At 47.5% G+C, this 539,206-nt stretch overlaps 5 protein-coding genes and 1 non-coding gene across 14 annotated transcripts; 3 read left to right on the forward strand and 3 right to left on the reverse strand.

Moving 5' to 3' along the window:
* Positions 1-78,729: 78,729 nt before the first annotated feature.
* Positions 78,730-387,058, reverse strand: alg9 (ALG9 alpha-1,2-mannosyltransferase). Of its 5 annotated transcripts, none has more exons than XM_072486567.1 (16): positions 386,849-387,057; positions 385,093-385,285; positions 382,619-382,753; positions 378,121-378,191; positions 377,672-377,760; positions 375,605-375,740; positions 372,732-372,819; positions 367,856-367,961; positions 326,995-327,117; positions 313,703-313,857; positions 292,397-292,526; positions 290,331-290,478; positions 267,642-267,771; positions 231,283-231,413; positions 222,137-222,266; positions 78,730-79,398 (listed from the first exon to the last, which is right to left on the reverse strand). In XM_072486567.1, the coding sequence occupies exons 1-16, from the start codon at positions 386,998-387,000 to the stop codon at positions 79,354-79,356; spliced, it is 1,962 nt and encodes a 653-aa protein (XP_072342668.1). In that variant the 5' UTR covers positions 387,001-387,057; the 3' UTR covers positions 78,730-79,353. The 5 variants fall into 5 exon arrangements, with proteins under 5 accessions (XP_072342668.1, XP_072342670.1, XP_072342669.1 ...); XM_072486569.1 differs by having other exon boundaries at positions 385,093-385,231; positions 386,849-387,056; XM_072486570.1 differs by lacking the exon at positions 222,137-222,266 and adding an exon at positions 187,272-187,383 and having other exon boundaries at positions 79,262-79,398.
* A 4,532-nt stretch (positions 387,059-391,590) lies between these two features.
* Positions 391,591-407,548, reverse strand: fdxacb1 (ferredoxin-fold anticodon binding domain containing 1). 5 transcript variants are annotated; one of them, XM_072486574.1, is made up of 6 exons: positions 407,492-407,548; positions 406,181-406,368; positions 398,704-398,860; positions 395,969-396,172; positions 394,734-394,892; positions 391,591-392,933 (listed from the first exon to the last, which is right to left on the reverse strand). In XM_072486574.1, the coding sequence occupies exons 2-6, from the start codon at positions 406,353-406,355 to the stop codon at positions 391,733-391,735; spliced, it is 1,896 nt and encodes a 631-aa protein (XP_072342675.1). In that variant the 5' UTR covers positions 406,356-406,368; positions 407,492-407,548; the 3' UTR covers positions 391,591-391,732. The 5 variants fall into 5 exon arrangements, with proteins under 5 accessions (XP_072342675.1, XP_072342677.1, XP_072342673.1 ...); XM_072486576.1 differs by lacking the exon at positions 407,492-407,548 and adding an exon at positions 407,278-407,485; XM_072486572.1 differs by lacking the exon at positions 407,492-407,548 and adding an exon at positions 407,252-407,485.
* An 8,131-nt stretch (positions 407,549-415,679) lies between these two features.
* cfap68 (cilia and flagella associated protein 68) lies at positions 415,680-423,386 on the forward strand. The gene is made up of 3 exons (XM_072486210.1): positions 415,680-415,931; positions 420,637-420,700; positions 422,811-423,386. Exons 1-3 carry the CDS (start codon positions 415,743-415,745, stop codon positions 423,248-423,250), a joined length of 693 nt encoding a protein of 230 aa, XP_072342311.1. The 5' UTR covers positions 415,680-415,742; the 3' UTR covers positions 423,251-423,386.
* A 7,693-nt stretch (positions 423,387-431,079) lies between these two features.
* cryabb (crystallin, alpha B, b) lies at positions 431,080-443,342 on the reverse strand. Its single transcript, XM_072486211.1, has 3 exons — positions 443,002-443,342; positions 434,548-434,670; positions 431,080-431,470 (listed from the first exon to the last, which is right to left on the reverse strand). The coding sequence occupies exons 1-3, from the start codon at positions 443,206-443,208 to the stop codon at positions 431,267-431,269; spliced, it is 534 nt and encodes a 177-aa protein (XP_072342312.1). The 5' UTR covers positions 443,209-443,342; the 3' UTR covers positions 431,080-431,266.
* trnal-caa (transfer RNA leucine (anticodon CAA)) lies at positions 432,329-432,447 on the forward strand. The gene is made up of 2 exons: positions 432,329-432,366; positions 432,402-432,447. It is a non-coding gene; the product is annotated as a tRNA-Leu (tRNA).
* Positions 443,343-444,225: 883 nt separating the features above from the next.
* On the forward strand, positions 444,226-452,566 carry hspb2 (heat shock protein, alpha-crystallin-related, b2). The gene is made up of 3 exons (XM_072486586.1): positions 444,226-444,312; positions 444,577-444,828; positions 446,348-452,566. Exons 2-3 carry the CDS (start codon positions 444,735-444,737, stop codon positions 446,809-446,811), a joined length of 558 nt encoding a protein of 185 aa, XP_072342687.1. The 5' UTR covers positions 444,226-444,312; positions 444,577-444,734; the 3' UTR covers positions 446,812-452,566.
* Positions 452,567-539,206: the final 86,640 nt, after the last annotated feature.

Here is a 539,206-nt window from a genome sequence, read left to right on the forward strand (position 1 = left end):
ACTATTTCATAGATTATTATTTCAGCTCCATATCTCCTCCAGTCCAAATAGGCATTTGCAAAAAAAAAAAAAAAAAAAAATTTTTAAGCCTTTAAAAATGTAAATTAATCCTGCAGATGAATTTGAAACTTGACTGAGCAAAAAGGAGAGAGATTTATTTCTTGCCTCCACACATTGCTGAATTCTTGTATGTCAGTTGGGTTGCTGTAGGAAGCCTTAGATAGAACGTTCCCACGGGATTAAGCTCTATTACTGAATCTCAGCTTGGCTTTGTTGGTAGCCATTTTGCCCATGTTGGGAGTTCAAGTCCAGCAGGTGATCCAGGCTGGCATTTCAGTGCAGTACCGAATGAGTGCTATAATGTAGGAGGTGATGTCTTTCAAGTTAAACTGGGGTTCCGTTTGCATGTTCAGATGCATGTAAGAGAGAGTCCATCCTCAACCAGGGATCATCAATCTAATTTTATTTGTTTCTGGCAAGGTGACTACCATAAGAAAATGATCGCGATTATGTCTCAAAGGTACCTTGTTGACTTTGAAATGCTTTGAGATGTGGATGATAATATATAAATGGAAATGTGTTCCTTTTGCAAAATTACCAGCGGTTGGCATTTATATATAGTAGAGGCCTGGGGATTGGGAGGGAAAAGAGGATTGAAACCTTTTTAAAAATAAATTTAGAGTACCCAATTATATTTTTTTCCAATTAAGGGGCAATTTAGCGTGGCCAATGCACCTACCCTGCACATTTTGGGATGTGGGGGTGAGACCCACGCAAACACGGGGAGAATGTGCAAACCCCATGCAGACAGTGACCGGGGGCTGGGGTCACACTAGTGACTTCAGTGCCTTGAGGCACCAGTGCTAACCACTGTATCACCACGCTGCCGAGAGGATTGAAACCTAAATAGCAGCTTAAATAAACAACATACTTGCAAAATAGATCTGAACATGCATGTCTTACGACATCTCGGGCCAGTGCGTAGACAATTCCAGCCCCATTTGACACGGTTGAAATGAGATTTATTTAAAATACCTACCGTCTCCGACTGCCCAATAACTACAGTCACCAGGTTTGTACATTTAAACATAATTAACTTTATTATTAGCAGTAACTATAATTAGATGGGCAACAAATACAGCCGGTTGAGTAATATCTAATCTCTAACTGCCCTCCCTCCCCTTTAACTCACCCCACCCTCTGCGGAGGCAGATGTTGTAGCCTTTGCCTCGTTGATCGCCCAAAGGCAGATCCTGATGGGTTGGAGAGCAACCTCTCCACCCTGTGCCGTGGCGGGGGGTCCTGTTGGAATTCTTGACTCTTGAGAAGGTTAAGTTTGAACTGAGGGAAAGGACGGAGGGGTTCTACAATTCATGGGCATTATTCATTATGCACTTTCAAGAACTGGATAACATCGAACATTAGTTGGGGGGGTGGGGTAGGTTGGGGGGGAGAGGAGCTGTATGTGCTTCCTTTTTGTCATTTGTTTGTGTGAACATGAAGGCTAATGTTTGGGGTTTGGTGGGAGGATGGGATCGTTGTTATTGATATGGGGATTGACATATTTGTTACTGATTATTGTTTATTGTTGGGTGTAAATTTGGGAGGAAATGTGAAAAAGGAGGAGAATAATTTTTTTTAAAAACTCACCCCATGCTCTATACACGCACAACAGAGAAAGAAACACGGAGGGGTGTAAAATAATGATGAAGGTAAACAGATAAAATTCTTTGTTTGTCACAGACATCTTCCAGTTAGTTTCTCCTTCAGTCGAGGTTATCAGGTGGATGCTATTTTCTCTTTCAGCTTGTAATACCTTTCACTGCCAACTCGCAGAAATAGCAGGCAGCAAACATTCGTGAGAGAGAGAGAAAACGAGATGGCTTCTTTCAGGGTCGAGAAGCTTTTGCGTTCAGACAGGAGGCAGAGCAGAGAAAGAGAGCTGCTTTCACCTTGAGGGTCTAGTGATTTCTCCTGGATTCTCTCTGAAAAGCACCACACAATCAATGTTTGTTGCCAGGCAGAATACTGTTCCTGGCCAATCCATTGGCCACTAGCCAACCAATTGAAACAAACCCCTCCAATCCCTTAGGTGCCATAAGGTTCTTCTGCCCCAAAATACAAAACTTCATAACAGTGTTCTATTTTGGCACTTTCAGTTCCTTACTTCCTCTGCTCGCCTTTATTTAAAAAATATTTTTATTAAGACATTTTGTATACACATTGAACACAGCCAAAATCAGAATGAGAGCAAACAGGAAACCTCATAACAAATAAATAAATAACACCCAACCGCCCCGCCATTCCCGTCCACCCATCCTGCCTCCCTCATTTTAACCCCCTTAACCCCCCACATCCCCCAAGCCTACTGACATCTTAACTGTCCTTGAAGAAGTCGATAAAAGGGTTCCACCTCCACGCAAACTCATCCACTGATTTTCAAGGTGAACGTAACTTTTTCCAGCTGAAGAATTGCTGCCAGGCCACTCGCCACTCACCCCCCCCCCCCCCGGGCCCCTTCATTCCAACAAGATCCTTCTAGCAAAGGCCAGAACATCGGCCTCGCTTGCCCCCTGGACTCCCTGGTCTTTTGATATACGAAAATCGCCACTTCGGGACTCGGGGCCACATTTACCTTGAGCACCTCAGACATTACGTCCACAAACCCCTTCTTGTGTTCTGTGACCTTGCCGTTGCAAGGCGCACACGGACCATCCGGTGTCTTAACCAGAACAATGATTTATTGATGAACACATGGAAAGAAAACTGACAGTATACTATGGAGACTAGGTTACTGTTTGAGTTTCGTGAACTGTCCTGGAACTACTCTGTGTGTCTGTCCTGTTGTACGCCTTACTGGCAAGTGTCTCGCATCACGTAACCGATGTCTGACGCCGCCAGCTGGTTGGAGGTCACATTGCTAACTATGTACAATAATATTCACAGGCATAGCACCATACCACTCAATTTTTGACATGTCCAAAACAGGTGGACATGGTTTGCGGCCTCCCCACCCCCCCGCCCCCCGCGCACCACCCACACCAGTCCTCCACCCCCTCAAAGAACCTGCTCATCCTGCCCACCGTCATATGCGCCCTATGCACTGCCTTGAATTGAATAAGGCTAAGCCTACCACACAAGGAAGATATATTCACCCTCCTCAAAGCCTCCTCCCACAGTCCGGCCTCTCTTATCTCCACCCTCCCGCCCCAACTCCTCCTCCCACTTCCATTTAACTTCTATTGGGGCTCCCTCCCAGTCCATTAACTCCTTGTATATCTCGGATAACTTACCCTCACCCACCAACACTCTAGCCACCTGCTACCCCCCCCCCCCCCCCCCATCCCCACCTATTGCGCTTCTGTTAACTAGCCTGCCCAGCTAGCCTGGCAGTCCCTGCCCATGGCGCCAAACATCCTACCCCCACTGATTTCCCCTACTCCCGCCCGCACGCTTCCATAGTGGAAACAACAATAAAGTAATAAAAAGGTGCACTCACCCTCCGTGTTCCTCCAATATCCCTCCACAGAACCCCACCAAAACACCTCAAAGAAGAGGGGTTCTCCCCTAACCATCCCCTCAAAAAACAGTAGATCAAGAATGAACAGAGAAAAATCCCCATGTCCTCACAGTTTCTGCAGAGTTCAATGTCCTCCCACTCCAGCCAGTTCATTGTCTCTCAAAAAATCCGATGCCTCCTCCGGTGTCCCAAAATAATGTTCGCAGCCGTTGTAAGTCACCCAAAGGCGGGCTGGGTACAACATCCCTCTCTTCACCCCCTTCTTGAAGAGGGCAGCCTTGACTTGGTTAAACCTGGCTCTCCTCTTGGCCAGTTCCGCACCCAGGTCCTGACATACCCGGTGCTCAATACCCTCCCAGGTACATCTCTTTGTCTGCCTGGCCCACCGTAAGATCTCTTTATCCAGGAACCGATGAAGCCTCATCCCATTGCCTGTGACTTCCTCAACAGTGCCCTATGCTCCTGGTCGACCTCCAAGGGCCGGACAAAGGCCCCTCTCCCATCAGCTGCTCCAGAATTTCGGCCACATATGAGCCAGCGTCCGTTCCCTCGATGCCCTCTAGCATCCCAATAATTCTTAAATTTTGTCTGGAGGAGCAGTTCTCCAGGTTCTCCACTTTTTCCTTAAGCCGCTGCTGGGTCTCCCGCATCATCCTAATCTCGGCCGCCAATGAGGTAAGCAGCTTCTCATGCTCCCCCACCACCTCTTCCACTCTCTGGATCACCTTGCTTTGGGTCTCCAGCCTTTGCACCACCTGATCGATCCCCGCCTTCAGCGGGTCCACCACCTTTGCGAGGTCCTCCTGAGCCTCCCTTCTCTGCTGGCTAAACTTCTCGTTAAGGAAGTCCACCAGCTGTATCGTCACCCTTGGGGCTGGTAGGCCCAACCGTTTACCATCCGCCATCTTGCCCTGTGTCGCACAAGAGTTTCTTGTTCAACAGCTCCTTCCTTCTCAACCCACTTCTGGCCCGTGACTCCACCATTGAACTAAAACTTTCCTCCACCACCTTTTTCTACCAAAACAGTTGCCCGGTGCATGATAAAAAGGACTAAAAAGAACACCTTGCGTGGGAGCTGCCAAATGTGCAACCACTCACTCCATGGCCGCCACCGGATGCTCGTCTTAAAGGTATGTCACCATGGCACTTCCGGTGACGGCGGGCGGGAGGCGGCCGCACAATGGAGAGCTCCCGCTCTCTCCCGCAGGGAGAAGGCACGGAGGAGGCACTGTGAAGACACAGGAGGGAAAAAAACCCAAAGAAAAATGTCGAGGGTGAGCAAAAAAAACGGCCGAAAAAAAACCAGCTGGAGGTCCGTTGGGGAGTGGAAAGGTCACCGTGGGGTCACCAGGAAAAATGGAGGCTGGAGCACTAGGGGAGGCTGCACTGCTTACGGCTGAAGAAATAACCAAGGTGATGGCTGCGGAATTTGAAAAGCAGTTGGCGCAGATTGCGAAATGCATGGAGACGGTGAGGAAGGAGATGAGGGAGGCTTTGAGTGCGCTGGTGGAGGAGGCGGTTTCCCCGGTGAGGACGGAGGTGGCAAGCGCAGTGGTGGAGGTGCGAGAGCAAGGGGAGGCGCTGAAGGAAGTGGAGGAGACGTTATTGCAGCACGGTGATCAACTTGCCTCGATGGGGAAAGAGATGCGGATGGTGATGGATACTAACAAGGATCTGCGAGGAAAAATGGAAGACCTGGAAAATAGATCCAGGCGACAGAACTTGAGGATTGTGGGGCTGCCCGAAGGAGTTGAAGGACCGAAGCCGACTGAGTATTTTGCCGCGATGCTGGCAAAACTATTGGAGGAGGGGGAGGACCCCTCCCGATATGAACTGGATCGGGCTCATCGGTCGTGGAGGCCTGTACCAAAGGCGAGTGAGCCGCCAAGGGCAGTGACTCTGTGCTTCCGTAGGTACAGAGTGAAGGAGAAGGTCCTGAGCTGGGCCAAGCAGAAGTGGGTGGTGCAGTGGGCTGGAGCTGGTATACGTGTATACCAGGACTTTACGGTGGAGCTGGCAAGGAGGCGGGCTGCCTTCAAACGGGTGAAGAGGGCACAGTACATTAGCAAGGTGCGTGCTGCATTGTAAATCCAGCGAAGCTGAGGGTGACTTACAAGCTCAGGGACTTTTATTTTGGAACGGCGGAAGCAGCGGAGGAGTTTGCGAAAGCAGAAGGACTGTGGCAGAACTGACAAATTGAGGAATGGCCATGTGCCGATGTAACCTCATGACTGTATTTTCTTTTTTGTATCACTGCGTGCGGGTGTAGAGATTAAAGGAGCCAAGGTGGTATATATTTGGACAAGGGAAGGGACGGGACTTTCACTCGAAATGAGAGTTCTTTGGGGTGTAGGTGGATATGCGGGGTTTGTGTGCTAAAAGGGGATCTTTGGGCTTTCCTGGGGCAGTGCAAGTGGGAAAGGGACCCAGGCGGGGGCCTCCACGCTGGCCGGTAACCGGTGCGCCAGCCAGTGAACGGGAGTGAGGTGGGGGGGAGGGGCTGCGGCCATCGGAGCATGACAGAACAGGGTCCGAGTGGTCTAGCCGGGGTGGAAAGTTGGGGGGGGGGGAAGGAACCGAGGGTGGGGGAGGAGTTTTACAAGAGGCAGTGGACGGGAGGAGCTTGAGACCTGGGGGGGGAGCTGTGTAAGATTAAGGGTGACTACGGGTAATCCCTGATTCCTTTTTGTCATTTGTTTATGTAAACATGCTTGAGGTTTGGGGGTTGGTGGGTAGATAGGATCGTTGTTATTATGGGGACTGACATATCTTGCTGATTATTGTTTATTGTTGATGGATGTAAATGTGGGAGAAAATGTGAAAATGGAGGAGAATAAAAAGATTTTTTTTTAAAAAAGGTATGTCACCATCAACGATCCATGGATCAAAAATTATTAAGACAAAATGAAAGAAATAGGAACTAAGAGAATGAACAGGAAGGGCCCTTATACTAGGTAGTTTTAAAATGTTTTACAACAGTTGGCAGCATCTTTACAAGTATGGATTTTAGATTTGCCTAAACTGTTAGTCTGCAGAATAAAAATGCGAAACGTTTATCTGGTTTTAAAAATTGATTCATTCCCCAAAGGTCCTCGGGGTTTATTCGTACCTAGCTGAACTACATACATTTGGTAAATCCTCTATGTGATAGGGTAACTGATCAAAGCCAAGGGACAATATAATTGGTCGCATTGTCCTTGGGCCGGAGAAGGAAATATTAGCACGGTTCCTGCTTTCAATATCTGGAAGTGAGTATTGGGTAAAGATCAGAGATCACGCTGCGCTGTCTCCTTCATTTGGACAACCAGTGAACACTTTGTTTGCTTATGATTGGAGTTAGATACTGGAGGGTGATCAACACTTATGCAGCACGGCAACAATTGGGAGTCTTCATGGTGTTGCGACCGACCTCAGGCAAAGTTCTCCAAAGTTGCAGATCCGGATGAGACCTCTCAATCTGTCACTTTCTCGCTCAGATACCCCTCGATTGTTACAATCCTGGGTGTGTGTGTGTTGGGGGGGGGGTAGGCGATGAACTAGCTCGCTGATTTTATTAAGCCTCCTCTGTTGGTTGCACAAAATCTAATCTGAAAAGGATCCCTTTTCATGGCTACCCTTTTCCCAGTCCCAATGGTTCTGTTTTAAAAGGAACCAATTTAACCAGGCGTTCTTGAATTAAAGATAGTGCGTTTATTAATTACTGAAGACAGGAACATGGTAATACACATCCATGTATATTCATACAGATTAGAAGGGAGAATTGAGTTTAAAGTAAGTAAATACTTTTAAAAAGGTATGCGGAACAATTCTTGACTCGTGAGGAGTAGATGAAAGGTTACAACCGTTGTGATTCAAGATTCCAACATAGTTAACTTCAGTAGGTGAATAGTCTATTTCAAGGTTCCTGCAAAGTTGATTTCAGCAGGTGAGTGGTCGGGTTTTCAATTCCAAGGTCCTGTAGTTTGGTGGAGAAATTTCACAGTCCTTTTTTCAGTTGCGGCTTTTGTAACTTGGCTGACTTCCACAGTCAGAGAGAGAGAAATAACTGCAAAACGGCAGTACGCAGGATACTGCAAGCGTGTTTGATGACTTTTATTTCTGTGTCAAAACTCCAGCACACAGAGCACACACTGACAAACAACCTAAGGAGCCTCTTCCCCTGGCATTAACACCATCCTGTGTGTATATCCAAGTGAGAGAGTGAATCCATAAAAAAATCCATCTGGGCATTACACAGGGAATCTCTTGATGAGATGGTCATTATGCCCCATTGTCTCTACAGGAGATGTTAATTAATATCTGGATGCTTTACAAGTGCATTGCTTGGAAACAGGATGATGCCATTGTCTCTCAGTGTACCACCCTCAGACTGACTTTACATCCTTAGCCATCTTTAGCTTGTATGACCAATGTTTTAAATCCACAGATCTTACTTAAATTTCAATATTTCTGTAATAATTCTACTTTTTTTCTCCGTCATTGTAACACTTTCCTCCTTTGTTGCCCAATTCACATTTCATTACAAAAAGGAATGAAAAATATAAAACAGCAACACTCTTTTTTTTAAAATTTAGAGTACCCAATTCATTTTTTCCAATTAAAGGGGCAATTTAGCGTGTTCAATCCACCTACCTCGCACATCTTTGGGTTGTGGGGGCGAAACCCACTCAAACACGGGGAGAATGTGCAAACTCCACACGGACAGTGACCCAGAGCTGGGATCGAACCCGGGTCCTCGGCACCATGAGACTGCTGTGCTACCACTGTGCCACCGTGCTGCCCAAACATCAACATTCTTAAGCACACATTCATTCTCATAGCATTGGCCAATACCCAGATGACCCGAAACTGTTTTTAGACACTGCATAACCTGTTTGCATTTTCTTTTCAGGTGACTGGTTACATTAATTTATAGATCAGCTGTGCACCACATTCTCAATATTCTTTATCTTATCGTTATCCCTAATCAGTAGTCAAACAGTTCCTTGCTGTGATACTGGACTAAGTAACATCGATGCAGCTTGGCTGTTAGCTCCCAGATTGATAACAACATGCTGTCTTTTGTAAAGGCTGTTACTTCGCAAATTCGTTTGGTTGTTGGGCTGGGCTGTTCCAGTCAGGTGTAACTCTTTGCTGGGATTTGGAATCCATAAATTCACTGGTTCAAACCCAGGCACTTTTACAGGTCCAATTGCTAATTGCTAGGAGATTTGTGGCTTGTAGTTTGACTTCCACCTCTTGTAAGGATTCTGGTTCCAGTACTTCACTTTTAATGAGCCTTTGATCAACGCAGTCCTGGTTGAGGCCTAAAACTTGTTTAATTACACCTGGGTTACCAGGCAGCTTGATTTTGATCAGCCAAGGCATTGCCCTGAGGAATGAACCTGTGCACAGCTATCACTTATTTTGTTAACCTGAAACAGGTGCAATGTGTGTACATGTTACTTCTGACTGCAATGCCTTGACCAGTCAGAGTCAAGTTGCCTGATTTAATTTTAAAGCAATAATTGGAAATTATCTGTCAGTCACTATTAACTGGTGCACTCTCCATGGCAACGCCTCTATCAATCAGAGTCCACTTGCCAATCAATGTTGTTCCCCCTGACATTGACTTTTTTGCAATTGTCCTGATGAGTGCAAGATGAAAAGCTTCAACAAAATGTATTTTTTCAGCAATACTCAAGTTCTGTACTACTCCACGGCTATTTTTGTAACTAATGAATAAAAGCGTTCAAAGAAAGTGGAAAAAGTGCACAATCTTCGTATAATTGACCCCGTGATTTTCCTTTTCCGTTGCTTGAAGATGTGTCCATTTATGAAGATTCCAGTTAACTGGAATCCTGTTAACTGTATTCTAACTCCGCCAAATACCTTTCAACTATCACCCTGTGTACTTGCCGACGAACATTGGCTCCTGATTCGGCAATGCCTCAATTTAAAAATTCTCGTCCTGGTTCTCAAATCCCACCATGAGCAGCAGTGTTAACCACGGTGCCACCCACATGAGCTACTGGTCTGTTCACATCCCAATCTACACTCACTGGGCGGGATTCTCCGTCCCGCCAGACCCGTTTTCTGGTGCGGTGCCGTCCTGCCAACTGGCCAACGGGAAATCCGCGAGTGCCCTGCCAGCGAAGCGGAAGATCGTGCCAACCGAGAATCCCGTCTGCTGTTTTTCCAGAAGCTGTCGGTCTGCTCACAGACAGATCAAAACTAAACTCAACACCTGATTGTTTCAGCGCTTTGCTCCTCCCATTAACCACATCATCTCCATTCAACTAACTGGTATATGACCATCTGACTGCGACTAAACACAATGTCTTCAATTATCTATTCCCCAGGGAACCGTCTTTCGATAAACAAAATTCCATTAGCCCTACTTTGGTAAACAATATCCATGAATGGGATGAATTATGATCTTACTTTTACGATATTTTAATTGCACCTCTGTAGCCCCAAAATCTAGCTACCTTTCAAACCAGGATTTTTAAAAACATGACTACAGCATGAACTGTAAACACCCAAACCCAGGCTTTTGGCCATTACTGCACCAGCTCCTGCGAGCAGAGGCGGTGGCACAGTGGTATTGTCATTGGACTAGTAAACCAGAGACCCAGGGGTCCCAGGTTCAAGTCCCACCGCTGCAGATGGTGAAATCTGAATTCAATAAAAAAATCTGGAATTAAAAGTCTAATGATTGCCGTAAAAACTAATGTCCTTTAGGGAAAGAAATCTGCCGTCCTTACCTGGTTTGGCCTATATGTGACCCCAGACCCATAGTATGTGGTTGACTCTTAAATGGCCCCTCAAGGGCAATTAGGAATGGAGAATAAATCCTGGCACAGCCTGCGAAGTCCATGTCCCATGAACACATTTTAAAAAATACAATATATATCTGAAATTCCTACATTCATCACAGATGTCTGTGTAAAATGTGAAGCTTTGCCATAAACCTGTTCAGGAAGACATTGCCACTAAAGCATTGCAATAAAGCTATGATAATTCTTTGAAAAAGTTTTGAAGTTTCTAGGTGATCCTGAGGGTGAAACGCTTCAATGGTTTTTAATTTGTTGCTGTGCCAAATCTAAACTGGTCTAATGCAAACCAGCAGTGTTAAAGTAATGCCAATATTGGCCCCCAACTACAATATCTAATGGTATGGGACTCACATTTACCAAAGAAATATTGTTTTAAAATTAACAATCTGACCTTGACTTACATGAACCCAAAAACTAATATTTGTTTTTCTTTTGAATATTTAATTAAAAAATTGAAATTCTTTTGCATAATCCTTTTGCAGGTGTCTTTTATGCATCAGTGCAGATGTGATGGACCAAAGTGCCTTCACCTGCACTGTATCATTCTGTGATTCTATGATAATAAGGATTGTAGGAATACTCTCTGCTGTAATCCATCATTCTACCGCTCCACTCCTTCTCCAGTTAGACACTCCTTCAAATCAACCTCTTTGATCGTGCTTTTCTGGCGACCTGCCTTAATGTCTGCTTTGAATTGGTGGCAATCTTTATCTGATTACGCTCGGCTAGAGAGAAAAAAATAACTATGGCCAATTTTTAAAATGTTTGAAATTTATTTACGGGATGTGGGCGTCGCTGGTTAGGCCAGCATTTATTGCCAATCCCTAGTTGCCCTTCAGAAGGTGGTGGTGAGCTGCCTTCTTGAACTGCAGCAGTCCCTGAGATGTAGGTACATCGAAAGTGCTGTTAGGGAGGCAATTCCAGGATGTTCCCCCAGTGACAGTGAAGGAACAGCGATATATTTCCAAGTCAGGGTGGTGAGTGAATTGGAGGGGGACCTCCAGGTGGTGGGGTTTGCAGGTATCTCCAGTTCTTGTCCTTCTAGACGTAAGCGGCCATGAGTTTGGAAGGTGCTCTCTAAGGAACCTTGGCGTGTTTCTGCAGTGCATCTTGTAGATGAGTCACACGGCTCCCACTGTTCGTCGGTGGTGGAGGGTTTGATTGTTTATGGAAGGGGGAGCAATCCATCGGGCTGCTTTGTCCTGGATGGCACCGAGCTTCTTGAGTATTGTTGGAGCTGCACTCACCCAGGCAAGTGGAGAGTATTCCATTATACTCCTGACTTGTGCCTTGTAAATGGTGGACAGGTTTGAGGGGTCAGGAGGTGAGTCACTCGCTGTAGGATTCCTAGCCTTTGACCTGTTCTGGTAGCCACAGTATTAGTTCAGTTTCTGATCAATTGTAACCCCAGAATGTAGATTGTGGGGAATTCAGCGATGGTAATGCCATTGAATGTCAAGGGGCGATGGATAGATCCTCCCTTGTAGGAGGTGGTCATTGCCTGGTATTTGTGAGGCGTGAAGTTAACTTGCCACTTGCGTGGCCAAGCCTGGATATTGTCCAGGACTTGCTGCATTTGCACCTGGACTACTTCATTATCTGAGGAGTAGCGAATGGTGCTGAATATTGTGTAGTCATCTGTGCACATCGCCACTTCTGATGGAAGGAAAGTCATTGATGAAGCAGCTGAAGACGACTGGGCCTAGGACACTACCCTGAGGAACTCCTGCAGTGATGTCCTGGAGGTGAGATGATTGACCTCCAACTACCACAACCATCTTCCTTTGTGACAGTCATGACACCAACCAGCGGAGAGTTTGCCGCCTGATTCCCATTGACTGCAGTTTAGCTCGGGCTCCTTCATGTCATTCTCGGTCAAATGCTGCCTTGATGTCGAGGGCAGTCACTGTCACCTCTGGCATTCAGCTCTTTTTTCCATGTTTGAACCAAGGTTGTAATTAGGTCAGGGGCTGAGTGACCCTGGTGGAATTCTGAGTGTCCGTGAGTAGGTTATTGCTGATTAAAGAGCCGCATGATAGCCCTGTTGATGACTCCTTCTGTCACTTTGCCGATAATGGAGAGTAGACGGATAGGTCGGTAATCGGCTGGGGTGCACTTGTCCTGTTTCTTGTGTACAGGTCGCACCTGGGCAATTTTCCATATGGCCGGCTAATATTGTAGCTGTACTGGAACAGCCTGGCTAGGGATGTAGGAAACTCCCTAATTTCCAAATTTAAGGCAATGAAAGAAAATCCTAGATTAAATCATTATTGTTGACTGCATTTTGTTCTGTTGCCAAATAATGTTGCTAACTTTCCGTTGGTTCAATTGCTCTGTTTTATTACCTTTGCCCTCGAGTCGCCAGGTATCTTTATGATACCGCCACGAGGTTCAAGTCCGAGTAATGATCAATGACCCAATACACCGATTAGTAAGAGTCAAATCAAAGCACATTTATTATACACAGTAATCGCTACTCATGCACAAATTCTACATCTAAGCTACTTCTACAACTAACTATACTTAACTTCGGACTGGCCCACCAGGTCAGGGGAACAAATGGCCTTTTGTTCGGGTTCTGAGTGCGGGATTCGAAGTTGGTACGGATTGGTAGCTAGGAGCGCCTATCTCGTAGCGAGCGTTGAATTAAGACTTACTTCTGTCAGTGGTCACTGCACCGGTCACGGTCAATGTTGGTTCGTGTTGCTGGGTGACCCGGGCAGGACGGAGAGGTGAAGAGAGCGATTTGAACTTGGGGCTTAACTCTTATAGTCCCCAGGGGCTTCCCGCCTTTTGGGGTGGACCCTGTACCTGGTCCCAAGTGATTGGACTTTGTCCCAATCGCTTGGTTCGATTTCTCCAATACTGGAGCGGTTCCCTGATCGATGGGCGGTCTTGAGGTGCTCGTTCACCTCCTGTGTGTTGGCTCTTGCTGGCGCCGGGGAGTCTGGCTTTGCTTTGTGTGTCCCAAATGTTACTTATTGTTCCCGGGGATTGCTCATCAGTATGTAGATGGCTGCTACATTGTTATGGTGATGGTCGCTGGTATCGATGTTGTCTGGCCTTTTGCAGAGTCAAATACACAGCAAACCTGCAGCTGCTGGTTTCTGTCTATGTTGGCTGACTTTCCCATCAGCCTTTGCCGTTCGCTGTTTTAAATCGGGAGCTGGCCAATTTAGGTGGCTACAGTTCCCTTGTGAATGTCACACCACAAAAGTTTATAATTTCGTGTTTTTTCTCAATTTTTCCCATTTTTCTGTAAATGCCAGCTCATGTTGGGTGCACTCCAATCGGCACGTGTAGTCCTTGATTCATTGCTATTCTTCATTTAGTTATGATCTTGGTTGAGACCAGTAACTTTTTTTTAAAATAAAAGAAGAAACCTGAAATCCCAGTTACTTGCCAAAATAATGAAACCACACAAATTAAAATTAAAACATAAGAATTTTTACTATGCAAAATTCAATCAAAGCAAACACTGAATTCTATCTTAGATAATTGCCTAAACTCTCAAACCCAGAATCAACCTAAGTTCTTTAAAAAAAAAAATTTAGAGTACCCAATTATTTATTTCCAATTAAGGGCCAACCCATTTAACCTGCACATCTTTGGGTTGTGGGGCTGAACTGCAGACACGGGGAGAATGTGCAAATTCCACACAGAGAGTGAGGGCCAGGATCGAACCCAAGTCCTCAGCTCCATAGGCAGCAGTGCTAACCACTGCTCCACCATGCCCACCTGAATCAACCTAAGTTAAATGTGAATTAACGGGCAAATTGCAGCCGATTACAAACCATAGGTTACGCATTAAATGTGTACAATTAAGACAGATCTTACGATTGGCTCAGCCGTTCACTCAGCACATATGTCATCAAGATCAGTCACAAAGTCTGACAGAACTCTCATCCTCATGAAGAATTTAAGCTCCTCTCCTTCCCGCATTTAGCCTCATCCGCAGCTGGCAGCAGCACACAACCGATCAACATTCCATGGGCATTATCTTCACCAAAAATGGCATACGTCTGCAGAACCTCCTCAAGTCTGCCAATGACAGCCTGGGCATTGTAGATCCACCAATGTTATCTTCAAGTAACAGAAACAGCTGCAACAACTGTATATTTGACTATATTCGGTTTCTGATTCGCACCTCCATCTTCTTTAACCTGCCTGTACTGCACAACTGGACTCATCAACGTCGCTGAGATGGCCCTGTGTCCTTTCTATATACTTTCAACCAATTTCAGTTTCCTTAGTTTTTGGTTTACATTCTCAGTATCAGTCCAATTTACCCGAGAAACTGTGAGGGTCCGTTTCCTTCCTCAGTTTTCCTTTTCAATTTGAGTCTGTCTCACAAAAAAATTACATGCTTTGAAACTACGGATTCCATCAAAATGTGTGAGTTCTTGACAGTGTGTCAGCCGGTAGCCACCATGAGTGCATGACAAGCAAACCTCAAATTATTTTCATTTGAGGCCCACATACATGCAGTTCCAGTCAGGGCTAGAAAACGGCACGTTAGATACTTTTTTGTCTTTCTTCCCTGGCCTGTGTAAAGTTTTTCTACTAATGCCCCGACTGCGACCAGCTAACTCAGCACAGCCCAATAACTGAACCTACATTTTTCCTGATCAGAATGATCCAGTGCCGATCATGTATTTACCGACAATAGCTCTTCATTGCCACTTGTACATCTAACTCAACTGTGAATCAAGAGCTTCTGAATGAAGGAATTGAGTGAATTAATGAGTTAAAACTTAGCTGCCCACTCAATAGGTCAAGGTCAATGCAAAATGTTGCATTTATTAGTTACACGTTTATCAACATTACATTTCCAGAGGACTTTTTATTCCACTCCTCGTGTTAATAAAAATGAGAAGTTGCAAATGTTGGATTTGTGATTCGTTATCTTTTAATTGACTTCTTGGCAGGAGTACAAGGTACTTCGTAGGTTAGGCCGTTCCAAGTTGAAACAAGATTCTGGCAAATCCCCCCCCCCCCCCCCCCCCCCCCCCCCCCCCCCCCCCCCCCCCCAGCTTCCTGCTCTGTTACGGTCACGTTGACAACATGCAATCTTGAAACTGTCACTTAAGACCCATTAGAGGCAAGTGAAGCAGTTTTGGGTAGCGTGTGGCAGCTGAGCCAACAGTAAGCCAGTTCCAGCTAACCCCTGGATAGGGATAGTTCTTTGAGGGTCAGGGGCCAAGCTGATAACTTCCTGTCCAGCCAGAACACAAAAGGGACAAGTGAAAACATGGCCTGGAGCAGTTTTTCTGTGAAGATTATTTGAGGGAGACAGTATGGGTACCAACCTACCCGGATGTGCCTGGAGTCTCCAGGAATCAAAAGATTTGATCTCCAGGAGCAAACCCAAGAGAATTAAAAAATTTTTTTTAGAGTACCCAATTTTATTTTTTTCCAATTAAGGGGCAATTTAGCGTGGCCAATCCACCTAGCCTGCACATCTTTGGGTTGTGGGGGCAAAACCCACGCAAACACGGGGAGAATGTGCAAACTCCACACGGACAGCGACCCAGAGCCAGGATCGAACCTGGGATCTCGGCGCCGTGAGGTAGAAGTGCTAACCGTGCTGCCCTGAACACCTTTGTTTATTAATTATAAAACAATCAGACGTGTGGGAAGATAGGTTGCTGACTGGCAGTGAAGAATCTTCCAATCAGGCAAGGGAGAAGCCATTCAGTTCCTGATTGGTGTAGGCAGGTGATGTGCCACAAGAGTGGACATGTTAAGTGACCAATAGCAGCTGTAGAGGCGGGGTAGTTGGAGGTATGTCATGACGTCATAAAACCTCCAGGAATATGTCCAACTAGAGTTGGAAAATTTAGGAGAGAGAGAGAAAAACAATCTGACGTCAGGTCAGTGGCATCACTGACCACAAAGCTCATATTTAGCCAGTTGAAAGGGGCATTATATTAATTCTTTGTTATGAGGAGTGACATCAAGTTAACCCAAAGGATGGTGAGATTGACAATAAATGTCACTCTGCTCATTCCCTTAACAATTGTAAAGTAAACCACCTGTTTTCACATTTCATTATGAAAGTGGCAATTAGTCCATCTTTTGAGAAATGCACATGGAGGCTTGTGTGAAATTATAATATCCCGTTCATTGTTACATTCTTTGGGTCACACTATAATAATAATAATCTTTGTTAGTGTCACAAGTAGGCTTAATTTAACATTGCAATGAAATTACTGTGAAAATCCCCTAGTCGCCACACTCCGGCGCCTGTTCGGGTACACAGAGGGAGAATTCAGAATGGTCAATTCATCTAACAAGCACGTCTTTCGGGACTTGTGGGAGGAAACTGAGGAAACCCACCCAGACACGGGGAGAACGTGCAGACTCTGCACAGACAGCGACCGAAGCCGGGGATTGAACCAGGTCCCTGGAGTTGTGAAGCAACAGTGCTAACCACTATCACAATCACTAGATATTGGGTGTTTATTCCTGATTATAAGAAAGGCAGTTTGCACTTTTGGGAGAGAACTGACCCCAAACGAATGATTAATGCCGATATATTGAAGAGTGAGTCACGGTTCTCATTCATAGTCTATCATTCATTTGTCAGTGAAAGCCTCAGAAATGGGGCATCGGCCCGGTCCCTTCCTGTGTCAGGGGACAATGGAAATGAAGAAAAGATGTTACAAAATTAAAATAAATGAAATTAATTTTTTCATGGATTTTCTTTTCAAAAAGCAACACCTCCAAATTTTATGTCGGTCACGCGGACGTGTTACAACAATTAGACATGAGCTAGACTCCTGCAAACAATATCCTTTGCAACACTGAACCCTACAGTAAACAATAACCTCCTCCCACTCTCCGAGAACAACATGTACCTGTTCAATGCAATGCCTGCTGTGTCGTGTTGGGTGCTCTGCTACATAGACGAACCAACACGGTTGTGGATGGTACAACTCAGTTTTATTACTAACAATAACAACATCTGTAAACTGGTTACTGTGGTTCGTTCATTACCCTCTAACCTGTGGACCTAGCCCTACCACTATCTTGGAGAAGCACTCAGCACATGGTGAATGTCTGAGTGGCTAGCTGTGAGCTCTGTGCCCTGAGCTGTCTCCTGCTGGAATGAGCGGGAAGTGTTGTGTTCTCTGTTTTATAGTGTGTATGCTCTTGCCTGTGATTGGCTGTGATGTTGTGCGTGTATTGATTGGTCCGTTGATCTGTCCATCAGTGTGTATGTATGTTTGCACCATGATGTTTATCTGAATATCATGACATGCTGAAAGGTAGGTTAATGGATAAGGATTATTAGTATATTATTATTTTCAAGGTTGATGTGCGCACACACGTGGTGTGCATCATGTGGTGGGGAGAAATACTTAAAGAATTAAATCATTGGGAAAAAAAGGTGTCATTTTCCACTGAGGCACATTTACTGCCTTCTGGACTCAACCTTTAGACTGTCAACTGTCTCCTCAATCTTGACCCTTTTTTTTGTTTTTCCCAACACAAAACCCACCCTACACCTCCCCCACAGGGCAATCTGTCACTTGTTCTTTAGTTTTGCTTTCACTGAGTACTGACCTTCATTACCCTATTAGCACATTCTGCTACCGTACCTTTATGCCACAATCAGCACCTTCTCTTGTCCCTTTATTAAAATAAATTTAACGTATCCAATTCTTTTTTTCTCCAATTCAGGGGCAATTCAGTGTGGCCAATCCACCTCCCCTGCACATCTTTGTGGGTTGTGGGGGGTGATACACACGCAGACACAGGGAGAATGTGCAAACTCCACACGGACAGTGACCCGGGGCCTGGACCAAACCCAGGTCCTCGGCACCCTGAGGCAGCAGTGCTACCCACCGTGCCACTCTACCGCCCTCCTTCTTTTGTCCTTAATGCTACCATTAACACTCACTTTGTCTCATGCCCATGGCATCTTTGCCAATTTCTCCTTAGATCCCATCTATCCCTGACCTTCTAATAGAGTCATTTACATTGGGTGGGAATTTCTGTCCCTTGCTGGCTGCGGGATCTTCCAGTGTCACCAAAGTCAACCCCCACCATGGGTTCCCCATACTCCTGTATATTGTTTCTATTCAAGTAATCATCTAATGACCACTTGAATGCTTCAACTGAACTCCTGTTTGATTCTCAGTCCTGAAACTGCCTTGGGGGAAATCAAACTCCAGAGTTTGGCTTGTTTTGCAGCATTCATAGTATGATAGAACATAGAAGACCATTTGGCCCATTGACCATGCTTGCTTTTTAGATAGGACTTTCCAATAAGACTCACGGCCTTACCTGTCACCCACAACCCTGCAATTATTTTCCCTTCAAGTATTCACCTTTTCGGGCAGTGCATTGCAAATCACAATAACTCGCCCCATAATTGATTTTTCCCTAATGTCAACTCTGTTTTTTTTTGTCAATCACCTCAGGTGTTATGTGACCCTTCTGACACTGGAAACAGTTTCTCTTCATTTACTCTATCAAAAGAGTTCCTGTTTTTTGGACGCCTCTACGAAATCTTCTCTGCGAAAAGGAGGACATGCCCTGCTCCCCCAGTCCCTGGTGCAATTCCCGTAACTCTCGGATCCAAGCTGGTTGGTAAAGCTGAAACTAAGACACTGAGCGTTTCTTTATTGAGTGAGTTAATTGACTTGTTCAGACTCACGGATCTATTCCTAACAGCCCAGTGTCCCGGCTATCCCCTAGTTACATGTGCTCAAAGGCAATTAATGCCCACCGCCTGCTCCTCTTAACCACAACAGTTTAATTGACAAGATATCTAAGGCCTTGAAACAGGCCTGGCCAGCCTAGGCCACATTTCCATTTTGCGATGAGCAAATTTCAGAAAGATACCATTTGGCACAACTTTAAATGAATTTCAAAAGGTAAAGTTGAGTTATTAAGAAACAATTGTTCAGTAAAACAAAGCAACGTCGTAGCAACACATTGTTAAGTTAATAAAGAGTCATGAATAAAAATGACCAGAGGTTTAGAGTGCGTGCGCCAGGCTCACTCCCAGTCTCATGGAGCTCAGTCACTCACCCTCACCCATTGTGAGTCGGTTTGCCTGTGTGTTGGTGTGTGGTGGTGAGAGTGAGTGAGAAACCTGAGGATGGGAGTAAGGCAGATACACACTCACTCTCTCACTGCCCCCCCCCAAATACCCCACCCCCAACACAAATACAGACTCACTTCCACAAGCACACATTCTCGCTCACCGATTCCCACACACACACACCTACTCTCACTCTATTTCTCACACAAGCCTTTCAGCCTCTTCCCCTCCCACTCTGTGGTATTAACATAAATGTAAGAACTGCAAGGGTTAATGAAATACCTAGATCAGCCACTAGAGGGAGCTAGAGGTACAAGTATATAAGACATTGATGCCATGCCTTGTGGGGAGAGAAGTGAAGAAGTTAGGTAGAGTACAGACTGAAGGAAAGATAGTGTGAGTGAGAGCAGATCATAGTTTATAATAGTGTAGAGATTAGCTGCAGATGAATGTAGATTATATGTTAATTATCAACTGTGTATTATTTAGGAATATGTGTCAAATCCAAATTAGTAGTGTTAATAAATTTATAGCTTTGTTCAAGTTAAAGCTATTTTATGGTCTTTGTGAACACTACGCCAACCATCCTGAATTTAGCAACACAACGAACACCACACACTCTTCCTCTGATCTGGGCCTCTGCAACCGCCCCGGGGTCCTTGGCACTCTGCTCTACCAGTGTTGGGGCCCCAGTGCTCACATTCCCCCCTTCTCAGGCGCCAGCGCTTAAAAATAAAACCCATTCCACTGGTGTTCACTGCTTCTCTAATCGCAGACTGTTTCTTGCCCACATTTGCCACTGATAACTCTCTCGTACTACCTTGCATTAAATTTAATTTGGCAAATGGATCCATTTTACCAACAATGTCCTCCTAGTATCTGTTACAATCCTCCTGGCTGTTTACTGCATTCCTGATATTTGTGTCATCAGCAGCCTTCGAAATTGTGCCTGTGTATCCAATTTTAGAAATTTCATTTATATCAAAAAGAGCAATGATCCTAATACAGACACCTGGGGAACACTAGTGTATAATTCCCTCCACTATTCTCTGCTCTCTGTTGCTTTATTCCCACAACCGTCACTTTTTCTGGCAGTCTATTATTGATGCACGATCAATGACCACTAAAGCGAGGTTGTAGTCCAACTGAAGGCTTTAATAAGCTAGCTGTTTCTCCCAGCAGCTCAGGTACAGAATGAAGGCTGCTGGGGCGGCATGGGCTCTTATACCCCACCTAGCAGGGCGGAGCTACCATACATCCTAACCAATAGAAAGCATACAGTTTCCACCAATGGTGCTCCAACCTATCAGGTACCATAATACCTCTAATACCACATTCACCCTTTGTTAAAAAAGAGTCCGGCGGGGGTGGTGGCCTGATACTACAAACATGGCAACATGGTAGAATTAGTTATGGAGGTCCGGGATACCTCCATACAGTGTTTTGTAACTATTTACAATTCTGATAGCTATGTACATTTGATGATTTACATTTACAGTTTACAGATTACAGTTTACAATTTAAAATGAAGCAATCAGTCGATCGGGGGCCCTGGTCGTCCTCTGTGATCGTCGGAGCTTCGGCGGTGACTCCAGTGGAGGCTTGGGCGTCTGTGACTCCGGGAGTGTGGCTTCGATCTCCATGGCAGCTTCAGCACCCCTAGACGGCGCTGGTGGGGAAAATGGTTGACCTGGGAAGGGAGCGCCTGCGGGGAGTGTCGGTGGGTGGGCCTAGACGGGGCCGGTGGAAGGACCGATCCTCCTGTAAGGTACCCCGGTGGAGGGAGGGTGGGACTGGTGGCTGGGGTGTGCGTGGGGCTCCGGCGGGTGCCAGGTCTCGTAGGGAGACTGTATCTTGTCGGTCATCGGGGTACGCCACGTAGGAGTACTGGGGGTTAGCATGGAGCAGATGGACCCTCTCGACCAACGGGTCCGACTTGTGCGCCCGCACGTGTTTTCGGAGCAGGATGGGTCCGGGTGCTGCCAGCCAGGTCGGGAGCGAGGTCCCAGAGGAGGACTTCCTGGGGAAGACAAGGAGACGTTCGTGAGGTGTCTGGTTGGTGGTCGTACAAAGCAGTGACTGGATGGAGTGGAGGGCATCCGGGAGGACTTCCTGCCAGTGGGAGACTGGGAGGTTCCTGGACCGTAGGTCCAGTAGGACGGTCCTCCAGACCGTTCCGTTCTCCCTCTCTATCTGTCCGTTACACCGGGGGTTATAACTGGTCGTCCTGCTCGAGGCGATGCCCTTGCTGAGCAGGAATTGACGCAGTTCGTCGCTCATAAAAGAGGACCCCCTATCACTATGTATGTAAGCGGGGAACCCGAACAGTGCAAAGATGCTATGGAAGGCCTTGATGACGGTGGTTGCGGTCATGTCGGGACAGGGGATGGCGAATGGGAACCGGGAGTACTCGTCAATCACGTTCAGGAAGTACGTGTTGCGGTCGGTGGAGGGGAGGGGGCCTTTGAAGTCCATGCTGAGGCGTTCAAAGGGACGGGAAGCCTTTATCAGGTGCGCTCTCTCTGGCTGGTAAACGTGCGGTTTGCACTCCGCGCAGATTTGGCAGTCCCTGGTGGCTGTCCTGACCTCCTCCGATGGAGAAGGGCAGGTTGCGGGTCTTGACAAAATGGAAAAAGCGAGTGACCCCCGGGTGGCAGAGGTCCTCGTGGAGGGCTCGGAGGCGGTCCACTTGTGCGGTGGCACATGTGCCGCGGGACAGCGCGTCAGGAGGCTCATTTAGCTTCCCGGGACGATACAAGATCTCGTAGTTGTAGGTGGAGAGTTCGATCCTCCACCGCAAGGTCTTGTCGTTTTTTATCTTGCCCCGCTATGCATTATCAAACATGAAAGCAACCGACCGTTGGTCAGTGAGGAGAGTGAATCTCCTGCCGGCCAGGTAATGCCTCCAATGTCGCACAGCTTCAACTATGGCCTGGGCCTCCTTTTCGACTGAGAAGTGGCAGATTTCGGAAACATGGAGGGTACGTGAGAAGAAGGCCACCGGTCTGCCCGCTTGGTTAAGGGTGGCCGCCAGAGATACGTCAGACGCATCGCTCTCAACCTGGAAGGGGGGGGACTCGTCGATGGCGTGCAGCGTGGCCTTTGCAATGTCTGCTTTGATGCGGCTGAAGGCCTGGCGGGCCTCTATTGACAGGGGAAAAGCTGTGGATTGGATCAGGGGACGTGCCTTATCCGCATAGTTGGTGACCCACTGGGTGTAGTAGCTGAAAAACACTAGGCAACGCTTCAGGGCCTTGGAGCAGTGAGGGAGGGGGAACTCCATCAGGGGGCGCATGTGTTCAGGGTCGGGGCCTATAACTCCATTTCGCACTACATAGCCAAGGATGGCTAGGCGGTCGGTGCTAAACACGCATTTATCCTTGTTGTATGTAAGGTTAAGGATTTTTGCGGTCTGGAGGAATTTCCGGAGGTTGGTGTCATGGTCCTGCTGGTCATGGCCGCAGATGGTGACACTATCAAGATACGGGAATGTTGCCCGTAAACCATACCGGTCAACCATTCGGTCCATCTCGCGCTTGAAGACCGAGACCCCGTTGGTGACACCGAAGGAAACCCTTAAGAAGTGGCAGAGCCGCCCATCTGCCTCGAAGGCAGTGTATTTGCGGTCACTAGTGCGGATGGGGAGCTGGTGGTAGGCGGACTTGAGATCCACCGTGGAAAAGACCTTATAATGCGCGATCCTGTTTACCAGGTCGGATATGTGGGGGAGAGGTTATGCGTCCAGCTGCGTAAACCTGTTGATGGTCTGACTGTAGTCGATGACCATCCTATGCTTCTCCCCGGTCATTACCACCACTACTTGAGCTCTCCAGGGGCTGTTACTGGCTTCAATGACCCCTTCCCTCAGTAGCCTTTGGACCTCTGACCTAATAAAGATCCGGCCCTGGGCACTGTACCATCTGCTCCTGGTGGCAATGGGTTTGCAATCCGGGGTGAGGTTCGCAAACAGGGAAGGCGGATCGACCTTAAGGGTCGCGAGGCCGCAGACAGTAAGGGGGGGGGGGGGGGAGGGGGGTATAGGGCCGCCGAATTTGAAGGTTAGACTTTGGATGTTACACTGGAAGTCTAAACCCAGGAGTGTAGCCGCGCAGAGGTGGGGAAGGACGTAGAGACGGAAATTTTTGAACTCCCTTCCCTGGACTGTGAGGTTTGCTACACAAAACCCCTTTATCTCCACTGAGTGTGAACCGGAGGCCAGGGAGATTTTTTGATGAACGGGGTATATGAGGAGAGAACAGCGCCTTACCGTGTCGGGGTGTATGAAGCTCTCCGTGCTCCCAGAGTCGATTAGGCAGAACTTTTCATAGAATTTACAGTGCAGAAGGAGGCCATTCGGCCCATCGAGTCTGCACCGGCTCCTGGAAAGAGCACCCTACCCAAGGTCAACACCTCCACCCTATCCCCATAATCCAGTAACCCCACCCAACACTAAGGGCAATTTTGAACACTAAGGGCAATTTATCATGGCCAATCCACCTAACCTGCACATCTTTGGACTGTGGGAGGAAACCGGAGCACCCGGAGGAAACCCACGCACACACGGGGAGGATGTGCAGACTCCGCACAGACAGTGACCCAAGCCGGAATCGAACCTGGGACCCTGGAGCTGTGAAGCAATTGTGCTATCCACAAGGCTACCGTGCTGCCCACTAAATTTAGAGTACCCAATTCTTTTTTGTTTTCCAATTAAGGGGCAATTTAGCGTGGCCAATCCACCTACCCTGCACATCTTTGGGTTGTGGGGGTGAAACCCGCGCAGACACGGGGAGAATGTGCAAACTCCACACGGACAGTGACCCAGGGCCAGGATTCGAACCCGGGTCCTCAGCACCGCAGTCCCAGTGCTAACCACTGCGCCACATGCTGCCCCTTGCTCAGGACAATAATTTAGTGTGACCAATCCACCTACTCTGCACATCTTTGGGTTGTGGGGGTGAAACCTACGCAGACACAGGGAGTAAGTGCAAATTCCACACAGACATTGACCCAGGGCCGGGATCGAACCCAGATCCTCAGCGCCGTAGGCAGCAGTGCTAACCACTGGGCCACAGTGCTGCCCGTTGATGAATACAGTTGTTATAGCAGTTGAGAGTGTTCGAGGCCGGGACTGATCCAGGGTCACCAAGGCTAATCGCAGCAGTTGAGAGTTCTCGTTGGGCAGTGCGTGGTCAGCCGAGCTGGGGTCCTGGGGGTTCATCCAAGATGGTGGCTCCCATTGGTCGCACATGACTGGTGTGCACAAAATGGCGGCGCCCACCCCTCCAACGTGGCGTCCGTGGAACAAGATGGCGGCACCCGGGGTCCGCACGTGGCCCTGAAATAGGAAGATGGCAGCAACCGCTGGCAGCACGGGGACCGTGGAGAAGTTTGTGGTTGCGGTCCACATTCGCTGCCGGAGACCGCAGTAACCGCACGGGCCTGACATACCCCCACAAAATGGCCCTTTTTGCCGCATCCCTTGCAGGTGGTTGCGCGGGCTGGGCAGCGCTGGCGGAGGTGCTTGGCCTGCCCGCAAAAGTAGCAGCGGGGCCCCCCGGGGTTGCCAGGCTGCCTTGCAGTGCAGGCCTGTGGGGGGATGTCTCGGGGTCGGCCACGGAAGGGTTCCACGCTGCCCCGGGGGCTGCTGCGCGGTCGGGAACGTAAGCGCGGGTATTCCTGGAGGCCACATCCAGGGAGCCTGCAGGGGCCCGTGCCTCCATGAGACCCAGAGTGTCTTTTTCTAACAGTCGCTGGTGGATTTGTGAGGATAGCAGACCTGCCACGAAAGTGTCCCGGACTAAGAGTTCAGTGTGTTCGCTCGCCGAAACTTGCGGGCAGCTGCAGTTTCTCCCCAACACCAGGAGTGCACGGTAGAATTCTTCCAATGATTCCCCAGGGGTTTGTCGCCTTGTTGCAAGCAGGTGCCGGGCATGGACCTGTTTTACCGGGCGAATATAGTGTCCTTTTAGCAGCTCTATTGCTACATCAAAGTCTTCTGCTTCCTCGATGAGGGTGTAAATCTCCGGGCTCACCCTTGAGTGCAGGACTTACAGTTTCTGCTCTCCCGTGGGTGTGTTTTCGGCCGTCCCGAGATACCCTTTAAAGCAAGCCAGCCAGTGCTTGAAGATTGCCGCTGAGTTCGCCGCGTGGGGGCATCCTTTCTTCTTAAAAAAAAAACTAGCTTATTAAATTGATGCACGATCAATGACCACTAAAGCGAGGTTGTAGTCCAACTGAAGGCTTTAATAAGCTAGATGTTTCCCCCAGCAGCTCAGGTACAGAATGAAGGCTGCTGGGGCGGCACGGGCTCTTATACCCCACCTAGCAGGGGGAGCTACCATACATCCTAACCAATAGAAAGCATACAGTTTCCACCAATGGTGCTCCAGCCTATCAGGTACCGTAATACCAATAATACCACAATTGTGTGGTAATGTATCAATCACCTTTTTGAAAATCCACATACACAACATCCTCAGCAACCCTCTCCGTTACTTCATCAAACAACATGGTCGATTGAGTCAAACATGGTTTACTCTTTCACAAATCTGCGCAGGATTTTGTGTATTAGATCATATTGTTACAAGTGCTAATTAATTTGTGATTATTGTCTCTGCAGGGTTCCTTTCCATCAGTGTTAGGTTGACACATCTGTGGTTGCCAGATTTATCCCTTGACCCTGTTTGTGAACCGGAGCGTGAGGTTGGTTAGCTCAGTTGGCTGGATGGCCATTTTGTGATGTGGAGCGATGCGGATTCCCTGCGCCGGCTGAGGTTATTTTCCACTTTGCCCCTCGCCTGATCTGTGGTGACCCTCAGGGTAAATCACCGCCAGTCAGCTCTCAAAGGGGAGAGCAGCTTAGGGCGATAGTTACATTTTAATGTTTACAATCCTCCATCTCCCCTGACACCATCCCCATATCTAAGGGAGGTTCGATGGTTGTGACCAGAGCCTCTGATATTTCCACCTCAGAAATCTAAGATGCAGCTAGGGTGGGTGACTTTTCTACTTTCAGTCAGGAATTGTGGTTTCAGTCACACCTAAGGATGGGTGTAACACACTCACTCTCTCACTGCCCCCCCATACCCCACCCCCAACCCACACACAGACTCACTTCCACAAGCACACATTCTTGCTCACCGATTCCCACGCACACACGTACACTCACTCTATTTCTCACACACGCCTTTCAGCCTCTTCCCCTCCCCACCCCACCCCACTCAGTGGTATTATCATAAATGTAAGAACTGCAAGGGTTAATGAAATGTCTAGATCAGCCACTAGAGGGAGCTAGAGTTACAAGTATATAAGACATTGATGCTAAGCCTTGTGGGGAGAGACGTGAAGGAGTTGGGTAGAGTACAGGCTGAAGGAAAGATAGTGTGAGTGAGAGCAGATCATAGTGTGAGTGAGAGCAGATCAGACTCCAGGTTTGACCTTTATTTAGCAGCTGTCTTTCTAAAACATTAATGAGGAAATGCTGCATTGTTGGAGATGTTGGGTGCGATTTAACCAGAAAACAAATCTCTGTCAGGTTTATGGCATGTTTAGTGGCGTGTTTCTCAGTGGTTGCAGCGCTGGAAAACACTGCACTATTCAATGGCACTTTGCCCTTTGTTTTTGGCTTTGCATTCCAACAGGAATGGCTCCTGGCAGATCGGGGTGCCATTTTGTCTGGCTGCCCCGATCTCCCCCCTTTCACCCCTCCTCCCTATTTTCAACACCCCCCCTCCCCCCTCCCCCACAGCCTTGGGGAGGCCCCCAGTAACACCCCTCACCTTCCCCCTTCACCTGGTAACCCCCCCCCCGGGGCCCGATCCCTGGCAGTGCCAGCGTGGCACCCGACCACCCAAGGTGTCTTCGGCAGGGTGCCAGGCTGGCAGGTCCATGGTACCCGGGTGCCAGAGGGACTGTCAGAATCGGAATGGCGGTGAATGCAAGTCAGTCCAACCCCTGGCTGCTTCTAGAGGCCAGTTACCGGGGCATGAGAATAGCCGGTGCTTCCACCACATGGACTAAAGGAGGTAAAGGGATAGGAAAATAAACCAAAGGAGAAACTAGCCCAGTAAAATACCTTGACAGGAAAGTCACTAAACAACATCTGGACTCACGTATCTGAAGCTTTTCAGTTTGAAATTCATCTCGTGCAGCGGAGTAGGCAGTCACGGATTGTCTGTCCATTCTACACAATGCCTGGTATTTAATTCCATTGCCTGCCATGGAACTGAATATCGGGCATTGGGTGTAATGGGCAGCCCATCCGATACCACCCATTACGCACCACCATCTGAGACAAAGTTCCTTGACTTTATGAGTTGCTTAGATATGGAGGCCTGTGCACTCCAGACAAAGTTGAAATCCATATTTTCCTTAATTGACATATATTTCAACTCATTGGCGCCAAGGGATTTGACTAGGGATGAGACAATGGTGATAAGAATAGTGCTTTGCTAACCTCCAAGCCACAAAATTAAGGAGGGACAACCATCAAATAACAGGTGATTGGCCTTTGGTTGCTAGTTTACCAGAACCTGCAGGCCAATACAGAGGTACTGGGTGGCAATACCGGGTGACCAGGGACTAACAACAATAGAGGTTTATTGATAATACCGAGCAGGTCTTACTTGCTGTGTGCCGTCCCGCGCCAGGGGAGATCTCACGCGCTCCTGCCACATTGACCCATTTTGTACCCACGTCATCCCAGCACCCAGTTGATGACCAGCTCTACACTTTAGTTTGGAGATCGGATCCATTTAGCAGCATAGCCCAGGGGCAGCTCATGCCTCCCACGCTATTCTCTACTCTATGATCGGCCATTGTTGGGCAACTACACAGAATACAGCTCAAGGTATTATCACCTGCTGTAGTTTCTCCGGCGAGTACACATGCTTTGGCATCCAATGACCAATGTAGGCATTCACCTACTGAGCTGATGCAGTTCACGGTTCAGCCTTCTGCCATAACCTGGGGCGCAAGTTATAATTTAGCTAATGAACAGCACAAGAGAGAAAATGGACTCATTCCCATTTCCAGAGTTGGTGGTAATTAAATCTTATACCATTAGGGCCTATCAAAGCAAAATATCAGTACTGTAAAATTGTGCTGTTAGTAATTTGAATAGAACTTGTGTTTGATTGCAGTATAAAGTGTTTTGCAAATTCCCAGTCTTGCAATTAGAATGCACCACTAGATGTGCGTCAATCTCCAAATTAACTCATGAGGTTTTAATATGTTTTTAACTATAGTCCTTAATTGAAGACACTTAAAAATTTATGATCCTATCAGATTTTAAAATTGGCCTGTTGGAGCCAATTAGATTCCGCGAGTCAAAGTATGAACCTTATGAAATGTGTGGTTTCATCAATGCGACCCTTATGAAGATGGTAAAGATCTGTTTTTCCCTCTTGGTTGCTAGGTTGCTGCACAAGGCAGCATGAAGATGGTGCTGCTTCTAACCCTGTGGTTCTCAAAATAAACCAGGGCTGTAACCTACTGAGGGAGAGATTAAAAGCATCACTTCTTTACACATCATTCAGAAGTGGCAAGCAGTGCCTATTTGGAGTGTTAAGCAGGATATCATAATGGTCTGTTACAACCTTCAACACCTTGTTTCGTGCGCAGTGGGCGACACAGGGTATGTCATTTATGGTCAAGTCAGCATTCCTTTCAGCACAGTATGTTCAGGAGAATATGGCCCCTTGATTTTCTCCACTGGCTATCTAGCAGCACTGGGCAGCACGGTAGCATTGTGGATAGCACAATTGCTTCACAGCTCCAGGGTCCCAGGTTCGATTCCGGCTTGGGTCACTGTCTGTGCGGAGTCTGCACATCCTCCCCGTGTGTGCGTGGGTTTCCTCCGGGTGCCCCGGTTTCCTCCCACAGTCCAAAGATGTGCAGGTTAGGTGGATTGGCCATGATAAATTGCCCTTAGTGTTCAAAATTGCCCTTGGTGTTGGGTGGGGTTACTGGGTTATGGGGATAGGGTGGAAGTGTGGGCTTGGGTAGGGTGCTCTTTCCAAGAGCCGGTGTAGACTCGATGGGCTGAATGGCCTCCTTCTGCACTGTAAATTCTATGATTCTAGCTGACCAATGTTCGGGACACTAAGGGACAGGTCTCATGGGCAGAGCCATTAGGAGTGATAACCATACTGACACTATAATGTGACCCACATTAGGCAATATCTGTCGCTCATAAAGGTATACAAAACTGTGTGTTGAAACTTGGGTCACTTTGAGCGTACCCCTCATGTTGCCATCTCTACTCCACCATGCTCGTCTATATCTTTAAAAAAAAAAAATTTAGAGTACCCAATTCATTTTTTTCCCAATTAAGGGGCAATTTAGCGTGGCCAATCCACCTAACCTGCACATCTTTCCGTTGTGTGGGTGAGACCCATGCAAACACGGGGAGAATGTGCAAACTCCACATGGACAGTGACCCAGGGCCAGGATCGAACCCGGGTCCTTGGTGCCGTGAGGCAGCAATGCTAACCACTGCACCACCATGTCGCCCCATGCCCATCTATCACTCCCAATATAAATTGTCTTATTGCCTGGTTTTATTTTGGGAAGGGCAATGTGTGATATAAGGAAATGTGAGCGTGATGCTTCCCTTTTTTCTCCTTGTTTTCCATCCTTGGCTTTGCCATGCTGTGTAGCATTCTGTGGCTGAGGTGAGCATCTATTCTGAGCCTTCGACCAATACCACTCTGGAGCAGGCTGCTAGGAATTTGGGATATCTCCCATTATGAAATGAATGAATGAATATCGCTTATTGTCACAAGTAGGCTTCAAATGAAGTTACTGTGAAAAGCCCCCAGTCGCCACATTCCGGCGCCTGTTCGGGGAGGCTGGTACGGGAATCGAACCGTGCTGCTGGCCTGCCTTGGTCTGCTTTGAAAGCCAGCGATTTAGCCGTATACCTGGGACTGATTAATTTCCATGTTTGGGATATGCAAACATTAACCTCTGGAGGTCCAACGTAATATTATCATATCATCCATATATTGGCGGAAGGAGGGAAGAAATATTTTACAGCATTTATTCTCTCTTGTGGTGATATGCATCACAGTAAATACACAAGGGGTTAATGTAAATACACTACGACTAAGTAAACACTAGAGGGAGCACCAGAGACGTCATTACATGCAGACATACAGCTAATGAACACATAGAATAGGACGCGACCAATGGGCATTCAAGACACCCAGAGGTGGCACTACCACAAGGGGGCATTACAGAATCCATATATAAGGACAGGGCACACATGCTCTGTCTCTTTCCACAGGCGACACTTAGAGAGTAGGGCAGGGGCAGATCAGAAGCATCACACCCACCACGTGGCTTAGAGCAGACTGGTTAGTTAGACTGAGTTACTATAGCAAGATTAGCAGGAGAGTCGAACTCATAGAGAACTGTGCTAATGGTTCAATAAATCACATTGAACTTACTTCAAAGTCTGGAGTATCTTTTGGTCAAAGCTGCATCGAGTTGCAGCCTGTGTTATCCCAGAGTACATAACACAACATCTCTAAGGCAGGTTATTCACTTGAGAATCTGCAGCAGTGGCGTCACGAGCACGTTCAATAACACAATGCTGTGTTACCTGTTCAGCAATCCATTCACCACATAAAGGACCTGGAGGCAAGCGATGCCTGAGAAACTGGAGCAGAATGAAAAACCTGTTTATTCATTTCACTGCTTGATTAACCCTGCATTGTGAGTCTTAATCCCTAACCTAGGTCTCTCAATTTATAAAGAAAAGACTCCAACAACACGATTGATCGCCAGAAAGAATTCCGTGCAGCCAACACAATATCTGTTTAGCCTTTCCCTTACTTCATCCAACTACAAGGCACAGAGCAACAAGTTACCAACACCTTCACTGGGCAATTAGGAGTGCGCAATTAGTATCAACAGTGTGGGGGTCAGCGAGGGAGGAACTGGGGGGCCCTGGGGGTGGGGGGGGGGGAGTAAGGAGGTAAAACTAGGAAGGCGGGGTGCAGTGGAGTGTGGTGGTATCGAGGGAGGTTGAGGAATTGTGGTTTCTGCTCATGTTGATATTTTGGTCTTCTGATATTTTCATGTATATACCTTGAATAAAAATATTTTTAAAAAACAGTGCTACAGCCCCAGAGTAAAGGAAAATGTGGTGAATGAACAAACTTAGCGTGGTGGCTCAAGGTATATACTGGAGGCTTCCAGTAGTTAATAAAGGGGTTTATTGATCAAAGGCAAAGGCAGTTAAGTAATAGACACAGACACTCTACAACAAGAATCCTATATGTTTCAACGTGGTCACCTCTCATTCTTCTAAATTCCAATGAGACCCGTCCATTGGCCGGGTTTTGCATGCTCCCACATGATTGACCCTGAGCCGGTCACATGGTCCATTGACCTTGACCCCTTAAAGGGTCTGCGTTATCACACTTAGTAAGGAACAGGGGGCTGGATTCTCCGCCGACGAGATGCTCCGTTTTGTCGGCAGCCCGGGGGTTTCCCGGCGGTGTGGGGCTGCCCCACAATGGGAAATCCCATTGACCTGCTGGCACAATGGAGCATCCTGCTGGCGAGGCCTAACAGAAAGGCGGCACGGCGGGACGGAGAATCCAGCCCAACAATTTCAATTAATAGAAGCAACTAATAGCAGTGGTACCTTAAGGTTTTAATCTCATCTCTGGGTTCAGTTGACAATTAGAAAGCTTCACTCTGACCTCAGTTGAACTTTGTTGTGTTAGATTACCTTGCTCTCCCTATTATTCTGCATCTCCCAACGAATGTTCAAAACCTTCTAGACTGCCCAGTTAACAGTGTTTAGCCACTTTCATCGCCACAGACCCTCATTTCTTAATAAAATTGCTTTTATTTTCATTGGTCACTTTGGTACCAATTTTACTTCTGATTCAACACTTCTATGAACCCAGTTTTGTGGCGTTAGGTTGAATTAAAAGGTGTCAGAAACCCGAGTGAGTTCAGCTTCTGCTTTATTCCAATGATTAGATCGGCTCAATCCAGAAAGAATTGGCCAAATCAGTGCAAAAATACCACAGAATTTAAGAAGTTAGTGAGTTATGCCCCAGACCTCTTTGCGCTCACGTTTTCCACAATCTAACTGCACTGGCCTAAAACTCCCTCCGCGTGATGAGTGTTTGAGGGTCTCTGTTTCACCAACGCTCAGTGCACAGTTACACAAATATCATGGGTGAGAATGGCAGCTTTGAGTTTGCTTCCCGTAAAACATTAATGCTATGGAAGCCTTCCAGGTCTTTCACCAAGGTCAGGATTGAAAGACATCATCAGGCATTGCAACGGGTGTCCAGCATTGGTGAACAGTAGGAAGTGCAGGCAAAGGCCATTTAAAGGACCACAAAGACACTGGGCGGGATTCTCCGTTCCCTGACGGCGGTATCGTAATTGCCGATCGGGCGGAGAATTCCTTTTCACGCCCGAATCGGGGCTGCTCCGCCCCCTCCAAAACGGCACAATCGGGGAGTAGGCCGCACGCCGTTGCGACGGCCTCAGGACGTTACCCGAAGACCCTCAGCCCATGCTCCGCCCCCGATGGGCCAAGTTCACGACGGTGGCGTGGTTCACTTGTGCTCTCAGTTTTCGTGAACCTGACGTGGAGGCTGCGGACTGTGTCCAGCGCTGCCTCAGTCGGGAGGGGGGCGGGGGGGGGGGGGGGCGCTCCGCTGGCCGGGGAAGCTCCGGCGAGGCTGGGGGGACTGGTGGGGGTGGTCCAGGGTGGCACGGGGATGTCCAGGGGCATATCTGGCAGGTCATTTCCGCGCATGGCCGACGCCATGTCGTACGGCGCGAGGGCTGCAGGTCGGCGCCGTGCACATGCGCAACCACGGACCCGGCAAATCTGCGGCGTTTATTTCCTAAAGGCCGCGTGCTTTATGTGGCACGGCTGCTAGCCCCTGACTGGGCAGAGGCTCAGTGCTGGGGCCTCGCTGATTTTTTTCATCGTAGAACTAGACATTTCCTCCGGGCATAGCCTCAAAATCAGAGAATCCAGCCCACTACTCTTTAGCTGTTATGAGGCTATTTCTGACGCACGTTTTTTGAAAAAGGAACGTCTTCTCATGCACCTTGTGACATTTGCAATGCTAGTTTATTTCTGCAGTGTGATGACGTGAGGTAAGTAATTACACATTGTCCAGGAGGACACTCTCTCACAAGTGGTTACGGAGTTTGAAGGGCATCACTCCAAATCAAGCAGGGGCAAGGCAAGGAGGCAGGCCTCCAAGAACTACCGCAGCTCTGTTAACAGATTGTTAACCCCAGTTAGAAACCCCAAAATGAGATTCAGGGAAGAGGAGAGTCCCTGAAAAACTGTGAAGATGTACTATAGTTATGGCATTCTCCCCCTTACTACTATATATATATTATCGGATTTACATTAATGATGTGGCTCATTGACTGTTAAGCAGCCTGAGAATCCTTCCACTACTTAATACTAATTGGTCCAGTATGAAGACAACAACTTTAAATAAGAGCCTATTACTATAGGGGCGGGCTGCATACCTTCTGCCGCAGCTGTGGATCTGAGTAAAAGTGAGCCTATACTTGAGAAAGCAGCGTGCTGACTGCCCCACAGAACACCGCCAGTAAGAGATCATTGAAAATGCCCATGCCACTTCGTCCCTTTGCCAGGGAATAGGTTGTGTGGCTCAGGTGGGGTAACTGGAGATGAAAGTAAAGTTCCCTAATTTGTTTTAGTTTTTTCACTTACTCATGTTTTTGTTGCCTTTTTCTAGTTTCATGCTTTTTCCCCTTGTCAATCATAAAGTCATATAACGCAGAAGAAGGTTCTTTAGACCACCATGCTTTGGGAACAGGCCCATTGTGTAAAATTACCTTTCTCTTACACTTTATTTCCTGTTTTTCCCCACATTTCTGTTCAAATAAAACTATTCATATTCATTTGGGATGTAACCGTATCGACCATCTTAATGACAGAATCACGACATTGTGAAATAATAGAACACTGATAGAACCTTACTGTCAAAATTAAACAGAGCATCATAGCTCAAAAATAACTGCTGGATGATATTAATAAAGGCTTAACACGTTCATATGATATTCCTCTATCCACTAACTTAATAAAGGTGTTAACAAAGAATGAGTTAACACCTCTCATATGACAGACGTGAGAAGAGCTTAAAATGTGTGAGGTATTTGTCCATTACCGTCAGCAATAATAATTTCTAGGTTCATATGTTCAAAACGACTTGCAGTCTGCACTGCCTTTTTCAATTATAAATCCCTCTGTTTAATCTCACTCCCAGTGTGTCCCGTGCTGACAGCTCAGTCAGTTAATTTTCGCTGCTACATCAAGAGGAACTCTTGTCTTCTGCTGCCAAACCTTCCATACAGAGCAATTCCAAGCATCTGACTGCCTGGAGATGCATTCATTCGTGCTGATGTTCCAAAAGTAGGATTGCTACCTCGGTGTATAAGGGTTTGCAACTGCTTCAATAGGCCAGCGCCACAAGATCTCTGATCAAATAAAATCACCCAGACACTTAGTCCTGGTGGAAAGTTATTTACGAAGTGCGTGACTTGTGAGTAATTCTGAATTATGGCAAATGCACTTTGTCCATTCAGTGAATCACTCCAACACACAATCAAATGAGCCGGTAAATCTTAAGCAATATAATAATCTTTATTGTCACAAGTGGGCTTACATTAACACTGCAATGAAGTTACTGTGAAAAGTCGCCACACTCCGGCACCTGTTCGGGTACACAGAGGGAGAATTCAGAATGTCCAATTCACCTAACAGCACGTCTTTCGGGGCTTGTGGGAGGAAACCGGAGCGCCCGGAGGAAACCCACGCAGACACGGGGCGAACGTGCAGACTCTGCGCAGAGAGTGGCCCAAGCCGGAAATTGAACCTGGGACCCTGGCGTACGAATTAGTAGTAGCAGGAGTAGGCCACTTAGCCCCTCAAGGCTGCTCTGCCAGTCAATAAGATTGCGGCTGATCTGATCATAGCTTCATCCCACAATCCTGCCTACACCTGACCACCCCGTCCCGTCCCCGCTTGTTAATCAAGAATCTATATAGCTCTGCCTTAAAGATATTCAAAGACACTTCCACTGCTTTTTGAGTGCCAGGGACTCACAACCCTCTGAGAGAAGAAATTTTTCTTCATCTCTGTCTTAAATGAGTGACCCCTTATTCTGACCCCTTGTTTTTATAAAGTGATCCCCTAGTTCTAGGTTCTACAACATGAGGAAACATCCTCTCCACCTTCATCCTGTCACGATCTTAAAGGTTTTGATTTAGTCGTCTCTTACCCTTCTAAACACTATTGAATACAAATCTAACTGCTTCAACCTTTCCTCATGAGACAACCTGCCTATTCCTGGTATAATTCTAGGAAACCTTCATACATACAAATTTTTATTTGTATATATTATATGCACTGCCAGGTTTTCTGCCTCCCATTCTCCACCCCCCCCCCCCCCCCGAATCCCCCCCACCTCCCACCTCCCCGCCCCCACCTCCTCTCTCCGAGGTTTGGCCAGAGCTTCCTGCACGTGTGGCTGTGTCTGTGTGTGTCGCTTCCTTCCTGCCTGTCTGTGAGTGTGCGCCTTCCTGCCTGTCTGTGAGGGTGACGCTTCCTGCCTGTCTGTGAGTGTGCGCCTTCCTGCCTGTTTGGGAGTGTGTGGCTTCCTGCCTGTCTGTGTGTGTGTGCCTTCCTGCCTGTCTGTGTGTGTGTGTGCCTTCCTGCCTGTCTGTGAGTGTGCGCCTTCCTGTGTGTGTGTGTGTGTGTGTGTGTGTGGGGCTTCCTGCCTGTCTGTGTGGGTGGCTTCCTGCCTGTCTGTGTGTGTGCCTGCCTGCCTGTCTGTGTGTGTGTGTGCCTTCCTGCCTGTCTGTGTGTGTGTACCTTCCTTCCTGTCTGTGTGTATGCGCCTTCTTGCCTGTCTGTGTGTGTGTGCCTTACTGCCTGTCTGTGTGTGTGCGCCTTCCTGCTTGTCTGTGTGTGGCTTCCTGCCCGTCTGAGTGTGTGTGGCTTCCTCCCCGTGTGCGCCTTCCTGCCTGACAGTGAGTGTGTGTGTGTGCGCGTGCATATGTGTGCGCGCGCGCGCATGTGTGTGTGGCTTCCTGTCTGTGTGTGTGCACCTTCCTGCCTGTCAGAGTGTGTGTGTGCGCGGCTTCCTGAATGTCTGTGAGTATGTGCACCTTCCTGCCTGTCTGTGTGTGTGCGGCTTCCTGCCTGTCTGTGAGTGTGTGGGAAACCCTCTTTTTAATTTTTCCCTCTGTGGAGAGAGCGTGTTGACCTGGAGGGGAATGTGACACATGGTGCCAGTCCTGGCTGTTGGTGGTCAGTCACTCCGCCTGTCCTGGCGAATGGGGGGGGCAGTGGAATTGGGGGGGGGGGGTGGGTTGCGTGGGGGGACAGCAGCTGTTTAAAGGAACATTGTTTTCCTGAGAATAGACAATATTATCCTTTGGCTCGCAATCCTGCTCGTGTAATTTTTCTTTTTTGTATATGGGCCAGAGTCCCACGGGGAGGGGGGGGGGGGGGGTTGGGGGGCTGGGAGGGTGGGGGGGGGGGGGGGTTCTGGGCAGGTGAAGTAGGGGAGCAAATGGAGTAAAGAGGGGTGCTAAATGGAGTAAAGAGGGGGACTGTAAGGCGGGGCGGGGTGGGGCGTCTGGGAGCAGCGCCCGGTCCTGCATCTTGACAGACACCCGCCCACCCATCTGCTCCGGCCTCTCGACCGGGTCCACGTACCTCACCTCACCGCTCCTGGCTTTTACCCCCCTTTCCCTGATTTTCTTTTCCCCCTTCTGATCCTCTCCTTTTTTTGACTTGTCGTGACATTTCTTCTGATTAAAGTCCGATTTATATAAAACAAAAAAAAACAAATAAAAAAAATATATTATATGTACACACATAGGGCAGCACGGTGGCGCAGTGGGTTAACCCTGGTACGTCACGGCGCCGAGACCCCAGGTTCGATCCCGGCTCTGGGTCACTGTCCGTGTGGAGTTTGCACATTCTCCCCGTGTTTGCGTGGGTTTCACCCCCACAACCCCAAAGATGTGCAGGGTAGGTGGATTGGCCACGCTAAATTGCCCCTTAATTGGAAAAATTGGATTGGTCACTCTAAATTTACAAAACAAAATATATACACACACATATATATATAGTTTTTAAAAATCTGTTCTGGGGATGTGGGCATCACTAGTAAGGCCAACATTTATTACTAATCCCCAATTGCTCGTGAGAGAATACATAAGAATGTAAGAATAAGGTTGTGGTGAGTCATCTACTTGATCCATTGCAGTCTATGTGGTGTAGGTACACTCACAGTGCTCTTAGGGAAGGGGTTCCAGGATTCTGACCCACCAATGGCAAAGCAATTCAATGTATTTTCATGTTAGCATGGTGTAAAGATGATTTTTCATAGACTTCATTTGTGAAATCAAAAGATATTTATTAATAAGCATTTTGCATCAGCTTCATGGCTGTAGCTGTCTCCCAAAATGTTGCTTTGTCTAAGTGACGCTCTCACCATGAGATGATTCCTAACTCTGAGTCCCGCTTGGTCGCACAAGCCATGTGACCATTATCCTGCTGTGTTGCCCTTAAAAGGCCTATCACCACACTCCTTCCCATTTAAGTCCTTCCTCAAGTCTTCAATAACTAATTCTCTTTATCCTAAATATTGCAGAGCGGCATAATTCTGCTGACTGAGATACTTCCACAGGATCGACATTAATAAGAAGGGCAATAACGAATGTCTCTTCAGGCACAGGCGAAACACCCGGCTAAAGGCTCTCGGCACTCTGTTGTGGTTAGATAGCGGTGGGGATCTCGCCGACAGAGCCGGAGAGAAACTCCAAGCCAAACCCACCTGAAATGCCACTTTTCCGTTTGATCATGCCCGATAGCTATTCAGTTGAGATAACCTGGATGGCAACTCTGTCAACCTTTTTGAGCAATAGCGTAATTAGTGTTTTTTTCCTTTTTTCTTAATTTAAAAAAAAGTTTAGAGTACCCAATTATTATTTTTTTTCAATTAAGGAGCAATTTAGCAAGGTCAATCCACCTACCCTGCACATCTTTGGGTTGTGGGGGTGAGACCCACGCAGACAGGGGGAGAATATGCAAACTCCACACCGACAGTGACCCAGAGCCAGGATCGAACCCAGGTCCTCGGCGCCGTGAGGCAGCAGTGCTAACCACTGTTATTGCACTCTGTCGCGCCACCGTGTATAATGTCCTCTGTATGCACCGATGCCGATGTATTTATAGTTGAAGTGATCAAGAACATACGGCTTTGTAAATGAACGAAACTGTTTATTGACTAACTAAAACACTAAAGAGTTTCTGTGATGTCTACTATGATTACAGTTGGATACTATGGCTAAATACAAATAACTATGATTAACTAGTATTAATTACTGTTGAGTAAGGAGTTGCCTGATATGTAACTGTACGCCTGCAATCCACATTCTGGCTCAAATGTGGCTGTATTCCAGTAAGATTCTCCTGTCGCGCACGCCATCTGTGGCCGGATGCTAGAATTGTAATCCATACATACAGGCACTAATGTTTATATACAGTTTGGTTATTATATTATATAGTCCACCTGCCTATGGCGCTGAGGACCCGGGTTCGAATCCTGGCCCTGGGTCACTGTCCGTGTGGAGTTTGCACGTTCTCCCCGTGTCTGCATGGCACTCACCCCCACAACCCAAAAAAAGGTGTGCAGGGTGGGTGGATTGGCCACGCTAAATTGCCCCTTAATTGGAAAAAATAATTGGGTACGCTAAATTGAAAATAAAAATTATATAGTTCACATATCATCGCACCTTGCTACCCCGCAATGGCGTAAATAGTTAGAATGAACCTGTCCTACCTCACAAACTCCCATGTAATGATATGAGGTTCAATAATCTCTGTGTAAAACCGTCCAAAATAATTCCCTTATTATATATAAAATTACAGTTCACATGATCACAATGGTTTATCTTGAATGCAGTTTTTCCAGTTTGCTTCCCTCTGCTAATGTCACTACCCCAGTATTCCAGAGACCCAGGCTAATGCTCTGGGAACATGGGTGAAAATCCCACCATGGCAGCTGATGGAGTTTAAGCTCAATTAATTTTAGAAAAATCTGGAATTGAAAGCCAGTCCCAGGAACATTGGCCATGGATTCACTCCTGCAATTGTCGTGAAAACCTATTTGGTTCACTCATGTCTTTTAGGGAAGGAAATCTGCTGCCCTTACCCGGTCTGGCCTACCTGTGGCACCAGGCCCACATCAATGTGGTTGACTCTTTGAGGCATAGCCTCAAAATAAGGGGAAGTAGATTTAGGACTGAGCTCAGGAGGAACTTCTTCACCCAAAGGGTTGTGAATCTATGGAATTCCCCGCCCAGTGAAGCAGTTGAGGCTCCTTCATTGAATGTTTTCAAGATAAAGATAGTTAGTTTTTTGAAGAATAAAGGGTTATGGTGTTCGGGCGGGAAAGTGGAGTTGAGTCCACAAAAGATCAGCCATGATCTCATTGAATGGCGGAGCAGGCTCGAAGGGCCAGATGGCCTACTCCTGCTCCTAGTTCTTATGTTCTTAACTGTCCTCAAAAATGACCTAGCAAGATGCTCAATTCAAGAACAACCAGGGATGGGCATCAAATGCTGGCCTTATCAGTGACGCCCACATCCCATGAACGAATACATTTTATAAAAGTTTCAAGATTTCCCTCCTGAATCCAGTGAGTATTCTTCATGCCCACATTTGGACAAGTGACAGGTGATTCAAACAACTGAATCTGGTCCTAGCCAAACCTAACATCCACACCTGTGCATTTTCCAGCATGTCGCATTAGATTAATCAAGAGTTGCAACCTTAGCTGATTTTTCCCCTTCTTTTCCTACCTCAAGAACATTGAGGCCAACCTTATTTCTTACCGTTGCCCCAGCTAAGCTCAGCACAGGCAGGGATTAGGCCTCATTTAGTGAAGGGCTGCTGGCATTAGCATGAAGTATTGTCTTCTGGAGATCAGCAGGAAGAGGAGGACTCTAGGGAGGCGACGTGTCACGTTATTGAGTCGGTGAGGTCCAAACATTTCATGAGGTTGACATTGAGATGCGCTAAGAAAAAAGAAAAGCTTGCATTTATGAAGCACCTTTATTGCCAACAAATGCCTCAAAATGCTTTACAGCCAATGAAGAACTTTTGAAATATAATGTTGGAAACATGCCAACAAGCTTGTGCTCAAGTTCTCCCACAGAGCAATGTCGTAAGGACCAGATCATCTGTTTCTGTGATGTTGATCGAGTGATAAATATCGACCTGGAAACCAAGGATAACTTCCCTGCTCCTCTTCAAAATAGTACCGCAGGATCTTTGTTAACGTCCACCTGAGAGGTTGATTGCCTCATCCGAAAACCAGCACCTCCAACAGTGCAGCCCTCCCTTATCACTGCACTGGAGTGTCAGCCCAGATTTGTGCACTTGAGTCCTGGAGCAGGACTCGCACCTACAACCTTCTGATTGAGGAAAATAATTCAGTCGACTGAATCTGCAGCTGATATAGGAGTGAACAAAGAAACATCATACATGTTGTACATAACTAACCTGACTAAGCACATGACCACACTGAGGGCGCGATTCAGCCAAATGGGAACAAAGTCCAGATTGAGCACGTTCCCCGTGTGTTTCCTGGCGCTCACAGTGCCGAGAAGCACATGGTTATTCAACGCAACATGTGCTGTACAAAGGGCCTCAATGGGGAACGCGCGGCTGGAACGCCCCAGTGTAGCGAGAGATCAGAATACCAATTAAAAATGGCACCCCGCTCTCAGAGGCCTCCAACGCAATCCCCAACCTCCCCCAAGCCCAATACAGTATTGTTGCCCCTCCCCCCGACACCCATGCAGGGCACCCCCCGCTCGACCGCGCGCACGCAGGTAGTGCCAGCTTGGCACCATGGAAGTGCCAGGCTGGCACCCAGGTGGCACTGCCAAGGTGCCAGGTTGTCACTGTCAGGGTGCCACCCTGCCCAAAGAGCAAGCAGCTGGAGGCCTTCAATCCCTGGGAGACCCCCACAAGTGCCGTTTTGTCTGGTCCCCGTTTGTGGGGATGAGTACTGAACGGCGCTCGCCCGTGGTCTCCGAGGTGAAAGGGATGAATCCCAAAGCCTCAGGTACCTCAGCAATCTGCACATAAGAGTGAGACTAAGTGCCTCACTCTAATATGCAGATTTGCCAAAAAGTGATCCCGCCCACAATGGGCGGGATTTACATCGCAACGTCTCTCAAGATCGCGTTGAATAAGAACATAAGAACTAGGAACAGGAGTAGGCCATCTGGCCCTTCGAGCCTGCTCCGACATTCAATGAGATCATGGCTGATCTCGCGAGGCGTTGCGTGGCGGGTAGGTCCCGGAAGCGGGGTATCCCAGTTTCTGTCGGCCACGTTGCACCGCGTCAAGCTGGTTTCCGCACAGTGTGGCTGTTGGATCGTGCCCGACATAAAATTTATTTTTGTTTTGCTAACAACTTAGAGTATCCGATTATTTTTTTCCAATTAAGAGACAACTTAGCGTGGCCAATCCACCGACCCATCTTTGTGTTGTGAGGGTGAAACCCACACAGTCACGGGGAGAATGTGCAAACTCCACATGGACACTACATAAAATTTCAATGCCCTTACAAAAAAAACTGACTAGAATTGTAAAATGTTTCTCTGCAAGGTATTTATAATGTTGGTGAATTGCTTTTTTATTCTGAGATATTCAATACAATATTACGTTTTTTTCTATGAGCACATAAATCATGCCCACCTATACTGAAAGATGCAAGACTTTTAAAATACATTTACAAAATGAGCACTATACAAATCACGGCAAGTACCATTAATAAGAATTTATGAGAATATCTGTGGTCTCATTCTGTAATAATAATCTTTTTATTGTCATAAGTAGGCTTATATTAACTCTGCAATGAAGTTTCTGTGAAAAGCCCCTCGTCGCCACACTCTGGCGCCTGTTTGGGTACACAGAGGGAGAATTCAGAATGGCCAATTCACCTCGCAGCATGTCTTTCGGGGCTTGTGGGAGGAAACCGGAGCACCCGGAAGGAAGCCCTCGCAGACATGGGGAGAACGTGGGGACTCTGCACAGACAGTGACCCAAGCCGGGAATCGAACCTGGGATCCTGGCGCTGTGAAGCAACAGTGCTTACCACTGTGCTACCATGCCACCCTCAATATATTCAGAATATTAAACTCTACTTTTAAAGCATCAAGCATGTATATCATTGCAAATTTTCAGCGGCTAATTTCCCTGTAAACCCCATGTGGTGTTGCGAAGGCATATTTGCCACAATATGTTGCGCCTTCCTGCATTCCAAAATATCGCTGGGTGATACATCCACTTTAAAATCAGTGAGTAAGAATGTTAATGGAGTGTTGCCAAATTTGAACTACAGGTGACTTGAACGACAGGTGACAGCAGTTGCTACCACCTTCACCTGTGAGTCATAACGTTGCAGGTGCCAGGACTTGGGCACAGGAACTTTGCCTCACGCTCCAGTGCAGACCTGAGGGACTGTGGCACGGTTAGAGATACTGCCTTTCAGTTGAAAATTTAAACTGGGGTCTGTCGTGTTGGGTGTTCCGATACACAAACGAGCCAACACGGTTGTAGATGGTACAACTCTGTTTTATTATTCTGTACAATAATAACTATTAACTTCTGGCTGTGGTTCGTACTTCACCAGCTAACCTGTGGACCCAGCCCTACCACTATCTTAGTGAGGCACTCAGCACATGGTGTATGTCTGAGTGGCACGCTGTGAGCTCTGTGCTATCTCCTGGTAGAATGAGCAGGAACTATGGTGTTCCCTGTTTTATAATGCGTGTGCTCTCACTGGTGATTGGCTGCGATGTCGTGTGTGTGTTGGTTGGTCCAACTACCTGTCCATCAGTGTGTGTGTGTGATTGCACCATGATATGTTAATGTGGATATCATGACATCCCCCCCTTTTCACAAGAATATGTGCCGACATGGTAATAAATATTGGTGTGTACTGAGTGCATCTGAGTATGTGTGTGCAATATTTACAACATGTACATGAGGCTAAACTATATACATAGGAAGGTGTCAGGTGCAACAGAGCAACGAGGTTGTACCATGAACAAAACAAGTGCAAATAGCAAACATCGAAAGAGAACTTCTGGAACGACAAGAAAGAAACACGTTAACAGTATTGCAAAACAATTTAGTGAGTCCAATGTGCAAACAGGCTCATAAGTCCAGTCTATTAGGTGGGCGACGAATTTGGGTTGACCGTTAGGGTGGCACACCATTCATCACCCGGATGAATGCTGTGCACTGGCATCGGCTGGTGGGTCCGACTTGGGGACATCCGGTTCTTGTTTATTACCGCAACGCGGAAGGGTTCCCGGTCGTCGGTATCACCGGTCAGCAAGTCATCAGGGTATGACACGGTGTATGGGGGCTGAATGGCCCGCACGTCCATGCGAGGCTGGCGGAATTGTGGAGAGTTGGTAGGTTGAGCTGCTCGACAGCAGGCAGCGTAGTGGCCCATCCTGCCACAGCGGAGGCATTGTCGCGCTTTGGCCGGACATTGCCGCTTTAAGTGTGCGGATCCACAGTTGCCGCACATCGTGACGTCACGGCGTTCATTGCGCCACCGCGCATGCGCGGTGTGATCTTGCTTAGAGCGCACCTGCGCGTCCCGTCTCTCTGCGTCGACGTCCCCTCTTTTGGCACGTACAAGCGCGGGAGGCCTCGGAAAGCGCGCGAAATGGCCGCCCTTGTCCGGGCCGCGGGGAACTCGATTGACTGGACCCGCTCGGGCTCGTAGGACCCCTGCCATGCCGATTCGGCCGCCTGGAATTGGAAGTACTGGCTTGTCGTGTTTTCGTGGAGGACGCAGGTCTCGATGGCGGTGGCTAGGGTGAGGCGCTTTATTTTGAGGAGATGCTGGCGTGGGGTGTCCGAGGTGACCTCAAAAACTATCTGATCCTGAATCATGGAGTTGGAGGTGGCCTCATAGCCGCAGGACTGCGCGAGGATGCGGAGGTGTGTCAAATAAGATTGAAAAGGCTCATCCTTACCCTGCAGGCGCTGCTGGAAGAGGTATCTCTCGAAGCTCTCATTAACTTCCACATTGAAGTGTTCCTCAAATTTTAGCAGGACCGTCTTGTACTTCGTCTTGTCCTCACCTTCCGCGAATGCCAGGGAGTTGTAGATGTGGATGGCGTGTTGCCCCGCCGCAGAGAGGAGGAGGGCGATCTTCCTGGTGTCCGATGTATTCTCCCTGTCTGTGGCTTTTAGGAAGAGTTGGAAGCGCTGTTTAAACAGCTTCCAGTTGACGCCAAGATTTCAGCGATCCAGAGCTGATGGTTTCCATGGCGCAGGATGGTGGGTTTCTGAAGAGGTGCATTTAGGTCTCACAGTCGCTGGTGAGTTTCCAATCCTGGTATCATGTCGTGTTGGGTGTTCCGATACACAAACGAGCCAACACGGTTGTAGATGGTACAACTCTGTTTTATTATTCTGTATAATAATAACTATTAACTTCTGGCTGTGGTTCGTACTTCACCAGCTAACCTGTGGACCCGGCCCTAGCACTATCTTAGTGAGGCACTCAGCACATGGTGTATGTCTGAGTGGCGCGCTGTGAGCTCTGTGCTCTGAGCTATCTCCGGTAGAACGAGCGGGAACTGTGGTGTTCCCTGTTTTATAGTGCGTGTGCTCTCACTGGTGATTGGCTGCGATGTGTGTGTGTTGGTTGGTTCAACTACCTGTCCATCAGTGTGTGTATGTGATTGCACCATGATATGTTAATGTGGTATCATGACAGGGCCCAGTCTGCCCTTGCAGGGGGCGGTGAACAGGGGCGTTATCCTCGGTGTCCTGGCCAAACTCAGCCCTCAATTAACATCACAAAGACAGACGATCCGATCGTCATCACATTGTTGCTTGTGGGAACTTTCTGTGCACAAATTGGCTGCTGATTACCATACATTACAACAGTGGCTACACCTTAAAAGTACTTAATTATCTGTCAAGTGCTTGCGACATCCTGTGGTAGTGACAGGCGTTATATAAATGTAAGTTTTTTTTGTATTTGATTTATTCCTGCATGTGTCTCATGATCATGCTAATAGTTCAGATATATAAATCTTACTCATGCAGCCCATTGCATCACATTGTTCCCTCAGCTCAAATTTTACTGCAGGACATTTTACAAGGCTCTGAATTTTGAAAGTTAGCACTGTCACTTCACAGCGCAGGGTCCCGGGTTCGATTCCCGGATTGGCTCACTGTCTGTGCAGAGTCTGCACGTTCTCCCCATGTCTGCGTGGGTTTCCTCCGGGTGCTCCGGTTTCCTCCCACAAGCCCCGAAAGACGTGCTGTTAGGTGAATTGGACATTCTGAATTCTCCCTCCGTGTACCTGAACAGGTGCCGCAGTGTGGCGACTAGGGGCTTTTCACAGTAACTCCATTGCAGTGTTAATGTAAGCCTACTTGTGACACTAATAAAGGTTAATAGTATTAAAACCAGGGGCTGGTTTAACACAGTAGGTTAAACAGCTGGCTTGTAATGCAGAACAAGGCCAGCAACGTGGGGTTCAATTCCCGTGCCAGCCTCCCTGAACAGGTGCCGGAATGTGGCAACTAGGAGCTTTTCACAGTCGCTTCATTGAAGACTACTTGTGACAATAAGCGATTATTATCATCATTCTTTTCTTTAACTGGTTGCTGATGTCCTGGTGAAGCTATTTTGACACAATTCAATAAAGTAAGTGGATATTTGCAAACACCCCCTTCCCCCAACAGATTAAGTTTATTTCGATGGATAAGCACCACCTTCTATCCATGGTACACAGTGATCCCCGCTGTCGGATCAGTAAATACCTCTGCCAAAAATGTTTTGGGGGTTAAATGTGTCGCATAAGAGTCTGCGACCGTGCCCTGTGGCAGGAGTAGACTGGGGAAAACAAGAGCCCTTTTCATACATCAAACGTTTTTAAGTGCTTATCCTGATATTCTTTTTTAAAAATGTTTCCAATTAAGGGCCGATTTAGCGTGGCCAATCCACCTAAACCTGCACATCTTTGGATTGTGAGGGTGAGACCCACGCAGATACGGGGAGAATGTGCAAACTCCACGCGGACAGTGACCGGGGGCAGGGACCGACCCCGGGTCCTCGGTGCCGTGAAGCAGCAGCGCTAACCGCTGCGCCACCGTGCTGCCCTTACCCTGGCATTCCTAAGAGTTTTTTTTGGCCGAGGACTTCCATAAGTACACTCTTCCATTTCCGTGCACTGCGGACTTCCTTCTCCTGGACAATACAGGTTGCGTATCCCTTCACCGAAATGTCAAAACTCGAAAAGTTCCGAATCCGAACTATTCTACGAGCGCGCCGATCATGCGCGATTCCCAACGCACGACGCCCATTCTCAGTTCCCAACATTCCGTACATGCGCAGTTCCCAATGCGCACCATACATGCGCAGTTCCCAACATTCCTCACATTCTCAGTTCGCAATGAGCGCCGCACCTTCGCAGTGTACTCTAAAAACTGAAAAGCTCCAAAATCCGATACACACTCGGCCCCAAGCATTTTGGATAAGGGGTCTTCAACCTGTATCATCAATTCGGGATGGGCACTCACGCGCCAAGGTCACAGGTTCGATCCCGGCCCCGGGTCACCGTCCGTGTGGAGTTTGCACATTCTCCCCGTGTCTGCGTGGGCCTCACCCCCAGAACCCAAAAAGATGTGCCGGGTAGGCGAGTTGGCCACGCTAAATTGTCCCTCAATTGGAAAAAAAAGAATTGGATACTCTAAAAAAAAAAATGATATATTAGAGGTGGGCAATAAATGCTGGCCCAGTCAGCGACATCCACATCCCGTGAATGACTAGGGGGAAAAAAGCACAGCTCTGCATTCCATGCTGTCTGCTTACTTTTGCAGTAAAAGATCCAAACTCAGTCTGCATAGAGCCCATACTGAAACTATATTTACTTATGACATTTGTTCTGTGACAGGGACTCATTCTATTTGTAACCTTTTTGTATCTCTTGCCCACACATTCCATTATCTGTTCTCTGAGCGCTTTCCGCTAAATGTCCTTTGCCTGTTGACGATAACTCGTCTGTTCCAAAATATTTATTCTCAAAAGACCCGTGCATTCAGGTTTTGCAGAGGCAAACAAATAAACATGAAATATCTGCAGGTTGGTGGTGAAAGCAGGTGAACTACATTATATCTTCACAATAGAAGTGAGCAAACTATTTTCAGGAAGAAATATCTTCAGTTTTGAGCTCCTTCAACAGATTCTTCGCCCATCTTTCTCGCCAGAATTGTCTCTCAGTGCAGAACCATCACCCGGTTAGAGACTAGATAAATGTGATCACACAAAGCATTTGTATTCATTTTTCTTAATAAAGCACACTCTCTTAATTTTATCCCCGAATCGAAAGTGTGGGAGTTTCCCCTTCAACATGAAACATACTGGGACTCTCTTCGCAAGATCTGTGTGTCTATGTTCTTATAGGAATATATTAATAAACTGCACATAGACCGCAGCTCGGATCTTGTGCAATCTGTTTGATGTTGACAATAGTTATTGCTGGACATATTGTCATGAAAATGTTTGTCTTCTCAAGTGGCTGCAGTGATGTCAGTGTGCGAGTAGAAGTGGGCTCTGGCTCTGCTTTTTACTTTAGTTTTGAGCTGGAAGCTGTTTTTGGCTCTAAGTTTTCGTTTTGTTTTCAGTTGGAGAGCTGCAGTCAAACCAAGGAGGTGTATTTTGGTCTCTCTCTCTCTAAAGAATGTCTCCAGATCACTTGATGATTTCAAAGTAATACCTGTTTCTGTAAGGAATGCACACCTATTGTCTTTGTTAAAAAGGGTTTTTGACTTATGGATGTTGTTAGCAATGTTACTAAGGGTTACCTGTATCTTTGGGGGGGAATTTGTGTTGGTAGTTGATAAGATGTTTACTGTGTGTTTATAAAATGTTAACTGGATTCTTAGAATAAACATTGTTTTGTTTTAAAATACTTTAGATCTCTGTTGCATCACACCTGTAAAGTAGGCCCTTGTGCTCCCCATAACCAAAATCTATTCACAATTGTGGGTCAGGTGAACTCCATGATATACTTTGGTGTTCTCTACACTCTGGCCCATAATAATATATTTAAGCAAAACATGTGTAACAGCCTGGAACTGTGTAACAATCTGAGAATACTGTAGGAATAATAGTTTAGTCTTTAGAGGAAGATACAGCTTTCCAGCAGCAAATGATCAAACAGTTAATGCCAATAACTGGACAGCCTTTGTCCTTGTGTCGGACTGCCTGGCAGAGTTGAAGCTGGCACTCCATTGAGGTACCGGGCAGCGCTTTCTTTCAGATGACATCCTGAAGTCCTAAGGTGGATATGAAAGATCCCATATGGTGCTTTTTGAAGAAGACCATGGGAGCCCTCACCAATATCCTGGTCAATATTCATCCCTCAGCTCAATAAAAATCCAATAATTAATACATTGTTATCTGTGGGACTTAGCTGTGTGTAAAATTGGTCGCCATGTTTTGCACCTTGCGACAGTGACTGAGCTTCAAAACGGTAAGTAATTGGTTGAAAACAACTTTGGGAGATCCAGAGATCAAGAAACAAGGTAATCTAATTTAGTGCTACGTATTGATTAGGGCACCAGCTTCGCTGTTATTTTCCCAACAGTGTCATGGAATCTTTGACCTCTACCTGACCTGAAAGGGCTGATGGGGCATCAGCTTAACGACTCATCTGAAAGATTATAGTGCTGACAGTGGAATGCTCTCTCAGTACTATACTGGATTATGAATTCCAGTTTCTAGAGGGGCACTTGAACCCACAACCCTTTAGAAACATTGAGTGGCACCCGTTGAGCCAAGGTTTGCGCAGAAGGTAAAGAGCTATTTGGTGAAGCGAGGCTAGTCTTCATTGAACTAAACCCATGTATGAGTCGGTGCCTTCAGGAGATCAGTACGACCCCCAGAGACCCGCCCAGCGACCCGACCCGGAGAGGCCCGCCCAGCGACCTGACCTACCTGGTGATGGAAGAAAGAAAAATCCACGTGGAGGCTCGACCGGGCCTACTTCAAGATCCGACCCCAGGAGCGCCCAGGGAGGGAAAAGACCATGGGACCCAGCCCAACCTGCCTCAGGAAGCCCCTGCCCACGACCCAGGACCCCCAAAACGGCGGAGACCCCGCGCGAGGACCCGAACGCGCTGCAAGGTATTCCCACGCCCGCAGAATGCCGGGACCCATCCAGATCGCAAACATGCCCCCCTAGCAATCCCTCAACCTCAACCAGTGCCCGGGACCCTGCCAGACGCGACCCCAGGTACGTAAACAGCTCCCTGGTCCCCGCCAGCGCCCTGGACCCCGCCAGACGCAACCACCTACCTTCCACAAGAGCTGACATCTGCCATCGGATCCCAGGATCATCCAGCAGCAGCCGCCGACCGAGGAAGCGAGGGAAACGCGGCGGTCTGCAGGTTAGACTGAAGCAACGCGGTTTCAAGACCCCTCTCCCCATCATACTCCTGGCAAACGTCCAAGCGATCGAAAACAAGCTGGATGAACTTAACGCCAGACTTACCTCTCAGAGAGAAGTAAGAGACTGCTGTGTGCTCTGTTTCACAGAGACATGGCTCACCCCCGCCTCACCGGACTGGGCCAACAACCTGAAGGCTTCTCAATTCACCAGGTGGACCGCACGGCATCATCAGGCAAAGCGAAGGGTGGAGGGGTTTGCCTCCTCATCAACTCCTCCTGGTGCTTGGATGTGGCGACTCTGGCGACCTACTGCTCCCCAGACCTGGAATACCCGACCGTGAAGTGCCGCCCATATTATCTTCCACGTGAGTTCACTTCAGCCATTATCACAGAGGTCTACATCCCACCCCAGGCAGTAGTGAGGAAGGCCCTGGGCGAACTATACACAGTTATAAACAACGACGAAACAGAACACCCGGAGGCCTTGTTCATCGTGGCCGGAGACTTCAACAAGGCCAACCTCAAGAGTGTACTGCCAAAATTCCACCAGCACATCTCCTGTCCCACCAGGGGCGACAACACTCTTGACCACTGCTACTCAAAAATCAAGGGTGCCTACCGTTCCATCCCCCGACCGCACTTTGGGAAATCAGACCATAAGACGGTGCCCCTTCTCCCGGCATACAAGCAGAAAGTCAAACGGGAGAATCCAGCTAAGAAGGTTGTGCAGTCCTGGTCCGAGGAGACAGAAGAGCTCTTACGTGACTGCTTAGAGACAGTGGACTGGTCCATATTTAAGAACTCAGCGACCAACTTAAATGAGTATGCCACCACCGTCACAGACTTCATCAGCAAATGTGTGGACGACTGCGTGCCAAAGAAAGCAGTATGTGCGTTCCCCAACTGGAAACCATGGCTCAATCGCGAGATTGTCTCCCTACTGAAGGACAGATCTGAGGCTGAGGTACCCTCAATAATGATGCTTAGAGATTAAACTGTAAAGAAGGCTTTATTAGACTAATAACTATGCTACAGCTAGACACGAGAGCTGACTGCTATACAGACCATGTGGCAGCCCTTTATGTATGGCTCCCAGATGGGCGGAGCCAGAGGCGGAGTCCCCAGGGTTCCAAGCCCTGTCTTAAAGGGGACATCACCTTACATGATGATAAGGCAGTAACCGTTCATCACAGAGGCGTTCAAGGCAGACGACCCTGACCTATACAGGAAAACCAGGTACGACCTCCGCAAAGCCATCCGGAATGCCAAGAGAGAATATCAAACCAAGCTAGAGTCACAGACAGACTCTCGGCGGTTGTGGCAAGGACTAAACAACATAACGGGCTACAAAGCGAAGCCGAACAGTATCTCTGGCAGCAGTGCACCCCTCCCCGATGAACTCAATGCATTCTATGCCCGGTTCGAGCAGGTAACCAACAATCCGCTGGCGAGTGCCCCAGCAGCCCATAATTCACCCATACCCACCATCACAGCTTCCGAAGTCAGATTAGCCTTCCTGAAAGTGAACCCTCGGAAGGCGACGGGCCCAGACGGGATCCCTGGTCGTGCACTCAGAGCCTGCGCGGACCAGCTGGCTGAGGTATTCAAGGACATCTTTAACCTGTCCCTACTCCACTCCGAGGTCCCCACCTGCTTCAAGAAGACCACCATCATACCGGTACCAAAGAAGAACCAGGCAACGTGCCTCAATGACTACCGACCAGTGGCAATGACCTCAGTCGTAATGAAGTGCTTTGAGAGGTTGATCATGAAGCGCATCAACTCCATACTCCCAGAAGGCCTTGATCCACAGCAATTCGCATACCGCTGCAATCGGTCCACATCAGACACCATTTCCCTGGCCCGACACTCATCCCTGGAGCATCTTGAAAACAAGGACTCCTACATTAGACTCCTATTTATTGACTAAAGCTCCGCTTTCAACACCATAATCCCAGCCAAGCTCATATCAAAGCTCCAGAACCTAGGACTTGGCTCCCCACTCTGCAACTGGATCCTCGATTTTCTGACCAACAGACCACAATCAGTAAGAATGAACAACAACGCCTCCTCCACAATAGTCCTCAACACTGGCGCCCTGCAAGGCTGCGTACTTAGCCCTCTACTCTACTCCCTGTACACACACGACTGCGTGGCAAAACTTGGTTCCAACTCCATCTACAAGTTTGCTGACGATACGATCATAGTGGGCCGGATCTCGAACAACGATGAGTCCGAATAGAGGAGGGAGATAGAGAACCTAGTGGAGTGGTGCAGCGACAACAATCTCTCCCTCAATGCCAGCAAAACTAAAGAGCTGGTAATTGACTTCAGGAAGCAAAGTACTGTACACACCCCTGTCAGCATCAATGGGGCCGAGGTGGAGATGGTTAGCAGTTTCAAATTCCTAGGAGTGCACAGCTCCAAAAATCTGTTCTGGCCCACCCACGTCGACGCTACCACCAAGAAAGCACAACAGCGCCTATACTTCCTCAGGAAACTAAGGAAATTCGGCATGTCCACATTGACTCTTACCAACTTTTACAGATGCACCATAGAAAGCATCCTATCAGGCTGCAACACAGCCTGGTATGGCAACTGCTCGACCCAGGACCGCAAGAAACTTCAGAGAGTCGTGAACACCGCCCAGTCCATCACACGAACCTGCCTCCCATCCATTGACTCCATCTACACCTCCCGCTGCCTGGGGAAAGCGGGCAGCATAATCAAAGATCCCTCCCACCCGGCTTACTCACTCTCCCAACTTCTTCCATCGGGCAGGAGATACAGAAGTCTGAAAACACGCACTAACAGACTCAAAAACAGCTTCTTCACCACTGTTACCAGACTCCTAAATGACCCTCTTATGGACTGATTTCATTAACATTACACCGTGTATGCTTCATCCGATGCCAGTGCTTATGTAGTTACATAGTATATGTTGTGTTGCCCTATTATGTATTTTCTTTTATTCCCTTTTCTTCCGATGTACTTAATGATCTGTTGAGCTGCTCGCAGAAAAACACTTTTCACTGTACCTCGGTACACGTGACAATAAACAAATCCAATCCAATCCAATCCAATCCAGTGTGTGTAATAGCCCCCATGGGGGGTGCCCTAATTGATCTCATCGTGGTAAAAATGACGGCATGTCCAGAGCACCTGAAACTCTCTCCGTCCGTCTCACTTTATCCCTGGGAATGGCCAGAGTGCTCCTGGGTGCGGTTACACACTGACTTTGCCAGACCTTTCATGGGGGTCCATGTTTTTAATCCTTGTAGACGCCCACTCTAATTGGCTAGATGCATGCCAGATGGCCTCCACCACCTTGAGAGCCACTTGAGAAATCACGGTGCGCGTTTAGTACCCATGGAATACAAGAGGTACTGGTTACAGATAACAGGATCCCGTTCATGAGCAAGGAGTTCTTACCCCGCTGGCATGCACAGGAGCTAAGACGTATCCGGACCGCCCTGTACCACCCGTCCTCAAATGGCTTGGCAGAGTGGGTGGTATAAATGTTTAAGCCAGGCATGCAGAAGCAGACCATAGGCTCCCTGGATACACGGCTAGCGAGGTTCCTCTTTCACAACAGAAACTTGCTGCATGTCAGCAACTGATGGAACGACGCCTCCGAACTCACTTGAATCTGACTTTCCCAAGCCTCGGCAGAAATTTAGGTTTGAAACAGGATAGTCAGAAGAAATACCATGACTGCAGGACGACTTGGAGAAGTTTCCAATCAGGGATCTCTGTCTGTGGCCGGAATTTCGGAGACGGTGCCCATTGGCTCCCAGGGCCCGTATCTTACAAGGTCAGAACCGGAGGGAAGACCTTGTGTAAACGTGTGGACCACCTTAAAGGCAAAGACACCACCTCGGATGAAACTGCTCCAGGGACGTTGGTACCTTCACCGCCTATGGGACCACTCTATAGTCAGGGAGTGCAACCCGCAATGGCCCAAGGTCCACAATGTTGCCATAATGACGACGTACACACAGAGATGGAGACCGAAGCGTCCGCACTCATGGACAACGGCGTCACTTGAGCCGAACCCCCGTCAGTGTCCCTCCATCGAGAAAGGCGATCAACAAATCACGCCCTCAGGCCCACCACTAGCAGAAACGCAACCGCGGTCAAAGCGGCAAAGAAGGCTCCCTCAGCCAGTTACTGAAGGGGAGCTTTCAGACATGGAGGGAGAGCTGAATTAAAGCTTCTATGAGACCCACGGGGATCCCTAATTGATCTCCTCGTGTGACCCGTGGAATATGAGCTTCCTCGATAGTGGGCTGAGGGCCAACCAGCTGGGGTTCATAATTATCTTGTGTAAAGGCTGGCCTGGACAGGGCCCGGCATGTTGGTAGTCCTGAATGGGACTAATACTGTGTGTGTATTTACCGGTGTTTACCCGTCTACTCGGCCTCTTGGGTCTTTGTAGTGTGGAAAGTTGGTAGTTTCAAAAAAATGCCCTTTCACAGAGTAAGCTTACTTTTTAAAAAAAATTCTTCAATTAAGGAGCAATTTAGCGTGGCCAATCCACCTAACCTGCACATCTTTGGGTTGCGGAGTTACACGGGGAGAATGTGCAAACTCCACACAGACAGTGACCCAGGGCCGGGATCGAACCTGGGACCTCGGCGCCACCGTGCCGCCCTACAGAGTAAGCTTATTGACCCGCATGGGATAAGAGGTAAGGTTTTTGTCAACTGAAAGTAGTGAATGAGACTTATTGGGAACAGACGGGACTGGTTATATTTTTTATCTTAAAAATTGGACTTTCAGCCCTGGTGAGAAACTACCATCAGTTTCATAAACCTAATGATAGTCATGTATTGGATCAGGATTGAATTTTGTCCGCAGTAATGGGAAGCCTATCAGTTAATGCGATACAGTGGATTTCCTGCAGGCTTTATCACACACTGTTATTACTGGCCACTGTGGTGAATCAGTCTCAATTAAAAGATGGTAGATGAACAGAAAGTAGGAGCTTGGGGTCTGGTCCAGGGGGAGTTATACATTCATTACACTGTTGGCCTATGACGCACATTCAGTACTGAGACTGCACAGAGTTATTGAGCCAATAAAAGAAAGCACTAATGTGAAATTAGGTTTCCTTGTGTCAAACCTATCCAAGGTCAGTTGCAATGTTGCAGCGAATTCATGCCATTTGTCTCAAAAGCTCTACGATCGGGGGGGGAAAGAAAGAAAGAATTAAAATAACGCTTCTTTCCTTCCGAGTCAGACTGCAGTCTCTTCAATAGCCATGGGGGAATAAACCACAATAGCCGCTGTCCACATTATTTGAATGATCAGATCAAACTTTTTCTAAACCAGTTCCTTATGGCACTTCCAGTAACTGTTTCATTTTCCTGTATTTGCAGTGACTGTCAGGCAAGGCTGAGTTTGTCTGGTTAACATGCAAAGTGTGGGGATGCATATACAGGAATTCTTCTCACGTCAACAAAATCCATAGGTGACAGCGTGGTGGCGCAATGGTTAGCACTGCTGCCTCATGGCGCCGAGGTCCTAGGTTCGATCCCGGCTCTGGGTCACTGTCCGTGTGGGGTTTGCATATTCTCCCCGAGTTTGCATGGGTTTCGCCCCCCACAATCCCCCCAAAAATGTGCAGGGTAGGTAGATTGGTCACGCTAAATTGCCCTTTAATTGGAAAAAATGAATTGGGTACTCTTAATTTAAAAAAAAAAAAATTATAAACCCGTAGGTAATTTCAATCACATCATTTATATATTACATTAAATACCATTACTATGGCTATATTTCAGTTAATAAAGTTTGAGCTTGTGCAGAGGATAAATGTACAACATTTCATACTTTTCAAATACAGCAAAACTGTTGGGCCAAAGGTTCCGCCGGACTTGATGGTCCTACATCTGATTTTCAATCATTTACCTTAAGAGAGGTAAAGGTTTTTGTCTTCAGCAGGGCTGATAGCCACTTTGGGTACTTTAAGCCGTGTAATTAAATCAGTTTTACTTTTGGTTTTCTTCAGCCTTTTGAGGGATGCATTGCAAAAAATAACAAGCTAATACCTGAAAAAAAAACTCATCTATCCCTTAGACCATAAGGGATAGGAGCAGAATTAGGCCACTCTGCCCACCGAGTCTGCTCCGCCATTCAATCTTGGCTGATATTTTCTCATCCCCATTTTCCTGCCTTCTCCCATAACCCTGATCCCCTTATTAATCAAGAACCTTTGTTCTTTATCCAATAATCTTAAGTTTGTCTCCTCTGCTTGCCTATTTTCCTGTCAGTGGAAACAATTTCTCCTAATTTACTCTATCAAAACCACTGGTAACTTTGAACACCTCTATTAAATTTCCTGTTAGCCTTTCCTGCTCGGAGGAAGATTATCCCTGCTACCTTTGCCTGATGCTGCATGGACAAATGCAATAGCTGGTGAGGAAGAGTTGGGAAGGCTCTATAAGCATGATCCCTGATTGAGAAGGTCAATAAATGCAGGATTACAGGAATTAGAAGATGGATTCCAAATCCTGTCTCCCATGTGTGAAGGAGGTTATCTAACAACAAGCACTTCAGAATTAAGATGTGGAGATGCCGGCGTTGGATCGATCACCTGATGAAGGAGCTAGCCCCAGAAAGCTAGTGATTCCAAATAAACCTGTTGGACATTAACCTGGTGTTGTAAGACCTCTTACTGTACTTCAGAATCAATGCACCCTGCCAATATATCCTGGGTGGGATTTACTGACCAGCCTGCCACGTGTTTCTCAGCGGGGGAGGTGGACTGCCAGCGGGATCTACCGATCCCATCGTTGTCAATGGGATTTCCCATTGCCGGCACCCCTTGCGCCGGAAAAGCCATGCGCCGGAGTAGGACTGGAATTTCCCGCCGGTGAACAGCCGGTAAAACCATCCCCTCACTTTTGTTCTCTTAATTCTGCTTTCCTGGCTGCTAAGGTAGCTCTTTATCACTTAAGGCTTGATAATCAAAGGTTACCTAGATTTCAAGTTAAATTGCCAGGGACATAAAAGTGCATTGACATTTCAAAAGTTGTTAAGAGAATTTGTCATGCATTATTTTTCAGTAGGAAAGTTTAGCCTTGGAATATAAATGCTTTGTTCCAATATGTTAGAACACATTTATTTCTTTTGTGATGATGCGTGCGTCACTGATACATCCAGAATGTATTGCCTATCCCTAACTGCCCTTGAGCAGATGGTCGTAAGCTACATTCTTCATCCACTGCAGCCCATGTGGTGTGGGGCTGGCAGGTAGGAAGTACCAGGATGGTGCCTGTTGCCCTGCTCTTCTAGATCAGGGTTTTTCAAACTGCCGGTCGCGATCCACAGGTGGGTTGTGAGCAGACGTCGGGAGGGTAGCGGAGCGATCGGTCACGGCATTCCTGATTGCAGGAGAAATGCCCAATGGCCACGAGCATCTTTTAAGTTGAGCGGGCTGGCCATGACTGGCCTTTAAATACGAATACCGGAGTCTCCCTGCCAGAAGCAGCGGCAGAGAGCGGGTCACGCGCCCAACACATACAGTGACGTCACGCGCCCTGTACGTCCATGCCTTGGTTGCAAAATCACGGAGGAGAGATTCCTCCATATTGTAGCTGCCAGCAAGCAACAGAACTGTGAAGAACTGAAGATGGATCATTTTGCAATAAGGATGAGAGGGCCAAAGACACAAACAGGCCAGGAACTCACAACTGAATCTGCTGGAGAGAGCTGCTCAGGTGAGTTCACGGCAGGACAAAGCAGTGCTGGTATGAACTGTATACAGAGCCCAGGGCTTCTGGTGAACAAACAACTAAGAAGAAACTCAAACCTGGAACAAAGCAGTATAAAGATGATTTCTTGAGGTATGGCTTTGTTAATTATGCCAATGCAAATCAGGATGCAAAGCCCATGTGTGTTATATGCAGGGAAGCACTGGCAAATGAAAGTTTAAGCCCTCAAAATTTCAACGGCATTTGAAGACTAAGCATGGCGGGTTCGAGGACAAATCTCTTGTTTCTTTTCACAGTATGCAGCGAGAACTTAAATTGTCAGCTGAAGTCCTTAGCAGAAATGTAACATTGAATGACAAGGCAAGTAAGATCATGCAGACCAAGCAGGCTCACCTATCGCATTAAAAGTAAACAAAAATGGTGTGTCGTGAAGGTCGGCCAGCTTGGGTCGCGAAGATCGGCCGGCGTGGGTCAGGAAGGTCAATCGGCATGGGTCGCGAAGGTCGGCCGGCGTGGGTCGCGAAGGTCAGCCAGCGTGGGTCATGAAGGTCAGTCGGTTGGTAAAAGGGGGTCCCGGGAATAAAAGTTTGAAAAACACTGCTCAAGATGTTGGAGGTTGAGGTTGGGATGTGCGGTTGAAGGAGGCTTGATGCTGCAGTGCATTATGTAGGTGGTTCACGCTCTAGCCAGGGTGAGCTGCTGGCGGAGAGAGTGAATGTATAAGATGGTGGATGGGGCGCCCGTCAAGCGTCTGCATTGACCTGGATGGTGTCCAGCCCCTTGAAGAGTTGTAGGAGCTTCACCCACCCATGTTTTTTACTTTTCTGTGTGAATCTGCTTCAAAGCTTATTTTTCCAATTTGTAAGTTTTCTGCAATTAATGTTAGTGTCAGTGCTGGGGATTTTATTTTTATTTCCTCTCCCTAGTATTGCTCCCTTATCATCTGGAGTAGTGCCAGCTGAGCCAACATGCAGGCTGTTCATAGGGGACAATTTCCATGGAGGTACTTACACACTCGCCAACGACCAGCTCACGTCGAAAAGCCTTGCGGCACATTAAAAATAACGTGTATCGAGAAAAGCCTTTCTACCCAGCCTCCACAGCGTAGCTCAGCTGAACATTTGGAGGACAGTTCCTGCTGAAGTTTGAACTTTCCTTCTCAACTTGATAATCTTTAGACCCTTCTGGGCTTGGTGTTTAGAGGTACTCTGAGTCAAACTACGTTCCTATCAGGGACTTGATTGAGACGCCCCAAGATTCGGTCCACTTGGGATTTTGTTTGTCCATCAGTGAGAGGGGACATCGGTGAGAGGGGACATCAGTGAGGGGGGACATCTCGGTGAGGGGGGACATCTCAGTGAGGGGGGCATCAGTGAGGGGGGACATCAGTGAGGGGCGACATCAGTGAGGGGGGACATCAGTGAGGTGACATCAGTGAGAGGGGACATCAGTGAGGGGGGACATCAGTGAGGGGACATCAGTGAGAGGGGACATCAGTGAGGGGGGACATCAGTGAGAGGGGACATCAGTCAGGGGCGACATCAGTGAGGGTGGACATCAGTGAGGGGGGACATCAGTGAGAGGGGACATCAGTGAGGGGGGACATCAGTGAGAGGGGGACATCTGTGTGCAACGGATGGTGGCCGCCATCAAAAGTGCCGTCTCGGCTGAATGCCTCAGCTCTGCGGTGCCCGTCGTTGGAGCTCACTCCGAAGAATCGCGGTGTCGTTTCAAGAGGGTGGTGGAGGGGCACGAGCAGGTTCTTGTTATCGAAAGAGCTCTTCACTTGGTGAGGGCCCGCCTCCTTGTCGCGAGCTCCTGTTGCGTGGTGTGTCGTCTATCCTGGCAGGTTCGGGAGATAGGGGCTGCCAGGGTGTGTACCTGGGCTTGGTCCCTGGTGAGAGGTGGAGGCTCGAGAAAACTGTTCTGTGCAACTGGAGAATTATACTCCAGTTTTCACTCTGCGCCTGACACTTTGCCAAATTCTGGTAAGATTCTGCCCCATTGTGCTGGAACAAACGGTACCATTGGAGTTGGTGCGGGCAGGAGTAATAAAATAAGCAAGCACACATTACATGGCGTAGCTGAAGTTATATTAAGACAGGATGGGTAGTCGAGCTATGGATAAGTAAGACTTTATGTAGGGTGCTGATTAAGAGGATGGAGAGTGGGCAGTGGGGGTGTCAAGTCTGGAGATAATGGAAGCATGGATAAAGAACAAAGAATACAGCACAGGAACAGGCCCTTCGGCCCTCCAAGCTTGTGCCGACCATGGTACCTGCCTGAGCTAAAACCATCTGCTCTTATGGAGTCCGTATCATTCCGACCCTATTCATACATTTGTCAAGGTGTCCATTAAATGCCACTATCGTACCTGTTCCCACCACCTCCCCAGACAGCGTGTTTGACATATTTACCAACCTCTGTGTAAAAACCTTGCCTCGCACATCTGTTTTAAACTTTTCCCCACGGACTTTAAACCTATGTCCCCTAGTTCATGACTCTCCTACCTAGAAAAGAGCATCTGACTATCCACTCAGTCCATGCCATTCATAATTTTGTAGACCTCAATCAGGTCGCCTCTCAACCTCCGTCGTTCCAGTGAGAACAGACCGAGTTTATCTAACCTCTCCTCATAGCTAATGCCCTCCAAACCAGGCAACGTCCTAGTAAACCGCTTCTGCACCCTCTCCAAAGCATTCACATCCTTCTGGTAGTGTGGCAACCAGAATTGTACATGATATTCCAAATGAGGCCTAACTAAGGTCCTGTACAGCTGCAACATAACTTGCCAATTTTAATATTCAATGCCCCGACCGATGAAGGCCAGCATGCAGTATGCCTTCTTGACCACCTTATCCACATACGTTGCCACTTTCAGAGATCGGTGGACATGCATGCCCAGATCTCGCTGCCTGTCAGTACTCGCAAGAGTTCTACTGCAGTGTGCTAAAGGTGGAGGTACGTGTTGGAGGGGATTAGGGTTTAGCTTAGGGTTGAGCAGGACATTACAGTGCAGGAAATGTAAGGCTCAAGAATATGGAGTTGATTAAAAAGGGAACGTTTGTTTCCCAATTATAAATTTCTTTAACTTTAGTCTTTCGTGGGACATGGGCATCACTGGCAAGGTCAGCATTTGATACCCATCCCTAATTGCCTTAAACTAAGTGGCTTGCAAGGCCATTTTTCAGAGGACAGTAAACTCTGGAGTCACATGGAGGTCAGTCTGGGTAAAGACAGCAGATTTCCTTCCCTATAGGGCATTAATGAACCAGAAGGGTTTTTAAACAACATCTTATGGTAGTTTAATGGTCATCATTACTGAGACTAGCTTTATATTCCACTAATAGGATCTGAACTCATGGCCCCAGGTGTGGATTACCAGCCCAGTGACATTACTACTGCACCACCATCTCCCCAAGGTACATCAGCTTGGGCATAGTCTCGGCTCATCCACAACTTTATTTTAGGCCAGAGTGCAGCCTGGGTGAGGAGTAGGGAAGGGACACCCAATGAAAGGAGAAGAGGTTGAGCTAGTCATGGTGACACAGTGGTTAGCACTGCTGTCTCACAGAGCCATGGACTGGGGTTCCAGTCTGGCCTTGTGTCACTGTCTGAGCGGAGTCTGCACGTTCTCCCCATGTCTGCGTGGGTTTCCTCCGGGTGCTCCGGTTTCCTCCCACAAGTCCCGAAAGATGCGCTTGTTCGGTGAATTAGACATTCTGAATTCTCCTCCGTGTACCCGAACAGGAGCCGGAATGTGGCGACTAGAGGATTTTCACAGTAACTTCATTGCAGTGTAATGTAAGCCTACTTGTGACACTAATAAAGATTATTATTATTAGTTGAGCAGAAAGTCCCAATCCTGACTGTTTACTTTCTTGCTGGCAAGCAAATGGTTAATTGGGGTTTGACATCTGTTGCAAATGAATGTGGTGTTCACATATTTGTGCGGATACCTATTTATTCTCTGTTGCGTTCTGCTAACATTGATGTTATGCGCAGAATGATATTTGCATTCATTTTGAAAATATATCCGTTTGAGATACTCCAGGATCCATCTGGCCCAGTCATTTATCTGAATCATCAGTTTCCTGTTCAGTACTTGACAAAAAAGTATTCATCTAAAAAGCATCTGTCAGCACCACTGACGAAACGCTTCCAATTAAAGAATTTCAAACAAAGAACTTTTGATCAGCCAGTAGTGCTATTAAACGCGACACATTTGGAAGCAGTTTTCAATGAACTTGTGAAGTGACCCTTAAAGATAGGAATATTTCATCGGGCCTACAGAGAAATGGGATCTGCGGCACCGATTAGCAGTTCTTTGAATACCATTGTGGAAGCTGACGTTCGTTAGGTAGCCTGGGGCCGAGCTGGCAGACGTCACCAAACCCAATCGCTCCATGCCATCAGTGCATTGTGCAGCTGAAGTTACGCGGCTCTCATTGTGTAATTTATCTTTGTTCCTGATCAGCCGCTGACCTCTAACAGTGACTGACACCTGAGGCCTTGCAGTAATATTCCAGCTGTTATCTGTTCGCTTCCAAAGGAAAAGAAAGGACGCACGTCAAATTATGCAACCCAGCGTAATTGATATATAACAAATGCTACTCTCAGTGTGGTCTGATAGGACCCCAAAATTGAAACAGTGCAATGAGAGGCGAGTCCAGGATGAATTTTAAAATGTTTTATACCCCAGCGAGGGACCCAACTATCTACAGAACAGGGGAGGAGAAACAGAAGTATGAACTTAAACCAGTACCAAAGAATTGTCTATTTGGATTATATTTGTGCATTGTTTATGCATTTATTCCTCCACTTTATGTACACATATGTGTGTAATCCCTCTCTTTAAATAGTGAGATGCAGGAACCACGCTTTGGTTAACCTTGTTAGGGAGCTTAATTAAATGTACACAACTGAATGATCAGATGACACAAGTCCCCTCAGGTTACTCGTTCTGTGCTCGTTAGGGCAGAGAAGGCCGAGGGGGGATTGAGGTGTACAAAATTATGAAGGGCATAGATGGGGTAGAGAGGAAAAAACTTCTCCCCTTAGTTGAGGGGTCAATGATTAGGAGGCATAGATTTATGGCAAGAGGCAGGAGATTTAGAGGGGATTTGAGGAAAACATGTCTCACCCAGAGGATGGTGGGAATCTGGAACTCGCTGCCTGAAAGGATGGTCGAGGCGGGAACCCTCACAGCATTTGAGAAGCATTCAGATGAGCACTTGACATGCCACAGCATACAAGGCTATGGACCAAGTGCTGGAAAACGGGGTTAGAATAGATCGATGCCTGATGAAATGAATATCGCTTATTGTCACAAGTAGGCTTCAAATGAAGTTACTGTGAAACGCCCCTAGTCGCCACATTCCGGCGCCTGTTCGGGGAGGCTGTTACGGGAATTGAACCGTGCTGCTGGCCTGCCTTGGCCTGCTTTCAAAGCCAGCAATTTAGCCCTGTGCTAAACAGCCCCAGGTGGATGGTGCAGACGCAATGGTCTGAAGGGATTCTTTTCGTGCTGCAAAACTATGGCTCTGTAACGTAGCAAAATGGAAAACCTTGCATTTATCCACGTTATACTGCATCTGCCACTCACTCAACTTGTCCAAATCACCATCTTGCCAGCACCACCTCTTTGTAAGGTTAGCCCCACCCCCTCTCCCACCCTTTTCCCAGAGCACTGCGACTTTCCCCCTTCAAGTATTTGTTTAGTTTCCGTTAGAAAGTTTTAAAAAAATTTAGAGTTCCCAATTATTTTTTTCCAATTAAGGGGCAATTTAGCGTGGCCAATCCACCTACCCTGCACATCTTTGGGTTGTGGGGGTAAAACCCACGCAGACACGGGAGAATGTACAAACTCCACATGGACAGTGACCCCCGGGCCGGGATGGAACCTGGGACCTTGGTCCCGTGATGCAGCAGTGCTAACCACTGCGCCACTGTGTCGCCCAACCATTAGAAAGTTTTTATCGAATCTGCTTCCACCATCCCTTTGGGCAGTGCGTTCCAGATCAGAACACTTCTGATTCTTTTACTAATCATCTTAAATCTGTGTTCTCTGGTTACCAACCCTTTTGTTATGGATATGGTTTTTGCCTATCAACGCCATCAAAACCCTTCATAATTATGAGCACCTTTATTCAATCTCCTCTTAACCTCCTCTGCTGTAAGAAGAGCAACCCCAATTTCTCTAGTGACCGTAGGCCCACCTGCTTGTTTCTTTTTTAAATTATGGGATGTGCACATCTGCGGCAAGGAGAGTATTTATTGCCCACCCTGAGTGGCCATTGAGAAGGTGGTGGTGAGCTGTCTTCGTAAACTGTCTTCGTGAACACCAAATCACAACATCTGTTGGCCTTGTCCTTCTGAATGGTAGAGGTCGTGAATTTGGAAGGAGCTTTCCAAGGAGACTAGGCAAGTTTCTGCAGTGCATCTTGTAGATGGTACACACTGCCACCATTGTGCACTGGTGGCGAAGGGAATGACTGTTTACGAGTGATGTTAGAGCTTCAGTCAGCCAAGCAGGTGGAGAGTATTGCATCATGCGCCTGACTTGTGCCTTGTAGACAGGCATTGGGGAATCAGGAGATGAGTTACTTGTCACAGAATAAGGAGCTTCTGACCTGGTGTCACTGTAGTGATTCCGTTGGTGTAATCCAGTCTCTTCACTCTGTTGAATTCAGCAACTCCTGCTAACAGGTTCCTGTGATTCATCATTCTTTATATAAAGGGTCAGCGGATGATGGTCTCAGTAATACTGATTGTGCATGTTAAATTTGGTTCCCTCACCATGGGAACTGTTATCTCTTCATGTGATGCAATAAGTCGCCTATTCACTTTTCTTCAAATTAAAACAATTATATGTTTCCTCAAAGCCCAATATCTGATTATATATTTGCAATGTGTTCTTAATTGCAAATTCAAAACTTTGTTATTGTATTTCCCGCTTGTTGCCAATTTTAGTGAAAAAATACAAAGTGGTGTAGTGCTGACAGAAAGCTTGGGTGGCCCATTCATCCATGTTTAGCACTGCACTGAGAATTCATACACTTCTAAAATGGGTTCAGGAACATGACTGGAAAGTGGATAACACGTCTATTTTATTCCCCCAAAGTATTACTGACTGACCCACAACTCAGTTGGTGCGTTGGTGGGCGAAAGGCTTTGGTGAGTCTGACTTGACGTAAGTGACTTTAATGAAGGGGAAGATTTGGAAATGTCACTACAACCCTGACAGAACACCATAAGACAAAGGAGCAGAATTAGGCCACTCGGCCCATCGAGTCTGCTCCGCCAATCAATCATGGCTGATATTTTCTCATCCCCATTCCCCTGCCTTCTCCCCATAACCCCTGATCTCCTTATTTATGAAGAACCTATCTATCTCTGTCTTAAAGACACTCAGTGAATTGGCCTCCACCGCCCTCTGCGGCAAAGAATTCCACAGATTCACCACCCTCTGGCTGAAGAAATTCCTCCTCATCTCTGTTTTAAAGGATCGTCCCTTTAGTCTGAGATGTTGTCCTGTGGTTCTAGTTTTTCCTACAAGTGGAAACATCCTCTCCACGTCCACTCTATCCAGGCCTCGCAGATTGACTATTGCCGAGGAGTTTTCCGCCTGACAGCGTGGAGGTAATCTGGTATAATTGGCCACATAATCTTAGGTGTGCAAGTCCATTGGAGCACTGAGTGGCGCACTGTTGGATTCTTGGATGAGACGTTAACCCTTTTTGCCCTTCCAGCTGGACATGACATTCCTTTAGTTTTACCGAGATCCAAGCCAACATTTAGTTCTCAGTGATAGCACTGGAAAAACAGATTCTCGGGTCATTTAACTCATTGCTGTTTAGAGGACTCAAAGTGTGTTGCTGGGTTCTCTACTGTTTGTAAGGAGCAATTTGAAAACATTTAATGCTTTGATAAGAGTTATGTATCAAACAGTCCCGCTGTGCAAGGATGCAGAGGAAAGCTTCCACTGCCCTAAACCAATCTGCAGAGTGCCCCATTCGTCCATCTATCAGCCCACCTCTGGCCTTCCCACCTGTAGTTGTGTTCCAGTTGTGAGCACCAGAAACTGGAACGTGGATAATCTCACTTCCACATGGAAGCCTTACAGCCACCAGAAATTCTGATCCGAACATTCTTGGCTGACTCTGAAATGCGACACCAGTGATGAAAGGTATGTGTCTCACCCTCTCCTCCATCGCCATCAATCTCCTGCTACAAAGAAGCATGGGTAATTTTAAAGTTCATTTGCTATTGGTCTGCTAAACCGGGATCATTTTCAAACCACAAACCTGTTGATTTTAAAAAAGGTTATCAATTGCAGATTCCTTTGGGTTCGCATTCCAAAGGATACCATCTAAAATGACCACTTAAAGTGTCCAAAAATCAATAATAATTTTGTAACCTCTTGACTCCTGAACGCAGGTTCTCATAGCTGAAATTCTTTCTAAAGTGTTCACATGATTTAAACACTCTTTACATTGAATAGAAAATGTTTTGATTCATTGAAATTCTGTGCAACACAGAGCAAGTGGAAACTAGACGGGAATCTGAGAGTTAGGTATATTCAGATTGAGACTGATAATTCTCTTGTTACCCTCCCAATTCACACTGTACATTGAAGTATGACATGTGAACAGGTCATTTGGCCTAACTAATTCATACAAGCAGTAGAGCTAATCCTATTCATTCATTCCCCTTACCTTTGAACCACCTATCTTGGTATGGTGTGTGTAGCCTCTAACTGCCTCAGCGTGCAAAAACCTCTCACCTGCTGCCTGTCCTCAATTAATCATCTTCCTGTGTTGCTTCGTTCTAACTACTTCAACATTCAGGTATTTTCACTGGACTAGTAATTGGCGACCTGGGTTTCAATCCCACCGTAGCAGATGGTGATATCTTAATTTAGTAAAAACCTAGAATTAAAAATTTAACGATGACCACGAAAGCCATTGTCGATTGTTGCCAAAACCCACCTGGTTCACTAATGTTCTTTAGTGAAGGAAATCTGCCACCCTTACCTGATCTGGCCGACATGGACCACCAGATCCGCAGCAATGTGTCTGACTGTTAAATGCTCTTCCGCAATAGCCTCGGAAGCCATTCACCTCAAGGGGAATTAGGAATAAGCAATTAATGCTGGACCAGCCAGTGATGCCCACATCCCCGAATGAACAAAAAAAAACATTGAAAATAGTCAAATTTTCAATCTATCCGATCCCACCACTTAAACATTTTAAAAAACAAATTAATCTCCTCAGCTCTGATGAAAACAGTCTTGGGGCCCATCATTGCAGGTATGGGCGAGGCCAGTGACAAAAAAAAGAGTGAAGTTATTCTTTCATGAGACCTGGGTGTCACTTGTTGCCCAAGCATTTGCCCTTGAACTGAATGGTTTGTGAAGTCATTTCAGAGTTAACCACATTGCTGTGGGTCTGGAGTCACATGTAGGCCAGATCTCCTTCCCTAAAGGACATCAGTGAACCAAATAGCTTTTTATCACAGTTCATGGTTGCTTCGTGGTTACCATTGAGACTAGACTTCAGTTCCAGATTTTATCAGTCATGGTGGGATTTGAACTTGTGTCCCGCTGGGTATTGAGCCTGGGCCTCTGGATTACTGGTAGAGACCTGGGCCGAGAGACATTCCCATTCCCCCACCACTTCCCCCTTATGCAAAAAGATGATCATTGGGTCATTGATGCAACAACAAAGAGCAAACCGACCTCCCACTTCCAAACAAGCTTAATTATAAAGGATCGGAAGCATTTCAAACACTTGTACTTTCACCAATACGGTGGTCAGATTATTAAACCCTCACAGCTGATGGCCATGTGCTTGCACTTATTTACTTCATAAGCTAATACACGCTCCTGAATCATTCACTCTCCACTCCCAGGAGATGTAGTTAATTAGTCAACCAGAAGCTTTACACGCTCTATGAGTTGGTGTGGCATATATTTATTTTGCACAAAGTTCAAGGTTGTGAATGTAGAATGTGGAGGCTTCAAAGAGTAGGCCAGCCCTGGGAGAGGGTCATAACAAATGGCAAAACATCTGTTCAACCCCTTAGCATTCAGTGTTTGATTAGATGTTATGTTCTGCTGGCTGAGTTAAACTTCAAGAGCAATTGATGTCTTTCATTCCATGCATTAGTGTCGTGCATGAATTAAAGGGAACATTTAATCCGTAGAACTTGAAGTAGCATTTTGGGAAAATGTGATTGCCGGTTCGCCACATACAGTGGAATTAGATTGTGTCTCAAAAGATGGTAGGTTGACACAGACTGTAAGGCAATATTGCACACAAATCCATATTTCTGCCCCCGAGTCTGAAGTATTCTATTGTGCGCTGGTCCTGAAATCTTATGTATCTTGCACTGTCATTATATTAATTGTGTTAAAGGAAAGAGACAACAGAAAAATTATAGACCTTAAATACATTGAGGGGATGGTATTGGATTTTACAGAGACTGAACATTTTTAGAGAAATTAGAGCTGAATAGAGAGCGACAACATGGATTTATAAAGGATAAGTAATGTCCTATTTGAACTTTTGAGGAAAAAGGACTATCCAGCTGTATTCCACTTTCAATCTCTGGGTCCATGGGCCTGTAGGTTACGCATTTCAAATGTACATCCAAGTCCTTTTAAAATGTAATGTGGGTATTTGCCCGTATGACCCTCCTGGGGAGTGAGATCCAGGTTCCCACCTCCTTCTGTGTGAAATGATTTCCTAACTCCCCTCTAGTGCCTCTATCAATTAATAATAATAATCTTTATTATTGCCACACTCCGACAGCTGTTCGGGTACACTGAGGGAGAATTCAGAATGCCCAATTCACCTAACAAGCACATCTTTCGGGCCTTGCGGGAGGAAACCGGAGCACCCGGAGGAAACCCACGCAGACACGGGGAGAACGTGCAGACTCCACACAGTGACCCAAGCTGGGAATCGAACCTGGGACATTTGAACATGGCCCCTGGATGTTCACCTCTCTGCTAAGGAAAATAGATCCTTCCTACACACTCTAACAAGCCCTTCATAATATTATACATGTTGTAAATCTTCCCTCAGCTCCCTCTATTCTAAAAGACCACAGCCTATTCAATCTTTCCTCATAACTGAAATTCTTCATTCATGGAGCCATCAGAAATCTCCCTAATTTGAGGGCAGCACAGTGCCGCAGTGGGTAGTGCTTCTGCCTCACGGTGCCGAGGTCCCAGGTTCGATCCTGGCTCTGGGTCACTGTCCGTGTGGAGTTTGCAAATTCTCCCCCCCTTTGCGTGGGTTTCGTCCCCACAACCCCAAAGATGTGCAGGGTAGGTGGATTGGCCACGCTAAATTGCCTCTTAATTGGAAAAAATGCATTGGGTACTCTTAAATTAAAAAAAAAAATCTCTCTAATTTGTCAACGTGATCATTTTCTACCTGGAATGTGGTGCACAGAACAATACGCATTATTCTAGCTGTCAACTAGCTAGTATTTTGTACAGTTCTAGCATAACCTCCCACCTCTTATGACTAAATGCGAGCAATAAAGGAAAGTATCCTGAATGCTTTCTCAACCATCTTACCTACCTGTAATGCTACCTTTACGATCTCAGAATCACCAAATTGTTTCAGTGCTGAAAGAGGCAATTTGACCCATTGGGTCGCACCAGCTCTCCGAATGAACAATGCCCTTAAGGGCCATTCCCCCGCCTTCTCCCCATAACCCTGCACATTCTTCCTCTTCAAATTACAGTCTAATCACCTATTGATTACTTCGACTGAATCTGCCTCCACCACACTTCACGTGGTAACGTCACTGGATTAGTAATCCAGGAGCCCAGGCTAATGTTCCGGGAACATGGGTTCAAGTCCCATCGTGACAGCTGATGTAATTTGAAGTCATAAAAAAACGAGGAATATAAAGCTAGTCTCAGTAATGGTGGCCATGAAACTATCGTCAATTGTTGTAAAAATCAATCCGGTTCACTAACGTCCCTTCGGGAAGTAAATCTGCCGAGCTTCACCCAGTCTAACCTACAGGTGACTCCAGACCCACAGCAATGTGGTCGACTCCGCAATGGTCGAGCCAGACACTCAGTTCAAGGGAAATTTGGGATGGACAATACTGCTGGCAAGATGGCAACATCCCATGAATGATTAAAGGAAAAAAAGCACTCTCCAGCAGTGCATTCTATTTTTCTTTCTATAAATTTTAGTATACCCAATTAATTTTTCCCAATTAAGGGGCAATTTAGCGCGGCCAATCCACCCACCCTGCACATCTTTGGGTTGCGGAGGCGAAACCCACGCAAACACGGGGAGAATGTGCAAACTCCGCATGGACAGTGACCCAGAGCCGGGATCGAACCTGGGGCCTCGGCGCCATGAGGCAGCAGTGCTAACCACTACACCACCGTGCTGCCCCAGCGGTGCATTCCAGACCTTGATCACCCACTGCATGAGTAAACCTTTCCTCACATCAACCAGAAACTTCTGTACTCGTTCGCAGCTGGGGGTTTTCGGTGCCGCTGACAGTGAATGGAGATTTGGCTGGAAGACCAAGTTTTCTCTACTCGCTCTGGACGTGAATTCAAATGTCCTCTACACCTTGGTAAATGTCAGGCGTCTATTTTGGACCAAAACTGGATGGGTCCGCGTAGTTTTCAATGACGACAGGTTAGGAATGGTGGAGGTCCAAAGAAATTTAAGGATTTATTTTTATTTTTTTATACATTTAGAGTACCCAATTTTTTTCCCATTAAGGAGCAATTTAGCGTGGCCAATCCACCTACCCTGCACATCTTTGGGTTGTGGGGGCAAACATGGGGAGAATGTGCAAACTCCAGACGGACAGTGACCCAGAGCCGGGATCGAACCTGGGACCTCAGCGCCGTGTGACGGCAATGCTAACCACTGCGCCACCGTGCTGCCCTAAATTTAAGGATTCATGTACTAGATGTACAAAATGTAGGCCAGGTGAAAACCACTACACCCCCCTCCCCCCCGCCCCCCCCCCCCCCCTCCAAAAAAAAAGACTAAGGAAATATTAACCAGTTAAAGGGAAAGGCTGCTAGGGGCTGTACCTTGTTGCAGCTTTACCTTGGCTAGGTCACATGTGGAGTACTATGTACAAACGACACAGCTTAAAACGGGCGTATTGTGGCCTTTAAAGGAGTACGCCGCAGAATCACCAGACTGTTACCATGGCTCCAAGGATTGGATTATGAGGAGAGGTGAAAAGAAGCTAAGGGCTAAATTCCTGTGCCTTCCCGCTGGCAATGGGTTTGGATGGGAAAAATAAATCAGCCATGCTGCACCGGATGAGTATCTGACAAACCCAGCTTACAAAACATGGATGTTTGGACATGAGGTGAAGATAGGATGGATACAGTGCTTTCCCCAATATTTGAACAGTTTAGTGACTCTCTCCCCTTTAAGATGGAACTAGGAGCATCCTAGGGGGGACCCCCACCTTGTCTCCACCGTAATCCCAACCCCTTTTTCCTGGGTCACAATCTATTTGGCAGTGGACGGCTGGAGGGATTCCCATTTAAGACTGATTCTGACAGTGTTGAATAGGAGAAAGAGGCTTGGGGCAGAAAAGAAGATGAAACCTACCGGCTTTGGAGATCTCAGGCGGGATTCTGCATCCTGGGACGCCCGGATCATGTGCCCTGATGGGATGGAGAATCGGGCGTCGGGGCAGAAATCGGGATCGCCACCGGGCGCCGACCCAATCGCGATGCTCCGCCCCCTCCCCAGCTGGCGGTGGGAACAAGGTCCGATCCCGGCTCTGGTCACTGTCCGTGTGGAGTTTGCACATTCTCCCCGTGTTTGCTTGGGTTTCGCCCCCACAACACAAAGATGTGCAGGGTAGGTGAATTGGCCACGCTAAATTGCCCCTTAATTGGAAAAATTAATTGGGTACTCTCAATTATTAAAAAAATAAAATATAATAAAAATATGCGGAGCGGTTGAAGACTCTGAGTCTGTACTCATTGGAGTTTAGAAGGATGAGGGGAGATCTTATTGAAACTTACTGGATGCGGAGAGGCCTGGATAGAGTGGATGTGGAGAGGATGTTTCCACCAGTAGGAAAAACTAGAACCCGAAGGCACAGCTTCAGACTAAAAGGACGATCCTTTAAAACTGAGATGAGGAGGAATTTCTTCAGCCAGAGGGCGGTGAATCTATGGAACTCTTTGCCGCAGAAGGCTGTGGAGGCCAAATCACTGAGTGCCTTTATGACAGAGATCGCTAAGTTCTTGATTAATAAGGCAATCAGGAGTTATGGGCACAAGGCAGGAGAATGGGGATCAGAATGGCTGAGCAGAGTTGATGGGCTGAATGGCCTAATTCTGCTCCTATGTCTTATGGTCTTAAAGAAAGGTAAGTGCATTCCAATCGCTCAAGTGTGTGATTGCATTGCATTTACCTCTCTTTGATGTGGTCAATGTTTGTAAACATTGGGGGTTGCATCACTTAGGCCACTGGATACGAAGGGAGATGAATGAATCAAAGCTGCAGATGATTTGAAGAAGCTGTCAATCACAAACCACATTGGTCTTGGTTATGATACCCCTGTCAGTGGATTGGCCGGCCAAGAGGTGAATCTCTCATGTCGGCACTTGGGATGAGGTACCAAGTCTGCAGCTACATCCATAGAATCTCTACAGTGCAGAAGGAGGCCATGTGGCCCATCGCGTCTGCACTGACACTCTGCAGAGTACCCTACCTAGGCCCACTCTCCTGCCCCATCCCCGTAACCCCACATAACCTGCCACCTCTTTGGACTGTGGGAGGAAACCGGAGCACCCGGAGGAAACCCACCCTGTGGTAAGATGCCGACACGGGGAGAACGTGCAAACTCCACACACAGACCCAAGGCTGGAATTGAAACCGGGCCCCTGGGGCAGTAGTGCTAGCAACTGTGCCTAAATCAACAACTTCATAAGAGAAGGAGAACACTTTTGTTTTAAATGCCTGCTATCTTAGTTAGCTGGGCATGATTTCTGTTCTCGATGCTACTCCAGAAATAACACCCTAAACGCTATGACGCTGATGTACTTATTTTCTGAACGGCAGCCGTCTGCCAAACATCACTAAGTGTGAAACTCAACACATTCTGGGACTGACAATGCCAAGAATATCAGTCAGACTGAACGAGAAAAGGCTGTTTGACCTATCACGCCTGCACCTTCCACATTTCATGCTTGGCTACCTAAAGTATGGAATTCCGGCATCAATTCTCTCCATTCTCTTCTGCATTCTCAACTGCGGATTGTACCAAAATAACCCTTCTCAGCTGGGAGGTGGTTAGGGCACTGTACATATCTGATCCTCGCACCCCCCCCCCCCCCCCCCCCCCCCCCGCTCCCAACTCCTCCAGGGCTGGGAGGGAGATGGGTGGAAGGAATTATCCTGCACCTCACTGATGTCGCAACAACACACTACACATGATGAAGTGATAGGACAAAACCTCTTTCCGCCTTTCCCACACAAACACAATCTCAATCATAATTCACAAATCAATCATGACTGTTTGCCAACAGCTTTGCAAACTCCACGCGGACCGTGACCCAGAACCGGATCGAACCTGGGTTCTTGGCACCGTGAGGCAGCAGTGCTAACCCCTGCGCCACCGTGCCGCCCTCCAGTTAGGGATCTTTGGTACCCACATCACAGGGCAGACACCTCATCCGAAGGGTGCCGTCTCCAAGAAGCCTCCTTCTGTGGTCCACTGCACTGTTCAAGCCCCTGGACTGGGCTTCGAGCTCTTCTGGAGTAAGCTGTATGTAACCAGGGCTGGGTTGTGCTCGTGGCTGCCTGCACTGATGCAGTTTCTGCATTACCCCCCCCCCCCCGCATGGGCTATCCCCGACCCTGTGAATGTGCAGCATTGCTTTTCCGTGAGTTCTGACACACACTCCGCATTGTGGAGGGAACTGGTCACTGGGGCACCTGGAGCTGCTTAAAAAAAAAGCCGAGGCTCTTCAGCCAATTTTTGTAATGCTTGTTTTCACATATTGGCCACCGGAGCTAATGAATCCTGGAAAAAGTCATTAAGGTTTGGTCAAGCAGGCAAAGTCATTGATCAAACCCAGACAAACTTAGTGAGAGATGGATAGGTGACTTGTTTATACAAAACACCGCACTCACTGATATGAACAGAGAAACACGAGACACCGACCAGGTGAGAGTTTCATGTTGATTCAGTGCACGTCAAACCTTAAGTGACATCTTCACCAAATGCAACCTGAGAGAATCATAGAATCCCTACAGTGCAGAAGGTGGTCATTGAGCCCATCAAGTCTGCACCCAATTTCTGAAAGAGCACTCCATCCAGGCCCACTCCCACCCTGCCCGATCCCTTTAACCCCTTAACTTAACCTGCACATCACTGGACACTTAGGGGCAATTTAGCATGGCCAACCCACTTGGCCTGCACGTTTTTGGACTGTGGGAGGAAACTGGAGCAACTGGAGGAAACCCACGCAGACATGGGGAGAACTCTACACCGACAGTCACCCAAGGCTGGAATTGAACCCGGGTCCCTGGCGCTGTGAGGCAGCAGTGCTAACCACTGTGCCACTGAGCTTTCTTCGTGTAGACGGCTGTAGAACAAATTGGCCCACCTGACCCACTTAAAATAGGCACAGAGTACATCAAACAACAACGGGTGTTTCATTTCCCCTGATAGTGGGCTGGTTAACGCGGGCGAATGGAATCTCTACTGATACTTGTGACAATGAAGGTTATTTATTTTTATTTACTTCTATGCCATTGTTAACCTGTTCATTTTTGTCAGGTTAACGACTGTCAAGGAGCACACAGCAGAATTTTACTCAAATAGACTAATCGATCTGATACCAGAGAAAATTAAACGTCCTAATATTCAATCGATTTGAAAAGTAGACAGCACTTTAAAAAACAGCAAAGTTATGATCTCTCAGACAATTGTGGGTTAGCTTCATCCTGGAGCAGAACAATATAGCAACAACAACGTATTGCGCTTTAATGTGACACAGAAAAACGTGAGGCACTTCCCAGCAATAATTATTGGACAAGATTTGAAGTCGAGCCTCATAAAGAGTTATAAGGACAAGCGAGCAATGCTTGGTCAAAGTGGTTGGTTTTCAGGAGAGAGGGGTAGAGGTAGATACATACACTTGGATACATCAAGGGTGGATATTGGGGTCATGTACGTGTGGATATATGTGTCCTGCATGTACTTTCATTAAATATGTAAATGTTACATCGCAGTACTTGTAAGTCGATATCCTTTTATCCAAGTAAGTTTCAGGCTGAAATTGGATATTCTTTTCTAACCAAATGTATAATTCATTCTTTCATCTAGAAACACATGGCCATGTGTTGCAAAGTTCTCTTTGCTTGTCACAGGAAGTTTCTTTTTGAGCACCATGTGGTCAAGTGACTTTTGAAATTGTTCACTGCCGGAAAACCAGCCGATTGTATATAACAAATTTGATTTCCTTTATGGACTGGACTTTTCCCCCTTAATGACATTCTATCACTTTTGTTCATTTCTTTGAAGCTCGCAAAGTTAATCATTTTTATTTAAAAGATAAAACCAAATGGAACTCTGGCTAAGTACTGGGAAGTTCCACTCACCGACCATTTCAAGTAATGTAGCAAGGGAGTGCGTCAATGTTCGAGGTCCAATCATTTGGATGAGATGTGAATCTGAGTCCTCAGGGCACTACGCAAAGCAAGGCAAATTCTCCCATTGTCCTCGCCTACATTCTTCCCTTAGCCAAAAGTATGAAAAATCAGATTAACCAGTGATTCATTTCATTTGATGCTCTTGGGATCTTGTTATCTGCAAATTAACTAGAAATATGCAGATAAGTGATCAAAAGCAAGGCCACAAAGAGCTAGTGTTAAGGGGCGTCCGAAAGGAGAGAAAGAGTGGTCGGGAGTTTCCGGGAGGGAATTCTAGACGTCAAGGCCTAGAGGGAGCTGAAGGCATAAGGTGCAGTGTTGCAAGTTGTGCAATAGACCCCAGTATTGCAAGAGCACAGAGATCTCCGGGACGACAGGAAGTTACAGGGCGTGGCCAAGCTTTGGAAGGATTGGAAAACTAGAATGAGAATTTAAAAGGGCAGACTGGCAGCCAGTGTAGGTCAGTGAGCAGAGGGGTGTTGGGTGAACAGGGCAGTGGTAGGCATGGCTGTTTTCTAAATTGAGAAACTAAGATCACTGAGGTGAAAGATGAAAATGTGAAAACAAGGTACATTAAGAAGTAGTTACTCACAATGGTCAAGTTTTGTTTTTAAAAGACTTAAGAATCGGAATATATAGCATAGAAGGAATACTCTTGCGGTTCTGGCACAGAAATAGTTGACGGTAATTTAACTGCTTCCTTTGTTCTGCATCCACAGACTTTCCTGCTCTTGGTTCTGCTGACCTGAAGTTCATACCTTACCGCGCAGACTGCTTGCATCCACTTCTGCAGAAATGCCTCAAACCTCCCCACAAACCCCAGCTGCTTAAATATTTAGTCACAGCTGCGCCGCCTCAATGACCTTCCATTAAACACATCCCATGAATTGAACTTACCCAATTTGCAGCTGGCCACAATCTATCCCACGTTAATTGTTTATTATTTTTTATAAATTTAGAGTACCCAATTCTTTTTTTCCAATTAAGGGGCAATTTTGCGTGGCCAATCCACGTACCCTGCACATCTTTGGGTTGTGGGGGTGAGACCCACACAGACATGGGGAGAATGTGCAAACTCCACACGGACGGTGACCCGGGTCCTCAGTGGCGTGTGGCAGCAGAGCTAACCACTGCGCTACCGTGCGGTCCCACACTAATTGCAATTATTCATGAACCTCATCCTCACGGATCCACCCTGGCTCCCAATACCCCATTGCATTTAATTTCAAACCCTTATCTTTGTCATAAATTGCTTTCATGGCTTTGCTTCGATTTTATATCCCCTTCGGACCTCGTTCCAGTCTCATCCTTCCCCCCCTAAACCCAACACTTGTCTTCAGTTATCTTCCCTACATTGTATTTTTTAACATTGTTGTAAATACACTCCACTCAGAAGGACACCAGCACGTCTGCGACTGCAGCTCTGCACTGAATTATTTACTACTTTGTTTAGGTTTCACATTACTAGGTGAGGACTCTTGCCAGCGTGTTTGTCTTCTATCCATATTTCATGTAGTCAGCCCTCTTGTACACCGCGGACATTTGCAACTGTTTGTCCTCGTGCAGATTCCTGTGCTTCAGCTGGATAACAAAACTGTATCAAATAGAAAGGACACGTTACATTCCAAAACCTTCCGCCAACATCAAAATGATAATCTAGGGAACTGCTATGAATTGTGTTGACATTATGTCCTATTCAACTGCGTTAACAGAAGTTGATAAATTCTTGACAGAAGTTGATAAATTCTTGATTTCTCGAGGAATTAAGGGCTATGGAGAGAGAGCGGGTAAATGGAGTTGAAATCAGCCATGCTTGAATGGTGGAGTGGACTCGATGGGCCGAATGGCCTTACTTCCGCTCCTATGTCTTATGGTCTTAACCTACAAGGTGAAGGGAAAATGCTTTCCCCCTGACATATAATAATAATCGCTTATTGTCAAAAGAGGCTTCAATGAAGTTACTGTGAAAAACCCCTAGTCGCCACATTCCGGCGCCTGTTCGGGGAGGCTGGTACGGGAATTGAACCCGCACTGCTGGCATTGTTCTGCATTACAAGCCAGCTGCTTAGCCCACTGTGCTAAACATGTGTGGCAGCTAGAACATTCTCACTTGAATAAATTCCTATACCATCGCCAGATTCTATGAATGAGACAGGCAATTAGAATCATAAAACCCCTACAGTGCAGGCCATTCAGCCCATCAAGACTGCACCGACCCTCTGAAAGAGCACCCTATCTATCCCTGTAACCTCACCTAGGCTGCACAGTTGGACACTAAGGGGCAATTCAGCACGGCCAATCCACCTACCCTGAATATCTTTGGACTGTGGGAGGAAACTGGAGCACCCGGAGGAAGCCCACGCAGACACGGGGTGAACGTGCAAACTCTACACAGTCAGTCACCCAAGGTTGGCATTGAAGGCGGGTCCCTGGCGCTGTGAGGCAGCAGTGCTAGCCACTGTGCCACCATGCCACCCCGTATTACAGGACATTTAGGTTACTATACACACCCGCACAAGGAGTTGGGTTGAGTTGCTCCAAATGTATTTCTCATAGAGATGGCAAAAGGAGAGATTTCTAAAGGGGCTTGTTTTCATAGATCATAGAATTCACCGTGCAGAAGGAGGCCATTTGGCCTATCGAGTCTGCACTGGCCCTTGGAAAGAGCACCCCACTTAATCCCACCCCATCCCTGTAACCTAGTAACCCCACTAATCTTTTGGCCACGAAGGACAATTTACCATGGCCAATCCACCTAACGTGCACATCTTTGGACTGTGGGAGGAACCCACGCAGACACGGGGAGAACTTGCAGACTCCGCACAGTGACCCAAGTTGGGAATCGAACCTGGGACCCTGGAGCTGTGAAACAACTGTGCTACCATGCTGTCCTGAATCAGTTCACTCACAATCATAATAGTAGAGGGAGCGAGGATCTTTGGTCATGTTTTAATATTGAATTCAATCACTCAAGAAATTAAGTATCAGAGCTTAAAAGTATGGCGCCTCCCACATATTTTAAGGGGATCTTGCAGAAAATGTGCAAACACTTATCGATTCCATCTGCTGGGTGCACAGAACCATTTACCTTCTTCTGGTCATTACACCATGGGACAGCTACGCAACCTACGACTCCCAATTTTGAATAGCAACTAACATTCAAAGGTGGCATGTCTCCGGGGCAGTTGCCAGCTCTCGTCTGCCCGCAGCAGACCGGCAGAAGATACTGAGGCAGCCCTGCCAACATTAGCAGGTGTTGGAGCAACACTAACAGCAGCCAGAGAGCCATGTGTGGCACAGGCTTTTACTCTCTCTCAGCCCTGGCGAAGCAGCGAAGATGGAAACAAAGCAGTAATTTAGGATGAAAATATCACAGAATATTTCACTGGGGCACGACATGATTTTATTTATGTCACAGTTCAATTTTTCTTCTTAACCATTAGGCAGTAAAGGAAACGTGGAAACTTGGCAAAAGAAATTAATGCCCAGATCACAATGGCAGGAGACTCCTGGCTGTATAAAGCTGAATTTGAAGACACATCCTTTTACTCTGACAATCTTCGGAACGGACCCCAGCTGCTGGATTGGTCAGAGGCAGATGGGAATGTACAACTATTACTCCAGAAAAACACACTGTGACGCACACATTTGTTTATTGTTATGTGGAATGCATTTAAAGCTATCCTCTGTGGGCTATAGCAGATGGTCCACTGTCTTGCCCGAAAGTCACAGCAAATCTCGGGGAAAGTACGAGAAAGGAAAAATGCAGGCAGAGCACACAACAAACTCTTCTTACATTGTTACAGGACAGGCAAGAAATGTAAACACCTATTCATTAACCAAGACGAGGGGGGGGTGCAGAGCTGGAAAGTCACTGTCTCTGATTGAGATCCCTCCCTCCTTCTTCTCTTGCAGGTGAGGTGTCCTAACCTCCGCTCTTTTTCCGCACTGGCTTCGATCTCCTGGGTTTGAGAATCGTGTAGTTTGCATACACAGTGTACTGTTCAGACAAGATGGGAATGTAGAAAGCACGGAAGAGCTGTGAAGACCTGAGGCACAAAGAAAATCAAAACGGAATCAGTATCGTCTATGCAAATGCTAAAAAACACGGCAGTGACTGTAATTAAGAATTGCAATAATGATGGCCGGTTACAGCAAAAAGAAAGAACTCGCATTTATATAGTGTTTGGCCTGGCCTCAGGAAGTCCCAAAGTTACAGCCAATTAAATACCCTTGAGGTAGGGTGGCCCCCGGCGCAGTGGTTAGCACTGCTGCCTCGTGGCACTGAGGACCCGGGTTCGATCCTGGCCCCGGGTCACTGTCCGTGTGGAGTTTGCACATTCCCCCCCGTGTCTGCGTGGGTCTCTTCCCCAGAACCCAAAGATGTGCAGGTTAGGTGCATTGGCCACGCTAAATTGCCCCCCAATTGAAAAAAAAAGAATTGGGTGCTCTAAATTTATTTTAAAAAATATTAAATACCCTTGACGTCTTGTATTATCTTGTATGGAAATATGGCAGCTAAATCGCACGCAAAAGGAAAAGAAAGACTTGCATTTATATCGCGTTTTTCACAAGCACCAGACGCCTCAAAGTGCTTCATAACTGTTATAACCCCCACGGGGACCACGGGGAAACAATTACTGATCTCCCGGTAGGACCCGTGGCGTACAAGCTTCCCAGATAGGGGGCGGAGGCCACCCAGCTGGAGCTCGATACAAACGAACATAAAAGCCAGCCCTAAGCAGGGCCTGGCGTGGTTACGTCTCCCAGCAAGGACGGTGCTGGGAGCGAGATGCCGCCTTGAGCAGAAAGGAAACTTCGGACTCGCTCGTGGAACCGCCTAGCCACTGGAAATTTGCTAGCCCAGGGCGTAGGGTCTTAGCAGTTCAGAATGCTGCTATTCGGGAAGTTGGAAGCCTTTGATTCAGGCCTGGAAGACTGAAACCAGTATGCGGAGTGCATGAGGTATATTTTCCAGGCAAACACGATTTTGGGATTTAGAAAGTTCTCCTCGTGACTGCCTGTGGGCCCCAGACTTTTGGGATCATGTAGAATCTGACTTACCTGGCTGCACCAGACTCCAAATCCTTTGATGGGCTGGTCGCTTTGGTTTCGGAGCACTATGACCCTTGCGTAATTAAACAGCTGTATAATTTTCATACAGCAGTGCGGTCTCCCTGTGAATTCACTGAATTCTTGACCTGCCTGAGACTGAGCATAGCGAGTTCGGACCATCCTTCTCAGAAATGTTGTGGGATCGGCTAGTGTGCGGCAGAAACAGCACGGCCGATCAGAGGAAGCTGTTGGCAGAGCCCACCTTGGATTGGAAACGGGACATCGAGATTTCGCTATCCCGGGAGCACGCGGGAAAAGGAGTGCAGGAGCTGCAAGGCGTCCATGGCGTCTATAGTTTGGCCCGCCCTTCGATTCAAACTCCCTCTGCATCATGGGACAGTGTCGGTCTGACCAGACCTCCTCCCAAAGGGAAGTCACAGAGGCAATTCCGCAGCCGGGTCAGGATATCGGGACCTACCGCTGACCGAGGATGAAGGGGAGAGCTCATAAATTCGACAAAGTTGCTGAAGCATAGTTAAATGAAATGAAAGTCGCCATAGTCCCAGAGGATGCTCTCCCCTTTGAGAGAGAGATGACTGGTGGTGATTTAACAGGAGGATCGCCACAGTTCAGACGAGGGGCAAGGTTGAGAAGGCGGGGCCTTCATGAATAACTTCAGCCGGTGCAGGAATTGAACCCGCTCTTTACCATCGCTCTGCGTCACAACCCAGCCGTCCAGCCAACTGACCCCCAGTTAAACGCAGTTTAATGAGCAGAGACCTACACTGCAGTTCTTAGCAATGAGAAAGAGAAACCGCAAAGAAGCTGGATAAGGCCCATAGTGCAAGGTCGTTCTAATAATACTGAATTCAGTAGCTTCAAGGTTTTCCTCTGTTAAAATTGTGTCTGTCTTTCCATGTAGCCCAATTAGTCTATTTATGGGGTGATGGCTTGAGGAAATGTTGGCTGGGACCCTGGGAGATATATCCACTCACCTCCAATGAACTGAACTACTGTAACTGGTCAACAAGGCCTCATTTTAATCTTATCTTTTAGTAATACACGGACTGGAGTGTCAGCCTGCCTTGCATACTCGTCTCAAGAGGTTGACCCAACAGGTTGGTAGGTCAGAGGTGAGTGCAATATGAACTGAACCAAGCAGATATTTACCTTTGAGTTAATGGGGTGAATCTTCCTGGCTCCGTGGGGTGCGTTTGGCGGTTGTGGGGGCTGGGAAGAACATAGAACAAACAGTGCCGAAGGAGGCCATTCGGCCCATCGAATCTGCACCGCCCCACTTAAGCCCTCACTTCCACCCTATCCCCGTAACCCAGTAACCCCTCCAAACCTTTTTGGTCACTAAGGGCAATTATCATGGCCAATCCACCTAACCTGCACGTCTTTGGACTGTGGGAGGAAACCCGCACAGACACGGGGAGAACGTGCAGATTCTGCACAGACAGTGACCCAGCGGGGAATCGAACCTGGGACCCTGGCGCTGTGAAGCCACAGTGCTAGCCAGGCATGAAGTTGGAAAACCCAACATGATGCCTCCCTGATGCTGTCCCTCCACTTGGAGGCTGCGTTCCGATGGGCGCACTGATATCATGCTTGGGCTCACGACTCACAGGTGGAGCCGAGACCCGCAGGAATATTCAGCCCAGTTCAAAATCTAGTTTGTGGATACTGTAACAACCTTAATGTGTGTCAGAAAAAGAAAATCAATTTGCCCATGAAAGCACCCTTTTGATAATGCTCGAAAATAAATTTGATTCGTGCTCGGCAGGCAGTTCTGAAGGAAAACCTTTCCATGATACAAGCAGAAGAGACATGCAGCAATAGCTTTGCTTGAAAATGATAAGATGACAGATTTCTTAGATCAATTGGAGAACCAAGCGATCGTTTGCATTTCCACCTAGCTCTTTAAGCTCATGTTTCTGCATTCATTGCAAGTCAAGAACTAAAAGCTCTGGACAAGTTGCTCTCCTACCTTGAATCTGCGGGTTTTAGTACCCAGACCACGCAGCACTGAAACACTTTATCCCTCTTTCATTCTTTGCTTGTGAGGTGGGGGAGTGGGCCTTAACCCTAATCTCTGGCACCCTCTCCCTGCCTTGCTTTCCTCCTTCAACTCCTTAAAACCTAGCTCTTTGGCCAAACTGTTGGTCTTCTGATCTAATATCTCCTAGCGTGGTTCGGTGTCTGTGGTGAAATGTATTCACCAGGAGATATGGTGCCTGTGTAACCTTTAAGGATTGAGCTGGAACCCCGGTGGGCTCCGCCCCCCCCGGGACGGTATATAGTCCTGCGCCCAGTGGGTGGCGCTCATTTGTACAGAAGTCACCTGGCAGGCTAGTTCTTTGTGTAATAAAGCCTTCGTTCACTTGTTCATATGGTCTCGCTGTGAATTGATGGTGTATCAGTGTCAAACTTTGTTTTATCACGCTTCCGTGGTGCATCTTGGGATGCCTCATTACACTAAAGGCGCTACGCAAGTTGTTGTTGTGAGGTTTTCTCTTGAATCAAGCACACTGCTCAATCACCCAAGAAAACAACTGAAGACAAAATGACGCAAGGTGAGAAAACTTTTGGAAAGGCCACTGTTCCCACCGGAAGTCCAATTCCGACAAGGAGTGTAAATTTTCCCTCTCATCTTCCCATCCTATTTTTTTGTACATCCTGCTTCCTCGGCCTTGACCTTTCGCCGAGGTTTGTGCATTTAAGAAGGTGAGAGAAATGAATATTGGAAATAAACCAGCAATGGTTAAAAAAATAGGAAAGTGTGCGAAGAGGAGCTCAACACTCGAGGAGCTAAAGAAAAAGCAACTCGGGAGTTTAGTTGCGAGCTGTAATTTAATGGAAGGGTGCAGGTAATGTCCTGAACCGTCAGAATGGAGCGGGAACAATTTAAACAGCTGCCTGAATTTACAGTCAGTTGATTATAAGCCTGGAATTCATCTTTTGCATCACCCACTTTGTCCCGATGGTGCGGGAGCTGGTGGCTTGCTTCATTCAGGACTTGTCTGTCAATGCACTTAATCTGTAATCGTGTTTGCAAAATGGGCCATGTAATAAGAAGTTGCATTAATGAGATTTTATGCCGCAGCGCAGATCTGAGGCACTCTGTATATATCATAAAGGAACGCTCAGCGATTGCGGCTATTTCACAGCATTTAATTGCTTGATGCCAGAAGATACATTAAACTTTTCATGATAAATCACGTTTGAGGTTTGTAAATGATAGACCATACAATGGAGTGCTTTGCGTGTACAGTGTATCAGTAGATTTGTTCACAGTCAAAGTATGAAGCAAATTAGCCCAGGGTCATTAAACCTTTGATTTTAAAGGACTGAAACACTAACAAAGAATGAGCTATGTTTCCCAATGGGTGGGAAATGACAATGATTGATCCAGACAACAAACCGACTCTTAAATAAAAACACGGGGCTGGATTCTCCGCCGTCGGGTTGCTTCGTTTTGCCGGCAGCCCGGGGCTGCCCCACAATGTGAAATGATTCTTTATTTCCGCGCAGGCAGGTAAAGCGCCTTTTAACTGATACCAATGTCAGAGTTTGATAATCCAGCTGTGAGCCCATGGGTTGCCACATAAAATGGTTCAAAGTCAACAGGTAAAATTACATTGCAGCAATTAGCCTCAGCAACCCTGGTGGCCTCTGCAAAGGCAATTTACAGACACATTTCTGGTGGGAACACCACCCATTACGAGGAGAAGGCAATCATAAGACACAAGAGCAGAATTAGGCCATTCGGCCCATCGGGTCTGCTCCGCCATTCAATCATGGCTGATATGTTTCTCATCCCCATTCTCCTGACTTCTCCCCATAACCCCCGATCCACTTATTAATCAAGAACCTATCTATCTCTGTCTTAAAGACACTCAGTGATTTGGCTTCCACAGCCTTCTGCATCAAAGAGGTTCGCAGATTCACCACACTCTGGCTGAAGAAATTCCTCTTCACCTCAGTTTTCAAGGATCGTCCCTTCAATCCAAGGCTGTGCCCTCGGGTTCTAGTTTTTCCGACAAGTGGAAACATCCTCTCCGCGTTCACTCTACTCAGGCCTCTCAATATCCTTTAATTTTCAATAAGATCCCCCCTTTTCCTTCTAAACTCCCATGAGTACAGACCCAGAGTCCTCAACCGCTCCCCATACGACAAGCTCTTTACTTCTGTGATCATTCTTGTGAATCTCCTCTGGACCCTTTCCAAGGCCAGCACATCCTTCCTTAGATACGGGGCCCAAAACTGCTCACAATACTCCAAAATGGGTCTGACCAGAGCATTATACAGCCTCAGGAGTACATCCCTGCTCTTATGTTCTAGCTCTCTTGACAATGCTAACATTGCATTTGCCTTCCTAACTGCCAACTGAACCTGCACATTAACCTTAAGAGAATCTTGAACAAGGATTCCCAGGTCCCTTTGTGCTTCCGATTTCCTAAGCCTTTTCCCATTTAGAAAATAGTCAATGCCTCCATTCATCCTACCAAAGCGCACAACCTCACACTTTTCCACATTGTATTCCATCTGCCACTTCTTTGCCCACTCTCTTAGCCTGTCCAAGCCCTTCTGCAGCTCTGCTTACTCAATACTACCTTCTGCCCTGCATATCTTTGAGTCATCTGCAGTGAGAGTATGTGACGGGAGATGGTGAACAATGCCAATTACTGCAAGGATCTGGGAGAAATCTGAAAGGAATATCATCATTTAATGTAGGACACGTTTGCAATGCTTAACTAAGAACACAAGGCTAAAGGTATGAATATTAATGTAAAGGAGCAGCAGAAAACATGCTTCATGGGAACTCCCAGATGTAAAAGATAAGTACTCATTTAAATAGTGTTATAGCCACAATTTTAAATTGGGACTTTGTTTCTGTTAGTTCACAGAATCACAAATTGTTATGGCGTAGGAGGCCATTTGCCCCATCATGTGTGCACCTGGTCTCCAAACGAGCATCATGACTTTAATGCCATTCACCTGTGCTCGTGCACATTGTTTTGATTTCAAACAATCATCGATTGTACCTGCCTCCACCACACTTCCAGGCAGCGCATTCCAGCCTCCAACCACTCGTGAATTTTCTCACATCACATTTGCTTCCTTTGCAAATCAGTTTAAATCTCGTTCTTGATCCTTTTACGAGCGGGAATGGTTTCTCCCTGTCTACTCTGTGCAGCCCCCTCATGATTTTGAACATCTCTATCATATCTCCTCTCAGACTTCTCGTCTCGAAGAAGAACAGTCTCAACCTCTCCGATCTGTCCTCGCAACTGAAGTTTCTCATCCCTGGAACCATTCTTGTGAACCTCGCTCTACTCAGTCCTCTTTCAGTTCAGATCAGTTCAGATCCTCAATCCTTTCTTTGCAGGGAGCAAGGCCAGAACCGCCAACAGCAGGAGTCAGAATGGTGGTCAAAAAAGACAAACTAAAGTGATTGTAGTTAACGCAGTTGCAATTACTTTTAAGAGTGAAATACTTCAAAATAAGGGTCTGGATTCTCCGACAGCTGGATCCTCCGCTTCGCCGGCAGCGCACACACGCCTGCGGATTTCCCCACAACGTGGGGGTAGCCACAATGGGAAACCCCATTGGCCGGCTGCCGGGACGGAGGATCCCGCTGCCGGCGGGGGAGGGGAGGCGCCGCACCGGAAAAGTGGTCTGGCAGGACTGAGAACCCCGCCCAAGATGTTTTCATTCCGAATGAGTATTCTGTGGGGTGATGAACAGCAATTTCTGTACGTCAGAGAATAATATAGACACTATATGTAGGGTGTACAATATGGAGTTTTCAGGTTTCATTTACGGCTCAGAATTTACTGGTCTCGATGCAAAGTGCAAGCAGAAAGATCACTGTTCTATTTTGGGTTGCAAATGTTCTTCTTCCCATCAGCAGCGCTCCATGCCTGTGTGTGTCCACACAATATTAATGCTGAGCTCAGGCACGAAAGCTCACATTAAGAAGACTCTTGAGTGCCAGGAGATTTAACAGACTGCCAGAAGCATCTGTTACCTTGCACTCAAGTTATGCTCTCCATGGTCATTGGAATGTCAAGAAATATGTGCAGGACAGCCTTCGCAAGGAGGCCAAACACCATTTTATTCCCCATATTCTGGAACGAGAGCAGGCCCAACCCCCAGGCTGCCATTTTCATATGGAGGTGAAGCTTTGTGACGTAAAAGTGGCAGCATAATTCCAGTCTCTTTCCTCGGGCTTGAGTACATTGGAGTATAGTCAGTGTGTTGGGCGATTGGATTTGAGGAAGAATTGCAGAGCTTAGGGCCCAGGCGGCTGAGGTCATGGCAGCCAATGGCGGGGCGAAGGAAGTGGGGACAAGCTGGAGGACAGCCGAGAGGTCGGTGGGGGTGGATCATCGGGCTGAAAAGCCGTTGACAGAAGTACGGAGGGGCAAGGCCATGGAGATATTTGGACATGAGGTTGATACGCAATCCCAGAACATTCTGAAAGCAACATTGCCAAAGCGTTGAACATTACAGGTGTATGTATGTACAAACCCACTCTGTCTGAAGGCATAATGGAGACCAGAACCATTCCTTTTACGCTCAAAAAACGATTAATGGGGCTTACACAATCTTGCACCATGCAAAGAAACATGTTTGAATTGCAATTCACATGGACAATTTTCAGTATTTGGAAAAGGGCTTGGCTTTCAATCTGCTTTTATTTTTAAGAGGCCTGCAGCATTTTGGACTATTACAGGAATTGAGTGAAGCCTGTCTTTAGAGACACATCAGTCTTAACAGTAAATTAATGATTTACATTTGAATCTATATTAGACATCTTTATTACTGCCCCAGAGGTGGTTATTAAAATGAGATTCACACTGACAATCTTTCAACAACAGTGAAGGCCAGCAGGCGCTGAAACCACCTGATTATATTAATCACCTTTTACCTAAGAGCCTGCATGTTATCCTTTAATCCAAAATCATATGAGGTTTAAATTCAAGACGTAATGAGTGTAAAATGAGAATTTAAATGTTCACGCCACTCACTGGCTTTCAGTATAGACAGGAAGAGCTGAATGATACCCTGAGACTGCGAAATGTTTCAAACATCACCGGGTTCATAGAGAATACTCACAGCTAGTGTCATGACCTCATTATGCACCATATTAAAAGAAGATTCCTGTACAGATACTGACAGCAGCCTGACAAATGGAAAAGCAATCATCCTGAATGTTTTACTGGAGGGTACAGTAAACTAGCATGACAGAGTAAGGAGGATACGCCGTACAAGTTGAAGTTGCTGTAACATAAACTTTTAAGTTAAGACTAATGGCGCCCCGGCGCCCAAAGGGTAGGCTCCATATATCTGCTTCATTTGTGGCGCTTTATCTGCACAGGGCTTGCAGTTAATATAAATATTTAGCCGGTTTTATGTTCAAAGGTTCTCCTTCCTGCAAGTGGATTTACTGATTTATTCTGACTCAATGATGACATTAGATTAAGCTATTGTATATCGTCTATTCTCTCTCTGCCTTCTTTTCACTACAGTCCTGGGCCACAGCCAAGTCTCAGCTCCATTCCCTGACGCAAGTTATCCCCAACTAGTGGAAACTTTAACATTCAAGACATTTTTGTTGAAGATTTACAGCATTCAGCCACAATGGTAACAATGACAATTAAAATGTGTGGTGGGTGACGGAAAAGTTTTATTGGCTCCCAGTTTATTTTTCCCCCCTTAATGCCAGGATTGGATATTTCCCAGAGGATTTTATCACATGACCACCCCCCCCCCCCCCCCCCCCCCCCCCCCAACTGCCCCGCCAGGTCGCATAAACTTTTCTTGCATCTGCAGCACTTGTCCACAACTATATAAGACGAGTGTTCAAAGAAAATTGGGAAACAGGTACCATTTGAAGAAGAAAATACCCCCGGTGGCGTTTTTCCTTGGGTGCTTGCAGAGTGACCAGGAGCTTTTTTCTAAAAGTTCTTGGAGACTCCAGGACAACCCATAGAGGTCAACCCTCGTTAGCGTGTGTGCCACAGGCTGGGACTAGAACCCAGCGTCTCAGGCTCATTACAACAATGGAAGGAGGGGAATCCACCCACTGAACCATTCATGTGAATGAGTCAAACTTGCTTTTCCTTAGTATTCAGTTTGGGGAAAAGGGGGAAGATTTCCTCTCTGGCTGTCTCGTGTCACGGAGCAATGAATGTGTTTTTTTTATTGTATGTGCAGGTTTCAGATTCTGTTGCATACAGAGCATGAAAGACCCCTACTGGGTCAGTTAGCGGGGAATGTCGCATTTAAAAAGGGCAAGGCTGGTGGCTGAATAGAAGGCATGCTTTTATTGCACAAAGCTTTGGGTAGGCCACTGGTGGAACACCGTGAGCAGTTCTAGGCATCACGCCTAAGGAAGGATATACTGGCCTTAGAGGGAGTGCGCTGTAGGTGGACGAGTATTTATTTTAAAAATTTGTTCATGGGATGTGGATGTCGTAAGTGAGGTGTTCTAGCTCCAAGTCAGGATGGTGTGCGGGTTTGAGGGGAACTTACAGGTGGTGGTGTTCCCATGTGTCTGCTACCCTTGTACTAGGTGGTAGAGGTCGTTGGGATGATAATTAGACTCACAGGGTTAAATAATAATAAGAAATTACACAACCTAGGGTTCAGTTCATTGAAACTTCGAAGGTTAAAGGGTGACTTGATCAAAGTTTTCGAGGTGTTGAAGGAAAGGATAGGATAGCTCGAGGGAAACGTATTCTGCTGCTTTGCAAATCTAGGTCCAGAACTAAGGGGCACAGCCTAAAGATTAAAGCCAACCATGTCAGAAGCGAAGGTAGTGTAGCCATCTGGGATGGCCACTTGCAAAGGATCCAGGGAAATATGGCCACCTGCAAAGGACCATGGGAAATATGGTCAACCCAGGACTCAGACGCTCAGAGCTTATGCATATTGGCAACTCAGATAACTAGACGCTATCGAAACCCCAGCTACTTTGCATTCTAATGACCCATTTCCCCAGAACAAAAGACCTGTACTCAGGTAACAGATACAGAAACAGACTCATCGGCGCCACTCCCTTTGCTCAGGGAACAGACTCAAGGGGCTAATGCGCTCCCCCCCTCTTCCTGTTCCTAGACTATTGGTGTCCATGGAGATAGCTGGGGGCTGCACTCTCATGGTGACCCAGCTCAGCACAGTGTGGGAATGGGAAGTTGAAATCTAAACACACAAACATAAATACCTCTCAAATAGAGAAACTGGGGGGGGGGGGGGTGCTTTTTAAGGGGCTCCTGCGGGTAACGCATGGACGAGGCCACATCTAGCCCTGTTTTCGGCACTGAGGAGCTCCACTCACCGGAACTGCTCAGCGTAGCGAACGATCGGGACGCCATTTCTAATGCCCCCAACGCAACCCCTGACAACAACACACTATGAGGAGGTCCCCAGGCCCACCGCGAAAGCCAGCACACACAAAAGTCCACCTTGGCACCATGGCAGTGCCAACCTGGCACTCTAGCAATGCCACCCGGACACTTTGGCAGTGACAGGCTGGCACCCAGGTAGCACTGCCAGGGTGCCCAGGTTGCACCAGCAGTGCCAGGGTGCCACCCTGCTCAGTGGGCAAGCACTTGGGGGCCTCCAATCACTTGGGAGACCCCCATGAGTGCCATAACATCTGGTCCCCGTTTGTGGAGACCAGTTTTTTTTTTTTACAAAAAATATACTTTATTCATAAAATCTATAATAAACATTACAGAACATTTTGAATTGTCCTGACTGTACATTTCCATCAGAGTTACACATTCCCTTGACTTTCTTCCATTCAATTGGGATGGCATTACCAACATATCCCTCTTCACGTTACAGTTCTTTCTTAAATATTTACATCGTCATGTTTCTTTTATACATTGGAGTGTTAATGACCCAGACCGAGGGGGGTTTACACCGTTACCCGCCCCTCAGTGTACATTTGCTGGTAAGACCTTACACAGTGGTCTTTCCCCATTGCGCCTTGGCGGCAGCTGCCCCAAGCTTGAGTGCGTCCCTCAGCACGTAGTCCTGGACCTTGGAATGTGCCAGTCTGCAACACTCGGTCGAGGACAGTTCTTTGCACTGGAAGATCAGCAAGTTCCGGGCAGACCAAAGAGCGTCTTTCACCGAGTTGATGACCTTCCAGCAGCAGTTGATGTTTGTCTCGGTGTGTGTCCCTGGAAACAGTCCGTAGAGCACAGAGTCCTGTGTCACAGAGCTGCTCGGGATGAACCTTGACAAATACCACTGCATCTCTCTCCAGACCTTCTTTGCAAAGGCACATTCCACAAGGAGGTGGGTGACCGTCTCATTTCCACCACAGCCACTCCGAGGGCAGCGTGCAACGGCGCTGAGTCTTCGGGTGTACATCACCAGCCAAGTTAGGTCTTGATGCTTGTTTGTAAGTTTTGGTGATGAGGCGTTCTGCCAGATGACTCTGACAGTCTACTCAGGGAACCGTCCAACGTCCTCCACAATGTCCTTTTCCCTGAGGGCCTTGAGGACATTAGGTGCTGACCACTGCTTCATTGCCTTGTGGTCGAAGGTGTTTTTCTTCAAAAACTTTTCCACGAGGGACAGGTGGTACGGCACGGTCCAACTACTTGGAGCGTTCCGCGGCAATGAGGCCAGGCCCATCCTTCATAACACCGGGGACAGGTAGAACCTCAGTATGTAGTGACACTTGGTGTTTGCATTCCGGGGGTCCACGCACAGCTTGATGCAGCTGCACACAATGGTGGCCATCAGGATGAGGGAGATGCTGGATACGTTTCTCCCTCCCTTATCCAGAGGTTTATACATAGTGTCCCTTCGGACACGGTCCATCTTGGATCTCCAGATGAATTTGAAGATGGCCTGGGTGACTCCTGCGGCGTAGGGTCAGGTAATGGGCCAGACCTGCGCTACGTACAGTAACACCGAGAGTACCTCACACCTGATGACCAGGGTTTTGCCCGCAATGGAGAGGGAGCGTTGCTCCCACCAGCCCAGTTTCTGTCTTACCTTGGCAATGCGCTCCTCCCAGTTTATGGTGCACGCCCCAGCCGCTCCGAACCATATCCCCAGCATCTTCAGGTAATCTAACCTGACAGTGAAGGGTACAAAGGACCGGTCGGCCCAGTTCCCAAACAACATGGCCTCGCTCTTGCCGCGGTTTACCTTGGCTCCCGAGGCCAGTTCAAACTGGTCGCAGGCATTCAGCAGCCTGCGTACAGACGCGGGATCCGATCAGAAGACGGCGACGTCGTCCATGTACAGGGAGGCCTTAACTTGCACGCCTCTGCTGCCTGGGATCGTCACTCCTCTTATACCCGGATCCTTCCTGATGGACTCGGCAAAGGGTTCTATGCAGCACACAAACAGGTCAGAGGAGAGAGGGCAGCCCTGCCTGACTCCGGATTTGATCTGGAACTTTTCTGATTCCCACCCATTGATTGAGACTGCGCTATAGATGTTTGTGTAGAGCAGTTTGATCCAATTGCGAATTCCCTCCCCAAACCCCATTTTGAAGAACACATCCATCATGTAGGTGTGCGATATTCTGTCAAAAGCCTTCTCCTGGTCAAGGCTGATGAGGCAGGTGTCCACCCTCCTGTCCTGCACGTAGGCGATCGTATCCCTGAGTAGCGCAAGGCTATCAGAGATCTTCCTGCCGGGTACAGCACAGGTCTGGTCAGGGTGGATCACCGACTCCAGAGCAGACCTGACCCGATTGGCGATGACCTTGGATAGAATTTTATAATCCACATTCAACAGTGAAATGGGTCGCCAATTTCGAATTTCTTCCCTTTCCCCATTCTGCTTGTAGATGAGGGTGATGATGCCTTTCCTCATGGATTTTGACATGCTGCGTTCCAGAAGCATACTTTCTTACACTTCCAGCAGTTCTGGGCCCATCCAGTCCCATAGAGCCGAATATAACTCAGCCGGTAAGGCCTCGCTTCCGGGAGTTTTACTCGTCTCAAAGGACCTGACGGCCTTTGTCAGCTCTTCCAGAGTTAGCGGTTTGTCCAGGTTTTCCCGCTCGCTGTCGCCTAAGACCTCCGTGATAGACAACAGGAAGGTCTGGGAAACAGTGCTATCTGTTGGCTTCAGATCACACAGTCCGGCATAAAAGGATTTACTGATCCTCAGGATGTCAGACTGCGATGACTTTACAGAGCCATCTTCTTCCTTCAGGCTGCTGACCACAGAGGTCTCTCTGTGCACCTTTTGGAAGAAGAAGCGTGAGCACTTTTCATCCTGCTCCACGGAGCGGACTCTGGAACGGAAGATAACCTTGGAGGCCTCTGAGGTGTAGAGTGAGGCTTGCTGGCTCTTCACCTCTTGGAGATCCTCCTTGACATCCACCCCCATCGACTGCAGCTGGAGCAAATTCTGCATATATTTCTGGAGTCTGGACATGGCCCCTCGTCTCTCTCTCATGTTTTGAATGCCTTTGAGGATGAAAAACCTTTGATGTTCCCCTTGATTGCTTCCCACCAGAGATGTGGAGACTCAACGAGGGGTTTCACGGTTATCCAACCTTTGTAATCCCTTTTAAGTTCCTCGAGGTTCTCTGGAGTCAACAGTTTTACATTCAGCTTCCATGTCCCCCTGCCCGCCCCCTGGTTTTCCTGCAGGAGGCAGTCGGCCAGTAGGAGGCAGTGGTCAGAGAAGAACACCGGCTTAACGACGGTGGACCTGACCGTGAAAGCACGGGACACAAAGAAGAAGTCTATCCTGGAGCGGACGTACCCGTCTGGCCGTGACCATGTGTATCTACGCTGCGCTCCGTCTGCAGGGTTGCTGAAGACGTCGAGCAGCTTGGCGTCTTTTACCGTTTCCATCAGGAGCCTGGAGGTAGTGTCTAGTTTGCTGTTGACTCTGCTGGATCGTCCAGCCTCATCGATGATGCAGTTGAAGTCAGCGCCCAGAATGACAGGCTTGGAGGTGGCCAACAGCAGCGGGAGTTGCTGAAGGACTGCCAGCCGCTCACTCTTTACGGCCGGGGCGTACACGTTAATGAGTCTGAGAGGGATGTTTTTGTATTTAACGTCTGCTACAAGGAGGCGTCCACCCACTACCTCCTTAACGTCGGAGATGGTGAAGTTGCTTCCTCGCAGCAGAATACCCAGGCCGGAGGAACGACAGTCGTTTCCTCCTGACCCGATGGATGGCCCGTGGGACCACCAGCTCGACCAGCGCCTGTAGTTGCTGAGGTGCGGAATTCCACACTCCTGCAGGAACAGTAGGTCGGCTTTCACGTTTGCTAAGTAGCTGAGTGTGGCTACACACCGCAAAGTATCTTTAATGCTTCGCACATTAATAGATGCAATTTTAAACCCCATTTTAAAAAGGTAGATTTACCAGTCTCAGAGTCCAGAGTCTATGCAGTTGGGTGTTCCAGCTGTTGGATGTTCCCCAGCAGGCCGGTGGTGCTCGCAAACTGTTGCACAGTTGCAGGGCTGAGAAAGCTGTCCTGGTCCGCACTGGGCCCGTGAACTCGACGGGGATGCATTGGGGGGGTAGTGTAGCCCTGGCGTCCGGCGTGGCATTCAGTGGGTGTTGGGGTTGCAGGCCGGTTTTCGCCTGGGTTGTTGCTGCTTGTTAATTTCTGGAGTTGGTCTGTGACCTTATTTTTAATGTCCGGCGTTTGGTGTCCGTTGGTCATATTGCTGTTCCCATCCACCAGAGGTTGATGATCTCGGCGTGCTTTATTTCCTTCCCTGTCTGTGGTCTGGGGGGTCTGTGCATCCCGTTCCACATTGGTACTTTGCCTCGTTATTTGAGACTGATTCTTGTCTTGTTTTCCCTCATCGGAGGAGGTTTCTGCAGCCTCCCCACCTCCTCAATATTACCTGCCCCTCCACCTATCTTAGTATCATCGGCAAACCTAGCCAGAATGCCCCCAGTCCCGTCATCTAGATCGTTAATATATAAAGAGAACAGCTGTGGCCCCAACACTGAACCCTGCGGGACACCACTCGTCACCGGTTGCCATTCCGAAAAAGAACCTTTTATCCCAACTCTCTGCCTTCTGCCTGACAGCCAATCGTCAATCCATGTGAGTACCTTGCCTCGAATACCATGGGCCCTTATTTTACTCCGCAGTTTCCCGTGAGGCACCTTATCAAAGGCCTTTTGGAAGTCAAGATAGATAACATCCATTGGCTCTCCTTGGTCTAACCTATTTGTTATCTCTTCAAAGAACTCTAACAGGTTTGTCAGGCACGACCTTCCCTTATTAAATCCATGCTGACTTGTCCTAATCCAACCTTGCACTTCCAAGAATTTAGAAATCTCATCCTTTACGATGGATTCTAGAACATTGCCAACAACCGAGGTTAAGCTAATTGGCCTACAATTTTCCATCTTTTTCCTTGTTCCCTTCTTGAACAGGGGGGTTACAACACCGGTTTTCCAATCCTCTGGGACTTTCCCTGACTCCAGTGACTTTTGAAAGATCATAACTAACGCCTCCACTATTTCTTCAGCTATCTCGTTTAGAACTCTAGGATGTAGCCCACCTGGGCCCGGAGATTTATCAATTTTTAGACCTCTTAGTTTCTCTAGCACTTTCTCCTTTGTGATGGCTACCATATTCAACTCTGCCCCCTGACTCTCCTGAATTGTTGGGATATTTCTCATGTCTTCTACTGTGAAGACTGACGCAAAGTACTTATTTAGTTCCTCGGCTATTTCCTTGTCTCCTATCACTAGATTACCAGCGTCATTTTGGAGCGGCCCAATGTCTACTTTTGCCTCCCGTTTGTTTTTAATGTATTTAAAGAAACTTTTACTATCATTCCGAATGTTACTGGCTAGCCTACCTTAATATTTGATCCTCTCTTTCCTTATTTCTCTCTTTGTAATCCTGTTTGTTTTTGTAACCTTCCCAATCTTCTGACTTCCCACTATTCTTTGCCACATTATAGGCTTTCTCTTTTGCTTTGATGCATTCCCTGACTTCCTTTGTCAGCCATTGCTGCCTAATCCCCCCTCTGATAACCTTTCTTTTCTTTGGGATGAACCTCTGTACTGTGTCCTCAATTACTCCCAGAAACTCCTGCCATTGCTGTTCTACTGTCTTTCCCACTAGGCTCTGCTCCCAGTCGATTTTCGTCAGTTCCTCCCTCATGCCCCTGTAGTTACCTTTATTTAACTGTAACACCTTTACATCTGATTCTACCTTCTTTCTTTCAAATTGGAGATTGAATTCTACCATATTATGATCACTGCCTCCTAAGTGTTCCCTTACTTTAAGATCTTTTATCAAGTCTGGCTCATTACATAACACTATGGCCAGAATGGCCTGTTCCCTCGTGGGCTCCATCACAAGCTGTTCCAAAAAGCCCTCCTGTAAACATTCAATGAATTCCCTTTCCTTGGGTCCACTGGCAGCATTATTTACCCAGTCCACCTGCATATTGAAGTCCCCCATGATCACTGTGACCTTGCCTTTCTGACATGCCCTTTCTATTTCGTGGTGCATTTTGTGCATTAACCTGATTGTATCTCACTATGCCGTTTCAAGTCCCTTAACCAGCCCCTAGGCCTGTACATAACTCCCATTATTTTTTTTTGCCTTTGTGGTTCCTCAACTCTACCCACACAGACTCCACATCATCTGACCCTATGTCGTTTAGTGCTATTGATTAAATTTCATTCCTTTTTTTTTATAAATAATATTTTATTGAAAATTTTTGGTCAACCAACACAGTACATTGTGCATCCTTTACACAACATTATAACAATACAGATAATAATGACCTTTTTTATTTAAACAAGAACAAAAGAAAACAACAACAAATAAATAAATATTAAATAACAAAAATAAAAACTAGCCCTAATTGGCAACTGCCTTGTCTCAGGCCACCGCCCCCCCCCCCCCCCCCCCCCCCACCCCCCACCCCCCACCCCCCAAGTCCTGGGCTGCTGCTGCTGCCTTCTTTGTTCTCCCCTATCTATCTTTCCGCAAGATATTCGACGAACGGTTGCCACCGCCTAGTAAACCCTTGAGCCGACCCCCTTAGGACGAACTTAATCCGCTCTAACTTTATGAACCCCGCCATATCATTTATCCAGGTCTCCACCCCCGGGGGCTTGGCTTCTTTCCACATTAGCAATATTCTGCGCCGGGCTACTAGGGACGCAAAGGCCAAAACATCGGCCTCTTTCGCCTCCTGCACTCCCGGCTCTTGTGCAACCCCAAATATAGCCAACCCCCAGCTTGGTTCGACCCGGACTCCTACTACTTTCGAAAGCACCTTTGTCACCCCCATCCAAAACCCCTGTAGTGCCGGGCATGACCAAAACATATGGGTATGATTCGCTGGGCTTCTCGAGCACCTCGCACACCTATCCTCCACCCCAAAAAATTTACTGAGCCGTGTTCCAGTCATATGTGCCCTGTGTAATACCTTAAACTGAATCAGGCTTAGCCTGGCGCACGAGGACGACGAGTTTACCCTCTTTAGGGCATCTGCCCACATCCCCTCCTCAATCTCCTCCCCTAGCTCTTCTTCCCATTTCCCTTTTAGTTCGTCCATCATAGTCTCCCCTTCGTCTCTCATTTCCCTATATATATCCGACACCTTATCGTCCCCCACCCATTTCTTTGAGATGACTCTGTCCTGCACCACTTGTGTCGGGAGCTGCGGGAATTCCCTCACCTGCTGCCTCGCAAAAGCCCTCAATTGCATGTACCTGAATGCATTCCCTTGGGGCAACCCATATTTCTCGGTCAGCGCTCCCAGACTCGCAAACTTCCCATCCACAAATAGATCTTTCAATTGCGTTATACCTGCTCTTTGCCACATTCCATATCCCCCATCCATTCCCCCCGGGGCAAACCTATGGTTGTTTCTTATCGGGGACCCCCCCCAGTGCTCCGGTCTTTCCCCTATGTCGTCTCCACTGTCCCCAAATCTTCAGTGTAGCTACCACCACCGGACTCGTGGTATAGTTCCTTGGTGAGAACGGCAATGGGGCTGTCACCATAGCCTGCAGGCTGGTCCCCCTACAGGACGCCCTCTCTAATCTCTTCCACGCCGCTCCTTCCTCCTCTCCCATCCACTTACTCACCATTGAAATATTAGCGGCCCAATAATACTCACTTAGGCTCGGTAGTGCCAGCCCCCCCCTATCCCTACTACGCTGTAAGAATCCCTTCCTCACTCTCGGAGTCTTCCCGGCCCAAACAAAACCCATAATACTCTTTTCTATCCTTTTGAAAAAAGCCTTCGTGATCACCACCGGGAGACACTGAAACACAAAAAGGAATCTCGGGAGGACCACCATCTTAACTGCCTGCACCCTCCCTGCCATTGACAATGCTACCATGTCCCATCTCTTGAAATCTTCCTCCATCTGTTCCACCAACCGCGTCAAATTTAGCCTGTGCAATGTGCCCCAATTCTTAGCTATCTGGATCCCCAGGTAACGAAAGTCTCTTGTTACCTTCCTCAACGGTAGGTCTTCTATTTCTCTACTCTGCTCCCCTGGATGCACCACAAACAGCTCACTCTTTCCCATGTTCAATTTATACCCTGAAAAATCCCCAAACTCCCCAAGTATCCGCATTATTTCTGGCATCCCCTCCGCTGGATCCGCCACATATAGTAGCAGATCATCCGCATATAAAGATACCCGGTGTTCTTCTCCTCCCCTAAGTATTCCCCTCCATCCCTTGGAACCTCTCAGCGCTATCGCCAGGGGCTCAATCGCCAGTGCAAACAGTAATGGGGACAGAGGACATCCCTGCCTTGTCCCTCTATGGAGCCGAAAATATGCCGATCCCCGTCCATTCGTGACCACACTCGCCACTGGGGCCCTATACAACAGCTGCACCCATCTAACATACCCCTCTCCGAACCCAAATCTCCTCAACACCTCCCACAGATAATCCCACTCCACTCTATCAAATGCTTTCTCGGCATCCATCGCCACTACTATCTCCGTTTCACCCTCTGGTGGGGCCATCATCATTACCCCTAACAACCTCCGTATGTTCGTGTTCAGCTGTCTCCCCTTCACAAACCCAGTTTGGTCCTCATGAACCACCCCCGGGACACATTCCTCTATTCTCATTGCCATTACCTTGGCCAAGACCTTGGCATCTACATTGAGGAGGGAGATTGGTCTGTAGGACCCGCATTGTAGCGGATCCTTTTCCTTCTTTAAAAGAAGCGATATCGTTGCTTCTGACATAGTCGGGGGCAGTTGTCCCCTTTCCTTTGCCTCGTTGAAGGTCCTCGTCAGTAGCGGGGCGAGCAAGTCCAAATATTTTCTGTAAAATTCAACTGGGAATCCGTCCGGTCCCGGGGCCTTTCCCGTCTGCATGTTCCTAATTCCTTTCACCACTTCTTCTACCGTGATCTGTGCTCCCAATCCCATCCTTTCCTGCTCTTCCATCTTGGGAATTTCCAGCCGATCCAAAAACTCCATCATTCTCTCCCTCCCATCCGGGGGTTGAGCTTCATACAATTTTTTATAAAATGTCTTAAACACTTCATTCACTCTCTCTGCTCCCCGCTCCGTCTCTCCATCTTCGTCTCTCACCCCCCCTATTTCCCTCGCTGCTCCCCTTTTCCTCAATTGGTGTGCCAGCAATCTGCTCGCCTTCTCTCCATATTCATACTGTACACCCTGCGCCTTCCTCCATTGTGCCTCTGCAGTGCCTGTGGTCAGCAAGTCAAATTCCACATGCAGCCTTTGCCTTTCCCTATACAGTCCCTCCTCCGGTGCTTCCGCATACTGTCTGTCCACCCTCAAAAGTTCTTGCAACAACCTCTCCCGTTCCTTACTCTCCTGCTTCCCTTTATGTGTCCTTATTGATATCAGCTCCCCCCTAACCACCGCCTTCAACGCCTCCCAGACCACTCCCACCTGAACCTCCCCATTGTCATTGAGTTCCAAGTACTTTTCAATGCATCCCCTCACCCTTAAGCACACCCCCTCATCCGCCATTAGTCCCATATCCATTCTCCAGGGTGGACGCCCTCTTGTTTCCTCCCCTATCTCCAAGTCTACCCAGTGTGGGGCATGATCCGAAATGGCTATAGCCGTATATTCCGTTCCCCTCACCCTCGGGATCAATGCCCTACCCAACACAAAAAAGTCTATGCGTGAATAGACTTTATGGACATAGGAGAAAGACGAGAACTCCTTACTCCTAGGTCTACTGAATCTCCACGGGTCCACCCCTCCCATCTGCTCCATAAAATCCTTAAGCACCTTGGCTGCTGCCGGCCTCCTACCAGTCCTGGACTTCGACCTATCCAGCCTTGGTTCCAACACCGTGTTAAAGTCTCCCCCCATTATCAGCTTTCCGGTCTCTAGGTCTGGGATGCGTCCTAGCATTCGCCTCATAAAATTGGCATCGTCCCAATTTGGGGCATACACGTTTACCAACACCACCATCTCTCCCTGTAATTTGCCACTCACCATCACGTATCTGCCCCCGTTATCCGCCACTATAGTCTTTGCCTCGAACATTACCCGCTTCCCCACTAATATAGCCACCCCCCTGTTTTTCGCATCCAGCCCCGAATGGAACACCTGCCCTACCCATCCTTTGCGCAACCTAACCTGATCTATCAGTTTCAGGTGCGTTTCCTGTAACATGACCACATCTGCTTTAAGTTTCTTAAGGTGTGCGAGTACTCGTGCCCTCTTTATCGGCCCGTTAAGCCCCCTCACGTTCCACGTGATCAGCCGAGTTGGGGGGCTTCCCACCCCCCCCCCCCCTTGCCGGTTAGCCATCATCTTTTTCCAGCTTCTCGCCCAGTTCCCACGCGGCTGTATTTCTCCCAGACGGTGCCCCCCCGCCCATCCTTTCCCGCACCCACTCCCCCCTTTCCCCAGCAGCAGCAACCCAGTGATTCCCCCCTCCCCCCCCCGCTAGACCCCCCGCTAGCGTAATTACTCCCCCCATGTTGCTCCCAGAAGTCAGCAAACTCTGGCTGACCTCGGCTTCCCCCCGTGATCACGGCTCGCCCCGTGCGGCGCCCCCTCCTTCCTGCTTCTCTATTCCCGCCATAATTATCATAGCGCGGGAACCAAGCCCGCGCCTCTCCCTTGGCCTCGCCTCCCATGGCCAACACCCCATCTCCTCTCCCTCCCCACCTCCCCCCATCACCACCTGTGGGAGAAAGAAAAGTTACCATACCGCAGGATTAATCATACAATCCCTCTTCGCCCCCCCCCCACTCGTCCCACCACTTTGTCCAAACGTTCATTTTCGTAGTCCAATCATTCCAATTTTTCTTCTACAATAAAAGTCCACGCTTCATCCGCCGTCTCAAAGTAGTGGTGCCTCCCTTGATATGTGACCCACAGTCTTGCCGGTTGCAGCATTCCAAACTTTATCTTTTTTTTGTGAAGTACCGCTTTGGCCCGATTAAAGCTCGCCCTCCTTCTCGCCACCTCCGCACTCCAATCTTGATAGACGCGGATCACCGCGCTCTCCCATTTACTACACCGAATTTTCTTCGCCCATCTAAGGACCATTTCTCTATCCTTAAAACGGAGAAATCTCACCACTATGGCTCTGGGAGCTTCTCCTGCTCTCGGTCCTCGCACCATAACTCGGTATGCTCCCTCCACCTCCAACGGACCCGTCGGGGCCTCCACTCCCATTAACGAGTGCAGCATCGTGCTCACATATGCCCCGACGTCCGCCCCCTCCACACCTTCAGGAAGGCCAAGAATCCTCAAGTTGTTCCTCCTTGCGTTATTTTCCAGTGCCTCCAACCTCTCCACAGATCGTTTCTGGTGTGCCTCCTGTATCTCCGACTTCACCACCAGGCCCTGTATGTCGTTTTCATTCTCTGCTGCTTTCGCCTTCACGACCCGAAGCTCCTGCTCCTGGGTCTTTTGTTCCTCTTTCAGCCCTTCAATCGCCTGTAATATCGGGGCCAACAACTCTTTCTTCATTTCCTTTTTTATCTCCTCCACGCAGCGTTTCAAAAACTCTTGTTGTTCAGGGCCCCATATGAAACTGCCACCTTCCGACGCCATCTTGGTTTCTGCTTGCCTTCCTTGCCGTTGTTCCAAAGGATCCGCTGCAATCCGGCCACTTTCCTCTCCTTTTTCCATCCGTGTCCAGGGGGAACACCCTTCTGGTTTACCGCACGGTGTTTTCAGCCGTTAAAATTGCCGTTGGGGCTCCTATCAAGAGCCCAAAAGTCCGTTTCACAGGGAGCTGCCGAAACGTGCGACTCAGCTGGTCATCGCCGCACCCGGAAGTCGATTTAATTTCATTCCTAATTAACAAGGCAACCCCGCCCCCCCTGCCCACCTCTCTGTCGTTTCGATAGGTTGTGAATCCCTGGATGTTTAAATGCCAGTCCTGAACCCTGCAACCACGTCTCTGTTAATGCCATGGCCAATGGCTCTATGGCCAGAGCAAACAGTAATGGGGAGAGGGGGCACCCTTGCCTCGTCCCTCGGTGTCATTCAAAATACCCCAACCTCAGCCGGTTCGTACTCACACTCGCTACTGGTGCCTGATAGAGCAACCGCACCCAGTCAATAAAGGCCTCACCAAACCCAAACCTTCCCAGCGCCTCCCACAGGTAATTCCACTCCACCCGATCAAAAGCCTTCTCCGCATCCATCGCTACCACCGCCTCCACCTCCTCTCCTTCTGAGGGCATTAAATAGCATTGAGAAGCCTTCGAACATTGGCCTTGAGTTGCCTGCCCTTAAAAAATCCCGTCAAGTCTTCCCCTATCACCCCCGGGACACAGTCCTCTATCCTTGTGGTCAGTATCTTAGCCAGCAGTTTGGCATCCACATTCAGTAGAGAAATTGGCCTGTATGACCCGCATTGCTCCGGGTCCTTCTCCCGTTTCAGGATCAATGAAATCGAGGCCTGCGACATTGTTGGGGGGAGGACTCCCTTCTCTCTTGCTTCATTAAATGTCCTCACCAGCAATGGGCTCAATATCTCTGAAAACATCTTATAGAATTCCACCGGGTAGCCGTCAGGGCCCGGGGCCTTGCCAGACTGAAAGCCCTCCAGCCCCTTGATTATTTCCTCAATCTCAATTGGGGCTCCCAGCCCCTCCACCAGGTCCTCCTCCACCCTCGGGGACCTCAACTGATCCAGAAATTGCCTCATCCCCTCCACCGCAACTGGGGGTTCCGACTCATATAATTTACTATAAAAGTCCTTAAACACCTCGTTCACCCCGCTGGGTCCAGGACAGTATTACCGTCTCTACTCTTTACTTTACCTATCTCCCTGGCCGCCTCTCTTTTCCTGAGCTGGTGCGCCAACATTCTGCTTGCCTTTTCCCCGTACTCATAAATCGCCCCTCTTGCCTTCCTCAACTGTTCCACTGCTTTCCCTGTGATCAACAGCCCAAACTGTTTCCCTGTAACCTCCGCCGCTCCCTCAGTAGCCCCGCTTCTGGGGCCTCCGAGTATCTCCTGTCCACCTGGAGTATCTCCTCCACTAATCTATCCCTCTCAGCCCGTTTCACCTTTTCTCTGTGGGCCCGTATCGAGATTAATTCCCCTCTGACTACTGCCTTCAAAGCTTCCCAAACTGTTGCTGCAGAGACCTCCCCCGTATCATTTGTTTCCAGGTAGTTCAGGATGAACTTGTTAACCCGCACACAGACCGCCTCGTCCGCTAGCAACCCCGCATCCGGTCTCCACAGCGGGCGTTGCCCTCTCTCCACACTAACCCATAGATCCACCCAGTGAAGGGCATGATCCGACACTGCAATTGCCGAGTACTCAGTATCCACCACCTACGCTATTAGCGCCCTGCTCAGAACAAAAAAGTAGATGCAAGAGTATACCTTGTGGACATGTGAAAAAAAGGAAAACTCCTTCATCCTCGGCTGTGCAAACCTCCATGGGTCTACTCTCCCCATCTATTCCATAAAACCCTTCAATTCCTTTGCAGCAGCCGGCCTTCTCCCTGTCCTGGATTTTGACTGGTCCAATTCCGGATCAATGACTGTGTTGAAGTCCCTCCCATGATCAGGTTATGTGACTCTAAGTCTGGGATCTTACCTAACACCCGCCTCATAAATTCCACGTCATCCCAATTCGGATCATATATATTCACAAGTACCACTCGCACCCCCTCCAGCTTCCCACTCACCATTATGTACCTACCCCCCCTTGTCTGACACGATTCTCCCTGCCTCGAATGCCACTCGTTTGCTGATCAAGATCGCTACCCCCCTGATCGTTGAGTCCAGTCCTGAGTGGAACACTTGGCTAACCCAGCCCTTCCTCAATCTTGTCTGGTCTGTAACCTTCAGGTGTGTCTCTTGTAGCATTGCCATGTCTGCCTTCAGTTCCCTCAAATGCGCAAACACGCGAGCCCTCTTGACCGGCCCATTCAATCCTCTCACGTTCCATGTGATCAGTCTGGAAGGGGGGCTTCCAACCCCCCCCCCCCCCCCCAGCCGACTAGCCATCATCCTTTTTAGGCCAGCCTCAAGCTTGCGCCCTCCGCTTCCTCAAGTCCCCACTTGGGCTATCACCGTTCCCGACCTCCCATTTGTCCCCTATTAACAGTTCCTCCCTTGTCAGCAAAGCAGCTCCCCTTCCCTCCCTACCCCTTTAGCAACAACACTAAAAACCCAATCCCCCAAGTCAAGCTCCAGCTTAACACCTGTCCACCCCGCACTGCGCTTCCGAGAGTCAGCTGACCCATGCTCACTCGATAGCACCCGCTCCTGGCACCAAGCAGTCTGTCTCCCTATTGTACTCTCCTCTCTCCCCCCACATGAATAAACATTTTAAAAGTATCACATTCCCCAGTAAACAAACTACAGAAAACAAAAGTGAAGAAACAATCACTTTAGAAAAATAGTCACCAAAAAGCAGAACTAAATTCAAAGCCCATCCCCCCCCTCTAACAAGGTCTCTGCGAGACAGATAAACCTTTAACCATCCACACAGCCCATTATTTCACACAGAGCTACTTAAATCTTTACAATCCAGCACCACAAATCGCTGCCACAGTGCTTCTCCAAGGCTTAAATGTCTTTGAATTCGCCTCCAGCTTCATTTCTTGAATAAAGGTCCATACTTCGTCTGGTGTTTCAAAGTAGAAGTCCCGTTCCTCATGTGTGACCCACAGACGGGCTGGGTACAGTATCCCGAAATTCACCCTTATTAAAGAGGGTCGTTTTTGCCCGATTGAACCCAGCTCGCCTCTTGGCCAAATCCACTCCCAGGTCCTGATAGATGCGCAACTCACAGTTCTCCCACTTGCTGCTCCGTTCTTTCTTGGCCCACCGCGAAACGTGTTCCTTGTCCATGAAACGGTGAAAACGTACCACCATGGCCCTCGGCGGTTCGTTCGCTCTGGGCTTCCACGCGAGGGCTCTGTGCGCTCTGTCCAATTCCAGGGGCCGAGGGAACGCCCCAGCCCCCATCAACTTCTCCAACATGTCCGTCACATAGGCCCTCGCATCCGATCCCTCACTGCCTTCAGGGAGGCCAACAATTCTGCGATTCTGCCTCCTGGACCTATTCTCCAGGTCCTCCAGCTTCTCCTGCATTCTTTTCTGGCGGTCGTTCATCATCCCCACCTTGCTTTCCAGCACGGTTACATACTCCTCGTGCTCGGACAACTTTTATTCGACCTCCTGGATCGCTCTCTAAATTAGCAGTCTCACCAATAAAAGCAGGGAATGATTGATGTAGGAATGGAAATACCATCTCTCCACTAAACTCTGGAACTGCCTCCCCAAACCTCGTCCCTTCTTCATCTCTTTCTCCTCCTTTAACATGTTCCTCAACGCCTACCTCTTTGATCAAGTGTTTGGTCACCTGACCTTAACCCCGCCTTTGCTTTGGAGTGAGGTTTTGGTTCATCAACGTGCGTTGGAACTGTGTTTTGTTGTGTGCTGTGTTTAAGGTGCTATATAAATGTAAATTTCCATTGACACTGTTCGATTGGAATTGGGGCTGATGCTTGTTAATGTAACTGTATAAAGTGTGTGTTAGCGTGTAGCTAACTTGGGTAATCTCAGTGCTGGCATTGGGCGTCAACACGAATGTCCAAAAATGTTACGTCCCCAAACATTATTATTCATTTTGAAGAACCAATATAACATCTACAAATTCATATTCAACCTTGTCCCGAGAGTTTAACTATATAATCAGTTGCAGAACAAGGGAGAGGGTTTTCAGTAAAACGCATGGGCCTGCCAAGGCTGACTAATCAAATCAAGAAGGCAGATTGATCCAACCTGCTGCCGTACAGCCATGGCAAATTAGTCAATGCTTCATGAATCTTCAGTGACCCTTAAGGAAAACAACTTCCCAAGCTTCAGAGAACACGTAGCTGAGTTGGAAAGATTAGTCGGTAATGAAAATATTGCGGATGTTGCAGTTGGTACGGTTACCCATCTGAGATGCAGTGGGAGATCCATTTCTCCATACTCTCAGTCACTATCCATGATAGTCTTCGACAGCTCGAAGGTTTGAGTTTAACCATGTGCTTTTCCCCACTTGCAAACTCCACTCTAATGCTGTGAAAAGGTTGTATCTATTCAGATTGCTTCATTGACAATTGAAGGTACTTTTCCTACTTCAGGGACCCTGTCCGTCAGCCAGTTTTAACAATGTGTCGGTATTGATGCCGAATAGATTTGAGTATTGAGCAAAAAGGTGGATGGAAGGCTAACCTCACGAATACAAGATATTGGCATTGATTTGATTGTTTTATTTATTTGCTCTCAGTTTCATCTCTTCCCTCCTTTCCTGAGGTGACATAGTCCCAAAGTAGCTCTCACCGCTGGCTGACAAGGTTCTGAGTCCAAATCCTGCTCCAGGTCTGGAGCACAAAAATCAAGGCTGATGCTTGAATGCCGTCCTGAGAAAGTGCAGCAATTTTGGAGGCATTGCTTTCAGATGAGTTGATAAACAGAGGTCCCATCTGTCTATTGAGGTGGTTGCAAGAGATCCCATTGAGGAAGATTATGGGAGCTATCTCGAGTGTCTTGCCAAATATTGATCGCTCAACCAATATCACAAAAACACTGCTGTCTGTGAGAGCCTGCTGTGTGCAAAATTGGCCACAGTGTTTCCTTCATTCCAATAATAATCTTTATTGTCACAAGTAGGCTTACATTAACACTGCAATGAAGTTACTGTGAAAAGCCCCTAGTCACCACATTCCGGCGCCTGTTCGGGTACACCGAGGGAGAATTCAGGATGTCCAAATCACCTAACAGCACGTCATTCGGGACTTGTGGGAGGAAACCGGAGCACCCGGATGAAACCCACGCAGACACGGGGAGAACGTGCAGACTCCGCACAGGCAGGGACCCAAGCCGGGAATCGAACCTGGGACCCTGGCGCTGTGAAGCCATAGTGCTAACCACCATGCCACCGTGTTTGATGGGCGACTACAGGGGAGGAGGTGGCATAGTCGTATTGTTACTGGACTAGTAAACCAGAGACGTAGAGTCATGCTCTGGGGTCCCAGGTTGAAATCCCACCACTGCAGATGGTGAAATTTGAATCCGATAAAAAATGACAGCCCACCAAACTGCCGATTGTCGTAAAAGCCCTTCTGGTTCACGGAAAATCTGCCATCCATATCTGCTCTGGCCTAATGCCCGCTCCAGGGCAATTAGGGACAGGCAATAAATGCTGACCCAGTCTGTTATGCCCACATCCCATGAACGAATGAAAAAAAAACTTCAACTTTGTCGACTTGGAGAAGTCCAGTGATTGCAAAAAGCACAATATAAATGTTGAGACTTTCTCTCTTTCAGGTGTTAGCTGTAGTTCAGTTGGTAGCATTCCCACCTCGGAGTTAGAAGGTTCTGGATTCAAGTCCTACTCTTGTTGGCGAGGACTGGGTGCTGAATGCATAATCCAAGCCCCCCCCCCCCCCCCCCACCACCCCCCAGGATGTGACACAAAGTGCTTTATAATTTAGTAGATTGTAAGGAATGTGACAGCCAGTCTGCGGATAGCAAAATCCCGCCAACAGCAAAATAAGAATAATCAGATCATCTGGTTTTCGTTGGTAATATTGACTGAGGCATAAATATTGGACAGGACACTGGGGAGAAATGTTCTGCTCTTCTTCAAAATAGTGCTGAGTAAAAAGAACAAAAGAAGATTGGGTTTCCTTTTCACTTCATTTATCCGAGGTCAGGGGCATTAACTGTAATAATATACATAAGCTCTTCTGTGGGTGCCAAGTCTGTTCAACGTGGTTTTGTTTCTCAATGGCTTTCTATTTCACTTTATTTAGACATAGGAATAATGAGCTTCTTCCTTCGCAACTGACTCAGTTAATACTTCAAAAAATACTGTCAAAGTGCTTGTCTGAATTTCTGGCACTGTGACTCAACAGTACTTTAAATAAAAGTAAATCTATTTTACAAGCTGGAAAAAGATTTGAAGCATGGGGAATGTCTTGATGTTCATAGTAAGCTGGACAAGACTTTTAAAATTGATTTATATTTTTGCAATATTTCAAGTGATAAGTGGTTGTGTTGAGGACGTACTTGCCCGTTTATTCCTAAATTCAAATTCCAGGAACAGGAAATTCTTTCTTTTAATAAGGCGAAGAGAATAATGGAGAATTTGCAAGAGTTGGCTGCACAAAAATCACGTTCAACTGTACTTGGCGTTGGTCAGGGCCATTTCACGTGCTCTGTTGCTCATGGCCAAACTGCACCAAGTCCCATGGACTGGGCTTGCTGGCCCACAGTGGATCCCTCGATTTTAAAATTGCCCATCCTTGTTTTCGAATCCCTCCGGGATCTCGCCTCTGTCTGTCTCTGTCACCTCCGCCAGCCCGACACTCCTCCGAGATCTCCGTACTTTCGGTACGCTCCTGGTTCCCATTGCTCCACCAGTGATGCTCATGCCTTTAGCTCTCTAGACCCTAAACTCTGGTTCTCCCTCCCTAAACCTCTCGGGTCTTCTACCTCTTTCTCCATTTAAGACGCTCCCTGAAAACGACTTCTGTGACCAGTCAGCTCTCTGAATATCTACTTCTGTGGCTGGGTGTCGAAATGAATTTGTGAACTGCCTTGGGCCATTTTACTAAAGTTGCAAGTTGTTGTGCCTGCCCGTAAGTACAGGTTCAATGGCACACGTGGCAATATTGTCAATCTCATTTTATACCAAACTAACACCATCCAAAACAAATCTTGACCAGTTCACACGTGAAAGAAGCTGCAAGGCAAACCAATTTCCCAAATTAAAGGAAAATATATTTTGAACGATGGAATATTTGCACTTTTGCCAAGTCACATTAGCAAGGTGCTCTCGGGTCAGATATAAAATGGACCATTAACGCTCCATTTTCTCATTCACTGTTGCTTCACAGCGCCAGGGTCCTGGGTTCGATTCCCGGCTTGGGACGCTGTCTTTGCGGAGTCTGCATGTTCTCTCTGTGTCTGCGTGGGTTTCCTCCGGGTGCTCCGGTTTCCTCCCACAAGTCCCGAAAGACGTGCTTGTTAGGCGAATTGGACATCCTGAATTCTCCCTCCGTGTACCCAAACAGGCGCCGGAGTGTGGCGACTAAGGGCGTTTCACAGTAACTTCATTGCGGTGTTAATGTAAGCCTACTTGTGACAATAATAAAGATTATTATTATTGTTTCCTTATAAATGTTTAAGTTTCACTCAACTCCAAACTGGAGCTAAATTGTTAAACTCTTCGCTGAAGAATACCACAGTAGCTTTTTCTGGGCAAGGCGGGTTAAGTTCACAGTTGCCGCTCGCTGCTAAATATGTTTATAGGCTACTACAGTATGGAGTCTTGGCTGAAGACATCCCATAATCTTGGCATGCTCTGTGCTGAGCCTGATGAAGCCTGTGTAGGTCAGGATAAGCAGCGCACAGTTTAAAACTTTGGCAGCATCTAGCGGTACACTCAGAGCTGGACAGCTTCATTACGGTCAGCCTGCTCTCTTATCATAACTAATTCTTATCAGCGACCACACAATGAAATCAATGCCTCGTCACAGTAGCTCAAAGGAAAGCAGTACAGAAATTCTAGTCCTTGACCCGTTTCTCTCGGTACGTTACCTGAATCCTTTGGATTGGATTTTAATCCCAAATTCCTTCTGTGTTTGGGGATGTTAAAAATTCTATGGCAGGGGACAGCACGGTGGCGCAGTGGGTTAGCATTGATGCCTCACGGCGCCAAGGTCCCAGGTTCGATCCCGGCTCTGGGTCACTGTCCATGTGGGGTTTGCACATTCTCCCCTTGTTTGCGTGGGTTTTGCCTCCACAACCCATGTGCAGGGTAGGTGGATTGGCCACGCTAAATTGCCCCTTAATTGGAAAAAAAAATGAATTGGGTACTCTAAATTTCTTTGCAAAAAAAATTCTATGGCATCATTTAAAGACCAGGAATTCCTCCAGTGTCTCGCTCAACATGCTTCCCTCGTCCAATGAACAGAAATATTAAATACTTGTTTGCTGTTCAACTCATTGCTGTTCGTGGAGACATTGCTAATGTGGAGCAGTTGTGTAATCTGCTTATGCATTGAGTTGGGGTAGTGGAGCGGTTGTGTTCCTGGACACGGTTACCCAAAGGCCTACGCTGACAATCCTGAGAATGTGGGTTCAAATCCCATTTAGCATTCGGAGAATTTCAATTCCGTTAAATCAAATCTGGAAATATCAGTCAAGTGCGGCCATGAGGCTGGTTCAATAAAAAGAAAGACTAGTATTTATACAGGACCTTCAGCAACCTCAGAATTCCCCAGAGCATTTTTTAAGTTCCGCAAGGCCGTTATGTAGGAAACACGACAGCCAATTTGCACACGCCAAGTTTCTGCAAGTAGCAAATAAATAAATGATCTGCCTCGGTGATGTTTATCGAGAATAAATATTGGTCAGGAGGCATGAGAATGGCATGACCTCACTTCATGAAATAGCAACTAAAGATCTTTCACGTTCACCTGAAAGGGCAGACAAGGCACCAGTCTCGCATCTCACCCGGAAGTCTGCGCCCCTGAAAATGCAGGAAGTGTAAGCCCAGACATTGTGCTGAAAGGCCTTAGAGTTGGATTTGATCCATCACCTTCTGATGCAGAGGCGAGAGTGCTGAGCCGTGGCCGACTGGCACCGTTCTCCAGTCTGTACCCGAACTGGCCTATTTGTGAATCTATAGTCCGACACCACCGTGACTGCTCATAACTGCCATGCAGTGATGGCCTCTCAAGTCACTCAGCTGTTTAAAATGATACAAAGCAGAGTGCAGTGGTTCAAGGCTGTGGTCTCCAGCACTTTCTCGGAGCAACTCTCGCCAGCAATAAATGCTGCTCCTGTCAGCATCACCCATCTGCCAAGAATGATTTTGAAGTCACCACGTTGTAAAAGTAATTAATTGCACAAACACCATGGTATATGCTTCAATGATACACGGTGCTATATAAATGCAAGTACCTTTTATTATTTTACAAACTACCTGTTGTGTCTATGAAGCATTTTATTAAACAGCTGCTTTGAGGCACTCTAAGGGTGACAGCAAGGGGATTAAATAAGTGTGCGGCCACAGCAGCAGCTATGATCTAAGAAGAGTCCTGAATCAGATTGGAATTGATAAAGTTGTCTCAGTAAATCTCAGATTTTCCTTAAAATCACAAAAGCAAAGAGCCAATTTTAGTATTTTTTAAAAAATAACAAGGCGTTCACATCTTTATCACTGAAAACCAGGGCTATTAATCTTTTATGAGATGCATCACTTCTCCCCTGCCCCAGTCCATTGAACATCCACATAAAATCTTGCAAACGTGTGACCTTTATGATGGCTCTGTTTTCACACAGAGCACTGCAGGTTATGACGTAAATCTAGAGAGTTGCTGAGAGAAAAACACAATGTGCAGTACTTGATTAATTGATGAAAATGAATGCCAGATCTGCAGTCTGAAGTGATGCTGAAAGGTCCAACCAGACTTTCTGTCTCTGAGCCTGCAAAGGCTCCTTCATGCTCAGCCCGAGTTTCACTCGGTGAAATGGACCTCAATAGGGTTCGGGTGCTTCACCTCGTTAAAACCTTCAACCGAAAACAATGCTGGAATCCAATTTTTAAAAAAATCTTGAGGGGTTACTTCTGGCACAAAGCTCCTTAAAATATTCACAGCAGAACTCATCAGCAAACAATCTAAAACTAACTCCCGACCCCACTCAGTGTTACGTACATTGAATCAACCTGCACCATCAAGGAAACATCCTTTGCTTACATGTTGTAACTGTAATCGTTTGGCAAAAAAATGATTAAGTTGGCATTCAATGACGTGCGCAGCACAAATGTGAACTTTTATTAATATGCCTTTCAATAAAATTTATTATCTTCAAAGAAAGATTTCAGCCAGATTTATTCAGAAATAAAAGTGTCAGCGGCAGGTAGCTAGAGATCAATCACTTTAACACTAGAAGTAGATGGGTTTCTAGATTTCCAAGAACTTCAAATAAAATTAACGCTCATTTAGAAAGACGTGCGGCTGGATTCGCCATTTTTGTGACTATGTCCCCACGCCGTCGTAAAAACTGTGGCCTTTCACGCCAGAAAAACTGCTCTGAAAAGGCCACTTATTCATAGCCCTGCAGGGGGCCAGCAGGGACCTGTCGGAAAGCACGCAGCTTTAGTGGCAGATACGGGCCCCCGCACGTCCGGGTCAGTGGCCACGCCGTGCTCCATGGTGAACTCAGACAGCGGAGCTGGACCTCCTAAATAGTGCCCCCGATCGGCCGTGCGCCCGACCCTGACCGCCCGCCCAGAAATAGCCCGGTCCCGTATCAGGCCCTCTCTGCTCTCCAATCGGCCCGCCCCCGATCATGGCGGCGCGGACTGAGTCCCCAACGGCAGGACCCCATTAGATCCACAGTGTCAGGACTTCGGCCGGTCGGGGGCGGAGAATGGCCGGGCGGACCTCCAGCAATGGCCGCAGGTAGGGGATATGCGACACGGCATTTTTTGGGGCCCGGAGAGTCCTGGAACCGGCGCCGGTCCCGATTCCATGCGCGGAAGTGGATTCTCCGCTCCGGCGCTGGACACGATTTCGGCTTCGGAGTGTGGAGAATCCAGCCCGTGGTTAGTTAATGGTAGCCAGCAAAATCTGTAAAAGGCAAGTTGTGTCTGGCAGATTTATTTGGGTTATTTGAAGATTCAAGAAGGCAACTCACCACCACCTTCTGAAGGGGCAACTAGGGACGGGCAATAAATGCTGGCATAACCAGCGATGCCCACATCCCGTAAATGAATAAAAAAATGTCTTTTAAATGTGGTAGAGGTAAAGGGAAAAATGAAGTGGATGCTGCATATATGTTCAAAAGGGAGTGAAAAGAGGTGATAAAATGGGGGCAGAGAGAAAAAAAATCAACACAAAGACATCAGAGACGGGTAATAGATTGCGCAGTTTAAAGATTGGGATTGAATTATGTGCCCGAGTTAAATTATCCTCCTGCCCTCTGATCCCGCCTCTTCTGAAGCCTCCACTTGATCTTCACTCCTCGTGCGCGATGCTGAGAAAGAACGGCGAGTGTAAACGTACAAGTCTTGAAGCTGGAAAGCTAAGATAAAATGCCGACATTGAAAAAGAACGGTTGCATCCGGGAAAGGTAAGCTTCAGGACCTAACCTGGCTCCAGGCGGGTAGGTTGTGAACAGAAGCACCACGACAATGGAACAGGTGACATGGACCAGTCGGTTGTCGGACGTGTTTGATCAGGTAGGACATTTGATCACAACGGACATGTGGGTGGATGGAGATCATTCAAATCATCTTAGATTATCAATACAGACAATTATTATGGTTTTTACTGCATTATAATGTCGAATGGATATTTATATGTTTTCAAAATTTGTTGACTGGAATGTGGCTGCTGCTTGCAAGGCTTCGCGAATCGCTGCAGTCCGTGTGTTGTAGGTACATCCTCAGTGCTGTTAAAAAGGGTGCTCCAATACTTTGACCCAGCGACAGTGAAGGAACAGCGATAAATTTCCAGATCAAGATGGTGTGTGCTTTGGAGGGGAACTTGCAGGTGGCGCTTGATGCACAATCAATTACACAAAGATGAGATTTGAATGCAACTGAGGCTTTATTACACTAAGATGTGTGGCCTCCTACAGCAGCTGGCGAAATGGCTGCTGTATGGGGAGCAAACATATTTATACTCCACCTACTGGGCAGAGCCAGCAGATAGGGAACTACCCCCGTACCTGTAGTACAGGGCCTTGCCACAAATCACCTAATATATACATCAGTGGTGACTACCACATTCACCCTCTGTTAAAATTGAGTCCGGCGGGGGTGGTGGAGAACTATATACAAGTACATGTTTTAACTACAGAGAAAAAATGGAGTCCCGATCAAGTTACAGGTTCAGTCGGTCCGGAGCCTTGATCTGCCTTTGGGAGCGCCGCAGTGGTGGTAGCGATTCCGGTGTCGGTCTGGTCTTCGGTGACTCCGGGAGCGTGCCGAAATCCTCGTCATCCTCGGGCATGGGCAGGGGGGGGACGGATTGTCCTGGGGCGGGGGCTGCAGTGGGGTGCGCCGGGGAAGGGGAGGGTGGCGCTGGGCCGGAGGGGTGAATGTGTGTGTGTGGAAATAGGTGGTGCCAGGTCCCTGAGGGAGACAGTACCTTGGCGGCCGTCGGGGTACGCTACGTAGGCGTACTGCAGGTTGGCATGGAGTAGCTGTACCCTTTCAACCAACGGGTCCGTCTTGTGGAGTCGTACGTGCTTATGGAGGAGTACGGGTCCTGGAGCTGCGAGCCAAGTCGGGAGCGACACCCCGGAGGTGGACTTCCTGGGGAAGGCAAAGAGACGTTCATGGGGTGTTTCGTTAGTTGCAGTGCATAGGAGCGACCGAATGGAGTGCAGTGCGTCAGCGAGGACCTCCTGCCAGCGGGAGGCCGGGAGATTTCTGGACCGTAGGGCCAGCTGGACGGCCCTCCAGACTGTCCCGTTCTCCCTCTCTACCTATCCGTTTCCCCGGGGGTTTTAGCTGGTCGTCCTGCTCGAGGCGATACCCTTGTTGAGCAGGAACTGACGCAGCTCATCGCTCATGAATGAGGATCCCCTGTCACTGTGGACGTAGGCGGGGAAGCCAAACAGAGCGAAGATGGTATTGAGGGCTTTGATGATGGTGGCAGACGTCATATCAGGGCATGGGATGGCGAAGGGGAGTCTGGAGTACTTGTCAACCACACTGAGGAAGTACGTGTTACGATCGGTGGAGGGGGTGGGGCCCTTTGAAGTCCACGCTGAGGCGTTCAAAGGGGTGGGAGGCCTTCACCAGGCGCGTGCGGTCCTGCTGGTAGAAGTGCGGTTTGCACTCCGCACAGACTGATCTCTGGTGATTGCCCTGACTTCCTCGACGGAGTAGGGCAGATTGCGGGCCTTGATGAAGTGGTACAAACGTGTGACTCCCGAGTGACAAAGGTTGTCGTGCAGAGTCCGGAGTCGGTCCACCTGTGCGCTGGCACATGTACCTCGGGATAGGGCATCGGAGGGCTCGTTGAGCTTACCAGGGCGATACAAAATCTCGTTTTTGATCTTGCCCCGCTATGTGTTGTTAAACATGAAAGCTACCAACTGTTGGTCAGTGAGATGAGTGAATCTCCTGCCAGCCAGTAATGCCTCCAATGCCGCAAAGCTTCAATAATGGTTTGGCCCTCTTTTTCGACGGAGGAGTGGCGAATTTCGGAGGCATGAAGCGTTCGTGAAAAGAATGCCACGGGCCTGCCTGCCTGCTTGAGAGTGGCAGCCAGAGCGACGTCTGATGCATCGCGCTCGACTTGGAAGGGGAGCGTCTCGTCGACTGCGTGCATCGCGGCCTTGGCGATGTCGGCCTTAATACGGTTGAAGGCCTGGTGAGCCTTGGCCGTTGGGGGAAAAAGAGTGGATTGGATGAGTGAGCGGGCCTTGTCCGCACAATTTGGGACCCACTGGGCGTAGTAACAAAAGTTCCCCAGACATCGTTTGAGGTACTGGAGGCAGTGGGGGAGGAGGAGTTCCATGAGGGGGCGCATGCGGTCGGGATTGGGCCCCAGAACTCCGTTCTGGACCACATAGCCGAGGATGGCTAAACGGTTTGTGCTGAACACACACTTCTCCTTGTTGTAAGTGAGGTTGAGGAGAGTGGCGGTGCGGAGAAATTTGGCAAGGGTGGCGTCATGGTCCTGCTGATCGTGGCCGCAGATGGTGACATTGTCAAGGTACGGGAAAGTGGCCCGCAGCCCGTACCGGTCGACCATTCGGTCTATTTCCCGTTGGAAAACCGAGACCTCTTTGGTGACGCCGAAAGGAACCCTGAGAAAGTGGTAAAAGTGGCCATCTGCCTCGAAGGCAGTGTGTGGGCGGTCCGCCTTACGGATGGGAAGCTGGTGGTAGGCGGATTTAAGGTCCACAGTTGAGAAGACCCGGCAATCTGATTGACCATATCAGATATGCGCTGGAGGGGGCACACGTCGAGCTGCGTGTACCGATTGATGGTCTGGCTGTAGTCCACGACCATTCTGTGTTTGTCCCCAGTTTTCACCACTACCACTTGGACTCTCCAGGGGCTGTTGCTGGCCTCGATGATGCCTTCCCGAAGCAGTCGCTGGACTTCGGACCTGATGAAGGTCCTGTCCTGGTCACTGTACCGTCTGCTCCTGGTGGCGACGGGTTTGCAATCCGGGGTTAGGTTTGCGAATAGGGAAGGTGGGTCGACCTGTAGGGTCGTGAGGCTGCACACAGTAAGGGGTGGTAGGGGCCCGCCGAATTTCAATGTTAGGCTCTGGAGGTTGCACTGGAAGTCCAGGCCGAGTAGTAAGGCAGCGCAGAGGTTAGGGAGGACGTAGAGGCGGAAGCCGGTAAACTCCACGCCCTGGACAGTGAGAATGGCTATGCAGTACCCCCAGATCGCCACGGAGTGGGACTCGGAGGCCAGGGAGATTCTCTGATTGGCGGGGTGTACCGCGAGGGAGCAGCGCCTTACCGTATCGGGATGAATGAAGCTCTCAGTGCTCCTGGAGTCCAGCAGGCAGGAGATCTCGTGCCCATCGATTTTCACGTTTGTAGAGGCGGTTGCTAGGTTGTGTGGGCGAGACTGGTCAATCGTGACCGAGGTGAGGCGCAGCTGATTGTCAATGGTGGCAGACGATGGGGTGCCCGGGGGGCATGGATCCTGGTAAGATGGCGGCGCCCATGGGCCGCACGTGCCGTGGGGGAGACAAGATGGCGGCGCTTGATATTCCTGGGGCGGACAAGATGGCGGCGCCCACGGGCCGCACGTGGTGGGGGTTGAACAAGATGGCGGCGCCCACGGGCCGTGTGTGGTCCGAGGAGGGGAAGATGGCCGTACGGGGAGGGGTCGGAACAATAGTGGCGACTGAACGTGCCTGACACACCGTCGCGAAGTGCCCCTTCGTGCCGCAGGCCTTGCAAAGGGCGCTCCGGGCTGGGCAGCGTTGTCGGGGGCGTTTTGGCTGCCCACAGAAGTAAGATTTGGGGCCCCCGGGGTTGGTTCGCTGCCGCGCGGCACAGGCGTGGGGTTAGCTGAGTGGGGTCCCTGATGGGGTGGCCGTCTGCGGAGTCCACGATGCATAGGAGGGGTGGGTTGCGCGGCCGGGGGTGTAGGTCTGGATGGTGCACGAGGCAACCGTCAGCAAGAGCGCAAGCTTTTTGGTTGCCGCGAGGTCGAGCGTGGTCCTTCTAAAAGGCGTTGGCGGATGTAATCTGACCCTATCCCCGCACCAAAAGCGTCTCTCATAAGCAAGTTCGAGTGTTCCGTGGCCGTGATGGCCTGACAGTCACAGTCTCTGACTAGGGGAATTCGAGCACGCCAGAAGTCTTCTACTGACTCACCAGGGAGTTGACTGCGCGTGGAGAGGATGTGTCTGGCGTAAAGCGTGTTAGTCCGCTGAGCGTAGTTTTCTTTCAGTAGCGCCATGGCTTCGTCGTAGGTCGGCGCGTCCTGGATAAGCGGAAAGACGTTGGAGCTCAGCCGCGTGGAGAGGATCTGAATCTTCTGAGCTTCTGGAATTGGGTCTGGCGCGGACCCGATGTACGCTTCGAAACAGGCCAGCCAATGTTCAAAGTCCTTTTTGGCGTTGCCTGATTGCGGATCCAGCTGCAGGCGATCCGGCTTGATGCGGAGGTCCATCTTCCGAAATCTTTAGTGTAATAAATTGATGCACGATCAATTACACAAAGACGAGAGATGAATGCAACTGAGGCTTTATTACACTAAGATGTGTGGCCTCCTAAAGCAGCTGGCAAAATGGCTGCTGTATGGGGAGCACACATATTTATACTCCGCCTACTGGGCGGAGCCAGCAGGCAGGGAACTACCCCCACCTGTAGTACAGGGCCTTACCACAAATCACCTAATGTATACATCAGTGGTGACTACCACAGCGCTGTTCCTATGCGCCTGCAGCCCTTATTCTTCTAGGTGGTAGAGGTAGCAGGTTGGGAAGGCATCATTAAAAGAGCTTTGGCCAACCCATGATCTGATTAAGGGAATGGTAGCTTAATGGTATTGTTACTGGACTAATAAACAAGAGGCCTGGACTAATGCTCCAGAGGTGCGAGTTAAAACATCATCACGGTAGCTGGCTAATTTAAATTCAATCAATTAATGACTGTGGAGTAGCATGCTAGCCTCAATGATGAAATTACTGGACTGCTATAGAAACCTATCTGGTTGACGAATGCCCTTCGGGGGAGGAAATCTGTCATCCCGACCTGGTCTGGCCTATGTGTGACTCCAGACTCGCAGCAATGTTACCCTCGGAAATGGCTTAGCAAACCACTGCAGATAAAAAGAGCAGTGTGTGCGTAACTGTACCACATGGAGCGCAGTGATTCAAGAACGCAGTGCACCATTAATTAGGGATAGGCAATAAATGATGGCCTTGTCAGCGGCGGTCACATCCGAAGATAACAACAACCGTTTTGATTACTGAAAACGAAGAACTTTCTGATATCCGTCCTCAGGAGTAGGAGAGTTCTCCCCAATGTCCTGGTTAATATTTCTCCCTTAATTATCATCACTAAAATCAGATTATCTGGTCATTAACATTCCTGTCCGGGGGGCTTTGCTATAAGCAAACTGCTGACTATGCTTCCGACAGTACAACAGTGAATACACTTCAAAAAGTTCTTCCTTGGCTCTGAATCGCCCCAGGATATCCCAAGGTCACGAGAGGCACCGAAACGAAGGAATCTTTCATAGAACATAGAACATAGAACAATACAGCGCAGTACAGGCCCTTCGGCCCACGATGTTGCACCGAAACAAAAGCCATCTAACCTACACTATGCCATTATCATCCATATGTTTATCCAATAAACTTTTAAATGCCCTCAATGTTGGCGAGTTCACTACTGTAGCAGGTAGGGCATTCCACGGCCTCACTACTCTTTGCGTAAAGAACCTACCTCTGACCTCTGTCCTATATCTATTACCCCTCAGTTTAAAGTTATGTCCCCTCGTGCCAGCCATATCCATCCGCGGGAGAAGGCTCTCACTGTCCACCCTATCCAACCCCCTGATCATTTTGTATGCCTCTATTAAGTCTCCTCTTAACCTTCTTCTCTCCAACGAAAACAACCTCAAGTCCGTCAGCCTTTCCTCATAAGATTTTCCCTCCATACCAGGCAACATCCTGGTAAATCTCCTCTGCACCCGCTCCAAAGCCTCCACGTCCTTCCTATAATGCGGTGACCAGAACTGTACGCAATACTCCAAATGCGGCCGGACCAGAGTTCTGTACAGCTGCAACATGACCTCCCGACTCCGGAACTCAATCCCTCTACCAATAAAGGCCAACACTCCACAGGCCTTCTTCACAACCCTATCAACCTGGGTGGCAACTTTCAGGGATCTATGTACATGGACACCTAGATCCCTCTGCTCAGCCACACTTTCAAGAACTTTACCATTAGCCAAATATTCCGCATTCCTGTTATTCCTTCCAAAGTGAATCACCTCACACTTCTCTACATTAAACTCCATTTGCCACCTCTCAGCCCAGCTCTGCAGCTTATCTATATCCCTCTGTAACCTGCTACATCCTTCCACACTATCGACAACACCACCGACTTTAGTATCGTCTGCAAATTTACTCACCCCCCCTTCTGCGCCTTCCTCTAGGTCATTGATAAAAATGACAAACAGCAACGGCCCCAGAACAGATCCTTGTGGTACTCCACTTGTGACTGTACTCCATTCTGAACATTTCCCATCAACCACCACCCTCTGTCTTCTTTCAGCTAGCCAATTTCTGATCCACATCTCTAAATCACCCTCAATCCCCAGCCTCCGTATTTTTTGCAATAGCCTACCGTAGCCTACCTTCTTTCTCAATCTGCTTTCTGTCAGTTTTCCAGATTTTGCTTTCTCTCTCAAATCCCTCTTGGTATCTTCAGTATCTTTCAGAAGCTGACTGACCTCATTTCCTACATTAACACTGCCACATACGTACATAAACATGTTTTGTTGCACATAATCTAAAGGAGTATCCTGTTACCCTTCTGTGGAGAGGATGGTTGTACCACAAGTGGGGGCCATGTTTGAAGAAATAAGGGACATTATAGAACACATGGGGAACAGGTATGGAACAAGAGACTTGAGGAGGCTGTTAATCCTGGGGGAGCTCAGTGGCTCGACCATTGATACAATCACTCGATCTCTAAACATATAGCCTGCCAAAAAAATGCTTCTCGAGTTGAAATTCCAGATGCGACAGGGAAACATATTCAATCATCGGCATGGGTACGATTTCAGGCAGTCTGTTCAAAAAGTGAAACAAAAACAGTAAATACTGGAAATACGCAGCAGGCTAGGCCGCATCTCTGGGGGGGGGGGGGGGGTTCAGAAGTTAATATTCCAGATGTGGACCTCATGTCAAATCTGGATCGAACATTACAGATGAATAGCACCCCAAAAAGAAAGGAGCAAAGGAGGGGGAGGGGAGGGGGGAGAATAATTGCGTGCACACGTGCATGTGCGCGCACACACACCGTAAATAAAATCAATCATAAGGCTAGAAGGCTGCAAGTGCCTCGTATGCACTGTTGCACACGTTTATGTTGAGCTTTGTCAGAACCGGCCAAAGTCCGAGTGATGAGAGCAGGAATAAAAACAGTGAATGCTGAAAATACTCGGGCAGAATCTGTGGAAAGAGAAATAGAGTTAAGGCCGATGACCCTCCATCGGATGCTGCCTGATCTTCTGACTATCTCCAACACTTTCTGTCTCAGAGTTACAGCATTCACAGCTCCTTGGTTTTTGGTTCAGGGATTAATAATAACAATATAATAATCGCTTATTGTCACAAGTAGGCTTCAAATGAAGTTACTGTGAAAAGCCCCTAGTCGCCACACTCCGGCGCCTGTTCGGGGAGGCTGTTACGGGAATTGAACCGTGCTGCTGGCCTGCCTTGGTCTGCTTTCAAAGCCAGCGATTTAGCCCTGTGCTAAACAGCCCCTGTCAGGAGGTAAATGAGGCGGAGCAAAATCTCCTACCCGTGAACGGGAAATGGAAGGTTAGGATGTTAGAAGGATGAAACAGGATGCCGGATTTTGACCCACTGAAACATACTTGCTCACACAAAGTTAACATCAGGTGCAATATGTCATGGAGGGTTTGGACACTTTGGAACGTGATGAGAGGAGGGAAGAAGATATGCTCGACAGTGGGATCACTGTGGAGGTGGTGGAAACAGACCAAAATCATCATTACATGGAGAGAACGGTGGGGTTGAAGTTGAGGAGGGGTCCTATCACTGGGGCAAGAGAGGCATCCGGGGGTGAGAGCTGAAGAACAGAAGATGGAGCGGACATGGTCAGGAGAGGGAGATGAGAGCCTGCGCCTGGCGGATCTCATCACATGACCCAGAGGAAGTTTGGATGGTATCGGTGATGATGCGTGGGCCCACAACAGGAAAGGTGTTTTGGAATTGGGTGTCGGGAAAAGCAACACGACCGTAGAAGTGAGTCTCAGAAAATCCCCGACCAAGATAACGGCAACAAAGAGAAAGCAGTGAAGGTGGTGAACAGAGTGAAAGAAAAGACATCTTGAAAAGGAGGAGGAGAACCTTTTAAAGCAAGTGTTCCTGACGTTAATGGACAGGGACTGAAAGCTTCTCAACAGGAGTCGGTTAAATGGACGGTGATGTTGGCGTGAGACAGAGGAAGGCAAAATGACGGAAATAAAAGAAGTTTAGGACTCAGGTAGAAATGGAACCACTCGATGGGATTTGTTATATTTTTTGAGTGTGCATTTTTCTCCCTTTCCATTTCCCTCTGTTACCTTTCAGGAACAAATTTTTATTGCACCTTTCACAAACACATGGCATCCCATTGCTTTACAGCCAGTGAATTACTTTTGAAACTTGGTCCCTGTTGTAATGTAGGAAACGCAGCAACCAATTTACACACAGCAAACTTACGCAGTCATTTGTCATTGCCCATCCATAATTGCCACCCAGAGGTGGTGATGAGCCACCTTCTTGAATCACTGCAGCACATGTGGCATAGGTGCTGTTAGGTAGGGTGTTCCAGGGAGTTCCAGATTTTTGACTGTGAAGCCACGGTGATATCGTTCCAGGGTAGGATGGTGAGTGGCTTAGAGCGGAACCTCCAGGTGGTGGTGTTCCCATGTGCCTGCTGCCTTTGTCATTCTAGATGGTTGTGTTTGTGGGTTTGGATTCTCTCTCTCTCTCTCTCTCTCTCTCGAGTGAGAGCACAACATAGAATTATCATAGAATTTACAGTGCAGAAGGAGACCATTCGGCCCATCGAGTCTGCACCAGCTCTTGGAAAGAGCACGCTACCCAAGGCCAACACCTCCACCCCATCCCCACAACCCAGCAACCCCACCCAACGCCAAGGGCAACTTTGGACACTAAGGGCAATTTATCATGGCCAATCCACCTAACCTGCACATCTTTGGACTGTGGGAGGAAACCGGAGCACCCGGAGGAAACCCACGCAGACACGGGGAGAACGTGCAGACTCCGCACAGACAATGACCCAAGCCGGGAATCGAACCTGGGACCCTGGAGCTATGAAGCTATTTTGATATCCACAATGCTCCCGTGCTGCCCCGGAGAATGGCCGGAGAATGCCGGGAGAGGCCTGCAGCCAGCCTCCCGACAGGCTGTGCGCCTCGCGAGTTTCACCGGAGTCCCGCAAGATGTTGGAGCCGGAACAATGCCCCAAATGGGCGGGACCAAATGATGCGCGCGGACGTAGGTCGTGAACCTACTTACTGATGAGTGCTGGTCCACTCACACGTGCCCACACCAATGTAGCAACCCTGATTCGAAAGCTGATGTGCAATTTCGTGGCCAAAATCCTCGGGCTCTTTCCGGTGGTGGGATTATCCAGCCCCATCGACCGCGGCCTCCTGCGGCGCGTTCCCGGGTGGTGGGACACGCAAAACCCCGTAGACACAGGTGCGACCGGATGACCCCACCGCTGGTCGATGGCAGGCCACCTCCACTGCCGGAAAATACGCCATCGGGGGGAGGTCGTCTTTGGCAGGTCTGGAAAACCTTGGCCATGGAGCACGTCCATTTAGCCGGCTTTTGGATCAAGGTTGCCGCATTCCTACCCTATGGCCGGGATTTCCCGCCTATTCACGCTGGCGGGAAGTTCCGGTGCGCGGGTTTACAGTGGCGGGGTAGGTAAATCCAGCTGGCCTCTGTCATGATATTCAAACACACACATCATGATGGACACACTAACAGGCAAATCAGAGTACACAACACCACAACCAATCACAGACAAGAACACCAACCACATAAAAAGCACGAGCACGACACCTGGAGGTCAGTAGGTCTGGGGAGAAGGAAGCATGAAAGAGCTGTTGAAACACCACAAGCAGGGAGCCCCCCACGTGCAGAGTGCAAAGACCAAGTTGTAAATAGTGAGTTTAAATAAACAAGTGTTGTACCATATGCAACTGTGTTGGCTCTTCTGTGTGTTAGAACACCCAACACCACATGGTACAGGAGTGGATCGATACCTGCCTACCAACCTGCCATTCTGGACATGGACCACACCGGCAAACCGCAGCCGATGCAAGTCACGGGGAACCTAGGCACCAACTGGAAGCTCTACAGGCAGCGATTTGACCTGTACATCCGTGCCACCGAAAAACAGAATGTCTCGGATGATTCGAAGATTGCAATGCTCCTCTTCTACGCAGGCCCCCACCCAAATGATGTCTTTAATTCACTGGTGTTCGAGGAAGGCGAAAACCAGGCCAAATATGACACGGTCATCCTCAAAATGGACCAGCACTTTCAAACTGAAGTAAACGAAACTTTCGAAAGATACATCTTTCAGCAACGCCTGCAAGGTAAGGAGGAGCTTTTTCAACCCTTTTTGACGCACCTCCGGATTCTAGCGCAGTCCTGCGGTTACGGCACCACCACAGAGTCCATGATCAGGGACCAGATTGTTTTTGGCGTTGCCTCCAGTGGCCTACGCCAGCAGCTTCTTAAAATAAAGAGCCTCACCTTAGCGTCTGCTGTGGAAGCCTGTGTCCTCCATGAAAATGCGACCTGCCGTTTTGCCCGATTCCAGGCGTCCGAGTTGGCACGGAGGGGGTCCCCAGCCGTCGAATCGGCAAGCCAGGCCGCCCACGACGTTGAACGCATCCAGGCCGTCGATTTCTTCCCGCCCCACGGCCCGGACGACAGCGGCCGCTTCCCGCGCTTTTCGCGGTCTCCCGCGCAGGTGCGCGCCAAGAATAACGGCCACAACGAGGGACGCACTGCGCAGGCGCGCCCACCGCAAGATCGCACTGCGCATGCGCAGTGGCGCAACGAACGCCGTGACGTCATGACGTGCAGCAAGTGTGGAGGTCTACACTTAAAAGGGCAATGTCCTGCAAAATACCAACAGTGCAACAGATGTGCCATGATAGGCCACTACGCAGCCCGCTGTCGTGCGGCTCAACCCATGGATCCGGCGCATCCTCGACAACCTCGCACACGAGTCAGGACCGTCCAGCCCACGCATCAAGACTTCCAGTTAAGTGATGCAGATGACCAGGATGACTTCAGAGTTGCCGTCATTGATGTCAACAAGGTCAATGCCATCAATCCAGACGATGAGTGGTGTGCCACCCTGACGGTCAACCGATCGCGCGTCGCCTTCCGTCTGGACACCGGCGCATCCGCCAACCTGATTGCTTACTCTGCAGTCCAGGCCATGAAGGTCAAACCACTCATCACACCATCCCGGCTTAAGATGGTTGACTATAACGGGAACGTTATCCCGTCCGTAGGATCTTGCCAGCTACAGGTGACTCACAAGGGGTACACGGCCACACTCCCCTTCGAAGTTGTGGGCTCATCAAAGGACTCGTTACTGGGCGCACAAGCGTGTAAGGTCCTTCACCTGGTACAGCGCATCATGTCTCTCTCTCCAGATGAGATATCCGACTTCCCGGATGCTGAGTTCCACGCGAATCTCCATTCCCTCCTCGCTCACAACCAGGAGGTTTTTGAAGGCATGGGGACATTGCCACACACGTACAAGATTCGACTCAGACCGGACGCCATCCCTGTCGTTCACGCACCTCGCAGGGTTCCTGCGCCTCTCAAAGACCGCCTCAAGGCACAACTGCAGATTCTTCAGGACCAAGGGGTCCTATCCAAGGTCACGGAGCCCACGCCATGGGTCAGCTCCATGGTCTGTGTAAAGAAGCCCTCTGGCGAGCTCCGTATATGTATAGATCCAAAAGATCTGAACAACAACATCATGCGGGAACACTATCCCATCCCAAAACGAGAAGACCTCACCAGCGAGATGGCGCGAGCCAACATATTCACTAAATTGGATGCGTCCAAAGGATTCTGGCAGATCCAACTGGACCCGGCCAGCCGAAGACTATGCACATTCAACACCCCTTTTGGCAGATTCTGCTACAACCGGATGCCATTCGGCATCATTTCGGCATCTGAAGTATTCCACCGCATTATGGAGCAGATGATGGAAGGCATCGAAGGGGTACGTGTATATGTGGACGATATCATCATTTGGTCCACCACTCCGCAGGAACACATGCATCGTCTTCGACGTGTCTTCACCCGCATACGGCAAAATGGCCTGCGTCTCAACCGTGCGAAGTGTGCTTTCGGCCAGACGGAGCTGAAATTCCTCGGGGACCACATCTCAAGGTCCGGGGTCCGTCCCGATGCAGACAAGGTTAGCGCCATCACAGCCATGCCACGACCGGCTGACAAGAAGGCTGTCTTAAGATTCCTGGGCATGGTCAACTTCCTTGGGAAGTTCATTCCCAACCTGGCTTCTCATACAACAAACATGCGCCATCTCGTAAAAAAATCGACGGAATTCAACTGGCACCAGTCGCATCAGCAGGAATGGGAGGAGCTCAAGCACAAACTGGTCACGGCACCAGTGCTGGCCTTCTTTGACGCGACTCGCCCTACAAAGATCTCAACAGACGCCAGCCAATCTGGTATTGGAGCGGTACTCCTGCAAAAAGACAGCACGTCATCATGGGCCCCGGTTGCGTATGCCTCACGAGCCATGACCCCTACCGAACAGCGCTACGCGCAAATCGAAAAAGAATGCCTGGGCTTGTTAACTGGACTGGACAAGTTCCACGACTATGTGTATGGCCTGCCACGATTCACGGTCGAAACTGACCACCGCCCCCTGGTCAACATCATTAACAAAGACCTGAACGACATGACTCCTCGCCTCCAGCGCATCTTACTCAAACTCAGGAGGTACGATTTTGAACTGATCTACACTCCGGGGAAGGAACTCATAGTGGCGGACACTCTTTCCCGAGCAGTGAGCACACCACCAGATGCGGAGGGGTTCGTGCGTCAAATTGAGGCACACGTGACTCTGACAGCAGCAAATATGCCAGCTGATGATCCTTGTCTGGCCCACATACGCGCAGAGACGGCGACTGACCCTCTGCTGCAGCGAGTGATGCGCCACATGACGGAAGGGTGGCTAAAAGGGCAGTGCCCCCAGTTTTACAATGTGCGAGATGATCTCACCAATATAGACGGGGTCCTTATGAAATCGCATAGGATCGTCATTCCACACAGTGTGCGCCAGATGATTCTTCGTCAACTACACGAAGGCCACTTGGGTGTCGAAAAATGCAGACGAAGGGCCCGGGCGGCGGTATATTGGCCGGGTATTAATGAAGACATAGCCAACATGGTGCTCAACTGCACAACCTGTCAGAGGTTTCAGCCGGCGCAACCTCCGGAAACACTTCTACCACACGAGATGGTGACGTCCCCCTGGGCGAAGGTGGGTGTTGACCTATTTCACGCGCTCGGCAGAGATTACATTGTTATTATAGACTACTTCTCAAACTACCCGGAAGTCATGCCTCTCCATGATCTGACGTCGTCCGCAGTCATTGGGGCCTGCAAGGAAACGTTTGCTCGCCATGGCATTCCAAGGACTGTCATGTCAGACAATGGACCTTGTTTTGCCAGCCGTGAATGGTCGTCCTTTGCCGCAGCATATGGTTTCACTCATGTGACATCCAGCCCTCTGCATCCACAATCGAACGGGAAGGCTGAAAAGGGTGTCCACATCGCAAAGCGGCTCCTGTGCAAGGCGGCTGATGCCGGATCGGACTTTAACCTTGCCTTGCTGGCCTATCGATCGGCCCCGTTATCCACGGGCCTCTCGCCAGCGCAGCTACTAATGGGTCGCTCCCTCAGGACGACGGTACCTTCCGTCCTGGCACCGACAACAGACCATGAGGCGGTTCTTCGGGACATGCAACTGCAGCGTGATCGCCAGAAAGGTCGGTACGACACACGAGCGACGGACCTGCCCCCCCTGTCCTCCGGAGACAAAGTACGCGTCCATCAACCGTATGGTGGCTGGTCAGCACCGGCCGAAGTCCTCCGACAAGTGGCTCCCCGCTCGTTCCTGGTTCGCATGCCGGATGGTTCCGTGCGTCGCCGCAATCGGCGCGCCCTTCGCCGACTTCCACGTTCACAGCCACACAACACGCCAGATCCTCAACAGGCTTCCGAGGATGACTTTGTGGAGCTGCCGCACATCACGCCCTTTCCATCGCCACCCATGGCCATGCCTGCACAGCAGCCGGTGGTTCTTGATCCACCCTTAAGGCGGTCAACCCGAATTCGTCGCAAACCCATTAGAATGGACTTATAATACAGTTCATATGTTTAATAAGTTGGACAATTTTACATGATAACCTGTTGTTGTTTATCGTTCCAGATGTCGTCTGACTGGACAACTGTTCAAAATTTTTTTTCTTCTTCTCTCGTTCGCATTTCTGTTATGTTATGGTACAACTGGATTCATGTGACGCACTCGACATCGCCCCATGTACATAGTTCCGTCATAGACACATGCTGCACACGACACACACACACTCTTAGATGCACTCACGTCACGATCATATTTATTACCACGTAGGCACATATCTTTGTAAAAAGGGGGGATGTCATGATATTCAAACACACACATCATGATGGACACACTAACAGGCAAATCAGAGTACACAACACCACAACCAATCACAGACAAGAACACCAACCACATAAAAAGCACGAGCACGACACCTGGAGGTCAGTAGGTCTGGGGAGAAGGAAGCATGAAAGAGCTGTTGAAACACCACAAGCAGGGAGCCCCCCACGTGCAGAGTGCAAAGACCAAGTTGTAAATAGTGAGTTTAAATAAACAAGTGTTGTACCATATGCAACTGTGTTGGCTCTTCTGTGTGTTAGAACACCCAACACCACAGCCTCCGCCGTCGAAAAACACACAGCGGCGGGGTGGTCGGTAAACCCCGCCCTCTATGTATCCTTTTTAAAAATTGTGTAACCATGCCAACAGCAAATCAGTGTGCATTGTTCTTTATAGCAAGGTAGAACTGGATATAAAATGGCCAGCTCTCACAGCAGGAGGAAACTACAACAAAGGGTGAGCGATAATTGATGGGGTGTGGTTCCATTGTGTTCAACAACAAAAACTACTTGCATGTATACAGCATCTTTTAACACAGTAAACCACCCCGAGGCACTCCAGAGTAAGGTGCTGCTGAGGAGACTACAGTAAGTGAACAGTTGAAAGTAGTTTCTTTCCTGCTTTGGCGACTTGGGGTGAGGAGTCCAAAGATGTGCAGGTTAGGTGGATTGGCCATGCTAAATTGCCCCTCCGTGTCCGAAGATTAGGTGGGGTTACGGGGTTACAGGGATGGAGTGGGGTGTGGGCCTCGATAGGATCTCTTTCGGGGGGGGGGTCGGTGCAGACTCGATGGGCCCAATGGTCTCCTTCTGCACTGTAGAGATTCTATGACATTTATCAGACGCTCTCAATACTGCCGACGTAGGCCATTTCGTCTGCTGTAAAAATGATGCCAAATATGATGCGAAAAAACGTTGCTGCTGATGTTTTCAATGACGCCCAGCTCTCTTCTATTTAGCTCCGAGTGTCATTCACAGCATTAGTCAGACTGAGTGTGTCATCTATTTTTAATATACGTTTGTAGTGAGCCCTCCCGAACTGCAGCAGGTGACTTATTCCACACAAGGTGGATGCGAGGTCAGGGGGTGAAGCAATGAGTTGCTTTGCTCTGTGCAAACAAGCAACTCTTGCCCCATTTTATGAGATTATCACTCAATTTTGCTGAATCAATCAAGCAGTAACGGATTTGCTCTCTGCGCGGGAGCAGATTGTGACAGTCAGGTCGGACTCTTTAATTGAAATTGTTTTTGCTCCGCTCGGCGTGACAACATTAACATGAATTTATATAGCGCCTTGGTAACACATCCCAAGGTGCTTGATGGGAGCAGTTAGCAAAGAAAGTTTGACACCCAGACGCCTAAATAGATATTTGGTTGTAGGGGTGCATTTTAAAGAACGTCTTAAAGGATAAGAAAGGGGCAGAAGGGATTACGGAGGGAATTCCAGAGCTTTGGCAGCTGCACTAGTGGATAATGTTGAAGTGGCCAAATTGCACTGGAAACTTATAATAATAAATCAAATGTTTATTTCCTTTTTTGTCATGGGGATGCTACACAGTAATATTCGGATGGTGATTAAATGGAAAAGGGTACACACTCTCTATTTTAATTTGTTGAAGTTGGAGGTGGGGGGGGGGCGGGAGGAAGTCACATGACGTGAGCGTGGGAGCGGCTGCGTTTTCGGCAGCTCTGGCTCTGTTCATCTTTTAATCCAACCTTTTAAAAAAAATAAGTACCCAATTATGTTTTTTCCGATTGAGGGGCAATTCAGTGTGGCCAATCCACCTAACCAGCACATCTTTTTTGGGTTGAGGGGGTGAAATCCACGCAGATACGGGGAGAATGTGCAAACTCTACACGGACAGTGGATCCAGGGCCGGGATTCGAACCCGGGTCCTCAGCGCTGCAGTCCCAGTGCTAACCACTGTGCCGCCGTGCTGCCCCTCTTTTAATCCGTCTTTTCATCCCAGTGCACATTTCGTGTTTGTCTTTTCTCCTGGGTGTGCGTGGTTTGTGCTATGTCCCCGCGAAGTGTTTGACCGGTGTCTCTGCATGAAAGAGCCGAGATAAAATGAAAATGAAATGAAAATCGCTTATTGTCACAAGTAGGCTTCAAATGAAGTTACTGTGAAAAGCCCCTAGTCGCCACATTCCGGCGCCTGTTCGGGGAGGCTGTTACGGGAATTGAACCGTGCTGCTGGCCTGCCTTGGTCTGCTTTCAAAGCCAGCAATTTAGCCCTGTGCTAAACCAGTCCCTATGCTTAAATGCTTAAACCCTCATTGGTTCATGGTGACTGGTGAGGGTTCGGGTGGGGGCCCTGCTTTCAGTGACGCAATAGCTTTCGAGCTTTTGAGCAGACTCCCGCCAAGATAGTGCTATGTGCATCGACAGATGATGGCTGCCGACGAAGATGTTGTAGTGGCTGAAATGGGGGCGGGATTCTCCACTCCCACGCCGAGGTTCACGACGGCGCGGAACGGCCCCGGTCCCGACCGATTCAGGTCCTGACAATGGGCCAGGATCGGGGCCGCGCCATCTACACGCGCCAGGCCTTGTCGCCCGCGTAAAAGCGGCGCCGCATAGATGACGCGGCCGGCGCCGCATAACAGGCATCATCCGCGCATGCGTGGTTGTCGTCCTCTCTAAATCCGCCCCGCAAGAAGATGGGGGACGGATCTTGTGGGGCCGCGGAAGGAAGGAGGTCCTCCTTCAGAGAGGACGGCCCGACGATCGGTGGGCACCGATCGCGGGCCACCCCACATTCCAGGTGAAGCCCGGTGCAGGATCCCCCCTCGCCCCCCCACAGGGCACCCCCCCAGCGTTCACGCACCGCCCACGACTGCAGCGACCAGGTGTGGACGGCGCCGGGGGGAACCCGCCGTTTTGGCCTGGCCGCTCGGCCCATCCGGGCCTCAGAATAGCGGGGGTGCCGGAGAATCGCCATTTTGGGTGTCTCCGGCGATTCTCCGGCCTGCGAAACTTGACCGGGCCATTCCCGCCGCTTGGGAGAATCGCGGGAGGGCGTCGGACCGGCGTCCCCGGAAATTTTGGCGGCCCAGGCGATTCTCCCAACCGGCGTGGGAGTGGAGAATCGCGCCCCTCGGCTCTGCGGTCCAGGTCATCAGGGTTCCATTCCAAGAGTTGCGGAGTATTTTTGTAGAGGTGATGGAGGATCACGAGGTGGCTCTTGAAATAGGGAGAGCACTGTCTCTGCTGGGGACGCATCTCCGCACTGTCGAGATCCTGCTCCCTGGCCTGCCGTCCAGCCTGACGCATTTGTGAGAGAGAGAGAGAGGAGGACCGAGAGGAACCCAATCCTCGGTGCAAGGCGGTGGAGGGGTTCCTGAGAGAGCTCGAGAATTGGCTGCCATGTTTGGAGAATCTTGATTTGGAGGCTGGCGTATCAAATCCGACGGAGTACATCCTGTCTCCAATGCCTGGGGTCGGTTTGGCCTTCCAATCACTGGGCCTGCTTTCCCTGATGCTCGTCTCGAGGGGTTGGAGGTGGCCGGACTGGTTGAGCCATCACCCCCCCCCCCCCCCCCCCCCCCCGGCCAGGGCCTGGGCTGTAGACCGCCTGGGTGCTGGTGAGACGGCCTGGTAGAAGTACTGGTGTCTCGTGCTTCGATCGTTCGAATCATTGAAAGAACCTGAAGAGTGCTCGCTGATCCTGTTTTCTTCTTGGCTTTTTCTTTCTTTATGCGTCGGTGAAGAGGTCTCTATCCTGAGGACCCCTAAATTTCAGTCAATGCGCCCAAGTTTTAGAATCTCCAACCAGTGGAAATAGTTTATCTACCCTGTCTTTCCCGGTTAATATTTTGCAAGCTCCGATCATATCAACCGTTATCCTTCTAAATTCCAGCAAAAACAGATCTAATTTAAGTCATCTCTCCTCGTAACTCAACCCCTGTAGTCCACCGGTATCATTGTGGTAAACCGAGGTTGCACCCCCTCCCGAGGCGTTCTGTGTTGTCTTCCCCCCCCTGTCTGGTTTGAAGGGAAGATGAGCAATGACGGAGTGGGGAAAGGGATGGAAGGTTGGGGTTGGTAGGGTTAGTTCATCCTCGTGATTGAGGGCCGCCCCCCAGTTACAGATGACCTGCTTTGTGTTTTTCTTTTGGTTTTGGTTCTGGGAATCTGTGCTTTATTCCTTCTTTCGCCCAGGCAGATTTCTTGTTATCCCGGGGAGGACAGGATTCTCTGTTTGGATCGAGTTTGTCTTTTCTCCTAATACGGGTCTCTCTCCTTAGCTGTTTTTGATACTATGAGAATTAATAGACTAACGAGATCCCAGGTTCGGCACTGGCCCCTGGTCACTGTCCGTGTGGAGTTTGCACATTCTCCCCGTGTTTGCGTGGGTCTCACCCCCTGTCATGTGAGAGTACCTTTAAGAAATGGAAATGGGTGTTTACTACTGCAGTGTTGTCAGAGTGTGGGTGAAGCTGGGCTGTCTGACAGCTTTTTACTTTTGTTTTAGACTGTTTGCTGCAGGGGGTGTTTTAGTTTTGTTTCAGTGTTGGAGCTGAAGCCAGACAGAACAGGTGTACTGTTGATCTCTCTGCCATGAAAACACTATCTCTTGATCACTTGGTGAATTCAGAATTATAAATGTTCTCAGTAGTGAATGTAAACCTAATGTGCTTCTGTTCAAAGGTGTTTCTTCTGTCTTCTGGATGCTGTTTGGGAAGTTATTAAGCATTACTTAGTGTTGTATTCTTTGGGGGTTGTATTTGAATTGATGGTTGCTAAGATGTTCACTGTATGTTTCAAAAAGGTTAACTTGAGTTCATAGAATAAACATTGTTTTGCTTTAAAAAATACTTTTCCATTTCTGCTGTACCACACCTGTAGAGTGGGCCGTGTGCTCCCCATACCACAATCTGTTAAAAGTTGTGGGTCAGGGGAACTCCATGATACACTTTGGGGTTCTCTAAACCCTGGCCCATAACACCCCCACAACCCAAAGGTATGCAGGGTAGGTGGATTGACCACACTAAATTGCCCCTTAATTGGAAAAAATGAATTGGGCACTCTAAATTTATAAAAAAAAGAATTAATAGACAAACAGCATGTCTGGTCAGTAATTGGAACAGATCATCGTGGAGATAGGGGCGGGGGACCAGGGTGGCCTTGAGTATCCTTTGTATGCCGGTGGTTTCCGTGATCCGGTTTGAGTCTCCCCTCACAGTGGGGTTCCTTTTTCTTCTGGGTGAGAGTGGTGCTGGTCCGGGTACTGGACTTGTCTGGTGGGACGGATGGGGGTTATTGGGTTTCGGGGGAAGAGGACTGGCCCTCCCTCCCAGGATGCCCTTTGTGCGGGTGTCTTGTCAGTTCCTCTCCCTCACTGGGGCTCTCTCTTGGCTTGGGCCAGAGTGTTCATCTTTTCTTTCTTGTGTAGGTGGGAGTAGTGCCTTGCCCGGGTTTGGAATTGGGTAGGTGCAGGTTTGGTGGGGTGTAGGTGTTGGGGCTGTGTGGGAGATCCTGGGATCGGGACTGGACTAGGCCAGGCCTGGCGCCGTGGTTGGTATCCTGTTGTCCCTGAGGATTAGAGGTGCCCTGGGGGGAGCCCGGAAAGGTTGGGTTTGGGTGTGTGGACCGAGTCCTGTGCCCAGCAAATATCCTGTTTGCTTTCCCTGGGTAGGTGCGATGTCCCTTTGTTGTTTGGAGGGCTGGCCCTCCTCTTGTTGGCCTGCGTCAGGTGGTTGCTCGAGAAGTTGGATTGGATTGGATTTGTTTATTGTCACTTGTACCGAGGTACAGTGAAAAGTGTTTTTCTGCGAGCAGCTCAACAGATCATTAAGTACATGGGAAGAAAAGGGAAGAAAAGAAAATACATAATAGGGCAACACAAAGTATACAATGTAACTACATAAGCACCGGCATCGGATGAAGCATACACGGTGTAGTGTTAATGAGGTCAGTCCATAAGAGGGTCATTTAGGAGTCTGGTGACAGCGGGGAAGTAGCTGTTTTTGAGTCTGTTCGTGCGTGTTCTCAGACTTCTGTATCTCCTGCCTGATGGAAGAAGTTGGAAGAGTGAGTAAGCTGGGTGGGAGGGGTCTTTGATTATGCTGCCCACTTTCCCCAGGCAGCGGGAGGTGTAGATGGCGTCAATGGATGGGGGGGCAGGTTCGTGTGATGGACTGGGCTCTGTTCACGACTCTCTGAAGTTTCTTGCGGTGAAGTTGAGGGTCTGAGTTGGAATGCGATTTCCTGTTATCCGAGTGATTGGTTCTGATGGCTCTTGCTCTTTCTTCTTTTTTTCCTCGTGCCGGGAGGAGGTGAGTCGACCCTCCCGCCCAGGGTGCCCCTCTCAGGTGGCGCCTTGATGTCTCCCTGGGGCTCCCTCTTCAGTTGGGACCAAAGGATATTCTTCCTCAAATTCCAGGCCTCATGGTTATCCTGTCGTTTGCCTTGGGATGTGTTGTTTATTTGGCGGCCGGGTGACTTGTCCCTTGGACTTGTTGCCGCCGGTCTTCTCTTCATAAATTCGTAGTCATATGATTGATGTTGGTTCTGTCCTGGGTCTGGATTGCGTTGTGGGGTACAAATGCTACTCCCCCTTAGTCCTGGGGATTTCGTGGATTTTCTTTCTTTTTTGTAGTGCCGGGTATGATATATCTTTGTGTTGTTGGCTAAATCCTGCAATGGTACAGACAGGTCTAAAATCCGAAGAAGGAACATGATGGGAATACTGTTCTTGAATCATCCTGTCTCATCTGTTCCTATGTTTGCAATAATGCTTGTTCTGTGCTGTACCTGTTTTGCATTGGTAACTTTTTTTTTGTTTTGGCCACAGTGAAGGAACAGGGATATATTTCCAAATCGGGATGATGTGTGGCTTGGAGGTGAACTTGCAGGTGGCGGCGTTCCCTTACATCTGCTGCCCTTGTCCTTCTAGGTGGTCAAGGTGGTGGGTTGGAAGGTGCTGTCTCAGGAGACTTGATACATTTCTGCAGCGCACCTTGTGGATGGTACACGCTGCTGCTACTGTGCGTCAGTGATGGAGGGAGTAAATGTTGAAGGTGGTGGATGGGGTGCCAGTCAAGCGCACTCCTTGTCCTGGACGGTGTTGTGCTCCTCGAGTGTTGTTGGAGCTGCGGTGATGCAGCCAAGTGCAGAGTATTCCATCACAGCCTGGCTTGTGCCTCATGGTAATGGTAGACAGGTTTTGGGGAGTCAGAAGGTGAGTCACTTGCTGCAGGAATCTCAGCCTCTGACGTAACTGTAACCACAGTATTTAAATGGCTGGTCCAGTTCAGTTTCACTCCAAGTCACACTCCACCTTAACTAGGAAATATATCAGCTGTTCCTTCATCGCTGTTGGATTAAAATCCTGGAGCTCCCTCCCTAACAGCATTGTGGGAATACCTTTACCACACGCACTGCGTGGTTCAAAAAGGTCACCAGCTCCTTAAGGGCAATTAGGGATGGGCAATAATTGCTGGCCTTGCTCAATCACATGTACAAATTAATAAATAAACACTGGGCACGATTCAACTAAATGGGAACAAAGTTCCATCACGAGTGCGTTTAGCCACGTATTTCCAGCGCTCGCAGTGCTGAGAACCACATGGCTATACAACGCCGCTCACATTAAATAAGGGGCCTCAGCGGGGAATGCACGGCCAAGGCCGCACATAGCCCCGCTTTCTACACTGAGGAGCTCCGCTCGCTGGAACTCCTCAGTGAAGCGAGAGATCAGGACGCCATTTAAAATAGTGTCCTGATCTCCGAAGCCCCTGATCTCCGAAGCCCCTGATCTCCAAAGGCCCTGACGTGACCCCCAACCTCCCCAAGCCCGAACACTCTGTGCAAGGGTCTCCGGCCCCCCTGCACCCACCCCAACACCCGTACAGGGGCACCCCCAGCCCGCTCTCGCCCGTTCAAAGGATGTTAGCTTGACACCTTGGCAGTGCCATCCTTCATTGCCCCTGCCAGCTGACAGTGCCACCCAGGCACCATGGCAGTGCCAGGGTACCAACCCGCCCAAAGTGCATGCACCTGGTGGCCTCCGATCGCCTGGAAGACACCAAGAGTGCCGTTCCATCTGGTCCCCAGTGCTGAACGACGCTCGTCCGAGGTTTCCGAGGCGAAGGGGATAGATCTCAACATCTCGGGTACCTCAGGAAACTGCATATTAGAGTGAGACTAGCTGTCTCGCTCTAATATGCGGATTTGCTAAAAAGTGATCCCGCCCACAATGAGTGGGATTTAAATCGCAACATCTTGTGAGATCGCATAAGATCCCGCGAGGCGTTGCAAGCCGGGTAGATCCTGGGAGCGGGGTCTCCCGGCTTTTATCGGCCATGCTGTGCCGCGGCGAGCTGCTTTTCGTGCACAGCGTGGCCATTGGATCGTGCCCTCTTTTTCTGGTCAATGACCTGCAAGGTTAGCTCTGTTTCTCTCTCTACCGATGCTGTCAGACCTGCTGAGTTTATCTGCTTTTGTTGTCGAATTCTGAACCCACGTGTATCTTTCCATTGTCCTACAATCGGCTCTAAAACTCCAAACTCGGTCTCAGTGAATCTCATAACTTCCTTCCTTGCCTCGTCTTCCATTTTACTCCTAATAACTGTAAGTGCTGTCCTCAATTCTGGACCTTCATTGTTTCACCTAAGCGCCTTTGTTCTAGAAGAGGAATCAGGGGCGGGATTCTCCGATATCCGCGCGATGTCCGCCGACCGGCGCCAAAAACGGCGCGAATCAGTCCGGCATCGCGCCGCCCCAAAGGTGCGGAGGTCTCACCGAGCCCTCACCTTGAAGGGCTAGGCCCGCGCCGGACTGATTTCCGCCCCGCTAGCTGGCGGGAAAAGCCTTTGGTGCCCCGCCAGCTGGCTCGAAACTGGCTTTGCCGGGCGGCGCATGTGCGGGAGCGGCAGCGGCCGCTCACGGCATCCCCGCGCATGCGCAGTGGAGGGGGCCTCTTCCGCCTCCACCATAGTGGAGACCATGGTGAAGGCGGAAGGAAAAGAGTGCCCCCACGGCACAGGCCCGCCCGCGGATCGGTGGGCCCCGATCGTGGGGCAGGGCACGGTGGGGGCGCCCCCCGGGGCCAGATCGCCCCGCGCCCCCCCCCAGGACCCCGGAGCCCGCCCGCGCCGCCGTCCCCCGCCGTCCCAAAGGTGGTTCAATCCACACCGGCTGGGGGTCGGAGAATCGCCCAAGTTCTCTGCAGTGCAAATAATTTCCCCCTTTTGAGTATATTTTACCAAGTGCTGAGCTCCGAGCAGAAAGGCTGCATTGCATAACCTTCCACATCACTGGGGAGACCCGATAACTCCAGTTGGCACAGGGCGCCTGCGATGCGCTCAATTAACGCCAGCCACCAGATTGCCATCTCTGTCTTTACCGAATGTCAATTTGGAGCTGTCATCCATTCCCAGTAATTACTGACTGCGGAAGGTTATGCAACGCAGCAGTTCAGCTCAACAGCTCAGCCCTTGTTAAACTGTCCTCAAATGGGGGAAATAATTTGCACTGCAGATTGTGTATTCAGCCAAGCACGGAGCCAGGAAACAACAGTAGTTTCCAACTGAAAACCAGGAACATGAACAGTGTTGACCCCCCTCCTGCCCTCCCTTGCTTGAATGCGGCCAAGTTTCTGACTGAGCCAGTTCTGCTACATTATTGTAATGTATTTAAATCTGGGGAGGGGGACATGTCTGATTGCCATCCAGTAACTGGAGTTGCAAATGCACACGTTCAGCATACAGTTCTTAAAACCGGTTTAGGCTCAACTCTGTTGACAGATAACTGGTTCGTCAACACTGACTATCGCGGACGCAGGTGGCTGCCAACATCATCGGAATCCTATTGCGACTAGATTTGGGTGCTTTTAAGAGATAGGAACAGAGAAGAAACAGGGGAAAGATGACTGTGTGAGTGGGGAGTGTGGGGGGGGGGGGGGGGGGGGGCAGGGTCAATGCTCTGACACGATTTTATGGTGCAGTCTGGAGTTATGGAGTAGCTTTGACTCTTCGAGGTCAAGCTACTCCCTCTGTGGAAGGTCAGTCTCTCCCAATGAGATAAAAGATTGTTATTTCTTGTCTATGCCATAACGTTACACTTTAATGAAATGGCAATGACAAAGCAGCTGTCTGCACTGCATAATTAGTGCAAGGCTCAATGTGCTTTCTAATTCAATTACCAGGCTCATTTATCAGTGCAATGAATTGTTCCACGTCTGAGAATTCACTTGCACTTGATGACGTTAATGAGAGTTTCTGCCTGTCCCAGTTGTCACAGGTTCAGTATCAGTGCACTCAGCTGCAAGGATTCGATACGAGTTTAGGTTTAAAACCACACACACACAAACACACACACACCAAACCCTGCATGCAAAAATAAACAATATTGTTATTTAATTTATTGGCTTTGTCATCATCCAATGTTTATTAACTGATATGAAGAAAGACTTGCATTTATATAGCCCCTTTCATGACCTTAGTGCTTTACAGCCAGGGGCGAACCTTTAGAAGTGTCGTCACTCTTAGTTCATCAGGCAGGATCCCTGCTCCTGTTTTTGAATGGGAACAGCTACGAGCTCAGCCGTGCCGCTATAGGGATCGAAGTTGGCCATTCAGTAGTAGCTCAAGTCTGTTCCATCACTCAATAGGAACATGGTGTGATTGTACCAACACTCATTGCCGAGCTGTGCACATATAGAATGGTGAAGCAGGAGGCAGGCTGGGCAATGCAAGTTTGACTGAACATTTTGGAAACTCTAATGACAAAAAAAAGTATGTTGAATGCAGAATGCGCCTATTTTTAAAAATAGGTGTCATTTTTTTTCTTTTGAATTTAGAGTACCCAATTCATTTTTTCCAATTAAGGGGCAATTTAGCCTGGCCAATTCACCTACCCTGCACATCTTTGGGTTGTGGGGGCGAAACCCACACAAACACGGGGAGAATGTGCAAACTGCACACGGACAGTGACCCAGAGCCGGGATCGAACCTGGGACCTCGGCGCCGTGAGGCAGCAGCACTAACCACTGTGCCACCGTGCTGGGCAGCACGGTGTCATAATATGCAGGCACACACACACAATGATATACGGACAAGCAGCTAATGCACAAAATAAGCAGGCAGGACACTCAGGGGTGGGATCTGACTATAAAAGACACGAGGCACTCACACTCCGCCTCTTTCCACTGATGAACATCTGGAGAGTCAGTCAAGGATGTTGTTACAATCTCACACCTCCACCACGTGGCTAAGAGCTAGTCTGGTTCAGTCAGACAGAGTAACCACACTTAAGTCAGCAGAGAGTCGAACTCACAGAGAACTGTGCTATTAGTTCAATAAACCTGATTGAACTAACTTCAAGGTCTGGAGTATCTTTCTGATCTAAGCTGCATCCAGTTGCAGCCAGTGTTAGACCAGTGTACCTAACACGACACACGGCCCCTATTTGAACTCTCTTAATGGAATCACAGAATTGCCAGAGCGCTGAGGAGACTATTCTGCACACCGTGTCTGTGCTGGCTCCCCAAAGCTTTGCCATTCTTCCATTTCAGACCACAATCCAATTCCCTCCATTGAACCTGCCTCCACCACACTCTGAGGCAGCACATTCCAGATCCTAACCACTCGCTGCCGAGAGGACTTTCTCGTCGTGTTGCCATTGCCTCTTTTACCAATTACATCTGTGCACTTTTGTTCTCAACCCGTCCACCAATAGGAACATTCCCCCCCCCCCCCCCCCCCCCCCCCCCACCCCCACCTACTCTGTCCAGGCTCCTCACGATTTTGAATACGTCAATCAAATCTCCTCTCAAACTTGCCTTCTCCAAGGGAAACAATCCCAACATCTGCTTGACAGGGTAGATACAAATGGGTGTTCCCCCTGGCTTGGTGGGGGTGGGGGTGGGGGGTCTAGAACCAGGGGACACAGTCTCGGAAGAGGAAGCAGGCCATTTTAGACTGGGATGTGGAGGAATTTCTTTCCTCAGAGGGTGATGTACCTCAGAGGGGTTGTGGATTCAGTCATTGAGTCTATTAAAGATAGAGATCGATAACTTTTGCGATAGTAGTGATGTTAAGGGACATGAGGATAGTGCGGGAAAACAGGGTTGAGGCGGAAGATCGGGCGTGATCTACTTAAATTGTGGAGCAGGTCGAGGGGAGAAAGGACTACTCCTTTGGACTTCCCGATAGAGCCTTCAGAGGCACAAATAAGGAAGCCCCATGTTTGATCACTGAGCCCCCAATTTTAACCCCAACACCCACTCCCCATTCCTGACAAAAACAGCATTAAATATGTGTCAGCGCTTCTATTTCCACTTCTCCAATCGATCTACATAACTGAAGCTCCTCATCCTTTGGGACCATTCTGATTAATCGTTTCTGCAATCTCTCCCACACCTTCACATCGATCCTAAAATGCGCCCAGAACTGGATGTAATCCTCCAGCTGAACCTGGAGCAGTGTCCTATACAAAGATATATTTTACACTTCTGTCTCACTCCACTGTTGTTACTGCCTGTTTACTTCACCGTTCTTTAAAAATAACTGTAGTGATCTGCATATCTATATGTACACAAGGGGTTAATGTATAGATGTAACAATCGAGTAATCACTAGAGGGCAGCACTAGAGATGGGTATAAAAGGCACACTCAAGCCAAGATCCGCCCCTTGGTAAGGACAGTGACTAAGTGACTACAGGTAGACAAAGACAGCTCAGCGCAGGTGCAGATAATCATAAGAATTTCTTTTTAAAAAAAATTTAGAATACCCAATTATTATTTTCCAAGTAAGGGGCAATTTAGCGTGTCCAATCCACCTAACCTGCACATCTTTGGGTTGTGGGGGTGAAACCCACGCAGGCACGTGGGGAGAATGTGCAACGTGGGAGAATGTGCAAACTCCACACGGATAGTGACCCAGGGCCGGGTCCTCAGCGCCACAGTCCCAGTGCTAACCACTGTGCCACCCTGCTGCCTCCATAAGTAATTCTTACTTGATCTTGTTCATGTAACATCTAGTTTAAGCATTGGAGAGAGAACAAACTCACAGTAAATTTGTCAACTTTACTCAATAAAGTATTTGCTCTAATTGGTAGAGTGTTAATCAACATCGAGTTAAAGATCATTCTGGAAGAAGCAAGCGAATAACTTATATTGCACAAAGCAAAACAACAGTACTATCAGAAATAGTAATATAATAATAACCATTTCATATTAAGCTGTGCTTTCTTCAATGCACTGATCAATTGTCTCGTTTACAAGGAGGGTCCTTATGGAATCAAGCTTAGCAATGGCTCCTCAATGTAACAAATATTCATTGTCTGCTGGCGCATTGCTTCAGTCTAAAAGTCTCGGAGTTGCTGCTTTTTGTTTCAGCTCTCAATTTAACCTGTGCAAATCCGATATCAGCAACTGGGGAGGTTGTCACCAACAAGTGGCAAAGCTGCATTCGTCGAATAAATGGGACTTCCCGATGAAGCCTTCAGAGGCACAAATAAGGAAGCCCCATGTTTGATCACTGAGCCCCAATTTTAACCCCAACACCCATTCCGCATCCCTGACAAGAACAGTATTAAATATGCGTCAGTTAGAAACACACCAGATTTCTGTCAGCCGTGTGCAATGCGTCACAGATAAGAGTGAGAGACCTTCACACCAGGCAGATGGGGGCTTTGCTGAGATTCAAAAGATGAGGTCTAACTGAGATCCCGTCATTATTTTTACTTGCTGCGATGCATTCAGTATCCCATGTAGGAGAGTTACTCTAGGTCCTGTAAGGAAGCATGGGCTTCTCCTCTCGAAGCCAAGCTTTATTTGCCTCAACTACAATTATGTTCAGATCCTCACTTTCCCCTCCCATCTACGTGTCTAACAGCTGGAGACCGTTCCTGTGGCCTCGTGCTGTTCTCGCACCAGTCCTATCCACCTCCTCTTCATTCCGGCTAGGAATGGACTCTTTTCATGTGACCTGCGCAGCACGACGGCACAGTGGTTAGCACAGCTGCCTCGCAGCACCAGAGGCCTGGGTTCAATTCCTATCTTGGGCGACTGTCTGTGCGGAGTCTGCACTTTCTCCCCGAGTCTGTGTGGGATTTCTCCGGGTGCTCCGGTTTCCTCCCACAGTCCAAAGATGTCCAGGTTAGGTGGGGTTATGGGGATAGGGCGGGGGTAGCGTACCTTTCAGAGGGTCGGTGCGGACCCAACGGGTCAAATGACCTTCCTCTGCAATGTAGGCATTCTATGGTTCAATATTGGCTGATTGAGACCGAGCTTGCCAGTTGCTTCACTCGTCTTGTGCTGAACTGAGTATGAATCTGGCGTTGGCTCTTTTCAGTGTTTTCAGCTAGGGTGATGACGAGAATGTTGCAGTCAGTCTCAGGGGTCCTGGTCTTGGGGGCAGGGGCAGGTGGCAAATTGCCAGCTCTTGGCGGCACGGTAGCACAGTGGCTAGCACTGCTGCCTCACAGCGCTTGGGACCCGGGTTCGAGTCCTGGCTTAGGTCACTGTGTGCGGAGCCTGCACTGCACGTTCTCCCCCCGTGTCTGCGTGGGTTTTCCTCTGGACGCTCCAGCGTTTCCTCCCACAAGTCCCGAAAGACGTGCTTGTTAGGTGAATTGGGTATTCTGAATTCTCCCTCTGTGTACCCGAACAGGCGCTGTAGTCTGGCGACTGAGGGATGTTCACAATAACTTAATTGTGTTAATGTAAACCTACTCGTGACACGAATAAAAGGTTGTGAGTGCAACTGTGGATATTGGGCGAGGGTCGAATTGAACTTGGTGTGATTTCCACATGGTTGAGGAGACTACTGGCATCACTGCCACCACACCTTCAGCACCCCCTGAGTAAACATTCACATTAACTGAAAAAGGCTATCAAGGTAATTTTCTTCGTCTCCAAGGACAAGGACAGCAAGTACAGCTGAACTCAAATCCCTTGTCAAAGACAAATTATTAAAGTAAAATTCAACTCAATCTGAATCGAGTTGCTACATTTCTGAAGGCTCCACTTCAAATCAGGATTCGAAGCCTTAATAAAATTCTTATCTTTCACTATTTTGATTTGGTAATGATCCAAAATGATTTGGTTTCATCGTCATTCAACTTCAACTACGAGATTTCCAACAGTAAAGCGCTGTGGAATTTTAAAGAATAAATAGATCTAATCAAGGATTTAGCTAGCGGCTTCAGAGTTTCTCAATTATAAACCCTCCCCCCTCACAAATTCTTTAGATTTTCTCCCTTTGATCTTCGTTTGTCAACTGTGATTGAAAATGAGTGAGAGACAGGCTAGCTCCCAGGCCTCCAACAATGCTGTCCTGAACTAGCAATTGCGAGCACCACTTGGGAGAAACAACAATTTTTCCAATCCTGCCTTTGAGGTTGCTATGGTGTCCACATGCTCCAGCTTGGGTGAGAGATTTTGCTTACAAGGAGAGATTGTGAAAGAATGGGCCTATAATTCCCCGATGTTTGGAAGGATGAGAGATGATCTCATTGAAATGTCCAACATTTTGAGAGAGCTTGAAAGGGTAGATACTGAGTCGCTGATGAGTCTAGAACCAAAGGCCTTAGGGGCGAATTTTCAATCCCGAGACAGGAGGGTAGAGACGGGAAAATTCCATGCTCCGCAAACCCGTCTTGGACGAAATTGCCTCGGGCAGACGGATTTTCGTTCCGGTTTAGGGGGTTGGGTGAAAAATGGAGTTGGGCCCTCTGCCCAGACAGGGTGTGGGGGCTGCCAAATGCTGAGGCTGGCTGTTTACAATGCCTGCGTCGGTGCTCTGTGACTTTCCCCAGCTGGAAAAAAAATATATAGGGCCGCAACTTCCTCGCAGAGGCAATCAGCATTCATGCACAATTACTAACTCCCGTTATAACATTTAATTATTCTCATCAGGTTGGGGGGCAAAATATTGGGTGGGGCCGGGAGGGTGGCGGTCTGATCGGATCAGGCAGAGGGGTCTAGTCAGGCCGGGGGCGGCGGGCCTCGGAGGGGTGTGGTGGTGAGAGTTGGGCCTATGGAGGTGTTGGAGGGCGGGGGAAGTCCTGTGCGGATGGGGTGAATCCCATGGGCAGTTTGGGGAGGGGTAGTAGGAAATACCTTGGGGGTGATTGGTCGGGAGACGGAGGAAGTCGGGGTGGGGGGGGAGTGATGTGGGAAGTCCTGTGGGGGCGTTAGTCTGGGTCTTTACAAAAATTACCCACAACTAAAAAGAGGTTTTAATTATTTTTTGTAATTCTGAGTAACTATTATTCTAACCCTTTGGAACCATCGTAAGTTTGCGATTATAATCTTATTTTTGGGATAGTTCCCAGTGCAAGGCAATTGCCCAGAGGAAGTTTGCACTTCTGGACAATTGCCGTGCAAACCCATGCCTGGGAAATCCGAGAGGGGATCCTTAGGACACCTTTGGAGTATCTCACAATCTGAAGCTGAGATTCTCAGAGATTAATAATAATAATAATAATAATAATCGCTTATTGTCACAAGTACACTTCAATGAAGTTACTGTGAAAAGCCCCTAGTCGCTACATTCCAGTGCCTGTTCGGGGAGGCCGGTACAGGAATTGAACCTGCGTTGCTGCCATTGTTCTGCATTACAAGCCAGCTGTTTAGCCCACTGTGCTAAACCAGTATAGCCAAATAAAACAAAAGCTTCCCTCTAGCCCTCACCCCCACTTCTCCCCACACACCCAATGCCCCAGCTATGTCACCCCATATCCTCCATGCCGAGCTATGTCCCTCTATCCCCCAAGGCCCTTTATCATCCCTATCTCAATGTATTGTCAACTCATGCCAATCCATGACCCCTCCACTCATCCCTATACCCCTGTATAGCCCCATGCCAATATAGTGCCAACTATAGACAATCCATGCCTCCCACTCAAACACTTTTCTCTTAAATTCTCCATGCTAACTTTCCCAATATCCATCATGGGTTGACCTCAAAAGCCATGCTGAGATTAAATTAAATAAAGTTCTAAGTATCTATTGATGACTTCATTATTTTTTTTTAAACTCATTGCTAAAAATCCAGTCAATACATTTTTTTTTAATAAACATTTTATTGAGGTATTTTTGATATAGTAACGACCACCAAATAAACAATATACACAAAACCATAAACACAGTGCAAAAGCCATTTACCTCTCGTACAGGTCCCTTTATTGATCCCCTACTCTAATATAAACTCTCCCCCCCCACCCCGCTGTCTGCTGACGATTAATTTTCCGCGAAGAAGTCGACGAACGGTTGCCACCACCGGGTGAACCCTAACAGTGACCCTCTCAGGGCAAACTTGATTTTCTCCAAACAGAGAAAGCTAGCCATGTCCGATAGCCAGATCTCTGACTGAGGGGGCTTTGAGTCCCTCCAAGCTAATAGTATCCATCTCCGGGCTACCAGGGAAGCAAAGGCCAGAACGTCTGCCTCTTTCTCCTCCTGGATTCCCGGGTCTTCTGACATCCCGAAAATCTCCACCTCTGGACTCAGCGCCACCCTTGTTTTTAACACCGTGGACATGACGTCCGCAAGGCCATGCCAAAATCCCCTAAGCTTCGGACATGTCGAAAACATGTGGACATGGTTCGCCGGTCCTTCCGCACATTTCGCGCACAGTCCTCCGGGCCACTGTCATGTGAGCCCGGTGAACAACCATAAATTGTATTAGGCTGAGCCTGTCACATGTTGCGGACGTGTTGACTGTACTCAATGTGTCTGCCCATAGACCATGTTCTATCTCAACTCCCAGCTCCTCCTCCCACTTGCGCTTCAGCTCCTCGGTCTGCGTCTCCTCCGACCCCATAAGCTCCTTATAAATGTCCGAGACGCTCCCTTCACCTACCCACCCTCGGGAAACTACCCTGTCCTGAATCCTCCTTAGCGGTAGAAGCGGGAAGGTTGACACCTGTTTACGAAATAAGTCCTGCAACTGCAGATACCTGAATTTGTTTCCCCTCGCCAACCCAAACTTCTCCTCCAGCGCCCTCATACTCGGAAAGCTCCCCTCTATGAACATATCCCCCATCCTCTCAATACATTTACATTCTTTCAAGTATTTAATTCCTTATGAAAACAACCGTTTTTATTCCTCACCCCACATCAAAGACTTCATTACCACTCGGAGCTGTCAATCAAACTATTAACTTACAGCAGCACCGCAGGTGCTAAAAGAGGCATAGGTTGTGGAATCAGTCATGCCGTACTAATTCCATAATGATATACCTCAGGCTTATGTCAATGGACATGGTGAAATTGCAAGCAACCAGAGCAGGATGTTTCTTAAAAAATAATTAAGGTCTTGTGGATTTAAATGCCTTGACAGCTTGACAGTTCCAATGAGATTATCCACTTTTTATGCACATTCACATCTACTTTTAACAATACCAAAGGACACTTGACCTCATTCAAAGAGCACTTTACCTTTACCAAAGGGCACCTTACTTCTCCCAAAGACACCATGGGCGCGATTCTCCACTCCCGCGCCGGTTGGGAGAATCGCCTGGGCAAATTTCCCGTGACGCCGGTCCGACGCCCTACCGCGATTCTCCCAAGCGGCGGGAATGGCCCCGTCGAATTCCGCAGGCCGCAGGCCGGAGAATCGCCCGAGACACCCAAAATGGCGATTCTCCGGCACCCCTGCTATTCTCAGGCCCGGATGGGCCGAGCGGCCAGCCCAAAACGGCGGGTTCCCCCCGGCGCCGTCCACGCCTGGTCGCTGCCGTCGGGAACAGCGCGCGAACGCTGGGGGGGGGGGGGGGGGCCTGGGGGGGGGGGGGGATCCTGCACCGGGGGGTACCTCAAATGTGGGGTAGCCCGCGGTCTCGGTGCCCACCTCGTCGGGCCGTCCTCTCTGAAGGATGACCTCCTTCCTTCCGCAGCCCCGCAAGATCCGTCTGCCATCTTCTTGCGGGGCGGACTCGGAGAGGACAGCAACCATGCATGCGCAGGTTGGCGCCGGCCAACCCGCGCATGCGCGGGTGACGCCAGTTATGCGCGCCGGCCGTGTCATGTATGCGGCGCCGCCTTTACGCGCCGACAAGGCCTGGCGCGTGTAGATGACGCGGCCCTGCTCCTAGCCCATTATCGGGCCCTGAATCGGTTGGGATAGGGGCCATTTCGCGCCGTCGTGGGCACTTCGGCGCTGGAGTGGAGAATCCCGCCCCATATCTCTCCCAAATGGATATCTGGACCTATCTAGAGGGGTGCCCTGCATCTCCCAATGGCTCTGGCAGCTTTAGAATCCCTACAGTGCAGAAGGAGGTCATTCGGCCCAATGAGTCTGCACAACCCTCCTAAAGAGCACCCTATCCAAGCCCACTCCCCTGCCCTATGCCCGTAGCCCCATGCATTGATCATGGCCAATCCACCGAACTTGCACATCTTTGGACGGTGGGAGGAAACTGGAGCACCCGGAGGAAACCCACGCAGACACGGGGAGAAAGTGCAAACTCCACACAGTCACCCAAGGCTAAAATCCAACCTGTGTCCCTGGCATGTGAGGCGGCAGTGCTGACAACTGTGCCACTGTACCATCCCCATCCACTCAAACGTTTAAAGCTCATGAGTTGCGTTTTGCACATCCCATTCATGAAAATTGTACCTGCTTGGTTACAACTGCACTTTTACCTGCGCAGCTGTCTCCACGAGCCAGATGTGAAAATTACCACCAATGCCTGCCTCCCAACCCCCAGCGAAAATGTGGGCGCTTGCTTCAGGGACAGGGCTTGTGGAATTGGAGATCCGGAGTCATTTTGGCGAAGTCGGAGGCCCCTTCTGACCTCGTGGAAATTTGCACCTTAGTCTCACGACAAGGGTTTGGCTATTCTGGACACAGAGGAGGATGAATCCATTCACTCCGAGCACTGTGAATCTATGTATTCTCTACCTCAAAGGGCAGGGGCATGCTTAGCCACTGAGTACATTCAGACTGAGATCGGCAGATTATTGCACGCAAATTAATTTGAGGGATATGGGAAAGTGGAGAGACATCAGCCGTGATCTTATTGAATGGCAGAGTGGGTTCCAGAGGTCATTTGGACCATTCATGCTCCTATTTATGTTCCTACGAGAACTTGCCTGGGTTCTGAGTTCAGGCGCAATGGGGAACTATTCCACCACCATGGCTACAATACACGTCTCCTCCAAATGTTGCATGACCCTCCATCCAAAATAATCTTTCTTATATAAACCAATAGAATGTGGGTTTATTCAAATTTGCTGCAATTCTTTCCGTTGAAAAGAATAATCACAGCACATTTATCAAAAGTATTTTCTGTTGTAATGCTGCAGATTGCCAAAGGACACAATGTGGCTCCTATGGATTCAGTGGCAAAAACATGAAGCGAAGTGGAGAATAAAATAGCTACCTCAGAAAGAGCTGACAAGTTCAGGCCCTACATTACTTTCCCATCTAAAACCACGGAATCACATACATTACCTTTGTAAAGCATTAAGAGTCCCAGAGATAGCAAAAGCCACAAATTGAGACATTTGCAAGACAGTGATCTCATTGAATCTGCTACACAGGGAGGAGGTTACACGGCCCTTTGAGCCTGTCCCAGTCCCGGAGTAGAGCCATCCAATTAGTCCCCTTACTCGTTCCCCATAGCCCTGTAAACATTTCCCTTTACGTGTTCGCCCAATTCTTAACACTGAAACTCCTTCCAGCATTCTTTCAAGCCGGGATGGGGGGGGGGGGCATGGAGCATGTTTTTTAAATTCTTTAATGGAATGTGGACATGGCTGCTGAGGTCACCATTTGTTGCTCATGCAAACGAGAGGCTTGCTAGGCCATTTCAGCGGGCGGCCACATGTCGGTCAGACTGGGTAAGGACGGCAGGTTTCCTCCCCCTAAAGGTCATCGGTGAACCAGATGAGTTCTTACAACAATCAGCGATAGTTATCATGGTCACTATTAGTGAGACTAGCTTTATTAGAACATAGAACGATACAGCGCAGTACAGGCCCTTCGGCCCACGATGTTGCACCGAAACAAAAGCCATCTAACCTACACTATGCCATTATCATCCATATGTTTATCCAATAAACTTTTAAATGCCCTCAATGTTGGCGAGTTCACTACTGTTGCAGGTAGGGCATTCCACGGCCTCACTACTCTTTTTGCGTAAAGAACCTACCTCTGACCTCTGCCCTATATCTATTACCCCTCAGTTTAAAGCTATGTCCCCTCGTGCCAGCCATTTCCATCCGCGGGAGAAGGCTCTCACTGTCCACCCTATCTAACCCCCTGATCATTTTGTATGCCTCTATTAAGTCTCCTCTTAACCTTCTTCTCTCTAACGAAAATAACCTCAAGTCCATCAGCCTTTCCTCATAAGATTTTCCCTCCATACCAGGCAACATCCTGGTAAATCTCCTCTGCACCCGCTCCAAAGCCTCCACGTCCTTCCTATAATGCGGTGACCAGAACTGTACGCAATACTCCAAATGCGGCCGTACCAGAGTTTTGTACAGCTGCAACATGACCTCCTGACTCCGGAACTCAATCCCTCTACCAATAAAGGCCAACACTCCATAGGCCTTCTTCACAACCCTATCAACCTGGGTGGCAACTTTCAGGGATCTATGTACATGGACACCTAGATCCCTCTGCTCATCCACACTTCCAAGAACTTTACCATTAGCCAAATATTCCGCATTCCTGTTATTCCTTCCAAAGTGAATCACCTCACACTTCTCTACATTAAACTCCATTTGCCACCTCTCAGCCCAGCTCTGCAGCTTATCTATATCCCTCTGTAACCTGCTACATCCTTCCACACTGTCGACAACACCACCGACTTTAGTATTGTCTGCAAATTTACTCACCCCCCCTTCTGCACCTTCCTCTAGGTCATTGATAAAAATGACAAACAGCAACGGCCCCAGAACAGATCCTTGTGGTACTCCACTTGTAACTGAACTCCATTCTGAACATTTCCCATCAACCACCTCTGTCTTCTTTCAGCTAGCCAATTTCTGATCCACATCTCTAAATCACCCTCAATCCCCAGCCTCCGTATTTTCTGCAATAGCCTACCGCGGGGAACCTTATCAAACGCTTTGCTGAAATCCATATACACCACATCAACTGCTCTACCCTCATCTACCTGTTCAGTCACCTTCTCAAAGAACTCGATAAGGTTTGTGAGGCATGACCTACCCTTCACAAAGCCATGCTGACTATCCCTGATCATATTATTCCTATCTAGATGATTATAAATCTTGTCTCTTATAATCCCCTCCAAGACTTTACCCACTACAGATGTGAGGCTCACCGGTCTATAGTTGCCGGGGTTGTCTCTGCTCCCCTTTTTGAACAAAGGGACCACATTTGCTATCCTCCAGTCCTCTGGCACTATTCCTGTAGCCAATGATGACATAAAAATCAAAGCCAAAGGTCCAGCAATCTCTTCCCTGGCCTCCCAGAGAATCCTTGGATAAATCCCATCAGGCCCCGGGGACTTATCTATTTTCAGCCTGTCCAGAATTGCCAACACCTCTTCCCTACGTACCTCAATGCCACCTATTCTAATAGCCTGGGTCTCAGCATTCTCCTCCACAACATTATCTTTTTCCTGAGTGAATACTGACGAAAAATATTCATTTAGTATCTCGCCTATCTCTTCAGACTCCACACACAACTTCCCATCCCTGTCCTTGACTGGTCCTACTCTTTCCCTAGTCATTCGCTTATTCCTGACATACCTATAGAAAGCTTTTGGGTTTTCCTTGATCCTACCTGCCAAATACTTCTCATGTCCCCTCCTTGCTCGTCTTAGCTCTCTCTTTAGATCCTTCCTCGCTACCTTGTAACTATCCATCGCCCCAACTGAAACTTCTAGATTCTCGATTCATTGATCGAATTTCACTTCCTCCAGCTGCTTTGGGATTTGAATGCATGTCCCCTCCACCCCAAGCAATAGCCTGGGCTTTTGGATTACTGGTCCAGTGGTATTACCACAGCTCCACCATCTCCCCACGGTGGTGAGGTTACTGGACTATTAATCCAGAGGCTTAATCCAATGCTCAGGAGACAAGAGCTCCAATCCTGCTGCAGCAACTGGTGGAAATTAAATTCAATGAATGGGTAAATCAGGGATAAATTGCTGGTCTCATTAATAACGACCATGAATGCTGCACCCGGCAAGACTGTGGGTCACATATCAAGGGAGGCACCACTACTTTGAGACGGCGGATGAGGCGTGGACTTTTATCGTGGAAGAAAAATTGGAATGAGCGGGTTATTAAAAAAAGAACGTTTGAAACAAAGTGGTGGGGCGAGTATGGGGGGCGAAGAAGGGGGGAAAGAGGAGTTTTATGTTATTAATCCTGCGATGTGGTAACTTTTCTCTCTTCCACAGGAGGTGGTGGGGGGAGGAAAGGAGGTGGAAGAGATGGGGCGTTGGCCATTGGGGGCGGGGCCAAGGGGGAAGCGCGGGCTCGGTTCCCGCGCTATGATAATCATGGCGGGAATAGGGAAGCAGGAAGGAGGGGGCATCGCACGGTGTGAGCCGAGGTCACGGGGGGAAGCCGAGGTCGGCCAGAGTTTGCTGACTTCTGGGAGCAACATGGGGGGTGTAACTACGCTAGTGGGGGATCTAGCGGGGGGGGGGGGGGGGGGTGGGAGGGGGGAATTATTGGGCTGCTGCTGCTGGGGAGAGGGGGGAGCTGGTATGGGGTGGGATGGGCGGGGGGGCACCGCCTGGGGGGGGACACAGCTGCGTGGGAACCGGGTGAGGAGCTGGAAAAAGGGGATGGCTAATCGACAAGGGGGGGGGGGGTAAAAAGCCCCCCAACCCGGCTGATCACGTGGAACGTGAGAGGGCTGAACGGGCCGATAAAGAGGGCACGGGTACTCGCACACCTTAAGAAACTTAAGGCAGACGTGGTTATGTTACAGGAAACGCACTTGAAACTGATAGACCAGGTGAGACTACGCAAAGGTTGGGTGGGGCAGGTGTTCCATTCGGGGCTAGATGCTAAAAACAGGGGGGTGGCTATATTAGTGGGGAAGCGGGTAATGTTTGAGGCAAAGACTATAGTGGCGGATAGCGAGGGCAGATACGTGATGGTGAGTGGCAAACTACAGGGGGAGACGGTGGTTTTGGTAAACGTATATGCCTCGAACTGGGATGATGCCAATTTTATGAGGCGTATGCTAGGACGCATCCCGGACCTAGAGGTGGGAAAGTTGGTAATGGGGGGAGATTTCAATACGGTGTTGGAACCAGGGCTGGACAGGTCGAGGTCCAGGACTGGAAGGAGGCCGGCAGCAGCCAAGGTGCTTAAAGATTTTATGGAGCAGATGGGAGGAGTAGACCCGTGGAGATTTAGCAGACCTAGGAGTAAGGAGTTTTCGTTTTTCTCCTATGTCCACAAAGTCTATTCGCGAATAGACTTTTTTGTTTTGGGAAGGGCGTTGATCCCGAAGGTGAGGGGAACGGAGTATACGGCTATAGCCATTTCGGATCACGCTCCACATTGGGTGGACTTAGAGATAGGGGAGGAAACAGAAGGGCACCCACCCTGGAGAATGGACATGTGACTAATGGCAGATGAGGGTGTGTGTCTAAGGGTGAGGGGGTGCATTGAAAAGTACTTGGAACTCAATGACAATGGGGAGGTCCAGGAGGGAGTGGTCTGGGAGGTGTTGAAGGCGGTGGTTAGAGGGGAGCTGATATCAATAAGGGCACATAAAGGAAAGCAGGAGAGTAGGGAACGGGAGCGGTTGCTGCAAGAACTTCTGAGGGTGGACAGGCAATATGCGGAGGCACCGGAGGAGGGACTGTACAGGGAAAGGCAAAGGCTACACGTAGAATTTGACTTGCTGACAACGGGTACTGCAGAGGCACAGTGGAGGAAGGCACAGGGTGTACAGTACGAATATGGGGAGAAGGCGAGCAGGTTGCTGGCCCACCAATTGAGGAAAAGGGGTGCAGCGAGGGAAATAGGGGGAGTGAGGGAGGAGGAAGGAGCGATGGAGCGGGGAGCGGAGAGAGTGAATGGAGTGTTCAAGGCATTTTATAAAAAATTATACGAAGCTCAACCCCCGGATGGGAGGGAGAGAATGATGGGCTTTCTGGACCGGCTGGAATTTCCCAAGGTGGAGGAGCAGGAAAGGGTGGGACTGGGAGCACAGATTGAAGTAGAGGAAGTAGTGAAAGGAATTAGGAGCATGCAGGCGGGGAAGGCTCCGGGACCGGATGGATTCCCAGTTGAATTTTACAGGAAATATGTGGACTTGCTCGCCCCGCTACTGATGAGGACCTTTAATGAGGCAAAGGAAAGGGGACAGCTGCCCCCGACTATGTCTGAGCAATGATATCGCTTCTCCTAAAGAAGGAAAAGGACCCGCTGCAATGCGGGTCCTATAGACCTATTTCCCTCCTAAATGTAGACGCTAAGATTCTGGCCAAGGTAATGGCAATGAGGATAGAGGATTGTGTCCCGAGGGTGGTCCATGAGGACCAAACTGGGTTTGTGAAGGGGAGACAGCTGAATACGAATATACGGAGGCTGCTAGGGGTAATGATGATGCCCCCACCAGAGGGGGAAGCGGAGATCGTGGTGGCGATGGATGCCGAGAAAGCATTTGATAGAGTGGAGTGGGATTATTTGTGGGAGGTGCTGAGGAGATTTGGTTTTGGAGATGAGTATGTTGGATGGGTGCAGCTGTTGTATAGGGCCCCAGTGGCGAGTGTGGTCACGAATGGACGGGGATCTGCATACTTTCGGCTCCATAGAGGGACAAGGCAGGGATGCCCTCTGTCCCCATTACTGTTTGCACTGGCGATTGAGCCCCTGGCAATAGCATTGAGGGGTTCCAAGAAGTGGAGGGGAGTACTTAGAGGAGGAGAAGAACACCGGGTATCTCTGTATGCGGATGATTTGTTGTTATATGTAGCGGACCCGGCGGAGGGGATGCCAGAGATAATGCGGACACTTCGGGAGTTTGGAGAATTCTCAGGATATAAACTGAACATGGGGAAAAGTGAGTTGTTTGTGGTGCATCCAGGGGAGCAGAGCAGAGAAATAGAGGACTTTCCGCTGAGGAAGGTAACAAGGGACTTTCGTTACTTGGGGATCCAGATAGCCAAGAATTGGGGTACATTGCATAGGTTAAATTTAACGCGATTGGTGGAACAAATGGAGGAGGACTTCAAGAGATGGGACATGGTATCCCTGTCACTGGCAGGGAGGGTGCAGGCAGTTAAAATGGTAGTCCTCCCGAGATTCCTCTTTGTGTTTCAGTGCCTCCCGGTGGTGATCACGAAGGCTTTTTTCAAAAGGATCGAAAAGAGTATCATGAGTTTTGTGTGGGCCGGGAAGACCCCGAGAGTGAGGAAGGGATTCTTACAATGTAGTAGGGATAGGGGGGGGCTGGCACTACCGAGCCTAAGTGAGTACTACTGGGCTGCCAATATCTCAATGGTGAGTAAGTGGATGGGGGAAGAGGAGGGAGCGGCGTGGAAGAGATTGGAGAGGGCGTCCTGTAGGGGGACTAGCCTACAAGCTATGGTGACGGCCCCATTGCCGTTCTCACCGAAGAAATACACCACAAGCCCGGTGGTGGTGGCGACTTTGAAAATTTGGGGACAGTGGAGACGGCATAGGGGAAAGACGGGAGCCTTGGTGGGGTCCCCGATAAGAAACAACCATAGGTTTGCCCCGGGGAGAATGGATGGGGGATTTGGAATATGGCAAAGAGCAGGAGTAACGCAACTGAAAGATCTGTTTGTGGATGGGAAGTTCGCAAGTCTGGGAACGCTGACCGAGAAATATGGGTTGCCCCAAGGGAATGCATTCCGGTATATGCAACTGAGGGCTTTTGCGAGGCAGCAGGTGGGGGAATTCCCGCAGCTCCCGACGCATGAGGTGCAGGACAGAGTAATCTCAAAGACATGGGTGGGGGACGGTAAGGTGTCAAATATATATAGGGAAATGAGGGACGAGGGGGAGATTATGGTGGATGAGCTGAAAGGGAAATGGGAAGAAGAGCTGGGGGAGGAGATTGAGGAGGGGCTGTGGGCGGATGCCCTAAGTAGGGTAAACTCATCGTCCTCGTGTGCCAGGCTAAGCCTGATTCAATTTAAGGTGTTACACAGGGCGCATATGACTGGAGCACGGCTCAGTAAATTTTTGGGGGCAGAGGATAGGTGTGCGAGATGCTCAAGAAGCCCAGCGAATCACACCCACATGTTCTGGTCATGTCCGGCACTACAGGGGTTCTGGGTGGGGGTGACAAAGGTGCTTTCGAAAGTAGTGGGGGTCCAGGTCGAACCAAGCTGAGGGTTGGCTATATTTGGGGTTGCACAAGAGCCGGGAGTGCAGGAGGCGAGAGAGGCCGATGTTTTGGCCTTTGCGTCCCTAGTAGCCCGGCGCAGGATACTGTTGATGTGGAAGGAAGCCAAGCCCCCGGGGGTGGAGACCTGGATAAATGACATGGCAGGGTTTATAAAGCTGGAACGGATTAAGTTCGTCCTAAGGGGATCGGCTCAAGGGTTCACCAGGCGGTGGCAACCGTTCGTCGAATACCTCACAGAAAGATAGAGGGAATGGAAAAGAAGAAGGCAGCAGCAGCAGCCCAGGGGGGAGGGGGGGGGGGGGGAGGAACCAGAAGGAGTCTCAGGGCTATTAATATATATGTATAATATGTATAGGTCGTTGCTATAAATAATTGTATATTGGATTGTTAAACCATATTTTTGGAGAGTGTTTATCTGAGACAAGGCAGTTGCCATTTAGTTTTAGTTTTAGTTTTTGTTATATATTATTTATTCTTTGTTTATAAAACAAGTCATTGTTATTTATACTGTTATATTATTGTGTAAAGGATACACAATGTACTGTGATGGTTGACCAAAAATTTTCAATAAAATATTCTTAAAAAAAATAAATAAAATAACGACCATGAAATTACAGAGTTGTCATAAAAACACATCTGGTTCGCTACTGTCCTTGCAGGGAGGGAAATCTGCCGCCCTTACCCGGTCTGGCCTACACGTGACTCTCGACACACGGCAATGCCCTTGACTCTCAAAACACCCTCTAAAATGGCTTTGCAAGCCACTCAGTTGTATCAAATTGCGAAGGATGACTCTACCCCTCGTGGACTGCAGTGGTTCAAGAAGTGGCTTACCGTCATCTTCTCAAGGGCAATTAGGGATGGGCAATAAATGCTAGTCTTTCCCGTGATGCTCACGTCCCAGGAACAATCAAAAAATCTCAGCTTTGAGATAACTAAATATTTAATCGTTGCTCTATGGTTTACTGGAATTGACTGAAAGTAGGTACCATCTTGTTGAGGGCATTTTCATTTCTTTTACTCAGTACTTTGTGCATCAGCAAACAGCATGGCAGATATCGATGGGCAGAGCTTTTGTGCAGTTGAATCAAGGGTGAGTCTCCATCTTTTAAAAACTAGTTTACGGGATGGGGGCGTCGCTGGTTAGGCCAGCATTTATTGCCCATCCCTTGTTGCCCTTCAGGAGGTGGTGGTGAGCTGCCTTCTTGAGCCGCTGCAATCCCTGAGGTGTAGGTACACCCATAGTGCTATTAGGGAGAGAGTTCCAGGATGTTGCCCCAGCAACAGTGAAGGAACAGCGATATATTTCCAAGTCAGGGTGGTGAGTGACTTGGAGGGGAACCTTCAGGTGGCGGGGTTCCCAGGTATCTGCTGCTCTTGTCCTAGATGGTAGTGATCATGAGTTTGGAAGGTGCTACTGAAGGAATCTTGGTGAATTCTTACAGTGCATCTTTTAGAGTACACTCTGTTTGTCAGTGGTGGAGGGAGTGAATGTTTGTGGAAGGGGTAGCAATAAAGTGAGTTGTTTTGTCCTGGATGGTGTAGAGCTTCTTGAGTGTTGTTGGAGCTGCAGTCATGCAGGCAAGCTGAGGTTATTCCATTACACTTCTTTTGTGCCTTGTAGATGGTGGACAGGCTTTGGGGGTCATGAAGGGACCTACTCGCTGCAGGATTCCCAGCCTTTTATCTGTTCTGGGAGCCGCAGTATTTATATGGCTGGCACAGTTCAATTCCTGCTCAATGGTAACCCCCATAATGTTGATAGTCGGGATTCAGTGATGGTAATGCTCTTGAATGTCAAGAGGCGAGGTTTAGATAATCTCTTGTTGAAAATGGTCTTGGCCTCGCACTTGTGTGGCATGAATGTTACTTGCCACTTGTCAGCCTAAGCCAAGATATTGTTTTGGGCTGCTAGACTCTTCAAAGTCTATCCCGTTTAGCACGGTGGTAATGCCACACAACACAATGGATGGTATCCTCAATGTGAAGGCGAGACTTTATCTCCACAAGGACTGTGCGAAGTAGTTGAAGGAGTAATGCCTGTGAGTTAACATCGCAAGTTTATCAAGTGACAATGTGCAGCGGACTATTAGGAAACACCACAGTCAGTAAGTACACTTGACATTAATTATACTGCACCTAGGTGTGATCTGAATATCAAGTGAGGTCAGGCACAGGCTTCCATTTCTGTGATCTGCAAATAGCTGGTTCCCAACATGTTGCAACCAGCTTTATATCCTACGAAGATCAGATGCACTCCTGCACAATGCAGGATTCATCTGTCTGGCGTCCAAATACAACAATCAGCTTCCTAAACTTTTTAAAATGGTATGCGAAGAATTATTTCATTCAGAAGCTCACACACTGCTAACAGCATCTTTACACTGTCAGTAGCATGAATTCAAGGGGCGTGGAGAGAGAGGAGGTGAATGGACCGAAGTGGAGAGCGCTTTCTGAGGACCAGCATGGCTAGTATGGGTGAAAAAAAAACCTTCTGCAATTTATAATGCAGCAAATACTGGGATTTCAGTAAGAACGGTAGATGGTGTAAATTTGCAGCAGGTTGACCAATATCGCAAATGGAGTTCCTTTTTCACAAAGTGAGGGAGACAGAAAACAGGAAACTATAGGCCAGTTAGTCTAACATCACTCACAGAGAAAATTTTAGGAGCTATCAGGCAGCACGGTGGCGCAGTGGTTAACACTGCTGCCTCACGGCGCTGAGGTCCCAGGTTCGACCCAGGTCTCTGGGTCACTGTCCGTGTGAAGTTTGCACATTCTCCCCGTGTTTGCGTGGGTTTCACCCCCACAACCCAAAGATGTGCAGGCTAGGTGGATTGGCCACACTAAACTGCCCCTTAATTGGAAAAAATGAATTGTGTCCTATAAATTTATTTTTAAAAAAGAAAACATTTTTATAAGCCATTAGTAACTGGAAAAAGTCAGGGCAATCAGGCAGAGTCAGCATCGTTTTGTGAACTAAAAATTATGTTTAGCCAATTTATTGAGGTTCTTTGAAGGAGTCATGTGCTGTGGATAAGGGGAAACTGGTGGATGTACTGTACTTAGATTTCCAGAAGGTATTTTACAAGTGCCACATATGGTTAGTGTGTAAAATAAAAACCATTGGTGTAGGGGTTAACATATTGTCACGGATTGAAGATTGGCTAGCTAGCAGGAACAGAGGGTTGGCAAAAATGGGTGGTATTCTGGTTGGCAGATGTGACAAGTGTGCCACAGGGATCAGTGCCGGGACCTCAACTTTTTACAATTTATATAAATGACTTGGATGAAGGGACTGAAGATATAGAACATAGAACATTACAGCGCAGTACAGGCCCTTCGGCCCTCAGTGTTGCGCCGACCTGTGAAACCACTCTAAAGCCCATCTACACTATTCCCTATCGTCCATATGTCTATCCAATGACCATTTGAATGCCCTTAGTGTTGGCGAGTCCACTACGGTTGCAGGCAGGGCATTCCACGCCCTTACTACTCTCTGAGTAAAGAACCTACCTCTGACATCTGTCTTATATCTATCTCCCCTCAATTTAAAGCTATGTCCCCTCGTGCTAGACATCACCATCCGAGGAAGAAGGCTCTCACTGTCCACCCTATCTAATCCTCTGATCATCTTGTATGCCTCAATTAAGTTGTCTCTTAACCTTCTCTCTAACGAAAACAGCCTCAAGTCCCTCAGCCTTTCCTCATAAGATCTTCCCTCCATACCAGGAAACATTCTGGTAAATCTCCTCTGCACCCTTTTCAATGTTTCCACATCCTTCCTATAATGCGGCGACCAGAATTGCACGCAATACTCCAAATGCGGCCGCACCAGAGGTTTGTACAGCTGCAACATGACCTCGTGGCTCCGAAACGCAATCCCTCTACCAATAAAAGCTAACACACCGTACGCCTTCTTAACAACCCTCTCAACCTGGGTGGCAACTTTCAGGGATCTATGTAAATGGACACCGAGATCTCTTTGCTCATCTACACTGCCAAGAATCTTACCTATATATGGTTGCTAAATCTGCTGACGACGCAAAGATAGGTAGGAAAATAAATTGTGAAGTGGATGTAAAGAGACTAGTCCGGTTAAGTGAGTGACTAAAACTTTGGCAAATGGAGTATAATGTGGGCAATAGTGAAACTGTCCATTTTGGAAGGGCAAATAATAACGTTTGTTATCTAAATTTTGAGAGATTGCCGCGATCTGAGGTGCAGAGGGATCTGGAAGTCCTAATGCATGTGAGAGCCCACCTGGAGTATTGTGTACATTTCTGGTTTCCTTATTTTATCAAGATGTAAATGTGTAGAAGCAGTTCAAAGAAAGTTTATTAGACTAATACCAAGAATGGGCGGGTTGTATTATGAGGAAAGATTACGTTTGTATCCACTAGGGTTTAGAAGAGTACGAGGTGACTTGATCAAAAGCAGAGCTTGGTAGATTCTTGATTACCAAGGGTCAGCAGGAATGTGGAGTTGAGGTTACAATCAGATCAGCCATGATCTTATTGAATGGGGGAGCAGGCTCGAGGGGCCGAGTGGTCTCCCCCTGCTCTTAATTCATTTGTTCGTATGCAAAAGAAAAAGTTGAGGTAACTTTTCATGACACAAGGGTGGCACGGTGGCGCAGTGGTTAGAATTACTGCCTCACGGCACTGAGGACCGTGTTCGAGCCTGGCCGCCGGTCACTGTGTGGAGTTTGCACATTCTCCACGTGTCTCACACCCACAACCCAAAAAGATGTGCAGGGTAGATGGAATGGCCACACTAAATTGTCCCTTCATTGGAAAGAAAATTGGATCTTCTAAATTTATGAGAGAAAAAAAACTTTTCATGAACAATCCTTCATTAAAACGGAATGGTCTTTTATAATAATAATCTTTATTGTCACAAGTAGACTTACATTAACGCTGCAATGAAGTTACTATGAAAAGCCCCTAGTCGCCACACTCCGGCGCCTGTTCAGGTACACAGAGGGAGAATTCAGAATGTCCAATCCACCTAACCTGCGCGTCTTTCGGGACTCGTGGGAGGAAACCCACGCAGACACGGGTAGAACGTGCAGACTCCGCACAGACAGTGACCCAGCCGGGAATCGAACCCGGGACCTTGGCACTGTGAAGCCACAGTGCTAACCACTGTGCTACCGTGCTGCCCTCATCTTAAATTATTAAGTGTTTTTCTTTCTCATATAAGGCAAGAATGGTAATTCAGAAAGAAAAAGCTACATATTCAGTTGAGGTAGAGTTTATAAGATGCATTCTTGCCACACCTTCTTAGACAGAAACAACTTTGATTTCCTCTCAGTAACTCCAAGGGGCATATTTGTTGTTGTTCATCAACAATTCATCATCAACAAAGAAAAATTGATGTAAATATAAAGTGGGAAAACACACATTCCACCTATTGGTTCACTGGTACTATACCGATTTGGAAAAATATCTGTCCGTCTTAAATTCCCTTCCCCTCTATTTTAACTGGTGAGTTAAATTATACACCTTACACATGCTAGCCATTTTATTACGATAGCAGGGACAGAAATTTCAAAGAAATGAGTTAAGCCCTAACATAGCCTACTGAGTAACTTTAGCTCCATGACATCATTGCTTTGTGAAGCATAAAGGCAACATTTTCTGGCATTCTTGCAAAGAAAATGTAGATGCAAGTCACAACTCGGTTTACCCAATAACGGAAAATGTTGAGATAGAAGCAATCTGCTTAGACACCCTGATAATGAAAAGCATTCTGAGTTATGTGATACTCCAAAGCAATTGACACCAGGCGTCATCATTCTTGTGGGCGCAACTTTATACCGCAAATAATTTTTATTTATTCCCTCACTGGAATGTGGGCGTCGCTGGCCAGGCCAGCATTTATTACTCATCCTTCTTTGCCCTTGAGAAGGTGGTGGTGAGCTGCCTTCTTGAACCGCTGCAGTCCATGCAGCATAGGTAAACCCACAGTGCTGTTAGGGAGGGAATTCCAGGATTTTGACCCCGTGATTTCTTGTTTTATTTTAACAGTGAAGGAACAGTCGTATAGGTATAAGTCAGGATGGTGTGTGGCTTAGGAGAGAAACCTGCAGGTGCTGGTGTTTCAATGCATATTCGCCTAGGTGCTAGAGGTCGCAGGTTTGGAAGGTGCTGTTGAAGGAGGCTTGGTTCCTGCCAACCACTCCGGCGTGGGCCTAGCCCCTCAAGGTGAGGGCTTGGCCCCTAAAGGTGCACCTTTGGGGCGGCCCGATACCGGAGTGGTTCCCGCCGGGACCCCCCATCCCGCCAGGTAGGGGAGAATCCCGCCCCAGATTCCTGGAATGGGCTGTTTTGACATAAAGCAAAATGTTGCAGGTGACAGAAAACAAAAGTGGAAGGTCACAGAGCTGAAACATTGACCGTGTTTCCATCTCCATAGGTGCTGCTTGAGCTGCTAAATATTTCCAGAACTTCTTGCTTTTATTACAGGTCATTTTTATCCGTGGAGCAGCTACTTTTGCAAAAGTCAGGGTTTTTTTTAGAAACAGGATGTGAGCATTGCTGGCTAGGCCAGCATTCATTGTCCACCCTAAAGAAGGTGGAGGTGAGTCGCCTTCTTGAACCTCACCCGCAGTGCTGTTAGGGAGGGAGTCCCAGGATTTTGACCCAGCGTCAGTGAAGGAACGGCAATATATTTCCAAATTAGGGTGGTGAGTGACTTGGTGGGGAACCTCCAGGTGTTGGTGTTCCGAGGTATCTGCTGCCCTTATCCTTCTAAGTGGCAGCGATCATGGGTTTGGAAGGTGCTGCCGAAGGATCCATGGTGAGTTCCTGCAGTACATCTTGTAGATGGTACGCACGGCTGCTACTGATCGTCAGTGGTGGAGGCAGAGAATGTTTGTGGATGGGGTGCCAATCAAGGGGGCTGCTTTGTCCTGAATGGTGTTGTGCTTCTTGAATGTTGTTGGAGCTGCACTCACCCAGGCAAGTGGAGAGTGATGTGTTCAGTAAGTTGGTTCAACGTTGACTGCAACTGGATGCAGCAAAACTAGAAACAGGCTTCTGACACAGGAGATGGTCCAACACTGTCTAATTGAACTTCCTGATTGCTGTACATAGTCTGCTGTGAGTTGACACTCTATCAATCTAACTGATAACCTCCTACTGGCTTGGCCAGACTAACTCTCTACCTCATGGTGATAGTGCTCACTGGCTTGTGCACTCTTACTATCTCAGTAGCTGTGTCCTGTAGAGAGAGGGAGAGTCTTAATGCCCTGTGTGCTTTATAGTGGTGGTGTCCTGTCTGGTGATTGGTTGTTATGTGTCGTGTGTGTTCATTGGTTATCCTGTGTGTCAATCACTGCCTGTCTGCATTTCATTATATACGAGTGGATATAATGACAGAGAGTATTTAATCGGTATATTGCGGGATTCTCCGTTGGCGGAATCCTCCACTTCGCCGGTAACGCATGTGCCCACGGGTTACCGGACGGCATGGGATGCCCACAATGGGAAACCCCATTGGCCGGTTGTGGAACGGAGAATCCCGCTGGTGGCCAGGGCGTAGCATGCAGGAAAATGGGGCTGGCGGGACAGAGCATCCCGCCCATGGTCTCCAGCTTGTCAAGAGCAAAATGCTGTAAATATTCAGTAGGTCAGGCAGCATCATCCGGAGAGTGGAACAGAGTAAACCAGCTGGACATTCTCTTTGAGGGAAGGGAACAGAAGTCGGACTGCTTCCAGATTCCAACTTGCCCTCCGAGGGAAGCATCGGTCTGGGATTTACATGAAGGTGCTCCTGGCTCTGGATCACTAGCCCAGTGGCAATACCACTATGCCACTGCCACCCCATATAGATGTATGTGTTTGCATTTTAAAGAAATTTAGAGTACGTAATAAATTTTTTCCAATTAAGGGGCAATTTAGTGTGGCAGTGCTAACCACTGCGTTGCCCTAGGTGTATGTGTTTGAATGCAAGTATGTACAGAGACGTGTGTGTGTGTATGTATATGTATATATTTGTGTGTGTTTGTATGTGGGTATGTACATATACGTGCATGTGTGTGAGGTTGTACACATATGTGTGTGTGTGTGTATATACATGTGTGCAAGTATATATATATATGTGTGTGAGTACATGTGTGTTTGTGTATGAGTATGTACATATATATGTGTTTATGTGTATGCACATATATGTGTGTATATATATATATATGTTTGTGCGTTTGTACACACACACACACACACATAAAATATAAATATATATATAGGTGTGTGTGTATTCTATGGAAAGTCCTCTTGTGTGCCTTGCATTATTTCCTCAGAAAACTTGGCTGAGCAATACGTAGCTTTATTTCCTGTCAGTCAATCAAGCTGACATTAAACTGACAACAAAAAATTGCAGCTGCCAAGCTGCACACCACAAAATTAAGCTTGAGCTGTGCAGTCTGTAAAATCAGTCTTGTCATAAGTACACATCCTCAATTTGCTTTATGCAGCGCTACACTCATTAATGCTCTATTGGGTACAGACATTCGGGAGATCTCAGTGTTGCAGCAAATTTAACATCAAGATTACAATAGGGAAATCCTGACAACGGATTTCACAGTCTGTCTGCTCTGAATGGAATATATCTGTCGTCTGACTCATTGTTTAACCAACTCATCGTTGAAAGCAGCAGCAATTTTGAGACCCAAACATTTTCAGTGAATCACAAAGACTGTTCGCCCCCACATGGCTTCCCCTTTCCTCAGCATGATAACTAATGTTGGACAACAGGGGCGGGATTCTCCGACCCCCCGCCGGGTCGGAGAATCGCCGGGGGCTGGTGTGAATCCCACCCCCGCCGGTTGCCGAATTCTCCAGCACCGGTAATTCGGCGGGGGTGGGAATCGCGCCGCGCCGGTTGGCGGCCCCCCCCCCCCGGCGATTCTCCGGCCGCGATGGGCCGAAGTCCCGCTGCTGGAATGCCTGTCCCGCCGGCGAGAATCAAACCACCTCTCTCACCGGCGGGACAAGGCGGCGCGGGCGGGCTCCGAGGTCCTGGGGGGGAGGGGGGGGGGCGCGATCTGGTCCCGGGGGGCGCCCCCACGGTGGCCTGGCCTGCGATCGGGGCCCACCGATCCGCAGGCGGGCCTGTGCCGTGGGGGCACTCTTTTCCTTCCGCCTTCGCCATGGTCTCCACTATGGCGGAGGCGGAAGAGACCCCCTACACTGCGCATGCGCGGGGATGCTGTGAGCGGCCGCTGATGCTCCCGCGCATGCGCCGCACGGCAAAGTCAGTTTTGCGCCAGCTGGCGGGGCACCAAAGGCCTTTACCGCCAGCTGGCAGGCCGGAAATCAGTCCGGCGCGGGCCTAGCCCCTCAAGGTTAGGGCTCGGCCCCTCAAGATGCGGAGAATTCTGCACCTGGGGGGCAGCGCGATGCTGGACTGATTTGCGCCGTTTTTGTCGCCGTTCGGCGGACATCGCGCCGATTGCGGAGAATCCCGCCCCAGGTGTCTGTCTCTTAAACCCTAATCCGGCTTCGGTGGCCTCCCCTGTTAGCTGACCCCACCACACTTCTCCACTACTGTTTGACAGTGGCGGACCTACATTTTTGGGGCCCTGAAGCTTGAACTGTCATGAGGGCCCCTTCGCAACCAGCAACGAGGTCTGGGTAACCACTGTTATCTTCTTCAATGGGGTTGTCCCAGATCACCACAAATTTTTTAAAAATTTAACCACTACATCTCAGATTTTGTTTAAAATTGCTGTACTGGATTATCTCACATGTCAAAGTCACTGGTGTGAATAAAAATTTCCTATGCCTCATTGCGCATATGCGCACGATGATCAGCGCGCATGCGCGCCGATAATCGGACACGCATGCGCAGTGCGGCCGCTATTTTTTTAAACGGTTGCAGCTTTTTGTTTTACAAGTTCTGTAGTGGTTTTTATTCATTTATTCATTTATTTTTTTCATTTATTTTACTTATTTTATTATTTTTTTAAAAAAATGTTCAGGGGGGTGTTTATTTGATAAAACTTTACAGAAAAAAGATTCAGAACTTTGGACAGATGGAGGCTCCATACTTTCCGACACCGAAAGGCTTCACCTTTGTCCAACAGGTTCCATTGGAGGAGCTTGAACGAGGGCCAAAGGGACCCAAAACCATTTCCTCCATTTTTGTCAGCAGCAAACAAGGTAAGAGAAAATGGTGGGTCGCGAAGGTTGGCCGGTTGGTAAAAATGGGTCCCCGGAAAAAGAGTTTGAAGAACACTGCACTACACAACAACCTCCTCCAAATCCTAGAACTTCGTAACCCGCTGCTTGCAATTATTTCTCATTTCCCCAAAAGTTTTCTTGCCAAATATTTTAAACCTATAACCTCTGGTTACAAATCTATTTGCTAATGTAAACAGTTTCTTAATACTTGCTCTATCAAAACATCCTCACAATTTTGAATACCTCCTCTCAATCTTCTCTGCACTAAGTTTGGTTTAGCACAGCTGGTTTAGCACAGTGGGCTATGACAGCTGGCTTGTAATGCAGAACAAGACTAGCAGCGTAGGTTCAATTCCCGTTCCAGCCTTCCCGACTCCCCGAACAGGCGCCGGAATGTGGCGACTCTGGGCTTTTCACAGTAATTTCATTAAAGCCTACTTCTGACAATAAGTGATTATTATTATTAAGGCAAACAATTCCAGCTTCTCCACTTTCCCCATGCAACTAAATTCCCTCACCCCTGGTATCACCCTGGGAAAGCTCTATATCCTCAACATCCTTTCTAAAGTGTCTAAAAATGTCCACACTTGCACAACCCCACCACGAACAACCCCCCGCACCCCCTCAATCCTGCCACCAGCCCCATCCAACAGTGTACCTCGATCAAATAAAACTTTTACAGATAAATAACTTCTCCCTTTCAATAAAAGTTCCTCACTTGACTGCTCAACTGAGGGGCTGCAGTGGATGACAACAGAGAATAAGCAAAAGTTTTCTCCTCCCACTCTCCTCCTGTGACAAAACACAACATGCTTCTTCAGTGGCACGGTGGCTAGCCTCACAGCGCCAGGGACCTGGGTTCGATTCTGACCTTGGGTGACTGACTGTGCGGAGTCTGCACGTTCTCCCCGTGTCTGCATGGGTTTCCTCCGGGTGCTCCGGTTTCCTCCCACAGTCCAAAGATGTGCAGGTTAGGTGGGTTGGCCTTGATCAATGTGCAGGGTTACAGGGATGGGGTGGGGCAGTGGGCCCAGATAGGTTGCACTTTCGGAGTGTCGGTGCAGACCTAATGGGGCGAATGGCCTCTTTCTGCACTGTAGGGAATCTATGATTCTATGCCAGGTTTTGGGGAGTCAGGAGGTGAATTACTCACTGCAGGATTCCCAGCCTTAGACCTGCTCTTGTAGCCACAGTATTTATATGGCTAGTCTGGTAACCCCCATGAAGTTGAGAGTGGGGGATTCAGCAATGCTAATGTCATTGAATGTCATGGGGAGATGGTTAGATAATCTCTTGTTAGAGATGGTCATTATCTGACACTTGTGTGGTATGAATGGTTACTTGCCACTTGTCAGCCCAAGCCTGGATATTGTCCAGGTCTTGCTGCATTTGGACATGGACTGCTTCAGCATTTAAAGATTTGTGAATGGTGCTGAACATTGTCCAACCATTAGCAAACATCCCAACATCTGGCCTAATGATGGAGCGAAGGTCATTGATGAAGCAGCTGAAGATGGTTGGGCCTCGGACACCATCCTGAGAAACTGCTGCAGTGATACCTTGGGACTAATATGATTGATCTCCAAACACCACGGCCGTCTTCTGTATTGCCTGATTCAAATTCTATGATTCAGGGAGGAGAGGAAGGTGTAAAGTAAAAATAATCAAGGTAGCAAATGGAGTTTATTGTTAAATGAAGAATTGACTACTGATGTTTTTAAGAAGTGAGAGAGCAGACTGATGCTTTTTAATGAATGAATGAACTAATTATTTTTTTTCCAATTGAGGGGCAATTTAGCGTGGCCAATTCACCTACCCTGCACATCTTTGGATTGTGGGGGGCGAAACCCACACAGACACGGGGAGAATGTGCAAACTCCACACAGACAGTGACCCGGGGCCGGGATCAAACCCGGGTCCGGGATCGAACCCGGGTCCAGGGCGCCGTGAGGAGCAGTGCTAACCACTCTGCCACCCAGCAGATTGATATTTTAACAAGGGAAGAACCACTTGCAACATGTTTGGAATCTCTTTTTACCCAAATGTTTCATTATTTTTTACAGATTCCGGCTGTTGAATGAGGCTTCACTGGATCAAAGCAAGGCCGCCTTTACATTCCAATGCCAAGAATTTGCAGTACAGCTTTCTAACATTGATGCGAAGTGAAACTGTTTCATGGGGTCACTGTAGCTGCAGGCAAACTGTGGCCTTAATTAAAGCGAATGACGCCATCACTGCCCTCAGACAGGAAGTTCTCTTAACCAGGCTCATGGTTTGTTGCTCTGGTCACCTAATCACAGAAAAGACATAATTTCCTGGGTCTTGTAGACCACAAATTAGTCCGAACTGAGTTAGACAAAAGAAAATTTGGTTTATTGTAAAGTAATTATATTTACAACATACACCAGGTCCCAGCCGGGTCGGCTCTGCGGGTTCCATACCTGGCCGACTTTATATAGATGTTAACCATGAATGGTCTCAGGCTCCCCACCCCCTTAGTTGGGGTGTGGCGGGGGGGGGGGGGGTTCGTATTTGGTGCGACTGACGGAGAGACTGATTGCTCCAACCCTGTAGGTCCCGTGCGGGGTACAACACTGGGAAAAGGTGATCAACCAAGATGATTCCGGATATCAAGTTATCAGGGCAGTTTAAGGAAATTGGGGCATGTTTCCTTTCGAAGAGAGACTCCAATGTCACCCAGTTGAAGTTTTCACGAGGATGAAGGAGGGAGGGAGCTAGGTAGATTTGTCACTATGGTCAAGCCTTCAAATAACTGCGAAAGATGAGAGAAAGACATCATGGTGGAAAGTTTAAGGACACATAAATTAGTTCAAAGAGTTTTTACAGCACAGAAAGAGGCCCTTTGGTGTGTGCCATCAAGCACCTATCTATTCTAATCCCATTTTCCAGCACTTGATCTGTAGCCTTGGGTGGCACAGTAGCACAGTGGTTAGCACTGTTGCTTCACTACTCCAGGGTCCCAGGTTTGGTTCCCGGCTTGGGTCACTGGCTGTGCGAAGTCTGCACGTTCTCCCCTGTTAGCGTGGGTTTCCTCCGGGTGCTCCGGTTTCCTCCCACAAGTCCCGAAAGACGTGCTGTTAGGTGAATTGGACATTCCAAATTGTCTCTCCGTGTACCTGAACAGGCACCGGAATGTGGCGACGAGGGGACTTTCACAGTAACTTCATTGCAGTGTTAATGTAAGCCTATTTGTGCTAATAATAAAGATTATTAAGCTGTGGCGTTTCAAGTGCTCATCAAAATGCTTCTTAAATGCTGTGAAGGTTGCACCCTCTACCATTCTGACAGGCAGTGCGTTTCGGATTCCCACTACTCTCTGGGTGAAAAGGATTTTTCTCAAATACCCTCTAAATCTCCTGCCCCTGACCTTAAATCTATACTCCCTGGTTATTGACACCTCTATTAAGGGGAAAAGGTTCTTCCTATCTACGTTCCCCCATAGTTTTGTACAACTAGATGTGTTTCTGGAGACAAAAGGGACGGATGGGGAACATTAACATGTGAAGGTGGTAGATGGAGTTAAAATTCCATCAGGTATGATTTTTTTCAGAACACCTTCTGCACACTGGTCACCTAATGCAAAGTCAAGTACAAAATACTGAAAATGCTGGAAATCTAAAAGACAGGCATTGTTGGAAATACACTGATTGCAGGTCAATCAAAAACAATACTAATGGAAAGAAACTAAATATTTTGTAAACATTTTACTGTGTTGTTTAAACTTAATGGTGCCGTGTTTTTTTTTAAGAGAAAAGAAAATTCCTGATGGCAAATCTATAAACAGTGTTCAGTACATGGCAATCATACTGGGGCTGGGGCTGGTTTAGCACAGGGCTAAAGAGCTGGTTTTTAAAGCAACCTAAGGCAGGCCAGCAGCACGGTTCAATTCCCGTACCAGCCTCCTCGAACAGGCGCCGGAATGTGGCGACTAGGGGCTTTTCACAGTAACTTCATTTGAAGCCTACTTGTGATAATAAGCGATTTTCATTTTCATTTTGATTACGGCTGTCAACATCCAGTTCGGATATACTGTCAACAGCAAGGTAAGCCACACGAGGTCCAATATCATACATGCATATGTACAACACAACTATCATTCCATTTTATATATATATGTATCTTTTGTTAGGATTCTCTTCTGATTATTGAATGCTGTTAAAACATCAAGCTATTTGAAGAACACGAGATAGACTTGATATTTACAATGACAGCATACCTTCCCAGTAAAAACACAAAGGAATTAAATAGCAATGCAAACTTTAGCTTAGCTGTGTTGCCCCAGGAATGTTTTGTTTCATCTTGTCTGTGGATTTAGTGTGAGCTTTTAAAAAAAATTTGGAGTGCCCAATTCATTTTACCCAATTAAGGGAAATTGCGTGGCCAATCCACCTACCCTGCACATCTTTTGGGTTGTGGGGGCGAAACCCATGCAAACACGGCGCGAATGTGCAAACTCCACACGGACAGTGACCCAGAGCCAGGATCAAACCTGGGACCTCGGCGCCGTGAGGTACCAGTGCTGACCATTGCGCCCTAGATTTAGTGTAAGCTAATAGAAGTGTCAAATTTTCAACAAGATGTCAATTGCACAAAATGTCCTCAGTTAAAACATTAGCTTTGTGTCTGAGCAGCACATAGAGTGAATTGCGGACAGCACTCAATTTCCGTGCCAAATATCCACACGGTCAAGGTCCTGGAATAACTGATGGTAGGGTCTATCTACGAGAACGATGCTATTGCAGTCTGGACAACTGAGTATTTGACAGGCAACCTTTGACCCCCTCAGCCTGAGGGAAGTTAGACCACCTTCTGACTTCTAATGGGACAGCTTAGAGAATGACAGAGTCGAGAAAGAGAGCGAGAGAGAGGGAAGTAGAAACAGAGGCTGAACAATTCCTCTGCTGGAAGAATATTACTTTATGTAATCCTTTGCTGATAAACTTCAACTTTCAGGAAGTATGACTATCAGAAAAAAAAGGCATTACATATATGCATACTGGGAAATAAAATAGAAAATGTTAGGAATACGCAGCAGGTCAACTTATTTCATTATTTACACCCAAACTATTAACCCATCTGGTGATTCGGTGATGTTTTTGCAGATTTAAAAAGAAAAACGAACGTAGAGTTTTTGAGAGTCACAAGGTCATTACAACACAGAAAGAGGCCATTTGCCCCATCGAGTCCATACTGGCTCTCAGTAAAGCAATCCAGCCAGGTCCATTTCACTGTTCTATCCCCCAGCCCTTTCCCTCAAGTGCCCATCCGATTTCCTTTTGGAATCAGTTATTATCACTGCTTCCCTTTCCGTAGGCAGTGAGTTCCAGGTTATTACTTCGCTGGGTAAAGAAGGTTCTTACTTACATCCCCGGCATCTCTTGCCCGAAACCTTAAACCTATGCAGCTTAAGCTCTGTACCGCCAGCAATTGGAAACAGCTTTTCTTTGTCGACAAGTATTACGGATGGAGGATGTCGTGAAAATGCTGTGTCCATGCGGAACATACTATATTACTTCGATATTTGTTTTTATTACTTTATCAGAGTTACAAAGCCAGAGTTCAGAGTGGATAGGGACAAATCCTTAATCCAGCTCCTTGCTTGCTCCAAAAAAAAGTTCAAATTGAATCCAATTCATGGTCCCGAGAAGAGAGACATACCAGATCCAGGCATTACGCCTGACCTCACGCTCATCTTAGCCAAAAGGCAGAGAAGCGATTATATTGGATGACGAGTGATATTGTAGGCCTCGTCAAAAAGAAAAAGGAGGCATTTGTCAGGGCTAAAAGGCTGGGAACAGACGAAGCCTGTGTGGCATATAAGGAAAGTAGGAAGGAACTTAAGCAAGGAGTCAGGAGGGCTAGAAGGGGTCACGAAAAGTCATTAGCAAATAGGGTTAAGGAAAATCCCAAGGCTTTTTACACGTACATAAAAAGCAAGAGGGTAGCCAGGGAAAGGGTTGGCCCACTGAAGGATAGGCAAGGGAATCTATGTGTGGAGCCAGAGGAAATGGGCGAGGTACTAAATGAATACTTTGCATCAGTATTCACCAAAGAGAAGGAATTGGTAGATGTTGAGTCTGGAGAAGGGGGTGTAGATAGCCTGGGTCACATTGTGATCCAAAAAGACTAGGTGTTGGGTGTCTTAAAAAATATTAAGGTAGATAAGTCCCCAGGGCCTGATGGGATCTACCCCAGAATACTGAAGGAGGCTGGAGAGGAAATTGCTGAGGCCTTGACAGAAATCTTTGGATCCTCGCTGTCTTCAGGGGATGTCCCGGAGGACTGGAGAATAGCCAATGTTGTTCCTCTGTTTAAGAAGGGTAGCAAGGATAATCCCGGGAACTACAGGCCGGTGAGCCTTACGTCAGTGGTAGGGAAATTACTGGAGAGAATTCTTAGAGACAGGATCTACTCCCATTTGGAAGCAAATGGACGTATTAGTGAGAGGCAGCACGGTTTTGTGAAGGGGAGGTCGTGTCTCACTAACTTGATAGAGTTTTTCGAGGAGGTCACTAAGATGATTGATGCAGGTAGGGCAGTAGATGTTGTCTATATGGACTTCAGTAAGGCCTTTGACAAGGTCCCTCATGGTAGACTAGTACAAAAGGTGAAGTCACACGGGATCAGGGGTGAACTGGCAAGGTGGATACAGAACTGGCTAGGCCATAGAAGGCAGAGGGTAGCAATGGAGGGATGCTTTTCTAATTGGAGGGCTGTGACCAGTGGTGTTCCACAGGGATCAGTGTTGGGACCTTTGCTCTTTGTAGTATATATAAATGATTTGGAGGAAAATGTAACTGGTCTGATTAGTAAGTTTGCAGACGACACAAAGGTTGGTGGAATTGCGGATAGCGATGAGGACTGTCTGAGGATACAGCAGGATTTAGATTGTCTGGAGACTTGGGCGGAGAGATGGCAGATGGAGTTTAATCCGGACAAATGTGAGGTAATGCATTTTGGAAGGTCTAATGCAGGTAGGGAATATACAGTGAATGGTAGAACCCTCAAGAGCATTGACAGTCAGAGAGATCTAGGTGTACAGGTCCACAGGTCACTGAAAGGGGCAACACAGGTGGAGAAGGTAGTCAAGAAGGCATACGGCATGCTTGCCTTCATTGGCCGGGGCATTGAGTATAAGAATTGGCAAGTCATGTTGCAGCTGTATAGAACCTTAGTTAGGCCACACTTGGAGTATAGTGTTCAATTCTGGTCGCCACACTACCAGAAGGATGTGGAGGCTTTAGAGAGGGTGCAGAAGAGATTTACCAGAATGTTGCCTGGTATGGAGGGCATAAGCTATGAGGAGCGATTGAATAAACTCGGTTTGTTCTCACTGGAACGAAGGAGGTTGAGGGGCGACCCGAGAGAGGTATACAAAATTATGAGGGGCATAGACAGAGTGGATAGTCAGAGGCTTTTCCCCAGGGTAGAGGGGTCAATTACTAGGGGGCATAGGTTTAAGGTGAGAGGGGCAAGGTTTAGAGTAGATGTACGAGGCAAGTTTTTTACGCAGAGGGTAGTGGGTGCCTGGAACTCGCTACCGGAGGAGGTAGTGGAAGCAGGGACGATAGGGACATTTAAGGGGCATCTTGACAAATATATGAATAGGATGGGAATAGAATGATACGGACCCAGGAAGTGTAGAAGATTGTAGTTTAGTCGGCCAGTATGGTCGGCACGGGCTTGGAGGGCCGAAGGGCCTGTTCCTGTGCTGTACATTTCTTTGTTCTTTGTTTGTATTACTTCAATATAAGGGCAATAGGGTGTCTGCTACAAAAACCCAACTGTGAAACACCAAAGGGCAGCTGCCACCAATAAAACCGTACCAGAACAGGGGACAATATCATCAGGAAAATAAGGTAGCACCTTTTTCTTCACAACACTGAGAAGCAAACTATACTATATCCTTCTAATTTATCGTTTTGAAATTAATTTTGCATCACTTTTTTGCTTGGGAAGTTGCTTGAACAACATTAATTTTGGCTATGTTTCCGCGAGTGAGCAATCTCGGTCTGGGTTGCCACTGACTGCATTAAATGTGCCAGATGAACTGAAAAGGTTAAGTCAGAACTGAGCTCGGTGCTTTCATTTGAACAGAATGTTTGTGCCTCGAGGAGAGCTCGAATCGCTATTTTTATTAAAACAAGTTTGACGCTGAAAAGCAATCGACCGCAATTGAGAGTACCTCGGAGAACTGTGGCACAAAGTCACCTTGTCACATTTCTTTTTGATCGCATAATTATGCCACCAAAAACTCAATTCCGTCAGCGGTGATAGTCCTTTATTTGAAATCCTGCAGTTCATCACCTCGAGAGGCTTCAGGAGCCTCCAACACGAGGAATTTGGCTCTTCAGCTTTGCTTCTCTGCCACTCGAAGATGTTATGCAGAAGACAATGTTTGACATATCTAATAAAGCAACGCGTTAGCATCAGGATGCTTAAAAAAAAATCATCTTTTTCATGAGAGAAAAAAATGACCATTTCCCTCTGCTTTTTTTCCTTCATTCTGTCACGGGATATGGGCGTCCATTTGTTACCCATCCCTAATAGCCCTTGAACTAAGTGGCTTGCTAGGCTATTGCAGAAGGCATTTAAGAGTCAACAACATTGCTGTGAGTCTGAAGTCACATGTAGGCCAGATCAGGTAAGAACGGCAGATTTCCCTCCCCTTAGAACATAGAACATTACAGCGCAGTACAGGCCCTTCGGCCCTCGATGTTGCGCCGACCTGTGAAACCATTCTAAAGCACATCTACACTATTCCCTTATCGTCCATATGTCTATCCAATGACCATTTGAAAGCCCTTAGTGTTGGCGAGTCCACTACTGTTGCAGGCAGGGCATTCCATGCCCTTACTACTCTCTGAGTAAAGAACCTACCTCTGACATCTGTCCTATATCTATCTCCCCTCAATTTAAAGCCATGTCCCCTCGTGCTAGCCATCACCACCCGAGGAAAAAGGCTCTCACTGTCCACTCTATCTAATCCTCTGATCATCTTGTACGCCTCAATTAAGTCACCTCTTAACCTTCTTCTCTCGAACGAAAACAGCCTCAAGTCCCTCAGCCTTTCCTCATAAGATCGTCACTCCATGAGGACATGAGTGAGCCAGATGGGTCTGTACAACAATCAACGTTAGCTTCATGGTCATGATTACGGAGACCATTTTATATTTCAAATTTATTAATTGAATGGGATTAGAACCTGCTTCCCCAGGGCATTAGCCTGGATTACTAGTCCAGTGACTTGCCCGCTGTGCCACCAATCTCCCCGATATCTCATGCTGTCGCACGAGCAAAGTCTTTGACGTTCTGGTACATTTTGGAAAGAAAACTAACAAGAATTGATGCCTCATGATTAGGATTTATTTATTTATTTTTAAAAATAAATTTAGAGTACCTAATTCATTTTTTCCAATTAAGGGGCAATTTAGCGTGGTCAATCCACCTATCCTGCACATCTTTGGGTTGTGGGGCCGAAACCCACGCAAACACGGGGAGAATGTGCAAACTCCACACGGACAGTGACCCAGAGCCGGGATCGAACCTGGGACCTCGGCGCCGTGAGGCAGCAGGGCTAACCCACTGCACCACCGTAGAATTTATTTTTAATAGATATTGAAAGGAGCAGAAGGAGCAAAAGATTAACGAATATGAAAGAAAAAACACGGGGCGGATTCTCCAAACCCCCAACCGCGTGTTTGTCAACGTCGTGCCGTTTGCCGGCAGCGGGATTCTCTCTTCCCGCCACTCGCCAGCGGGAAAAGAAAATCCCAACGGCCAAGAAGATTCCAGCCATGATCCCTTGGAAATGTGAGATAAAAATGTGAGATAAAGTTTTATAGGACAGTGCTCATTCTGGAACATCCCAATGTGTTTCCTATCCTTTTGAAGCAGAGTCATTGCAGTTTTGTAGCCAAACATGGCAGCCAATTTTCACATAGAAAGATCCCCAAAAACACTTGTATGGATATAGCGCCTCCAACGTGATTAAATGTCCCAAGATCTTCATAAAGGAATTGTAAAAAAACCAAATTGACACCTCAGATGGTATTAGGACAGGTGTCCAAAATCTTTGCCAGAGAGGGAAGTTGTGAGGAGTGTCCTAAAGTAGGAAAGAGAAGTAGAGAATCTGAGAGGTCTTGGGTGGAATTCCAGTGCTAGGGGCCCAGGCAGCGCAAGGCACAGCTACCAATAATTAAAATCAGAGATGCTCAAGAAGCTGGAATCAGAGCGGGGTGCAGGCATCCCGGAGGGGTTTTGGAGCTGGAGGATATCACAGAGACAGGGAAGGGGTCAGGCCATGGGGAGATTTGCAAACAAGGATGGGAATTTTAAAATCGAGCATTGCTTGACCAGGAGAAAGCCTAGCTCAGTGAGCACTGGGGCGCTGCGTTAACAGGATTTGGCGCAAGTGAGGAGATGGGGCAGCAGGATGTTGGATGACCTCACGTTTATAGAGGCAGAATGTGGTCGGCTGGCCAGGTGGGCCATATATTTGGGATAACCAAGTTTAGAGCAAATAAAGGAACTGTTTTCAGCGGTGTTGGCCAACGGAGGAATGTGGGCCAGGACGCTTTTCTTTGGACAGCGGTATGACATTTTTACTTTAACAGCAGCAGATAATAATGGAGGAGTCAGTCAGGGCCTTGGTTTAGTGTCGCATCTGAAGGGCAGCTCTTCTTCAATTCAGCACCGAAATGTCAGCATGGATTATGTGCTTAGCTCCTGGAGTGGAGGACTTACCACACAACCTAACTTGGAAGGAAAGTGTCAGCTGCAGGACCCTGTCATCAAAATTGACATCCGAAATGTTAACCTATATTTTGGCCGTGCGTTTTCACTTTTTTATTTTAAGCCAACAGAGGCGGCTCAGTGGTTAGCACTGCTGCGTCACAGAACCTGGGACCCATGTTCGTTTCCGGCCTTGGGTGACCGTGTAAAGTTTGCACGTTCTCCCCGTGTCTGCGCGGGTTTCCTCTGGGTGCTCCGGTTTCCCCCCTACAGTACAAAGATGTGCAGGTTAGGTGGATTGGCCATGCTAAATTGCCCTTTAGTGTCCAAAGACGTGCAGGTTAGATGGATTGGCCATGATCAATTGCCCCTTAGTGTCTTAACATCTGCAGGTTAGGTGGAGTTATGGGGATAGGGTGGGGGAGTGGGCCTGGATAGGGTACTCTTTCAGAGGGTCTGTGCAGTCTGGACGGGCTGAAAGGCCTCCTTCTGCACTGTAGGCATTCTCTGAATTCTATGAAAATCCTCCTGAGGCCCTTTCTTCTCCACCCATCTTCCATTTAACTTTGTTTCGCATCCATCCAGAAACTATGCTGACATCTCTTCACACCTGAAGGGACTGACAGAAATGCAAATTACAGTTGTGATATTCCAAATGGTTTTCATTATTGGTTTCAATATTTGCCATTTTTGGCCGAACATGGTCAATTGCAAATACACTCCTGCGGGTCAGAAATTAATTTGGTTCTCCTGAGTAAGATGTGGAGTGGATACAAGGGGATCCACAAGGCACTGACTCAACTGAAGGGGTTCTGACAGTGCAACAACTACAAATTTGATGCTCTTGTGCTGAGTTGCTCATGGTTCTCTGCCATCCAGCCAGTGTTGGGTATGATTTCCTTTTGTGCGCACACGACAGCTGACTAAATATTTGGGACGAAAGCCAAAGTTAAATATTTCACTGTAAGCCTTTCGAAAAGTAAAGATCCTTCTCTGATTTCATGCACGCCTTGGCTGGTGATCAATGATGACAGGAGCAAGGAGTACAGTGGCCCCTATGTTCTCTCACCTGCCGTTGGCGAGATTTATTGCCCACTAAATGTAAATTGTTGCGCAATGGTTACAAAGTGTATTCTTTCACAACGGCTCATCTGCAGTCATGTCTAATGGTTTAATTAGTTGATTGGCACTCGGATCTGCTCTAATCAGACACACAGCGCAAACCCACTGTTAATTTACTGTGACGTTTCATTATTTCGGTGAAATGCAACCTCATTAAGTTTGTCAGGTGGGAACGCTGGGTGGATGATGTGTTCTTTGGCTCAAGTGTCCAAATCAACTCCTTCAAACCGCACCGAAAGACGATGCTTTTGAAATCAAACGGTCAGATTGTTTTACCACCAGGCATGGGAATCATCAGTCTTCACAAAGACCAGGGTCAGTCTAATTTGCCGTCTACCATTCTGGCATTCGATGAAATTGTTGACTAAACGCAGGAATCAATCTCTAAATCTTCATTGTCTTATGCCACGGAAATACAGTGTCCTTCCGTTCAAAAGCAAAATTGAAAGAGACAGAGAGAGAGGCGGGGGTGGGGGAGAGAGGGATAGCTGTTTGATTATTGCTTGCGTGAAATGGCAATGCCACTTTTCACTTGGGAAAATTGGTGTTATTGAGATAAGAGGGCTAGAGGTCCTACTCCCTTCTCCCAGCCTACTTCACCTCAACTAAGAGACCATTGAGAGTTTCACAGGCTTATTGCCGACACATCTTGAAACCAGTGGCAGGACGCATTCCCAAGAAGTTGGGATCCAAGTGACTTAGACTCATTGCAATTTTAAGGCCCAGACATGGATGCCAGGCTCAAGGTTCCCAGGTTTGTTTCCCAATTTAGAATCAATCGTTTGGTGCCACTGGTGACAGCGATGAAGCTGCTAAAAACGGCCTCAATATTAATAATAATAATTGCTTATTGTCACGAGTAGGCTTCAATGAAGTTACTGTAAAATATTCTACGGAAGGGGAGTGGATCAGCCGACGTGCTTCTGCTGACTGCTGTTCAATGGCCGCGGCTAAAAGTGCACAAACATTGACAATGGAGAGAATAGGATTGAGTTTGGTTGCGATGCTGTCCACAGCCGAATAGGCTGGTTCACTGTGCAGGTTCAAGAACGAGAAGTCGGCTGAGGTGTCGGAACCGGTGCCTTCGGAAGAGCAGAAATTGGAAAAAAAAGGGAAAGGGGCCACTGTGGTGTTCTTTGTGGTTCAGATCCTAGGATGGTTGGCGTAGTGTTCACAAAGACCTCAATTAGCTTTTGCATTAAACAAAGCTAAAGGTTTATTTACACTACTTAATTGAATTCGACCCCTTACTTCTTTATAATAAACAATTGACAACAAACATACAATCTACACTCATCTACCACTAATCTCTACACTAGTACAATAACTACGATCTGCTCTCACTCACACTAGCTTTCCAGGGCAATCAGGGACGGGCAACAAATGCTGACCTTGCCAGCACGGCTCACATCCTACAAACGGATACATTTTAAAAATGGACATTAGGATCAAGTTCAGCTATGAAGCAAATGCCCTGCCTCGATTTAGGCTCACGCGAGGCGATGGACTTAAACGCCCTTGGTGCAGGAGAAGAGTAAATGAGGGAGGGAAAAATGGAAAAAAATAAATAAAGAAGAGAATGAACAGCTGGACATGGAACTGGAAAATCATTTCTCTTGACTCAGAATCACGTGCACCTTTGTCACCTCCACGTCGGGACTTTTCCTATTATTCAGGGTCTCGCCTTACGCCCCGATCAATCATTCCCAGCCAGAAAGCATCCTAATTCTGAAGGAAATGTAAGCTGGTGAGGAACGATATTAATTTAATTTGCATATTTCAGTGGCGCTCCTGAAAACGTGGACCTTCGGATTCTTTGTTGAAAATAAATAAAATTGATTGGAGCGATCTCTGCAGAGAGCATCTGCGAATGCTGAGGTTGTGAAGGTGCACTGTGGCATGCAAATGAGGAGCGTCGCCATGGCAACCCAACGTACTCCTGGTGCTTCCCACTGAGAAGCTTTTTCGAACAAGCTGCGTGCTGCTCGTGGAGATTTTAAAACAGAATTTTTATTTCTACTTTTTTCTTTCTGCTTCCTCCCTGCACACTACCCCCACACCCCCTCACGGAGGAAGGGAAACGTTACAGAGAGAGGGTGGGAGGGAGGGAGAGCCAGCAGTGGTGTTCACATGGAACCAACATGTGTGATGCATTCTAATGTGTCTGACCTACACCTATCAGGAGACACAGTAGCCAGCCAACTTCAACCTTCCCTCAGCCACCTGAGGGAACAAATGGGCCCGAATGACGCAAGCACTTGAAGGAGCGACAGCCCTATGTCTGACGAGCCCGAGGCGGCTGCGCTACAATTGGCCGCCCCGCTGCCCATGACAGATGCCAGTGGCACAGAGCAATTTTCACATTTATCATTGCAAAGGTAGAGAGAGATTTCGCAACACCAGTTAATGCACCCAAATGACACGGAAAGTCAAACTCTCGGTGCTTCACATCTTCCCCACTGTTCTCTTTGTCAACAAACCCTCACAGCAAAGGCTCCTCAGCAGTGCTCATTGTGCAAGGGTGACGTTTTGTTTGCTCCTTCCCTCGAAGTCATCAGGTCACGATTGGCGAAGGCTCCGTGGCTGCAGGCCGCCCGTGGGTAGCTGGCCAACCTGGCCGCTTGTCATGCTGCAACTCAGACGGTGAGTGTCAGCAGCTATTTGGACACATGGGGCATCCCAGCAGGACCTGATCATCTCCTCGTCAGATGCCCAACATTGGGAATACTGACTAATCTTTGCCATTTTATCAGGGGAACGCTTAAAAAAAAATTAAAATTTAGAGTACCCAATTCTTTTGTTCCAATTAAGGGGCAATTTAGTGTGGCCAATCCACCTACCCTGCACATATTTGGGTTGTGTGGGTGAGACTCACGCAGACGCGGGGAGAATGTGCAAACTCCACACGGACAATGACCCGGGGCCAGGATCGAACCCAAGTCCTCGGCGGCGTGAGGCAGCAGTGGTAACCACTGCGCCACCGTGCCGCCCACTATCAGGACAACGCTTGAGGCTAATTGTAGCACTTGTACCGCCATCCTAGTTGGGTTTAGTTGTAGCTTGCTGTGCACAAATTATCTGTGACGTCTTATGCAACACAACAGTGCCTACACTTTCTTCAATGACTGTGAGGTGCTTGGAGACACCGAGGTCGGGAAAGACTCTCACAAATGAAAGTTCTTTCTTAATGAAGGCTGCTTAAAAGCCAATCCTTCGTAATAATCTTTTTATTTACGTTTCTTTTCTTCAAGGGCACGGGGGCAGGGGTGGTGGACACCCAATACAAAAAAAGTAGTGAGACAATGCCGGTGAGTGGGGACCTGCCAGGAATTGGTGCAAAAGACATGTACGAGGAAGGCAAGCGGGCAAGTAAAATAGATACTTAAAACAGCTCAGGAAATAATACTCCCTCCTTCTGAAGCAAAGTACTGTACACACCCCTGTCAGCATCAACGGGGCCGAGGTGGAGATGGTTAGCAGTTTCAAATTCCTAGGGGTGCACATCTCCAAAAATCTGTCCTGGCCCACCCACATCGACGCTTCCACCAAGAAAGCACAACAGCTCCTATACTTTCTAAGGAAACTAAGGAAATTCGGCATGTCCACATTAACCCTGAACAACTTTTACAGATGCACCATAGAAAGCATCCTATCAGGCTGCATCATAGCCTGGTATGGCAACTGCTCGGCCCAGGACTGCAAGAAGCTTCAGAGGGTCGTGAACACAGCCCAGTCCATCACACGAACCTGCCTCCCATCCATTGACTCCATCTACACCTCCCGCCGTCTGGGGAAAGCGGGCAGCATAATCAAAGACCCCTCCAACCCGGCTTACTCACTCTTCCAACTTCTTCCATCGGGCAGGAGATACAAATGTTTGAGAACACGCACGAACAGACTGAAAAACAGCTTCTTCCCCGCTGTTACCAGACTCCTAAATGACCCTCTTATGGACTGACCTCATGAACACAACACCGCTGTATGCTTCATCCAATGCCAGTGCTTATGTAGTTCCATTGTATACCTTGTGTTGCCCTATTATGTATTTTCTTTTCTTCCCTTTTCTTCCCATGTACTTAATGATCTGTTGAGCTGCTCGCAGAAAAATACTTTTCACTGTACCTCGGTACACGTGACAATAAAAAATCCAAATGAAATCCTTTCCTTTCCGAACAAGTTAAATAATTACAAAATTTCTTAAGAGGAATGAGTTCTCAAGATAATTAGTAATGAGTGTTTACAATCACCTATTACACAGGAAGGCAGACAACTGGACAGAAATTCACTGATGTAAATTGTGCTGGATTATAGCTGAACAAATTATGAATCTTTTAAATTCCATGTTCCATTCAGGCAGCAAATACTGAAAAAAATAATTAGCTCCGACACTCTGAATGGAAGATTTGAAAGACCTTTATAATGTTGGCAATGGGCCCACTTAATTTTATGTATTTACTGGACAGGCACATCCCTCAGCTCATCACTGTTCACCTCTAATCTCGACCCTCCATTGCCAGGCTCTGAATTTTCTGCCTCAGTCTCCTGTTTTCCATTGTTTCAAGTCACTCTGGCTTTAATACTGGGTGTATTTTAGCCCTAAAACAAGCAAATTCGTCTTTATACAACTCAGAACATGAACTGTGTTTCTGCCTCCACAGATGCTGCCAGACCTGCTTCCATCATTTTGTTCCTATTTCAGATTTACAGCCCGCACAGTATTTTGTTTTTATATTTTTCTCAATCTTGGGTTTCCAATTTAATTGACTTGTCGGCACAGCTAGGTTTCTGCACTGGACTACGGTCAGTGATGGTACTGTCATTGCTCACCCCTTGGCATTCAATGGCATTGCCATTGCTGATTCCCCACTATCATTGACCAGAAACTGAACTGGACTGGCCATATAAATAATGTGGACATGAGAGCAAGTGAAAGTCTAAGAATCCTGCGGCAAGTAACTCACCTCCTGACTCGCCAAAGCCTGTTTCCCATCTACAAGGCTCAAGTCAGGAGTGTGATAGAACACTCTTCACTTGCCTGAATGAGTGCAGCTCCAACAACATTCAAGAAGCTAGACATCATCCAGGACAAAGCAGCCCGCTTGAGGCACCCCATCCACAAACATTCACTCTCTCCACCACCAATGCACAGGGTGTACCATCTACAAACTGCACCGCAGCAACGCACCAAGGCTCCTTCAACATTACCTTCCAAATCCCAGACCACTACCATCTAGAAGGTTATGGGGAGAAGATTAGGAAGTTCCTCTCAAAGCCACTCACCATCCTTACATGGAAATATATCGCCCTTCCCACCTTCATCGTCGCTGGGTCAAAATCCTGGAACTTCTTTCCTAACAGCACTGTGGGTGTACCTACACCACATAAACTGCAGCGGTTAAGGAAGGCGGCTCACCACCACCTTCTCAAGGGCAATTAGTGATGGGCAATAAATGCTGGCCTGGCCAACGATGCCCACATCCCATGAATGAATTTAGAAAAACGCAGCTGCTGTGCCTAATCTGCTGCGCAGTTAATTAAATTTCAAAATTATTTTGTGTAGCGACAGCTGATTCTCCCCCTCCCCCTTTTTTTCTGCTTTGCAACTGATTCTGCACAATTCCTTGGATCTTCCTTCCCCTGGGAATACCTGCAGTGGTGCATTCTCCAATACTGTTTCTTGCATCCCGCCCGCCTGCCGCACCCGTCTCTGAATCCGGACATCAGTTTGTCGCTGCTCCATATCGACTCCGTCCTGGTTACGTCAGCTTTAGTTGCCAAGGAACCTCTGACTTTAACTCTGTACTCCCTGCTATTGTCCCGCTTTTATTCATGGAATCCCTCCAGTGCAGAAGGATATCAGGATATCTGTGCCCTAATCGTGCTTCATAGCCAAGTCTGTGCAGCTACAGTTTCCCCCATGATTACTCACAAGTGCAAATAATCGGCTGCGTTCCCAGGCCCAGATCCTCTTTTTCCATCCTTACTTTACCTTCTTCATGGAAATCTTCTCTCTTTATCCGTCCTGGATTACTTCTGTGGTCACACCTCCTTTCATTTCTCCGCTCTCTGGTATGTTGCCATTCCAAATCCTTACCCCATCCTCACCCTTCCTACTTTTTTGCTGCTATCCCAGTTAGATTCCCTTTAAGATAAGTCTACATCTCCTACCCGTGCCTCACTTGACATCCTTTGAAAGGCCCAACAAGACGTTTGACACGGCCTTCTTACGAGTCACAACCTCAGCTGCCCCATCCTGTTCCCTCACTAACCCTCCTACCAGCGTGCTCTTTCCTACCTCATACCCATTCAACTCACCCCCTCCCGATGCCGATCCTGCAGACTTTGCCTGAGGACCGCTGCCCCTCTCTTCGTCTCTCTTCAGAATTTCAGTTCACTTGAGAACCAGGCGCTCAACATCCTTGTTTTTAAAAAGCATTTAGAGTACCCAATTATTTTTTTCCAATTAAGGGGCAATTTCACAGGGCCAATCGACCTAAACTGCACATCTTTGGGATGTGGGGTGAAACCCACGCAGACACGGGGAGTATGTGCAAACTCCACACGGACAGCGACCCAGAGCTGGGATTCGAACCCGGGTCCTCAGCGCCGTAGAAGCAGCAGTGCTAACTACTGTGCCGCCCTACCATCCATGGGTTTATCGTGGATTTTTGCACCGACACTGTTGCCTTGACGGAAACCTGCCTGAAGGGGGATGACACCTTACACATAAACAAAGCTTTCCCGCCGATCTACACCTTCCGCCACTCAATCTGCCAAAGCTGTTGTTACGATAGTGTGACCAAACAAACCTTGGTCTGTCTCCCTGGCACTTTCTCCTCCTTTGAGCATTTCACCTTGTTCCACTTACATCTCTCATTTAAACTCTTCTTTCCGGACTGGAACTCCATTTTTTAATCCCTCCAATCTGGATTCTGTCCCTAGCACAGTATCAAAATGGCTCTTATCCCAGTCAAAGGTGACATCCTAGTTACTGTGACAGTGCTCTTCACGCTTCTTGACCTATTGACACACAACAGTGTAAACGATAACACAGCTGACCATACCATTCTCCGCCAATGCCTGTCCGCCACCATCTAGCCGGGTGGGGCTACGTTTATCTCTTCCCATTCTTATCTATCCATTTGTAGGCAGAGAATCATCTGCAATGGTTTCTTTTCCCACTCCTGCACCGTTACTTCTGGTGTCCCTCGTCTGCACGCTTCCCTCAGAGGCATCACACTGTTAGATTCCATATCGCTGACGGCCAGATCCACTTCAACAATCCCACCCTCAAACCCTCCACTGTCTCTAAATTGTCTTGACTCGTTGTCCGACATCCGGCCGATAGAATTTTCCATTTTGGAAAACCAATTTTCACCCCTTTTACTCAGACAGGGTCAGTTCCTCAGGAGCCAACCCTCCATTCATAGAATCATAGGGCGGGATTCTCCACTCCCACGCCGAAGCGGCCGCGCTGTCGTGAAAGCCGTTGAGGTCCACGACGGTGCGGAACGGCCCCAGTCCCGACCGATTCAGGCCCTGACAATGGGCCAGTATCGGGGCCGCATCATCTACCCGCGCTAGGCCTTGTCGCCCGCGTAAAAGCAGCGCCGCATAGATGACGCGGCCGGCGCCGCATAACGGACGTCATCCGCGCATGCGTGGTTGCCGTCCTGTCCAAATCCGCCCCGCAAGAAGATGGGGGACGGATCTTGCGAGGCCGCGGAAGGAAGGAGTTCCTCCTTCAGAGAGGACGGCCCGATGATCGGTGGGCACCGATCGCGGGCCACCCCACATTTCAGGTGAAGCCCGGTGCAGGATCCGCCCTCGCCCCCCCCCCACAGGCCGCCCCCCCAGCGTTCACGCACCGCCCACGACTGCAGCGACCAGGTGTGGACGACGCCGGGGGGAACCCGCCGTTTTGGCCTGGCCGCTCGGCCCATCCGGGCCTCAGAATAGCGGGGGTGCCGGAGAATCGCCATTTTGGGTGTCACTGGCGATTCTCCGGCCTGCGGCCCGCGAAACTCGACCGGGCCGTTCCCGCCGCTTGGGAGAATCGCGGGAGGGCGTCAGACCGGCGTCCCCGGAAATTTTGGCGGCCCAGGCGATTCTCCCAACCGGCATGGGAGTGGAGAATCGCGCCCCACAGAATCCCGACCGTGCAGAAGGAGGCCAATGGGCCCATCAAGTCTGCACCGGCCCTCTGATAGAGCCCATGACCTAGGCCCAATCCCCCATCTTGTAAACCCTTGTAGGGGCAATTTAGCATATCTGATCCACCTAACCTCCCCATCTTTGGACTGTGGGAGGAAGCCGGAGCACCCAGAGGAAACCCACGCAGACACGGGGAGAAGGTGCAGACTCCACACAGAGAGTCCCCCGAGGTCGGAATCGAACCCGGGTCCCTGGCGCTGGTGAGGCAGCAGTGCTAACCACTGTGCCACCTCTGTGGCCTCACCCTGCGGCCAACCGTCCCACGTAAGACTGGTGATGATGGAGCCAAATTTTGTCCACGCCCAAAACCCTTGAGTGCAGAGTCTGCAGCCGGAGTTAGCAAGAGCATTTCATTACCTCCTTTACTCTTAAGATTCAGATGCTGAGGTCAATTGCAGCAGTTTCCTGAGATTAGCTAGCTCCGGGGTCAAAACCAGTACCTTTCTGTATGACGATATAGAAACCAGTGCATTTCTGTACCAGGCTAATGGGGAAAGCTGTGCACAATGGTTAGAGAGTGAGTGAGTTGCTACACATTTCCAATTTATAACTGATGGAATGTATACAACCACAGAGCTTGCTCTATTCCTGCGTATATTTCTAATTAACTGATACTGGCTCAGTTCTTGGTAGAGTTCTGCAATGACTGTCAAAAGGTTAATGCTTTCTGCAGACTAAAATGACTTCCAAACCGTCAATCAAAAACAATTTGGGCAGCTCAATTTGCTGGTTAATGTTCTCTTGGTACCAGGGGAATCACAGATAAAGTGCTTGTCATGGTTCAGATTCACGTGTAACCCTTTGGGTACCATAGCTCACTCGCATATTGTACAGCAGCTTACAAAGAAATCATCTTATCACCGAAGGAGAAGGCAATGATGAAGAAAGAAAGCACAATAAGAGGGTAAATGGTAATATTCTTTGAATGAGACACAGATGATATCAGAATTTAAAAAAAAATTTAAAGTACCCAATTCATTTTTTCCAATAAGGGGCAATTTATCGTGGCCAATCCACCTACCCTGCACATCTTTGGGTTGTGGGGGCGAAACCCACGCAAACACGGGGAGAATGTGCAAACTCCACATGGACAGTGATCCAGAGCCGGGATCGAACCTGGGACCTCGGCGCAGTGAGGCAGCAGAGCTAGCCCACTGCGCCACTGTGCTGCCCCGATGATATCAGAATTAAAGTCACGAGGGAAGCTTTTAAAGATGAGGGATGTTCACAAATGTGTCTCAGAGACTTGAGCATGAAGAGCTCTCTGAATGTTGCACAGCCCTGGGCCAGGACACGGCGCTTCACAGTGGCATGAGCTAGGTTCATGGCCACAATTCTACTTCAGATTTCCTGATCTCTCCAGGGATTCCGACATTTGCGATTCCTAAATCGGATCAAAAAAAGAATTAACACTGAGCTTTTGGAGGAGACGTTAGAACAGGTAGTCAAGAGTGTTGTAAAAGAGCTAGGTCTTTACAAAGTATCTCGAATGAGAGAGAGAGAGCTTGGGAGGTTCAGAGGGTCTAGGAGCTGAAAGTGTAACTGTCAATGGGAGACAGACACCAAATTAATTACAACTTCTTTGTCCTTTGGCGCTACCCCGATACTATTACATGGAAACCATGTTGGAATTCTCTTCAGGCATCATGAAGTTTGGCAACACTGCCTCCACACTGAGGAAGGATGGAAGTAAGAGAAGGAAAATCAGAAATAGAGCTGCCATCAATTGCTTCTGAGTAGCTCCATATGGTTGCTGCTCTGTTCGGAACGCAGTCTGAGAGAACGCCATCTATCTGCCTGCTTTGTCACTGGTGGTTGTTTTGTTACCTGAGTGGTAGGTAATATGTGCTACTCAATCCTTGGTTAATGATGAGGTCTTCTGAATCTCGATGAAGAAGACTCGAACTCATCCAGTAGTAACAAAAGGTTTATTGAGTAACTATAACAATAATTGCATGAGTTCTTTACTTTGATACTAGTGATAAGGTTAACAAGATCTAACTACAGTAACTATACGTAACTCCACTAGCCATCTGAACTAGTTTGCTATTGCCCTGGTCCCAGTGCACCCATGACAGAGCCAGAGACCCAATGTGGTTGCCTTTTATACCCCTGTTGGTCGGGCCCTCTAGTGATCATGTGGTGCTACTGAATACACATTAACCCCTTGTGTACATGCACATATAGAGATCACTACAGTGGTCATGGACTGGAGAAGCAGAAGGGAATTGAAAATGAATCTTATCTTTGTTTCTTGGGCAATTCTTGGCCAGTTTCATTCCTATCTATAAACAGCCCACCCTATATGGAAACAAGGCACTGCTGATTCACAGTCTACCAATCTGTTTGTCAGATGAGGTCTCCTTTTACAAGATGCTAAATATTCATGATCGCTCCACACGAGTCACACAATTAGGTCTCCCTATCTGAAGGCCTGCAACCATGGACAAATAGAAACATAGAAAATCGGAGCAGGTGTAGGCCATTCGGGCCTGCTCCACCATTCAACATCATCATGTTTTATCATCGATCTCAACACCACACTCCCGCATGCCCCGCATGCCCCTTGATACCAGTAGAGTCTACAAATCTATATATTTCCTTCTTAAATACATTCAGTGATTTGGCCTCCACAGCCTTCAGTGGTAGAGAATTTTACAGGTTCACAATAATCAATAATAATAAGAATAATCAATAATAATAATCTTTATTAGTATCACAAGTAGGCTTATATTAACACTGCAATGAAGTTACTGTGAAAAGCCCCAAGTCGCCACACTCCGGCGCCTGTCCGGGTACACAGAGGGAGAATTCAGAATGTCCAATTCACCTAAAAAGCACGTCTTTTGGGGCTTGTGGGAGGAAACCGGAGCACCCGGAGGAAACCCACGCAGACACGGGGAGGACGTGCAGACTCCTCACAGTGACCCAAGCCGCGACTCGAATCTGGGACCCTGGCGATGTGAAGCAACAGTGCTAACCACTGTGCTACCGTGCCGCCCTCTTGAATGAAATGTCTCAGTCCGAAATGGCCTACCCTGTATCCTGAGACTATGACCCCTAATTAAAACAGAACGGGGTTTTGCGGGGGTGGGGGGGAAGAGGAGAGGGGTGAATTGATATTGCTCTTTGACATGGCACGAGGAAAATAAACGTCAAACTATTGCCACAAAGTTAGACTTCGTGCTGCGAGCTGATCACTGCAGCTCTGAATCTGGCGTGGATGACCTGTGTGAGGCCAGCTTTGGTGACGCATGCAGCAATAAGTTTACGAATTATTTTTCAAACTGACATATGGGAGCACTGAAAAAAGTCTTTTCTATATCCTGTATCCACATCATATAATTTTATTACAAACATCTGATGGGGCAGTATTATGTAGGCAGCATTGGCTTAGACCAGAGGTTAATGAATGGTACACAGAGCTGACTAATGCTGGTGACTTTGGAGTTTTCTTTGGTCAGAAATAGCACAAGATAAACTTGTCCGTTTTGCTCTTTTTAAAATAGTTTTATAGGAGTAGGGTGATGGACCAGAGAGTTTTCCCAATCAGTATCTGGGCCATAAATATCAATGGGTTGTCAATCAGGCTCCATCCCTGGTCTGGTCGCAGTTCTCAGTCAGGGTGTTTGTAAGGGGACAGATATTGTTCTGTGTTAAAAAGGGTTCACCTGACGAGATTCTCTTGCCTGTTTGATGTTTAATGACCCCCATCACCCTCCTAAGGCATGCACGCATGGACGTTGCTTCCTCAGCCAATCAAGGTGTCACATATGGTTGAACAGCCTCGTGGAACAACCTCTGCTATTCATTATTAAGGCTCACACATAAATAGTCGCCAACTGGACAAGGTTCAAAAGGGTGGCTTCAGAGCAGTAAAAGAAATGCTGGAGAAAATTGGCAGAAAAACGTTCCACTCCCCCATTTCCCACATGGCAAAGTTGTCCGATCTATCACATCTGGGAGGACCTGGTGTTGCCAGAATACTCTTGAGCGGCTGCTAGTGGTCAGTTCAAGAACTGCAATGGCAGAATTCTCTGGGGTTTGCGAGCCAGTCCTCTCTTGGTGCAGGAATGATGCATGGTGCAGAAGGATATAGAGTGGGTGTGAAATAAGGAAGCCCGGAATAAAAGGAGCCCAATAAAGCCACTCCTCCCACTGACTGTGCTCAATCTACAATATCATGGTTTCAATTTCAATGATTTCATAGAATCCCAACAGTGCAGAAGGAGGCCATTCGGATCATCGAGTCTGCACCAACCCTCTGAAAGAGCGTCCTACCTAGACCCACTGCCCTGCCCTATCCCTGTAACCCCACCTAACCTTTGGACAATCAGGGGCAATTTTAGCCTGGCCAATCCACCATACCATTGGACTGTGGGAGGAAACCGGAGCACCCAGAGGAAACCCACGCCGACATGGGCAAACTCCACACAAGACAGGCACCCAAGGTCAGGATTGACCCCGGATTGGACCACTGAACAAAAAGATCTGCAAAATTTCCTTCCACCCCTCCAAAATTTCTATCGTCACAATTTCACTCTTGGCCAGCTGATTTCGGGGTGTCTTTTCCATAGTCTCACCGGCTTGAAAACCGCCATGCCCTGAACCGCGTTTGGTCACTCCATTCCACCCCATACCAACAGCACTTTGTGCTTATAGAACGTCTTTAACTTAGAAACATGCCCCAGTGTGCATCACAGAGTCAGAATTGTAAGAAAACGTTGATCGGAGGAGTGTTTGAAAGAGAGTCTTAGAGGGGTGGGGGTGTGGAAGGGGATTAACGAGTTCCCGAGTATTGAGTTTCGCCGTCTGAAGGCAAATCTACCAAATGCTGGGGGGTATCAGATAGTTTACAAACATTTTTCTTTTGGAAAGGGGTTAATTGCCAGGACAATAACTGCTTCAACGGCATGTCTGTTCTGCCTCTGATTTTCCTGGAAGCTGTTCATTTGTGTCCTCTAGCTGTGTGCTCACAGTTCAAGTCATGTGACAGACAAGTGAGAAGAAAACTGTGAAATAGTACAAGTTAAAACTGATTTAAACATCTAAGGTTTAGCAGGAAGGAAAGACGTCTCTAAGGTGAGCCAGTAAAGACTGCTGCAGAGAGCAAAAAATGTTAAACGTTTGCAATGGGCGCTACAGTATTTACAAAATGAAAAACAGGGTGTTAGGAAAAAGGCCATCGTTTTAATGTTCAGCGTAAACAAATCAATCTTTCCGAGTTTCAAGTTTTAACCCAACATGCCTTCTCTTTCTTTCTTTCTTTTGGTATGTCTGGGCTATACCCAAGAGGATAAGTAGCTGGTTCTGGCCACTGCCAATCCAGCACCATGGCATTGCCATGACGAGGGTCGCAACTGTGATGCAGGGATGGTTCTCTCGAATTTACTGCGCAAAGCATGTTCGATTTGCAGCAGCAACGCAGCGGTGATCAGGCATTCAATGGTGCATGTGTATGATTGCAACTGGAGCGCCCAGCCCAACACCTTGCTAAAGCTGAGAGGATAGACAGAGGTTCAACACAGTCAGTGCAACACATGTTGTGACTTACACTCAAAGGGTTAAAAACCTTACTCTGGGAAAAGCAGAGTGAATGCTTTGTTTAGTGGGCTTTATTTCTTCACTACTTGCGTCAGTAATTCAGCTCCTACCCCACTGCGCAGAATTGCAAGCATCAGTTCGAAATCCCAGAGAGATGCAGCATTACATACAATCGGACATGAGATTCACTTAAAATTGCAACTTGTTTTAACTGATTGGTTTCTAGCAGCATTCTTGCTATTTCCCTAACCTTTAAGAGTAAAAAATTCTCTTCATGTTGCAAGCTGTCGTCTGCAGATGCTGGAGCTAGTACAGCGCTGGGTTATATTACCGTCACATACAGATCCTTATTCATTCACTTGGTGTTATTCTTGCTGATGTTGGACAATTCCCCATTGAAGCTAATGTGAGAATTCAACTGTTCAATCCCGAGCTAACCAATCTTAACAGCTTGAGGTTTCAACGTACTTCCTCTGCTCAAATTGTAATTCCAATGTGTATCTAACACTTTAGCCCACTTCCTAAAAAAATGTACCACTGAAGCAAAGGTTGCTGCGGCTTGACTCTAGTCGGTAGGGGGAATTCTAACCTTTCAGTCAGAAGGTTCCGGATTTGACTAGTACATTGCGTTGGAACCGAGCTTGGTTGATGCCCTTTTGCAGTGTCAAGGGAATGCTGCATTGCAGGAGGTGGCATCCTTCATCAAGCATATCTCCGCCTGTTCAAGAAGGTGTTAAAAATAGCACGGGTTGTAGAGAGGGTGCAGGACATTGAGTTAGTCGAAAATCCATGTCAACATAACTATAAATCAATTTCTGAAGAATTGATGAATATATATCAACCGGTAAAGGAGACCATTGCCCCTCCTCCCTGTTCATGACACTGTTATTAGGACGCCAGTACCAGAATCCCAACAATTTGCAATTTGTAAGGCAGTGAGAGAAAACGACTAAACCACAGGAGTGATACCACTGACCAATAGGTATCTTTTATGTTAAAACAAACTTTAATTTAAACACAGAATCAATCACATTAGCAACACAGTAATGGCTTTCCAATTAACTGCTAAAACAGTTCATAAATAAAAGGGGGGAAAAATGTGAACTCTCTCCCTACAACTGCCATTATATATTCCAATTAAGCAACCCTACACAGTTCAAATGCCAAGTATAACTAAAGTTAACAATCAGGGATACTTTCTTCTCAGTGCAGACATTTTGAGAGAGATTCTTTCAGCAACAACCTGAAAATCCTTCTGTATTGTCATACTCCTGTTCAACTTAAAATCTTGTAGCAACCGGCAAAACTGCAGACAGACCTGGCTCCTCCCATCAATTACATCATCTGTATCCGACGCACAAGGCATTCTCCAGTTCTTTCCACAAAAATGTCGAATGACCTGCTTAGCTAGGACTAAACATACTCCCTCATAAATTATCTACACCTCCTAAACATAAACAATATTCAATTAGCCATCTATTTGCAAAAAGGTAAATGGTTAAAATCAATGATGACCTCGCCTTTATGACCTCTTAATCACAGCTTTGACATACTGTCTATATGTATTTGAACCCAGGCTTTTTGATAACATTACTACAACAAAATCTGAAATATAATATATCACACTTTCCTACATTCATCACACTATTCAAAGAGGAGCAAAATTCTCCTGGTGTCATGGCCAACATTTCTCCCTCAAAAAATACCACCATGCAAGCAGCCCAATGAAACACCAGTCTGTGGTGCAGAACTTCTGACTGCATTCACTTACACAATGGTCACTGCATTTCAAAGATTCATCCATGCATCATGTATTACACTAAATAAGGCTGACACATGCTCAACCATAGGCAGCCATTATAGAACTAACTTTATTTACACCTCCCCAACAGAGAGGGCAGCAAAGAGGGCTCCATACTGCACTACCTTCCCACTTAAAAGACACAGGTATATATTGAAATGTAAAATGCTACATGTACATAATTCCCCAGAATACAGTGTAGCTAAAACATCATCAATATCTGAAGTTAATCAATTTGAGTTGCAAATTTGTTGTTACTGCAATCACAATAAAAACATTCCTGAACACATTTTAAGAGTAATTTACATGTTAAAATTTGCTGTTCCTTAGGAGGAATTTGGTCTATAGGAGGTTTAGCATGTTCTCTCTTTGTCAAATTTCCCCTTTCAAGCAAACGGTCCACTTGACACTGATTGATGTTTCTCTCCCTCCAATCTTCACTAGATATGTGAATGGAGTTAGAATCATAGAATCCATATAGTGCAGGAGGAGGCCGTTTGGTTCATCGAGTCTGCATTGACGTTTGGAATGAGAATCCTACCTAGGCCCACGTCTCCACCCTATCCTCTTCACCTAGTAACCCCACCTAACCTTTTGGACACTGAAGGGCAATTTAGCCCAATCCACCTAACCTTTGGACTGTGGGAGGAAACTGGAGCACCTGGAGGAAATCACTCTCTTTACCACCTCGCTGGTTTTTCACCATGACCTGCTGACCAGCACTCAAGTCTCAGCTTCACACCGGGTGTGTTTCGACTCATCTTCACTTTGCTACTGATGCCAGGCTGAAGAAAAGTAAACCTTGTTCCCTGAGCTTGTTTAGACACCAACCTATTGGCTGAGTGATCTGTTATTGGCTGTGGGGTTATTCTGTAGGATAATAGAAAATAGTCTAGCTCGTGAAGAAGAGAAAGATGGAAATTACTGTTTGTTTTGTCACCTCTAAATACTTCTTCAAAGACCACATCAAAATCTGTATACTTCTTTCTGTAGAAGCACTCGATGCAGGGTGATATCGTGGTATTTAGAGTTTCTTTGTCTCCATTCTTACTCAGAAACATTTCAAAATTTAACTTAAACTCTGGACTATTATCTGACACCAATAACTCTGGAACTTAGAAATTCCATACCAACTTCTCAAAATCTCAATAGTTTGGGCACTTGTAGTTTTGGGCAGAAGCTCAACATTTATCCATGGTAACTCTCTCCCATCCACTTCAAACCAATCAACGTGCACTCATTCCCACAGGTTCTTTTTTGTGCTTGACCTTGTTCTTTCTGAACTAGCCAACTCTTTATTACTGTTCCTGACTGTGCATAAGGCACTGGGGTAGCCTTGAAAACTGCCAGCTGTATATTATCCTTTATCTTGACTTCAGCCTTGTGATGCACAATTTTATCATTTAGGCCTCCTTGCGTAAAGACTACCACGTACTCTCTTTGCACTTTCTCAATGACACACAATCTTACTCACTCCTACTATAAATAACCTCTGCCCAGTTTAACCATTATTTTTAAGCCAATTTCTTCCCATCAGGGAGTCTTTATTCCCTCCTACCTGCTACCATTGGCAAATAATAGGATACATCATTGTATTTCACTCTAACTAGTGATGTCTTGAGAAGTGTGCATATTACAGAGGAGGAGGTGCTGGAAGTCTTAAAGCGCATCAAGGTAGATAAATCCCCGGGACCTGATGAAATGTATCCCAGGATGTTGTGGGAGGCTAGGGAGGAAATTGCGGGTCCCCTAACCGAGATATTTGAATCATCGGCAGCCACAGGTGAGGTGCCTGAAGATTGGAGAGTGGCGAATGTTGTGCCCTTGTTTAAGAAGGGCAGCAGGGAAAAGCCTGGGAACTACAGACCGGTGAGCCTAACGTCTGTAGTAGGTAAGTTGCTAGAAGGTATTCTGAGAGACAGGATCTACAAGCATTTAGAGAGGCAAGGACTGATTCGGGGCAGTCAGCATGGCTTTGTGCGTGGAAAATCATGTCTCACAAATTTAATTGAGTTTTTTGAGGGAGTGACCAAGAAGGTAGATGAGGGCAGTGCAGTAGACGTTGTCTACATGGACTTTAGCAAAGCCTTTGACAAGGTACCGCATGGTAGGTTGTTGCAGAAGGTTAAAGCTCACGGGATCCAGGGTGAGGTTGCCAATTGGATTCAAAATTGGCTGGACGACAGAAGGCAGAGGGTGGTTGTAGAGGGTTGTTTTTCAAACTGGAGGCCTGTGACCAGTGGTGTGCCTCAGGGATCGGTGCTGGGTCCACTGTTATTTGTGATTTATATTAATGATTTGGATGAGAATTTAGGAGGCATGGTTAGTAAGTTTGCAGATGACACCAAGATTGGTGGCACAGTGGATAGTGAAGAAGGTTATCTAGGATTGCAACGGGATCTTGATCAATTAGGCCAGTGGGCCGACGAATGGCAGGCAGATGGAGTTTAATTTAGATAAATGTGAGGTGATGCATTTTGGCAGATCGAATCAGGCCAGGACCTACTCAGTTAATGGTATGGCTTTGGGGAGAGTTATAGAACAAAGAGATCTAGGAGTACAGGTTCATAGCTCCTTGAAGGTGGAGTCGCAGGTGGACAGGGTGGTGAAGAAGGCATTCGGCATGCTTGGTTTCATTGGTCAGAACATTGAATACAGGAGTTGGGACGTCTTGTTGAAGTTGTACAAGACATTGGTAAGGCCACACTTGGAATACTGTGTGCAGTTCTGGTCACCCTATTATAGAAAGGATATTATTAAACTAGAAAGAGTGCAGAAAAGATTTACTAGGATGTTGCCGGGACTTGATGGTTTGAGTTATAAGGAGAGGCTGGATAGACTGGGACTTTTTTCCCTGGAGCGTAGGAGGCTTAGGGGTGATCTTATAGAAGTCTATAAAATAATGAGGGGCATAGATAAGGTAGATAGTCAACATCTTTTCCCAAAGGTAGGGGAGTCTAAAACTAGAGGGCATAGGTTTAAGGTGAGAGGGGAGAGATTCAGAAGGGCCCAGAGGGGCAATTTCTTCACTCAGAGGGTAGTGAGTGTCTGGAATGGGCTGCCAGAGGTAGTAGTAGAGGCGGGTACAATTGTGTCTTTCAAAAAGCATTTAGATAGTTACACGGGTAAGATGGGTATAGAGGGTTATGGGCCAAGTGCGGGCAACTGGGACTAGCTTAATGGTAAAAACTGGGCGGCATGGACTGGTTGGGCCGAAGGGCCTGTTTCCATGCTGTAAACTTCTATGATTCTATGATTCTAACTCTATCATGACCTAGCACTGGAATACTGTTCACCGAATTTACAGTGCAGAAGGCCATTCGGCTCATCAAGTCTGCACTGGCCCTTATAAAGAGCGTCCCGCGCCTCCACCCTAACCCAGTAACCCATGCCTCCACCCTAACCCAGTAACCCCACCTAACCTTTTTGGACACTAAGGGCAATTTAGCATGGTCAATCCACCTAACCAACACATCTTTGGACTGTGGGAGGAAACCGGAGCACCCGGCGGAAACCCATGCACACACAGGGAGAACATGCAGACTCCGCACAGACAGTGACCCAAGCCGGGAATCAAACCTGGGACCCTGGAGCTGTGAAGCAGCCGTGCTAACCACTATGCTACCGTGCTGCCCCCAACTGTTATTCCAATTTCGCACCAGTTTTGCAAAGTGAATATGTTTTAGGGATTACAAAATAATAGACAAGGCTGCAGCTGTATCAACGATGCAAGTAAGTTGTGAATCTCTGACTTTCATGTTTACTGTGGGAGCTTGGGGTGTTTGTACCTTTAAGGGCAACACAGCAGAGTAAGGTTCACCTAGCCTGGGTAACCAATCAGGACTCAGAGTGGGGAATCACCCCAGGGGGAGGAGTTCTCTTAGGCAGAGGAATTCCAGAACTAGCTGCATACATGCTGCTACTCTGATAGAGCTGGCAAATAAATCATTTCTGTTCACTAATGAAGTCTCTGAAAGTGCAGAGCTGGAATTGTATCCTCCTATTACTCTCATCTTCCAGCTGCAGTTTCTCTTGCTCTCTGACTAAGTACAACTCCTAATATTCCCGTTCGATAACATTGAGTCCTGTTTCCATGTTTATCCTGTGAGGAGTACCAGACTCCTGAACTAGCTTTAGATCGACCACCATCATGACCTGGTGAATGGCTGCGACCCAGAGCTTTACTACGATCTGGAACATCACTGTTCCCTCTACTCCTGCATGCAGTCCGGATATGACTGACGTTCCCACAGGCACTGGGAATGGGGGCATTTAAATAGTTGGTGGCTACCATGGCATCAGTGGTATCTACATTTCTGACTCTGAGACTGTGACCATGGCGGCAGTGGACTGGATCTTGCTGAAACCCTGTGGACCTCCTCTGCCAGCTCACGACCTCCCTTGCAATTAGCAACTATTTCTTTCTGCTATTTCCATGCCTACGGCTTCATTTCTAGCCCACTTTCACATCAGCCCATTGCCTTTGCTCAAAAGCTTGGCCTGGATTTTTGTATTCTTTAGACCTCCGAAAAACACGTCTCCAAAGTTGCGTTTTCAGTTCACGTCGCATCCAGTGATCGGAGAGTTTCTTTAGCCCAAGAATGTAACCTGCAACAGTCTCACTTGGCAACTGCTTTCTTTGATGGAACATAACTCTCAGTGCAATTTCATTTTTAGTCCTGCCATGATATAAGCCCGGAATTTCATTAATTTCGACATAGTCCACAGCAGCGGTTTCCAACTCGTCGATCATGATTGACATGTCGATCCCGGGGTCTTGAACAATCGATTGTTGTTCCCAGCTGAACCATGCCAAATTACGCGAGACTCAGGATTCTCGTAATGATGAGTGAGCAACTCGTCACATGCCGAACTATGCCAAAAAACTGTAGCACTCGGTCAACGAGATTCCTACCATTTCCACCAGGAATGGGAAAACAAATTTATTTTTACAAATGTCAAAGGCAAGACCATTTGTCTCATTTGCCAACTGAGTGTAACCTTGAGTAATACAGAGGTAATTTAGAACACCATCACAAGGCAATGCATGCAAAATTTCAAGAAAATTTCCCTTTGCACAGTGCGATTCGGATGAACAAAGTTTTTTTTTGGGGGGGGTTAAAGGGAATCTTGAAAGTTCAACAGTCACTCTTTTCAAAACCTGTGGCGAAAGGCAAGGCGTCTTTTCGCATTAGCCATTTGCTGGCAAGCCATAAACCATTCACCGATGGTGAAGTTATCAAGGAAGCTATGTCGGTTGCTGCCGACACTTTGAGAACCATCAAAAGCATAACACTTGACGCTTTAACAGTAACCAGAAGGGTGGGATTCTTGTCCGAGGACGTCTCTCAACAAATATACCAAGACTTACCAGGCTGTGAATGTTTCTCACTGCAGTTTGGTGAATCAGTCAATATGGCGGATACGGCCCAGCTGATTGTTGTTGAGTCTTTGAATGTCATGCAAAGGAAAACAAAGCTGGACTTTCTCATTCTTTTGAGGATGTCTACAATGAATTCAAAAGGCACGTGACAGAGAAAACAATTCTGGTCAAGAAACTGGTTTCAACCACAACCGATGGTGCATCGCCATGGCTGGGTGTCAATGCAGGATTTGTTGCAGTTTGCAGAAACGATGCTGAATTCCCCTCAATTACCACTGTGTTACCCAACAAGTGCGAGCGAGCAAGATTATTGGCTGTTCTCGTGTAATAGCAGTTGTTGTCAAGATCGTCAACTCAATTCGTGCCAGAGCTCTGCAACACTGCTTGCCCAAATCATTACTCGATGGATTTGATGCCATCTACGGTGACCTCATCCTTAATGTAGATGTGAGGTGGTTGAGTCAAGGAAAAGTCCACCTTAAATCAAGAAATGAGGTTTACAGCAAACTGTCAGATAACGTGTGGTTGCTACGGACACCAGTGCAAAGTTGAATGAGCTGAATCGCGAACTGCAAAGGAGGGACAGAGACTTGTCACACATGATCAGTGCAGCGAATGCATTCAGGTTGAAAGAACAAAATTACTGAGCACCTCCCAAATCTGGAGAAAACCCAACAAGACGGTCGAACAGAACGGGTTCCATCCAAACACATTTTGTGACCACCTGCAGAAATTGGGAAAGGAATTCAATAGACGATTTCAGGAGGTAGACAAGATGGAAGAAATCATTACGTTTGCCTCAAATTCTTTTCTTCAAGTGGATATCGGAGAACTGACAAAAACATTTCAGCAGGTATTTGAACAAAGCGGGGGACTTGACATGGAAAACATCACCATGCAAAGTGACATACAGATGAAAGCTAGGTCAATGGGCAAAGACTTTTGGGGACCTGTAGACAGGGGGAAGGTTCTCTGTTCTGACATCCTGCACACTCACGTTGAAGGCCTACTTTGGTTCCCCCTACCTCTATGAGATGGCTTTTTCCCAGATGAAAATCATCAAGTCCAAGTATCGCACTCGTCTCACAGATGCCCACCTGACGGACTGTATGAGACTGTCCTTCCTTCTGAAGCTATGACCCAGACTTCACAGCACTCACAGATGGTGTGCAAGCACAGGTGACACACTAGGAATAGGTGAGTGTTATGCATAGTGTACATTTTTGGAAGTTTTAGTAAAGTCGAATTTTTAAGAGTAGATCTTGGGCGCTATTCTCACCCCCCCCACGCTGGGTGGGAGAATCGCCGGGGTGCCGCTCGAATCGCGCCATGCTGCCCCGACCCCCGCACGCGATTCTCCCAACCCCCGGAAACCAGCGGCGCGCGATGCGCACCGGGCCGCTCGGAGAACCGGTGAGCAGCGATTCTCCGGCCGGATGGGCCGAGCAGCCGCTACGACACGAAAGGTTCCCGCCAGCGCCGTCCACTCTGGTCGCTGCCGGCGGGAACTCTCGGGAACGCTAGGGGGGCGGCCTGGGGGGGGCTCCTTCACCGGGGTGGCCTCCGATGGGGTCTGGTCCGCAATCGGGGCCCACCGATCGGCTGGCCGGCCTCTCCCCGCGCGGCCCCAGAACACCGGTTCCATGTTGGTGAGGGGCCGGCATGCGTAAGACGTTCCCCGCGCATGCGCAGGATGGCATGGCCCAACTGCGCATGCGCAGGATTGGGCTGCCCCAACTGCACATGCGCGGGTTGGCGCGTCGCCCATTTGGCATGAACCGCTCCAGCGCCGTGCTGGCCCCCTGTGGGGGCCAGAATAGGTCGTGCCCGGGCCCTGTTTGCGCCGTCGTGAAACGCGACGGCGTTCACGACGGCGCGAACACTTGGCCTCCATATCGGAGAATTGCCCCCATTGTGCTCCATTTAGATTCTAAAAATCATCTTAAAACAATTGGAGACCACTGGGCTCTTCGATGCCGTTGGTTAGAAACTATCTCAGAAACATCTGGCTCTGGCCCCATCATGGTCTTTATCCTCGTATCCTATTTTATTTGTTTTCAGTCAAATCGTAGAATCGTGGATGGGATTCTCCCAGCCCTGGGCCGGGCCGGAGAATCCCTGCGAACGGGCCATGGCGCCCTGACGCCAGCACGCGATTCTCCGCCCGTATGGGCCGAGCAGCCATAAGAAAAAAACGAATTCCCGCCGGCCCAGAGCAGATTAGAACGGCGTTGAAGGGTCGGGTGGTGGCCTGTGGGGCGGGGGGGGGGAGGGTATCCGATCCCGGGGGGGGGGGGGGCCTCCGATGTGGCATGGCTCGTGATCGAGACCCACCGACCGGCGGGCCGGCCTCTGTGGCTGGGGGCCTCCTTTCCTACGCGCCGGCCCCTGTAGTCCTGCCCCATGTTGCGTCGGGGCCGGCGCGTTGAAGGAGGCCACTGCGTATGTGCGCGTTGGTGCCGCCGCAACTGCGCATCCCGCGGCGCACAGTTCACGCCGGGTTCGGCAGCTGGAGCTGCCGGCACCAATCGCGATTCCGGCTCGGAGAATCCTGACCATTGTGACTCATTTTTGGAATGGAAGTTGGTTTTAAGACAATTTTTCACATTTCTCCATGTACACATTGTAGCCAGCATGGTACATAATTGAAAAAATTGTACTGAAGGCATATTTGGTGAAAATGGGGGAAGTTCAACACTAACCCGCACATCTTTGGACTGTGGGAGGAAACCCACGCACACACGGGGAGGATGTGCAGACTCCGCACAGACAGTGACCCAAGCCGGAATCGAACCTGGGGCCCTGGAGCTGTGAAGCAATTGTGCTATCCGTGCTGCCCCTCAAATTTAAAACCCTCATTCTAGTTTTCAAATCCCTCCATGGTCAAGCCTATCCCTATTTCCACACCTCCCCAGCCCCTTACCCTGCAAGATATCTGCATTTCTCTAATTCTAGCCTCTGGTACCTTCTTCATTTTAGTTGCTCCACCATTGGTGGCAATGTTTTTAGTTGCCTAACTCCGGAATTCCAGCCCTAGACCTCGCAGCCTCGCTACCTCGCTCTCCACCTTTAAGATGCTCCTTGAAATGTAACTCTTTGACCAAGATTTTGGTCACCTGACCTAACATCTCCTTAGGTGGCTCAGTTCGTACATTGTTCATAATGTTCCTGTGAAATGCTTTGGGCTGTTTTAATACATTAAAGGTGCAATATAAATCAAAGTTGTTGCTGTTTTCATTCCCTCCTTCTCTGCTGAAGATCATGCTCCATGTTGGGGTACAGTTTTAACGGTATCAGCAGCTTTAACATGTCTGATTGCAAATACCAACAGATAGTCAGTTGTGCAGGAAATCCAGCCGAGCTTCAACTGACCTATGGGTGATTCCTCCCTCCCCTCGCCGCTGCATGTATATGTATGAACGCATTCTTCCAGAATGGGTCGGAGCAAAGGGATTAGCAGGACCTCCTCCCACTTCTTCCCAGGTCTAATTGAAATGTTGAGGCCAAACACGCGAAGATTACCTTAGCTGAGCTGTACTGTGCGTTAACAATGTGTGGGGTCATTATACTTAGATAGGATGTCTTCGCTTTGGCTGACTGATCTTTCAAATATGTACAAATGATGCCAAAAAGAACTGGTTTTTGGTTGACAAGCGCTGTACAGCCTCTTTCTTCAGGATGTTTGACATAGTTAATTTTTATACAGATAAGATGTAACAGGCATAAAACATTCACCATAAAAATAACACCCTGCTTCACAAAAAGCATTGCCGACTACTAATTCCTACTCTCTATAATAGACTGGGAGATATGAATATGTTACTTATCTGAAGCATTACATTAAGCAGAAATAATAGCAACTTATATTAATATAGCACCGTTAATGTAATAAAATGTCCCAAGGCGTTTCACATGCGTTTTTTCAAATAAAATCTGGCACCAAATCACACAGGGAGATACCCGGGCAGATGATCGAAAGCTTCGTCAAAGAGATATGTCTTAAGGAATGCCTTAAAAAGGGAAAGCGAGGTAGAGAGGTTTAGGGAGGGAATTCCAGAGCTTTTGGTCTCGGCAGCTGAAGGCAGGGCCAATAGTGGAGCAATTAAAATTGGGGAGGTTAAGGTAGTCAGGACTGGAGGAGCAGCAATATTCTGGTGGGTTGCGGTCTGGAGGAGGGAAGAGACCACGGAGGGAATAGGGAAGAAGGCTGTGAATTTGAAAATCAAGTTGTTGCTTGACTGGGAGTCAACGAAGGTCAACAGGTTTACGAGGAGTCGTTTGGTCGTACAGAATTAAGCATTACTAGAAAAGAAAATACTTTTTTTGTCGAAGACACGTGTTATGAGACTGGTTTTACTGACAACCTCATAAGTAGGGCCTGTGCCACTTGCTCACCATGCAAGCTCATTGCTAAAACAGGACGTGTCAAAGAGATCATGCAGGTTAATGGCTACCCTGATCAGCTCATTTTGTGTTGTACATCATGGAAACGTGCCTAAGGCTTTAGCAGTGAAAAGTGCCCAGGCTACCTCAGATTACCCTGGAAGGCAAGGTATCTCCATTTTGAGCAACAGCTGAAGCCAGCTGTTTAACGCTGCTACGATCCAGTACCAACAGGAGTGCTGTTCGCCACTAACAGGGTGCTTCCATTAAGCCAAAAAGACATCCTGCCCATCACCCAAATGAGTAATGTGGTTTATGAATTTAATTGCCAATGTGATACGAGGCCGTACATCCCACAAGCTGGTGGATTATATAAAACAACATTTCCCATCCTCCATTCACAACAGGCAAGGAACAGACTGTGGCCAAACAATCCGTCTTTGCAAAACTCAAAACACAGTGTCCAACATGAGATGTGATTCCGCGATTGGACAACATTTGCTAAATAATCCTCAGTGTGCTCTAGATTACACTGACAACCAATATAAAATTGTCAGCCGGGCTCATTGATACACAGGGTCCTGTTCTTTGCAGACAGAAAGAACACATACACACATTGCGACTGTTTCAGCTAAGCAAATGAATGACAGCCATTCATTGGTTCATTCCTCAGGGCAATGCCTTGACCAATCATAGTTAAGCTGTCTGATTTATATTTCAAACAATGCTTGGCAGTTAACTGTCAGTCATCATCCACGGGTGCATTATCCATGGTAACGCCTCCACCAATCAGAGTGCATTTTCCAATCGATCGGCACGCTCTTCTCAAAGTATAAATTTGCTGTCTCCCTTGGATTTGTATTCTTGTGAAAAGTTTTGACAAAAAAAGTATATTTGTTCACCAAACTCAAGCATAGGAGTGATGAGTGAACAAGAGCTGATGAGAGTTAGGACAGAGGCACAGCTTTGGAGAATCTCAAGAAGAAAATGGGAGGATGGCCATGAGAACGCTGGAATAGACAAGTCTAGAGGTAACAAGGATATGGATTTCAGTAGCAAATGAGCTGAATTGGGTGATATCATGAAGGTGGAAATAAGCGGTCTTGGTGATGGCGTGAATATGTGGTTGGAAGCTCACCTTGGGGGTCAACTATGATGCAAATCATAGAATTTACAGTGCAGAAGGAGACCATTCGGCCCATCGAGTCTGCACTAGCTCTTGGAAAGAGCACTCTACTTAAGCCCGCGCCTCCACCCTATCCGCATAACCCAGTAACCCAACCTCACCTTTTTGGACACTAAGGGCAATTTATTATGGCCAATTCACCTAACCTGCACATTTCTGGATTGTGGGAGGAAACCGGAGCACCCGGAGGAAACCCACGCAGACACGGGGAGAACGTGCAGGCTCCGCACAGACAGTGACCCAAGCTGGGAATCGAACCTGGGACCCTGGAACTGTGAAGCAACTGTGCTAATTGCTGTGCTACCGTGCTGCCCAAAGGTTGCAAACAGTCTGGTTCAATCTCAGAGAGTGGTCAGGGAATAGAGCCAGTGGCATGTCCCGTGACAGTGGTTTCCGATCTTCCTAATACTTAATGGGGGTAGATTTCTGCTTATTTGGCGGACAGTTAAAATAGTGTTTTTAATTCAGGAAAAAAATGGAACTTATAAAAGTACTAGTGGCAGACTAATATATTGAGGACATGCCAGTTTATTGGCACCCTGATGATTGCAGTTCTGTTCAGACACTGATTTATTCTTCATACATTGTACTCTTTGCTTAATAAGAATTGCATGGACGAAGAGAACACTGTGATGGCCACAGAGGGGCCTTTGCTACAGAGGGAACTTTCAGAGCTTTAGCCCTCCCACTCAGTTAGGTAACATTTTAATGAACTCAATAGCCACATAATCCAGGCAGGCTGTCATTTCCAAGCCAGCCTTCTTTGCTCCTGCAAGTGAGGCATGATGCCTTGACAGCGCTCCCTTCTCTTAATGCTACATGAATCTTTCATCAGGCGGATAAATCTTCGGAAACATTAGTTGCGTTTATCACAGGACAGAACACACTCAATTTAATCAGCAATCATAATCGCAAAATAAGTCCCACAAAGTCAGTTGTGATGGGAAAAGATCTCTGTAAAAGTACAAATTCAAATCGGTGACCACAGACTTCAACTTTTATATGGAACCAAACTGCAAGCCAAGTTTCATTTTTATGTTGCGTGGTTTAAAAATCTCTCGACAACTGCAACATCCTTCATTTCACCTTGCGATTTCATTATTTTCATTGGAAATGCATCTATATCAATAAACAATTATTCAAATTGCCTTGTTAGAGTATGCATTGCATGCAGATAGGTTGCCACATGCTTATTCGATCACAGTTTGGCTTTTGGATCTCATAGTATTGGGGGGGGTGGTGACACAGTGGTATTGTCTCTGGACCAGTAATCCAGAGTAATTCTCTGGGGACCCGGGTTACCCGTTTCTGGGTTTTAATCCCACCTCGGCAGATGGCAAAATCTGAATTCAATATTAAAATAAAAAGCGTTGATTGTTGTAAAAATCCAGCTTGGTTCATTAATGGCCTTTAGGGAAGGAAATCTGCTGTCCTTGTCCGATCTGGACCACACGTGACTCCACTGCGCTCTGAAATGGTCGAGCAGACCACTCGATTTGGGATGGGCAATAAATGATGCAGTCTATACCCCATTAAATAACAAAGAGAAAAAAGAAAATCAAAACTGGTAGTCATTTGTCGGGAATGTATCCATTTGGGCTGTCATATATAGCATTGCCATTATAGCAAAGCTCCGTGGCTTTGAAAAGAGCTGCGCCATCCAGGCAGGGTTCAGACTCCAGCCTGTGCTGCGTTCGTCGGGGCACGGCAGAGTGTTACAATTCTTCCTGGTGGATGAGGAATGGGAAAACAGCTGGGGTTCCTGCTCCTCAACGTTATAGAGCAACCTGAACCAGAACCGGTAAGCCATCTCAGATCTGTGACCTTCCATCAGAATTCACAAATGCCTCACGGCGCTGAGGTCCCAGGTTCGATCCCGGCTCTGGGTCACTGTCCGTGTGGAGTTTGCACATTCTCCCCGTGTTTGCGTGGATTTCGCCCCCACAACCCAAAGATGTGCAGGGTAGGTGGATTGGCCGCGCTAAATTGCCCCTTAATTGGAAAAATGAATTGGGTACTCTAAATTTATTTTTAAAAAAATAATTTACAAATGCCGCAAACCTGAAGCGTTCACTCTACTTCTACCCCTGAAGAGTTGCTGCCGGACCTGCCGAGTAGTCAAGGTCATCGGCACAGGAAGAGGCCCTTCAGCCCATCGTGTCTCTGCCGGCCATCAATCACCTGTCAATTCTTCTCCCATTTTCCAGCACTGGGCCCGCAGCCTTGTATGCTGTGACGTTTCAGGTGCTCATCTAAATGATTCTGAAATATCGAGGGTTCTCGCCTCTATCGCCATTTCGGGCCCCGGGTTCCAGATTCACAGCACCCTCTGGATGAAAACGCTTTTCCTCAAATCCCCAACAAATCCCCTCCTCCTCACCTTGAACCCATGTTCCCTGGTTATTGGTCCCATCCACGAAGGGGAAAAGTTTCCAGCATTTTTTGTTCTTCTTGCAGATTTCCGATTCTGCAGTATTTTTGCTCTCAGTGTCGCACGAGTACAGAAATGTCCGTTCAGGTTTGAATTGGGACTGCCCTCTTTTGAATTTCATATACATTCAGTCGCCTGCAAGAGATGGCAAGCAGTGACTGGCACCTGATGGACCCTATTCCGTCCTGAATCAATGCCTTCAGGAGAGGAGAGAGGGCATAAAACAGATGGAAAGAGAAGGGAGGGCAAGTTTTTAATTCCTTTTGCTATTCAAGGCGAGTACATGGGAGTTAAATGCAGATTAGCCAGCAGACTGGTGGAATAGGACTCGAGGAGGTAAATAACCCTATATTTCAACATGAACGAGTCACTGCAAATCGACAAGCTTAACTTTATATTGGAACTAACATTCCTGACAAAGAGACACTTTCTCCCAAAGTTGGGAGAATATTAACAGCTGGTTTAGAATAAAGGAAAATCAGTCAAATCCTTTAGTTACAGGATGTTCTTTAGCTCAGGTGGCTGAGGTTATTCATAAAAGGCCCCGCCTACTCAAACTTGCCCCCTCGCCTGAGGTATGGTGACCCAGAGTTTAAATCACCACCAGTCAGCTCTCTCTCTCAAACAGGGGGAGAGCAGCCTACGTCCTCTGGGACTAGGGTGGCTTTTCATCATATTGTGCCCATATAAGGTCAAAATTTGCAACCGTCTAATCTTTAGTTCATTCACAAGATCTCTGTGTCCTTCTAAATGCCGCTAAATGTTCAAAAGCACATCTGAGATTTCGCGTGAAAATTAATTTCATCTTCCGGTGCTGGGTGGCACGGTGGCGCAGTGGTTAGCACTGCTGCTTCATGGCGCTGAGGACCCATGTTCGAACCGGGCTCCGGGTTACTGTCTGTGTGGAGCTTGCACATTTCCCCAGAGTCTGCGTGGGTCTCACCCCCACAACCCAAAGGTGCAGGGTAGGTGGATTGGCCACGTTAAATTGTCTCTTAATTGGAAAAATAAAAGAATTGGCTACTTTAGATTTTATTTAAAATAATACTCTTCCAGTGTAAGAAATCAAATGAAAATTAAAAGGAATTCTGGCAACTTCTTTAAGTTACAGCGGAAATGATTTCCCCAACTCATTTCCACACCTGAACCTGAATTTACCCCATTCTTTCCACCCACGAGACTCATCATCCACATTTACAGCTACAGCACTCCAGTTGTGCCTGTTCTCCAACAATAGCTCAACAAGCCGGTGGATGCACCCGATGCAAGTGCCACCAGCAGCCCATGGTCATCAGGGGCAAGAGGTGAAACCACTGGCATTTATGCAACTGAGCAACTGCAGATGGATGCAACCAGTGAGAGAAGGGGGACCTCAAGGTGAAATTGGCCTGCACCTAACAAAGTATCAGAGAGGTTTTTAAAATAAATTTAGAGTACGCAATTTTTTTTTCCAATTAAGGGGCAATTTAGCGTGGCCAATCCACCTAACCTGCACATCTTTGGGTTGTGGGGGTGAGACCCACGCAGACATGGGGAGAATGTGCAAACTCCACATGGACAGTGGCCCAGGGCCGGGATTCGAACCTGGGTCATCAGCGCCGTAGTCCCAGTGCTAACCATTGTGCCACGTGTCGCCCTAAAGTATCAGAGTGTTAAAAACTTAACCTTAGATGGGATTTTGTTTCCATCCAACGATTTTGAATTAAATAGTATATGAAAGCAAAAGCTTAATAGATTCAGCAGCAAAGTTTTACATTGGATTTTCGTTTAATTGTTTGCTTATGGGGTAGGAAGAATTGTGGGCAGCACGGTAGCACAGTGATTAGCACTGTTGCCTCACAGCTCCAGGGTCCCAGGTTCGATTCCCAGCTTGGATCACTGTCTGCGCGGAGTCTGCACGTCCTCCCCGTGTCTGCGTGGGTTTCCTCCGGGTGCTCCGTTTCCTCACACAGTCCAAAGATGTGTAGGTCAGATGGATTGGCTGTGCTAAATTGCCCCTTAGGTGTCCAAAGGTGGGGTTACGGGTGATTTGTTATGTTCTAGGTGTAACATAAGCGGCTTCCCTGTGGTGCACTTGAGAAAGGAAGGTTCAGACGTGGAGATAACTTCAACGCGTTTATTAAACTATTTACACTTCTATTACTCGGGTTCGACACTACTGCTAATCCTACTATAGATACCCAGACTGACTAACCAGTTGCTGCAATCCACGTGGCGGGAGTGATATTGAATCAACCCTGTGTCTCTACTCACTGACTGTCTCCACTGGAAAGAGGCAGATCATGTGTGTGGTGTCCTTTATATATGGGTTGGTGTAATGCCCTCCTGTGGTCGTGTCACCTCTGTGTGTATCGTGAATGTCCATTTGTCATGTCCTATCTAACTGATCTATTGGTTGAGTGTGTGTGTGTGTGATGTCTCTGGTGCTCCCTCTAGTGTCTAGCTAGCCTACATGTATTTACATTGATGCACATCACCACAACGGGGATAGGCTGAAGGTGTGGGGAGAGGGTGGAGGTATGGGATTAGGTAGGGTGCTCTTTCCAAGTGCCGGTGCAGACCCGATGGGCTGAATGGCCTCCTTCTGCAATGTGAATTCTATGCTTCTATAACAAGAATAATGTCTGGTTTTCTCTGTTTCTTTGCTATCTTGTTGTACCATTCCCTTGCACTCCAATCATTCCCTCTCTTGCTCCACACAATTGTCTTTTAATCACAAGGGGTCACTGTCCCTTTTCTAATCCAGGCTACTCCTGGTCACCAGCATCATCCTCAGTTGTTAAGATCAATATGCACGGTCTTAGACAAATTCTGCCACCTGTACCGTGATAGCATTTTCTTGACGAATTCTGTAATCAAGGACAATGCCCCTTACTGGTGACTGTTTAACAATAAGGGGGCGCCCGTTTAAAACTGAGATGAGGTGAATTATATTTCTCTCAGAGGGTTGTGCGTTTTTGGATCTCTCTTCCTGAGAAGCAGCGGAAGTCGAGTCTTTGAATATTTTGAAGCCAGAGGCAGATGGATTCTTGGGAAGCAGCGGGGTGAAAGGTTATCGGGGGCAGGTGGGATGCAGATTTGAGGTTTCTATCAGATTAGCTACGATCTAATTAAGTTGCGGGGCAGATATCAAGGGCTGATTGGCCTACTTGTTCATATGTTACTGGCATTGCCTGGGCCAGCACCGCCTTTGGAAAACTGGAGCAGGGATCCAGGCAGGAATGAGTAGTTAGTCTGCCAACACAAATCTTCATAAATCAATCTATTGTCCTTATCTCTCTACAATATGGATTCAAGCCATGGATCTGCCATTGCTGTCACGTCAAGAGACTTGGTCATTTCCACTTGTGACGTCTGTGACATATCATCGGCAGCAAGTGGCTGTCGAACACCGATGGCCCCCGATCACTGCAATATAACTGGAACTGATGCCACAATCGAAAAGGTGCAGCTGTGCTGGCCCAGACCTGATGTTGTGCCTGATTTTAACTCTTAAGGTTTTGAGCAAGTTAGAGCACACAGAATTCCCAAAGCCACCTTCTATGGCGCGATGCCGTCCAGATATCATAAGACCATAAGTCTAGGAGCAGAATTAGGCCATTCGGCCCATCAAGTCTGCTCCGCTGATATGTTTCTCATCCCCCATTCTCCTGCCTTCTCTGATTTTTTTTTCTTTTTTAAATAAATTTAGAGTACCCAATTATTTTTTTTCCAATTAAGAGACAATTTAGCATGACCAATCCCACCTAACATGTTTGGGTTGTGGGGGTGCAGCCCACGCAGACACGGGGAGAATATGCAAACTCCACACAGACAGTGACCCGGGGTCAGGATGAAACCCTGGGTCCTCAGCGCCGTAGGCAGCAGTGCTAACAACTGCGCCACCGTGCACCCTCCTGATCCCCTTATTAATCAAGAACCAATCCATCTTTGTCTTAACGAGATATCATAGAATCATAGAATTTACAGTGCAGAAGGAGGCGACTAGGGGCTTTTCACAGTAACTTCATTTGAAGCCTACTTGTGACAATAAGCGATTTTCATTTCATTTGGCCCATTCAGTCTGCACCAGCCCTTGCTTAATCCCACGCCTCCACCGTATCCCTGTAACTCAGTAACACCACCTAATCGTTTGGACACTAAGGGGCAATTTAGCACGGCCAATCCACCTAACCTGCACATTTTTGGACAGTGGGAGGAAACCGGAGGAAACCCACGCAGACACAGGGAGAAAATGCAAACTCCACACAGACAGTCACCCGAGGCCGGAATTGAACCTGGGGCCCTGGAGCTGTGAGGTAGCACTGTGCCACCGTGCCGTAACAGAGGTCAGTAGAAGAAGCAGTATTAAGCCATGAAATCTTGCCATATCAAGAAGCAACAACTGGGGACAGTGAGCCTGTGGCAGACAATGATGGCGGCATCTATTGGTGTGAGACTGTCAGTCTGAGCTGCCAAGAGCCTGATATGCAAGCCAACCCATCCACCTGACTATCAATGCAAGTTGTGCGGCAGTATATGTGCTCCCAGTATCAGGCACTTCTACAATCTGCACTCTCCTAACAACCAGGACAGAATATTGTTTTTAAATTTCGAGCATATTATTATATATCCTGAATGAGTATCACCGGACCTCGAAGATTTCAGCTTAGAAACAGAGTTGACCAAACCCACCCATGCATTTATTATAACTAACAGTGTAAAGCTTCTACACACAGCCTTCTTTCTTCCAATCCAATTGTCACCCTCAATACCCTTGTGCAGCTACTATCACCCCACAATTGCTTGGCTTGAAATCCTGGGACATGAATGTATGAATGTAGATACAAACTATTATGGATTGCTTTCTATCCTATAGACCAATTGGGGCACTGACTTCCTCTGTTGCTCAGCAGACCATGTCATGGTACAATTGTGTGTAACTCCACACATCTTACAGCTCCTGATTCCCACTGGGCAATGATAGAGATGCTGCATTTTTACTTTTAATAGATGCATTTGCGCATTTATTCTCCACGCAAAATAAACTGAATGGTTGTTTACGACACACAGATGGTAATTATGTCCAATAAACAAAGGTAGAACAAAGGCATAACTATTGTACAATGAAGGACTGTCCACAGAACTCCGGGGAGCTGGTATTTTATTGTACATACGCCATCCACACCTGCAAAATAAATGAGCCATCCACGATGTCAAGGACAGCTGTGTCCCAGAGGCCTTCAGCGGACAGAATGTTATGGTAGCGATTTAACCCTTTAAAGGGCTGCAGCAGTCTTTCTGCAGTCGCATCTGTGAAAATGAGTCAGTCAAAGCAGCAAGGGGTTGATAGAGAACTGCAGAATGCTCTTTAATCCCACCGCCTGCTAATAAGACGAGAAAACGTTCACTTGATGCTGTTTTTCAGTTGAGCAGTTGTCTGATTCGGAACATCTGTTTGATTCACAGCATCTGGCCTCAGCTGGGAGGGATGACCCAGGGAAGATGAGAGGGAGGGTTTACAAGAGGCGGAGGACATCCTGGGGGCCTGGATGGTGCCCTGGGCCAGTGTGAGGGGAGGAAAAGTGTTGCTGCAACAATTCGAAGATGGGACGGGTACGTCTACATTCCTCTTCCTGAATTGCTTGTTTTGTGTGCATTCCGGGCACGCACTGATATGGCCTGTATCTTGAGAATTACTTTTCAATTGGCTTCTAGAATGCTGTGCTGATCAAAGGAGATTGGGGAGACAGTTGACTTGCAGTTCAGCCTGCTTACTTGGCTTTTCCCACCTAATACCAACACCACAATGCCACCCCCCACCCCCCGTGCCCCCTCGCCCCACCACCCCATCCCCTACCTTTCCTGAAGGCATCATCTTCCATCAAGATCTGGACCCAGAGATGCCAGTAGCTTTCTAGTGCCTTACTCCAAAGACAAGGGGCGAGATTCTCCCGTATGGGCGCGTTGGCTCGACGCCCGCGTAAAAAACGGCAAAAAGCACTCTGGCGTCGGGCCGACCGGAAGTTACGGAATTCTCCGCACTTCCGGGGGCTAGGCCAGCGCTGGAGGGGTTGGCGCCGCGCAAGCCGGTGCCGAAGGGACGGCACGACTTAGCGCATGCGCAGACCGGCCGGTGTATTCCGGCGCATGCGCAGGAGGGTGTCTTCTCCATGCTGACCATGGCGGAGCCCTACAGGGGCCGGTGCGGAAGGAAGGAGTGCCCCCACGGCACAGGCCCGCCCGCAGATCAGTGAGCCCCGATAGCGGGCCAGGCCACCGTGCCCCCCCTCCCCCTCCCCCGAGGACCGCACCAGCCAACTTACCTGCCAGGTCCCGCCGTGTGGGACCATGTCCAATCCACCCCGGCGGGACCGGCCAGAAACGGACGGCCGCTCGGCTGATCTGGGCCTGGAGAACTGCCGTGGGGGCCGCTGCCAACGGCCCCCGACTGGCGCGCCGTGATCCCTGCCCCCCACCCAAAAACTGGCACCGGAGAATACGGCAGCTGGCGTCGGGAGCGGCGGGGCGGGATTCATGCCACCCCCCGTGGATTCTCCGGCCTGGCGGGGGGGTCGGAGAATCCTGCCCAAGATGTTTTGAAGTGCCGCCTTTTTGTAAAACAGTGTACGTATCTCTTCTTTGCAGACCTTTTATTTTAAATTCTTCTTAGTCTACCCAATGTAGAATGCCATTGTAATATTCGGGTGTGTAAGGATTAATGGGACTAGGAATCCAGGAACAGGAGAAGGCCCTGCGGCCTGTTGAGCCTGTTCCGCCATTCAATTTGACCATGGATGATCAACCGCCTGAATGCCACTTTTCCGCACTATCTCCATATCGCCTGGTGTCATTGGTCTCCCAAAACTCTTTCCAGTTCTGTCTTGAACAGCACCCTCTGAGTGAAGAAATTTCTCCTCATCTCAGTCTTAATTGGTCTTCCCTTAATTCTGACATTATGTCCCCTGGTTTTAGACTCACCAGCCAGGGGGAAACATCTCATCTTCATCCACCCTGTAAGAATTTTGCAAGTTTCACCGAGGTCACCCCTCATTCTATGGAAGTCCCGGCCCAGACTCCCCAATCTCTCCTCATAAGACAATCCCACCATCTAAGTAAATAGCACCTCCCATAATGATTATGTAAGAGAACAAAGGACTGGAGGGGAGGGGAGAGAGAATGTTCTTAGCTTCAGCAATGTAACATCTAGTCATGGATGGCTGGGCATAGTTCAGCCGTGTGAAATAAATCGTGTTTTTTGAACATACCAACGTTTCACTCATCATTCCTAAGCCAGACTAACCAACATACAATAAGTCATGGAAAGATCCAACAAAGGAGGCAATATTTGGCCCAATGTGAGAGATTTGATGGATGTATTTAAAACCCTATAGGATTTAGAACCAGAGAAAGGTCATGGTGCGGAATGAGGCTATTCAGCCCTGGTGCAGACACGGTTTTGATACAGTAAATGAGAAACTAGTACCGGTCGGGTCAATAACCAACCTGCACAGGTTTACGGTGATTGGCAAAGGATCCAGAGTCAACTTGAGTTGAAAGTAATTAAGAAGTGAGTAGTTGTGACCTAGAATTTACGGCTTGTATTGGTGGGAGACTTCAATTCACAAACAAATTTCAAAAAATAAATACTTAAAAGGAGAAATTTGCAGAGCTGTGGGGAAAGAGCAGGAGAAGGGGATGAATTAGATAGCTCTTTCATAGTGCCAGCACGTCGATGATAGGTTGGAAGGTGTCCTTCTGTGCTGTATCATTTTATAAATCAACAAATACTATATTTAGTTGCTTGATAGTAAAGAACTTGAGTATTCCTGAAAAAAAGAGACATACTGTCAAAGCTTTCCATCTTACACTCATCAGGAAAATTCACAAGGATACCAAATCTCAAAAGGAACAACAATTTTCACTGCATGAGAAGAGGGTGCTGACTATTTGGCAAGTGGATCTGATTGGTAGAGACTGTGATGGAAATGACAGTTAGCTGCCAAGCTTTAGTTGAATCCAAACCAAGCAAGCTAACTCTGATTGGTCAAGGCATTGGGCTCATGCCCCATGGCAATGCCGTGACCAATCAGACTCAACATGCCTGGCATGGATTTAACAAAAGCTTGGCAGTGAACTCTTCCCTGGTGCGTTCACTATGGCAACGCCTCTACCAACCAGAGTCAACTTGCCAACCAATCAGCACCCTTGAGGGGTGGGCGTGGAACAGTGCGGCTGGATAGAGGGCCAGCAATAGGTGGAGATTGACAAGGATGTCCATAACACCTTCAATTTACCTCTGACTTGTTCAGAAAATTCTGTGCTCCAGATGAAAAAAGAGAGTTGCATTCACATTGCACCTTTCATGACCACAGAATGTCCCAAAGCACAGCCAATGAAGCACTTCTTGAAGTGTTGTTACCTTTTCTAATTTTGGCAAGGTGGCAGCCAATTTGTGCACAGCAAACTGCCACAAGAACTGTGTCATGATGGTGAAATGATCTGATTTTGGGACATTGATTGAGGGATAAATGTTGGCCAACGAAACAGGGCAAACTCCCCTATTCTTCTTCAAAACATAGAATCCTTTAAGTCCACTTGGGGCGGTAGATGGGACCTAGGTTTCATAGAATCATAGAATTTACAGTGCAGAGGAGGCCATTCGGCCCAGCGAGTCTGCACCGGCCCCTGCACATCTTTGGACTGTGGGAGGAAACCGGAGCACGCAGAGGAAACCCACGCAGACACGGGGAGAACGTGCAGACTCCGCACAGTCACCCGATGTCTCATTGAAACTCCGCTAAGAATGTGGGACCTTCTGGCCTGTGTGAATTGATATTGTAGCAGGCAAAGTTTTGTCTCACCTGTCCCATCACGAGGAGATGAGTATTTTTCCTATTTCTGTGATCTGCCATAACAGCGTTCTGCTTTCATTGGAGCCAATCACTCGTGATTTTTTAAAGTAGAGAATCATATAAAGGTGCAAGGCGAGAGGACAGTCATCAGAGATTTTGACAGAAACAGCAACAAAGAATTTGTTCAGGAAGCTAATCAACCGAAGAATGATGCTATAAAGTTAAGGAAATAGTCCATTTAATTTCTGTGGTTGAATTTTACTTCCCACTTCCAGGATTTAAAGCAGAACATTCAGGGCCTTCGGATCGGGTTGGGCACGGGGTATTGTTTTTGTATAACATTTGGTGCAGGATATCATATTGAGACAGATTACATGAGTAATAAGAGACATGGCATGTGGCAGGCAAGGGAAGCAAAACAACTTATGGTTCACAAAGCTCTCCTCTCCGCCTTTGGGGTTTCTTGCGTGTCCTGTCTGTCTCTTGTTGATAGAGATCGATTGCTATGATTAATCAGCAACTTAGATGGTGAACTTGGCTGGAGAATAGCCAATGTTGTTCCTCTGTTTAAGAAGGGTGGCAGGGATAATCCCGGGAACTACAGGCCGGTGAGCCTTACTTCAGTGGTAGGGAAATTACTGGAGAGAATTCTTCGAGACAGGATCTACTCCCATTTGGAAGCAAATGGACGTATTAGTGAGAGGCAGCACGGTTTTGTGAAGGGGAGGTCGTGTCTCACTAACTTGATAGAGTTTTTCGAGGAGGTCACTAAGATGATTGATGCAGGTAGGGCAGTAGATGTTGTCTATATGGACTTCAGTAAGGCCTTTGACAAGGTCCCTCATGGTAGACTAGTACAAAAGGTGAAGTCACACGGGATCAGGGGTGAACTGGCAAGGTGGATACAGAACTGGCTAGGCCATAGAAGGCAGAGGGTAGCAATGGAGGGATGCTTTTCTAATTGGAGGGCTGTGACCAGTGGTGTTCCACAGGGATCAGTGCTGGGACCTTTGCTCTTTGTAGTATATATAAATGATTTGGAGGAAAATGTAACTGGTCTGATTAGTAAGTTTGCAGACGACACAAAGGTTGGTGGAATTGCGGATAGCGATGAGGACTGTCTGAGGATACAGCAGGATTTAGATTGTCTGGAGACTTGGGCGGAGAGATGGCAGATGGAGTTTAACCTGGACAAATGTGAGGTAATGCATTTTGGAAGGGCTAATGCAGGTAGGGAATATACAGTGAATGGTAGAACCCTCAAGAGTATTGAAAGTCAAAGAGATCTAGGAGTACAGGTCCACAGATCACTGAAAGGGGCTACACAGGTGGAGAAGGTAGTCAAGAAGGCATACGGCATGCTTGCCTTCATTGGCCGGGGCATTGAGTATAAGAATTGGCAAGTCATGTTGCAGCTGTATAGAACCTTAGTTAGGCCACACTTGGAGTATAGTGTTCAATTCTGGTCGCCACACTACCAGAAGGATGTGGAGGCTTTAGAGAGGGTGCAGAAGAGATTTACCAGAATGTTGCCTGGTATGGAGGGCATAAGCTATGAGGAGCGATTGAATAAACTCGGTTTGTTCTCACTGGAACGAAGGAGGTTGAGGGGCGACCTGATAGAGGTATACAAAATTATGAGGGGCATAGACAGAGTGGATAGTCAGAGGCTTTTCCCCAGGGTAGAGGGGTCAATTACTAGGGGGCATAGGTTTAAGGTGAGAGGGGCAAAGTTTAGAGTAGATGTACGAGGCAAGTTTTTTACGCAGAGGGTAGTGGGTGCCTGGAACTCACTACCGGAGGAGGTAGTGGAGGCAGGGACGATAGGGACATTTAAGGGGCATCTTGACAAATATATGAGTAGGATGGGAATAGAAGGATACGGACCCAGGAAGTGTAGAAGATTGTAGTTTAGTCGGGCAGTATGGTCGGCACGGGCTTGGAGGGCCGAAGGGCCTGTTCCTGTGCTGTACATTTCTTTGTTCTTTGTTTGTTCTTTGTTTCCTTGTCTATCAATCCCTATGTTCGGTACTTTGCCCCTCCTCGCTTTGGAGCCCACGATCAAGTTTCACCAAAATGCTCAATTGTACCAAAACTTTTTTTCTTATTCGTTCATGGGATGTGGGTGTCGCAGGCCGTGCCAGCATTTATTGCCCATCCCTAATTGCCGGAGAGGGTCAACCACATTGCTGTGGGACTGGAGTCACATGTAGACCAGACCAGGTAAGAACAGCGGATTTCCTTGGTTTTTACGACAATCGACAATGGTTTCATGGTCATCATTAAACTTTTCTAAATATCCTCATTTCCTACAAATTAACTAAATGCCAAATACCAGAACCCCAACTCCAACACAATAACAATCTCACATGTATCTGATGACAATCTCTACGACCCGGCTCTGGGTTCAGCCGATTTAATTTAAAACAGCTCGTGCTCACTGTTCTCACCAGGGACAATGCTGGGAGCTGCTGGAATCAAGAAACCTTACTCAGCAAATAATTTACTAATGGACTTCACGACTGCCACTACACTACAGAATAACGAGCAGATTAAAAAGACATGTTGCTGCACATTTCATGGCTTTATTTTTTAAAAACCCACTCTGGCTGAACAACTAACTTCAATAAAGAAAAGGATCTGAAGTCCAAGCATCTACATTGAATTAACAAGATATGGTTAGAACTATTAAATCCTGTCATCAAACACAGCACATGTCAGACTTCCAAGTTTTTTTTTGACAAAACTAATAATGACCAACAAAACACCAGTGAACACGTCTTAAAATCACAGCATCATAGAATCATTCAGCCGGGAATTAAGGTCACTGGGATCACCATATGCGTGGTACCTTTATAAAAGAGTTAGCCAGTTGGACCCACACCTCTGCTCTTTGTCTTCCCTGTTCAAGGACATATCCAGTTCCCTTTTGAAAGCTACGATCGAATCTGTTTTCATCACCCTTTCAGGCAGCATACTCCCGATCACAATTACTCATTTGGAATCAAATAAAACCCGAATGTCAACTGAAGCAGGATAAACATCACCCTGTGCTTGAGGCACATTAGAGGACATTCATGTATTAAGCAAGTAGCCAACTAACAAGCAATGCAGTGGAAGAGATCACTGAAATGCGTTTAAGTCAGGCCCAGCAAGTGAATATTGAATTGCAATCCCTTCACGTTTAAGGTTCCACTTTTCATATCAGAAGTGTGAACAGCTCAGCAACCAGCTTGTCCATTGCTTCTCGACCTTTAAAAAAATTCATTCATGGGATGAGGGCGTCACTGAGTCGGCCAGCATTTATTGCCCATTCTTAATTGCCCTTGGACTGAGTGGCCTATTAGAGGGCATTTATGAGTCAATCACATTTCTGTGGATCTGGGGTGGGTCAGACAGGTAGGGACTGCAGATTTCCTCCCCTAAATGACATTAGTGAACCAGATGGGTTTTTGCAACAATCGACAATGGTTTCATGGTCATCACCAGACTTTTAATTCTGAATTTATTTTGAATTCAAATTCCACCATCTGCCGTGATGAGATTGGAACCCACAGGTCCCAGAGGATTACGTCGAATCTCCGACTTACTAGTCCAGCGGCAATACCACTGCGCCACCGGCCTCCACAAACTAAGGTCCGCGTAAGCAACTAGACAAACGAAATAAGCGAGAGAACTTTTCCTCCCCACAAGTGCATCAGAGGTACAATCTGCGAGCCTTCAAATCAAATCATTTTCACATCTGGTTTGATCCATGAAAGCTAGGAATTAAGATCATTTCCTTCCCAATCCCTAAAGCCGATTTGTTGAATTGGGCAGGCAAATGTCTCCGATATCTCAGAGTTACAGATGCCAACACTGATTGGACTCATTCGTGAATGTATCCCGTCCTGCTTCCAATGCCTCCACCAGTTTAATAGACATCCCCTTCCCCATCGATCTCCAATATGTTTGGAACTAACAGACAAAAGTGTTCAAACAGAATGAAAATAAACGCTTAATTCTTTACTTGGGTTTCCTCCCAAATTTCTTGCATCATCGCCTTGGAGATCAACCGTTAATTCCTGCAGCCTCCGGGATAATCCCATAAGGTTGGCAGCCATGCTCAGAATTCCGTATTTGAAGAGCAGTGGAGTTGCTTCGAGCAGCAAAAGTATCAATTTAATTTCCTGGCTGAACTGCGGGAAAAACACCAGGACTGCAACTATTCATACAGATCAAGGATACGTTTTGAAAGTCGCGTGCAAACAGAATCGCTGATTTGAGTTATGGCCCAGACTGTGGTGCAACATGAAAGGTTTAAAGAAATGTGCAACAGAAAATTAGAAGAATAAATGGCCAAGTGACACAAAGTTGGGTTTTAAAAGCCTTTAAATCACAGGAGGAAGGGAAAATTTGGGTTGGCAAAGAGATCTATATTTGAAACAGCTGTACCGAGCAGGTTTATCAAAAAGAGAAAAGAGAATAAGTAGGTTGATTCTTTGACTATGATTGCCAACACTCCAGGACTGACCCCGACTCCCCATGAATGAAGGAATAGTCTCTTGAGTGCTGCAACGAGCACCCCTAGAAATAAATCATGGGGACATAATGTTTTCCCTTAGTGGTTTGCATTCTGAAATCCAGACCAGCTTTTCCAAATTAAACTTTTAAACAAAGCATCCGCTCCACTTTTAGCATCAAATCCAGTCCAGGATTTAAAAAAATTTTTTTTTTTTATTATTAAGGCATTTATAATTTTATAACAATAAAAGGTACAAATACAAATATAAACATAGTGCACAAAACATCTCTCCAGCTCTCATTAATCCCACCTACCCTAAACACAAAGTAACCTAACTCCCTCCCTTCCTCCAGTCGAGGATTTTACACCAACCTCTTTTAGGATTTCCTTTGTCTTAACTCTTTTACACAAACTCCGAGGTCCAGCCACCACATTCCACAGTTATTTCAACTCCCGTGCCACAGGCTGTAGTAAAATCTCACAAACCGGAAAGTCACTTCACATATCTTTTCTCAGCCTTCTTTTCGCAGCTCAGTCTGCCTTTAACCTCAGACTTCTTGGAAACTTCTCTACACTTGTTTTCTTAACCATCACACCATGGTATGGCTTTTCTTCCAGCAGAGTTGAGAGAGATGTTCCTTCTCTCGCCTTCTAAACCAACTGCTTCTAGCAGAGCTGTGAGAGTTGACTCCTTTCTCACTACTGTTATGGGCCAGGGTTTAGAGAACCCCAAAGTGAATCATGGAGTTCACCTGACCCACAACGTTTAATAGATTGTGGTATGGGGAGCACACGGCCCACTCTGCAGGTGCGGTACAGCAGAAATGGAAAAGTATTTTTCAAAGCAAAACAATGTTTATTCTATGAATGCAAGTTAATCTTTGTAAAACATACAGCGAACATCTTAGCAACCATTAATTCAAATACAACCCCCAAAGAATACAACACTAAGTAATCCTTAAGCTGTCCTTTTAACATCCATAAGACTTAAAAAAGAACTTTTAACAGAACCACGTCAGGTTAAAGTCACTACTGAGAGCAGTTATTAGTTTTAAATCACCAAAGGATTGATTTACAGATTTTTAGATTACAGAGAGAGAGACTAATACCCCTTCTGGCTGTGACTGCAGCTATCCAGCTCTGAAAACGAAACTAAAACACACCCTGCAGCAAACAGCCTAAAACGAAAGTAAAACGCTGACAGACAGCTCAGCTCCACCCACACTCTGACATCACTGATAAACACCCATTTCTTAGAGGTACATTTCTTAAACACCCATTTCTTAAAGGTACTCTTACATGACACTACCTATCTTCAACTGTAATCAAATTAGCTAACTAAACTTTAAAACTTCTCTACCTTACAAGGCCCCGTTGCTAAGCAACACCCACATGCTTCTGCCTTTTATTTATTCTTCACGCTATAACTCTCTCCAAACACAATAGAAACACAGTTGGAACCTAACCAACCCCCAGCATGAATCTAACTATAGGTTTTACCCTTCCAGGCACAGAAACATTTCACACACTTAAAACGATCCCTTATTTCTAATGTTTACCAATACAAAACTACATTTGTTTTCCGAACACAGATGTGAAAATGGTAGCTGGTTATGTGCCTTTTGAACTGATCAAAACAAAATGGAAGAGGGTGTGAAATGAAGGCCTGGCGGGCCTCTATCGACAGGGGGAAAGTTGTGGATTGGATCAGGGGATGGGCTTTGTCAGCATAGTTGGGGACCCACTGGGCGTAGTAACTGAAAAACGCTGGGCAGCGCTTCAGGGCCTTGGGGCAGTGAGGGAGGGGGAACTCCATAAGGGGGCGACCAATATTGGCAACCAACTATGTTAAATACCAGTCCCAAGAGCTTTTGTACGAGAGGCAACCGACTAAAACAAACACAATATCCCCACTGCTGTCGATGGGATCCAGAGTTTCACTGGGAGAAAGTTTCCCGAGATGCCTCCAAGTTTTGAACGCTGGTGGTAGTAGCACCTAGGTTGGATCACTAACTTTGGTTTTAGCAACAAGTGCCCCCTCGCCACCCCCCCCCCAACCGAGGTAGGCCAGAGCAATTGTTGCGACTTCAGCGAAATGGAATGTGAATGGAACTCGCAGACCTGAAAGTTATGCTTTGTTGCCGTTACTGGGGCTTGACAGAGTAGGGCAAGAGGTTGTTTCTCTTTGTGGGGGGAATTGAGAACGAGGGGCACAGTTTCAAAGTAAGTGGGGGTGGGGCCTCCCGTTTATGACCGAGGTGAGGAGCATTTTCTTCTCTCAGAAGATTGTCGGTCTCTGGAATTCTCATTCATTGGAGGCTGGCTCATTGAATATGTAGAAGGCCGAGATGGACAGATTTTTGACTGACAAGGGAATCAGGGGTTATGTGACCAGGCAGGAAAGTGGAGTTAAGGCCACAATCAGATCAGTCCTGATTGAATGGTGAAGCAAGCCTGAGGGATCTCCTCTTACTCCTATGCCACAGATCTTTATATATGACCTTAAGAAATCCCAAATTGCTTTAGAGCTAGTGCAGTAGTATAGTCACTTTCATAATGTAGGAAAAAGGGCAGACTCAACATTATTCCCTCATTCAATGGAATCAGATTAATGGATCTAGATTACCTGAGTACAAGCGGGAGCAATCAGCCTTGAATTCACCACAGTTAAGCTGAAACTGCGGTGAAAGAAATTGGAAGTATCATGCTGACGTCTTATGGATTTTCTTATCTGTAGAGCTGCATTTTTAAAATATCTGTTGACGGAAATGTGCTAAATAAGTATCAAGTATTTGATGACGTGCGTACACAGTTTGTGATCTGGCGAGCGGCTGCAAGTGCTAAATTACGTCACTAAATAATGCAGTAAGGCTAGTCTCGGGGCTCTGCTGCATCAAACACCTCCTGTCAGATCAGACAGCTGTGCTGGAGTCAGAGAGAGACACAGATGGGTTTAGCTGACTGAACTGTCATCACGAACTGAAGTAAGATGCTGCTCTCAGCAATCTTGAAGCCTGATGGCTCTGTGCTTCGCTGAGACTGGTTCATGAACTGCCCTGCTTGCATTTCCCCCTGAATATCACAGTGGGCTTTTCAGAGAGAGCTTAGATTAGTTGCATCTGACCAATGTGGAATGAAACTTTATGAACTAAGGGCAGGAAAAGTCATACGTTCAAAATCACAAAGGCACTAGAAATTTGATTGCCTATGTGGAGCTCTTTACTGATCAATGATTTGGCCCAGAGCATTAACCTTTCTTGCTCTTACTTACATTTGCAACATCACCTCCTCTGCCCTCGCAGGTATAGTTTGGGTCTTCTCTTGATCGCTTGCACGCATTGATAAACTAGTTCAGAAGGTACTATGCGTCACCGATAGGAGTGACAGGCTTCACAATACTGTTTTCTGATGCCAGTTCCGATCTCCGAGTTGCTTCCTTGTCCACTACAAGATGGTCATAAACAGTCCCAACCTCGGGAACCACAGGCCAGCCTTTTCCTGTTAATTTGTGCAATTTATGTTTAACTGTCGCCAGCTTTCCTTGTGGAAGGGCAAACATTTCAGCTGTATGTTGTGCATCATCCAAGTGGCTGGAAGATGATGTGGCTTGCAACCCTCCACCAGCAACCACAAGGACAACCTGCCTTGCGACTTTACAGGTTTTGTTATCAAACAAACCTCATGGGGTCACATACGGTCAATTTAGGACAAGTGACCAAAAGCATGGACAAAGATGTAGGTTTTCAGGGGTGTTTTAAAGGACGGGGGAAGCGGAGACATTTAGGAAGAGAATTTCAGAGCTTAGGACCGAGGCAGCTGGGTATAATCAATTCCTCTGTGATCCTTATATCTGCACCAGAGTGGGGGGCATGGCAGCACAGTGATTAGCACAGTTGCTTCACAGCTCCAGGGTCCAAGGTTCGATTTCTGGATTTGGTCACAGTCTGTGCGGAGTCTGCACGTTCTCCCCGTGTCTGCGTGGGTTTCCTCCGGGTGCTCCGGTTTCCTCCCACAGTCCAAAGATGTGCGCAGGTTAGGCGGATTGGCCATGCTAAATTGCCCGTAGTGCCCAATAAGTTTAGGTGAGGTTACTGGGTTACAGGGATAGGGTGGAGGTGTGGGCTAAGATAGGGTGCTCTTTCCAAGGGCTGGTGCAGACTCGATGGGCCAAATGGCCTCCTTCTGCACTGTAAATTCTATGATCAGGATCTTTCTTGTGCCATTCCTTGGTTGCATAACTAGAATTGAGAATTCTTGTTGCAACCACTGGCTGCCCCTTCCGCCATATTACCGCAAGCTCAAACCGCATACTTTAGAAAATATTGGTGTGATCCCAGCTGATGATCCCAGAGTGGAACCTGACTTGATAAATCCTAACTTCTATTTTCTTTTAGAAACCACAAAGGGCAGTGACTGAACAGATTCACAAGGGTCTGCTGATGAACTTTTAATAAAAGAATAAAACATTTAGTAAACAGGAAAATGAATTATATTATATTGGATTTAAATAAAAACACCAGTAAATGAGTCAAATTACACTACTCCTTCACCCCAACTATACCTTAACAGATACTATACAAATTCACAAAGATACACAAGTTACACAATATATTTTATACCCTAATCTATAGAATAGAATCCATAGAATCCCTGCAGTGCAGAAGGAGGTCATTCGGCCCATCGAGTCTGCACTAACCATCTGAAAGAGCACCCTACCTAGGCCCACTCCCCCGCCCCACCCCGTAACCTACACATAGATACATAGAACATACAGTGCAGAAGGAAGCCATTCGGCCCGTCGAGTCAACACCAACCCACTTAAGCCCTCACTTCCACCCTATCCCCATAACCCAATAACCCCTCCAAACCCTTTTTTTTTTGGACACCAAGGGCAATTTAGCATGGCCAATCCACCTAACCTGCACGCCTTTGGGCTGTGGGAGGAAACCGGAGCACCCGGAGGAAACCCACGCAGACACGGGGAGAACGTGCAGGCTCCGCACAGACAGTGACCCAGCGGGGAATCGAACCTGGGACCCTGGCGCTGTGAAGCACAGTGCTAGCCACTTGTGCTACCGGGCTGCCCTAAACTGGGGGTACCTACACTGAGGGGCAATTTTACCATGGCCAATCCATCAAACCTGCACATCTTTGGTGTGTATGCAGTGCATGTAATCTAACAAGCGAACTGAAGTCAGGCACCCCCATTCCAAAGCCCACTGACAAATGCCACCAAAGAAAATTCTGAGGATTTCTCAACAACCTGCCCAGACACTAGTCACACTGTAAGCCATCTGGTCTCACTTAACCAATGTCTTTCCCCCAAGGCCTTTCAATTTCCACACTTGAAGAGCTTGCCTTTGGAGTTCTTTCCAAAATGATGCCTTCACTTGGGATATCCTCAACAAGGATCCATCTACAGGGTCTCAATCTCCCCTTCCAATGTCCCTTCCCCCTCGATCTCCACTTGCATTCACGTTTCACCTTCCATGCATGGATACTGTCGGACATTCGGCTGTGCTAAGCAGAACACCACTGCTCCAAAGGCCTGTGGTAAGGAGCTACCAATTGTTGGCTGCCCCCTGGCAGCTTTCTGGCTTCTCCCAAGCCGTTTCTCCAAGTCCGCTCCCCACGGCCCATATATCTTTAATTTTGAGTCTTTTCCTCTGCTCCTTACTTTTAACTTCACTTAGCAGGACCTGTTTCCATATTCCTGTGCTTCGTTTCTTTGTTCTTATCTCAGTCTCTTTAAAAAAAACTGCGGTTAGAAACAACACCTCCTCAAAAAGAGGAAGCACTTCGGAGTTAATGAACCGTGAAGAATTATAATAACAAACAAAGCTAAACCCTCCTGTGAATTAGACTGGACGTGTCAATCAAGAGGCTTGTAAAAGATAATGGGTCGTGAAATTGAATGTAAACATTGCAGTTCGAAGCTTTAGGCTTCTCAGCATGCCAGAGGCTTGAAAAAGTTAAAGGGGAATGAAATTGATTGTAAGAAGAACTCAAAAGATTTCCAATGCATCAGACAGAAGACTTTTACCTTCATCTGATAGATCTTTGAATTTAGCATGCTAGGAGAGACATCAAAGGGTTTCAAAGCTACAGAGGGAAGACCAGCCACTCAACCCCTATCCTGGGAAAGACACCAGAACTGAGCTCTTCCCGCCCAGCCCAGGTCTGCCCCCCCCCCTCCCCCTCCCCCCATCAACCCTCAGCTCCTCTGAAGGACCCCCTCAGCACCCTGGAGGTGAGTGTGGAGAGGGTAATTGATCCACCTCAGAGTCCATGGCACCAGGTTGGCACTGCCAAGGGCTGGGCCTAAAGCGGGGACCTGAAAGGGCAAGCCCGTAACAGGGGGCCGCTCAGCTGTGGGGTGGGGCCTTGCCAGCAATTGGAGAAGGAGGCTGCAGTGTTTTTCTGAGATCAAGGTGCCCTTTGAAAATGGCACCTCTATCTGATGGGCGGGGCCCGTCAGCGTGTTTAGGCCCCACCCCTCAAAGGCAGTGCAAAACCCGCCCCTCTCCAAAAAAAAAAATGCTGTTGAATAAGCACCTGATTAGTGTAGCCAGGACCAGCACCGGCGGCAGCACTGGGAATTCATTCGGGAGAATTGCGGCCGAGATAAATTGATTTATTTTCCATCTCTGCCGTTTGTCACTATACATATCTTTTTGTAAAACTTATTCAAAGTTGGCGATGGAAGAGCTGTGTGTTTACTCAATGCAGAAAATTGCCCTTTTCTGATCAGCACATTTTTTTTTTAAAAACAGCAATTTTTCCCCCCAGAAAAAGTAAACAGAAAATTCAGATTGTTATCCTTAGTGAGGAAAACTTACAAAGCAAGAACATTGCAAACATTTACAGGAACGCAGAAGTCTTGTTTGGATCACAGCACAGTGGCATAGTGTGGTGAAGCATGATGCATTTGTAGTCACAATCCCTCATTCCTTTGAGTTCCATGCCACATAAGGAGATATTTGGGACAGGTTGATCAAAGATGTTGGTTTGGTTTTATGGAGCTATTTAAAAGAAGAGGGAGGGTAAGAGAGGGGGAAAGGTTTTGAGAGAGGGTTTTTCAGAGCTTAAGTCCTCGGCAGCTGGGAGACTAGCTTACAGCGGCGGAGCGCTATAAATTTGGGGCGCAGGTTTCTCCACGCCATCATGGACGCCTTCGCCTTTTACGATGGCGTGAACGGGCCGCTCCCAGGACTAATTCTGGCCCCTGCAGGGGGTCAGCTCGGCGCTGGAGCGGTTCGCGACGCTCCAGCTGCCGATCCCGGCGCGAACTGTGCACCGCGGGATCCGCGCATGCGCAGTTGCACCGGCGCCAACGAGGACATGCGCAGTGGCGTCGGCGCCAACGAGGACATGCGCAGTGGCGTCGGCGCCAACGAGGACATGCGCAGTGGCGTCGGTGCCAACACGGGCAGTGGCCTCCTTCAACGCCCCAGCCCTGACGCAACATGGCGCAGGGCTACAGGGGCCGGCGCATAGGAAAGGAGGCCCCCGCCGATAGGTGGGTCCTGATCGCGCGCCACATCAGAGGGCCCCCCCCCCCCAGGGTCGGACCACCCCTCCCCCCCACACGCCGCCACCCGACCCTTACACGCTGCGGTCCCGCCAGCCCAGAGCAGGTTAGAACGGCGCCAGCGGGAATCTTTTCCTACGGCCGCCCGGCCCATCCGGGCCGAAGAATCGGCGGGTCAGCCGCGTAGAGTGGCCCGCGACCGGCACCACGCAAACACGCCAGCGCCAAAGGCGCCGAGTGCCGACATCGGGGCGGCGTGGCCCGTTCGCGGGGATTTTCCCGCCCGGCCTGGGATGTGCATAAGGGCAGAATTGAAGTAGCACAGAGATCTTACGAAAGAATATTAAAAAAACTCAGGGACATCAGAGAAAACAGACAGTTACAAACAGGTTAAAGAGAGGCTGGCGTCTGTACTCTCGCACAGACAAAAGAGATGGGGCGTCTTTCTCCGGTCCCCCAGTCGCGTGCTTCTTGGTGGTGATGTGATTCTCTCTTCCCGTTGCTTGCCAATGGGATTTTCCGTTAAAGCCGCGCCACACTGCCGGGAACCCCAGCGGGAACAGAGAACCCCAACGGCTGGAGAATTCCGACCAAGGTGCGTGGAAATTACAATGTTTTATTTTGCACATGGAAATATTTATTCGAGGCAGTGGGGGGTAAGACGGGTCAGGTGACAGAGTAGCCAGAAGGTTGTAGGTTCAAGACCCCACTCCAGCAACCGGAGCACATATCCAAGGTTGAGACTCCAGGGCAGTACTGAGGGAGTGCTGCACTGTCAAAGGTGTCGCCTTCCAGATGGGATGTTAAACCAAGGTCCCACCCGCCCTCTAGGTTGACAACTGTGATTGAATGTATTCCTAGAAGTTTCATTCCACGGTTTTCTCCCACACTCCAGCCATCAATCGACCAACACATCCATCCTTGTGGAGCGTTGCATGTCCACACGGAAAGTAAAATCAACATCCAATTGGATGATGCTTGACTTTCAACCAAATAGCAACTCCCCCTCCCTCCGCCATTGTCAAGATGTTTATATCCTGATGAAGAGAAATGTTCAAAGAAAATGGCCAAAAATATTCCCCAATCTTTATTTAATGTCCCGATGACATTCCTCCAGGATTGCACATTTTCAATTCCTTGATACTCCAGGCCAATCCTGGCTACCCTGTCAGGTGGATGTAAAGAAACCATTCACCACTCTCGGGAGGAAGTTTCTCCGCTGCTGTGGCAGACATCACTGGTAAACAGGTTAAATGCTCTTTTGTTCATATTTTGAAATGAAATGAAATGACATTTTTTGCTGGGGGCTGTCTCATAACTCCAGGGTCCCGGTTCAATTCCGGCCTTGGGCGACTATCTGTGTGGAGTTTGCACTTTCTCCCAGTGTCTGCGTGGGTTTCCTCCGGGTGCTCCGGTTTCCTCCCACAGTCCAAAGATGTGCGGGTTAGTTGGATTGGTCATGATAAATTAATTGCCCCATAGTGTCCAAAAGGTTAGGTGGGGTTACTGGGTTGCGGGGATAGGGTGGAGGTGAGCTTAAGTAGGGTGCTCTTTCCAAGAGCTGATGCAGACACGATGGGCCGAATGGCCTCCATCTGCACTGTAAATTCTATGATTCTATACTCAAAATGGTTGCTGCTGCACATCCAGTTACTGGACTTCAAAAAATGCTCAATTGCCTGAAGAGTGCTTTGGAGCGTCCCTCGGGAACTTTATTGTGAATGGAACTTTTTCTTATCCGAAACTGGACTGAGGCTACAGAATAGAAGCACGTAACAGAATCAGGTGAGGAAAAGAGGGACTATAGAGTCATCGAGGATGTACAATTTCATCTGGATCCCCAGCAGGTGTCAGTACAGAGACTTGTGTCCCGTGCACGCCCACAGTATGATTTTACTCACATTTCGTCGGAACTGAATTTTTATTTTCCATTAAAGCTCACGAGAGTATCTGAAGTAGGCACTCTGCCCTTGCAGTTTCCTGACACTACGCAACCAGCAACGTTACAGAATTACAGTTTACTGAAGGAATGCTTAACTTTGCACCGAATCAGCATTGGTTTCTTTGATTCCTTCACCCACAATATGCATTGCTAATCAGTAGATCACGGCCGTGGCTGCATCCCCCCGCAAGGCTTGTTACAAGGACCACGGCAATCTCTGGACTCGAGGTCTCAGGTGCCACAAACTTCACAGGGTATCTATTAATCTGGAATCGCAGGCCACTCAAGGTAAGGGTTGCATCAATTGTTTAAAATCACCTGCAGCTTTCTCCAGAGTACCAAGTGCAGGTTCAGCGAAGGCCCTTCACCCTTAAAGCAACAGAGTTCATATTACAGACCAAAGAACAATACAGCACAGGAACAGGCCCTTCGGCCCTCCAAGCCTGTACCGGTCATGATACCAACCTTGGCCAAAACCCTCAGCATTTCCAAGTGCCGATTCCCTCTGTACCCATCCTATCCATGTATTTGTCGAGATACCTTTTGAACATTGTTAACGTATCTGCTGGGCTAAATTGCTGGCTTTTAAAGCAGACCCAGGCAGGCCAGCAGCATGGTTCGGTTCCCGTACCAGCCTCCCCGAACAGGCGCCGGAATGTGGCGACTAGGGGCTTTTCACAGTAACTTCATTTGAAGCCTACTTGCGACAATAAGTGATTTTCATTTCATTATCTGCTTCCACAAGCTCCCCTGGCAACGCGTTCCAGGCACTCCACACCATCTGTGTAAAAAACCTGCCTCGCACATCTCCTCTAAACTTTGCCCCACGGACCTTAAACCTATGCGCCCTGATGGTTGACCCCTCCACCTTCCACCTGAAAACCAATCAGGATTGTCAAAAATGATGCACGTCATTGACATAAATCTAAGTATGGGAACTCAATTTGCTGACTTTTTCCAACAGCACCTTCCAAACCCACGTCTCTACCACCTGGAAACAAAAGGGATCACCATCACTCTATCCATGCCCACCCACTCTATCCATGACCCTCATAAACTTGTACACCTCTATCTTGTACAACCTCCGTCATTCTAATGAAAACAATCCGAGTCTATTCAGCCTCTCCTCATAGCTAACACCCTCCAGACCAGGATCCACATTGTAGCCAGCTCCTCTTTTATCTCTAGCTCTGTCAAGTGTTGCTGGGGTTAGGGAGGTTGTGGCTTTGTGTTTCACCCTCTCTGCCCACTGTTATCCTTTGAGATAATGCGAGAAAATATTTGAGCAGAACTCAGTGAGATCATCAATGTCCAACAAAACACAATTAAAATCAAAAGTTCACCCTGTGAGATACATTGGATGAGGTACTTTGCGGTTCAGTTTGCTGCGTTAAAGCACTCTGGGAGTCAAGACATTGTTAAACCATTGTTAAGGCAAATGCTCCCACTGGTATAATACAGATTGTTCTTGGCGTACTGCTGCCAGTGAAAGTGGAGCAACATATTAGCCGATAACCTAGAATGTAGAGAGCAGTAAGTTAGGAGTAACCACCTGAAAACCAATCAGGATTGTCAAAAATGATGCACGACTTTGACATAAATCTAAGTATGGGAACTCAATTTGCTGGCTTTTAACAACAGCACCTTCCAAACCCACGTCTCTACCACCTGGAAACAAAAGGGCAGCGGATCACGGGATCACCATCACTTGCGAGTTCCCCTCCAAGCCATTCACCATCCTGACTTGCACCGTCCCTTCATAGCTGCCGGGTCAAATTCCTGGAAGTCCCTTAGTAGCAGCACTGTGGGTGTTCCTACAGCGCATGGACTGCAGCGGTTCAAGAAGGCAGCTCACTGCCACCTTCTCAAGGGCAAGAACGGATGATAAGCGAATGTTGATCGAGTCAGCGATACCCAAAATCTCATGAATGAATAAATTAAAAGTATAAATGTCCACTAGGCTTACAGCAACACAGATAGTAGATATAAAAACAAGAGACTTGGAAACCTCAATGTGATTTTGTTGCTTAGCTTCAGGGCAAGTTATTGCTTGGAAACTGCATTTTCACTCCCTCTGGGAGTGAACTAACTGTGTTAGTTGGACAACACAGCGTGTAAAAATGTAGAGAACCATGCCAGTTCTCACATAATATCAAGTCAAGTTGCCTTGCCTACTTATTGCGGTCTTAATTATGTCACGATAAACAGTTTCACGGACACGGAACGTCACCATTTGTCGTGTCAAAGTTCCATTAGTAAAAGCTAACAGTTTTAATTGTTTAAACGAATACCAGCTCACCGTGTGACATCCAAGAATGGTTTGTATGCTATGATCATCCATTCTTCTTTGTTTGCAGAATATCTTGGCTCACGTGGAGTCTCTGTCTCTCTGTCGAGGTCAACCAAGTAATGGCACTGTTTGATGTCAACCTGAGAAGATCAAGTTGAAATATGCTGCAGTAATTCTCAACATTAAAGGGCAAATTCAACCCTCCCGTGATCCCAGCACTGAGCCGCGTTTGATGGAAGGCTAGAAAGTCATTGCCAACAGTGTTTTAGACCCACCTCTGAAAACTCTGTGTGGAACAGATAAACTTGCTTGTAATACTGATAGAATAACATGTTAAATGTACTACTTTAAACCCGTATTATTGCACCCTTTTCAAAGAATATCATTAATTACACATATCTAATTGTATCACCAGCTATATTCAGCCAGTAATGTATTTTTGAATCACGAGGGTGACAGTTCCAAGTTCCACCCCAGGACTTTAGCACATAATCGAGACCAACTCATTTGAACAGTGCTGATGGAGTGCTGCATTGACTGAGGTGCCACAGGGGCAATAAGCCAGAGCTCCTTTTGGCCTGTTTTTGCGACTGGGTGGCAAATGGTGTCTGGTGAAGCGTCTTAGGACGCTTAAAGGTGCTACATAAATGCAAATTGTTGCTCTTGAGTGCCTTTCCAAAGAGATTTGGATAATTACCGAAAGAGAAAATATTTTCAGGGCTCTGGCGAAAAGGTGGAACAAGCGGAGTTACTCTTGCAAATAGGCATGTACATGACATGCCAAATGGCCTACAACCATTCCATATATCCAGAATTTATGTTACAGTTTCAAAGAACAAAGAACAAAGAAATGTACAGCACAGGAACAGGCCCTTCGGCCCTCCAAGTCCGTGCCGACCATGCTGCCCGACTAAACTACAATCTTCTACACTTCCTGGGTCCGTATCCCTCTATTCCCATCCTATTCCTGTATTTGTCAAGATGCCCCTTAAATGTCACTATCGTCCCTGCTTCCACCACTTCCTCCGGTAGCGAGTTCCAGGCACCCACTACCCTCTGTGTAAAAAAACTTGCCTCGTACATCTACTCTAAACCTTGCCCCTCTCACCTTAAACCTATGCCCCCTAGTAATTGACCCCTCTAACCCGGGGAAAAGCCTCTGACTATCCACTCTGTCTATGCCCCTCATAATTTTGTAGACCTCTATCAAGTCGCCCCTCAACCTCCTTCGTTCCAGTGAGAACAAACCGAGTTTATTCAACCGCTCCTCATAGCTAATGCCCTCCATACCAGGCAACATTCTGGTAAATCTCTTCTGCACCCTCTCTAAAGCCTCCACATGCTTCTGGTAGTGTGGCGACCAGAATTGAACACTATACTCCAAGTGTGGCCTAACTAAGGTTCTATACAGCTGCAACATGACTTGCCAATTCTTATACTCAATGCCCCGGCCAATGAAGGCAAGCATGCTGTATGCCTTCTTGACTACCTTCTCCACCTGTGTTGCCCCTTTCAGTGACCTGTGGACCTGTACTCCTAGATCTCTTTGACTTTCAATACTCTTGAGGGTTCTACCATTCACTGTATATTCCCTACCTGCATTAGACCTTCCAAAATTTCATGTTGGACATCCGAAGAATATGGGGCGAAATTCTCCCCCAACGGCGCGATGTCCGCCGACTGGCGTCAAACATGGCGCCAATCAGACGGGCATCGCGCCGGCCCAAAGGTGCGGAATGCTCCGCATCTTTGGCGGCCTAGCCCCAACATTGAGGGGCTAGGCCGACGCCGGAGGGATTTCCGCCCCGCCAGCTGGCGGAAATGGCGTTTGTTGCCCCGCCAGCTGGCGCGGAAATGCGGCGCATGCGCGGTAGCGTCAGCGGCCGCTGACAGTTTCCCGGCGCATGCGCGGGAGCGTCAGCGGCCGCTGTCAGTTTCCCGCGCATGCGCAGTGGGGAGAGTCTCTTCCGCCTCTGCCATGGTGGAGGCCGTAGCAGAGGCGGAAGGGAAAGAGTGCCCCCACGGCACAGGCCCGCCCGCGGATCGGTGGGCCCCGATCGCGGGCCAGGCCACCGTGGGGGCACCCCCCGGGGTCAGATCGCCCCGCGCTCCCCCCCAGGACCCCGGAGCCCACCCACGCCGCCTGGTCCCGCCGGTAAATACCAGCTTTGATTTACGCCGGCGGGACAGGCAATTTCTGGGCGGGACTTCGGCCCATCCGGGCCGGAGAATCCAGCGGGGGGTCCCGCCAACCGGCGCGGCCCGATTCCCGCCCCTGCCCAATCTCCGGTACCGGAGACTTCGGCGGGGGCGGGATTCACGGCGGCCAACGGCCATTCTCCGACCCGGCGGGGGGTCGGAGAATGACGTCCATGGTCTCAGTTTTGTGTAATGCCAAATAATAAAAAAGTTATCGTGCGAGGCGTGGAGTACCAGATGACATGATCTTTAATTTTGCACAGACAAAGCTGCAAAATGGTCATGTACATAAAACTGTACTTAACAATAACTGACGATGATACAAGCCATCAGCTGCAACAAGGTCTGTTTCCCTCTCTCTTCCTCGCCCCACAGAACCGTCTGGATTTTTCCTTCTCTGCTTACTGGACTTGCTGGTGTTTTCCCTCTTTGCTTACCTCTCCCCATCCCCGTGGGTGGGTGGATTCATGACTCCAGTTTCTTATCGACCAGTCCCTCAAGGTAGATGACACTTATGTCAAAAAAGGGTTACATTTAAAAAGTAACAAAACTGATTCCTAGTGCAAGATGGCCGAAGCTTTACGCAAGATATTTTCACCCAGAGGGCATCAGGAAGTCGCCTTCTGCAGGGGTAGTAGAGGCAGAAACCCCCGTAACATTTAAAAAGTATGTGGACATGCTTTTGAAGTGCTGTTACCTGTAAGGCTACTGACCATGAGCTAGAATGTGGGATTACGCTAGCTAGTAGCTAGTCGGCTAGTGTGAGCAGGATGGGCCAAATGGCCTCCTTTCATGTTGTAAATTTCTATGATTCCTACTCCAGAAAGTATGTCCTACATATTCAATCTTTTTCTTAACTTTGGCACCTCCTTTGTGAATGGAAAACACTTAAAAAATAGCAGGAAAGATGTTTGAAATAATCTGCCAAGCAAAAACGAAACTTCCAAATGCAACCAAATTCCAGAAGATGCACTAGAGAAATGTGCCCCTTCTCTTCATTGACTTTACTTCCAAATGTACATTTGCAGGTTCAGCACACACTGAACTGTCAGGAGTTATAAAGCATTGAAGGCAGTCGCGGTGGGGAGTGGGAAAATTGGAGAAAAAAAATGGAGATGTAAAACATTCTGGGTTTTCTTCCCATCCCCTCTTTACTTTAGCTTGTACAAGGTTAATGCTCAAATTGGGGTGCATCTATTCTGCCTGTATGTAAGCTAGCTACATCAGCACAAACGAAAACCTACTCAGAGACAGTCTGCTCCCTTTTAAGCTGTCTTTACGTCACTTTGCAGTAGAGTAACTGACAGCAGTGAGCATAAAAAGGCAGATAACTTGGTGTTAAAGCATGCATAACAGAGCATGCTCAGACTGCGGAAACAGGAGCATCGCCGAGAGCTTACAAGATGTTGTGTTAAATTTATCGATCGTTTGAACATGTATTGTTTTCTGAGACTTACTCAAGAGTGGTTAGTCCAACATCTTCCATTTTCAGAGATCAATATATGTGTAAAGCATTAAGAAGATTCAGGAGTGTCAGATTCTTATCAATTAAGCATTGCCAGTACTGATCCTCGCCGTCTGCCTGTGTAACTGGAACAACTGCAGGCATCAATTAAGTGAACGATGAAGTCCTTTCTCAGTTCACGTTTGTTCAGGGTACATTTTCCCTACATACCCTCACTGTTCAGAGAACCAGAGTTATTTTCTTATTCCTGTTGGTTTCCTAACAGTGATCCTTTATTCTTTCAAGGGTGTTGCTTTAAGACCAGTACTTGTAGCCCATCCCTAATTGCCCTTGAACTGAGTGGCTTGCTAGGCTATTTCAGAGGGAAGTTACGAGTCAATCTCATTGCTGTGGGTCTGGAGTCACATGTAGGTTAGAGTGGGTAAGGACGGAAGATTTCCTGCCCTATAATGGGTTTTTACAACAATTGATGGTAGTTTAATGGTCATAACTTTTAATTTCAGATTTAGGAATTGAATTCAAATTCCACTAGCTGCCATAGGGATTTGAACCCATGTCCCTAGAGCGTCTAGATTGCTTGTCCAGTAACATTACCGCTGTGCCACTGCCTCCACGTTGATATCTGTGATGTCCGTGTGCTCAATGAACAAAGCTCTGGCACTCCCTTCCTAACATCCACACCATATTTATAATCTTTAATGTCACAAGTAGGCTTACATTAGAACTGCAATGAAGTTACTGTGAAAAGCACCTAGTCGCTGTCGTGTTGGGTGTTCCGCTATATAGACGAACCAACATGGTTGCAGATGGTACAACTCTGTTTTATTACTATCAATAACAACATCTGTAAACTTATGACTGTGTTTCGTTCTTTACCCTTTAACCTGTGGACCCAGCCCTAACACTATCTTAGCGAGGCACTCAGCACATGATATGTGTCTGAGTGGCTTGCTGTGAGCTCTGTGCCCTGAGCTGTCTCCTGCTGGAATGAGCGGGAACTGTGGTGTTCCCCGTTTTATAGTGCGTGTGCTCTTGCTCGTGATTGGCTGTGATGTTGTGTGTGTATTGATTGGTCCGTTGACCTGTCCATCAGTGTGTATGTGTGTTTGCACCGTGATGTTTATCTGAATATCATGATAGTCGCCACACTCCGACGCCTGTTCGGGTACACTGAGGGAGAATTCAGAATGTCCAATACACCGAACAGCAAGACTTTCGGGACTTGTGGGAGGAAACCGGAGCACCCGGAGGAAATCCACGCAGAAACAAGGAGAACGTGCAGACTCCACGCAGACAGTGACCCAAGCCGGGAATCGAATCTGGGACCCTGGCGCTGTGAGCAACAGTGCTGCCCAACGTGCTACCTTGCTGCCCGACTGTGCTACCGACTGCAGCAGTTTGAAAAGGTGGCCCGGCACCAACTTCACAAGGGCAATTAGGGATGTGCAATAAAGGCTGGTCTTGCCAACAATGCGAACATCGTTAAAAACATTGTTAAAAAATGAAAGCATATGTGTCTACTGTAACAGGAACTTGCAAGCTATTAATATGCAGGTGGCACACAGTCAGGGATAATATCCCATATGTGTCGCCATGCCAATTGTCATGCCAGTATCCAAGATATCCCCCACAGATTCCATAATAGATTGATCTTTGGGGGCGTCCGGCTGTTGTGAAAGGCACAAAATAAATTGAATCTCGGAAAGATTATTTTTCTTTCAGGTGATTAGCATTGGAAATTGCATATTAAAAACGCTCGGACAGAGTGAAGTTTTGTTGTGGAAGCGAGTAAAATGCAAGAGATCGTCTTTCGAAATAAACCTGCTTAAAACCAAGGCAAACCTTGGCCTATTGTCAAGATAGAGAATTCCCTTTTATTGTGTGTTTTGTTGTTTTAGAACATGTCGGAAGCACCAAACTGAAGGGATTGCAATAAAAGGTTCGAGAAAGGTAAGGCTTCCCCGAAGCTATGTTCTCTTAGAATTGTCTCAAATGGTTTCAGAAACCACAATTCTTTAGCACTATTTCGGCGCGGTTACAATTCCACTGGCCGGCCTCCAAAATGCACTGCAAAGTTGGACGAATGAATTGGCCCCGACACAATTGCTGGAGCCAGCCTCGTCTTTACTTCAGTCAGTATCGTTTATCATGCTTGCATTGATCTTTCTGCCACCTTCCTCCTTTCTTTGCCGGTCAAGTGATCTGTGAAAGCTGCCCTGTGGTTAACTGTGTAAATAGCCGGTCTCACATTGAAAGGGGAGGTGAACCAGAATAGGCACAGCTCCCATCACTATAGGGAAGGAGTGGGCCAAACATAGAGCCACAGACTATCTGGCTCCAAACTGGCTGCATTGCTTAATTCGGGCATAAAGCTGATTTGTGTTTGATGCCAGCCTACTTTTGTTTTCTCCCACCACAGAGTAATTTAGAGACCAAACGTTTGGCAGGCACTCAAACAGCTTTTGCATCCTTGTAGCCGGACCCGCTGAATGACTGTGTAGGCGTGGTTGTTGAAGAGCTGACAACCCGTAATACAGGATTTCTGAGGAAAGAATTAATGGCACAAAATGCCACGTCAGGCAGAAAGATGCCCGTCTGAGGAGCTGAGGTTGTTGGGTGCTAACTGCCCCGTCGTGCATTTCCAGCAACCTCTGGTTCTGTTTTAGATTTCAAGTCATAACTTTTTGATTAATACCACATTGCCATCGATAGCCTACCTTAAGGTTAAAATAAACTGTTCTTGCTTTACCAAATGGCCTACTCATAGAACATAGAACATAGAACGATACAGCGCAGTAAAGGCCCTTCGGCCCACGATGTTGCACCGAAACAAAAGCCATCTAACCTACACTATACCATTATCATCCATATGTTTATCCAATAAACTTTTAAATGCCCTCAATGTTGGCGAGTTCACTACTGTAGCAGGTAGGGCATTCCACGGCCTCACTACTCTTTGCGTAAAGAACCTACCTCTGACCTCTGTCCTATATCTATTACCCCTCAGTTTAAAGCTATGTCCCCTCGTGCCAGCCATTTCCATCCGCGGGAGAAGGCTCTCACTGTCCACCCTATCCAACCCCCTGATCATTTTGTATGCCTCTATTAAGTCTCCTCTTAACCTTCTTCTCTCCAACGAAAACAACCTCAAGTCCATCAGCCTTTCCTCATAAGATTTTCCCTCCATACCAGGCAACATCCTGGTAAATCTCCTCTGCACCCGCTCCAAAGCCTCCACGTCCTTCCTATAATGCGGTGACCAGAACTGTACGCAATACTCCAAATGCGGCCGTACCAGAGTTCTGTAAAGCTGCAACATGACCTCCTGACTCCGGAACTCAATCCCTCTACCAATAAAGGCCAACACTCCATAGGCCTTCTTCACAACCCTATCAACCTGGGTGGCAACTTTCAGGGATCTATGTACATGGACACCTAGATCCCTCTGCTCATCCACACTTTCAAGAACTTTACCATTAGCCAAATATTCCACATTCCTGTTATTCCTTCCAAAGTGAATCACCTCACACTTCTCTACATTAAACTCCATTTGCCACCTCTCAGTCCAGCTCTGCAGCTTATCTATATCCCTCTGTAACCTGCTACATCCTTCCACACTATCGACAACACCACCGACTTTAGTATCGTCTGCAAATTTACTCACCCACCCTTCTGCGCCTTCCTCTAGGTCATTGATAAAAATGACAAACAGCAACGGCCCCAGAACAGATCCTTGTGGTACTCCACTGCTCCTATTTATGTTCCAGAGAGGAACTTGTTCATTTTTGCAAGCATTCAAATTGGCTTCTGATTGACATGGACGTAGGCGGCACTGTGGCGCAGTGGTTAGCACGGCTGCCTCACGGCGGCAGGGACACGGGTTCAAATCCGGCCTTGGGTGACTGCCTGTGTGGAGTCTGCACGTTCTCCCCGTGTCTGCGTGGGTTCCTCCGGGTGATCCGGCTTCCTCCCACAATCCAAAGATGTGCAGGTTAGGTGGATTGGCCGTGCTAAATTGTCCTTTAAGTATCCAAAGAGGTGTAGGTTAGGTGGGGTTACGGGGATAGGGCGGGTGCGTGGACCTAGGTTGGGTGCTCTTTCGGAGGGTTGGTATAGACTTGATGGGCCAAATGGCTTCCTTCTGCACTGCAGGGATTCTATTGAACAGAATCATTTATTTCTAACGATTAGCCAGTGTTTTATAACAATCCTGTCTTTATGCAACACTTGTTACATAGTAAAACATCTCACGGCACTTCAGAGGAGTAACATCAAACAAAACGCAATAGTGACCCATATAAGGAACAAGTAGCTAAGAATGCAAATGATATACTGGCTTTTATTACATGAGAATTTGAGTATAAGAGTAAAGGTGTCTTACGGCAATTACATGGGTCCTTAGTGCGACCACACCGGGAGTGGTGTGTGCAGTTTTGGTCTCCTTACCTAAGGAAAGATATACTTCCCACAGAGGGAGCACAATGAATGTTCACAAAACTAATTCCTGGGAAGGAGGGACTGTCCTATGAGGAATGATTCAAAAGATTGGGCTATTGTTCGCTTGTGTTTAAAAGAATGAGAGGTGACCTCATTCGAAGATACAAAGTTCTTACAGAGCGCGACAGGGTAGATGCAGGAAGGATGGTTCTTCTAGCTGAGGGCTCCAGAACCAGGAGACAAAGTCTCAGAATAATGGGCAGGAGGAATTTCTTCATTCAGAGGGTGGTGAATCTTTGGAACTCTCTGCCCCAGAGGGCCGTGCAGGCTAGGTCATTCAAGAATGAGACCGACAGATTTCTGCACACCTCAAACGTCAGGGGTTACGGGGGGTAATGCAAGAAAAATTGTGTTGAAGTTGAAGATCAGCCATGATCTCATTGGATGGTGGAGCGAGTTTGAAGGGCTGAATGGTCGACTTCTGCTCCTATTTATTTTGTTCTTATATTAGGGCAGGTCCCTAAAGTTAGGTCAGGAGTGATGGAATGGAGCAGAAGTAGGGCGAGAGGTGCAATGTTTTGTGCACGGAAACCCAGAGCTTGGGGCCTAAGCTTAAAGCACAGTCACCAGTGGTGGAGTGTTTGGAGATGGCACAGGGTATAACATTGGTGCAGGCCAGGGAATGCACAGAAAGAATAAGAAAGTGTCCACGGTTTAATCATCCCTCACAAATATCCATAAAGCAGCTACCTTCAGGTGAATTATCCATTGCAATGGTAGTGCTGTATTTAATCTAGTCTACACCTTTAGGCCACAAAGTTATTGCTGTTTTATGAATTATATTTGAGCCACAGAGGCTCCCAGAATTTCTTCCCTGACTTTAATCCAATATTTCCACAACCATTTATAATCAACGACCGCATAATAGGCACAGATTCAAAACCAGAAGTAATCCTTCCCTCAAGTATTCTTCAGCAAAATATAATGCAGCATCGTCAAACTTTCATCCTGATGTAGTATTTTGACAAGGTACAATAGACATTGCAGTTGCTGTGGGTTTTTATTGAGACAATCTTTGTCAAAATTGCAACCACATCATTTGCCGCAATGAAATAACTAGTGAATGACTCCCACTCTGGCAATCTACTCTGTGGGAGGAACTCCAATCAAGGGACAATTCTCCATCCGGAACATGGGAAGCCAAGATTGATTCAGTGAGTAATCCACTCACCTTCACAAACAAAAAATCACAACGTTCAGTCAGAAGAGGAAAGCTTTGAGGTAAAATTCTAATTCTATACTTTGGTAGTCTGAATAAGCTTACTGCACCAGGTAGCAATTCATTCTCAAAGTTAAAACTGTACATTGTTAAATCGGCCTGAAAACGGTAACCCTTAAGAGTACCAGGAATTCCACTTAAGATTCCAAATAGTAATCCTTTTTAAAAATACATTTGGAGTACCCAATTATTTTATTTTCCAATTTAGCGCGGCCAATCCACCCACCCTGCACATCTTTGGTTTGTGGGGCCGAGACCCACGCAGACGCGGGAAGAATGTGCAAACTCCACAGGGACAGTGACCTGGGGCCGGGATCGAACCCTGGTGCTCGGCACCGTGAGGCAGCAGTGCTAACCTGATCCACATTCACATCTGGACTTCCACTAGGGGGTGAGATTGGAGGTTGGATTTGGGAGTGCTTTAGTGAAGCATACAACTGCTCGTCAATACTGAAATGTTGACAGGCTGCATGTCTTCGCCATGCTGCATTTAAAGGTGTTGTGGTAGTCTGTGTTAGGAGGATTACGGTACCTGGTAATGCCGGAATATCATTGGTGGAGAATGTACTTGTTCCCATTGGTTAAGCTTGTATGTTAGCTCCGCCCTGCAAGGCGGGGTATAAGAGCCCGTGCCACCCCAGCAGCTTTCTTCTGTACCTGCGCTGCTGGGGAAACATCTAGCGTATTCCACCCTCCCTCCCACTGGTGCACCCCACAGCCGCCCCCTTCCCAGGTGGATCGGTTCTTCAACCGGCCCCATTACTGTTGTAAATAGTTCAGATGTAATAAGGCAAAACGCTGTACGGAGGTATTAGGGTACCTTCATAACTGTAACTTCTACCACTTTTACCACGTTGTAATACGAAGCCACCACCCCCGCCGGACTCTTTTTTTTAACAGGGGGTGAATGTGGTAGTCTGTGTTAGGAGGATTACGGTACCTGGTAATGCCGGAATACCATTGGTGGAGAATGTACTTGTTCCCGTTGGTTAAGCTTGTATGTTAGCTCCGCCCTGCAAGGCGGGGTATAAGAGCCTGTGTGGCCCCAGCAGCTTTCTTTTGTACCTGCGTTGCTGGGGGAAACATCTAGAGTATTAAAGCCTTCAATTGTCTCCAATCTCGCTTCTGGAGTTATTGATCGTGCATCAGGTGTGTCTTTATGTTTGGTGGGAATGAGAACTTCTGGCAGATGTAATGCTTTTTTGGGGGACTTGCATTGCTTCAAATAGCACTTACAATGCTGCACCAAGGGGGTTTCCAGCTTATTTTGATTGTCTGTGACATGGGGAAAAGAAACCGGTCTGGCTCCTGGTCGCCTATTCCCAGGACATCAAGGGCACCATTCCATGGCGATAAGTGCAGATCGAGCAGGGGGCAACAAAGAGAAAAAGAACTGCAACACTGGGAATTAAAACTTTAATTAGCAGGTACATTCTCACTGCTTTTGTGAGGAAAAGGTCTTGGACCAACTCGAGAAACGTAGGCATTGCTTCCTGATCATTTATTGGGCACATTTGTGAAGTGCAATGGGGGAAGGTCGCTGTCTAAGAACGAGGGGAGGGGAATTGTATCGAACCCCTCAGACCACATGACATTGAATGTATACCGGGAATATCACATCTATCACAATTGCACTGAAGCACTTCAGAAAACTTGAATATTGTTGAACTTTGTGCGATGGCCATTTTGAAATGTCTGTAATGTTCTTTCAGATATTTTACAAACAAAAGTATATTTTTGCAAAGCAAAAGGTGGGAGAAGAACTCATGCAAGCAGCAGTGTTCCAGCAAGGGATTAAATGGTTAACTGACACTAACATTACTTTACAAAACAAAGAAGCTGATGGTAGACAAAAAAGACACATAAATCTGAAACTAACTGGAATGACTTTGCTAAAGTCAGTCACTAACAACAACTCTCTTTATTGTAGCAATAAAAAAGGGCCATTACCCAGCATTCAACACCTGCGTCCCAGCCCGGGGATCTATGGAGACGCCGGTCTGGGTCAGAACTGTGGGTCTTCAACCCCCGCTATGCATCTCCTATTGGGTGAGCCTCTGCTCGCTCAATAGCGGAATTTGTATTCCATGAAGCTCACAGGGGTGATCTATTGATGATCTCCCTTGTCCTTCGTGGTCATCATAACATCCCCCCTCCCCCCCGCAAAAAAAAGTCTGTTTCCCCCTCAGTATTCCCATGGTGAGGAGGTTTCTTCCGCCTCTTCACGATCCGCCTGAAGTCTGCCGAGGTTGGAATGGCATATGGAGGTGCAAACCGGAATTGGTGATCTTCACCTCCGGAGGGGGGGGGGGGGGGGCAAAGAGTTAGTTACTGGTGCGGATTCCTACTACAGTCAAAGCACCTAATTCCTCTGCTTCCATCTTGGAACCGGAGTCCACGATATCATGGGAGACGGACTGAGGGTTCTCCATGGGCTGTAGCCCGGCACTGCCTCTGTGGCCGTGGTGAGGCTTGTATGGGAAAGGATTCCCTACTTCTAAGGTGCTCCATATGTTTCCTCGAGTCCTTATGCTGGACCTTGTACGACACACGTCCTGTCTTCTTTAACATAACTCCAGGGACCCAACTGGGACCATCTCCAATGTTCCCCCCATAAAGTAGGTCGCCTGTCTTGAATATTCTTCCGGATCTCACAGATTCGGAATGTATTTTCTGATTCTCTTGTTCGGACTCCACGCTCCCTGCCAGGTTTGGGAAAATGAGTCAAGCGAAGTCACCATCCCATTAATACTTCCACTGGGGTGATTCCTGTTGTAGAATGAGGAATGATCCGATAATCATATAAAAACCGTGCCAATTTGGTCCCGATGGACGCTGCCGTTGCTTGTTCATACTGATTCTAAAGGTCTGCACTGCCCGTTCTGCCAGCCCATTTGACAACGGGTGATATAGTGTCGTTCTAATGTAACTGATGCCATTGACTCATGGAATATCGAATACCTACAGTGCAGAAGGAGACCATTCGGCCCATCAAGTCTGCACCAACCCTCCGAAAGAGCACCCTACCCAGGCCCACTCCCAAGACCTATCCCCGTAACCCCACCTAACTATTGGACACTAAAGGGCAATTTAGCATGGCCAATCCACCTAATCTGCGCATCTTTGGACTGTGGGAGGAAACCGGGGCACCCGGAGGAAACCCACGCACACACGGGGAGAAAGTGCAAACTCCATACAAACAGTAACCCAACGCTGGAATTGAACCCGTGTCCCTGGCTCTGTGAGGCAGCAGTGCTGACCACTGTGCCACCCCTATTGGATTGCATGAAGGCTTGGAACCATTTGGAGTGTGCATCCCCCAGGATCAGAAACATAGAACCCAGAAAAGGCCCAGCAGAGTTGACATGCACCCCACCCATGGCCTTCCTGGCTACTCCCATGGGTGTTGGGAATATGAAGGAGGCAGTTTCTGGTTTTGCTGGCCTGAATCGCACTCTTTCACCAATTCCGTGATGTCTGAGGTGAGACTCAACCACCAGACATAGCTCCTGGTGAGCACTTTTATTATAGAGACGCCAGGGTGGCCATTTTGTAGCTCCAGTAGGATTGAATTCTGCCTAGAGTGGGGTGGAGGGTTGTGTGTGTGTGTGGGAGGGGGGGTAGACATTACCCAGGGGAGACACTACCCAGGATGCCCAAAGAATGAGAGCATCCTCAACACTAATTTCAGCTTCCTTGGTCATCTCAGGTTTCATGTCATTGGAGGGATGTCCTTGGACGACTGTCAGGATCACGTGGTTCAATTTTGAGTGTTGGATCTTTTTGTGTCCAGCTCTTGATTTGCTTTAACATAGGTAGTTCCTCGAAAAACTCAGGGTCATCGTGACTTCGTCTAACTCCGGCAAGGGAGCCGAGCTTGTGGACAATGGGTGGTGACTCAATTTACAGTGCAGAAGGAGGCCATTCGGCCCATCGTGTCTGTACCGGCTCTTGGAAAGAGCCCCCTATCCAAGCTGACACCCCCACCCTATCCCCATAACCCAGTAAACCCACCCAACACTAAGGCAATTTTGGACACTAAGGGCAATTTAGCACGGCCAATCCACCTAACCTGCACATCTTTGGACTGTGGGAGGAAACCGGAGCACCCGGAGGAAACCCGCGCACACACGGGGAGAACGTGCAGACTCCGCACAGACAGTGACCCAAGCAGGGATTCGAACCTGGGACCTTGGAGCTGTGAAGCAATTGTGCCAACCACTATGCTACCGTGTGCCCCTAAAGCGTTAGCTATTCGCATTCCAGGGCAGTGCTGTCAGAGATATTCACAAGCTGCAGCTAACAGGGCCCGACGTATCCAGGCAGAGGCAGAAATGGGAGGGGGGCTGCCTCATCCTCCTTAAAGTCCCAATAAAGGCTTGTGGTCGGTCACGGTCACAAAACATCTGCCAAAGACATATTGGTTAAATTTATTTGTACCAAACACAACTGTCAAAGCCTCCTTCTCAATTTGAGTCGCTCCCCTTGTCATCCAAGAGGGTCCTGGATGCGCACGCGATGGGTCTTTCTGTTCCACCTTTGCAGTGGTGTGAGGGTACCACACCAGCCCTGTAAGGAGAAGCACCACATGTCAGGATGAGTTCCTTATAGGGGTCGAAATGGACCAATAAATTGGACAACAGCAGCTGGTGTTTCACTTTTTCGAAGGCCTCTTATGGATCTCCCAAGACCATTCCTAGTACTTCCGCAGAGGTATGCGTAGCGGAGACAGTAAGGGGGCCAAATTCGGGATGCACTTCCCATAAAAATTGACTTGTCCTAGGAAGGATTTGTATTCTGTGGTGTTTCTTGGAGTTGGCGCTTCCTGAATAGCCCTGACCTCCACTGGGTGCTGCCCCTTTTGTCCACCCGATAGCCCAAACAGGTCACTTCGCTCACTCGAAAAACACATTTCTCCTGTTTGAGAAGCACCCCTGCTTTCGAAAATCGCTGCAAGGCCTCATCTAGGTATACCAGGTGCTCTTGTTGTTAAGTCCCTGTGACCAGACATCATCCAAGTACACCGCCACTTTGGTGAACCTTGGAGTATGTTCTCCATTACCCGTTGGAATATGGCGTCCACGGACGAGACCCCGAAGGGCATGCGAGTATACTCCTATAGGTCTTATGCGTATTCACCACGACGCATTTGCGGGACGACTCATCTACTTTGAGTTGAAGATAGGCGTCACTCATATCTAACTTGGTGAACATCTGGCCACCTGCTAGTTTGGCATATAGGTCTAATGGCGGCATGGGGTACCTATCCAATTTGGAAGCTGATCCTGTCCCCGTGTCACTGTCCGTGTGGAGTTTGCACATTCTCCCCGTGTCTGCGTGGGTCTCAGCCCCACAACCCGAAGATGTGAGGGTAGGTGGATTGGCCACGCTAAATTGACCCTTAATTGGAAAAATATATAGTTGGGTTCTCGGAATTAAAAAGACTTCAGCGACAGGTTTCCGCCGGGGTCCTCCCCGCCGTGTTAAACCCGTATCTCTGGAGGATGAGCAGAGTAAGAAGTCCAACAACACCAGGTTAAAGTCCAACAGGTTTGATTCGAATCACTAGCTTTCGGAGCACTGCTCCTTCCTCAGTGCTCACCCCAGTCCAACGGCGGCATGTCCACATCTGGAGGATGAAAGAGGACCTTGTGTCAATATGATTTCACACTCGGTCTACGAGCTTGTCAAACGTCGTCGAGTTGGGGCATCTGGGTAGGTCAGGCTTTTTATGACACGGAATGTTGGGGCTCCGCATGCTGTCAGCAGAATCACTTTCTGCTTCTCATCTCCCACGATGTTATTAGCTCGGAAGAAGTAACTCATGCGCTCCACGTACTGGGCCCAGTCTTCTCCGTTCTCATTCGGGGGCCGGTGTAGACTCGATGGGCCGAACGGCCTCATGCACTGCAAATCCTATGATTCTATGAACATGCGGTCAAAGCTTACTGAATAGAGGCCTTCTGTCTTCTTACCGGCGAGTCTCCATGAAGTCAACGCTGAAGGCTGCTCAAAATTTTTTTATTTTTGCTCCTTGTCGCCAAAGTAATAACTTATCCAAGGCCAGTCTACTGACAATAACTCCCTTTATTACAGCAACAAAAAGGTCCCAGCCAGGGGACCTGCGGAGATGCCAGTCTAGGTAGAAACTGCGTGCTTTAACTCCCATCATACATCTTCTATTGGGTGAGCCCTCACCTGCTCCAGAGTGGAATTCGTATTCCACGTAGCCCACGGGGCGATCTGACAAACCCCTTTGTCCTTCACGGTCATCATAACACTAACAATGCGTTAAGTAAACCAACAAAGAACACTCAAGGCTGTTGTAGTGTGAATATGTTAAACGTGGAGAAGAAAAGGCCAAGGCTTACAGTTCCAGAAACAAACTAAACTCATTTTTAATAAGGGATTGGCTGGCACAGGGAATTGTACACCAACGTTCCCCCCTTGGTACCTGTGATCAATATCTCCCCTCTGAGGACACTTAGGGCGACTTCAGCCGAAGCATGACATTGACACGAACTGGAAATGGTGTGGCGCAGTCACTGGACTACATGTGTGGAGAAAGTAAAAAGAAAAGCGACTTAATCTCCAGTATCATGCGCCCCAGGAAAAAAAAAATTAAGACGTGAGGGAAGGAAGGTAAGCCATCACAAAGGAGAAAGTGCTAGAGAAACTAAGAGGTCTAAAAATTGATAAATCTCCGGGCCCAGATGGACTACATCCTAGAGTTCTAAAGGAGCTAGCTGAAGAAATAGTGGAGGCGTTAGTTATGATCTTTCAAAAGTCACTAGAGTCAGGGAAAGTCCCAGAGGATTGGAAAATTGCTGTTGTAACCCCCTGTTCAAGGGAACAAGGAAAAAGGTGGAAAATTATAGGCCAATTAGCCTAACCTCGGTTGTTGGCAAGATTCTAGAATACATTGTTAAGGATGAGATTTCTAAATTCTTGGAAGTGCAGGGTCAGATTAGGACAAGTCAGCATGGATTTAGTAAGGGGTGGTCGTGCTGACAAACCTGTTAGAGTTCTTTGAAGAGATAACAAATAGGTTATACCAAGGAGAGCCAATGGATGTTATCTATCTTGACTTCCAAAAGGCCTTTGATAAGGTGCCTCACGGGAGACTGCTGAGTAAAATAAGGGCCCATGGTATTCGAGGCAAGGTACTAACATGGATTGACGATTGGCTGTCAGGCAGAAAGCAGAGAGTTGGGATAAAAGGTTCTTTTTCGGAATGGCAACCGGTGACGAGTGGTGTCCCGCAGGGTTCAGTGTTGGGGCCACAGCTGTTCTCTTTATATATTAACGATCTAGATGACGGGACTGGGGGCATTCTGGCTAAGTTTGCCGATGATACAAAGATAGGTGGAGGGGCAGCTAGTATGGGGGAGGTGGGGAGGCTGCAGAAAGATTTAGAAAGTTTAGGAGAGTGGTCCAAGAAATGGCTGATGAAATTCAACGTGGGCAAGTGCGAGATCTTGCACTTTGGAAAAAAGAATAGAGGCATGGACTATTTTCTAAACGGTGACAAAATTCATAATGCTGAAGTGCAAAGGGACTTGGGAGTCCTAGTCCAGGATTCTCTAAAGGTAAACTTGCAGGTTGAGTCCGTAATTAAGAAAGCAAATGCAATGTTGTCATTCATCTCAAGAGGCTTGGAATATAAAAGCAGGGATGTACTTCTGAAGCTTTATAAAGCATTAGTTAGGCCCCATTTAGAATACTGTGAGCAATTTTGGGCCCCACACCTCAGGAAGGACATACTGGCACTGGAGCGGGTCCAGCGGAGATTCACACGGATGATCCCAGGAATGGTAGGCCTAACATACGATGAACGTCTGAGGATCCTGGGATTATATTCATTGGAGTTTAGGAGGTTGAGGGGAGATCTAATAGAAACTTACAAGATAATGAATGGCTTAGATAGGGTGGATGTAGGGAAGTTGTTTCCATTAGCAGGGGCGACTAGGACCCGGGGGCACAGCCTTAGAATAAAAGGGAGTCACTTTAGAACAGAGATGAGGAGAAATTTCTTCAGCCAGAGAGTGGTGGGTCTGTGGAATTCATTGCCACAGAGGGCGGTGGAGGCTGGGACGTTGAGTGTCTTTAAGACAGAAGTTGATAAATTCTTGATTTCTCGAGGAATTAAGGGCTATGGAGTTGAAATCAGCCATGATTGAATGGTGGAGTGGACTCGATGGGCCGAATGGCCTTACTTCCGCTCCTATGTCTTATGGTCTTAAGCATGACAAACAGTACGGGCACACGAGGAAAAAAGGATATGACCAGTCCGATTGGTTCTTAGCCATAATAATATTAATCTTTATTAGTGTCACAAGTACGCTTACATTCACACTGCAATGAAGTTAGTGTGAAAAGCCCTCGTCGCCACATTCCCGCGCCTGTTCGGGTACACGGAGGGAGAATTCAGAAGGTCCAATTTACCTAACAAGCACGTCTTTCGGGACTTATGGGAAGAAACTGGAGGACCCGGAGGAAACTCGGGCAGACACGGGGAGAACGTGCAGACACTGCACAGACAGTGGCCGAGCTACTGTGCAGCCCATAACCTGAGATCGATTAGGAGACACATTCTGTGTCTGACGGTGATAGGTGCTTGTAAATTCCAAGTTCCCAAATATCAGGAAAAGCTTGCGAACTCATTTCCTTGCTTTCTCTTTATATTGTTTTTTAAAAATGTCTTGCACCTATACAATATCCAATTTTGGAAAGATGCAATGGACTCCAAACTTCTTACACAAAGCTGAACTGTTAAGTTATTCAGTAAGTACCGTGGAGATTAACAAATAGGTGAAACCAAGTTTAAGTGGGTAATTTAATCAGTGTATTAATTTTTTGAAACTTCTTGAGTTACGATGAAGGACGTCACGAGAGGTATCCGATTGAATTACTTCCACGTTCCTCCCTGCCAACTGATCTCTTATCTTACAAGTATCGGAGCTCTGGCTGTTCCTCTTTTATGTTCATTTGCTGACATTTGGAACGAGATAAACATTGGCCACAGCGGAAGCAAGCCAAGCTCCACAAAAAAGGAGACGAGCCCTGGAACCCAAGATTGAACATAACAAAAATATGCCACCACATCCTCAGAGTAGGAGGGCAAACGGCACAAAATAGTTCCCAAGCCTCGAAGGCCATTATCAGTGTCCTTGACAAAGTGAATGGAAAGACATCGCTAAGGCAACTAAACGCAGCAGCAGACTGCGCTGGAACGCAAATGAGGTGCTAATGTCAGAGCCTCCCCCCCCACCCCCTCCCCCGGCCGCCTGGGCCGCTAATTGAAATTTGTGTTCATTGAATTGAAAATATACCAAAAAGCCATGTGTTAGATTGAAGTATTGGACCAGTTGTGTCAAATGTCGATTATTCATAAGCATTGAACCAAAGTTCAACACAAATGTTTAATTATTCTTTTACATAATTCTTTACACTTATTGCAGATGAATGAATAAAGCCGCTTATGATTCACATTTTCTATGCGCTCTAAAATTGGTATCTTCTTTGCAGGATTGGCGTATTGGTGTGGGATGCTGAGCAAAGTGTGGCCGGAAGTATCTCACAGCCCAAGTGCAGATTCGCTTCACCAGAAGGAAGGGGGAAATGGTTTGAAGGATGATTTGCTCTGGGTCGCTTCCTTGCACCTCCTACTGGTGAGTTCGGGTTTGACTCCTCCGACACCCCCAATGGTGAGTGGATAAATGGGCGAAGATTCCAGATCAGAGTGCAACAACTGTGCTTCATCTGTGACTGATGGGGTGTGGGGGGTGTGGGGCGTTGGCTCATCCTCATGCTTGCGTGTTGTGACCCGTTATTCCCGTGGTGGGGGAGGGGGGGGTGAGGATGCTCCTTTTTGTCAGCAAGGGGGGATGGGTGGAGGGAGGGAGGGCAGATTTAGCATTGCAGGGGGGGGGGGGGGGGCTTCTGCCGGGCTTTGGGATGGGGACCGCGCGCTCAAATTAGCAGCCCGAAACCGGTATTCTTTTTATTTTCTAAATTTAGAGTGCCCAATTCATTTTTTTCCAATTAAGGGGTAATTTAGCGTGGCCAATCCACCTCCCCTGCACATCTTTGGGTTGTGGGGGCGAAGCCCACGCAAACACGGGGAGAACATGCAAACTCCACACGGACAGTGACCCAGAGCCAGGATCGAACCTGGGACCTCGGTGCCGTGAGACAGCAGCGCTAACCACTGCGCCACTGTGCTGCCCTCAAAACCGGTATTCTGCTGGAATCAGGCGAGCTTCCCGCCATAGATATATTTGCATGATTGAAGAGTGAGACACACACACGGGCCTGGCTCCCAATGATCTGCTGGCAGGAGCACTTAGACTCCTGAATGGAGAATCCCGGCCATTGTCTTCCCAAATAAGATTGGAACGCCACAATTTCTGAATGAAACAAGCATCAGCAGCAAGTCCCATTTGCTCGAGGAGCTACTGACTCGATGTACAATGCCCACCTTGTACAACACGGTCAATCAAAGCAAGTTTGGATGTAGCAGACTTTTCAAGTGCAGCTGTGCAATTCAGAAAGTCGGAGCGACAAGGACATCTTGCGGAAATAAAGCACTCGCTCCTTGGTTTTATTATAATTGATCACATCAATCCAACTTGTCCAGTCAGCAGGAACAGTCACCTCCTCCTGTACATAAAGGATTGTTCGCACTTTCAACGATACTGTGCTTCCAATCCATTTCAAAAGCTGCACCTTCAGTCTATGATTCATCGTCATTAAAAGTAGGAGGTCCCAATTCAGTGTGACACGGAATACCATCGAGAGTCTCAAATCCAGCTATTCCAAACCTGGCCACGTTTCAAACCAGATATTTTTTTTAAGTTGCCACGCACAAACTTTTATTATCAAAGGAGTAAAATAACTTATTGGTTTGTTGGGCAAGGTGCTACCGGCAGTAAAATACAACTGCGATCTCATGGACCAGCTGACAGGCCGGTACAATGAATTATAGAAGTTTTTTACAGTGCAGAAAGAGGCCATTCGGCCCATCGAGTCTGCACCAGCCCTTGGAAAGAGCACCTTACTTAAGCCCACACTTCCACCCTATCCCCCTAACCCAGTAACCCCAGCTAACCTTTTGGATACTAAGGGGCAATTTAGCATGGCCAATCCACCTAACCGGCAGATCTTTGGACTGTGGGAGGAAACCGGAGCACCCGGAGGAACAAAAGAACAAAGAAAAGTACAGCACAGGAACAGGCCCTTCGGCCCTCCAAGCCCGTGCCGACCATGCTGCCCGTCTAAACTAAAATCTTCTACACTTCCTGGGTCCGTTTCCCTATTCATGTATTTGTCAAGGTGCCCCTTAAATGTCACTATCGTCCCTGCTTCCACCAGCTCCTCCGGCAGCGAGTTCCAGGAACCCACTACCCTCTGTGTAAAAAACTTGCCTCGTACATCTCCTCTAAACCTTGCCCCCTACTAATTGAGCCCTTTACCCTGCGAAAAAGTCTCTGACTATCCACTCTACCTATGCCCCTCATAATTTTGTAGACCTCTATCAGGTCGCCCCTCAACCTCTGTCTTTCCAGTGAGAACAAACCAAGTTTGTTCAACCTCTCCTCATAGCTAAAAATCCAGGCAGACACTGGGGGAAAGTGAAAACTCCACACAGACAGTCACCCGAGGCCGGAATTGAACCCGGGATCCTATAGCTGTGAGGCAGCAGTGCTAACCACCGTGCCACCGTAGATGAAGGGTTAACGAATCACACATACACATGTTACGGTCCTCCATATGAGAGGGCGGTGGAGCAGTGGAATTCTCTACCACGGAAGGCTGTGGAGGCCAATTCACTCAATGTACTTAAGAAGAAAATAGATAGATTGCTAGACTCTACAAGTGTCGAGGGATGTGGGGAGAGTGCGAGACTGTGTTGAGATACAGGATCAGCCATGATCATGTTGAATGGCGGAGCAGGCTCCAAGGGCTGATTGGCCGACTCCTGATCCGGTTTCTATATGTCGTTCTGAAGATGCGGGTGAATTACATATGGACATACAAAATAGCAAAAGTAGGCCATTCATACGGAATATATTCGAATTACAAGTGGCACTGGGAAGTAGTGGATTTTTAAAAAAATTATTAATGGGATGTGGGCATCGCAGGCTGGATATTTTTCAGGCTGAAGGAAGGTTTGTAGTGGTGTTCCTCAAGGGCCGGTATTGGGACCCTTGCTTTTCCTGATTTATATTGATGATCTAGATCTTGGTGAGCAGGGGATAATTTCAAAGTTTGCGGATGTTACAAAACTCGGAATACTGTGAGGAGGGCAGTGTAGAACCTCAAAAGGACATAGATAAGTTGGTGGAGTGGGCAGATAGGTGGCAAATGAAGTTCAATGCAGAGAAGTGTGAGGTAATTCATTTTGGCAAGAAGAACCATGCAGAGACAATTTAACCCAAGGGGTACAACTCTACTTGGTGCACAGGAGCAGAGGGACCTGCGTGTATATGTGCGTTAAGCATTAAAAGCAGCAGGATAGGGGCAGCACAGTGGCACAGTGGTTAGCACTGCTGCCTCAGGGCGCCGAGGTCCCAGGTTCGATCCTGACTCTGGGTCACTGTCCGTGTGGAGTTTGCACATTCTCCCCATGTTTGCGTGGGTTTTGCCCCCACAACCCAAAGATGTGCAGGGTAGGTGGATTGGCCACGTTAAATTGCCCCTTAATTCAAAAAAATTAACTGGGTACACTATATTTATAAAAATAAAAGCAGGAGGACAGATGGCGAGAGCAGTTAATTAAGCAGACAGTATTCTGGGACTTAGTAACAGTGGCAGAAAGTACAAGAGCAAGGAGGTTGTGCTGAACTTGTCGAAGACACTAGTTAGACCTCATCTGGAGCAGTGTACACAGTTCTGGGCTACACATTAGGAAGGATGTGGTATATTGGAGTGAGTGCAGAAGAGGTTCACAAGAATGGTACCAGGGGTAAGAAAGATCAGTTATGAGGCTAGATTGGGAGAGGTTGGGACAGTGAGTGGTTCGGGCCTGGAATGCACTGCCCGGAGGTGTGGTGGAGGCAGGTTCAATCGAGGCTTTAAGAGGGCGTTAGGTGATTATTTGAATAGAAACAATGTTCAGGGTTACAGTGAAAAGGCAGGAGAATGGAACAAAGCCATAATGCTCATTTGCAGAGCTGGTGTAGACACGATGGGCCAAATGGCTTCCTTCTGCACCGTGACAACTCTGTGATTCTGTGAACATCAGGAGCACATGATGCTGATGTAACTATGACCTAATGTCAACGGCCAAGTAACCGAAGTCTGGAGGGAAGGAGACATCCGAGCTCATAGACCATAGAACATACAGTGCAGAAGAAGGCCATTCGGCTCATCGAGCCTGCACCGACCCACTTAAGCCCTCACTTCCACCCTATCCCCATAACCCAATAACCCCTCCTAACCTTTTTCTTTGGGACACTAAGGGCAATTTATCATGGCCAATCCACCTAACCTCGTGTAGAGATACTAAGATGCACATAGAGCTGTAAATAAATAAGAACTGCGGTCTTTAGTAGCTTTCTCAGGGAAGCAGTCAAATCCGAATGAACCCCATCTCGACCCCAATCACAAGACAAAACATGGTGGCAGCGGACAGCGAGCACAAGACAGGAAAACCCCCAAGAAAAGACGACCTGAGAAACTGACAGCTCCATGGAAGAAGACAAAAAAAGAAAATCGACTGAAGACACACCTGAAAGAGCTTGGAGAATTGCAGCTGTATCAGACTCAAGCTGAAACACAGATTTGAGCCTGAACTGCATCCTTGGGGTGCACCCGAAGGCGTTGCGGCCAGAAGCGGGCCTAAAACTTGCTCCTGGTTGAGGTCACATCTCAAACCCGATATTACGCCGGGTGGCCAATTCAGGCTTGTCCAGCGTGAACCGCCGGTTGGGTTTGCACTGTGCAGGGGGTGGGAATGCGTTGGGCGCCGGTTCCAATGGGGACCCAGCGGAGCGTGTTTAAAAATGGAAGAGACAGTCAAGAATTGTGGGGGAGGCTGAGGGAAATGCCCGGAAGGATTCCAATAACTATCCCTGCTCTGCCGTCATGGCCTCAGCCCCTCATTCTCATGGAAGGAGGGATGTTGAGTCAGGTGGGCATCATTTCTCCGATGAGTGTCTGGGAGTGGAGGGGGTCAGTGCCAGGTGACACATTTTCACGTCCAGGGAAGGCAAGAGAGGGCCGCCCCACCTGACCAAAAAGACCCGGCTAGAGGTCGCTGGCGAGGTCAGTGGCTACGACGTGGTGCGACACACGATGCTTCAGTGACACAAAAGGCTCAATGATTTGCTGGGGTTGGCAAGGGTAGGTGCAGAGAAGGCAAGGACCTGTGTTGGGAAGTGTAGTCAGGTGTCCGATCCCCTGTGTCCTCAGGGGTCTGACTGTGTAGGCCAATTAGCAGCGAAGCCTATCCTGGCAAGGCTGGAATGTCAACACAGGCTTCAGTGCGTTGGAGGGTGAAGTGAATGAGCCACAGGGAAATGGCCTGCTTAATGCCTGGATGGAGGACTGGGGGGGGGGGGGGGGGGGGGGGGGGGGGGGGGGGGCTGAAATGGACCTTCAGGGAGACAGAGCACTAAAGGGGTTTTCAGAAACAACGTGAAGAAGAAGCCATACATGACTCAAAACGTTAGCTCGGTTTCCCGTTCCACAGATGCTACCAGACCGGCTGAATATTTCCAGCATTTTCTCTTTATGGTTCAGGCAACACTTCCTCACTTCTATAAGGGTAGTTTGAGCACTTTAGGCCTTCACTCGCTGGGGCTTAGTAGAATGAGAGGAGATCTAATTGAGGTATTTAAGATGCTAATGGGGATTGCCAGGGTAGATGTCGAGTGGATGATTCCCCTTGTTGGCCAAAGTTTTAGGACAAAGGGGTGACAGATTTAAAACAGAAATGAGGAGGAATTACTTCACACAATGGGCTGTGAATCTGTGGAGTTCTCTCACCCAGGGTGCAGTGCATGCCGGAACACTAAAGGAATTTGAGGAGATAGATAGGTTAATTAGTAATGAGATAAAGGGCTATGGGGAGCAGGCAGGAAGGTGACTTTGAGGCTGGGGTGAGGTCAGCCACGATCGTGTTGAATGGCAGAGCAGGGTCGAGGGGTTGAATTCCCTAATCCTGCTCCGAGTTCTTCTGCTATGTTCTCACACAAAGGGCAATAGGCATTTGGAATTCTCTCCCCTCAGGACTGTGGATCCTTGGCTAATTGAAGCTTTCGTGATCGAGATTCATTGTTTTCAAGGGGTCGGAGCCTAGGTCGGGAAATTGGGAGTTGCGGATCAATTTAAAACGCAGAACAGGTCCTGGGCACTAAGTGGCCGACTCCTGTTTGAAATGCTCCTGCGTCTTGCCTTTGGCTTGTAGGTTTTTCAACCAGTGGCGCTACAACAACCTTTGGGCTGTGAACTCCCGTCCAGCTTTCCCAATTAGAAACATTGCTGCTTACTACCTCATCCACTAAAATTAAACCAAAGCCATGGGGAAATAGTTCACTATATATAATGTACAAGTGAGGTCCCTCAACACAAATGAAACATCAACTCTGAGACTTATCTAGTGTTAATACAAATGCAAGTCAGATTTTCCCATCAGCAGGGTACCACGCAATATAATCTCATTAAAAAGGAGTCTGACGCAGGTCTGCGTCATAACCTCAGATTAATTTATGGAAAGAATTATATATTTTTTATTGCTCTTTACAAAATTGTTAAATCCTGATTAATGCATTATTGGTAGTACAAAGCCTTTCCATTTTTGCTAAAGTAATGCTCCATGCGTGGACAGGGCTAAGTAGGCTTTAACCAAAACATACCAGGACAACTAAAACGCAATATTAGCACTCCCACCTCACTCGCCAGCAAAAGTGGTGGCCCACCATCTATCACAGCTCCCAGAGGGCAGGACAATTGATTTCAAGGTGTGCAGGTTCTTTTGCAACATCGTTGCTTCGTGCAGACTGGGAGCTGGAGAGAAGGGGGATGTTTGCGAGCCAGAGGTGGCCAAACAGTGTTAGAAAAGCCAGAACAGGCAAGGTAACAGAACTTGCCCACGACGGGATCAGTGCTCTCCGCAGAGTATGTTACTTAGGTCCTCATTTTCCAGCCCCACCCACCGCAAGGATCTTCCAGTCCTGCCGAAAGTCAATGGACTTGGTTGGCACGCTGCATCTCCCGCGGTGGGCCCCACCTGGAAGGGGCCAGAAAACCCAGCCATTGTCACATTGAACCTGCAACCGAGGGACTGGTTATGCTGCTGTTTGTGCTCCACACGAGCTTCCTCCCAAACCTCATCATCTGATCCAATCTGCGTGTCCTTCCACTCTTCCTGTATATTTAACCTTGAATACAAATACGATATTCACCACAACTATACACAGTTTTACCACTCTCTGGCTAAAGCAAATCTTGCTAGCTCTCATTTTCAACTTACATTTAAGCAGTTTAGACCCAGATGCTGCTGGACTCCCCTGCACTGACTTAACCTGCAGACACCTAAATTCCCAGTCTTCCGTGCCAATATACGGAGCATTACATTCCGACATTCCTTAGCTGCATGTAGTGGAAGAGAATGGTCCATCATTCATTCAACAAATTCACCAGTCTGCTTTTGCCGACGTTACATATCAAGTCAGCGTCAGCAGGCAATTTGAATGTCAAAGTCGGTGAAACAATCAGATCCATCTTATAATGCAATCAGCCCATTTTCCAACTGATCACTTTGCTGATCACGTGTGCAGCCCTTCAATTTTAACTGCTGATTGCACAGCTAATTAGCAATTCACACCCACTGCACAAACATCCAAGAAGGACTAAAAGGCTGTGTGATTGGAACAGTTTGGCAGAAATATTAGGACCGTGGAGTTTAAGACTGTTTTCCTCGCACTGATTAACACAACACAGGCCCATTTCACTCAGCGGAGTTGGTAGGTTCAGTGTGAAACTGGCCCCGGGGGGAGATTCTCAGGATTTAGTTCTGATTTACACATTTATTGCTGTCAGCCCCAGAGGCAGGAAACATTCCACAGAAATATTCTAGGCTTTAGTTAGTCTCGTGTCAGCTGTGACTCCGTGGGTAGCATTCTGGCGTCAAGGCTTGAGCATAAAGGCCAAGGCTGACAATGCGGCACAGCACCGAGGGAGTGCCGCACCGTTGGTGGTGCCGTCTTTTGGACGAGGCATTAAGCTGAGGTACCTCTCAGATGATGTAAAAGATCCCACGTGGCACCATTTTAAAGTAGAGTTGGGCAGGGAGCATGATCTCTAGTGTTTATGCCCCAAATTAGGTATCTGGTCATTATCATACTATTGTTTGCAGGAGCTTGTTGTGGATGTTGAATTTCCCACATTGAAACCAGCAATGTAGTTCAAAACTACTTCATTGCCAGAAAAGCGCTTTGAGAAGCCCGGTGGTCGTGAAAAGTGCCAGATAAATGCAAAGCTTTCTTCTCTTTTTTTGGGGGGTGGTGGGCGAGGAGACAAATAAACAATCAGGGTTCACGTTTCTGACTGCTGTCCAGTAAGAGTAGGCGTATGTTCGGGTCACCTGAGGACGACTTAGTTACGCGGGGTGGAATTGAATGCCCTCCCTCGTGGCGAGGTTGGTGGTGGTGGCGGGGAATGTTTTTAACATTACACAATAGAGCAAAAACAATCTGTAGCTTAATTCGCCCCCGCCCATCACTGCGGATTTAAGGCAGCCTTGTGTAGAATTCTTTGACCCACACTCAACACACACATTTTCATTTAACAACCTTAAATATCAGATTTTATGATCAGAATCTCATTACTGCATGTGGGAGCTGGCTGTGTGCAAATTGGCTGCTGTGGTTCTTACAGTACAACAGTGACCCCGCTGGTTAAGACGGCCACACCGGACGGCCATGCATTTCTTTTTCTTTGTTTATAAATTTAGAGTATCCAATTCATTTTTTCCAATTTAGGGGCAATTTAGCGTGGCCAACTCACCTACCCTGCACATCTTTTGGGTTGTGGGGGCGAAGCCCACGCAAACACGGGGAGAATGTGCGAACTCCACACGGACAGTCACCCAGAGCCGGGATCGAACCTGGGACCTCGGCGCCGTGAGGCAGCAGCGCTAACCACTGCGCCACTGTGCTGCCCTGACGGCCATACATTTCTATCGGCCAAAACCATTATTAATGTGTATTAATGCCAATTTCAAAGTTGCCACTCGGAGCGTCTTAATTGCTCCGCTGAGCTCAGGAAGTAACAGCTGTGTTTTCTCTCGAGTTTGGAAGCTTTCCTTGCCTCCGGCTTCCATTTCTTCCACAACTGCAAACACAGATTTCAGAGTTTTTCTTTTATTTGTTCAGGGGACTCGAGCGTCGCAGGCTGTGCCTAATTGCTCTTGAGGGGGGCAGTTAAGAGTCAACCTCATTGCTGTGGGTCTGGAGTCACATGTAGGTCAGACCAGGTAAAGACGGCAGATTTCCTTCCCTAAAGAGAACCAGGTGGATTTTTCCGACCATCGATAATGGCTTCATGGGCATCATTAGACTTTTAAAAAATTCTAGATATTTTATTGAGTGGGATTTGAACCCGGGTCCCCAGATCATTATCCTGGGTGTCTGGATTACTGGTCCAGCGATAATACGTCTATGCCACTGCCTCCCCTCTTAAACCACTTAATCCCGACAACTCAGAAAACGGTGGGTGGGAGAAAGTGAATTGCAAGACGGGAAATTCCTTTGCGTGCCGGTACTGCACATCAAAATGATGGAACAGCGGCTGTTTTGCGAACAGCTTAACCCTCGGAGTGGGTCAATGCAGCCACCCCACACCCCTCTGCACTTGCGCTGTACAGTTATGCGATAATTGTTTCGAATCTCTGCTGGTTCCGTTTCTTATTTATCCTTCATGGACATTGCACAATGGTGCAATATGACTCGGGATTTTAACAATTTTTTAATCAACACTATAGCGAGCAATTCCTGTCGACGTAATACATCCAGAAGTGGTGGGACTATGCTAGATTTTGTATCACTCAAATCAGGACTATCTCGGTGTCTCCTGGAATTTAAGATCAAAATCCTGCCCGGCTGTGAGCAACGTGGGAGAAAGGTCATGGTGGGAATAATGGAGACTTGCACTTTCTTCGAACCCTTTTGTTTGATTATTATAAAAATATTGTTGATAGGAAAATGTCAGTTTAATTGGGCAGGGCAGTTGGAGATCATGCCATAAAATCTCCAGGTTGAGAAACCTCCGTAATGCTGCACATTGATATGAAAGGGGTTCATAGAAAGGGACTACCAAAACACCTCGGAGAGTTCCGAACATTGCAATCGCTGGATAGAAACATGAAATCCAATGTTGTGGGGTTTGAAGTTGGTCAAGACCTATTATCAACCTTAGTGCTTTTAAAACCATGACAGATAATGAGGTTAAATACAAATAAACACGTGTGCTGTACATCGAGGATTGATGATGGTCACAGATTGTAGATCATATCATTAATACGGCACAATGGTCAACACTGCTGCCTCACAGCGCCAGGGACCCGGGTTCAATTCCGGCCTCGGGTGACTGTGTGGAGCTCCAGGGCCCCAGGTTCGATTCCCGCTTGGGTCACTGTGTGGAGTTTGCATGTTCTCCCCGTGCCTGCGTGGGTGTCCTCCGGGTGCTCCGGTTTCCTCCCACACTCCAAAAATTTGCAGGTTAGGTGGATAGGCCATGCTAAATTGCCCCTGTTATGGGTCAGGGTTTAGAGAACTCCAAAGTGTATCATGGAGTTCACCTGACCCACAACTTTTAATAGATTGTGGTATGGGGAGCACACGGCCCACTGTACAGGTGTGGTACAGCAGAAATGGAAAAGTATTTTTAAAAGCAAAACAATGTTTATTCTATGAACTCAGTTAACCTTTTTAAAACATAGTGAACATCTTGGCAACCATCAATTCAAATACAACCCACAAAGAATACAACACTAAGTAATCCTTAAACCTTCCTTTTAACATCCATAAGACAAAAAATACTTTTCACAGAAGCACATCAGGTTTAAATTCTCTACTGAGAGCAGTTATCACTCTGAATTCACCAAATGATCTAGAGATAGTCTTTAGATGGCAGAGAGATCAAAATTACACCTACTTTGGCTGGCTGCAGCTCCAACACTAAAACGAAACTGAAAAAACACAAACCCAAGCTTTTCCCCAAAGCAAAACTAAAAAGCAGAGCCAGAGCTCAGCTCCACCCACACTCTTGACATCACTGCAGCCACTTGAGCAGACAAACATTTCTTAAATTGACATTCACTACAACTATTTTTATGAACACCCATTTCTTAAAGATACTCTCACATAACACCCCCTAGTGTCCAAAGATGTGGAGGTTAAGTGGAGTTACGGATATAGGCCGGGGGATTGGGCCTCGGTAGGTAGAGTGCTCTTTCAGAGTGTCGGTGCAGACCTGATGGGCTGAATGGTCTCCTGCTACACTGTCAGGATTCTATGAATACAAGAAAATAAATCATTGCATTCCCATAGTACCTTTTACAGCCACAGAATAGTCCCATGGCGCCTTACAGCAAATTGAAGCACACCTGAAGAGTAGTCACTATTGCAATGTAGGAAACGCAACCACCTCCCACGGACCACGATGTGTTAATGACCAGATGATCTGTTTTAGTGATGCTAGTTAAGTGACAAATCAAGCAGTCTCCTGGGATCGCAAACGACTACCTGAGAGGGCCGATGGGGCGCTGGTTTATTTAAGGTCTCATCCGAAAAATTGGCACGCCCAATGCAGCACTCCCTCAGTACTGCACTGGGGCGCCAACCAAGAATGCTGTGCCTGAGCCACAGGAGCGGGGTCTTGAACCCACAGCTTTCTGACTCAGACAGTCTATCAGCTGAGCCACAGCTAGCACTGCAACATCAGTCGCATGCGATTCCTTGTCCAACAGCTGACCTCGTGGAATACGGATATTAGTCTGTGATGCCGACACAACTAAATCGTAAAGAGAATCACAGGCCTGTGCGGAAAAAAGTATTGGCATTTGGGAATTCAAGAGTAAATCCTACAATTTCACACACAATAGGGGAGTGCGTCAGAGATGTGGTAGCTCTATCTCCAATTTACAATCCCAAGTGAGAGTTTGGGATTGGCTCATTTCTCCCTAACTGTTGGATTTCCCTGGTCTTTCTTTGTATGCTCTTCAGCACCGGGGGGCTTGGATACCCATGGCCAGTGCTGGCTGAGCAATCTGAGCTGAACTCCTGAGGGTCAGGTCTAGCCAGCAGCAGCACTCAGACACAGTTTGAATGAAACTCAAGAGGACTCGGGCAGTATTAAAATTAACACCAATTTCCAGACGTTCATCCCTTAAAGTGAACACGACTTGGTCAGCAGCCTTCTCTCTACCCAATGGGTGACCATCTCCTTCTCTCTCTCCATTGGGTGACCATCCCCTTCTCTCTCACCACTAGGTGATCATCCCCTTCTCTCTCACCAATGGGTGATCATCCCCTTCTCTCTCACCAATGGGTGACCATCCCCTTCTCTCTCTCCATTGGGTGACCATCCCCTTCTCTCTCACCACTAGGTGATCATCCCCTTCTCTCTCACCAATGGGTGATCATCCCCTTCTCTCTCACCAATGGGTGACCATCCCCTTCTCTCTCACCATTGGGTGGTCATCCCCTTCTCTCTCACCAATGGGTGATCATCCCCTTCTCTCTCACCATTGGGTGATCATCCCCTTCTCTCTCACCATTGGGTGACCATCCCCTTCTCTCTCACCAATGGGTGATCATCCCCTTCTCTCTCACCATTGGGTGATCATCCCCTTCTCTCTCACCATTGGGTGATCATCCCCTTCTCTCTCACCATTGGGTGATCATCCCCTTCTCTCTCACCAATGGGTGACCATCCCCTTCTCTCTCACCAATGGGTGATCATCCCCTTCTCTCTCACCAATGGGTGACCATCCCCTTCTCTCTCACCATTGGGTGATCATCCCCTTCTCTCTCACCAATGGGTGACCATCCCCTTCTCTCTCACCATTGGGTGATCATCCCCTTCTCTCTCACCATTGGGTGATCATCCCCTTCTTTCTCACCAATGGGTGACCATCCCCTTCTCTCTCACCAATGGGTGATCATCCCCTTCTCTCTCACCATTGGGTGGTCATCCTCTTCTCTCTACCCAATGGGTGACCATCTCCTTCTCTCTCACCATTGGGTGGTCATCCCCTTCTCTCTCACCATTGGGTGACCATCTCCTCTCTCTCCAATGGGTGACCACCTAAATTCTGCTGTCATTTGTGTTACATTCTCGATAACACCAACGATACTCGCGCAGTGGCTCAGTCAATTAAGCTTTTCACGTTCGCGACTGCACAACGATAGATATGGGAGAGTTCGTTCAAACAGCTTTTGAAAAATAAAAGCACCTGAAGACAAAGACTTCGGCGCTTTAGACAATTTGTTTTGTGTCGCGTTGCCGTGCAAGTTAGACGATAAGCAATAATGATAAAAGACACTTGGAGGGAGGGAAAAAGTAAAATCAAAATGAATTCCTCTCCTCCACAGCATCACCTTTCCACCTGGAATCTCAATCTTTGTACCCAAGATGTTAATATTTTGCACATAATCACAGAAATAAAAAACTGTTCTGCCAATAGTTGAGCTTTTTAAAAAAAAATGTAAATCGGCTTACTATCAGTATTTAGGGTGAATCTTCTTCCCGACGAGTTGTCATGGCAACACATCTCGGTGTCTGTCACAGAATAATGTGGCAGCTGAGGTAATAATGAGACTACTGTAAATATGCATGATGCTTTCTGCTTCTGTACTCAGTGTGCCTTACACCATTACACCGTTAACAGTGAGGTAGACTCTCTCGCAGAGGAGGCATATTCAGAAAATGTTCCGGCCTCAAAATGATCCCAGATGATGTCAATAGATTTTAATTATCAAGGCCTTTAAAGCAACGAACAAACACTTGGTGAGAGGGGAGTCTGACTGACTCACTTCTGGATGTAGGGCTGTTGAGCTGTTGAAGCTTTTGGTGCTATATCGGGAACCAAGAATATGATTCAGCCTGAAAGTTATGTGTCCAATCACTAACTACTGCCTCAAAGTGATATCAACCGCACGACAGGAATAAAGAACATTGATTGAGGTTGATCAAGATGAAGCTGCAAGGTCATATATTCTCACCGTGAATCATATAATGCTCAATCTGCATAATAGGTTGGCTTCTATGATAAACAAACAGAGCTTTCTGATCACCAAAATGGGGAGCCCCATTAAAAAGCATGTTCACGTTGTGGTGAGCCACGTATGGCTGCGTAAGGCTGTTGTATATATGTTCCACTGTTCTATTAGTATTGTTATCGCCACTGTTGTATATACTTATTGTTATTGCTGTTCTGTTATTGGTTGTTGTACTGTTGGAATGTTATTATTGGTGCTGCTGTTGGCTCCGCCTGTGGCTCCGCCCAGCGGTGGAGGTATAAAGCCTGTTGACCTGGGTCAGCCCTGCAGTGCGAGAGGAGCTACAGATCGGCACATATTTAGCATCGGTTCACTGCTTCTCAGCGTCTCGTATGAATTGATGTCTATCACACGTGTTGTTAAAGTTGATGTGAAATAAAAGCAGCGTCCCTAACTCTGAGCCAGATGCTCCGGGTTCAGGTCCCACTCCTGCAGCCACGGAAGGTGCGTCATAATGCAGTCAAACCAGTTCATTATCAACCTCTAAATCCTTCCAATGCATTCACGGCGCCGAGGACCCGGGGTCGATCCCGGCCCCGGGTCTCTGTCCATGTGGGTCTCACCCCCACAACCCAAAGATATGCAGGGTAGGTGGATTGGCCACACTAAATTGCCCCTTAATTGGGAAAAAAGAATTGGGTACTCTAAATTTATTTTTAAATGTTGGTGAGACATGACCTTCCCCCTACAAAACCATGCTGCCTGTTACTAACTAGTCTCTTTTCCTCCAAATGTGTATATATTCTGTCCCTCAGTATCTATTCCAAAAGCTTCCCCACCACTGATGTCAGGCTCACCGGCCTATAATTTGCTGGATTCTCCCTGCTTCCTTTCTTAAACACGGGAATAACATTAGCTATTCTCTAGTCCTCTGGAACCTCGCCTGTGAACAAAGAGGATGTGAAGATATCTATTAAGGCGTCAGTTATTTCTCCCCTTGCCTCCTGAGTAACCTGGGATAGATCCCATCCGGCCCCGGGGACTTGTCTAGCTTAATGTAACTTAGGATACTCAACACTTCCTCCTTTTATATACTGATGTTCTCAGGAGTGTTCACACACCTATCCTTGACCTCAACATCCGTCATGTCCTTCTCCCTGGTGAATACCGATACAAAGTACTCATTAAGGATTTCACCCACTTCCTGGGGTTCCACACATAGCTTTACTCCATTGTCCTCGAGTGGGCCTACTCTTTCTCTTTCTACCCTCTTGCTCCTAATATATGCATAAAAAGCCTTTGGAGTCTCCTTGACCATGTTTGCTAAAGACATTTCATTTCGGATTGTAAGAGAAAACCAAAAGAAAAAAGTTTTCATTGGGATCATCACAGTAAAGCACTGAAAACATCTGCCATGGAGCAAAATAAAAATGTGAACTCTCATTTGCCCAGTGGCCATTTTCTGAGGAAGAGCAACTCTGTCGAGAGTGCTAAAACATGCCTGAGCATCTTTATTGACAGATTAAAGTATAATTAAACCAGCATATCCCATTTGTGAAAGGAAATTGGTGTCTGTAGCAGGAAATCATTTTATAAAGTTTGTTTTAAGATTTAAAATGTTTTGTTTTGAAGTTAATGAGGTTAAACGGCTGTTAATGGATGCATTATGGTTTAAAGCATTGCCAGTATACACTCTATGTTACTAAGAAACTTCTTTATTTGATGACAGCAATGATGTGGAGGCATTGGAGACGGTGCAGTAAAGATTGACAAGAATGGTTCCAAGGTTGAGGAACTTAAGTCACCTGGAAACTTTGGAGAAGTTGTGAGTGTTCTACATGGGGAAGGTGAGAGGAGATTTGATACAAGTATTCAAAATTGAGGGATCTAGACAGAGCAGATAGGGAGAAACTGTTCCCCTTAGTGAAATGATCGAGAACCAGGAGGCACAGATTACGGTAACTGGCAAAAGCAGCAATGGAGACACCAGGAAAATCTTTTTCACGCAGCAAGTGGGCAGCACGGTAGCACAGTGGTTAGCACAATTGCTTCACAGCTCCAGGGTCCCAGGTTCGATTCCCGGCTTGGGTCACTGTCTGTGCGGAGTCTGCACGTTCTCCCCGTGTGTGCGTGGGTTTCCTCCTGGTGCTCCGGTTTCCTCCCACAGTCCAAAGATGTGCAGGTCAGGTGGATTGGCCATGCTAAATTGCCGTTAGTGTCCAAAATTGCCCTCAGTGTTGGTTGGGGTTACTGGGTTATGGGGATAGGGTGGAGGTGTGGGCTTGGGTAGGGTGCTCTTTCCAAGAGCCGGTGCAGACTCGATGGGTCGAATGGCCTCCTTCTGCACTGTAAATTCTATGATTCTATGAGTGGAACGCTCTGTATTGGAATGTGATGGAGGCAGGTTCAATTGAGTATTCAAGAGGCAATTGACTCATTATTTGAAAAGGAAACATTTCTAGGGCTCTGAGGGAAAAGGCAGGCGAATGGCCCGAGGTGAATTACTACTTCAGAGGGCCAACATAGACCCGACTGCCTGAATGGCCTCTTCCTGTGCTCTAACCATTCTACAGCATGCAATTATTCAGACAAAACAAAGAAAATTGTACAATACGACAACATAGTCTCACTGAGTGTGTGCTGGGAGAGGGGGAGAGAGAGGAAAACGGTCACAAATTATTTTGAGCTTAATCCTAACATGTGTTCTCTCATGAACATATTGGGTGGGATTCTCTGGCCTCCCTGCGGTATGTTTCTCAGCGGCAGGAGGCAGCCTGTCATTGGCCGCAGCGGGATCTTCTGGTCCTGTCGTTATCAATGGGATCTGCCATTGATTCCACCCCACGCCACCGGGAAACCTGCGGCAGGGGTGCGGCGGCGGCGGGACCAGAAAATCCCATCGGGCATGGAAAGCTGGACGATCTCGCCCACTAACTCACCAAAGAGCTGGGTTTCATTCAGCTTTCCCGACCCTTTTATGATCTGAACTCTTCTGCTGAAGAGTCTGAGTTAGTAGTTACTTTCTATTTGTGAATTTGAAGGACACAACAGACCCGCATTCACCTCGAATTCTCACTATCCTCAAGAATTTCCATCACAGTGGCCATTGGATGAGGAACAGTCAACGAGCGAAGAGGGGAGCGATTCGGCTCAGTAATCACAGGCGTGTTCAAAAAGATGGGAGGCGAGAAAGTCTTTAAAAGTAAGAGAGAGGAGCAAAGGGTTACGGAGCGTACTCCAGAAGAGGTAACCGGAGGCTCTGATGTTACTAGGAGGGTGGAGGGAAGGGAATAGGCACACAGCGTCAGATGGAAAAGCACAGGAGAGGCGGGAGGAAAGTGCAAACATGACATGGAGTGAGATCATGGTACAACTTGAAGATAAGGCTTCTATAAAGTCCATAAGGGTTTGGAGTATGAACATGATACTTCTTCACTCCCAACTTGCATTCAGTCTCTGTCTGTAGCTGCTGGAGAATTTCCTTAATGTATTCATTGTAAATACAATGAGTTTCAGGAGTGCGCAAATTAATAAAGTCAACTGGAAGAATTGGTACACACATATAAGAGGGTGTTCCTCTGAGGTTGGGTTTGAGGTGCATTGTTGGGTGCACAATACAGTGAACTATACGTCTAACCCAAGCTACGTCTGCCCCGTAGTATTTGATCCCGCCGCTGGGTATCTAAGACTGAAACGTGCTAACATCCCTCAGCCTCACAAATAAAAAGTCACAGCAACAAAAATAAAGTCCTTCACTTACATATCTGGATGTTTCTTCACGGTTTTCGTCATTCATGTCCGTAGGATGGATTTGAGTTGCCGTTGGCCCTTTGGCATAGGGCTTTGGGAGCTGGCCTCGAAATTCTGACACAATGAACTGGAGCTGCCAGCTGATAAACAAAAAGTAAAACTGGATCTTCACTCAGACCGGGATTTAAATGATAAAGCTTTCAATCTTTAATCTTTCTTTTACATTGGAGCAGTTTCACTGCTGTACTCACGATTGCTCATCAGGGTTGTGGTAAAATGGCCAATGGCCTGAACCTTAGGCCCGATGCAGAATTGGACACTTTAAATTAAAGCCATGGTCAGAACCACAGACAGGCCTGATGGGAAGTCAAACAGCCGAACTCAAATACACTGAGCAGAGACAGACAGCTGGGGCAAGTCTGAGTTTGTCCTATACACAAGACATCGGAAGATAATCGGCCCCATTCAAATGGATCGATTGTTAAGGATTGCCCTGATGAAGCCAGACTTTCTGGCACCTACTCACCTCTTATGGGATAAAGTTACGTGCAGACAATGCACCGGGGGATGGACCAATGTGGGGAGTTCCTGGTGTCCTGCAGAGTTGCAATCGGCAACGCCATTGGGTGTTACGACCCCCGCCCCGCGACCTCGTTGTCTGAGGGCCAGAGAAACTTCTGAAGGGGCGTGAAGAGGGGGATCAGAACAGGACACCCAGAGACCTTCCCCAGCGAAGATTCGGTGCAGAGGCAGCAGAGAAGACTAAATGGCGAACCAGAGGACGGACAGATGCAGCGTATGAGACCCACCTTCGCGGCTGAGGGCCCTGAGAGCAGTGAGACATAGAGGATTGGATGCTAAGCTCGATCCAGGTCGTCGGCACGGGGAATGTTAAAAATCTTGGGCATATTATAGTTGGGATCATTTGTTTTATCGTGTTTGAAAATAAACTTGGGTTGAATTGTGAACCTGTGTTCATCTCGCAAATAAGGGCGCCTGCACCTGGGTAAAATGCTTTACAAATAAACTGGTCGAAGTGTCTGATAATTCACAGACAACAGGGTCAGTGGAGGTACTGAGCGTGCAGGCTGGGCCATCGGCAACTGAGAAAGAGGGAAATGCTGGGACTTTACTCAACCCGAACAAGGAGCCTTACCTCAGAAGTTGACATCTGAGCTCTCCTTTAGTCTGCGAAAGGCTGTATAATTCTTTAAAAGAATGGGTAACTTGGAATTCATACTAAGCAGAAAGCAAAGCAGAAGTCTTCAACTTTGTTCATGGTGACAATGGCAGCAACCACAAATCACCAGTCTCTGCGTGTACTTTAATGGTGCATGGGTGTCACTGGTTCTACCATACACAGTTGCCACCTGGAAGTAGAGTAGCTCAGTTGCTAAGGGCCGCACGGTCGCACAGGGGATAGCACTGCTGCTTCATAGCGTTAGGGTCCCGGGTTCGATTCCCGGCTTGGGTCACTGTCTGTGCGGAGGCTGCACGTTCTCCCCGTGTCTGTGTGGGTTTTCTCCGGGCGCTCCGGTTTCCCCCCCCCCACAAGTCCCAAAAGACGTGCTTGTTAGGTGCACTGGACATTTTGAATTCTCCGTCAGTGTACCCGAACAGGCGGCGGAATGTAGCGACTAGGGGATTTTCACAGTAACTTCATTGCAGTGTTAATGTGAGCCTATTTGTGACAATAAAGATTATTACTTGAGCTCTGGATGAGGGGGTATTGGAGTTGCAGAGTTAACTCCTGCAGGCTGGTAAAGTGAGCTCCATGTGGGAAGGAAGCAGGATGGAACAGGGAGGATCCACTGACACACCAAAACAAAAAGTGCTGGAAAGTCTCGCCAAGTTGTGCAGCATCTCTGGAGAACTCAGGGCAGCCTAACATGTTAGCTTTGAGCGATTTTGTCAGAACAATTAGCCTGTCTTGCTGGTGTTGTTTGAAGGATAAATATTGGCCAGGACAACAAGAGAAACTCTCTGTCCTTCTCTGAATAGTGTCACAAGGTTTTTTACATTCGCCTGTGAGGGCAGCTATGTCTGAATGTCGCAGAATGGTGAATGGGCCTCCTATTTAAATCTGATCTCCAAGGGTTCTCCCCCAACACCCCTCCCCCCGAACACTTCCTTCCCTCAGAACCTGGGCAATTACTGGACATTCTCCCCCAAGTGGCAGAGGGAACATAACTTCAAATAAAAGGGAAAAGTAAATGTTGATGGAAAATTTAAAATAACCTTTCTTCTCCGGGGTGATTGCCGAAATAAATCTTGGGAAATGCAACAAACGCCAGACACAACATGCTCCAACTTAACAGTACATGCTCCCTTTATTGTTGCGCATGTCTTATTTTTTTTTCAAAGCATTATTTTAAAACGACAAAGTCCTTGGTTGATGGACGTTCAAGGCCAGCAGATGGAAATAAGTTTGCTGTGTTCCAGTTTCAAGATCTGTAATAACCATGAGTCACACCCATTAGTCAGCAGAGTTAGTCTCTTACGGATGCTGAAGGGACGGTGTTTCATTTTAAAGCGCCTTCATTTTGTTTTCGATTAGATTTACGGAGTCAAAAACTAGGACAAAATACCAAGGATGCTGATATCTGAAACAAGAACCGAGATTGGCGGAAATACTCTGCATGTTGGGCAGCGTGCGTGGGGAGAGAGACAGAGTTGACATTCCAGGTGGCTGACCTTTCAGCACCAGATGAGGAGTCACCAATCTGAAACGCCAGCTCAAGTATTTTCACTCCACCAGTTCAGCTGTTATTTCAAAACGCAGGATTCTGGCAGTTGGGTGAAAAGATGTTAAAACGGCTCAGTTCCGATGAAAGGTCGCAGCCAAAGGGTTTCAGTCAGCTCAGTTATTCAGTTATTGAATGTTCATCAGCTTCTCCCCTTGCAAACAATTTCCACGTTGGTACTTAGAATCAGTAGGGGGTCTTGTGGCGCAGTGAGTAATGCCCTTGCATCTGGGTCAGATGTTCCAGGTTCAAGTCCCACCCCAGGACATGATGGCCGAGGAAGACGCGCTCATAATTAGTCAGAACAGATTGAGTGTCAGCCTGCAGAATCCTCCCACCACATGCCAATGGCAGATGGGAAGAGCGAGAGATGTTGCTGGTCAGCCATGCCAATATTGGAGCCTCTACCAGCACTAGCCATAGTTCCAGCCTAAGGCATGCATGTTGCCCTAGTGCCTGTGAGTCTCCATGTGTGTGGGTGTCTGTGAGTCTGCATGTGTGCGAGTGTCTGTGAGTCTGCACGTGTGCGAGTGTCTGTGAGTCTGCATCTGTGCGAGTGTCTGTGCGTCTGCATGTGTGCGAGTGTCTGTGAGTCTGCATGTGTGCGAGTGTCTGTGAGTCTGCATGTGTGCGAGTGTCTGTGAGTCTGCATGTGTGCGAGTGTCTGTGAGTCTGCATGTGTGCGAGTGTCTGTGAGTCTGCATGTGTGCGAGTGTCTGTGAGTCCGCATGTGTGCGAGTGTCTGTGAGTCTGCATGTGTGCGAGTGTCTGTGCATCTGCATGTGTGTGAGTGTCTGTGCATCTGCATGTGTGCGTGTGTCTGTGCGTCTGCATGTGTGCGAGTGTCTGTGAGTCTGTACGTGTGCGAGTGTCAGTGCATCTGCATGTGTGCGAGTGTGTGTCTGCATGTGTGCGAGTGTCTGTGAGTCTGCACGTGTGCGAGTGTCTGTGAGTCTGCATGTGTGCGAGTGTCTGTGAGTCTGCACGTGTGCGAGTGTCTGTGAGTCTGCACGTGTGCGAGTGTCTGTGAGTCTGCATGTGTGCGAGTGTCTGTGAGTCTGCACGTGTGCGAGTGTCTGTGAGTCTGCATGTGTGCGAGTGTGAGCGTCTGCATGTGTGCGAGTGTCTGTGAGTCTGCATGTGTGCGAGTGTCTGTGCATCTGCATGTGTGCGAGTGTCTGTGAGTCTGCATGTGCGCGGGTGTCTGTGCATCTGCACGTGTGCGAGTGTCTGTGAGTCTGCATGTGCGCGAGTGTCTGTGAGTCTGGATGTGTGCGAGTGTCTGTGCGCCTGCATGTGTGCGAGTGTCTGTGCGTCTGCATGTGTGCGAGTGTCTGTGAGTCTGCATGTGTGCGAGTGTCTGTGAGTCTGCATGTGTGCGAGTGTCTGTGAGTCTGCATGTGTGCGAGTGTCTGTGAGTCTGCATGTGTGCGAGTGTCTGTGAGTCCGCATGTGTGCGAGTGTCTGTGAGTCTGCATGTGTGCGAGTGTCTGTGCATCTGCATGTGTGTGAGTGTCTGTGCATCTGCATGTGTGCGTGTGTCTGTGCGTCTGCATGTGTGCGAGTGTCTGTGAGTCTGTACGTGTGCGAGTGTCTGTGCATCTGCATGTGTGCGAGTGTGTGTCTGCATGTGTGCGAGTGTCTGTGAGTCTGCACGTGTGCGAGTGTCTGTGAGTCTGCATGTGTGCGAGTGTCTGTGAGTCTGCACGTGTGCGAGTGTCTGTGAGTCTGCACGTGTGCGAGTGTCTGTGCATCTGCATGTGTGCGAGTGTCTGTGAGTCTGCACGTGTGCGAGTGCCTGTGAGTCTGCATGTGTGTGAGTGTGAGCGTCTGCATGTGTGCGAGTGTCTGTGAGTCTGCATGTGTGCGAGTGTCTGTGCATCTGCATGTGTGCGAGTGTCTGTGAGTCTGCATGTGCGCGGGTGTCTGTGCATCTGCACGTGTGCGAGTGTCTGTGAGTCTGCATGTGCGCGAGTGTCTGTGAGTCTGGATGTGTGCGAGTGTCTGTGCGCCTGCATGTGTGCGAGTGTCTGTGCGTCTGCATGTGTGCGAGTGTCTGTGCGTCTGCATGTGCGCGAGTGTCTGTGCATCTGCATGTGTGCGAGTGTCTGTGCATCTGCACGTGTGCGAGTGTCTGTGCATCTGCACGTGTGCGAATGTCTGTGAGTCTGCATGTGTGCGAGTGTCTGTGCATCTGCACGTGTGCGAGTGTCTGTGCATCTGCATGTGTGCGAGTATCTGTGAGTCTGCACGTGTGCGAGTGTCTGTGCATCTGCATGTGTGCGAGTGTCTGTGAGTCTGCACGTGTGCGAGTGTCTGTGCATCTGCATGTGTGCGAGTGTCTGTGAGTCTGCACGTGTGCAAGTGTCTGTGCATCTGCACGTGTGCGAGTGTCTGTGCATCTGCATGTGTGCGAGTGTCTGTGCATCTGCACGTGTGCGAATGTCTGTGCATCTGCATGTGTGTGAGTGTCTGTGCATCTGCATGTGTGCGTGTGTCTGTGCGTCTGCATGTGTGCGAGTGTCTGTGAGTCTGCACGTGTGCGAGTGTCTGTGCATCTGCATGTGTGCGAGTGTGTGTCTGCATGTCTGCGAGTGTCTGTGAGTCTGCACATGTGCGAGTGTCTGTGAGACTGCATGTGTGCGAGTGTCTGTGAGTCTGCACGTGTGCGAGTGTCTGTGCATCTGCATGTGTGCGAGTGTCTGTGAGTCTGCATCTGTGCGAGTGTCTGTGCGTCTGCATGTGTGCGAGTGTCTGTGAGTCTGCATGTGTGCGAGTGTCTGTGAGTCTGCATGTGTGCGAGTGTCTGTGAGTCTGCATGTGTGCGAGTGTCTGTGAGTCTGCATGTGTGCGAGTGTCTGTGCATCTGCATGTGTGCGAGTGTCTGTGAGTCTGCACGTGTGCGAGTGTCTGTGCATCTGCATGCGTGCGAGTGTCTGTGAGTCTGCACGTGTGCGAGTGTCTGTGAGTCTGCACGTGTGCGAGTGTCTGTGCATCTGCATGTGTGCGAGTGTCTGTGAGTCTGCACGTGTGCGAGTGTCTGTGAGTCTGCATGTGTGCGAGTGTGAGCGTCTGCATGTGTGCGAGTGTCTGTGAGTCTGCATGTGTGCGAGTGTCTGTGCATCTGCATGTGTGCGAGTGTCTGTGAGTCTGCATGTGCGCGGGTGTCTGTGCATCTGCACGTGTGCGAGTGTCTGTGAGTCTGCATGTGCGCGAGTGTCTGTGAGTCTGGATGTGTGCGAGTGTCTGTGCGCCTGCATGTGTGCGAGTGTCTGTGCGTCTGCATGTGTGCGAGTGTGTGTCTGCATGTGTGCGAGTGTCTGTGAGTCTGCACGTGTGCGAGTGTCTGTGAGTCTGCATGTGTGCGAGTGTCTGTGAGTCTGCACGTGTGCGAGTGTCTGTGAGTCTGCACGTGTGCGAGTGTCTGTGCATCTGCATGTGTGCGAGTGTCTGTGAGTCTGCACGTGTGCGAGTGTCTGTGAGTCTGCATGTGTGCGAGTGTGAGCGTCTGCATGTGTGCGAGTGTCTGTGAGTCTGCATGTGTGCGAGTGTCTGTGCATCTGCATGTGTGCGAGTGTCTGTGAGTCTGCATGTGCGCGGGTGTCTGTGCATCTGCACGTGTGCGAGTGTCTGTGAGTCTGCATGTGCGCGAGTGTCTGTGAGTCTGGATGTGTGCGAGTGTCTGTGCGCCTGCATGTGTGCGAGTGTCTGTGCGTCTGCATGTGTGCGAGTGTCTGTGAGTCTGCATGTGTGCGAGTGTCTGTGAGTCTGCATGTGTGCGAGTGTCTGTGAGTCTGCATGTGTGCGAGTGTCTGTGAGTCTGCATGTGTGCGAGTGTCTGTGAGTCCGCATGTGTGCGAGTGTCTGTGAGTCTGCATGTGTGCGAGTGTCTGTGCATCTGCATGTGTGTGAGTGTCTGTGCATCTGCATGTGTGCGTGTGTCTGTGCGTCTGCATGTGTGCGAGTGTCTGTGAGTCTGTACGTGTGCGAGTGTCTGTGCATCTGCATGTGTGCGAGTGTGTGTCTGCATGTGTGCGAGTGTCTGTGAGTCTGCACGTGTGCGAGTGTCTGTGAGTCTGCATGTGTGCGAGTGTCTGTGAGTCTGCACGTGTGCGAGTGTCTGTGAGTCTGCACGTGTGCGAGTGTCTGTGCATCTGCATGTGTGCGAGTGTCTGTGAGTCTGCACGTGTGCGAGTGCCTGTGAGTCTGCATGTGTGTGAGTGTGAGCGTCTGCATGTGTGCGAGTGTCTGTGAGTCAGCATGTGTGCGAGTGTCTGTGCATCTGCATGTGTGCGAGTGTCTGTGAGTCTGCATGTGCGCGGGTGTCTGTGCATCTGCACGTGTGCGAGTGTCTGTGAGTCTGCATGTGCGCGAGTGTCTGTGAGTCTGGATGTGTGCGAGTGTCTGTGCGCCTGCATGTGTGCGAGTGTCTGTGCGTCTGCATGTGTGCGAGTGTCTGTGCGTCTGCATGTGCGCGAGTGTCTGTGCATCTGCATGTGTGCGAGTGTCTGTGCATCTGCACGTGTGCGAGTGTCTGTGCATCTGCACGTGTGCGAATGTCTGTGAGTCTGCATGTGTGCGAGTGTCTGTGCATCTGCACGTGTGCGAGTGTCTGTGCATCTGCATGTGTGCGAGTATCTGTGAGTCTGCACGTGTGCGAGTGTCTGTGCATCTGCATGTGTGCGAGTGTCTGTGAGTCTGCACGTGTGCGAGTGTCTGTGCATCTGCATGTGTGCGAGTGTCTGTGAGTCTGCACGTGTGCAAGTGTCTGTGCATCTGCACGTGTGCGAGTGTCTGTGCATCTGCATGTGTGCGAGTGTCTGTGCATCTGCACGTGTGCGAATGTCTGTGCATCTGCATGTGTGTGAGTGTCTGTGCATCTGCATGTGTGCGTGTGTCTGTGCGTCTGCATGTGTGCGAGTGTCTGTGAGTCTGCACGTGTGCGAGTGTCTGTGCATCTGCATGTGTGCGAGTGTGTGTCTGCATGTCTGCGAGTGTCTGTGAGTCTGCACATGTGCGAGTGTCTGTGAGACTGCATGTGTGCGAGTGTCTGTGAGTCTGCACGTGTGCGAGTGTCTGTGCATCTGCATGTGTGCGAGTGTCTGTGAGTCTGCATCTGTGCGAGTGTCTGTGCGTCTGCATGTGTGCGAGTGTCTGTGAGTCTGCATGTGTGCGAGTGTCTGTGAGTCTGCATGTGTGCGAGTGTCTGTGAGTCTGCATGTGTGCGAGTGTCTGTGAGTCTGCATGTGTGCGAGTGTCTGTGCATCTGCATGTGTGCGAGTGTCTGTGAGTCTGCACGTGGGCGAGTGTCTGTGCATCTGCATGCGTGCGAGTGTCTGTGAGTCTGCACGTGTGCGAGTGTCTGTGCATCTGCATGTGTGCGAGTGTCTGTGCATCTGCATGTGTGCGAGTGTCTGTGCATCTGCATGTGTGCGAGTGTCTGTGAGTCTGCACGTGTGCGGGTGTCTGTGAGTCTGCATGTGTGCGAGTGTGAGCGTCTGCATGTGTGCGAGTGTCTGTGAGTCTGCATGTGTGCGAGTGTCTGTGAGTCTCCATGTGTGCGAGTGTCTGTGCATCTGCATGTGTGCGAGTGTCTGTGAGTCTGCATGTGCGCGGGTGTCTGTGCATCTGCACGTGTGCGAGAGTCTGTGCGTCTGCATGTGCGCGAGTGTCTGTGAGTCTGGATGTGTGCGAGTGTCTGTGCGCCTGCATGTGTGCGAGTGTCTGTGCGTCTGCATGTGTGCGAGTGTCTGTGAGTCTGCACGTGTGCGAGTGTCTGTGCATCTGCATGTGTGCGAGTGTCTGTGCATCTGCATGTGTGCGAGTGTCTATGAGTCTGCATGTGTGCGAGTGTCTGTGAGTCTCCATGTGTGCGAGTGTGTGTCTGCATGTGCGCGAGTGTCTGTGAGTCTGGATGTGTGTGAGTGTCTGTGAGTCTGCATGTGTGCGAGTGTCTGTGCATCTGCATGTGTGCGAGTGTCTGTGAGTCTGCATGTGCGCGGGTGTCTGTGAGTCTGGATGTGTGCGAGTGTCTGTGCACCTGCATGTGTGCGAGTGTCTGTGCGTCTGCATGTGTGCGAGTGTCTGTGCGTCTGCATGTGCGCGAGTGTCTGTGCATCTGCATGTGTGCGAGTGTCTGTGAGTCTGCACGTGTGCGAGTGTCTGTGCATCTGCATGTGTGCGAGTGTCTGTGCATCTGCATGTGTGCGAGTGTCTGTGCATCTGCACGTGTGCGAATGTCTGTGAGTCTGCATGTGTGCGAGTGTCTGTGCATCTGCACGTGTGCGAGTGTCTGTGCATCTGCATGTGTGCGAGTGTCTGTGAGTCTGCACGTGTGCGAGTGTCTGTGAGTCTGCATGTGTGCGAGTGTCTGTGCATCTGCAAGTGTGCGAGTGTCTGTGAGTCTGCACGTGTGCGAGTGTCTGTGAGTCTGCATGTGCGAGAGTGTCTGTGCATCTGCATGTGTGCGAGTGTCTGTGAGTCTGCATGTGTGCGAGTGTCTGTGCATCTGCATGTGTGCGAGTGTCTGTGAGTCTACATGTGTGCGAGTGTCTGTGAGTCTGCACGTGTGCGAGTGTCTGTGCATCTGCAGGTGTGCGAGTGTCTGTGCATCTGCATGTGTGCGAATGTCTGTGAGTCTGCATGTGTGCGAGTGTCTGTGAGTCTGCACGTGTGCGAGTGTCTGTGCATCTGCATGTGTGCGAGTGTCTGTGAGTCTGCACGTGTGCGAGTGTCTGTGCATCTGCATATGTGCGAGTGTCTGTGCACCTGCATGTGTGCGAGTGTCTGTGCATCTGCATGTGTGCGAGTGTCTGTGAGACTGCATGTGTGCGTGTGTCTGTGAGTCTGCACGTGTGCGAGTGTCTGTACATCTGCATGTGTGCGAGTGTCTGTGCATCTGCATGTGTGCGAGTGTCTGTGAGTCTGCATGTGTGCGAGTGTCTGTGAGTCTGCATATGTGCGTGTGTCTGTGCATCTGCATGGGTGCGAGTGTCTGTGAGTCTGCACGTGTGCGAGTGTCTGTGCATCTGTATGTGTGCGAGTGTCTGTGCATCTGCATGTGTGCGAGTGTCTGTGAGTCTGCACGTGTGCGAGTGTCTGTGCGTCTGCATGTGTGCGAGTGTCTGTGAATCTGCATGTGTGCGAGTGTCTGTGAGTCTGCACGTGTGCGAGAGTCTGTGCGTCTGCATGTGTGCGAGTGTCTGTGCACCTGCATGTGTGCGAGTGTCTGTGCATCTGCATGTGTGCGAGTGTCTGTGAGTCTGCATGTGTGCGAGTGTCTGTGCGTCTGCATGTGTGCGAGTGTCTGTGAGTCTGCACGTGTGCGAGTGTCTGTGCATCTGCATGTGTGCGAGTGTGTTTCTGCATGTGTGCGAGTGTCTGTGAGTCTGCATGTGTGCGAGTGTCTGTGAGTCTGGATGTGTGCGAGTGTCTGTGAGTCTGCATGTGTGCGAGTGTCTGTGAGTCTGCACGTGTGCGAGTGTCTGTGCATCTGCATGTGTGCGGGTGTCTGTGAGTCTGCACGTGTGCGAGTGTCTGTGCATCTGCATGTGTGCGAGTGTCTGTGAGTCTGCACGTGTGCGAGTGTCTGTGCATCTGCATGTGTGCGAGTGTCTGTGCATCTGCATGTGTGCGAGTGTCTGTGAGTCTGCACGTGTGCGAGTGTCTGTGCGTCTGCATGTGTGCGAGTGTCTGTGCATCTGCATGTGTGCGAGTGTCTGTGAGTCTGCATGTGCACGGGTGTCTGTGCATCTGCACGTGTGCGAGTGTCTGTGAGTCTGCATGTGCGCGGGTGTCTGTGCATCTGCACGTGTGCGAGTGTCTGTGAGTCTGCATGTGCGCGAGTGTCTGTAAGACTGGATGTGTGCGAGTGTCTGTGCGCCTGCATGGGTGCGAGTGTCTGTGCGTCTGCATGTGTGCGAGTGTCTGTGAGTCTGCATGTGTGCGAGTGTCTGTGAGTTTGCATGTGTGCGAGTGTCTGTGAGTCTGCATGTGTGCGAGTGTCTGTGAGTCTGCATGTGTGCGAGTGTCTGTGAGTCTGCATGTGTGCGAGTGTCTGTGAGTCCGCATGTGTGCGAGTGTCTGTGAGTCTGCATGTGTGCGAGTGTCTGTGCATCTGCATGTGTGTGAGTGTCTGTGCATCTGCATGTGTGCGTGTGTCTGTGCGTCTGCATGTGTGCGAGTGTCTGTGAGTCTGTACGTGTGCGAGTGTCTGTGCATCTGCATGTGTGCGAGTGTGTGTCTGCATGTGTGCGAGTGTCTGTGAGTCTGCACGTGTGCGAGTGTCTGTGAGTCTGCATGTGTGCGAGTGTCTGTGAGTCTGCACGTGTGCGAGTGTCTGTGAGTCTGCACGTGTGCGAGTGTCTGTGCATCTGCATGTGTGCGAGTGTCTGTGAGTCTGCACGTGTGCGAGTGCCTGTGAGTCTGCATGTGTGTGAGTGTGAGCGTCTGCATGTGTGCGAGTGTCTGTGAGTCTGCATGTGTGCGAGTGTCTGTGCATCTGCATGTGTGCGAGTGTCTGTGAGTCTGCATGTGCGCGGGTGTCTGTGCATCTGCACGTGTGCGAGTGTCTGTGAGTCTGCATGTGCGCGAGTGTCTGTGAGTCCGGATGTGTGCGAGTGTCTGTGCGGCTGCATGTGTGCGAGTGTCTGTGCGTCTGCATGTGTGCGAGTGTCTGTGCGTCTGCATGTGCGCGAGTGTCTGTGCATCTGCATGTGTGCGAGTGTCTGTGCATCTGCACGTGTGCGAGTGTCTGTGCATCTGCACGTGTGCGAATGTCTGTGAGTCTGCATGTGTGCGAGTGTCTGTGCATCTGCACGTGTGCGAGTGTCTGTGCATCTGCATGTGTGCGAGTATCTGTGAGTCTGCACGTGTGCGAGTGTCTGTGCATCTGCATGTGTGCGAGTGTCTGTGAGTCTGCACGTGTGCGAGTGTCTGTGCATCTGCATGTGTGCGAGTGTCTGTGAGTCTGCACGTGTGCGAGTGTCTGTGCATCTGCACGTGTGCGAGTGTCTGTGCATCTGCATGTGTGCGAGTGTCTGTGCATCTGCACGTGTGCGAATGTCTGTGCATCTGCATGTGTGTGAGTGTCTGTGCATCTGCATGTGTGCGTGTGTCTGTGCGTCTGCATGTGTGCGAGTGTCTGTGAGTCTGCACGTGTGCGAGTGTCTGTGCATCTGCATGTGTGCGAGTGTGTGTCTGCATGTCTGCGAGTGTCTGTGAGTCTGCACATGTGCGAGTGTCTGTGAGTCTGCATGTGTGCGAGTGTCTGTGAGTCTGCACGTGTGCGAGTGTCTGTGCATCTGCATGTGTGCGAGTGTCTGTGAGTCTGCATCTGTGCGAGTGTCTGTGCGTCTGCATGTGTGCGAGTGTCTGTGAGTCTGCATGTGTGCGAGTGTCTGTGAGTCTGCATGTGTGCGAGTGTCTGTGAGTCTGCATGTGTGCGAGTGTCTGTGAGTCTGCATGTGTGCGAGTGTCTGTGCATCTGCATGTGTGCGAGTGTCTGTGAGTCTGCACGTGTGCGAGTGTCTGTGCATCTGCATGCGTGCGAGTGTCTGTGAGTCTGCACGTGTGCGAGTGTCTGTGCATCTGCATGTGTGCGAGTGTCTGTGCATCTGCATGTGTGCGAGTGTCTGTGCATCTGCATGTGTGCGAGTGTCTGTGAGTCTGCACGTGTGCGGGTGTCTGTGAGTCTGCATGTGTGCGAGTGTGAGCGTCTGCATGTGTGCGAGTGTCTGTGAGTCTGCATGTGTGCGAGTGTCTGTGAGTCTCCATGTGTGCGAGTGTCTGTGCATCTGCATGTGTGCGAGTGTCTGTGAGTCTGCATGTGCGCGGGTGTCTGTGCATCTGCACGTGTGCGAGAGTCTGTGCGTCTGCATGTGCGCGAGTGTCTGTGAGTCTGGATGTGTGCGAGTGTCTGTGCGCCTGCATGTGTGCGAGTGTCTGTGCGTCTGCATGTGTGCGAGTGTCTGTGAGTCTGCACGTGTGCGAGTGTCTGTGCATCTGCATGTGTGCGAGTGTCTGTGCATCTGCATGTGTGCGAGTGTCTATGAGTCTGCATGTGTGCGAGTGTCTGTGAGTCTCCATGTGTGCGAGTGTGTGTGAGTCTGGATGTGTGTGAGTGTCTGTGAGTCTGCATGTGTGCGAGTGTCTGTGCATCTGCATGTGTGCGAGTGTCTGTGAGTCTGCATGTGCGCGAGTGTCTGTGAGTCTGGATGTGTGTGAGTGTCTGTGAGTCTGCATGTGTGCGAGTGTCTGTGCATCTGCATGTGTGCGAGTGTCTGTGAGTCTGCATGTGCGCGGGTGTCTGTGAGTCTGGATGTGTGCGAGTGTCTGTGCACCTGCATGTGTGCGAGTGTCTGTGCGTCTGCATGTGTGCGAGTGTCTGTGCGTCTGCATGTGCGCGAGTGTCTGTGCATCTGCATGTGTGCGAGTGTCTGTGAGTCTGCATGTGTGCGAGTGTCTGTGCATCTGCATGTGTGCGAGTGTCTGTGCATCTGCATGTGTGCGAGTGTCTGTGCATCTGCACGTGTGCGAATGTCTGTGAGTCTGCATGTGTGCGAGTGTCTGTGCATCTGCACGTGTGCGAGTGTCTGTGCATCTGCATGTGTGCGAGTGTCTGTGAGTCTGCACGTGTGCGAGTGTCTGTGAGTCTGCATGTGTGCGAGTGTCTGTGCATCTGCAAGTGTGCGAGTGTCTGTGAGTCTGCACGTGTGCGAGTGTCTGTGAGTCTGCATGTGCGCGAGTGTCTGTGCATCTGCATGTGTGCGAGTGTCTGTGAGTCTGCATGTGTGCGAGTGTCTGTGCATCTGCATGTGTGCGAGTGTCTGTGAGTCTGCATGTGTGCGAGTGTCTGTGAGTCTGCACGTGTGCGAGTGTCTGTGCATCTGCAGGTGTGCGAGTGTCTGTGCATCTGCATGTGTGCGAATGTCTGTGAGTCTGCATGTGTGCGAGTGTCTGTGAGTCTGCACGTGTGCGAGTGTCTGTGCATCTGCATGTGTGCGAGTGTCTGTGAGTCTGCACGTGTGCGAGTGTCTGTGCATCTGCATATGTGCGAGTGTCTGTGCACCTGCATGTGTGCGAGTGTCTGTGCATCTGCATGTGTGCGAGTGTCTGTGAGACTGCATGTGTGCGTGTGTCTGTGAGTCTGCACGTGTGCGAGTGTCTGTACATCTGCATGTGTGCGAGTGTCTGTGCATCTGCATGTGTGCGAGTGTCTGTGAGTCTGCATGTGTGCGAGTGTCTGTGAGTCTGCATATGTGCGTGTGTCTGTGCATCTGCATGGGTGCGAGTGTCTGTGAGTCTGCACGTGTGCGAGTGTCTGTGCATCTGTATGTGTGCGAGTGTCTGTGCATCTGCATGTGTGCGAGTGTCTGTGAGTCTGCACGTGTGCGAGTGTCTGTGCGTCTGCATGTGTGCGAGTGTCTGTGCATCTGCATGTGTGCGAGTGTCTGTGAGTCTGCACGTGTGCGAGAGTCTGTGCGTCTGCATGTGTGCGAGTGTCTGTGCACCTGCATGTGTGCGAGTGTCTGTGCATCTGCATGTGTGCGAGTGTCTGTGAGTCTGCATGTGTGCGAGTGTCTGTGCGTCTGCATGTGTGCGAGTGTCTGTGAGTCTGCACGTGTACGAGTGTCTGTGCATCTGCATGTGTGCGAGTGTGTTTCTGCATGTGTGCGAGTGTCTGTGAGTCTGCATGTGTGCGAGTGTCTGTGAGTCTGGATGTGTGCGAGTGTCTGTGAGTCTGCATGTGTGCGAGTGTCTGTGAGTCTGCACGTGTGCGAGTGTCTGTGCATCTGCATGTGTGCGGGTGTCTGTGAGTCTGCACGTGTGCGAGTGTCTGTGCATCTGCATGTGTGCGAGTGTCTGTGAGTCTGCACGTGTGCGAGTGTCTGTGCATCTGCATGTGTGCGAGTGTCTGTGCATCTGCATGTGTGCGAGTGTCTGTGAGTCTGCACGTGTGCGAGTGTCTGTGCGTCTGCATGTGTGCGAGTGTCTGTGCATCTGCATGTGTGCGAGTGTCGGTGAGTCTGCATGTGCGCGGGTGTCTGTGCATCTGCACGTGTGCGAGTGTCTGTGAGTCTGCATGTGCGCGAGTGTCTGAGAGTCTGGATGTGTGCAAGTGTCTGTGCGCCTGCATGTGTGCGAGTGTCTGTGCGTCTGCATGTGTGCGAGTGTCTGTACGTCTGCATGTGCGCGAGTGTCTGTGCATCTGCATGTGTGCGAGTGTCTGAGTCTGCACGTGTGAGAGTGTCTGTGCATCTGCATGTGTGCGAGTGTCTGTGCATCTGCATGTGTGCGAGTGTCTGTGCATCTGCACGTGTGCGAATGTCTGTGAGTCTGCTTGTGTGCGAGTGTCTGTGCATCTGCACGTGTGCGAGTGTCTGTGCATCTGCATGTGTGCGAGTGCCTGTCAGTCTGCATGTGTGCGAGTGTGTGCGTCTGCATGTGTGCGAGTGTCTGTGAGTCTGCATGTGTGCGAGTGTCTGTGAGTCTCCATGTGTGCGAGTGTGTGTCTGCATGTGCGCGAGTGTCTGTGAGTCTGGATGTGTGTGAGTGTCTGTGAGTCTGCATGTGTGCGAGTGTCTGTGCATCTGCATGTGTGCGAGTGTCTGTGCATCTGCATGTGTGCGAGTGTCTGTGAGTCTGCATGTGCGCGGGTGTCTGTGCATCTGCACGTGTGCGAGTGTCTGTGAGTCTGCATGTGCGCGAGTGTCTGTGAGTCTGGATGTGTGCGAGTGTCTGTGCGCCTGCATGTGTGCGAGTGTCTGTGCGTCTGCATGTGTGCGAGTGTCTGTGCGTCTGCATGTGCGCGAGTGTCTGTGCATCTGCATGTGTGCGAGTGTCTGTGAGTCTGCACTTGTGCGAGTGTCTGTGCATCTGCATGTGTGCGAGTGCCTGTGCATCTGCATGTGTGCGAGTGTCTGTGCATCTGCACGTGTGCGAATGTCTGTGAGTCTGCATGTGTGCGAGTGTCTGTGCATCTGCACGTGTGCGAGTGTCTGTGCATCTGCATGTGTGCGAGTGTCTGTGAGTCTGCACGTGTGCGAGTGTCTGTGAGTCTGCATGTGCGCGAGTGTCTGTGCATCTGCATGTGTGCGAGTGTCTGTGAGTCTGCATGTGTGCGAGTGTCTGTGAGTCTGCACGTGTGCGAGTGTCTGTGCATCTGCATGTGTGCGAGTGTCTGTGAGTCTGCATGTGTGCGAGTGTCTGTGTGTCTGCACATGTGCGAGTGTCTGTGCATCTGCATGTGTGCGAGTGTCTGTGAGTCTGCACGTGTGCGAGTGTCTGTGCATCTGCATGTGTGCGAGTGTCTGTGCATCTGCATGTGTGCGAGTGTCTGTGCATCTGCATGTGTGCGAGTGTCTGTGAGTCTGCATGTGCGCGGGTGTCTGTGCATCTGCACGTGTGCGAGTGTCTGTGAGTCTGCATGTGCGCGAGTGTCTGTGAGTCTGGATGTGTGCGAGTGTCTGTGCGCCTGCATGTGTGCGAGTGTCTGTGCGTCTGCATGTGTGCGAGTGTCTGTGCGTCTGCATGTGCGCGAGTGTCTGTGCATCTGCATGTGTGCGAGTGTCTGTGAGTCTGCACTTGTGCGAGTGTCTGTGCATCTGCATGTGTGCGAGTGCCTGTGCATCTGCATGTGTGCGAGTGTCTGTGCATCTGCACGTGTGCGAATGTCTGTGAGTCTGCATGTGTGCGAGTGTCTGTGCATCTGCACGTGTGCGAGTGTCTGTGCATCTGCATGTGTGCGAGTGTCTGTGAGTCTGCACGTGTGCGAGTGTCTGTGAGTCTGCATGTGCGCGAGTGTCTGTGCATCTGCATGTGTGCGAGTGTCTGTGAGTCTGCATGTGTGCGAGTGTCTGTGAGTCTGCACGTGTGCGAGTGTCTGTGCATCTGCATGTGTGCGAGTGTCTGTGAGTCTGCATGTGTGCGAGTGTCTGTGTGTCTGCACATGTGCGAGTGTCTGTGCATCTGCATGTGTGCGAGTGTCTGTGAGTCTGCACGTGTGCGAGTGTCTGTGCATCTGCATGTGTGCGAGTGTCTGTGCATCTGCATGTGTGCGAGTGTCTGTATCTGCATGTGTGCGAGTGTCTGTGAGTCTGCATGTGTGCGTGTGTCTGTGAGTCTGCACGTGTGCGAGTGTCTGTGCATCTGCATGTGTGCGAGTGTCTGTGCATCTGCATGTGTGCGAGTGTCTGTCAGTCTGCATGTGTGCGAGTGTCTGTGCATCTGCATGGGTGCGAGTGTCTGTGAGTCTGCACGTGTGCGAGTGTCTGTGCATCTGCATGTGTGCGAGTGTCTGTGCATCTGCATGTGTGCGAGTGTCTGTGAGTCTGCACGTGTGCGAGTGTCTGTGCGTCTGCATGTGTGCGAGTGTCTGTGCATCTGCATGTGTGCGAGTGTCTGTGCATCTGCAGGTGTGCGAGTGTCTGTGAGTCTGCATGTGTGCGAGTGTCTGTGCGTCTGCATGTGTGCGAGTGTCTGTGAGTCTGCACGTGTGCGAGTGTCTGTGCATCTGCATGTGTGCGAGTGTGTTTCTGCATGTGTGCGAGTGTCTGTGAGTCTGCACGTGTGCGAGTGTCTGTGAGTCTGGATGTGTGCGAGTGTCTGTGAGTCTGCATGTGTGCGAGTGTCTGTGAGTCTGCACGTGTGCGAGTGTCTGTGCATCTGCATGTGTGCGAGTGTCTGTGCGTCTGCATGTGCGCGAGTGTCTGTGCATCTGCATGTGTGCGAGTGTCTGTGAGTCTGCACGTGTGCGAGTGTCTGTGCATCTGCATGTGTGCGAGTGTCTGTGCATCTGCACGTGTGCGAATGTCTGTGAGTCTGCATGTGTGCGAGTGTCTGTGCATCTGCACGTGTGCGAGTGTCTGTGCATCTGCATGTGTGCGAGTGTCTGTGCGTCTGCATGTGCGCGAGTGTGTTTCTGCATGTGTGCGAGTGTCTGTGAGTCTGCACGTGTGCGAGTGTCTGTGAGTCTGCATGTGTGCGAGTGTCTGTGCATCTGCATGTGTGCGAGTGTCTGTGAGTCTGCACGTGTGCGAGTGTCTGTGCATCTGCATGTGTGCGAGTGTCTGTGAGTCTGCATGTGTGCGAGTGTCTGTGTGTCTGCACGTGTGCGAGTGTCTGTGCATCTGCATGTGTGCGAGTGTCGGTGCATCTGCATGTGTGCGAGTGTCTGTGAGTCTGCATGTGTGCGAGTGTCTGTGAGTCTGCATATGTGCGAGTGTCTGTGCATCTGCATGTGTGCGAGTGTCTGTGAGTCTGCATGTGTGCGTGTGTCTGTGAGTCTGCACGTGTGCGAGTGTCTGTGCATCTGCATGTGTGCGAGTGTCTGTGCATCTGCATGTGTGCGAGTGTCTGTGAGTCTGCATGTGTGCGAGTGTCTGTGCATCTGCACGTGTGCGAGTGTCTGTGCATCTGCATGTGTGCGAGTGTCTGTGAGTCTGCATGTGTGCGAGTGTCTGTGCGTCTGCATGTGTGCGAGTGTCTGTGAGTCTGCACGTGTGCGAGTGTCTGTGCATCTGCATGTGTGCGTGTGTGTTTCTGCATGTGTGCGAGTGTCTGTGAGTCTGCACGTGTGCGAGTGTCTGTGAGTCTGGATGTGTGCGAGTGTCTGTGAGTCTGCATGTGTGCGAGTGTCTGTGAGTCTGCACGTGTGCGAGTGTCTGTGCATCTGCATGTGTGCGGGTGTCTGTGAGTCTGCACGTGTGCGAGTGTCTGTGCATCGGCATGTGTGCGAGTGTCTGAGTCTGCACGTGTGCGAGTGTCTGTGCATCTGCATGTGTGCGAGTGTCTGTGAGTCTGCATGTGTGCGAGTGTCTGTGCATCTGCACGTGTGCGAGTGTCTGTGAGTCTGCACGTGTGCGAGTGTCTGTGCGCGTGCATGTGTGCGAGTGTCTGTGCATCTGCATGTGTGCGAGTGTCTGTGAGTCTGCACGTGTGCGAGTGTCTGTGCGTCTGCATGTGTGCGAGTGTCTGTGCATCTGCATGTGTGCGAGTGTCTGTGCATCTGCATGTGTGCGAGTGTCTGTGAGTCTGCATGTGTGCGAGTGTCTGTGCGTCTGCATGTGTGCGAGTGTCTGTGAGTCTGCACGTGTGCGAGTGTCTGTGCATCTGCATGTGTGCGAGTGTGTTTCTGCATGTGTGCGAGTGTCTTTGAGTCTGCACGTGTGCGAGTGTCTGTGAGTCTGGATGTGTGCGAGTGTCTGTGAGTATGAATGTGTGCGAGTGTCTGTGAGTCTGCACGTGTGCGAGTGTCTGTGCATCTGCATGTGTGCGGGTGTCTGTGAGTCTGCACGTGTGCGAGTGTCTGTGCATCGGCATGTGTGCGAGTGTCTGTGAGTCTGCACGTGTGCGAGTGTCTGTGCATCTGCATGTGTGCGAGTGTCTGTGCATCTGCATGTGTGCGAGTGTCTGTGTGTCTGCACGTGTGCGAGTGTCTGTGCGTCTGCATGTGTGCGAGTGTCTGTGCATCTGCATGTGTGCGAGTGTCTGTGAGTCTGCATGTGCGCGGGTGTCTGTGCATCTGCACGTGTGCGAGTGTCTGTGAGTCTGCATGTGCGCGAGTGTCTGTGAGTCTGGATGTGTGCGAGTGTCTGTGCGCCTGCATGTGTGCGAGTGTCTGTGCGTCTGCATGTGTGCGAGTGTCTGTGCGCCTGCATGTGCGCGAGTGTCTGTGCATCTGCATGTGTGCGAGTGTCTGTGAGTCTGAACGTGTGCGAGTGTCTGTGCATCTGCATGTGTGCGAGTGTCTGTGCATCTGCATGTGTGCGAGTGTCTGTGCATCTGCACGTGTGCGAATGTCTGTGAGTCTGCATATGTGCGAGTGTCTGTGCATCTGCACGTGTGCGAGTGTCTGTGCATCTGCATGTGTGCGAGTGTCTGTGCATCTGCATGTGTGCGAGTGTCTGTGAGTCTGCATGTGCGCGGGTGTCTGTGCATCTGCACGTGTGCGAGTGTCTGTGAGTCTGCATGTGCGCGAGTGTCTGTGAGTCTGGATGTGTGCGAGTGTCTGTGCGCCTGCATGTGTGCGAGTGTCTGTGCGTCTGCATGTGTGCAAGTGTCTGTGCGTCTGCATGTGCGCGAGTGTATGTGCATCTGCATGTGTGCGAGTGTCTGTGAGTCTGCACGTGTGCGAGTGTCTGTGCATCTGCATGTGTGCGAGTGTCTGTGCATCTGCATGTGTGCGAGTGTCTGTGCATCTGCACGTGTGCGAATGTCTGTGAGTCTGCATGTGTGCGAGTGTCTGTGCATCTGCACGTGTGCGAGTGTCTGTGCATCTGCATGTGTGCGAGTGTCTGTGAGTCTGCACATGTGCGAGTGTCTGTGAGTCTGCATGTGCGCGAGTGTCTGTGCATCTGCATGTGTGCGAGTGTCTGTGAGTCTGCATGTGTGCGAGTGTCTGTGCATCTGCATGTGTGCGAGTGTCTGTGAGTCTGCATGTGTGCGAGTGTCTGTGAGTCTGCACGTGTGCGAGTGTCTGTGCATCTGCATGTGTGCGAGTGTCTGTGCATCTGCATGTGTGCGAGTGTCTGTGAGTCTGCATGTGTGCGATTGTCTGTGAGTCTGCACGTGTGCGAGTGTCTGTGCATCTGCATGTGTGCGAGTGTCTGTGAGTCTGCACGTGTGCGAGTGTCTGTGCATCTGCATGTGTGCGAGTGTCTGTGCATCTGCATGTGTGCGAGTGTCTGTGCATCTGCACGTGTGCGAATGTCTGTGAGTCTGCATGTGTGCGAGTGTCTGTGCATCTGCACGTGTGCGAGTGTCTGTGCATCTGCATGTGTGCGAGTGCCTGTGAGTCTGCACATGTGCGAGTGTCTGTGAGTCTGCATGTGCGCGAGTGTCTGTGCATCTGCATGTGTGCGAGTGTCTGTGAGTCTGCATGTGTGCGAGTGTCTGTGCATCTGCATGTGTGCGAGTGTCTGTGAGTCTGCATGTGTGCGAGTGTCTGTGAGTCTGCACGTGTGCGAGTGTCTGTGCATCTGCATGTGTGCGAGTGTCTGTGAGTCTGCACGTGTGCGAGTGTCTGTGCATCTGCATGTGTGCGAGTGTCTGTGCATCTGCATGTGTGCGAGTGTCTGTGCATCTGCATGTGTGCGAGTGTCTGTGAGTCTGCATGTGTGCGTGTGTCTGTGAGTCTGCACGTGTGCGAGTGTCTGTGCATCTGCATGTGTGCGAGTGTCTGTGCATCTGCATGTGTGCGAGTGTCTGTGAGTCTGCATATGTGTGAGTGTCTGTGAGTCTGCATGTGTGCGAGTGTCTGTGAGTCTGCATGTGTGTGAGTGTCTGTGAGTCTGCATGTGTGCGAGTGTCTGTGGGTCTGCATGTGCGCGAGTGTCTGTGAGTCTGCATGTGTGTGAGTGTCTGTGAGTCTGCATGTGCGCGGGTGTCTGTGGGTCTGGATGTGCGCGGGTGTCTGTGAGTCTGCATGTGCGCGAGTGTCTGTGGGTCTGGATGTGCGCGGGTGTCTGTGCGTCTGTGTTACTACTTAGTGCTTTAGCTGAACAATTTGATACCACATGATTTCAAGATTTCTACAAATCTAGAAATATCTTCATCCAGAAGGTGGTGTGAGGCTGGAACACATTACCTAAAAAAGTAGCAAAGGCAGAAACTCTCATCACATTTCAAAAATACTGGGAAATGTAATTTAAGTGCCTTAACCAAGAGCTGGAGCCTGGGATTAGGCTGTACTATTTGTTTTCAGACAGCATGCATAGGGTGGGCCGAATGGTCTCCATCCACTGTCTAAACGTCTATGATTTTGTGTTTCCAGAAAATAAAAAGCTGAGCCTATTCCAGTCATCAACAAACTCATCCCTTCTTATAAAGAACAGGTGGTCTCCTCTAACTGTATTTTGTTAATAGGACTATAGTAACATAGGACATATTTTTACCATTTAACAGATAAGATCTAAAATGACCTATTTGACGCTTTGGATATAATGATTTTCAGTAGATTTGCGTGATTTGAATGAGAAAAGGCTACATTACACACATTACCTGTTAAACGACAATGACATAGGGCTGAATCTTAACTCCCGCAAATGGTTAGATTTGGGCCAACTGCCTTGACTCAGTTTTCAGTAATAAATAGACAGATTCAAAAAGTTGGACAAAAATAAACCAAACGCCTGAAGCCATCACAGCTCAGACCCACCCACATCTGGTTGTAACAGAGGCAGGACAGGGGGTGGGTAACCGAACCACTCGCAGGAAGCAGGTCGGCAATTTAAATATGATAATGAGGCTGATTCTCACCTCAGCCGCCATTTTGAATGTTACCCTGGCCAGCTGGGGTTTCTGGGCCTCCGGGAGCCAGGCAGCTCAATGGGAGACGAAGGTCGCTGGATGCAAGCTGGTAAATGTTTTTCCACCATTGGATTCAGTTTACGCTTCGTAAACCCTCTGGGATTGGACAACATAATCCCGGTCATGGACAGAGCTGTTGCCCACCACCCCCCCCCCCCCCCCAACACACACGTCCCCGTCAACCTTTCCTATCTCACTCGCTCCCAGCCGCCAATCTTGCTCTGACCTTCCACGTGCCTTCTGGTCCCCAATCTTCCCTCTTGCTCGGAAGCCCGATCTTCCCTCCAGAGTCCTGTCTTACCTCCGGCCTCCCACCATTCCCCCCCACGTCCTTCCTGATTTCCTTCCTCCCCACACACACCCCCCCCCCCCCCCCCCCCTCCCACCCCTACCTCCTCTCCCAAACTGCAGCCTGGAGCTGATGGCCTACCTGCCCGACAGCCATCCAGCCTCTCCATCTGACAGGCTGTGGCCGGGAAACGGAGGTTGGACATCGCAGATCGGGCCCTGCTGTCAAATTTGTCTGGGCCTTCAGAAAACCGGGCCTTCCAGGACCCCCGACTTCAGAGCAGATCCTCCCCGTCTCATAACCAACCCATAATGTCCAACCGTCACAGAAATGAGGGCCTAGAGGTAAAATTACTCACTTGTCAGGTAGGAGAAAGCTACTGGGAAAGCGATGCCATTCTTTTCCAACGCAAACGTTGACTGGTCTGCCCTCCGGCACCATGTGAATGCTTGGGTCTGTCGCAATCCGGTGAAATTCTGGATAAAGGTCGAGTGGGGCGTGGTAACCTGTGAATCAACAGCGAGACAACATGATGGATATTCCTCTCGCAACCTCAATTCATTTGGCCGCAATCTTAAAAAGAATATCAGGCCGGGATCATTCGCAAACCTGTCGCTCATAAAACAAAAGAAGAAATTGCAAATGCACAATCACATCAGCTGGTTCAACATGGGTGTCGCTACAAGTATAAGGATTGAATTTTCCAGTCCTTCTCACCGGTGGGATTTTCCGGTCCCGCCAATGGCAAGCCCCCCCCCCCCCCCCCCCCCCCGCCCCGCAGCAGGTACATCAGCGGCGCAGGCGGCAAAAAATGCAAAACCCATTGACGTCAGTGGACCAGAAGATCCCGTCGCCGGCCAATGGGGTACAACCTCCAAGAAATTGGGAACATCACAGCCAGGCATCGGTCTGTCCTTGTCGATACCCATTTACCTGTGCATTTTCTCAGTCACTGAACACTACTGGGACTGGGAACACCGGCTAATCTTGAGCTCCCAGAGCAGGCAGTCAATCAACTGGGATCAGCGATCCCAGGGCAGAGACAAGAGTCCAGGCAGGGACCTCTGCCGGTTCATTCGGGTCAGCAACCAACTGAGCAGTTTACTTACCCACTCAGCCAAGGACCAGAATTATCTTGTTGGATTGCTGTTAAATTACAGTTCAATAAGTACTCCGCCAACCTTGACCTCCATCTTTGATTATGCCATCTGAGGCGAGTGTGGTTCTGACACCACACTGCATCTCAGCACAACCACAAACTGGGAGAACTCCCCCAAAGGCAGTGGGAAAGTTTAACTTCAACTTCAAATGTTATGAAACACAACGTACGACGCTGTGGCTTTGAAGTTAGTGCCGACGACGTCTATTGGTAGCCATGATGGACCAGGAGAATAACGTTTGGCCAAATGGCTGGGGAAACCTCTCTTTTGTTTTAGTTATTTATCCATGGCATGTGGTTGGCACTGGCTAGGCCGGCACTTATCGCCATCCCTAATTGCCCCTCGGAAGGTGACGGTGAGCCATCTTCTTGAATCACTGCAGTCCTTACGGTGTAGGTACACCCCCAGTGCTGTCAGGGGGGGGGGGGAGTTCCAGGATTCAGACCCAGAATCCCACATTCAGTACAGGTAAAAGGCATCACAACATGCCGACTGGATGTTTCAGTCCTTTCGAGCAGTTTTAAAAAACAAATTTCCAACTGAGGGGCAATTTAGCGTGGCCAATCCACCTAACCTGCACATCTTTGGGTTGTGGGGGTGAAACCCATGCAGACACGGGGAGAATGTGCAAACTCCACACGGACAGTGACCCGGGGCCGGGATTCAACCCGGGACCTCGGCGCCGTGAGGCAGCTGTGCTAACCACTGCGCCCTTCCTTTAGAGCAGTTGTCATATTAGTTTGACCAATCCTCCTGACAAGACCCCAAGCAGCACCATCGAATGGGCAGTGATTAAACCAAATTGCCTAATTATAATAAAAATGTGCAAGACAAAATGGGTAGTAACTCAATATTCCCAAGGCAGAAAGCTATTATTGCTCCTAGTGGCATCAACCCCTTCTCCTCGGCGCAGACCAGGGAGAGATCAGCGCGGGTCACTGACAGGATACCTCATCTGCATCCAGCCAGAAGCCACCTGGCTCATTAAGAGTACACCCACCCCCACCTGCCACAAATCCGACTGGGAATGTCAGTGCGAACGCGAGCACTGGCAGGTGGGTATGGTCACAGTGTGGCTGGTTAGACAGCTCCCAATATAAATGTAGATATCAAAATTAATCTTGAAAATTAAACAAATATGGAGAGAATGCGAGATTCCACTTGCAAACACTGAGCGTTTAACGTCACATATAAAGTGGGGGGGGGGGTTGGGATAAACATTACTTTGCGCATAAACTCCACCAACACCTCCAATCACACTGACCTCTGAATAAAGCCACTGAGCGAGAGAGAGAGAGAAATCCAAACAGGCTGACTGTGCCCAAAGCCAGCCAGTTAGAGGAGATGGTGTAATGCTCCAGACGGTAACGCTGGAATAAGAAATGGTAGCACTTCTGTGAAAAGATGAAACGTAGCACCGTTAATTGATTGCATAGACCAGAGTGGGGGAAGCATTGTAGAAACATAGAAAATAGGAGCAGAAGGAGGCCCTTCAGCCCTTCGAGTATGCTCCACCTTTCATTATCATCATGGCTGATCACCCAACTCAATTACCTAGTTCTGCCTCCCCCCCCCCCCCCCCCGCAATATCCTTTGATCCTTTTCGTCCCTCGTGCGATATCTAACTGCTTCTTGAAAACATACAATGTTTTTGCCTCAACTGCTTTCTGTGGTAACGAATTCCACAGGCCGACCACTCTCTGGCTGAAGAAATTTCTCCTCATCTCAGTCCCGAATGGTGTACCCGATATTCTCAGACTATGACCCCGATTCTGGACTCCCCCGCATTTGGGAACATCCGTCCTGCGTCTACCCTGTCTAGTCCGGTTAGAATTGTTTAAAAAATCATTTATGGGATGTGGGCGTCACTGGTAAGGCCAGCATTTATTACCCATCCCTAGTTTTATAGTTTCTGTGCCATGCCCCCAATTCTTCTGAATTCCAGTGAATACAATCCTCACCCGTTCAACCTCTCCTTGTACATCAGTCCTGCCATCCCAGACATCAGTCTAGAAAACCTTCCCTGCACTCCCTCTGGAGCAAGAACATCTTTCCTCAGATTAGGAGACCAAAGCGACACACAATATCCCAGGTGTGGCCTCACCAAGGCCCCGTATAATTACCTCAAGATTCTCACCCCCACAACCCAAAGACGTGCAGGGTAGGTGGATTGGCCACGCTAAATCACCCTTCATTGAAAAAAATAATAATAATTACAGCAAGACATCCATGCTCCTCTACTCGAATCCTCTCGCTATGAAGACCAACATACAGGGCAACATATTGGGCAGCACAGTGGCTAGCACCAGGGTCCCAGGTTTGATTCCCGGCTGGGTCACTGTCTGTGCAGATTCTGCACGTTCTCCCCGTGTCTGCGTGGGTTTCCTCCGGGTGCTCTGATTTCCTCCCACATTCCGTGCAGGTTAGGTGGGTTGGCCATGATAAATTGCCCTTGGTTTCCCCCCCAAAAAAGGTTAGGAAGGGTTATTGGGTTACGGGGATAGGGTGGAAGTGAGGGCTTAAGTGGGTCGGTGCAGACTCGATGGGCCGAATGGCCTCCATCTGCACTGTATGTTCTATACCACTTGCCTTCTCTACTGCCTGTTGTTCCGGCATGCTTACCTTCAGCGACTAGTGCACGAGGACACCCAGGTCTCGTTGCACATTCCCCTCTCCTAATCTATGGCGATTCAGATAATAATCTGCCTTCCGAATTCTGCTACCAAAGTGGATAACCTCACATTTATCCAAATTATACTGCATCTGCCATTCATTTGCCCACTCACTCAACTTGTCCAGATCACACTGATGGATCTGTGCATCCTCCTCACGGCTCACCCTCCCACCCAGTTCTTTGTCAGTATGGATAACCTCAGCAATTTCACCAAACAGTGATGTTTACCTCAAGTTGCTGATGCCAACACCTCTTGGGTAGAACACCATAAACAGTTTGGGATTTACATAAGTGAGGTTACAATGCCGAGCCTCATCGTTATCAGAACCTTAGATTCACAAAACGTGAATGAGATAAACAATGGGATAAGAATTGGAAGGTGCAAAGCATAACCAGGATGTCTGGAATTCTTGGGTCAGATTGCCAGGGTTTTAAGGGCAGCAGGTGCCACATGGGCTATACTTTGGGTACCTCTAATGTAGACTGTAAACTAACTGAACAAAATTTACCAACCTACCAATGCAAGTTGGCAGATGATGCATCAATAAGCTCTGAAGAGTGTGCAGCTTAGAAGACAGACTTACACACACACACTCTCTCTCTCTTTCTCTCAAAATGCTCCAGCTTATTTTGCAGCTTATAGTATCGCTGCACATGCAGGTACATACGTGACACATGATAGCTTGTACACACTTAAACATTCTTCGTGATACTTTGAGCTTCAGAGGAAGTCAGAACCTTGACAGAGGGAAGATGACACAGTTCTTGCAATACTATTTAACGCCTGGTGCAACACAGAGGTAAAACGGATTCATAAATCAGAGATATGCACTCAATCCCACATAAATGAACAGTCCCTAAAACATTCCAGATGGCAACAGACATCTTAAAGTCATAGCTTGGTCATAGCAAGTCCGAGAAGGCCAATTAAAGGGTTCTTCTTGACTTAAAGCTGTTACAATGGGTAGCACAGTGGTTAGCACTGTTGCCTCACAGCGCCAGGGTCCCAGGTTCGATCCCCGGCTTGGGTCACTGTCTGTGTGGAGTCCGCTCATTCTCCCCGTGTCTGCGTGGGTTTCCTCCGGGTGCTCCGGTTTCCTCCCACAAGTCCCGAAAGACGGGCTTGTTAGGTGAATTGGACATTCTGAATTCTCCCTCCGTGTACCCGAACAGGCGCCGGAGTGTGGCGACGAGGGGCTTTTCACAGTAACTTCATTGCAGTGTTAATGTAAGCCCGCTTGTGACAATAAAGATTATTATTATTACACACAGCTTTTCAGCGCATTAACGGCTCTAGTGCAGATGCATTGATTTTTCTTTTTTTTAAATTTAGTGTACCCAATTCATTTTTTCCAATTAAGGGGCAATTTAGCGTGGCCAGTCCACCTATCCTGCACATCTTTGGGTTGCGGGGGCGAAACCCAGGCATACACGGGGAGAATGTGCAAACTCCACACGGACAGTGACCCAGAGCCGGGATCGAACCTGGGACCTCGGCGCCGTGAGGCTACAGTGCTAACCACTGCGCCACCGTGCTGCCCCGTGCAGAGGCATTGATGAAGACTTTCTATTCAATTACATTTGGAGGCTGGCTGTGCAATAAGCACAACACATAAACAGAGAGGACAAAGAAAGAGCTAAGGATTGTCTTAGGAAAGACATCTGCGTAACAGGCTCACTTTCTGTCAGTCAACTCCTCTCAGCCACACTCCCAATCTTGGATTGAAAAGATTTGGCTTGCCTCTCGATAACTATTCGGGGTGTCAAATGGCCGCCCCTTAAGCCATAGGATTGGGGCAGCTCTTGTGCAAAGTGCAGGTCCAAAATGCAAGCCTCGGGACTTCCGGTGATGGCGGGCGGGAGGCAGCCGCACATTGGAAGGCTCCCGTTCAGGAACGGCATTTTCGGGGAGTAACGCCCGGTCCTAGGGCCAGCGACGGCAGTAAAAATCGGGAGATAGCGCAAGGAGAAGAAGGATGTTTAAAAAAACACCAAAAAAACGGCCGGGAAAAAAGCGGCTGAAAGTCCGTTGGAGAGGGGAAAGGTCACCGCGGGGTCAACAAAGAAAATGGAGGCTGGAGCACCAGGGGAGGCCGCAGTGCTTACGGCTGAAGAACTAACTAAGGTGATGGCTGCGGAATTCCAAAAGCAGTTGGTGCAGATTGCGAAATGTATGGAGATGGTGAGGAAGGAGATGAGGGAGGCTTTGAATGTGCTGGTGGAGGAGGCGGTTTCCCCGGTGAAGATGGCGGTGGCGAGCACAGTGTAGGAGGTGCGAGAGCAAGGAGAGGCGCTGAAGGAAGTGGAGGAGACGGTATTGCAGCACGGTGATCAACTTGCCTCGATGGGGAAGGAGATACGGAAGGTGATGGACATTAACAAGGATCTGGGAGGAAAAATGGAAGACCTGGAAAACAGATCCAGGCGACAGAATTTGAGGGTCGTGGGGCTGCCCGAAGGAGTTGAAGGACCGAAGCCGACTGAGTATTTTGCCGCGATGCTGGCAAAACTACTGGGGGAGGGGGAGGACCCCTCCCGATATGAACTGGATCGGGCTCATCGGTCGTGGAGGCCTGTACAAAAGGCGAGTGAGCCGCCAAGGGCAGTGACTCTGTGCTTCCGTAGGTACAGTGTGAAAGAGAAGGTCCTGAGCGGGGCCAAGCAGAATCGGGTGGTGCAGTGGGCTGGAGCTGGTAAACGTGTATACTAGGACTTTACGGTGGAGCTGGCGAGGAGGCGGGCTGCCTTCAACCGGGTGAAGAGGGCACTGTACATTGGCAAGGTGCAGTGCGGCATTGTATATCCAGCGAAGCTGAGGGTGACTTACAAGCTCAGGGACTTTTATTTTGGAACGGTGGAAGCAGCGGAGGAGTTTGCGAAGGCAGAAGGACTGTGGCAGAACTGACAAATTGAGGAATGGTCATGTGCCGATGTAACCTCATGACTGTATTTTCTTCTTTTTTTTGTATCACTGCGCGCGGGTGTAGAGGCTAAAGGAGCCAATGTTGCATATATTTGGACAAGGGAAGGGACAGGACTTTCACTCGAAAGGAGGGCTCTTTGGGGTGTAGGTGGATATGCGGGGTTTGTGTGCTAAAAGGGGATCTTTGGGCTTTCCTAGGGCCGGGCAAGGGGGAAAGGGACCCGGGCGGGGGCCTCTATGCTGGCCGGTTTAAGCCGGCCAGTGAACGGGAGTGAGGTGGGGGGAGGGGCTGCGGCCATCGGAGCCTGGCAGAACAGGGTCCGAGTGGTCTAGCCGGGGTGGAAAGTTGGGGGGAGGGAACCGAGGTTGTGGGAGGGAACCGAGGTTGGGAGGAGGAGTTTTACAAGAGGCAGTGGACGGGAGGAGCTGGAGACTTGGGGGGGGGGGTACAACTCTGGGGTATCATGCACGGTACTCTCTTAGAGGCTGGATGGTGTTGGTTGGGGGGCGTGGGTGGGGTGGAGAGCCGTGTAGATTAAGGGTGACTACGGGTAATCCCTGATTCCTTTTTGTCATTTGTTTATGTAAATGTTTGGGGGTTGGTGGGTGGATGGGATCGTTGTTATTATGGGGATTGACATATCTTGTTGATTATTGTCTATTGTTGATGGGTGTAAATGTGGGAGAAAACGTGAAAAAGAATTAAAAAAAATTTTAAAAACAAAACAAAATGCAAGCCTCCACCAGGTGAAAAATTTATTATAAAAATGAGGCAATTGCATAGTGAACAAGAAATATTATAATCTCATGTAAAAAAAATAAGAGAGATGAAGGAGCACTTTGTAGAGTCTTACCTTTCCTATTCCTTCAAGGGCACTTGATCGAAACCAGTCCATTAGTACCTTTAGTCAACCAGTATAACATACACTTCACTTTATTTTCAACATCACTGAAGCACATCAAATAGACAAATTAGATTTTAAGCAGACAGATTATGCTCATGGGTTTGGCATTTTTAACAGGAATTCTGCTCATGGAGTGGCTGAGTTCAATTGTGTTGGGATCAAATGTTTAAAAGGAATGAGGCAACGGTTGTTGGGTTTTGGGGCACGCCACTGGCTCATTTGTGTCCCTTGTGCTCCCAGCACTTTACAGAGACACTGGGAAACGGACGTCATAAAGAGCAGATTGGAACAGATGTGAAATTTCAGAACAAAAAAAATTACTAAAATAAGGAGAAATATTTGGGGAAAAGGAGGCCGCCATAGAAATAGAGAATAGGAATGAGAGAGATCAGTTCTGAAATGAGCTTGTCCCCACAGAATCCCTACAGTGCGGAAGGGGGCCATTCGGGCCATCACGTCTGCACCCACGTTCTGAAAGAGCACCCTTCCTAGGCCCACTCTCCCGTCCTATCCCCGTAATCCCACATAATTTACACATCTTTGCACTGTGGGAGAAAGCCGGAGCACCCGGAGGAAACCCACGGAAGCACAGGGGAAACATACAAACTCCACACTGTAAGGACCCTTCCTGTTGATTCCCAGGGGTGAGATTCTCCGTAATCGGCGCGATGTCCGCCGACCGGCGCCAAAAACAGCGCGAATCAGTCCGGCATCGCGCCGCCCCAAAGGTGCGGAATTCTCCACATCTTGAGGGGCCGAGCCCTAACCTTGAGGAGCTAGACCCACGCAGGACTGATTTCCGCCCCGCCAGCTGGCGGGAAAGGCCTTTGGTGCCCCGCCAGCCGGCGCGGAAATGACTTTGCCGGGCGGCGCATGCGCGGGAACGTCAGCGGCCGCTCACGGCATCCCCGCGCATGCGCAGTGGAGGGGGTCTCTTCCGCCTCCGCCATAGTGGAGACCATGGCGAAGGAGGAAGGAAAAGAGTGCCCCCACAGCACTGGCCCGCCCGCGGATCGGTGGGCCCCGATCGCGGGCCAGGCCACCATGGGGACACCCCCCGGGGCCAGATCGCCCTGCGCCCCCCCCCGGAGCCCGCTCGCGCCGCCGTGTCCCGCCGTCCCAAAGGTGGTTCAATCCACGCCGGCGGGCGTAGGTTGACAGCGGCGGGACTTCGGACCATCGCGGGCCGTAGAATCGCCGGGGGATTTCCGGCGCGATTCCAGCCCCCGGCAAATATCCGGTGGCGGAGAATTCGCGACACGGCAGGGGCGGGATTCACGCCGGCCCCCGGCGATTCTCCGACCCGGTGGGGGGTCGGAGAATCGCGCCCCTGATTTCCCATTCCTTTTACTTTGCCATTTATCACTTTTGATCCATGGATGTTTAATGGACATATACCTTTACGTCGCGCAGAGGAAGTGAGGAACTCAAAAGTAACAAAATAGTACACTGTGCTAGCTTTTGAATAGTAGAGCTGAAACGTTTTGGCACCCGAGATCATAGGGACTCAGTTCGATTGGTCAGCTGGTGGCCAATGAATTGGCCAAAATGCCATATTCTGCCCGGTAACAAGCGGTGATTGGGTCCTACCGTAGTGGCATGGTTTCCAGAGAATCAAGGACAGGACAGTCGGGTCAGAAAAGAAGCTGTGTGAGTCTCTCTCTGAAGAGCTGAATAGCTGCTGTATTTCTGAACCTACAGAAAACCTGGATGATTCTACACTGCACACCATTACAGACTGAAAGCAGAAACTTCGAACTGAAAGCCAGAAGGCAACCATTTGAAACAAAGACTCTTTTATCATTTTTACTTTCAGCATTATTTTTACACCCCTCTTTTCCCCTCTGTATTTGTTTGTCTGTGTGTGAGTAGAGGGTAGGGGCGAGTTAAAGGGGGGAGGTTAGGAATTAGATAATAGTTAAACACTTGTATTTGCTGCATATTTTAATTATAGTTGTTGTTATTAACAAAATTAATTGTGTTTAAATTTACAAACCTGTAAATTTGTAGTTATTGAGCAGCCGAGGTCAAATGCTTTGGGCGTTTCTCTAAGGATTATCTGTTAATTTCAATTGTTTTGCGACTCCGGGTCAAGTGGTGCTGGAATTGACCGCACGCTAGACCAGGTCGTAACAACAAAGATAACAACAAGGTCGTAATTAAACCCGGGTGCCTGGAGTTGTGAGGGAGCTGTGCTAACCACTGTGCCATCATGCTGCATCTGTGGATCAGTGAACAGTATTCTTCTTCCAAATGCTCAATGACTTGTGTGCAATTCTTGCTTGTCTTGCCTCTTTATTAACCTTTCCTCCATGTGCTATTAGCTTTGATAGCATCCCTCCCGACCTGCTCATCTATATCCATTGCGGCAAATTTATAATCTTTTCAAATGCATGGTGACTATGCACAACCTCATTCTCCTCATTCCCGCACCAGCCTCCCCGAAGAGGCGCCGGAACGTGGCGATGAGGGGCTTTTCACAGTAACTTCATTTGAAGCCTACTTGTGACAATAAGCGATTTTCATTTCATTTTTTCATTTTCCTTATGTTCAAAATATATACGTATATTCTGCAGCTGAAATGTGTTTTAATGCTACCAGCTACAGGATCTCCTCTCGGTTTAACAAATACTGCATTGAATGTTTGAGACTGGTTTCCAATCCATCTGCCCTGCAGAAGCACCTCACTATCCAACAGTAGATACTGTCAAGAATACTTTGCATCATTTTCTGTTGGACCAATGGATTCTGAAGGAGACATCTGATTAAATTGCATCTGCAGATGGCCACGGGTTTACTGTAGGATTGGAGAGAAGTTCCCCCCCTCCCCCCACAGCTAAATTTGTTGTTAAACAGAACTCCATCTGTCCAGTTCACTAAGCTGACCTTTCATTCCCATATTTCGCCAAGTGGTGCTGATATTAGGAACAATATTAAATGCTGCCCGACAGATAAAGAACAGACTGATACGAGTATTCAAACCCACCCTCTCAAAGACTGGTCTGTGGTTTTACCCTCTGGTTTTGATAGTTGAATAGTCCATGGATCGACTAGTAGCAATTGACAATCTTTAAATACTTGTAATTTAAACACTGGTTTTTGGTTCTCTTAGCGAGTCAGTTTAAAAGCAATAGCTTCCTTAGCCAAAAGCCAAGTACTGTGGATGCTGAAAATCAAATATATCAATAAAAGCAGAAAATCCTGGAAACATTCTAGCAGCAAGGATGGAGAGAGGAACAGAGTTAACATATCTGAAAGGTCAGCAGCTTGAAACGTTAACTCTGTTTCTCTCTCTCTTGAGATGCTGCTGAATATGTCCACTCTTTTCAGCCAGTTTATTTGGATTTTGGGCAGCAGTGGTTGAATAACAATCTTCTCCTTCTGAGGCACCCCTTTCGGGAGCGAGGGCGACGTGTGTCCGCTCTGGTTCAAAGGCTGATCTATCTAAAGGTCACACCCAGTCTTTCCCATCACTGCCTCGGCTCCCATTGAATCTATTGACGGAAACAAGAGCAAGTAGAATATAGCTGCTATTCAGACTTTGGTCATTACCTTTTCCAGGCATTTACAACAGTATGTCCTGCAGACGGAAGTCTGTGTTCTTATCAAGCTGCCAGAAATTTATTTTTCTCGTTAATCCTCTTGGGATGCCGTTAAAGTGTCACATTTGTGTAAAAATGACAAATAACGCAGAGCTGATGGATTTGTGTTATACAGTGAATTTTACTGTTGCGTTCTGAACAGCACACATTAATCCTCTGCATCATTTATCAATATCATTTTGATGTTGCTAGCCCCTTGGGGAGTTCATCTTTACGCCCCCCCCCCCCCCCGCCTCACCACCACCACCACCACCAATCCTGAGCTCTGAATTTGCCGGAGGACTTTTCTCATAGCTGCACGTTCACGTACCAACATATAAAAGTGGGGGTTACAGTCAGGAGTCCCGCATGACTAGCCCCCGTCCTCAGATTGTATCCAAGTATAAAACGGAAGCATTTGGATTTGTATAGCACCTATTGTGTCCTCAGGACATTCCCAAAGTGCTTCACAGCCAAAACCTTTACACAAGTACTTTTGAAGCCATCGCTGTTGTGACGTAGGAAATACAGCAGCAAGGTCTGACAATAACTGCAATGTGACAATCCGCTTATCTTTTTCAGTGCTGTTGGATTGTTCGCTAAATATTTGGCAAACCACCGGGGGAAACCGCCCCGCTCCTCTCCTGCAATCCACCTGGGAGGACAGGGCCTTACTTAAATGTCTTTAAAGACTGCACCTCCGGCAGTTCCGCACCCCTTTAGTACTGCACAAGATAGTGACAGCCAAGATTTTGCAATCAAGTCTCTGGAGTGGGAAGTGAACCTACAACCTTCTGACTCAGGCAGGTGTGCCACCCACTAAGCCACTGCTAACAGCTGAAAATAGACTAAATTCTACAACTTCACATGTCGTGCGGTGGCAGCCACTTACTGTTGTGATCCAGGGTTCAGAGCTGGCAAAACAACTGCACCACAGTGCATTCTGTATGTGTGGATTTATATTATTGAAGATTGGAAAATAAGAGTTAATGCCATATTGCAAAGGGTTGCCCGAAGGCTCTGCACGTGATCTACCGGCCACGTTGTGCCTGAAGGGGAGAGCAACGTAACTGGTCGATACCAGGAGAAGCCTTCCACGTGCTTCCAACAGCCAGTATGCCTCACGGGATCTAACCAGATCGCGTGAGGAGTCGCGATCAGAGTCCTGCCCGCAATGAGTGGGACTAAGCCTCGCGCGCCTAAGTAGGTTTTAAACCCACTTAGTCAGGCAGACCAGAGACCCCATGGCTCTCCTGCTGGAACGCAGGCAACTTGTCACTGCCAGGCTGGTATCTTGGCATTGCCACACTGGCACTGCCCAGGGGCCAGGGTGGCACTACCAAGGGTCAGGGCCTGAGGGGGAACGTGCCCATGAAAGGAGGCTGCAGGGCGGGCATGAAGGGGCCTCTGGAAGCTTTGGAGGACGAGGGGGTCCTGGAAAGCCCTGAAAAGGAGGGCCCCTGAGCAACCCCATAGTGGGATGTCATCACTCAGGATGGGGGGGGGGGGGGGGTTTATGCCCATCTTTGTGATGGTGACATTGCCCATGGGTGAGGGGTGGGGGACCCATGCCATTTAGAGATCAGGGGGCACCCTTTCAAAATTGTAGCCCGATGTCGGAGGATCGGGCCTGACCAGTGAGTTCAGCTCCCCCAGTGATGAAAATAATTCCAAGTGTGGGCTAGCCCCTGGAGAATCACACCAGGGGCCAAAAAAGTGACCAAGTGTGGTTAGACAGCGGTGGGAAACTTCCAGCAAAACCCGCCACAAATGACATTTAGAAACTTTTCCATTAGATCACGCCCTTTGTCTTAGATTAGTTACTTTGCAAACAGCTGCTTACGATCATTTGTTTCCCGGTGCGTTATTAATTCCCAAGTTGAGACAAGTCAGAAATTCAAAAAGAGCAATATTTAGTATTCACCGTGTCATTTTTAATGCAGTTAAGCTAGAGAGATGGAGAGCCCAATTTAATAATTAAACCCACTGTCATATTTTTGGTTGTGTATCACCGCATTCACATTTCATTCTGTCTCTCCTTTAACTTGAATAGATTTATTTGGGGAGTTTGCTCTTGAAACTCAAAAACTCCTCAAATGGATTTCGGTGCTGCCCTAGATCCAGTCTGCTCAGCGACGCGCACACGGTCAGCCTGGAGCTGCTTGCGGCCGAAGCAATGTCAGTCCTCACGAGGGGCTTGGGAAGTCAACAAGTTTCAGATAATCGTGCAGCAGAGATGATGGCCGTGTTTGGGGAATTCTGGTGCACCACACATTTCTGCATCTCTCCGTATGCGCCGACACAACTGGCACTGGGCAGCAGATGCCATGAGCTCATCGTCGCATGGTAGGGCTCATTTTCACGCTCAGACGCATCATAAACAACCCAGGCACCGCTGAAAAAAAAAATCTAAACCCCAGGATTTAAAGATTAGCAGACACACAATATACTAAACAGTGGGATTACGCGATACTTGAGCTCACGCCGTGTGTTGGATTGGTGCAATGATACAGCAGTGTAGTCGTTAGCGACCCAGATGTCATGAAGTCATATTCACCATTTAAAATTTAATTCAATAAATCTGGTTTTTGGAATGGCACGAGGAAAATGGCCAGCCAAAGCTGGATTGTCATAAAACCCACCTGGTTCAGTAATCAGCTTCGAGGAAATCTGCGCTGCGTCCTAACTCGCAGCACATCTAATTAATGATCATCTCTGTGCTTGCTGACCAAAATTGATCTCAATGTTAAAATTGCTTCCTCCCCCCTCGCTCCTCCCTCTGCTCCTCAAATTCCGGCAGCTCGGGCATTGGGGGCTGAGCATTCAGCTACCTAGGCCCTGCGCTTTGAAACTCCCTCCCTAATAGTCTTGCACTTCCTTTAAGATGCTCATTAAAGTCCACCTAATTCCAAGGTTCAGAACTTGGCCCAAAGTCGCCTTATGTGGTTCGGTGTCAAATTTAATTTGCCAAGACTCCTGTGAAACACCTTGATAGGTTTTACTTTTTTTTATTCGTTCATGGGACATGGGCATCGCAGGCTGTGTCAGCATTTATTGCCCATCCCTAATTGTCCTTGAGGGGGCAGTTAAGAGTCAACCACATTGCTGTGGGTCTGGAGTCACATGTAGGCCAGACCAGGTGGACGGCAGACTTCCTTCCCTAAAGGACATTAGTGAACCAGATGGGTTTTTATGCCAATCGACACTGGTTTCATGGTCATCACCAGATGTTTATTTTATTCAAATTTCACCATCTGCAGTGGCAGGATTTGAACCTGGGACCCCAGAGCAGTACCCTGTGTGTCTGGATTACAAGTCCAACGACAATACCACTACGCCACTGCCTCCCTTAAAGTTACTAAATTGAAGGCCCTACAGAAACGGAGGAAATCTGTTGTTGTTTACTCTCTACGTCAATGATGGGCAACTAGGCTAGTAAGTGGGCCGCACGAGCGGCCCTCCTTCACCTCAGTGGGCTACAAGGTTGAAATCGGGCTTGTCCACGTGAATAAAATGAGATATACTTAATACAAGCCGAATATTTCACAACGAGCTACAGAAAATGTCTAATCATTTACATATTAATGGAACTAAGAGCAACCTCAAACGATAAAAACATGAGAAAAATTTACGCTTTGGACACAGAGTGAGAAATCAGTAGGCACCTCACTTCACCTGGCCTTGCTTTACGTGCGGATCGCTTCAGTCAGACCGGTCGGAAAAAAAAACGACACGGATGGAAATCAGTGGAATGTGGGAGCCCCGAGCGTGGGCAGCGAGCGGTCAACAAAATGCCTCGAGGGCCGCTCTCAGAACACTGATCTGCCGCTTGTGGCCCTCGGAACCAGGGTTGGCCACCGCAGCTCCACCTGGTCTTGCCTACATTATGGGGCTGAGGAGTAGCAAGCAAGCCACTCAATTGCAGAAATAATTACCACCCAGAGTGGTACTGAATTGGTCCACCCCGCCTGCATCAAAGGAACTGGGGTGTTTTCCCGGTTCAATTCTCAGCCCGAATTATTAGTTTATTCTCTATTCATGATGGCCTATGATGCTGTTGCTCACGTTTGGCCCTTGTCTCGCACCGTAACCAATCACCATTTGTCAGTGTACTCTGTCGATTATTCTTTTTGGCTACTGTGTATGTACCCTTGGCCGCAGAAAAATATTTTTCACTGTACTTCGGTACATGTGACAATAAATCAATCAAAATCAATCCATTTATCTGGGCAACTGCAGCAAAGTTGATGCCCAGGCCTCTGATGTTGTTGATCCAGCTTCTACAAAATACACGAAATAAAGGAAAGGGTTTGAACGTGATTGGGCTGGCAGGAAAAGGGCCTGACACATCAATTAATTAGAAATCAGAGAAAAATGTTGCTCAGGGAGAGTAAGGATATGCAATAATTTAGAATGTCACTGAATAAATGATGTTGAGATTTCATTTCCTGCCTCTCATACATTTACATATTGTATGAATAAAATGATCTTTTCATTTTAATAATTCTGGGAGCTAAGGAAACTCCACAATCTTCAAAATCCAATTGCTTGCTAGCACAGAGCTTGAATATGTTTGAGTAGGGGGGCAGGTTGCAATACCACTGCCCCAGCTGGGATTTCTATTCACATTACATTTTCTTTCACGAATCAGGACAAACACAAGAACGTCAAACTTCGAACGGTCACACCAGTTTGTACCATAGGAGAAAAAGGGTGCTGATTGGTTGGCACGTTGACTTGCAAGTTGACTCTGATTGGCCAAGACGTTGACGTGGGGAAGGCAATGGGCTCATTTCGGCTCCCTGGTAATTCAAAACGGCATAGAGCAGGGATATATAAAGGGACTCATTCTCTGCAAACAAGAGGAATATGGTCAAACCTCATTTGAATTTCCATGGATCTTGGGGGGCCTATTGTTCCCCATTGCTTTCTCCATGGCAACACCGTGGCCAATCAAAGTGGACTTGTCAACCAATCAGCATCCCTTTTTCTCCTGCATATAACTGGTTATAATCCTTTGAAGTTTGAGGCTGGATTCTTTCACCATGCTCACCGCAAGATCGGCACAGGCGGGACGCGGACCATGAAAAGATCCATTGGTCGGGCGGGAATTTCCGGTACGGCGCGGCCAGAGAATCCCGCCCTTGGTATCCTTGTGTTTGTCCCGATGAGAAGACGAAAAGCTTTTGCAACATAAACAAAAGCTAAACGCTGCAGGTGCTGGAAATCTGGGCCAGAATTCTCTGGCTATTGAGGTACCATGCTCCCGACGGCAGCGCATCACTGCCCACGGGTTTCCCGACAGCGTGGGGTGGCTTCAATGGGAAATCCCATTGTCAGGGAGCGGGGGTGGGGAATCCCGCCAACCAGCGAACGGCGAGCCCCCGGGAAACGCACACCGGGGGACCAGAGAATCCAGCCCCACGAGGAAAAATAGGACGTTCTGGAAACACTCAACAGGTCATGCAGCATCTGTGGAGGGAAATGGACTTAAATGTTCCAACTCTCCTTTGGAACCGACTCTCATACCAGCAACTTCTAATTTAAAAAAAAAATTTCATGAGATATGGGCTTCGCTGGCAAAGCCAGCATTTGGTGTCCATCCCGAACTGCCCTTGAGCTGAGTGGCTTGGGCTATTTCAGAGGCATTTAAGAGTCAACCACATGGAGGGACCTGTAGGCCAGACCAGCTGGTTTCCTTTTGGACATCAGTGTTTTTTTTTACGACAACCGACAGTGGTTTCACGGTTGTCATTAGAAATTCCACTATCCGCCGCAGTGGGATTCAAACCGTGATGGGAATGCCAACATGAATGCTCGGAATGCTTTCCCTCATTACCCAGGGTCTCTGGACTACTAGTCCAGTGGCAACACCACCACGCCACTGCCCCAGCTGGGATTTCTATTTACATTAAATTAAAGTGGGAATGTCATCAGGAATGCTCGGAATGCCGTCCCTCTGCTGCAGCTGCGTTGCAGAACAGCATGCAAATTCCAGAAGGCGGCAATAGGACATAGAGTCCAACACTCGTACTCTAACAAAACTCGTCAATCGCCGCCATCTCTCTAGAGTGTACCACAGAGCAACTGAAAGAGGGTCTGCAGTTCCCCTCCCTAATTCAATCACGCCAAACACTACACCACAGAAGGAAAAGGGGGAAAAAATGTTTCGGCTTTTTACAATTTAATTTTGCAGCTACAGGAGCGGAGATAATCCTGCTCCCCAATAGATTTTTGTGAATTTACGATAGGATTATCGAAACCAGAACAAATCCAGAGATCAAGCTCCTGTCTGTGAACCTGCAGAGAGGTGGCAAAATAGGTATCAGTAAAATTGCATTTTTTAAAAATTATCTATTTTCTATCTCTTCCAGGCTTTCTCTGGTCGGTCTGACTTCTTGATGGAGCGTGGTTTCACAGATGCTGGCCACTCTCTTTACCGATTGCGGGCCAAGACAGCGTGTGTGCGGGAGCTAATTACGCACATGGGCCAAACACGGGCCTACTCTCACCCCAAATTCTGCAATGCAGGGATCGTGGAACAGGATCCGGGAATGAGGAATCTGATTGATTTTCCCCCAAGCTGGGTACACATTGCTGCCAGCCTCGTCGGCAGACCATTTCTGTCTACATGGCTCAGTTATTTGTTGCTGCAACAACCAAGCCTTTGACAGTGCCCAAGATTTCAATCCTAATTTGGACGTGCATGAGGTCAGAGGGGAGAAAGAGCTTTGTTTGAACAGCTGACTTCCAGTATAAATTATACCCCTTTAATAGACAGGGTCCCTGAATTAAACAATAATGAGCTGATGAACATTAAGACGCCCTCTGGATCTGGGTATTTTTCCTTCAGTAATGAGAGTGAAGAAAGTGCAGTCAGAAGTGAGAAATTACTTCTTTAATTACCATTTGGCTGACGGTGCATAATCTAGCACGTGATCCGATACAAAATTATTCTACTATTTATCTGGAATTATTTTTTAAATGACATTCCGGAATCAAACAATTCCCATTCCATCATCTACTTTTTTTAAAAAATGAAACAGGATTGCTTATATAATGTGTGGAGACAGCCAGTTCAATCCTTTGTTTCATATATACTCAGTCAGATATTGAAGAGTATTGTGGTTACTGGCCTCTTCTATCAGTACGAACTGGAGACACGTTGGTTCAAGGATTCCAATGTGGTTTTCTCTGATGATTCCAGAATACTAATTTTGCCAGCTTGTTCTTTCGTGCCTAACACGTAAAGTGACTCTACATGGGGATTTTTATGTTCTTTTGAAATACAGCCAATTATTGGTGTAAAAGTGGGCAAGTTGAATACAGAGGTGCAGAGCTCAGTACTTAAAAGGAAAGATTATTTCACTGCTGTGTAGCTGCCGGGTCTGTCACAAATACACACTCTTCATGGGTAACTTAATCACTGTCCTCCCAGTTACAGTATTCTATTTGCAAAAAGAGTATGCGGTACATCATCCGAATAAGGTAAGTAGTTTACTTGCTCATACTGCCTGTATCAGGGTGATGTGGATTGACATCTGTCCAGCAACCAGTTGGAACACTTCCTGCAGAAGGCAGAAAGCGGAGTCCATTCACACATGTGCACACACATATACACACACATGCGCACACACACATATACACACTTGCGTACACACACGTGCACATGCATATATACACATGCACGCACACATACACACACGCACACACCCACACAGACACACATGCACACACTCACACATGCACACACACATATACACAAATGCACACACATACACATCGCACACATATATATATATATACACACACGCATACACATATACACATTCACATATACATACTGCACACACATACACACACTGCACACACATATACACACACCCACGTGCATGTCAGTAAAACTCACCACGAGGCTGTTGGTTTGTCATAAAAATCCAGCTTTCACAGCCCTGCATCCAGTAAGAACTGGGTGACGGATTGTCAAACTCACTTGCTGGGGAATTGTGGCTTGCAACTTTTATGGAAACGTAAATGGAATTATGTAATACAATTCCAATATATACCAGCACAAGTGTCAGAAACCCATGTAATAAAAGAGAATGACCTACTCAGTCCCCATGTTTAAGGATCCTCACCATCTACAGGGGTGGAATATATTGATCAGTGCTATTCGGTGAAATTAATGTCCACTCCTGTTAGTTCCCATTTCTGAGAGTGAGAAGAGGAGACAAACAAGGGCAAGTGTGATGTTGCCAATCAGAAGGAGCGTCCATTCTAGGCAGCGCTGGCAAATGACCCAGGGTCTTTGCGTCTGAATGATTGTTGCCGTGGTCATTCTTGGATAGTAGTTGAAAACAGGTTTGGTCTCAGCACCTATGTACCCCCCTGCCCCAGTAAACCACCATTTAATGTGCGGGGGTCACATGTGAGGAAAAATACCCGTTGAGGCCTAGGTACTGGAGAACCACTTTCTTTTTTTAAAAATATATTTATTAAAGTTTTTTAACACAATTTTTCTCCCTTACAAATAATAACCCCCCCCCCCCCCCGTAACAAAAAAAAAGAGAAATCGCGCAGAGCAAGATATATATATGGCAAAATGATATATTTACACAGCTTTGTACACTGGCCCTCACCCGTACGTGCCAGTTTCCCCAACCCTTCATGTTATCTCTTGCTCATCCACCCTCCCAGGCAGTCCCCCGTTCCCCCCCCACCCCTCCCCCCCCTCCCAGGACGTCCCCTCCAACCCCCCTCCCCCGCCAAGGCTGCTGCTGCTGTTGACCGACCTTCCTCTAACGCTCCGCGAGATAGTCTAGGAACGGTTGCCACCGCCTGTTGAACCTCTGCGCAGACTCTCTCAAGGCGAACTTAATCCTCTCCAACTTTATGAACCCAGCCATATCATTTATCCAGGCCTCCAGGCTGGGGGGCTTCGCCTCCTTCCACATTAGCAAGATCCTTCGCCGGGCTACTGGGGACGCAAAGGCCAGAATGCCGGCCTCTTTCGCCTCCTGCACTCCCGGTTCGTCCACTACTCCAAATATTGCTAGCCCCCAGTTTGGCTTGACCCGGACTTTCACCACCTGAGATATTGCTCCCGCCACTCCTCTCCAGAACCCCTCCAGTGCCGGGCATGACCAAAACATATGGACATGGTTCGCCGGGCTCCCTGAGCACCTTCCACATCTGTCCTCTACCCCAAAGAACCTACTCAACCTCACCCCCGTCAAGTGCGCTCTGTGGACCACCTTAAATTGTATCAGGCTGAGCCTGGCACACGAGGAGGCGGAATTAACCCTACCTAGGGCATCAGCCCACAGACCTTCCTCGATCTCCTCCCCCAGCTCCTCCTCCCATTTACCCTTCAACTCTTCTACCAGCGCTTCCCCCTCTTCTTTCAACTCCTGGTGTATTTCCGACACCTTGCCCTCCCCGACTCATACACCCGAGATCACCCTATCTTGAACTTCTTGTGCCGGGAGCAACGGGAATTCCCTCACCTGTCGCCTCACAAAAGCCCTCACCTGCATATATCTAAAGGCACTTCCGGGGGGTAACTTGAACTTCTCCTCCAGTGCCCCTAGGCTCGCAAACGTCCCGTCGATGAACAGGTCCCCCATTCTTCCGATCCCCGCCCGATGCCAGCTCTGGACACCCCCCGTCCATCTTCCCCGGGACAAACCGGTGGTTACCCCTGATCGGGGACCACACCGATGCTCCCATTGCACCCCGGTGCCGTCTCCACTGGCCCCAGATCCTTAGCGTTGCCGCCACCACTGGGCTCGTGGTATACTTTGTCGGCGAGAGCGGCAGCGGTGCTGTCACCAACGGCCCCAGGCTCGTTCCTTTACAGGACGACATCTCCATCCTCTTCCATGCCGCCCCCTCTCCCTCCATAACCCACTTGCGGATCATCGCCACATTTGCTGCCCAGTAGTAGCTCCCCAGGTTTGGCAGCGCCAACCCTCCTCGGTCCCTACTGCGTTCCAGGAACCCTCTCCTTACTCTCGGGGTCTTATTTGCCCACACAAACCCCATAATACTCCTGCGTACTCTCTTAAAAAAGGCCTTAGTGATCACGATGGGAAGGCACTGAAACACAAACAGAAACCTCGGAAGGACCACCATTTTGACCGACTGCACTCTACCCGCCAGCGAGAGCGGTAACATGTCCCATCTTTTGAAATCCTCCTCCATTTGCTCCACCAACCTCGTCAGATTCAGTTTATGTAGGGTCCCCCAACTCCTGGCTATCTGGATCCCCAGATACCGAAAGCTCCCCTCCGTCCTCCTCAGCGGTAGGTCCCCTATCCCTCTTTCTTGGTCCCCCGCCTGTAATACAAAGAGCTCACTCTTCCCTACATTGAGCTTATAGCCCGAAAACTCCCCAAACTCCCTTAGAGTCTGCATGACCGCCACCATCCCCTCCATTGGATCCGCCACGTACAGCAACAGGTCATCCGCATATAGCGACACCCGATGCTCTTCTCCCCCTCGGTCCACCCCCCTCCATTTATTAGACTCCGTCAATGACATGGCCAATGGTTCGATCGCCAATGCGAACAACAGGGGGGACAGGGGGCACCCCTGCCTCGTCCCTCGGTACAGTCGAAAGTACTCCGACCTCCGCCAGTTCGTCACTACACTCGCCATCGGGGCTCTGTAAAGGAGCTTAACCCAATTGATAAACCCTACCCCGAACCCAAACCTACGCAGCACCTCCTAGAGGTACTCCCACTCTACTCGGTCAAAGGCCTTCTCCGCGTCCATAGCTGCCACTATCTCCGCCTCTCCCTCCTCCGATGGCATCTTCACGTTTAAGAGCCGCCGCACATTGGTGTTTAGTTGCCTGCCCTTTACAAATCCCGTTTGGTCCTCGTGGATTACCCCCGGGACACAGTCCTCGATCCTCATGGCCAGCACTTTTGCCAGCAACTTTGCATCCACACTGAGGAGCGAGATCGGCCTGTACGATCCACATTGCAGTGGGTCCTTGTCCCGCTTTAGGATCAAAGAAATTGTCGCTTCCGACATTGTCGGGGGCAGGGTCCCCTCCTCTCTTGCCTCATTAAAGGTCCTCACCAGTAGCGGGGCCAACAGGTCTGCGTACTTCCTGTAGAACTCCACCGGGAATCCGTCCGGTCCTGGGGCCTTCCCCGCCTGCATGCTCCCCAAACCCTTGCTCAGCTCCTCCAACCCAATTGGTGCCCCAAAACCAGCCACCTCTTGCTCCTCCACCCTCGGGAATCTCAGCTGATCTAGGAATTGTCTCATCCCCTCTTCCCCCGCTGGGGGCTGGGATCTGTACAGCTCTTCATAAAAGACCTTGAATACCTCGTTTATTTTCGTCGCACTCCGAACCGTGGCTCCCCTTCCATCTTTGACTCCCCCTATTTCCCTCGCTGCCATCCTCTTACGGAGCTGGTGTGCCAGCATCCGACTAGCCTTTTCCCCATACTCGTAGGCCGCCCCCTGCGCTTTTCTCCACTGTGCCTCCGCCTTCCCTGTGGTCAACAGGTCAAACTCCGTCTGGAGCCGTCGTCTTTCCCCAAGTAATCTTTCCTCCGGGGCCTCTGCGTATCTCCTGTCCACTCTCAAAATCTCCCTCACTAACCTCTCCCTTTCCGTACCCTCTGTCTTCTCCCTATGAGCCCTAATGGAAATTAGCTCTCCCCTGATCACCGCCTTCAACGCCTCCCATACCACCCCCACCCGCACCTCCCCGTTGTCGTTGGCCTCCAAGTACCTTTCGATACACCCCCTCACCTTCCCACACACCACCTCGTCCACCAGCAGTCCCACATCCAGCCGCCACAACGGGCGTTGGTCCCTCTCCTCTCCCAGCTCCAGTTCCACCCAGTGCGGGGCATGGTCCGAAATGGCTATAGCCGAATACTCCGTCCCCTCCACCCTCGGGATGAGCGCCCTACCCCGAACAAAGAAATATATCTGGGAGTAGGCTTTGTGTACATGGGAGAAGAAAGAAAATTCCCTGGCCTGCGGCCTTGCAAACCGCCATGGGTCCTCTCCCCCCGCATCTGATCCATAAACCCCCTAAGTACCTTGGCTGCCGCCGGCCTCTTTCCAGTCCTTGATTTGGAGCGGTCCAGTGCTGGATCCAACACTGTATTGAAGTCCCCTCCCATTATCAGGCCTCCTATCTCCAGGTCCGGAATGCGCCCCAACATGCGCTTCATGAATCCTACGTCATCCCAGTTCGGGGCGTATACGTTTACCAACACCACCCACGTCCCTTGCAGCCTACCGCTCACCATTACATATGGTGAACCACTTTCTAAGGGTTCAGAATTGCAGCGTGAATTATCATAGTCAGGCAACTAAAGAGGTGGTGGTGAAGCAAACTAGAGGGTAAACCTTTTAAAAAAAAAAAAACATGAACTATTCCCATGGCAATGATCCCTGCGGACCAGCTCCCATCAAGACCAGGGGAGACTGGATCCAGTTCATACCAAACGCTCACCTGTAACGCCGAAAGAGCCACTGCCCCACAGAGGCAGAAGAGGGGGTAGATGGGAAACAGAAAGCGCTCCTCCTTGTGAGGTCGAGTGAAGAATATCAGGATCCAGATGTACATGGGTGAAAGGGTCAGCCAATAGGGACGACCTAGGTTGTGCACTGTAACAAGAGAAAGAGTCAACAATATATCAAAAAGAGTTGGACGGAGGAATATTCAGACACAGGTTACTGGGGGGAAATGTTTTTCTGGCTTCTAACTTTTAAAGTAAATTGGTGCAACAAACTTGCCTTTTTTAACACCGTAAGTTTTAGTCCACCATGATCGTAAGACAGAGGTTATACAGGTGCAGCATTTTGGGCTAACTGGCCATTTATTTATTTAAATTAAATGTTTCCAATTAAGGGGCAATTTAGCGTGGCCAATCCACCTACCGTGCTCACCTTTGGATTGTGGGGTCGAGACAACCCACACAGACACGGGGAAAACGTGCAAACTCCAAATGGGCATTGACCCGGGGCCGGGATCGAACCCGGGTCCTCGGCGCCATGAGGCAGCAGTGCTAACCACTGTGCCACCGTGCCGCCCTAACTGGTCACTGAATAAGGTGTTAGAAAGTAACTGAAAAATATAATTCACCTCTTATATCCTTCATTACAATTCAACGCCAATTTTGTTCAATTGGAAATCTTAAAGATGTACTGTATTCATTTATTGGCAGTCACCCAGTTTGGATTACATTGTACAGTAATTGTCACTTTACGCTCAATTTGGTACTTTTTATAATCAGAATTTTTCTTAGTTAGCATTCTATGGCACTCTATCAGTATTCTATGGAAACAACATTGCAGAGAGCGTGGACAATCTATGGAACAGACTCCCTTTGGAGATGATAGAAGCAGTTTGGCCTGATTCATTCAAGTGTGAATTAGACAGATTTATTTTTTAAAAGTTGCATTTTGGAATATCGTAATTGAATAATTTGAGACATGAACTGTAATTCCATGATAATGAGGTGGAGTACATAACTTTTCACAGTGTAGCACTCTTTGTGTCACCAGGTTCTGGGTCCAAGTCCCACTCCAGGGCTTAAGCATAAAATCAAAGCTGAAGCCCCGGTGTAACACTGAGGGAGTGCTACACTGTCCGAGGTGCCGCCTGTAGAACAAGACATTAAACCAAGAGCCCATCTGGTGCGTGCATAAACCCCACAGTCAATATTGATCCCCCATCTCTCAATCTCCTTAATGTTCACATTGACTCTCCACTAACCTCCTTACACTGTTGTGTCTAAAGGCTGCACTGGACTGTCATTCCTAAATTATATTCTTTAGCTCTTGAATTCTTATTAACGTGATCAATGCCTTTCACAATTTTCGCAAGTTGCATTCCTTCATTGCATCGCACCACACTACAATTGACAATATTTTTCCCTGCAATATTTTTCTCTTTAAAGACTAATCAAATTCACGTGACTAAGTATCTGTTTAAAACATACGTCCTGACTCTTGCAGAGTTCAACCAACTCTGGAGGCCTTTAAAAATAGCAAGCAGGGCCTGATACTGGGAATCATACCCCCATTCCCAGCATTGGCAATTTTCACTGGCACGGATAAGGGTGCGGGTAGTAAGCACAGCCCTGCACTCCAGACCTGATTGGTTGCATTGTGTGTGTGTGTGTGGGGGGGGGGGGCTTCCCCATGCCGCCGGCAATGCCCACTAATCCAATGGTGCATCATGGAGCCATGCCAAGGATTTGTAATGAGGCCATCCAGGAACTATATCAACAAAAACTTGATGTCTTCATTGTGAATGCTTGGTTGAGCTCCAACACTTATTAATTGAGTTGCTGTGTCGAGGTCTGTTCAGACAGCTTGAGATGTAGGATGGATTTGATTGGTTTCTTTCATGAGGAAGAGATAAATTATTGTTTGATTGATTATTTTTCAATGTTGGTTTGTTTACTTAGCAAAGTTTAAACGGTGTGAAGTGAGGTAAAGCTTCTGTTATTGAGGCTATAAAAGTTCTGTATTATCACATGGCTTCAGTGATGTCATTGTGTGGGTAGAGCTGGGCTGTGGCTCATAGGGTTGTCAGAGAACAGGTTTTTTCAAAGGAGTTTTCTAAATGGGTGTTTTTTTCTCAGAAGTATTTCCAAAATCACAAACGTATGTGTCAGCTGACTGGTTCCCAGCATAAGTGCATACTGGGTGAGAGGGCATGGAGGGAGCATGGGGGCATGAGGGGTGAGGACAAGAGGGCATAATAGCCTTTAATACAACTGACATGAAGTTCTGGGGAGCAGAGGTGGGCCTTCTTACCAGTTCGCCTCGGCACTCGCTCACCTCTGTGGTTCCAGGGTCCATGGGCCCGACAGAATCCCACTCCTCAATAATAATATAATAATCTTTATTGTCACAAGTCAGCTTACATTAACACTGCAATGAAGTTACTGTAAAAAGCCCCGAGTCGCCACATTCCAGCGCCTGTTCGGGTACACAGAGGGAGAATTCAGAATCCAAATGACCTAACAGCACATCTTTCGGGACTTGTGGGAGGAAACTGGAGCACCCGGAGGAAACCCAGCCGACACAGGGAGAACGTGCAGACTTCGCACATACCATCTCCCCAGAGTGAAAACAGTGGGTGCAGGGGCCTCTTATACACTGATGGGTGTGCCGAGTCAAAACATTTCCAGATTCAAGCTTCCTACCCTATTATTATAAATCTGGTCAGTGGTGCGTTTAAAGAACAATTTACAGGTTGTGTTCATCGCTGGCTAGGCCAGCATTTATTGTCCATCTCTGATTGCCCTCGAGAAGATGGTGGTGGGCTGCCTTCCTGAACCACTGCAGTCCATATAGTGTTGGTACACCCACAGTGCGGTTAGGGAGGGAGTTGCAGGATTTTGACCCAGTGACAGTGAAGGACAGTGATATGTTTCCAAGTCAGGATGGTGAGTGGTTTGGAGGGGAATCTGCTACCCTTGTCCTACTAGGTGGTTGGGGTCGTGGGTTTGGAAGTTGATGTCACAGGGGCCTTAGTGAGTTTCTGCACCGCACAGGCAGCACGGTGGCACAGTGGTTAGCACGGTCCACTCCTGGCGTCAGGGGCTCGGGTTCGATTCCGGCCGTGGGTGACTGTCCATATTGTCATGGGAGTGTCCCTTTGAGAAATGTTCTGTATTATCACATGGCTTCAGTCATGTCATTGTGTGGGTGGAGCTGGGCTGTGGCTCTGGGTTTTACTTTTGTTTTGAGCTGGGAGCTGGCTGTGGCTCTGAGTTTTACTTTCAGTCTACACTGTTGGAAGTTGGATTCAGACAAAGAAGGCTTCTCCTCTCTCTCTCTCTCTGCAAGTTAAAAAGTGTCCAGATCACTTGATAATTTAAAAGTGATAACTGTTTTCTGGAAAGAATTCAAACCTACTGTTTTGGTAAAAGGTTTTTTTTTGTTTATTGGATGTTGTGATCAAATTGAAACAGTTGAAAGGGATGTTATTAAGGGTTATATATATAGAGAACTGTAGCTGTGTGGGGTATTTATGTTTGTAGTTGATAAAAATGCTTACTGTGTGTGTTTATAGAAATGTTAACTGAATTCGTAGAACAAACTTTGTTTTTTGATTTAAAGTGCTTAAGGCCTCTGTTGGATAACACCTGAAAGGTGGGCCCTTATGCTCCTCATAACCAAAATCTATATACAGTTGTGGATCAGGTGAACTCCATGATATACTTTGGTGTTTTCTAAACCCCTGGCCCATAACAATATGCAGTTTGCATGTTCACCCTGTTCCCCATGTTCCTCCGGGAGCTCCGATTTCTTCCCACAGTCCAAAGATGTGCAGGTTAGGTGGATTGGCCACGGGGCTACGCGGATAAGGCGGTGGCGTGTACCTAGGTAGAGTGCCCTTTCGGAGGGTCGGTGAAGACTCAACGGGCTGAATGACCCCCTTCTGCACTGTCGATGTTCTATGGATCTCGTAGATGGCACAAACTGCTGCTGCTGTGTATCGGGGGTGAAGGCAGTGAATGTTGAAGGTGATGGATCGGGTGCCAATCAAGCGAGCTGTCTTGTGACGATGCTGTCTCTTGCGCTTTCATTCAACCAATCAGGTTATGAGCAGGACTGACTGTGAACTATTCATTTACACTGCTTTTCTAACACTCACTTATCAGTATAGGTTTTATGGACCAGTAAAATGATGTGGTTATAAACCCTACAAAGTAAATCGTAGGAAAGAACAGAGTATTGCATACATCAGAGCAAAGTGAAATTTAGTGAACCTGACGATTGAGGCCGATATTAAAAATAAGAGAATAAGAAATTATTCAAACTGAGGTCACTCTTAATAGTTAGGGCTCATAACATAGGTTGAAATATTCCAATATTGTAACCTTAAACAGAAGGGCAACAAACAACTAGCCTAACAATTCCGAGTGCTCTTGGATTCACGCTGATGGAGCCTGTGTACAGTATTAAAGAGGTTCACTTCGGAAAACACGTACACAGGTAGCAATTTATTAAATGTCAGTGAAGTGAAGTTGGGTGTGAATGGATGAGGACAGACGTTATTCTGCACTTCATTCACAAGATTGTTGGCAGTGCATCCATTCGCTTCTGCTGCCACTGAACACCAAAACTCTTTTTACTCCCTCTGAGCACCTGTGAAAGTATCAGGAGAAAAGCACAAGGCAGTCGGAATCAGTTATCCTTTGGGAGCCTTGAGAAAACTAGGGCAGTCTTATTCAAGTGAGAATGCAGAGTGCTGGGCCTCACCCTTGAAAAAGGGTTTTGGGTTATGGGATTTTATTTTTGAATTGGAACAGTTAAGGGGGAATTCATTAGATTACTGTAGCTGTGGGGCATCGTTATGTTTGTAATTGATAAAAAAATTTGCGATGTGTTTATATAAATGTTAACTAAGTTCTTAGAATAAAGCTTATTTTGATTGAAGTGTCTAGGAAGACTGTTGAATCTCACCTCAAGTGAAGGCTCTTGTGCTCATCCTAGCCAAATTCAACATAAAGGCTGTAGGTCAGGTGGACTTCATAATATACTTTGGAGTTTCTAAACACTGGCCCATAACCGTCCACAGAGAAGTCTACACGAGAAGTGTAAAGAAACTTAATTATTGTGAAAGTAACTATTTACACAATGTACTCAGGTCCCAGTCGGGACTTCACTGCTCTGCTCCCATTCGGGCTGAACCTTTATACACAGTGTCCATAGCTCCGCTCAATTGGCTGGACAGCTGGTTTGTGATGCAGAGTGAGGCCAGCAGCGCGGGTTCAATTCCCGTACCGCCTGAGGTTATTCGTGAATTCGCCTTCTCAACCTTGCCCCTCCCTGAGGTGTTGTGACCCTCAGGTTAAATCACCACCAGTCAGCCCTCCCCCCCTCAAAGGGCAAAGGAGCCTATGGCCATCTGGGATTATGGTGACTTTACCTTTCAACTTTACCATAGGTCTGCCGATGGGGTCCCTGCCCCTCAGCGGGGAAGCTCATGTGCAACAAAACCCACAGGGAGATTAATTGGTTGGACCCCGTAGGTCTCGTGTGGGTTATAACATCCCTCCACGCCCTCGAAGTCCGAAGACTCCTCTGATGAGAATGGAGTAGGAGGGCGCCTGCTCCTCTATGCCTGCGGCTGCACCTCGCGCACACGTGGAGCTGGATCAGGCGGTGTCTATATCTAGACAGCAAACGCCGCTTCCTCGCTGATCGTTGTGGTTCGGTGACCACTGGTGGCCGCTCGGTGGTCTGTTCATCCTCAGAAACGCTCGATACTTAGGTCTCTTGGGAGTCGGAATCCTCAACCTCCTTCATTTCTGTATCGGGTCCCCCTTGGGTTAATGTCCTCAAAGCTGCTTGACGTTGGGGTGGATGAGCCAAAGCTGGTTCCTCTGGGTTGGTTTTGCCAACCGCTGGCCTCCTGGTGTGAAGATGATCCAGGTCCATTTCTTGGTCCTGTACCCAAACCTGGCACGATTTCAGTCCTGTTTATCAGACTATCATGCCTGGAACCCACTTGGCGCTATCAACAAAGTTACTAATGAGCACTGCGTCACCTGATACGAACTGTCTGGTCTGTTTACGCTCATCTGGGCAACGTCCTTGTTGCTCTTGACTGCGGCGTATTGTCACAACAATATCTGGGAAAGCAAGCCTGGTCCGAAGTCTGCGACCCATCAAAGGGTCTGCTGGTGCTTCGCCAGTCGCGGCATATGAGGTGGTCCGGTAACAAAATAAGAATCTGGTGATGTGAGTGTCGAGAGAGCCCAAGGTCTGCTTTTTAACTACTCTTTTGAACGTTTGCGCCGCTCTTTTGGCCAGCCCATTGGAAGCTGGGTGATACGGGGTCACCCCGCTAGTTTTCATGAATTCCCTGAACCCGTCACTAGTAATGATGTGCAATTGTCGGTGACTAAAACATATTGAATACCGTGTGTGCTAAAGAGTTACAATTTCTTAATCATCGCATCAGAAGTCGTGGCCGACATCCTGTTGACCTCCAGCCATTTTGAAAGCGCATCGATTACGATCAGGAACACGGAGCCTTGCAAAGGCCCGGCAAAATCAGCAGGAAGCCGTGACCAAGGCCACCCCAGCCACTCCCAGGGATGAAGAGGTGCAGCGGGCGGGAGCTTCTACAGTTCCTGGCACACACTACATTGTTAGGCCAATCATTCCATCTCCGCGTTCAGGCCCAGCCACCAGACATAGCTGCGAGCGAGCATTTTCATTTCGGACACTCTGGGGTGTTCGTTATGGAGGTCCCTCAGTATGGGGTCCTGACTTTTGTACGTGACTAAAACGTGAGTCCCCCAGAGGAGGATGCCGTCTTCCATACTGAACTCTGCTATTTTGGTAGTAAAAGCCTTCAACACACTGGGTAATTTTCGATGCTGGCTCCCATATTGCATTAAATGGCGAACTTTGGACAATAGGGGGTCTGTTTGTTTACACTCACATATTTGGTCCGCCGTAAATGGCAACTTATCCATGAAGTGTAACGCGGTTATAACTTGATCGACTTTGGGGGCATTGGTGGTCTCGTCAGTAGCGGGAGTTGACTCAATGCATCCATATTTGCGATCTGCACACCAGGCCGATGTTGCAAAGTATACTCGTACGGCGCTAGTAGGAGATGGGCCATCTCTGGATGCTGGATGATGGGCGGGATTGTTTTATCTACTTTGAAGAGTCCGAACCGCAGTTTGTGGTCTGTTAACACTGACACGGTGCCCATATACGTACTGGTGGACTTCTTGGCAGCAAAGGCCACAGCTAAACACTCTCTCTGGATTTGCGCTTAATTACACGCGTCCGCGGCCATCCATTGTCCATCCGATGTGACAAAACGGCACCAATGCCATATGGCGAGGCGTCACACATGACCAGGAGGGGTTCGGTGGGAGCGTAGTGCAGCAGCAGGCCGGATGAAGTCAGCTGCCGTTTCACGTTCACGAACGCTTCTACCCTCTGCGCTCTCCACGACCAGTCCTGATTTTATTGGGGTAGGAAATGTAGTGGGGCTAAAATGGTTGCGAGGCCCGGGATGAATTTGCCAGAGTAGTTCACTAGTCACAGAAACTATCACAGTTTGGTTGTGTTTTCCAGTGTGGGTGCTTGTTTGATAGCATGTACCCTTCTCCTCCACTGGGTGTAGACCGTCCTGGTCTACCCGAGACCCCAGATAGACGACCTCTTTGGCATAAAAAAAGCACTCCTCTCTCTTGAGGTGTACGCCGTCTCCGAAAAGCAGCGGGGTACTTCATCCAGCTGGCTCAGTTGCTCACGCTCCATTGTGCCTGTGACCAAAACGTCATCCAAATAGACGTCCACACGTGGCGAGCCCCACAGAATAGTTTACGTAACTCGCTGGAACTTGGCGCACGCTGATTGTACCCCGAAAGGCAGTCTGGTGAACCCACCAAACCCCATGTGGGTATTTATCGTCACGGACTGCCGAGGCTCAGGGTCCAATTCCAATTGGAGGTGGGTATGGTGCATGTCGAGCTTTGGGAATGAGTGACCTCCAGCCCACTTTGCACATAATTCCTCAATCCGCGGCGTCGGGTACCGGTCCAAACTGGCGGCCCTATTCACAGTCAGTTTATAATCGCCACAAAGGCGAACGGTTTTGTCCGGCTTAAAGAAACTGGTTATTTTTTGTACAAGTAACTAGTTACATGATGTACACAGGCCCTGTCGGGACTTCTCTGCTCGGCTCCCGCTCGGTCTGAGCTTGTATAGTGTCCGTTGTTCCCCTGATGGGGACCCCACCCCTCATTGGGGAAGCTCGCACTCAACGAAACTCACGGGGAGATTAATTGGTCCGACCCTGTAGGTCTCGTGGGGGTTATAACATCAAGTTTGGTTTCAATTGTTTTTGTGATCTTCAGGACAGGCTCAACACTTCTGTGACGAATTCTAATTTCAGAAACTCTGACAAGCATCTCCCCGGGCTTCTCATGGGTGTCTCTAGTGACTGGTTCAGGAAGTGAGTGGGAAATATTGATGCTCATATTGGTGCTGTGCAGGTGGGAAGCGCCAATGGGAAGTCAGTGAAATAAAGTTTTTTTTAAAAAAGTGAATAATCACTCAATTGTATGATGAAATCTCCATTATCCAACATTATGGAAACCCAATCACTGCCTGTGGATACTGAAGACCAGCGATTAACTGAGGGTCCAACCTGTTTTATCCTTGCATGCTGAGTGATACAAGTTAGGCTCCAATGCAGGTCAAAACCTGAAAGCATCAATGCGACCCACACCTACACACTGCCAATTAGACAAATCAGTGCGTTTTTTTTAAAATCTAAGGGCTGAAATGAGGAGAAATGTCTTTATATCTCATAAGGAAGCTGTCGTGAATGGAGGTGAACTTATTTACAATTCCATGCTTCGTACAGCATCTCACTCCCAGTGCAGGCCTTGCTGGGACGACAATTCTCACCAGGCCCAGAGTTGGGCCTGCTTTTTTCCTCTGCCTTAACGAGCCCCAGGTGGTTGGCCTCCGCCCCCTACCTAGGGAGCTGGTATTCCCGGAGCCCCACAGGGAGACCAATGATTGCTTCCCCATAGGCCTCATGGGGGTTATAACAGTCTTCGTCAAGAGAGTGTTTTGAATCTTTGCAATTATGTCCCTCAGAAGGCTGCGGGTGCTCAGTCGTGGATTATATTCAAGACAGAGGTTAATAGATTTAGGGAATCCAAGTGACGTGGAAACAGGTGAGAAAGTGGATTAAGTAGGACATAGAGACAAGCCATTCAGCCCAAGCCAGCGTTCACGCTCCATTCAAGCCTCCGAATCATTCCTCCTCTTGGAAATCTTCCATCGCAACTAGATATTCTTTTCTCACTCATCTGCTCATCCAGCTGTACCTAAATGGACCGTTTGCTCCAACCGTTAGTAGTTGAGGTAAAAGTTAAACCACCACCTTATTGAATAACAGGCCAGAGGATCCGCTTGCCCTACTCCAGCTCCAACTTCTCATGTTCTTATGTTTGGACTATTTCTACTGAACTAATTACAGCCCCAATTAAGCAAATAGTTTGCATATTTGAATATCAAATTCGTACTTGGCATCTCACGCCGAGTCAGAGCAAGATCCACAAAACCTAACATTCTGTAGAACTTAAATGGATGATTTAAAACTTCAGTATTTTGAAGTCAGATCATGAAAAAAACATTTGCGTTCAGCTGAAAGAATGACATTTCGGCTGTGGAAAATAGCATACCTTCGCCATCCCCCATCCCCGCCCTCTCCACTCTTTTGCACATTTAAATATCATTTCTTGAGAACCTTTTTAAATAAGTAGGTTTTCACTAATTTGCTTGATGATTGCTTTCCTGAACCAAATCTGTGAGTGTACTCCAGGTGGAATGTGTTCAGAGTGTACTCCAGGTGGAATGTGTTCAGTGTTACAAAAGGCAAATATGAACCAACAGTGCTCCCTAGTGGTCTTCCGTTTTGCAAATTCTTCCTCTCCGCCTTGCTACCATCAGTAAAGAAGGTGCAAAGAGAAGAGGTCAACGAAGGCAGCAGTAATCTGAAAGAAGGAAAGCCATTTCAAAGTGAGAAGCAAACAACCTCGCTTGGGGAAACTGAAACATTTTGTGGAGTCCAGCGTAAGAGTTCGTTTTTGATTCGGTACCTAGAGTGAATCGCATGTGCCTTCGATTGTGGGTAATCGGCAGAGAAGAGACTCAACCAGCCTGCACTTCCAAAACCCAAAGCAAAGCCTCTCCTGCTGGATGAGACACCGTGATTGGGCAGCACTTGCTGAACAATCCTGAGTGTGCTAATAGTGACGCTTAACAACCTATTTTTTGTGAGGGCCACGAAGAATCCAGCACGACTTTTAAGGATACAAACTAATAACATTTATTTACAATAACATATATATATAACAGCAGCAGCAACTTCCCTTGCTGCACACTCCTTCCTGCTGGTTCCTGAACTGGCCAGCTTTATTTATACTAGGAGTTTACTAATGGTTTCTCCGCCCCCCTCATTGGGGAAGCTCATACTCCCACAGGATTGTGGGATTGTTATTAGTCCCCAGCCAATGGTAAGTAGGCAGGTTATAACACTATTCAAGCTAATCTGTCCACCTCATGATGTGGCACATCTACGCTTGCTTGAAGCAACATACATTCACATGCAGGGTCCTGTTCTCTGCTAAAGGGATGTGTTCAAGCCTCGAGTATTTTTTGAATTACCCGGGAGCTTGGGGGGCCTACAGTTCCCTGTTGCTTTCTTCATGGCAATATCTCAGCCAATCAGAGGCAAATTGCCAACCAATCGTATCTCGGTGTGATTGTTTGAAATTTGGCATTCTTGCATTTGTCCTGATGAGTGCTGAACAAAAAGTTCCGAAAACATGTTTCTCTTTTCAGGAATATCTTTAATTGCTTAATTCCAAATTTATATTATGAGTAAAATGCGAGAAGATAGCATTAAATGTTCGAATCACGGTGGTGCGTTGCTGCCTCACGGCGCCGAAGATCCAGGTTTGATCCCGGCCCCGGGTCACTGTCCATGTGGAGTTTGCACATTCTCCTTGTGTCTGCGTGGGTCTCGCCCCCACAACCCAAAGGTGTGCAGGGTAGGTGAATTGGCCATGCTAAATTACCCCTTAATTGGAGAAGAAATTGGGTACTCTAAATTTACTTTTTTTTAAAAGGTGGCATGAAATGTTGAATGTTCAGCCCATACCTTGCAGTGAAACAAGAGAGACTGGCCCTTTGTTTATGGGCCACTAATCCTCATACTTGCACAATTCTGGTTCATAGATCCTATCAGGTTATGGCTGAAGGGTTCATTTTTATTTATTTGCAATTCTTTTGGCCTCAACATGCTGGGAGGTTGGTCTCCATAGTCCTCCAGGACTGAACTCCAAGCGAGCATTCTTTGTATGAAAGCTTTAACAGTGAAACATAGAAGATTGCAACACAGGCTGAGACTGACTTGCCAATTGTGTTCTGGCAGAATGGGATGGGCAAGTGCGGCATCTCCTGTCCAAGCCTACTCTTGGCCTGATGCACCTTCCAGTAATGTGCATCACTAGCAAGCTGGAACCATGGCTGTTTTTAACCTCTCCTTAGCCAAGGGATAGCATGTCATTGGAGCACCCCTACAGGCAATTAGGGATGGGTGATAACTACTGGCCTAGCCAGCGAAGCCAACATCCCTTGAATTAATACCATAAATACTGCTCCAGCTGAACCCAGCAGCTTAGTCTTAATAGTTATGGGGCTGGTTTAGCACAGTGGGTTAAACAGCTGGCTTGTAATGCAGAACAAGGCCAGCAGTGCAGGTTCAATTCCCGTACCGGCCTCCCCGAACAGGTGTCGGAATGTGGCGACTAGGGGCTTTTCACAGTAACTTCATTGAAGCCTATGTGTGACAATAAGCGATTATTATTATTAATCTTTATTGTCACAAGCAGGCTTACATTAACACTGCAGTGAAGTTACTGTGAAAATCCCTTAGTCGCCACACTCCGGCGCATGTTCGAGTAGACTGAGGGAGAATTCAGAATGTCGAAGTTGCCTAACAGCACATCTTTCGGGATTTGTGGGTGGTAACCGGAGCACCCGGAGGAATTCCACGCAGAGACGGGGGGAACGTGCAGACTCCGCACAGACAGTGACCCAAGCCGGGAATCGAACCTGGGACCCTGGCGCTGAGAAGCAGCAGTGCTAACCATTGTGCTAATGTGCCCCCATACTACCTGTTACTATAATGGAGGTTATATTGGCCGGTTCCATCATTTGCAAAATTGGTGTAAATTTCCAAGAATAAAACAGGATAGAACCTCAATCGATTTGTTACACCCCTTTAAGTCTCTCCCTCCAGTTGTGCCCTCTGCAAGTATCTAACTGGCAGATGAGGCAAACAGAAACCCCTCCCCCACAATCCAACACCATGTCATCCTGTGGATTACTCAGATGAAGGTCAAGATCGAGAGTAGAAAGGCTCTCCTCCTCTCATGGCCAACTTCATCAAAAAGCTGTTCGAGAGGCAACGACAGAGGTCGCCACACCTGCCTGAAGTCAGGAAAAACATGGAGAAAACAACAACAAAAAATCCCGCCCCATCCAGCGGTTAATGGCCGCCATTCGATTTAACTTTTCTTAAATGCGCAAACGCACAAAGAAAAAGATGCAAATGAAGGGATGTGAAGAAAAACAGACGGTGGTTCAGCTGAAACCATGTTAGGGTTGAGAATTTTGTGTCACGTCCACCATCTCCTTTATAGTAAGAAGTCTTACAACCAGGTTAAAGTCCGACTGGTTTGTTTCGAATCACTAGCTTTCGGAGCACTGCTCCTTCATCAGGTGCATTCACCTGGTGAAGGAGCTACGCTCCGAAAGCTAGTGATTCGAAACAAACCAGTTGGACTTTAACCTGGTGTTGTAAGGCATCTTACTGTGCCCACCCCAGTCCAACGCCAGCATCTCCTCATCATCTCCCTTATAGTCCAAGGAATCCCAGTTGAATCAGAAGACTTCCAAAATGAGCAAATAGACCTGCAGCTCTAACAGGGTGCATGGAAATACCTTCAAGGTGACAACAAAGAGGGTACCTCCACAATCATTTTGCAGAGTAAATCATCTAATTTTCTAAAAGCGATAACAGGCGTTTAAGGATGTGTGCCTAATCGATTCAGGCAATCCAGCTTAGGAATTTTGCTTTAGGTCAAATTCAAACAGGATTTCTTTTTTTTTTAAAAGAAGCAATTTTCTCCAAGAGGACTAGTCAGAATTGGGTGAGATCCTTACCATTAAATCTTTGCAGCAGGAATTCCATGAGGGCAGTCAGAGGGAGGGCGCAGAGAGCCAGAGCGAAGACCACATTGAAATTCAAGCATCCATTGATGAAATAGAATGACCATGGTTCTGTACCTGGAAGGACGGTAAATGAGGGAATAGACGTATTAATAAAGGGCAAACCTCTAGCTACTCAATGGATTAAATAACTGAATAACAAACATACCAAGGACTTCAATTATGAGTTTCTCTTTCACCGCTAAATTATACTGTGACTGTACAGTCCTTCAAAAGTACTCGTTGGTGGTAAAGCATTCTGAGGCCATGAAAAGTGTTAAATAAATGCAAGGCTTTCTGTATCGGCATGATGTTTACAGATTTATTTTTGTCAGGAAAGGTGCAACTGAGCTACAGTCCCTACATCTGAGCCATGTTAGTTGTTCAAGGAGGGAGTTTTCCCAAATAAAGAGAGAAGGTGCCTTTATAAAACACCTTTCATGGCTCAGGATGTTCCAAGGTGATCCACAGACACTGAGCTGCTTATTAAATGTCGTGACTGTCGCTATGTAGGCGAAACACAGCAGCCAATATGCGCATCAAGATCCCACAAAAAGCAACGAAATGATCAGATAATGGGTGGCACGGTAGCACAGTGGTTAGCACTGTTGCTTCACAGCACCAGGGACCCGGGTTCGATTCCCGGCTTGGGTCACTGTCTGTGCGAAGTCTGCACATTCTCCCCGTGTCTGCGTGGGTTTCCTCCCACAGTCCAAAGATGTGCAGTTTAGGTGATTTGGCCATGCTAAATTGCCCTTTTGTGTCCAAAAGGTTAGGTAGGGTTATTGGGTTACGTGGATGAGGTGGAGACGTGGTGCTCTCTCTGAGGTCCAGTGCAGACTCGATGGGCCAAATGGCATCCTTCTGCACTGTGAATTCTATGAGTCTGCAATCTGATCGCGTGATGTTGGTTGAGGGATAAGTGTTAGCTTGGACACGGAGGGCTTCTCACTCTTTTTACCAAATAGTGCTGGGGACCTTTCAAGTCAGGAGTTTATCATCTCATTTGATAGGTAAATAGTTTCATGTTAAACAAATGTTTTCACCTGGCCTGCTTTCAAGTTTATTTTCAAAGAGTCCAAATTTTCGAATGAACCAATACATTAACTTTGAACATTGTGTTAGAAGTTGTGCCTCTACGAAGGTCATGGAAGCAGAGATGATCAATGATATGAAAAATAAATTGGACGGGCACTTAAGGGAAATAAACTTGCCAGGCTACAGGGGTTGACTGCACTGCTCTTCAGAGCTCTGAAGAAGGACATATGGACTTGAAACATTAACGTTGTTTCTCTCTCTCCGCAGAATTGTCGAGCCTGCTGGGCTTTTCCAGCATTTGCTATTTTTATTTCAGATTTCCCGGCTTCCACAGTATTTTGCTTTCATTGTTCTTCAGAGAGCTAGCATGGACTCAATGGGCTGAATGGCTTCCTTTCTTGCCAGAACGACTCTGCGCTCTAAGCTGGGCAAGCAAGTCTTCACTGAGAACGGTACATTTGTGCAAATTTAGCAGCAGATCACAGTCCCTCCAGCAAGTACAGAAACTTACAGCTTGGAATGTTATATCAATCATTTGTCACAAACCCAATTTGGAGTCCAATCATTATATCACTACAACTGTCACTGTACACAGGTCTCTCCCATCAGAGTCAACGCTCTCTCTTCCCTTGTCTCACTTCTGCCAAAGTCTGGTAGCAAACAGATTGGATTGGGGAATCTGCTACCTCAACCCAGTTCCTGACACTAATGGCAATGATCCCAGTGGGAACTCTAACATGAAGAATCCCCATCCACAGTAGACAGAAGCTGGGATCAGAAACAGGCACCTCTTTGATGACAGCAAATCTTCAGTCCAGTTGATTAGGCGCCAGAATTAAGTGGGACGGGGAGGCGGAAAACTTTCGCTGGAAATGTAAGGGTTTTATTTCAGTAAGCAAGTAAAAGCGAAATGGTTAAAGAATAGCAATGAAGAGATGAAGACATTATAATGATAGCACAATAGATAATACTGGAGGAGCAATGGATGATAATGAAGACACAACGGAAAGGGGCAATAATGACAATCAGTAGCAATGAAAGAGGCAATAGGCGATAATGAAAGGGAAGTGGAAAAGAATAAAAGTTGGGAAGAGCACCTGGGGTGGGGAAGAGAAGGAAGATAATGCAGCGTTAACTGTTAGGGGTGGGCTGGAAAGAGCGTCAGCCTGAATTAGTGTGCTGAATTCTTGAATGAGGAAGGCAGAAGGTGAGTAGCAACTTGAACAGGGTTGGAGGAGGGGTAAGGGGTAAGTGGGTCAGCTGGATAGGCACAGGGAAACATCTTGGAACTAAGGCGGTTGGGTATGGAACTGATTGTCGAGGTAACATTTGGGGAAGTGACAGTCTTGTTTGGTCAGGTAAAAATCCCAATGATGCTTTCTTTTTTAAGATTAAAAGATCATCTGTTATGCCGCGCGAAAGTTATTAAAAATAATACAGATTATGTCACTTTTTTTTTTACCTGTCACATTTTTTTTGTTACGGCATCATGATCGGCACAGGCTTGGAGGGCCGAAGGGCCTGTTCCTGTGCTGTACTTTTCTTTGTATTTGGAAATTTATTGCCAAGAAATGCACCACAAATTTTTTGTCTTCAACATTTGGATTTTCCCTTTCAGACTTGCGTGCACTGAGGTTCTCCCTGCCCCTCACTCATTATCAGAGAACCATAGAATTCCTACACCGCAGAAGGAGGTCATTCAGCATCGAATCTGTGTCGACCCTCTGAAAGAACACCCTACCCAGGACCACTCCCCTGCTCTGATCCATAACGTACATTTGGTGAGGCCAATACACCTAACCTGCACATCTTTGGACTGTGGGACTAAACCGGAGTACCCGGAGGAAACCCACGGAGACACGGGCGGGGGGGGGGGGGGGGGGGGGGGGTGGGCAAACTCCACGCAGGCAGTCACCCGAGGTCGGAATTGAACCAGGATCCCTGGCGCTGTGAAGCAGTAGTGCTAACCAGGCTCCCAGTGAAGGAGCCTTGAGAGTTTCTACAGTTTAATTTTCAATTCCTACAGTTTACATTCAACGGAATTCTTGAGGTGTCATCTTTTGGGGCGATTGGAGCTGTTGTTCAGCCCTTGCTAGTGTTCTAGGTTAGCATGCATGAAATAAGACCATCAGACATCGGAGAAGAAGTAGATCACTAGGCCCATCGAGTCTGCTCCGCCATTCAATAAGATCGTGACCGAGCTGATGTGATACCACTCGTCTCCATTTTCCCGCCTTATCCCCATAATCCTTGGCTCCCTTACTGATTAAAAATCTGGCTTAAAACTAGTAAGTAAAAATCGAGAGGGATTTTAAATAATATTGTTGAACTCTGATTTTCAAGAGTCGAATATTCCTTCCACTCTGCTGAGAACTTGGGGAACTCTTATCTCCCGCCATGCTCCTTATTGGGCAAGATTAAGATGGTTTCAAAATAGGTCCTGAGAGATCACTTTTTTTCCCTCTGCTTAGTTCGTGACCTCTCAGGCGCATCATTATAAAAACCTGTCATGTCTCTTAGTCATGTTCCTCTCAAGCTGCAATGACTGGATGGGAGTTATTTTCAGTCAGAAAGACCTTTATTCTGAGCAAGTGAGTCAGTTGTTGGTGTGTCTTGCTGCAGTGCGAGCTCCTCAATTATTTTCCTGCCTGGGAAGCTGAAAGTGCTGCCGCCCCAAATAAAGCAATAATATGATGTTTATTTCCTTCCTGGCCTGCTGTTTGTTTTCCACTTGTATGTAAAGGTCATTTTGGTCAAAGCCTGCGTGACTCTCCCCCACTCCTACCCCTATCAAACCCATTTCTCCAGCACACACTGCTGCAGGACAAATTATAGTAACCACCAACACTTCTGTGGCAGCAGCATCAAAGTCACACACTGCCCTCACCACCTGATTTGAATAGATATTGCTGTACTTGCAGTGCCATTGGAACTCTCTGCCTAGTATTGCAGTGGAAGGTTGCAGCAACATCTTCTCAAGGTCTACTAGAGAAGGACAATAAATGCCAGCCTCGCCAACAAAACCCATGTCCAAGAATGCCCTTCCAAAAAATTTACGTTAAGCAGTTAAAAAGTGATAATCGCACGCAAATATTGAAGTTAATAGCAATTAACATTTTCACAAGTTGAGTCAAAAGGAAGGAAAATGTAATATTTTCAATGTGATCAAATTCAGGAACAAGACAGAAAATAGCTCCTCATTTTCTTGTCCTAATTCTCTGTCCATTGAGGTCTGCAGTGATATTCAGATATCAATATACATATACATGATCAATGTCTTTAAATGTAGTACAGTCATTTCAACACTAGATGGTTCACAGTCAGATACTATAAGAACTGGTTTCCCACCTTTTCTAAGTCAGGTGATGATGTGATTCAGAACAGTGAACAAGCAAGACATAGAATAGTTAGAGTGAGAGAAGTTAGAACTAGTTTGTTATAATAGTTATACAGTTATCTGTATTGTACTTTAATTCTTTATTGTATATCACTACAGGATCCTCCTCAGCTAGTGACAGAAACGTAAGGCATAAATGAGACCCATAACCCTGCCAACATGCCATCTTAATGGCACAACACTAATGGCGGGATTTTCAAGACCCTCCCGCTGGTGCGAACATCTGGTCCCACTGAAGTGAAGGGAGATTTGGACAGCTCTTCGCATCCTGCGTTGCATGGGAGGTAGTGGGGGTGGGGGGGGGGGGGGGGGGGGGGGGGGTTGGAAAGTCTCAGCCGACGTTTAGAGCAACCCTTAAATGCACCAGCATGACGTTTCCATTTTCAACTCTACGTGCGATACCAAGCAATATTGGGGCTCATCAGTGTGGAACTTTGAGGCAGTGCTTGCGAACACCATGTCGGTGAGAAAATTGAAGCATCTCTAAACCACTTCACTGAGAAATGTGAATGTCTCTGTAAGACTGGGATGTTTTGATCGTTCAATAACTAGGTGACTTACTCTTGGGAATTATAGTCCTCCTTTACCAATTTTTGTCACAAAACAAAACGTGAAAATAACCACCCAAATAGACCAAAGAAAACAGTGCCTTAGGTATAAAAACACAATCAATGGTGGCTATCTTAATAGAGTTGGCAGACATTTACTTTGATTTTTACACAGATTACACATGGCAGTGGGCAAAGTCAACCCAACAACTGGTTATGTTCATCTTCTTGGTTCTTTCTTCATCCCTTTTTACATCTAGATGGCTGATATCCTGCCAGTCACACTTCACGGCTGCATCGTTTGTTCCTTCACTAGTCCCATTACCACTCCCTTCGGCTTTGCACCGTAAAACCACTTGTTACTTAATCTCTCCAGCCCTCCACTCTATCGCAGATGTTGGGCGGGATTCTCCATCCCGCCGCAACAGCCTTCAGGTGCAGTGCGCCCCCGCCGGCAGCGGAATTCTCCATCCCGCCAGCCGGCCGATGGGGTTTCCCATTGTGGATAGCCCCACGCCGTCGGGAAACCCCCGGGCGTGGGTAGGCTATGGGCGCATGGGAGAATCCAGCCCGTTACCTTTTGTTCTTCTTCCCATCACCCCCCCCCCTCCCACCCCTCTCCACATCCCTTCACTTACTCAAAGGGCTGGGTTTTGCGGCCGCGCCCGCCGGTTGATCGCCGAGGACGCGGGCTATGTAAAGGTCCACTGACTTCGGACGGGAATGTCCAGTTGTTGGGCGGGCACGCCGGAGAATCCCACCCCAAATGTACTCCATTTCTAACATTTTTCAGCTTCCTGACAAACAGGAGAAGGGAGCAACTAAAGTGGAAACACTGTCGGTGATGGCCAGACCCAAAACGTTCTTTAAAAAAAACCTGTGCCGAGCTGAAGCTTTTCAATGATCCAATAAATTTAACATTCATGAATGGATGTCTCCCCGTCAAAGCTGTAAATTATCCCTCAAGAAAATGAATTAAAATGCTGTTTAAAAAAAAAACACTGGAAGGATTTGTTATTTACAACAATGGCAGCTGCAATTAATCCAACTGAGTTGGAAACAAATAGCAGCAGAAAGAGCAGGGCTTGCTGCACCTGACCAAGGAACATTCATTCGTTCCTGTTTGTTGCTCTCTTTAGCAGACTCCCACTTACCCAGGGGCCGTGTCTTCACTGAAGATCAGGGAGCCAGGCTCGTAAAACTCAAAAGACCCTTTGGAGTGTCAACAGTGGCATTTAGTTGGCTTTATCTTGCTATTAGTTTTGCAAAGCTCTGGAGAACACCTAGAATCATGAAATCTTACCACAGAAAGGGACCATTTGTCCCACTTGTGCCAGCTTTGAAACAGCTGTCTACTTAACTCTTCCCTTTTCCCACTTCCACCGAGCTCACTGATATACATCGGCTGTGGCTCCAACAAGGTCTCCATATTAAAATTCTCATTCTTGATTTCAACCCCCTTCACCCCCGCCCCCCCCCCCACCCCCCCCCCACTCCCTCCCTAAACTTCTCCACAGCTCTCTCTCCCCTTCTCGTAGGACAGCGCCTTAAAATCCACCTCTTAGACCAGGCTTTTGGTTAATATCCTGCTATCGCCTTACGTGGCTCTACAGCACTCCTGTCTGTGAAGCACTTTGGAAAATGTTACTACGTTAAAGGCGCTACATAAATGCAAGTCGTTGGCATTGTTGCTGTTAAATATCAAGTAGCACACAAACCTGGGAATATCCCCATGTTCAACTTAGGGATTAGAAACTACAAAATTGCTTCGTTTTGAAAGAGTTGATTCATACTGGGACACAGCAGCTCCTTGGAAGCCAGCTTCCCTCCAGTGTCTCACCCCAGGTTTGTTGCCAGAGTCTTGCTCGTAAGTGGCAGTTGTTTAAATGGATCTCAAGCCAGATGGTGAAGTACGAATCTGGACACGCATCCTTTTCTTGCTAGCAGGTTTATTTAGGGGATGCAGTATTACATGTCCCAACCTCCTACTTTCCAACCAACCTAGTGACCCAGCGCCCACCCTATTTATACTCTCTTAGATAGAACAAAACTATCACTAGGTTAACTAAAAAAAAGGGGGTGACAGCCACTGCTGGGGCACTGGAACAAGAATCAGAACGTGAAGACGAAACTTTCTTTTAAATAAATTTAGAGTACCCAATTCATTTTTTCCAATTAAGGGGCAATTTAGCGTGGCCAATCCCCCTACCCTGAACATTTTTGGGTTGGGGGGGCGAAACCCACGCAAACACGGGGAGAATGTGCAAACTTCACACGGACAGGGACCCAGAGTCGGGATCGAACCTGGGACCTCGGCGCCGTGAAGCCGCAGTGCTAACCACTGCGCCACCGTGCTGCCCAATGACGAGGAAACTTAACCAGCACCTCACACCACAAGCTGTCTTCCACAACCTTCCCCAACTCTTCCTCTCACTTGACTTTGATCCCCTCCATGGACATCCCGTCCAAACCCAAATTCCTCCCGTAGATCGCCGACATCACCCCTTTCCCCATTTCCCCCTGCTGTCAATACCTCTTCCAACAATGACGGGGCCGGCACTATCGGGACGCTCCGAACCTCCTTCCTAGCAAAGTCTCGGAGCTGCAGGTACCTAAACTCTTCCCCTTGCCCCGGTCCATATTTCTCCCCCAACTCTTCCAACCTCGCAAAACGTACCCCCAGGTCTTTTAATACCCTGATCCCCCTCTCCTCCCATCTCCGAAACCTCCCATCCAGCTTCCCTGGCTCAAACCTATGGTTCCCCCGAATCGGCATCTCCCCAGACCCAGCCTCCAGCTTAAAGTGCTGCCTCAACTGCCTCCAAATCTTCAGTGTTGCCACCACCACCGGACTCCAGAGTATTTACCCAGGGCCATCAGGAGCGGAGCTGTTGCCAACACCCTCAACCCTGACCCGCTGCACAGTCTCTCCTCAATTCTAGCTGCTTCTCCCCCCCCCCAAAAAAAACATTCAAAAAACTATAACATCATTACCAAGGGCGATGATGCACCCTAGCCCCCGCGGAACCCAATGGTTGCGGAAGGTTTGAAGTGTACCAGCAAACACTACACCCCCTCTCCAGGGCCACATGGCCACAGTCCCACTTCACATGTGCTCAAGATACTTATTCAGTCAATACCCTTCACTTGTTTATCCCTAAATGTAACAATACAATTAACATAACATTAATGGCAGTCGGTGATTCAGGCCATTGGGGCATCACGACGAAGTAGAATCTTGCCCACACACAAAGTTTGCTTTCTGCATAGTTCACCTTGATAGACATCGGGACTAGAGAGACTGGCTGATTTTTCCTATTCAAACACTGTCTTTGTAATCTGACCCTCATACAACAGGGAGAAGGTTTTGTGGCATAGTGGCCGAGATAAGTTGACCAATTAAATTGTACCTAAGCCACATATGTCTGCAGTGATTTAAGAAGTTGGCTTACCACCACCTGCTTGTGGGCAATTAGGGATGGGGCTAGCCCACACTGCCCACATGCCTTGAAAGGAATATTTTAAAAATTGATTGAAGAATAAATGTTGGCCAGAACATTGGGAGGACTCTCTGACTGCCCTTTTTAAAAAAAAATTTAGAGTACCCAATTCATTTTTTTCCAATTAAGGGGCAATTTAGCGTGGTCAATCCACCCACCCTGCACATCTTTTGGGTTGTGGGGGCGAAACCCACGCAGTCACGGGGAGGATGTGCAAACTCCACACGGACAGTGACCCAGAGCCGTGATCGAACCTGGGCCTTCGGCGCCGTGAGGCCGCAGTGCTAACCACTGCACCACCGTGCTGCCCCTCTCTGGCTCTCCTAATCGCCATGGGCTCTTTTGCATTCACTTCAGAGGACGGGCAAAATCTCAGTTTAACATCTCATCCTCTTGCAGTGCAACACTCCCTTCAGTACCAGAAAGGAGTGTCAGCCGAGATGGTGCGCTCTGGAGTCGGCCTTGGATGTGCGACATTCTGCAGCAGACATGAAAGTTCAACCACTCCAGACACTGGTGCAGCGAATAACGTTAGTTAAGCGAGTTATGTCACTTCTCGCGCTTTCACATGGATTTTCCCACAGTATGAGAGAAGCTAGAATGACATTGCATTCTTTCTTTTTTTAAATAAATTTAGAATACCCAATTCATCTTTTCCAATTAAGGAGCAATTTAGCGTGGTCAATTCACCTACCCTGCACATCTTTGGATTGTGGGGGTGAAACCCACGCAAACACGGGGAGAATGTGCAAACTCCACACGGACAGTGACCCAGAGCAGGGATCGAACCTGGGACCTCGGCGCCGTGAGGCAGCAAGGCTAACCCACTGCGCCACCGTGCTGCCCAGAATGACATTGCATTCTCATAATTCCACTTTGTTCTACATAACCCGTGGACAAGGTTGATATCTCTTCCTCAAGAATTGATAGGTTTTCAGCCGAGGTTGTCCATCGGTTCAGTCAAGCCTTATTTTTTTCTTTTGCCAAGTCTATATTTTCCTGTTCGGTGGGGTTATGGTATCGCCAACAACGTGAACGAATAAGATTGGAACGAGAACATAGCCCTGACACTGTATAGCTCAATATGGATTTGTGTGCTTGTGTGAGCAAAAGGCTCTCTGATTAATAATATAACTTTTGTAGGAATGGCTAGAGATTGCAATCGGAGCCAGAGGCACTTTCTTTCCAAACGTTTATTCAAATCAATATAGACAACACATAAAGTCGCTATAGTCTGAGATGACCATAGGCTGCTTTCCCCTTTGAGGGGGAGAGCTGACTGGTGATTTAACCTGAGGGTCACCACACCTCAGACGCGGAGCAAGGTTGAGAAGACGCCCCTGAATAACCTCAGCCGGCACGGGAAATTGAACCCACGCTGCTGGCCTCGCTCTGCATCACAAACCAGCTGTCCAGCCAACTGAGCTAAACCGGGCCCCGACATAAGAAGAATAATAATCACTTATTGTCACAAGTAGGCTTCAGTGAAGTTACTGTGAAAAGCCCCTAGTCGCCACATTCCGGCGCCTGTTCAGGGAGGCCGGTACGGGAATTGAACCCGCGCTGCTGCCTGGTTCTGCATTACAAGCCAGCTGTTTGCCCCACTGTGCTAAACCACACATAAATATAGTGCCTGATTGTACTGACACCATTTGTATATCACCTGCTGGAGTGTTAATACCTGTTCAGTTGTGGACCGAATTTGTTGTCTGGGGCATGTACTATTCAGGGGCTTCAGCAATCATCAGCAAAGAAAGTATTTCAGCCTCTGTTGATAGTTGAGTTGCCCCTGTAGCTGCTGTAGCCGGAATTGGGTCCTTTGACTTTGTAAAAATGTATGAAGGTGCCCTGGTGCCGCTGTGGTGAATAGTTTTGAGAGTCCATGCTGGTGTCAATAGCTGTTGCAGGTGACCCCTGTGCCTTCTTCACTGTTTTTCAGGAGTTAGATGCCAGGAAAGCCACGTACGTTCCCATTTTTAAATCTCCTCACGGGGGAGGGGTCTCGCTCATTATGAACATGTCACCTCGCACATTTCTGACTCAACGGTTGAACGCGAGTAGCTCCTGGCTCCACTTCCATTCCCCAATTAAATTTACCCCCATCCTCGCGATAATGTGTGAAGCGCAAATTAATTCACAGACACACACCGCACTCTACTGGGTTTTTCAATTGAACGAGAGCAAGGTATAAATTCACGAGCAGCCGAAGGATGTGGCGTGTAGCTGACGCACAGACATAAGCAAATTTGAGCAGTAACTGCAATGAGGCGAGGAATATTTAAAGGCAAGGGCATTAGAAATAGATCCGACGTTCGAAATTCAGCAACATTCTGACGGAGGCTCCGGAACAAATAATGGTGACTCTACCAATTTGCTAAACTCTGTGTTTTGGAAAATTATTCAGGAAGATGTGAAACTCTTGAAGAAGGGCAGGGGAAATTTCTTGCCAAAGAAAATTACAGACCAGTTGTCTTGCTTTAGATATTGATTAATCACTCAATGTCAATGCTGCAAATGCGATGCCAGTTGAGTGCCTACTCTAATTGTGATTAAGAGCAGCAGGAACGATTAGGGCAAGTTTGTGAAAAAAGGTTGATTTGAGCTTTTGCTAATTTGTCCCCTTTGATCGTTAATTTGTTTCACTCAAAAGACTAGCAGAGGCAGTTTGCACTTGTGTGGGGGGGAAATGAGGTGGAAAGGAATGGTAGTCAGCACTTGAGTTTCGTGGAAAACCCTATGTTATATAATCGTATCATATAATTTACAGTGCAGAAGGAGGCCATTTGGCCCATCGAGTTGGCACCAGCCCTTGGAAAGAGCACCCTACTTAAGCCCACACCTCCACCCAATCCCCGTAACCCCACCTAACCTATTTTGGACACCAAGGGAGATTTTGCATGGCCAATCCAACTAACCTGCACAATTTTAACCGTGGGAGGCAGACTGACTCCAGCTTCTTCCTTTGCCAGGTGGATATTCAACGGAATAACACTGGAGTCAACTTCTGGTTCAGTAATTGTGTTCCTGCCTCAAAGTCAGGGGGATTGGGCTCAATCCCGACTCTGGGTCACTGTCCGTGTGGAGTCTGCACATTCTCCCCGTGTCTGCATGGGTCGCTCCCCCACAACCCAAACGATGTGCAGGGTAGGTGGATTGGCCACGCTAAATTGCCCCTTAATTGGAAAAAATGAATTGGGTACTGGAATTTTTTTTAAAAAGTATTGTAAACTTGTAAACCAATTTGGGACTTCTTGAGGTCATAAATGATGGGCCAAAAGACTTCCTTCTGTACTGTGCTGCACTGTGATCAGATTCGATATCAATTGAAGTACTTTCAAAGTCATGCTGCATTTCTTAAAATAATGACAGCAAAGCATTCTCCTGATGCCTCAAATTTATTTTAGATTTGTCACATTAGCTCTGTTTTCCTTCTCGTTTGGATACAGGCCTTTTTAAACTTTAGGTTTTCAATAATGCCCCACTTTGTGGCAATACGAGCACATGTTGTATAAATATAGCTCCAATGTATTCAGATCAAATTCACTATTACCTTGGATTCTACACAGCATAATAGGTGGGTGGGAATGATGAGAAAATAATCCTGTCAGGGGGCTGCACGTATCATCACAATCGTGAAGATGGAACCATTCACTGTTCTTCCAACCATGAGCTGCGTTTATTTTTAACGCACTCACACCCACGCACCTTATATATAGCAGCATTATTTTTAATCTATACATAAGGTCTGACATTAAAGTTGTCTTTGGAAACCGACCTTTCCTTTCCCGGCACCAAATATCAAAGCAGAGATCAGCTGCCAAGATTCCAAATCCAGTTAAGAGAAAAAAAAAACTGCAGGACTTTCTCTCATCAAAATCGTCCCCAAGTTTGAGCCCTGGGGCGGGATTCTTCGCTGGTGGGATGCTCCATTTTGCCAGCAGCCCGGGGGTTTCCCGATGGCGTAGTGCTGCCCCGCAACGGGAAACCCCATTGACCGGCTGGCGTAACGGAGCATCCCGCCGGCGGGGTGAAGCAGAAAGGTAGCGTGGAGGCACGGGCCATCCTGCCCCCGGTCTATATCCACCCAACCAGGAATTATCCAGCATGGAATTGATAGGCCGAATGGTCTCCCACTTCCATTTTTTCTTGGATGTGTGCAATGTTGGCGAGGTTAACGTCTGTTGTCCATCAAAGAAAAAGGTGGTCGCGAGACGCGTTCTTGAATCGCTGCAGTCGTCTGGGGTGGGTACACGCCTCGGCGCCTTTAAGAAGGAAGGGCCTTGTTTTTGGCCCAGTGACAGTGAAGGATCGGCGATACGGTTCCAAGTCAGGATGGTGTGTGGCTAGAAGGGGAACCTACAATGCTGGCCCCTGCACCTCCTATCCTTGTTCCTTTTGATGAGGTACATGTCACATGTCTGAAAAGTGCTGTTCAAACAGCCTTGGCAAATTGTTGCAGCGCATCATGTACATGGATTACATTGCTGTCAATGTGAGCTGCTGGTGAATGGAGTGAATGTTTAAAGTAGAGCCTGTGGGCAGCACGGTGGCGCAGTGGTTAGCACTGCTGCCTCATGGCGCCGAGGTCCCAGGTTCAATCCTGGCTCTGGGTCACTGTCCGTGTGGAGTTTGCACAATCTCCCCATGTTTGCGTGGGTTTCGCCCCCACAACCCAAAGTTTGCAGGGCAGGTCGATTGGCCACGCTAAATTGTCCCTTAATTGGAAACAATGAATTGGGTACTTTAATTTTATTATTTTTTTTAAAAAGCTGAATCATAGAATTTACAGTGCTGAAGGCCATTCGGCCCATCAAATCTGCCTTGGAGAAAGCACCCCACTATCCCTATCCCTACCCTATCCCTGTACCTCCACACTATCCCCGTACCCAGTAACCCCAGCTAACCTTTTTTGGGGGGAAACTAAGGGCAGTTAAATAAAAGTAATGACAGGGGCATGAGGGAGGAACTGACGAAAATCAACTGGGAGCAGAGCCTAGTGGGAAAGACAGTAGAACAACAATTGCAGGAGTTTCTGGGAGTAATTGAGGACACAGTACAGAGGTTCATCCCAAAGAAAAGAAAGGTTATCAGAGGGGGGATTAGGCAGCCATGGCTGACAAAGGAAGTCAGGGAATGCATCAAAGCAAAAGAGAAAGCCTATCATGTGGCAAAGAGTAGTGGGAAGTCAGAAGATTGGGAAGGCTACAAAAACAAACAGGATAACAAAGAGAGAAATAAGGAAGGAGAGGATCAAATATGAAGGTAGGCTAGCCAGTAACATTAGGAATGATAGTAAAAATTTCTTTAAATACATTAAAAACAAACAGGAGGCAAAAGTAGACATTGGGCCGCTCCAAAATGACACTGGTAATCTAGTGATGGGAGACAAGGAAATAGCTGAGGAACTAAATAAGTACTTTGCGTCAGTCTTCACAGTAGAAGACATGAGTAATATCCCAACAATTCCGGAGAGTCAGGGGGCAGAGTTGAATATGGTAGCCATCACAAAGGAGAAAGTGCTAGAGAAACTAAGAGGTCTAAAAATTGATAAATCTCCGGGCCCAGATGGGCTACATCCTAGAGTTCTAAAGGAGATAGCTGAAGAAATAGTGGAGGCGTTAGTTATGATCTTTCAAAAGTCACTGGAGTCAGGGAAAGTCCCAGAGGATTGGAAAATAGCTGTTGTAACCCCCCTGTTCAAGAAGGGAACAAGAAAAAAGATGGAAAATTATAGGCCAATTAGCCTAACCTCGGTTGTTGGCAAGATTCTAGAATCCATCGTTAAGGATGAGATTTCTAAATTCTTGGAAGTGCAGGGTCGGATTAGGACAAGTCAGCATGGATTTAGTAAGGGGAGGTCGTGCCTGACAAACCTGTTGGAGTTCTTTGAAGAGATAACAAATAGGTTCGAGCAAGGAGAGCCAATGGATGTTATCTATCTTGACTTCCAAAAGGTCTTTGATAAGCATCACGGGAGACTGCTGAGTAAAATAAGGGCCCATGGTATTCGAGGCAAGGTACTAACATGGAATGACGATTGGCTGTCAGGCAGAAGGCAGAGAGTTGGGATAGAAGGTTCTTTTTCGGAATGGCAACCGGTGACGGGTGGTGTCCCGCAGGGTTCAGTGTTGGGGCCACAGCTGTTCTCTTTATATATTAACGATCTAGATGACGGGACTGGGGGCATTCTGGCTAGGTTTGCCGATGATACAAAGATAGGTGGAGGGGCAGGTAGTATGGAGGAGGTGGGGAGGCTGCAGAAAGATTTAGACAGTTTAGGAGAGTGGTCCAAGAAATGGCTGATGAAATTCAACGTGGGCAAGTGCGAGGTCTTGCACTTTGGAAAAAAGAATAGAGGCATGGACTATTTTCTAAACGGTGACAAAATTCATAATGCTGAAGTGCAAAGGGACTTGGGAGTCCTAGTCCAGGATTCTCTAAAGGTAAACTTGCAGGTTGAGTCCGTAATTAAGAAAGCAAATGCAATGTTGTCATTTATCTCAAGAGGCTTGGAATATAAAAGCAGGGATGTACTTCTGAAGCTTTATAAAGCACTAGTTAGGCCCCATTTAGAATACTGTGAGCAATTTTGGGCCCCACACCTCAGGAAGGACATACTGGCACTGGAGAGGGTCCAGCGGAGATTCACACGGATGATCCCAGGAATGGTAGGCCTAACATACGATGAGTGTCTGAGGATCCTGGGATTATATTCATTGGAGTTTAGGAGGTTGAGGGGAGATCTAATAGAAACTTACAAGATAATGAATGGCTTAGATAGGGTGGACGTAGGGAAGTTGTTTCCATTAGCAGGGGAGACTAGGACCCGGGGGCACAGCCTTAGAATTCATTGCCACAGAGGGCGGTGGAGGCTGGGACGTTGAGTGTCTTTAAGACAGAAGTTGATAAATTCTTGATTTCTCGAGGAATTAAGGGCTATGGAGAGAGAGCGCGTAAATGGTGTTGAAATCAGCCATGATTGAATGGTGGAGTGGACTCGATGGGCCGAATGGCCTTACTTCCACTCCTATGTCTTGTGGTCTTATGGTCAAATTAGCATGGCCAATCCACCTAACCTGCACATCATTGGACTGTGGGAGGAAACCAGAGCGCCCGGAGGAAACCCACACAGACACGGGGAGGCCGTACAGATTCTGCACAGACAGTGACCCAAGCCGGAATCGAACCTGGGACCCTGGAGCTGTGAAGCAACTGTGCTAACCACTGTGCTACCTTGCTGCCCCAGTAGTGGAGTGGGGTGCCAATCAAGCGGGCTGTTTTACCCTAGACGGTGTTGAGCTTCTTGTGTGTAGTTGGAACTGCGCTAATCTAGGCATGTGGGAAGTATTCCATCGTACTCTTGACTTGTATCTTGCAGATGGATGGCCAGTAGGCTTTGGAGAGACAGGAGCGGAATCACTCACTGCAGAATTCCCAGTCTCTTACCTGCACAATTAGCCACAGTATTAATTGGAATAATCTAGTTAAGTGACTTGTCGTGGCTGAAGACTGGTATCTGATTTGTGGCCTCAGGAGGAGCCAACAAAGATCATCCTCTAAACCCTAATCCTCGAAACTGAATGGATAGGAGGATGAGAAAATATCAGCCGTGATTGAATGGCGGAGCAGACTCGATGGGCCAAGTAGCCTAATTCTGCTCCTATGTCTTATGGTCTTATCCACACTCAGCACTTCTGGCTGAAGATGCTTGCAAATGCTTCAGCCTGGTCTTCTGCACTGATGCGCTGGGCTCCCCTAATTTTGAATGTTGGAATATTTGTGGAGCCCCCTCCTCCGGTTAGTTATTTAATTGTCCACTACCAGTCACCACTGGATGAGGCAAGACTGCACAGCAGGGAACATCTGTTCCCTTGTTCCAAGTTTGTCCTTAGACACATTAACTTACCTCTATTCTGCCATTGGCACATTCTAATCTCTTAATGTGCCACTATCAGCACCCATCTTAAGTCATTATCACTCCATTTGCAACATCTTTGTCAATCTCCACCCATTACTGGCTATCTATCCAGCTCCACTGCTTCACGTCCATGCCCCCTCCCAACAGTGTGAATCGTATCCTATTTCCAGTTCTCTCTAGCTGTGACAAAGAGTCATCCAGACTCAAAACGTTAGTTCTGTTCTCGCGCCACAGATGCTGTCAGACCTGCTGCAATTGTCCAGTTGTTTCTGTTTTTGAGCAACAGGTCAGCCAGACCAGGTATAGGTGGCAGATTTCCTTCTCTAAAGGGCATCAGTGTACCAGTTCCCCGAGGCCGGAATCGAACCCGGGTCCCTGGAGCTGTGAAGCAGCAGTGCTAACCATTGTGCCACCGTGCCAGGTTCAATTCCAATCTTGGGTGGCTATCTGTGTGGGGTTTGCACTTTCTCCCCGTGTCTGCGTGGGCTACTTCCGGGTGCTCCGGTTTCCTCCCACAGTCCAAGGATGGGCAGGTTTGGTGCATTGACCATGGGTGGGGTTGTGGCAACAGGGTGGGGAGGGGACTAGGTAGGGTGCTCTTTTGGAGGTCCGGTGTGGACTCGATGGGTTGAATGGCCCCTTTTTGCACTGTAAGGATTCCATGATTCTTTCACAATACATTAATGACCTGGAAGAAGGAACTGAAGGCACTGTTGCTAAGTTTGCAGATGAAGAGATCTGCAGATCTGTAGAGGGACAGGTACTATCGAGGAAGCAGGCGGGCTGCAGAAGGACTTGGACAGGCTAGGAGAGTGGGCAAAGAAGTGGCAGATGGAATACAATGTGGAAAAGTGCGAGGTTATGCGCTTTGAAAGGAGGAATGAAGGCATAGACTATTTTCTAAATGGGAAGATACTTAGGAAATCAGAAGCACAAAGGGACTTGTCAGTCCTTGTTCACGATTCTCTTAAGGTTAACGTGCAGGTTCAGTCGGCAGTTAGGAAGGCAAATGCAATGTTAGCATTCATGTCAAGAGGGCTAGAATACAAGACCAGGAATATACATCGGAGGCTGTATAAGGCTCTGGTCAGACTCCATTTGGAGTATTGTGAGCAGTTTTGGGCCCCGTATCTAAGGAAGGATGTGCTGGCTTTGGAAAGGGTCCAGAGGAGGTTCACAAGAATGATCCCTGGAATGAAGAGCTTGCCGTATGAGGAACGGTTGAGAACTCTGGGTCTGTACTCGTTGGAGTTTAGAACGATGAGGGGGGATCTTACTGAAACTTTTAGGACACTGCGAGGCCTGGATAGAGTGGACGTGGAGAGGATGTTTCCACCTGTAGGAAAAACTAGAAGCAGAGGACGCAATCTCAGATTAAAGGGACGATCCTTTAAAACAGAGAAGAGGAGGAATTTCTTCAGCCAGTGGGTGGTGAATCTGTGGAACTTTTTGCCGTGGAAGGCTATGGAAGCCAAATCATTGCGTGTCTTTAAGACAGAGATAGATAGGGATTATGGGGAGAAGTCAGGAGAATGTGGATGAGAAACATATCAGCCTTGATTGAATGGCAGAGCAGACTCGATGGGCCGAGTGGCCTAATTCTGCTCCGATGTCTTCTGGTAGTGTTTTTGAAACTTGTTTTCCAGGAACCCATTTTTACCAACTGGCCGACCTTCGCGACCCACCATTTTCTCTTACCTTGTTTGTTGCTGACAAAATGGAGGAATCGCAATCATGCCCAAAGCACGTGATGGTGACGGCCGGGGGCCGTGACCTGCTCTCTGCCTCCTTCAGGCAGGAAGATTACATAGAATTTTTAAAAAAATCTTCTGCCTGCGATTGCGCAACTTCGCAGTCTTCAGCCGCAGCAGCCAGCTTTTATATTCATATTTTATTTATTTTTTTGTAAATTGTAACAATGTTGTTGCACGGCACGTTTAATCAAAGAGACCAAAGCCCATGTCATTGTCAGACTCTTCAGATTCTTCCTGTTTCTTCTCTTCCTTTTTCTCTTCAGCAGCAACAGGGGCAGTGGTGGAAACAACTGGGGCACTGCTACCAGCACCAACGTTGCAGGTCAGACTATTGACGTCAATGTTAGCCAATGCCTTGGCAAACAGACTAGGCCAGAAAGGCTCAATGGTCAGACCAGCTGTTTTAATCAGGGCATTGAGTTTGTCTTCGGTGACAGTGACCTCGCCGTCGTGCAGGATGAGCGCACTGTAGATACAGGCGAGTCGGTGGAGGGCATGACGCTGGATATCTGCGGGTGGGTCCAACAGTGCTAGTCGCCGGGGGGGGGGGGGAAACTTGGCCTTGGCTTCGTTCAGAAGAACAGAGCACTTCCGAAGCGGGCAGAGCGAGCAGCAGCCGGCTTTTAACTATGCCGGCTGTGAGCGGATTTTTTACCATTTTAATAAAATGCGCCCACACTGCACATGCGTGCCCGCTCATCGGTGCGCATGCGCAAAACTCTGCGCATGCACACCGATGAGCGGGCACGCATGCGCAGTGCGGCCACATTTTTAAAATAAGGTCGAAATGCCGCTTGCAGCCGGCATAGTTAAAAGCCGGCTGCTGCAGCTGTTGGGCGCAAATTTGCGCAATCAGGAACACGGCGACGGACAGCGCCTCGACCCTCCCGACACACGCCCACGACACATCCGCGGGTCACGCGCCCGACTTTGAAGATCACTGTCTTATGGGCCAAGAGCACAGCTTTCCTCCCTCAAAGAAAAGCGGCAGACGACTCTTTGGACAGAATTTCCTACTCAACTTGAAATTACTTCTCGCTAATTTATTTGATAATCATCCTGCCGTATGAGTGTTCAGACATGAAGTGCTCGAGCGTAATGGTACAAAACTGAATAACTTTGCCGTGACGTTTTCAGATAATCTGCTGCAAAGCACAGCAGAAAGCATAACAATCTGCTGTGGAATGCAGTTAGAAGCTGCTCTTGTGGTGTGGAACACCCGTTGAGATTCTCAGTAAGTCAATGTCATTTAATCACACGCCAGCAGCCATAATTTTCTGCTTATATTACATCTGGTCCTATTTGTATTAAATGTCGCACTGCATAAATGAAGTTTCCTTTGTCTTATTTGCACAGCCAGACAGGCCCATACCTGCCCGGCCATGATTAAAAAACATCAACTAGGGAACAAATTGCATCACAAACATTAACTTTGTCAAAATACCAGTCCCTTTCCAACGCTCATAGATGCCTCTATCACTCTGTATTCTTTGTTACATTTTCTTTGCCTATAGATATGGCTCACATTTCCGATTAAGGCCTTTGCTTATAGGCAACCGAAGTTGTCTTGATTATCCACAAACCTACATCACAGGGACAATGGTGTTCAAGAAAGTGGCTCACCATCACCTTCTCAAGGGCAATTAGGGCTGGGTGATGCCCACATCACATGAATGAATAAAATCAAAGCCCATAATCAACACTTGTATTAATTACCAAACAACGAAGATGAACAAACTAAACATCAAATTATGTACCATTAAAACTAAGAACTTTGCCTCAATAGGCATGCACCTCTTCAATCCATTCCTTCTCAGATTCTACATACTCCTTTCAGAAAAGATTCTGTAAAGCTTTCTTTTGCAATGAGAGGCAAGCGGTGTTAAATCAAGCGGTGATTCATTTAACGAAGAATAACTTTTTACACGGAACAGTAAAACTATGACACAGTTCGACTTCCCTCGACTGGGCAGCACGGTCGCATTGTGGACAGCACAATTGCTTCACAGCTCCAGGGTCCCAGGTTCGATTCCGGTATGGGTCACTGTCTGTGCGGAGTCTGCACATTCTCCCCGTGTGTGCGTGGGTTTCCTCCGGGTGCTCCGGTTTCCTCCCACGGTCCAAAGATGTGCAGGTTAGGTGGATTGGCCATGATAAATTGCCCTTAGTGTCCAAAATTGCCCTTAGTTTTGGGTGGGGTTACTGGGTTATGGGGATAGGGTGGAGGTGTTGACCTTGGGTAGCGTGCTCTTTCCAAGAGCCGGTGCAGACTCGATGGGCCGAATGGCCTCCTTCTGCACTGTAAATTCTATGATAATCTAAGGCTCCCAAGCAAACTCTGACCAAACCCTGACAGCCAGGTTCGCGCCCAAACACCTGATAGGTTCCGGGCCTCTCACATGTCCTCGAAGGATCGCCCCTTTAAAGGGGCCACATTTCCACATTTCTCCCCCCTTAAGTTCCCTTACAGATCCCTGAAAAACAAAAACAGAAAAACTAATTTACAATTATATACAGTCAAGGAGAGTTACAGTAAGGGAGCTCAAAGCAAAGTTCATAAGGTAAGTATATGTGACTTCCTAACTCTTTGCCCAACGTCTCAACTTAGCAGCTGACTTTTCCAGACTGGAGGTATCGGAGTCGACAGCAAGGGCAGGCAAATTGGTAGAGTCCGCAGTAGGGGCAGTACTGACTACCTCTTCAACTCTTTCTGTGGTCCCTGGTGATTCTCCTCGAGAAGATCTCAGTTCCAATACCGCGGGCTTGGCAAGTGGTAGACTGGCAACTAGGACAGGGTCTACTTGCCCCTCTGAGAGGAAGACAGTTTCTCTCCATCTCAAATAATCAGCATGTTTTCTTGCTTCATGACCATGTCGATCGATGATAGGGCACTGGCCCAGTTCTGGCAACATCTCTCCCAGGTAACCATTTTCGTCCTCCGACAAAGTTCCGCACATTCACGAAATAGTCCGCTTGAAACGACCTGTCCTTCTTGGCTGTAGCGTGGTGGCTTTTCTGTGCAGCTTACTTAATTCTCCACCCTCCCCGACACATTTGGAAATATTAGGTCAAGTTGGGTCCTGAAGTGCCTGCCCATTAACAACTCAGCTGGGGCGACCCCAGTAGTGGTATGCAGGCTGGAATTGTATGAGAGCAAGAAGCCCGCTAAACAAAGCAGTAGTGGCCGATTAGCTTGTTTTATCATTGATGCTTTGAACGTTTGGACTGCTCTTTCAGGCAGCTCATTTGATGCAGGGTGGTAAGGGCTGTCCTAAGTGCTGGATCCCATTGGACTTAATAAAGAATTGAAACTCTTCATCACCTCAGGTAGGCCGTGAATGGCAAAGGTTTTACGCAGCTTGTCAAGGTAGCCGCCGCAGTGATTAAACGCATAGGCTGAACATCCAGCCACTTTGTTTGGGCCTCTACCACCATCAAAGACATTGTGCCCAAAAAGCAGCCCGCAAAGTCAAGGTCGAACCTCCTCCATGGACACCCCAGCTACTCCCAGGCTGCAAATTTGCTGCAGGCAGAAGGTTGTGTCGAGTCTGACATTGTTTGCAACGGTGGACCACGCTTTTTGATCTCCTTGTCGATCCCTGGCCAGCACCTTCATCTAGGACTGACCGCTGTGTAATTTTTGAGGAGAGGCTCACCCAGGGGTGGCACTATCACTCTCCAACCCCGCAGCAGAACCACATCCACCCACGATTTCATTCCTACATTGCATGTAGGGCCAAATCTATTCTCACTTCTCAAAATACCAGCCGGTAAGAGCCATCCTTTTAACTCTGGACAACACGGGGTCTCTGTTGGTCACCACGTTAATGTGGCGGGTGAAATAAGTAGAGTATCAAAAAAAACTTAGAGCCAGGATGATCTACTGTGGAGTGGGAGGCTTGGATATTGATGTGGAAGTGGGAGCCTGTGCAAAGCATCCATTTGATACCTGGGTTCCCAGTCTATGCTGAACAGTTTTACGAAGAGGCAGCCAAGTGCAGTGCCCATTTTTGCACTAGGGCCAATGCTATTGGTGGGATGGGTTTATCTTCACGAGAAATGCCAAGTAATGGTTTCTGGTCTGAGACGATGGCGAAGTGCCAGCCAAAAACATATTGATGAAATTTCTATCCAGCATAAATGACCACCAGTCAATCTGGGAATATTTCCTCTCAGCAGCTGACTATGTTTTGGATGCGAAGGCGACAGGCCCTTCTATGCCATCTTCCATATTGTGCGAGAGTAACGCATCAATGCAATAAGGTGATGCATCGCACGTGACTATTATGGGTTGTCTGGGTTAAAATGGGTCAGCAAGCCCAACGACTGCAGGGCCTGTTTGAAAGACTTCCTCTGGAAATCTTCCCACTTCCAACGTTGGTGCTTCTTCAGCAGTTGATGCAGGGCCGGCAAAATGGTAGACAGGTTGAGTAGAAAGCGACCGTAATAATTGACCGTCCCTAAAGGGACTTCAATTCAGACGTATTTCTTGGTTCGGGTACCCCTTTTATTTTCATGTGGGTGCAAACGCTTCGCATCAACTCTGAAACCTAAATACCTGAATTCATCAGACGGAAATGTGCATTTCTCTCGCTTTAGCTGAATACCGGCTTCTTTAAACCTCTTGAGGTCTTCTTCCAAATTGGCTTTATGTTCTTCTGATTTTACCCCCATTACTAGGACATCATCCAGATAGATGACACATGACAACCTCTGGAATTCCCTGCAAAAGGCTCTCCATTAAATATAGCACAGGCCGGTGAAATACCGAAGGGCAATCTCGTATATCGGAATAAACCTTTATGGGTATTTATGGCAACGAGCTTACTTGACTCATCTTCCAGCTCAAGCTGCAGGTACACATGGCATGAAAGCAATATAAACTTCTTTTTGTCTTCGGCCATGATTTAATTGGCAGCGAAAAAGTAGCAAAGCCTTTTGACACATTGGGCCCTGACTTTCAACCTCTGGATCGAACGGATCAGCTTTCCCAAATAGTGACATCGCTATTCGACTACTGATGATCTTTTACCTTTTTAGGACTGCTGCCTCACAGCACCAGGGACCTGGGTTCAATACCAGCCTCGGGCGACTGTCTGTGCGGAGTCTGCACTTTCTCCTCGTGTCTGCGTGGGTTTCCTCCGGGTGCTCCGGTTTCCTCCCACAGTCCAAAGATGTGCAGGATAGGTGGATTGGCCATGCTAAATTGCCCCTTCGTGTCCAGGGATGTGTAGGTTAGGTTAAGGGGTTATAGGAATAGGGTGGAGAAGTGGGCTTGGTTGGAGTACCTGAGGGTAGGTGCAGACTCGATGAGCCAAATGACCTCCTTCTGCATTTTAGGGATTCTATGATTCTATGACTAAGAGCCACTCTTCCTCCCCCAACACCTATCCCCCCCACCACCGACTCCCAATTGTCGACACATTTCCTTCAACTGGATTGATTTATTCTCATCGCCAATGTTATATTGCGAGGCAAGCGGTGAGGTAGTGATTTACTCAGCTATTAAGAACTTTATTTAATTAAGAAGAACTTTATATACACAACAGTACAACTGCTACACAGGTCTTGTTCCCTCGACCCCCAAGCCAGGTCCACACCCAAACACTAGACAGGCTGACGTTCACGTGCTCCGTCACCATAGGTTTCAAGCCTGTCACGTGGCCCGCGAAGGATCGCCCCTTAAAGGGACCACGCTACCACACTTTCCTTGCTGGTGCACTCAAAATGTAATAAGTCAAGGTCCAGAATCTCTCTCTAATCTCACATTCTGCATTATTCATCTTTATTCAGTTGCTTTGGGGGCCTCATTGGTATAAACGCTCCAACTGGAGATTTAAAATCTCCTTGTCGTTAAAAATACTTCCCGTTGGAAAAGGATAGGATCCGGATCAGCTGGGCTGCTCCCATCCCCAAATAGCCTGTCACCGTACATGAACATCCACTGGGGCAGGGCAGCTGCTGACAAAGCCCTCACTGCCCTCTGGAAAGGAGCGGGGAATTGGGAGAGAAACTCTCAACTGAAAAGCTCAAGCTGATTCCCAAGAGCATAGGTTTTTGAAGTCAATTTCTTTTGGCATGCCGTTTCCAATCCTGACTACTGGCAGAACCCAAGCCTGACTAATTGAAGATTAAGTGGTTCACTTATGATTCCTAAGACAATAAATGGATTTGCAATCTGCTGCCTTTGTCATTTGAATTTATGCCAGATACAACACTTCTGTCGTGCACAGAAATCACAGGAACAGTGAAAAAGAAGAGGCGATAAAACAGGAGAGGAGGCACCAATGAGAACAGGGGTGTGGAGCAACATCAGGTCAGTGAGTTGCCCCAGGATGTCTTAGATTTTGACCATGGCCCCATGAGAAGGTGAGGAGACTGACTGAGGGAACAAGGTTAATCTTGATTTCCCAAGTTTATATTATGCTCAGCTCGAAAGCAAAACTTTTTATTTTTATTCCTGAGCCCTTGGCATACCAGGTTGTGTGTCACACTCGAGTTACACTCTGTGTCAGGGTCAACAGACGGACTGAGGGGGAAGACATAATTTCACGAAAAGCATCAGGTGAATCTTTGGAATTCTTTATCTCAAAGGATTATGGATGCTCTGGCATTGAACACATTTCTGGTCTCTCAGGGAATAAAGGATGTGGACAGCTGATAGAAAGGCGGAATTGAAGCCCAGTATCAGCCATGATCATATTGAACAGTGGAGCAGGTCTACTCCCTATAGTGATCTGTACATACATCTGCACATACACCAGGGACTGCAGCACAGATGTAACAGTCACAGCACCAGTAGAGGGCAGCATCAGAGATGGGTATAAAGGGTCGAGCCCAAGGTAGGATCCACCTCTTTGAGAAGCACAGACTAGCAGCAGCACACAGAGACAGCTCAGCATAGGCAGTTTACCTTAGTTTCACTGGTCATACCTCTTGACTGTTTTACATCTAGTTGAGCTCTGGAAGCAGAACAAACCCTTTGAATAAAGAGCTTGTGTTAACTGTAAGTCTTCCGTCTTCATTCAGACTTAGAGAATAACCCGTTTCTATCTCTGCTGTCCTTGTATCCCAAAGCAGTACAAAACGGGAAACCCATTTCACTTCACACTGGAATCAATTCCAGCTCCAACTTCCACTTTGCATTACAACTCCAATGGGGATGTGATGTGAGCAATGCAAATGTCCTCTGCATATTCGATATTTGCCCCAATTACAATCATCCTATTATTGATCCACATTCCACCAATGAACAGTCTTTACAAAATGTTTTTAGCAAATTAATTACTGAAGAAACTTTCAAAATAGGGCGGCACGGTGGCACAGTGGTTAGCAAGGACCCGGATTCGATCCCGACCCGGATCACTGTCCGTGTGGAGTTTGCACATTCTCCCTGTGTCTGCATGGTCTCACCCCCACAACCCAAAAATGTGCAGGATAGGTGGACTGGTCTTGCTAAATTGCCCCTTAATTGGAAAAAAAATTTCATAAAAGAAAATAAAATAAAAAGAAACATTTTAAAATGTTCCTGTGGATATATGGTCCTCTCAGACCAAATAATAATAATAATCTTTATTAGTGTCACAAGTAGGCGTACATACACTGCAATGAAGTTTCTGTGAAAAGCCCCTAGTCGCCACACTCCGGCGCCTGTTCGGGTGAACAGAGGGAGAATTCAGAATGTCCAATGAGAAATGAATTTAAAAATACAATGCTAATTCATTCACGAAGGGCCTGGAATTAACATTTGGCGTCAGTTACAAAACCAAATTCAACACAAACGCACTAAAAATAAATTACTCTCAGTATTAAAAAACTACCATTGATTGTGTTTTCCTTATCTTGTTTGGCCTCCCCAAATGCATCACCTCACACCTTGCTGGATTGAATTCCATTTGCCACTTTTCTGCCTCCTCATCTCTCTATTGATATCGTCCTACGGTCTACAGTTTTCTGGTTCGCCATTAACCACTCAACACACTTTTGTTTCATCTGCAAACTTCTTAGTTCCGCCCTTTCCATCAGCCTAAGTATCATCAATGTAGTTGTGAAAACCAAGAGGCTGAGTACAGAGCCCTACAGATTCACACGGACACAGCCTTCAGGACACACTAACCTGACTCTTGGTCAATAATGGAATCCAATTCGCCACTTGCTATTGGACACCGTGAATGTTTACTTTTCTGACCAATCTGCCATGTGGGACCGTTAAAAAAAAAAGCCTTTCTAAAATCCACGTGGACTATAATCAAACGTCCTCTTTGGTGCTGTACTCTTCTATGTGGGCAGCACGGTAGCATGATGGATAGCACAATTGCTTCACAGCTCCAGGGTCCCAGGTTCGATTCCGACTTGGGTCACTGTCTGTGCGGAGTCTGCACATCCTCCCCGTGTGTGTGCGTGGGTTTCCCCCGGGTGCTCCGGTTTCCTCCCACAGTCCAAAGATGTGCAGGTTAGGTGGATTGGCCATGATAAATTGCCCCTTCGTGTCCAAAATTGCCCTTCGTGTTGGGTGGGGTTGCTGGGTTATGGGGATAGGGGGGAGGTGTTGACCTCGGGTAGGGTGCTCTTTCCAAGAGCCGGTGCAGACTCAATGAGCCGAATGGCCCCTTCTGCACTGCAAATTCTATGATGATGACTCTATGTGCCTGGAAAGGAACACATTCCATTTTTTCAACCTGCTGTGGTACGGACATTCGCCTCGTCAATTCCTTTCCAAATATACTGTCACCAACTCTCAATGGTTCTGCCAAATGGGATTCCTTCGATGTGAATCATTTTGACTCAGATTTGGAAAACAAAGAAAATAACAGTGACCCATAGAAAAGCTCAATTTCTGTCAAGTTTCAGATAGGTTTCTTCAATGTTTCTCCAAGAGGTAGAGGAATCTGACAAACTGAATATTGTCTAACAAACGCGTACACTCCATCATAATTAGAAAATAAAGTCTATCCCTTTAACTTTCTCATATATATAAGAATATTTGCAGGTTTAAAATGCCAGAGGAAGCGAAACTGGAATTAGCGTTGTATCCACAGCGATAGAATATAGACTGGCATTTATTTGCACCAGTTATGGTCTCGGAAAATCCAAAAATACTTCACAGCCAAGTTGTGCACAGCAAGATCCCACACAAAAAAAGAGCCCCGAGGTGACTGATTAGTTGATCTGTTTGAGCTTGAGGTGGCAGTGATGCAAGGCAAATTTTCTTGGAGTGTAAATGTGCTGGGAGGATATTCTTGAACTAATTGGTCAAATTTAGATTAAAACTTTCCTGCAAAGCAAAGCTTTATCGCAACAGAAATTGCTGGAAAATCTCACACCAGATCTATAATAATAATAATAATCTTTATTATTGTCACAAGTGGGCTTACATTAACATTGCAATGAAGTTACTGTGAAAAGCCCCTCGTCGCCACATTCCGGCGCCTGTTCGGGTACACAGAGGGAGAATTCAGAATGTTCAGTTCACCTAACAAGCACGTCTTTCGGGACTTGTGGGAGGAATCCAGCGCACCCGGAGGAAACCCACGCAGACACGGGGAGAACATGCAGACTCCCCACAGTCAGTGACCCAAGCCGGGAATTGAACCGGAGACCCTGGCGCTGTGAAGCCACAGTGCTAACCACTGTGCTGCTTCAAATCCCACTATGGCAGTAGAATTCATGAAACTGCCATTGATTGTTGTAAAACCCCATCAGGTACACCAATGTGCTTGAGGGAAGGAAATTCGCCAATCGAGGTCCAACCTACATGTATTCAAGTATTGTGAAATTGCAATGAGTCAAACTCAGATGATTGCACTCGAGGAAACAAATGTAGGGCTTCCAAGTAACACCCATATTCATGAAAGAATTAACATTTTTGAAATAACTCCCATCTTATTCCTTTGCAGTTACATGATAATGATTTGGGTTTGATTAGTGGCAGCACTCACAAGGGAACAGCTGAACCCATCACCAGAGATGCAAGTAGAGCAGGATTGGTTTCAATGCATTACTCTTTACTGGCAGCCGTACTGATGCTTTCGTTAACCCAGATGACAATTCTGCTTCTACTCCCGCTCAACAGGGCCAACTAATGGATGTGTGAATTTCTCCAGCTGGCTTCAGGCTAGAATCCAACAATAGCTTGCATTGATAAGGCTCTTTAACAGGTATTCCAAGTCATTTCGTAGCAGCGCTATCAAACAAATGTCAGACACCCGTTGATGATATTGGGACAAAAGCCTGGAGAAAGAGTTTTGAAGGAGCATCTTAAAAAGGAGAAAGGTTTAGTGAGGGAAGTCTAAGAGCTTGGGGCCAAGAAAGATGAATGCCAGGTGTAAAAGGTACACTTTCACAGACTTCATTAACAAAAACAAAATATATTTATTAATAAGAATTGTACAGCAGCCTCATGTCTCTTTGCCTCAGAAGTCTCTCACATGATGGGGTGATTCCACACTCCGAGGCCCGGTTTGTCGCACAGACTGTATGACCCTTATCTGCTGTGTTGTCCTTAAACGGGACAATCACTACATTTCTCCCCCTTGAACTCCTTTATACAATCTTCAATAACTAATTCATTCAGACCTAAATACTAACTAAATATTATATGCATGAGTTGGGCAATTCCAAATCAAGTCTCAAGACGGGGGGTTCTGTTTCTGGTAGAGCAGAGTAATTCTGTTGTCTGCGATCCACATTTAGAAGAACTGCAATAACAGGTACCTCTCCTGGATTGATTGAATGATTGAGTTATTGTCACATGTACCAGAGTACAGTGAAAAGTATTTTTCTGCGGTAAGGGAATGTACACAGTGGACAAAAAGAACAGTCGACAGAGTACATTGACAAATGGTACATCAACATTTACAGTGTGGAACAAGGGTAAACAAAGCAAACACATGAGCAAGAGGAGCATAGGGTGTCGTGAATAGTGTTCTTACAGGGAACAGATCAGTCCGAGGGGGAGTTGTTGAGGAGTCTTGTAGCTGTGGGGAAGAAGCTGTTCCTATGTCTGGATGTGCGGATCTTCAGACTTCTGTATCTTCTGCCTGATGGAAGAGTCTGGAAGAGGGCAAAGCCTGGGTGGGAGGGGTCTCTGACAATGCTGTCTGCCTTCCTGAGGCAATGGGAGGTGTAGACAGAATCAATGTGGGGGTGGCAAGCTTGTGTGATGCATTGGGCTAAGTTCACCACACTCTGCAGTTTCTTGCGATCTTGGGCCGAGCAATTGCCATACCAAGCTGCGATACAGCTGGATAGGATGTTCTCTATCGCACATCTGTAGAAGTTTGTGAGAGGCGATGCAGACATGCCGAATTTCTTTAGCTTCCATAGGAAGTAGAGACGTTGTTGGGCTTTCTTGACTGTTGTATCAACATGAGTGGACCAGGACAGACTGTTGATGATGGTGACCCCCAGGAACATAAGGGCTAACGACCGTTTCCACTTCAGAGCTATTGATGTAGATAGGGTGGGGGTGTGTGTGTGATGCTACGCTTCCTGAAGTCAATGATCAGCTCCTTGGTCTTGCTGACATTTAGAAAGAGCTTGTTTTTGGTACACCATGCAACCAAGTGATCTATCTCCCTTCTGTAGTCTGAACAGGCGACTCATCGCTATTTGCTTCCGTGGAGATATCAACTATGTCGATAATAGGTCGATCAGGTACTTCAGTGCTCATGGGTTTGAAAACATGTCTTGATGGCAACACTGACGGCTGGAGTGTCTCTCCACTCCTCAAGGGGGCCACATGTTTGTGAACGATCCGCTCCTCCATGTCCACTTGGTATGAAATGGGTCCAGTATTAGAGATAATAATTCCAGGGATCCAATTTGATCCACGACCGAACTTTCTCACGTATATGAATACATTTACCATAAATGATCGTGCTGTTCTAGGTGAATCATGGCTTGCTTTCCGAGTACTTTGGCTGGCTTCTACCCTCCCTGGCAAATTTGTAAATACGAAGCTCAGCCTTGTTCTGAGGCGCTGTTTCATTAGCAGTTCTGCTGGTGGAACTCACGTGTTTCATACCGTTGAGAGCGGTTCCATTATTTGATACCATGACTTCAGGTAATTAGTGAGTTGAAAAGCATTGGCGCAATCTCTCTGTGGTAGCATGTGATGCAGGTGACTTCATCTCAAAAATGTCCATCCATTCTGAGTGCACATTAATCACGAGCAAAAAACTAACGGGCCAGCATAATCGATATGGATCCGTACCCATGACCGGCCAGGCCATTACCAAGGGTGCAATGGGGATGTAACAGGCAACCTTTGCTGCAGTTGGCACTGTTGACAGTGCTTGACTAACTTCTCGGTCGCAACATAAATACCCGGCTACCACACATAATGCCTGGCACGCATCCTCGCGGGTAAAGAATGGCTTCATTTCCTCAGAAACTGGCTCATTTACCATCATATAAGTATTTTGTCTCTTTGGACAGAAGTGGATCTCGATTGGTCCAGTTCCTGATCTGCTTTGCTGTGACTGGCAATGTGTCAAAAGAATTTAATGCCATGCTGATTTCTTGTGGTACTGGAGTACAGGTGATACTTCCATGCAAGGGCAAATGACTAGGTGCATCCACATTCACTATGTGTGTTCCAAGTCAGTGCTTGAAGTAAATTCCTAGGCGGACAGGATTAACGTCCATCATTTTGAATTCTTGCGGAGGCGATCGGTAGAATAGCCTTGCCCTTTGAAGAGACCCATGGATTTCCTGACGCCAAAGACTACTGATATTCCTTCCTTCTCGATTCAGCCTCAGAGGGTTACTGACACACATGCCCTATCGGCCTTTCAGAGCTGACGTCCATCTCATGGGACAACACCGCACCAACACCATATGGAGAGGCATCGCAGGTCAATATCAGATCCTTAGATGGGTCAAAATGTACGAACAGGTTTGAGGAATGCAGCAAATGCTTTACTCTGTTTTTTTAAATACATTTAGAGTACCCAATTCATTTTTTCCAATTAAGGGGCAATTTAGCATGGCCAATTCACCTAACCTGCACATCTTTGGATTGTGGGGACGAAACCCACGCAAACACGGGAGAACGTGCAAACTCCACACGGACAGTGACCCAGAGCCGGGATCGAACCTGGGACCTCGGCGCCGTGAGGCAGCAGGGCTGACCCAATGTGCCACCGTGCTGCCCATGCTTTACTGTTGAAAGCTTCCTCCTGGGGAGCAGTCCAAGACCAACAATGGTGTTTCTTTAGCAGAATATGCAAGGGGGTCAGTACCATCGATAAAATTTGGTAAAAAAACTTCCATAGTGATTTACCATCCCCCAAAACGATTTGAGTTCAGTTGTGTTTGTGGGGGCAGACGCCGCCTTCATCGCCTTGACCTTATTTTCCAGTGATTGTAATCCTTGCGACAGGTAGGTCACCCGAGTGGCTTGAAAGGTGCACGTCTCTTTCTTTCGGTAAACTCCAGCCTCCTGAAATCTCTTTAACACAATGTCTTCTAAGTTTGCTACATGCTCGGCCTCTGTCGATGCAGCTATAAGATTATATACTTATGGTACACTACAAGATAAACTACAATCCGCGGTAGCTTCTGGAGCAGATTCTCCATTGTCCTTTGGACTATTGCACATGTCGAAGACACGCCAGAAGGCAGGCATGTGGCCTGGAAAAGGCCCGTGTGCGTGTGTTTATCATGACGTACGTAACCCCCCCCCCCCCCGGAGACATCATCAAATTCGAGTTGCCATTGCTCGTGACTCACATCCAGCTTTGTTTAAAATTGATCTCCTGCCAGCTTTGCATACAGGTCTTCAATTCTTGGGATTGGATATTTATCCAGCTTGGCAACCTGATCATCTGGTAGTTTGTAATCGCCGCAAACGGGGATGGTTTTTCCAGTTACAAAACAGAGACTATAGGTGCTGCCCATTCCGAGAACCGAAATGATTGGATAATGCCTTCTTCCAAGCAGTTTAACTCAGTATCCACTCTCTCTCCTATGGTACCGGTCTTGCCCTAAGTGATCGGGAGTCGCCTCTGGATCCACATAAATGTAGCTTATAGTCCTTTGATTCTGCCCAATTTATCACAAAAGATGCTCTGGTGTTTTCTTATCAGTTTGGGCAGTCCCCCTTCCCACTCTTGAAAAATCACGGCCCAAATCAACTTGATTTCTTTCAGCCAATCCCGGCTGAGAGGCTTGGTCCTTCACTCGTCACTATTATCACTGGGATCTGGGTAGACTGTTGTCTCAGCTTACAGGTACCATTGCGATGCCTTTTATTTTTATTGCTCTCCCGCATAAGCCTTCAACTTGGCAGAAGTGCTCTTCAAGTTCAATGGTTAGACTGCCTCTCTTAGGGACCGAAATGTATGCTCGCCCATCACAGTGCCGATGCTCTGTGTCCACTTCCATCTCAAGAGGCTTCCCATTTACCCGGAGCTTTCCAGTAATAGAGTCTATCTTGCCTGTTTTTAGATTAAACAGAGAGTGAATACCAGAATCACGGGTGCTAGGCTCTTCCATATTGTATACTTGTAACATCTTTGTTGATCTATTACTCGGCGATCTTGACTTAGCTCTGTCCTGCTTTATCAAACGTCCTCTTCGTGACAACAAAAATATTTAGTCTCCTTAAATCGACACGATTCGGGAGTGTGGTCCTCCACATTAATAACATTCCACTTTGAGCATTATTGACTGCCTATTCTGAACCTTATTGTTTCGTTGATGGCTGAAATTGTTTCTGGCTGCGCGGCTGTTTCGGTGGTTTTGACACCATGGATGGCGGGGGGGGGGGGTTCCTGTCCTAACTGGTGAACGGGTCCGTTTTGCGTTCTCTGCTGCTCTGAGGCATCTTTTTCAGCACTTTCCATGGCCAGTGGTATCTCCATTGCTTGAGTGACCTCTGCAAGCAATCTGTGTTGAAAAGCATTGCTGTTCACGCTGCAGTCTTATCTCTCCCGTAACATGTCATTTAGGGTGGCTCTAAAATTATAAAATTCGAGTCCCGATTGGTTGCAGAGGCCATGTCATCTATACTCTGCTGTGTTGCCCTTAAAGGGGCTATCATCACGCCTGACCAGCAAACAAAAGCAGGAGATGTGTAAAAGACTAGAATTGAGCAATGTTGAGTTACCATAAGTTTCCCACCAAACCAAGGAAATTACATTATCCCTAAATGTATTCACAGGTTAAGTCAACGCAAACAGGACAATGAGTATTAACAATCCAGCCAGGCGAGGGGAGCGATACGATTATTTTTTTGAAGAAAGAAAATACCCAGTGATGCCCACGAACACGCTTCAAGCAATGAATGTTCCAGAAATCCTGTGCAATATATAAAATCCTTCAGGTAATTTTTCTCTCAATGTAAATTGACCTTGTCTACAGCATCACCTGTGATACTTCGAAATCTTAACGGAAGGCTAAATAAGTAACTGCTTGAACTGGGCTTTGAGGGAGGTTTGGACGATTTCACATCAGTGTCCTCTAATGAATGACAGGCTTTTCACTGAAATTGAAAGGCGTGGGACAGCGTATCACCGTTACACACCCTCCCAGTCAACTGCTTACACTAGTTGATGAGTTAGCAAGCGGAAGAAAATTGGTGTGAAAATAGGAATGAGCAGAGACCACTGGACTTGTTGCTCCTTCCCTTGCCCTTCAACGATGGACTCCTTCCCCGGCTTGCGAGTAATATGTAAAAAGTAAAATGTAAACCTTGCAACTGCTATTCCATTCACGGCTCTCCAGCAGAAGACACATTGTTATAGCATTAAGCAGAAAAGCTACTCGGACAAAGAGGAGAAAGTTTCACGAGCAATATATTGCTCGTCACGAGAGGGAAAGGTGGATGAGGGTAGAGGGGAAAGTGGGTGACTTAAGTCGGTGATCAGCCATGATCTGGATGAATGGCGGAGCAGGCTCGAAGGGCCAAAAGGCCTCCTCCTGCTCCTATCTTCTATGTATCTATGTATCAACTCTCCCCCCACAGCTTATAATTGAAGCTCATCCAAAGATCTGCTTTCCAGTCTGGTTCTGCTTGGCTTAAGCTGACAGGCCAGAATCGAAAATGAGCAGGAGCAGATGTGTCAGGGAGACAGCTGACTGAGCCTGTGACGCACAGCGTTTAGTGGTCAGCGTGTTACAGCCTGGTCTCTCCGCGATGATTCACCTGTTCAAACAGCCTGCAAATTAATTATTTACCGTCCATTCACTCACCGCTCGGGAGGGTTAGGTATTAGGAAAGAGTTGGGATTCCAAAAGATGTAAATCAGTCGCTGAAAAGAGGTTCTTTCAGCAGGATTTGAAAAAAATGTGATCAGGAAACAGCAACCGGAAAGGGAAACTTTGCTGCCTCCGCAAGATTTGCGGAATTTTAGGCTCGGAATTTCTGGCGACATTCTCTTGCCGAGGCTGATTTTTATAAATGTAAACACTGTGATGAGATGACGTGCGTATGAGCAGAGCTGCATAGATGTGCCCTCACTCACCTTATCTAAGGTGATCAACAAAGGAATCAGGGGCGAGTTCAGGAGATTTATTTCTACATGCAGTCGGTTCTTACGATGCAACGACATTGTTGCTAAAAGCAAACTCAACCTTAACTTTCAACGGGGAACTGGATAAACACTTGATGGGCAAAAATTAGCAGTGTTTTGATTCCCTCAACCACAACTATAAAAGCAGCTAGTAATGTTAGAGATAACTCCATTCGTTCCGCTACAGAGTAGATACGCTGTGGGTTTGAATCCCTTCATTTTCTTTTTTGTAAAATAAATTTAGAGTACCCAATTATTTTTTTCCAATTAAGGAGCAATTTAGCGTGGCCAACCCACCTACCCTGCACATCTTTTGGGTTATGGGGGTGAGACCCATGCAGACAAGGGGAAAACGTGCAAACTCCACACAGACAGTGACCCTGGGCTGGGATCGAACCCGGGTCCTGAGCGCCATGAGGCAGCAGTGCTAACCACCGTGCCGCCAGAATCCCGCCATTTTCAAACCCCACTCTCTCCAGCGAGATGCTGAATGCAAACCAACATCACTCGTCACAGGTGGGTGAAAGAAAACCATTCCAGAATAGAAGCATCATTGGGAAGTTGTACACGTCTAGCAAAAGGGGGCTTTCCTCCAGGTTATTCTCCCCCTGCCTGGAATGTCAATGGCCCTCTGTTAAACCAAAGAGCGAGGGCAGGCAGGCTATTTAACTATAGCAGCATCACAAGTGGAGCCAGCCTTGGCTTCACTCCATACCCTCACAGGTACACCGTCTAAAAGGTGTTATTGGATGGTAACCAAATCTCGGGACCCTGACCCACTTTCACTCTTCAGCTGTTACAGTGCCTGAGCTATTGTTGTATTATGTGCTTTCTGATTGTTGCAAGAGTGTGTCAGACACATTACAGCAGAAATTGACATTCAGGGCGGCACGTGGCACAGTGGTTAGCACTGCTGCCACACGGCACTGAGGACCTGGGTTCGAATCCCGGGTCACTGTCCGTGTGGAGTTTGCACATTCTCCATGTGCCTGCATGGGTTTCGCCCCCACAACCCAAAGATGTGCAGGATAGGTGGATTGACCACGCTAAATTGCCCCTTAATTGGAAAAAAAAATAACTGGGCACTCTAAATTTATAAAAAAAGAAATTGACATTCAGCTCTGAGTAATGGTAAGAAAAGACGACCAAACCTTGATTTAGTCTCAAAGGCACCACCCTGTGGTAAGATAGAGCAGTGCAGCAGAGCACAATCCTATAAATGAACCCTTCTTCAGAGCCTTTAGAGCATATTCTATCAAACAATGACTGCAGACTTCTTCCCAAGAAAACTGTATATTAGTATTTAATTATTTAATTATAGTCCTTCTTTCCTTCAAGGCACTGATGTGATTAATGTAGGAAATGTTTAATATATATTGTATCATGCGTCTGCTGCATTAATGCTATTAAAATAACTTAGGTTAAGGTATCCATATATATGTCTGCTAAAGTTGTGATTGAGAGGTTAACAGCCAAGCAGGCTGAGATGACACTCATGGGAGGGTTTTTTAGTTTCATTTTCAGCCCTGCCCTGTATCTGTTGTTTGTACTTTTCGTTTTTAAGAATTCTGTTCTGGTTTCTGATGAAAGGAGTCGTGTTTCTCAGACTGACTTCTGAAAGCTTCTCTCACAAGGGCTTTGTGAATAAATCTGTAAGCCACTGAGGGTTAACTTTATTAATAAGTGGCATTTGACCTGTGTTTGTGGATTTTGCTTCATTGAAATTTTAGAAACAGATGGGAAAGGAAGCTCAAAGATTTTTTTTTTAAATGAACTGTTTACTGTTAATTGAAAAGCTGTTTTTTTCCAAGGATGTTAACAGGGTTAATCCTGTGTTAATAATAAAGTTTGTTTTAATATAAAAGATTTTTGGTTGTCGGTGGAATCTCTCCTGGAGCGAAGAATCCTTTCCTCACAGTTTATAAATTGAGAAATGATGGGCCTCGTCCTGTTTCCTAATATAATTTGGGGTCTGGTCCGGGTGCCGAAACACTCATGTTGCTGAACCCTTTCACTGCAGACTAGAGCTCATGCCATTGATCTTTCTTCAGCTTTGGAACCAGAGGGCAAGTGCCAGGAAGCTACTGGGGCTGGTTTAGCACACTGGGCTAAATCGCTGGCTTTTAAAGCAGACGAAGGCAGGCCAGCAGCACGGTTCAATTCCCGTACCAGCCTCCCCGAACAGGCGCCGGAATGTGGCAACTAGGGGCTTTTCACAGTAACTTCATTGAAGCCTACTCGTGCCAATAAGCGATTTTCATTTCATTTCATTTCACTTTCAAGCACAAACGTGTTCCCAACAGACAGTTACAACAAAATCTTGGGGGTACAATTGACCAGAAACTGAACCAGACCAGCCATAGAAATAATGTGGCAACTAACAAGGCTCCCTTCGACAGCACCTCCGAACCCGCACCCTCTAGCACGCAGAAGTACAGGGGAAATAACACCCTGCCTGCCAGATTCCCTCTATGCCGCACACAATGCTGACTTGGAAACATATCGGCCGCTCACTCACCGTGACTGGGTCAAGCTCCTTGCCTAACAGCACTATGGGTGTAGCTACACAACATGCACTACAGCAGGTCGGGTAGCTCCCACGGACAATTAAGGATGGGCAATAAATACTGGCTTAGCCAGCGGCACATACATCCCATGATGCAGCACGGTAGCATAGTGGTTTGCACAATTGCTTCACAGCTCCAGGGTCCCAGGTTCGATTCCTGGCTTGGAGTCACTGTCTGTGCGGAGTCTGCACGTTCGCCCCGTGTGTGCGTGGGTTTCCTCCGGGAGCTCCTGTTTCCTCCCACAGTCCAAAGATGTGCAGGTTAGGTGGATTGGCCATGCAAAATTGCCCTTAGTGTCCAAAATTGCCCTTAGTGCTGGGTGGGGTTACTGGGTTATGAGGTTAGGGTGGAGGTGTGGGCTTGTGTAGGGTGCTCTTTCCAAGAGCCAGTGCAGACTCGATGGGCCGAATGGCCTCCTTCTGCACTGTAAGTTCTATGATTCTATGAAGGAATTTTTAAAGACAGGCTTGCAGTTATACAGCATTTTCCGAACCATTGGAAAAATTTCAAAGCACTTTACTTTTGAATTGTAGTCACTGTTGTAACATGGGAAAGACAGCAGCCAATTTATACACAGCAAGCTCCAACAAAGAGCAGTGTAATGATGATTGGATTATCTGTTTTTCTGATTTTCACTGAGGGATAAATATTGGCCAGGACACCAAGAAGGACTCCCCCGCTCGGTTTCAAAATAGTTCTATTGGAGATTTTACATAATAATAATCTTTATTATTGGCACAAGTAGGCTTACATTAACACTGCAATGAAGTTACCGTGAAAATCCCCTAGTCGCCACATTCCGGCGCCTGTTCGGGTATACAGAGGGAGAATTCAGAATGTCCAATTCACCTAACAAGCACGTCTTTCGGGATTTGTGGGAGGAAACGGGAGAATCCGAAGGAAACCCACGCAGACACGGGGAGAATGTGCAGACTCTGCACCGACAGTGACCCAAACTGGGAATCCCTGGCACTACCGTGCAGCAGGGAGATAGGGCATTGGTTAAGTATCCCATCTGAAAGACCCTCTGACTGTGCAGCACTCCCTCAGATCTGCATTTGGAGTGTTAACCTGGATATATATCTTCCAGCCCTGGAGTGGGACTTGAACCAGGAACCCTACGATTGAGAGTGCTACCAGCTGAGCCATGGCTGACACGTTACATACTTTCTGGAACAGGCAATTAGGAGTTGCATCCCTGGCATTTTTCCCTATTCCCAGGCGCTCAAAGTTCCGAACAGCGATCTGCTAAATCAGCATATTTCCCAGGTTTAGATCAAAAACTTTGCTCTGGCTCAAGAGAACCACCCTGTGGTCAGGCGATGCACTGCGGTAGAAATAAAAATGAAATTCACACTTTCTTCATGTAGGTTCAAGTAAGCTCATACACGTTCCATCATCCAGCAATACAGTTTTCAGTAATCCAACCATTCGCAATATATTAATGCATGGATTATAATATCCATAACACGTTCAGAATTAACAGGAAAAGCTTCAGTATTTCACTCACCCAGTGATCTACTTGCCAACCTAACGTACCAATATTAACAACTGGTTAGTGCTCTGAAAGTTGGGATTTCGCAACATTTGGCATAGAAAATGCACAAGTAAGATTTCCAATTAAACAGAAGCTACTAAAAGGATTTCCACCATCCATATCCTGGTCAGTTTACATAACCAAATGTAAATGCACTGCAGAATTCAGCGAGTATTGCTGCACAGACACATGGAGTTGATGATTTTGTCTTGTGCTTGTCAGGACAATCTGCAAGAGTACCAAAAGTAAAGGGAACAACAGGGAGCTTGATTCACCGAAATAGAGTAGGCAGCAGCCATTCTCTGGTTCATTCCTCTGGCTGATGCCTTGACCAATCAGAGTCAATCTGACTGGTTTGAATTTTTAGAAACTTGGCAGTTAACTGCTAGTTATCAGTTGGCTGGTGCATTCTCCATGGCAATGCCTCTACCAATCAGAGCTCACTTGCCAACCAATTAGCACTCTCTTCTCCTGAAGTATAAATTACTGTTCCCTAAATTTACCTTTGGTATTGAACAAGACAAAAAGCTTCAGCACTGCCAAATGATTATTCGGAGAATTTACTGCCGAATAGGAATTGGCCTGGATTCTCCGTCCTGCCCCGGGATTCTCCGTCTTGCCAGCCGGCCAATGGGGTTTCCCCTTGTGGGCAGCCCCACGCCGTCAGGAAATCCCCGGGGCTGCCGGAGCAACGGAGAATCCCGACAGCGGAGAATCCAGCCCATTATATTTGGGGACATCACCTTCACTGAACTTGCTCTGCTATGAATTCTGCTCAAACTACTAATATCCCATCGGGCGGCATGGTGACACTGTGGTTAGCACTGCTGCCTCACAGCGCCAGGGACTGTGTTCGATTCCGGCCTTGGTCACTGTGCGGAGTTTGCACTTTCTCCCCATGTCTGTGTGGGTTTCCTCCAGGTGCTCTGGTTTCCTCCCACAGTCCAAAGGTGGATTGGCCATGCTAAATTGCCCTTAGTGCCCAAAAGGTTAGGTGGGGTTACTGCGTGATGGGGATAGGGTGGGCCTAGGGAGCGAGCTCTTTCGGAGGGTTGGCGCAGACCCGATGGGCTGAATGGCCTCCTTCTGCACTGTAATGATTCCATGATTAGAAAAGTGTGTTATTTGCAGACTGTAGAGGTGAAAGGAAAATGATTTCGCTGACTGAACCATCTGGTCTGATTAAATCTGACTGTAAAACTAAACACAATCTACCTTTATTCAAGGTTCCTCAATCCAAATTACTGGATGATAAGAGGCAAAAAACTGATGATTTATCAAGAATATACTGTCAAGACAAAATAGATATTCTGTTGAAGTAGTTTGTCTAATTTGTTCTAAATAGTTTTTTTTTCTCATAAATTTAGAGTACCCAATTCTTTCCCCCCAATTAAGGGGCAATTTAGCGTGGCCAATCCACCTACCCTGCACATCTTTGGGTTGTGGGGGCGAAACCCACGCCGACACGGGGAAGAAAGTGAGAACTCCACACGGACAGTGACCCAGAGCAGGGATCGAACCTGGGGCCATGGCGCCGTGAGGCAGCAATGCTAACCACTGCGCCACCGTGCTGCCCTGTTCTAAATAGTTGACCACATTTTTGTTTTCCTGCAGAGAATGAGAAGTTGAGAGAGAAGATTCCATATGCAATCAATGACTGTCGTTGGGAACTTCATCTCCGCACCAAACTGGCCTCACTTCATTTTGTTCTGGTTCCAGTTCTATTTTAAAGCGACGATTTAATGGTCACCACAATGGTCACAATCAATCATAAAAGCTTAAAAACTTGCTGACAGAGTTTGGTCTCAATGCTGGTTTTGCCTTCTATTCGGAAATGGCGATACAACATGAGTGGCAAAACAGTCAGGACACATTCAGTTTGAGCTCATTAACGCAACGCAACAATTGTAATTCAAAGCCAAACTCACGGCAAAGTATATTTTAACATGCGCACATTACCGTCTTAAATATCTGACCATATTTTTACAAACCAGCCTTACGTAAACACGTGCCGCGTCATGCACACAAGCAAAAGCTTACCATAAATGTCAGGTCCATGTGGGGTAAAGACGTTGTAAATTACTATTCTCAGGGGGGCAATCACCATCTTTCCATAGTAATAGCTGTCCACTAACACAAGGGGGAGCTGCAATACAAACAAACAAAAGAGGCCCCGAGTTTCTTTTAGGTCAATTCGGGCAGAGTTTGTTAGAGGGAAATATAAACTTGCATTTAAATAGCACCTATCCTGACATCGGGACGTCCCAAAGCAGTTTACAGCCAATTGAGTACCTTTTGCAGTGCAGTCCTTGCTGTAATACAGCAAGTTCCCACAAACAGCATTGTGACAATCTGTTTTTGAAATGCTGAAATTCTGTGATTTGAGAGGTGTGAGCACCCCTTTAAGGGGTGGGGAGGGGGGATCTCTCCACGTATTCCGTGACTGGCTTGGGCCAATCGAGCGGAAACACCGGCCAATGGGGGGTTTGCGCGGGGCCCTGGGAACAGGACCCTGGGCAGTGTGCGTCAGGGAGCTGAAGTGACCAGGTCTGTGTACAGCAGCGTCCTGCGTCTGTTACCTAACTGCCTTTGCATTTCATCATTAAACCCCTTTGTTTATGCCTGGAAGCCTCCGGTGTTTCTTGAGCCATCACATTGACACGGGGAAACCAATCGTGCAGATATGTAATGCATCTCCTTATGGTATTGGGGCTGTTTCATCCCGTAGAATGCCTCAAGGACCCTTTTTGAAGCAGAACAAAAATTTGCCCAGGTTGAGGAGGAGGGTTTGAGAAGGTGTACGATCGACAGTTCGACATAGTGAGTGACCACAAGCGGTTACTGGGCCTGTTAAGGAAAGATGGCTGTCCATAGCCTCGATGAATGTGCATTGGTCCCTGCTGCTGTTGGCTCATTACAACTAAGTTTTTCTGCATTGGCCTGGGACGCAAATTGCCAATGCGGATGCAGTAAGTTGCCTGGCCCTATCCAAGAGCATTTCACCAACACCAGTACCCCAGGAGATCATTCTAGCTTTAAACTTCCTGGACACCCTGCCAGTGTCCGTGGGCCACATCAGCAGCTGGACCCAAAGAGACCCTATTCTCTCAAAGATCAAATGAATGATACTGACTGGCTGGCGTTAAGAGAAGACTGAACAACTGAGGCTCTACTTCACTCATCTGGACGCGTTGGCGTGTGATGACTGCGTGATTCTGTGGGCATCGTGGGTGGTCATCCTGCCTCCGGCCAGGGGGGCCCCCTCCTTCAATAGTGACACAGTGCCCATCCAGGGCAGACAAAGATGATGATGTTGGCACGCAGTGCCTCGGGTGGCCAGGTGTAGACAAAGCCATTGAAGAACGAGTACGAGAGTGCCATCCTTGCCAAATGCAACAATCTTTGCTGCCTTCCGCCACCCTTCACCCCGGGAATGGCTGGGTCGCCTGTGGACCAGGGTCTATGCGGGCCCTTTCCTGGGTAAGATGGTTTTGGTGCTGGTAGATGCCCACTCGAAGTGACTATCAGTTCAAGAGATGGGGACCACTATCTTGGTGGCCACAGTAGATGCCTTGCGCTGAGTGTTTGCCATTCATGGGCTTCCCCAGTCAATTGTTTCGGACAATGGCACCTCCATTACTGGCGATCATTTCCAGCGTTTTGTGAGAGCAAGTGGCTTACGGCATACAAGGACAGTCCCCTACCACCCAGCATCGAACAGTCTGGGTGAGAGGGTCGTTCAAACTTTCAAGAATGCCATGAAAAAGCGATCCGATAAACCATTGTGCCAGAGGTTGGTTCATTTTTGGCTGTTGTGCAACTGAACCCCTCATTCAACCAATGGGGGTCCCACCAACTGAGCTGCTCATGGGCCGTTGGTCGAGAACCTGATTGGATCTTGTATTTCCAAATCTGGCAGGGAGGGTGGAGGCACGTCAGGCCTCCCGGAAGAGTCAGCGGTCAGAGCAGAGAGGCGACGGGTCATTCTGGGTGCGAGACCCGGTTTTGGTCCGGGATTTTGCTGCCAGTTCGCCTTGGCTAGACGGACGTCGGGGCCCAGTCACGGCCGGTGTCTTATGTGGTCAGTGTGAACAGGACACCGTCAGAATGCACTTCGACCAGGTGAGAGTAGAGGAGTGACAACCCCCAACTTGGAGTCAGCGGGTCCAGCTTATTGTGTTATGCTTCTTCATGTAGCATAAGCTGCTTCCTTGATGTATGCTCTGACAAAGGAAGGTCCAGACTTGGAGATAGGTTTAACACATTTATTGAACAGTTAACAATTTTCCTGCTTGAGTTCGACTCTCCTGCTAATCTTGCTATAGTAACTCAGTCTAACTAACCAGTCTGCTCTAAGCCACGTGGTGGATGTGATGCTTCTGATCTGCCCCTGTCTCTCTGAGTGTCGCCTATGGAAAGAGAAAGAGCATGTGTGCCCTGTCCTTTTATATGGATTGCCCCCTTGTGGTAGTGTCACCTCTGGGTGTCTTGACTGCCCACTGGTTGTGTCCTATTCTATGTGTTCATTAGCTGTATGTCTGCATGTCATGACGTCTCTGGTGCTCCCTCTAGTGTTTACTTAGTCTCAGCATATTTCCATAAACCCTTTGTGTATTTACAGTGGTGCATATCACCACACAGCTAGCATCGCGAATACTCCTGTAACTCTGTCCAGCCAGGGATGTCCGTTGCTGACCAACCAGCTGCGCCTGTCGAGGCCGGTGAGGCCAGTTTACCCGTCGCTGAAGTGGGCCATCCTGAGGTGCCGCCGGCTGTTGACCACTCGATCACCCAATAGAGTGCCCAGCCTGTGGCAGGGCTATGAAGGACCCGGAGTTGTCCGGATCGACTTGACTATTTGATGGAATCTCTTTCCCCTATTGTCTCAGTTCACATTTGTAATTTCTGTATATAGTTTTTGGGGTTGTTGTAATAAGGGGCATGTGGGGCGGGTGGGGGGGGGGGGGGGGGGGGGGGGGGGGTTGAGGGACACTGGGGAGAACTTTCTGTCGCTTCTTTGAAATAGCGCCGTGTGATTGTTTTTTAATGTGCGCTTCAAAGTGCAGACAGGGCCTTGGGTTTCCCGTCTCCTCCAAACGGCAGCATCTCCGGCAGCGCAGCACTCTCTCAGCACTGCACTGGAGTGGGACCTGCACTCCTAACTTTCTGACTCACCAAAATACAGGGGAGTTTAAAGATCTTCATTCATGTTCCCATCCCTGAGCAGGGATGGCATTCAATGGAGTGGAGGAGCTGGGACGGGTTAGTTCCTCCTAAATAATCCAGTCCTGATTAGAAGGTGCGGATGATACTCCAAGATCTTGGTGGCTGGTAAACTGGACAACTGCCCCAAGGTTAAGATAAATGGAGAAAGATGCAGCAGTATCAGACCGGGAGCACAAGAATCGGGCAAACCTTTTGACGTACAATCGGAGATCTGATAGCAAATGCTTCAGTGTGGTCTCAGGAAGACGAAACTGGAGGGAGGCAATGGTAAGACTGCTTTGGAGGAAATTGCCAAAATCTCATGGAAGGGAGGAAAAAAATCCAAGTTCGATTCTCACCACCTCCATACACAAATTTCTCAAGAGGCTGTTTAAGGAGTCGGACTGGACTGGTCAGGCAGAGAACTTTGCACTGGTACGCCATGTGCAGTATTCTCAAAGGTCGTTTGTTGGAATTTCCTCTTCAACATACCCCAAAACACAATAATAACCATTTTTAGAAAATGGTCTTCCGGGCTTAGGCAAGTAGGCCGTGCCCCGACAGAGAGAGAAAGCGTTTACGACATGTCGGGCAAATGGAAGTTCCATTGGAAGTGCACATGTCGGGAATTGTGAGGGAGTTTTCACGTACCAGTGACCAAATAACAAAATCTGCCACGTTGCCTGATCCTCAAACACAAAAGTACGCAAGGAAAATTATTCTTTGTTAAAAGAAAATCAGCAGTCCGAATAGACGGTTGATTAAACGTACTCATCGTCCAGCCTCAATTTTAACATTTTCATTCTTCTTTTCAAATTCCTCCATCGCCTCCCCATCTCTGCCACCTGCTCCAGCTTTGTTACCCTCCAAGATATTTGCGTTGCCCCAGTTCTGGCTTCCTGCACGACCCCAGTTGCCCTCGCTCCCAACATTGGTCTTCAGCTGTCAAGGTCCCGAGCTCCGCTTTCCGCTTTCTAAAAGTGCCCCTTTAGCCAAGTCTTCATTCACCTGTCCGAGAATCTCCTCACGTGGACGGTTGTCAGATTTAGTTTGAAATTTAACTACGTAAAAAGCACTGTGCAAATCCAAGTTGTGCTTGTTGGTTATGCTTGTACGATCCACCATGATGTAGCAGGAAGCAGTGCAGTGCCGTCAGCCCAACATTAAAGTTCTTTGCCAATTGAAAGCAATAAGGGGGAGGAGACTCTGCTGGGAGAAGAGGGTGGCCCAGGGGTAATGTCGCGGGGCTGGTAATCCAGAAACCCAGGCTAAAGCTCAGAGGACACAGGTTCAAATCCCACCATGAAATTACAATGAGTAAATCTGGAAAATAAAGCTAATCTCCGCAATGGTGGCGGTGACCCCCTGTGGCCGATTGTCAGAAAACCCCCGTCTGGTTCACCAATGCCCTTTAATCTGCCGCCTTTTCCCTACACGTGACTCCAGACCCGCAGCAGTTGACTCTTAACCGCCCTTTGAAATGGCCGAGCAAGCCACTCAGCTCAAGAGCAATTAGGAATGGTCAACAAACGCCGGCCTTGCCAGCAACAGCTACATCCCATGGAAGAATAAAGACCCCCCCCCCACCCCTAGAAAAAGCTCAGGGGGCAGGCTGACTATATAATGACCTATACTTGGCACTAGGCCAAAGCTGATTTTGTGCACAATTATTGACTAAGCTCCGTGATGAACCACAATGTTCTCCACCTACCAGAAAGAGCAGCAAAGCCGCAACTGTCCACATAAAAAAACTCTGGAATTTCCTCTTCATTACCACCAGGTCAAATGCTATTGGCAACCTAACAAGCAAGAGAAAATTAGTCATGGGATCAGTATTACAAACATATTCTAAAATAAGAGTTTATAAATAATATATATATATATATATAAAATGTATATATTAAAAACAAACATCTCAGAAAACAGACCGAGTCAAACAATAAACAGTAAGACTTAAAATTCAACGCTTTAGGAAACTACACTGGGTATCCTTTACCGGACTATACAGATGGGTCATTAAGGGAACAGTGGCACTATGGTGAGTGATATCATTGGACTAGTAATCCAGAGGCCTGGTCTAACGCCCTGGTGTCACAAGTACAAATCCCACTACGGCAGCTGACGGGAATGAAACAAAATTAATTAATACAGGAACATCTCCGTTAACCGGCGCGCTCGCGGAATGGGAGCTGCCGGTGGGTCAAATATGCTGTTTAACGAAGATATACAGTGAGCTCCATATTTTCATCCAATCAGAAAGCCCATGGGTAATCACATAGGGGTCGCGATCCTGCGAGAGGTGCAGGTGCTCGTGGATATAGTGAGTGGCGCCAGGGGGGAGACAGTGCTGCAGAACACTGAGAGGACAAGACCGCTGCCATCTCCAATCAAACAACTGATCCAACGCCAGAATTCCGCGCAGAGTGCCGCAAAACAGCAACTTTACTGTGACTCTGGAATAAAATGCTGGTCTTATTGATGGCGATCATGAAACTACTGGACTGTCATTAAAAACCCATCTGGTTCCCTTTAGGAGTGGAAATCTGCCACCCTTGCCTGGTCTGGCCTACATGCGATTCCAGATCCACAGCAATGAGCTTGTTTCATCCACCAGGAACAGAGAAATGGGAGTATTCCTGTTGGATGCTTCTCGTGCTGATAAAAAATAACAGATCATTTTTCCCCCCCAAGTAGTGTTCAAATAAAATCATTTAAAAAGAATGATCACTTTGTTCATTTGCTGAATTCTTGCAATCCTTTGTTTCGATATGGATTCTGAAGGCAGACTGGGAGTTTTCCATGTTTTTGCCTCTTATGAGACCTGCTTCGAGCTACCTTTGTTCTCTATTTACTATCCTTCACTTGCTGTCCATTGGGAGAACCTAGAGTGCTTTCAGGTACTGTAGAAGCTGCGGTTTACTAGAGGAAAAGAAAAAGGGGGACGTATGTCAGGGTCATGGAGAAGACTAGATAGAACTGACTGGATAGCTCTACAGAAGAGGCAGGATGGACCAAACACTTACCTTGACAAGGGTGCACTGATTTTGACGATTTATTGAATGCAATAATGCCAGGTAACTAAGAGAATTAGTGTAACAATTGACTCCAAAGCATTATTAGAGATATTAATTTAGCTCCATTACACTGTCAAAATCAGTCTGTCTTTTGCAAGAATTGAGCAAAAACAAAAAGACAATTCTTTTCAATTATTTTATTTGAACTCGTAAGTTTCTTGAAAGAAAATTCTAATAATTTGTGTCAGCATTACAGGAATACTCTGCTCAACTCTTCTTGGGCTGAAACGGATTGTAATGTGTGGTTCTGATTCTCTCTCTCTCCCCCTCCTCCTCATGCCTTGCAGCCAAATAGAATCATAGAACCACTACTACAGTGCAGAAGGAGGCCATTCGGCCCATCACGTCTGCACCAACCCTCCGAGCACCCAAACCCACTGCCCCACCCTATTGCTGTAACCCCTCCCAACCTGCACATTTTTGGACACTAAGGGGCAATCCACATAACCTGCATTTCTCTGGACTGTGGGAGGAAACCAGAGCATCCGGAGGAAACTCACGCAGACACGGGGAGAAAATGCATACTCCACACAGACAGTCACCCAAGGCCGGAATCGAACCCGGATTCCTGTTGCTTTGAGGCAGCAGTGCTAACCACTGTGCCACCGTGCAACAATAATGCAGCTGGACGTGGCGCAGTGGGTAGCACTGGGACTGCGGCGCTGAGGACCCGGGTTCAAATCCCGGCCCTACGTCACTGTCCGTGTGGTGTTTGCACATTCTCCCCGTGTCTGCGTGGGTTTCACCCCCACAGCACAAAGATGTGCAGGTTAGGTGGATTGGCCACGCTAAATTGCCCCTTAATTGGAAAAAAAAATAATTGGCTACTCTTACAAAAACAATAATGCAGCTTGGCTTCTTGAACTTTGCAGGGTTAGACTGCACCCAGTTTAACGCAACCACCCACTGTTCCCAAACTGTACCCATGCCCCCTGTCACTGCTGCCTTCTGAATAAGCCACGTGCCACACAGATGGGCAGGTCAACAACCAACATTGTCCAAGGCAAGGACTTGTTGCTATTCCGAATTCAACTTCTGGAGATTAGCCATGAGCGTCCAGAGTTTTTGTGGAAAGCCAGCTCACCTTCCCGCGTGATATGACCAGAAAGACCTGAACTGTTACTATTGCACAAAGCAGGGGGAATAAAAATACAGTTTTGCACGAGCTTCCTACTCAGACCAAACTCCTTCCGCAACAATGGGTAATTTCAAGTCAGACAATTTTAAGATCGCCGCCTCAAACTGCCCCTGTGAGACATTCTTTTTTTAATATAAATTTAGAGTACCCAATTCATTTTTTTCCAATTAAGGGGCAATTTAGCGTGGCCAATCCACCTACCCTGCACATCTTTGGGTTGTGGGGGTGAAACCCACGCAGACACGGGGAGAATGTGCAAACTCCACACGGACAGTGACCCAGGGCCGGGATTCGAACTCGGGTGCTCAGCGCCGTAGTCCCAGTGCTAACCACTGCACCACGTGCCCCCCCCCCCCAGTGAGACATTCTTACCCAAGAGCTGCACTGAAGGGCCAGCCCAAAATGGCTCCTGCTGCCACTCCCAGTATCGCCACGGCATTCCTATCCGTAAACCAGCCAGTCATTGCAATTAGAGTTGTGTTCATACAGAAGCTGCTGGGGAGGAATGCTGAAAACGAGAGAGAGAGAATGAGAAAGAGGGAGAGAGAGCATTAAACAAGCCACATTGGCATTCATGGCAGTAAATAAAAGGCCAAACACACCAACAACATGAGCTGATTCCAAATTGCCACCAATGGCATTCAGGCTCCTGAAACCCAGGTACCAGAGTCTTTTTATTCGGAACTATTACATCTTTTTATTCACTTGTTTGAATTTTCTTGTTTGGGATGATGGTCCAACTTGGTGCTTCCGCCTCACAACGGTCAGCATCAGCAACTGAGATATATTCAAATGAACAAAAACGTGGATTTAAATGTTTCGTGTGGTTTTAAGTTCCATCACATGCCCTCAGACAAGCGTAAGCTAGCTGGGAGAAAGAGCGCAGTATGACCTTCTGGCTAATTTAGGACCAATGACCCAGAGGCTTAGACTAATATTCTGGACAATGTGAGTTCAAATCCAAACACGACAGCCAACATAAATTCAGTTAATTGAATAATGCGACTATGTAACTATTGGATTGCACTCCACACCTATCTGGTTCACAATCGTCTTTTAGGGAAGGAAATCTGCCATTCTTACTGGGTCTGGCCTACACACAACTCAGGGGCTGGTTTAGCACAGTGGACTAGACAGCTGGCTTGTAATGCAGAACAAGGCCAGCAGCGCGGGTTCAATTCCCGTACCGGCCTCCCCGAACAGGCGCCGGAATGTGGCGACTAGGGGCTTTTCACAGTAACTTCATTGAAGCCTGCTTGTGACAATAAGTGATTATTATTATGTGGTTGAATCGGAAATGGCCTACCAAGGCAGTGGTCAAGGCGGCTCACCACCACCTTCTCAAGGGCAATTGTCAAAGGACAATAAATGCAGCGACAACACATTCAGTGATGCTGGGTAGAGTGCTCTTTCGGAGGATCAGTGCAGACTCAATGGACCGAATGGCCTCCTTCTGTGCTTCAGGGATTCTACGACCCTGCAATAAATGAGCAACCCCTTATTTTGTTTTTACTTTTTTTTTAAAGAGTACCCAATTATTTTTTTTCCAATTAAGCGGCAATTTAGCGTGGCAATCCACCTAACCAGCACATCTTTGGGTTGTGGGGGCGAAACCCATGCAGACATGGGGAGAATGTGCAAACTCCACATGGACAGTGACCCAGGGCCGGGATTCGAACCCGGGTCCTCGGCGCCGCAGTCCCAGTGCTAACCACTGCGCCACATGCCGCCCTTGCAACCCCTTATTTTTAAAAAGTGACCCCCAGTTCTCGATTTTCCGACAAGAGGAATCGTCCTCCCCACTTCCCCCCCTGTCTATACCCCTCAGGCTCTTGAAGGTTTCGACCATGCGAAGGCAGAAGGCACATCAAGGTGACCCCGGTCATCATGGTTCAACATATCACCAAAGTCTAACCACCAAACCCATCAAAGATTGTGTGAACAATGATGGTGTGTGGGCCGAGGGCCCGTGATAAACAAAGTCTCGCACAGGCTTCCACCGGGGTCCAGTCACGTGAAGGCCCATGGCAGAAACTAGTGACCTTGAACAGAAACCAGCCTCGAATCAACAGACAGCCGACAGCCTCACAAAGAAGTAATCAGTAAGAAGACTGGTTACCACATTCCGGCGCCTGTTCGGGGAGGCCGGTACGGGAATTGAACCCGCGCTGCTGGCCTTGTTCTGCATTACAAGCCAGCTGTCTAGCCCACTGTGCTAAACAAGCCCCTGAGTTGTGTGTAGGCCAGACCCAGTAAGAATGGCAGATTTCCTTCCCTAAAAGACGATTGTGAACCAGATAGGTTTGGAGTGCAATCCAATAGTTACATAGTCGCATTATTTAATTAACTGTCGATTGGTTTCTCTCCACACATTTCTCGTGCCTGCATTTAACTGCATACTCTCACTTCAAGATGCACGAATTTGTCTCCTGTACTCACCAGCTGCTGAACAGAACATCCCGGTATTCAAAACCATGAACGCCAGCATTAAACGACCAACATGAAGCCCAAACTTCTTGCAAACAGCTCTGGAACACAGCCAGTGTATGTCATTTTAGCGAGACAAACACATTAAAATGAAATTAGTTAACAAATAGAGAGAAAACAAAACTAACATTCCAAATACACAGCGGACCAGTCAGCACCTGAAAGGGTATGTTAATACTGTGGGTGCGAAAGCTTTTGAGAGGCCGCACAACAATTCTGATGATCTCTACATCATTATGATCCATGGTCATGACATTTTTACTTCACCATTGCTGAGTTGTCCAACGGATATTTTTTCAGCATAGCCTGTTCTTATATCAAATTTCCTAGTATTATCAATTTTTTCTGAAATCATCAGTACAGGAAAGGTCCAAGCTAATTGGTAAAATGCATCGACTTACTTGTAAAAGTACAGCTCACAAATGCAGCAGAAAAAGGCTAAAAGACATCGTAAGAAATAGAAGACAAGAACCTGGAAAAATAAAACCCTCTGTATTAAATAAAGCTAAGGTGCAAAGTCAAACATCAATTGCTGAACTGAAATGATAAAAGTCTCTGATCTTTTTTTAGTGCGGTATTCATAATAATGTAAATAATGACAAATCTGTAAACTTCTTTAAAGTGTCCTTCGCCCCTCCTATGCATCCCAACAATGCTTGCATATCTTTACCGTGCTACTGTGACCCAAAGCTTACCTGCCCCTCCCTGTGGAATGAGTTCAGTCATGGAAGGAGAGTCCAGCTTCGCTGAACAAAAGGAATAATATATGCAAGGGCTTGACTAGAGAGGAATGTGTTTCAAGCTAGCAGATACATTATTGGAATTAACAATCCTAACCTTTCTGGGCAACTCGTTTGGCCAAGATTACACTATTTAAATGGTAGAAAGCAAAAGCAATGAGTTCCAATGTGATTTGTAGAGGAACACACAGCTGATGCTTAAAGCATTGCAGTTCAGAGAGCAATTTCTGTTGTTATGAATGCAAGATTTTATTAAGTGGTTAGTTTTAAAACTGTCTCCTTTAATTTAGGGTAAAACAGAATGGCGCAATGTCTGGAGACATGTGGCCCATGTGGTTTGGTTGTCATGGGGAAAAGGGGCCCAGGACAAAACCTATAGGAAACCAAATGATAAGTTTCACATCTCGACATAACAAGAAACAGCTGGTCTTTCTGGACTCTGGTTCAAAGACCCGGAGAGGAAGATCAGAGCAGCTACTATTGCACAAAGTCACTGAGCAGGGTGGCAAGGACAACAGACTTTCTGTTTGAAAAGATGCAACTTGCGAGATTAAAGCACTGAGGAGTCACCAGAATAGGACTTACTGCTGAGAGTCAGATCAAGGGTACTCAGACGACTGAGTGAATGGACTTTCATAGGATTAGAACATAGAAACTACAGTGCAGAAGGAGGCCATTCAGCCCATTGAGTCTGCACCGACCTACTTAAACCCTCACTTCCACCCTATCCCCGTAACCCAATAACCCCTCCTAACCTTTTTGGACACTAAGGGCAACTTACCATGGCCAATCCACCTAACCTGCATGCCTTTGGACTGTGGGAGGAAACCGGAGCACCCGGAGGAAACCCATGCAGACACGGGGAGAACGTGCAGACTCCGCACAGACAGTGACCCAGCGGGGAATCAAACCTGGGACCCTGGCGCTGTGAAGCCACAGTGCTAGCCACTTGTGCTACCGTGCTGCCCGATATTGGAAGACTTGCCCTGGTGTGACAGGGAGAAGACAGTCTATCAAAGAGGAATGTGGGACTTAATCTTCAAGGTTACCCATCTGCTGAGGCAGTGGCATAACTTACAAATGGGTTGTAATGCATTCTCAGTTGCGTTAATTGGTGAAGTCGGAGTAACCTTTTCTGTAGTTCGGTAACTATTAAGTAATATTTAGTCTTTGTTTATTTTTAGTTTGTTTGTTGAAGTAAAACATCTTAAAATGTGCAATCTTGTTGCGCGATTATTCTCTCAGTCACTGTTTCCAATTAAATATGGTGTCTGGTAGGGCTGCCCTCTCTCTCCCATCCTGTCATGTGTTGTATAGCAGCCTTTGCTGAGTTCATCAGAAAGGATCCGTGCATAAGAGGAGTCACAATCCCAGGCAGTGAAGGCACTCAAGTCAAAGCCTCCCTGTAGTTGGGCGATGTCGCCGTCTTCCACTCGGATCCACTATCGGTGCACAGACTGATCAACATCTACCACCAGTTCGAACAAGCCTCGGCTGCCAAGGTGGCAAGAGCGAGGCCATGTTCTTTGGAAAGTGGGCTGGCCGATCCAGTGTCCCCTTCACCGTCAGGTCAGATGGCCTGAGGGTGCTGGGGATATGGTTCGGAGGGACCAGGGCATGCTTTAGAAACTGGAAGGAACGAGTAGGTATAATGAACCAAAAACTAGGTATGTGGGAGCGACACTCCCACACTATTGCAGGTTGGAACATGGTCCTCAGGCACAAGGCACTCTGTGTTACTGTACCTAACTAAGGTCTGGCCGACTTTCAGTCCTGCACTGCGGCGATTGCCCGAGCCATTTTACGCTTCATCTAGGGGTCAACAATAGACCACGTTTAAAGGGGTGTGATGTACAAATCTCTAGATAAAGCCCTGATCCTAATGGCCAATTTGGTGTGTGGTTGCATCAAGCTGTGCGTAGATCCTCAGTATGCAAACACCAAGTCTCACTCAGTGCTGAGGTGCTATGTGTCCTGTTGTGAAGGATGGGTCGGGCCACGCCGCCACGGAACGCTTGTCCCTCGTGGTACAATCTATGCAGAGAAAAATCTATACAAGTCCATCAGGCAGTGGTCTGCACACAACGTCCCAGAGGCCCTTCTGGGAAAGGTGATGGTGGATCCTGTCAGATGGTTCCCTGAGCAGACTGTCATGGTAATTTGGCAGAATGCCTCATCACCAGAACTTTCAAACAAGCACCGGGACCTAGCTTGGCTGGTGGTGAAAAAGACCCTCCCCACCAGATCCTTCATGCATGCCCGGAGTCTCACCCCATCCGCATGCTGCCCTCGAGGTGACTGGTGGAGAAGAGACCGTTGTCCAGATCCTCATGGAATATGCCTTTGCAAAGAAATCTGGAGAGCCACGAGGTATTTTTTGTTGAGGTGCATTGCGAGCAGCTCCATGACGCAGGGCTCTGTGCTCCACGAGCTGTTCCCAGGGAGACACACCAAAACAATCAGCTGTTGCTGAGGAATCATCAACTTGGTGAAAGAAGCTCTTTGGCCTGCTTGAAGCTTGTTGTTCTTCCAGTGCAAAAGGTTGTCCCCGACAGAGTGTTGCAGACTGGCACATTCCAAAGCCCAGGACTACGGGCTGAGGGATGCACTGAAGCTTGGGGAAGCCGCCACAGAGACACAATGGGTGAAGGTTGCTGTCTTAGACCTTTCAGCCATAACGAACCGAGGGGCTTGGAATTGTATAGAACCCCCTTGGGCTGTATGAATCACATAGAATGCACACCGTGAATATTACATGTATCACAATTATATTGAAGCACCTCAGAGTGCAACTTGATCTGGGTAGACAATTTGAATCTGCTGCACCATTTTGAAATGTCTGTTATGCTTCCTTGACTGTATTGAAGTAACACAAGAGTGCAACATGACGTATGTAGAGAACCTGAATATTATTGCGATGTTTGTAATGTGCCTTGAGATACTTTACAAATAAAGTTACAAATAATGGGCGGCACGGTGACATAGTGGTTAGCGCTGCAGGCTCACAGCGCCAGGGACCCGGGTTCAATTCCGGCCTCGGGTGACTGTCTGCGTGGAGTTTGCACGTTCTCCCCGTGCCTGCGTGTGTTTCCTCCGGGTGCTCCGGTTTCCTCCCACAATCCAAAGATCATCATAGAATTTACATTCTATGTAAATGTCGGTTAGGTGGGTTGGCCATGTTAAGTTGCCGCTTAGTCTCCAAAGGTTGGTGGGGTTGCGGGGATAGGGCAGGGGAGTGGGCCTGGGTAGGGTGCTTCCTTCAGAGGGTTGGTACAGGAACGATGGGCCAAATGGCCTCCTAATGTACTGTAGGAATTCTAAGCATATTTTTGAAAAAAAAGACACAGATATCTTGGCCCAAAGTGTCAACCCTGCAACGCTAGCAAGAGTCAAATTGAAGCAAGACTAGGTGTGACTCTACCTGAAGGAAAGCAGTGATAGTTTCTCCCTAACCACCCTATTTCCTCTGGTGCCCAAAACAATGGAACATAAGCCTTAAGTCATAGAATCATAGAATTTACAGTGCAGAAGGAGGCCATTCGACTCATCGAGTCTGCACTGGCCCTTGGAAAGAGCACCCCACCCAAGCCCACACCTCCACCCTATCCCCATAACCCAACCCAATCTTTTTGGATACTGAGGGCAATTTAGCATGGTGAATCCACCTAACCTGCACATCTTTGGACTGTGAGAGGATACCGGAGCACCCGGAGGAAACCCACACAGACACGGGGAGAACGTGCAGACTCCACACAGACAGTGACCCAAGCCGGGAATCGAACCTGGCACCCTGGAGCTGTGCAGCAACTGTGCTAGCCATTGTGCTACCGTGCCGTATGTCAAGCCGGACTATACAGGAATGATGTCAGGAAACACTTCTGCACACAAAGAATAATCAAAATCTGGAACTCTCTCCTAAAAAGGTTGTAGAGGCTGGCAGAGTTAATTGAAAATTCAAGACAGAGATCGATCATTTTTGTTTGCAAGGGCATTAAGAGATATGCAGCAATAGGCAGAAAATGGGATTTGAGGTGCCATGATCAAACTGAATGGCAGAACAGGTGTGAAGAGCTAAAGGGCCTAATCCTGTTCCTAATGCTCAAATGGATCAATACGGTTGACCAGAAATGACCTTGTACACAAAAAGCTTTCTATTAACCTTGTTGGTTTGCAGAACGTTTGCATGGAACCAGGCAGGTAAGACATGGAGCCACAGGTAAGCATAAGAACGAATGGCGTACACTGGAGAATATTCCCAGGTCTGGAATCCCGTACCATATAGCAGGAAGTGAGTCTGGGAACAAAGATACAAGATATGAATTATAAGAATAATCAACTCCCAGTCGTAAGATCACATTTCCCCATTTACCCTCCCTTCCTGAAACTTTACACTTTTTCTTTACATATAGCTAAATTACCCCACTGCAAATTAAATCAAATTTTGATGCTGTTATAATGCGCAACTTAGCCAGTTATAATCGACATTCAGACACAGAATCAGGAAACATTCTTGTCTTGGTGCTCATTGATCCCTTCCATTTACTGGTGACATGACAGAGATCATTTCCTGGGCAAATGCCGCAAACTCTCTTCTCTCCCACGTATGCTTTTTCTGGCTTTCCTCCCCTCTTTGCAGCTTTGACTATTATTATGATCCCAGACCAGACCCCAACAGTGGCTAGGATACTGGACCAAAACTCCAATATTTTAGTTTATTTTGTAAGACTGTGCGGAAAGAATACCTCGCTCCAGGTGTGATTGCAGGAAAAAATAGGGATTTGGCATTTTAAAGCAAAATGTTATCATTAACACAGTATTAAAATCTTTAACCTCACATCTGGAAATAGTTTACAATTACACCTTAAGCAATACTACTCAATACAGTAAATACAATACCCTTAATCACTATCTCTATTCCCAATTAAACAACAAGAAAAGACATACAGCTCTCTATCCATCCCACATCCCAATGGCACAGAGTAATACTTGTTTTCCAGAACAGATTTGGCTCCTGTTAAAACCCCTGCAGACTGGTTAGATGTCTTCAAAAAGCTGTTCCCGTAACAGCCTCCCCAAACAGGCGCCGGAATGTGGCGACTAGGGGCTTTTCACAGTAACTTCATTGAAGCCTACTTGTGACAATAAGCGATTTTCATTTCATTTCATTTTTCATTTCAACTGGCTTGCTTTAGCTTGTTCCTTGTCCTCAGACAAGTCTGCATGGCTTTAAATACTACTAATCCTTTTATCTATCCTACTGTGAAAGTAAAATACCTTTCTTGTGGTCTAAAGGGTAACCAGATTAGAAGTCAACTCAAAAATTGTTTCTCAAAATGTCTGAATACCTTAGCTTCACCCAGCAATGACATCATCTCCCCAAGCTGAAAACAAATTAATTGCCCAGGCTGAAACCACATTAACTCCCCAGGGACACCCCTAGTCAAACAACAGTGCATTATCCCAAGCTTTGTATGATGGTCAATTTCACCTCTGGGTCCTAAAAGCTTTCTGCTCTTGCAAAATAAGATTCTTTAAAAAACATTTTTTTAAAGTTTAGCATATACAATTATTTTTTTCCAATTAAGGGGCAATTTAGCATGGCCAATCCATCTACCCTACACATCTTTTTGGGTTGTGGGGGTGAGACCCACGCAGACAAGATTCTTTTAAAAACATGACTACTGCAGTCAAACACACACTAACACAGGCTGTTACCCTTAAATTGCCATATGTTTATAATCCAATATATCTAAAGTCCTACATTCGTCACATTACCCCATTCTCTTGCTTGAACAGGAACTTATCTTGGGCAGCATGGTAGCATAGTGGTTAGCACAATTGCTTCACAGCTCCAGGGTCCCAGGTTCGATTCCCCACTGGGTCACTGTCTGTGCGGAGTCTGCACGTTCTCCCTGTGTGTGCGTCGGTTTCCTCCGGGTGCTCCGGTTTCCTCCCACAGTCCAAAGATGTGCAGGTTAGGTGGATTGGCCATGCTAAATTGCCCTTAGTGTCCAAAATTGCCCTTAGTGTTGGGTGGGGTTACTGGGTTATGGGGATGGGGTGGGAGTGTGGGCTTGGGTGGGGTGCTCTTTCCAAGAGCCGGTGCAGACTCGATGGGCCGAATGGCCTCCTTCTGCACTGTAAATTCTATGAATTCTATCAAAAGTGACCAGCCTATGTCTTCACACTGTGATGCACAATCTACAATATGTACCAAGGCATGGGGAACATAAGAGAGCTCACAACAAAGGGACATCTGGACTCGAAACGTTAGCTTTTTTCTCTCCCTACAGATGCTGCCAGGTCTGCTGAGATTTTCCAGCATTTTCTCTTTTGGTTTCAGATTCCAACATCCGCAGTAATTTGCTTTTATTTGGAAGAGAGCTCACTCTCGGGGGAGTGCTCAATAAATGCCGGCTACACTTGAGAGAAATCTGCATTAAAATCTGAGCATGCTGTAATTAACTGGAAAAAATCATTCCAACAGCTTCTGCAACCAAGTTATGTTAATGTTTTTTTTAAAAACCAACATTTCTTCCCTCTGCTGAATAGAAATATTAATAAACGTTGGAGTCGCTACATTCAAAAGCCTCTGACATTTCAACCACAAAACTTGGATTCCAAATGACTTACTGGCTCCCAGTAGTTGAACGTTTCATCACAGTCTGAAATGTTACTGAGCAATGCTGCACAGAACCGTGCAGAGATGAGACATTTAAAGGCTGTAGAACCTTCGGGTGCCCACACTTGTCCTGCTTTAGCACCTGGTTGCCTAGAAATGGGCAAATATCGAAGATAAGGGGAAGTACAGTGGACTGGGTACAAGCTAAATGATTAAAGGAATGACAGGATTTGTAATGGTACATATAAAGGAATAAGCTATTAGTAAGGCAACAAAAATATCTCAAGTTTAAAAATGCCCTATCACATTAAAATGGCCCGAAGCACTTAATAGAATGGACTGCTGACTGGATTGATGTAGATTTATTATGGAGGCGCATGTCGCAACAACTTTGTGGTCAGTGACCCACTGATGCACGTTTAGTGCTGTCGGTTGAATGGGTATATGTTGGCTGGGACACTGGGACTCTTTGCCCTTCTTCATGCCAAGAAGAAATGGCTTCACTTCAGCATCTCATTCAAAACACAGCATCTCCAGTCGTGTCATAGTCTCTGCCACCTACACTTCTGCATATCACACAGTTGCTTGCCATCAAGAAAATGGTTATTAGTTGCCAATGCCATAGCTGTCAATGACAAAGGTGCTGCATAAACTGTATTAAGCATGTCAACTGTGAAGCAACAATGTGCATCTTGTTGAAGTGTGATTTCATCATAATACTGGAGTTGAGAAGAACGAGGGGTGATTTTATTTAAACACAAGATTCTGAGGGGGCTTTGACAGTATGGATGCTGAAAGGATGTTTCCCTTTGTGGGGGAAATCTAAAACTGCGGGGTGGTTGGTCCCAAAGTAAGGGGTCTCCCATTTGAGAAAGAGATGAGGAGGAATTTCTTATCCGAGAGTCATTAGCCTTTCAAACTCAGGGTGGGATTCTTTGGGATTCCAGTGACCGGAAATTCCCGCCCGAGTTCAACGGACCTTTACATGATCCCCATCCCGCCCGTGGCAACCTTGCGTCCGGCACGGCCGAAGAATCCAGCCCTCAGTGTCTCCAGAGCGCAGGAGAGGCTGCGTCATTGAATATATTCAAGGCTGGGTTAGACAGATTTTTCACAGAGAAGGGAGATAAGTGTTACTGGGTGGGGTGCAGGCGGGAAAGTGGAGTCCGTGGTCTTATTGAACGATGGAGCAGGCTCGCTTCTCGCCCTTTTGGCTGAGATCGAGACCAAGATGAGGTGTGATGCCTTTTCTTGTCAACTTGGGTCTTGTAAGTCTCTCTTATGGAGACCATGAATTTGATTCAATTTGAATTGGAATTGTTTTTGGGAGCAAACAAAGAGATGGATTAAGGGCTTGGACTGGCCACTCTGCGCATTGGCTTTGTAATTTGTAGAATGGAGTAAAAAACATGGAGTAGGTTCTAGGGGTCAAACGGTCTATTGCTATTGCTTATGTATTATAATGTTTTCAATCTCCAACTTGCCTAAGCCAGGAGGGTCCTGCAGGCAGTACAAAGATCCCTGATGTGAGTGACAGTGAAAGAGAAACATTGTAGCAATTAATTGTAACAACAAATTGTAACATGAATGAATGAATGTAGCAATGTGAGTGGCGCAGGCGCAGTAGTCCCGGGGCGCGCGGGGAGCAGCTCAATGACAGGCGGCCCGGGGAAGGGGGAAGGCTGCAAAGTGCTGACAACGGGCTTTGCAGCCGGTACACCGGCCCCCGTACACCGGGCCGGAGCCTGTCCCGGGCCGGCTACTCACCCATCCCTGCTCTCTGGGCTCCTCTCCTCCGCTTTGCTCTCCCCTCTGGGGAGCCGGCTGCCGTCTCCCCCGGGAGGGAGGCTCCCGTCCTGGGACTGCCTGCCCCCGGCTGCCCCTCTGCCGCCGGCTCGGTGCCTGAGCTTCGAGGCCATTCCCTGCCAACCGGGGCTACGGTGAGCGGCCAGGCTCAGCAACCTTCCCCCAATACGGGAGGCGGCGAGGCTCAAAATGTACTCTGAGGAAGAGCGGTCGCGATACCGCTGTGCTGCACCTCTAACCAAGTGTGATGCCTCCTGTTGCTGAATTTCCCGGGCCCCTTTTGGTCACGGAACCATTTGCAAAACTAAGTTCCGCGCGTTATTTCCCCCAGTTTAATTCTTCCAACGACTGTGCATCAACTACATTTAAGTATTTGATGTGGATAATTGTTTTACCTTTGTAATGTCCTTTTTGGGGAAATTAACGCCTTATGTTGCATCCTTCTGCTCCAAGACTCCGGAGCACTGAGTCGGTCAGAGGAAATAAGAACTGGGAGAAGTTTTGCTCCACCTTGTACCTGAATAATTTGCCACCTCTGTCTCCCTTCAATATAATTGCAGTTCTGAGATGAACATGTAACTGTTGTAATTCGGAACGAGCTCAGTGTCAGTTTCCTCGCACCTCAAAATTATGATATCGCTGACCTCATTCTCTTAGGGTCAAGGAACATTATCCAGTTGAGCTGAGCAATTCCACCTGTCAAAAAACTTAGCAATCGCCCATTCTAAAATCTATCCAATTCTCCCAATTTTGTCCACTGCCCCGACCATTCCACCAGCTCTGGCTACTTTGCAGTTATCCCCCATTCTACATTGCCCCGAGGTGGTGGCAGTGGGTCTACGTCTTTAACAGCTGCAGTCTTTGCGGTTATGGTGCCCCTTACGCTGTTAAATCGGGAATTCCTGGATTGTACTCTGCAATGGAGAATTTTGCACTTCAGTGGCATGTAGTTAACTGCAAATTTCCCTCTTATAAATTTCAGGCCATTACCCCTGCTCCTGAGGTTTCTGGCAGTCGCCACCATACCTAGTTTCAATGTATTTCTCCAATGCTGAATAATATCAGAGACTTTTCTCCAGACTCTTCAATGTTCGCTCGTAACCAAGGTACCTTAAGCTAGTTCTCAGTTTGGTTGACCTTTACCACGCTGCTTCCATTGCCTGAATATTGTAGTTGTGCACAGTTGTTCAAACGTAGTCGTGCCAATGTCTTGTACAGATTCATAATAATCTTTATTGACACAAGTATGCATACATCAACACTGCAATGAAGTTGCAGCACGGTAGCATTGTGGATAGCACAATTGCTTCACAGCTCCAGGGTCCTAGGTTCGATTCCGGCTTGGGTCACTGTCTGTGCGCAGTCTGCACATCCTCCCCGTGTGTGCGTGGGTTTCCTCCGGGTGCTCTGGTTTCCTCCCACAATCCAAAGATGTGCAGGTTAGGTGGATTCGCCATGATAAATTGCCCGTAGTGTCCAACATTGCCCTTAGTGTTTGGTGGGGTTACTGGATTATGGGGATAGGGTGGAGGTGTTGACCTTGGGTAGGGTGCTCTTTCCAAGAGCCGGTGCAGACTCGAATGGCCGAATGGCCTCCTTCTGCATTGTAAATTCTATGATAATCTTTGACGTTACTGTGAAAAGCCCCTAGTTGCCACATTCCAGTGCCTGTTCGGGTACACTGAGGGAAAATTCAGAATGTCCAATTCACCTATTCATTATCAGCGGTGTGCTCTGCTTCATATACACCCCAAGTGAATGGGCAGCACGGTAGCATTGTGGATAGCACAATTGCTTCACAGCTCCAGGGTCCCAGGTTCGATTCCCGGCTTGGGTCACTGTCTGTGCGGAGTCTGCACGTCCTCCCCGTGTGTGTGTGGGTTTTCCCCGGGTGCTCCGGTTTCCTCCCACAGTCCAAAAATGTACAGGTTAGGTGGATTGGCCATGCTAAATTGCCCTTAGTGTCCAAAATTGCCCTTAGTGTTGGGTGGGGTTACTGGGTTATGGGGATAGGGTGTAGGTGTTGACCTCGGGTAGGGTGCTCTTTCCAAGAGCCGGTGCAGACCCAATGGGCCGAATGGCCTTCTGCACTGTAAATTCTAATTCTATGAAGAATCAGCTGGCTGGCTCTCTTTATTGCCATCAATGGTTCAGTGAACTTTGCACTAAAATCACAGCCCCCTTCCCTTGAAGTTTTATAACCTAACACTATTTTGATTATCGACTACTTTTTATTTCCCTCCCCTTCATCTTATTACCTTGCATTTGTTCACATAAAATCCCAGCTGCCACTCACCAGACCACTTTATCTGTTCTGATTATTTTGCATTCGCTTTGCAGGTTCCTCCTGGTGTCAAACCTGCCCTGCTGGCGTTGCCTACAACCAGAGAGCACTGACTCTGTGCTCACCTCCAAATTAAACACATCCACTGTTAAAAGCGATGTCTGCAGCACCAATCCTGGTTGCACCCTTATGGTGACCCCCTCCCTGCCATGCTAATGAAGAGCCTTTTGCAACCGCCCTTTACTTTCGCTAATATAGAATCCTTTCACAAGGATTGCTGGAATCTAAACATATCACATCTGCAGAATTTCTGTCCTCAACTCGGTCTGTTATTTCCTTTAATAATTCCATTGAATTAATTTGACAAAACCTTCTTTTGGTAGCTCCTTACAAACCCATCAGATTTCAAAATGTCTTTTAATATTTTGCATCTAATTGCACTGGCTTGTGTGTTCCTTAGATTCCTTCACAGCATTTTTCAAAGATTGGTTGGGTATTATGTTAACTACACCCCGATCAGCATCAAGGATTCTAAGATTCCCCAGAAATGATGAATAAGATCAGGACCAATTTCACGAATATGAGATCCACCCAAACCTATTCGCTTGTCTGCCGTTAAGTTTCACAGCCAACCAATGTTTAGCTTACATTTCTATTTTAGTAGTTTCGCTGCCGTCACCCCCCCCCCCCCCCCCCCCCCCAGAAGATGAAGCTTCTGACCTGGGGAGGCCGCTCAGGGTTTCCTGCACAAACACCACCCTGGCACTCTTATGACCGTCCACCCCTCCTGAATTAATGGCCTTGCTACGATCCCAAAACAGTCATGGATGAGGATATCCTGCAGCATGTCTACTTGCTCCTGACCCAGACGCTCCTAACATTTATGCTACTCCCAGGCTTCATTGCTTCATTAATTAGATCTAATTATCAATACCTACTTGGGTTCAACACACCCCGTCTGATCCCTGATCACTGGTTCTGTGAAAAATTGTTTCTCATCAAAAGAAAATTGTCCTGTCAGCATCTCATTCAATTGGCCTCTTACAGGGGAATAGTGGATGCCTACCAATTATTCTGGAGCAATGACAGAATAATTCGTGAAAGGACATTTCTTAGTAGTTAGCGCTGCTGCCTCACAGCGCCAGTGGCCCAGGTTCAATTCTGGCCTCGGGTGACTGTCAGCGTGGAGTTTGCACTTTCTCCCCGTGTCTCTGTGGGTTTCCTCCGGGTGCACCGGTTTCCTCTCAATCCAAAGATGTTCAGTATAGGTGAATTGGCCATGCTAAATTGCCCCTTAGTGTCCAAAGACGTGCAAGTTAGGTGGGGTTTTGGGGATAAGGTGGGGAAGTGGACCTAGGTAGGATGCTCTTTCGGAGGGTCGGTGCAGACTCAATGGGCTGAATGGCTTCCATCTGCAGTGTCGGCATTCTATGGATAAATCGATTGTGCCCTGCAACGTTGTCAGTGTGCCATCTTTTGTTTGAGATGCTAAATTATTGGGGTGTATTTTCACAATCCCCTTGCAGTGTTTTCAGGGGTGTTTTCCTGCTCTCTGGACCAGAACCCCTCTCTCAACGAACATCACCATGAAGATTATTTTGTTATTCATTTCATTCCTGCTCATGAGATCAGGCAGCAATTTTCCAACACATCAGCGGCCGCTACACTTAAAATTAATTGTCCTTCGAGTGCAATGCTGTGTTCCAAGGAATAATGCTAAGATGCTCTAATTGGGTGCAACATTCTTTCATCCGAACCTACCTTGTACTCTATGGTGCAGGAATAAATTACAGTACCAATACACAGCTTTCAGCCCAGAGGAGGACTTTTATCCACTAAGTGTGCATCTCGTTACTCGATCAATACAAAACCGATCCCACTGGCCTGCATTATTCTCTGCCTTCCTCAAAATATGCAATGGCCTCTGCTTCAACTTACCCCAAGGAAAATTTTAAACAATTGCCTGGGTAAACAAAATCTCACCCAACATCTCTCCTCACTGTACCATCTTTTATCTGCAAATATATTACTTTTGTGCACAGAATGCAATGGAAATGCTTTAAATGACCTTACAGGGATGTTTTTGTGCTGCTTCATCTTCATCTTCGATCAATTTCTCTACTCATCTGAAGCACAAATCAAATTCTAGGAGCTTATATGACTCAGTTAATAAGTGAGACGCGTTTAACATTGGGGTGGGGGGGGGGGGGGGGGGGGGTTATTCCCCACACCAAAATGTTGTTCATGTGACAATTTCAATCTCATGTTCACTTCAACTGTGAAAATTCAGCAGTACATTCAGCCTTCCAAATTTGGTTTACATCTGGACAACATTTTGAATGAATCAAAGGTGACATATTATTCCGTATGAGTAGCGAGGGATGTTTGAGGTGATGAATTAAACCCATGGAACAAGAAGCATATTGCAAACATTGATGTTTATTTACTCATGTATAATTTTTCCTTAAAACATAGCTGGTATCAATAGTATGTGATGTGCCAATCCTGCACTGCAAGGGGTTAAAATAAAACACGTTTCAAACACTTGGTCCAATTTATTTTCATCTGAGAGTTACTTTAAAGCTTTTCTGCAGTTCATCGCGAAGACGCAATTGCATTTCCAATGCTTGTTGATATGACAGTGCCTTGTCGCATGACTGGTATGTTAACCTGTAACAGTAACTCATACATTTGGTTTCAGCATGACAGAAACTGTCAATCAGCTTCAATTCTTTCACTGAATCCCTGCTTACTCGCCTTACAACAGCATGGAGTGTCAATTCATCTGGTTTCTCATCCCCATCAAGCCAGAAGCTAACATCGTGTGAATAGGAGGGCGGGTAGAGTGAGAATTCACAAAAGGGTTTCAATTCTGTTGCACTAATCTGGTTTAGGAAGCGTTCATCGAATGTCCATAGCATTCTCCAATCATTTATGTGATACAGTACCGTGGATAGTAGGTCAAGATTTATGGAAGTAATACAGATACTTAGTTCATTGTTATCCTGTTTATGAGGAATACAAACCAATTTTGCAACAGTTAGATCAGTAAAGTCTGGGTGGTTCATGTCTTGAAAACAAACATTCCAGCTTTTTCCGCTGACCTCTTCTTTAAAGGTGATCGATCCTAAGCTCTTGTCCACAGCAGTAGTACTTGATGCTGACTTTACGAGAAATGAAATGGCTCTCTCCACTGAGTATATAAATAAGCCTAAAATGTCTGGGGTTGTTTTGTCACTACAAGCCCCAACTAAAACCATCTCATGGAATGCTGGCATAGTTTGCGGGGAAATCAGACACTTCCTGAAAACAGTGCCACTGACCACATAGATGACTCCAGTTCTGAAGTCTGGTCTTTGCAAAACATTGTACACACATCCTGTCAGAGTAGGCCGAAGGCAGTACCTCCTGCAATCCTCGCTCATGTCAGGGACTCCAACCTGGTTCATTATACGGCAGCCCGCATTCTGCCCAGTCTTGTTCCCCAGCCTCAGATCAGACAGTGGCATGGAAATGTCACAGCATGGAGCATCGGCCACATGTACACATTCAGTACTTCTCGATTTGCCCTCTTGACAGCTGGAACAGCTCACCCAATACAGCTCAGCCCGACAAATGGCATCATCAGACTGAAGGCATGGTTTTGATAACAGGGGGAAGTTGTCCTCCAGTTCCTGGACATTCGCCGTATCCGAGATCTGCTTTCTCAACAACTTGTTAATGATATTTACTGGATGGTTTGAACCTTTCTGAAGAAAATTCCTGCAATGATCAAAAACTCTATTAGAACAATCAAAAAAAGGCACATGATTCTCCAGTTCTCAAATAAGGGGGAGCGAGGAGGATGCGAAGAACAAGAGTCATTGCTACAGTCTCACATGAACAGACTGAGGGGCGGTCTGTACACAGTGGGCGCTGCATCTCCCAGGGTTGCTTTGAGTGCACAGTAACAGATTACTGATACACCAGTGGCTCCGATAGCTCGTATCCACTTCCAGAAATTAGTGAGAATTCAAGCGTCTAACGAGAGCTGAGCTCGCCACATAATCCACCTCCTCTAGCTACGTGAGGCTGCATCAGGTAAAGTGGTGGAATCTCCTCACTCCTGTTTGAGTAGAGAGCCTTGAAGTAGTTGTCAGATTGAGGAACACATGACTGAAGGCAAGTAAGCCCTTGCACCTCTCTCAGTTTAATTACTACCCACCCCTCCCCCACCTCGGTGGGGAGATTTCTAATCGTAGTTGGGCCTTTTGTAAGAGGTGCATGATGAGCACTCGCCATCTGAACAACATCCAATAGAAAGTCAGCAAAAGTAACCAAATCAAAACAGAAAGTGCTGGAAAAACTCAGCCGGTCGGCAACATCTGAGGGGGAAAGAGAGAAACGGAACTAATGTTTCGAGTCCAATATGTCTCTTCTTCAGAACTGAGAGGTAGGAATGTGATGGGGTTCGGGCAGCACGGTGGCGCAGTGGATAGCACTGGGCCCTGAGGACCCGGGTTCGAATCCCGGCCCTGGATCACTGTCTGTGTGGAGTTTGCACATTCTCCCCGTGTCTGCAAGGGTTTCATCCCACAACCCAAAGATGTGCAGATTAGGTGGACCGACCACGCTAAATTGCCCCTTAATTGGAAAAAAAATGATAATTGGGTACTCTAAATTTATTTTAAAAAAGGAATGTGATGGGTTTTATGCTGTTGGAAAAGGGGAAGGAGCAGGTGGAACAAAAGAGAAGTTCAGAGACAGGTTAGAAAGTGGGGGAGAATAAATGACAAAGATGTCATGGAACACAAGGCAAAGGGAGTGATAATGATAGTATAAAGAGACAAAGCATTGGTCCATAGGTGTTAATAGCAGAATAAAGATCAGCACTCTCTGTCAAAAGTAATGAACAGGGTAAGATTAATGACCATCCTTGGCAACAACTCAATGCTTAAAAAAGAGAACTGAAGGTAAAATGCATCAAAGAGATAAGAAAACGTATAAATTGGGGAGTGAAATAATTGTTTTGAATCCCTGTAACACTTTTCTTCTCTTCAATGAATGCACCTGCTTGCACAACACTTTTCTAAAGACATTCTCCTGTTTCCTGGTAGAAATATTAAAGGAGGAAATTTATCCAACCACAATAAAAAGTTATCATTCATTTGTAAGTGAACTTAAAGTGAACAAATCAGATGGTATGTGCATAATATGAAATAACAGATGTTTGGGAATGTCATAAGGCTGTCAGAGTTCCCCAATAAATTAATATACATTTAATGAAAGTTTTTGAGCTCTCTGACAATGCCAATTTCTTGTAGGTCTAACATGTGTAATTAGTTAAATATTTTAGACTAAAATGATATAAATGGTGACCTCTGGGTCCAATCTTTTCTGTCTGCAACGCAAGTAATTTCAGCCATGTGATGAACTTGTTCTCTGTGCTATTTTAATGGTAATGTTATCCAGTTTATATTGTTGGCTAATAATACACCACACAATTTTACAAGTTATTTTCCTTCTGTCTTGATATGTTACCGTCTCTGTAAACTTCTGCAATGTATAGTTCCATGACTGCACCTGTTTATCTTTTCAACAAGTTCCTCAGGAATGTGGAAGGAACAGTGCTCACTCCCAATCATGGTTTCCATAACAACTGGCTTTATCTCGTTGAAAGGCAGGCTTCTCGTGAACACGTGGGTCAGAGCTTGGTCAAATTGGAAGGATTTATCTTGACTCCTGAAAGAAAAATGCAATTTAACACTCCTTTCACAAGGGAAGGATTGTAATCAAAGCGATTTGGGACATGCGCTCCTCATGACTGCATGTGGATACATTAAATGATAGCTTTAGCTTCAAAGTCAACATTGTCAGCATGACAAGAGGTGGCGAGATGCGTATATGAGGATTTACCCACATAATGTAGGCTGATTCTTTAGTAGAGAGCTGAGGGAGTGCAGCATTGCCGAATGCATGATCTGGTGGATGTTTTAAAAAATTCCAGAATGTCCTGGTCAAAATCTATCCTACCTAAAAATGAATCTCATTATTTTGTGTGGAATTTGCCTCATATAGAATAGCTGCTCTGTTCACTGGCTGCGATGGGGAAAGCATTGTATAAATGCAGATCTATTTTAAAGATGGCACGGTGACATAGTGGTTCGCACTGTTGCCTCACAGCTCCAGGGACTCGGGTTCAATTCCGGCCTCGGGTGACTGTGTGGAGTTTGCACTCTCTCCCCGTGTGTGCGTGGGTTTCCTCCGGGTGCTCCGGGTTTCCTCCCACAGTCCAAAGATGTGCCGGTTAGGTGGATTGGCTGTGTTAAATTGCCCCAAAAGGTTAGGTGGGGTTACTGGGTTACGGGGATAGGGTGGAGATGTGGGCTTAAGTAGGGTGCTCTTACCAAGGGCCAGTGCAGACTCAATGGGCTGAATGGCCTCCTTCTGCTCTGTAAATTCCATGATTCTACTGCATCTAGGTATGGTGACATTCTATCAGCATTTTACACTATTCAATAAGAGCTTTACAGAGAATTCAATCAGCAGATGGGGAGGGTGGAATTTTAATGTAAGCAGTGAAACATCGCCTTTTTAAACAGTGGACAATGAAATTTCAAATGCTGGTGCTCAAATGACCAAATGTCATCTACAGCATTGAGTGTTATGATAATGAAATGGCTACCATTTTCTGAAGGTACCTGAACCAGCACTTATACTTCACTTTGCAGGTATCATCAGGAATAACAAAATCATATTCAGACGCTATACATGGATGCAAAATACACTGAGAACCGATTCTCCCACTATTCACCTACCTGTACCCAGTGCTCGTGTAGCCATAATAATGTGTGCAATCAAACGGCTGCACTTTACTCAAAACAAACCCGGCCCTCGCAGCCATGGCGACAATTTGCCAGCTGTTGTGCCATTCCCGTGTTGGGTGATCAGCAGCGGTCCCACCCTGACCCCTGCACAGGGTGACATGGACATCACCTTCGGTGGTTAGAATACCTGCGCAACTGAAAAAGAAAAAAAAAAAACACAACAATATTATTACCACTGTGGGCAAAGCGAATAGCATGGCCAAACCACTGATTCACTGTCCGACTGTCGTCACCGTTTTAACCCGAGGATTATGAAGAGAAGCAAAGGCTACGTTATAGAAGCATAGTTACATTGTTTAAATCCGGAAAGCCTGGTGAAGGGCGGGTTAGCTCAGTTGGCTCAATCCCTGTAATGGCGGAGGTAGCGCTTGAAGCTGACTATCTCACCTTGCTTGCTCCATTGTAAAATCACGCTAGATTTTATTATTAGGTTAGAGACAACGAGGAGACAATAATAATAATCAGAATAATCGCTTATTGTCACAAGTAGGCTTCAATGAAGTTACTGTGAAAAGCCCCTAGAGAGAGGGGCTTTTGAAGAGAGAGGGAAAGCTTACAGGCCAATGCCAAAAAGGTGGCTGAAGTAGGACAATGGATCAGTGATTTGGTGGTGTGAAGCTTAGATTTCAAATGCTTGATAGCTGTAGGAGACCGGTGGTCTTCTCTCTCTCTCTGCCCATTTAAGCACCTGCAGGATGTTACTGGGTTCTGATTGTTAAAACGGAGCTGGCCTCCCAGACAGTGGCCTGTATAGAATCATAGAATTTACAGCGCAGAAGGAGGCCATTCGGCCCATCAAGCCTGCACCAGCCCTTGGAAAGAGCACCCTACCCAAGCCCACACCTCCACACTAACCCAGTAACACCACCCAGCTTTTTGGACACTAAGGGCAATTTGGCATGGCCAATCCATCTAGCCCGCACATCCCCCTTGGGAATGTCTAACAATTCTACCTAATTGGTGTCAGACCAGATGTCTTTATAACCTCTTAGTTTATTCCTTTTGTCATTGTCAATCATTCGCAGGAAAACCTAGCCATTGCACGATAACAATGTCAGCTGAGCTCTTAATTGTCATATTAAAAATAATATGAGTAAATAAACTCCATATTTATAAGTGTATGCGTAGGGATGGAGTGGGCAACATAAAAATCTGTTTTCCAGTTCAACAGCCTTTTGGATAATCAATGGCCATTGGTTGGAGAGAATTTGATGTTATAATGAAGATATATATGTTCTTACATTTTAATTACAGATGACCTTGTGCTTTTCATGACCTCAGGCAGTCCTCACGTGCTTTACAACCAACCAATTAAGTAGATTTTAAACATAGTCATGTTGTATTACAGGAAACATGGCAGCCATTAGCAGCAAAGTTAGTCCTTACTCTATTCAGCATCTCTGATCATAGTTTTCTCATCTTTTTCTAATGATGTGGAGATGCCGGCGTTGGACTGGGGTGAGCACAGTACGAAGTCTTACAACACCAGGTTAAAGTCCAACAGGTTTGTTTCGATGTCACTAGCTTTCGGAGCGCTGCTCCTTCCTCAGGTGACACCATCCACCTGAGGAAGGAGCAGCGCTCTGAAAGCTAGTGACATCGAAACAAACCTGTTGGACTTTAACCTGGTGTTGTAAGACTTCGTACTTTTTCTAATGATATGACTTGGGCAAAATTCAATTGCCAGACACATATTTCAGTTCCAAACATGCAACTTCCAAGTTTGACCTTTTTCCAGAGATTGCCGCCTTCCCAACATATACTCGTATTGTTCACTCACAAACAATGTAGATAGCGATGCAATCTCATGACTTCTCCATTACCTACACTGTCATTGGCCACACACATTAACCAAAGTTGACATGGTGCTGGAGGTCAGTCGAGAATGAGTTTTGATCACAGGTTGGAGCCCCACTCAAATTTATCTGACTCACTCAAGCAAGCTAACTTCATTCACGGTAGCACAGTGGTTAGCACGATTGCTTCACAGCTCCAGGGTCCCAGGTTCGATTCCCGGCTTGGGTCACTGTCTGTGCGGAGTCTGCACGTTCTCCCCGTGTGTGTGTGGGTTTCCTCCGGGTGCTCCGGTTTCCTCCCAGTCCACAGATGTGCAGGTGAGGCGAATTGGCTATGCTAAATTGCCCTTAGTGTCCAAAATTGCCCTTAGTGTTGGGTGGGGTTACTGGGTTATGGGGTATGGGTATAGGGTGGAGGTGTGGGCTTGGGTGGGGTGCTCTTTTCAAGAGCCGGTGCAGACTCGATGGGCCAATGGCCTCCTTCTGCACTGTAACGTCTATGAGATTTCTATGAGATTCTCAAGCACGTTATTTGACATTAATCTCCGATAGTGGAAAGCTATTGCCTGCCACTTTACCTACTTCCTAGTTGAGTGAATGAAGTCTTCAAAAAAATTTATCCCTGTGATTCCCCCCCCCTTTTCTATTGTTAAAATCACTCAACCCCACATGTATCACAGTTTCAGAAATATGCAAACTGCCTGCAAATGTAGATTTAGAAATCGATCTACATACACATTTTTAGAAAACAATAATCGGCGTTGCCCACACGTCCCAATCAGCTACATTGCAATCATTCCACATTAAGCAGAAAATTGTTTAATCTAACACTGGACATTGTGGACTTTGATATATGACTTCAGAACGCACCTCAGAAAAAAATTAGCCAGTAGCTCTCTGTTCTTTTTCACCCCAGCTTTCCTGCCACAGTGAGGGAAATTGAAGATAATCCTGTCAAGCAGTCTGCTTTTCAAATGGAGACATTGCTGGAGATTGGTACAATCCACTTGAAAATAAACTTCTGCTCCTGAAGGATAATGGGCAAGGGTTAATTTGCTGTAGCAACTGGTTCCTGTCCATATTTATTATGTGACACGTTTTAGCATCAACTACTTCCTGTGGTAATGAATTCCACAGGCTCACCACTCTTTGTGTGAGGAAATGTCTCCTTATCTCTGTCCGAAATGGTTTATCCTGAATCCTCAGGCTGTGACCCCTGGTTCTGGACACATCCATCATTGGTAACATCTTCCCTGCATCTACCCTGTCTAGTCCTGTTAGAATTTTATAAGTCTCTATGAGATCCCCCCTCATTCTTCTGAACTCCAGCGAGAACAATCCCAACCTAGTCAATCTTTCCTCATATGAGTCCCACCATCCGTGGAATCAGTTGGGAAACCTTCGCTGCACTCCCTCGAGAGCAAGAACATCCTTCCTCAGAGAAGGAGACTAAAACTGCACACAATACTCCAAGTGTGGCCTCACCAAGGCCCTGTATAATTGCAGCAACACATCCCTGCTTCTATACTCGAAACCTCTTGCAATGAAGGCCAACATACCATTAACCTTCTTTACTGCCTGCTGCACCTGCATGCTTACCTGCAGCGAATGATGCACAAGGACACCCAGGTCCCGCTGCACACTCCCCTCTCCTAATTTACAACCATTCAGGTCGTAATTTGCTTCTTGTTTTTGCTTCCAAAATGAATAACCTCACACTTATCCAAATTATACTGCATCTGCCATTGGTTTTCCCACTCACCCAACCTGTCCAGATCTTGTTGTAGGATCCCTGCATCCTTGTCACAATTCACCCTCCCACCTAATTTGGTATCATCTGCAAACGCTGAGATGTTACATTTTGTTCCCTCATCCAAATCATTTATATATATTGTGAATAGCTGGGGTCCCAGCACCAATCTGTGGTACCCGACTGGTTACTGCATACTGGTTACTGAGGTGGTTATTCCCGCCTCAATTAGGATTTTCCATTATAATAAGATAAAAGCAAATTACTGCAGATGCTGGAATCTGAAACAGAAACAGAAAATACTGAACAAGCGCAGCAGATCTGACAGCATCTGTGGAGCGAGAAGGGAGCTAACGTTTCGAGTCTGGATGACTCTGTCATTTTCCATTGCTGGACGGGTTGTCACCAGTACGTTCAGCTATCATATTGCCCACCACAATTACTTCAGAAAAACGTCACACAAGTTTTATTTATTTTTATTTTTCTCCTTATTCAGCATGGAATTAGAAGTTTATATAATTATGAATGCAGTATATTCAAATGAACAGTGCTAAAATGGCTACTTTAATCTGAACAATGTCACATTAAGTTGAACACAAACGCTATATTAAAAAAAATCAATTTCACTATAATTGTCCTGTTGTTAATTAATTTATTGTTGTTAGGTTTGCTGTGTTTCAGTGAGGAAAGAAAGTAGGTATCTCTTTTGTGACCCATTAATCCTTAACTTGTCTGGGGTGAGAGAAGAGCTCAATGGCACTTCCGACAAACTGGTTCCAGCTGATGATTGAACTGTAGCAGAAACTTGTGATTAAGTCAATTTAAGTAGGAAATTTATTTCTTGTTTCTTTCTTTAAAAAAAAAAAATTTAGAGTAACCAATTCTTTTTGTCCAATTAATGGGCAATTTAGCATCGCCAATTCACCTAACCTGCACATCTTTGGGTTGTGGGGGTGAGACCAACGCAGACAAGGGAGAATGTGCAAACTCCACACAGACAGTGGCCGGAGGCCGGGATCGAACCCGGGTCTTCGGCGCCGTAGATAGCAGTACTAACCACTGGGCCACCGTGCTGCCCCTTCAGTGGGAAATTTAACAGAAAAATTAGGTTGTCGCAATAAAACCCAAGGCACAAATAATTCACAATCCATCTTCTTGCAACTGAATAACTCCTTTATAAACTGATTAAGTAAAATCTTGTCAGCTTAGTTGGTAAAAACATCGAACAAAAGTATTTAAATTAAACTGACCGTTGTTTACCACACGTCTCAATTCTCACGATCTGCAACCCAGCAATAGTTAAAAACAGAAAATGCTGGAAATACTCTGCAGGTCGAACAGCCGAGAGAAAAAGAGAGTTGATATTTCAGGTCGATGACCTTTCATCAAAGTTTAAAAGGCAACAGGTCTTTTGAAAGTACAGATGAGGTGGAGGCAAGAGGACAAAGGTGACAAAAGGGATGATGGTACAAGTCAAGAAAGGGTCATAATGGAAGGAAGGAATAAAAGGTGGATCGAGAGGAGGTGCAACTTACAACAGCAGGATCACTGTTGGTCACTTCTGGACACTTTCATCGAAACATAGAAAATCTCATTGAGGTATATAAGATGATAAAAGGTATTGACAAAGTAACGTATAGTCTTGTGGCCCAAATTAAAACAAGAGGTCATAGTTTTAGGATAAATGGTAGCAGATTTAAAACAGAGAGGAGGAGAAATTACTTCTTTCAAAGGGTCGTGAATCTGAGGAATTCACTACCCTAGAGTGCAGTCAATGCCCGGGACATTGAGTAAGTTTGAGGAGATAGACAGAATTTTCATTAGTAATGGGCTGAAGGATTATGGAGGACAGACAGGAAGTGGAGTTGAGGCCGAATGGAGATCAGCCATGATCATATTGAATGGCGGAGAGGGTCGAGAGGCTGAATTAACAACTCCTGTCCCTAATAATGATAATAATCTCTATTGTCACAAGTAGGCTGAAATTAACACTGCAATGAAGTTACTGTGAAAAGCCCCTAGTCGCCACATTCCAGCGCCTGTTCGGGTACACGGAGGGAGAATTCAGAGAGCAGGTATAGGTCATTCGGCCCATCGAGCTGAGTCTAGAAATCTATCTACTTCCTTCTTAAATATATTCAGTGATTTTGCCTCCCCAGCCTTCTGTGGTAGAGAATTCCACAGGCTCACCAATATCTGGGTGAAGATATTTCTCCTCATCTCAGTCCTAAATGACCGATCCCGATAAAGTAACATGGCATGGAAGCCAGTGTTGTCTTTAACTCTTTTGCAAAGTTTCTAAATGAATAACTAACATTATATGACTTTTCACCGAAGCGTCATGACTTGTGTTGCTCTTACTAGCCTTAGTTTTATTAGCTCTAATTCTGTCACCTTTGCTCACGAGTCACCAGGTATCTTTCTGATACCGCCACGTGGTTCAAGCTCTAGTTATGATTAATAAGACAGCACACCGCTTAGTAAGAGTAAAATCAACGGTCATTTATTATATACAGCAATAAATACTTATACAATAATCTAGACTACTACCTACCTCTACAGGCCAATACTTAACTTTGGGAATGGCCCACCAGGTCAGGGAAACGAATGGCTTATCGAATTGGGTCTGGCCTGCGGGATTCAAAGGCTGATACAGGTCGATGGCTAGGAGTCTCTATCGGGTAGCGATCGCTGGAGTCAAACTTACGGTTTGTTGTCGATGGTTCTTGCGAAGGTTGCGAGCAGGAGAAGAAGGGAGAGAAGGGTCGATCTGAACTTGGCCCCTTACTCTTATAGTTTCCAGGGGCTTCCCGCCTCTCGGGGAGGACCTTGACCCTAGTCCCAAGTGATTGGACTTTGTCCCAACCACTGGGTTCGATATGCTCCAATAATGGGGCGATTCCTTGATCGGGGGGTGGTCGTTCACCTTTCTTTGTCTTGGCCACTGCTGGCGCCGAGAGGTCTGGATCGGCTTTCAATTGCTAATTTGTTGCAATTGTTCCCGGGGATAGCCGATTAAACTGCAGATGGCTGGGTTGGTGTGCTGCTAATGGTTGCAGCTATCGATCTGGGCCGACTTCCCCAGAGCCGAATACACTGTTCTGTCTGCAGCTGTCCGTTTGTGCCCTGTTGGCTGATTTTCCCATCAGCCTTTTCGGTTTGCCATTTTACATCGGGTTTTTGGCCAAATTAATCGGGAATCAGCCATTTTAGGTGGCTACACTTGCAAATAATGAATTTGGATGAAAGATGCTATCAAACACCCACCAGCCTTTTTTCGTCAGAGCTGCTATGCGCGAGTGGGCAGCACGGTAGCACTGTGGCTTCACAGCTCCAGAGTCCCATGTTCGATTCCCATTCGGGTCACTGTCTGTGCGGAGTCTGCACGTTCTCCCTGTGTCTTTTTTAAAAAATATTTTTTATTTTCCTTTTTCACAATTTCTCCCAAATTTGCACCCACCAACAATAAACAATAATCATAGAACATAGAACATTACAGCGCAGTACAGGCCCTTCGGCCCTCGATGTTGCGCCGACCTGTGAAACCACTCTAAAGCCCATCTACACTATTCCCTTATCGTCCATATGTCTATCTAATGACCATTTGAATGCCCTTAGTGTTGGCAAGTCCACTACTGTTGCAGGCAGGTCATTCCACGCCCTTACTACTCTCGGAGTAAAGAAACTATCTCTGACATCTGTCTTATATCTATCTCCCCTCAATTTAAAGCTATGTCCCCTCGTGCTAGACATCACCATCCGAGGAAAAAGGCTCTCACTGTCCACCCTATCCAATCCTCTGATCATCTTGTATGCCTCAATTAAGTCACCTCTTAGCCTTCTTCTCTCTAACGAAAACAGCCTCAAGTCCCTCAGCCTTCCCTCATAAGATCTTCCCTCCATACCAGGCAACATTCTGGTAAATCTCCTCTGCACCTTTCCAATGCTTCCACATCCTTCCTATAATGCGGCAACCAGAAATGCACGCAATACTCCAAATGCGGCCGCACCAGAGTTTTGTACAGCTGCAACATAACCTCATGGCTCCAAAACTCAATCCCTCTACCAATAAAAGCTAACATACCGTACGCCTTCTTAACAACCCTCTCAACCTGGGTGGCAACTTTCAGGGATCTATGTACATGGACACCGAGATCTCTCTGCTCATCCACACTACCAAGAATCTTACCATTAGCCCAGTACTCTGTCTTCCTGTTATTCCTTCCAAAATGAGTCACCTCACACTTTTCTGCATTAAACTCCATTTGCCACCTCTCAGCCCAGCGCTGCAGCTTATCTATGTCCCACTGTAACTTGTAACATCCTTCCGCACTTTCCACAACTCCACCGAGTTTAGTGTCACCTGCAAATTTACTCACCCATCCTTCTCCAGGTCATTTATAAGAATGACATACAGCAGTGGCCCCAAAACAGATCCTTGTGGTACACCACTAGTAACTGGACTCCAGTCTGAACATTTCCCATCAACCACCACCCTTTGTCTTCTTCCAGCTAGCCAATTTCTGATCCAAACTGCTAAATCACCCTGAATCCCATGCCTCTGTATTTTCTGCAGTAGCCTACCGTGGGGAACCTTATCAAACGCTTTGCTGAAATCCATATACACCACATCAACTGCTTTACCCTCATCCACCTGTTTGGTCACCTTCTCAAAGGTTTGTGAGGCACAACCTACCCTTCACAAATATGTCAATCCCCATATCAATCACAAAAATCCTATCCTCCCACCAAACCCCAAACATTAGCCCGCATGTTCACATAAACAAATGACAAAAAGGAATCAGAAATCACCCATAGTCACCATTAACATACACCGCCCCCCTCCCCCCAACCCTCCCACCCACCCCCGCAAACTAATGTTCAATGTTATCCAGTTCCTGAAAGTGCATAATGAATAATGCCCATGAATTGTAGAACCCCTCCATCCTTCCCCTCAGTTCAAACTTAACCTTCTCAAGAATTCCAACAAGTCCCCCCGCCACACCAGGGCACTGGGTGGAGAGGCTGCCCTCCATCCCATCAGGATCCGCCTTCGGGCGATCAACGAGGCGAAAGCTACAACATCTGCTTCCACACCAGTTTCCAACCCTGGCTGGCCGACACCCTGAATATTGCCTCCCGGGGGCCCGGGTCTAGTTTCACGTGCATCACTTTAGAAATTACCCTAAAAACCTCCTTCCAGTAATCCTCTAGCTTTGGACAGGACCAAAACATATGAACGTGATTAGCACCCCCCCGCCCTCCCCCCCCCCCGGCAACGTTCACACACATCTTCTACTCCTTCAAAGAATCGGCTCGATCTCACCCTCGTGAGGTGTGCTCTGTGTACCACCTTCAGCTGTATAAGCCCCAACCTCGCGCACGAGGTGGAGGCATTCACTCTCCAGATCACCTCACACCAGAACCCCTCCTCCATATTCTCTCCCAACTCTTCCTCCGACTTTGCTTTGATCCCTGCCAGTTGTGCCTTCTCCTCTTCCAAAATAGCCCCTTAAACCGCTGACACTATCCCCTTCTCCTGTCCCCCTGTCGTCAGCACCTCCTCCAGCAATGTGGAGGCCGGCTGCACTGGGAAGCCCTGTATCTCCTTTCTGGCAAAATTTCGAACCTGCATGTATCTAAACATTTCCCTCTGCTCCAGCCCTCCTTCGTTTCCAACTCCTTCAGCCCTGCAAACCGACTCCTAAGAAACAAATCTTTTAGCATCTTAATCCCCTTCTCCTCCCATTTCTGAAAATTTCCATCCCACCTCCCTGGCTCAAATCTGTGGTTCCCCTGAATCGACATTTCCCTTGACCCTGCCCCCAACCCGAAGTGTTGCCTCCAAATTCTCAATGAAGCTTTTATTACCGGACTCCCTGAGTATTTCCCTGGGGCTATCGGGAGCAGCGCTGTTGCTAGTGCTTTCAATCCTGACCCCCTGCACAAACTCTCCTCCATTCTGACCCACTGGGAATCAACCCCTCTGACCCAGCTCCGCACCTTCTTCACATTCGCCGCCCAGTAGTAATACATCAGGTTCGGAAGACCCATACCCCCTGCCTGCCTTCTCCTCTGTAGCAGCATCTTTCTAACTCTGACCACCTTTCCACCCCATATGAACGACGTAATCCTTCCCTCAATCTCTCTGAGAAAAAGCCTTTGGCAGGAAAATCGGCAGGCATTGAAAAATAAACAAAAATCGCGACAACATGTTCATTTTAACCGCCTGTACCCGACCCGTCAGTGACAGAGGGAGACCATCCCACCTTGCCAGATCAGCTTTCACTCTCTCCACCAAACTAGAAATGTACGTTCTCCTTGTGTCTGCGTGGGTTTCCTCTGGGTGCTCCGGTTTCTTCCCACAGGTCCCGAAAGACGCGCTGTTAGGTGAATTGAACATTCTGAATTCTCTCTCGGTGTACCCGAACAGGTGCCGTAGTGTGGCAGCTAGGGGATTGTCACAGTCACGCCATTGCAGTGTTAATGTAGGCCGACTTGCGACAATAATAAATATTATTATTAAATATTTCAGATTTCTTTGCAGTTTTTCTTTTATCACACCCACTGCATTCATCTTTAGTGATGCTTCCTTACCTTTTTCTAACAGGAGGGCGATATTCCTGACTGCATTTTTATGCTTCACTATTTCTTTTTCACTTTCGTAGCAGGTTGCAATGATCCGGGTGTTTCTGTCCACACCATCACACAGTCCAGCAGCAAAGGAAAAATTCCCCTCTCCCACAAGCAAGGTGCTGCCTCCCTGTTTCATTCCTTATTCGAGCCTGGGGAGACAATACCAGTCAAACATTTCAGATGCCCTCTTCAATAAGTTAAAAATCATACAAACTCAAACTGGGTGTCTGCCCATCACTGATGAGTTGCCAGTGATGGAACCTTTAGTCGTCACTCATTCCTTTCAGCTACCTTTTTGTTTTTGATTCCCTCCGTGGCCTCTCTTCCTCCCAAACTCTGGCAGAAATTCATCCAGCCCTACATACCCCCTCAGACCTCGGTGTCCCCTCCAATTCTGGCCTCTTAAGCATTTAAATTGGTCCACCATTGGCTGCCCTACCTCCAGCTGCCGAGGCCCTACGTTCCGGAATTCCCTCCCTAAACCGCTCCGTTTCTCCCACCTCTCCTTAGGTAATTTGGACATTCTGAATTCTCCCTCTGTGTACCCGAACAGGCGCCGGAATGTGGCGACTAGGGGCTTTTCACAGTAACTTCATTGCAGTGTCAATGTAAGCCTACTTGTGACAATAAAGATTATTAATTCATTCATTCATTACAAAGCTGCCCCTTTGACCCAAGTTTTTTTGGGCACACCCTTCCTGGTTTCATTTTATGCGGCTCGTGTCAAATTCTATTCGATGCCACTCCTGCAAAGCACTTTGGGGTGTTTTATTACCTTAAAGAGGTGCTATATAAATGAAAGTTGTTGCTGAATGTGGCCCTCACCAGGCTGAAGATTGTGAGCCCTGCACAAAACTGCAGAACACTTGGCAGCTCACACAGCCAGGCAGCATGGAGTTTACCCAGCTCCATTGCAACATGGTGCGGTCAGCAGCGCACAGTCTCCCTCCACTTCTCATGAAAAACCAGTAGCTCACTCCTTGCCCCCCTGTGCAACACTGCCATGGTGCCACCCTGGCCCGTTTAGTGTACCCGCGGGGTAGAATCGGCGTGCTTGCTTTGTGCGGCTGGGCTCGGTCCCTTGCAGCGACACTTCCTCCTCCGCAGCCCGTCGGCCTTTCGCTCTCCTCGAAGCGGAGGAACTTTCAATGCATCTCCGGGGCCGGGCCCAGCAAAAAGCCCCGCAGCCGCGAAACAGGCGGCAGCGCAAACAGAGAACCCCACCGGGTGCCAGCTGCGGGACTCCCCGGGCGGCACTGCCACCCCACTTACTGCTGGAGTCTGTCTCCAACCCGTCCCAACACCTCACCCGCAGGAAAAACAGCGACGCCAGCCACTTGTGGTGAAGCTACTAAAGGACAACTCAACCCACACTGCCTCTTCCTCATTGCCTATTCTCCCCCCCCCTCCCTGTCATTCCCAAACCACTTCATTTATTACTCTTCTCTCGATTATTCCCAGCGGGTCGTTTTTCTTTTAATTCTTCCTTCTTTAAAAAAAAATCCATGCAGGTTCCTCACCCTCAAGTCCTTTTAAGGACATGGCAGCACAGTGGTTAGCACCGCTGTCTCTCAGCACCAGGGACCCCGGTTTCAATTCCAGTCTTGGATGACCGTGTGGAGTTTTCACTTCCCCCGTGTCTGCGTGGGTTTCCTCCGGGTGCTCCAGTTTCCTCCCCCAGTCCAAAGATGTGCAGGTTAGGTGGATTGGCCATCTTAAATTGCCTTTTTTTGCTCAAAGATGTTCACGTTAGTTGGAGGAGTGAGCCTAGGTAGGGTGCTCCTTCAGAGGATCGGGATAGACTCAATGGGCCGAATGGCATTGTAGAGATCCTATTCTATGGTTCTACTTTTATTGCATCAGCTTTCATCACCTTTCCAGATAGCTGGCACAGTAGCACAGTGGTTAGCACTGTAGCTTCACAGTGCCAGAGACCTGGGTTCGATTCCTGGCTTGGGTCACTGTCTGTGCGGAGTCTGCACGTTCTCCCCGTGTCTGCGCGTGTTTCCTCTGAGTGCTCCAGTTTCCTCCCACAAGTCCCGTAAGATGTGCTTGTTAGGTGAATTGGACAATCATGAATTCTCCCTCAGTGTTCCCGAACTGGCGCCGGAATGTGGTGACTAGGGGATTTTCACAGTAACTTCACTGCAGTGTTAATTGTGACTACTTGTGACACTAATAAAGATTATTATTATTACGATGTTCTTGAGCACAAGAATTCTCTGAAAGATGAGAGCCAGACATACCTTATGACAAGTTTGCTCTTGGCACAAGACTAACAGGTCGCCCACATCTGCTATCCTACTAGGTCTGCAAGCAAGAGTGCAAGGTGACCGGGATCGGAGTTGATGCACAGGACGTCCTGGCTGCTGACAAGCAGTCAGGAAGGAGCTCCAGAAAAAGCAGAGGACAAAAGAAATAAGCAGGTGCTGGAAAACATTGCAGAAAAAAAAATGTCAATCTCGAGCAATGTGCCAGCTGTGGAAGGGGCTGCCACTGACGAATCAGCCTGTACAGCTACAACAGACCATGTTCAATACAGTGGTGACCAACACTCTGGGTGCAGTCTATCATCTCTCTGAGAGGGATAGATGCCCAACAGTAACCTTCTCTGTGCCAAGGAGAACATTCCTAATGTTTCCAACCTCTCCTCATACATTATGTCCCTCCGTAGAATCCCTACAATGCAGAAGGAGGCCATTCGGCCCATCGAGTCTGCACCCATCCTCCAAAAGAGCACACTACTTAGGCCCACTCCCCTCCCCACCATCCCCGTAACCCTGCGCATTGATTATAGCCAATCCACTTAACCTGCACGTTTGGGATTCATCCCCCATAACATTCTGATAAACTTCGTCCGTGCCTTTTCTTTTTTTTTTAAATATGTTTTATTGAAATTTTTTTCCCAAACAACAATTTTTCCCCTCTTACAAAGCAAACGCAACAATAACAATACGGAAATTTTTAACAATACACAAGTAACAAAACCCCTTTATCTTTGACCTAAACTAAACTAACCCCCCCCCCCCCTCCCCCCCCCCCCCTTCCCCCTGGGTTGCTGCTGCTGGTCATCTGTCTTCCCTCTAACGTTCCGCCAGGTAGTCGAGAAATGGCTGCCACCGCCTGGTGAACCCTTGAGCCGATCCTCTCAGGGCAAACTTTATCTGCTCCAGTTTAATGAACTCCGCCATATCATTTACCCAGGCCTCCAGTCCGGGGGGTTTCGTCTCCTTCCACATGAGTAGGATCCTGCGCCGGGCTACTAGGGACGCAAAGGCCACAACGTCGGCCTCTTTCGCCTCCTGCACTCCCGGCTTTTCCGCAACTCCAAATAGAGCTAACCCCCAGCCTGGTTTGACCCGGGCCTTCACCACCCGCGAAATCACTCCCGTCACTCCCTTCCAATACCCTTCCAGTGCCGGGCACGCCCAAAACATATGTGCGTGGTTTGCCGGGCTCCCGCCACACCTCCCACATTTGTCCTCCACTCCAAAGAACCTGCTCAATCTTGCTCCCGTTATGTGTGCTCTATGTAGCACCTTAAATTGAATCAGGCTAAGCCTGGCGCATGAGGAAGAGGAATTTACCCTGCTTAGTGCATCAGCCCACATACCCTCCTCTTTCTCCTCCCCTAGTTCTTCTTCCCACTTTCCTTTTAGTTCGCCCACCGACTCCTCCCCCTCTTCCCTCATCTCTCGGTAAATCTCTGACACCTTGCCCTCTCCGACCCAGACCCCTGAAAGCACCCTGTCCTGTATCCCCTGTGTCGGGAGCAACGGAAATTCCCTCACCTGTTGTCTAGTAAACGCCCTCACCTGCATATATCTCAAGAAATTTCCCCGGGGCAACTTATACTTTTCCTCCAATGCTCCCAAGCTCGCAAAAGTCCCATCTATAAATAAATCTCCCACCCTCCTAATTCCCAACTGGTACCAGCTCTGAAATCCTCCATCCATTCTTCCTGGGGCGAACCTATGGTTGTTCCTGATTGGGGACCCCACCAGGGCTCCCTGCACCCCTCTCTGTCGCCTCCACTGTCCCCAGATATTCAATGTTGCCGCCACCACCGGGTTCGTGGTAAACTTTTTAGGTGAGATCAGTAGCGGCGCCGTCACCAGCGCCTCTAAACTCGTCCCTTTACAGGAGTTTCTCTCCAGTCTTTCCCACGCCGCTCCCTCACCCTCCATCATCCATTTACGTATCATTGCCACATTGGCGGCCCAATAGTAATCGCCCAAGTTCGGTAGTGCCAATCCTCCTCTGTCCCTACTACGCTGAAGGAACCCCCTCCTTACTCTCGGAACTTTCCCTGCCCACACGAAGCTCGTGATGCTCCTGTCTATTTTATTAAAAAAGGTCTTGGTGATTAGTATAGGGAGACATTGAAATACAAATAAGAACCTCGGGAGGACCATCATCTTAATTGCTTGCACCCTGCCCGCCAGCGATAGAGGCTGCATGTCCCACCTCTTGAAGTCCTCCTCCATTTGTTCTACCAACCGTGTCAGATTAAGTCTGTGCAAGGTTCCCCAGCTCCTAGCGATCTGAATCCCCAGGTATCGGAAGTTTCTTTCCACTTTCCTTAGAGGCAAGCCTTCTATCTCTCTACTCTGGTCCCCTGGATGTATCACAAATAATTCACTGTTCCCCATGTTTAGCCTATACCCCGAGAAATCCCCGAACCCCCTCAAAATTCGCATAACCTCTATCATTCCCCCCCGCTGGGTCCGACACGTATAACAATAGGTCATCCGCATATAACGAGACTCGGTGTTCTTCTCCCCCTCTAATCACCCCTCTCCATTTCCTGGAGTCGATCAACGTCATGGCCAGAGGTTCAATTGCCAACGCGAACAACAATGGAGACAGCGGGCATCCCTGTCTTGTTCCCCTATTTAGTCGGAAATACTCCGATCTATGTCGACCTGTAACTACGCTTGCCGTTGGAGCCCCATAAAGAAGTCTAACCCAGCTAATAAACCCGTTCCCAAACCCAAACCTCCTTAACACTTCCCATAAATACTCCCACTCCATCCTATCAAATGCCTTCTCTGCGTCCATTGCGCCACTATCTCTGCCTCCCCCTCCACTGGGGGCATCATTATCACCCCTAATAGTCGTCGCACGTTAACATTCAGTTGTCTCCCTTTTACAAACCCTGTCTGGTCTTCGTGCACCACCCCCGGGACACAGTCCTCTATCCTCGATGCCAGTACCTTTGCTAACAATTTGGCGTCCACGTTCAATAATGAAATGGGTCTATAGGACCCGCACTGCAACGGATCTTTATCCCTCTTCAAAATTAACGATATCGTCGCCTCCGACATCGTCGGGGGTAGAGTCCCCCCTTTCCTGGCCTCATTGAACGTCCTCACCATCAACGGGGCCAACAAGTCCACATATTTTCTGTAATACTCCACCGGGAACCCGTCTGGTCCTGGGGCCTTCCCTGCTTGCATGCTTCCCAGTCCCTTAATAACCTCGTCCACCCCAATCGGTGCCCCCAGGCCTACCACCCCCCGCTCCTCCACTTTCGGGAACCTCAATTGGTCCAGGAACTGCCGCATCCCCTCCTCTCCCTCTGGGGGTTGAGACCTATACAGTTCCTCATAGAAGGTCTTGAACACCTCATTTATCTTTCCTGCCCTTCGCACCGTGTCTCCTCTTTCGTCTCTAATTCCTCCTATCTCCCTCGCTGCTGCCCTCTTTCGCAATTGATGAGCCAACAGGCGACTAGCCTTTTCCCCATATTCATACCTCCTCCCCTGTGCCTTCCTCCACAGTACCTCCTCCTTTCTGGTGGTCAGAAGGTCAAATTCCGTCTGGAGTCGTCTCCTCTCCCTGTACAATTCCTCCTCCGGGGTCTCTGCAAATTCCCTATCCACCCTTAAAATCTCCCCCAGTAATCTTTCCCTTTCCTTGGCCTCTGTTTTCCTTTTGTGGGCCCCAATGGAGATCAGCTCTCCTCTGACCACCGCTTTTAGTGCTTCCCATACCACTCCCACAGGGACCTCGCCGTCGTCATTGACCTCCAGGTATCTCTCAATACACCCCCGCACTCTTGCACACACTCCCTCATCCGCCATCAGTCCCACATCTAATCGCCAGAGTGTTCTCTGCTCCCTTTCCTCTCCTAATTCCAGGTCCACCCAATGTGGGGCATGATCCGAAACCGCTATGGCTGAGTACTCAGCTTCTTCCACCCTAGAGATCAACGACCTTCCCAAAACAAAAAAATCTATCCGGGAGTACACTTTATGGACATGGGAGAAGAAGGAAAACTCCCTAGCCCTAGGTCTAAGAAATCGCCACGGATCCACTCCCCCCATTTGGTCCATAAACCCCTTAAGTACCTTGGCCGCTGCCGGCCTTCTTCCGGTCCTTGAGCTGGATCTATCTAGCCCCGGGTCCAGCACCGTATTAAAGTCCCCCCCTAAAATCAAGTTTCCTACCTCCAGATCCGGTATACGCCCCAGCATCCGTCTCATAAATCCCGCATCGTCCCAGTTTGGGGCATACACATTAACCAACACGACCTCCGTTCCCTCCAGCCTGCCACTCACCATTACATATCTACCTCCGCTATCTGCTACGATGTTCTTTGCTTCAAATGCTACCCGTTTCCCCACCAAAATGGCCACCCCTCTATACTTTGCGTCCAGTCCTGAGTGGAATACCTGTCCCACCCATCCTTTCCTTAGCCTAACTTGGTCCGGCACCTTTAGGTGCGTCTCTTGGAGCATAACCACGTCTGCCCTTAGTCCTTTCAAATGCGCGAGCACTCGGGCCCTTTTTATCGGTCCGTTCAGGCCTCTCACGTTCCACGTGATCAGCCTCACTAGGGGGCTACCTGCCCCCTCCCGTGTCGACTAGCCATTACCTTCTCTGGGCCAGTCCCATATCCTGCCTCTGCGCTCCCGCTCGCTCCCCCAGCGTCGCACACCATCCCCGCCCACCCACTCTTTAGCCATTTCCTTTTGGATTTCCGCAGCAGCAACCCAGTTGTCCCCCCCCCTCCCCCTCCCTCCCCCCCTCCCCGCTAGATCTCTTTCTAGCATGATTGCTCCCCCCATATTACTTCCGTAAGTCAGCTGACTTCAACTGACCCCGGCTACTCCTGCTCACTCCTCGACCCCCCCCGTGTGGGGAACTCCCATCCGCCTTGCGCCTGTCTTCCCGCCTTATTCTTTCTGGCGCGGGAACATCCCTTTACCTGACCCGCCTCTTATGGCGCAGCTCCCTTTCCCCTCCCCCTCCCCTTCCCCATTCTCCAACTATGTCCCGTCTTTCCCCCCTCACCGGCGCCCACATTTCCCCAATGTCTCCCCCCTTCCCAATTTACTTCTCAATTAACTTCAACCATAACATTAACAATAACATTTCCTGCAGCATCAGTCCCTCAGTTCCGATCCAATTTCTCTTCTTTGATGAAGGTCCATGCTTCCTCCTCCGTCTCGAAATAATGGTGTCTCTCCTGATACGTGACCCATAGTCTTGCCGGCTGCAGCATCCCGAACTTCACCTTCCTTTTATGCAACACCTCTTTGGCTCGGTTGAAGCTCGCCCTCCTTCTCGCCACCTCCGCACTCCAATCCTGGTATACCCGTACCACTGCAGTCTCCCAGCTGCTACTCCGCACCTTTTTAGCCCATCTCAGGATCTCTTCTCTATCCTTAAGGCGGTAAAATCGCACGATTATCGCCCTGGGTGGTTCTCCCGCTTTTGGTCTTCTCGCCGGAATCCGATTTGCCCACTCCACCTCCAAGGGGCCCGTAGGGGCCTCAGCACCCATCAGTGAGCTCAGCATCGTACTTGCGTACGCTCCACAGTCCACTCCTTCCACACCCTCAGGGAGACCCAGTATCCGAAGGTTCTTCCTTCGCGCTCCATTTTCTAGGGCTTCGATCCTTTCAGTACACTTTTTATGAAGTGCCTCGTGCGTCTGTGTCTTAACCGCCAGGCCCAGGATCTCGTCCTCAATATCTGTCACCTTCTGCTCCACCACGCGGAGCTCTGTCTCCTGGGTCTTTAATGTCTCCTTGAGCCCCTCAATTGCCTGTAGCAACGGGGTCAGCACCTCCCTCTTCAGCAGCTCCACGCACCGTCTCACAATTTCATCCTGCTCAGGCCTCCATGTCGCCTGCGCTTTCTCCGCCGCCATCTTGTACTTCTCTCTTTCTGACCCTTTGGTCGACGATTCCTCGCGCTGCAGCCGCCGCCGCCGGTTTTTTCCTCCTTCGTTTGGGGGGGACTCCCTTCTCACACACCCCACACCGGGTTGCGTCGTCGAAAAATTCCCCGTTGGGGCTCTTAAAAGAGCCCGAAGGTCCGTCGGAGCTGGAGCCGCCGAAGCGTGCGGCTAGCTAGGCATCACCGCAGCCGGAAGTCCCTTCAGTGGCCTTGATGAGGTCTTTTCACAGTTGTTCCCTCTGCTGCTAGAATTCACCTTTGATACAGGCCCTCAGGTCAGCTTGCAGCTTTAAGCTTGCCCTTCCCCCGCCTGCATGCTGGAAGAGGCCCTGTTTATCCTGCAGTTGCAGCCAAACCTTTTACTGTTTCTGCCGTGTCTGGCAACCCAGAGACATACCCTTCCTGGGGGACACTGTCGGGGGAATATTGCAGCCTTCTTCCCACACCGGGAAATGTCAAACAAATGCCGTGGGGGCCCTGTAAAAGAGCCCAAAAGTCCGTTCCAAGCAGGAGCTGCCGAATATGCGACCTAGCTCTGCATAGCCGCACCCGGAAGTCGTCCGTGCCTTTTCTAAGGCCTTTTCATCGTTCCTGAAGGGAGATGTTCAGAAATACCCACAATACTCCAGATGAGGTCAAAACAAAATTCCAAAACTTTCTAGAATGATCTGGTTGCTTTTATATTCTATGCCTTTCTTTCTACGAATATTATTGATGTTTTAGTAATCTATTTTGGTTCAATAGTTAGAGGAATAAAGTTACTCCTCGCATTGGAGTGATGCTGGAATTTATTTCATTATGAAATTCCGAAAGACAAACTTTGAACCAGGAATCACCAGTGGCAAATGAAAGCCAATGCTGGGAATTTTAAATTTCAAAAAAAGAAAATGCTGGTTATAGTTAGCAGGCCCGGCAGCACCAGTGAAAACAGAGTTAAGTCTTGAACTTTTTTCTCCCTGCAGATGCTGCCTGGCCTGCCAAGTATTTCTGGCATTTTCGGTTCCCAGTATCATGGAATGTAGAGTAACTGTGGTTTTAGATTTCCAGAACCATCAGCGTAATAAATCACCAGATTGAATCAACATGTGCCTTAGTTCAGATGGATCATCTAAAGAGACATTTGGTTGTTCTCAATTGGAGGTCAGTGTGTGACTCGTTTTGCTGGCTTTGTGATGTAATTTGGGGACTTGGGCAATCATTACACACATGTTACCAAGGCATGTTACCAAGGTAACCGATACATCATTGCTCAGGTTAATTGGGGAGCCATCACCCAGAAACAGAGAGAGAGAGAGAGAGCGTTGTGCCCTGACTAGACCCTCAAATAACCACCATGGCAACCAACAACCAGCAATTATTTTTCTCAGACAACAGTGCATGCCCAATTTACCAGAATCGTTTGCGCGATATGTATAATCCCGATGGGGATAACCGCTATACTGTGCAAACTCTCATTGGAAAGTGGTACGAAGAGAGGATGGGGATCGATGAAATCAGGAAAATGAAGACTTTATCAACGCAGGTAATCAGTTTTTAACTTGGCTTCCTTCCTTGCTGCAGACTTGTTTAGTGGCTACGGAGGTTTAACGATTCACTTCCTTTCTCTGAATTAAAACAGAATTCTGAGAAGAAATTGTCCGGTGGGAAGGGGGAGGGGAGTGGTGTTTTCCATAAAGCTTACAACTCTACGCATTGTTACGACACCCTGGATTAGTGCGCGGCCAATTCCATCCCTACTTGATCCGGAGTCACAACCTAATTGAAATTAACAAATTCCCAAAGTCTCTGGTCTTTTGCTGCCGAATGACTACAGTCAGCAGATTTGTAAATTTTAACGCAAATAATTTTTAAAATAACAATAACTATAATTAAATATGCAGCAAATACAACTGGTTAACTATTATTTAATTCTAACCCTCCTCCCCTTTTTAACTTGTCCCCACCCTCTGTACACACACACACACACACACACAAGTCAGACAACCAAACACAGAGAAGAAAAGAGGGGTGCAAAGATCGTGATGAAAGTTAAAGGTTAATGGTCTTTGTTTCAGACGGTTATCTTCCAGTACACCTTTCTTCAGTCCAGGCTTTCAGTTTGAGGTTTTTGCTTTCAGTCTTGTTGCCCTTTCTGTGGCTCTGCTCTAACTTCGGCAATCAGTGGGGTTGCCCTCCTTTTTTTGATATCTATATTCTAATGCTCAGAGTTGCCAGGTATCAAATGATACCACCACAAGGTTCAACCGGCGATCGATCAAAGAGCCAAACACCAGTTAGTTAGTTCAAGGTCAAGGATATTTTATTTACACACAATTAGTCATGCAACATAAACACCGCTAGTTAACTACACCTATCGACTAAGACAACCTGTACTTAACTTCAGGCACCCGGGTTAGGTCAGAGGAACAGTGGCCGATAGATGGATCTATCGAGTCTGGAAACGTAACTGCTGCTCAGCTAGGCTCATCCATCTGGTAGCGAGCGTTGAACTTGGACTTGCTTCTGGTGGTGTTGCACTTGGAAATAGACGTAGCCGGGGCGCCAGGTCCAAGAGAGGACAAACATATAGCGGACGCTCTTCTGGGATGGCTGGGCGTGTCCCAAGCAGTCACTGACTCTATTGTTTACACTTCCCTAGAACAGGGAGTGGCACCAAAATGTCTGGGACTGTACCGGTCGCTCGAGTACCAGTCCTATGTCTTGGAGGACAGGGGCCATCAAATGCTAATCGGTCCATCAAAATGTTAATTGGTCGGAGTTTCGATACCATCTGGACTCCTTGCTTGCAAATATACATTTCAGGCTCTGAGCCTGCCTGAATCTTGCTTTGTCCATTTTACCCGCTAGGCTTTGCGAGTTTCTCTGTCCCTGGTTGTAAGTGACCATCCTGGATGGCTACACTCTGGAATGGTTTTCACTGCAGATTCATCCAGGTTTTCTGCAGGTTCAGAAACCAGCAGATAGGCAGTATTTCTAGAGAGAGATAGAAACTCACAGCTTTTTATCTGAGCGGCCAGTATCCAATTGTCCTTTCCTTGATTCTCTGAAACCAATCCCACACGGGGAGGATCCAATCACCGCCTGTCGCTGGACAGAATACGGTCTTTTACCAATTCATTGGCCACCAGCCAACCAAGCAAATTAAATCCCTCCAATCTCTCTCGGGTGCTGAACAGTCTGAGTTCTGCTGTTTAAAAGATTTATCCCCAATGCACTGTGGACTATTTTGCAACTTTTTGAGTTCCTCACTTCCACTGCTTGACTTTAAGGTATATGTCCATTAAATATCCATGGATAAACAAATGATAACCACAAAGTAAAAGAATTGGAAAAAAGGGAAGCAACAGGAAGGGCCCTTACAATATAAAAATTAATGTTGATATTTTTTGAGAATTGCAGGATTTATCCTGGGTCTGTAGAATGAAAGGTAATCTAATTTAAATGTACAAGATTCTGAAGTGGCTTGTCAAGGTGGACAGTGGGAGATTGTTTCCCCCTGGCTGGGGAATCTGGAACAGGGTGAGGGGGAACACACAGTCTGAGGCTGATCATTTTGGACTGAGAGGGGGAGAAACTTTTTTACTCAATTAGGGTGGTGGAGGCTCCACGTTACACTGAGATGGCAGATTTTGGTCAAGAGGTATCAGGAGTGGGCATTAAAATGGAGTTGAAGCGATCAGCCATGATCATATTGAATGTCAGAGCAGGCTTGAGGGACCGGACCGTAAGATCAACTCCTGCTCTTCACATCCTATGTTCTTATTTGGCTATGCTAGCTGCATATTGGTAGCAGCACTTCTGCAGAGACCCAAAAATCTAGGCCAGCATTCCAGGACTGTACTGAGATAGAAGAAGAGCAAGGGGAGTTCTCTCAGCGCCCTGGCCAATATTTATCCCTCAACGCAAGAGAAGAATAGGGATAAAGGTAGTGATAGAGTCAAGCAGAGACTAAACATGGTTGAGCATGGATGGAGAACGTACAACCAACCTTTGACCTAGTAGATACTGGCATCCTAGAATGATTTTTGAAACTAAGGCTCAGATTTTGCGGTGGTAAGTCAATATTCAGTATTATTTCTCCACTGAGACTGACAGCAAATTTGAGAGTCTAGTCTGCAAATGCGCAAAGATAGAAATCAGGACCTAATTCTATGGATGTCCAGAGGGTGTGCTGTTGAGGCGCCCCCCCCCCCCCCACCACCCCACCCCACCCCCACCGTGCTCCCCGCCCCCAGCCCTCCCCATCCCTCCACCAAGCCACCCAAAATGCAATGAATGGCAGATCCAAGATAGTCAGGAGAACCGCCACTATCTGGGTGTTAGTTTCATCGAAAACCCCTTGAGAATCGCTTGTTGGAAAATGTGTAACTGGGTTTTGTTTCATTTAGAGTGCCCAATTCTTTTTTTTCCCCATTAAGGGGCAATTTAGTGTGGCCAATCCACCTACTCTGCACATCTTTGGGTTGTGGGGGTGAGACCCACGCAGACACGGGGAGAATGTGCAAACTCCACACGGGCAGTGGCCCAGGGCCGGGACCGAACCTGGGACCTCGGCACCGTGAGGCAGCAGTGTTAACCACTGCGCCACCGTGCTGCCTTGTAACTGTTTTTTTTAAGTGTACTAAGTTCATGAATACTGTTAAACAATCCCATTAGCCCTCAAAACAATCTTTTATTTATGAAATTTCAAATTTCCCCATTATGATAAAAAGGTTTTACATATTTGGGAAATTAACATTTTTGACAATTTTGCTTATCTTTAGTTTTTTTTAATGACCTAATCGTAATCATTTACTTTGGTTTGTGGTTTCCTGAAGATCCCCTGGATTTAAACAGTCATGGGAAAGAGGAAGTCTATGCCACAGAAATTGCTATATCTTTGCGGGCAGCTTTCTTCGAGGTCAGCAGTAAGCATTGTAGCTTTGCCACTGAATGGGAAATCCAGGATCATGTTAAAAATGTTATGCAAATACTTATAATTAGTACAGGAGATTTAAGTTCAATTATGTTATGTATCTAAGAATACATTCCTTTTTTTAAAATAGTGTTGCATGGAAATAGCTCTTCAGTATTGCCACACAGCTATTTTCTTTTAAGAGTACCCAATTCATTTTTTCCAATTAAGGGGCAATTGGCCAATCCACCTACCCTGCACATCTTTGGGTTGTGGGGGCGAAACCCACGCAAACACAGGGAGAATGTGCAAACTCCATACGGACAGTGACCCAGAGCCGGATAGTCCGGATCGAGCCTGGGACCTCAGCGCCATGAGGTAGCAGTGCTAACCACTGTGCCACCGTGCTGCCCTCAGAAATACATTCTTGCTGGTTCTGTATCACGTGATGTACAGTAACGTCAGAAGAGTGTTTGCGCGGGCTTTGGGCAGATCACCATCATGATTGTATGAGCAACACCCTTAGTAAACCTCTCATTGTGTTTTCAAAAATCCAGAGGGTGGGCATTTCCATACCTTTTCTCTTTGTACGAAGTCTTACAACACCAGGTTAAAGTCCAACAGGTTTGTTCCAATGTGACTAGCTTTCGGAGCGCTGCTCCTTCCTCACCTGAGGAAGGAGCAGCGCTCCGAAAGTTAGTGATGTGAAACACACCTGTTGGACTTTAACCTGGTGTTGTAAGACTTCGTACTGTGCTCACCCCAGTCCAACGGCCGCATCTCCACATCATTTTCTCTTTGTGGCAACAAAGAAATATAACAAATTACTTATAGGTAATCATGTCCAATTAAAGTACAAAATAGTCCTCTCAATTCAAAGTCGCTTAGCTCATATCAGCAACATTCACATCACACACGTGCCAGACAGTAGCCACCTCCAACACGAGATAATCTAAATATCTCACCTTAACATTCAATGGTACTTCCATCACTAAATCCTCACCATTAACATCTTGGGAGTTACAAATGACAAGAAACTGAACATGAATTAACCGTATGAATACTGTGGCTACAAGAGCAGGAACTCTGTGCAGAGTAACTCACCTTCTGACTCCCCAAAGCCTATCCACAAGGAACAAGTCAGGAGAGTTATGGGATACTCTCCACTTTTCTGCTCCAACAACACCCAAGAATTTTGACACCATCCAGGGCAAAACAACCTGTCTACCTGGCACCCCATCCACCATAGCACAAAAATGCTGACATTCCCAGGAGTAGAAAGTATTAGATAAACACAAGAATTATTCATATATTTCGTTTGTTTTACTTGCAGTACGAACACGTCTATCGTACGATATATGGGGATTCCTATAACAAAGCAGAGAAACAGCGTGCATGTAAGTGATATTGGATTATTGATCATACACTTAAAAAGGTAAGCAAATAACAGTCAATCACGCATGTACCTCTTATTGCAATCAAAGAGATCCGCTTTACTGGTGCTAATTACAAGGCCATTGTATTTTGAATTTGTAATGTTCATCAAGTTTCTCCGAACTGTCACAATTAACTTTTATTTGATCAGTGAGTGTCAACCTATATGAAACCTTGGCGTTCCTTGGGTCAGAAGAGCATTGACTGAGTGAGTGACCACTAATGTTGAAACTGAGGGTGAAGCTGGCAAGGAGAATTCTGGTGTTCATAGAGCTGAGAGTGTGTGCAGTGATAAAAGGCATAAATAAAATAAGCTGGGGAAGGGCCAAGGAGGGAATTGGAAACAAGAGTTTGAAGTTTTGAAATTGGCACAGTGGGGCAAGAGATGTTTGTGGCACTTAGAGACAGTGGGAGTACCGAGAATGCATTGAACATGCATCACTAAACCTTCACTTTAATGCATCAAAATCATTGCTAGAGTGTAAAATGCATCAGTAATATGTGCAGATACTATATTTGCCAATTGTTATAACATGCGGCTCTTAGGCATTAGGTAATTATGGTGTGACAGTAACATTGTCAGCGACCTACAGGAAAATATATTTAGTGTCTTAGAATTATAGAGTCATAGAGGTCTAAAGCATAAAAAAGGTCCATCACGTCTGCACCCATCAGAAATATCCATCTAACATTTTTAATCTCACTTTCCAGCACTTGGCATACAAGCATAGATTTGTACGCCTTGGCATTGCAAATACTTCTTAAGTGTTATGAGGGTCTCTGTCACGAAAAACTCCAAACTCCCATCACCCTCTGGGTGAAAAAGCCTTTCTTCATATCCCCTCAAAAACCTCCTCCCTCTTTACCATAAACCTATGCCCCCTGACCATTGATCCCTCCACCAAGGGGAAAAGTTTCTTCCTGTTTACTCTATCTATGCCCCCCATAATTTCATACATCTCAATAATGTCCCCCCTCAGTCTCCTCTGATCCAAGGAAAACAATCCAAGTCTATCCAATCTCGCTTCATAGCTAAAACTCTCTAGCCCAGGCAACACTTTGGTAAATGTGGTTGACTCTTAAATACCCTCAGGGACGGGCAATAAATGCTGGCTCAGCAAGCGACACCCACATCCCATGGACGAATTTAAAAAAAAAAATTCCTCCACCCTTTCCAATGCTATTACATCCCCCTCATAATGCCGATTCCTGAACTGCGCACAATACTCGAGCTTTGAACATAGAACATCCAGTGCAGAGGGAAGCCATTCGGCCCATCGAGTCTGCACCGACCCACTTAAGCCCTCACTTCCACCCTATCCCCGTAACCCAAAAAACCCTCCTAACTTTTTTTGATCACTAAGGGCAATTTATCATGGCCAATCCACCTAACCTGCACGTCTTTGGACTGTGGGAGGAAACCGGAGCACCCGGAGGAAACCCACACAGACACAGGGAGAACGTGCAAACTCCGCACAGATAGTGACCAAAGCCAGGAATCGAACCTGGGACCCTGACTTTGTATCCTCTAATTGGTTGAATGATATCAACTAAATAAATCTGAACGAATAAGGGAGTTAAGACAAATTATAGAGGGTTAGAGAAAGATTGGTGTTGAGAACTGATGCAATAAATAGTACCTACAAACTGAACTATTTATGTAAAACAATAATGGCCCCACAAGGCTGAATTGGTATTAAACCAAAAGCTTATACCATGGGTCCATTTGAAGAAGCATTGACTCCAGAACTTAGAAAGTGTTGAAGACATCAGTGGAAGTATATAGATCTCAGGGCCTTAATTAGTGATATAACTTGGCTCTCCAAATCAATTTCCCCACCCCATCCCCATTTATTTATGTATGTGAGGCCCTGAATTTCAATCTTTGAGGTCGTTCAGATTATGTGACTTCAGAGGTACATGTGAGGTATTGTCAGCTATACTCTTCTCTGCATGTCTGCAATTATACTTTGCAATGCTGTACCTTTCCTTACTGAAAAATATATGACAAAAATAGGTTAACACGAAAGAAACTTCTAACACCGCTGTGTGTGAAACGATTCTTTCCTCCAGATTTTAAAACGGAGCCTCATGTTTATCCCACGCACCAACCAGAATTGGACCCTCCTCATACCAAAACATTCGCAAAGACCTGTTACATGCTGGACTACCTGGATCCTGCACTCCTATTAAACCCTCCCTCCTGCGCCGACTTGAACACTGTGAGAAACGAGCAGCTACAGTATTGTGGACCCCCTGCTCCATCAGATGCAGAGGAGACTGCAGAGAAGTATCAGTTATGTGGCTCCTACATCCCTCTAAATCCCAGCTCACTGACAGATGCCAGTGCGATGAAAAGCGAGGCGTTGGACGTTCCCGGATTTTGTGGATATCATCTTCCTACAAAGTTTCCTTTAGGACTGTGCACAGCTAGGTTTTGTGAACCCTGCAGGTTTACAGTAGCTCCTTCAGGACCAGACTTGGCTGCTTGTTTTGCGCCTTCCATTCCTTGAATCGTGAATTTCTTCACATGATCAGTGAAGGACCAGAATGATAAAAACTGCAAGAGAATAAAAAGAGATCTTTCGGGTTTTTCTCTGAAGAGTGGACTGACATGGCTCATTAATAAACAGGGAATGAGATACCTTATGTGCTGACGTATGAGATTTATTTACTATGCAAACAATCTGTGACTGAGCCCATGACAACTGTCAGGAACAAGTTGTGACTGTATAAGGAAATGATGCGGAGTGATGAAATGAGGAACATAATCCACTAAGAAGTGTCAGATTATTAAATTTTTGAGCAGGAAACAGTGAGTTAAATAATCTGCAGCAGGAGTGGGTTACTTCATAAATTCCATCTTTCAAAGACGTTTGCATTTGTGTTCCTGCCAAGAATGGGATAAAGAGATTCATAATCCTTCGTAGAAAATTGCATAAAACATAAATTTACCATTACCACCCGCTTGGAGATTTGGTAACTCGGATTATTGATCGCTTTAAACTAAAGTTCTGGTGTTAAACGAATCAGAAGCTAACAATTTGCCTGATTTTTGTTGAGGATGTTATGCAGTAAATCTGGACTAAATTTCCCTACTTCAAAGCTTGAAGTTATAATTCATTGGTGAAAATGTATGTATATATTTTAACAGTGATCATAACTGAAGGTTGTTGTCATGATATGCAGACATGCCGATAATGATAAACAGACAGGCACAAACAGGCAGCTAATGAACACAGAGAACAGGACATGACCAATGAGCAGGCAGGACACTCAGGGGTGGTATCTCACTTTTAAAGGCATGAGGCACTCACACTCCGCCTCTTTCCACTGATGAACACCTACAGACTGAGTCAGGGTGTATGTACAGTATCACACCTCCAGCACGTGGCTAAGAACTAGTCTGGTTCAGTCAGACAGAGTAACCACATTTAGGTTAGCAGAGAGTCGAATTCATAGAGAACTGTGCTAACTGTGCGACTGGTTCAATAAATCAGATTGAACTAACTTCAAGGTCTGGAGTATCTTTTGGTTAAAGCTGCATCCAGTTGCAGCCTGTGTTATCTCAGAGTACATCACACAACATGCTACCAAGAGACTGCTTAATCTAGGTGGTTTACCTCAGTCCGTTCTGTGATGACCAGCGAATGTATCCCGGCACCATGGAGAAGATTCAGGCTCCTCACCAGTTCAGGACCTCCGGCAATCTCAGTGCCAACTGGCAGACATTCAAACAAAAGTTTCTGCTGTACATCGAAGCTTCAGACCTCATGGGTGCGTCTGATGCAAGGAATATCACGCTTCTCCTCTCAACAGCGGGTGATCAAGCCATCGAACTCTTCAACTCTTTTCACTTCACCGAAGGCCAGGACAAGACAAAGTTTCAGACCATCCTGGACAAGTTTGTCAGTCACTGTGAAGTAGACACCAATGAAATATTCGAGCGCTACATATTCTCACAGCATCTACAAGGTAAAGATGAATCTTTCAACTCCTTCTTAACTAACCTCCGCCTGCGAGCGCTGTCCTGCAACTTTAGTGATATTGCTGACTCCATGATCAGAGACCAAATCGTTTTTGGTGTTCACTCTGATCTTCTGAGAGAGCAGCTACTGAGAATCAAGCATATGACCCTGCCAGTCGTGATTGAAACATGCACAGTGCATGAGCACGCCAAAAATCGCTATGCCCAGTACAAATCGGCTGAAAATTAGAAACTTGCCTCCCACGAGGCAGAGAGTGTGCAGGCCATCTCCTGGATGCAGCGCCTCAGCATTGATGAAAACGGCCATTTTGTTAGCTTTTCCCGGGGCCCCACACATGCGCGATGCGAACGGGATAACGAAGCGGCCGACACCCGCACTGCACATGTGCGACGACGCGCGGAGCATCAGGACGCCGACGTCATGACGTGCTCGAACTGCGGCACCGGCCACTTAAAGAAACAGTGCCCTGCAAGAGGCAGGCGATGTTTAAACTGCGGGAAGCCAGGCCACTATGCAGCCTTGTGCAGGTCTTCACCACCAGTCAGGGGCCAGCGCTCCCAATTCCGACGACGGCGCGTTCAGAGTGTGCTACAACGATTACAGGATTCCGATCCTGGCAGCACAACAGATCCAGAAGAAGAATGCCTGGACTCCGCCTACTGTGTGGGCATCATTATCAAATGTGAATATGCCACATCCAACTCATCACAAATTCAATCCATCCTCACTGTGGATTCTGCGGACGAATGGCGTGCGGTGATGCAGGTCAACCACTGCTCCATCCAGTTTAAGCTGGACACAGATGCTTCTGCCAACCTCCTCTCACAGGCAGATTTCAAACGCATCAAGAAGCCCCCCAAGGTCCTTCCAGCAGCCTGTAGGCTCCTGGACTACAACGGAAATGCCGTCATGGCACTGGGATCCTGCCATCTACTCGTTTCCAACAGGAGCACCCATGCACGGTTACGTTTTGAAATTGTCAAGCCAGACAGGGCATCCCTACTTGGCGCGCATGCCTGCAAGCAGCTGAACCTCGTGCAGCGGGTTTACACAACGACATCCTCCAATGTGGATCTTCAGGCCGGCATTGACGACATCCTCGCTCAGTATCCAGATGTGTTCGACGGGATGGGCACGCTGCCATATTGATACAAGATTCTGCTACGACCTGATGCCAAGCCAGTGGTCCCCGCACCATGCCGGGTCCTGGCTCCGCTGAGGGAGCGCCTGAAGGCACAGCTCAAGGATCTTCAGCAACAGGGCATCATTTCCAAGGTAACCGAACCGACTGACTGGGTCAGCTCGATGGTATGTGTTAGAAAGCCTTCGGGAGACCTGCGCATCTGCATTGATCCCAAGGATCTCAATAAGAATATAATGCATGAACACTACCCCACCCTGAAGTGGGAGGAACTCACCAGTGAGATGGCACATGCACGTTTTTTCACCAAGTTAGATGCGTCACATGGATTTTGGTAAATCCAGCTGGATGAGTCCAACAGAAGGCTCTGCACCTTCAACACACCGTTTGGCAGATACTGCTATAATCGCATGCCGTTTGGCATTGTCTCGGCATCGGAGATCTTCCATCGCATCATGGAGCAGATGATGGAGGGCATTGAAGGGGTTCGTGTGTATGTGGACGATATCATCATGTGGTCCACGACTCCTGAAGAGCATGTTTCCCGTCTCCAGCAGGTATTCTGCCGTGTCTATGCCAATGGCCTGAAGCTGAACAGGTCCAAGTGTTGCTTTGGCATGTCAACATTCAAGTTCCGAGGTGACCAGATCTCTCAGCAGGGTGTGCACCCGGACACAGACAAGTTCAAAGCCATCGAAGCCATGACGGTCCTTGAAGACAAGAAGGCGGTGTTGCGCTTCCTGGGCATGGCCAATTTTCTGGGCAAGTTCATCCCAAACATGGCCTCACACACCACGGCCCTACGAAACCTGGTGAAAAAGTTCACTGCCTTTGAGTGGAAGGCAGCACATCAGGCAGAGTGTTTGAAGCTGAAAGCCAAGCTCACCACTGCACCCGTCTTGGCATTTTTCGACCCAGACAGGGAGACGAAGATCTCGACAGATGCGAGCCAGGATGGCATCGGTGCGGTGCTGCTTCAACGCGATGACACTTCATCCTGGGCACCGGTAGCCTATGCATCGAGGGCCATGACACCCACCGAAACAAGGTATGCGTAAATAGAGAAGGAATGCCTGGGTCTTCTCACTGGCATTCTCAAGTTTCCCGACTATGTCTACGGCCTGCCGACATTCACTGTCAAGACAGATCATAGGCCTCTGGTCCACATTATCCACAAGGACCTGAACGACATGACGCCTCGGTTGCAGCGCATCCTCCTCAAACTCAGAAGGTACGACTTTGACTTTGTGTACACGCCTGGCAAGGAGCTCATCATCGCTGATGCATTGTCCCGCTCCATCACCTTGCCTAGTGAACCGCTGGAAATCATCCGGCAGATTGAATCACAGGTGCAGCTGTGTGCTAGCACCCTCTCGGCGTCTGATGAGAAGGTGGTTCGTATCCGCGAGGAGACAGCCAAAGACCCTCTCTTGCAGCGTGTCATGCACCACCTCGCCAATGGCTGGCAGAAAGGGCAGTGCCCTCAATTTTACAATGTAAAGGAAGACCTGACAGTGATTGATGGTATCCTTCTCAAGCTGGACCGGATTGTCATTCCACTCATTCGCCAGAGCTTGGTGCTCCGCCAAATCCATGAGGGCCACCTGGGCGTCGGGAAGTGCAGACGCAGAGCCAGGCAGACTGTCTACTGGCCCGGTATTAGCCAGGACATCTCGAACATGGTCCTCAACTGTGCGACCTGTCAACGCTTCCAGCCAGCGCAGAGCAAGGAGACGCTCCAGCAGCATGAAATCGAGACCTCCCCGTGGTCCAAGGTTGGCATCAACCTCTTTCGTGCGAATGGTCGTGACTATGTGTTGATTATTGACTATTTCTCCAATTACCCTGAAGTCGTGAAGCTCTCAGACCTCACATCTCGGACCGTCATCAAGGCCTGTAAGGAGATGTTCTCCAGGCATGGTAACCCACTCACTGTCATGAGTGACAATGGCCCGTGCTTCAACAGCCACGAGTGGTCTATGTTTGCCAAGTCATACCATTTCAAACATGTCACTTCCAGCCCACACTATCCGCAGTCCAATGGGAAGGTTGAAAAAGGGGTGCACACTGTGAAACAGTTCAAACTGCAAGGCCGCGTATTCTGCTTCTGACATCTACCTCGTGCTGCTTGTGTACAGGGCGACCCCACTGTCCACTAGCATGTCGCCGGCTCAACTCCTGATGAACAGGGACCTGCGGACGACACTTCCAGCCATACACTTGCCCAACCTGGATCACCTCACGGTTCTGCAGACGGTGCAGCAGCTCCAAAACCAGCAAAAGCAGGACTATGATGCTCATGCCACCGATTTGCCCGTGTTATCCCCGGCAGACACTGTCAGGATCAAGATACCGGATGGTGGCTGGTCTGCTCCAGCTGTCGTTGTTCGACAGGCTGCGCCCCGCTTGTATGTTGTACATATGGCTGATGGTTCTGTTGTGCGACGGAACAGATGGGCACTGCGCAAAATTTGCCTTCCCGCAACCACTTTCTTCTCCGTTTCCGTCCATTGTTTTGCCACCTCCTGATGCCCCGAACTACAAGACCACCAGTCAGGCTTCCATCCCGCCTCTCAAGGCGCCGTCGTCCCCACCACCACCGCTCCGGCGGTCGACAAGGATCAGATGCAAGCCCCAGAGACTGGACTTATGAACATTTGTTTTGCTTGATATGTTCTGTTTTCTCACATTAGACAGCTGTCTTCACATGTAAATACGTTCATATATGCCACCACATGTAAGTACGCTCCCATGTGCCAACAAAACATAAAAAGAAAGGGGAGATGTCATGATATGCAGACATGCAGATAATGATATACAGACAGGCACAGACAGGCAGCTAATGAACGCAGAGAACAGGACATGACCAATGAGCAGACAGGACAATCAGGTGTGGTATCTCACTACAAAAGGCACGAGGCACTCACACTCCGCCTCTTTCCACTGATGAACATCTACAGAGTGAGTCAGGGTGTATGTACAGTATCACACCTCCAGCACGTGGCTAAGAGCTAGTCTGGTTCAGTCAGACAGAGTAACCACACTTAGGTTAGCAGAGAGTCGAACTCATAGAGAACTGTGCTAATTGTGCTACTGGTTCAATAAATCAGATTGAACTAACTTCAAGGTCTGGAGTATCTTTTGGTTAAAGCTGCATCCAGTTGCAGCCTGTGTTATCCCAGAGTACATAACACAACAGTTGTGAGTTAAATTATTTTGTTAATGTTAACCTATATATCATGAAGATTGAGCTGTGCATTCTTGCTAAGGCTGCAATAAGAGATGTGTAGCAAACTGTTGAATAACATTGTCTCAAAACATTTCAATGTTTCATTTGAATTCCCAAATTTGAGTTCTGTGCTGTTGGTTCACCATCCATCCTTCTTCAGCTGGGAGGGTAAGCTTGAGGGTCTGGGTGACCTACCCCTGCTTCTACTACCTATGATATTGAAGGCAATGAATAGGTTCTGTGACTGGCCTACTGACACTCAGGCACAGGGGAGAGAGTCCTGGACCTAATAAGGGCTGGCACGGTAGCACTGTTGCTTCACAGCACCAGGGACCCGGGCTCGATTCTCGGCTTGGGTCACAGTATGTGTGGAATCTGCATGTTTTCCCCCTGTCTGCGTGGGTTTCCTCACACAAGTCACGAAAGACGTGCTTGTTAGGTGAATTGGACATTCTGAATTCTCCCTCTGTGTACCCGAACAGGTGCTGGAGTCTGGGGACTGGGGGATTTTCACAGTAATATTCATTGTAGTGTGAATGTAAGCCTATTTGTGACACAAATAAAGATTATTATGTATCTGGGACTACAGGGCTAAGGTAGTATAATTTGATCTGAGATCATTTGTGAGATATTGATTTATCTTAAAAGTAGTTAAAACTGAATGCTGGAAATCTCAAATAAGAACAGAAAAAGCTGTAAGTAGTTATCTGAAAAGGGATAAGGTGGGTGAACAAGGCTGAGGCTCTTGCATGTTTTTATTTCTGAAAGCACAGACTAGTTTTAATTTACACCATTCATTTTCCCCTCTGACTTCAGCAATTATAATAACCTTTATCTTTATTGTCACAAGTAGGCTTACATTAACACTGCAATGAAGTTACTGTGAAAAATCAGGGGCTAGTTTAGCACACTGGGCTAAATCGCTGGCTTTTAAGGCAGACCAGCAGCACGGTTCAATTCCCGTACCAGCCTCCCCGAACAGGCGCCGGAATGTGGCGACTGGGGGCTTTTCACACTAACTTCATTGAAGCCTACTTGTGACAATAAGCGATTTTCATTTTCATTTTCATTTCAAATCCCCCGAATCGCCACACTCCGGCGCCAGTGGGTACACAGAGGGAGAATTCAGAACGTCCAATTCACCTAACAAGCACGCCTTTCGGGACTTGTGGGAGGAAACCAGAGCACCCAGAGGAAACCCACACAGACACGGGGAGAACGTGCAGACTCCGCACAGAGAGTGACCCAAGCCGGGAATCGAACCTGGGACCCTGGTGCTGTGAAGCAACAGTGCTAATCACTGTGCTACCGTGCTGCCCAATTCTCATTTCCTGTCTCTGACTGCACAAGACCTGTTGCTCTACATTTCCAATGGTCTCTTTGCCAACATTCAAAAACCCTGTGCAATATATCAACTAATCATTACAATCAGATTTAAGTACATGCCCACTATCTCCCTAACGATTGCTCAGTCAGCACACAATATCATTTTTCAGACAACTGGACGTTGGTTTCTGCATTCTTTATGAAATTCAATGTGATGGAATAAAACTTTCACATATACAGCTATAATTTGTAAAATGGTCAGCTCCAAAAATAACAAAGGAAGTTATTTTGCACAACTAAATATGTTATTACACTAAAGTGCAAGAACCTGATACTTTCAGATTTCCAGCATCCACATTATATTGCTTTTATTATCTGATACTTTTTGTTGATGTAGCTCATGTATTCCTGTTAATAGTTCCATCTTGTAGTGATGGAATGCACCCTTGAAATTCACTTTCTGGGATATGTTTTATAATCATTGATAGAAAATGATTACATTAAATTACCTCAAATAAAACCCTTTTGTGCTATTCGATGAACAATGTGTATACATGAGGTTAATGTAGAAAATGTAATTTTGCATTGTAATATTGAGTATTTTACAAACCAGTAAAGACAAAGACTATAACAGAAAAACAGGAACAACGCAATGGCTTATTCATATGGATGACTTTATTTAAATGGAAGTTTTACTAAGGCAGTAAAGGTAAAATGTTTATTGCAGGCTAACAAATTTTAAGGAATGTGTGATTATATAGCAATACAAAAATGTTACATTTAAAGCAAAATGCAATACTTTAATGGCTTGGAGTCAATTCGCACTGAACTGAATGGAAAAGATCTACTTCTGCTGAGGTCCAGCGACTGCGGGCTTTTCCTCACGAGAGATGGGCACAGATCGCTCAGGAACATCAGCAACCTTCCTGGGACCAGAGATCGTCAGAATTCCATCTGCAGATAGGGAGCAGGTGATCAGAGTTGGATCAACCCCTGCTGGGACCTTGTACTTCCGGTGAAATTCTCTCGAGACGTAGCCATGTTCATCCTACAGAATAAAAGATTTGATCAAATGAGTGTCAAAAGTGATGGTCAATAAACTGTTCTAAGGATTTTCCAAACTGAAGTATTCAATTTTCTCTTTTGACCTCTTTTTTTAAAAAAGGGACAAGTAAACTATGAGGCAACATTCCAGACAATCCAAGTCTCTCAAATTGAATTTCACATCCATCATTGATGGAGTTCTGACAGTGTACTCTGTTATATTACTTGTTTGTAATATGTTGTTACTCTTTGCTTTTCACTTCCAGAATGGTCTGATGGTTAGATTCAAAAGAAACTACCAATCTTCAACTTAAAGCAAATAGGTTTAATTGAATAACAAATTAAATAATGTTGACTTGAGTTTGTTCACTCTCACAGAACTTTAACTGGTGATAAAGTAATTCAGAATAAGTATTAACCATATTTAACAACACGTGCTGACTATGCTATATCTCTCTAACACTCTGCTGTCTAGACACTCCTGTTTAGAAGAGACTCAAGGTCCTTTGAGTCCACATATATATATATATACATGAATCTAGTGCTGCCATCTAGTGGTTGTCTTACACTATGATGTAGTCATTAAACCTTTATATATCTTCATATATACATATCACTACATCCTCAATGCGTCAATGGCCACAAAGTGGATGAATCAAAGTGTCCCCTTTAAGTGAGCCCTTCCCCCTCCCCCAGTGGAGTGTCAGAAGTTACCAGAAAATGTTTTTAATTGTCTAGGAGTAGTCATATATGAATTTGCCATGAACTAATGTTTTCAGCCATTTTTAATGCTAAGAATTTACTACTAGCATTTTATACTAAGGCTGGTGTTTGTACCAGAATTGTGGAATTGTAGCAACATGTCAGGATGGCCGAGTAGTCTAAGGTGCCAGACTCAAGGCGTGTGTTTCCTTGCCTCATTTAAGCCTGGTGATTTCTGGTCCCTTTCTAGAGGCGTGGGTTCGAATCCCACTCCTGACATTCTCCTTTTGGGTGGTGCTCCGGTTTCCTCCCACAGTCCAAAGATGTGCAGGTTAGGTGGATTTGCCATGCTAAATTACCCTTAGTGTCCAAAAAGGTTAGGTGGGGTTACGGGGATGGGGTGGAGATGTGGGCTTAAGTGGGGTGCTCTTTCTAAGGGTCAGTGCAGACTCGATGGCCGAATGGCTTCTTTCTGTACTGTAGATTCTATGATTCTATGACTTGCAAATCAGAACCTAGAAAAATTCCAAAATGTTTCCCTTTCAACTGGATAAATATGTTTTGAGACATTGCCAAATACTCAAATCTGTACCAACACATTGTCAGAGCATAAGGACTGGTGAATGACTGTGGGCAGAAAGAGTAAACAACTCTGGCAACATCACAGAGTTATGCTCCCATATTGCATAAATGTCTGGGACAATAAGAGCTTCGGTTTCAATGGAACCTGCTTGAGTGTCGAGACTCCTAAGTGCACCAACCAGATCATCCCCAAAAAACACAGCTGTTTATCAGTATTTACAACACTTGCTCAGCAACTCTTATCAACATTAGAATGGTAACTACACTTCAAAAGTAATTAATTAGTCACTGCGTCAAGGACCCGGGTTCGATCCTGATCCCGGGTCACTGTCCATGTGGAGTTTGCACATTCTCCCCGTGTCACTCACCCCCACAACCCAAAGATGTGCAGGTTAGGTTGATTGGCCACGCTAAATTGCCCCTTAATTGAAAAAAAAAAGAATTGGGTACTTTAAGTTTATAAAAAGGGGTAAAAAAGTAATTGATTGGATATAAAGTGCCAAGGAAATTAGAATTAGGGATTAGAACACTTAGGTGGTTGTTTTTGACCGGCGCAGATGTGATGGGCAGAAGGGCCTTTCCTGTGCTGTTGACCTCTATGAAAACCTTGAAGACATGAATGGTGTTATATAAATGCAAGTTCCCACAGGCCAGAAGGATTGTTGCTTTGTGTTGAGTTGATTGATCTTGGTGTTAACACCGCCACAATATCTCTCAGCGATCTTTGGTTAGGGATGGAAAAAAAAGTTCCTGCTTCTGATCTCTATTCAATAGTCCCTGTTGGAAGTGCACAACAGTGACCAGTGAATGAAGACTGGATTAGATGCAGCTGTGATGCCCATAGCAGTCAAATAACTAGCCAATAATCACTGCAATGGCCCATGCTGGTACAGTGGTCACCTGGATCAAATTATATCATGAAATGTCAGATAGTAACAAGAGGCTCATCATTCACAGTCATTATTTTTGAAGTTATCTATAGTCCTTGACCATATTGCAGTCTTGTAACTGAGTCCCAGGAATGATTCTATATTTAATTTTGCACAGCAAGGGCATGTGATGGCTTAACTCAGCATAAAAGAGTGCTGTATTGCTACGTTTCAGCGGAGGGAAAACATTCCAGTCCTCAATTTAGACTGGCCTCCACTGGGGTACTGCTGACTTATTACAGGGAGCCAACTAACTTTATTACAAAGATTTCTTTTTTAGCAGGCACCATACTTACCTAACTCAAAAATTGGCTTGTTCAATACCAATGTTAACATAATTCAATGTTTTTCATGTTGGCCGGACAAATCGAGAATGTTTCACAAATGAATAAGAAGTGTTGATAAAGCACCTGGCATTGCTCCAGTGATAACCAAATCGGCACCAATACAATATTGAGCAACTTTTAATATCAAAGTCAACAAAGTCGGTAAGTTGGTTGCAATCATTTCATCAATAAAAAAAACTACTCCACACAATTGCAAATCCTTTGCTTTTGTGCAAAATGTCATGGGCCTGATTTGGTTTGTGTCCCTTCAGGTGATTTTGAAATCTGGCTATAGCTTGGTTTCAATCCTCAACAAGGAATGAGATCTTTAACTGTCAGCCAATGCAGCTTCAGCTCCCAGCCAAATTAGCACTTTGAGAAGGAATAGGCATATAATTAACTCTCCCCTCACCCAAAATGTGACTCCAATAATTTGCATTAGACCAGCGATACTCTGCCAAGCCCTCCCACCTGACAAAAGTGACTGCAAACACAGGGCAATTCTACAATTGAACAAAAGTAGGAAAAAAGATAAGATGTACCTGACGTTCTTCATGCTGGGCTTGGATTTCAACAAAGTCACCCAGACTTTTGACTCGGAGTTCTTCAGGAGTGAAATGTTTCACATCAAGGTGGATTGTAAATTTATCCTTGTCCAGTCTCAACTGCAAGAGATAGAGTGCATGTACTTAGGAAAGAATGAATGGCACATTCCACGGCTGTTTTCTTGTCATTGATATTAGGAAGATGATAAAGTGACTGACCAGAACTGGGATCATGAATCAGCTCAACACTAATGGCATTGGTATCTGATTCGGATATTGTACAGTACATGATTAGTCACGGGCCAAAATGTGCTAGGTCAGGGTGAAAATCTGGTCAATTGATCATTAAATTTAAGCCTCAACCGTTATGGCTGGAAGAGAACATTTTTGTCCTTTGTAACTCATCAGATATTACAATCTGCAATTAACAATATAAATACTGCTATTTCCCTGCAAATCTGGAGTAAGACTATTAGAACACTTTAACAATCTTTTGTGAGTGTTCCATGTCTAATAGGGGAGGCAGTGGTGGAGTGGTAACGTCACTGGACAAGTAATGCAGAGACCCCTGGTAAAGCTCTGGGGTCCTGGGTTCAAATCCCACCATGGCAAATGGTGAAATTTGAGTTCAGTTTTTAAAAGTCTTGAATTAAAAGTCTAACGATGACTATGAAACCATTGCCGATTGTCATAAAAACCCATTTGGTTCACTAATGTCCTTCAGGGAAGGAAATCTGCCGTCCTTACTCGGTCTGGCCTACATGTGACTCCAGACCCACACAGCGATATAGTTGACACTTAACTGCCCCCCACTGAAATGGCGCACTCAGTTCAAGGGCATTTAGGGATGGGCAATAAATGGCAGCAACACCCACGTCCCAAGAACAAAAAATAAAATAAAACCCACAACAACAAAAGCTTGCAAGCACAAAAGTTGCGCAGGTATTTCGAAAGACTGTCGTAATTTTTCTTAAAATGGGAGTGTTTTTATTTTCCACTACTAAAATTGAAAAATTCTTCCCCATCAGCTAAAACAAGGTTGTCTAATGATATTAAACTCTTGAACTTATGATTCTAGATTTTGAGTTAGCGTTCCCAATATAGAATTTTATGCAATGAAAGTGCATAACAGGCATTCAGGCTCAGAAGAAAATCATTAGTGTTGCTGATCCCTATGCCAGAATTCCTGATAGGCACTCCTAACGTGTGAAGCACTGCACGGGGAGTGTAAACTTGTAGAATATACTGCATAGATTAAAGTAAACATCGTCTCCTTTTATCATCAGCATGCACTATCTACAGAATGCACTGCAGGAACTTGCCAAGGTTTTTTCAACAGCACCTCCCAACTCTAAGACTTCCAGCAATTACAAGGACAAGGACAACAGGTGCATGGGAAGAATTATCCCCTCCAATTCCCTCCAAGTCACATTCCAGCCTGATTTGGGCATTCCATAAACACCACGTATTAAGATCCTGGAATTCCTAACCTAAAAGCACTGCGGGAGTGGCTTCACCATCTAGGCTTGGGCTGACAAGTGGCAAGTAACATTCATGCCAGGCAAATACCAGGCAATGACCATCCCCAACAAGAGAGAATCTAACCATTGTCCCTTGATGTTCAATGTCATTGCCAATGCTCAATCTCCCACTATTAACATCCTGAGGGTTACCATTGTCCAGAAATTGAACTGGACTAGCTATATAAATACTGTGGCTACAAGAGCAGGTCAGAGTACAGGAATCCTGCGGTGAGTATCTCATCTCCTGATGCCCCAAAGCATGACCACCATCTACAAGGCACAAGTCAGGGACATGATGGAATACCTTCCACTTGCCTGGATGAATGCAGCTTCATCAACACTTAAGAAGCTCAACGTCATCCAGGTCAAAGCAGCCCACTTGATTGGCACCCCTTCCACAAATATTCACTCCTTCCACCACCAACAAACAGTAGAAGCCATGTGCGCCATCGACACAACGCACTGCAGGAACTCACCATCTTTTACCATCAACAACCTGGGGTGCGGCCATCGACAGGGAATTCACCTGGACCAGCCACATAACCACCAGATGTGGTTACTTGAGCAGACCCTGAGCTCACCTCCCAACTTCCCAAAGCCACGCCACCATTTACAAGGCACAAGTCAAGAGACTGTTGGAAAAATCACTTCATGTCTGGAACATCCAGGTTGAAGCTGCTGATGTTTAGGATGGTGGATGGGTAAGCAGCACCTACCAAAGCCACGACCACTATCATCCAGAAGGACAAGAGCAGCAGATACCTGGGAACCCCACCACCTGGAGGTTCCCCTCCAAGTCACTCACCATTAGATTTGGAAATATATCGCTGTTCCTTCGCTGTCGCTGGGTCAAATTCCTGGAACTCCCTCCCTAACAGTAGTGGATGTATCTACACCTCGGGGACTGCAGCGGCTCTAGAAGGCAGCTCATCACCAGCTTCTCAAGGGCAATTAGGGATGGGCAATAAATGCTGGCCCACATCCCGTAAATCAATTTTAAAAAGTACAGATTGCAGTGGTTCAAAAAGAAGATCCGCCATTTTCTCAAGGGAATGGTCAATAAATGCTGGCCTTGTTTATAACACCCATAGCACAAGAATGGAACAAAAAACAATGGATAACCAAGGGACTGAACCAGTAAAAAAAAGCAGGTTATAATTGCAGATGAGTGAAAGATAAATTTGAAATAAATGGTAGGATAAACATTTTTATTAAATTGTGATAAAAGTTTGGAATGATTGTCAACCAGGTTAATGGAGACAAAAACAATGAGGTTATTAAAAATGTAGTTACGTGCTGTGATAGCAAAGTTACACCTTTTCTCACTCTCCATAGTTGTGTTGTCATGAGAGGTGCTCGCTGAGAAGGGTTGGTGAGTTGCTTCATTGCACCCTGCAGATAGTAAAAACTGCAGGCAGTGGTGGAGGGAGTTGATGTTTAAGATGGTGGATGGGGTGCTGATCAAGCAGCAGCTTCATCCCGGATGTTCCAGAAATGAAGTGATTATTCCAGCAGTCTCTTGACTTGTGCCTTGTAAGTGATGGCGTGGCTTTGGGAAGTTGGGAGGTGAGCTCAGGGTCTCCTCAAGTAACCACATCTGGTGGTTATGTGGCTGCTCCAGGTGGGTTTCCTGTCGATGGCCGCACCCCAGGTTGTTGATGGTGAAAGATTCAACCATAGTAACGCCATTGACAATGGGAACTGATTAGACTCTCTGTTGCTGGAGCTGGTCACCGACTAGCATTTGTGGCATCGTGTGGCTCAAATTTAACTTGTCAATTGTCACTCAAGAACTAGGCAACGAGAAGAAACTCTCTAAAATTATGCGCGAAAGGGATGTGTTTTAATGGTCCTTTTTTTAAACCCTGAGCTTTTCTTATGGCATAGATTACTGCAATGATTCGAAAGATGTCAAATATATCTGTAAGGTGCATCATAAGGCAGAAGTGCTAATTCTTACTGGAGAGTAAGTCTGAGTCAGGGATGGAGAAAGAACAAGAAGAATATCAAAGGATCGGGCAGCATGGTGGCACAGTGGTTAGCACTGCTGCCTCATGGCGCCGGGATCCCAGGTTTGATCCTGGCTCTGGGTCACTGTCCGTGTGGAATTTGCACATTCTCATTGCGTTTGCGTGGGTTTCGCCTCCATAAACCAAAGATGTGCAGGGTAGGTGGATTGACCACACTAAATTGCCCCTTAATTGGAAAAAATGAATTGGGTATTCTAAATTTATTAAGAAAAAGAATATCAAAGGATGAATTACTCCTGCACACGTGCCAGTAGCTGGCTGAATAACGGCACAGAGAATTTCAAACTTATTGAATTCTGCACATGCATCAAATTATTTCGTTGAGATATCTGGATGATTGAGGGCACAATGTTATGATTTCTATTAGCCATAATCTGTTCCACGGAATTTCGTTGGCCATCTTTCAGCGAATGTTCTACTGGAACATTCTTTTCATAAACAACATTCTGGCACGTAAACTCGACCCACAGAACAAGGGACAAACAAAGTCATCTGAAAAGACAGATTACATGGCACAAAGACAGACATTGTGGGAAATGTTAACTGATTCCGAGGTGAAGACATGTTCCCAGAATTGCACAGAATGTGTTCAGATAATCTAAGGGCCAAGCTTTAAAAATATTTCAAAACTTTCTTCAAATTAATTTACAACCTAAAGGATGGTAATGTGAAACGATACACTTTCCAATCAATCAATTGGTATCTTGTCTTAAGCCGATACAAAATAAAGCTTAATTTTCCCTAATCCAATAATGCAACTTGACATGAATTCAGAACTGCTCAAACACAACCATCCTCATAGTCTAGTTGAGTGAGATTTCAAATCAGTTGCAGTGATTTCCAAATTAATCATTCTAGGCCTGCTATCTCAGGGTTATTTGAAATTGAAGCCACCATCAAATAGTTTCATTTAGTAAGAGATATAACAAAAGGTAAAGTTGTCATAAGCCCAGATGACCATAGGCTGCTTTCCCCTTCAAGGGGTGGGGGGGGGGGGGGGGGGAGCTGACTGGTGGTGCTTTAACCACATTTCAGGCGAGGGGCTAGGTTGAGAATAACCTCAGCTGGTACGGAAATTGAACTCGCGCTGCTGGCCTTGCTCTGCCTCACAAACCAGCTGTCTAGCCAAGTGAGCTGAGCTCATAAGAGATGTAACAACATGATTCAAACCTACGCCCTGCATGTGATGGTCATCCTAGCAGCAACAGAGAATTTCTTTCCTGGCTCTGATAAAACCCAGTGTCTGCAAGTCCGGAAATTTAAGGTTATCAGGTAGCATCTCTACTTGTCCACATTTCAATCTTCGGCATATGCTCCGTGGGCATTTTGGGGCACCGACAGTTTTGTGAATCGCATGATCAATTTATTATTTACAATTAAAATTTGGAGTAACAGTTTCTGTCATTGCAGACTGAATAGATACATACAATCCTTTTGGTACTTTCCATTAATGAATGCAATAAGCACAATGGTTACATAACTTAGTGATTGAATCTCGCAGCAAGAAAGAAGGCCATTCAGCACTTAACACCTGTGCTGGCTTATTGAAAGAGTTATCCAAGTCAAGTAGCATGGCCGGAGCAGGGAAACTCAAGCTTTATTGTGGGGGTGGAAAGAGCCGGGTGATGCTTTCAGGTATCCTGGTGTCGTTGAGCTTCACTAGCTTAGCACAAGGTAGGCCACAGCAAGAGATTGATTCCTATCCCCTGAGCTGGAGCAGGCTTCAAACCTCGGTACAGTATGTGCACAGATAGCGTTCCAATCAATTGTGCCATTAGTCCCCAACACAAGAGCAAATGCCGCGTTGTATATACTTTAATATATGCTTTCAATGCACCTGTTTAAGCAGAGCTTTAAGAGGATGCAGATTTGATCATTGGCACATAATAGCTTTCATAATAGAATTGGATGCACGTTCAAAAATAAAAGAATTGAAGGTCCGCTTAAAAACTAGACAGCACTTTCAAACAGTTAACATGGGTATGATGGGCTGAATAACCTCCTTCCTTGCTGCGAGATTCAATCACTAAGTTATGTAACCTTTGCGCTTGCTGCATTTATTAAGGAGAAATACCAGTGGCTTGCAGATCCAGTTTACAATGACACAGCAGATAAACTTGCTGAACCATCAAGGGAACATTATATATATATATTTTTTTAAAATTTAGAGTACCCAATTTATTTTTTCCAATTAAGGGGCAATTTAGCGTGGCCAATCCACCTAGCCTGCACATCTTTGGGTTGTGGGGGCGAAACCCATGCAAACACGGGGAGAATGTGTAAACTCCACACGGACAGTGACCCAGAGCCGGGATCGAACCTGGGACCTCGGCACCATGAAGCAGCAGGGCAACCCACTGCGCCGCCGTGCTGCCCAAGGGAACATAATAATTGAACTGTGCAGTCAGTCCATTTTCAAGTTGCCGTGGGCCGTTCAAAGTGATACAACCATTGTGTTATGTGGAACAATATTGGCTTTGTAATTTTAACAGAAAATGCACAGTCAATGACAGAAAAGGAGGGGGGGCAAGAAACAGTTTGATTTGGGATCGCTTGTCAGATCAGTTCTGACTAAAGTTTTCAACTGAAACCTGAAACCTAAATTTCCTCTTTCCAGGTGCTGGTGAATCCTGCTGTGCATTCCTAGCCTTTCCTGTTTATTTCAGGTTCCCAACAATCGGAGTTTTTCTTTTGATTAATATTGGGTCTCTAGGGCATTGATGTGTTCAGAGAAAATAAAACCAGACATCCAAGCCTTTGGTCCTCATGGGATGCCTGGAGGCTACATGGAAACATTAGTATTCCCACTAATTTTCCGATATTTCAAGTTGCAGTTGCTAACTATTCTTGCTGTTCCAATTTAGGACTTATCTACCATTGAAGCAACGGCACTAACAATTTGTGAACAAGCTGTCAGATACCATTAACTGCACTAATGAACTATGATCATTAGCTATAGATAGAGAGGATCATTATCAGAACATTATAGGAGCAGAGACTAGCCATTCAGCCCCTTCAACCGCCTCCACTACATCATGGTGGATCCTCAGCCTCAACTTCGTTTTCCTCCAACACCCCAATCCACCCCACTCTGTTTCCCATATTCCTGATTCCCTGAGAGTTCAATAATCAACCTCAGCCTAAGATTTTCTCAATGACTGAGCTTCCATAGCTCTTTTGGATAGAGATTTCCAAAGATTCACAACCCTCTGAGCAAATACATTTCTCCCTGTCTCAGTTCAAAATGGCTGCCCCCGATACTGACACAATGCCCCCCATTCCTTTTCTACTGCGGTGATTGTCCCTTTAAGGGCAATACATATACACTTGGGGGGCGATTCTCCCAAATGGAGCCCAAGTGTTCGCGCCGTCGTGAACGCCGTAACGTTTCACGACGGCGCAAACCGGGCCCGGGTACGACCTATTCTGTCCCCCACAGGGGGCCAGCAAGGCGCTGGAGTGGTTCACGCCGCCCCAGCCTCCTTTCTCGGTGCCAAATGTGCGCCGCGCCAACCTGCGCATGCGCGGGGGACTTCTTTAGCACGCCGGCCCCGACTCAACATGGCATCGGTGTTCAGGGGCCGGCTGCGCAGGGAAGTAGGCCCGGGGGTGGGAGAGGCCGGCCCGCTGATCGGTGGGCCCCGATCGCGGGCCAGACCCCATTGGAGCCCCCCCCCCCCCCCCAGTGAAGGAGCCCCCTCCTCACCCCCCACAGGCTGCCCCCAATCGTTCACGCAGAAATCCCGCCGGCAGCGACCAGGGGTGACCCTAGTCGCGGCCGCTGGGGCCGGAGAATCGGCAGCCCCGCCGATTCCAGTGGCCCGCGGCCAGCGCTGCGCCAAACCCGCCGACGCAAATGGCGGCGATTCTCCGCACCTCTGAGAATCGCGCACTGGCGTCGTGGCGCAGTTGCGGCGATTCTCCGGCCCGGCGCAGGACTCGGAGAATCGCCCCCATTATATTCTATATAAATGGGTACATGCATGTTTATTGCCTTCCTCTTTATGACATATACATATGCAGACCGAATAATTGGACGCATTCATTATTGTTAAAATAAATAAATAATAAATTTATTAAAGGGGCTGGTTTAGCACTGCAGGCTAAACAGCTGGCTTGTAATGCAGACCAAGTCCAGCAGCACGGTTCAATTCCCGTACCAGCCTCCCTGATCAGGTGCCGGAATGTGGCGACTAGGGGCTTTTCACAGTAACTTCATTGAAGCCTACTTGTGACAATAAGCGATTATTTATTTGTTCAATATTGTTACAGTTTAATTGTGTACAATTCTGGGCACCACACCACTAGAAGGATGTGGATGCTTTGGAGAGGGTACCAGGATGTTGCCTGGTCTCGAGGATATTAGCTGTGAGGAGAGCTTGGATAAACTTGCATTGTTTTCACTGGAACGACGGAGGTTGAGGGGCGACCTGATAGAGGTTTACAAAATTATTGGCATGGACAGAGTGGATAGTCAGACACTATTTCCCGGGGTGGAAAAGTCAATTACTAGGGGTCATAGGTTTAAGGAGCGAGGGGCAAAGTTTAGAGGAGATGTGCGAGGCAAGTTTCTTTACACAGAGGGTGGTGCATGCTTGGAACCCGCTTCCAGGAGAGGTGGTGGAAGCAGGTACAATAGCGACGTTTACGAGACATCTTGATGAATAGAATTGGAATAGAGGGATACGGCCCTGGAAGTCCAGATGGTTTTAGTTTAGACAGGCATCATGATCGGTGCAGGCCTGGAGGGCCGAAGATTCCTGTGCTGTACTGTGCTTTGTTACAAAACAGACAATACATCCACAGAGTTTGGTCAGAGCAGTTAAGCTGCACATTAAACAAGTATTTTTGTCAATTAACAAGAAAATAGGACAACTTTAGAAATAGACAGAACCTACCTCTGAAAGTCCAGATTGTACCCAACTTGGCAGCCTAAACATGGGAGATGGCATTCGCCAGTAGAAGGGGCTGACCACAGATGAGAAGTTGGGGAAGAAGTCAGCATCAAAGTGCTCCCCAAAATGCTGGTCATAGATACGGGAGGGGAAGAGAGAATTTGGCATGAGGGAACGCCGTAGCCATGGAGTCTGAACCGCAATGTCCATCTTCTCTTTCCGGTTAAGGCAGGAGGATGTATATTCAGTGTCACTGTGCTGTCTTCACTCCAAGAGCTGCTTGAAGGCTGGCTGGTGTCTGAGCCCTTTATATACACAATGCCACCCTGTCCATTGAACCTTCTGGAAAACTGATGCAAGGCTGATTGACTCTGTCATGTGATTTCATTGTTGAGGGATTTAGTGTTTGGGGAGGATTAGAAGTGACACCAGCAGTGGACCAGTCCCTGCTCTGTTGGACAATGATCTGCTGATCAGTCTCTTCCTCTGCTGGCAAAGCTTCAGAGCGCCTCACAAGATGACCTCATGGCATTTCAAAAGGAAGCTATTGTATTGAGAAGAATATTATGATGTTTCAGTTTTTATTAATGATTAAAGTTTTTAGTTTCTTTTGTGTCTCTCTCTGTGTGTTGGGTTTAAACGGTGAAGATGGTAATCCCAAGTGGTGCAGTCCATAAATAGACTGCTGGCGATAAACTTCTGCTGTTAACTATATGAATAGTTGTAGTTTCTGGCAGTAGTGAAGTGTATCATTTCACAATGCCACATGGTCAAATGTTTAACAGAGAATAATAATAAGGACTAGGGGCCGTTTCCAAAGTCGTGGGGAGCATTTAACGCGTACAAGACTGGAGGGGAAGTAATGGTCCTATTCAAACACATATTACAGAAGCAAAATTGTGTATTTCGATCAGCGATTTCAGAAAATGCCAGAATCCTTGTACCTCCTTCCACTGATGCAGTGTAATGTTACTCCAGCCGTCGGAAATAAAGTCAGAACTATCATGTCGTTCACCCTCCATTAGACTGAAGTCACTAACAGCTTGTAATATTATAGTGACTATGTGTGATAATATTATATTAAGACGTGACTGTGTGCACGTAGACTTAATTATCCGTTACGGGGTAATCGTTAATTTCACATTTTAAAAAAAATCCATTACATTTGTCTCGCACGCGGAAAAGCTAAGCTAACATTAAAAATGAGTTTGTGCAGAGATGTGCGTGTGGCGAGTGGGCACATTGCAGTCTCTCACTGTCAGTCAGTCGGAGGCACAATTCAACGATTATTCTTCTGTTTTTATTTTTTCCCTGGTAAGGTTGTGGTGTTGTTGGTGACGCTGTCGCATATGTAGACTGTATCCATCTAAGTTCCTTTAATGCCAATTGTTTTATGTGATAAGGCAGTCTAGGGCTGGTGTTTTACTAACGGGGTAAAGGACGCAGGAGTGTCAAGAAAACGATGTCAACACTAGAACACAGTGTGTGGTTCAGTGTGTCGTTTCCCAGGGGAGAGAGGAGGGCTCCTTCCCTTTGTGGAGGCTGCCTGCAAAAATCTTTGGTCTATTTCTGTCCTAGGCTGACTGCCCTCCCTTAGGAATGACCTGACAGAAAGGACACCAAGTTTTCTGAGGCGGTGTGACCCAGCAGTCTGATCTTGTGGCTCAGAGGAGCGGGTTGAACAGTCAGTCCGGTGTTAGTTTCCCCTCCTGCTCTGTGCCTCTCTGATCTTTACAATGGAAGACAAGACAATCGCACACGCTTATCCCATGAGCGTAGAATACGAGAAAGACACGCCAACCACAATCTACGACCAGAACTTCGGGGAAGGTGAGTTTATTTTGGTTGTTAACCGTGGAGTTGAGCCTGACCATTGCAAACCTGCCTGAAACAAGCACAGCTCCGTTTATTTCAATCGATCTGTAGCCTGGCTCAGTGAACTTCTCACAATGTTCACTGCTTGTCGCCAGACAGGCGCCAACAGGTTCCCACTGGGGCTAGAATAACTTAATAATAATCTTTATTGTCACAAGTATGCTTACATTAACATTGCAATGTGAAAAGCCCCTACTGGGGTACATCCAGCAAATGTGCAACACAATGGCCAGTGTTCCTGGAAAGGACTTTGGGAGTTTTGCAGTTGTTATCTTAGTTACAGATCATTTTGATTTCTGTTCAACCCAATTGTTTGTCCCGCCCCCCATGAAAGTATTGACTCCTGTTGGATGGTGATGCACAGCTGCCAACAGACCCTCCTCCATTTCTCTTACTCTCCTTGCAAGACTTCAACACCCTTCTTCTTGAGGCAAGCTAGCGTGCCATGTCCTTGTTGGCACTCATAATTGTCCAACACTGCAGCTGGCAAGTGATCTTACCTGAAGAGGTGGCATTGACAGGCCGTTTTCTCACATGGGTGAGGGTGGCACATCTGGAGGTGACAATTCTGGCCTCTTTGTGTACAATTCCGATTGTGTATGCCTGGGGTCCTGGCACCTGAATCCACACACTATTAACCAGGCTGTGTGGAGTTTTAAAAGAGGACCAGGTCAGATAATCCACAGATTCTTTAGAGGAGACCGTTTGGCCCATCAAATCTGCACCAAACCTCTGAAGGTTCACTCCCCTGTCCTATCCTCAGAACCCCATCTTACCTTCATATCTTTGGACACTAAGGGGCAATTTACCATGGCCAATCCACCCAACCTGCACATCTTTGGACTGTGGGAGGAAACCGGAGCATCCGGAGGAAACCCACGCAGACATGGGAGAAAGTGCAAACTCTACACAGACACCCAAGGCCAGAATCCGAACCTGGCTCCCTGGCGCTGTGGGGCAGGAGTGCTAACCATTGTGCCGTGGTGCCAAAGGTAATAACATTTGAATTAAGAAATGGTGAAATTCGGAAGTACCCCAAGCCGTCTGTTTTCATCCTGGTTAGAAGACTCGATGTATTTCTTTATTTGGAGAAAATTAAATACACTGTAAGAGGATCTACTGAGAAATGTTATCGTAGATGGTAGCCTTTTGTTTCTTTCTTGGAACAGTTAATTGCTGCTAACTTTAAATTATTTATTTTGCTTGCATAATTTTTGTTTGTGCTTGTTTATTTACAAGGGAGGAGACAGATAAAGTATTGCACTTTATCTGTCTGCTCCTTATCTCGTTTAGAAAACCAATAAAAAGAAATCAAAAAGAAAGAAATGATGAAATATTTTCCTCATTGAGCAGCAAATCAGATTTTGGAATGCAAAATTAGGATTAATTTTAATCATGAATACAGTATCTGATAATATAGTATAAAGTCACATCCTCTATTCTTTGCAGCTTGATAACTTCCTTTCCTTCCCAGGTTTGTCACCTGAAGATATTTTAGCTCCTACATTGTACCATGGTTACTACATCAGACCCAGGATCAATAAACAGCTAGACCGAGGCTTTTCGACTATTGAAACAAAGCATCATAAATTTCAGGTATTCCTGGATGTCTGCCAGTTCCTGCCAGATGAGATCTCAGTCCGGACGGTGGACAACCTGCTGGAGGTGTCTGGGAGACATCCACAGAAATTGGACAGTCACGGTTTTATCTCCCGGGATTTCACACGCACCTACATCCTGCCCCTGGACGTGGACCCTCTGCTGATTCGGTCAACCCTGTCCCATGATGGTGTCCTGTGCATTGAGGCACAGAGGAAAGGGGATGAGATCCAGCCCAATATCACCAATGTGAAAATCAATGTCGAACCGCCTCCCATGGCCAAAGAGTCCGGGGCAAACACCAATAAAGAGGAGGAGAAAGATAAAAGTAGTTCCTGAAGTAAGATGAAACTAAGTCACTGACCCTCTTTCCATGGAAAACGTTGATAGCAGGTCCGTTGTTAATATATGTGAGCCTACTTCAGAAAGTAGGGTAAATTATTACAATGAGTAGATTGCAAAACAGGTTGCCAGTTAGTTTAAGTTGCAAATAAATCTTAAGAAAACTAATTTTGACATATGTTGATATCATATACCTTCCCATGGTCTGTCTTCACACAATAGGCTAATCAAATGCAGGGCTTTTACAGCTCAACCTGAACCTAGATGCACTAAAAAAAAACTCTCTCCATCTTACTGCCAGGACTGCTGAATGGTGAGCACGAATAAACAAATGGAGCCCCTAAAGGATTGTAAATCACCCTCTGTCATTGCATTGCATATTCCACAGAACCAGATAAAACAACAATAGCAAATTTATTGATTGAAAGTAACTTCTCTGTAAGTAGGGTCATCGATTGCAGTTCTCTATCTAGGTTTAAAATAATTTTTTACAAGGCTTGATAAATATGTCACTTTTTAATACTATCATGATAGGTTCAGGGTCGTTAATATAAATTATTTTAGTTCTGAACTTCATTTATATCTTTTAAACAGCACATCTTTTTCTTCCTATGTAACATGCTGAAAGTTCTTCACTTTTTAAATGCATGTGTACTGTATTAATTTAAATAAGGAAATATATAGAATGGCAGAATGATTCTATTCAGCAACATGAATACACTATAATTCTTGAAATCATGGTCCAAGGTTACTTTGGTTACTCTTTGATGAACTAAATTATCCTGATGAAACTTAACATAAAATTTTGAATTGAATTTATAAAATAATTAAGAAGAGTAAACACATTTTCCCAAAATTATATTGAAAATGATTCTAATTGAGCATTTGAGTCTTCTCTTTCATATAAAATATGTTTAAGGTTGACTCTTGACAAGGGAGTGAACGAGTATAGAGGGTGGCATAGTAGGACAGTGGCTAGCACTGCTGCCTGACAGCGGCAGGGAACTGGTTCAATTCCGGCCTTAGGTGACTGTGTGGAGCTTGTACTTTTTCCCTGTGTCTGTGCGGGTTTCCTCCGGGTGCTCCGGTTTCCTCCCACAGTCCAAAAAAGTGCAGGTTGGATGGATTGGCCGTACTAAATTGCCCTTTAGTGTCTAAAGATGTGCAGGTTAGGTGGGGTTACAGGATTACGGGGACAGGGTGGGTGAGTGGGCCTAGGTATGGTGCTCATTTGGAGGTTCGGTGCAGATTCAATGGACTGAATGGCCTCCTTTTGCTCTGTAGGGATTTTATGTTCTAGACAGGAAAGTATAAGATACAATCAAACAGCCATGATCTGGCAGAGCAGGCTCGAAGGGCCTAATGGCTAACTCTGCTCCTAATTTATACATTCATATACCTAATCTCTTGCTTCTTGGGTGGCCTTAGTGTTACCTTCAGTATATCTGGAATCTAGTTTTGCATGGAAGACATTATTTAAGAGGTGAGGTTTTAAAGTCTTTGACTGATATTTTTCCTAAGTACAATATTGGTCCATACTTATTTTTTACCCTATGAAGTCTTCCATGGTAATATTCATGGTGCATCAGATGACAAACAGGATTTTTATCAGCAGAGTCGATGCTACAAGCACCTTAAAACTTGAGAGAAGGTTGAAAGGGTTTGGGGAACGAGTGTTATATGTGGAGAAAAATACTGAAGCATTCTGTTTCTATGCTATATATTGTGTGATTCAATATCATAATGAATCTACATTTAAGATGTCCTTCATGGCTACAAAATTTAACTCTTATAGGTAAACAGCTTGAGATCAGAGTGGTACTCTGTAAAGGGGGTTGGTTAGATTGGATGGTTGGTTTGTGATGTGGAGCAATGCCAACAGCGTGGGTTCAATTCCTGTACCAGCTGAGGTTATTCATGAAGGCCTCGTCTTCTCAACCTTGTCCCTCATCTGAGATGTGGTGACCCTTAGCTCCCAAAGGGGAGAGCAGCCTATGATCCTCTGGGACTGTGGTGACATTTATATTCTGTAAAGAGAGCTTGCAGATTGGAATCAGCTTGTAAATTCTCAGCTCCAGTTCAGAAAGAAATAATGAAAAGACTTTTTTTTGTCCTTTTTATACATGCAACACATTGAGGACATCAAGTTAACTCCAGCTGAGAAACCCACAGGATCAAGGAGGGTGTTTGATTATTACTTGTTGGTGTCAGTGGAGAGTAAAATCAGGTGAGGTGCAATATATTGCACCCAGTCCTGTCAGTTTCCTGATTTGGTGGGATAGGTTAAAATTGCCCCCAGTAAGTGTGATGTCTGAATGTTTGATGATGTTCTCAAAACCTTTGGACATAATAGTTATAAGATTTTATATTTTCTTCCAACTAGTTATTGAGGGTACCTTTTGCAATTTCACCTGGCTTACAGGGAGACTCGCGAACAGGCATAACATTTTCCTACCCTGGTTAATTTAAATGGCTCGTCCTCTCCCTTTCTTACATCAAGTTAGCTTTCAGCACAGCCTACTCAATAAAGGATCCTTGGAAAATGCCAATTTTTGTACTTAACAATGTAAATGTGGGTGTTTTTTTGAACTTTTAGTTGTGAATATTTCACTGTCCACTTATTTTTCTTTCTGTTCAAGTTAAGGTTGCACAACAGAGTTATAGCTAATAAAATGTGCCAAAAATACTACATTTTGGTCTGACTAGCTTCAGCTTTTCATATCTGTCAGTGCTTTGCGCCTTAATATGTTTCTCCCTCCTTTGACCTTTCTCTAGTTGAGAGTAACTACTCTCATGTCTCTGACTATGATGGTCTGTAACCAATAGCTAAGAGATACCTGAGGCCAGCTTGGGATGTTTTACCCTCAGACATTCACTTCCTCCTGTTAGGCAAATATACAGCCATCACTTAATGCCCCACTCTACTCAATGCACCAGATAAGATCTGAAATTGTCAATCTGATTCTGTGGAGTGCCACAGCCTCACTCGCCAACCTTGGCACACCAACAGAAGACCATAAAACATAGGAGCAGAAGTAGTCCATTTGGTGCATGACTGATCTGATCTGATAATCCTCAATTCCACTTTCTCGCCTTCGGCCCTTACTGATTAGAAATGTATCTATCTAAGTCCTAGACTCTCTCACAAGGGGAAACAACCTCTCAGAATATACCCTGTCAAACCCCTTGAGAATCTTATATGTCTCAATAAGGTTGTCTCTCATTCTTCTAAACTTTAATGAGTACAGGCCCAACCTACCCAACCTCTCCTCATAAGGAAATCCCTCCATGTTGCATTATTCGCAAAGAAAAAACAAAACACTGAAGATGCGGAAACAGAAAGTGCTGGAAATACTCAGTAAATAAATCGGGCAGCATCAGTAGGTGGGACATGCAAGAGCTTTCACAAACTGATCCTTTAGTTACCCTCTTGTCAGTTGGGTAAAATTTATAACACTATTAAAATACTCATTTAAAATGTCCATAAAGCTAAAGACTGCATGAGCTCCAACTTACTGGAAAAAATAATATTCTATGTACTTACAAAACGTTTGCAGCTGTTACAAACATATTTTTGGATTCTAGCTGATGATAATATGTTTCATCTAGACGGCCTTAATGGGCAGCTGAAGTACCAGGTGTGAATCAATGCCAAGATATCAAAAGCTTGATTCATCATGTTGATATATATATATTTAAAAATAAAACTCTTTGGTGAAGTGCAGATTACTCAAAATATAAAACTTTACAGGTTAAAAGATTTTATTTACAGGACAATTTCTTTGAAACTTACTAACTTTCTAAGATAAAGCAAAGCAATTATATAAACTACTGAAGATAAAAGGATGTGGTCAGTCGCATTCAAACCATTAAGACTTTCGCCTCTGCCCAAAAAATACCCACATTTGGAATTCCCAACATGGAGATATCTATACTGAAAATGAGGGCCTGGAATTTGTTGATATTGTGTCTGTTTTTGAGCCATAAGATGGACACATATGCGTCCAATATAGTAGGTAGTGTGCGCATGCATATTCCATGCCAGAATTGCATTAGGGGCTGTTTAGCACAGGGCTAAATCGCTGGTTTTGAAAGCAGACCAAGGCAGGCCAGCAGCACGGTTCAATTCCTGTAACAGCCTCCCTGAACAGGCGCCGGAATGTGGTGACTAGGGGCTTTTCACAGTAACTTCATTTGAAGCCTACTTGTGACAATAAGCAATTTTCATTTTCATTTCATTGCCCACCATATGGGTAAAGTTTGCAGTACACACCTTTACATCCAGGCCCATAGCTGAAACAGGTTTTAGGTCTTTTGCACATTTAAATATAAGGGGCTTTGTTGTCCCTCTCCGAAATTGGGCTTCCCTGAACACAACTCGTGCCAGACCTGCTGTGCTTAGGATAACTGGTCCACATGCAGCCTCACCAGCTGTCCCCAAAACTTTGCCTTCAAAACGGCACATCTTTTTTTAAAAAGTTATTGGAATGCAGAACTAGGAGTGCTCTTCCTGGCTCCACGTAATGCTGAAGACCATTTCAAATACCTGCTCAACCCCTCCCAATCACCTTCGCCGATTCCGTCTGTCCTTTTCATCCAATCGCTTCCCTGTCTCCCTGCACCTGCCTGATCAAACTTTGTCCTTGAGGAACTGGTGAAATGCCACTGGATACCTGATTAGCACCTGCAGCTTGCTGGCATTTTGCCTGTGAGGCCCGATTTTGGGTGAGCCTCGAGCATCTGTCTGATGGCACACTGTCCGAGCACAACACCTATTTTGAGGTTGAAACAAGTTCTCACCCTGAGGTGTCGAACAGATGCACCCACGAGTAGTGAGGGAAAACTGTTGCTGAGTTACCCTGGAGTTCGAGAGCACACCTTTTAATGGCTGTTAACAAAATGCTGATGCTTAGTATGTCAGAACAGGCCACATAATCATTTTACGGGCTGCGGAATCATGCATGGCATTTAGAAATTTAATGAAGAAAGTTATTGGTCCAGTCAGGGTGAGCAATTTGTTCCTGCAGGTTACATTGGTTACATGTGTTAGACCCCTTCACAAATCAAGAGATGACAGCAAAGTGCTGTTCCCCTGTTAGCTTACTGATTGACATTGACTTCTGGTTAAGCAGCACCTTGATTTTGAAATTCTTATCCTTGTTTGCAAATCTCCCCATTGCCTCGCTTCTCCCGATGTCTGTGATGTCCAGCCCTAAAGCCACCTAAGATCGCTGCGCTCTGCCAAATTTTGGCCTCTTGAGCAGTCCCGATTTGAATGGCTCCACCATTGGCGTTTGTGCCTCCAGCCGCCAAGGCCCGAAGTTCTGGAATTCCTTTCTTAGACCTCGCGACCTCTCTATCTATAGCTCCTCCTTCAGGATGATCCTTGAAACTTACCTGTTTGGACAAGCTTTCGGTCATCTAGCCTATATCTTCTTCTGTGGTTCAGAGCCCAAATCTGTTTGACAACCTTCGTAACCTTAAGGCGTTTTATTGTGTTGTTACTATACATATTGTGGTGAATGTATAATTACTGATAATTCACCAGTGCTCTGTGTTATGTTATTAACCCTGTGGGCTCTACCTATGGGCCATTGTGTGGCTTCACCCACAGGGGATATGTTGGGGCATGTACGGGCTCCACCCCCTTTACAGGAAGTATAAGAGCTGCTGACCTGCGGGGCCACCTTCAGTGTTGTACCGGTCACAGGCAGGCTCAGTTCTAAGCTGATTAAACCCACGGTTTACTTTTCCACGTGTCTTCGAGTGAATTGATGGTCGCATCACATATATGCAAGTTGTTATTGTTTAAAACAAACATGGTGTCCCGCTGGTATATAATAACATTTGAAATTGGAACCCGAGTCTCTTATGTCATCATCAAAATCTGAAGATTGCCAGATGCCGAAGGAAGAATCTTTGGGCTGTTCCTGCCTGTCTCCTGGCAACTGATTCCGAGTGACACTGACACATTTTGGGAGCAGGCTGTCAACTCCCTCCTCTCCGCTGTGGCTAATGCAATTCCCAGGGAGAAAAATTGAAAGCATCAGCACTAAAATTAAAAATAGGTTAGAAAACTGAAATCGACGTGGTCTAAATAAGTGGGAAACTGCAACAGTAATGGCCAGCTTCTTTAGCTGTGGGCAAAATATCTGAGCATTATTCTGGACTGACACAGCAGAAGTTGTGCGTCATCAGATTTCAATCATAGTACACAGCGTGTCGGAATGTGATGTGTCAGCCAAGTGTTCTCCCCCTTAGGCTGTATTTTAAGCATCTTCCCTGACCTCATTTCTAAGATTGTTTGTTCATCTCTCTCTAGCACATGAGTCTGTTATGGTCGATAATGGTTGTGAGTCTAATAACACTCGCCGTTATTTACTGACACTCAAGAGAGTTGAGTTTAGACAAATGCTACAGCAACTTGAGTTGAGGCACGTGCCACGTTAAACATGGAAATCCAACAGTTTCTGTCAGAGATGTGCTGCTCCCCTGTTAGCTTTGCGAAAGCAGCGTCTTTGCTGCCCGGCTCACCATTGAACAGCATGAATTTGCTCTGTTAGCATGGTTGGTACAACATAACATCACAGAGTGTCCGCTCCCATTTTAGTCAAAGTGCCCTTTTAGCAAATGATAAGTGTTAATCCCAGAGTGTTGAAAGAGGTAGCTATGGAGATAATAGATGCAATGGTGACCATCTTCCAAAATTCTATAGCTTCTGGAATGGTTCCTGCAGATTGGAAGGTTGCAAATGTCACCCCACTATTTAAGAAAGGAGAGGGAGGAGAAAACAGGGAACCACTGACCTGTTAGCCTTACTGCAGTAGTAGGGAAAATGCTAGAATCTATTATAAAGGATGTAATAACTGGAGACTTAGAATAAATGGTAGGATTGGGCAGTGTCAAAGGGAAATCATATTTGTCAAACCTGTCAGATTTTTTAAAAGAAGTAGCTAGGTAGATGCAGATGGATGTTTCCCCTGGCTAGGGGGCTAGAACCAGGGGATACCATCCCAGAATAAAGGGCAGGTCATTTAGTTCTGAGATGTGGATGAATTTCTTCACTCAGGAAGTGGTGAATCTTTGGAATTCTCTAACCCAGAGGCCTGTGGAGGCTTAGTCATTGAGTATTGATGCGCAATTGATTACTCTCAAGACAAGATGTGGAGATGCCGGCGTTGGACTGGGGTGAGCACAGTACGAAGTCTTACAACACCAGGTTAAAGTCCAACAGGTTTGTTTCGATGTCACTAGCTTTCGGAGCGCTGCTCCTTCCTCAGGTGAATGAAGAGGTATGTTGCAGAAACATATATATAGACAAATTCAAAGATGCCAGACAATGCTTGGAATGTGAGCATTAGCAGGTGTTTAAATCTTTACAGATCCAGAGATGGGGTAACCCCAGGTTAAAGAGGTGTGAATTGTGTCAAGCCAGGACAGTTGGTAGGATTTCGCAGGCCAGATGGTGGGGGATGAATGTAATGCGACATGAATCCCAGGTCCCGGTTGAGGCCGCACTCATGTGTGCGGAACTTGGCTATAAGTTTCTGCTCGACGATTCAGCGTTGTCGCGCGTCCTGAAGGCCGCCTTGGAGAACGCTTACCCGGAGATCAGAGGCTGAATGCCCTTGACTGCTGAAGTGTTCCCCGACTGGAAGGGAACACTCCTGCCTGGTGATTGTTGCGCGATGTCCATTCATTTGTTGTCGCAGCGAGTACATGGTCTCGCCAATGTACCACGCTTCGCGACATCCTTTCCTGCAGCGTATGAGGTAGACAACGTTGGCCGAGTCGCACAAGTATGTATCGCGTACCTGGTGGGTGGTGTTCTCACGTGTAATGGTGGTATCCATGTCGATGTTCTGGCACGTCTTGCAGAGATTGCCATGGCAGGGTTGTGTGGTGTCGTGGTCACTGTTCTGAAGACTGGGTAGTTTGCTGCAAACAATGGTTTGTTTGAGGTTGCGCGGTTGTTTGAAGACAAGTAGTGGGGGTGTGGGGATGACCTTGGCAAGATGTTCATCTTCATCAATGACGTGTTGAAGGCTGTGAAGAAGATGTCGTAGTTTCTCCGCTCCGGGGAAGTACTGGACGACGAAGGGTATTCTGTCGGTTGTGTCCCATGTTTGTCTTCTGAGGAGGTCGGTGCGGTTTTTCGCTGTGGCGCGTTGGAACTGTCGATCGATGAGTTGAGTGCCATATCCCGTTCGTACGAGGGCATCTTTCAAAAATTTCTCAAGACAAGGTGAGGCATAACTAATAGGCTTTAATCTGCTAGAACTCTTCCCCAGCAGCTTCGATACAGAAAGTGAAGGCTGCTGGGACGGCATCGGTTCTTATACTCCGCCTCTCAGGGCGGAGCTATGTACATCAGCCAATGGTAGACTCCAGGGTCTAACCAATGGTCATCCACCTCTCAGGTATCGCAATACCTGGTATTACCACAAGTATATTCAAGAAAGAGATTTCTAGATATTAAAAATACCAAGGGATATGGGGTAGTTTGGGAAAATGAGTTGAGATAGATCAGCCTTGATCTAATTGAATAGCACTGAACAGCCTAATCCTGCTCCTATTTCCAAGTTGCTCTGTCATTACAGCCAGTTAATTTCTGACACTATCAATTAACTGTCACACAGAGAGAGTCTCATTCGTACAGGTTTGAATTTTTTTGGAGATTTTTTAAATGTTAAAATTTATTTTTGTTTGACTTTTCCTTTCTGTCGCTCCTCTCTCCCGCTCTCCTAATCTAAACATTTCCCCTCAAATGTATTGCATGTTCTGATCTAACATTGAATTTGTCCCAGTCTAACTTACACTTCTGTCTCAGTTCTTGCGAGGTTGATTCCGCAATCCTTCAATCTGATTGGTTAAGGAGGCACACAGTTGTTTGCGCTGTTCACCCAGGTCCCAGATGACCTGCGTCTCTCGCTGCAATGTTATCAGCTTTCACCTCTAACAACTTGCCAAGTAAAGCATTAATAAACCTGAACATGCAAGGGCAAGTCTTTCCATGCCCTGGCAAATTCAGGCCCATTGTGTCAGGTAGCGGCACTGATACAACTTCTCCAATAATTGTGTTTAACTAACTTTTGCAGTGTCTGAACCAAGAGGTTCATTAGATCACATGACATTCAGATGATTTGGGTTAAAACAAGCTGGCACGCTTATTCTGGACCATACAACATTAATCACGATCAAAGCAAGGTATCCACAGACGTGTTTACTTTTTTGATCATTTTGATAGCAACAATGAAATGAAACTTTATTGCACTGTTTACATTCTATAGTGATGTTGATCCTATTTGTGCAACAGTTTTACCTGTGGTATCATTTTTCCAACTTTGATTTTGGCACCGTGAATCAATTCAGAAAATCCCACGTTCAGATTCATCGTTGGTTTTAGAGCTCTAAGTTGTACAGAAGCCAAAGTTGAATTTCAGAAGCTCGAGTATAGTCACAACATTTAAAGATGAAACTATTATGTCACAAATTACTAAACCAGATGGAGTGACTAACTGTGGAAGTTATTTCCCTTACAATGCAGACAGATCTCAGATGACACTATTGAATAACAGCATTAAATAACATTATCACATCATTGGTTTAGCAGGCACTGAAACCTCACTGTATAATTGAATGAGACAAGCTGATTTCTGTGGTTATAAAACTGATGAAAGACCATTGCCACCCAGTGAATTGTCTTGAAAGATATTTCATCAGGTAATTTTGGTGAAAAATGTTAGTGCATCACTTTCCATTGCAGCAACCAAAAATCAGCATTAAGTACAGTCAAATCAAGTTTGACATAATTAGATACAGAAAAAAGCTTTCTTTACTGAACCTCGACAAAATGACTTAACGCCTGTGTAACATTACCATTTGCTACCCAAGTTATTCTGAAGTCTCTATGAACAGATTTTCCATGTAATGCCAATTACTACCAAAGCAAACCAGTTTTATACTATGTCTGGATGGATTTGAACCCAGCCTCAGAGCAGAAATGGTCCCGTGTTTTATTTATTCTCCCATCCCTCCTCTCCAGAAGATGTTGCCGATATTGCTATTGGGCTACAGTAGGTCGATTGCAATTAACAATTGTCATCTCAGTGGGCTAATTCATCAGACATTGGCAATGGAAGCAGGGACTGTTCCAATTAATATGTTTACATGACTAACTGCCTTCAGCTTCATAGCCTCTAGGTAAACTCCATATCTGTATGAGGGACGATCAATGGAGTGCAATGACAGTCACTGTCATGTACTGTTGGGTTCCTGAATGCCAGCTTCCTATATTGGGAGTCTTTAGAATTTGGAGTGCTGAAAACAGCAGCATTACCTCTACAACAAACTTACTGATAAATCGAGAGAGAGAACCAAATTCCACCCGGATGAAACAGTAACTGGGAAGGTAAATTAAAGCAACATTCAATCAACACCAAACTTGTGTTTAAAAGCTTGCAATTGAAGGGTGGTAAACAGTTTCAAGGTCCCAGGAAAGAATGAGAATGAGATATTGTCCGTGGGGTCAGGTTTCAATCCAGCACACATAGAGTGGTGGGGATGAGCTGGCAAGATAGAGCATAGGAAATGTACATGACAGAAGAGAGTGAAGTTCATTGTTTCATCGTTATGAGCATGTGAAGAGGGTGAAATTACTCCCCTGTCCTCCCCCTCCACGTTTGACTTCAACAGGGATTTTAGGACAATTTAGAGAGTATGTGCTTCGATTTTGAAAGGTGTTCCACTATTTACACTTTGAGGTTGTAAATAATTATTCAGACAGGTTTACTTAAGTTAAACAAACAACAAGGTAAGTTTATTGAAACTCTTTCCTGAGCTACAAAAAGGACTAGGTAAAACATAACCATCATTATTATGGTCTCACGGATTAATCTAGGCCCACAGATACACAAATACAGAGGCAGAGTAAAATAATAGGTTAATAAGAATTTTAACGTTTATGAAAGACGAAACAAAGCAGTGCGGTTAGCTGCTCCGTGGATGATCTCCATGTGGTGCTTCAATGTTGCAACTGTTTTGTTTAGCAGCCCTCCTGGGTGAGATGTATGGAGCAGACTTCCACATTTTCTTTAAGGGCTCAGTTCACAGTCGGCCCTTCTTTTCAGGACAGTTACTTTGCAAATTGGGCATAGCATTTCCTAGAGAAAGAAGGAGACAGAGAGGGCTCACAGCGTCAATCTGCCCATGTTGATTATAGCATTGTCTTTTTTTTTCCTTCTCCAGCTTGAAGTTCTTCGCTGATTGTATATCCCAGAAACATTCTACTGCTTCTTGTTTGCTGCAGTTTTTGTTTCAGAACAGATAATTGCATTTTCATGTCTCAGCTCAGAAGCATTTCAAAAATGTCAGGATAGTGTGAATCGACAGGAATGGGGTATTTCACAGTCCCGAATGGATTGGGTATCTGTCTTCATCCCACTTGGTGGAGTGTGAAATTGTACATTTCTGCAGTCTGGACAGTTTCCCCACTGTCTGTATAGGGTCTTAGTTTTTTTTAAAATCCATCCAGAAAAAGAAGAATTAGAAATGTTCAAAAAGCACATCCTTGCAACACAATAATGAAAGAGAAAATAGGATGTCAGTTGCTATTACAAAGGGATTAGAGTGCAAGAGTGAAGAAGTCTTCCTGCAGTTGTTTAGGGCCTTGGTGATGCTCTGTACAAATTTGGTCTCTTTATTTCATAGATTTCATAGAATTTACAGTGCAGAAGGAGGCCATTCGGCCAATCGAGTCTGCACCAGCTCTTGGAAAGAGCACCCTACCCAAGGTCCACACCTCCACCCCATCCCCATATCCCAGCAACCCCACCCAACACTAAGGGCAATTTTGGACACTAAGGGCAATTTATCATGGCCAATCCACCTAACCTGCACATCTTTGGACTGTGGGAGGAAACCGGTGCACCCGGAGGAAACCCACGCACACACAGGGAGGATGTGCAGACTCCCCCAGACAGTGACCCAAGCCGGAATTGAACCTGGGACCCTGGAGCTGTGAAGCAACTGTGCTATCCAAAATGCTACCGTGCTGCCCTTTATAAGGATAGATATACTTGCCTTGGGGGAGTGCAACAAAGATTCACTAGGCTGACTCTATTATGATCCCAGACCAGACCCCAACAGTGACTAGCATACTGGTCAGAAACCCCAATGTGTTATTTTAATTTTGTAAGACTGTATGGAAATGATACCTCACTCCAGGAGTGATTACAGAAAGAAATAGGGATATGGTATTTTAAAACAAATTTTATTACCAACACAATATTAAAATATCTTTACCATCACATGAGAAAATAGCTACAATTACCCCTTAAGCGATGCTGCTCAATAAAGTGAATACAATACCCTTAACTGCTATCTTTATTCCCACTCAAACAACAAGAAAAAACATCTCAGTTCTCAATCAACCGGCTGCATCACAGCCTGGTATGACAACTGCTCGGTCCCACATCGCAAGAAACTGCAGTGCGTGGTAAACTCAGCCCAACGCATCACACAAGCTTGCCACCCCCACATTGATTCTGTATACACCACCCGCTGCCTCAGGAAGGCAGACAGCATTATCAGAGACACCTCCCACCCAGGTATTGCCTTCTTCCTGACTCTTCCATCAGGCAGAAGGTACAGAAGTCTGAAGACTCGCACATCCAGACACAGGAACAGCTTCTTCCCCACAGCTCCTCAATGACTCCCCCTCGGACTGATGTGTTCCCTGTAAGGACACTATTTACAACGCCCTATGCTGCTCTTGCTCATGTATTTGCTTTGTTTGGTGCCTTTTTCCTCACTGTAACCAATCACTGTTTGTCGATGTACCATTTGCCAATGTTCTCTGTTGATTATTCTTTTGTCTATTATGTATGTACTGTGTACGTTCCCTCGGCCGCAGAAAAATACTTTTCACTGTACTTCAACACATGTGACAATAAATCAAATCAATCAATCAATACCATTAACATATAGGAATACCTGTTGCACAGAAATGTTCTTTGAGAAAGAAAGATCTTCTGCCACTGCTTTAAAGAAAAGTCCTGAATCATGTCAGAACCACACAGAAACTCTGGCTGTATGTCTTCAGAAGATGCTTCTCAGCTTGTTTCAACTCCCCTTGTTCTCAGACAGGTCTGCGTTACTTGGAAAGACTGTTAATCTATTTTAATTGAACTGCAGTGAGAGCAAACAGCTTGACTTTTGTTCACAGTGTCATCTAGAGCTCCATTGACCTGCTTTCTGCAAAATGCCTGAAAGATTAGCTCCACCCAGTAATGACATCATCTTACCGAGCTGAAATCTAATTAACTCCACAAGGAATCCCCTTAATCCAAACAAAACTGCATTAGCTCAAGCTTTCTACGATGGTTTAATTGCATCCCTGGCTCCCAAAACCTTTGTTGTCTTTTAAACTAGGATTTATTTTAAAACATGATTGCAGCAGTCACATACACATACTAATCCAGTTGTTTAACCCTTACTGCACTGACATAATCCATCTCTGAAATTCCTACATTCATCACAATTCCCAGATTGTTATTGTTTTTAAAGGTTTTTCCAATTAAGGGGCAATTTAGTGTGGCCAATCCACCTACCTTGCACATCTTTGGCTTGTGGGGTGAGATCCACGCAGACATGGGGAGAATGTGCAAACTCCATACGGACAGTGACCTGTGGCCGGGATCAAACCCGGGCCCACGGCACAGTGAGGCAGCAGTGCTAACCACTGCACTACCGTGCCCGCGGGAGAATTATTTTTTGAGGATAGAGTTAGCAGACTAGGACTTTAGAAGAATGACAGGTGATTTCATTGAAACATACAAAATTCTTAAGGGTTTTGATCAGGTAGATCTGTTTACCCTCACTTGGGAATCCAAAACTAGGCCTCACAGTCTCAGAATTTAGGACCAAAATTAGGAGAGATTTCTTCACTCAGAGGATTGTGAATCTTTGGAATTCTCTGCCCCAATGTAGGTGCTCAGTCATCAAGACAGAAATTAAGGGATGTGGGAATAATTGGGAAGATGGTGTTGAGTTAAAAGATCAGCTATGATTATATTGAATAGTAGAGCAGTTTTGAAAGGCTAAATGGTCTACTCCTGTTCCTATTTATTATGTTCTTATGGAAAATGCTTCCCTTGGGAGAGAAGGAAAAATGGAAGTCTGGAGGTAAAAATAAGTAATTATCTGATAGATTACGTTTTTTGTAGACAGTAAAGTATTGTTGGAAGGAAGGCAGGTTTTCAGCGGAAAAGAAGAAACCATTATTCTTGACTCCCTAGCATCAGCAACGGAGTAGATATGGGAGCCGCATTGTCCAATTATTGTTTTCAACTGCATCTGCCCATGTTCAACAACGATTTAATAGTTTGCAATTAAAAGCTCACTCTGACAGCGTGGAAAATCGAGGAGGCCACACTGTCAACTAAATGAGAAATTTGAACCAATTGTACTTTTCTGCAACATTGATTCAAAGTGCTTTACTTGAATTGCTTATAAATGTGCAGCTTTGCTTCTTTAATGTTCACAGGTTGACTACACTGATAAAGAAAGCAAATGTACAAGTTTATGTTGTATTATAGCTAGATGGATTGTTATTGCTCCATGTTTATGGCTTCCCTTATCATATTTATAGCACATGCTTCCCATTAGGTATGGGGAGTGCCTCAATCTTCTGGAAGGTGTCACTGTTGGGCTGAGTGTACAATTGCGTTGATTGGTATTTTGAAAGAGGATGCCAAAGTATTCCTCCTTTTGCTTGACAGACTCGTGGATCAATTGACAAAAATATCAAGAACTTAGTCAAACAAACAAAAGAGTTAAATGAAAGATCAGGGGCGTCATTCTCCGACCCCCCGCCGGGTCGGAGAATGGCCGTTGGCCGCCGTGAATCCCGCCCCCGCCCCCGCCGAAGTCTCCGAAGGGAGAAAAGTCGGCGGGGCGTTAATGGCGCCGCTGCCGCGGAGAATGTCACGGGTCTGCGCAAGGCAGCCGATTTTCGGCCTGCCGATATTCTCCCTTCCGGATGGGCCGAAGTCCCGTCGACGTGATGACCGTTCACGTCGACGTGAATCAAACCTCCTTTTCATCGGCGTGACCCGGTGCTCCAGGCTCACGCCGACCAGCGAGGAGGTGAGTGACGGCCTGGGGGGTTGGCTCTGGGCAGGAAATGGCGTGGCCGCAGACTGATTGCCTGAGGAGAGGTGTGTCTCGGCTTGTGTGTGTGTGTGTGCGGCCGTGGGGGGGGGGGGGGGGGGGAGGGGGGGGGGTGGTTAGAGTAGGTTGGGCTCCGGGGGAGTGCCGGGAGGGGGTCCGTGCCGGGGTGGAGGTTGGGGGGGGGGGGGTCCGTGCCGGGGTGGAGGTTGGGGGTTGGGGGGGGGGGGGTCCGTGCTGGGGTGGAGGTTGGGGAGGGGGTCCGTGCCGGGATGGAGGTTGGGGGTTGGGAGGGGGGGTCCGTGCTGGGGTGGAGGTTGGGGAGGGGGTCCGTGCCGGGATGGAGGTTGGGGGTTGGGGGGGGTCCGTGCTGGGGTGGAGGTTGGGGAGGGGGTCCGTGCCGGGGTGGAGGTTGGGGGTTGGGGGGGGGTCCGTGCTGGGGTGGAGGTTGGGGAGGGGGTCCGTGCCGGGATGGAGGTTGGGGGTTGGGGGGGGGGGGTCCGTGCTGGGGTGGAGGTTGGGGGGGGGGTCCGTGCCGGGGTGGAGGTTGGGGAGGGGGTCCGTGCCGGGGTGGAGGTTGGGGAGGGGGTCCGTGCCGGGGTGGAGGTTGGGGGGGGGGGCGTGCCGGGGTGGAGGTTGGGGAGGGGGTCCGTGCCGGGGTGGAGGTTGGGGGGGGGTCCGTGCCGGGGTGGAGGTTGGGGGGGGGGGTCCGTGCCGGGGTGGAGGTTGGGGGTTGGGGAGGGGGTCCGTGCCGGGGTGGAGGTTGGGGAGGGGGTCCGTGCCGGGGTGGAGGTTGGGGGTTGGGGGGGGTGTCCGTGCTGGGGTGGAGGTTGGGGAGGGGGTCCGTGCCGGGGTGGAGGTTGGGGGTTGGGGGGGGGGTCCGTACTGGGGTGGAGGTTGGGGAGGGGGTCCGTGCCGGGATGGAGGTTGGGGGTTGGGGGGGGGGTCCGTGCTGGGGGAGGAGGTTGGGGAGGGGGTCCGTGCCGGGGTGGTGGTTGGGGGTTGGTCCGTGCTGGGGTGGGTGATGGGAGGGCAAATGAGTTGGTCCACCTGGCCAGGTGCCAGCCTCCAACAGTTGGACCCATGCGGTCCATGCCACCTGGCTGGGGGGAGGAGGGGATATGGGCAATGATGACATGTCGTCGTTCCCCTCCCCCCCACCAGGCCGTCATGTTTTCAGACCATCCAGCGATGTTGGCCGCCGTGGTGGCAGCCGCTCATGTCTATGTTGCCCTGGATGAGGAGGAGGAGGAGGAGGAGCGTGCCAGAGAGGCGGCGCAGGCTGCCGCAGAGGGGCAGGCGGCAGCCGCCCAGGCTGGAGGGACACCTGACCGACAGGACGAGGAGGGGGAGGAGGACGTCGCGGCCCCACGGCAACGGAGGCACCCGAGGGCGCCCCGTGTGTACCGGCCCCGGCAGTCATACCAGGACCTCACGGACCGGGAATGCAGGAGGAGACTCCGGATGAGCCGGGAAACCGTGGCACACATCTGCCACCTGCTGGCACACCTGTCACCGCGTGGCACTGGCGGGGGACACCCTCTCCCCGTGTCCGTCAAGGTTACGGTGGCCCTGAACTTTTATGCAACGGGGTCATTCCAGGCACCGAGTGGGGACCTGTCCGGCATATCGCAGACATCGGTGCATCGGTGCATCCGGGCAGTGACAGATGCCCTTTATGCCATGGCGCACCGCTACATCCGCTTCCCCGTGGACCGGGCCAGCCAAGATGCCCGGGCCGTGGGCTTCTCTGCCATTGCCGGGTTCCCCATGGTCCAGGGCGCGATCGATGGGATGCACGTCGCCGTGCGGCCACCTGCAGATAACAGGGCCGTGTTCACTAATAGGAAGGGGACCTATTCGATGAACGTACAGGTGGTCTGCGACCACCGCATGATGATCCTGCACGTCTGCGCCCATCACCCAGGCAGTGTACACGACTCATTCGTGTTGTCGCAGTCATCCATCCCCGGCATGTACGAGGGACGCCATCCCCGGCTGAGGGGCTGGTTGCTGGGCGACAGGGGCTACCCATTGCAATCGTGGCTGATGACGCCTATACGGAGGCCACGCAATGAGGCGGAGAACCGCTACAATGATGCCCATGTAGCGACAAGGGGAGTGATCGAGAGGTGCTTTGGCGTGCTGAAGATGCGTTTCAGGTGCCTGGACCTCTCTGAGGGCGCCCTCCAGTATCGGTCAGATAGGGTCGGCCGCATCATTGTGGTGTGCTGCGTCCTGCACAACATAGCCCAGCAGAGGGGCGATGTGCCGCAGGCAGAGGAGGGCGGAGTGGAGGAGCAGCAGGAAGAGGCCCAGTCCTCCCCAGATGAGGGGGATGGGGGCAATGGTCAGGGCAGACGGGGTAGACACAGACGGGTGGCTGTCCACCGTTACCGGCTGGCCCAGCGGGCACGGGACAGACTGATAGCCGCCCGCTTCACTGACTAGATGGGCGTGGGAATCGGGTAGTATGGCCACAGACCGCACACCATGACAACAGCCGACCACCCACACCCCCCACCCATCCACCCACCCAGCACCCTCACCCCCCTCCCCAACCCCACACACCCCACCCGCATGCACACCACCCCCCCACCCCCAATTGCCGATCCACCGGCGGCACAACGGGCCGGGCTCACCCAGTTGCGGGTGGACGCGTGTCTATCGCAGGCCATGGAGAATGATGACAACCCGCCTCCGATGAGCTCCTGGCTCTACATCGTTGGACTATGTCTGACCCATGGCCACAGTACCACCATCCACCCGGACCATCCCTGCATGCGGCTGTGACACTGCAGCGCACGGTCCCGTCCTCTGCCCGGGGGATGTTGATGGCGGCCCAGGGGGAAGGGGGCAGACTCACCTGGGGCTGAGGTAAGACCACCCCTCACACACACACTTGCGCTCAACGTACATGACACCCCCCGCACACTTTGGACAGAGCACAAAGGCAGCTTCGGTAGGTGTAACATTGACTTTAATAACCAAAGGAGTTCATGCACGTGCCCTAGCGCCTAAAACTCATCTGTGCCCTGCACCCGTGCCAACTTACTCAGTGTCTAATTGTTTGGCCTTACGGGCCCTTTGACTACGTCTACGTGGTTCCCCAGACGGTACAGCAGAACTGGAGGTGGACTCCTGTGATTCCTGCCCTCTGACACTGGATCCCTTTGGCGGCCGTTTCCTGGGGCGTCCTGGCCTAGATGGGCCAGGCTGCGGCCCGGGCGACTGGGATGGCGAGCTGCCAGCCTGTCCTGCCTGTTGCCCACCCGATGCACCTGGGACGGAAGGGGGGGAGTCCGAGGTGTCGCGGTGTACCGGGACCTCCCCTACAGAGGGAGCCGGGACGGACCACACCACCTCCTCCTCCCTCGGGGTGCCCGATGGCCCCCAGGCCTCTACATGGGTGGGGGATGCGAACGGACTGGCCATCCGACGCGCCCCCGACATCTGGCGCTGCCAGTCCTGGAGGCCCGTGCTGGTATCGACAGGGGTCTGCAGGTTTGCAGCCATGGAGCCCAGGGGGTTGTCGAACCCTGTCTGCGACAGTGCGACGCCAGCTCGCACATGGCCACTGGCGCCGATGCCCTCAGCGATGGTCTGCAGAGACTGGGCCATGGCCTGCAGAGACTGGGCTATGGCCTGCTGAGACTGGGCCATGGCCTGCTGAGACTGGGCCATGGCCTGCTGAGACTGGGCTATGGCGTGCTGAGACTGGGCTATGGCGTTGAGCGCCTCTGCCATCTGGCGCTGGCACTGGCTCATGGCCTCCTGTGAGAGGGCAGCCATTTCCTGGGCCACAGACGCCGCCTGCACGGAAGGCCCCAGGCCTCGCAAACCGTTCCCCATGTCTGACACCGTCGCACCCATTGCCTCCACCGCGGACGCCACCCATGCGGTGTCAGCCTGGGTGGCACGCATGACCGGGACCACTCCCAGCTCCTGGACGCAGGTGGACTCCTCCACCTGTGACCGCAGCCGCCGCAAGCCACCCGTCACCCTATTCGCTCGTCTCCGTGTCAGTGGTTGCATTGGATCTATGTGTGGGTGTGGTAACTGCAGGAACCCGGGATCCATCTGGGCGGCAGATGTTCGCTTGGCCTGGGCTGCCCTCCGACCGCCCGGTCCCTCTGCTGCTCCTACCTCCACCTGCTGTACCGGGACGGCTGTGTTGTGCGCACCAGTGAGTGTACCAGACGCCTCATCACTAAAGTGCCCAACCGTGGTGAGTGTTTCTGCGATGGTGGAGGGTGTTGGTGACAGCAGTGGCGTTGTGTCGTGCTCTTCATCCCACTCTGAGTCCATGGCACTTTGGGGTGGGGGTTCGTCTCCACCCATCCACTCTGAGTCACTGTCCGGTATTTCGTCTTCCCGGGTAGGGGTGTCCTGGGTAGTGCTGTCCCGGGTAGTGCTGTCCCGGGTAGTGCTGTCCCGGGTAGGGGTGTCCTGGGTAGTGGTGTCCCGGGTAGGGGTGTCCTGGATAGTGGTGTCCTGGGTAGTGGTGTCCTGGCTCGGGTGTGACGGGGGCCTGTGGCTGCCCCCCTCATCGCTGGGTGGTCGCTCCCGCACGTGACGGGGGTGTCGTCTCCCTGTTGCTCCAGGTCTCTCCGTCACCCGTGGTGTGCGAGGGGCATCCTGCGGGCGTCGCATGCTGGAGGGTGCGGGTCTCTCCGTCTCCCGTGGTCTCCGAGGGGCATCCTGCGGGCGTCGCATGCTGGAGGGTGCGGGTCTCTCCGTCTCCCGTGGTCTCCGAGGGGCATCCTGCGGGCGTCGCATGCTGGAGGGTGCGGGTCTCTCCGTCTCCTGTGGTCTCCGAGGGGCATCCTGCGGCGGTCTGCATCTGCGGGGATGGGTGCCTGGACGTTTGGTCCTGCGATACACAATGAAGCATGCATGGTTAGACATCAGGCAGTGATCAGGTGATACGGGAGAGGGGGATATAGGGGAGGGGGGATATGGGGACGGGCTGTTGGTGGCTCACTTGCTCGTGGGGCCCCGACCTCTGCATCAGCAACCTCCCGGTCCTCAGGTCCGCCAGCCAGTTCCAGGGCCCTTTCCTCGTGTACGGTCAGTGGCCTCTCATCAGCGGGCCCTCCTCCAGTCCTCACATGCTCCCTATTGTTGTGTGCGCGCTTCTCCTGGGGGGGGGGGGGTGGTGGCAGGGGTAAAAGGCAACAGTGTTAGGCAGGTATATGAATGCACGCCATCGGTTGCGCGTGCATTGCAGAGGTTAAGGTTAGGGCTGGATTCACTTGGGGATATGGGGAGGGGGGATATGGGGGAGGGGGGGATATGGGGAGGGGGGATATGGGGGAGGGGGGATATGGGGGATATGGGGGAGGGGGGATATGGGGAATATGGGGGAGGGGGGATATGGGGGAGGGGGGATATGGGGGGATATGGGGGATATGGGGGAGGGGGGATATGGAGGTTATGGGGAGGGGGGATATGGGGAGGGGGGAATATGGGGGATATGGGGGAGGGGGGATATGGGGGAGGGGGGAATATGGGGGAGGGGGGATATGGGGGATATGGGGGAGGGGGGATATGGGGGAGGGAGGAATATGGGGGATATGGAGAGGGGGGATATGGGGGATATGGGGGAGGGGGGATATGGGGAGGGGGGATATGGGGGAGGGGGGAATATGGGGGATATGGGGGAGGGGGGATATGGGGGATATGGGGGAGGGGGGATATGGGGAGGGGGAATATGGGGGATATGGGGGAGGGGGGATATGGGGGATATGGGGGAGGGGGATATGGGGAGGGGGGATATGGGGGAGGGGGGAATATGGGGGATATGGGGGAGGGGGGAATATGGGGGATATGGTGGAGGGGGGATATGGGGGATATGGGGGAGGGGGGATATGGGGGATATGGGGGATATGGGGGAGGGGGGGATATGGGGGAGGGGGGATATGGGGAATATGGGGGAGGGGGATATGGGGGAGGGGGGATATGGGGGGGATATGGGGGATATGGGGGAGGGGGGATATGGGGGTTATGGGGGAGGGGGGATATGGGGGAGGGGGGAATATGGGGGATATGGGGGAGGGGGGATATGGGGGAGGGGGGAATATGGGGGATATGGGGAGGGGGGATATGGGGGATATGGGGGAGGGGGGATATGGGGGAGGGAGGAATATGGGGGATATGGGGAGGGGGGATATGGGGGATATGGGGGAGGGGGGATATGGGGGAGGGGGGATATGGGGGAGGGGGGAATATGGGGGCTATGGGGGAGGGGGGATATGGGGGAGGGGGATATGGGGGAGGGGGAATATGGGGGATGGGGGATATGGGGGATATGGGGGAGGGGGGATATGGGGGAGGGGGGAATATGGGGGATATGGGGGAGGGGGGATATGGGAGATATGGGGGAGGGGGATATGGGGGAGGGGGGAATATGGGGGATATGGGGGAGGGGGGATATGGGAGATATGGGGGAGGGGGGATATGGGGAGGGGGGATATGGGGGATATGGGGGATATGGGGAGGGGGGGATATGGGGGAGGGGGGGATTTGGGGGAGAGGGGATATGGGGGATATGGGGAGGCTCACCCTGCCTGCTCTGACGAGGTCGTTCACCTTCTTGTGGCACTGGGTGCCTGTCCGTGGTGTTAGGGCCACAGCGGTGATGGCCTCAGCCACCTCCCTCCACAGACGCCGGCTGTGGCGTGGGGCAACTCTGCGGCCGTGCCCGGGATACAGGGCGTCCCTCCTCTGCTCCACCGCATCCAGGAGCGCCTCCACATCGCGTGACTCGAACCTCGGGGCTGAGCGACGGCCAGCCATCAAGTCGGGTGTTGCGGTCGGCTGTTCCGGTCGGGTGGGGGGGAGCTGCGCGGCCTTATGAGCCGTCACGCCGTGCAGCGCGTATGACGCTGCATGGCGTGAACCACTGCGCAAGCGCGGATCCCGTTACGTCGCTGCTAGCCCATTTCGGGCCGCAGACTATCGGCCCATTTTTATGACGTGACGCAAGTGGGATTTGCGCCGTTTTTTGCGCCGATCGGCGGAGTTTCCGCCGATAACGGAGAATTTCGCCCCAGATAAGAAGCAGGAACTGGCGATACAAATGAAAGATTGGGTTTTAGAATTCCTGTGAAATTCCACAGAAAATGACAGTTAAGCGGAGCAGCATCATGGAATGAGTTCAAATTGGAGGTAAATTGCATTCCCTATAAACGTTAATAACCTGTCTTAAAAAGGGTGAAGCAAATTCCTTTTTAATCTAAGGGTGGGGAAAAGTGCCAGAAAGATACATTTTATCACAACTGTAAACAGACAAGTCTAATTTGTCATGAATGTGATGTTCCTTTGCTTCTAGAAACAATTCAAACTCATTCCACCCTGAAGTCTGGTTTGGTTATAGCTTGACAGACTAAGAGGGCAGTACTTTACTTCATGAGGTACATAGGGAGTTGAAACTAGACTCCTGTCTGTCTGTGTATGGCTGCGTCCGCACAGCTGGTCCCATGTATATCGCGCACTTGCCGTTCCTATCACTTCTTTAGACCTAAGGAGGGCTTTGCCAAGATTTGTTGTCATGTGTAGAAATGTCTTCAATTCAGCAGTTCAGCTGTTTTTCCTGTGATTGTCAACTGTTGCAGTCTGTTATCAACAAGTTGAAAAATGTATAAATATATACCAAGTAAAACATGGGACTGACAAGGACAAAAGAAATACAGTTATGTTTATGTGAGAGCTAAAGGTAGGTTGCCTAACAATATCGCAAAGGAGAGATGATGACAGCCGTGGAGCACTCTGTGCTAACCACAACATTAGTAAAATTGGCCAACTGTAAGGAGTAACAGAAGGGTAAGAAATCACAGTTTTGATCAAAGTCAGATTAATGCAAGCTGGATGGCAAGGTCATCAAAGAACGTTTATGGATACGCCATTACAACTCATTGGTTCTTTTTTCTGCTTATTTCTATTTTTATGTCATATATCTTTGTTCATACAGCATCAGCACACTCTACTGGAACAGCAAGTGAGTGAACAATTGAACCATTAACGACTTGCTCAGGGCAGCACGGTGGCGCAGTGGTTAGCCCTGCTGCCTCACAGTGCCGAGGTCCTAGGTTCGATCCCGGCTCTGGGTCACTGTCCATGTGGAGTTTGCACATTATCCCCGTGTTTACGTGGGGAGATCTGCAGGGTAGGCAGATTGGCCATGTTAAATTGCCCCTTAATTGGAAAAAATGAATTGGGTACTCTGAATTAATTTTTAAAAAATTAACAATATCTCCAATTTCTATCGCTGGTGGTATTTGCACTGGGATGTTTCTCACCTGCTACCAGAAACCCAGTTGGAACCTGACAAAATATTTGAACAAGTCAGTATCAGTGAACACAGCTCGGTGGCCATAGACATGAAAGAAACTTTGTTCTAAATGTAATTTCCTTCAAATCGATGCAGACACTTTACATGACATTACTTTAGGTGCGAGTTATGTTTTTGCAAATAAAGGTAGAAATTCTATTCAGATACGCCTTGAGGAACTTTGCATTATACACAATATTTCAAGGCACTGTGTTTTGCTATCAGGTGTGTATCATATTTTATCTTTCTGGAAATTGCAAATATAAATTCAATGAAACACTTGCTCTTTTCGTTTGGCTGGGATACAATAGAATGGAGCAGAAACAAGACAAAAATGGAAATATAGCATTCTACTAGCGTGCTTGAAGTTTCCTGACCTTAGTTGTGTATTTGGACAAAAAAAACTCATCATCCACCCTGAAAAAATAGGCTGTTGTGACTAACAGTGGTTTGATACTAATGCACAATGTCAGTCCGTTGTTTATAGACTCAGTTCCCACAGAAAACAGATTTATCTGAATCTACTGATGATGTTATCGACTGACATAGGCTTCTTCATTTAATCTTTCTCTGGCATAAATGCTGAATATCAGCATTCCAGCCCCAGCCATTTGTCAGCTCTTCCAAAATGACTAATGTGTGAAATTAAACTCTTTTTAACAACGCGCCTCTTTATAATCTGCCAATATTTGAGGTACACAGAAATCCTGGACTGGAAATGACTTCAGTGGACTGGTTCCTAACAGGGTAGATAAATACATGCAGGATGAAGTAAATTAAGTAAATTCCTTCAAGCATTTTATAAATGCATTGGAAAATCTTTACATTCCTGTAAGGTAAAGGCTGATCATCTGCAGTAAGAATTGAGGCAGACAAAATAGTCATAATTATGAATAGTCTTCACTGAGGCTATCATATTGGTCTTTAGAGAATTACCCAAACAATTCATCCCACCTGATGATGGAGCTGCGCTTCGAAAGCTAGTGATTCCAAACAAACCTGTTGGACTTTAACCTGGTGTTGTAAGACCTCTTACTGTGCCAAAAAATTAAGCTTAACTCTCATACAAGTTACAAGAAGGTAAATCTGGTAGCTGTAAGGAAAGATTTAGACATTAGGATGATCGCATTTTGGAGCTCCAATGGATGGTACCACAGAGCAATGATGTTGGCTACCCATCATGACACTGAGCTGGGGTCTCAATTGTACTGCTTTCTTACATGTTGAACTTCCCACAGTGGAGGCAGAAATACTGGTGGGTGACTTAACATTGGGCTTCTCTTACACAACTTCTACTTGAGGGATCAAGTGGCACAGGTGGGGACCAATGACAGGTTGGTTTGCTGCCATTTTGATTGTAGTTGATGTATGCATGGGCCGAGCATGTTGAAAACGTGGCTTCATTTTCTTTTTCCAAAATGCCTCATTTCCATTTTTTTTAACATTACGAGAAATGATTCAAACCGATGTTCAAAGCACATTTAGCAGTAATACCTATGTAAGTATTCCTGCTCACAGAGATTGCTTTAAAATTATAGATGCAAGAGAACATTTCCCCAAATGTTTTCTTAAGTGTGATAACTACCAAACTTAAAATCTTATGTATGAGCAAATGTCTGAACTGAACAGTGCATTGCAATCCACTTCCAAAGCCAACCCAATCTTTCTAAACTGTTTTTCTTGCCTTCTAATAGGGCCATGTATTCCACCTCTGACAATTCACAACCAAAAGTCAGGTAACGCACTCCCACATCTCTGCCAAAGCTGCTTTCTAAACGGTTAGTAAGAAATGCACAGATACTTTGCTTCTTCACTCTGTATAGAAATTTAGCTTCACTAAATATTTCCTCCAGCAGCTGACAGTCTAGTGAGGAATAAAATTTGTCTACGGGAAAATTGATTGGAACAGACTTGCATAACACCACACCAAGGTGCAGTAGCTATTGCACCAATATGTTACAATCAGTTGCTTCAATATTTTCTGATAAAACAAATTGAGCTTTTAAGTGTCTTTTAAAAGTTAAAAGGCAAATCTTGCCTTACGCATAAGAGGATATATATGTTGGGCACGATTGACTGGCCACGCTATGCCCGAAAAGCAGTGTGCCGCGGTGCAACGTGACCCGTAAATGACGGGACACCCCACTCCCGGGATCTACCCAACTTGCCACACCTCGAGATGTCACGATGTGAAGCCCGACCATTGTAGACACGATCACGTTTTGGAAAATCTGCATGTTAGAGCGAGACAGCTAGCCTCACTCCAATATGCAGTTCCCTGAGGTAACCAAGGTGTTGGGATTAACCCCCTTCGCCTTGAAGACCGCGGGCGAGTCATTCAGTGCTGGTCTCCACAAAAGGGGACCAGATGGAACAGCACTCGCGGGGGTCTGCCAGTGGATTGGAGGCCCCCAGGTGCATGACCTCTCGGCAGGACGGTACCCTGCATTGCTAGTGCCACCAAGTTGGCATTTCTTGTGCTGTGGTGATTGGGTGGGAGGGCTGATAGGGGAGGGTGGGGGGAGTGCCGGGGGCCCCCATACAGCGAGTTAGGGCTTGGGGGGAGGGTTCGGGGATTGCATCGGGTGGCTTGAGAAATTTGGGAGGCCATTTAAAAATGGCCTCCCAATCTCTCCCTGCACTGAGGTGTTTCGGCGAGCGAGGCTCTGCAATGCAGGAAATGTGACTAAGTGAGGCCTCGGCCTAGCGTTCCTCGCTGAGGCCCTGTATCTAACCAGAGTCATGTTAGCTAGTGCTATCTTTCTCGGCACTGTGCTGAGAGCTCCGGGAAACACGCGGCTGAACGCACTGTGGGACATAATTCCCATTTGGTTAAATCACGTCTATTATATCTATATGAGACGCTAGTTATTATGTACGAGTTATATACTGTACTACAGCACAGTACCCAGCTGAACTGTCAGAAAGTCACATACCTCACCATTCATCCTTTTTTCAAACACCAGGGGCGTCATTCTCCGACCCCCTGCCGGGTCGGAGAATCGCCGGGGGCTGCCGTGAATCCCACCCCCGCCGGTTGCCGAAGTCTCCGGCACCGGAGATTCGGCGGGGGCGGGAATTGCGCCGCACTGGTTGGCGGGCCCCCCCCGCTCGATTCTCCGGCCCGGATGGGCCGAAGTCCCGCCAATAAATTGCCTGTCCCGCCGGCGTAAATTAAAGCACCTATTTACCGGCGGGACAAGGCGGCGCGGGCGGGCTCCGGGGTCCTGGGGGGGGGCGCGGGGCGATCTGGCCCCGGGGGGTGCCCCCACGGTGGCCTGGCCCACGATCGTGGCCCACCGATCCGCGGGCGGGCCTGTGCCGTGGGGGCACTCTCCCTTCCGCTTCCGCCACGGTCTCCACCATGGCGGAGGCGGATGAGACTCCCTCCACTGTGCATGCGCGGGAAACTTTCAGCGACCGCTGACGCTCCCGCGCATGCGCCGCCCCGACATGTCATTTCCGCGCCAGCTAGCGGGGCAACAAATGCCGTTTCCGCCAGCTGGCGGGGCGGAAATTCCTCCGGCGTCGGCCTAGCCCCTCAATGTTGGGGCTCGGCCCCCAAAGATGCGGAGCATTCCGCACCTTTGGGGCGGCGCGATGCCCGTCTGATTGGCGCCATTTTGGGCGCCAGTTGGCGGACATCGCGCCGTTTCGGGGAATTTCGCCCCAGGTTGTTTTTCCTGTGGCAAATAAATAAGTTTACCCTGAGATGTTTCTAAGCCACTCTTACAATTGCAATAGCTCACCAAGGGTCCTTAGATAGCACCTTCCAAACCACGACCACTACCATCTGGAAGATGTCGAGATGCCGGCATTGGACTGGGGTGAGCACAGTAAGAAGTCTTACAACACCAGGTTAAAGTCCAACAGGTTTGTTGTTTGAAACAAACCTGTTGGACTTTAACCTGGTGTTGTAAGACTTCTTGCCATCTAGAAGGACAAGGGTAGCAGATACCTGGGAGCACCACCACCTTGAAGGTCCCCTCCAAGTCACGCACCATCCTGACTTGGAAATATATCACTGTTCCTTCACTGTCGTTGGGTCAAAATACCTGGAACTCCCTCACTAACAGCACCTAACCACATGGACTGCAGTGGTACAAGAAGGCAGCTCATCAATACCTTCTCAAGGACAATTGGCGATGAGCAATGGATGATGGCCTAATCAGCAAAACCCACATCCCTTGAATGAATTCTTAAGAAGTGTTGGTACAAAAGGACTTGCACTGATGCTGAACTTGTGAGATATGAATTATTCTGCTGTCGGGTAAGATCCAGACTCTGGATTTCTGCTGTATTTACACGACTGGGGGGCCAATGGAAAGCAATATTGCTTTGCAACAGTGCTACTGTTACAATGAGAGCAATGATAAAGAGCTAAGTCTGCAATTTTTTCTTAAGATCTACAGTTATTATATCAAATAAGCATATTCAAGCTATTCATTTTGACTTAGTTTTAAAATAATTATTAAATGAGTAATGAGTACCACTGCCAGCTGTGTTATTCTCACTGAATGCTTTCAGGCAAATGGACCTTTGGAAGCTTGAAAATGACTGCTCAGGAATGCAAACCGGATTAATTATTAAAAAGAACCAAATAGCAGAATTAAAACTCCAAATCAATGGTGTTGCAAATTCTGGATCATTCTCACATGTCGTGCCAATCCCGGATTCAGACTTTTTACTGCAATAATATGTTGGGGTCAGATGTTTGCTACATTTGCTAAGTAAGCATTGAATGGGGTGATGTGATGATGGAGTATGTCTGCAATTCTATGCATTCAGTTGGCTCCTCATTCTGTATTTCCTGCTCATTACAACAAGGGAAGTGAACAGCAGAGGCTTAATTTGCCATAATGTCCAAAAAAGTATTAGCTGGTAACACAGGAATGCACTTCTATGCCTCTTAGTTGCCAATAACCGAGGAACACAAGCGTAAACTGCTGTCTGTCCCTTCCGAAATCGGAGAATGGATCCCGACGCCGAATTCGTGGCAGTTCGACATCGGGTCATCGACACCCTCCAAATCTGCATCACCGAGATACGAGCTGTGCGCAGTCGCAACCCCGTTGGAATGTCATTAGCGGACCCACCCACAATGCTCTGCCTCCGATAGGCTGAGTTCCCAACGGCGCGGGCCATGCGAGGTCTCAGCGGTCGCGAGCCTGGCGTGGCGGCTGTGGAGAGGGAAATAGGACGTGCGGACAGTGTCCAGCGCCGCCACACTCAGCCGAGATCCATGCCACTGACCGGGGAGCTTCAGCCAAGGCTGGGCGGAGTGGTGGGGGGTGGCCAGGAGGTGGGCTGTGGGTCGAGATGGGCGGGCACGCGTTCCAGCACAGCAAGCGTCATCTTTTCTGGTGCGATCAGTGCGTGTGTGTGGGGTGTAGGAGTACGCGCGGCTGCAGCTTGTGTCATGTGAGAGTACCTTTAAGACATGGATGTTTAAGCAATGTACCTTTAAGAAAACAGTGATGTCAGAGAGTGGGTGGAGCTGCTCAGTTCAGCCATTTTGAAGTTTCAGTTTGGAAAAGTGCCTGGCTGGTTTTGCTGAGAGCAGCTTCAAAGTGCCTTGCTGTTTTGCTGTGAGCTGATTAAAAGGAGAAAGCCAGTTTGAGACAGCAGCTTGAAAAGTTCTGGTTTGCTGTGAGTTGCTTGAAGGGAGAAAGCCAGTTTGAAAAAGCAGCTTGTATGTGTCTGTGTGTTTCCAGAGAGCTGCAGGAAGGAACGCAAGGTGCTGGAGCTGAAGTCAACCAAGCTGATATATCTTTGCCACCCAACAGAAAATATATATATATTCTGTGACTGGTGCGTTACTGTTTGGAAGGTTTGAAGCCTTTTGGAAGTTTGAAGGAACATTTTGAGGGATTATTTAGTGGTGTATTATTTTCAGGGTTATCTTTGAAATAAGGGGTTTTAAGGGATCCAATGTTTATTTAAAATGTTAAGTTGAGTTCATAGAATAAACATTGTTTTGTGTTTAAAAACCACGTGTCCATAATTGTAATATCACACCTGGGGAACAAGCCGCGTGCTTCAAAAGCAAAAATCCATTAACGTGGGAGGTTGGTTGAACTCCATGATACATTTTGGGGTTCTGAAAACGCCTCGCCCATAACACTTGTCAGCCCTGCGCATGTGCAGCACAGACTCGCCGATTCTCCAATTGTTTTCCACGCGTTCAAGTGGTGTTTCAAGTGGTGCTAGCCCCTCACCGGTAGCGGAACCGGTGTGAGTTTCAGCCGATTTTTCCGTCGTGAAACACCACGGATCCTCCGTTGGCATCTGCACTTAACCTCAGGAACGGAGAATTCAGCCCAATGTGGATTCTCTGCATTCCCAGCCGAGTGTTTCTCGGCAGCGTGCCATCACTGACAGTGGGATTCCCCCTTCCGCCGCTGGCCATTGGCACTTCTCATTGTAGCCCCACGCCATTTGGAAACCCGCAGGCGAGGGTGCACGCCTGGCGGAACGGAGAATCCTGCCAGGAGAGAATTCATCCCAACTGTGGCTCTTTAATAAAGAGGTCACAGGACTGAACTGAGAGAGCAGGGGGAGCAATGTGATATGTTATTTTGGAGCAAATTGAATTGTACCAGGAAAAATTACATTCACATATCCAAGTTTTTATGGAAGAAACTGAAGGAGCACCAGGAGCCAATGTAGGTCAGCATGGGCAGGGACACTTCCAATTTTCCTTCTTATTTAATGTTGGGATGTAGGCATCATCAGCAAGGCCAGCATTCACTGCCCATCCCTAATTGCCCTTGAAAAGGTAATGTGGTTGTGAGCTGCCTGAAACCATTGCAGCCTATGTAGTGTAGGTACACTCACAGAGCTGTTAGGGGGTTCCAGGATTTTGACCTAGCAACAGTGAAGGAACTGCGATATATATACAAGTCAGGATTGTTTTTGAAAACTCACCACTATTCTTAGAAGTCCCCCTATACCAAAAAGGGCCATCATTCTAAATGGTGAACCAGGGATTCTCACTCCCCGACTCCAATGCAGGCTTCAGTGGGTGCTATTCAGGTCAAACTATTTTTTCAAGTTATCCCCCGGTATAACCCATACCTTCACCGAAGATTACTTCTTACCACTACTTACCACTTAGTAGCATCGATCCTGGGTCCCGCATTGCTAAGTAAGTAAAGTAGACTTTGGATAACCACTATTTCAGGTTAAATCGTTTAAGTTATTTTATTGTAATATTTTTTTTTCTTTTTAAAAGATGCAATCACTGTCTTTCCAGAAAAGTAAAAAGATCTTGCTTCTGGATCCTTCTGGTTGATTGAAGGGACCTTCAGGCCCAACTTGACAATCAATCTTCTTTTTAAAATCTGGTCTTCTTTAGATGTATTCGCTGATGAGCTTGGTTGCTGTGTCCTATCCCATGTACCGAGCTGTGAGAGCTGGCTATCTCTGAGGTGACCCTGAGCTGACTCTGCCTCCTCTTTAAATTCTAGTCTTCCTTAGATATATTAGCTATTTTAGCTCGGCTGCTTTGCCCTGTCCCTTTCCCATGACCGAGCTGACTGTAATCTGACTCTGAGCTGCTTGTTCCTTCTCTGCTTCTCTCTCGCTCCCTCTGAGCTCTGGTTCTGCTTATATATTTTTCTAACAGTTATCTAGTTTTTATGACTTTATTGTAAAGTAACTCTTGATTTTCTTTGATTGTAAAAAGTATCTTTGATCTAAACATTCTAATCCAACTAAGTACTCATTTTGACATAACCTCAGCTCTCAGATCTCTGATGACATTGTTTCCTTTGTGATGTTCAAAAATGCTTTGTGTTCAAGAGGTGTTACTTTTAATTCCTGTCATTTCTATAGTTTTATTTTCCAATTGTGTCCTCAGCTCATACTTTTGACTTTGCTTTTGACTTTGAATTATGTTTCTCGTAGACTGATAGTCTCCAATTTTCTTTCATTTGCGTGGTATTAGCAAATTTCACACCTAGAACTCTCACCAAATTCAACTGAACCTCATTCTTTCCAGATGCTTACTTTCAATGAAGGTGTGAGCCATTGTTTTTGGCTTCATTCAAAATCCTGTTTGTCTTGTTTGCTCAGCCTGCTTGACCAAGGATATCTGCATTTTACAATCCTGTTCTTTGCAGCTGCTGTTAACCCTTTGAGGGATCTTTCCCTGTATCCTCTCACGTTTCTCTCAGACCAGATATTGCCAGACGTCCATGTTTCAAATGACACATCTTTCCATATTATCAATTACAGGATGCCGGGTGATTTGGTTTGAGCTCAACTCTGGCGGTGGCCCCCACCATCCTCTTCATGAACACTACATCGTCCCAATTTGGAGTGTGTACATTTGCCAAAACCACCGACTTACCCTGCAACTACCCGGTGACTATCACAAATCTTCCTTCTGATTCGCCACCGCCATCGGTCGGTTCCAGATGGAACCGACCGTTTTTGTTGATCAGTATTACTACTTCCTGCTATCAAAGCCCAAGTGGAACACCTGACTCTCCCAATCCTTACGGAGCTTGACCTGGTCCTTCACCCACAGGTGAGCCGCCTGCAACAGCACCACATCGGCCCGCAAACACGTTAAGTGAAAAAAACCTCTTGCACGCTTGACCCAGGCCCCCCCCCAACCCCTATACATTCCACGTAACCAATCGAATCGTCCGTCTCTCACCACTCCTCCCTTCAAGTCAGCCATTTCTACAGAGAAGGATTATCCCCCGCCCTCCCTCCCCCTCCCCCCCCCAAACTCCTGAATCCGGAGCCCACTCAAGATGGCGCCTGTGGTGATATGCATCACTGTAAATACACAAGGGGTTAATGTGAACACACTACACCTAGCTAGACACTAGAGGAAGCACCAGAGACATGACACACAGACATTCAACCAATAGGTCAGTAAGATAGGACACGACCAATGGGCATTCACGATACACACAGAGGTGACACTACCACAGGAGGGCATTGCACCAACCCATATAAAAGTCACAGCACACATGATCTTCCTCTTTCCAGTGGAGACTCTCAGTGAGTACAGACACATGGTTGATTGAACATCACTCCCACCACGTGGATTGTAGCAGACTGGTTCGTCAGTCTGAGTAGCTATAGAAGGATTAACAGTAGAGTCGAATCCAAGTAGGAGAATTGTTAACAGTTTAATTAACGTGTTAAAGCTATCTCCAAGTCTGAACCTTCCTTTGTCAGAGTGCACATCAAGGAAGCAGCTTATGCTACGTCAAGAGCATAACAAAACAGCGCCCAGCCCCATCCAATGGATGGGACACAGAACAACCCCGAGTCACCATCAGCAAACTACCCCTCCCCCCTTCCGCCATCCCAAAAGCCCCCACCAATGTCCTCTTGAAACAGCCCCTCTCTCCACTATCCCAAGCCCCCCACAATTCACACCTTCTAGGCTGACCGAAACCTGCCTAAATGGGATCAGCAGGCGGCAGCCCCTCCCCCCCGATCTCACTCCCGTTCACTAGCCAACCCTCAATTTGCTAGCCTCTGCCGCCGGAGCCCCTCTCCCTCAGGTGAACAGCAAAGAAATGACAAAACCCCCGCACCCAAACCGGCCAGCTCAAGTATCAAATCTCATCCGCCCCTCACTCCAACCCAGAAACTGCTAATCTCCCCTCTCCCACATCCATGTACTCTCACAATCGCCTCATAACACAAGAGAAGGAGAGAAGCAAAAGAAAAAGACAAAAGACCCCAAACATTAATTTCAATCAACAATAACCATGTACAATAAAGTAAAGGGCACATGATAATTAAACAAAGAAAACACAGAACTTTTTTACAGCAATGTCCTCATACAAACCCCTCCCAACAACAAACTTCCTGTGCCACCACTCAGTTCAGTCCAAATCCTTGAGCTTTCACGAATGCCTCTGCTTCCTCCGCCAACACGAAGAAGTGATCTCTGTAATTATGCGTAACCCTCAGCCTCGCTGAGTACACCACACCCAAACTCACTCCACTCTTGTACAGCGCTGACTTTGCCTTATTGAAGGCCACTTACCTCCTTGCCAGCTCTGCCGTGGCATTCCTGGTATATACGAATACCACTACCTTCCCATCTCACCTCCTGACTCTCCTTGGCTCATCTATGGAGCTTCTCCTTCATCAGATTTCTGTGAAAACAGACTATCACTGCTCTTGGTGGCTCATTCGCCCGTGGTTTCGCCCGGAGCAACCGGTGGGCCCTATCCAACTCAAAGGCGGGGACGTTGTCATCCTCTCCCAACAATATTGTGAACATTGTTGCAAAATACTCCATTGGCCTTGGACCCTCCATCCCTTCAGGCAACTTCACAATCCTGAGGTTCTGCCTCCGCGACCAATTCTCCAGCTAAGGTAGACTGGGAGCAAAGACTTTATGGTGAAACAGTTGAGGAACAGTGGAGAACCTACAAAGCGATTTTTCACAGTGCTCAGCAGAAGTTTATACCAACAAAAAGGAAGGACGGTAGAAAGAGGGAAAATCAACCGTGGATATCTAAGGAAATAAGGGAGAGTATCAAATTGTAGGAAAAAGCATACAAAGTGGCAAAGATTAGTGGGAGACTAGAGGACTGGGAAACCTTAGGGGGCAACAGAAAGCTACTAAAAAAGCTATAAAGAAGAGTAAGAATTTGAGAGTAAACTTGCTCAGAATATAAAAACAGACAGTAAACATTTCTACAAATATATAAAACAAAAAAGAGTGGCTAAGGTAAATATTGGTCCTTTAGAGGATGAGAAGGGAGATTTAATAATGTGAGATGAGGAAATAGCTGAGGAACTGGACTGGTTTTTTGGATCGGTCTTCACAGTGGAAGACACAAATAACATGCCAGTAACTGATAGAAATGAGGCTATGACAGGTGAGGACCTTGAGATGATTGTTATCACTAAGGAGGTAGTGAGTTAATGGGGCTAAAGGTAGACAAGTCTCCTGGCCCTGATGGAATGTATCCCAGAGTGCTAAAACAGATGGCTAGAGAAATTGCATATGCACTAGTGATAATTTACCAAAATTCACTAGACTCTGGGGTGGTCCCAGCGGATTGGAAATTAGCAAATGTGACACCACTGTTTAAAAAAGGAGGTAGGCAGAAAGCAGGTAATTATAGGCCAGTGAGCTTAACTTCGGTAGTAGGGAAGATGCTGGCATCTATCATCAAGGAAGAAATAGCGAGGCATCTGGATGGAAATTGTCCCATTGGGCAGACGTAGCATGGGTTCATAAAGGGCAGGTCGTGCCTAACTAATTAAGTGGAATTTTTTGAGGACATTACCAGAGCGCTAGATTACAGGGAGCCAATGGATGTGGTATATCTGGATTTCCAGAAAGCCTTTGACAAGGTGCCACACAAAAGGTTGCTGCATAAGATAAAGGTGCATGGCATTAAGGGTAAAGTAGTAGCATGGATAGAGGATTGGTTAATTAATAGAAAGCAAAGAGTGGGGATTAATGGGTGTTTCTCTGGTTGGCAATCAGTAGCTAGTGGTGTCACTCAGGGATCAGTGTTGGGCCCACAATTGTTCACAATTTACATAGATGATTTGGAGTTGGGGACCAAGGGCAATGCGTCCAAGTTTGCAGACGATACTAAGATGAGTGGTAAAGCAAAAACCACTCATACTGGAAGTCTGCAGAGGGATTTGGATAGGTTAAGTGAATGGGCTAGGTTCTGGCAGATAGAATACAATGTTGACAAATGTGATGTTATCCATTTTGGTAGGAATAACAGCAAAAGGGATTATTATTTAAATGATAAAATATTAAAACATGCTGCTGTGCAGAGAGACCTGGGTGTGCTAGTGCATGAGTCGCAAAACGTTGGTTTACAGATGCAACAGGTGATTAGGAAGGCAAATGGAATTTTGTCCTTCATTGCTAGAGGGGTGGAGTTTAAGACTAGGGAGGTTATGCTGCAATTGTATAAGGTGTTAGTGAGGCCACACCTGGAGTATTGTGTTCAGTTTTGGTCTCCTTACCTGAGAAAGGACGTACTGGCGCTAGAGGGTGTGCAGAGGAGATTCACTAGGTTAATCCCAGAGTTGAAATGGTTGGATTACGAGGAGAGGTTGAGTAGACTGGGACTGTACACGTTGGAATTTAGAAGGATGAGGGGGATCTTATAGAAACATATAAAATTATGAAGGAATAGATAGGATAGATGCGGGCAGGTTGTTTCCACTGGCGGGTGAAAGCAGAACTAGGGGGCATAGCCTCAAAATAAGGGGAAGTAGATTTAGGACTGAGTTTAGGAGTAACTTCTTCACCCAAAGGGTTGTGAATCTACGGAATTCCTTGCCCAGTGAAGCAGTTGAGGCTCCTTCATTAAATGTTTTTAAGATAAAGATAGATCGTTTTTTGAAGAATAAAGGGATTAAGGGTTATGATGTTCGGGCCGGAAAGTGGAGCTGAGTCCACGAAGATCAGCCATGATCTCATTGAATGGCGGAGCAGGCTCGAGGGGCCATATGGCCTACTCCTGCTCCTAGTTCTTATATTCTTATGTTCTTACGTCCTTAACCTTTGCCTTCAGGCCCTTGTTCCGATCCTCCAGCTTTAGTAGGTCTGTTTCCAGCTGAGGCTACACCTGGAGACCAGCTGGCTACTGCTGCGACAGTGCTCCCTCCACCCACTTCAACACCTCAACATGTTCCTACACTGTCTCCCACATTTTCCAAGATCCTCCTTTATCGGGGCCACCGACTGCTTGAGAGTCTACAGCATCTCCCTCCCTTGCCGTTCAAAGTGTTTTTTGAACTGCCTTTGAATTCAACTGCCATCACCTCTGCCAGCGTATCCATGGTAATATGTGCTGCCCCAACCAATGAGCCTGCCTCTGACATCTTCCCTCCCAATGGACTCCGCACCTTGTTCAACTCTGCAGGAAGACTAACGTTCATACTGTTTCTCCCAGTATTCTTTCCTTGGTTTTTTGCCATCCTTTTGCAAAGCGTTCTCCACCGGAACGAGTCTTTACATAAATTATGCCTGGAAACCAGGTAAAAAGGGCCAACAGCCGAGGACTCTAGTGGGAGCTACCTATGTGTGACCTCCTCCTACATGTCGCTACCAGAAGTCCCCGAGCCCAGCATTTTATTCCATATTTCTTAATGGAATTACCCCAGCTGCAACATGAGATTTGAACTAGACTATGTGTTGTGTTACGCTTCTTCATGTAGCATAAGCTGCTTCCTTGATGTACGCTCTGACAAAGGAAGGTTCAGACTTGGAGATAGGTTTAACACATTTATTGAACAGTTAACAACTCTCCTACTTGAGTTTGACTCTCCTGCTAATCTTGCTATAGTAACTCAGTCTAACTAACCAGTCTGCTCTAAGCCACGTGGTGGATGTGATGCTTCTGATCTGCCCCTGTCCTTCTCTCTGAGTGTCGCCTGTGGAAAGAGAAAGAGCATGTGTGCCCTGTCCTTTTATATGGATTGCCCCCTTGTGGTAGTGTCACCTCTGGGTGTCTTGACTGCCGATTGGTCGTGTCCTATTCTGTGTGTTCATTAGCTGTATGTCTGCATGTAATGATGTCCCTGGTGCTCCCTCTGGTGTTTATTTAGTAGTAGTGTATTTACATTAACCCCTTGTGTATTTACAGTGATGCATATCATGACACTATGGAGCATTGGTCTGGTCTTCTGGGTTACCATTGCAATCCAACAGCTTTCACTGTGTTACAATTCCTGTGGAGAAGTTCAGAAAGAGAGGTCATTTCATGTCAGTGGATAGGTGGTTGAATGATTTGTCAAGTTGTTCAAAACCCAAGGGGGAATTCCTGCCTGAAATCCTCCAGACTATTTAATTTTTTTACATCAAACTGACATTTTAACTTCATTCCCGCAATGTTGCAAAATGATGCAGAACATCAGATTCTTTACTGTGATGAATTGCAGAGGAATTCGTTGCTCTCTATCCAAGTCACTGCTATTTTCACAAATGGGCATTGCTGTTATTTCAGGCTTCTTATTACAGTTCAGTCATTCTATCATTTTCCCTTGCTTTCTGACAATATTTCTGATATTACTCCCACCCAACACACTATCTCCCGACTCTGAGGACAGATTGGTGACATACTCTGGAATTACTGCCCCAGCTAGTGTGTATCTGTGATTTATTCCTCACCTTGGAGACTGTGTTGTGGTATGAGATGGAGTTGATAGACAAGTTCATTTTAGGCTCAGGTGCCACACAAAACGTTGCTGCATAAACTAAAGATGCATGGCATTGAGGGTAAAGTGGTAGCATGGGTAAAGGATTGGTTAACTAACAGAAAGTAGAGAGTGGGGATAAATGGGTGTTTCTCTGGTTGGCAATCTGTAACTAGTGGGGTCCCTCAAGGATCAGTGTTGGGCCCGCAGTTGTTCACAATTTACATAGACGATTTGGAGTTGGGGACCAAGTGCAATGTGTCAAAGTTTGCAGACGACACTAAGATGAGTGGTAAAGCAAGAAGTGCAGAGGATACCGGAAGTCTGCAGAAGGATTTGGATAGGTTAGGTGAATGGGCTAGGGTCTGGCAGATCGAATTCAATGTTGCCAAGTGTGAGGCTATCCATTTTGGGAGGAATAACAGCAGAATGGATTATTATTTAAACGGTAAGATGTTAAAACATGCTGCTGTGCAGAGGGACCTGGGTGTGCTGGTGCACGAGTCGCAAAAAGTTGGTGTGCAGGTGCAACAGGTGATTAAGAAGGCTAATCGAGTTTTGTCTTTCATTGCTAGAGGGATGGAGTTCAAGACTAGGGAGGTTATGCTGCAATTGTATAAGGTGTTGGTGAGGCCGCATCTGGAGTATTTTGTTCAGTTTTGGTCTCCTTACCTGAGAAAGGACATATTGGCACTGGAGGGAGTGCAGAGGAGATTCACTGGGTTGATCCCAGATTTGAGGGGATTAGATTATGACGAGAGGTTGAGTAGACTGGGACTGTACTCATTGGAGTTTAGAAGGATGCGGGGGATCTTATTGAAACATATAAAATTATGAAGGGAATAGATAGGATAGATGCGGGCAGGTTGTTTCCACTGGTCGGGGAAAGCAGAACTAGGGGGCATAGCCTCAAAATAAGGGGAAGTAGATTTAGGACGGAGTATAGGAGGAACTTCTTCACCCAAAGGGTTGTGAATCTCTGGAATTCCTTGACCAGTGAAGCAGTTGAGGCTCCTTCTTTAAACGTTTTTAAGAAAAAGATAGATACCTTTCTAAAGACTAAAGGGATTCGGGGATATGGTGTACGGGCCGGAGAGTGGAGCTGAGTCCACAAAGATCAGCCATGATCTCATTAAATGGCGGAACAGGCTCGAGGGGCCAGATGGCCTACTCCTGTTCCTAGTTCTTATGTTCTTATGTTCTTATTTCCGATCATTTTCAAACTCGTATGTATGTTCGGCGTGGCGACGACATCATTTTAATTATGTTACTCCAAGGAGAGGAATAAATCACAGAATACACACCAGATGGGGCAGTAATTCCAGAGTATGTCACCAATCTGTCCTCAGAGTCGGGAGATAGTGTGTTGGGTGGGAGTAATATCAGAAACATCATTTTAATTATGTTACTAAACTAGCAATCCAGAGCCCCTGACTCACAATCCAGATGTGAATTCAAATCCCACCATGGCAGTGGTGGAATTTAAATTTAATTAATTAAATAAAGCTGGAGACAGAGGGCGGGATTCTCCACCCCCACGCCGAAGTGGCCGCGCCGTCGTGAACGCTGTCGAGGTTCACAACGGCGCGGAACGTCCCCGGTCCCGACCGATTCAGGCCCTAACAATGGGCCAGTATCGGGGCTGCGTCATCTACCTGCACCAGGCCTTGTCGCCCGCGTAAAAGCGGCGCCGCACAGATGACGCGGCCGGCGCCGTATAACGGATGTCATCCGCGCATGTGCGGGTTGGCCGGCACCAACCCGTGCATGCGTGGTTGCCGTCCTGTCCAAATCCGCCCCGCAAGAAGATGTGGGACGGATCTTGCGGGGCCGCAGAAGGAAGGAGGTCCTCCATTAGAGAGGACGGCCCGACGATCGGTGGGCACCGATCGCGGGCCACCCCACATTCAAGGTGAAGCCCGGTGCAGGATCCCCCCTCGCCCCTCCCACAGGCCGCCCCCCCCCCCCAGCGTTCACGCACCGCCCACGACTGTAGCGACCAGGTGTGGACGGCGCTGGGGGGGAACCCGCCATTTTGGCCTGGCCGCTTGGCCCATCCGGGCCTCAGAATAGCGGGGGTGCTGGAGAATCGCCATTTTGGGTATCTCCGGCGATTCTCCGGCCTGCGGCCCGCGAAACTCGACCGGCCCGTTCCCGCCGCTTGGGAGAATCGCGGGAGGGCATCGGACTGGCGTCCCCGGAAATTTCGGCGGCCCAGGCGATTCTCCCAACCGGCGAGGGAGTGGAGAATCGCGCCAGAGTTTTTACGGCAACAGGAATTTATGGAACCAATGAAGTCAATGAGGTCCCAATTATGGTCCCAATGGACTTTTGAACGGCTCGACTCATTTTATGGCCTTGCAGAAACGGGGCCACAAGATTCTGCCCTGGGGTTTAAGAACAAGCTGGTATCAGACATGGTTACCCTGAGACTATTGGATTATTTTTTAACTACCCGATTGGTTCACTAATGCCCTTTAGGGGGAGAAAATCTTCTGTCCTTGCCTGAATTGGCTGTTTTTTACTCTTTCGTTAGATGCGGACATCCCAGCAAGACCAGCATTTGTTGCCAATCTTAATTACCCTTAAACACATGGCTTGCCACATATTTCGGAGGGTCGTTAAGAGTCAACCACATTTCTGTGGGCCTGGAGTCACAAGTAGACCAGACCAGGCAAGGGCGGCCGACCTGCTTCCCTAAAGGGTTGCTGGGCGTGCCTCGGTGGCCATTGGTCTGCTTTGTTTTAGTCTCCTCTGGCGCCGGGATGTCTGTCTTGTTTACCTAACTGTTGCCTTTTGTTCCTGGGGATGGCTCATTAGTATGTAGATGGTTCTGCAGTGCTGGTCCAGTCTGAGAGCCACAGCACTAATCAACAGACAGACCGTGCACCTGCTTGCTTTTTCGGTATTGTCCAATTTTCCCTGCATTCTTTGCAAGTGTCCATTTTGTAATCGGGACATGGCCATCCCAGATGGCTACAGGGAAAACAGACATACTGGAGAAGTTGGTGTCATTCTCCTTAGAGTATAAGGACGACAAAGAGAAGATTTGATAAAGCGTTTAAAATCAGGATTTGGATAGAGTAAATAAAGGGACTGTTTCTGATGGTTGAAGGGTTGATAACTGGAAAGCACAGATTTGAGGTGATTGGCAAAGTCAGACTTTGGGCAGCACGGTAGCACAGTGGTTAGCACAGCTGCTTCACAGCTCCAGGGTCCCAGGTTCGATTCCGGCTTGGGTCACTATGCTCCCCATGTCTGCGTGGGTTTCCTCCGCGTACTCTGGTTTCCTCCCACAGTCCAAATTTGTGCAGGTTAGGTGGATTGGCTATGCTAAATTGCCCTTAGTGTCCATAAAAGATTAGGTGGGGATAGGGTGGAGGTGTGGGGATGGGGTGGAGCTTAAGTAGGGTGCTCGTTCCAAGGGCCGGTGCAGACTCGATGGGCCGAATGGGCCGTAAATTCTATGATTCTAACATGAGGAAAAGCTCTTATTTGCAAGGGGCAAAAAAAATCACTGGGGGTTTTATATAGACTGCACAAACTGTTGTGGTGATGTTGGGATTGGCATCAAATAGGAACTCAGAAATGCATGCAATAAAGAAAAATCTGTGATTATGAGTAATTTAAATCTGCATATAGATGGAGTAAATCAAATTAGTTACAATACCATAGAGGAGGAATTGCTGAAATATATACACGATAGTTTTCTGGACCAATACGTTGAGGAACCATAAGACCATAAGACATAGGAGCGGAAGTAAGGCCATTCGGCCCATTGAGTCCACTCCGCCATTCAATGGCTGATTTCAACTCCATTTACCTGCTCTCTCTCCATAGCCCTTAATTCCTCGAGAAATCAAGAATTTATCAACTTCTGTCTTAAAGACACTCAACGTCCCGGCCTCCACCGCCCTCTGTGGCAATGAATTCCACAGACCCACCACTCTCTGGCTGAAGAAATTTCTCCCAGAACCAACTAGAGAACAGGACATCCTAGATTGAGCATTGTGTAAAGAGAAAAGAATAATTGTCAATCTAGTTGTGTGAGCACCATTGGGGATGAGCGACCATAATATCATAGAATCAAGATGGAGAGTGAAGTAATTGATTCCGAAACTAGGGTTCTGAATCTAAATAAAGGAAACTTTATTTAGGAATGAGGTGCGAGTTGGCTATTGGGGAACGTTATTTAAAAGGATGACAGTGGATAGGAAATGGCAAATATTTAAAGAGCGCATTGGTGAACTGCAACAATTGTTCGTTCCTATTGCAAAACTAAAAGGAGGCCTGTAATAAGTTCATGGAGGCAGAAGTCCCTTCACCAGAATTCCTTTTATTTACAAACCCAACAGCCGAACAACCAGGTGCATTCAGCTTGCTGTCTACACTGGGAGTGCAGAGGATCTGACACTCCCTGTTATATACAGAGAAAGGGGTTCCCTGATTGAGCCACTAATCAGGGAACTCATATTCTAATTGGCCAATCTCAAAGGCCTGGCCTAAGTCATTACATGGCCAAACCATGACTTACAAGAGAAATTAAAGATAGTATTAGATCCAAGGAAGAGGCAAACAAATTTGATGGAAGAAAACAGCAGGACGAGGATTGGAAGCTATTTAGAAAGAGGACAAAGGAATTGATTAAGAAGGGCAAAATAGAATATGAAAGCAAGCTTGCTGGAACATTAAAAAACTGTCTGTAAAAGCTTCTATAGGTATGTGAAGAGAAAAAGATTGGTGAAGACAAATGTGGGTCCCTTACAGTCAGAAACGGGAATTTATAATGGGAAACAAAGAAATGGCTGACCAATTAAATACTTATTTTGGTTCTGTTTTCACAAAGAAGGACACAAATAATGTACCAGAAATGTCAGGGAACACAAGGTTTAGTGAGAGGGAGGAACTAAAGGAAATCAATATTAGTAGGGAAATGGTGTTGGGGAAATTGATGGGATTGGAGGTTGATATATCCCAGAGTACTTAAAGAAGTGGATCTAGAAATAGTGGATGCATTGGTGGTCTGCTTCCAAGATTCTATGGACTCTGGAACAGTTTCTACAGATTGGAGGGTAGCTAATGTAACCCCACTATTTACAAAGGGAAGTAGAGAGAAAATAAGGTATTATGACATTGGTAGTGGGGAAAATGCTAGAGTCCATTTTAAACCATTTAATAGCAGAGCATTTGGAAAACAGTGGCAGGATTGGATTTATGAAAGGAAAATCATGCTTAACAAATCTGCTGGAATTCTTCGGAGCGGAGATGTAACTAGTAGGAGTTGATGAGAGGGAGGCAGTGGATGTGGTCTATTTGGACTTTCAGAAGGCTTTCAACAAAGTCCCAAATAAGACATCAGCATGTAAAATTGAAGCGCATGAGATTGGGGGTAGTGTATTAAGATGGATAGAAAACTAGTTGGCTGATAGAAAATAAACAGTAGGAATAAACGGGTTCTTTTTCAAATGGCAGGCAGTAAGCAACTAGTGGGTTACTGTAGGGATCAGTGCCAGGACCCGAGCTATTCACAATATATATTAATGATTTAGATGAGGGAACTAAATGCAATATCTCCAAATTTTCAGATTACAAAAAGCTGGGTGGGAGGGAGAACTTTGAGGACGATGCAGAGATGCGTCACGGTGGCACAGTGGTTAGCACTGCTGTCTCACAGCATCAGGGACCGTGGTTCGATTCTGAGCTCGGGTGACTGTCAGTGTGGCGTTTTCACACTCTCCCCGTGTGGCGTGGGTTTCCTCCGGGTGCTCCAGTTTCCTCCCACAAGTCCCGAAAAATGAACTGTAAGGTAATTTGGACATTCTGAATTCTCCTTCCATGTGTTGTGAGACTTCTTACTGTGCCCACCTCAGTCCAGCGTCGGCATCTCGACATTGATGTTATAACTGGACGGGATGATTCCAAAATGGAACCCTTGCTCTAAAGACCGTAACATTTACTTAAAAAAAATAAAACATCGAGGAAAAGAGTCGCAGGATTGCTAATTCGTTTTAACAAGAAGAAAAACATTTATTAAACATGAAAAATTGGATTATAATGCAATACTTCTTTACTTTTCCCTTAACAATTACACATAGATTTTAAGATTAACAAAGTACATCTTAAGCTACAATGGCCTCATTAACACAAAAAGTCCCTTTTAAGCACACAAGATGACTGTGGTTCGATGCACACACTCTGCTCTGAACCCAAGTTAGTGTCTGTGGTTTTCTCCTCAGAATCCCCAGACGACTGTCATATGAGAGTTTTCCAACTCCACTCCCACAAACATGCTTTAAGTTCTTCTCTCATAAGCAGTTTGCATTCAAAATTCAGTCCAAGTTTTACAAATAACTTTGAAACAAAGATTCTGCTTCACATTTAATCGCGAATCCAGTGCAGGATTTCACATAAAGCCCTTTAGAATTTCTTTGACTTGACTGCTGTGCTAACTGTCACAATTGCTTTAACTTTTTATTCCCAAATGTTATAAAAGTGACATAAAATATTTAATCCATCTCTGAAGTCGGCTGTCCCATTTTAAATCTAGTTCCTACAACTGTCTCATTAACGCAGAACACATCCAGCTGGATTCTCCATTCCTGAGACTAAGTGCTGAGGCAGAATTAGTGGAGTTCTCTAACAGCAAAACTGGCACTGCACCTGGACCAATTCCCCGACCATTGAGGGACTAGCACCGGTGGCACGTGGAACACGATCGATTCCAATGGAAAATGGTGTTGGATTCGCCAGGGTCGGGATTGGCACTTGAGAGGCTAACAAGCTGCAGCTGCATACGGCCCATGGCGCTCAGACCACAGTGGGCAGCATGCAGCGTGTGCAGGCACATGGCTGCCTGGCAGGTTGCGGAAATGGTGTTCCGTGCCCTTCCTCCCTGACCCTACAGCCCACCTCCTGGCCACCCACTGCTACTTGCCCTGCACCCCCCCCCCCCCCAATCCTGGCCGAAGTCCCCCAGCCGGCGGCACAATTTTCCGCACATTATGATGACGTTGGACACTTTCCATAGCCCCACCCTCCCCATCAGCCATGGCATCTGTTTCAACATTTTTGAAAGCACGTGAACCTCACCATCGGGAATTCTCCCCAGTGGAGGCGGCGGAACAGGGATGCCCTGGAGAATACCGAGACAGGTCTGCTAATGATATGCCAATGGCGTTTACTGTACGTGCGGAGTAGAAAGCACTGTCGCCGGTGTCGAGTCACTGGAGATTGCAATTTGGCCTGAACCCGGCGTCCACCACGATTTTGGCTTCAAAACCGATTCTCCGCCCAATCACGTTTCGCGATTCCAGCGTCAGCCGACAGAGAACCCCGCCCATTGTTTACTTTTCCTTGAATTCTTCTTAACAATACCCTGGTCACTGTTCACTTAACTCCAGACTTCTTGGACACTCGTTCTGTCCCAATTCTCTGGTTATCTGTACTGTAACTTGTGCTTGAGGAAGTCTGCCTCTTTGCAACTCCCATCCTGTCCAGCCTTTCTTCTGGTAGAGTTGAGAAATGTTCACTCCCCAAGATCCTGTCTCCAGCTGCCCTCAAATTAACTAACTGAAAGTTAAAAGCTTTCACCTTAAAAGGACCTCCGGTTGCTAAACAATGGCCACATGCTTATGCCTTTTGTTTATTTTTCATGCTGTAGCCCTCTCTAAGCACAATAGAAACACAGATGGAAGGAACTTCCGGTTGCGGCTATGCGGAGCTAAGTCGCACGTTCGGCAGCTTCCGCCAGAAACGGACTTTTGGGCTCTTTTTAGAGCCCCCAGCGGCATTTGTTCGACGGTTCCTAGGGTGGGAAGGTGACAGTAACATTTCCCTGGCACTGTATGGATTGGACCAGGAGTGGAGCGGTGAAAAAAGTAGTTTTGGATCAGCGAAAAGTGCGAGGGAGGAAAACCAAGATGGCGGCGGGTGGAGACCAGACAGTGTGGGCGCAGTGGTCGCAGGAACAGCAGGAGTTTCTCCAGCGCTGCTTCACGGAATTGAAGGCAGAGCTGTTGGAGCCGATGAAGGCTTCGATAGACAAGCTGCTCGAGACCCAGAATGCCCAAGGGGCGGCGATCCGGGAGGTGCAGCAAAAGGCCTCGGAGAACGAGGACGAGATCTTGGGCCTGGCGGTGAAGGTAGAGGCGCACGGGGCAATGCATAAGAAATGGCAGGAGAAGTTCGAGGACATGGAGAGTCAGTCGAGGAGGAAGTCTGGGTCTCACGGAGGGAGTGGAGGGGTCGTATGTTGGATCATACGTGGTCACGATGCTGATCATGTTGATGGGCGCGGGCGCCTTCCCGAGGCCCCTGGAGCTGGAGGGGGCCCACCGAGTCCTGGCGAGGAGGCCCAAGCGCAACGAGCCACCGCGGGCAGTGCTGATGTGGTTCCACCACTTTGTGGACAGGGAGTGTGTCCTAAGGTGGGCACTGGAGTGCGGAGGTGGCCAAGAAGAGGGCTGGGTACAATTGGGCTAAGGCGGCTCTGCATCGGAAGGGGGTGAAATTTGGAATGTTGCAGCCGGCGCGACTGTGGGTCACTTTCAAGGAACGCCACCACTACTACGAGATGCCGGAGGAGGCGTGGACCTTTATCAAGGCCGAAAAGTTGGACTCGGATTGGGGGTCGGTTGCGAGGGGATGTCGAGAGGGTATTGATGTGATTGTTGTGTTCTGGGGGGATGTTCTGTTCTGTTTGGTACTGGGTGTTTTTGCGTGGTGGGCGGGGTAGGGTGAAATGGTTCGTAGTGAGGGTTTGGTGAGAGTGTGGGCGTCGGTGGTTGGAAGAGGGGGCCCCATTGCCGGGGGGGGGGGAGGGGAGGCCTGAAGTGGGGGAGCTGGGGTCAGGCCGCGAAAGGGAGCTGCGCCAGAGGGGGCGGGGCCGGCTTGGTGGAAAGTGCGGGCTTTTTCCCACGGTAGGGAAGGAAGGGGGCTGGGTCGGGGGGGAGGGGTGGTGCTGGAGAGGAGCGCCCGCTGATGGACAGGAGGGGGGGGGGGCGATTCTCACACTGGGAGGGTCGATGGAGTGGCGGGGGCGGCCGGGGTCAGCGGGAGTCAGCTGACTTACGGGAGTGCTATGGGGGGAGCAACGCAGCTAGGGGGGATCTAGCGTGGGGGAAGGGGGGAGGGGTGGTAACTGGGTTGCTGCCAAAGGGGAGCTGGAGCCTGAAGAGAGAGTCGGGGCGGGGGTCTGCCGCTGGGGGGAACGGAGAGTGCGTGAGGCGCGGGCACGTGGCTGGCCTAGAAAGGGAGATTGCTAATCGGCAGGGGGAGGCGGGGGGGGGGGGGGGGGGGGGGGGGGGCGGCAGCCCGCTAATCCGGCTGATAACTTGGAATGTGAGAGGCCTGAACGGGCCGGTCAAGAGGGCCCGTGTGTTTGCGCACCTGAAGGGACTGAAGGCAGATGTGGTCATGCTCCAGGAGACGCATTTGAGGGTGGCAGACCAGGTTAGGCTGAGAAAGGGGCAGGGAGGGCAGGTTTTCCATTCAGGGTTGGACGCAAAGAATCGAGGGATGGCGATTTTGGTGGGGATGCGGGTGTCGTTTGAGGCGCTGAGCATCGTGGCAGACAATGGAGGTAGGTACATGATGGTGAGTGGTAAGCTGCAGGGGGGGCGGGTGGTCTTGGTGAATGTGTATGCCCCGAATTGGGACGATGCCGGATTTATGCGGCGCATGTTGGGCCGGTTTCCGGACCTGGAGGCAGGGAGCTTGATAATGGGGGGGGACTTTAATACGGTATTGGATCCAGCATTGGACCGCTCTAGGTCCAGGACGGGCAAGGGGCCGGCGGCGGCCAAGGTGAGAGGGTTTATGGACCAGATGGGAGGAGTGGACCCATGGAAGTTTGTTAGGCTGGAGGCTAGGGAATTATCTTTCTTTCCCCACGTCTATAAAGCCTACTCCCGGATTGACTTCTTTGTTTTGAGCAGGGCGCTGATCCCGAGGGTGGAGGACACAGAGTATTCGGCCATAGCCATTTCAGTCCATGCCCCGCACTGGGTGGAGCTCGAGCTAGGGAAGGAGAGGGACCAGTGCCCGCTGTGGCGCCTGGAGGTGGGTTTGCTGGCAGACAAGGAGGTGAGCGGGCCGATCCGGGGTGCATTGAAAGATACCCAGAGGTATCTTTCTGGAGGGGCATGGCGAGGACAGTGTCTAAGGTGGTAAATACCCGGGTTAAGCCGAGTTGGGGGCTCGCACTATTTGGAGTATTGGATGAGCCGGGAGTGCAGGAGGCGAAAGAGGCCGGTATTCTGGCCTTTGCGTCCCTGGTAGCCCGGCTGAGGATTCTGCTACAGTGGAAGGATGCGAGGCCCCCAAGCGTGGAAGCCTGGACCAGCGACATGGCAGGGTTCATTAAATTAGAGAGGGTAAAATTTGCCTTGAGAGGGTCTGTGCAAGGGTTCTTCAGGTGGTGGCAACCGTTCCTTGACTTTCCAGTGGAGCGTTAGGAGGTGGACAGTAGCAGCAGCAACCCGGGGGGGGGGAGTACTTTGTGTTTACTACTGTGTTTATTATCGTATATTGGGGAATATGTGACATAGCTATAAGATGTTTATTTATGTGTCCTTTGTTTTTTCTTATTTCTGTAAAAATTATTTTTTTAAAAAGAAACACAGATGAAACTTAAGCAACCCGACCCCCACACATAAAAACACCTTTGTCCAGCATGTATCTAACTATAGGTTTTACCCTTCCAAGCTCAGGAAAATTGAATTAAACACATTTAAAACTATACCTTATTTCTAACGTTTACCAATACAAATACGAATCCCTTAAAACTATCTTTGTTTTCCTAACAGAAGGCAAATGGTATGTTGCCCTTCATATTGAGAGGATTAGTGAGGGTAGCACGGTGGCACAGTGTTAGCACTGCTGCCTCACAGCGCCAGTTACCCAGGTTCAATTCTGGCCTTGGGTGGCTCTCTGTGTGGAGTTTGCACATTCTCCCCGTGTCTGCCTGAGTTTCCTCCGGGTGCTCCGGTTTCCTCCCACAGTCCAAAGATGTACACAATAGGCAGATTGGCCATGCTAAATTGTCCCCTAGACTTTAGGGTTGTGCGGGCTAGGTGGGGTTAAGGGGTTGCAAGGATAGGGCAGGTTAAGGTGCTCTTTCAGATGGTTAGTGCAGACTTGATGGGCCAAATGGCCTCCTTCTGCACTGTAGGGATTCTATGATTTTAATACAGCAGCAGGGATGTCTTGCTGCAATTATGCAGAGCCTTGGTGAGATCACACCTGGAATATTGTGTGCAGTTTTGATCTTCTGATCTAAGGATCAATAGAACCATAGAATTCCTACAGTGCAGAAAGAGGGCATTCAGTCCACTGAGGCTGCACTGACCCTCTGAAAGAGCACCCTACCTAGGCCCAATCCCCTGCCCTATCCCTGTAATCAAACCTGCACGTCTTGGGACACTAAAAGGCAATTTAGTATGGCCGATCCACCGAACCTGCACATCTTTGGATTGTGGAAGGAAACCAGAGCAACCGAAGGAAACCCATGCAGATGCGGGGAGGAAATGCAAACTCCGCACAGACATTCAAGGCTGGAATTGAACCATGCGCTGTGAGGCAGCAGTGCTAACCAGTGTGCCATGTGCCGTGTGACAGAGGGAGTGCAGCGAAGGTTTACCAGACTGATTCCTGGGATGGCAGAACTGATGTATGAGGAGAAATTGAGTCGGTGAGGATTATATTCACGAGTTGAGAAGAATGAGGGGAGATCTCACAGGAGCCTATATAATTATAACAGGGCTACACAGGGTAGATGCAGGAAGGATGTTCCCAATGGTGGGAACCCAGGATCACAGCCTACGGAGATGGGGTAAACCATTTAGGCCTGAGATCATAGAATCATAGAACCTACAGTGCAGAAGGTGAGGAGACATTTCTTCACCCAGACGGTGGTGAGCCTGTGGAATTCTCTACCACAGGAAGTAATTGAGTCCGAAACATTGCGGGCAAAATTCAGCAACCCCTTTATGCCCGGCACGAATCCAGGCACAACGGGTAAATCGCTCGTAAGTCCAAAATCTGGCTCCATGCTGGGCCGATCGTGAGTCACCTGACTCGCTCCCCCCGGCGTGATCTGGATCTCGCCCTTGATGGTCTAATCACTAATTTAAATATCCAGATGCAGGATTCACCCAGGGCTCAACGTCTACATCTGGGAGACATCATCAGGCCGGTATTTAGCACTGGCCCACACAAACGTGGACCAGGCATACTGAAACCTGGGGGGGGGGGTCTCTCAGGCTATTGGAGACACCCAGGTAGTCGGGGACAGGGCAGTACCCTGGCACTCAGGCACCTTAGCACTGCCAGTGCCACCCAGGCACCCTGGAAAAGCCACCCCATTGCCAGGATGCTTGGCTGGTAGTGTCAGGGTTCAGGCCGGGGGGGGGGGGGGGGCTTGCCAGGTAGAGGAGTGAGGGACTTTAACTTGAGTCCGCTGAAATGTACCCCGTATGTATTCAAGAAGTAGATATAGCTCTTGGGCTAAAGGGGTTAAAGAATATGGGGGGAAAGCAGGAACAAGTTAGAGAGATGGATGAACAGCCATGATCATAATGAATGGTGGAACAGGCTCAAAGTTCTGAATGGTCTATTCCTGCTCCGATTTTTCATGTCTATGGTTCTATGAGAGGTTAGGATTTGCAATGCAACTCCCGATAGGGCAGTGGAGGCAGATTCAATTTTGTCTTTATGTATTTCTTTTTGGCAAGGATGCTTAGGAACTGGTTACAAATGGAACTGATGCGTGGAGAATAGAGGGAAACATTGCATCTCCTAGTGTTGGGAGTCCCGCAAAGTGAGGATATTCTTAACTTAACTGCACTTCTGGGTATGACTGCGAGTAGTTTCAAAAGCATTTCCTGCTGTTACCTAGGTGTACGAAAATCGTGTCAGAGGAAACGTGTTTGACAAACATATATTCACAGTTGAGTCAAGCATTTAAATCTATTCTCAAAATAAGGGCAAGATTCCAGGTTTCTAAGGGAAAAGTTCATGTGTAACTCTAAAACGGGATTATAATTGCATTGCTGGAATTCCTTGTTGCCAAGGGTGAACAATTTCTCAGATATTCCTCTAAATATTAGCCATCAATACCAATGCCTAAGAGTTGCAACATCAGAGTTGTGCAAGAAGGGAGGATGATGTTTGCACGAATTGTAAGGAGCATTACGGCACCTTTCTTACAAGAACAATAATTAAACACATCTGAAAGACATACATTTGTCATCTCTCCACAGATGTTGTCAGACCTGCTGAGATTTGCCAGCATTTTCTATTTGCATTTCAGACTCCAGATTCCGCAGTGATTTGTTTTTACACATTTATATAGCGCCTTTCACAAGCTCAGGGCATCCAAAAGTGCTTTACAGCCAATAAAGTACTCTCTTGAAGAGCAGTTACTGTTGCAGTGTGGGAAATGTGATATCCAATTTGTGCACAAGAAGATCCCACAAACAACAATGTGATGAATAATCAAATACCCTGTTTTAGTCACGTTGATTGAGAAACAATTATTGGCCAAGGATACCAGGGAGAATTCCCCTGCTCTTCTTCAATTCTTCAAATAGTACCATGTGTTCTTTTACGTCCACTTGAGATAGCAGACAGGGTCTTGGCTTAATATTGGATACGAAAGCCCACCTCAGATAGTGCAGCAATACCCCATTCAGGCGTTTTATGCTCAGATCGCAAGTGAGCGTTTGAGAGTTGTACAAGGTAAATGCAACTAACATTATATTTGCATTTACGTAGTGCCTATAATGTAGATGGGCATCCTGAAACACAAAGGTAACCAGGCAGAAATGGACAGGGAGCAAAGATATTAGGGTGAGTGACCAAAAGCCAAAGGTGGATTTTAAGGAGGATCTTAATGGAGGAGGAGGCAGACAAATTTATAGAAGGAATCCCAGAGATTAGGACACAGGTTTGAGCCAAGAGGGCATCCTGAGGGAGGGGGAATACTGTGGGAAGTTGGATAATAAAAGAACAAAGAAAATTACAGCACAGGAAAAGGCCCTTCGGCCCTCCCAGCCTGCGCCGATCCAGATCCTTTATCTGAACCTGTCTTCTATTTTCCAAGGATCTACTTCCCTCTGTTCCGCGCCCGTTCATATATCTGTCTAGATGCATCTTAAATGATGCAATCGTGCCTGCCTCTACCACCTCCGCTGGCAAAGCGTTCCAGGCACCCACAACCATCAGCGTAAAAAACGTTTCCACGCACATCTCCCTTAAACTTTCCCCCTCTCACCTTGAAATCATTACCCCTTGTAATTGACACCCCCACTCTTGGAAAAAGCTTGTTGCTATCCACCCTGTCCATACCTCATAATTTTGCAGACCTCAATCAGGTCCCCCCTCAACCTCCGTCTTTCCAACGAAAACAATCCTAATCTACTCAATCTTTCTTCATAGCTAGCACCCTCCATACCAGGCAACATCCTGGTGAACCTCCTCTGCACCCTCTCTAAAGCATCCACATCCTTCTGGTAATATGGCGACCAGAACTGCACGCAGTATTCCAAATGTGGCCTAACCAAAGTCCTATACAACTGTAACATGACCTGCCGACTCTTGTACTCAATACCCTGTCCGATGAAGGCAAGCATGCTGTATGCCTTCTTGACCACTCTATCGACCTGCGTTGCCACCTTCAAGGTACAATGTACCTGAACTCCCAGATCTCTCTGTACATCAATTTTCCCCAGGACTCTTCCATTGACCGTATAGTCCGCTCTTCATTTGCCTGGATTGAACTCCATCTGCCATTTCTCTGTCCAACTCTCCAATCTATCTATATTTTGCTGTATTCTCTGACAGTCCCCCTCGCTATCTGCAACTCCACCAATCTAAGTATCATAATGGGAGGGACTTAGACCATGGTTGGATTTGAATAGAAAGAGAATTTCCAATGGTTGGTGTTTGAAAGAGGACCAGTATTTACTGAGAAGGTGGTGGGATGGGTGCAGTCGATGTGGTGTGGGGATATAGAATCCGTACAGTGCGGAAGGAAGCTACGTGGCTCAACCCTCCGAAAGAGCAGCCCACCAAAGATCCACTCCCCTGACCATCCCACTCCATCCGCATAACCCCACAACCCTGTACGGTTGTGGCAAGTTAGGGGCAAGTTAGTATGGCCAATCCGCATATCTTTGGACTGTGGGGGGAGAAACCCACGCAAACACGGGGAAAAAAGTGCCTACTCCACACAGTCGCCCAAGGCCGGAATCGAACCCGGGTCCCTGGTGCTGGGAGGCGGCAGTGCTAACCCACTGTGCCCCTGCAGAGTTCCGAGCTGGCAATGAAACTGTATATCAGGTACTGGGCATAACTGGCAGCCTAGCGAGCAGATTCCTTTAGCTGCTCCCCCCAGAGGAATTCCCAGTGCTGGGTTTCTTCAATCATCAAGTCCAGTTTGGAGAGGGACGAACGCCCTCTGCTGAGGTTCCACCCACGAAACAAAAAATAAATAAACTTGAAAAGGTTGAGGTTAAATAAAGGTCACATGACCCAAATATATTTTCCTTGCGCAGTTGGTCCTGAAGGCAGGACATTAAAACTAAAAAAAAAACACTGGCAAAAAAAAAATATTTTTAAAAAAACAAATGAATGATTGGAATGGGTGGAAATAGATGGAGTTCTGAAATGTGCAAAGGCTGTTTTTTTGGGGGGTAGGTCATTCCAGGGTGACATGTGGGTGGCTGGAGGTTATTTTGAGGCTGGGTTAATCCACGCTGCGCCCAAACCAAGAGGCGAAGGAGGAAATGCGAGGAGATTTTGCGGTGGGTGCAACTGACGCGCAATCAATTGCAGTGGCGGCGAGCGAGCGGGCGGGGAGAGCGTCCATGGCGCAGCGCCGATCGGAGGCAATGGGTAACGTCCTCCGACTCTGCACAGGAAAGTAAGGCTCATTCTTTCCTACTTTTAATCGCCCCGCGCTGTAAGTTTCACCGGAGCCCCGGGGAGAGGGAGGGAGCGGGGGGCGCTGCGGGATTCTGTCTCTCCCCCACCACCTCCCCAAACATTTCCTGGTGGATCTGGTGTGAGAGCAGAAAGTTTCTTTTCCAAAATCGCTGGGACTTTTTATAATTTTTTCTTTTTTTTTGGGGGGGGGGGGGGGGGGGCGAGACGAAGGAGTGTAATCTGAAAAAGTTTACCCTCCTGCCAACTTTGGTGGGATGTGAGAAGTTTGGGAAAGCAGGAGAACTCTGCGCCAGGGGTGAAGCTGTAAGTTTTTAATCAGCTTCCTGGTGGATTTAAATCCCGTTTCTCTCCTCAGCTGGGTTTGTCAATGGGTAAACAATGCGAGGAATCTAGGATAAACATGGGTGTGACCCCCCCCCCCCCCCCCCGGGGAGGATGTGTGTGTGTGTAGAGCGGCTGCAACATATTGCTTTCACTAATATATCCGCAAGTATGATCATTTATCATAAAACCAGAAAGTGCTGGGAAATCTCAGCGGGTCTGACAGCATCTTTGCGTTTCGAGTCTGCATTGGATTCATTTGCAGACGTGAAAATAACTCTTCGTGTCTTTTTCTGAAAGTATTGGGCAAACTTCCTGGTGGAATCGTTGTACAAAACAGGCCATTTGGCCCATCGTGTTTATGCCACCTCTTTTTGAAAGAAGGGTCCAGTTGGCCGGGCAGCTGGTTCATGATGCGGAGCGAGGCCAGCAGCGCGGGTTCGATCCCCTTACCGGCTGAGGTTATTCACGAAGGCCCCGCCTTCACAACCCTGCCCCTTGCCTGAGGTGTGCCCCCCCCCCCCCCCCCCCCGTCGCCCTGTGTTTTGTTACTCCTTCCAAGTATTTATCCAATTCCATTTTGAATGGAGCCACTATTGAATTGGTATCCACCAACCCATTGGGCAGTGGCTAGCACTGTTGCTTCACAGCTCCAGGTTCGATTTCCGGCTTGGATCACTGTCTGTGCGGAGTCTGCACATTCTCCCCGTGTCTGCGTGGGTTTCCTCCAGGTGCTCCGCTTTCCTCCCACAGTCCAAAGGTGTGCGTATTAGGTGGATTGGCCATGATAAATTCCCCTTGGTGTCCAAAAAGGTTAGGTTGGGTTACAGGGATAGGGTAGAGGTGTGGACTTAAGTGGGATCCTCTTTCAAAGGGCCAGTGCAGACTCGATGGGCCAAACGACCTCCTTCTGTGATTCTATTATCCACCAACCCATCGGACAGTGCATCACAAATCCAAAAGATTGTCCTCGTATTGCGTTTGATTTATCTGCCAAACATTTTCAATCTAAAAATGGGGGAGTCTGAAGAACTCACACAGACTCAAAAGGTTACACAGTTTCTCTCTCCACAGATGCTGATCGACCTGCTGAGTTTTTCCAGCATTTTCTGTTTTCATTTCAGAGTTTCAGCACCGGTTTTTAATTTCAAATCTGTGCCCACTTGCCTTCCATTTTAGGAGAAAGCACAGCTGTGTTATTGTGGTGACGTTGTATGCAAATGACGTAATGGTGTAGTTGGTCATCACAATGTGGTTACTGGTCACAAAAATAAATCTTTCTTCATTCGTAAGCTGCATCTTTAATAACGGGTTCACGATGACTAACCCAGGACAAACTGCCTGAAAACAATCTGATCTCCAGTGGAGAAATCACGTTCCAGCAATGCCGTCCTTGAATATGTTTCTTGTATTATCAAAACAAAGATAAAACTAATACATTGTGTAACACTGGAGTATGCTGGCAATATGGTGGGTGATGCATCCTATAATTCCCCTTTGAAGCCCCCATTAATGTACATTACATGAAAACGTAAACCTGTGCATACGACAACATCTGAAATGATATTTTCATGGACTCTTATTTAATGTCGCCATACTCCGCGAGGTCAGAACTAGCTTGGTGGATTGAAAAACAATCCCTCACTTCCTCCACATTGTTGCATCTGTCAATTTGTCACGTTGCTCGTTTAAAGTTCTCCATAAGTTAGTTATTAATTTAGCTGAAGAATGTGTACCTTTGGTCCTGTTATCACATGCTAACAGCCCAGATGTCGAAGTTAATTTCGACTAATTTCTCTGAATATTTGCAGTTACATCCGACCAGATTTATGATTTTAGTCATGTTTGGGTGAACAGTGATCTGCATCTGGCAACTCGTATGAGAATGCAACAGCTCTGACCCAAGTGCTGAGATAGGCAAATGCAGCTGGAGTGAGAGCGAATGTAAGACTGTAACAATGGATAATGTCTCATGTCATTATATCAGTGATCTGTTTCTGGCTGCTGACAGTTTTAACAATTCTCTGACAAGGTATCACAATGTGGTAAAATAAGTGGGCCACTCTAATAGGTCCCCAAAAATGTGAACTTCTGATCTTGGCTATACCGAAAGCAGTAAATGGAAGTGAAAGATTTGCCCAACAGGAAACTGACTTGTCTTCTAATATTCCAGCTCCCTATTATCAATCTTAGAGAAAGAAACATAACATGGAAACATAAGAACATAAGAACTAGGAGCAGGAGTAGGCCACCTGGCCCTTCGAGCCTGCTCTGCCATTCAATGAGATCATGGCTGATCTTTTGTGGACTCAGCTCCACTTTTCCACCCGAACAACATATCCCTTTATTCTTCAAAAAACTATCTATCTTTATCTTGAAAACTTTTAATGAAGGAGCCTCAACTGCTTCACTGGGCAGGGAATTCCATAGATTCACAACCCTTTGGGTGAAGAAGTTCCTCCTAAATGCAGTCCTAAATCTACTTCCCCTTATTTTGAGGCTATGCCCCCTAGTTCGGCTTTCACCCTCCAGTGGAAACAACCTGCCCGCATCGCTCCTATCTATTCCATTCATAATTTTATATATTTCTCTAAGATCCCCCCCCCCCCGCATCCTTCTAAATTCCAACTAATGCAGTCCCAGTCTACTCAGCTGTCCTCGTAATCCAACCCCCTCAACTCTGGGATTAACCTAGTGAATCTCCTCTGCACACCCTCCAGCACCAGTATGTCCCCACAATTTTGGGCCCCACACCTCAGGAAGGACATACTGGCACTAGAGGGGTTCAGCGGAGATTCACACGGATGATCCCAGGAATGGTCGGCCTAACATACGATGAACGTCTGAGGATCCTGGGATTATATTCATTGGAGTTTAGGAGGTTGAGGGGAGATCTAATAGAAACTTATAAGATAATGAATGGCTTAGATAGGGTGGACGTAGGGAAGTTGTTTCCATTAGCAGGGGAGACTAGGACCCGGGGTCACAGCCTTAGAATAAAAGGGAGTCACTTTAGAACAGAGATGAGGAGAAATTTCTTCAGCCAGAGAGTGGTGGGTCTGTGGAATTCATTGCCACAGAGGGTGGTGGAGGCCGGGACGTTGAGTGTCTTTAAGACAGAAGTTGATAAATTCTTGTTTTCTTGAGGAATTAAGGGCTATGGAGAGAGAGAGGGTAAATGGAGTTGAAATCAGCCATGATTGAATGGTGGAGTGGACTCGATGGGCTGAATGGCCTTACTACCGCTCCTATGTCTTATGGTCTTATGGTCCTTTCTCGGGTAAGGAGACCAAAACTGAACACAATACTCCAGGTGTGGCCTCACTAACACTGCATACAGTTGCAGCATGACCTCCCAAGTCTTAAACTCCATCCCTCTAGCAATGAAGGACAAAATTCCATTCGCCTTCTTAGTCACCTGTTGCATCTGTAAACCAACTTTGTGCGACTCATGCACAAGCACGCCCAGGTCTCTCTGCACCGCAGCATGTTTTAATATTTTATCATTTAAATAATACTCCTTTTTGCTGTTATTCCTACCAAAATAGATTACCTCACATTTGTCAACATTGTATTCCATCTGCCAGACCCTAGCCCATTCACTTAAACTATCCAAATCCCTCTGCAGACTTCCTGTATCCTCTGCACTTTTTGCTTTACCACTCATCTTAGTGTCGTCTGCAAACCTGGACACATTGCACTTGGTCCCCAACTCCAAATCATCTATGTAAATTGTGAACAATTGTGGGCCCATCACTGATCCCTGAGGGACACCACTAGCTTCTGATTTCCAACCAGAGAAACACCCATTAATCCCCACTCTTTGCTTTCTATTAATTAACCAATCCTCTATCCATGCTACTATTTTACCCTTAATGCCGTGCATCTTTATCTTATGCAGCAACCTTTTGTGTGGCAGCTTGTCAAAAGCTTTCTGGAATTCAGATATACCACATCCATTGGCTCCCCATTGTTTACCGAACTGGTAATGTCCTCAAAAAATTCCACTAAATTAGTTAGGCACGACCTGCCCTTTATGAACCCATGCTGCGTCTGCCCAAAGGGACAATTTCCATCCAGATGCCTCGCTATTTCTTCCTTGATGATAGATTCCAGCATCTTCCCTACTACCGAAGTTAAGCTCACTGGCCTATAATTACCCGCTTTCTGCCTACCTCCTTTTTTAAACAGTGGTGTCACGTTTGCTAATTTCCAATCCACCGGGATCACCCAGAGTCGAGTGAATTTTGGTAAATTATCACTAGTTCATTTGCAATTTCCATAGCCATCTCTTTTAGTACTCTGGGACACATGAGGGGATAAAATGCTCCCACTGCTATTCAGAAGGGCACTTTCAGCATCATTAATGTGCATTTAGTGAATTTTACAAGGAAACCCCAAAATATCTGTTTTCAGATCATTTTAGCACCTCGTAGTGAGTGCTTCATCCAGAGGGAGCTGTAAATGTGCGTGGCATCAGCTGTCAGCAGAGGGAAGCGTTTAGGAAAGTAATGCTTTTACAGGTCACCTCTCGATATCATCTGGTGCAATTCTTCATGGGTTTCTGTGCTGTCAGCAGTAGCCAGGGACAATTTGTAAATCTATTGTCATACCAAGTGACTATCCAAAATTGAAAAAAAATCTTCTGAATAGAAAATCTAAAAATAATGTATCTACTTTCGACATACTGTGGTATCTGCCCTGACCTGTATAACAGGATCTATTAGGTTCAGGATTTATGCAGTCTTTGGTAGCTATATCTTATCACTTCCCTCTTCTTCTTTTAAGGCATCCCTTGCACCAAACGTTTGGACATTTGCCCTAATATTTCCTTATGTAGCTTGGCAACAAATTTTGTTTGATAATGTTTCTATGAAGTGCTTTGGAACATTTTTTAAAAAAAATGTATTTTATTCCAAACTTATATAAAAGGTTACAAAACAGAAACAATTTGGGGAGCAAACTCGCCAACACACAAGTATACAGTTTGTACAAATATTTCCCTTTTCACCCCCCCCCCCCCCCCCCCCCCCCGCCTCCCGCAACAAACAACTCCTCAGACACGGCCACAAACATCCCCCATCCCCCACCGTGCCTCGATGCCCTCCGCTGAACACCTTCATTCGTACTTGACCATTTCTAGCCTAGGAAAGTAATTTAACTCCCCCCAGCCAGGCCGCTGCTCCCGGTGGCGTTGCTGACCGCCACTCCAACAGAATTCTTCGCCGGGCAACCAGAGAGACGAAGGCCACAACATCGGCTCTCCTTCCCTCCTTTAGGTCCGGTTTCTCCGATATCCAAAATATTGCCGCCAAAGGGTCCGACTCAACCTCCTCCCCTATCCTTGTCAGCACTGCGAACAGTCCCACCCCAGAATCTCTCCAACATTTCGCAGGCCCAGAACATATGTGCGTGATGCGCTGGTCCCCGCCCGTACTTCTCACGCTCGTCTGCCACTCCCTGGAAGAATCCATTCATTCTTGCCTGAGTCATAAGTACCCTGTGTATGACCTTGAACTGTATCAGGCTCAGTCTTGTGCACGAGGAGGTCACATTTACTCTTTGTAGCGCCTCATTCCATACTTTCCAGTTCATCTCCCCTCCCAGCTCCTCCGCCCACATCTCCTTAATCTTCATCACCTGCTCCTCTCCCTGCACTCCCAGCCACCCAATCCTGCCCTCCCCTTACACATCCGGAAGCAGCAGTCGCTCCAACAGGGTGTACATCGGCAACCTGGTGAACTCTTTCCAAAACTTCCTCGCAAAGTTCCTTACCTGCAGGTACCTAAACTCACTTCCTCTCAGGAGCTCTACCCGCTCCTTCAATTCCTCTAGACTGGCAAACCCTTCTTCCAGGTACAGATCCATCGTCTTCACCAGCCCCACTTCTTTCCACTTCATAAACATACCATCCCCGCCCGGCTCAAAACTGTGGTTTTCGCAGAGCGGCGCCAGCACCGACATCCCTTCTATCCTGAAATGCCTCCTCAGCTGGTTGCAGATCTTTACTGTGGACTGCACCACCGTGCTCTTCGCATATTTCCTTGGTACCATTGGCAATGCCGCTGTCACCATCGCACTCAAGCTGGACCCCCACAGAATTTTTCCTCCATCCTAACCCATTCTACCCCCTCTCCATCCCCTCTCCTCCCCATCACCGCCTCACTTTCTCCACGTTCACTGCCCAGTAATAATGGCGAAGAATCACTGAAACGACTACACGATGACATTAATAAGTTCCATCCAACCATCAGACTCACCATGGACTACTCTCCAAAATCAGTTGCATTCTTGGACACACTCGTCTCCATCAAGGACGGTCACCTCAGCACTTCGCTTTACCGCAAAGCCACGGATAACCTCACGATGCTCCACTTCTCCAGCTTCCACCCTAAACACATTAAAGAAACCATCCCCTATGGGCAAGCTCTCCGTATACACAGGATCTGCTCAGACGAGGAGGAGCGTAACAGGCATCTACAGATGTTGAAAGATGCCCTCGTATGAACGGGATATGGCACTCGACTCATCGATCGACAATTCCAACGCACCACAGCGAAAAACCGCAACGACCTCCTCAGAAGACAAACATGGGACACAACCGACAGAATACCCTTCGTCGTCCAGTACTTCCCCGGAGCGGAGAAACTACGACATCTTCTTCACAGCCTTCAACACGTCATTGATGAAGATGAACATCTTGCCAAGGTCATCCCCACACCCCCACTACTTGCCTTCGAACAACCGCGCAACCTCAAACAAACCATTGTTTGTAGCAAACTACCCAGCCTTCAGAACAGTGACCACGACACCACACAACCCTGCCATGGCAATCTCTGCAAGACGTGCCAGATCATTGACACGGATACCACTATTACACGTGAGAACACCACCCACCAGGTACGCGGTACATACTCGTGCGACTCGGCCAACGTTGTCTACCTCATACGCTGCAGGAAAGGATGTCCCGAAGCGTGGTACATTGGCGAGATCATGCAGAACCTGCGTCAACGAATGAACGGACATCGCGCGACAATCACCAGGCAGGAATGTTCCCTTCCAGTCGGGGAAAACTTCAGCAATCAAGGGCATTCAGCCTCTGATCTCCGGGTAAGCGTTCTCCAAGGCGGCCTTCAGGACGCGCGACAACGCAGAATCGCCGAGCAGAAACATATAGCCAGGTTCCGCACACATGAGTGCGGCCTCAACCGGGACCTGGGATTCGTGTCGCATTACATTCATCCCCCACCATCTGGCCTGCGAAATCCTACCAACTGTCCTGGCTTGATACAATTCACACCTCTTTAACCTGAGGTCACCCCATCTCTGGATCTGTAAAGATTTAATCACCTGCAAATGCTCGCATTCCAAGCATTGTCTGGCATCTTTGAATTTGTCATTATATGTGTTTCTGGAACATCCTCTTCATTCACCTGAGGAAGGAGCAGCGCTCCGAAAGCTAGTGACATCGAAACAAACCTGTTGGACTTTAACCTGGTGTTGTAAGACTTCGTACAGTAATAATGCAGCAGGCTCGGCAACGCCAACCCTTCTTTCTGCCTCTGTCTGTAACAGGGTCGTCTTAACCCTTGGCACCTTCCCGACCCATACCAGTCTGAGATAATCATATCCAGTTTTCAAAAGAAGGACTTCGGTAAAAGATCTGAAATGTCTGGAATATGAACAGGAACCTCGGCAGAATGTTCATCTTCACCACTTGGACCTGCCAGAGTCAGGTGCAATGTATCCCACCTCTTCAGATCCTTCCTAACTGCCTCCACCAGATTACATTTATGTAGCATCGCCCATTCCCTCGCCACCTGAACCCCGAGGTATCTAAACCTGCCTCTGGCCGCCTTGAATGGCAAGCCCCTAGACTGGCTTGCCGACCCAACTTGTTCACCGGGAACATCTCACTTTTCCCTACATTTAGCTTATATCCCAGGAACGCCCCAAACTTCCCCAGCAGGCCCGTGACATACTCTCCAGCGGATCTGAAACATACAATATTAAGTCATCCACGTATAGCGACACCCAATGCTCTCTTGGTCCCCTCTTAATCCCTTGCCAGTCTGTCGATCCCCGAAGATCCATTGCCAGAGGCTCTTATCGCTCGTGCAGCCAACAGGGTCGACACTCCTGCCTTGTTCCCCTGTGCAGTTCAAAGTTTTGTGAGTCCATGTTGTTGGTCCGCACACTCGCCATCGGTGCAATGTATAACAGGCTTCAAACAGGTACCCCCACTCCAACCAGTCAATTGCCTTCTACGTGTCCATGGACACCACTAACTCTGGTACCTGAGCTCTCAACAGGGTCATGACCATGTTTAACAACCTATATTACTAGAAAGCTGCCTGCCCTTTACGAAGCCTGTTTGGTCCTCGGCAACCACCCCTGGGACACATCCTTCCACCCTGCCCACCACCAACTTAGCCAGCACTTTCACGTCAGTATTTGACAGCGATATGGGCCTTTACGACCTACATTCCAATGGATCTTTCCCCTTCTTTGGTATTAATGTAATTGTTGCCTGTGTCATTGTCTCCGGCAGCTCCCCCTTCTCCAACGCCTCATTAAACGCCCCCAAGAGATGTGGCGCCAGATCCGCCGTGAACTCCTGATAGAATTCCACTGGGTAACCATTGGGCCCGGGGCCTTCGCCGACTTCATACCCTTTATACCGTCCAATACAGCCCTCAGCCCCAAGGGTTCCTCTATCGCCTGCCTCTTCTCTTCCCCCCCCCCCACTGTCGAAACTCCAGTTCATCTAAAAAACATTCTATGTCCTGCTCTTCTCCCCCCGGGTCTGTCCGGCGATGTCCTCTATCCCTAAATACCTCATTTATTTCCCCGGCTCTGACACCACATCCCCAGCTTCAGTCCGTATCTTCAATATTTCCCTCGATGCGGCTTGCCTTCCTAGCTGATGCGCTAACATTTGACTCGCCTTCTCCCTGTATTCGTATTGCACCCCCTTGCCCTACGCAGCTGCCCTATTGAATTGCCCCTGCAATCTTTTCCTCCTCGTCAATCCCTCCCAGGTGGGCACCCTCGAGTACTCCTTATCTACCTCAACTATCTCGTTCATTAGCCGTTCATATTCCTCCCTCTTTTCCCTATCCACATGTACCTTGAACAAGATAATCTCCCCCGCGGACCACTGCTTTTAGTGCTTCCCAAAACGTGTCCGCCGACACCTTCCCGTTTTGGTTCAATTCTACATAATCTTTAATCACGGCCCACACTTTATCGCAAAACCCTCTATCAGCCAGCGACCCCGAATCGAGCCTGGGGAAACCCAAACTGAGCCCCCTCCGGGATGGAGGAACCCAAACTGAGCGTACGTGAGCAGGTTGTTGCTGAGTAAGTGCCGCTTGATAGCACTGTTGATGACTCCGTCCATCACTTTGCTGATGATGGAGCATCTGCAGCAGGCACATGTAGGCCAGACAAGGATGACATTAGTGAACCAGTCGGGTTTTTACAACAATCAAAAAACAATGGTTTCATGGTCCAGATATTTTATTGAGTTTAAATTCCATCACCTGCCATGATGGTATTCGAACACCGGTCCCCAGATCATTATCCTGGGTCTCTGGATTACGAGTTCAGCGATAATGCCACTATGCCACTGCCTCCCATACTGTGCTTGGTCTCAGTAAGTTGCATCATAAACTGGAGTTTTCAACAAATGATCCCTCATTTGATAACTCCTCGACTACCATCAGCAAACGATGCCGTTGCCTCTGGCAGCACTACTGAAGAAAGCCTCTTTGACCAAATCAAAAGCAAAGAACTGTGTGCCATTGCTCTAAATGCGCCGAGTTATTACACAACAGCAAATTAGCATTTGTTTAACATTCTACACGTACAAGACCATCTCACAGCACTTTGGAAGATGGAAGGATGGAGGTCAAGAAAAGGGTAGAAGAATTTGGGTTAAGGTGTTGTCGGGGGAGGAAATCGAATGCATGGCCATAAGAGGTGGGTGTTTTGAAGATGGGGAGAATGGTAGCAAGGCAATTAGAAATAAAAGGCTGAATTTTATGGCCCTGCCACGGAAGGGGGCGGGACTGGAAAATGCAGCAAGCCATCCAAAGGTCCAGTGACTTCAGCGGGACCTAAAAATGCCACTGGCGGAAAATTCCACCCAAGGTTTTATGCATGATGATGGTGGCCATTTCCACTTCTATTCTAGAAAAAGTGAAGCTTAAATTCATTCGGCTCATTTCTTCGTTATGTAGAGAATACATTATATAGTCTCCTGGTTATGATTTGCATCCCATAAGTCGCCTAACTTGATATATCACAGGTTCCGAGTAATGATTACCTCCAGAAATGGGATACAAGTCAGATCCCATGGGTCGTCTTAATGTACCCTGATTATACCATATATTAACATTAATTAGAGTTAATTAGGCAAAGTAATACAAAATATGGGTTTAATTGTGCAGCATATTCCTTTGTATTTTGATCCAGTTGAGCTGGAGGCAGTGCAGTTGGTAATTAGCTTACTGTGTTGTGAGTTTAGAATATTTATATTTTGTCCACAGAAAAAAGTAGTTCCAGTAACCACCAATACCTTAAAATGTAAAATTTGGGGATTATTTTTTATTCATTCATGTGATTTGGACATCACTGGCAAGGCCTACATTTATTGCCCATTCCTTTTTATATTTATTAATTTTTAAAATTTAATTTTTCCAATTAAGGGGCAAGTTAGCGTGGCCAATCCACCGAGTTCGCACATCTTTGGGTTGTGGGAGTGAGACCCGCGCAGACACTGGGAGAATGTGCAAACTCCACACGGACAGTGATCTGGGGTTGGGATTGAACCCGGGTGCTTGGTGTCGTGAAGCAGCAATGCTGACTACTTCACCACCATCCCGCCGTTATTGCCCATTTCTAAATTCCTTGAGATGGCTGTGGTGAGCTATCTTTTTAAGATCCAACTGAATGGCTTGCTAGGCAGTAAGACTCGAGCCCATACAGGACAGACCAGGTAAGGGTGGCCGATTCCTTCCTTGAAGGACGCTCGTGAACCAGATGTGTTTTTACAACAATCGGTAGTTACATGGTGACCATTACTAATACTAACTTTTTAGTAAAGATTTAATTTGTTTAAATTCTTGACCTGCTGTCATCGGATTTGAACTTGGGTGTCACATCATTAGTTAAGGCCCCTTGTCCAGTATCATCATCACTATGCTATCGTACTTGATATTGATGTTGCTTTATAGTACTTTATTCTTTTATTTTACCCTTCCCCCACCTTTTGGGGCTTTCTTTGCCAGGCACTCTACCTTGGCTGCAATTTTCACACGGGAGGTGTTGGAAAATACTGTTCTCCCTTTTCTCTCGGGTGCTTCACAGAATTGTTACAGTGCAGAATGTGGCAACTCTGACCATTGTGTCTGCACCAGCTCTCCGAATGAGCAATTCCCTTGGTGTCATTCTCCTACCTCCTCACCATAACCCAGCAAGTTCTTCCTTTTCAGATAACAATCCAATTTATTTTTGAATGCTTCGATTGAACTTGCCTCCATCAGACTCTCAGGCAGTGCATTCCAGACCTTTGTTACTCGCTGTGTGAATTTGTTTAATCCCATATCACTACAGTACTCTTAGCGCAGTTTGACCAGGGTCCTACACCAGTTCTTCTGAAAGTTATACCCCTAGAAATAAATCCCAGTGCTTTGTTAACCATTTTTAATTGCTTTGTTGACCCGTGAACAACTGTGAATGCTTTATTCTCCTGTATCTCTGGATCCCTTTGCTTTTCTCCCCCATTCTATTTATTTTCTAAGATGCAAATGAGTTTTCTAGTTTTATAATAATAATCTTTATTAGTGTCACAAGTAGGCTTACATTAATACTACAATGAAGTTACTGTGAACATTTTCCTACTAAGTCCATCATCTGATATATATCTGTTGGAAATTCACTTAATAACAATAATCGCTTATTGTCACAAATAGGCTCTTCAATTAAATTACTTTGAAAAGCTCCTAGTCGCCACATTCCGGCGCCTGTTCGGGGAGGCCGCTACGGGAATTGAACCCGCGCTGCTGGCCTTGTTCTGCGTGACAAGCCAGCTGTTTAGCCCACTGTGCTAAACCAGCCCCTAAACTTGCTCAACGTCCTAAACTTGCTCAACGTGCTAAACTTGCTCCCTAACTCGCAGTTTGCACGTTTTCTAATGACTTCTTGCGTTATTTTGTCCTCTACCATGTTAGCTGGACCCATTCGGTTTGGGATCATCTCCAAATTTTGATTGAGTTACTTACTCCTAATTAATGTAAATTTTGAAGAATAGTTCTCCCGGTACTGATCCTTATTCAACACTACTTTCTATCCATGAATAACTACCCTTTACCCTTCTTACTGCTTCATATGTTCTCACCATTTTGATTTCCATTTATCTTATAAGTGGCAAGTAATATTCACACTGCACAGATGCCAGGCAGTGACCATCTCTAACAAGAGTGAATCTAATCACCTCCCTTGGTCGTTCAACAGCATTACCATCACTGAATCCCTAATCCTCAACATCCCAGGGTTACCATTGACTAAAAACACAGCATTTACATGGTTGAACCGGTTGTTACAAGAGCTGGTTAAAGGCTGTGAATTTTGTGGCAAGTAACGCGCTTCCTGAATCCCAACAGCCTGTCTACCATCTGCAAAGCCCCAGTCAGAACTGTGATGGAATATTCTCCACTTGCCTTGGTGAATGCAGCTCCGGCAACACTCCAGAAGCTCTTCTGTGGCAGAGTGAATCCTGCTACCAGAAATTATACATTTCATTCACTGGTTCCCTATATTCACTCTTGAGCTGCTAATCTTGAGATATCTAACAAAGAGAACAAGTGCAGCCAGTGAAGGCAGTATATTATTGGCAAATATACTGGAGTAGATAGCCAAGTGAACAAGAATGCAGCTGGTTTGGGTGTAAAAAATCTTGAAAAAGTTAATTCCGAAGACACATTTATTCAGAGAGAACAGGCCAAGCTCTTTCAATTAGTTTCTGTTACTAGGCTTGATGCTTTTAGTTGAAGGAAAAATTGGATAAACTTTAACTTCCACTGGTAAAATAAAACAATTGGGACAGGAGATGAAAACTACAGCATTCAGCTTCTTGAGGAGGGAAGGGATCCATATAAAGTTGATCCAAGTTTGATGTGAATTGACAGAATATCACAGATAACTGATGATGATAAATTCTACCTGGAACGCTGGTCATTTAAACCAAGGTGACAAGATAAACATTTGCACTGCACACAGCAGCGTCTTTTTCTGATGAGGGGAAATTCCATGTGGCAAAGTTCAATTTGAAGACATTAGCTACAAGTTTTGGAAAGGTTTAAGAAAGAATGTCCATATAGAGTTAGTAGCCCTGATGTAATATGCATTCCCTAGAAAACAAATCATATTTCCTCCTGTTGCAGACCTGTACCGTGCTGTAGAACAGTTAAAGTATTACTTTACATCAATTATGAGGTGAAGATAACTCTTGGACTTGAACCTTGTATAGAGCCCCATGATTCATCTTTGAATCAATTTTTTTAAGGTGGACAAGGCGATCCCACCCGTCGCCTTTGCGAGGATCCAACGGTGGGCTCGGCTGTTGGCTGCCTATGAATATTCGTTGGAGCATCGGCCGGGGACCCACATAGTGAATGCACTGAGATCTACTGGACGCACTAAGCTGTTTGCCTTTACCGTCGAGCCCCACATCGCCGCCACCCCCCCCCCCCCCCCCCCCCCCCCCCCACAGGGCAGACAAAGAGACTCTAAAACTCATGGATTATTTTCCTATCACGGTGTCACGGATCCGTGAATGGACTCTGATGGACCCCATTCTCGCGAAAGCTTGACACATTGTGTTGTACGAAGGGCAGCACATCAGCTACCAGGCGAATTAAGGGCGTTTTTGTCCAAACTATCTGGGTTTAGTGTGGAGGACGGTTTTTGCTGTGGGGTACGTGCGTAGTCATTCCGGAAAAAGGTCAGGAGTTAATATTGAAGGTCCTCCAGAATGGACATCCCGGGGTGTCCAAAATAAAGATGTTGGCATGCAGTTACGTCTGGTGGATGGGACGTGAAGCAGATATTGAGAAGATGGCCCAGCAATGCTCTGTCTGTCAGGAGCACCATAAATTCCCACTGGCTGCACTCTTCACTCTTCGGAGTGACCATGAGAGCAGTGTGAAAGAGTGCATGCTGACTTTGCTGGTCCAATTTAAAATTCCATGTTCCTCTTGTTCATTGACGCCCATTTAAAATGGTTGAAGGTGGCGACGACCACGTCCCGAGCAACCATTGAGAAGTTGAGTCATTTTGCAGGCACAACCTCCCCAAAGTGCTCGTTATAGATAAGAGACCCCTTTCATGAGCAACAGGCCTTCGGGGCTTTTGAATGTGAATGTAGTATGGCACATCCGTACCACCCGGCTTCTAATGGTTTAGCAGAGTGGGTGGTACAGATGTTCAAAAGAGGCCTCAAAGCAATCTTCGGGTTCGATGGCCACGAGGCTCGCTCCTCTCTTGCTTAGGTACAGGACCACCTCACATGCTGTGACCAGGGTGACCCGGTTGAAATGCTGATGGGGCGTAGGCTCTGAAACCGCCTCAATCTGCTTTTCCCAGACATAGGTGCGAAACTATGCCATGACTAGGAGTTGCAAGGTGTTGCCCTGTTTGGCGTCGGCAACCCAGACGCTTTGTACCAGGTGTATATATTTGAAACTTTGCAGACAGTGGCCAGTGGGTCTCCGGGACTATCCTCCACCAGACGGGGCTGGTTTCCTATCAAGTATCCTATCAAGTACAAGTCCAAGGTTGGGTTATGCACGTCAACTATGTTTGATCCAGGTGATCAATTCTTTAAGAATGTCCTTGTGTGCGGAAAGTTCTCATCCAGTCGCCCCTGATGCCACAACTACACATGACGGGACCCCGAGAGGGTCAGGGCGCCGAGATGTCTGAAGGCGTGGACACTGATTTGGAAATAGAAAGTCAAGCGTCGGATGTCTGAGGTGGAGAACACAGCACAGATGCCACCAATGGTACAGCCACCACGTCGTTCCAACCGGAAGCATATTTCCCCTTCCAGGTTCACACCGTCTGACCTGGCACCTCGGGTGCACGATGCCGAAGTGAATGTAAAGAGAGTCCGGCGCCCTCCTTCCCTGTAGACATCGGAGGATTGGTGCAGTGGATGGTGACATGGTGGCACAGTGGTTAGCATTGCTGCCTCACAGCGCCAGGGACCCGGGTTCAATTCCGGCCTTGGGTCACTGTGTGGAGTTTGCACATTCTCCCCGTGTCTGCGTGGGTTTCCTCCAGGTGCTCCGGTTTCTTGCCACAGTCCAAAGATGTGGAGGTTAGGTGGATTGGCCATGTTAAATTGCCCCTTAGTGTCCTAAAATATGTGTAGATTAGATTAAGGGGTTAATGGGATCGGGCAATGGAGTGGGTTTGGGTGAAGTGCTCTTTCAGAGGGTCATGCAGACGCGATGGGCTGAATGTCTTTCTTGCACTGTTGGGATTCTATAATTCTAGCCCGCGTGGTGGGAACAATTAACTTTGCCGTGGCCCTTGCAGAATGCGAGCTCTCCCGTTAATGGGGCAGAGGACCTTTAATGTCTGGTCGTACCATATATAAAGCCGGCCAGTTAGTGACTGGCTGGTGGGAGACCTAGTTGGGTTCTATGATGTGTTGTACATAATAGCTGTTCGGAATTACTTTGTGTGGATTCCTTTGCGCCAACAATTCGCAAAATATTCAAATTAATTCTGTTACCCATAAATTATACATGGTTAAGTTAACCTGTTCCAATTAATAATTAAATGCGCTGGATACTTCCGATGAGCATATGGTGATCATGTGCAAGTCGGCACATTTAAGTTTTTCACCTCTGCCAACAGTCAACATCTGTTTACAAGTAAAAGCAAAATACTGCAGAAGCCGGAAAAACGCAGCTGGCCTGGCAGCATCTGTGGAGCAAGAAACCGAGTTCGCATTTGGATTGGATTGGATTGGATTTGTTTATTGTCACGTGTACCGAGGTACAGTGAAAAGTATTTTTCTGCGAGCAGCTCAACAGATCATTAAGTACATGAGAAGAAAAGGGAATAAAAGAAAATACATAATAGGGAAACACAACATATACAATGTAACCTCATAAGCACCGGCATCGGATGAAGCATACAGGGTGTAGTGTTAATGAGGTCAGTCCATAAGAGGGTCATTTAGGAGTCTGGTGACAGTGGGGCAGAAGCTGTTTTTGAGTCTGTTCGTGCGTGTTCTCAGATTTCTGTATCTCCTGCCCGCTGGAAGAAGTTGGAAGAGTGAATAAGCCGGGTGGGAGGGATCTTTGATTATGCTGCCCGCTTTCCCCAGGCAGCGGGAGGTGTAGATGGAGTCAATGGATGGGAGGCAGGTTCGTGTGATGGACTGGGCGACTTGCGGTCCTGGGCCGAGCAGTTGCCATACCAGGCTGTGATGCAGCCCGATAGGATGCTTTCTATGGTGCATCTGTAAAAGTTGGTAAGGGTTAATGTGGACATGCCGAATTTCCTGAGTTTCCTGAGGAAGTATAGGTGCTGTTGTGCTTTCTTGGTGGTAGCGTCGACGTGGGTGGACCAGGACAGATTTTTGGAGATGTGCACCCCTAGGAATTTGAAACTGCTAACCATCTCCACCTTGGCCCCGTTGATGCTGTCAGGGGTGTGTACAGTACTTTGCGTCCTGAAGTCAATTACCAGCTCTTTAGTTTTGCTGGCATTGAGGGAGAGATTATTGTCGCTACACCACTCCACTAGGTTCTCTATCTCCCTCCTGTATTCGGACTCGTCGTTATTCGAGATCCGGCCCACTATGGTCGTATCGTCAGCAAACTTGTAGATGGAGTTGGTGTCCGTATGGCTGCTCTTCAGACCTGTTATTATTTTAAGTTCCTGTTTGCCTTGCCAAAGATATTTATCTACATTATCCAGCAGCTGACAATCCACCTCATCCACTTAATTTGTTCAGGTTTTGTTAAATGCTACCAATCATTTCTATACCATGTCACATGGCGTTTAGTTGGGTGTCACCAACAAATCTAATAATATTACTAAAAGCCCCCTCCTTCATATTCTTTTGCCAATAGCCGGAGACTCAGTGCAAATCCTTGCAGGATTCTACTTGTTGCTGTGTTTCCAGCAGACGCTTGACTATTTCTCATCACTTAGAGAATCTTACAATGCACAGTCATTGATGTCTATGAGGTTCCTTGGGCAGCACCTTCCAAACCCACGATCACTACCATCTAGAAGGACAAGAACAGCAGATACCTGGGAACCCCATCACCTGGAGGTTCCCCTCCAAGTCACTCACCACCCTGATTTGGAAATATATCGCTGTTCAATTCCCTGTAACTCCCTCAAAACCTGCACTGTTGGTGTACCTAAAACTCAGGGACTGCAGCCGTTCAAGAAGGCAGCTCACTAGCACCTTCTTAAGGGCAACTAGCGATGGGCAATAAATGCTGGCCTAGCCAGCAATGCCCACATCCCATAAATGAATTTTAAAAAGAGCAATTGTACTAATAGTGACCTCCAGGGGATACCACTGTGTAATTCCCTCCAGTCTGATGAATAACCCTTCACCATTACTCTCTGCTTTTTGTCTCGTAGGCAATTCATTTTTTTCCCTTCTTTTTTTTTCTTACTTTATCAGAGTTACAAAGCCAGAGTTCAGAGTGTGGACAGGGGCAAACCCCTAATCCAGCTCCTTGCCCGCTCCAAAAACCAATTCAAATTGAATCCAATTCATGGTCCCCACAAGAGAGACATACCAGATCCAGGCATTACTCCAGACATCGTGCTCATCTTAGCCAAAAGGCCGAGAAGCGATTCGTAGGCAATTCATGCTACCTAATTGCCCCATTAAATCCCATGGCCTTGATTTTTCCAATGCCTAAATGTAGTATTTTATCAAATGTCTTTTGAAGGTTTGTATACACAATGCGTGAGGGCCGATTTAGTTCAGTGGCTGGACAGCTGGTTTGTGATACAGAGCGAGGCCAACAGCAGGGGTTCAATTCTCTTACCAGCTGAAGTTATTTATGAAGGCCCCACCTTCTCAATCTTGCCCCTCACCTGAGATGTGGTGGCCCTCGGGTTGAATCACCACCAGTCAGCTCTCCCTCTCAAAGGGGAAAGCAGCCTATGGTCTATGGTGACTTTACCTTTATACACAATGTAAAGTGCACCACCTTCATCAAACCTTTCTGCCATTTCATTGAAGAGCTGAAATAAGGTTGTCAGACACCAATGTCACTTCTGCTACTGTTTAATCCAGATACCTAATTAATTTCTTGCTCTGTCATCTTTCACATGCTTCAGTGTAAAATCTTTATGAAATATCCACTGGAATCCCAGTAGATTAAGGAGGGATTATTTATTGAATCTAAAGCTTTGCTGTTTTCCATTAATGACATCTGTGCTTTTTCTTGCAGAATTAATTTAACATTTTTTTCCACAATGTTAAAGCAATTGCATGATTTTGTTTCCCTGATAAGTTTGCGCCACCTTTTTAAACATTCAGCCCCCCCCCATCACTAGATGCAGCTGTTGTATTTCAGAATCTCCCAAAAATATTAGGCAAAGCTGCCACCCCCCCTCCACGTTATTCTAAATGATAACTCATGCATTTAAATAGCATCTTATCAAGTTGTGATTTCACACAAAGTATTTATTTTTTTTGAGTTCCATACTTGTACAAACTCAGCAAACATTCCACGCCAGTTTCCCACAAACAGCATTGAAATGAATGACCCATTTAATCCGTGTTTTGTGACGGTGGATGAGGGAGGAATGTTGGGAGAAGCTCCGTCCTTTTTGCTAATTAGTGCCAAGAGATCGTCAGTGTCGACTGGAACTGGCAGACAGGACATAGGTTTATTATCTCACCGGAGAGATGGCATCTCTGGCCAAAGCAGAACTCAATTCTCCCCTAGAATGCTGCCTAACTTATGAGCTCCTAACATGGGGATTGAACTCTTAACCTTCCGAGCCAGCGGTGAAAAGGCTTTGATTTAGTTAAATTGACCCATTAGCTTATCTTGCCATGTTGTCTGTAGAAATAGAAGTCTTTACGAGTTTCTTCAAAGCATGTGCTCCCCCTCCCTCTTCCTCATGTAAGTTTCTCAAGTCAATTTGACACTCTCTCTGTGACTTTCATTTCTGAAGATGAACATTTAAATTTGTCACAACAACCTTTGCCTTCAAATGAATATTTGGAAGATTAAAGTCCATTATTTTTTTTTGCCCCTGCCATAAACCCCATCTCCTCACGTCTGGGCCCCATTTTCTTTCTTGGTCACCTGCACAGGATGAATCAGACCATGAGAAATCTCAGCATCCTGTTGACCAAATGCTGAGCTTCAAACTGTGCATTCTATCCATTACCAAGAGAGTTTACTTTAACATCCCTAATATTGGCCAACTTTTCCCCAACCCGCCTCCACCGCTGTATTGTGCCTGCTGAATTCAATTTCTTCAACGTCCCCTTCATTGTCTGTCATGCTGTATCCTCCATAAACTCTCCAACATGTTCAAAACCCATGTCCTGCACCATATCTCGCTGTTTCCCTAAAATCCTCATTCCTATCTTTGCCCCATGTCAACTTTGTAACCATTTGTAAATTAAATCCGCTCTGGTCTATGTTCTATGTTTATGTTTGGTCTTTTTTTCCCCAAACTTCCCTCCATTCATCTCACCATTGGTAACAGAGCCCTCACCCCTCCCCTCAGGAACATCCTGCCTAAACGACTCCACTACTCTTTCTACCTTTTAAAACATTCTCAAATCCCCATTCTTTTTTAAATACGGTTTCAATCACTTTTCCTAAACTGTGTACATTGCTCAGTGTCTATATACATTTTTCTTAGCACTGCACTGTTGGGAGTGTTGCACCGCGAGAGATGCCCTCTTTCAAGTGAGATATTAAACAAAGGCCCTATGTACCCTCTCGTGGATGTTAAGCTACCACTGCACTATTCTACAGAAAAGCAGTGGAGTTATCCTCTGTGTCCAAGCCAATATTGATCGCCCAACCAACACCACCAGAAACAGATTTTCTGGTTATTATTGGATTACTATTTGTCTGCTACATTACAACAATGACTAAACGTCCAAAGTGCTTCACTGTCTTTTGGGATATCTTGAATATATGTAGCATCTTACATGACCCATTGGTTCCCTTGATCTAATACTCAATTTACACCTAATTGCTTAAGTTATTCTCATAAAAATGTCTAATTTTTAATATATTAATTACCCCAACAAAAAATGTCTTTCACTTCCCCCTACAGCTTTTTTGCTATTGGACCCCTTTCCTATTATCCTCTCACCCTTTCAATGCATTTAGGTGACAGATTTAACATTATTGCTGTGGCTACATGGGCTGCAAATTCTACGATATGAAGAATTTTCCCCAAACTTAAAATTTATGGCAGTAGTATGACAATTGCTGCATGTCAACTGGAGAATAAATGCAGTTGATGGAACGGCAGCTGAAAGCCATTTGATATTGGAGCTTTTCCACATTCTCAGGACATTCAAAAATGCTTCTTAATCGATTATGTGTTGCATACTGTTGCAGTATCGGGAAAGTGCGGCAGTAGTTAAAACAGCTGAGAAATTGCAATAAGATCAGAAAACACTGGAACACACAACATGTCTGGCATCAACTGCAGAGAGAGAGTGAAACAGGAGCTAACATTTTGGGTCGATGGCCTTTCATTAGAACTTTGTGTGCTGCCTACCTGCCTCTAGCTTCCACTGATTTAATTAATTTTAAATTATAGGTAGCAAAGACACCTGCCAGAAGTGACAAGGCCCTTCATTAAATATGTAGATTGGGTTCCAATGACATAATTGAGTCAGACTTTAATATTAATCTGAGACTGGAGTAGAGAAGCAACCATGGCTTCTCCACTAGGTCAGCCCTGCCAGGAGAGGGACCAAAGTAGCTCAATTATGTTTAATTTCTTTCTAAATGCCCTTGTGGACCAAGACCAGTCTAGATGGGGTAGAGGAACAAAGGGACCTTGGAGTAAAAATACATCGGTCACTAAACATTGTACCATAGGCCATAATAAACCCATTAAGCTTAATTTTATAGTGCTAGAATTGAAAAATAAGGGAGGTTCTGCCAAATATATAGACGTCGGTTGGACCACACTTGGAATACAGCTCTTATCGCCATGTTATAAAAAGGATATCGAGGCATTGAAGATGGTGCAGAGAGATTTACAAGGATGATGCCAGAAATGTGTGGGCAAGGACTGGCAGGCTGGGTGGGTCACTTCTCTCTTGTAAAATGGAAGGTTGAGCTGTGTCCTAATAAAATTATGAAAGGTGTTGTTGGAGTGGATACAGAGAGAATGGTTCATCTTGTGGGGAAGAGCATAACTAGAGGCCAACAATATAAGATAGTGACCAGGAAATCAATAGGGAATTCAGAAGAAACTTCTTTAGCACCCTTCTTTGAGTAATGTGAAACCCCTTGCCACATGGACTGGCTGTATAGATGCAAAGAGGACCGGGAGAAGGTTCCGATGGTTGATTTAGATGGAGGAGGTTTGAGTGGAGTATAGATACAGACACATTGTTTGGGCTGAATGGCCTTTTTCTGTGCCGTATACCCTCTGATATATTGAAGTGCCCCAGAAGGAAACTGTGTTTCCCATTCCAAGGATTTTCTCCTCCTCAGAACACAAACACTATATGAATCCCCGACCCATGATCAACAACCTGGGGTTAGCATTGACCAGGAACTCAACTGGATCAGCCGTCTAATTTTTGTGAACAGGCCAGTGGCTAGGAATCCTGCAGCGAGTAACTCACCTCCTGACTCCCCAAAGCCTGCCCATCATCTACAAGACATCGATCAGGATTGTGATGGAATACTCTCCAAATCGGGGCATTATTAGTGGAGGCTACTGATCTAAGTACGCCCTGCTCTAATAAGCTATCGATAACTTTTGAGATTTCTCCCTCTGCCTCTTGGGGAACTCCGTATTGCTTTTGGGGTCTAGGGTCAGGTCCTGTGATTTGAACGGAACCAGTCATCCGGCCACAGTCGTGTTTGTGGGTTGCGAATGCTGTCCTGTGCTTCTGCAGAACTGCCTTAACCAGCTTGTCTGTGCTAATCGTGGTCGGGTCAAACCGGAAATCGCCGACTGCGCTAATCTTCTTTGCATACTCACCTACTGTGAGCGTTGCGGGGGCTCTTGCGGATTTTGCCATTTTCCAGACACATTGGTTTACTGGATCAAATGAAAGGTGGTGGGAGTTTATAAAATCAATGCCCAAAATGTGTTCTGCTGTGTGGGGTAGATCGACTAAAACTATGGGGTGTTTTGTCGTAATATTGCCAATTTGAATGGGTACAGGGGCTGTGATGTGTCCCTGCTGTGAGTGGCCTGTGAAGCCGCTGAGGGTGATTGTGGCTGTAGTGGGCCACGTGTCTTTTTGGAACATGGTGGAGGAATTAATTGTGGTGCGGGACCCTCCTGTGTCCCAGAGAAATTCAATGGGCTGTCCCCGTACTTTTGCTGCAACTACTGGTCGGCCGGACCTATCCCAAAGGGTGTCGCAGACCCAGGTGGGGAAGCCCGAACACCGTCCGTCGGTTCCGTTCATGTCTGTCTGGTCCGAACGGGTGCTCACACTATGTATGGGCTCTGTCCTATTCTTATTCACAGTGCCTGCCTGCTGGGATCTCTGTGACGTTCGTGGGGCATCTCATGCAAAGTGACCTAATTGTCCAGTTGTAACACTCCTGTGGTTTCTGTGGGGGGCTGTTCCTGCCTTCGTTCACCCATGTGGGGTTCTGGTGTGTCTTAACTGCGTGGAAATCTGCCTCTGCCTGCTGTTCTTTGGGTTTCTTAATTATGGGTTTCTTTTGGACAGATTGCTCCCAGGAGCGGGACAGTCTTTTTAAAACCCACTTTTCGTTGTGCACTTCTTCCGAGGGGTCATAATTGGTACAGGCTTTTTGTGTTGCCTCTGTGGTATGGAGATAAGGGTGCGAGTACATTTGGTCATGTTGTCTGGGGACAAATGGGCGCGGTCTAAGTTTCCAAAAACGGCTATAAAATTAATCCACAGGCGTCCAGCAAACGCTGTGGGGTGTTCGGTTTCCTTCTGCCTGCACTTATTCAGGCCTTCTACTGGGTCACCTCTGTTATAGCCGATCACATCTAGGATCGCCATGTGCATCTCTGCAAGGGTGCCTCCTCCTACATTCTGTGGGTCGGGAAGGGCTGCTACAACCGAAGGGTCTAAACTCAAAACTGTGAGCTTCACTTGCTCATGCTCATCCAGGCCGTACATGGTCGCCTGCTGCTTCACTCTAGCAAAGAGGTGGTGGGGGTCTGAGGTGGGGAGGAACGGTGTGATCTTTTCGCACGCGTCCTGTAATTAGGTCACGGTTAAGGGGGTGGTGTAAAGGAATTCCGCGTCTCCTTCAGATGTGACTGTGCGGTGGGTGGTTACTGGATTCATGGGAACCTGATCTATCTGTTCTGTGGGGGGTTGGGGTGCTTTTCTCCTTTGGGGCTTTCCTTGCGCACATGTTCCCTGAACATACCTATGCGCGGTTTCATTTAATTCTTGCCAATCAGGGCCGTCTTCCTCATTTAATTGGGATCCAAAGGTGCTCTGAAACCCATTTTGCACTGAAAGCAAAGACTGCAGTTCCGCAATCTGCTTCCTGCATTTTGCATGATCTAATGAGCTTTGTCTGTGCTCCGTGGTGGCAGCATGGAGTGCTCTTTACGCTGCCTTTAAATCGCTGCACTGCCTTTGCAATGCCTCTACCTGTTTCTCTGTCTCTTCTCTTACCAGGACTGCACGTTGCGTGTCCTGATAGGCCTTTTCGTACTGTGTTTGGAAGCTGCTCAGATGCGCTAGACAAGACTGGTGTGCCCGCTTGGCATCATCCACCTCTCCGTCCTTTGCTGCCAACTTCCTTCTTAAATCTATATTCTCTTTCTCGATCTCGCTAACATCGACTTTGCTCATTCAATGTGTCTCCTCTATCTCTTTGCGGAGCGTCCGAACAACCTCCTCTGTGCCTCGCAATTGTGCCAAACAGGACACGATTGCCATCGGCTTGCGAGCTTTTCCCAAGCTTTCCTTTTTAAAAAAAAATAAATATATTTATTAAGAATTTTAACACAATTTTTCACCCTTACAAACAAACCCCCCGCCCCCCCGTAACAAAAAGAAAGAAAGCGCAAATAGCAAGACATGAACTTGGTAAAATGATATGTTACAGAGCTTTGTACATTGGATTCCTCCCGTACTTGTCAGTTTTCCAGATCCTTCATGAATTTTCTTGCTCAAATACCCCCCTTCCTCCTCCCTCTTCCCCCCCCCCCCCCCCCCCACGGCATGACATCCCAAGCTTTCCTTGTGGATCTCTGACAGGTTCTCCCACCAAGTATGTCCTATACTCCCGGGTCCTACTTCCTCATTATCACAGAATTCACTCCAAAGGGGCCATCCTTTCCCTTTGAGATATTTCCTGATCTCTTCTTACCAAACGGGACACTGTCCTACTCTACTGCTGGTCGCTGCGACCACAAATTCTTCAGGGTTCATGAGGCGTTGCATTGCCTGCATTGCCATCTTTCCTCTCTAAATACTCTCTTAAAATTTGGAACGAGGGGTACTAAGGCGGTGCTGTAATCACGGGTACGGCTTTCGCTATTTTCTGGAATACAAACTCCTGACAGTTTTTCGCAACAAAAATCTATCAGTTTTACCTTATAGCCGTGTTAGTTACGCATGCATTAACACACTTCCGAATTACGAGGATTGATCAGAACTGCTTGAACACTTGTGGTTTTTCTGTTCCCAATTGGATTCTAATTCAAACTTTGGGTTCTCCCGGAGTGGTTAAGCCACTTCTAAGTCGGGTCCCGTCAGGATGTCGCTAGTAATATGTTGCTAACTTTTGGTTGGCTCTTAAATGTTGCCCGTTGTATCTTTACTTAATTTGCTCTGTTTCTATAACCTTTGCTCTAGAGTCGCCAGGTATCTTTATGATACCGCCATGAGGTTCAAGTTCAAGTACTGATCAATAACTCAACACACCAATTAGTAAGATTCAAATCAAAACACATTTATCATACACAGTAAATCACTACTCATGCATAAACTCTACTTTATAGACTATTCTCTATCACTAAAAGGCCTATACTTAGCTTCGGAATTGGCCCACCAGGAACAAATGGCCTTTTGTTCGATCTGAGTCTGCAGGATTCAAAAGCTGTATGGACTGGTAGCTAGGAGCACCTATCTCGTAGCGTGCGTTGATTGGAGACTTACTTGGTTGATGCGGCAGCTTAGACAGTTCACTCTCAAGGGTTGATTCGAGTTGCTGAGTGACTCTGCCAAGAAGACCGATTTGAACTTGGGGACTCTACTTTATAGTCCCCAGGGGCTTCGCGCCGTCCGGGGCGGACCCCGTACCTGGTTCCAAGTGATTGGACTACGTTCCGATCACTTGGGTCGATTTCTCCAATACTGGAGTTGTTCCCTGATCGCTGGGCGGTCCCTAGGTGTCCGTTGGCCTTCCTTTGTCTTGGCTCCTGCTGGCGCCGAGGAGTCTGGCTTGGCCTTATTCACCTTAAATGTTTTGATTGTTCCCGGGGATCGCTCATTAGTATGGAGATGGCTGTGAGTTTCCGTGCTGTCTGGGCTTTTGCAAGTTCTAATACTTAGGATTTCTGCACTTGCTAGTTTTTGCCTGTGTTGGCTGAATTTCCCTGTAGTCTTTGCGGACCTCCATTTTAAGTCAGGAAGTGGCCAACCCAGGTGGCTACAGGTTACTGGGACAGGATGGAGGCATGGGCGTAAGTGGGGTGCTCTTGCCAAGGGCCTTCTGCACCGTAAATTCTATGAACACCCTTTAACATGCACCAATACACAATTCACAGTAAAATTATCCCCAGTATGTTCTCTGAAAATGTGTGTAAAAACAAAATTTTGATTACAAAATTAAACTGACTTAGGAATATTTTTCTCCAACAGGAACAAATCCAAAAAAAGTAAATCAAAAGAAAACAGTGCAGGTGAGTGATTGAGAGAATCAGTACTAGGTGGTTAATTTTATTGTACAAGAATGGAAAACATTGAAAACACAGAACAGGTCAGGCGTAACTGTGGGGAAGTGTTAACATTTCAGGTCGATGACCTACTGTCACCTGTTATTGATTCTATTTTTCTGTGGTGTTTCTTTATAGTTCATTTTCATCTTTTTTTATTGCTGATAGATGTTCATGTTATCGATATTACTCCCCCAGGATGAGGGACCTGTTTCCAGTGCTTTAATGTGACCATAAGACGTAGCAGCAGAAGTCGGCTCTTTGGCCCATCGAGTCTGCTCCACACTCAATGAGATCATTACTGATCAGATATGATATACTTTATTCCCTTGCTGACTAAAAATCTATCTCAGCCTTGAACATGCTTAATTGTCTAGCCTCTACAGCGCTCTGCGGTAAGGAATTCCACTGATTCACTACCCTCAGAGAAAGAAATTGTCCTCTTTTCTGTCTTAAATAGGCTGCCCCTTCCTCTGATTATGCCATCTCAACCTCAGAATCTATCTAGTCAAGCCCCCTGAGAATCCTATTTGTCTCAATAAAGGCATCTCTCATCCTTCTAAACTGCAATGAGTACAGCCCACCCTATGATGTGTTAGGCAGGTAGGTTCGATGTGGACTGCACTCGATGCAAGGAAGCTAGAAACCGACGTCTAACACTGGAGAAGATCCAACACTGTTTTGTTCAACGATAGAACTGATATACATATTCAGCTGTGGGTCGACACTATACACTTACTAGCTACCGCATGGTGTTTGCACTTGCTAGCTCGTGGACTCTGACTGTCTCAGTGGCTGGGTCCCGAGAGAGCGGGAAACCTAGTGCCCTCTGGCTTTTTAGTGGTAGTGTCCTGTCTGGTGATTGGCTGCACTGTATTGTGTGCTTACTGGTCATCCTGTGTGTCAATCACTGCCTGTCTGCACTTCATTATATACATGAGTGGATATTACGACACCCTACTCAACCTCTCCTCATAAGAAAATCCCTCCACACCCGGGATCAACTTAGTGAATCATTTCTGGACTGCCTCCAGTGCCGGTATATCTTGCCTGAAAGCTCTTCCCAGTGCCTGGCTGAATTCCCATTCCATTGTGGGAAGAGCATTTATTTCCCCTTGGTGCAGTACGTCAGTACCTTCACTGCATTGGAAAACCCTTCTGATATTCTGGCCAAAGTTTAACCCTTACCAAAGATAATCTTAGAGAGAACAAAATACTGAAATCTGGAATTAAAAGCAGAAAATGCTGGAAATACTCAGCCGATCTAGCAGTGTCTACAGAGAGAGGAAAACAAGAGTTTACATTTCGGGGCTGTGACCTTTTCATCTAAATTGGTGCAAATTTTTCTTCAACTTTAAAATGAGTTGCATCACTTAATCCAGACCATTTGGTGTCACTGTACACCAGTTAGGAAAGTTAGCACGCTTGTTCCTTCCTCCAATAGTGCAGCCACATGGCTGGAATTGGGTATTACACCTCTATATCAAAATTAACTTGAGTTAAGAAAAGGGAAGGGGAGATTTTTAAACAGATGGATTAAGTGTGCAAAAATGAAAAAAAAAGTCTTGAAGATAAGTCAGGTCATTCTGATAAGCTAAGTAATCACCAGTTCCAGTGGTTCGGCATCAATGTGCGCTAAAAAGTAATCACAATTAAAAAATGTTAGGCTGTACAACTATCTTTTGAGTATCCCCATCATGTCTGAGGTTAGAAGGCTGCGTCCAGCCCTTGTTATGTACCAGTGTTGCGGCAGCAATATTAAAGCAAACCCTATGTGGAGCACACCTAATATGATCATTTATTTATCAGAGTTGAAACTTTTAATTCGTTCAAATTGGTGAAATAATTTTTTTTACATTGTTAAAGATTGCACTCAGAGTTGTGGCGTCATAGAGTTTACAGTGCAGAAGGAGGCTATTCGGCCCATCGAGTCTGCACCGGCTCTTGGAAAGAGCACCCTACTTCAGCCCACGCCTCCACCCTGTCCCTGTAACCCGATAACTCCACCTAACCTTTTTTGGATACTAAGGGCAATTTATCATGGCCAATCCACCTAACCTGCACATCTTTCGGGACTTGTGGGAAGAAACCAGAGCACCCGGAGGAAACTCATGCAGACACTGGGAGAACGTGCCGACTCCGTAGAGACAGTGACCCAAGTCGGGAATCAAACCTGGGACCCTGGAGCTGTGAAGCAACTGTGCTAACCACTGTGCCTCCATGCTGCCCTCATTGGTGCTTTGAAAGTTGACTTGTCTACAGATTTTCTGAAATTGGGTCTCCCTTTCTATTGTCCTATCATTCTTTCAGATGCATTTAGACTATAGTTGTGGCATTATTGCAGTGTCTGTATGGGTTGGAAAATCTAGTGTAGAACATAGCAGCTCTCAGACAAGAAATAGTTTAGATTAATTTTTCCAAATGTGTAAGCCCCTAATAGCTCACACAGCAACAGGTATATTCGTCTCCACTAGGAGAGGGGGGGGGGAGGTAATCAATTGGCAAACCATTCCCCAATTTCAATGACTACATTAAATCAGGAAAACCCAGAGTTCCCCCTCAATTGAGGAAAAGTTTGTCTTTAATAGAATTGGAGAGGAACCAAATCTCTTGAGTAGGGTGGCCAGATGTCTGGCTTAGTACTGCACAGTCCATGTTTAACCAGTCTGGCCACTTTCTAATACAAGATAAGATTCATGTCCAGTATTTTGTGCCTTGGTCTACATATCTCAGTGAAGCGCAGCGCTAGTTCCTCTCCCCAAAATGACTGGGACACAGAAAAAAAAATTGTTTCCATATTTTAAGGAGGTGGCTACACAGCAGGAGGTGGAGACTATGCAGAAAATGGTCCGGCTGCCTTCTTCCCATTGCTCAGCCTTGCCATGTGGAATTCCTGGAAACGGACGTGTCTGATTGCCACTGACCTCCATGAGGTCTAACTCATTCCACTGGTGCTGATGTCAACTCAAAGTGGGTGTCACAGTGGTTAGCACTGTGGCTTCACAGCGCCAGGATCCCAGGTTCAATTCCCGGCTTGGGTCACTGTCTGTGCGGAGTCTGCACGTTCTTCCCGTGGCTGCATGGGATTCCTCCGGGTGCTCTGGTTTCCTCCCACAAGTCCCGAAAGATGTGCTTGTTAGGTGAATTGGACATTCTGAATATTCCCTCGATGTACCCCATCAGGCGCTGTAGTGTAGCGACTCGGGGATTTTCACAGTAACTTTGTTGCAGTGTTAATGTAAGCCTACTTGTGACACTAATAATGATTATTATTAATATGTGCTTCCCTCTTGATCCTGCTGCTTGGGCCTCAACAGCGGTCCCACTGGAGGCCGCCTGCCTCCCTGGCAGGGAGCTGCACCATCCTGATCTCGAATTACCAGAACCAACCTGCCATCCCAAATTGGACAGCAAATGCAGAGGTGCCCCCCCGCCCCCCCATAAAATTCAGCTGGCAGGCGCACTGATCACCTAAGTGGGGTCTGGGCTCTTGAAATGGTGCCGACGTCCGAGAAATTTCTGAGTGGGGAAAGATTTCAGCCAAATGTGTTAATCAAATTTTCAAAGTTTCTTAAATTTTCTTCAAGCATGAAACTAATTGTCTTGTTTCATTCTTCTTTGTAGTTTCTGAGACCAGGACAAGGAGTGGTAAACAAAGAGATGGTAAACGTTCACAGGTAATAATAATGCACAAAATAGATTTAAAAATGGAAGCTTGAAATAATCACATTTTATCATTTTTACAGAGAGCTTGCAATCATTAAGAGTTGATGGAGGCAGACTTTGGCCTTTGAGAAATCTCCAACGATTCTGCATAGTATTACAACACATACTGAAATAAACCCGATGTTTTGTTGCAAGTAATATGTAAATCCAGACGGCATTGTTTTTTCTGAAACATTTATAAGAACATAAGGAATATGTTCAGCAAATTGAGCCATGGTTGACCTGATTCTGGTCTTGACTCCATTTTTCCTACCCCCATAACCCTCAATTATCTTGTCAATCTCAGTTTTGAATATATTCAATGATCCAGCTTCCAGTGTTCACTGATGTGGAGATGCCGGCGTTGGACTGGGGGGAGCGCAGTAAGAAGTCTTACAACACCAAGTTAAAGTCCAACAGGTTTGTTTCGAATCACTAGCTTTGGGAGCACTGCTCCTTCCTCAGGTGAATGGAACTTATTGATGTCATCGTGTAGTTGTTTCAGTGATTCTTCGCCGTTGGTCCAAAGGAAAAAAATATCATCGATGTATCTGGTGTATAACGTCGGTTGAAGGTCAGGCAATGGGACCCTGTGTGAGAACCTCTCTGGCTACATCGAGGGCATCTTGAAATCCATCGTACAAGGTACGTCCAGCTTCTGTCGCGACACGACGGACTTCCTACAGAAACTCAGCACCCATGGTCTAGTTGAACCAGGAACATTCCTCGTCACAATGGACGTCTCGGCACTCTACACCAGCATCCCCCATGACGACGGCATTGCTGTAACAGCCTCAGTACTCAACACCGACAACTGCCAATCTCTAGACGAAATTCTGCAACTCATCCGGATCACAATGTCTTCACCTTCGACAAGTTCTTCATCCGGATGCACGGAACCGCCATGGGGAACAAATTCGCACCCCAATACGCCAACATCTTCATGCACAAGTTTAAACAATACCTCCTCACCGCACAGGACCTTCAACCGACATTATACACCAGATACATCAATGACTTTTTTCCTTTGGACACACGGCGAAGAATCACTGAAATGACTACACGATGACATCAATAAGTTCCATCCCACCATCAGACTCACCATGGACTACTCTCCAAAATCAGTTGCATTCTTGGACACACTTGTCTCCATCAAGGACGGTCACCTCAGCACTTCGCCTGATCGCAAGCCCACCGATAACCTCACAATGCTCCACTTCTCCAGCTTCTACCCTAAACACACTAAAGAAGCCATCCCCTATGGACAAGCTCTCTGTATACACAGGATCTGCTCAGACGAGGAGGAGCGTAACAGACATCTACAGATGCTGAAAGATGCCCTCGTACGAACGGGATATGGCGCTTGACTCATCGATCGACAGTTCCAACGCGCCACAGCAAAAAACTGCACCGACCTCCTCCGAAGACAAACACGGGACACAACCGACAGAATACCCTTCATCGTCCAGTACTTTCCCAGAGCGGAGAAACTACGACATCTTCTTCACAGTCTTCAACACGTCATCGATGAAGATGAACATCTTGCCAAGGTCATCCCCACTACTTGCATTCAAACAACTGCGCAACCTCAAACAAACCATTGTTTGCAGCAAACTACCCAGTCTTCAGAACAGTGACCATGACACCACACAACCCTGCCATGGCAATCTCTGCAAGACGTGCCAGATCATCGACATGGATACCACCATTACACGTGAGAACACCACCCACCAGGTACGCGGTACATACTCGTGCGACTCGGCCAACGTTGTCTACCTCATACTCTGCAGGAAAGGATGTCCCAAAGCGTGGTACATTGGCGAGACCATGCAGGCGCTGCGACAACGAATGACGGACATCGTGTGACAATCACCAGGCAGGAATGTTCCCTTCCAGTTGGAGAACACTTCAGCAGCCAAGGGCATTCAGCCTCTGATCTCCGGGTAAGTGTTCTCCAAGGCGGCCTTCAGGACGCGCGACAACGCAGAATCGCCGAGCAGAAACATATAGCCAGGCTCCGCACACATGAGTGCGGCTTCAACCGGGACCTGGGATTCATGTCGCATTACATTCATCCCCCACCATCTGGCCTGGGCTTGCGAAATCCTACCAACTGTCCTGGTTTGACACAATTCACACCTCTTTAACCTGGGGTTACCCCATCTCTGGATCTGTAAAGATTTAATCACCTGCTAATGCTCGCATTCTAAGCATTGTCTGGCATCTTTGAATCTGTCTATATATATATATATATATATATATATGTTTCTGGAACATACCTCTTCATTCACCTGAGGAAGGAGCAGTGCTCCGAAAGCTAGTGAATCGAAACAAACCTGTTGGACTTTAACCTGGTGTTGTAAGACTTCTTACAGTGTTCACTGAGGAGAGAATTCCAAACACTAACCATCTCCAGCTTAAATGGGAAACCCCTTTTTGTTAAACTCTGCTCCCTAGTTCCAAGTTCCCCACAAGGGGGAACATTCTCTCAGCATTTACCCCATCGAGCCTTCTCAGAATCCTATGTGTTTCAATAGGACCGCTGCTCACTCTTAGAAACTCCACTGAATCTTGGCCCAACCGTTCCTCATGAAATCGAAGCCCCTTGATCCCGGGAATTGGACTCACGAGCCCCGGGAATCAGACTCACAAACCTTTCCTGAACTCCTTTCAATGCAAGTATATGCCTCTTCAAGTAAGGTGACCAAAACTATACACCGTACTGTACGTCTCACCACTGTCCTGTACGCTGTAGCAAGGCCTCCCTTTTATGCTCCACCCCTTGCAATAAAGGTCAATTCGGTTTGCTTGGCTGATTATTTGCTGTACATGCATGCTGACTTTGTGATTCGTTTTGAGGTATTAAGACTAAGGCTTCTTATGATCATTTAAGGAACAAATATTGTGCGGGAAAAACGATTAGAGATTACATATGTAAGTAAAATGCTACACACGTTGAAAGATTTTTTAGGTTTGTTTTGTGATTGTGATTGGTACAGAGAGCCAAATGAGCAAAGCAAAGATAAAAGTCAGAGGAAAAAAGCAGTGCAAGACACATTAAGAGGAATGTTTTAGTGTTACCTTGCATCTCCAATCAGAACAATATCTACACTATGACCTCTCCAATCCAGAATGCATGGGACCTAGTCATTTCCGGATTTCAGAATTTTCTGAATTATAAAATGACATTTGAATGCTTAACCACCGATCTGTGAACTGGAAAACAACACCTCAATTTTTACCCAAAACATAAATGGTGATCAAACATTATAAAAAAGATAAAAAATACGGTCACAGTTCTTCAGCCTTCACGAATGCCTCCGGCTCCCCCGCCGTCTCAAAGTATTAGTCCCTGAAGTTATGTGTGACCCTCAGCTTCACCGGGTAGACCACCCCAAATCTCATGTTGCGTTTCTACGCCGCTGTCGCCTGACCAAAGGCACCCACCTTCTTGCCAGCTCTGCCGTGAGATCCTGGTATATACCCACCTAACCTCTCACTTCATCTTTTTCCCTCGCCTGGTAACTATGAAAGCAGACTATCACAGCTCTTGGTGGTTCATTTGCTGTTGGTTTTGGCCGGAGCGACCAGTGACCCCTGTCCAGCTCATAGAGGGAGGGGTCCTCCTCCCCCCCCCAAACATCTGTGCAAAAGACTCCATCAGGCATCCCCACGATCCTCAGATTCTGCCTTTGAGACCTGTTCTCCAGGTCCTTCACCTTAGCTCTCAGCCCTGTTACTCTCCACCACCCTCCGCAGCTCCTCGCCTATGGTCACTGTGCTGCGACAATGCCTCCTCCAGCCCCTTCAACACCTCCTTGCTCGCGCACCTCTGTCGCCGTCTTTGCCAAAGCATCCTTTACCGGGCAAGAATCTCTTCCACCCACTCCTTGAGTGAGGCCATCATCTCCTTTCGATGCCTGCCGAAGTGCTTGGAAAACAGCCACTCAACCTCCCCCGCCTATCACTTCGGCCAGCTTATCCACTGTTATGGCTGCTACCCCACCCGCCGCGCTTGCTCCCACCATCTTTCCTCCCGCTGAATTCTCCACAGAGCTCGCCGGCGGACTATCGCACACACCTTTTCTTCCCGGATTCTTTTTCTGGGATTTCGACATCCTTTGGTTGCTGCAATTTTTCTAACAATCACTCGTATAACATTTCCCCCAAAATCTGGGTGAAAAAAGGGCCAAAAAACAAAAGCTCCAGCAGGAGCCACCCAACATTCGACCTCCACCTACATGTCTCCATCCGAAGCGCTGTGACAAAACATTATAAAGCCGGGATAAAAATTGTTTTACTTATCCAGATAGTGCATCTTCCATGTTTCTGCTCCCAAAGTACTGTACTCGCATAAAAACAAGATAGGGGCTGGTTTAGCACAGTGGGCTAAATAGCTGGCTTGTAATGCAGAACAAGGCCAGAAGCGCGGGTTCAATTCCCGTACTGGCTTCCCCGAACAGGCGCCGGAATGTGGCGACTAGGGGCTTTTCACAGTAACTTCAATGAAGCCTACTTGTGACAATAAGTGATTATTATTATTATTACTGCGTTTACAAAAATAAAAACAAAGTGCTGGGAAACTCAACAGGTCTGGCAACATCTCTGGAGAGAAACAGACTTAACCTTTCGTCTCTGACTCTCCTTCAAAACTGCCTGCTCAGTTTCTTGAGCACCTTCTGTTTTAATTAGGGTACAAAAATGTTGCTGGTGTATTTTCAAAAGACTTGTGGACAACTCGGTTTTCTGGCCTGGAGAGGTTTGTGTACTTTGTAAAATGATATTACCACCTGCTTTTTCATTAAGATAAATTAATGAAGTAAATACAGGCACTGCTGTATCCATAATAGGGAAACACTAAGTAAGGTTTGTTGAAATTAAGCCGAGAAAAATCAATGAGGCAAAATACGGAAGAAATTGCATTTACATAGTTTATATTTACCACACCTATCTACGATATCCTATAGCACTTTGCATACAGTAGATCATTTTCTGTAATGTTTGAATGAGCACAGCAGACAATTTGTCCAGAAAGATTCCACAGGTAGTAAATTAGATGAATGGCTAGTTAATATGCTTGTATCAATGTTGGTTAAGGGAAGAATGTTAGTTAGGACACTGGGAGAACTCTGCATTCTTAAATCAGATCAACTATATCCACCTGAACTCCCAGAACTTACAGAACCTTTGATGTCTCTTTCGAGGAACTGCACATCCAAAGATGTCACTCACCCTCAAGTGTCAGGCTAGATCATGTTTACTAATTCTAGATAATATTAGGAAGGGAAGTATAGGGTTGCTTCTCCACTTTTACTTTTCTGTGGCCAAGCCTTGCTCCCCAGGAGTATTTTCGCAGACAATTGTGTGCTTCTGATTTTTCAAACATAATATTGCGGCATATAAAAATACTTTTCAGTTTTGCAGGACTATGGTTTGTTATTTCTACAGGCAAAGGTACACGAAGATTTGCATCCCTATGATGAAGTAGCCCCTGACATACCAGTATATGCTGTAGTGAGTAAACAAAAGCCAGAAGATATCCACTACGCTGAAGTTCAGGTGATCCAACAACGATCCCGGCGCACAGTCAAGCAAGTAAAGGCCCGGCAAAAAGAAATCGCGACAGAGTATGCAACCATTAGCTTCAAACCCGCAGTAAAATATGATGGAAAAAATGGGACTCTGGTATAAATCCAGACAAAAGTGGTAGAGAAAAAATGTTTCTTATATCTTTTTAAAAGGACAAAAATCTTGCAGTTGAAATATACAAAACTGGTTGTCAAAACGATATTTCAGATTTTCAGCAAATTAATATATTTTTGTTGCTGCTTATTTTACCAGACAAACCAAAAAAAAATTAAAATACCACCATTACGACACTCTCATAATACACCTTTCTGATAGGTCATTAAATGAAACTCTTAAAAACATGTTTCTCATTCTAATGTGCTTTTTACACAACATATAAGACTTCTGGAAAACGTCCATCCATATTTTGGAATGTTTATATTTATTAAACAATGGCATGATGTTTTTTTAAAAATCTTTAAACCATATCCCCTATTGATCAACATAGTCTATATTTAATAAAGTAATTCAGCACTTTTGGGCATCTCAAAGCAGTAATTTAATTGCGCGGTTGTGGTACCGTCACAAACTGAGAGTGAAGATGCCTTGTAATGTAAAATGGTACTGTTTCTAGCTACACTAAGGGTCATATTTAAATAATTTTGGGCAATCTCATGTCACTACCTGTTAGACCCATGCCCACTGTATGCAACCACCGACAATTTAGTATTTAATTGCCGCTCTAAATGAAATGCCGGTTGATAGAATACCTGGATAAAATCATACTAGTGCAGTGGGGCAATATCTTTTTTGATGTTGGGTTTGAGGTACATTGTTGGAGCAATACAAAGGCAAGTTGTACATTCTAGTTGATCCATACTACACATAAAGTGCTCACTTCTGACTCGGGTACAAAACATGAATGAAAATTTCCATTTCTCTTTGTATCTTTGAACCACAACACAAAGCTCACTGGCATTGTTGTCCATTCTCTCGCGATTGTTCATTGACCCAAGTTAATATTGAACATATGGAATGTCTGCATTCTGTTAAAACTTGAAGATGTCCTGCTGTGTTCCGCATGCGCAATGCCAAAAGGCATTAACATAAAGTTATCACACTATCTATCAGTATAGAGTATTGTGTTAATATGATGTGGAGATATTAAGAATGGGCAAGTTCTGATAAAATGAACCAAAACCTACAACCTATCTTGGCATGTAGGCCTTACTGAAGTTTTCTGAAAAGTAATGTTGTCTCTGTCCTTGGCTCCAAATCCTGAAGGAAAAATATATCCTACCCTATGAAACCATGTGTGGGTAGGCTGTGTTGTGCACGAGGATGAATTTGCACTTGATGAATCCTTATTTGTCAATTTGTTACCTGAATATTTGTGCAATGACCTGTATATTATAAACACTTAAAATGATTTTGTGTACAGAGATTGTAAATATATCATTTTTTAAAAAGTATCAGAATTTTAGGCTTTCCTCAACGTTTTGGGGCTGGATATTCAAAAGCAACTTGGGGTCGGGACCCTGTGCAGGCACAATTTGAAAATGATGGTCCCAAAGGTCATCTCCAGGATCCCAATGCCTCCGGGAGAGTTTTGTATTTTCAGAGGGCCTGTGGTGGGAAGGGAGGGTGAAATGTGGACAACAGCAAACAGCCCCTTCAGCTCATTAAAAAACTCATTAATGGGTCTGTCCCTTCGGGTTCGGAATTTTAAAATTATTTTTGGCCGAGCCTAGAAGTGTCGTACATTAAATTGGGATTGCTGCACCACCCCTGCCCCCCCCCCTCCGTATGCCATCCATGGCTGTTTTCAATCTCATGGTCTTCAAAGGAGCTGCCTGCTGTAATCTGCAAGGCAGCATTAACTCTGTCCCTGCCTTCTGGAGGCACTCAGTGCCTCTAACTGGGCAGCAAGCTTGCCTCCTGCCCCATTAGGCCATTTATGTCTCAAAATTAGCATCATGGTAACAATGCAGCTTGGGTGTGGACCTGGGCCCGGAATTCATGCAGGTGTTGAAAATCCAGCCCCTGGACTCTAAAGGTTGAAAAGTTTTGAGATGTTTAGATTGGTTTACATATTTTACATGCTTGATTTACCTCACATATTGCCATGGTTGTTGCTTCTTTCTGATGTAAATGATTCAGTTTGAAAACAGTGAAAATATACATTAACACAAATGCTCCTAAATAGTCAAACACCATACGGAATATCCACAATGGAGTGCCAACAAATTGTAAGAATCCTATAAAGTCAATTATGATAAAAATAGTTGAAGGACAAGTCATTTTATTAATTCTTTTTAAACAAACTTTTTTACTATCACACTTCATACTTCAAATCTCCCATTGTTCAAAAAGACTGCAATGAGCCTTATTACTTACAAATTGTGAGTTACACTTCATGACTTCCCATCGCAATGGCAGTGTGAAGTGTGGTCAGTGCAGCAGGCAGCAACACCCCCACCAAACAACATTACAGAGAAGGTACAGGAGTTGTTTCCCCCGGCTGGGGAATCTACAACATGTTTCAGGATAAGGGCTGATCACTTAGCACTGAGATGAAAATAAATTTCTTCAATCAAAGGATTTTTGAGCCTTGAACTTTATGGTACTTGAGGCAGATCTAACTGATTGTTGTGAACTGCAATCACTTTAATTGAGGAGAGAAAAGTTTTGAAGTCGTCTTGTTGGGGGAATAAACTTGAGGAAGGTGATCTCTCGCTACCTTGCATAAAATTGTGTATGGCTAATCAACTTGTCGCCAGAGAACCTTCATCTGAGTGTAACTGGTCTGAATTTGGACCTGCCAAACTGGGACAGAGGTGAGAACTCCTAGACGTCCAGAGGGACCAGCTGTCCATCTTCCCACGAGGAACTCCAGGTCGACACTGTCGAGATCCTTCATTTATGTCAACCTCTAAAGCCCATCTCTGTTTGTTCTTTGTTTGTCTGAGTGTGGGTGTGTGCGGTGGGGAATTCTTTGGGAAGAAATAGCCTAGTTATACT

The sequence above is a fragment of the Scyliorhinus torazame genome, chromosome 21 (assembly GCF_047496885.1).
Source record: "Scyliorhinus torazame isolate Kashiwa2021f chromosome 21, sScyTor2.1, whole genome shotgun sequence".
NCBI lineage: Eukaryota > Metazoa > Chordata > Chondrichthyes > Carcharhiniformes > Scyliorhinidae > Scyliorhinus > Scyliorhinus torazame.

Excerpts from the sequence above, each read along its gene's own strand:
- cfap68 (XM_072486210.1), top strand. The coding sequence starts at position 415,743 with ATGGCAACCAACAACCAGCAATTATTTTTCTCAGACAACAGTGCATGC. Across the intron at positions 415,932-420,636 it reads TGAAGACTTTATCAACGCAG|TACGAACACGTCTATCGTAC; the intron begins GTAATCAGTTTT and ends TTTTACTTGCAG. Across the intron at positions 420,701-422,810 it reads AGCAGAGAAACAGCGTGCAT|ATTTTAAAACGGAGCCTCAT; the intron begins GTAAGTGATATT and ends TCTTTCCTCCAG.
- cryabb (XM_072486211.1), bottom strand. The coding sequence starts at position 443,208 with ATGGACATTGCGGTTCAGACTCCATGGCTACGGCGTTCCCTCATGCCA. Across the intron at positions 434,671-443,001 it reads TACAATCTGGACTTTCAGAG|TTGAGACTGGACAAGGATAA; the intron begins GTAGGTTCTGTC and ends TATCTCTTGCAG. Across the intron at positions 431,471-434,547 it reads CCCAGCATGAAGAACGTCAG|GATGAACATGGCTACGTCTC; the intron begins GTACATCTTATC and ends TTTATTCTGTAG.
- fdxacb1 (XM_072486574.1), bottom strand. The coding sequence starts at position 406,355 with ATGAAACAGGGAGGCAGCACCTTGCTTGTGGGAGAGGGGAATTTTTCC. Across the intron at positions 398,861-406,180 it reads CGCCCTCCTGTTAGAAAAAG|GAGCAGAAGTTTATTTTCAA; the intron begins GTAAGGAAGCAT and ends ATTATCCTTCAG. Across the intron at positions 394,893-395,968 it reads TACACGAGCACTGGGTACAG|GAGTCAAGATAAATCCTTCC; the intron begins GTAGGTGAATAG and ends TTTTTCTTTCAG.
- hspb2 (XM_072486586.1), top strand. The coding sequence starts at position 444,735 with ATGGAAGACAAGACAATCGCACACGCTTATCCCATGAGCGTAGAATAC. Across the intron at positions 444,829-446,347 it reads CGACCAGAACTTCGGGGAAG|GTTTGTCACCTGAAGATATT; the intron begins GTGAGTTTATTT and ends TTTCCTTCCCAG.
- alg9 (XM_072486567.1), bottom strand. The coding sequence starts at position 387,000 with ATGGCCTCGAAGCTCAGGCACCGAGCCGGCGGCAGAGGGGCAGCCGGG. Across the intron at positions 367,962-372,731 it reads CGGCTTTGCTGCTCTTTCTG|CTCCCCCTTGTGTTAGTGGA; the intron begins GTAGGTGGAGAA and ends TTTGTATTGCAG. Across the intron at positions 222,267-231,282 it reads CCATTCTTGGATGTCACACG|ATATTTTAAAAATGCAGCTC; the intron begins GTGAGCTGGTAT and ends TTCCGTCAACAG.